Genomic DNA, 473,892 nt, shown 5'->3' on the forward strand with positions numbered 1-473,892 from the left:
TACAAGCAGCTTCCGGGACAGGAGTTTTATACGGCAAAAGGAAGGGGAAAGGTAGCAGATGTTTTCAAGCACATGAAACTGTCAAAGTTCGCAAAGAAATATCTGGTTTGGCAAGCCATCTGTACCTGGGGCTTGAAAAGCAGCATTTTCATAGCTTCCGGGATAAACGTCTGCTGCCTTTCCTGAAGAAACACGGTTGTTCCGTACTGTTTTGGCCGGATTTGGCATCTTGCCATTACGGTAAAAAGGCCATGGAGTGGTACGCCGCCAACAACGTGCAGGTGGTTCCCAAGGACAAGAACCCTCCCAACACGCCAGAGCTCCGCCCAATTGAGAAATACTCGGCTATTGTCAAGCGGAACCTAAAGAAGACCAAAAAAACTGCTAAGGGCGAGCAGCAGTTCAAGGCAAACTGGCTTTCTGCGGCGAAGAAGGTGGACAAGGTGGCTGTACAAAATCTGATGGCAGGGGTCAAGCGTAAGGCCCGGCAATTCGGATTTGGAAAAGCGGAAGCCTAACTGAATATTTTTCCTGAATTTTATACTAATTGAACTTGAAAAAGAAATTTAATTTGATTTTTTAAATAAACGATTTCACCGATTTACACGCGTTTTCCCTTGACCAAATTTTGACCGTATCACCCTTTATGAGATCAGCAAATTGCAGGAAAAAATTCAAAACTTTATTCAGATTCTGGCCACTTCCTCGGAGGCACCTGGAACATATCCGGATGTGGCCAATGTGGTTTGGGCACTCAATATGACTGCCACTGATGATTGATTATTGATTATTTTTAAGATCCTAGAGAGTGATGTAATGTGGGTTGAATACGTTTTTCGTCATAAATGGTTTGAAGGTCAATATTTAAAAAAAACTGAATCCTCTCTAATCTCCTGAACCAGTTGTCCGATTTCAAAAATATTCGATAACATTCTATGTACCTTTCATTTTGCGACTGGTTCATTCAATTTGATGCAGTGATTATCGAGGAACAAGATCGGTATATATCCCAAGTAACATTTTAAGTTTTATGAAATACTACAAAGCAACTATAAAACAACATTCATAAAACCCTGGTCAAGGCTATCTTGTCATTAATGCATCCACCATAACCTCATTAAGACAAGAATATGTCTAGTTGGCCCACCCTGAAGAAGGTTCTGAAGGGTGTATTCTTGAAGCTCTTCAAGATTGATTTACTGCAAAAGGTTGTATGACGAACGCATTGAGAACCATTTGAAAACTACAACAAAAGCTATTTAGCAACAATCAAAACCCTTTCCGAGCCATTTCCCCTAGCCGCTTACTAAATCCACTAGGAAAGCATCAATCAAGATAGAAAAGGATTTATGAATCCGATCTTATCAAAATAATTATAATAGAAACTGATGGTATAAAAATCGTGTTGAATATGACAATAGTTCTCATAGGCCACATAACCTAGTTTTAAGTGCCTTATTAAATTTCATGTGAAGTGTACATGAAAACATCGAAAAAAATAGGTCCGCTCTCGTAAAACGTCGATTTGACTAATTATTTTACATTGAATAAAATAAATTATTTTTCAGATCGAGCTAGGCTGATATTATTTTTTATGATATTCGCATTTAAATGTTTGCTCATTGCTAAATTTACCAAAATATAGTTATATCCAAGGAAATATAGAGAGAAAATCGAAGATTGTAAAAAACAAACAAACTAAATGTAACATGGCGGTGGCATAAAAGTTGATTTTCATGAGTCATTTGTGAAAAAGTTGTTTTGCTTTTAAGAAATCCATAACAAAATCCTTATGTTGTAAAATGGCTTTTATGAAGAAAACTTGCAGGCTGAAATGTATTTATCTAAAGCCATTTTGCTTGATCTTAACCCGTTCAGATTTATAGCAGCATTTATGGAGGCAAAGTTGCTTGCAAAAGTTAAACGTCAAAGTTTGTTTATCTTTCGATAGTTGCGCTGTGAGATTCAGCGTTCTTCCAGGCGATTATCTCCCGATGGCTTGGAAGCAGTTACTAAGAAAGTGTTCACAATATTTCGCATTTCGCACAGCTGTAACCTCGATAATTCCCGAAAAGATCCCCTTCTTCCGGATGGTTCTGGAAGTGCACCATCAAACGATGCAGAAATGTACAGTTGAATTAATTTTTTCCAAGTGAATAAAATCGCAGCTATGGATCGGAAACCAACTAGTGTCCGCTAACTGAAAGTTTCAGTGGTTTGCTGTCGGTACTGACACAAGTTATTCCGATCTTCATCTATTCGCAAGGTCTGGAGAAGGCTGGTTTGTTTTCAAGCTGTTTTGACAATGTTTTATGAATTTGAGGACCACGCTCACTTCTCTCTTCTCCACCAGATGCTCAGTCGTTGATTGTAACCGTTCCGCCGGACGTGCTGGTTCTTCTAAAGAACTAAATTTTACTTCGTTAGCATCGCTTGAATTTTTCTTCCAACTTCGTTTATCCTTCGATATATCCTTGTCATAAATTTGGTTTTTATTCACTGTGAGGATCCATCCTTAAAATTCAATTTGTAAACAGAGGAGATTTAAAGATACACCTTTAAAAGCCTAAAAGGCAACAATATATACCATTTGCTCTCATTTAAAACTTAATGGTTATATGATTGCTTTTATAATGATAGAACAGGTTTATAGAGTATTTTATCAAGACATTAATAAAAAATTGCTAATGAAGTTTATGATTGATTTATAGAACAGTTTTATGGTGGGATTGAGAACAACTTTAAATTTATTTTTAAAACAAGACAGTTTTTGACTTCTCGACAGAATGTAAAAGGTTTTTAAAACAGCGAAAAGGTGAACTACTAAGCAGGAACGTGTTACACTGCGAAATGCTGGATTTAAACTAAATGGATTATTCATTGCCATTATAAAACCATCATAAATCAGAGTGGATGCCAAATGATTGCAGAATTGTTACTTGGGATATACTCTTTGTAAGAAGGGAAACAAATATAATGTTCAGCTTTACGCCATATTGAAATGTTAGTCTAGAGTGCAAATTAGAATGTTTTTCACAAGCAAAATTTGTTAATTAAAGGGGGTTAGCTTCGATTTTCCTGTATGGAGCACTGTGCGGCGGCGCCGACTGGGATTGAACCCAGGCTTGCACCACAGGCGCCGCTTATGGAAAAGTTTTGGTCAAAAAAGATATGATTTTTTGAATAACTTAAGTTTGGAGTTGGAGTTTTTGGACAAATATCCAAAACATGGTCCAATTTTGCGATAGAATGGCTCTAATGTTGGCCTATGGATCTTATATTGGGCCCATCGCCTAAAATCAGCTATTTATCAATTTTATCTAGAAAAACACGTCATTGGAACGCTATTAATGGATATTTTTGGTCCCTATATAGCATTTTTAAGATTCATTTTTTAAGCTTTTATTTTTATATGATGCAATTTGTTTTTAAGTCAACATATTTTTTTTTTTCAAATATTCCCAGCATTAACAACATTACTCAAGGGGCCAAACCGATTGGACAAACCATTTTCGAGTAACAGCTTTCCGAAGGTAAGCTTAATATTTTCTATAGGCCCTTTTCAAAAGTAAGTTTTGATTCAAAATTGCTATTTGAAGATGGAAAATTAAATTTTAGGGTAGAAGGAACGTTTCTGAAAATTTCATCCACATACAAAAAAATACAAGAAAAAATGGATTATGGAATTAGTATGGAACCGCTCATGTGCAGATTTATGGAAGACGTAGTGTAAATGTTATAAAACCACCGCAAAAATAAACATCATTAATCCAATCCACGTTGGATACATAAATGCTTCTAAAACAGATCTCATAGTTTATTAGCTTTACTATTGAAAAGTTGGATATTCGCTTTCGCTGTTTATAAACTTCAGTATGAGGTATTCCCAAGAGATGAGTAAAGGGTGTCCCACATCAAATTGCATTACGGAAAAAAACGCTGTAGAAAATTAACCTTTGAGTATTTTTCTCTTGAAAATTTGGGTAGAATTAGTTTAGAGTGTATTGTTTGCACTATATTTTTATCGTTGTCAGTTTTTTGAAAGTTTGTAAAAATGGCGTCACCCGAAAAGCAACATCGCGAATTGGTTTTGCGCAAGTACCTGGAAAATTCTCAACTCTCTCATCGCGACATCGGAAAACAACTCGGAATCGTGCAGATTAAACGTTACTACGAAACTCTAAGCATCGAATGGAAGAAGAAATTCGGTCAGAATGGATGTTCTATTAGTGATCAGGATCACAAGCGTGTCGGGAAAGCGCTTAAGCGGAATCACAATGGTTCGGTCAGGGATGTGGCCAAAAAGTTGAATCTGTCCAAATCTTTCGTTAAGAGAGCCGGGAGGGACTGCATACGTACAAAGTGCAGAAGCCTCCAAATCGTGACGAACGGCAAAATACGGTGGGAAAGTCACGAGCCCGGAAACTGTGCACCCAGATGCTGACGAAGCATCATTGTCTCATGATGGATGATGAGACTTACGTCAAGGCGGCTACTGTTCACCGCCCAGCACAAGTTTGATGTTCCGGAGGAAGTAAGGAAGCAGAAACTTTCAAAGTTTGCCAAGAAATAAACGATTTGGCAAGCGATCTGCTCATGTGCCAAACGAAGTGCGCCGTTCGTGACTACCGGGACTGTAAACGGGGAGATCTACCTCAAGGAGTGTCTACATAAGCGTCTGCTACCTCTGTTGAAGCAACACGAAGGCCCTACAATCTTCTGGCCGGATCTAGCTTCGTTCTAATATTCAAATCTTGTCCTGGAGTGGTACGAAGCCAACGGGTCACTTTCGGGACACCCCCCTAAACGCACCGGAACTATGGCCTATCGAAAAATACTGGGCTATTATGAAGCAGGCACTACGGAAGCATCCCAAGGAGGCCAAATCTGAGGAAGACATGAAGAAAAAGTGGTTTTCCGTACAGAAGAATCTGCAGGCAGATGTTATGGTATGGAAGATGAATGAAATAAATATGCCAAAAGCTTAGTAATACACTTACTAATTAAAAACTTTGAAAATGATCGGTCAACTATGTAATTTTCTACAGTGTTTTTTCCGTGATGAAATTTGATATGGGACACCCTTTAATGTAGACTGTTCCGATAATTGTAAATACACTTTATAATGAACTAAATAAAACTAGTGTAAAGTATAAGGCCATTTGATTTTCAAATGTTGTTTATTGAGAGTAGCCGAATTTTGTAATTTTTCCATTGAGCCTGCTTATAGCTTTTTTATTGAGCTTTTGCACAATACCTTCACCTATCATTTTTATCACTTTAGACCAATCTTTCTTGATTTTTTCAACTGTCTCCGCTGGTTTAACATTTTTGCTAAGCGTTACCATTGTTAAGCCCAGAAACTATCGATAGAGCGAGCCTCAGGGCAATTTGGTGGATTCATCTCTTTTGGTACACATGTGACTTTATGATCCTTGTACCACCCTAGCGAATCCTTTGAATAGTGGCAGGAAGCAAGATCAGGCCAAAAAATTACAGGTTTGACATGCTGCCTGATGAAGGGTAATCTGCTTTGCATACATTCCTTGACGTAAACTTTCCCATTCTTTGTGTCTGTCGTTATAAATGGTCGAAATTTTTTCCCACCATGAGCTTCTTGCCGAATTTTTAGATGTAAATGGCTTTGACCGATTCAGGAACATCCTTTCCTTTGGGCGAAGTGTAGAACTGCGGTCCTGGCAGAGTCTGATAATCAAGTTTCACGCATCTCTCATGATTATACAACCCGATTTTTTACCCAGCATTGAGTCGTACAGCTTTCGAGCTCTCGTCTCCACAAATGCAGCCTGCCTTTTGCTTCGTTTTGATTGCTTCTGCTTTCAATGAGTTTACAATCCCAATATTTTCTTGGCCCGCATGACATTTGTTGCCGAAATACCGATATTATTCGCAAGAAGATGAGAATGTAGATTCCCTTTCACCATGCTTGGTATACACATTTGTACACACCAACTGCTCATTTGTTAATAATTTTTCACTCAGTTGTTGAAATTTGTTTTTCTTTAAAGTAATTGATAGATTAAGACCATAGCTTACTATAAATATGCAAAAAGTAGATAAATCCTAACATTTGAATCAACACCGATGAATTTTCACTCTTAAAGTCCGAGATGTGCAGCGAGCATTTCTCACTTCATTTTCACAACGCAAAAACAAATACAGTTTATTACTAGAATTAAAATCTACTTTGTTTTATGTATCTATAACAAGCTTAAACTCTATTCTATCTACTGCTTCAAAAAGAACTATGTTTTGTCAACTCTGTGTAAATTTATTAGCAAATGAGCAGTTCGTGACCAAAACTGTGTATGCCAAGCATGCCTTTTACAGATTTCAGAGTGGAGTACCTAACTTAAGATTGGCCCGACCTTTAGAAAATGAGCACCAATCATGTCAGGCATTCCGAATGACCGAAGTAACCGTAGTATTAAAATTATGTTTATTTCTGTTGATTATGATAGTACATTGATTTAACATTTTAATTGATTAGCCTACCTGGCTCCCCATCTTTTTTCATTTGATATTCTAATTTAATATTTGCGTTTTTGACTAGTTTACAGAATACCCCTTGGGGGGGGGGGAGGGGTGTTTCCGAAGCAACAATCATGTACCCATAATTTCAAACTGTACATTGGACAATTTTTGACCTATGATTATCTTAAATAAATGAAAGTAAATTTGGATGGGTGTTTTTGAATCACATACAATGATAGAAGAGCAATAGTTTGTATCGCTAAGCTCGATTTGTTTACATTTGTTACTTAGGACATTTTGAAAAGTAACGCGAGGCATCATGAAACTCAATCTCACCACAGTTTGGAGAGATTTGCAGTTTGTGAGTTTTTTTAGCTTAATGTTCCGAGCTGCGACATCACAGCTTGCAATATCAACCTCAGCAGTGTACTTGTTGATTTTTGTCTGCGAAAATCAAGCGTGATCTTGATGAGACTTGATTTTTTGATATTTTTCCAACACTGATCACTGGTAATATCATAGAAAATCATCAATTTCTAACATTGGAAGCATTCTACTTTATTTAAAAATATAGATTAATTAATCATTTTGTTTGGCCATTTTCCACAGAGATGGCGTTGTTCCACTGGTAGGAAGTGATAAAAATCCCCATATATAAATTGAGAGAAGTGGGAATAATTCGCTTTCGGTGCATGTTCAGGTCAAAAAAAGTGAACGACAAGTTAAAGAAATTGATCAGGGACCTTGTAGTTCAGTTTTTTTCCCGGAAATTATTGTTAAACAAGTTACAATTAAATAAAAATGATTTTTCCCCAGAAAGTTTCACCTGATTTACTACCAGCTCCCAGAGAGCTAAAAAAATTCAAATGTGAGAGAGAAAATTTTCTCTGACGACCTCAATCTCTCAACATGCCATGTATTTTGTTGAAACTCGATTTGTGATTTTCCTTTCACAGATTACAAAATAGAGTACCTGACACTACAAAACATGTCTGGTACCTCTATATACGCATTTACTTTAACATTTGAAGTTCCTCATTATAGGAAAACAGATTGTGCCTAGTTTCCGATATATGTCACCGCAAACAACAGCTGTGACATCTGATGGAACATGAATGCAGAAGTTTGACAAAATGATCAATTGACCCATTTTTTCATTTTTTTTTTCTGTGGTGAAATGTAGACTCTTTACCTTTATTTGATTTTTTTCTGATTTTAAAACAAATTTCTTATTTTTTCATATCAAGATGATAGGAGGTAAAGTAACGAAACAGCCACTGGCTGAAAGTCACTCTCATAAAGAACAAAAAAAAGAAGATAGGAGGTAAAATACAATTGCGCATTTGCAAATCAAACTTCGAAAGCAGGTAATATGAAGGTCCTCTAAGGATAGCAGCCCTGCCCCCCCCCCCCCCATCGAATATTATTTCCAGCACTGGTGATTAATTGAGGTACAAATCAGTTCAGATCTGTGAAAAAGATTAAAATAAGATAATTACGCAAGACGTTCAGTGAAAAATGTTTTAATTTGTTTTCCGTCGATCTTGTTTTCCGTGCTGAGCACCAATGCTACTGACGCCAGGGAGGCAGCTCTTACACCTGGACCCAACCTATCGACCCATCAACTCATGAACCGGGAACAAACGGCCTTACTTCCCTTCCGAAGGAAGGCGTGATCAGAGATGTTATGCCTCAGAACATCCCGGCGGCGCCGACTGGGATTTAACCCAGGCCTGTTGGGGTGAGAGGTAATTACGCTTACCACTACACAACCGCCGCCACTAAATGTTTTAATTTGCGTTGTGAAAAATTCTTATGCTGATGTAAACAAACGGTTTGACTGACGTTTACACTTGAACTTGCCTGTCGCACTCTTCATTGGTGGTGCATTGAAAAAGCCTATTGCAGTCAAATACTTATTCTGTTCATTTCCGTGCCTAAAAATGGTGACGGATCATTTAATTTTGTCATCTGCCTTTCATGTTCGGATAACTGTAACTATAACAAAGACTTCGTGCACATATTGCGTAACGCATGGAGGTGAAGTCAGGGGTCAAGCATGCGTTACTTATTGCTACAAAGGCGGAAGAAGGGGGATAATGGGAAATGTTGCGTAACAGATTGACCAAAAAAAAATTCAAAAGTGAAGCAAAAAGATTTGCTAGAATGAATTCACACACGTGTCGTAAAATGTTGCTAACTGTTGATTGCGATTTTTTTTTTTTTTTTTTTATATCTTTATTAAGGAGACTTTCAGTCGTTGGCTGGCTCGTCTCCGATACATTGAGATTATTTATTCAACATTGAGAAAAAAGGGAGAGTGAGTGAAATGTAATTTTAAGGAGGTGTCTTGTCAAGCGTAACTTATTGTTATAATCATAGGGCGGGTTCAGAATTCGGATTTTAAGCGCTACGTAATTTCTTAATCGCGTCAAATGTGAAGTGAATTAAGATTTGAGTCAAACTGCTACTATTTACGAGAAATCGGTTTTTAAGTCATAGTCGTTAATTTCAAATGACTATGACTTCAATAGTCGATTTCATATAAATAGAACCTCATTATCGCAGAGTTATGAATAATTAACTGATGTCATTGACTGAAATTTGCAATGGCTGCCGTACACCGGAGATGTTCCGAATGTTTTTAGGTATGTAAAATGTGGACATTTTCTGCTGCTCATAATGTTGGGGTGTATATTATTATTTATTTGTTTGTTTGTTTATTTAATAATTCAACTGACAATTAATGTCTCAATGAATAAAACTTAATCTAAATAGTTATGGTCAACGAAACGAAAACGGTCAAGTAACTGGTGACGAAACACAATTGCTGATACGTTAAAGTCAAATTCGCAATAAAAGTAGTTAAATTGTCGGCTGATTGCACGAATTTGCTCATTCTGCGTATAATTTCTGCCTCGTGGCTCCAAAAACAGAAATTCGCGTTGACGAAGAGGTCTCTCAGGAGCATACATATTTAGCTGGGCCAGCTATATTATTCTCAAAAATTTGGATCTTTTCATATTTTATTATATTGAATATAGGAGCAACGAACACACACACTGGAGACCACCACGACCACGCGGCGGTGATGGAAAGTTAGACAACCTTAAATGCTGGATCCCATACATCTGTTGACCGCGGTTTAATTCGAGCCTCTCAGCTCAGCACGACAATCTTAGATTGCCTAACATGCTGTGTCCACAGACAGAGATCAGATGGAAAGAGAACTATTCAATGTGATTTTATGAACAGGGCAAGTGCTCTCCTTTTTTGTGGGAACATGACACAGCGCTAAAATCACAGTCAGTGGTGTGAAGGTGCAAGTGCAAAAAAAAAAATGTCTGCAGAGATTGAGACCTTGACATTGATCGTACGAACACCACACCTTGGGCGATGGTGGCGAGTTTAAGGCGCAATATAATTACTTCAGTTGCTTAGAGTACGCTGTAAACTTGTGTGTCACTCGGAAGTAAGGATCGGATCTACATGCAAATTGCATGCATTACAGAGTCGTGTCAGCAGCATAATATGCTTTAGTGGAAAATAAAACGTAGTAAATTCATTCAATTTGTTTGGTTTGTTTATTTACAATGAAATTCAATTATACTAGTTTGTGAGAGTGAGGTACAGCTCCGGAAATAAGCTTATGACGTATCACAGAGGCTTCAGAATGAGAACAGATGATCGGCATTAGAATTGGTCTAGAGCACTTCTAATAGTGAGAATAATGGGGCTCTGGGTGGCTATACTGGTGAACTGGGGTCACAACCTTGGCGACTGGGGCATACACCTTGGCCACTTGGACTGGGGCGACGATCTTGGCAACTGGAGCGATGGTCTTGACGATCTTGTGTCCCTCAAGAGGTTCACGGCGGACAACGGCATTGAATCCATTATGCTCATCGGCGGTGTAATCAACAATGCGACGGTGGCCATCGGCGTCAATCAGGGTGTATTGTCCCTTGACATTATCTCCATGGCGTTCCTCCTGTTGGCTCTTGATATCACCGGTGTGCTCATCGTGAACGGAGTACTGGAACTGGTATTCGGCCGGGGAGTCTGGGTATTCGACGTGCTTGACAGTCTTGACTAGAGCTGGCTGGATGGTCTTGACGAAGGCTGGCTGAACGGTTTTGATCAGGGCTGGCTGGTGATGGTACTCAGGCTGCTGCTGATATTGCTCAGGCTGGTGCTGATATTGCTGAGGCTGGTGCTGATACTGCTGAGGCTGGTAGTGATGGGGATCGTAATGCTGGGCGCTGGCCACGGCCAGAACGGCAAAAACAGCTAGGAACTGGAAAGATAAAATACGGTTTATAAGAATAATTCTAGTTCATAAACGTTCATAACGTCTTACTTTGAAAGCCATCGTCTAACAGTGGATAACTCTAGTCTTTCCCAAGGAAATGTTCTGTTTGAATGATCTCGTTGAACTGTGTCGATTCAGTATGCAACCCTAGTTTATATACGCGAATCGAACCGAACCGAAATTTGCGAGACGGTCAACAGTCAGCAGTCTCTCTCGTCGATCATGACGTGTCACGCCATTGAGACTGTGCAAAAATTGATCGCATGTCGCCCCCCTTAGAAAATCCTATCGAAGGCAACCACTTTCACTGACTTTTCTCAAATCTTGCTGTTTGGCATTGTCGGTGTAAATTGAAAATGTTCGGTTTTTGTTTTCTATCTATCATTTGAGGGTAGTATCGGAGATACTGAGCTAAAATAAATACAACGTTTAACACCCGAAATATATATTCGGCGTATGATCAAATTAGAGTTGTTCAACCGATTTTACCGGTATTTCATTTTGTAAAACTAAAATACCGTTTTTTAACCTTCTGAAACCCGGTATTTTCTGTATTTTTTTTTTTTATCAAATGATTGCTGATTATCATTCAACAATTTTGTGAAGACCTTATGGTCAGTGTTATTGCCGTGTTAGGACGGCTAAACATGTGGTCTATTTCCTCATGAGGCCCGTTTATCGTTATGTTTGAGCTGTATACCTCTCAGAAATTAGTTGTGTACGTAATAAAATTTATGTTTTGTGATTCTCTGGGTCAATTTTGGTCAAATATGCCTACTGAGGTAGCTTTAAAGGAACTCTGAGGGTGGAGTTAAGATGATTTGTTCTACTAAATCAACCAAGACTGGCACAATGTCTATAGTATCAAAATACGCCCAAACAGATCCAAGGTGTTCATCACATATTGACCTATTGTCATTCAATCGAATGTATGTTAAATGGTGTGTATAGGGTCCATGAATCTTCTTGAGTATATTTCGATACTACAGATATTGTGCCAGTCTTGGTTCATCAAGTTCACCAACTGAAATAAGCTCCAGGAACATCTGATATAGATGACAATAGATTGGGCAGGATGCACATAAATACCACGAATCTATTTGGGCATATTTTGATAGTACAGATATTGTCTAAGTCTAGGTTAATCTAGTTCTTCATCTGACTTAAGCTCCAGGACTGTTTGAAGAACCTAGACCATCTAGTATACATGACAATAGGTCTTACGTGATGCACATAAACTGGATTTGTTTGGACATATTTCGATACTACAGACTTTGCCCAAGTCTTGGTTGATCTAGTAGTACAAATAATCTGGACTCCAAGACGATTTGAAGAACCGAGAACATATAAACATGCAAATGATTCTCGAAAGGTTCCATGAATCTACTTGCATATATTTCGAAACTGCAGACATTGTGCCAGTCTTGGTTCATCAAGTTCACCAACTGAAATAAGCTCCAGGAACATCTGGTATAGATGACAATAGGTCGGGCATGATTCACATAAATACCACGATCTATTTGGGCATATTTTGATACTACAGATATTGTCTAAGTCTAGGTTAATCTAGTTCTTCATCTGACTTAAGCTCCAGGACTATTTGAAGAACCTAGACCATCTAGTATACATGACAATAGGTCTTACGTGTTGCACATAAACTGGATTTGTTTGGACATATTTCGATACTACAGACTTTGCCCAAGTCTTGGTTGATCTAGTAGTACAAATAATCTGGACTCCAAGACGATTTGAAGAACCGAGAACATATAAACATGCAAATGATTCTCGAAAGGTTCCATGAATCTACTTGCATATATTTCGAAACTGCAGACATTGTGCCAGTCTTGGTTTGTCTAGTTCATCACCTGATTTTTGCTCCACAACGATTTGGAGCACCTTGAAAATCTGGTATACATTCAGCCATTCCATAGCAAAATGATATAGTGATTGATAGTTTTTTCCTTATCGCAAAAAATTGAACCGTTTTTTTTTTTTTTTTTTTTAGGGTGACCATTTCCATGTTAAGGTGGTCTAAAAAATCGTTTTTTTTTTCAAAAATTCATAGTTTTTTAACCACGGGGCTGATGAAAGGTAACTGAAAATACTTTTTCAGAAAATTATAATGATACAATTGGAATTTTGTATTGAAAAACATTGATTGTATTTGTTTTTTTATGGATTTTATGGATTGTAGATAGACGGTGGAACAGCGTTGCCAGTATTCCAGATTTACCTGGATTTTCCAGATTTTTAGTCGTCAGAAAGAACACGTATATTTCCAAATTTTTTAAATATGTTCAAGATTTTCCCAGATTTTTTAAACATGTTGCTTTATAAATATCACCAAGCTTGCAAATGCTCAGAGCAGCTAAATTTTTTTTCTCTGATTTATGAAGCTATGAAATATTTTAATGATAATTCTTATTTACAAGATGCCAGAAGAGAAGGTAAAGTGTTTGTATGATACATAAAACCTGTCAATTTAGCTTTCAGAGGGTCATAATAGCGTTTAGATGAGCAACGCGATGAGCGAGTAATCAGCGATCGTAAATTCGATAGTTGTGACCTTCTGAAAGCACTGTGTGTTGTGTGTTGTATGATGTCAAGAATTAAACTGTAAAACTGATCAACCTCAGAGTAACATTAGAATTATTAAGAACTAATACAATCTTTAAATCCTGGTACTGCATCAAATAGTAAGGACTACATCGACTATTAGTTCAAAAAATCCATCCCATCAAATTTCATTGATTCTTTACTTCTCATTCTGTTTAAAAAAAAAGCTACAGTTTAAAAAACAATTCTAATCATATTTTACGCTGTTTTTTACCCACACTTAACTCAATTTTTGAAATGCTGCTTAACGGATATTTGAACTTTTTGGGCACACCGTGTCAATGCTTTTCAACTTTTGGATAATTTTATCAATGCTAACAAGTTATTTGCTTTATCTAATTTATTTAAACATGTAATCTTTAACCAGTCTAGTACCTTAAATAAATTCCAGATGATCCTTCTAACCTATTTTTCGGGAGATTGGCACATCACTTTGATTTCAATTGCATTATGTAAAAAAAGAGGATTTTTTGGAGCATTCCAGATTTTATATTTTACCTGTTCCAGATTTTTCTGAAAATGAGCTGGCAACGCTGCGGTGGAATATGTTTTCATATGTTTCCTTGAAAATTTAGGCTTTTTACACAACATATAAAAAATCATTAAAGGTATCAAGTTTTGGGTTTTCAAGCCTATAACAGTAGAAACAGATAATAGACTTAGATTACGTGACAATAGTAGCTATATATAAATGGAGACACATGGTAGTCTAGTCGCATAGGAGTTTTAAACAACAATTTAAAAAAAGTCATTTTTAAGAAAAAAAAAATCGAGTTTTTGGACCACCCTAACATGGAAATGGTTACCCTAATGACAAAATAAAAAAATATGGGTCGAAAATTTTGCGATAAGGAACAAAACTATCAATTTTGACGAAATTCAGAGAACCACTATAGGGTAGAGTACTTGTTCGGCCTAAGCGTCCATTTTGGGGCCTATCAAGCAGAAAACATCAAATAAATCCATGATTTCGGCGTTAACAGGTAAATTAGTCGCTTGGTACGATACTTTAGTTCAAATGCTACCAAACGAAGTCAATAGAACCCAATATTCTCAAATAAAATTGAAGCGCTCAGACCGAATTAACCTTTAACTTCATTCGATAGGTCGAAGTGAATTAATTGGTGTATCAATGGCGTTTCAATGTGTTAGGCCAAGTTTAGAATCCGTAGGCCGAGTTTGGCGTCAAGAAGCAGTGTTCGACTTTTAACAATATCTCAACAATTTGTTTCTCTTTATCAAATCTTACGGTACGTACGGAGAGGTAAATAAATTTGGAAGCCATCAGTAATAATAACATTCTGTTTGGTACTAAACTACGCTAGATTAAGAAAGACTAAGTGCGGGTTGTACTTAATAGGCCGGAAATGGGGTAGTTAACTCTATATGCTATGGAATGGCTGCATTACAATAAGTCGGGCGTAATCCACATGCATATCGTGAATCTGTTTGGGTATATTTCGATACTACAGACATTATCTAAGTCTAGGGTTATCTAGTATAATAAATCATGCAAACTCCATGACGATTCGGAGAACCTTGAGCATCTTATATATATATATATATATATATATATATATATATAACAATATGTGGGGCATGATTCACGTTGAAAACGTTGTACCAGTCTCAGTTGATCAAGTTCATCATCTGACTTAAGCCCCAGGACGATTTGGAGAATCTAGAACATCTGGTGTACATGAAAATAAGTTTTACGTGATGTACAAAAACACCTTTGATCTGTTTGGAAATATTTTAATAATGTAGACATTGTCCCAGTCTTGATTGATTTAGTAAAACAAATCATCTGAACTCCAGCCTCAGAGTTTCTTCAGGGATATTTGACAAAAATTGACCCATAAAATCAAAGAATTTAAGTTTTGAGCAGCCCAATACCAAATGACCTTCTCCAATTTGCATGAAACATTGCATAATTGTTTGTTAGGGACAATGACTCACATTTTTGCTTAAATTCAATCATTTTGGATGTTGTAAAAAAATTAAAATGGCGTCCTTGAAATTTAACAAAACATTGCAGCACGGAAAAGAATCTACTGATGAAAATGTCGTCTGAGACAAAATTGTAGCGAAAACTAGTTTTTGTTTCTGGGAAAAATATACAAGAAATGTGTTTAGAAATTTTAACTAAAAAAATGGAACAAATAATTTGTTGGAAAAAAAGCTTATAAAAAATGCAAATTTTTGGATTGTTTGAAACTATCGACATTTGAAAACTGAACAAAAATTTAAAACAAGATTTTTTGGTCTAATTTTTGTATATTTTCACAGAAAATTGAAAAACGCTTTAACAAAAAGTTCAAATATTTGACCAAAAGTTCTTGTTTAACGATTTTTGTTAATTTTTTAGTGTACATAATTTTGAATATTTCAAAAATTTGCATTTAAAATGTACTTTTTTTTAACAAAAAAATTAAAAAAATGAACAATGACATTTTATGGTATTTAGGTTCATTCCATTTTTGGAATTTTTACTTTAAATGCCTAAAAATATATTTGTTTATTTTTTGCAAATTTTTCCCAGAAACACATTATTTTTCTCTACAGCTTTGTCTCATGCGTCATTTCGATCAGAAATTCTATTTCCATGCAACAATTTTATGAATAATTTTAAAAACACAATTTAAAAAAAAATCAAAATCAAAATTTAAGAATAAATATGTTATGTGCTCATTTCAAAAAAATATGCACAGTTTAATGAAAATCAGGGAAGGTCGAGTTTTTACGATTCGTCATGTGGCGTGGAACTGCTGGTATTTCTTATAGGTTTTCAGCTCAAACATACTGGTAAACGAGCCTCATGAGGAAACAGACCACTTTTTCACCTGATCTGACCAAGAAAACTACCGGAGTAACTCTGAACACAAGTAAAAACAACGCTTCTGATGTCCATAAAGCCCAGGATTGAGGACCTGGGGATTTTTCGAACTACAATGTTATGTTGGACGAAAACGGAAAAACGACACCCCGAAGCACCATTTTGAAATTTTTTGTTGAAATTTATTGAGGTGCCACCATTTTTTGTCAAATAATTTAAAACATAGGGTGGTGAAATATTCGATACTTGGACGTATACAAATTTTCAGTAATGCAAAGTTTTTACTGTAGGAGTAACTACCCCATTCCCGGCCTATTAATCACAACTCGCACTTTGTTTTTCTTTTCTAGCGTAGTTTAGCACCAAACGGCATGTTATTATAACAGATGGCTTCCAAATTTATTTACCTTTTAATATGTACCGTTAGTTCTGATAAGGGGTCGCAATTGTTGAAAATGCAATGCTTCTGGCGGCTCAACTTGGCCTACGGGTTTTCTTGGGCCTATTAGTCGTTGAAACCCCAATGAGATTATCTTTGGCCTATCGAACGGAAAGAAAATTGCATTCGCGTGCGCGTTTTGAACACTTCAGGAAGTGTACAAAACGCGCACGCGAATGCCTTTTGTTTTCAAGATCTTATTTTGCGTTCTTCAACACTTCGTCTTGCTATTGAATAGGAGCATCGTACCGTATATTAAATGATGTTTGATGTATTGTGCTCGATAGGCCCGGAATGTGCGATTAGTAGATTTTTTCCCCTATATATCCCTGATGTTGGAATAGCTTAAACTCTCTTTTTTTTTAATTTATTGATGCTATGAATCATTGGAAATAATGTTTCATAGCAGATGTATCTGTTTTTGATTTATATTGTTTTTAGAGCTATGTACAGCACTGTTGTCGAGGATTTCGATAATCCATTATCGGAAAATTTATCGAAATTCACTTCACAGGACAACTGGTCTGAATTCACAGGAAACAGCTATGGATGTAAAGAACCCATTTTCAGTCATACAGGTAAGAGATGAACTAGCCTATGGCTAAAAATCTCTCAAATAAAGAAAAAAAAAAAAGTCATACAGGTAGGATGAATTTTCTAGGAAAATTTGAAAGGACACGGATAAAAATTCTGAATTTTAATTGTGATGTTTCACAATTCACGTAAACTTGTATTTCATTTCACTCAACCGAGCAACTTGCAAACAATGTTGTTTACAAAGATTGACTTTTTAATACAATATTTGCTACCTTGCATGAAATGTGTCAGAACTTTGCATGGTATATAATGAAGATGTATATGATATGTGACGCTCCATTTGTGTGCATCATATTAAACAGAAATTTACACTACTTTTTTGAACTGTGTAGTTCCACCAAAATGATTACAGGGAAATTTTCCACCCAAATTACATCTGGGCAGGTCTTCTTACTAGAAGAAGTCGGAATAGTCTTCCGTGGTAATTTGGATGAGTCAAAAAACAACGGGGAAGTCAGACACTTCCTGAGGCACCCAGAGGGATTTCTGGGGAAAGATGAAGGAAACATCCTAGAGAAATTAGTGTAGAATCTTCCAGGATGAGCCAGAGAATATTGGTAGAAAATGCCGTAGAAGTTTTGGCTGAACTTCCGGGAAATTTCTGAAAGGGTTTCCGAAGAGCTCAGAAGAAACTTCCCTTGGATTTCTAGGTACGCTCTCAAAGTAACTAAACCAGCTAGACTTCTGGTGTAATCAGAATATACATACAAGAGAAGATCCTGTCACGGATGAAATAGGAAACAATTTCCACTCCCAGAGGAAGCCAAGGAAAAGTCGGAAGAATCATCCAGTAATGTCGGAAGTCAATGAAACTTCCCAGGGGAATTTCGACTATTAAATATTAATAATAGCCATGTATTAAAATCTGTTCCACAATGGACCAAAGCTCCTAGAAGTACTCATTTATATCTAGGTATTTAATTAGGAGATGTGTACCAGTTATGACTAGTGTTCCCCTAATCAGCCATACGACTAACTCATTAGACTGGCCCACATTTATATGGGGGGAATTTTTTATCATTTTTTTTCCACAGGCCAACCCGTAGATTTGTGCCATTTGGTGAGAAAAAGACTCTTTGAAAATTTCAGCTCGTTCGGATGTAACATGAGCTGGCGCTTTTGATTTAAAATTTATATGGAGATATTGGTTGAAATTTATGGAGAAATATCATTCCTTCACTCTTTCGCGTATAGAACTGGTTGAGCAAACTCGATTAAGCTCATAATTTCAGCACACGTAGCTTAAACAATAAGGAACAACTTTGCTCCAGACAGCATCACGATTCAAGTTATTATTATGGAGATATTAATTAATTATGTGTGGGGTGACCCCGGCGTAGTGGTTAACATCCATACCTCTCACGCCAAAGTCACGAGTTCAAGTCTCACCCCCGGACAAGTCACGAATGACCCTAACACTCTGACTATAATAAAAAAAAAAAAAAAAAAAAATAATTATGTGCATTCTGCTCGTACCGTGCCGATTCAAATTTCGGACACTTAAACTCGAATTTCGGACACTTTTAAAAGTTGATTATCTCGGTCGAATATGATCCACATGTCTTGTAAATTTTAATTTTTTTTGACTAGTGCCCTCCACGATCATCTAACATTATTACTTTGTTTCTAACTGGATGTAATATTTAATTAAAAATGAAAGTGTCCGAAATTTGAATCGGAACGGTATATTGCATCAAAATACAGACAGCTTATGCAAAGTATCAACTAGATTACCACTAAAAATAAAAGTTCATATTTTCCACCTGCCAACATCGAGGCTCGTGTCTTTTTGTGCGATAACCAATCTCTGAATTTTTCAGCTATTTTTGACGTAACACGGGCTGGCACTTTATGTTTAATGTTTTTATAGGAGATTTGGTTGAAATGTTCATATTCAAAATGCTCATATACACTCAAAAGCAAATATTTCAATAAAGCTAACTAGATTCATGATGCAATCTTCAGCAAAGTTATTACATATTAATTGAACTACAAGTTTTGAGAATCTGAATCAAATCGCGAATAAGGAAACATTTTTATGATCGATAGAGTGTAGGTGTGTCTTTTTTCATGTATTTTGTCCAAATTCCCCATACAAAATTCAAACTTAAAGCGCCAGCTCATCTTAGAACAAAATGAGCTGAAACTTTCAGAGAATGGTTTTCTCACGAATCTAGGGGTTGGCCAGTGGTAAATTTTTATTTTTGTGGGCCAGTCTACTAATTCATGTACAAAATAAGCTTTTCCATATTTTTCAACGTGAACCTACCGAATAGCATTGAGTCTAACTTCCTAAGGAATACATTTCAAATTTTATGAAAAATCCATGGTTTTTGGCCGTATGGTCAATTAGTGCCATAACTGGTACACTTCCCTTAATCGTTTCAATTTTTTGCATTCCCAAGTGAAACAAAAAAGCGAGATACGTGACGCCACCGTTAAAAGTGCACTGAAAATGTATTGTCGTCATTTCTCTGAAAACCGTTTCGTAAAAATGAATGTCGTACATACAACACATCTTTCATAAATGATACGAAACATTCGTTTTTCCTGTCATCTGGCGCAATGTCAATATTACGCCTTATTTGTATAATATACAAATACATCTTCGTACAATCAAACCAACAACTGCGCTTACTGTCTACTAAAGTGCTGATTGTGTGTTGGAGATGGGACATTTTTTTTTTAGAAATATTGTCGGTTTGATAAATACATGCAAGCTACAACAATAAATCAAATTACTCGTCGCGGTGAATTAATGTTAGAGAAAAAAAATACATGCAAGCAGCAGAAAAAGCAAGCGAAATCGAATTACCGTTCCATGAGTGCTTCTTAATTGCCTGTAGCACAGATAAGGCGATGGATAAAGCACAGATCTGACGATCGCAAGGTACATAAGTCGAGTCCGGTATGAAGCCTATTTTTATTTTTTTGTCATGTTTATTCCTTCCAATAATGAAGTTATTTTTACCCATCCTCACTAACACACTCCACATTTTTCGGTTTCCACAACCAACACTTGTGGCCCGCTGGTTGGGTGTAGCGATAGCAAGTGTGGCAGTTCTAACGAAACTAGCTTCATACAATGTACAAATCCATTTCGTTGCAGAAAACAACGAATAAATTCGTAGAACAAACGAGCGATTTCGTTGTATAAACGAAATTTTATTTTCAGTGTTATCAATTACGTTGAAATATGTATGTAGTTGATTTCGATCGAAGTTGTCGTTTATGTTGCTTAAATTATGTTCAATTCAATTTTAAGTTATGGCTTATTTCTTATGCAATTGTGACCCAATTTCTCTTAAGTTTGAAAATTCAGTATAAGCTGTGAGTAATTTTGATAAAATTAATTTCTATGAAACAAAAACATAATATATTTCTTTCATTCCTACCATGCTTACCTAAACTGTATCAATTATCGTTGAAATTGGTGAAAATTGTGATCGATTCCGTAAGGAATTGTGAAACTTTCGTGTCTTTCAGATCATTTTCTTTCGGAATTTTTTACATTTTTCACAGTTGAGCAGTTTCACGCCAAATGAGGAATTGAAATATCCTGACCAGTGCTGAGATTTGTCATTGTCATTGACAGACTTTCGCGCGATATTGACAAAATTGTTCGTCACATAGTCACTGACACACTTGATTCTCAAAAAAACCTTCGTCAAAATCTCATTCATATTTTCTTCAATGACAAAGATTCACCTGGTAGCAAAAAGTGTAATTTCGTACATTCTGTGTCACATGATTGTTATCCAAGTAGTTCAGGACGTAGATGCTTGTTGAATTTAACGACTCCATGTAATTATTTTGCCCAAGCCATTTAATTTCGTTATTAATTTAGTTAAAAGACAAATCAACACATGTTTGTCACTGACAGTATTGTCATTGAAAATTGACAGGGTTTGCTTTGACGATGACTGTTAGCTCAAATGAGTGACCAAATAAGAATTTGGGATATCACCGTGTATTGTCGAGATTTTGCAGCACTGATCCTGACCATATCCGATTTGCATGGAACTTTGCAGCATTATTTTTTATGGACAATGATTAACATTTTTGCTAAAATTCGGGATTTGGAAATTCCAAAAGGTTTATTTTTCATAACCTTATAAAAATTTAAAAAAAAATCGGGCCAGAAAATTTTGAGCATTGAAGACTGCATCTCTTTGTTCGAAGATACGGTGAGTCGTGCGATTAAACGTTGCTACGAAACTTTGAGCATCAAACGGAAGAAGAAATGCGGTCAGAATGGATGTTCTATTAGTCATCAGGATCACAACCGTGCCGTAAAGGCGTTTAAGCGGAATCACAACGCTTCGGTCAGGGAAGTGGCCAAAAAGTTGAAATCTTTCATTCATAGAGCCAAGGACCGGGAGGGACTGCAAACGTACAAAGTGCAGAAGGCTGCAAATCGTGACGAACGGCAAATACGGTGGGAAAGTCACGGGCTCGGAAACGGGCTACTGTTCTTCACCGCCCAGCACAAGATTTGATGTTCCGGAGGAAGTAAGGAAGCAGAAACTTTCAAAGTTTGCCAAGAAATAAATGATTTGGCAAGCGATCTGCTCATGTGGTAAACGGAGTGCGCCGTTTGTGACTACCGGGACTGTAAACGAGATATACCTGCTTGTACTCAACAGTCAATTGTAAGTTGTTAATACTGACATTACATTTGTTGCAAGGAGAATGTAAGAAATCCACCCTTACATTTGATGTTCATGTATTATTTTTTTGTTGTGTAGTAGAGTGACGACATGTCAGTCATTTGACAAGCATTCTACTTGATTGGAATGATGTTTTCCTAGCCGTTGGCAGAAAAACGATTGATCAATTTTTGACATGTCGTTAATCTTCTGGTAGGCCCTCTAGGGTACATAAGAGACTTTGATGGGTAAAACAAAATCACTCACGGGGCATTATCATGCACGAAGTATGACTGTCTTTTGAGTAGCAGTTTTAGGGAGTTTTGAAAGTTTTCCCCTTAGGTTTAATTAAAAAATACAGAAACACCGACGCTCTCAATCATGCACACCTACAATTACACACACACACACACACACACTCGCACGCGCACAAATACAAACATGCTCACACATTAAAGTTTCCGTAGGCGTGTGCATAAATTTAAAAAGGGAAGTGGATAAGCGAAAACTTTTGCAACAGCCCCATTAACATGATACGATCGACAAGCCAACGAACGCTGATCACTAATAGCCGTGTCGAAAATTGTCTCTCTCGTCGTTTCGCGTATATAAACTAAGGTTAAACTCTGGATTGGCACAGTTTACCGAAATTATTCAAACAGAACATTTCCTTCGGAGCAGAGCCTAAAACTAGAGTTCTCCATTGTTACACGATGGCTTTCAAAGTAAGACGTTATGAACGTTTATGAACTAGAATTATTCTGATGAAACATATTTTATCATTCAAGTTCCTAGCTGTTTTTGCCGTTCTGGCCGCTGCCAGCGCCCAGCATTACGACCCTCATCACTACCAGCCTCAGCAATATCAGCAGCAGCCTCAGCACTATCAACAGCAGCCTGAGTACCATCACCAGCCAGCCCTGATCAAAACCGTCCAGCCAGCCTTCGTCAAGACCATCCAGCCAGCTCTAGTCAAGACTGTCAAGCACGTCGAATACCCAGACTCCCCGGCCGAATACCAGTTCCAGTACTCCGTTCACGATGAGCACACCGGCGATATCAAGAGCCAACAGGAGGAACGCCATGGCGATGATGTTAAGGGACAATACACCCTGATTGACGCTGATGGCTACCATCGCATTGTTGACTACACCGCCGATGAGCATAATGGATTCAACGCCGTTGTCCGTCGTGAACCTCTTGAGGGACACAAGATCGTCAAGACCATCGCTCCAGTTGCCAAGATCGTCGCTCCAGTCCAAGTGGCCAAGGTGTACGCCCCAGTCGCCAAGGTTGTGACCCCAGTCCACCAGTATAGCCACCCAGAGCCCCATTATTCTCACTATTAGAAGTGCTCTAGACCACTCTCACAAACTAGTATAATTGAATTTCATTGTAAATAAACAAACCAAACAAATTTAATGGATTTACTCAGTTTTATTTTCCGCTAAAGAATATTATGTTATTGTCACGAATCTGCTAGTAATCCATGCAATGTGCATTGAGATCCGATCCTTACTTCCGAGTGGCACACAAGTTTACTACGTACTCTAAGTAATTATATTCCGCCTTAAACTCGCCACCATCGCCCAAGGTGTGGTGTTCGTACGATCAATGTCAAGGTCTCAATCTCTGCAGACATTTTTTTGCACTTGCACCTTCACACCACTGTGCCGTCTCATGTTCCCACAAAAAAGGAGAGCACTTCTCCTGTTCATAAAATCACACTGAACATTTCATTCCTTCTTGTCAGCAGAGCATGTTGCGCAATATTGAATTGTCGTGCTGAGCTGAACGGCTCGATTTGATCCACGGCTAAAGGAAACCTGGGACGGGACCTAGCATTTATGTTTGCTCACATTCCACCACCATAATCGCCACTGCGTGCTCGTCGTTTCTAGTATTCAACCATCGAAAGTAGCTAACCGCGCGTTGCTGTGCGCACGTTTGTCGTTCCTTACTGGTGTAAAATCAGCAAAGATAATTGAACATAATTAAGAGAAAAGTTATGGGTAAATAGTTCGAACGATTGAAAAAGCACTGGTGATGATGGACCAAATAGAATTTGAAAACAGATTTTCAACCCCAGACTGAATATATTGTCAAAAAAAGTGCATCTGCTGAATGCATACTGCAGATACGAATCTATTATAATGGTTTTTACAGAGTTGTAAAAAATTAATACAAATAAGGCATTTGAATAGAAAGTTACTGTCTTTCACAAAGTTTTTCAGGAGGTCAAAGCCTATTGCTTGGTGCTCAATAGTGCAAAATTTTCTCACTATGCGACGCTAGTATACACGTGAAATTATCATATAAAATATCTCGAGTTCCCAACCAGGTAGAAAGGTACTGTCTTGGGCATAGTTGTTCAGCAGGTCAAGGCTTTTTCGCAGGTGTACAGTAGTTCAGAGTTTTCTCACTTTGCGGTGCTACTATGCATGTGAAACTCTTGCATATAAAATATCGCTAGATCCTGACCAGATTGAAAATAAATGTATTCGGCAAAGTTTTTCAGGAAGTCAAGATATTTTTGTTGGGTGACAATAGTTCAGAATTTTCTCACTATGCGGTGCTAATATATACGTGCCTTTCTCGCAAATTCAATAGTTCGAAATCTTGTTCAGCTAGAAAGTTGTTGTCTTAGGCAAAGTTGTTTAGGGGGTCAAGACTTTTTGGCTGGTAAACAGTAGTTATGCTATAGCTCGAGGTCCTGATCAGATAGAAAGTTACTGTCTACGTCAAAGTTGTTCAGGAGTTCAAGGTCTTTTGGCTGATGAACAGTAGTACAGAATTTTCTCACTTCATGGTGCGCATATAAAATATCTCAAGTTCTTAACCAGATAGAAAATTAATGTCGTCGGCAAAGTTGTTGAGGATATTACAACATTTTTGCTCGTGGACAGTTGATCAAAATTTTCTCACTACGTAGCGCTAGTGAAATGTGAAATTATCGCCTGTGATATATCTCGAGATCCTAACCAGATAGAAAGTTACTGTCTTGAACAAAGTTGTTCAGGATGTTAAAACCTAGATTTTGTGAGAAAATTCTGAACTATTGTTCACCAGCCAAAAGACTTTGACCTCCTGAACAACTTTGTCTAGACAGTAACTTTCTATCTGATCAGGATCTCAAGATATAGCGTATGCTAGAAGTGTACATGTTCCCAACGGCGCCGGTGGTGTAGTGGTAAGCGTGATTACCTCTCACCCCAGCAGGCCTGGGTTCAATCCCAGTCGGCGCCGCCGGGATGTTCTGAGGCATAACATCTCTGATCACGCCTTCCTTCGGATGGGAAGTAAAGCCGTTGGTCCCCGGTTCATGAGTTGATGGGTCGATAGGTAGGGTCCAGGTGTGGGAGCTGCCTTCCTGGCACGTCGGTAGCATTGGTGCTCAGCACAGAAAACAAGATCGACGGAAAAAACAAACCAAAGGAAAAAAAGAAGTGTACATGTATACTAACGCCACGTGGTGAGAAAATTCTTAACTACTGTTTACCAGCCAAAAAGTTTGACCTCCTGAACAACTTTGTCGAAGACAGTAACTTTTTATCTGGTCAGGATCTCGAAACAAACCACATGCGAGAATTTCACGTGTATTCTAGCGCTACGTAGTGAGAAAATTTTGAACTACTGTCCACTAGCGAAATCTATCTAATCAGAATCTCGAGATATTTTACATGCGAGAATTTAGCATGTATACTAATGCCACGTTTTGTGAAAATTCTGAACTGTTGTGCACCAAGCAATAGGCATTGACCTCATGGACAACTTTTTCAAAGACAGTAATTTTCGAGCTTAGCATACGCGAGTATTGTACACGTTTACTGGCGCCACGTGGAGAGAAAATTCTGGGCTACTGTCAAAAAGTCTTGAACCCCTGAACAAGTTTGCCGAAAACAGTAACTTTTGTATCTTCTCAGGATCTCGAGCTATTTTATATGCGAGAATTGCATGTGTATACTAGCACCGAGTAGTGAGAAAATTCTGAACAACTGTCCACCAACGAAAAGATCTTGACTTCCTGAACAACTTTGTCAAAGACATTTACTCTCTATCTGGTCAGGATCTAGTGAAGTATCACATGCGAGAACTTAACATGTATACGAGCACTACCTAGTGAGAAGATTCTGAACTACTGTTAACTAGCAAAAAGGCAATGATTTTCTGAACAGCTTTGCCTAAGACTTTCTATCTGGTCGGGATCTGAAGATGTTTTATATGAGAATTTCACGTGTATACTAGCACTGCGTAGTGAGAAAATTCTGAACTACTGTCCACCAGCCAAAAATACTTGACCCCATGAATAAGTTAGCCCAAGACAGTAACTTTCTATCGTCTCAGGATCTCGAGCTATTGTATATGCGAAAATTGCACGTATATACTAGCGCCACGTAGTGAGAATTTTCTGCACTACTCCACCAACAAAAAGATCTTGACTTCCTGAAAAACTTTGCCGAAAACAGTAACTTTTTATCTGGTAAGGATCTAGAGATATTCTATATTTGCGAGAATTTTACATGTATACTAGTGCCGCAAAGTGAGAAAACTCTGAACTACTGTCCACCAACAAAAAGGCCTTGACCTTCTGAACAACTTTGCCAAAGACAGTAACTTTCTATCTGGTCAGGATCTCGACATTTTCCATGTTGTTACCAATTAGGTCAAATCCCACGTAGTACGGACACCGTTTACGCGGTTTCCATTCACATTTTCTTTATTATCCGCATTTTTTGGGGGGTAATAGTTTAGCTTGTTTAGTTAAAAAAAAAACGTTTTTTAAGGAAGCGGGTTTCATATCGATTCGTAGCTCGGCTGCAAAATGGCAATGGAAAACTCACACTGTTGTACAAAGTACAACGCGCGAGTACTCGTGTTACAAAAGTTGGCGCGAGTAACGGAGGGTTAAAACGAAAATTGTTGTAGTGTAAATATTTAATATCCACATGTCCGTTCATTTGTTAGTTAGGAGATGTTGTTGAATTATTAGTAGTTAGAAAAGTTTAATTTTTTATACAAAGCTTTTATTTGAAATATTAAACTGCCATTAGGGCCACCTGCATATAGAAAACACAGAAGTAGTCGTACGTCGAAAATAGAAATAAAACAGGAGAAAACGAAAACTATCTTCACCGATTTCGTTTCAGACACAGGTACAGTCGGATTTCACTTGTTTGGCTAACTTTAAGTGGGCTACGTTTCAGTTGGGCTCCCAAGTCAACCGTCATTTCTAACAGTGCTGATTCCTTTTCGAAATTTCGACCGGCTTCATGCAAAAACTGGCAAACGAGTGGAGTAATGATACAGATTATGTCAATGCAATGCAACGAGTTGCTTTCTAGATGGTTGTCAACGATATGCCTGAATGAGGGGTGAAGCTAATTTCTGACTTATCAAGAAATCCACCCATATCAACATACCAAATCGATGAGATAAGAAACTCCGAAGTTATTTCAGTTTGGCGTCTGACTTTCATTAGTACACCGGCAGTGTTGGCAGAAAAAGGGATTTTCGGCATTTAATTCGAACCATTGATCTTTGAACAGCTTTAACTTTTTTTTTTAAATACACTCTAGCACCATACATACTCGAGAAAAGTTGTTAGGCACTTCCTGGGCTATACTTTAACGTATTTAGAGGCGTGGTTTGTGCAAAATTGTTGTCCCTAGTAATAAAGATGCAAAAATGTAGGTTTTCCCATTTTTTTTTGTTTTTCCTTGTCGGGTATTTTCAATACTGCGACCATTTTTCTGATCTATTGTGATATATTCCCCATTTTTTTTTCTTTGGCTATATCAAGATGCCGTATCACTATTATTATGAGTGATCGCCATCGTTTGACTAAAAGCATTAGCCCAGCACGGCATTATAATTCGAATAAAGTGCATTGCCGTACTGGGAGTTGTTCTCCAAATTTCAAACGGTTCAATCAGCCCCTTATTGAAGAACTTACGCCTTTTATTGAAAATTGCCGAACAGTGGCACAGCAAATGTTCCGAGTCTTCTTTTTCTATGCCACAGAAGCGGCATACATCATCTTTAAGTTTTCCAATCAGCGTCAAGTGATAACGGCTCGGACAATAACCTGTTTTCAGACCTGTATATATGCTAGGATCTTTTTTAGATTTTTTTTTAGATTGATGAATCGCTTCGATTGTCTAGCAGTGGAAGTGTTCTTCCAGTTTTCCTCCACTTTTGAAGATTTCCACGTTTTTAGCTCCATTCTAAGAGATGCAGCCGATAGGCCACAAAAGGGCTCTGGCCCGATGAACTTATGAGAAGATCCGAACCTTGCTAGTGCATCAGCTCTTTCATTTCCCTTAATCCCGCAATGACCAGGAACCCAATATAAGTTGACTTGATTATGACAAGACAATTTTTGAAGTGATTGAACACACTCCCAGACAAGTTTTGATGTACATGTCGCCGACTTTAAGCATTTAGAGCAGCTTGAATGTCGGACACGACGCATATATTTGAACTCTTATAGTTTCTACGCAAACTATTGCTAAAATTGCACAGTTGGCCATCTGCCCATAGGAACCGATATTTCTATGCCTGGGCCAGTTACTCCTGCTCCCACTTGATTGTTCAATCTTGAACCATCTGTATGAAAAACAATCGATCCTGGACGCAGAACCGGGCCACCAAATTGCCATGAAATACGCCCAGGGTCAACTACTTGAAAAAGTCTTTCAATCTGGGCGTTGTATATTTTCTCCATCCAGTCTTCGTTGTTCCTTACTAGAGAGTTGATACTAACAGTTTTTAGAATCCTAAGATGTCCTCTAAGGTCTCCTTCAAAGAGTTTCACTGACCTTGTAATCCTTAGAGCACACTTTTCGGCTTCTAGTTGTACAAATTGATGCAATGGTAGCATATAAAGCAAAACATCCAATGCCTTCGATGGTGTAATTCTCATTGCACCTGTTATTGAGAGAGTTGCTAACCTTTGGAGTTTTTCTAACTTTCTCTGAGCAACACTCTCTTTTGTTTTTGGCCACCAGACCAATGCACCATAAGTAATCCTGGGTTTCACAATTGTCGAGTAAATCCAATGGATCATTTTCGGTTTCAGTCCCCACTGTTTACCGAATGTTCTTTTGCATATCCATAGAGCATTAGTAGCTTTGTTTATTGCCTGCTCTAGATGCATAGTCCAATTAAGTTTACTATCGAAGATTACTCCAAGATATTTGAAAGCATTAGAAAGTTCCAAAAGTGTGCCTTTCAATCTTATATTGTCTAATGAAAATTTCTTCCTTAGGGTAAATGGCACGATAGTAGTTTTAGAAGGATTTATGTTTAATCCTTCCCAATCACACCACGATGAGACAAAATTTAAAGCAATTTGCATTCTGTTAGCGATAATACAATCATATTTGCCACGTACAATTATGACTATATCATCTGCGAAGTCAATTATTTCGAAGCCTTGGGCTATTACATTTTTGAGAAGATCATCAACTATTAAAGACCCCAATAGAGGTGATAACACGCCTCCTTGCGGGCATCCTTTGGTTGCTCTTACACTGACGAGCGAGCTTCCAAGGTTTGCTGATACATATTTCTCTTTTTGATAACATTCCATTGATCCAATATACAATGCTTTGATCGAAACCACGTTTCATCATAGCTGTAGTAATTGAATCGTGAGATGAATTATCGAATGCACCTTCCTGGTATGCAAACTGATATTTGCTCAGAGGATTTGTAACTAAATATGGTGACTTTATGTGTTCATCTATTGTTTTTTCCATTATTTTTAGCAAAATAGACGATAAGCTTATTGGCCTGAAGGATTTCCCATACTAATTTCCATACAAATTTCAAACGCAATGCGGAAAGCCGGGTTATTACCAATCGCCCCAAATTTTGCACAGATGTTTCAGACCTGAAATGGAATCAAAAAACATTGTTCTGAAAAAATGGTCATGATGACCCATCCTACTATATAGGTTCCTTTAATTGCATTGTAATGCTTAATGTGCAGCTTGCATAAATATGAGCAACACAATCTCCTTTTCACGAACCTAGATATTTCCGAAACGGAAACAAGAGGCGGTTTTTCAAAAATATTCATTAAATACATATATAGGGTACCTGCCAATCATCGATATCCGTTGTCTACACGTCATTCTCGATTACAATATATTGATTAAATTTTATATATAGTCACTTATAAATGCTAGTAGAAGTAATAATTCACAGCGCAACACGAAAACACGACATTAAACTATTACGAAATTTACAACTAGAAATGTGTTGATAAATCAAATTGTTTGAAAATTCAAACATGTTTTCAAGCTTTGTCTAAATTCAACTTTCATTTCATGTAAAAAAAACCACAACATAGAAATGTAGTTGAAAAGCCGTGGTGATGAACTCTATATTGTTCAACGTTAATCTCGCGGGAGGAAATATTTTGTAGATTTTCTGTCTTACTCTTATGTAAGTGACGAATTTTAATCTTTTTACTATACCGCGCTATTTAAAAAGGAGTTTTATCTAGTGCATATCAAGCTTTCAAAGATTATATTTTTGGTAAATGTGGACATACATGTCAGAATCAAAAAAATGACACCCTCACGCACTCGCAAATACACACGCCTATTCATTAAAAGTCGCAGTGCAACAGCTATGTATGCATTAAAAAAGGAAGTGGACTGGCGAATATATTTGCCATAGCCCGTTTAACGAGATACGATCGACAAACCAACGAACGCGAATGACTAATAGCAGTGTCGAAAATTGTCGCTCTCGTCGATTCGCGTATATAAACTAAGGTCGAACTCGGAATCGGAACAGTTCAGCGAGATCATTCAAACAGAACATTTCCTTTAGAACAGGATCCAAGCCTAGAAATATCCACTGTTAGACGATGGCCTTTAAAGTAAGAATTTGACAAAAAAAAAATTAGAATTATTCTTATAAACCATATTCTATCATTCAAGTTCCTAGCTGTTTTTGCCGTTCTGGCCGTTGCCAGCGCCCAGCATTACAACCCTCATCACTACCAGCCTCAGCAATATCAGCAGCAGCCTCAGCACTATCAACAGCAGCCTGAGTACCATCACCAGCCAGCCCTGATCAAAACCGTCCAGCCAGCCTTCGTCAAGACCATCCAGCCAGCTCTAGTCAAGACTGTCAAGCACGTCGAATACCCAGACTCCCCGGCCGAATACCAGTTCCAGTACTCCGTTCACGATGAGCACACCGGCGATATCAAGAGCCAACAGGAGGAACGCCATGGCGATGATGTTAAGGGACAATACACCCTGATTGACGCTGATGGCTACCGTCGCATTGTTGACTACACCGCCGATGAGCATAATGGATTCAACGCCGTTGTCCGTCGTGAACCTCTTGAGGGACACAAGATCGTCAAGACCATCGCTCCAGTTGCCAAGATCGTCGCTCCAGTCCAAGTGGCCAAGGTGTACGCCCCAGTCGCAAAGGTTGTGACCCCAGTTCACCAGTATAGCCACCCAGAGCCCCATTATTCTCACTATTAGAAGTGACCTAGACCAATTCTAATGTCGATCATGTGTTCTCATCCCTAAGCCATACGCTCATTTCTAAACCAAACTAGTGCAATTGAATTTTATTGTAAATAAATACGTCTTTAAAATTGAATTATTTAAATGAAATCATTGAGTGTAAAGTTATTCTGAGTTGTGAAATCACTGCTTATAATGAAGTTCGTACTTTGATCGATTAAATTTGCTAATAACTTCAGATTCAACATCTGTTCAACCGTGATCGCCAAAGCATCACCTTAAACACGACATCAGCTACGACCACTTTCCAGCAATGATGTCATGGTGGTTAGAACTGGTGACCCTTCCAGTTCCAAATTTGCAATGACACCAGTACTTTAGAGTGTAGCTGGCAAAATTTAGCAAAGGTGTGGCGATCGTAAAATCAATGTCAAGGTCCCAATCTATGCAGACAGATTTGTTTTTGCACTTGTACCTGCACTCCACTGCTCACTGTGCTGCGGTAGTTCATGGGCCCCATAAGAAGCGAACCACTTCGCTATGCTGGACCCCTAGCTGCACATGCTGCCATATTAAATACTTTTCCAGACCGACACGCACAGCCAAGTCCTTCTTTGGACGCAGCATGTTGTGCAATTTCAGATTGCCATGCTGAGCGTAGAGGATCGATTTTGACTACAGATTTAAATGATTGATATCAAATAAACGATGCATTCGATAAACATTGCTCACACGTAAACAGCTGTAACTTTTTAAATATCATTTGAATTTTCAGTGAAGATTTTTTAGATAGTGATTCAAATAAGAACTACGATAGGATAGATTTCTCAAATACACGGCGAATGAGAACGACCCAAATTTGAGTTTAGTCAACTCATAATCGCCAAAAGTGCAGGAACTCAGCGATGAGTACATTTGCCTCGTGTTTTCCCAGGTTTTTCCAGAATTTTCCGGAGAAAAATTCCTGAATTTGAGAAAAGTAAAGATTGGATTCACTCAGTCTATTGGTACTACTGCGAGACTGAATAAAATTTTCGTCAATTTCCTCATTTTCCGGCAGATTTTTTAGGTTTTCCACTGGAACCCATGAGACAAATTTACTCATCGCTGAGTTCCTGCACTTTTGGCGATTATGAGTGAACTAAACTCAAATTTGGGTCGTTCTCATTCGCCGTGCAGCAATCTATGCGCCTGTCGTGACGGTTACCACGACATCGAGCATGTTGTTTGGTCAGAGGGAGAGATAGGCGGAGAAAACAAAATACAATTCGGCAGCAGGGATTTGTTCCTAAATTATCTTGCAACACTTATTAGAAGCTAGCATTTGAAATGACTTTTATTTTTGATTCGATTTACGTGCAAAATAATAATTAATTGCATTGCAATATTTTGCACATTTCTTGGTGCCATGTATTAACCAACGAAGATCAATTAATCAATAGAGTAAGAATATTGGTTTTGGTTTCAAAAACTAGTTGAATTTGAGAAGCACACAAAACATAAAGGTGATTGAATTTCTGTTCGATTGCAATACTCTCAAATGTATTCTAGTAAGAATAAGAAATCCTCTGAAAAATTCTAATTGGAATGTTTGATTGGCTCAGATTTTGACAATTCATTTGGCTCAAAACATTCTCTCCGCCCATCTCTCCCTCTGAGTATTTCTAGTCTTATACTTAGTATTGTGTTGCCAGATCCGAGTTGTGTGAACCCCTTAAGTACACGGACAGAAAATTGTTTGCATTGAACCAAAAAAAAAACTTTAATTGTATTTAAGCAAACAATTCCGGTTGAAATTATATTGCATTTGGTTGTTTCAATAATACTTATACATATAAATTCAAAATAGGATTCTTTTTGTTTTAATCAGCCACTTTTCAACTGCAACTATTGTAAAAATAACAATATTCTATTATTAAGCCAACAATAGTTAATTTTAATTTAGCATTTATTTGCTGTGTCCATTCTCTGGGCCATGAAAGCAAAAATAACTACCAACCATTCCCTCGTTTTCACCCGGACAAAAATGTAAACAATAACAATACTTCCGCGTTCCACGTAAGTATTGTTTTTAATTGTGAATTTCGGGAAATAAGTGCAAGATTTTCGAAAATCTTGAGACTTGAGGTAAGTAAGTATGCTGCAATTCGAGCTGCAGTTGATAAATATAATCAATTTTTCTGTTTTTTTTCCTTGATTTTTTTCCGTCGATCTTGTTTTCCGTACTGAATACCAATGCTCCCGACGCCAGGAAGGCAGCTCCCACATCTGGACCCTACATATCGACCCATCAACTCATGAACCGGGGGCTTTTATTTTATGCCTCAGAAATTCAATTGCAATTTTTGCAATTTTGTTTCAAAAAGAAAACGAAACATAAAAAAATGCCATATTATTTTTGCATCAATCAACATATTTTTATTTCTACTGCGTGAATTGTCAGACTTTATAAAATAAATAAGATTGAATCAACAAGAAATCTCTATTAAAAACAAACATATTTTTGTTGTTGACCCAGCTGCCAAATTTGACAACTTACGCCATGAAAGCTCTTGTAAATTCTAAAAGATTTTCTTTTTGATTTAACAATCCATGGGTTTTTAGAAACAAAAATACTGGATTGTTGAAACAATAATGATTTCTTTTTGCAGCCAAAATAAAATGAAATTCGTATTGATTTTACGTCAAATATTATTACTTTTAAATTATTTTTTTCTGCGTGTAGTAGTAGTAATAAAGTAGTCAAATTACGTTTATTTCTGTTGATTGTGATTGTTTTATCATTTTAATTGATTAGCCTACCTGGCTCTTCATCTTTGTTTAATTTGATTTTTTTCCCTTGAGTTGTTTTCCGTGCTGAGCACCAATGCTACCGACGCCAGGAAGGCAGCTCCCACGCAGAACATCCCGGCGGCGCCAACTAGGATTGAACTCATGCCTGCTGGGGTGAGAGATAATCACGTTTACCACTACACCACCGGCGCCACTGTGTTTAATTATATATTCTAATTTAATGTTTACGTTTTTCATCTAGTTTACAGAATACCCCTTAGGGGTGTGTTTCGATTTAATTGAACAATTTGATAACTTACCTAACTACGAGTATAACTTAACCTAACGTGCTAAATAGATCACGTATGATCTCAGACAGGTGTCTCTGAACCTTTCCAAAAAGACCGTTCTTCGTTCTTCCAGTGACTGAAGACCAGCCAGGCGGTCGATCTCAGAATTTCGCGTCCGCAGTCCTCCGTTTAGGATCATCCTAAGGATCACGTTCTGGATCCGTTGGAGTTGAAGGTGTTGGCATTTGGCGCAACTTCCCCAGATTGGCATACCGTACTCGATTACGGGAAGGATGATTAGCTTGTAGACAGTCAGCTTATTTTTCAAGGACAGGGTGGACGTCCTATTGATAATTGAATACAATAATCTTATCAAGATTTTGCGTTTTTTTAACTCTTTATTTGTTCCAAATTCAAAATAAATTACATTTCATTTTAACCTAGGTGCTCCAGTTACTACAGTAGCTTAGCTGTTTTAACATTGTTCCTGCCTTGGCAATTCAGTATATTAAACAGGTTTTTTAAACCTGCATGTCAGTATAACAATTGAAATCTTAAAAATAAAAACTGAAACTAAATCTTATCTAAGTATGAAGGGAATTAATCGTTGCAATTGAGGATTGCAACGATTTTTGCCTGAAATTATTAATTATTTTGTTGGAAATTTGTTCTAAAGTCTCGACATTCGAAATACTATGTACCTCGATAGTACTGTACCGGGAAGGCAACTTCAAAATCATCTTCAGAACTTTGTTCTGAATCCTTTGAAGTGCTTTTTTTTCCTGGTAGTGCAACAACTAGACCATATTGGCACAGCGTTAAGCATGGCCGGTCTAAAAACTTGTTTAAATATTAGAAGTTTATTCGTCAGGCAAAGTTTGGATTTTCTGTTTACAAAAGGTTACAAACATTTTATATATTTGTTACATTTGGCTTGAATGCCCTCATTGTGATCTTTAAAATTTAATTTTTGGTCAAGATATTTCACTTGGTTTGACCAGGAAATTGGAACTCCGTTCATAGTGACTATGTGACTACTTCTAGGTTCCAAAAACGAAGCTCTAGGCTTATGTGGAAATATTATAAGTTGAGTTTTGGAAGCGTTGGGAGAAATCTTCCATTTTTGTAAATAAGAAGAGAAAATATCTAAATTTTTCTGCAGTCTGCAGCAAGTAACACAAAGACTTCTTCCTTTAGCGGAAATGCCTGTGTCATCAGCGAACAAAGATTTGTGGCAACCCTGAGGCAAATCAGGGAGGTCCGAAGTGAAAATGTCATACAATATAGGCCCAAGAATGCTATCCTGAGGAACTCCTGCTCTAATAGGTAGTCGATTAGATTTGAAATTTTGATAATTTACTTGCAGAGTTCTGTCAGTTTAATAATTTTGAACTAATTTCATAATAAAGATGTTGCACTAGGTTTTCATTTTATCAACATGCTCCCTGAAAAGCAGCCCACTGTCAAGAGTCAGCCCGAGGTGACTACCTCTTTGAACCATTCCACCACCGTGCTGTTTAGGCAGATTTTAATATTCTCAGACGGAACAAGTCTGGGTGATTTTGAGTGTGGATAAATTATGACCTGGGTCTTCACCGGGGGGGGGGGGGGGTTGAAACCAGGCCTTTGGGGTGAGAGGCAATTACGCTAACCACTGCACCACCGGCGAAATAATGCTTTTCCAGTCAACGTAGTTAATATATGGATTATATGGATGGACCCATACCCTCTTCCCTGCAAGTGGATTTTAATGTTTTTTTTTCGGAATTCAAATAAATAATAAGGGTCATATCTCACCATTGGTAGATAAATTCAGTTTTTTTTTAGAGAGAATGTTGTTCTTTTGACTGTTACTGTCATAATTCTGACCAATGACACTGTGTTTTTATCCTTCTAGTAGTTCTTAAACCGAGTGCTTTTTTACCCATCACCTACGAAAAAAATAAAAAATGAACGCATTCAAATCAATTACCTACCTGCTCAAATCACAGCGATCATTTGAAAGATTTCAATTTGCTGCCAAAAGTCATTAATCACGTTGCAATTTTCGGACGCGCATACCTGAAAATGCAGAATTCCGACCTTGTCTATCGAACAACCATTGCTGCCATTGCTACGTCTACCCCATCTGACAGTGGCGGTCAACCGGTGGCAATCACAGCGCACGAAGATTAATGGATAACATTCCATGCCAAAATTAGCCACGCTCTGCATGATACCATGTCATACACGCTCTAGGCTACGAAAGAAGTAGGTAGAATTGCTTAGAAATAAATAAAATATAAATCGATCCAGTACACTTAGGAGTATTTGTTAAAATGCTATATGGTCAAACAATAGATTATATCCAACTAGAAGTAATATAAATTCCATACATGGGGAAGTGACTACTTCGGTTCGGACCGCTGGCATTACTTTATCGCTACTCATCTCTACATTTACGATGCAGCTCTGACCATGGTGGGTGTACAAATGGTGATACAGCTTTGTCACTATATAGGCGACGAGATCGCGGGGGAAAAAGTGCGGTTTTAGAGGAAATTGTAAACAAAATCGGTCGCTGTCCCATACAAAAATCCAACATGACTGAATCATGAATTTGACACATTAGAACACCTATATGTAGTCACCTTGGCTCTGACAGAATTAGCGTCACTGCCCTGCTAACAGCATTGATCAGTTCACGAAGATTTGCCGCACTCTTCTCTCACCCCTAAGTTTTGACAGTTTTGGGTGGTTTGTTTTGGCTCCCATTCGTTGCTATCTCTTTTACTCAGAAGCAAAATGATAGGGAGCAAAAAGTGAGGTTAGGGACCGTGCACTGATCTATTCCCGATGCCATCTCTTGACTAGCAATGGGCGATCTGGATCGAAACACAAAAGATCAATTCGACAGTGAGCATGCATAAGGGCGAATACGCGATGATCGATTCTCTTCATCGATTTTCTCTTTGCATTGCTACAGCTAAGCGAAACAATTTTCTAGAATTCGTTCAATGCAGAGTAGTAACAGGTTGTATTGGCTATCAAAAGCAACAGCAAACGCACCGAGAAACGTTAAATATAGCGAGTTATTAATAAAAGAGAAAATCGACGAAGAGAATCGATCATCGCGTATAGGCCCTTATGCATGCTCACTGTCGAATTCTCGATGAACATTTCAATTGGTCCTATCTGCTTTGATCGATTCTCTTCATCGACTTTCTCTTTTCATAACCACTGCTATGCAAACAGATTTCGCGCTAATTCTACCAGATAGTTTGATAAAGGAGGTTCTTATCTAGCGTCCAAAACGTCAAATACAACAGGGAAAGGTTTTGCAGCTGAGTTATTGACGAAAAAGAAAGTCGATGAAGAGAATCGATCAAAGCAGATAGGACCATTTGAAATGTTCATCGAGAATTCTTTTGGTTCGATAAATAGATTTTTTAAATCGATCTTGAACACGACAAAAATCGACTGGATCGATCTTTTTCATTCGATTTTTGTTTCGATCCAAAAAATGTTTTCAGTGCATTTGCATTTGCAATTTAATATTGATTTTTTTCGTCTTCACCTTTGCACATCACTTGCCTTGAATATGAATTCAGTAAAAGATTTGGCGCAAAAAATTCACAGCAGTTTGACGAGAGGTTGAGCTGGTGGATACATTAGCTATTGCAACGCTCCTTGATCCTCGTTTCAAGTCACTTTACCTGGAGTCTTCAGCTCACGCTCAGGCAGTTAAAATTGTGTCTGAACAGATACATAGTACCGAAAGAGTATGCGATTATGTGCACACATCTGTGTTCCCACCAAAACCAACCGGAGGCCTGTGAGATATTCTTGACGAAATGGTAAAGAAAGTTGTTTTTCTATATATGTACAAATATTCCCTTCTTATGAGATATTTCAGGTTCATCTGTCCTCTGCTATGTCAGAATTCCCACGTTCTGTCGATCCTTTTCAAACATGGGAGAAATTCGTAGTGAATATCCCCATGCATACCCCATTGCTCGAGAATATTTATCAAGTATGGTAACAAATGTTCCGTCAGAGAGGCTATTCTCTAAAACTGGTGAAACCACACAGAATCGATATAGGTTCAATGAAAAACGCGTGGCTCAATTAGTTTTCTTGGTATCCCTCTCGGATGAGTTTTGGGATATCTGAATTAAGTACTTTCCATACTTACCAGCTTTTACTCCGACCATCTAATCGTTTTGTTTCATATGTTAATCAATCGTTTTTTAAATCCTTCATTTAATACCAATAAAACGAATATTATAACCTGTTAAATCACTCACCTAATCAACTATCCTGAGCAAAAACTTCCACATGTGAAATGGAATCAAAATAGCCATTTACTATATTCTCATCATGTATGTGTCACAACTTTTACTGCGTGCGTACAACACAATTTATTTCTAAATGATATCAGGCATCACACCAAATGACTATTATAAGTGAAATCAAGCTGAACATTGCATTATGTCTAGTCAAGTAACATTGACAGATTCTCTTTGCCAACTTTCTCTTTAAATCCTCACGGGTCTTAATTTCCAGCTATTTTCAGCTCACAGATCGTTGAAAGAAGCTATTATCTATCTTTTAATATGAAACTTGACAAGAAACGGTTCTATACCCAAGTTATTAACGAAAGAGAAAGTCGATAAAGAGAATCGATCAATGTTACTAAGGATCTAATGCAATGTTAAGCTTGAGATGTCATAACAAGATAGCTTATGTAACGTAATATTAACTTTTAACTGATCTTGGCGTTAAACTGCACCAACTTTCAAATGATCCGTTATATTTGAAACATTTTTGAGCCATTTTGAAAAATGAATCGATTGAAATAGATCGAATCAAAATGATTGATTTAATCGGTGAATCGATTATTTTCAAAAAAAAAATCGGTTCACTATGATCGATTATTAGGTCGTATGAATAAAAGCACTTACTTTACTTTTCCCGTAAGAAAATCACGGGAAAGTAAAGTAAACTCTTTTTATTCATACGGGCCATTGCCTCAAGATCGCCCAATGCTACTCTCGACACATTTCATCGAAGACGTTCTCCGCAGGGCAGACATCTCCCTTCATCAAGGCCCAAGCGCAATGACGGCGGAAGCGGAACGGCAACGGCAGCGGAAAAGCCCGATCTGAGTAAGCCTACGTGTCGGATTGAAAACTAGTTAGATCCAAATCGACTTCGGTTAGGCATCCTCATGTCATTAGTGACAACTGTCAAATTTTCCGTTTCCGTTCCGCTTCCGCCCACATTGCGTTTGGGCTTTCACGCTGCCCGACAATCTTAGGATAATTCTCGATTACTTTTTCAAAGGGACGTATCAGCTTTTGTAAACAACGAATTTGATCGTCGATTTGGCGTAACTGGTAGCTAGCACACGCTTGCTAACACCACTAGTACGTAGGGGAAATTTCACCTATCTGATGGTAGTGTTAGCATGCGTGGGCGAGTTACCAGTTATGCCAAATCGACGATCAAATGCATTGTTTACAAAAGCTGATACGTCCCTTTAAAAAAATGTTCCAAGTATTGATTTTTTTCATGTGGAGCCGGAATCAGACATAAGGTACACTGGGGTAAGTGGGAATTAAGAATTAGTGGGATCATTGGCTTGTGTCGAGGGGGGCGACACATCTAAATCTCAATTCTAGATGCTAAACAAATCTCACTCTAGCGAATCAAACTTCGAAAAATATTCTTTCATTTCTCTCATCTACTTGCATCGCGCATCATCTTTTTTCATCTTCATAATCGACATCAATCTTCTTTCTATCTACTCAGCGTGCGCGCAGCTAACCACAGCAAAACACAATTTTTCTTGCATCGTAGATAGAGTCACCCCCCTCGGCTTGTGTGACAGAAATTATTAATTTTATCTGATTTCCACAGGAATGTGGAAGACCGTGTTGAAATCTATCTATGACATAAAAATTGGAAAAAAATTGTGCATAAAATCGATTTAAGCGATATTTTACAAATCCATCATCTTGGAGCCTTGAATTCAAATTAAGTCTTTCAGTGTTGGGAAAATATCAAAAAATCAAATCTCACCAACGCCTAAGATCACGCTTGATTTTCGAAGACAAAAATCATCAAGCAACCAACTGCGGTTGATTTTGCAAGCTCGAAATATCAAGCTAACAAAACTCACCAAACTGTGGTGAGATTGAGTTTAATGATTTTTGCTTTACATCCGAATGCAACCGAAACTTCCATAAAGGCTTGCAGCAGTCACTTCGTGTCTGCCATCGGTGAAGATTAAAAAGAGATAGCAAACTATGCTTTCTCTTTCTAAGAAAACGACGCAATGGAATCATTTTTGTGTCGAGTCAACTCTCAGCTTGATTTTTGCACGTTGTGAATAGTCTCGCAATATGAAAAGAGCTTGTAAAATCAATATCAAGCATAATATTTTGTTCCAATATCACGCGTGATATTTCGAGCACTTGAGAGCGGAAAAATATCAGTTGATTTCTGATTTTGCCAACACTGAAGTCTTTCATATTCCTTTTGTTTATAGAAATAAGATAACAGAAAGTTTTATTGTTATTTGAATTTACGTAAAATTGTTAACTTCACGCAGAAGTAATAAAAATATAAATAGTTAAATAACACACACTTAGTTAAAAAATTCCCCAAGCATAAACATTACAGAAAACAGTTCAATGAAGATCACAGTGATCAACAACGCGAATGGTTCATGAGTCAAGAGCTCCAAAAAACGGAGCACGAATATATTACACTGAAGTCTTTTTATACACGGTTTTATTTTAAGCGGTATTTTTTACACGTTTTTCCACGATTTACACGGTACGTTTTTAACGATTTCTCGACAACGATATAACCCATTGACTTGATTCCAATCAAATTATCCGTTTAAAAAAAAGTCCCAATTTTTGGTGTGAATACAGAATTTTTTAAAATATGTTGATATGGACCATAGCATGCTATAATTACAAGTGGCATCAAAATACGTTTTTTTTTAAACATTTAAGCATGTGAAAAATCAAAATCTAGTAGGTTTTTTTACACAGTTTTTTTTTACACGGTACATATTCCCCGTGTAAAAAAAGACATGAGTGTATTGCAAAATGCTCGATCTTACCTAAATTCGTAAAAAATATGAAAACGCCGTTCGTATTTTTCGTTTATGTAGGCCTGCTTTTAGAAAATAATTGGTTTTGGATGTCTTGGGCAGCATTTCTCAGGGTGCCCAGTGAACTAAGAAATTTGGAAAACCTGGAAAAATCTGGGAATCCGAAGTCACCGGGATAAAACAGGGAAACGCCTGTATTTTGATGACAAATCGAAAAAAAAACAACTAAATCTATTTTTTGAAAAAAAAAAATGCATTTTAGACTATTCAAAAATTTTAAGATTCTTGGAGTGGACTGCATCTTATTTTTTCGAAGGAATTTGGAGAAGATTTTAGAATGTATGTCAGGGATTACACGAAAGTATTTCAGAGAAAATTAAAGGGAGATTAAAAAAAACACTCTTAGAGATTTTAGACTTTAACTCCAAGTCACTTGTGTGAGTTCAGAGTAGAACTTTTAAGAAGCTCTGTAGAAAATTTCGAGCCTTTTGTGAATTGGATTTTTTGAATCCGTGAACAATACAAAGGGAATCGAATTTTGAGGGTTGATTTCCAAAGGAGTTATCAGAATAATTTTATTGGATTTCTAAGGATGAGTCCAAGGGCATCATAAATCGAATGTCAAGAGAATTTTAAGGAAGATTTCTAACAAAATGTCGCCAAAATTTAGAGAATATCTCCAAGATGATTCTGCCTAAAATTTCAAGTCAATTCTGAAGTGAATTGCTTGGGATTTCTAAAGAGAATTCATGCGAATTTTAAATACAATTTCAGGGACCTTTCATACAAGTTATAAGAACATCATTTGATGTCAGAACATTTCCTAAAAGTAAGAATCTTCATAGATCTTCATGAAACTTCGTAGAATCATCGAAAACTTCGTAGACAGTCAAAAACTGCGTATAAGTTCTAGAAACTTTCTAGCAGTAAATTGCATAGAAGTTCAGCTGGCTAAAAGCTCAGTAAAGATTTAAGAATTCCAGTGAATTGCATAGAACTTAAGAGAAGTTTGTATAACTTCAACAAGTTTTGTAGAAGTTCAGAGAACTTTTTTGAACTCTATCAAACATTGTGGAAAATTGGCGAAGTTTAGAGAAATTCAGCGAATTTTGAAGAAATTCGGGGAACTTCGTTGAAGCTTAGGCAGGGATGATTCTTTAACTTCATAAGAGTTTCAAGGACTTAGTAGATGTTCTTAGTATTTCGTAATTCGGAAAATTTAATATAAATTCGAGGACTTCGTTCAGTTGCAGAGAGATTCAAAGAAATTAAGGGTGCTTTGTAAAAAATCGGAAAAACTTCGTAGAATTGAGAACCTTGTTCAAGTTTGGGGAACTTTGAACGTTGAAATTAAGGGAGATTTGTTTAATTTTAAGCAACTTCATGAAAAACTTCTTTTAGTTTCATGGCTTTTCGATCCGGAAATTCCAAAAAAGTTCAGGAAGCTTTGTAAAACTTCAGGTAGATAATCAATGAACTCCTAAAAAATCAGGATGGTTTTTAGAAGTGCCGTCATCATCATAGTATTTCTGAAGACTTGGTAGAAGTCTAGCAATTCGAGGAACTTCCTTAAACTTCATAGAAGTGCTGAGATTTTTTAAGTTCAAGGAGCTACGTAAGGATTCAGCCAAATCTCATTTAATGATGGTGTCGACTAGGGCATGAGGGGATTCTTTAACTTCATTAGAGCTTTTTAATCTTCAAGGACTTAGTAGATGTTCATAGTATATCGTAATTCGGAAAATTTAATATAAATTCGAGGTAGTTCGTACATTTGCAGGGAGTTTCAAAGAAATTAAGGGTTCTTTGTAAAAAAAATCGTAAAAACTTCGTAGAATTGAGAACCTTGTTCAAGTTTGGGGAACGTTGAAATTAAGGGAGCTGTGTTTAATTTTAAGGAACTTCATAAAAAAAAACATATTTTAGTTTCATGGCATTTCGATCAGAAGATTCCGTAGTGCCGCCATCTTCATACTATTCCTGAGAACTTTCTTTGTAAAAGTCAAGCAAATTACGTAGCAATTCGAAGAACTTTGTTGAACTTCTTAGAAGTACTGGGATTTTTTTTTAAAGTTCAAGGAACTACGTAAAGATGCAGCCAATTTTTATTTAATTATGGTGTCGACTAGGGCATGAGGCGAATTTCTTGGTTTAACGGCTATATTATTGAAGTAATGAAATTGAAACAGCAAAAAAGGTTATCTTCCATTAATTTCCACTTAATTAATTTTGGTATCTATGAAAAAACGTATTTCGACTACAATGTGCAGTCTTCGTCAGTGTCGTCGGTATAAAATGTAAGACAATCAAACAACAACTATGTAAAATAACTATGCACAATACAGATTTTCCCATAAAACAGGCCACAACCCATGACCAAAACGTCGAGCAGATTACATTATAGTCGTTAGAGTGCTTAGGATTGAGAAATCCGTTAAACCAAGTAGTTGAGCCGAAATTGTAGAAGCTCAGTGAACAGTTCAGGAAATTTTGTAGAGGTTCAGGGAGTATCGTAGAAGCATATTTCTTAGAAAAATAGGATTGGATTTGGGAACTTACTGGAAGTTTTGGGAACTATTTCTCACCCGGATGTGTATGAGAATTCGTAGAAAAGGTTCAAGAACTTTCTTGAAGTTTGAAGAAGGTCATGGATGTTCTAAAACTTTGGTCAAATTGAGAGCACTTGTTATTCATTATTAAACTTTAAAGAAGATCATGGAACTTCGCAGAAGTTGAGAAATTTTTCAAAAAGTGAAGAGAAGCGAATTTTGTAATTGTTCAGGGAACATTAGAGCAATTTTACCACCCCTTAGGAATTTGTTGGTGGCAACTGTCACCTTTGCCATCTGCTGAGAACGGTTCTGAGTATGTACTTGAGAGATTTAAGGGTTGACGGGCATTTTCGATTCAATTCAATATTTTACAATATTCAAACTTGAATTCACGATGGCATTCAATAAAACCTATTCACCATTTCTTCTTTCTTGACCAACCGATTCTTCAATGCGTGAGCTACAACACGTAAATATTTAACACACAACGAAACTTCAAGAGCAAGACGCAAAAGCACTCATTTTCGTGCCAACAGTAATCGGCAACTTGATCTGAACCTGGACATGACCTGTCGTCGGTCGGCACTGGAAGCAGAAGGAAGCAGGGAAACCTGAGAGGACGCAAGAAGCACACAAAAAACCGAACCAGCAAGGAAAGGAGAGCAAAACAAAAAGAAAAGAAGTGATTTTAAGTGCAACCTTGAAAATGGTTATATAATCAAAACATGATACTCTTGAGCACTCTTTGGCCGATTTCAGGTTCAGAAAACAAGAGCAACTTGATCGACCTCAACGCCGCCACCGTCGCCGCCGCCGATGTCTGCAAGACGAGAGAGTACCTACATGGAGCGAAATGAATGTGTGTCAATTGGAATTCCCGGCGTACGCGAAACGAAAGCGAAAGTGATGTCGAGAAGCTCTGCGAGAACGGGGTGGAAAGAAAAGGGTTGAGATTGGAGGAGAATTGAAGAAACGAACGAAGGAATGAGCGAACGAGAGCAATCACCTCGACGCGGCTTGATGGTAATGGTTTGATTGGTTGGAACGAATCAGGAGTGGGATGATAATGGATGCTGTTTGGCAGTGCGGCAAAATTCGTGATCTGGCCGTTTGGTGGGATCGTGAGAAGTTTTTCCGAGAAGTGGACCTATGAATTGTGGGTACCTGGTTGATATCAAATAAAAATGTAAATTTAACAACTTCGCAGTGCGCATTAGTGGTTAGTCCAGCAGTTGACCGTGCCGGATTCAGTGCACATGATTAAAGCAAAGTACGATGTGCTCAGTAGGAACAGATAATTTATTGATTTATCAGAACGGAGACTCAAGGTAGTTAGAATGAAGTTTGTTTTCATAAGCATATTGGCAACGTCCAGAGTAGCACCAAAGAAAATTTTGGTCTTTTGACAACCCTCGTGAAGAATTGTATTCCTATGGACTTTACCGGTACTACCGGTGGACGTATCGCTGTTCCATGTTATAAGGAACTGCCACATAGGATGCGACGCTTATGGGTTCACCGGCAGTATTGTAGTTAAAACGTCTCCTGCACGAACACTCGTATTGGGAGTAACTTCAAGATATCCCTAGAATCCAATCTAAATGTTCCTTACTTTTCAAAGTGACAACATCCAGAAAGTTCAGTCCAGTCCATGGACCTTGAAAACATTCCAATAACCGGAATCTATTTTTTGCCGGGATTCAGCATGCACCATAAAAAAATGCCTAAAACTTCATATGGACAATGTATATTTTTTCCCGATTTGTCAACGAAATTCACGGGTGTTTTCTGGTTTGACCCCGGTGGTTTCAAATTCCCAGCTTTTTCTCGGTTTTCCCGATTTTCCAGCACAACTTCCTTTAAATGATGTACAGCTATCCCTTCATATACAGTAACCCCTCCATATATGCGGTAGGTGGTGCCGTCCACCCACCGCTGTTTCTCGACTTTCTTTTAACCAATTACGCTGATGTATGTGGTTAGTGTCAACCATAAACTAGTTATTTACAGAAAATCAGCTCAATTGGTTGAAGGACAGCCGATAAATACCGGTGAGTCGATGGTACCACCCACCGCATATATGAGAGGGTTACTGTATGCGCTTAATACGTGCCACAAATATGGAGTGCACGTAGTATATGAGATTTGGCTTAATTGGTTCTATCGTATCTTGCGATCCTGGACATATAGATGGTTACTGTCTTCGGCAAAGTTAGGATCAAAGCTTTAGGTGGACAGCAGTTCAGAATTTTCTCACTAAACGGCGCTAGTTTTCATGTGTAACTCCTGCTTAAGCTATATCTTGAAATCCTGGCCATCTAGAATGTTTCTGTCTTCAGAAAAGTTGTGCAGAATAGGCTCGATGAGTAGAAGTGGAAAATTGAAATCCGCCGCCAATTTTGAATTCAAGATGGAGGACCAACATCTAATATGGTGGCCTCCGGACAGCAAATATGCATCTAAACCCATGCAATATGGGTATCAACAGAATGGGCTCTATGAGTAGAAATGCGCACGTGTACAGGTCACGTGTAAATGGAAGTATTGTCGGGGATTATACTTGGACTCTTGATAATTGATTACACCTGTAAATGTTTTTGGTTGATGCTCGATATAACTCGTCCAGCTCAAACTTTTGTAGGGCTAAGAGCTGGAATCATAATGATCATCATCATCATCAGCATCATATGGAGTGATATGAACGATGAACAGTGTGACCAGGGCTTGAGAATCGTGGAAGATCATTAAGGGCGTCGTATCTCTGGCTGCAACCAGACATTTAGTATATAGCAGTATATATTACCTGACAAAATACCAAGACCATGTAGCTATTTTTGCAGCCGAAGAGCATGGTATTTCGTATTAAGAAAGCAATTTTGATTATTTTAAGATTAAATGTTAACTCCAAACCATTTCGTTTTCTGTGTCACCGTCACCGTGACTTTTTTAAACCATATTTTAATTTATCATGCTTAGCGCAGTTATGCACAAATAGTGACATATATTTCCCAAAACTTGGGAAAATATCATAAGAGCACCCGCACCAATGCGTTGCTATTCGGGTTGCTAGTTTGACAACTTTAGCCATTGCTATTATAGCTAGCAACTTGTTTACGCACCGGTCGTTGCTATCACGATTGTAGATTTACGTTATCGGCTTTCGCACCGATGGTTGCTAAACTTATCGTCGAACTTCAAACTGAAATTGATCACAGAGTTTAGTGATTGTTTTTTGTTTTCGACAATATTGATATAGGGGAAATGAAGGTAATGTCGGCCTACATGTCCCTAATATGGGCCCATCGCTAAAAGTCTGCTATTTATCAATTTTATCTAGATGAATGCGTTATTGGGACGTTACTAATGGATATTTTTGGTTGCTATTGAAAATTTAGTTGATTGCTGAATTTATGTATGGGCCCAAATTAGGGACACTTAGGCCGACATTACCTGTATTTCCCCTACCTTACCACGAAGACTGAAGATTGAAGGTTAAGATCCAACAACAGACCCAGGTACTCAAGAAATGGTCCTTCGGAAGATCAGAATAGCCCATTTTTTTTTTTTTTTTTTTTTTTAATCACTTGTTGTGATGCTACATGCATTAATTTGAATCTGGGACCAGTATGCGCACACTGGCGGTCACAAAACTGTCCTCTAGGAGATCTGGAACATTCATAAAAATGGTCAATTCGTAAAAATGATCGAAATATCGATCTTCGTATGCTCATCGATGTCCATCTGGATTACTAGATTACATATTTTAGCTTGTGAATGTATCAAGCTCGGTTGGTCGAATTTAATACGGTAGATCTATTAACATCAGAAAAAAAATTTGAAACCTTTAAGAAGTTCTGATAGATAAAAATGTGGGGAAGTTAGAAGATCTTTAAAAGTAAGTTTCGACAGCTCGAGAGCAATCTAATAGATTTCAGGAAAATTTACTTCAGCGAAGACCAATAGCTTCAGGACGGGTTCCATTAAGTTCAGTAAAATTTAAGCTTAAAGACCTATGAGTAAGTTACGTGAACTTCGGGTAGGTTCTGAAAATGTCAGGGCAGTTCCATGAATATCAGGAAAACTGTGAGAACTTAAGGGACGTTCCTAAAACTTTAGGTTCGTTTCGAGAACTTTATGGCAGTTTCATTTATTTCAGTAAAATAGAGGAAACCATCAAGACGTTCCGAAAATTTAAGGATAGTAAAAAAACTTCAGGGAATGAACTTAAAAACATTAACAAAACTACACAGAAGATCCATGTTTAAAGGAAAATTTAAATATCTTCTGGGCAGTTCCATTAATTTCTGAACAATTCCAGGAACATCATCAGGAAAGTTTCATATGCAAACTGCGGGAACCAAAGGAAAGTTCCCCAAAATTTCTGGATTTTTTTGAGAACTTCAGGAAAACTTTAGGATTTTTAAAGTGGTTCCAAAAGCTTCAGAAAACTTCAGGAAGTTTTAAGAAAATTTGAGAGATTCAGAGATATTCAGAGAATTTTAGGAAGTCAAAATAATCCCAGATATGTTGAGATAACTTGAGGAAAATTGACATTTTAAAGAACTTCCAAGTTGAGTTAAACTAGAGAGCTTTAGGGAATTTCAGAGATATTAACGGTACTTCCAATAACTTTATTACTTCGAGAAATTTAAGAAATTCTAGACATTCAGGGAAGTTTGAAAATGTGTATGCGTAAGGTCCGATAAATTCCGGTCGATTCAATAAATTTCAGAAATACTTCGAATTTTTTTTGGCTATGCTATTTAGTTCAGGGTAGTGCCAACAACTGCAATAGAATTAAGAGTACTTCAGGAATGGAAATAAATAAATAAATAAATAAATAAAAAAATAAATAAATAAACTTATTTCATGGAAATTGAAGAATGATTAAGAAGTTCCAAGAAACTCATGGAATTTCCGAAACTTCATGAAAGTACCAAGCCCTTTATTTAAATTTCAGAAACATAAGAGATCTTACATGAGCATCAGGTAAATGTGAGATCATTTTAAGGAAGTTCCATGGTATTCAGTACAGTTTAAAGAATTGCAAAAAGAAATGCAGGAACCTCAGCGACGATCAGATTATGTTCAAAAGTTTCATTTTATTTTGGGAAGTTCCCGGATCTTTGTTGATGATTAGAGATCTTCATATCAGTTTCAGCTATTTAAGGAAACTTGCAGGATATTTCAAGGAATTCAAAGAAATTATGGGATATTTTAATAATTGCATGAATTTTGCGATGCTTCAGAAACAATTTGAGGTCTTCAGAAAATGTTATACATATGATTAAAATTTCCGGAACAATAGAAAATTAATCAACTTCAGGAAAGATTCAAAACCTCAAGGAAGTCCAAATAAAACTAGGATTTTAACGCGAAATGACTACTCTTGTGGATTTTCCAAATTTTCCAGAGAATCAAACCACTAGCTGATTGCATATGCTAGTCCTAGATCCTAATTCATACATGTAGCTTCAGAATAAATGAATAGACGCGCTTGATTTTTTTTTATCACTTTTACGCATGGTTCGGACCTCCCAAAAGCCCGGGTTGTGCCCAGCAGAGTTCGCCTGCTGGTCCCAGATCCAAATTCATTATTGTAGCATCAAAATAAGTGATTTAAAAAAAATACGGCGCTCTAGGATCTTTTCAACGAATTGAACCCCTTTACGAATGTTCCGGATTTTTTTGAAGGATCGTTCCATGGCTACCAGAGTGCACATACTGGTTTCAAATCCAAATTAGTTCATGCAGCATAACAACAAGTTGATTAAAAAAACTAGATCCTTTTTTACTAATTTTCCACATTTACGGATGTTCCGGGTCTTCCAGTGGAATGCTTTGTTGTCCCTTAGGTCCACATTTTTGCCCGAAACCCAAATTTATTCATATATCACAATGTTCAAACATTTCATAAATAGCAACACTTGGATCGATTGCTATCGCGCGGTTATATTTGTCAACCCGCTGTTCACCGAAAGAGATGAACTAGCCTCAGGCTAAAAATCTCTAAAATAAAGATTAAAAAAAAAAAAAAAAAAACGCTGTTCACCGAGAGGCAGATTGTTATTTCCCGCATTTGAATAGCAACCCCCCAGTGCGGTTATTGCGTTATGGTGGAGGTTGCTAAAATAACTTTAGCAACGCATTGGTGCGGGTGCTCTAAGAAATGCAACATACGGGATCTTTACGAACTGTTTTAATAAAATGTACTCAAACTTAAGCCGTGGCCCACTTAGTAATGGAACAAACTCTTTTGCTTATTGCAGCGCTTCTAGTGGAAGTTTTTGGAGGCTTTTGACGTGTATTTGTTGACAAAAACAAAAACAATAACAGTTTTGAAGTCAGTCACCATGCAAGAGAAGCGTAGCTGGTGCCGGTGCAGACCAAAAAATTCTGAATTTTACTGGCGATATAAACATCCATGCATGCAAACATTCATACATGTAAACTTCCTTTTCACGTAAACTAGCAGCTTGCAAGAAATGTTGCAAACAAAAGTGGACAGTTGCATACAATATATGGAATATTGCATGACATGTCTCATAAATTTACACGATCTATAATCTAAACTTTTATGATATATGACGCTCCATTTATGTGCATCATAGTAACGGAAATTTACACTACTTTTTTTTAGCTGTGTGGTTTAGTGGTAAGCGTGACTGCTTTCTCACCTCAATGGGTCTGGGTTCAATCCCAGCCGAGGTCGAGGGGATTTTTCTGAGGCATAAAAATCTCTGGTCATGTCTTCCTTCGGAAGGGAAGTAAAGCCGTTGGTTCCGGCCCATATGTGTTGAAAGGTTGCGATATCCTACGCAGATGTGAAAGCTGGCTTCCTGCTTATTTGATTGTCGTCAATGGATGGCAATCGATGTCCGTCGGTGATTGGTGCTAGATTGCGGAACAGAGACCGACGTTAAATAAAGGAAAGAAGAATAAGAAGAATATGAAGAATGATAAGAAGAAGAAGAAGAAGAAGAAAAGGAAGAGGTGCACAGTCACCTGGAAAACCCATCGTGGTCCGCGTCCAAGCTGGCTAAAGAATTGAATTTTTCTAGAAACACCACGTGCTACAAACGTATAGGAAAGCCTTGACGACGAATCGGAAGCCTCAAAGTAAACGCCGGATTGGAACTGCCAACCGTCCACTCCATAGAAAGGTCATGAAATCCACCAGAATAAACCCAGATATATACGATCGCGATTTGAGTAAAAAGTATGTTGCAGTTGTCACTACACCCAACCGAGGGATGTAAGATTCGCTTACAATTATGTGCGATTCATCATCAGAGGATGTTATTGGAGACCGCTTGAACCGAGGATGCGATATACCTAGCTGCGGTCCAATGCAAGAAAATTGGAGACCGAAAAATGTGAGTGTATTAGTGAGGTAAATTAGTTATGTCGATACAAATAGGAAACTGACTGCCGACTGGACTCGAACCACGAACGTTGCGATTATCCAACCTGTGCTTTCTCCACTGCTCTCTCCATGCTTCTGAATATGGATAGCTTAAAAACAAACATCAAGCGCTCATTTTCTCGCATACTCGACTGTTTTCTGGTGGAGAGATTCGAGGCAAGTGTGTGCGTCGTTCTACAATGTTCTACAATGTGCGTCGTTATACAAGCTTACTGGTATAGTCGAAAGCGTAGATAGAACACGAAATAAAAAAAGACAAAAAACCATTACATCGCCTGCATGTTCAATTTCTAACATTCGTTGCGATGTTCATGAACAGAGGATGATAGGAAACGGAACTAACATTCATTGTAATAGATTTTTGGTTTGCATGTACAGCCGGGAAGTACATCAATGGTAACGGAGTCCATTTTGTACCGAAAACCCTCAATCCGCCAATTGTCCCCAGTTCAGGGCCATTGAAAACTATTGGGCAATTATTAAGAGAAAACTGAAGGTAAATGGCAAGGGGTGAGACAGGTTTACCACTTTTATGCAGCGAGTAACTCGTTAGTAACTCAATGTACCTCAATATTTTTTCTGCCTACTCCGTTTACTCTTTTTAAGCATATACGTCTCATATTAGACGTCAGTTTTCTTAGTAAATAAAGTAATCCCAAGTGTATTCTGAGCCTTTCGAATAACTGGAATATTATGGAAGAACCAGTGCCGGTGCCTGCTTACTACCAGTAACAACCTACACTTCCAACCACCTTTAAGGGTTGTGCTTCCTCCTCAGCAATCAGTCCCAATTGTCAATCCGAAAGGATCATCTCTGATCAAAAAAGCTCCCCAATATTCTTCTAAACATCTGAAACTCCACCTGTAATGCAGCGATCCCAGCATCTTAGGTTTCTCCAGTCGTAAGTCCTATTGGAAAAGGCATCACCAGTCAATGTGATAATAACTAACTTCGATCCCCTTTCGATTAACATTCCCGTTTGCACCATGGCAAACATAGAGTAGTGAGTAATATTTCAACCATACCACCTCCAACGGCACCCGCCACCACAGTTTTCGGTATAGAAAATATCTCCCGGTGGGACAACAACCGATTAACACCCAATTCCAGCTCCGAAGGCAACGCTACAAACCATTACCGCGTGGAATATTCAGCCAGAGCATCAGTGCAGCCGCTGCCACTGCCGAAGCCGAAGAGGAGGATGACGATGAAGTAGCTGCTGTTTCCGGTGAGTGCGATCCTCATTTGAACTTCATACCCATTAACGATCTACCGGACGAAACCGAAGTGAAAACCCGTCAGGAAGACGAAGCACAAATCAAGCTGACATTCTCTTCGTCGACTTTCTCCTGGAGCAGGCTTGGTTCTATCCTCGGTGTGAGTAAAGAGAAAAGTGTATTTGCTACGTGCCAGGCGAGTAAGAGAGGTGCCACAGTCGGAAGAAGTGTTAGTTTGTTTACTTAAATGAACCATGCCCATTTTGTAATGGCAAGTTTGCTATAAGAAATGCTCCTCGTGTTTATTAGCGAAATTCACATCAAAGATTCGTTAATTGCGTAGGAAATCAGTTTGGAACGGCATTTGTGACCAGCATACACCTTCCGGTCGTACGAAACAGGTCAAAAACAGTCCAAGTCCGCAGATAAAAATTTTTGTTTTGAATTTCTGTATGGCAAAATAGTGAACTCACCAACACTGGGAGACCGTGAGTTCCTGTCCACCTGTCTTAAAAACATCTCGTGCTACGTGCACCGCATCCAACAAAACGGTGCGCGCACCGTAGGTCGGCTTACTCTACACCAGAGCGAACCACGTTTTCTCCGCGTGCATCGTGTTTTCTTCTCGGCGTGGGTCAACACATACACTTCCCAGGTACACGTGCGAGTAAAAGCCAAGCCTGTCCTGGAGACTTCGGTCGACGGCCGCAGCAAAATCTCGGTGGTGTATAGCAAAAACGGGACCGAATCACGACCATCGGGAAGGCCCAGCAAAAGCACCAAAAGCGAGGATGGATGTCCCCCGTCAGCAGAACGGCGCCGTGGTAATTCAGAGCTCGGTTCGCAGTTTATCAAGCGATGGGACGGGATTACTTCGACAAGTATCGATTTTGAGTATTTGGTCAGGCAGATCGGGTTTTTCTACCACATCAACCAGATAAGCATTCGACCGTCGTAAGTGTAAGGTTGCAAGAGGTTCTTTTCACGTTCACGGTTGGTAAGGGTCGAACGAAGGTTATTAAACTGAGATGATTTAAGGTGATACTCTAAGGAAGCCTTAGCGTGAAACTTCAAAGGCACAAATGTCAGCTTTCACAAAACATACAAATTTGAAATTGCGACTCTCTGTTTGTAGTAGCACAGCAAACAAGGAGTAGGAATTTCAAAGCTGACATTTGTGCCTTTAAAGTTTCACGCTAAGGCTTCCTTAGAGTATCCCCTTAAGTGTCTCCAAGTTCCGATTTTATTGTTGTTTTATTTGACAGCAGCTTTTCGGCTTCGCATGAAGGTGCATCTTCAAATGTTGCTATTATGCGAAAAGTGAGAAAGCAAATGACAGCAATCTTGCTCACTGAGCAATGTGAGTTACTCGAGGTGCCTCAAAAGCAAATCTGAAATTGCTCATGATTAGGAGCTGTCTTGCCCTTGTGAAAAATTGGTGGGATAAAATCGCCAAAACTGTGGACGAGACCGTTGTGCGCTGCTTGATGGGTCGTTTTAAGGAAAATATTTAATAATTCCTTCGAAACCGCGACTAGTAATTCGTTTCGTATTATTTTCTTAAACTATAAGGAATTTTATGCACTTGAGTGAAACCCGTTCTCAAATCTGATAGTTAAAATCCGAAATAAACCCAGAGATGTTGTTCCATTACTAAGTGGGCCATGCTTTAATTCCTTATTTTCTTTAACAATGTAATTTACAGGTTCATTTTTGCATGTAATTAAAGTTTTAAATCAAATTTGAATCGATAAATTTCCGTAAAGCCTTGTATTCATTTATTTTATTTATTTATTTATTTATTTATTTATTTCGTCAACCAACGTAGACTAGTACAATTAATTAATACAGTTTTGTTTTCTTAAATATATATTTATATAAAAAAGTAGTGTCAGCTTTCTTGTCTTTTCTTTAATGAGTTGTTATTTCTTATGGAATAAAAATATTGCTTTAGTTTATGCCGAGACATTGTAAAGTCAATGGTTTCGCAGTGTTTATTGTAAGAGGCCATCATGCGGTTTAATGGCCCATATTTTGCATAATTTGTGCGATGATGTTTTATGGCAAATAAATTTCGATTTCGGAGTTGCCGAGTGGGTGCATGGAAATTTAATTTTGATAAAAGTTCTGTTGAGTCAATTCGCTGCGAAACGATATCATTTACAAATGAAACCATTGCATATTCACGACGCTCTTTTAATGTTTGTATGTTTATAAGCATGCAGCGTGCTTCATATGATGGAAGAGGAAATGAAGTCCAACCTAATTTACGAAGAGCGTATAATAGAAATTGTTTTTGTACTGATTCTAATCTTTCTTCGTGCGTGATTGAAAATGGAGACCATACAATGCTGCAATATTCCAGTATTGACCTCACATAGGCAATATATAGTGTTTTAATTGTGTAAGGGTCCTGAAAGTTATAGCAAAAGCGCTTGATAAAGCCTAGCATGTTATTTGCCCTGTGAATAATTGTATTGTAATGGTCTATGAAAGTTAGCTTAGAGTCTAAGATAATTCCTAAATCCCTAACTCTTTCACATTTGTCTACAGTTTGATTTCCTAATGCAATTGAAATATTTGAAGTTGTTCTTTTTCTACTAAATGATATTAAGTTACATTTTTTTACATTCAATTCTAGTAGACTTTTTTTGCACCATAAGTAGAATATGTGTATTTCATTCCGGAATATATTGATGTCTTCTTCATTTCTTATTTCCAAAAAGAGCTTCATGTCGTCGGCATAAATAAGCAATTTAAGTTTTTTGAGAATGTAAGATATGTCGTTTACGTATAGAATAAAAAGGAGAGGTCCCAAATGAGAGCCTTGGGGGACGCCTGAAGTGACTTGAATTGGGCTCGATTTCTTTCCGTTGAATTTAATTATTTGTTGGCGGTTAGTTAAATATGATTCAAGCCATTTCAGGAGCCCTGACTTAATTCCAATTTTTTGCAGTTTAAAGAGTAACATTGGTATGTCAATGCGGTCAAATGCCTTGCTAAAGTCTGTATAGAGAGCTTCTACGTGGTTTCCATTATCCATTGCATTCAATGAATAGTCTATAAATTCAAGTAAGTTGGTCGAGGTCGAACGACCCTTGAAAAAGCCGTGTTGCATGTCAGTAATTCTATTTTTGATTTGGAGAAATAATTTTTCGTTGATAATTGACTCGAAAAGCTTAGGAATGCAAGAGATAATGGCTATTCCACGATAATTACGTACGTCAGATTTTCGACCAGATTTAAAGATAGGTACTAGAAATGAGGTTTTCCAAATTTTAGGGAAGGTTCCGGATTCCAGGGACATATTAAAAAGCCAAAACAATGGAGCAGTGAGTTCCATTGCTAGACATTTAATAAATACTGGAGGAATTCCGTCAGGTCCAGGACCTTTTGAGGCATCTAAATTTTTTAAAGCCTGCAAAATGTCCTGCACTTGAAGTTGATTGAGGCCAATGTCCCTTGAAAATTCTGGATAAAATGCAAAATAATCGCGGTCACGATCTTCTTCAGAAAATGTCGTATAAATTTCTTGAAAAATTTTTGCGAATAGATTACAGTTTTTTTCCGAACTATCACCGACATTTTCGTCTAGATGCATTATTGAAGGAAAATTGTCAGATTTTAATTTCGTTTTTACGTAATTAAAGAAGTTCTTCGGACAGGACTTTATTTCACGTTCAGTTTTTGCATTATATTCTTCAAATGCAGTACTGATAGCTAAATTCAGTTGATCGCATAGATCCAAATAAATTAATAAATTATTACTACTATTGTGTTTTTTATAAATTTTATGTGCTTTTTGCTTCCGATTTTTCAAGTTTTTTATTTGTCTGTTAAACCAGACTGGATTTTGTGTGTTTCTGTTACGTCTTTTTTTCTTCAAAGGTATTTCTTCCGAAATTATTTCTGTTAAAATTTTGTAGAACACGTCTATACCAATTTCGACATTTCCTACATTCCTTAAAATTAATTGCCAATTGACACTGTTTAATTTAAATTTTATTTTTTCGTAGTCTGCTAATTTGTATTCAAAGACTTCTTCGTATTCGCAGTCGTTGGGTCTTTGGTTTTCATGCATAAATAAAGAATATTCGATTGCTGTGTGAAACGCTTCATTTTTCCACAGTGGATTTAATGATTCGGTCACACAGAAATCTTCATAAATATTCGTTAGTAAAAAGTCCAAATAGCAATTTTGTTGGTTTTTGATGTGGTTAATTTGGTTCAGTCCTAAATTAGCAGTTTTGTCAAATATGAACTGCAATGTTTCATTATCCCCAACGACTGGGAGTAAGATACATTCATTTTCAGAGTCCAGAATGAAGTCAGCATGGCGTTGATTAAAGTCTCCATAGATGTGAACTTTAACCTCAGGAGGGAGGTCAGATAGAATTTGTTCAGCACTTTGGAAGAAGGCTTCATAAGTGTTTTTATGAGCATGGTCTGGTGGAAAATACACTGAGGCGAACACGTGCGTTTCACCGGCTATGTGTGATTTCACCCAAATATGCTCAAATTCTGTAAATTTTGGTGTAATGATGAGTTCTGAGTTAAAATTGGTCGCAAGAGCTATAAGGACTCCACCGCCTGACTTCTTCTGAGTTGCATGAAAATTTCTGTCGGCTCTGAATACATTAAAGGCATTTCCAAAGATTTCTTCACTTTTTACGCTTTCGTCCCAGCTTGTTTCAGTTGCCAGAATGACCGAAAAGGATGAGCATAATAAATGTTGATAAATTTCCTTCATTTTAGCTGGGCTTTTCATGCGATTGAAATTTTGACAATAAATCAAAATTTCAGTCGCATTCTGTCTGTGTGAAGAAATTGTTGGAAATACGTCGGTTGATAAAGTATGGTCATTGTTATTATTAGTTACCTCAGTCTCATGCCGAGCATCGTTATATAGAAATAATGAGTCTTCCTCAAGGTGCGTCAGCGGCGTTGAAAATTTACAGGATTGTAAAATTTGAGGGCGGCCTCCCTAGTAGATTGTAGCCGTTGCGTGCGTTCACTGGACAGGAATGTACGGTAGGATTGCAGGTCTGCCAAGGCGTCGTTTCGAGTAATTCCAAGTTCTTCATGGACGTCCAGGAAAATTTCGTGCAGGAGATTTCTGTCTTTTGGTAGTCCTTCAGCTGCTAGCATTAGAATAGCACTGGTTTTGGTGATTCCGCGAATACATGTTGATGATGGCTGGTCATGCAGGAAGGAGAGGTAGGTCCGAACAATGTCCATAATTTTCGGGTCCCTTAGACGGGCCTTCAGGAAGCGTTGGTCGCCAGTTACGGACTGTTCAGTAAGTCTCACTATTGGCGGACGCATGAGGTCCAGAAGAGGAGGGTGTTCTCGCTCAGTTGGTTTTTCAGTTCGATAAGGGTTAATAGTTTCCCCTTTTTCGAAATTAATGAAATTTAGTCCGCTTTCTTTGGGTGGCCGAGAAAATTGTATTCGTGCAGCAGCCAAAAGTTCTTTATCCAAAGGTAATGCAGTGCTGTTGTAGAGATGGCTGCTTCGGGTCCTGTTGTTGTTGATGTTGTTGTTATTGCTGTTGTTGTTGTTATTGTTGTAGTTGTAGTTGTTGTTGTTGCTGTTGTTGTTATTGCTGTTGTTGTTGTTATTGTTGTAGTTGTAGTTGTTGTTGTTGCTGTTGTTGTTGTTGTCGTTGGTGTTGTTGTTGTTGTTGTTGTTGTTGTTGTTGTTGTTGTTGTTGTTGTTGTTGTTGTTGTTGTTGTTGTTGTTGTTGTTGTTGTTGTTGTTGTTGTTGTTGTTGTTGTTGTTGTTGTTGTTGTTGTTGTTGTTGTTGTTGTTGTTGTTGTTGTTGTTGTTGTTGTTGTTGTTGTTGTTGTTGTTGTTGTTGTTGTTGTTGTTGTTGTTGTTGTTGTTGTTGTTGTTGTTGTTGTTGTTGTTGTTATTGTTGCAATTGCCAATAGTGTAGTTGTTACTGCCGCTGTTTTTGTTGGTATTGTTGTGGGGGTTGTTACCTGGTTTCTTTTCTCGTTTTTTGCGCCTAAGTCTGGCTTTTTCCTCGTTTTTTTCCTGGAGACGGCGGGAATGTTGCTTGGCGTCATATTCTGTCCAGAGGGCATTAGGACCCGAAAATAATCACTAGGTTTAAACATTATCAACTGCATTGTGTGTTTTTCACTGCGCTGTCGAAAGCATCTAATGAATTAATGATGACTAAAGATATCAACTTTCAAAAAATCTTCAGAGCTCCATGTGCATTCAGTTGACTTTTGTTTTTAATTTTAAATCTTATAAAAAGAGTTAAATATAAGAAAAAATACAAGCTTGATTTTTCAACTTTTGTCCGGCTTCCGGACACTGTGCGGCGAAGAGGCTACCATCGATGTCTGTGACGCTAGAAGTCTCGAGTTCAATTATCATCCCCAATGTGATATGTGTATGTGATAAATAATAAAACGAGCAAGACTGAAAAAGTAAGTCAATTCAATTCTGCTAAATATTTATAACCATTCTAAACAGATCATCTGATTGGGCTAGAATTCCTAATAGTGATAGCTCAGGCTTGGGGCGGAGAAGCTCACGGTAGCCAAGTTGCTGGCGTAGGCAACCTTATGAACTGGAACAGCAACTTTATGCACTGGATAGGCGACCTTGGCCACTGGAGCAACGTAATGGTGTGCAACTGGAGCAACAATCTTGGCAACTGGAACAATGGCCTTGACAACCTTGTGGGACAGAGGTTCACGGTGGACGACAGCGTTGAATCCATTGTGCTCATCAGCGGTGTAGTCAACAATACGACGGTATCCATCGGCATCAACCAGAGTGTACTGTCCCTTCACATTGTCTCCGTGACGTTCCTCCTGTTGGCTCTTGATGTCTCCGGTGTGGTCATCGTGAACAGAGTACGAGAACTGGTATTCAGCTGGAGCATCGTTGTATTCGACGTGCTTAATGGCAACTGGCAGAACAGCAGCGCTAGCAGCAGCAACCAGAGCGAATAGGGCGAAAAACTGTAAAACAAATCGAACTTTGTTAGAATTGATATCGATAGAGTTTCTTAAGATCAGAACTTACTTTGAATGCCATTTCTATGATATTTGGTTTCTTTGAGATTAATGTTATGATTGGAATAGTTGTTGAACGACTGATAAATTTCCAATCGTGGCAAAAGGTATTTATACTGATCGAGTGCAATTCTATGTTTAACCAGAGTCGGTTTCGCTGAAGAAAGAATTGAACTTAATCCATAAATCTTGTAACCTGGTCAAACAACCTCGACGAGACAAACAAAAACTGGTAGCCAAAGAAATTGTGACCTTTGCGCTGTCCAAACTACCCACCCCCGGTCGTAAATTGCGGACCAAGCATGTGCGACAAATACGCTAATCTAATAAATATTCACTTTGACAAGATTGAACAACACATAAACACCGTACCCAGAACGCAATGCGTCTATTTGGTACCGATTTTGAAAAAAGAAGCAGAAACTAGTTCACTACCAACAAGTCGACAGCAAGTCCGATTGGTCAGAAAGGAAAAAAAACGCACATTAAGCCAAAACATGCATGATAAAATATTGAATAATCAAATCGGCGTCAACCCTCACACCTCGCTTTGTCGAATCAAGTTGGTTTTTCTTCAAATTAGCTGTTTGTCATGATTTTGTTTCTAGAAACAGCATCGAATCAATTCACCGTCAAGTGCAAATTGCTCTCTAAATTCAAAGTTATATCTTTTAAAAGTTCAACATCAATACCCTTTCCAGTCAGGATTAGTTCAGCCGGGCAACAGCAGTACGTAGGTATCAACAACTTTTCAATAAAAATTTCAGTTTCTTCTTTGACATCTATATTTGTTTTTATTACCCCTGGATCAACCTACGCGTCTAGGTACTGGAAGTCCCATTCAGAGCCGATCGGTTCCAAGAGATCAAAATCAAATACAGACCCCCCGCCTGCCGGTACTTGCGCACATGCGTGCTCAAAACCGATCCGGACCTAGACCGACAAATTTTCGTGGTAAAAAGAATTTTCATTCATTTTATTTCTCCAGAGGGGTATTTTGCCTCCACTGAATGGTAGAGTACTTATTTGTCACTAGCTGTTTCGTTGGACATTTACCATAATTGTGGGTTTTCAGTGTTGACCACGCAAATTTCAGTGCGCCATGCAACGTTCATTCATAAGTAGACGATGCTATAGTCGCAAAGTGGTACAGGTTTTGGTTTTTTAGGTTGGTTAATTTGAAAAATATGCAAATGTTCGCCAAGGAATTGTTGTCGCTAATTTGCACAAAAAAAAAGCTGATTGTACAATGCGATCGACGTGAACGTTATCCAAAATCAATTCGGACTTGACTCCCACTTTGGCCTCACACGATACGATTCCTTAATTATGAATGAACAGAGCAGGCACCAGGCGACCTAGGATTTTCTTCTTTTTTTTCAAATCGACACTAAAAGGATACATTGCGTATGGTGATTATGGGTTGTTCAATCTTGTCAAAGCGAATATTTGTTAGATTGGCATATGTGTCGCACAACGTTGGTTCGCAATTTACGAACGAGGGTGGGTTTTGACAACACAAAGGTCACAGTTTGATTGGCTACCAGTTTTTCGATTGAGACTGTTTAGCCAGGCTTCATGATCTATGGATTGGACCAATTCTTTATTGAGTATAGGTCAATCGTAGAATTGCACTCGATCAGTATAAATACCTTTTGCCACGATACGAAAATTATCATTCGTTCAACAACTATTCCAATCATAACATTAATCTCAGAAAATTCAAATACCATAGAAATGGCATTCAAAGTACGTTTGTTCTATTCTTAAAAAAGACCGTAAATGTGCCATTCTAACAAATTCCGTTTATTTTACAGTTCATCGCACTCTTCGCTCTGGTTGCCGCTGCTAGCGCTGCTTTTGTGCCAGTTGCCGTTAAGCACGTCGAATACAACGATGCTCCAGCTGAATACCAGTTCTCGTACTCTGTTCACGATGACCACACCGGAGACATCAAGAGCCAACAGGAGGAACGTCACGGAGACAATGTGAAGGGACAGTACACTCTGGTCGATGCCGATGGATACCGTCGCATTGTTGACTACACCGCTGATGAGCACACCGGCTTCAACGCTGTCGTTCGCCGTGAACCTCTGACCAACAAGGTCGTCAAGGCCATTGTTCCAGTCGCAAAGATTGTTGCCCCAGTTGCCCACCATTATGTTGCTCCAGTGGCCAAGGTCGCCTATCCAGTGCATAAGATTGCTGTCCCAGTTGCCAAGGTCGCTGTTCCAGTTCATAAGGTTGCCTATGCCAGCAACTTGGCTACCGTGAGCTTCTCCGCCCCAAGCCTGAGCTATCACTATTAGAAAACCTAGCCCAATTTGTTGATCTGTAATAATTTTGTAATAATTAGATGAATTGAAATGTACCTTCTTCATGTTCGTATGAAAGTGATGTATCACAAGTCAATGAAATAAGACCAGAATTTAAGGCAGTAGTGGTTAAATAGGGGAGGTTGTCTGTATCCTAGTGGATTCAGGGACGCAGTGAGGGGGTTGCGAAAACGGCTCCACCAAGGGCGCACATCAAAAGTGCGAATTCAACGAGTTTCTACCTTGCTATTCATGAAATATATTCCAGAGGCAGAGGGGTAAGGCGGATTCCTCCTCTGAAGACTGTACTCAAAAAAAGTGAGACACATTTATTAGTTTGAAACTTTTTAGCGTGTGGATAAAAAGTGTAATGTTTACGCTGGCAGAATTTCAACACAATCTGTCTAGTGGTTATCGAGATGGCATCGGAACAAGAGCCGATCCGTCGTAAAAAAAAATCGCATTGTCTTGCAAAAACAAAGTTTTTTTTTTCGCATCATGTGAGGCTGTTTTGCAGCGATTTCGGTCTTCAATCGCTCCAATAATGCGCAGTAATACTCGTTGTTGATGGTTTTTTTCTTTTTTCGAGGTAGTCCACGAAGAGTATGCCATGACAATCCCAGAAAACCGACGCCATAACCTTTCCGACCCAATGCAGGGTTGCTTCCACCCACTTGCTATAAAAAAATATTATTCGGAATTATGCAATCATTAGATGCAATAATGCTATGTTGTACTTGTAAGTAACAAGAAGAGGTAGTAAAGTATCTGTTTGACTCATACAACCTGTCAATTTCGCCTTGAGAGCGTCACCATTAGCGATCTTATGATTCGTGAGTGTTCACACAGAGTGAGCGCTCACGAGTCGTAAAATCGCTGATTGTGACGCACTGAAAGCAATTTCGACAGATTGTATGTGTCAAAAATATACTTCATGACCTTTTCTTGTAACTTACAAGTACTAATTAGCACTATACTGTATCATGATTTCTTAATTCCGGAAAATATATTTTTATAGCAAGTGAGTGGAAGTAACCCTGCGACCCATCGAGCCTCCCTCGGCCGCTTTGGAGCACTCCTGCCGGCTTCAGTCCATTGTTGGACACATATTATGGTTTCTGGGTGTAAAGCAAACCCCACACGTATCAATATATGTATTGACGCAAAGGGGAATAATTGACAATAATATTGATGGTGTGAATACAGAAAAATTGTCAATACCGATGTATTGACGTCGGTAAAGAATGTATTGACAATACAATTATTGTCAATAAAAGCAATCGTGTAGGGTCCACTTAATAGTGGATCCAGGTTTCATCAACAATTACCAATCGACGCCAAAAGTCCGCCCGATTCCGCATCAGCAAGTCCAAACACTCTTTCGAAGTGCTCTCGCGTTCGTATTTTTAGTCAGGAGTGAGCTTGCGCGACAGCCAGCGTCAGGATAACTTTTTCAGATTCAGAATCCATACTCAACATGATGCCAAACACGTCAACAACAATCAGCTGTCAAAACAAAACTAAAGACAGTATCGCACTGAAATTTGTCATGTCTGCCTAATTATGAACGGACTACAAGGCACCATAACCTTTTTTTGCAGTAGCAGCGCATTTTGGCGGTCAAGGAGGCTACTTTTCACCCCACCTAGTATGTGATGATTGATAAATTCCATTGGATTATCTCTTAAAAACTATGACTGCGATATGGAATGATTTCTATCGTAATTACACATACTTTGAACATGATATTCCTTTGCATTGAACGTTGTTGGCGATGCTTAAGATGTATATCAATATTTTCTGATATATTTTATGGTGAAAAACTGTTAATACGTCATGGGTGGGAACAGACATCTAGAAACTAATTGAAACTCATATAAGTTTGCATTTTAAGAAAATCCAGTAAAATATACTTGTTTTCGTGATAAATATGGCTCACTAAAACAAATATCTTATAAGATACACGCAAACCAAAAATGTATTACAATGAATGTTAGTTCCTTTCCTATCATCCTTTGTTCATGAAAATCGTAGCGAATGTTAGAAGTTGACCTTGCAGACGATGCAATGATTTTTAATCTCTTTTATTCCGTGTTCTCTACATGCTTTCACCTACACAAGGGCCTATGCATTAATTATGTCACGCTAAATCGAGCAAACAATTACCCCCCCCCTCCCCTATCGTGACGTTTTTCCTATACCTAATGCATTGCTTGTCACAAAATCTTAGTCCCCCCTCCCCCCTTAGAGCGTGACATAATATATGCATCAACCCCAAGCAAGCATTTTCCATAATTTTTATGTAAAACATGGTAGATTGACGCACACACTTGCCTTGATTCTCTCCAGCAGAAAAAGCAAAGGAAGTCGAGTATGCGAGGAAATGAGCGCTTTTTGTTTGATTTTAGTGAAGACAACAAATCAAGAAGACTCAACGAATTTGATAGCAAATATTACATCCTCATAAGAATAGAGTTTGTGTATTTGCTCATTTTTCTATGCGTTGCTTCCACCTTCACTCAAGCGCAGCGCTATGGTATCTGTCGCTGGATTCTTGCAAAGTTGCCAGTCTTCTTGATATGACGTCTTCGCTTTTTGCCTATCCATATCCTGAAGCATGGAGAGAGCAGTGGAGAAAGCACAGGTTTGATAATCGCAACCTTCATGGTTCGAGCACCCCAGTCGGCAACCTTTATTTTTCGACTTAATTAATTTCACTGACTAATACACACTTTCTATATTTTATTGCATTGGACCGCAGCTCGGTACATAGCATCCTCGGTTCATGCGGTCTTCACAATCCTCCTCCGATGATGAATCCCACATAATGGTAAGCGAATTTTACATCCCCCGGTGAGGTGTAATCATGTTTATTTTATTAGAGTTGCTTTTAACGATTTTTGACGTTTCATAAGCAATCAAAAATGTAACATTAAACAGTTAGAACCTGATCAAATCCATCCGAAAGTAGGCCTGTGGCGCCAATTGAATAGATTGGTTAGCAGTGTTGGCTGAAATCAAGATCAGAAAATCAAAATCAGCAATTTTTCAAGATCAATATCACCAAAAATCACAAATAATTAACATATCTTCTAATCCTATGATTTTCGATGATTTTGCTGATATTGATGCTGGATGATTTTGGGAATCGAAAATAGAAATTCGTGGTGATGATGGCTTGTGAAATTGATCACAAGCCATCATCACCACGAATTTCGATTTTCGATTCCCAAAATCATCCAGCATCAATATCAGCAAAATCATCGAAAATCATAGGATTAGAAGATATGTTAAATTCTAGAGTTTGGGGCATTCCGAAAATCAAGTCAACTTTCCGGATGAAATTAAAATGGTAGATTTCAACCCAAAATGGCTTCCACAAATCCAAGAGTGGAAGTAGAAAATTGACATCCACTGCCATTGAGGAATTCAAGATGGTGGACCAAAATCCAATACAGTGGCCTCTGGACAGTTAATATGCATCAAAACCCATGCAATGTAGGTATCTGCGTAATGGGCTCGATAAGTAGAAGAGGCAAATTGAAATCCGCCGCCATTTGGAATCCAAGATGGCGAACCAAAATCCAATATGGCGGCCTCCGGACAGTGTATATTATACTGATGCAAAATTTTAAATTTTCGCTCCACAGTGCTCAAACGGTTCCAAATTGTGGCCTGATTATCCTCCCAAAATTTGAACTCCTTTAGTAAGAACCTGACTTGGCACACACCATTTGAAGTTTATATGGACATTACTATGGGGAAACCATAATTTCGGTTCATACACAGCTAAAAAAAAGCAGTGTAAATTTCCGTTACTATGATGCACATAAATGGAGCATCATATATCATCCAAGTTTAGATTATTGATCATGTAAATTTATGAGACATGTCATGCAATATTCCATATATTGTATGCAACTGTCCACTTTTGTTTGCAACATTTCTTGCAAGCTGCTAGTTTACGTGAAAAGGAAGTTTACATGTATGAATGTTTGGATGCATGAATGATTACATCGCCAGTAACATTCAGAATTTTTTGGTGTGTATCCATCTCAAAATTCACCAGTTCACTCTACTTTAGAAAACCTTTTTGTGCAAAGTTGTAGCTGATAAAAATTCCCATAAGAATAGCAATAGAACATGTTAACAGTACAACATGGAAAATTTCTAGAAGACAAATAGTTTGTGCCAAGTCAGTTTCTTGTCAAATGAGTTTAAACTTTCGGGGGCTAATCAGGACCCGATTTGAAACCGTTTGAACACTGTGGAGCAAAAATTTCAAATTTTGCATCAGTCTAGTGTATATGCATTTAAACCCATGCAATATGGGTATCTGCGTAATGGACTCGATAAGTGCAAGTGGGAAATTGACCACTGGTTAGTAAACAAAGATTGATCATAGTATCCAAGCAATTCTTGGAGGGAGCATGCAAAAATCTGAAGGTAGCGGGGATTCATTGAAAAAGCCGAACAAATCGGTAATTGCTGCTCCATCTGATCCTTGCTGCAGCTTTTCCACCCCGCCGCTACCTAATAAAGGTAATCGTAAGAGGTTACCAAAAATAAACACCACGTCTACTCGCAATTCAAAGAAAACTCTCACGTCCAAGCGAGGGAAGATTAAATTCAAGGACATTGTGGATAATATTTTGAATGCCCTCGACTTTCCCGACGAATCGCCACTTCGAGGGCTTATTGACCTACTTGTTCCTATAGTCGGAAACTACTTCAAGCAATTGACTGCATCATGGCCCCTCATTGGTGAATTCATATCTTTCGATGGATAATTCGTCGAGTGAGGATCAAGATATGATCACTTTATTACAATGGAACTGTCGAAGTTTAATACCTAAATTAGACTCGTTCAAGTATTTGATTCACAATTCTGATTGTGATATATTTGCACTCTGTGAAACATGGCTTTCTTCTGAAGATGAACTAAACTTCCACGATTTTAACATTATCCGCCTGGACCGAGATGATTCATATGGTGGCGTACTTTTGGGGATCAAAAAATGCTACTCCTTCTATAAAATATCGATCCCAATAATTTCAGGCATTGACATTGTCGCTTGCCAAATAAATGTGAAGAACAAAGATCTTTGCATAGCTTCTGTATATGTCCCTCCAAGGACTTCCATAAACCGCCGTCAGCTTTGGAGTTCAGTTAATATCCTTCCATCTCCAGTTCTAATATTGGGCGATATGAACTCACACGGTACTGGTTGGGGCGAATCATACGATGACAATAGAGCGGGTATTTTCTATGATTTGTGCGACGATTTCAACTTGACTATCTTGAACACTGGTGAAGCAACACGTATAGCAAACCCTTAGATTAGATTGTCTGTGGAAGGTTATCAATGATCCCCATGGTAGTGATCACTTGCCAATTATTATTTCAATCAAAAGTGGTCATCTAAAAATAGATCAGTCAATTCAAGTTCCTTTTGACCTCACGAGGAACATTGATTGACAAAAATTTGTATCGGCGGTAACTCTTGGTATTGATTCTACCGATCCTCTACCACCACTGGAAGAGTATCGCTTCTTTACCGAACTAATCTACAAAAGCGCATTAGAAGCTCAGAAACGACGTGTTCCAAGTGCATCCCTCAAAAGAAGACCTGCCACCCCTGGATGGGATGACAAATGCACAAAGTTGTATCTTGAGAAATCCGATGCCTTTAAAGATTATCGTAGACATGAAAGATCTGATCTTTTTGAAAAGTATCTAAAGCTTGAAAAAAAGCTTAAAAACTTACTAAAAGCAAAGAAACGAAATTACTAGCGTACTTTTATCGAGGGACTTTCTAGAGAAACCTCGATGACAACGCTTTGGAAAAAGGCTCGCTATATGCGAAACCGCCCATCTTCCAATGAGAGTGGAGAATACTCCTCCCAATGGATATTCGACTTCGCTAAAAAGGTTTGTCCAGATTCTGTTCCAGCACAACCAACTTTACGGGATACAGTCCGAAGTAACGGTTCTCTGGATGAACCATTCACAATGCTGGAATTTTCAATGGCACTTCTTTCATCGAATAACTCTGCTCCGGGAAGCGATATGATCAAATTCGACCTTCTAAAAAACCTCCCCGATATCGCTAAAAGACGATTACTTAACCTATATAATTCATTTATGGAATTAAATATAGTTCCACCAGCATGGAGACAAGTTAAAGTAATAGCTATTCAAAAGCCTGGGAAACCAGCGTCTGATCACAATTCTTACCGTCCGATCTCTATGTTATCATGCCTGAGGAAATTATTAGAAAAAATGATCCTATTAAGACTTGACCATTGGGTTGAATCAAACAATCTACTTTCAAATACGCAATTTGGTTTCCGGAAGAGTAAAGGAACAAACGATTGTCTAGCGATGCTTTCATCTGATATTCAACTGGCCTTTGCGCACAAGGAGCAATTGGCTTCAGTCTTTTTGGATATTAAGGGCGCATTTGATTCGGTTTCCATAGACATACTGTCAGACAATTTGCACAGTAGTGGATTACCCGGCATTTTGAATAATTTCTTGTATAATTTGCTGTCAGAAAAACAAATGACCTTCAATCTAGGTCAACTGACTGACAACTTCTAGAATTAGCTACATGGGCTTACCCCAAGGTTCATGTTTAAGTCCCTTACTTTATAATTTCTATGTCAAAGATATTGATAACTGCTTAGATAATCAACGCACGCTTAGACAGCTTGCAGATGATGCCGCGGTTTCCATGAGAGGTCCACGTGCAGAAATCTTGCAAAGACCATTGCAAAATTCCCTAAATAATCTGTCTCTCTGGGCAAGAAATTTAGGGATCGAGTTTTCACCGCAAAAAACTGAATTGGTAGTGTTTACAAGGAAGCGGTTTCCAGCCCAACTGCGTCTAAATATTTTGGGCAGAGACATTACCCAATCTTTAACCTTCAAATACCTTGGAGTCTGGTTTGATTCAAAATGTACTTGGGGTACCCACATTACGTCACCCGGGTCACCCGGTAGACCTCATTAAACTATATAAAACGACTATTCTTTCAGTTCTTGAGTATGGCTCTTTTTGCTTCCTCTCGGCAAGAAAAAGCCAGATAATCAAATTGCAACGTATTCAATATCGTTGTTTACGTATTGCTCTTGGTTGTATGCATTCAACACACAATATGAGCCTAGAGGTCCTAGCGGGCGTAAAACCCCTGCAGAACCGTTTCTGGGAGCTCTCATTAAGAATATTGATTAAATGTAGTGTCAGTAACAACCTTGTGATTGAAAACTTCGAAGAAATGCTCGAATTGAGCATCCAGTCTAGATTCGTGCGAATCTATCTTAATTATATGTCATCGGATATTAGCCTTCCTTGCTATAACCCCTCTCGTGTATGCTTTACTAACTACAGTTCCCCCATTGACTATGATCTCTCCATGAAACAGGCTATTCAAGGAGTTCCAGATCAACTTCGACCTATCTCAATTCCCCGCATTTTTGCTGAAAAGTACCAACAAGTCAATTGCAATAGAAGATTTTTCACTGATGGATCACGCATTGATGGATCCACTGGCTTCGGCGTCTTCAATGAATACTCAACCGCCTTTCGGAAACTTCAGGAACCTTGTTCCGTTTATGTTGCTGAGCTAGCAGCAATCAACTTCGCTTTGGGGATGATTTCCGATATGCCCATAGACCATTACTTCATCTTCTCGGATAGTCTCAGTTCGATTGAGGCTATTCGGTCGATGAAACAAGGTAGGGACTCATCTTATTTCCTTTCAAAGGTAAGGGAGCAGATGAGTTTTCTGGTCGAAAGATCATATATGATTACCTTTGTATGGGTCCCCTCACATCGCTCAATCCCAGGCAATGAGAAGGCAGACTCTCTCGCAAAGGTGATCGCACAACAAGGCGGGATTTATGATAGAAGAATTTCACATGATGAATTTTTCCCATTAGTACGTCAGAGTTCTCTTTTAAGTTGGCAAAACGATTGGACAAATAATTCTCTTGGGCGGTGGTTACATTCCATTATTCCAAATGTTTCTTCGTGAGCGTGGTTCAAAGGTCTGGATGTAAGTCGGGGATTCATTCGAGTGATGTCAAGACTTATGTCCAACCACTACTCGCTAGACGCACATCTCTATAGAATAAACCTCGTTGACAGCAATATGTGTAGGTGCAGAAGTATGCCCGGGTAATGACGCCTCCAGAGCACGACTGTTGGATACCTTAGTGGCCCGAGGTAGACAACCCTTCCGTGAAGTAAGAGATGTATTGGGAACACGTGATCTTCCCTACATGCAAGCGATCTACGAATTCCTTTGTTTGTCTGATGTTAGAGTTTGATGTGACTATCCCCTCCTTTCCAAACAATTTTCCGCCATTGTGTCCCAGTCTTATTATCCTCCTGTTCCTTTGCTACTTGCCCCAGTCCAGCCAGGATTTGGTCAACCGTCCGAGAGTCAGGAGGCTTCAGAAACCAGTTCCCTACCTAGATCCTTCCAATTGAAATTGTTACCCATTAACCTCGAGCACGCCACGAGTAATTGGTACACAATACTAACCTAGAAATACTGCTATTTAAAATGTAAATCAAACAAATGTAAAGTGTCACACACGACTGAGCCTAGTAAATAAACGAACTAGTTAAAAAAAATCTTGGAGGGCTTTGGTAATACAGGTATACCTCGATATAACGTAACTGTCACTTTTGTCACAATCATACAAGTTGACATGATCATTGCTCCATATCTCCGATGCTGTGATTACTTTGCTTGATTGAATGATAGTTTGGGAGAAATCGACGATAGACAGTTACGATATATCGAGGTAATGAATGATTGTTTGACCTACTACTAATTTTTTGCTGCAAATGTGGTCTACTTTCACCTCCTTTCGGGTGTAACACAAATTACCAGTCATAGGGTTACGGTATGTAATGTGGGTCTAGTCCTTTCATTCGGCCTATCACGCAAATAAATAATTAATTAAGGAATATTACACAAAAAATAAGGAAAATATTGATCACTGATGATTGATAAATGTGTACCACACACAAATCAATTTATATCACAACATTTCAATACATTTTCAGCTCTCGTAAGTAATAAAACTGGTTGAGAATATCACTCTGTTCGGAGTTTTTAGCCGCCATGACTTCTAAGGTTAAGATGGGAAGGTTGCACTGACGATCATCAAATGGCCTGATTATGGCATTTATTGAATGGAATTACCTGATAATACACACTAGACGTAAAACTCACAGTTACTGTTTGAATATTTTATGTTTATTTTAATTGTTTAACAACGTTTTCACAAGTAAATCATGGACCCAACTTTAGGGACACATTTCTTTTCTATGTTCCTAACTTTGGCCCATGAAATTCATTTGACAGCATATAGCAATAAGAGTAACGTCAACAATGTGGTTTGCATTTGGATGATAAGGAACGAACAGGAAGGGAGATTTTTTCTGCCAAATCTGTATAATGAACATCACAATGTTTTGATTTAGATATTCTGCGGTCGAAAGACGATAAGCGAAATTTTTAATTTTTAATTTTTAACTTGAGTGATTTAATGTAGTTTTCGTAAAATTTTCTCTAAGAAATGTTTTGAGGAATGAAGAGTATTAAGTTAACAGTGATAGTGATAAAAAAAAATACATAAGAAAACGTTGCCAAGAGCGTTTTTTTTGAGAATCAAACAGGATAGGACGAAGTTGCATCCATAAATAGACCCAATTTGGGGACAATAGACCGATATTACATACATTTCCCTGGTGAGTTTTTGTCTTAAAAAAGTAAGTTTTTCAACTTTTTGCGGTTCCTGATAGCAAACGACATGATAAGCATATCTAAGCATACCATTTAGCAGTAGAATATCGTTTGCAGGTAAATTAATTGATGAGTTATGATTAAAAACGTAATCTATGGCTGCATATTAGACCGAGGTTAGGGACGTATACCCTATATAAATGGTGTGGTTTTTAGGATGAATATCGGTCCCAAGCAAATACATCTTATATGATTGTTCTGCATAAATTATTGAAATAATTTTCATTGAACATGATTGTTAGTTGAACTAAATATTGCTAACATCAATGATACTGTATTGAATAATCTTGTGAAAGCATTCAAAGCACCAGTGAATTCACTTTTCTTTCCGTTCGATAGGCCAAGAGAATCCCAATGGCGTTTCAATCGCCTCAATCTGGCGGTACGACCAAAAGCAAATGTTTTTTATGTGTTGCTCTTTTAATTTCTCAACAGCCGACTATCGAAAGACTATATTAATTTTATTTAGTATTTGTGCATTTTAAGGCTTATAGTTACCGAAAGGTAAGGATAAGTAATGGTCATCTTATGGTTATTACGGTGCTCGAAACCCGGCGTTGTAGAAGAGCTTGAAATTAAACCCATGATTTTCTGCTCAGTAAGCAAAAACAATCCCTCCAGAGTCATCGAGCATTTCAAAACCACAACGCTCTACAACAAAATACCTGGTATGATTGGTATGTAAAGAACGACTATAATTCAATTAGTTTCAAATTGTGTGTTTATAGACAATAATTCAAAACTTTACAAAAAATCGGTCATTTTCGATGTTTTTTTTTCAAAATGGCGTCTTTGTAATTTTTCAATAAATTGAAGCACGAAAACATCATTTCTGATCAAAATAAAGTTTGTGACAAAGTTGCTGAGAATTAATTTTTTCTTCTTCTCGGTTTTTTAAGTCTATCTTTGTTTTGCGTACTGAGTACCAATGCTACCGACGCCAGCGAGGCAGCTCCCACACCTTTATCAAATTTTCAACAGTTTTTGTTCGGTAAAAATCAAGCATTTTAATTCTATAGCTTTAAATATCCAAAACAAGAAAAACTTCACCACAATTGCAAAAGTCGATTATGTGAACTGATAGTGTTTTGAAAATTAGCAAACGATCGGCAGCTGAAAGTTCAGTAAAAGATTTTCGAAGTTGGTAATAATTTCAGTTACTGTACTAGGGGAAATGGCTCTAATGTTTGGCCTATGGATCAAAAAATAGGCACATCGCTAAAAGTCTATTGATTTTATTTTCCCGACTACTCGGGTAGCGAATCCATTTAACCTGCCTTCATCCGTATGAATCCAATGTTGTTTCACGGACGGAGCTTAAACTCGTTTGTCGGAATTGGAATCAAGAAGCAGTGCTAGATTTTTAACATTCTCCTAACAGAATGTGACTCTTAATCAAATTCAACGATACGTTTGGGAAGCAACATTAATTAAGAAGTTCTTTTTTTGATAGAAACAATCCATTTTTGATCAAATCTGATGGAAAAAGAGAGGTATAGTGCAATTTGTGCTTAGTAGGATGAAAATTAGATCATAAACCATACAAAGGATATAACACTTTGAAGCTTTTGAGTGCCCATTAACCTCTATAGTTTTACACAGGTTCATATCCCATAACTCTTCCTACACACATTTTTTTTTTTTGGGACTTATGTCTTATGATAATACATTAGAACAGGAGTGAAATTCGTTTTAAAAATTACTTTAATTTATTCTACAACAAGTACAACAAACATGATGATCAGTGCTGCTGGATAATATTGGTACCGAGCTTAATGATGATAGTAAGATGGGTAAGCGACCTTGGCGACTGGAGCAACGAAATGGTGGGCAACTGGAGCAACAATCTTGGCTACTGGAACAACGGCCTTGACGACCTTGTGGGTCAGCGGTTCACGACGAACGACAGCGTTGAATCCATTGTGCTCATCGGCGGTGTAGTCGACAACGCGACGGTAACCATCGGCATCGATCAGGGTGTACTGTCCAACTACGTTGTCTCCGTGACGTTCCTCCTGTTGGCTCTTGATGTCTCCGGTGTGGTCATCGTGAACGGAATATTGGAACTGGTATTCAGCTGGAGCATCATGGTATTCGATGTGCTTAACGGCAACTGGCAGAACAGCGGCACTAGCAGCGGCAACCAGAGCCAGGAGAGCGAAGAACTGCAATTCAAGAAGGTTAGAATGATGGAGGTTAACTTCTAAATAGTATTCTTACTTTAAATGCCATTGTGGTGTAGATTTAAGAATGCTTAGAGCAAGGAGCAAATAGTGCTTGGATGTGTTCGCAAGTAAATGATACTTGATTCGAGCAAAACACACTATTTATATAATCCAATTTGTGTTCTTATCGACACCAAGCGTAGGTTGAGTTAGGTTTATCCTTGACTATTTGGTCTAATTTTTGCCACTACGCATAATCCATTTGCGAATTTCGTGGTCCCTGCCAATCACATTTTCGCAAATTTGTCCAAATGGACCTGTGTTAATTATTTTTCATTAGCTGACTGCCCACAAAGCTGCTCCGTTCGAGGTGCACAGGAGAACCGGTTGTCACCATGCGATTTTTCTATCTATGTTTTCCGTTTTCTCGAAATGCATGAATGAAGAAATTCAAATCGACTCGATAAAAGGACCACGCAGCGATTAACGGCGCCTGCCGGTCTTGTGCTATGGATATGTTAGAGCTGACAGAAATGAAACATGCTTTTAGCCGCGCGCAGGGAGATCTGTCAATCCATTATGGCCCCAAATGGAATATCACGTGCTGCCGAAGGTGTGGTCATTAGCATATCGATTTAGATCATATTTTCGTGAAAATAATGCATGAACTGGAACGAAATTTGTTCTTGTCACCTGTTTGATATAAATACCGAACACATTACGCAGAATAGTATCATTCTATCATCAGCTACCCTTTGAGATACATTTCGCTACCAAAAACTATTCGTAATGGCTTTTAAGGTAAGTTGAGTTCAATTTGTGTAAGTCAACCCATAGTTCTAATAATTTCTCTCCCGACAATTTAGTTCTTGGCTTTGCTCGCCCTGGTTGCCGCTGCTAGCGCCCTTGTTCTGCCAGTTGCCGTCAAACACATCGCGTACCCAGATGCTCCAGCCGAATATCAGTTCTCGTACTCCGTTCACGATGACACTACCGGAGACATCAAGAGCCAACAGGAGGAACGTCACGGAGACAACGTTGTTGGACAGTACACTCTAGTCGATGCCGATGGTTACCGTCGAGTTGTTGACTACACCGCTGATGAGCACAATGGATTCAACGCTGTCGTCCGACGTGAACCACTGACCCAGAAGGTTGTCAAGACTATTGTCCCCGTAGCCAAGTTCGTGGCCCCAGTTGCCCACCACTACGTTTCTCCAGTAGCCAAGGTCGCTTATCCAAGCTACTATCACTAAATCCAAGCACCACACCGCATGCTGAAAAACGCTATCCCATTTGTAGTTTAAATTGTTATTCCTACTAGGATAGATTTAATTTATTAAATTTCAAGTCTTGATAAACAAGAATTTTGAGAGTGTTTGATTTGCTTTCGTTTCACAAATCCGTTTTCTACCTACACGTTAAAGTAAAACGTATTAAAAAACTGCAACATCTGAAATAAGTACCCTGCCGAACGTGTTCCATAAAGCTACGCTACCTTCAAAATCTGATGTGCCTTTAGTGGATTCCAATTTGGCATCCAGATCTGGAGGTCCATGTGTTCGAGGCTGATATCCATCCTTTTGTTCATAAGGCGAAATATTTTGATTATTTAAATTTTTGATGTTTTCTATGTTCAGCACGGATTGGATTAATTCTTTTTTTTGTTTTGCTTAAAGAGACTTAACCCTTCAAGAGCATTTGTCTTTGAATTTATTTAATTCACAATGCATCAAAATCCACATTTCGTTTAGTATACAAAGAAATGAATCCACCCACGCGTTTAAAAAAATATCAATGACTTCTTGATAAAATGTTGTCCTCATACGATCTTGTAGCAGTTCTCCCTTGACAGCCATCAGCATAAAGTAAAAACGCTTTTCTTCGCCCATAGTAGAGCGCAGATAGTTTTTAATCCTGCGTAGAATCGAAGGGTAACGCTCAACAATGGCTGTTATGTTAAGCAAGGTAAAAATAAGTTGTGCGAGCTTTTTTTAAACTTTCTTGGACGCAAATTCTTCGTTTGTGTGGTACCGTCCACCCACTACTATTAATCGGTTATCCTTCATCCAATTGAACTAATTTTCTGAAGATAACTAGTTTATGGTTAACACTAATCTGTGACAAGCCACTGTTAGCGGAATGCTTATACCTGTGATCTTGACATTTTTACTTTGATGGGAATGCACATTGTAGTCGAAGTATGTATCTGCCATGGATACCAGGATTGGTTGAGTGGAATTAAATGGAAGAAGATGATGATGATGATGATGATGGTCCCACCTCTTACCCCTACAAAGGTTTGAGCTGAACGATTTATCTTAAAGATAATTAAATATGACATTTTAAACAGGTTGGCAAACAAAATCGAACTAGTTTCAGTTACAGATATAAATTCCCTCTAGAGTTTACAGTTGCTTCACAGCGATATAAATGTGGAAAAGCTCAGGCGTCCACCTCTTAGTTCGCCTTTTTGTCCACCTAAAATATTCATAAGTATTACAAGCAATCAAGAGTTAATGAACAATCAACAAAGCATCCTATTACACTAGTAACCCCGCAATCTGATGCTATCATAATTTTCAGCAATGTCAGGAATGCTCACGAACCCCCAACATTTGCCAGAAAACTTACTACTAACTCAAGGTATCTTCCAAATAAGCTTCAAAATTGCTTTTTTATTTTTATCAAATTTTAAATTCAGTCCTCTATATCCATAATACACACGCGAGGCTCAAACCTTTGTAGACTACTATTTTTTTTTTACTACTACTATTAAATCAAATATCAAAAATCCATCATCACCATCGTGGCGAACAAAATAGTTTTTGCAGTGCTACAATAATTATTAAAAAGTTGTTATAACAGCTATCCATATAAAATAATCTGTTTAAATTCATAAAAAAAAATCACTGGATAACCGTTCAAAAGACAGTTTTAACGTGTGAAATGCAATGTCTCTTAAATTCTGCTAATGTTGTTGCACGTTTAATGTGTCTAGGCATCGAATTGAAAAGATTTATTCCTTTAAAAAATAATGAATTCTGTGAAGCACAAGTCAAGAAATGTGGTGTTCTTATTTCATCCGCGTTTTTAGTATTATATTTATGATAGTCACTTCCTCTTTCAATTCGATCACACAAATATCGAGGCAGCAAACCGTTAACTACTTTAAAAATGAACACCATAGTCAAATAAACAATTCTTTGCTTCACCGACAACCATTGTAAGGCATCTAGCATCAAAGTTGAGGAAGTGCATCTATTGCATCTCAAAATCAAACGCATTATTTTATTCTGCAAGCGCTGTAATCTCGATATTTGTGCTGCATTGGCCAGAAATAAAATGGAAGGGCAAAAGTCAAGATGAGGAGAGATGATTGATTTGTATAGCTGTATTTTACTGGCAATAGTTAAATCGTTTTTCAATCGACATAGAATTCCATACTTCTTGGCAATTTTCTTGATGACATTGTCAATGTGAGAGTTGAACTGAAGTTTGTCATCAATAATCACGCCAAGATATTTAATCTCCTGAACGCGATCAATAGTCTCATCATCAATTACAACAGAGACGTTCTCATTTAATCGATTCCGCGAAATTACCATAAATTTAGTTTTACTTGTATTCAATTTTAACTGCTTACACTTCAACCATCTACTTAGATACTGCAAATCTTCATTCAAGTGTGAGACGGCAACTTCTAAATCCTTAGCTGCAATGAATAACACAGTATCATATGCAAAAAGATTAATGTCGCAAAACCGTAAAACACGTCGCAAGTCATTAATATACATAATAAATAACAGGGGCCCTAATACACTTCCCTGGGGCACTCCAAGATTGTTCCCCACGGGACTGGAAACAGAATCATTGAAAACTGTCCGTTGAGTTCTGTCAGACAAATAGCTTTCAAACCATTTATATGCAGTACTCGTAATTCCAAAGCGCTTGATTGTACTTAACAGTAAGGGCCTAGAAATTGTTTCAAAAGCGCGTTTCAGATCCAAAAAAACAGCAACAATCGTATCTTTACGCTCCAAGTTGTCTTTCCACTTTGCTAACACCAAATTCAATGAAGTTTCACAAGAATTACCTTTTTTTAAACATTTATACGTCAAAAGGCCAATAGAATCAATCAGAATAGATGCCAAAAACCTTAAAACCGACAAAATTATCATTTAATATAACACCTCATTTCATCTCGGGTGGTCATAGCGGAGACATAGTACGCGAAGCCGTGTGACGGTACGTTGGTCTGTTTCCTCCGCGGAGCGAATCTCTCGGGAAAAGCTCGACTCCGTCGATGCTCAGCCCTCTCGAAAATAAATCTGAAGCCTTCCGTCCAGCCGCCAACTACCTCCGCACCTCTAATTTCGGTCATACCACACGTCACTGCACGCCATTACCGCAGCTAGATCGGCGCCATTTCGAGACCACCGCCATCATCACAGGTCGTCGAAAGGTCGACAGTCACCATCGCCAGGACCTTTGTAAGGTCACCACCCAAGTAACAATCTAAATGCTTGGAAGATTTATTCTTATTTTATCATAGCATCCCTTGCAGCCTGTTATTGTATTACGGTTTTGTGTGATTGTCATATTGTCTATAAAACTGTTTTATGACTACTAAATTAAAACTCAGGCTTCATAGTTTTAACGGTGGCTGTAAGGTGGTTCTGTATCACTATTTATAATTGCAGAATAAAATCAAAACAAAACATACAATTATGTTTTATGGCATAGTTTTTATGACTGATATAAAACTAGAAGCAGTCTTAGACCTTCATTAAAGCCTCATTACAACTATCATCTTTATCAGAGGCCTGAGATTCACAGATTAGAAATATACTACAACAATAACAAAAATACTCTTAAAATTGTTACCAATATAAAACAAACAAATCTATTCACATACATGAAATGAAAACCCCTTCAGAGATACAATTATTAGGTTTATGTTATGCTATAGAATTCCAAACTAGGAGAATATGTTATATTGAGGTATTTTTAAGGAGTAGCAAGTTATAACGAAAAAAAAAATGTCGCCGTATGAACAAATTTCACATAGTATGAATAATTACGCTTTAATTGATCGACGATTAAACACTTTCATACATCTATGTATAATTAAATAATATGTGACTGGTTATTGCTCAACAGTAGTAACAGTTTTGTACTAAATAGATAATCTTTTAATGACTCCTATTTGGTATAATAATCACCATAAATATTGCACGGCATGCTGTGAAGCATATACAGATTGGTTTAAAATTGTAATAAAGTCGTCTTATTTTCAATGTACAACAATATCAGCTATTTCCTATTACCAACTGACAAGGATCATGATTTCACATCAAACATCGAAAGAATAAATCCACAATAAAATATTTCTCAATATTAACTATCATCCAAAAACCCCAACACCTTCAAGGTTGTCAAAATTTTTTGCGTATCACGTTTTATCAACTTCTTCAGGAGCGATTTATGCGGTAGTAATATAGTTTTATGGTAGTCATCAAAAGGTTGTTAAAACTTTCTGACCTGGAGGAGGATTTATAGTTTCATTTTTAACAACCACGTGTAGAGTATGATAAAACTGACATAAAACCTATGCTCCTAAGGTAGTTCGCATATCAAGTTTTAATGATTGCATTAAAACTGGGCCAATTGGCCATGACATGGCTGTATAGCGGTTCTCAGGAGGTTGTTAGAGCAATGTGGTCGTCAGTGAAGGTTGTTGAAAATCGTTTCAATAGGAATTTTCCGATGTTATAATTCTCCACCGACGGCAATAAAACGCAATATTCGGTTTTGGGAGAATATAATTTTCCTGTAAGATGCAGGACATTTGAGATCAATATTAGTTATATAAATTTTGTGTTTCATAATAGTATCAATTAAATTCAGTATTTGTGCCTTAAAGATGTAAGTTTAGATTGTAATTTTAGCCGGTAAGACTTACGTTTAGTTCCTATAGCATATAACTCCCGGCTGGGATTTAAGTGGGTTCTTGACCTGATTATTGTGGTTGTCCGATTGGCTTTCGTAGGGTAAGATTAATATGGTTTAATCCTCTCGTGACCTTTGAAACGCAATTCACGGCAATATCCTACATAATTAAGTAGATTAATAGTAATTTTCGAGGAAACAATGTAGTTTAAGTTTCTCACCGATTGTAGTGTCTAAAAGAATGGCGGCACTATTGCAAAGCTGGTGTTATTGTTGTGGGTAACTGGTTCAAACAATTTCATGGTAAAATTTAATATTTAGCACCTAGGTTCACTAATTTAAAATTAATTTAAATTCAATTTAATAATAGATGCATAAGATACATTTAGGACTGAGAACGTTATAATTTTCGATTCCATCGTGTGGCTCTAGCTTTTTATCCTCTTCCTTACTCACCCCGGTGTCAGATCGGTACATCCCAAGTAACAAATCTAGAGCTGCTTGGCTATATTCAAAATTTATAAAGGTTTTATTGCATCTGCAACCATTATATACAGCTTTATGACGGTCATATACAATGCAAGTTATGGAACATTTTATAGCTATCCACACAACCCCTATAAAGCTTATAAAAAAATCAACTGATGCTTATGCTATTTCCACTTATTAAAGGTTTTATGATTGCCTTGAAGTATAAAAAAAAACAATATGAATTGCCCTTATAAAACCCAAAAATAAATTTATATATTGCTATATAAGTAAGCGCAATAAAGCTAGTTTGCCATGAAACAGATATTTTAAAACAATTATAAGCATTCAGTTGCAACTTGTCAGAAGTGTAAATGTGCGGTTTATTTCTACAACATAGAAAAGAAAAAAAACTTTCCGGTATTTCCAAGAGGAGCGCAAAGAAAATCAACAAGATTATTAGCATGAGCCCGTTTATTTGCTACAGTCAGCCGCAAACCTTCGTGAATAAATCCAACCAAGAAAAAAAAAAATGCCGCTGCATTTTCTGCGGATGTCACAAGCTGTAAAGAGTGTGCTTCCTCACCATTCCATTGGTCGAAATAAATGGAATGGTGACAGTTCTAGGACAAAAAAGTTGAAATCACGCATAACTTTTCATAAAGGTTAATGTACCATTCAAAACTTGTGTTGTTTGTAAAGTTCATCGGTTGCACCCTTAGAATATGAAGAAATGTAAAAAACACCAAAATATACCTCTCTCAAATTTAAATATTTTGTTTATTGAGTATTGCTTAATTTTTGCTGAAAATGTCAGATTGCGAATTTTTGTGCTTTGGGATATTTTAAAGTTCAAAATTTGTTGTTTTTTTCGTTTTTTCAACAATATCTTTAAAACTTGAAGCTGAATCCAGTATATTTCTTCACAAAAGTTATTTATTTAATGCATTTGCATAAGAAAAAAATACAACATTATATGGTTGTAAGCAAAAAAAAAACCGAAACAGAAAGAAAAACCCATATTTTCGACATTTTTTTTAACTCCATATAACTTGGAACCAGTAGGCTGTGGAAATTTCACGTCTTTGAAAGCGCCGGTCATTTTGTCAAGATAAACAACTTTGCCGAAGACATCAAGTCTCCTAAACGTCAGAGAAAGAAGTTAGATTGTGGCGCCATCTTTGCGGAAGAGTTTGAACTATTTGTTTATGTCAATAGATGGTCCTTATTATGATAAGAAACTTTGTCGACGGCACCAAGTCGCGGAAATGCTTCGTTTCGGAGTTATTAATTTTGCTCCGCTAGGTTGCATTTCTGGCCCAGTGTGCAATGTTAGCATTAGACATTTTAAGAAATTGCGCTTGGTGTTTTTCTTGCCTGCTGTCCTCTGTCACCATATTGTCATTATGAAAATGCCATTAGCTTTGGAATAAAATCCAAGAAACTTCAATAAAATAACGGCTAAATTAGATATTCGAAATGATTTCCAGTGTGCATTGGTATGTATTTATTAATTGAGATCTATTTTCTGTAAAATTAAGATGATTCCATCAAATTAATTTGATTTCTGAAACAATATTTTTTAATAACTTGAATTATTTTGGAGGCGCATTTATTTAACGCACGTATATATATACACGATAAAATTTTAAGCGCATATTTTTTTTTTTGTTTATTACTTTATTTGTACAGGCTCATTCGAATAAACTTTACAGAGCCAAGTTATCATTTTCTTTATACATTATAAATGTCTTAAATCTAAAATTAAAGGATTGGAACCGATTACTCGCGGTCTTCTCGAGGTTAGTGGATGACAATTGTTTGGATCGGGAGAGGGAAAAGGAGATTTGGAATATGATTTATGATTCAAAAATTTCACTATTTCTAAAACAAATACTTAATCCTATCGACGTTATATCAACTCTGTAATTATACAATTATTACAGAAACAAATCTACAAAAAAAATTCACACACACATACAAAACACAAACTAAACACAAGGTTAATCAAACTTACAATCTATGGTTAATATTCTTCAAGAAAACATATATGAGTTGCATAAACTCCAGATCGCGTCTAGCCAAAATATCCCGAACTGGAACATTAGGTTGTCTACCTCGAGCCCGAAGGGAATCGTACAACTCGGATCTGACTCCACGGTGCTCAGCACATGACCAAATAATGTGATCTGCGTCCTGGTAACCTTGTCCACATTCACAGAGATTACTGTCCCCCAGCCCAACACGGAACAAGTGAGCGCTTAGTGAATAGTGATTGGACATGAGGCGAGACATCACACGAATGAAGTCTCGACCCACCTCCAAACCTTTGAACCAAGGACACTTCGACACCTTAGGGATAATTGAATACAACCATCGTCCCAAACTCCCTTCACTCCATTTATTTTGCCAGCTGGCGAGTAACTGTTGACGATAAATGAAGAAAAAATCGTCGTAGGCGATTTGTCGATCGTAAATATCGCCTTCCATAGCGCCCACCTTTGCAAGTGAGTCCGCCATCTCATTGCCCGGAATCGAGCAATGAGATGGGACCCATGCAAAGGTGATGACAAAAGATCTTAAAGATAAAGCACTTAGAAGCTCTCGTATTTTCATGAGAAAATACGAGGAGTGCTTTACCGGCCTCATGGAGCGAATAGCCTCGACAGAACTGAGACTATCCGTAAAAATAAAATAATGATCTGGTGCAAGTGAGGCGATCGTTTCTATCGTATAATGTATTGCCGCCAGTTCAGCAACATATACGGAACAAGGAGCATGAAGCATTCGAGAGGCGCTATGAAATTCGTTATAAATACCAAAACCAGCGGACGCCTCTATTAGTGATCCATCTGTGAAGAACGATCTTGCGGAATCAACTTGGCCAAACTTTGCAGCGTGAATTGACGGAACAATCATGGAACGATGATGTTCTGGGATCCCACGAATCTCCCGCGTCATAGATAAATCAAAATGAACAGAACTGTCGAAGTCGGAGAAGCAAACACGATAGGGATTATGCTGCGAAGGGCTGACATCCTGTGTTATGTACACGTAGTACAATGACATAAAACGAGTTTGAGGGTTTAGCTCAAGAAGCTTCTCAAAGTTAGTTCATAATTTCACAACGGGTGAGGAGCCTGAGGGATAATTCCGAAAACCGATCAGAGAGTGGCAACATGCCCGCTAACACTTCGAGACTCATCGTATGAGTCGAGTGCATGCATCCTAACGCGATACGAAGACAGCGATACTGGATCCGTTCCAGTTTGATGATGTGAGTTTTAGCCGCCGACTGGAAGCAAAAACTACCGTACTCTAAAACCGATAAAATCGTTGTCCGGTACAACGTTAGAAGATCTTGCGGATGGGCTCCCCACCACGTTCCGGTAATTGTTCGGAGAAAATTGATCCTTTGTTGGCATTTCCGCTTCAGATACTCAATGTGGGATCTCCAGGTGCATTTTGAATCGAACCAGACCCCAAGATATTTGAAGGACATAGAATGAGTGATCGGTTTACCCAAAAGTTGAAGCTTTGGTTGTGCTGGGCTATGCTTCCTAGAAAAAACGACCAACTCAGTTTTCTCCGTGGAGAATTCGATACCTAGCTGGATAGCCCAAGTAGACAAATTGTCTAAGGTATCCTGTAAGGGTCCTTGCAGGTCGGCCTCTCTGGGTCCTGTCATAGACACTACTCCGTCATCTGCAAGTTATCTCAACGTGCAGTTGTCCCTTAGACAATTGTCAATTTCTCTGACGTAGAAATTATACAGAAGGGGGCTTAAACATGAGCCCTGGGGGAGACCCATGTAGCTAAATCGTGAAGCTGTAGAGTTTCCATGAGAAAAGCTCATATGTTTCTCTGACAGCAAATTGTACAAAAAGTTATTAATTAATGGAGAAAGGCCACAAGCGTGGAGTTTGTCTGAAAGGACTTCAACCGATACTGAATCAAAAGCCCCCTTAATATCCAAGAAGACAGAAGCCATTTGCTCTTTATTAGCAAAAGCCAACTGAATTTCAGTGGAAAGCAACGCGAGACAGTCGTTCGTTCCCTTGCCCCTACGGAAACCAAATTGAGTATCTGAGAGTAGGTGGTTCAACTCAACCCATTTGTCCAGGCGAAAAAGGATCATTTTCTCCAACAATTTTTGAATACACGATAGCATCGCAATGGGACGATACGAGTTGTGATCTGACGCGGGTTTTCCAGGCTTTTTAATGGCTATAACTCTCACCCGCCTCCAATCATCCGGAACAATATTAAGCTCCAAGAACTGACCAAAACAAGTTCAACATGCGCCTCTTAGCGACGTCTGGGAGGTTCTTCAACAAGTTGAACTTGATTCTATCAGCCCCCGGAGCCGAATTGCGACACGAAAGGAGCGCGAGTGAGAGCTCCAGCATTGAAAAAGGCTGGCTGATCTCGTCTACCGAATTCGTCGTTTCGCGAGGAATCATCTGTGCCGGCACAGAATCAGGACATACTTTTCGCGCGAACTTGAAAATCCAACTATCGGAGTACTCCTCGCTCTCGTTGTTTGAAGACCGGTTACGCATCCTTCGCGCCGCATTCCAAAGCGTATTCATCGACGTTTCGCGCGATAATCCGTCCACGAATTGCCGCCAGTATCCGCGTTTCTTGGCTTTGATGAGGCTCTTGAGTTCGCGTTCAAGAGCCGAGTACGCTTCGAAATGTACGGGTGTTCCACGTTTCCGGAAAAGCTTAAACGCGTCGGACTTTTTACGATAAACCTCAGTGCATTGCTGGTCCCACCAAGGGGAAGGAGGTTTCCTACGGAAAGACGTTCCTGGAACCGGCCGAGTTTGAGCTTGAAGCGCGCTGTCCAAGATCAGATTGGAGAGGAAGTTATATTCCTCCAACGGTGGAAGCCCTTCTACCGACGTTAGGGCATCTTCTATCATATTCTTGAACTTTGTCCAATCGATATTACGGGTAAGATCGTACGCGACGTTAACGGGTTCCGACGGATTGAACCCACTGGCAACTGAAACTTTGATCGGCAAGTGATCACTACCGTGGGGATCTTGGATCACATTCCACGTGCAATCCAACGATAATGAGTTAGAGCAAAGTGTGATGTCTAATCTACTTCCATTCGAGGATGGGCCAGCCAAACGTGTTACTTCTCCATTGTTAAGAATTGTCATATTAAAGCTGTCGCAGAGGTCATATATCAAAGTAGAACGGTTGTCATCATGCAGTTCCCCCCAGCCTGTACCGTGGGAATTCAAATCTCCCATAATCAACCGTGGAGCAGGAAGTACCGAACAGATATCTGAAAGTTGTTTGCGATTAACAACGGCTCTAGGAGGAATATAAACAGAAGCAATACAAAGGCTCTTACCTTTAATAATAGCCTGACATGCAACAACTTCAATACCTGGAAATTGTGGAAGATTCACTCTATAGAAGGAATGGCACTTTTTGATCCCCAAAAGTACCCCTCCTCCACGCGAATCCTCACGATCCAGTCGAATAATGTTAAAATCATAAAAAGGAAGATCGATATCTGAAGAGAGCCAAGTTTCACAAACAGCAAATGCATCACAATCATTATTGTGAATTAAAAACTTAAAAGAATCTAATTTAGGAATGAGACTTCGACAATTCCACTGTAGAACAGTGATCAAATCCCCGACCTCGTTTGGAAAATTATCCATCGAAGGAAATGATTGCTGCAATGAGGGGCCACTTCAATGTCAATTGCTTCAAGAGGGTCTTCACAGAAGGAAGCATTGCCAGAACAATGCTTTTGAGAGGATCAGAAATATTGAGGTACTTGAGAATATCGTCCACAATTTTATCAAATGAGAACAACCCGGATGAAGAAGGGGCTTCTGTTCTTAAGTATGGGCCATCAGGGGTTTTTGATGTCCCCGGGAGAGATGGAAAGTTCTGGTTATAGTCAGTTCTGCGGAAACCAGGAGGATTTAAGCGCATATGTTTTGGAACTTCTAAAAAGTCACATATTTTCTTAAAGATTTTCACTAATGTCGCCATAAAACAAAATTGATTACATGGTGATCTTGATACCAACACTCAAACCTATTTTTACCGCTAAAGACTTCCATATGGAGAAAAAAAAGTTTCAGCAAAACAGAACAACAACAAGCTAATTTATGGCGGTTGCTTTGAAGCAAATATAAATTAAATTGGATTTATAGCTGATTTTCACAAAAGCGTAATAAGACTGCTTGAATACAATATTACTCTTAAAGAGGCTATGAGAACCTTTTGTAGAGTATGAGCAACAATCAATACGAAACTAACGATTTTAAATTGGCTCACTACTTGACTACACACCAAAAAAATCTGAATTTTACTGGCGATGTAAACATCCATGCATGCAAACATTCATACACGTAAACTTCCATTTCACGTTAACTAGCAGCTTGCAAGAAATGTTGCAAACAAAAGCGGACAGTTGCATACAATATATGGAATATTACATGACATGTCTCATAAATCTACACGATCTAATATCTAAACTTGTATGATATATGACGCTCCATTTATGTGCATCGTAGAAACGGAAATTTACACTACTTTTTTAGCTGTGCAGCCTATTGGTCCCAAGCAAACGATTAACGTATCCCATTCTAGTCGAAATTCTGGGGTGAATCGATTAGCTTGGGACCGAAGAGAGTACCAGAGCTGAGCCAAAAAGTTGAGCACGTTATTTCGGGACCTTCTTGTCTTAGAGTTACCTCTATGGTATGAGGCTTTCTGACAAAAGGTTTTAAGACAGCTTCATTGTGATTCTCAAACATGCTCTATAAACCTTATCAAGAGTGGTCCACTAAGCTGTAAGACGATCTTATAGCGGTTATCAAAAGGTTGTGCTGGAGCTATTAATTTTATTGACGGTTTTATAAAATTGATCTCAAAAACCACTAATAGAGTGCAATAAAAAAAGAAATGCTACTTGGGATGTCACTCCGCTGTCAAACCTACTGCAGGGATGTTCTGACACAACGGTAGGTGCGTTCAGGCCAGTGCGGCCAACAAAGGTTTTATAATTTGGTTATATCAACTGCTATAAAACTTAAATAAAACAAAAATTGTTGCTTGGGCAGCCGCCATTGCCGCTCCATCAGTCACCAGCACCGTTTCGTCCATCACCATCATCGCATCGCATCGCACCAAAAAAATCTGCGCAGGTATGTTCGTACTTTTTGTTCATGGCCATGAATAGTTTGCTTCTTTAAACAGAGTTTAGGCCAACCCGAATAAATGTAAAAGAATGATGTGAATATAGATTGAAATTTGAAGTTTTTCGTTGGTACTTAATTTTCCGTCACGGTAGCTGGCTCGCTCGTCATGGAGTTCTTGGGCTCGTCTTGGATTCGCATTAGACACATTGATTCTAGCTTGGTTCGTTAGGTTTAATGAAAATTGGGACTATAATTTGTGGACTTCTTTGAGATTGCCCTCCAAGGGTTGGTTCACCCTCCGTTGTTCACATTGGTACATTTCAAGGGGTCCGTTTTTACAAGCGCAAGTGGGAATACGCGGAATGGTTTCGTCGCGTCATCATCCACTTAGCAGTCGCTAACGCAAAATACTGGTGAAGTTGAGGCTATGGTGCCGTAGCGTTTTCTTTCCCATACATTCCAATTTTTTTCCCTCGTGTTTTGGCGGACATCCGAAAAAATAGTTAAAAAAATGTAAATATAAGTAATAAGTTACAAATACTCCCCGGTTTTCCGTAGTTTTGTTTAAAGTTTTGACCACATCGACGACGTCCTCCGTTAGTATTATTAAAAGTTCACTGCACTTAGGTAGAAGTAAACGCAAGCACAGTTGAAGTTGTTTTTATCACTCTCTCTCTCTCTTTATCGTCCATCAAGTTCGATGATTTCGACGAAGTGTCAGATAACTTGCGTGCAAGTTTGATGCTGTCAGTCCTTCACTGGATGCAATATTGACCAATGCACGGAATGAACTAACGAAAAAAATTGACGTTTGAGCGGTGCCATGTTTACTAAAAATGAACACAAGATGTAATGCTCGCGTAACCTTAGAAAAGGGCCAATCAACATTTTCAATCAAAATTTGCAAAACTGCAATCAAGAAACTACTCAAAAAATGGATTCTCAGATTTTATCAGAATATAATATCCGACCTAACTCTTTATTCTCCTAAACGAAAAACTTTAACAAAAAGTAAGACCGTAGATTTGACGTAGGATTACGTGCTCGGTATCAATATTTGGCGACTATGTTAGGGAAACCACTTTTTGCAGGCAATCGGTGATAATTTTGATAACCATTTCAACAGTTTGACATTTGTGTAATTTTCAATAGTGACCTATTGAAAATTGCTGAAGTATTGAATTTAACATCTTTGAAGAAAAATTACCAATCGATTGGCTTGTTTAGTATTAAAATCCATCCACTATTGACTGAGTTACAAGTGGTCAAAACCTGACCACTTTTGGTAACATGGTCGATTTTGTTTTGTTTTTTTTTTCAATTGCATCCCCAATATGTTGCCGACAGACGTAATACTATGTCAAAATGTAAACTTTGCGGGAGACGATGTCATAAGTTATGACTCATAACACTCGAAAGCAATTTTGTGAAATATGAAGTAAAACAAATCCTAGTTCTGCATGATGATTTTGTTTGATTGTATTTATTTTTAAAGTCGCCGGGAAATACCAGCTGGTGAATTGTTCTTTTTATGATAACTCCTTACTTGAAAACAGGCAAAAACTCACAAACAGGCTGCTTTTTCATGGTATATAGAGTGCTAATTCAATAATCAATTAATTACCTCAACATTATGCCCCTAATTTTGGTTCATACATAAATTCAGCAATCGACTAAATTTTCGAAAGCAACCAAAAATATCCATTAGTACCGTCCCAAAGACGCGTTCATCTGGATAAAATTGATAAATAGCAGATTTTTAGCGATGGGCCCAATCTTAGATCCATAGGCCAATATTAGAGCCATTTCCTTTACAAAAAAATCTATAATCCATATTAATTTCCTATGTAAGCGCCGGTCGAAACAAACATTTTGACGTCACTACAAGGTTGATTGAGTAAAAAACGAATCGTGCAAAGCGGAATGAAAGCTGAGGGAAAAACGGATTAATCATTTTGCCAAGCTTCTGCTTTCATGTTCCATCGGATGTCACTGCTATTGTTGGCGGTGGCATCGATAGGAAACTACACATAATTTGTTTTCCAATAACTGTTCACAGAGGACAGTGCAGTGCAAAACATGTCTGGTACCTCTATATATGCATTTAGATTAACAACTGAAGACGGAATGTTATTATTACTATTGGCTTTCAAATTTATTTACCTTTCTGTACGTACCGTAAGATTTGATATAGAGATACAAATTGTTTAGATATTGTTACAAGTCTAACACTGCTTCTTGACGCCAAACTCAGCCTACGGATTCTAAACTCGGCCTTACGCATTGAAACCGCCAATGAATTCACTTCATTTCAATTCAATTCAGAAAAAAATTGATTCTGTCGGAGAACTTCTTTTGTTTGTGGGAATTATGGGTTCAAACCTTCATATCACGCGTTCTCATTGACTTTATTCGGTAGCTTATAACTTAATTATCGTATCAAACACCTAATTGACTTGTTAACTCTGAAATCATGGATTTATTTGAAGTTTTCTGCTCGATAGGCCCAAAATCAGCGATTAGACCGAAGTAGTTCTCTACCCTATTTACTCTATTTTTTAATCTATGAAAGGAAATCACAAATTGGGTGTCATAAAACATGGCAATTGAGAGATTGAGCTCGTGAGAGCTAATTTTCTCACAAATTTGATTTTTTTTTTGCTTTCTGGGGACTGGCAGTAAAGCAGGTAAAACTGCATGAAGAAAAATCATTTATATCAAACAGTATTTTCCAGGAAAACAAATGACTGTCCCTGACTAATTAATTTAACTTGTCGTTCACTTTTTTACCTGAATATGCACCTAAAGCGAATTATTCCCACTTCTTTCAAATTCTACATGTGGATTTTTATCACTTCCTACCAGCTGAACGGCGCCGTCTCTGGAAAATGGCCGGACGATATGATTAATGTCACCAATACAATCAGGCCTACAATTCCACACCTTCTTTAGGCAGGTTGAGCCTTGATAGCTAGCTGGTTGCGGGAACCGATGACCTTGACAAATGTCCAAAAAATACTCTTTAACAAATTTGTGGTGGTCCTGAAAAGGACCGTTTAGTCGTGATGGTTGAGTAATGCTGAGCTTTTAAAGTGTTCAACACGGATGAGGCTGGCGATCTGTTAATTGTTCGGAGCAAGGTTGACGCGCTAGGCATTGATGACCCACAGCTTCTCACGAGGAAACTTCCGTTTTCTCGTGATGGTTGAGTAATGCTGATCTATTAGGGTGTTCAACACGGATAAGGCTGGCGAGCTGTTTTTTTATATGGAACTCACAAACAGGCTGCTTTTTCATTGTATACCAGTGTGATATTCAATAATCAACTAATTATCTCAACATTTAGTGGCAGACCATTCATAAATTTTGGTAACATACACAAATTCTATAATTCATATTAATTTCCTATGCCGATCGAAACAAACATTATGACGTCACTACAAGGGTGACTGAGTAAACGAATCGTGCGAATCGAAATGAAAACCGAGTGAAAAACGAATTGCACCAATGCATTCAGGCCTACAATTTCACACCTTCTATAGACCAGGTTGAGCTTTGATAGTTGCGGGAACTGACATCCGATTGATAACCTTTTCAATATCCAAGACATTCTCTTTAACAAATTCGTGGTGGTCCTCAAAAGGACCGTTTAGTCGTGATGGTTGAGTAATGCTGAGCTATTGGGGTGTGGTTGGCGAGCTGTTAATTGTTTGGAGCAAGGTTGACACGCTTGGCATATATGACCCACAGCTACTCACGAGGAAACTGATTTCGATCCAGCGGCTTCTTCCTTCTTCTATGGGTGCTCATGTGGGCTCATTACTTGCAGGCTGCCTTTCGTGGGGTACTGGAGAACCATGTTAACGCCACACGCTAATCACTGCTGCTGCTGATGCTGCTGCTGCTGCTGATGCTGCTGCTGCTGCTGCTGCTGCTGATGCTGATGCTGCTGCTGCTGATGCTGCTGCTGATGCTGCTGCTGATGCTGTTGCTGATGCTGCTGCTGCTGACGTTGACGACCGGACACCACCACACACGGTGATTGAATGAGCACCGTTCAGTGAGACAGGATTGAATTCGATTTTTAAATCTGTGTTAGGGAATGCGCTGGTTGCAGGTAATCGGTGATAATTTTGATCACCTTTGCAACAGTTGGACATTTGTGTATTTTTCAATAGTGACCTATTGAAAATTAATAAGGTAGATTAATTCCCAATTCTTTGGCTTGTTTAGAATTAAAATTCATATGCTATTGTCAGAGGTATATGTGGTCAAAACCTGACCTATTTTCGTCCCGCGTTCCATTTTGGTTTTTTTTTTAAATTGCACCCCCAATATGTTGCCGAAAGCGAGGGGAACGACTCTATCTACGATGCAAAAAAGATTGTGTTTTGCTGTGGCTAGCTGGGCGCACGCTGAGTAGATAGAAAGAAGATTGATGACGATTCTGAAGATTTCTTGCAAAAAATTGATGAGCGGTGCAAGTAGATGCGACAAATGAAAGAAGATGGTTCGAAGATTGATTCGCTAGTGTGAGATTTGTTGACCATCTAAACTTGAGATTTAGATGTGTCGCCCCCCTCGGCCGAAAGACGTAATCCTACGTCAAAACAAAATTCTACCATCAAAGCATCGTTTGAACAAAACATAGAATTAGTACGGAATACCTTATGTTCCTCTATAGACCAATGCACGGAATGAAATGCACGAACAAATTTGACGTTTGAGTGGTGTCGTGTTTACTTAAAATGAACACATGAATCATGCTCACTTAACATTTAAAATAGCCTATCAACTTTTGTACACAAAGCTTGTTAGGCCCTTTTCACGCGAACCGAAGTGGTTTGTTTACCTTTGCTTGTTAGTCGATTCAAGCGGATTTGAGGATTAAAATAAAAAGAATAAAAAAAAAGATTTCCAACTGTGTTCGTTTGAAATATATTCCTCTACAAAAAATCTAAAAAAAACATTTAATAAATTTTTATTTTTTTTTCTTAGTCCATGCAAACAAACCACTGGCAGATGTAAAAAAAAGTGAGGTTAATCCGACGGTGCAGCTCCCTATAGAAGAACATAAGGTGTTCCGTACTATTTTTTTTTTCAAACTTTGCTTTGATGGTAGAATTTGGTTATCGTTTACGGTTTACGTTTAGGAGAATAAAGAGTTAGGTCAGATATTATATTCTGATAGAATCTGAGGATCCGGTTTTGAGTAGTTTCTTGATTGCGGTGGTGTCAAACAAGTATTGATGATGCAATCAACTGTAATTATGTTGAAGATTAGTTGAGTGATGGACAGGTTTACTGATCGAGTGTTGGTTAGTTAGATTTTTATAGATGACCGTGAGAATTTAAAATAACTGTCGATTCAACTGAGGAAGAGCTTCCAACAATTTGGGTGTAGAATAGATTCTCTGATCAAATTTTCATAAAATCAGGTTGTGTGATGTAACGTCGTGCGTTTATTTCGTTTAAATTTTAAGTTTAGTTTAGAATAACTATGGTTAATAATTGAATCCCGTAATTAATTAATAATTTCAATGCAATACAAAAAGGAGTGATTCGTTTCCAAATGCAAACTAGCAAAAGTGTAGTGGCTACGTGCACTTGTCGGGATTGTATAGCATGATTCGGTTCAAATGCAATGTAGCGAAAATGCTTCGTGATACGCACATTTGTCGGGATTTTTATGGCAAGATAAAAGTGAGCATTGTAGATATTAAGTTTTTAAAGCAAGCTAGCAGATGTAGCTTTACTTTATAGCTTGGTAAATACGTGAAAGAGATAGGATTCAAATGAACACCTAAGTAAAATGGCGTAGCCGAACATTGATTTTTCGCACCAGATCCGATCCTTTTATCTTTAAGAAATTCCGTGGTTTCTTGGGAAAAAAGAAATTCTAGAGTCTGCGATTTCGTTAACAAATCGACTGGAGAGCAGTTGTGTTTGACGCGGTTTTCAAGTTCGTCAGTAAAGTGTGAACTCAGTGAAATTCGATCAAAAAGATAAAGAATTTTCTTGCCTGAAGCAAATAATTTGCGTTTCAAACCGCTGTGTAAATAGTGTTTCTAAATACGAAAAGCTCGTTCAACGGGTCGTTGGTCTCTCTCTTCCGCGGAGCGAATCTTCCGGAAAAATATCGACTCCATCGATGCTCAGCTCTCTCGAAAATAAATCGGAAGCCTTCCGTCCAGTCGCCACTATCTCCGCACCTCTAATTTCGGCCATGCCGCACGTGGGTCACCTTGAAGATATCTTAAAACGTGAATAATTTTAAAGCATTTGTTCTACGAACTTTCCACCCATGTGATACACAAATGTGTAGTCTATTGCATAATGTTTCTTATACTGTTCTAGAAATTTCATTCCAACATATTTTTCGTGTAGATTCCATAGATTTTTGAGAGATAAAAATCAGAAAAGAGGCCGTTATAGCTAAAATTAACAAAACAACAGAGCCAATACAAGTTTCAATTAGATTGACAGAACATTAATGCATTGATTTTCAATGACGACCGATGACTGTATCATTGATAGATGATGTTTTTAGAAATACGAATCATTAGTAGACGTGTTTTTTTTTTTTACCAAAGACAAGTGTCTTTTGAGCCATCCAAATGGATGATGTGCTACCATAAGACCGCATTTTGAAAAAAAAAATGTCTACAATCCGCAAGGCGAGTTCTTCTGGTATTTTTTAAAAACCATCGTATTGAACAAAATTCTGTACCCCAGGGTTGCGCTATAGTTACTCAGAAAATAACAGAAATTTTGCAGCTGTTGCATTAATAGTTATTAAGAATTGACGCTGCAGTTACAGTGAAAGATTTTGCTTACATGTTCAAAAGATACATTATTAAGAGTTGTTCTTCTAGTCATCCAATCATCGTTCTCATTGATTAGATAAACTAATGTATTCTTCATTTCACATTTCTAAGAAAATCTTGACGTCTCAATGCTCTATCCTACAGTACTGGATATAAAAAATAATACACCATACTTGATTTGTCTCTCCAAAGAATTGAGAATGCTCTTCAAAATATACGAAATTTTGGCTGCTGGTTGATCTTAGAAATTATCAGTATAATTTGGGATCTTATTGGCAAGATATGTATGAAGTTAGAAAAATTTTACTTAATCGTTTATTATTTGAGTGGCATTTTTTTATCGGTCATCTTTTGAAGTAAAATGAACCAATTTAGATTAAATGTTAATCATGTGTAGTTAAAACATAGCTTTTTTAAATTTCCTAGAATTCACTAAAATCCTTTAACAACGGGGAAAAACGATTTTCTCAATGGTTTAATCAAATCCGCAACAAGTTGTACCTAATTCCATTTGATTAAATGTGGCATCTACCTGATAAACTATGGAAAAAAATACATATTTCACTTTTGTCACAGCCAAGTGGAGAAAACCAGAAAAGAAATCAAACTCCTTTTACAACAATCGAAACAAAGAGGCCGGTATGGCAACTAATCAGCCGCCATCGGTTAGTGTGATTTACGTCCGAGGAAACGAGTTGTGATTTGGGCTGCTATCAGTTTGGCGCTGGCGAGATCTAATATCTAGGTCAAATATTGCATTGCAGCATTAAAAAAAAACTACCGGTTCACCTATGAACCAGGGGGGAGGTGAATTTGACCAGATCGATTAGTAGTTGAATGTATAAAAGTTTGGCCTTTTGTCCAGAGAGGTATCATTTGCAAATTACATCTATTAGCGATTGAACAAATCATTCAAACAACGAAATGGCATTCAAAGTAAGAATGTTCATTGGGTAAGAAATTTCATTTTGATTCTAACTCATCTTCAATCTTGTTCTAGTTTCTGCTTGTGGCTGCGTTGGTCGCAGTGGCTGCTGCTCAATATCACCACCAACAAGATGTTCACCATGCTCCAGCGGAATACAAATTTGCGTACGCCGTCCACGATGACCACACTGGAGACATCAAAAGCCAGCAGGAGGAACGTCATGGCGATAAGGTTGTAGGACAGTACACACTTGTCGATGCCGATGGATACCGCCGTGTCGTTGATTACTCATCGGACAAGCATACTGGATTCCTGGCCCATGTTCATCGTGAGCCACTGAAGGGATACCGTGTGGTGGCAGTTCCTAAGAAAATTGTCAAAGTTGTGAAACCAGTGGTGGCCGCTGCTCCAGTTGTGCATCACGTACAGCCAATCGTTCATCATGTTCAGCCAGTTGTTCATCATGTTCAGCCAGTTCACCATGTTCAATTGCACCATCTCCAACCAGTGCACCAGCAGGTCACTTTGCCACAGGTTCACCACGTGCAAGTAAAACCTGTGGTTGCAGCTTACGCTCACCATAAGGCCCACTCGCAGACCAGCTTCAAAAGCGGAAAAGTAAGCTATCAATACTAAAGTGGTCAGTGAATAAAATAGTAGTAAATGTTAACATGAATGTTGAAATTACTTTTGTATTTGATTTTGAAATCCCTTCTCTAGACATGATTGGTGCCAATAGGACATCTCTTTTACGCACTGATATTATTTTCATATCAAAAACTTTTTCGAAGACCGCAATTCGACTTCTGAGCAGTTCCACGCCACGATTTTATTTTTCACTCTCTGAATTCCATGAACGATCTATGATTGTTCGCTAGGAGCAATGAGCTAGAATTCACTCATTTTGACTCACGCTTTTGGGAATCTTTATAATGTTCCTCAATAACACAATTTTAAACAGGGTTTTCTATTTTTTTTAATTTTTTTTTTATTTTCACTGTGCATTTTTGTATGAAAAGGCAACTCAGTTTGCTACAGCTTTGTCTCAAACGTCATTTCGATGATATGAGCCGTTTTCTTCCAAAAGCATTAAACTGGACACCTAACATAATGTTATGGTGTAGCCACGAAAATAACTATGGTCACCAGATACCGGAGATATTCCGGGTTTTCGGAGGGCTTTTCTAACTTGTTAAATTTGTGATGTGATTTTCTATGTGATGCCGGTATTTCAGTAAATACGCATAAATAAAAACCATTTCCAGAGCGAATGACAAGCCAAGAACTAAAATCTGCCGATAATCAACCGAGATATGGTCATTTCCCTGGAATCGGTTCTGATGAAGGGTTTTGAATGCGGGCACATCTTTTAGTCACTCAAAACATGCCGTGCGGTAGCTTTTTCATCATGGTTTTTAATCAATAGGCTTTCGATAGACTTTAAATGCATCATTTACCACATCAGCCGCTCTTGGAACTTCCGGTATGCCCCCGGGGGAACATGTAGCAGGAGACAATTGCATTGTAACACCAGACCATGCCTGGATGGTTTTTCATGAACAGGCTTTCGATGAACTTTAAATGGATCAACGACAATATTGTCTCTTCTCGGAATAACAGGGATTCTCCGAGGGAACCTGTAGCAAGGGACAATTGTTAGTCTACACCAAAACATGGAGTACGACAGCTCTTTCTTCGTGGCTTTTCATCAAAGACATTCCATAAACTTCACAGCAATTTTGTGTCATAATTGACGCTCGTATATGTCAGTCTAAGAGCACCTAAATTTACATGAATTTTTCTTGGTGTGTATATTAGCTTTCTCAATGTTTGTTGATTTAAATTTACACGAGCATGTAAATTTATAGGTTTTATCGTTGAAAATCCGATGTTCTTCGATACATTTTTACATCACGTGGTAATATTATACTGTAAGAGAAAATTAATCGAATAAACGTGTAATTTTATGAGTTTTATCGTGTTTTTATTATGTGCATCATTTTTAATGTAAAATTAAATAAAAACATAGTTTAAAGCGATGCTATTTAAAAAAAGTTTTGGTTTACATGTCATGTAATATTCCTTATTTTTTGCTGTATAGATTTTACGTAATTTTACACGATATTTAATGGTAATTTATGCACAATATCGTATAGATCTGCAATATTATATAGAAACTAGTTATCAATTTCAATGCCAACTGTAGCTCAAAATTAAATTAGAAAAGATGTTAGGCGACAGTTTAAATTCAGATTTTTTTTTTCTGTTGACAAGATACCCCCAAGGGAACCTATAGCAGAGGACAATTCCTTTTTTACACCAAAACATGCCGTTTTTCATGTTTTTTTTTATCAATAGTCTCTCTATAGACTTGAAAGATCATTGACCGCACATAGGCCGCTCTCAAAACCATGGCATAGTTGGGTAAAGAAGAACTGCATTATAACACACCATCGACTGGAAATGCTCTCGCAACGTGGGGCTTTAGGTAGTGATGAAAACGTCGCTAGAACTATTCCACAGCCGCAGTCAGTTTATGAGCAAAAAGAGGGACGCACATTTTTGCCTGTGGACTTGGAGACATACTTCAAGTCCCCGCGTACATCGTACGGGTTAGGCAAAAATGTGCGTCTATCTCTAAAAACTGTCGCATTAATGGCCCTTCGCTCATTTTCAACTTCTATTCAATTTTCATACTGCCGTACTCTAACGGAACTATCCACCTACCCTCTTCTAAAGATCATTCTCTAGCTAATAAATCATCACACTAAAGCTTCATGTTAGCATTTCCAACCAACTCTAAACCTTGAAAAGTTGCTCCATTACTGCGTAGCTACTTAGATTTACTGACCTACCCGTATTTCTTTTAGTTAGAAGTGCGAAGTGACGGGAAGCGTCTAGAACTAGTTTCCAAAAGAAGGTTTTATATAATTATCTTCTTAAGAAGCTTCCTATGGATTTTTAGAAGCTTCTTTTAGAAGCTTCCTTTAGAGCAGGCCAGGGTTACTTCCACTCACTTCGCTATAAAAATGTTTTTCGGAATTATGGAATCATTGGATGCTATTATGAAAGCTTGTACTTATCAGAAACAAGAAGAGGTTGGAAGGTATGTATTTGACACATAAAACCTGTCAATTTCGCTTTCAGTGCGTTACAATAAGCGAATTTATGACTCGTGACCGTTCACTCAGAGTGAGCTCTCACGAATCGTAAAATCACCGATTGTGACGCACTGAAAGCAATAATGACAGGTTTTATGAGCCAAACATCTAGTTTACAACCTTATCTTGTGACTTACAACTACTAACTATCATTATAATATCTAATGATTTCATAATTCCGAAAAACATTTTTTTTTATTGCAAATGAGTGGAAGCAAGCCTGGATCAGGCCTGCCAAACCTTTCTAAACTTGGTTTTTTAAATGGCTGTTTGTTCGATAAACATGTTGCGAGCTGCATTTTGTTAATTCCCCATTAATTCTGGACCAAAATTCATAATGATGTATAAAATTGATTTAGAATGATATATTTAATCATATCGTCCGGCCATTTTCCACAAAGATGGCACTGTTCCGCTGGTAGGAAGTGATAAAAATCCCCATATAGAATTTGAGAAAAGTGGGAATAATTCGCTTTCGGTGCATATTCAGGTAAAAAAAGTGAACGACAACCTAAAAAAAATTGTCAGGGACTTAGTCGTTCAGTTTTTTGTGGAAATTATTGTTAAACAAGCTACAATTAAATAAAAATGATGTTTTTCCCATACAGTATTACCTGCTTTACTACCAGTCCCCAGAGAGCCAAAAAATTCAAATTTGAGAGAGAAAATTTGCTCTCATGACCTCAATCTCTCAACATGCCATGTATTTTGATGACACTCGATTTGTGATTTCCCTTTCACAGATTATAAAATAGAGTACCTGACACTGCAAAACATGTCATATATATGCATTTAGATTAACATTCGAAGTCCTTCCTTTTTACATCTTCTTCTTCTTCTTCTTCGCATTTTAAGCTTATTGCATATCGCATATTAGCTTATTGCGTGCTCTCAACTTAGTGTTCTAGATGCACTTCCTCAGTTATTAATTGAGAGCTTTCGATGCCTGTACCATTTTTGCATCAGTATAATTGTGTGGCAAGTCCAATCATACTTCTATGCCCAGGGAAGTCGAGAAATTTTCCTACCCGAAAAATTCCTAGACCGGACCGGAAATCGAACCCAGCCACCCAGCTTTGTAGCTGCGCCTTTTACCGACTGAGCTAAGTGAGGCCCTTCGGACTTCGAATATTAATCTAAATGTATACATAAAGGTACAAGACATGTTTTGCACTGCAGTGTTCTCTGTGAACAATTACCGGAAAACATATTGTGTGTAGTTTCCGATAGATGTCACCGCAAACAACAGCAGTGACATCTGTTGGAACATTAATGCAGAAGCTGGACAAAATGATTAATTGCTGAGATCCAGAGTCCACGTCCGGCCCGCGGTCCGCACGTTGGGCAACGCAGCTTTAGATGCTCGCCCATCGCTCCGCTCTTCTGACAAAAAAAAAAACATGAGCAGAACAGTAAACCTGAGTTGCTACGCAGTAATGGAGCAATTTTCCAAGGTGTATGGATCAAATTTGAAAAAGTAGTGTCCAAAACATGCACAATACCGGGAAATGGATGTTATGTTAGACTAAATGCCCCTAATTTGGGCCAATACATATATTCAGCAATCGACTAAATTTTCAATTGCGGCCAAAAATATCCGTCCCAATGACGCGTTCATCTAGATAAAATTGATATATAGCAGATTTTTAGCTATTGACCCAATCTTAGATCCATAGGCCCACATTAGAGCCATTCCCCCTACGTCTTATTTATTGATCGCGTCTATATTTTTAAGAGTTTCAAATCAACTGTCACCACGGTAATAAAAGTTTTCGGGAACGTTTGTCGACAGCCAGGAAGCCTGGAACGAGGGAAAATCGAAAGCTGGAAGCCGCAGCAATGACCTAAAGAGTGGGCAGAGGTTTCAAGTGGAACCAAAACCTCTCCGTCCGAGATGTCGTAAACAAGCTGGAAGTGTTGTCTATAACATTCTTCAAGCTGCAATACAAGCCGGACTGTGGAGGTAGTGACTCAAAATCACAACGATAAACAAAACAAGATGACCAAATCACTAACCCGGAAGCTGAACACAACGATTCGAGAGTGAATTAGTAGCCTACCACTTGGCATAATAAACAATAAATGAGTCTAGTTTAGTAGTGAGTGCCTGGGTGGTATTCATCCCCGTTTTGCAGCAAATAGGCGGTAGGTTGGTCGATCGTCGCGTTAGCGTGTACGTACATCGACCCGGTACAAATCCTTTGAAGATTTGTTGACCTTTTTCCGATTTTCTTTCCTATCCTTAAATGCTTGGGTCGAACAATCAGTTGTATGATTAAAGCTGTTCGTTAAATGAGATGCTGATAGCGAGGGATGCAATTGACGAGAGAGTGAGGATAATATTCGGAATATCACGAAAATCTAACTTCGTTTGATTTGCTTGGTTTCCGGTGCCGAAGATTGCGATAATGCGGCTATCCGAGGATTTGTAAGACAGTCTCGTTTACTTTGGTCGGATCAGTGGAAGAGGCAGGAGTGGTCCACCCGTAGTATCGCGCCGTGGTTTGTTTTCCTAGGTACAAGTGACATGAGGTTTTCTAATTAGTGCAGCATTTTAAAAATCCTTTCCCGCTAGTTTACGTTAGGCAATAGTGGATCTTTTCCGAGCGGTGGTGTGTAAGCGTGTAAAGTGATTTGGAGAAGCAGGTAAAGAATGTGTTAGATTCTAGTGTGTGCGATAGAAGGGTAACGCGTTCATGTGCTACGGTTTCTTTCTGTACAGATTTTTGGCAAAGGCTGTACATGCCCGACACACCATCTGAACCATTAGTGACCATTTCTGACCGGTTTTTTGTAATTGGATAGCTCTAGTCAGCCAACTCGCTTCCCGCCCAAACATTTGGGAAAAAATAGGAACCTCAAACCTGGAAGGTCTCATACGGTCGGGCAACCTCAACCTTGGTAAATGGTCTCCCTCGGGAGTGGCGCTTAAGCCATTGTACTTGCAACGGGAAACTCGTGAGGCTGACGAGTTACAGCATAAATAGCTATTTCTATTACATTTTTCCAATTGTTAAATTAAACTTTTAGCGGCTGTAGTGGTAAGCGTGATTACCTCTCACCCCAGCAGGCCTGGGTTCAATCCCAGTCGGCGCCGCCGGGATGTTCTGAGGCATAACATCTGTGATTACGCCTTCCTTCGGAAGGGAAGTAAAGCCGTTGGTCCCCGGTTCATGAGTTGATGGGTCGATAGGTAGGGTCCAGCGCGTTGCCAATATTCCAGATTTATCTGGATTTTCCAGATTTTTAGTCGTCTTGCCAGATACACAGACAGACCACGTATATTTCCAGATTTTTTAAATATGTTTCAGATTTTCCCAGATTGTTTAAACATGTTGCTTTAAAAATATCACTGCAATTGATTTACCCTCTTAACAAATCCAAACTAACTCATTTAATTATAAAAGGCCATCAACGTTGGACATTATTGGAATTTTAAGGTAATTCTGAAAATAATTCACATCACCTTGTGAAATCAAAGGAGAACTTCAAGCTAATTCTGAGTAGCGTTCCATCCATCTTTTTGTGCTTCGTGGTCGTTCAACCGTATTGTGAGTGCCACGAAGTGAGGGTTCGATTCGCGCTCCAGCCGGTGCAAATTTTGGCTACCTGAAATTTTCCCTACTGGTCCACTGAATGTGGTGTGTTGTCCGTTGTCTTATGTTAAATATTCAGTCTGTGCAACCTCTGGTTCAAGACGGTGTCAATTGTCTTGTCAACTCTGATGACAATCGCATGAATATTTTGTGAATATAGGAAATACAATCCGGAAGAGAAATCATAGATTTTTTTTATGATGAAACTTAAAGTCTATGCTGATCGTTAGAATAATTTCAATAGAACTCTGTCCAATGTTTCTATGGAGATTCATTTTAACGGAATTATGCGAAATTTCTATGAGACTTTCAATGCCATTTTGGCAACGTACTTGAGTATTTAGGAAATACTGAAGAGGATTTCAAAATAATTCTGACCTTACCTACAAAGCAGCTGAAAGGGAATTATGAGAAGAGTGTGTCGGTCATTCTGAAGAGTGCACCAAGGAAATTATTAACAATATTGGACACAAAATTATGCCAATTCTTGGGAATTATTAGCAGTTTGAGGGAATTGTGGAATTGGAGAGTAATTTAAAAGAGATTACAAGAAGTAATGCTATGAACTCTTAGAAGGTTACTGGACAAGTTTGTATATTATCAAGATTATTTTAGGGCACTCCAGAAAACAAGTAAAGTGAAATTCTTGGATCATTCAAAAGGAACTAAAAAAAGGGCGAAAATATCCTGTGAAGAGTTCCAAGTTAATTCAGACCAACAAAATTGTTCATGATCAATAGAAATTCCGGAATTTATAATCATTTCAAGATCCTGACGCTATCAGACTTTCATTTTAGTAATATAATACAATTATTCTTTGGCCTGAAATTATTCGTAATGGTCATGCGAATAGTGGAGTTACCCGTAGCTTAGGTAAACTTTGTGTGAGTACCACGATGTAAGGCTTTGATTCCCACTTCAGCCAGGTGAATTTTGCTTCAAAATAAAATTGCCTAAAGGTCTATAGGGAGTTGTGTGTTGTATGATGTCAAAAATTGAATTGTAAATCTGATCAACCCCAGGGTAATATTAGAATTGTTTAGAAGTAATACAATTTTTATATTTTGGTACTGCATCAAAAAGTAAGGACTACATCGACTATTAGTTAAAAATAATCCATCCCATCAAATTTGCTCAATTTATTGCTTTTCATTCGTTTTTAAAAAATTACAGCTTAAAAAACAATTCTAAAAATATTTTCTGCAGTATGTTGCCCACATTTAATTCAATTTTTGAACTACTGCGTAATGGATATTTAAACTTTTTTGGACACACTGTGCCAATACTTTTCAATTTTTTTGATGATTTAGCAATGCTAACAAGTTATTTGCTTTATATAATTTATTTGTAATATATTTGTAATATGTAATTCATAACCATTCTAGTACTATAAATAAATTCCAGATGATCATGCTGACTGATTTTTACGGGAGATTTGCACATCAATTTGATTTCAATAACATTATGAAGTAATGAAATTGGGTTGTTAGCGGAATGCTAAATAAAACAGCAAAAAAGGTTATCTTCCATTTAATTCCACTTAATTAATTTTGGTATCCATGGCAGATACGTATTTCGACTACAATGTGCAGTCTTCATCAGTGTCATTCCCACTAAAGAACTTATCAAAATCTAACCCCCTTAAGTACTCATCCCCTAGGTAAAAAAAGTCAAGATCATAGGTATAAAAATGAAACTACAATGTGTTGAATCGGAACCTACCTAACTAATAAAAACCAAAGATTTAAGTAAGCTAAAGGAGAAAAATCTATACAACTCTCTAATAAGGAAAATTCCCAAAGGCTTGGTAGCCATCATAATGAAGTAATGAAATTGGGTTGTTAGCGGAATGACACTGATGAAGACTGCACATTGTAGTCGAAATACGTATCTGTCATGGATACCAAAATTAATTAAGTGGAATTAAATGGAAGATAACCTTTTTTGCTGTTTTATTTAGCATTCCGCTAACAACCCAATTTCATTACTTCATTATGATGGCTACCAAGCCTTTGGGAATTTTCCTTATTAGAGAGTTGTATAGATTTTTCTCCTTTAGCTTACTTAAATCTTTGGTTTTTATTAGTTAGGTAGGTTCCGATTCAACACATTGTAGTTTCATTTTTATACCTATGATCTTGACTTTTTTTACCTAGGGGATGAGTACTTAAGGGGGTTAGATTTTGATAAGTTCTTTAGTGGGAATGACACTGATGAAGACTGCACATTGTAGTCGAAATCCGAATAACATTATGTTAAAACAGGAATTTTTGGAGCATTCCAGATTTTTCCAGATTTTATATTTTAACTGTTCAAGATTTTTCTGAAAATGACCTGGCAACGCTGGGTCCAGATGTGGGAGCTGCCTTCCTGGCGTCTGTAGCATTGGTGGTCAGCACGGAAAACAAGATCGACGGAAAACAAATCAAGGAAAAAAAATAAACTTTTTTTTATAGTTTCAATGCAAGAAAGTTTATTGATAGGGTAGAGAACTACTTCGGCCTAATCGCCCATTTTGGGCCTATCGAGCAGAAAACTTCAAATAAATCCATGATTTCAGTGTTAACAAGTCAATTACGCGTTTGGTACGATACTTTAGTTCATAATCTACGGAACGAAGTCAATGAGAACGCGTGTGATATGAAGGTTTTCACTCATTATTCCCAAAAACAAAAGAAGCGCTCCGACCGAATCAATTTTTATCGTCATCCGATAGGCCTAAGTGAATTCATTGGCGTTTGAATGCGTTAGGCCGAGTTTAGAATCCGTAGGCCGAGTTTGGCGTCAAGAAGCAGTGTTAGACTTTTGACAATATCTCAATGATTGGTTTCTCTTTATCAAAGCTTACGGTACGTACGGAAAGGTAAATAAATTTGGAAGCCATCAGTAATAATAACATTCCGTTTTGTGCTAAACTGAGCTAGATTAAGAAATACATAGATAATTTGGTATTTGTTTTATTTGTATAACAATCAATGTCACATGAATCTCGGATATCATAACTTCTTAAAATCAAGTTTTTTTAATTAAATTTAAATATATTCACTAAATTGATCTATATGAGTTGGTAACAATGGCAATGGTTCATTGAGCATGAACAAATCAGTCTTAATGGTGATAGTAATGCTGTTGAACTGGAGCGGCCAGAACCTTGTGCACTTGCTGAGGAGCCTGGTATCCCTTGATTGGTTCACGGTGCACCTGGGCGATGAATCCACTCTTGCCATCAACGTGATAGGTGACAGTGCGCTTGTGGCCATCGGCATCGATCAGGTAATATTCACCCTCGGTCCTATCCCCCTCGCGTGATTCCTTCTGTCCATGAACATCTCCGGTGTGGTCATCATGGACGTCATAGTTGTATGCGTAGTGGGCAGGAGCGTAGTGTTCTTCTACATGATGGCTTTGATGTGGTTGCTGGTAGTAGTGCTGAGCAGCAATTGCTCCAACCAAAGCAAAAAAGACGATAGATACCTTTAGAAATGAAGAAATAACTGTAAGCTTAGATTGCAATGAACAGTAACAATGATATGCGAACTTACTTTGAAAGACATGATTGAATTAATAAAATTAACTAAGGACACTTCTGAATGGACTGTGAAGTGTGAACCAAGTGATAGCAATTCAACCAAAACAGAAAGCTTTTATAACTCTCCTCAGTACCCAGAGCAAATCAGGCGTACAGTAAGAACAACTTTCAATAATTTCTCCCTGAACGAACCTCGCACATTGTCTAACTTTTAAAGATGCATTGCAAAAACAACAACAACAACAAAAAGCTTTCAAAATGTAAGTTGCCTTCCCCATTGGAAGTTGAACACACTGCATGTTCTAGCCCACGGCAGCAGCGCGTCTGTTATCGCGGTGTCCTTGCAATGAATGCAGCCACCAGCAAAAGTCGACTAAAAGAAAACCAAAATCCGGTCGTAAACTGGTTGTACGATTTCGGCTTTTCACCATCGAACGAACGCCCAACCGTTGGGGGTCCCACCAAGCGAGATGGATATACCTCCGTACATAAACCTACACGAAAGTTTTGCAATTCTGGCGAACATGTATCGCCAATAAGAATCATTTTTTTTCAGTGCTTAATTACCACCAAATCGCCTGCATACGCGCCGACGACAGTCTCAGTGTCAACCGTGTTGACACTTTTGGCTCGTTTAAGCAATTTCACCGGCACCCGTTTGCAAAAGGCTGATTGGCGTGGAATTTACGAGAGACAGAAAAGAGAGAGAGAGAGAGAGACCATTCGCGGTAAGCTGCTTATTAAAATAGTTGATCTACGGCGTTCATAGGCGGTTCGTAAATAAGAAACTCCTCTCGACGGGATGGATTCAATCTCCGTTTTAATGTGTGATGTAGGTGTGCAATGCTGCAATTAGTGAATAAATGCTGTTAATGTCAACATTAGTCGGTAATTTCATAATGAACTGGTGGCTAATTTGGAAATGGCGATCATTACTAGTTACATTGTAGTGCACTCGTTTTAGGATGATTCAATTAAGCCGAATGAATGGCAGAGAATGAAAACGCAGCAAGGGGTTGTGAGAACGATTGACTGTTTTATTTTATTATTCTGCAACAATCTTGAAAAAGGAAATGATTTCACAAGATTATTTTCGATGCATAGGGGAAATGGCTATAATATTGGTCTTTGGATTGGGCCCATCGCTAAAAATCTGCTATTTATCTATTTTATCTAGATGAACGCGTCATTAGAACGGTACTAATGGATATTTTTGGTCGCTATTGTAAAGTTAGTCCATTGCTAAATTTATGTATGGGCCCAAATTAGGGGCATTTAGGCCGACATTACATCCAATTCCCTTATCGTGAATCATACACGCAAAACAAATTTCTCTTACATCTAATGTAAAGTTATATGACATCCTCTGCATATGCTTCATATAACAAATGTAGTTCTTGCAATGGACGGCAGTGTACAAGCATGTTTTTTTTCCAGAATGGGTTTTTTTTATATTAAACCTTCACGTGTTGATATATAACCGCCGGCGACCACATTACAAAATGTGTTCATTTTGCATACTTTTCATGCAAATCTATAATAAAATCTAACATATCCCGGTTGAGTGAACTAGAGTAAATATATTTAAGAACAGACGACGATAATATAACTTATGTAAATTAATAAATTAACAAGACACACGATAGTCAATTTAAAATAATATCAATAAATATAGTCATAGTTTCAATGCTAGGCCAAATTTCATTCTATGTAGGGGAAATGGATGTAATGTCGGCCTAAACGCCCCTAATTCGGGCCCATACATAAATTCAGCAATTGACTAAATTTTCAATAGCGACCAAATATATCCATTAGTACCATCGCAACGACGCGTTCATCTAGATAAAATTGATAAATAGAAGATTTTCAGCGATGAGCCCAATCTTAGATCCATAGACCAACATAAGAGCCATTTTCCCTATGTTCATTTTTGATGGATGAGCTTCAAACTGTATTTTGATTATTTTTTTTTATTTATTCATGCCTGAAGTTCATATTACTAAAATAGTCTTTCTTAATCTAGCGTAGTTTAGCACCAAACGGATTGTTATTATTACTGATGGCTTCCAAATTTATTTACCTTTCCGGACGTACCGTAAGATTTGAAAACGAGAAACCAATCGTTGAGATATTGTCAAAAGTCCAACACTGCTTCTTGACGCCAAACTCGGCCTACGGATTTTAAACTCGGCCTAACGCATTGAAACGCAATTGAAACGCCATTGAATTTACTTCGGCCTATCGGATGAAGATAAAAATTGATTCGGTCGGAGCGCTTCTTTTGTTTTTGGGAATAATGGGTGCAAACATTCATATCATGCGTTCTCATTGACTTCGTACTGTAGCTTATTAACTAAAGTATCGTACCAAACGCATAATTGACTTGTTAACTCTGGAATCATGGATTTATTTGAAGTTTTCTGCTCGATAGGCCCAAAATGGGCGATTAGACCGAAGTAGTTCTCTACCCTACAAAGTACTTTAAGGAAAGTATAAACGATAAAAAAATTGTTTGGACTACATAACTGGATGAGTGCTTGCTGGAGGAAAAATCCATCTAAAAATTCTTTAATTTAAGGGTGTATTTGGAGAATATTTACTTTTTAAAAACCATGGTGCTAAACACATAAATCAATAACTTTCGAAATTATCCTGGATTACAAAGTTGAAATTGTATCATTTATTTTAGACTTTCCGTCTAGCTCTACATGCATAATAGTAAACCACTTTGCCTAAAGGAAACAAGCGACTCGCGCGGTATCAACCCCACCCGATTTTGAAACTGCTTTCGGATCAACTCGCGAAAAACTGACCACTTGCTAGAGCCACGGTGTGCATTCTTTCGTTCGGCAAGGACATTTGTGTGAAAGTTTGCGGGAAATATTGCACTGTACAAGAGTTCGATTCGGTTTGACTCTCTGGTGAAATTGCGTTCAACGTACTGTCTTAGTGTGGAAGTAACATAACATAACAGGTTCAATATTGATATAAAAGCAAGCAATATCTGGTCGATTATTCATTCCAAATCGATCAGTTGTACCGGTCGCTTGTTCTGCTTCATCACTCATTAATAAAAAAAATCCTACAAAATGTCTTTTAAGGTTCGCTTTTGGCCCTTGGCTCATTTTGTGCATATAGAAATAATTATACCGATTCACTCTTTTGCAGATTACAATTGTCCTTTGCGCTTTCGTTGGTGTGATCGCTGCTCAGCACTACTACCAGCAACCACATCAAAGCCATCATGAAGAAGAACACTACGCTCCTGCCCACTACGCATACAACTATGACGTCCATGATGACCACACCGGAGATGTTCACGGACAGAAGGAATCTCGCGAGGGGGATAAGACCGAGGGTGAATATTACCTGATCGATGCTGATGGCCACAAGCGCACTGTCACCTACCACGTTGATGGAAAGAGTGGATTCATTGCCCAGGTGCACCGTGAACCAATCAAGGGATACCAGGCTCCTCAGCAAGTGCACAAAGTTCTGGCCGCTCCAGTGCAACAGCACTATTATCATCATTGATAGACTTCTTAGAAAATAGCTCATAAGTAGACAAATTGAATGTGAATTGAATACAAACCTAATCTTCAATACTATGAAACAATGTTCAGTACTAGTGATGACCATAAATATCTTCAAATTGTCCACATCGAATATTCGTCAGGTATAAGATCGAACGCAACGTCATTGCATGTATACGGGATAAACCAACATGTATGGTCTAAGCCAGCTAACAAGTGCTGAACCCCAGTGACTCATGCTTTTTAGTATCAGGATATCATAGTTTACTCACGATCGAATGTTATTTCTAAGGCCGATGTATACTTGCATGCCGGCATCGATCGCATGAAAAAGTTATCCATCCAGTGCCGGGAGAACTTTAATGTTTGAATCGGAAAATGCATGGGACACGGATAGAAAATATTTATTAACGAGTCAAAAAATTCAAAAATTGCTCAATTTTTACAAACTTGCGACGTAGACTGCACATTGTAAGATTGTACTCTAAAAAATTTATCATTTTTTTTTTTATACATTTTTATTGCATGGGTAAAAATCGATGAAATTTTGAGTAAAACTAGTTTAGAGTATAATGTTTACATGTGCAAAATCTCGTCACAATCTGTCAAGTGGTTTTCGAGATGGCTTCCAAGCAAGAAGTTCTTCGTGGAAAATCCAGGCCAGTCCCACAGGTGGATCGCAAAACCGTTTGGAATCGACTATTCAACCGTGTCCAGTGTGGTAAAATCATTCAAGGAGACCCAGACGACCCAGCGGCGAGCTGGCAGCGGAAGCAAAGCGAAGAGGACCGACCCCGTTAGGGCCCATGCATTAATTATGTCACGCTAAATCGAGCAAAAAATTACCCCCTCCCCCCCTATCGTGACATTTTTCCTGTACCTAATGCATTGCTTGTCACAAAATCTTAGACTCCCCATCCTCCCTTAGAGCGTGACATAATATATGCACCAACCCTTCACGTAAGGAAGGTGAGGGATTACTTCAAGCGCCAAGAACCTTTCGATTCGGAACGTTGCCAAGAAGGTCAATTATTCCGTCTGATTTGTCCAGCAGACAATGAAGCGGGCCGGACTTCATGTCTTCAAGGTAAGGAAGGTGCCTAACCGAACCGATAAACAGAATACGGTGGTCAAATCCCGCGCCAGGATGCTGTACCGCGAGTGGTTGGTGCAGCCGAAATGCATCGTAATGGATGACGAGACGTACATTAAAGCGGACACCAAGCAGATCCCCGGCCTGGAGTTTTTGGTCGGCAAGTCCCGCCTGGATGTTCCGGAGAAGTTCCGGAAGAAGAAGGTCGACAAATTTGCCAAGAAGTTCTTAGTGTGGCAGGCGATCTGTGGGTGCGGCAAATTCAGCAAGCCGTACGGAACGACCTGCACTATCAACGGTCAAATATATAAAGAAGAATTCTTCCAGAAGCGCCTGCTGTCCTTCCTCCGGTCCCACGAACATGACACTCTGTTTTGGCCGGATCTGGCATCGTGCCATTACGCGAAACCGGCGATGGAGTGGAAAGAAGCCAGAACTTCGCCCAATAGAACAATTCTAGGCGGTTATGAAGGGCAAGCTACGGAAAACAGGGAAGGTCTTCAAAAACGACAAGCATTTGAAGAAAGAGTGGATGAAAGTGTGTAAGAAAGATGGCGCAAGTGTTGCACAGGATTTTATGGGTAGCGTTAAGTCCCAAGTGCCTAAGAGAGGAGGTTGAATAAACTAACTTTGCAAAAACATAGCTAATATGTGTTTATTTAGTCCCTGAGAGTTTCAAAAATATACGACTTAAAATTAATTGTTGGGGATCATTTTGGCTGTTGCATTTTTTCGAGTACAGTGTTAGCTTTAGATCAATTTTTGCTCCACAGTGCTCAAACGGTTTCAAATCAGGTCCTGATTAGCCTCCCAAAATTGAAACTCATTTGGTAAGAAACTGACTTAGCACAAGCTATTCGAAGTTAATATGGAAATTACTATGGGTAATCCAAACTTTTTGTTCATGGTCTTCTATCCATTTTCCATATTGCTTTTTCGAAAAAATTTATAACTAATATTACGGGAAATTTTTTTAAGTTACAACTTTGCAGAATATCGTTTTTCAGCCAAATGTCAAATTAAATTTTTATTAATTATTTAAGAGGTAGATAATCTTATGGCATGATCAAGCAGCTGTTCTGTGGGCAACACTGTATTCTGCAGTGTGACATAGTAGCCATGATATTAGTGCTCTATTCTTCGCACCAGAAACACCAATGTTGCCTGCTGAACAGTTGAATGAGCATTATTATAAGACATCAGTGACTTGAATCATTAATAACTTTTGTTCTTTACATTTGATTGAAAAGTGGTTTTAAGCAAAGTTGTAGCTGAGAAAATTTGCTACAATCACAATCACTATCATTTGTAAAAGCATAGTGATGTGGTTAATTGTTAGCTAGATATGAACAAAAACATAAGTTTTCCCATAGTAAAATTGAAATGGTTTGTGCCAAGTCAGTTTCTTACTAAAGTAGTTCAAATTTTGGGAGGCTAAGCAGGACCCAATTTGGAGCCGTTTAAGCACTGTGGAGCGAAAATTTCAAATTTTGCATCAGTATAATGCTCATATATACACTTAAAGTTGAGCGCGGAGAACTAAGGTGAAGATTCATAAATGACGTAGCATTTGAGAGTGACCAAGCCATGAAAAAAAATACGTTTCAAGAAGGAGGAGGGGGTTCAAAGTTTATGCTTAATCAAACAATGCACTATGGGCAAAAATGGGTCCAAATTACCCAAAATTCAATATCTCAACAGCACGCTGAATTCCGGCCATGAAAAACGACTTTTCCGAAGGGAAATCGTCCAGGGAATCGATTGCACGTGGTCCCATAGACCGGAGAGCCTTGTAGGTATGTGTTTTGGACCATTTTACCCCATTTTCCCCTACTTTTTGGAGGAAATGTTTTTTCACAGCTCTATTTTTCGTAAAACATAAGCACTTTATGCATGGATTTAGAATACTATGTCTTTAAACAACAGTTAATGAGATATTAGGGGAATACGGGGTACACTTTATAGGGGAGTAAGGGGTAAAATGGCTCTCCGGTCTATGAGACCACGTGCAATCGATTCCCCGGACGATTTCCCTTCGGAAAAGTCGTTTTTCATGGCCGGAATTCAGCGTGCTGTTGAGATATTGAATTTTGGGTAATTTGGACCTATTTTTGCCCATAGTGCAATGGTTTAAAGGTTGTATACGTTTCATGAAGCACCAATTTTGGATCCCGTATTTTCTACACGGGTCGCCCTAAAATTGTAATACACGACTCGCAATCTGCAAGATTTCGACCACTGAATACGCTTCCTGTCTCAAGAACGAGTGGCTTAAGCGCCATCTCCAAAGAGAACCACTCGTTAAGGTTTGATTAGCCCGGCAAGAAACCCAACCTCAGGGCGGGTTTGTGTATGAAAGAGACCGCAATTTAGTTTGAGGGCGAATCAGTAGACTGAAATCTCACGAGGGATTAAGATCATCAGAGATCACTTCGAACGGTCTTAAGCGAAGGTTGGTGCTAAGCCGAGACTGTTTTCTCAGGGAGTTCAACCTGAAGTAAATTAAGCTACTAAAAAACTACCACAAAAAAACAGAAAAATAGAACGACGCCAAAATGTGAACCAAAATTAACATTACGGGGAAAGCTTTAAACAAAATTTATTTCAGGGCTAAATAATGGAAATTATTAGTGTTCCTAACATTAACTACTCTTTTGATGATGTTCCTGAAATTGATAAAAAATCTCCAAATTTTCCAAAGTTCTATGCTGTTTCGTGAATTTATCTAAGTTTCTGATTATTTTTTTCATAAGTTCTGCTAAACTAATGATCTCTGGAATACCTTTAATTTTTGGAACATTATGAAGGTTTTCGCTATATTGCTGATTTTACTGGAACTGCCTTTAATTTCTTGAAATTTAGTTGAACCTCTCAGAACTTCTCTGAAGTTCCCGCAGATTTTCTAATATTCATGGAACTGCTCCAAAGTTCACATAACTTCTCTTCAGATCATAAATCTAAAACAACTTCTGCAAAACTTCTACAATTTCCCCGATTTTATTGGAGCTGCCTTGAATCTTTTGATCTTCACTAAAGTTCCTGAACAAGGGTTTCAGTGCCTTTAGTCTTCTTCTTCTTATTCGCATTTCAAGCTTATTGCTTAGTGCATATGAGCTTATTGGGTGCTCTCAACTTAGTGTTCTAAATGCACTTCCTCAGTTATTAATTGAGAGCTATCGATTCCAATACCAATGCATTAATTTGTATATTGTGTGGCAAGCACAATAATACTCTATACCCAGGGAAGTCAAGAAAATTTCCAACCTGAAAGATTCCCTCGACCGGACCGGGAATCGAACCCACCGCCTCCGGCTTGGTAATACCGTGCCTTTACTGACTAGGCTATGAGGCCCCACAGTGCCTTTAGTAAATCGGGTGATCTTTCGGTACTGAAATACCGGTACTGGCATTTGAATATTCCAGTATTTTCGGTATATGTCATTTGGAAAATGCTTAAGCTGCTTTTCTTATCTGATGCTAAATATATTTTTTTAATAATTTTTAGTAGCATTGACGAGTGAATACCTTATAAAACGCTTGGTATATTTTATAACACATCATGAACCAACAAACTGCATGGAACCGAAGAATAAGTGCAAAAGAATCATTGAATCAAAATGTGAAACGGTAAGGGATATGCTTCCCATCAGCACTCAGATGCGAGTCTTAAAAATTGCAGGCTGCAGATAAAAGCGATTTTTCTACACCTAGCTTCGCTGATGTTGACTTTTCAAAATGCTTCACTACCTGGATATGAAGATCCTTTTTTGTGCTGTGAGCTGTCAGCTGGTAAAATACTCAAGCAATTGAATGCTACAAATGAGTAGGCTTCAACATTATCCGGATTGGTATGGATAATATAATGATCAGAATAGACTTACCCAAGTAGTACATGTTCGTCCAAAAATAGTTACAGCAACTTTTATTGTGACTGAAATAAGTCGCATAGAAGTTTCCAGTGGCCTCCTTTAGCTCAGTCGGTAAAGGTGCATCTACAAAGCAAGACCATGCAGGAAGTGGCTGGGTTCAATTCCCGGTCCGGTCTAGAAATGTTTGGGGTTGGAAAATTTCTCGACTTGCCACAAAATTATACTAATGCAAGACGAAAGCTCTCAACTAATAACTCTGGAAGGGCAATATGACACGTAGATGCTGAAAAACGATAACCGACACCATTTCAAAACCCAAGATGGCGGCCATCGGTTTCAGAAAGTGTGAAATACCCTACAATATGGGTATTGACAGGACGGTGACGACGTGCAGATGCCGAAAATCGATGTCCAACCCCATTTTGTAATGCAAGATAGCGGCCATTGGGTTCAGAAAAAAGTGCCAAATACCCTACAATATGAGTATTTTCGGAACGAAGACGAGGTTTAGATGCCAAAAATCGATGTCCGATGCCATTTACGAATCCCAGATGGCGGCCATAGGGCTCCGAAATAGTAGCAAATATATAATATATGGGTATTTTCGAAACGATGACGACATATGCCGAATCCAAGATGGGAGCACCCGCGTTCAGACAATTTTTTTAAATGCCCATCAATATGAGTATTTACAGAACGGAGACGACGTGTAGATACCAAAAATCGATGTACGACACCATTTTGGAATCCAAGATAGTGGTCAGTGGGTTCAGATATGTGTTAAATGCCCTAAAATTGTTGTCCAGCCCTTATACGTCATCCAGGTTTCAAAAATATCCATATTGATGGGTATTCGGCAGTATTTCCCACCATTTATGAAACCGGAAGCCACACCCAACCGAGGGATGTAAGATTCGCTTACAATTATGTGGGATTCATCATCAGAGGATTTTAGTGGAGACCGCATGAACCGAGGATGCGATATAAAGGGCGAACACGAAATTATTGCGACACATTCAACAGGGCATAACTTTTTTACCATTGGGTAAAAATCAACCAAATTTTGCACACTTTCTCATTGATGTGTATTGTGTACATGCTGTCAAACTCGGAGTCGTGTTTTTCGATTCAACGAAAATGGAGGTGAACCAACGCGAGTTGAGAGAACAAATTCATTCCAAACACTTGGAATTTCCTGACCTGTCGCACCGGCAGTTGGGAAAAATGTTGAACATTCACCATTCAACCGTCTCCAGAGTGTTGAAGCGGTTCCAGGAGCGGTTGACGATGGACCACGGCAAAGGAGCTGGAAGAAAACCGGGACCGGAGAACAAAAAGACGGAGTATGTCGAAAAAATAGGAATCCGATTGCCGACTGGACTCGAACCAAGAACGCTTCGATTATCAGACCTGTGCTTTCTCCACTGCTCTCTCCATGCTCCTGAATATAGAAAGCCAAGCAAATATGAAGCGCTCATTTTCTCGCATACTCGGCTTCGTATGCTTTTTCTGCTGGAGAGATTCGAGGCAAGTGTGTGCGTCGTTCTACAATGTTCAACAATGTGCGTCGTTCTACAAGCTTACTGGTATAGTCGAAAGCGTAGATAGAACACGAAATAAAAAAGACAAAAAACCATTACATCGCCTGTAAGGTCAACTTCTAACATTCGCTGCGATGTTCATGAACAGAGGATGATAGGAAACGGAACTAACATTCATTTAATAGATTTTTGGTTTGCGTGTAGTACATATTTAATTTCAAACATCGCTATTCTAAACATAAACTGTTCGGAGTATATCCGGATTTTATCTGGATAGAAAAATAATGGATAGGGGAAATGGATGTAATGTAATTTGGGCCCATTCATAAATTCAGCAGTCGACAAAATTTTCAATAGCGACCAAAAATATCCATCAGTACCATCCCATAGTGGGACAAAATCAAAAATAGTGGGACATGGCTATTTGAGACGAAAGCATTGAGTGTAGCATTTTGATGTCTTTTAGAATGTTTTTTTCATATTTTGAGTACTTTGATTGAGTAGTGCACATTTTTTATTAAGGGGGTATACAGTAAGATAAAAAAAATAACTTTTTTATGCCTTGTTGAAATTGATGAACATTTATAGAAATATTGTAGATGAAGTCATTTTAAGAAACTTTGTCCAAGACGTTAATTTTCTATCTCTCAAGTAGATGAAGTTATAGGGTGAAAATGAAGTACAAACGGTACACGCAAACCAAAAATCTATTACAATAAATGTTAGTTCCGTTTCCTATCATCCTCTGTTCATGAACATCGCAACGAATGTTAGGAATTGACCATGCAAGCGATGTAATGGTTTTTTGTCTTTTTTTATTTCGTGTTAGCGTGGATATTTCGACTATACCAGTAAGATTGTAGAACGACGCACGTTGTAGAACATTGTAGAACGACGCACACACTTGCCTCGAATGCCTCTATTACAATGAATGTTAGTTCCGTAATGGGTTTTTTGTCCTTTTTCATTTCGTGTTCTATCTACGCTTTCGACTATACCAGTAAGCTTGTAGAACGACGCACATTGTAGAACATTGTAGAACGACGTACACACTTATCTCGAATCTCTCCAGCAGAAAAAGCATACGAAGTCGAGCATTTTTATTTCGTGTTGCATCTACGCTTTCGACTATACCAGTAAGCTTGTAGAACGACGCACATTGTAGAACATTGTAGAACGACGCTCACACTTATCTCGAATCTCTCCAGCAGAAAAAGCATACGAAGTCGAGCATGCGAGAAAATGAGCGCTTCATGTTTGCTTTTAGGCTAACCATATTCAGAAGCATGGAGAAAGCAGTGGAGAAAGCACAGGTCTGATAATCGCAACGTCCGAGGTTCGAGTCCAGTCGGCAACCTTTTTTCTATTTTTTTCGACATAATTAATTTCACTCACTAATACACTCCACATCATCCCACTGCGACCTAGCAAGAAGTACAGTCGACTTGTTTCGCGCTCCGGTATTTCGGAAGTTTTCTCGGTATTCGGTTGGTTTAAATTATCAGTTTTTTCTCGCTTAGTGATTACTGGCATAGTACCCGGCTAAACAATTATCTGAAAGTGAGTTTTTCTGAGAAGAAAGTGGTTTTCGGCGCCATCGGAAAGAAAATTGTTCACTTGCAATTGCATATTCGCAAACCAATTTGCGCTTCATCGGTGCGTGATCACGCATACCTGCACACAGATCATCGTCATCGAGTGTCAGCATCTGCCTCCGCATTTATACCGGTCATCCATCATCGTGTGTCCAGCTGAGTGCCGAGCCTCATACAAGCACACCACTACAAAGATCGCCCGCACACGCGCATCGAAGGTCACCCACGCTGCTGTGTAATCACTCGGTGGTAGTAGTATAGCAGATAAGTTTTTTTTTCCTGTTTCTTTCTTTCTCTCGCCCATCAGTTAAATTTAATTTTGTGTTTCTGTGTTTGTAGTTTTTTTCTGTTTATTGTGTCTGTGTGGTTTTAAGCATCGTTTCAGTGGTAGAGCGTTTACCGCTCCCACTAGTACGGCAAAATGGACGTCTCGTCAGAAGACGATATGGACATTTTGTCGGAAGATGACACCAGTTTGCCACTCGATGGCAAGAAAAGACGAAAACGTCCTGTCATTCATGGTTCGTCTCAGAAAAGCCCCCGATCGCGAGCCTATCCAGATGACTCGACTGGGCCATGGGTTGTCTACTTTCAGCCCAAAAACAAACCTTTGAACTTGATGCAAATTTCCACTGATCTGACGAAGCGATACTCAGCCGTGACCGAAATCACGAAGGTTAGGCATAATAAACTTCGTGTTGTCGTTTCTAACCTGAAGCAGGCTAACGAGATTGCTGCCTCCCGGCTCTTTACGATTGAGTACAGGGTTTACATACCAGCTCGTGATGTGGAGATCGAAGGTGTGGTCACCGAAGCGAGTCTGACCCCCGAGATCTTGGAGAAGCAGGCGGTTGGCCGTTTCAAGAACCCCTTGCTCCCCCCGGTGAAGATACTGGATGTCCAAAAACTGGGCTCAGTATCTGTCAGCGAGGGTAAAAAGAGTTTTACCCCCACAGACTCGTTCCGTGTGACCTTTTCTGGTTCAGCCCTTCCTCACTACATCGAGCTGGGAAAACTTCGACTACCTGTGCGCTTGTTCGTTCCCCGGGTCATGAACTGCCAAAACTGTAAGCAGTTGGGACATACGGCGTCCCACTGTGGCAGCAAGGCACGCTGTTCCAAATGCGGGGAGAAGCACGAGGATGGCGCCTGCACAGTCACTGCACCAAAATGCGTGTACTGTAAGGGAACTCCTCATGGTCTCTCGTCATGCCCGGTGTACAAACAACGCGGGGAAAAACTAGAGCGCTCTCTTAAAGAACGTTCCAGGCGGTCTTTTGCAGAAATGCTTAAGACAGCCAAGCCATCGACCAACGAAACAAATCCCTTCGCTCTTTTGTCAGATGACGAGTCTGGCTCTGACTTGGCTGAGGAGGGAGTTTCTTTCAGTTTTCCGGAAGGTTCTGCCCGGAAACGAAAACGCATCCGTTCGCGGAAAGTTGCAGATCAAGAACCCCAAATCAGCTTGCCCAAATCAAGGAGTGGTGGAAAAAAGGAGACTTCTACTCCTCCTGGATTCCGCAGAACTGATTATACCCAGGATTTTCCACCTCTCCCGGGGACATCCAAAACCCCCGATGCCCCAATTTTCAGAACACAAGCCCCTTCTTCATCTGGGTTGTTCTCATTTGATAACATTGTGGACAGTATCCTCAATTACCTCGATATTTCTGATCCTCTGAAAAGCATTGTTCTGGCAATGCTTCCTACTGTGAAAACCCTCTTGAAGCAGTTGACATTGAAGTGGCCCCTCCTTGCAGCAATCATCTCCTTCGATGGATAATTTTCCAAACGAGGTCGGGGATTTGATCACTGTTCTACAGTGGAATTGTCGAAGTCTTATTCCTAAGATAGAATCGTTTAAGTTTTTGGTTCACAATAATGATTGTGATGCATTTGCTCTATGTGAAACTTGGCTCTCTTCAGATATCGATCTTCCTTTTCATGATTTTAACATTATTCGACTGGATCGTGAGGATTCGCGTGGAGGAGGAGTACTTTTGGGGATCAAAAAGTGCCATTCCTTCTATAGAGTGAATCTTCCACAATTTCCAGGTATTGAAGTTGTCGCATGTCAGGCTTTTGTTAAAGGCAAGAGCCTTTGTATTGCTTCTGTGTATATTCCTCCCCGAGTTTCGATTAGTCAAAAACAACTTTCAGATATCTGTTCAGTTCTTCCTACTCCACGGTTGATTATAGGAGATTTTAATTCCCACGGTACAGGCTGGGGGGAACTGTATGATGACAACCGTTCTACTTTGATATATGACCTCTGTGATAACTTCAATATGACAATTCTTAACAATGGAGAAGTAACACGTCTGGCTGGTCCATCCTCAAATTGAAGTAGATTAGACCTCACACTTTGCTCTAATTCATTATCGTTGGATTGCACGTGGAATGTGATCCAGGATCCCCACGGTAGTGATCACTTGCCGATCAAAATTTCGATTGCCAGTGGGTTCAATTCGTCGGAATCCGTTAACGTCGCGTACGACCTCACCCGTAATATCGATTGGACAACGTTCAAGACCGCGATAGATGAAGCCGTGTCGTCGGTAGAAGGGCTTCCACCGTTGGAGGAATATAACTTCCTCTCCAATCTGATCTTGGACAGCGCGCTTCAAGCTCAAACTCGGCCGGTTCCAGGAACGTCTTTCCGTAGGAAACCTCCTTCCCCTTGGTGGGACCAGCAATGGACTGAGGTTTATCGTAAAAAGTCCAACGCGTTTAAGCTTTTCCGGAAACGCGGAACACCCGAGTATTTCGAAGCGTACTCGACTCTTGAACGCGAACTCAAGAGCCTCATCAAAGCCAAGAAACGCGGATACTGGCGGCAATTCGTGGACGGTTTATCGCGCGAAACGTCGATGAATACGCTTTGGAACACGGCGCGAAGGATGCGTAACCGGTCTTCAAACAACGAGAGCGAAGAGTACTCGGATCGGTGGATTCTCAAGTTCGCGCGAAAAGTATGTCCTGATTCCGTGCCGGCACAGATGATTCCTCGCGAAACGACGAATTCGGTAGACGAGATCAGCCAGCCTTTTTCAATGCTGGAGCTCTCACTCGCGCTCCTTTCGTGTCGCAATTCGGCTCCGGGGGCTGATAGGATCAAGTTCGACTTGTTGAAGAACCTCTCAGACGTCGCTAAGAGGCGCATTTGAACTTGTTTTGTCAGTTCCTGGAGTTCAATATTGTTCCAGACGATTGGAGGCGAGTGAGAGTTATAGCCATTAAAAAGCCTGGAAAACCCGCGTCAGATCATAACTCGTATCGTCACATCGCGATGTTATCGTGCATTCGAAAATTGTTGGAGAAAATGATCTTTTTTCGCCGCGACAAATGGGTTGAGACGAACCACCTACTCTCAGATACTCAATTTGGTTTCCGTAGGGGTAAGGGAACGAACGACTGTCTCGCGTTGCTTTCCACAGAAATCCAGTTGGCTTTTGCTAAAAAAGAGCAAATGGCTTCTGTGTTCTTGGATATTAAGGGGGCTTTTGATTCAGTATCGGTTGAAGTCCTTTCAGACAAACTCCACGCTTGTGGCCTTTCCCCATTAATTAATAACTTTTTGTACAATTTGCTGTCAGAGAAACATATGAGCTTTTCTCATGGAAACACTACAGCTGCTCGATTTAGTTACAAGGGTCTCCCCCAGGGATCATGTTTAAGCCCCCTTTTGTACAATTTCTATGTCAGAGAAATTGACAATTGTCTAAGTGACAACTGCACGTTGAGACAACTTGCAGATGATGGCGTAGTGTCTATGACAGGGCCCAAAGGGGTCAACCTGCAAGGACCCTTACAGGATACCTTAGACAATTTGTCTACTTGGGCTATCCAGCTAGGTATCGAATTCTCCACGGAGAAAACTGAGTTGGTCGTTTTTTCTAGGAAGCATAGCCCAGCACAACCGAAGCTTCAACTTTTGGGTAAGCCGATCACTCATTCCATGTCTTTCAAATATCTTGGGGTCTGGTTCGATTCTAAATGCACCTGGAGATCCCACATTGAGTATCTGAGACGAAAATGCCAACAAAGGATCAATTTTCTCCGAACAATTACCGGAACGTGGTGGGGAGCTCATCCGCAAGATCTTCTAACGTTGTACCGGACAACGATTTTATCGGTTTTAGAGTACGGTAGTTTTTGCTTCCAATCGGCGGCTAAAACTCACATCATCAAACTGGAACGTATCCAGTATCGTTGTCTTCGTATCGCGTTAGGATGCATGCACTCGACTCATACGATGAGTCTCGAAGTGTTGGCGGGCATGTTGCCACTATCGGATCGGTTTTCGGAATTGTCCCTCAGGCTCCTCACCCGTTGTGAAGTTATGAACCCACTGGTAATCGAAAACTTTGAGAAGCTTCTTGAGCTAAACCCTCAAACTCGTTTTATGTCATTGTACTACGTGTACATAACTCAGGATGTCAGCCCTTCACAGCATAATCCCCATCGTGTATGCTTCTCCGACTTCGGAAATTCAGTTAGTTTTGATTTATCTATGACGCGGGAGATTCGTGAAATCCCAGAACATCATCGTTCCATGATTGTTCCGTCAATTTATGCTGCGAAGTTTGGCCAAGTTGATTCCTAAAGAACGTTCTTCACAGATGGAGAGGCGTCCGCTGGTTTTGGTATTTATAACGAATTTCATAGCGTCTCCCGAATGCTTAATGCTCCTTGTGCCGTATATGTTGCTGAGCTGGTGGCAATACATTATACGCTAGAAACGATCGCCTCACTTGCACCAGATCATTGTTTTATTTTTACGGATAGTCTCAGTTCTGTCGAGGCTATTCGCTCCATGAGGCCGGTAAAGCACTCTTCCATTTTCTCATGAAAATACGAGAGCTTCTGAGTGCTTTATCTTTAAGATCTTTTGTCATCATCTTTGCATGGGTCCCATCTCATTGCTCGATTCCGGGCAATGAGAAGGCGGACTCACTTGCTAAGGTGGGCGCTATGCAAGGCGATATTTACGATCGACAAATCGCCTACAATGAATTTTTCTTCATTTATCGTCAACAGTCGCTCGCCAGCTGGCAAAATAAATGGAGTGAAGGGAGTTTGGGACGATGGCTATTCTCGATCATCCCTAAGGTGTCGAAGAGTCCTTGGTTCAAGGGGTTGGATGTGGGTCGAGACTTCATTCGTCTGATGTCTCGCCTCATTCCAATCACTATTCGTTAAACGCTCACTTGTTTCGTGGTGGGCTGGGAGACAGCAATCTCTGTGAATGTGGACAAGGTTACCAAGACGCCGATCACATCCTTTGGTCTTGTGCTGAGCATCGTGGAGTCAGATCTGAGCTGTGCGATTCCCTTCGGGCTCGAGGTAGACAACCTAATGTTTCAGTTCGGGATATTTTGGCTAGACGTGATCTGGAGTTTATGAAACTCATATATGTTTACTTTAAGAATACTAACCTTAGATTGTAAGTTTGATTAACCTTGTGTTTAGTTTGTGTATTGTGCGTGTAGTTTTTTTTTTAATGTTTGTTTTCAAGATGAATAGAAATAAGTTCATGTTTTAGGATTAATTAAATATTTGTATAATAAATCATATTTCAAACCTCGTTCTCCCTTTCCCCATCCAAAAAATTGTAAATCTCCACTAACCTCGAGACGACTGCGAGTAATCGGTTCAATTCCTTTAACTCTAGATTTAAGACATTAATCATGTATAATGCAAATGATAACTCGGCTCTGTAAAGTTTATTCGATTGAGCCTGTACAAATAAATTAACATATAAAAAAAAAAATGTGAACCAAAATTAACATTACGGGGAAAGCTTTAAACAAAATTTATTTCAGGGTTAAATAATGGAAATTATTAGTGTTCCTAACATTAACTACTCTTTTGATGATGTTCCTGAAATTGCCCTGAAATTGATAAAAAATCTCCAAATTTTCCAAAGTTCTATGCTGTTTCGTGAATTTATCTAAGTTTCTGATTTTTTTTTTCATAAGTTCTGCTAAACTAATGATCTCTGGAATACCTTTAATTTTTGGAACATTATGAAGGTTTTCGCTATATTGCTGGAACTGCCTTTAATTTCTTGAAATTTACTTGAACCTCTCAGAACTTCTCTGAAGTTCCCGCAGATTTTCTAATATTCATGGAACTGCTCCAAAGTTCACATAGCTTCTCTTCAGATCATAAAACTAAAACAACTTCTGCAAAACTTCTACAATTTCCCCGAGTTTATTGGAGCTGCCTTGAATCTTTTGATCTTCACTAAAGTTCCTGGACAAGGGTTTCAGTGCCTTTAGTCTTCTTCTTCTTATTCGCATTTCAAGCTTATTGCTTAGTGCATATGAGCTTATTGGGTGCTCTCAACTTAGTGTTATTAATTGAGAGCTATCGATTCCAATACCAATGCATTAATTTGTATATATTGTGTGGCAAGCACAATAATACTCTATACCCAGGGAAGTCAAGAAAATTTCCAACCTGAAAGATTCCCTCGACCGGACCGGGAATCGAACCCACCGCCTCCAGCTTGGTAATACCGTGCCTTTACTGACTAGGCTATGAGGCCCCACAGTGCCTTTAGTAAATCGGGTGATTTTTCGGTACTGAAATACCGGTACTGGCATTTGAATATTCCAGTATTTTCGGAATATTTATGTCATTTGGAAAATGCTTAAGCTGCTTTTCTTATCTGATGCTAAATATATTTTTTTAATAATTTTTAGTAGCATTGACGAGTGAATACCTTATAAAACGCTTGGTATATTTTATAAAACATCGTGAAACAACAAACTGCATAGAACCGAAGAGTAAGTGCAAAAGAATCAGTGAATCAAAATGTGAAACGGTAAGGAATATGCTTCCCTTAAGCACACAGATGCGAGTCTTAAAAATTGCAGGCTGCAGATAAAAGCGATTTTTCTACACCTAGGTTCGCTGATGTTGACTTTTCAAAATGCTTCACTACCTGGATATGAAGATCCTTTTTTGTGCTGTGAGCTGTCAGCTGGTAAAATACTCAAGCAATAGGCTTCAACATTATCCGGATTGGTATGGATAATATAATGATCAGAATAGACTTACCAAAGTAGTATATTTTCGTCCAAAAATAGTTTCAGCAACTTTTATTGTGACTGAAATAAGTCGCATAGAAGTTTCCAGTGGCCTCCCTTAGCTCAGTCGGTAAAGGTGCATCTACAAAGCAAGACCATGCAGGAAGTGGCTGGGTTCAATTCCCGGTCCGGTCTAGAAATGTTTAGGGTTGGAAAATTTCTCGACTTGCCACAAAATTATACTAATGCAAGACGTAAGCTCTCAACTAATAACTCTGGAAGGGCAATATGCTGAAAAACGATAATCGACACCATTTCAAAACCCAAGATGGTGGCCATCGGTTTCAGAAAGTGTGAAATACCCTACAATATGGGTATTGACAGGACGGTGACGACGTGCAGATGCCGAAAATCGATGTCCAACCCCATTTTGTAATGCAAGATAGCGGCCATTGGGTTCAGAAAAAAGTGCCAAATACCCTACAATGTGAGTATTTTCGGAACGGGGACGAGGTTTAGATGCCAAAAATCGATGTCCGATGCCATTTACGAATCCCAGATGGCGGCCATAGGGCTCCGAAATAGTAGCAAATATATAATATATGGGTATTTTCGAAACGATGATGACATATGCCGAATCCAAGATGGGAGCACCCACGTTCAGACAATTTTTTTAAATGCCCATCAATATGAGTATTTACAGAACGGAGACGACGTGTGGATACCAAAAATCGATGTACGACACCATTTTGGAATCCAAGATAGTGGTCAGTGGGTTCAGATATATGTTATATGCCCTAAAATTGTTTTCCAGCCCTTATACGTCATCCAGGTTTCAAAAATATCCATATTGATGGGTATTCGGCAGTATTTCCCACCATTTATGAAACCGGAAGCCACACCCAACCGAGGGATGTAAGATTCGCTTACAATTATGTGGGATTCATCATCAGAGGATGTTAGTGGAGACCGCATGAACCGAGGATGCGATATACCTAGCTGCGGTCCAATGCAAGAAAATATTGGAGACCGAAAAATCTAGAGTGTATTAGTGAGGTAAATTAGTATGTCGAAAAAATAGGAATCCGATTGCCGACTGGACTCGAACCAAGAACGCTTCGATTATCAGACCTGTGCTTTCTCCACTGCCCTCTCCATGCTCCTGAATATAGAAAGCCTAAAAGCAAATATGAAGCGCTCATTTTCTCGCATACTCGGCTTCGTATGCTTTTTCTGCTGGAGAGATTCGAGGCAAGTGTGCGCGTCGTTCTACAATGTTCTACAATGTGAGTCGTTCTACAAGCTTATTGGTATAGTCGAAAGCGTAGATAGAACACGAAATGAAAAAGACAAAAAACCATTACATCACCTGTAAGGTCAACTTCTAACATTGGCTGCGATGTTCATGAACAGAGGATGATAGGAAACGGAACTAACATTCATTGTAATAGATTTTTGGTTTGTGTAGTACATATTTTATTTTAAAACATAAACTGTCCGGATTTTATCTGGATAGAAAAATAATGGATAGGGGAAATGGATGCAATGTAATTTGGGCCCATTCATAAATTCAGAAGTCGACTAAATTTTCAATAGCGACCAAAAATATCCATCAGTACCATCCCATAGTGGGACGAAATCAAAAATAGTGGGACATGGCTATTTGAGACGAAAGCATTGAGTGTAGCATTTTGATGTCTTTTAGAATGTTTCTTCATATTTTGAATACTTTGATTGAGTAGTGCACATTTCACAGTAAGATAAAAAAAAAAATAACTTTTTTATGCCTTGTTGAAATTGATGAACATTTAAAGAAATATTGTAGATGAAGTAATTTTAAGAAACTTTGTCCAAGACGTTAATTTTCTATCTCTCAAGTAGATGAAGTTATAGGGTGAAAATGAAGTACAAACGGTAGTACCAACCGGTGGAAGATAACGATTTAAAATTGGCTCACTACTTAACTAGCCTATTGGTCCCACTCAAATCGATTAACGTACCCCATTCTAGTTGAAATTCTAGTACTGCACTATGTTTGTTTTGATTCTCTATGAAAATTTGACAGATGAAATGAGGGGTTCATGGATTTTCCTATGTTTCGAGGGGTGCATCGATTAGCTTGGGACCGAAGATTGTACCAGAGCTGTGCCAAAAAGTTGAACACGTTTCTTCAGGACCTACTAGTCTTAGAGGTAGGTACGTAGTACCAACAATCAATACGAAACTAACGATTTTAAATTGGCTCACTACTTGATTAGCCTATTGGTCCCAAGCAAACGATTAACGTACCCCATTCTAGTCAAAATTCTATTACTACACAATGTTTGTTTTGATTCGCTATGAAAGTTTGACAGATAAAGTGAGGGGTTATTGGTTTTTCCTATGTTTTGAGGGGTGAATCATTAGCTTGGGACCGAAGAGAGTACCAGAGCTGAGCCAAAAAGTTGAGCACGTTATTTCGGGACCTACTAGTCTTAGAGTTACCTCTATGGTAGTACCCCCTTTTACCATAACTTTTTAGTTTTAATTTTTACATTTTTTCAGTTTTCTACAAAGTTGTAAATGCTCTAAAAATGGACATATTTATAATGTTTCAACAATAAATTTAAATGGGTGTATCTTGCAGGTTAGCAGGCATTAGCCGAAAAACTCAACGAAATTTTGTTCAGTAACTTATTTCCTACTGTTACAAACACAATTCATTTGATTATTATTATTATTATTATTATTATTATTATTATTATTATTATTATTATTATTATTATTATTATTATTATTATTATATAGTCACTTTAACGCTCTTGGGTCATTCGTGACTTTTCCCGGGGGTGAGGTTTGAACTCGTGACTTTGGCGTGAGAGGTATGGATGCTTACCACTACGCTGGGGTCGCCCCCACGTTTGCTGTTTTCATTGTCATTTTTCCAAGTATTACCCTCTCTACCCTCTCTAATGTAAACACTTGGAAAAATCGTCATGTTAGATAGCATTTCCAACCAACTCTGAAAATCGTAAACTTCACGTATAAAGTAACAAAAAACACTCTCAATGAACAACTCAAGGCAGGAGTAACCGTAAACAATGCTGATGATGGTACAGCACGCAACAACCACCCTACTGCTTTCTCTCTGAGATGACTACGTTGGTCAAGACGAGAGGAGCAACACAACAGTTGGATAATAAGAATTGCATTATAAATACACCATCGAAAGGAAATGCTTTCGGCAACGTGGGGCTTTAGGTAGTGATTGATTGATAGATTTCTTTATTATAGAGACTTTCAGCCGTTGGCTGGTTCGTCTCTGACCCTTTAGATAGTGATGAAACGTCACTAGAACTATTCCACATCCGCAAACAGTATATAAGCAAGTCAAACGCGTACTTTTTACCCTGTAAATTTGAAGAAATACTTCAAGTCTCCTCATCGATTAATGTATGAGTTAGGCTGTGCGTTTGACTGTCGCATTAATGGCCGTTCGCTCATTTTCAACTTTTATTCAATTTTCATACTGCTGTACTCTAGTGGAACTATCAATCTACTTTCTTCAGACCTTTCTCTAGCTAGTAAATTATCACACTAAAGCTACATGTTAGATGGCATTTCCAATTAACTCCAACTTAAGATTGATGAAACTACGCTTGAGAATGGAAACAAGCGCAGCTTAACTTATGTTGGTTTATGTATTTAAATCAATATTGGGTCAATAAACGGGTCATCCAATAATTTAACTGCAAAACATTATTTGAAAATAAATCAATGTGTATCAACTTAGAATTTCTGATGGAGAATCACGATAAACTTATGAATAGGGAATATTTTCTAGAAAAATAGATTGTGATTAAACTAAATGTGAAGTATCTCGAAAACAGTTACATTTAGATAGTCTATCCATATAGACACTATGGCTAAACAATATTTTTATAATCATATTCTATAATCAAACTGTACTTTTTGTTGCAAATACAGCTATCCCCCGAAGAACGCAACCAGACAACCAGTCGGTCTGATTTTTTGCATGTGAATAGGGTCAATGGAGAACTACCCGAGCAAAGTCAAATTGAAATTCTAAATTTAATGTTGTGATTCCACTGATAATGATTACTCAGGTTGCTGTCGTTTTGGCCGTTTTCACAGTTAAAATATCAAAATTGAGAGCATTCAAATCTTCCTGTGACATCACATTGAAAGCTATTTCTGCTATCAGTGAGAGCAAACTGAAAACTCAATTTGATATCATTTTTTTTTTTCTGTTGATAACAAAACAAGTATTCAATTTGATGTTATGCTAAGGCAATGAAAACAAATCCGCAACAACCCAAGTAGCACACTTTGTCACAATTGAGTCGCAGCGATCGATATGCGACAAACTCCAATATGAAATCTGAATTACCGCAACTCTTTATAAAACAGCTGTGTAACCAAAAAAGCGCAAAAAGTGGAGCTATTGTGTAACGAAATATGGTTACATAACAAGTTACTTGGTAACCAAAATGTACTATTTTTAATGTTGCAAAAATATCACTACGTAACTTAAACGCAATGTTACTATTAATGTTACAATGCAACTACAAACTGACTTCGGATGATAACTAGCTAGTTATCATGGAACTTTAAATCGATTATTTTTAAAGCAGAAATTAATGAAAATGGTTACAGTATTATTGGGACTTAAAGACAGCAATATATATGTATCTGGATTCTGACCATAAATGGCACACAAAAACATACCCGATGTTTATTAAAATTGCAACGTTTCTTTTTCAAGGTAGCTCAGAACATTTAAGCAGTTTTAAATTTAAGGTGAACTCTATAATTTTAGCTTTAAAAAAACACGCGCTTTTATCAAAATCAGTTTCTGTTAATAACGGTGCCGGTGGTGTAGTGGTAAGCGTGATTAACTCTCACCCCAGCAGGCCTGGGTTCAATCCCAGTCGGTGCCGCCGGGATGTTCTGAGGCATAACATCTCTGATCACGCCTTCCTTCGGATGTGAAGTAAAGCCGTTGGTCCCCGGTTCATGAGTTGATGGGTCGATAGGTAGGGTCCAGGTGTGAAAAAAAAGTTTCTGTTAATATTTTTTTTTTAAGATTATTAGTTTTTTTGCAGAACGTAAATGTGATATTGTTTTTTATTCAACTTTATAAAAATCAATGTTGAATTTCTATAACATTTGTAAATTATTCAAAAATAAACTAAATTCATAAAAAAAACTTCTTAAAATTTTCGAAAAAAAAAATCCCATGGCCATAGTTGATATTGGTATGTATATCACATACACTACCACTCATAAGGTTTTGTATCGGTTTCAACGCACTGCTCATTAATAATTTAATTTTTAATAAACTTATTTTTATTAATTTTGTATATACTAGAAATACATATATTTATACTATCTTTTAGAAGAAACAGCGTTTTTTTTTATATCTTCAGATAGCATAAGTTTCACAAAAACTTTTTACAAGCAGTGTTGATCAAACGCATCAGGTAAAACATTTGTCACAATCTGGTAACATGTAATCTGAGTTTATCATCTGTAATTACAATGAATCTTCTATAAAGTTACGTTGTCACCAGTACTAGCTCTATTTTAGTGACATAGTATCTAAAATATATGTTGTGGCACAAATGTAACTATCCTCTGTTTTTTTTAGTTACACAGCAACCTATTTTCATCACCAGTATTGTTTTAGTGCAACTCGATCGCTTTGACGTTTGGAGGTAAATAAAGTGCAACAGAAAATCAAAGTACCGTGATTACTGTGCCTGTTCTGTGTGATTTTTGTGAATTAACTCGAGTCAATTTGTTCGCAATCAGAAATCGCTATGTCGTTCTGTATTGTGCAAACGCGAAAATCTAAAAAGGCAATGCCTTCCTTAACTGCCGTTCCTGCAAATTGGGTGCAGGATAAATGTGTTTATTGGCCGCCGAATAGCTTGGTATCGCTGTCTACAAATGAGGAATCGGTACCAGACAAACAAAGCTGGAAGAAGCAGAACTGTAAGCTGGTCGGACGTGCGCAAACATATCAACAAGCGGAGGAAGTGATCGGTATGTTGGACAAGATAACCGATTCTGAAGATGCTCTTCAATTGGATCGCGGAACACGGGCAAAACCAGGAAAATAGCAACCCAAGTTCCAATCAAAGAGTTATCAATTGGTAAGCTAACACAATTTGAAAGGTATCGGTATTTATTTATTTATTTAACTTATAGACACAGCCTGCTGAACCTGTAAGTGATATTTACGCTCCAGGGCCATCTGACAATGCAATCACGAATCCATCAGATTTCCACGTCAAACCATCACAAACTAGCCTGACCGGTCATCCATCTATGCAGATCAAACAGCCTCTGGACATGGGTTCTATACCATAAACTCTTCAGCTGAATAATCCTCCAGCTGTTCAAAATCCTGTGATACACCAAGCCATGCAGCCAACGGTAACAGATCCAATGGTTTTGCACGTCGATGCAGCACAAAATACGTTCCAGCAGAGCTACCTGACCGGATACGACAATGAAATCGATAAGGTAAAAAATAGCATCAATAAATGGTGTGATAAATAACACTCAATTCTGTTTTTAAGTGATTTTTTTCGCCTCTACTTGTGATCACCTGAACTCAATTTGCCTCCATATTTAATGCAATTTGTTCCTAAAAATATTTAAAAAAAACAATAATCAAGGGTAAAATTGAAAAAAAGAAAATAAGGGAATTTTGAGCCAGTTGATGAATCTCATGAGAGTGCACCATTCTTCCGGAAGATAATATAATAAAAGCTCGTGACGCCTGTTGTTTTCCTACCATATTCTTGGAAGGGAAACAAACGTGCAAAGAAGAGTTCTTCATCAGACTCAGGGAAGCATGTTACTTTTGAAGCATCTTTTCCGGAATTTATTAAATTTATTTATCGTTTGGTGCATGCCGCTGATTTGTCACACACCCGAGAGGAGAATGACAAATTGTTTAAAGACCATTTGAGGTATAAGAACACTGAATCCAAGCGCTTTGAACAAGGATATGGAGATCACCGAGCTTCAAGCACAAGGAAGAGGAGACAGCCACAAGTTCCCAAGAAAGAAGACGCAGAAGAAAATCAACATACTTTTTTAAAACGTCAGCGTTTATCATCGCATGATAGTGAAAGTATCAGATCAGAGCAGATGTTCGAAAGTAGCAATGATTCTGACACTTCACTTGAAGCAGAACTGTAAGCAGATTGGAGCAGTCATCTAACACTGTGAATCTAAGGTTTTGGTTGAGAAATAATATTGATAAGAAATCGAAAAGAAATTTTTATTTTTTTTTTATTCTCTTTTTTATTTGGTATTCTTTTGATTATAAATGTGGGGTTGTTATGAATAAAAATGTAAGGCTAATTTTGTTTTGATTGGTTTTAAATATAAAAAATATCAATGCATTCTTATGTTTTCATACCTTAAATAATACTTTAAATAATCAAAATATGTTTAATCATTTAAGTGTATGAATAAGTGGGAGGAAAACTTATTTGGGCAAAGCAATATCCTGACAATCATTTTTTACCATTTTACAAAATATTTTGTCGAGCCTTTAAACCTGCAAGTCAACTGTGTATTCCATGTTTGATCCATAGATGTGTAATGATGATGAAACAAAAGGTTTTATAAACAAATCAAAGACGTCGATGAGAGTGTTTCCAATTAATAGAATATCATTTGATGAAACATGTTTTGCAATGTAGCTGACTGAAACAGTTTTCATACTAGTTTTGAGAATCCACGGGTTCACATTCGATTGCGTATCAATACAAAAGTCTTTCATATCAAGAAATGAATACAATTCAGAATCATCTTGAATCAATGCAATTAAAATGGGGTTCATGATGCTTAAATTAGAGATTTTTCGTTTTAAAACTGGACTTTTTGTTGATGTAGGGTTATGACATGCTTTGTTAGATGTGTTTCCCTCAATTTCACATATCCTTCGAGCATCAAATGCATCAAATGTTCCTAGAGATCCGAATCTTTTGACGTCTTCAGCTAAATGGATTAAACTATGCATATTGCTGCAAAACAACTGATCCCCATACAAAACTTTCACACCTTTAAGAAAATCAGTTATTAAGCTCTGTGCAACTTCAAAGTTTTGTGAATTTTGATTATGCCTCATGCAAATTTGAATTGCACAGTAGAAATTCAGAAAATGATCGAGAATATCTTCGCTAGTAAAGAACTTTTTCAATACTATAACACTCAAATATAACAGAAATGTTCTAAGTTCTGTACCTTTCCAACGTGGAAGATGTTCCAATCCTCTTACTGAGCGTTGAAATTCACGAGGTAGTTTGCATGACTTTAAAAAACTGATACATCGTTTAATTGCTTTCCTGACCATTTCGCGTTATGATTGTTGAGTGTGCCTGACTTCCAACCGTTCAAAAAGCGTTTAGTTATTCCTAAATCAATCAGATGTAATGAATCACCGATAGGAAAATCTTTCACCATATCCAACCCTTGAATCTCCTCAAGAATACTATCGAATTTATGATGACCCTCATATACTCTGGATCGAAAATCTTTGTCATTTCTCAGACCTGCATCCATTTCAGGAAAAATCATTGTTTTAAAGTTGTGACAGTACTCTCCTTCGGTAACGCATTTCAAACATGAATTGTAACCATTGTGACCAATAACTCCTAAAAATATTTCAATTAATTGAGATTTTGAAGATTAACACTACAGGCTACTGACCTCGAAGCATTGACCGTGCAGGCGTGTCACAAATAAAGCATCGAAGTTTAATTGATATAGTGTTTTCTTTAATTATGAGTCCGCTTTGGAGAATATCATTCAACTCCATAACGAATGGGGATAAAAATGCATTTACATCCTTTGGTTTTACTAAAAATAAATAAATTTCGTTTTAGTTTGGTATTATCCATTAGTTGGTTAACAGTATTTACTTTCTCCACAGAAGATCCCAACTATCATCGGAGAAATGTTCTGGCTCATTTCATGTACGTTTACAAGAATGGGCCAAAAAGATGTTGTTGAACTTTTGAATGTGGGTAATCCATCGATGTTAACATTCAATGATAATTCTGATCGAATGTTTTCAAATGGCGTAAATGTGTTTTCAAGAACTTTTTATAAACCATAGTGACAATATTCTCCACCAATATTTTTATCAGTCTTGATATTTGTATTCCGTGGTGTGCCTACCAACGTCCGTGCATCTTTTGGAAGAACATTATCCGGAATATGAGATTTCAGGATATTGAACAATGCATTTTTAGCCACATGCTTTATTTGAAAGATTATAGCCCAATTCTTCGCCTCTTCTCGAAAATCCAACATATCTTGCTTTTCCGTTGCTTCATCAGCATCATCGTTGTCACTATCCACCTCATCCACATTGTTGCTACGTCTTTCGAAAATTTCAGCAAAATTCACAGATTGATTCAGATTTGAGAAAATTTCTGGTAGATTATTATTATTCAATGTTGGAGATGTGCCAGATTAAATGTTTAATGCACAGTTTTCAATTGGATTGCATTTGTTTGCTTTAGACTTTTGGGCCTCTTGAATCATCGCTTTCTTTTTTTTTGTGAAATTACCATTACGTTTGATCTTTTCCACAATTTCCTGTCTTTTTCATGAATAAATTTCATACGATCCATTATTGTTTGCCCGATGATAAATCAACTTTGTTATCAACAAAAATAAATAAAACATAGTGGAATATGTGTTGCAAAAACGTTAACACCTGACTTTAATATTCCTAGTTCCTATGTAACTAACCATAAACTATATTGTGATTAGAAAATTCATGGCAGTTTGAAAATAAGATTACAACTTTATCACTTAGTAACCACTCAGCTGCTTTTTATAATTTCGGTTTCCAAATGACGAAAAGATAACTATATTTAATCTTGTGTAACCTGACATGTAACACGTGTCTTTAATGTGACTATTGTGCAACTTTTAATTTTTTTTTATATTTGCAACACTAGTCACAAGTGCTACTTGGGAACATATTTTTGAAGAGCAAATGTACAGCAAAATGAAAAAAAAATTTGGTATCAAATTTGTCAATTGCGTAAACTGAAATCAAATTACGATTTCAGTTTGATGTTGATATCAAAACTTTATTTCAATTTGCTGTCATTTTGACGCTGGATTTTGCTCGGGAACTCAGTGGGTAACGCGTTCTTTGGGGGAAAGTTGTAGTACAAATGTAAAAGTGCCTCAAAAGTTGCTCTTAGAAAAACTTTTTTATGAAAAATTGCTCCATCCTGGATGGCTTTTAAAATGTCCGCGTTTTCGTAAATTTTTTATAAAAACAATATAAAAATCCAAAACACGTTTTTTTTTGTTATTTGAATATTAACGTTTATTATTTTTTTTTGTTTTTTTCATATATAGGGTAAATGTCGGCTTCGGCACCCATTGACTGTTTTCGGCAACCAAAATTTAAACGATAATTTCACTATGTTTTCCCATCGACACACTTCCCTGAATGTATCCAAACGATTCTTTAGTCTTTCAGCTTCAATCTGATTATATTTGTACGACCGAGCAATCCTATTATGCCAGATTTTTCTTCAAATGAAGCATACGCACTACAAAATGGGGCTGATTTCGAGTTGCCGATAATAGAACAGCTGGTTAACACGCAGTTCTAATGGGAAGGTTGCCGAAGAAAAAGAGGCAGCCGACAATAGTCACACTCACCTGAGAAGTTTGCAGCATTGTAAAAACGCTTTCAAACCGTTTTGAAAAATTCTGTCGATTGGAATGGATAGAGAAGCAAGCAGCAGATGAATGTTAACAAACAGACACGTGATATGTGCGTGATGCTGAAAAAATGCTAATAGAAGTGCGGACGCTGCTTAGATTGACGAGAATACGTAAATTCCCCTATATAAAACGAAAAAAAAATGTTCAGGGTACATTTTTCATAAAGCTTAGTTATTTCCCTACAACTCTTTGCCTGTCAATTTTTCTCTACAACCAACTGTTTTTGAACTACCGTAAAACGGGGTATCTTTGATAATGCGGGTAGCTTTGTTAGTATAATGTAAAGATTAAATTTACTCGCTACGCTTTTTCCAAATTAGAAACGTTGGATTCATATTGTAGCTTAGGGTATATCCAAGGTTGCAAAGACTCATTTCAGCTGAAACAATGTTTTTCTAAATTATGAAATAATTAGATGCCATGATCAAATTTTGAATTGGTAGGATACAAGAAGAGGTTGCAAAGAATTTGTTTGACATATTAAACCTGTTTATTTCACTTCATGAGAGTCACAATCAGCGATTTTTCACAAACTCACTCACTCACTCACTCACTCACTCAGCGATCAGCAAATCGCTGATTGTGACTCATAGAAAGCAAAATTTACAGGTTTTATGTTTCCAGCGCATACTTTGTTACCTCTTCTTGTAAGTTACAAGTAAAACATGCCATCATACCATCTTTTGGTTTTATTATTCCGAAAAACATTATTTTAGCTGAAATGAGTCTTTGCAACCTTGGGTATATCCATTGATATCGTATATAGTTTTTATATAGTATGTATTACATATTTTACAAACATATTAAAAAAAAAAACAATTTTCGTGTTTTTTCACCTGTTTGAAAAAGCACTCAAACCATCACTTATTAAATGTATTTCCTATATAGCCATCACAAATTCAATGTTGTATTCTTTTTTTTTTTTTTTTTATAATGCGTTTATTTTTCCAGGCTCATTTGCCGTAGCTTTGCGGAGCCGATATTCATCGTTTGGGTACAAAATTACTTAAAACTAACGTTAGTAAAGCGGGGGCCGATTACTCGCGGCTTTCTCGAGGTTAGGGGTAACAAATTGTAACAAACGGGTGGCAGGGTAGGGATTGAGAACACAAGGTTTTTTAGAGCAATGTGCTCTTGATCTAGAACTAAGCGACATACTGGAGAAAAAGACAAACATGGGGGTACACCGATGGAGACCTAGCAACTTGAGAGAACACAAGATGACACTAACTACTAAATCCTCAGATCGATCCGTTTTAAAAACACATAAATTAAATTAAAATAATCGAGATCTCGGCTCGCCAAGATGTCTCTAACCCTCGGCCCAGGTTGTTTTCCTCGGGCCCTGAGGGATGCGGATAACTCGGATCTAGCAACACAATGTAGGGTGCATGACCAAAGTACGTGGTCGATATCGTGATAGCCACTACCACAAGCGCACAAATTGCTGCCTGCGAGCCCGATTCGGAAGAAATGCGAGTCTAACGAGTAGTGATTGGACATGAGCCTTGACATGACACGTATAAAGTCACGGCTCATGTCCAATCCTTTGAACCATGGCTTGTTCGACACCTGTGGGAGAATAGAATGTAACCATCTTCCCAGATCACTCTCATTCCATTTTTGTTGCCAGTTGGTGAGGACGTGCTGACGGGTAATTGAAAAAAATTCCGCAAAGGTGATTTGTCGATCAAAAATATCGCCTTCCATAGCGCCCACCTTAGCTAGCGAGTCCGCTTTCTCATTACCCGGAATTGAGCAATGAGATGGGACCCAAACTAAGGTGATAGTATAGGAGCAGTTAGATAAAGTACTCAATTTAGCTCGGATTTCGGTCAGGAAATACGAGGAGTGCTTCATCGGCCTCATTGATCGAATAGCCTCCAACGAGCTAAGGCTATCAGTAAAAATAAAATAGTGATCAGATGGTAGTGAGGCAATTTGCTCTACTGCGTAAAATATGGCTGCTAGTTCCGCAACGTATACGGAACAGGGTTTTTGCAGTTGATATGAGGCGCTATGAAATTCGTTGAATACTCCAAATCCAGTAGAAGCGTTTATAGTTGACCCATCTGTGAAAAAACTCTTATTGTTACTAACATGGTGGTACTTGTTTGCAAAAATTAAGGGAACAACCATCGACCGATGGTGATCTGGTATTCCACGGATTTCTTGCAACATGGTCAGATCAAAATTTACAGAGGAACTATAAAAGTCTTGGAGGCAAACACGAGAGGAATTGAATGAAGAAGGGCCAATCTCCAGCGTCATGTACTCGTAATAGAGACTCATGAATCTTGTTTGAGGATTTCTGTCGAGCAGCTTCTCAAAATTTTCTATTACCAATGGGTTCATTACTTCACAACGGATAAGAAACCGGAAGGACAGTTCCGCGAAACGATCTGTCAGTGGGAGAACACCCGCGAGTACTTCGAGGCTCATCGTATGCGTCGAGTGCATACAGCCAAGCGCGATTCGGAGGCAACGGTATTGCACCCGTTGCAGCTTCAGGATATGTGTTTTCGTCGCGGATTGAAAGCAGAAGCTACCTTACTCTAGAACCGACAAGATGGTTGTTCGATACAACCTGATCAGATCTTCCGGGTGTGCTCCCCACCAAGTTCCAGTAATTGTATGAAGAAAATTGATTCTTTGTTGGTACATATTTTTGTTTCACATACGTAATATGTTTTCCCCTCGTGCTTTTGGAATCGAACCAGACACCTAAATACTTGAAAGATATACTTTGAGTGATTGTTCTACCCTTTAGTTGAAGCTGTAACTGTGCAGGATGATGCTTCCTAGAAAAAACAACCAACTCAGTTTTCTCCGGAGAGAATTCGATACCCAGCTTCATTGCCCAAGTAGACAAATTGTCTAAGGTATCTTGCAATGGTCCTTGCAGGTCCGGTGCACTTGGCCCTATAACGGACACAACCCCGTCATCTGCAAGCTGCCTAAGCGAGCAATTTTCATCAAAACAACCATCAATGTCTTTTACATAAAAATTATAAAGAAGGGGGCTTAAACATGAGCCCTGGGGGAGACCCATGTAACTAATTCGTGAAGTTGTCGAGTTTCCATGAGAAAAGCTCATATATTTCTCAGACAACAAGTTGCTCAAATAGTTGTTCATAATTGGTGAAAGCCCACTATCGTGGAGTTTATCCGAAAGGACATCGATACAAACAGAATCAAAAGCCCCCTTAATGTCCAAGAAAACTGAACCCATTTGCTGTTTTTGCGCATAGGCCAGTTGAATTTCAGTTGAAAGCAACGCAAGACAGTCGCTCGTTCCTTTGCCTCTCCGAAATCCAAATTGCGTATCTGAAAGTAAACCATTCGACTCGACCCATTTGTCTAGACGAAAAAGAATCATTTTCTCCAACAATTTCCGTATACAGGACAGCATCGCGATGGGACGGTACGAGTTATAATCCGACGCGGGTTTACCGGGTTTTCGAATGGCGATAACTCTTACTTCCCTCCAATCATCCGGAACAATGTTGTGCTCCAAAAATTGATTGAATAAGTTCAACAAGCGTCTCTTCGTGACGTCTGGGAGATTTTTGAGCAAGTTGAACTTGATTCTATCCATTCCTGGAGCTGAGTTGTTACATGAAAGGAGAGCAAGTGAGAATTCCACCATCGAAAACGGGGAATCTACTTCGTTATTACCCGACGGACGATCACGAACGTTGGTTTGAACCGGTACCGAATCCGGGCAAACTTTCCGCGCGAAGCTGAAAATCCATCTGTCCGAGTACTCCTTGTCTTCATTAATCGGTGATGACGCGTTTCGCATTCTCCTGCCGACATTCCAGAGTGTTCTCATGGAAGTCTCTCGCGACAAACCATCGACGAACCGACGCCAGTATCCGCGTTTTTTTGCTTTAATTAAGTCCTTAAAGGTTTTCTCGAGGTCGGTGTACCGCTCGAAATCCCCGACCTTACCGTGTTTGCGGAAGCGTTTAAACGCGGCGGACTTCTCGCTGTTCGCGTCGGTGCAATCCTTATCCCACCACGGGGTGGGAGGTCGCTTGCGGACGGAAACACCCGGAACACGTTTCGTCTGTGCTCGCAGCGCACAATCGATGATGACACGCGCGAGAAAGGAGTACTCGTCCAGCGGAGGAAGTACGTCAACCGATTGACTGGCATCAAGAACCGCGGACGCGAATTTTCGCCAGTCAATGTTTTTCGTAAGATCGTACGCGATGTCGACCGAGCGAGTAGAAGATGAACCATTGGTAATAGAAATTTTGATTGGCAAATGGTCACTACCGTAGGGATCTTGAATTACTTTCCACGAGCAATCCAACGATAGTGAACTCGAACAAAGTGAGAGGTCTAATCTGCTTATTTTTGCTGGAGGTTTGGCTACTCGTGTTGCTTCCCCGGTGTTCAGAATTGTCATTTTGAAGAAGTCGCACATGTCGTATATCAAGGTTGAGCGGTTGTCGTCGTACAGTTCCCCCCAGCCTGTACCGTGAGAGTTAAAATCTCCCAAGATCAACCGTGGCTCCGGCATAGCCGTGCAGATATCCGCGAAACTTTGACGAGAGATCGCGGTTTTCGGTGGAAGATATACTGAGGCAATACTGAGGCATTTACCTCGAATATTAACCTGACATGCAACTACTTCAATGCCTGTCACTGAAGGCAGATCGATTCTATAGAAGGAATGGAGCTTGTTGATCCCCAGAAGCACCCCTCCATACGAATCTGCGCGGTCAAGGCGTATAATGTTGAAATCGTGGAAAGCAAGATCGTTGTCTGAAGAGAGCCATGTTTCACAAAGGGCAAATGCATCAGAAAGTGAGTTGTTAACTAAAAATTTAAATGTGTCAAGTTTTGGCATAAGACTTCTACAGTTCCACTGAAGAACAGAGATCATATCCCCGACCTCATTCGGAGAATTATCCATCAAAGGATATGATCGATGCAAGGAAGGACCACCTAGAAGCTAGTTGCTTCAAAAGATTTTTCACCATTGGCACCTCGTTGAGTCAGAGATATTGAATATACTGAAGAAGCTATTCACAATACCAGAAAACGTGAACATGGGGGCATGTTCTTGCTGATTATTCAGCTGCTTTTCTGGCCGAAAAACTGGGACATCTGGGGTTTTAGATGATCCTGGAAGTGACGGAAAGTTCTTGTCATAATTACAAGGTTGAAAACCCGGTGGAATGGGTTTCGGTGCATTTCCGTTACCTCTTGATTTTTCCAAGGTGGGAGGGTGGTCCGTACGAGTGGCCTTACGAGGCTTTTCGGTGGTGTGTTTTTTTGCTCGTTTTCTCGTATTGCCTTTAAAGACAAACGGACTACCCTCACCGCCCTCTGAGTCAGAGTCTAGATCATCAACTGGCAAAATGGAGAACGTGTTACTGTTTTTTGGTGTGGTCTGGGAAGATGAAGCGGTATTCTTCAAGAGTTCTGCTAGTGTTCTCTTGGAGCGAGCTTGCAGAGACCGCTTAAGTTTTTCTCCCTGCTGTTTGTACCTCGGGCAGTCAGTCAGGGTATGCAGGCTTTCCTTGCAGTACACGCATTTTGGAGGAGCACCGCAAGGGCCCTCTTGATGTTGCTCGCCACACTGATCGCAGCGTGGTTTGTTCGAGCAGTAGTCCGATGTATGACCAAGTTGTTTACATTTCGAGCAGTTCATTACCCGAGGTACAAACAGACGTACAGGCAGCCGAACCTTGCCAATAGCGACGTAGTGAGGTAACGCTGAACCCGAAAAGGTCACACGAAACGAGTTTGACAAGGAATACGTTTTTTTGGAGCCTACTACGGATACTGACTGCATTTGAAGGCAGTCCAATATCTTCACCTTCGGCAGGGCACGGTTTTTAAAGATTCCGAAGGAATCGGGATCCAAGAAATCATCACTAGTCAAACTCGCTTCGGTGACCACTCCTTCAATTTCTACCTCACTACTGGGTATGTAGACTCGGTATTCCAATGAAAAAAGCTCGCACGCAACAATTTGGTTAGCCTGCTTCCGGTCATCAACGGTAACACGCAGTTTTATTGGTGTTACCTTGAAAATATCGGTAACGGCCGAAAAATGTGTTGTTAGATCCTTAGAGATCCTCGGAATGTTCAAAGGTTTTTGTTTGGGCCGGAAAAAAACAACCCATGGGCCTTTCGAGGCTTCTGGGTAAGCCTTTAGGCGGGGGAGCGCAGAGGTTTTCGGGGGCAATGGTGTGGGGGGTGCAGGTGGACGAGGAGGAGATGGTGGAGGAGAGGGTTGTGGGCGATATCTTTTCTTGGGATATGCTCCAGTATTTTTGCTGGAGAGCGAGTCAACTGGAACGTCAAGGGTTTCCATTTCCACAACTTCCTCGAGACTTTCGTGTGAGGTGGAATCAAGAGTTGCGTCGTCTGAGATGGAAAGCGACCATCCCCCGCCTTTATCATTTTCATCCATTGCGGTTAAATATCGCCGCAATGGTGTTTTTGGTAAATATTTTACAAATAATTACAGTAATTTCAAATAATATCAAAAATAGAAAAACAAAAATGCAAAAATAAACAAAAAAAAAATTGATATAGTTTTACTCTACTAAAGAGTAATATGAAAGAAACAAAAAAAAAACCAAGAAAAAAAAATAGAAAAAAAATATATATATATACTGAAAAAAAAAATTGGATCACCCTAACTATACTCTACTTAAAAATAGTACGAGAAAAAAAAATCAAGAAAAAAAAATAATTATAGATATATACTATTTACAAGATTTTGGATCACCCTAATTATGACCCAGCCTAATCTAATACTGGACCATGCGGGGAGATGCGATACTGGTGAAAACAAAGCGACACGGTATACCTATTGCACTGAGGCGGCAGATGACTGGTGCGATGCTATTGTATTCCCCAACGGCTGTTGGGTCGATAGCCTTGCAGCTGGTATGCCTCTTTCGCCTCGGTAGGCAATTTAACGTGCTTTCGTTGTTGCTATCAATGGGCCGATAGTGGTGATGATTTTACAGATGTTGATGTTAAAGCTGGACCGTAATCAAAGCGCTCGGCGTATGATTAACGGCTTCCTCACTCGCGCACTAGTTGTCTTAACACTATGCCAACTAACTTTGGCGAGAAAAAACCCTCGCGTGGGGAAAAACTCAAAAACTCAAAAACTAGTGTCGTACAACGAGACCGATGCGACTTGATCGGCTCAGCGTGCGAGACGGAATGGTGTTGTATTCTTATTGCTTATAATGTTTTCTAATTATATACTCATTCAAAGTTTCATATTTAAAGAACTAAATTGTTCGAGCTTCACCCATTTTTTTCTACATTCATCGAGCATTATCAAAGTAACCCCAAATCAAAAAACTGAAGTTCCGTCACAAAACTAAAAAAAAAAATAGTGCAAATGCTTAAATTTCCATTAAGCATATTACTAACGAATTGACTCTTGGATAATCAGTATTTGTTTTATTATTTTTTTTTTCCTTGATCTGTTTTCCGTCGATCTTGTTTTCCGTGCTGAGCACCAATGCTACCGACGCCAGGGAGGCAGCTCCCACACCTGGACCCTACCTATCGACCCATCAACTAATGAACCGGGGACCAACGGCTTTACTTCCCTTCCGAATGAAGGCGAGATCAGAGATGTTATGCCTCAGAACATCCCGGTGGCGCCGACTGGGATTAAACCCAGGCCTGCTGGGGTGAGAGGCAATCACGCTTACCACTACACCACCGGCGCCGCTAGTATTTGTTTTAAAAATATAAAATTTTAAAAATATTCATTGCTGTAAAAATTATTTAGCATATACTTTAAAAAACTATCAATGTAACCCCGTTTTACGGTACATTTTTTTAAATAATACGTGTACAATAACACAAAGGTCCCTTTCAAAAATTACTCTTGAGTCAAAATGGTCACCTATTGTGCCAAAAATACTGGGACTATCAGACAGAAAACATGAGCCAATTTTCACCCAAATCGAAGATGATCGAGCACAATTTCAGGTTTTTGAGCTCATTCTGGATGGAATCCCTCACATAGTGTCAAACAAGTCACAATGATTCCCAACAAAATAAGAGTCTCATCAAGTCTACAAGTATGATGAGAATTGGAAAATTGCTAAGGCCAATTCATGACTCTGGAGATCTTTAAAAAATAAAGACAATTGACACCGTCTGCAACAAGAGGGTGGACAGACTGAATACGTAACACTAGACAACGGAAAACAGAACACAGAGTAGACCAGTGGGGAAATTTTCGTGTTGCTAAAAGGTCCACCGGCTGGAGCGGGAGTTAAACCCTCACTTTGTGACACTATTTTTACAGATATAAGATTGAAGGTATGGTAGAAAACCACATTTAAAACTGCCTGTCGCTCTCATATTATTCTAGTTGGCAGTGGATAGTGATAACAAGATGGGAGCGCTTAAATTTGCAGCACCCTGGATCTTTTTTTTCTCATCTCGATGACAATTGTCAAACGGTACATGGGAATTAATAACATTGCAACGTTTTACCTTCAGACCCACTGCAATGCAAAATAAAATCAACTGGTCATGTGACCTTGCATCGCCGGAACACACGAGGAACTGGTTTGTCAGTCAACTGCGAGCCACGTTATCAATCCAATTAAGAAGTGAAAATATTTAAATCGTGACCATGAACGAAACACTAACGAGCCGCTACACGCTACTATGAACTCCCACCGGTACTCATGCCCCAGGCGTTAACGGCCATTTTCATTCACCAAACGCGTGATTGGCAGTTTCGTAAATTTTAGCTTACATTATTGATGTGAGGATGTAAGTTTTAAACGATAAGATTGTATTTTTAACGAAAGAGAAAAAATCCTTTGCCTTCATGTAAATGGTACTGCAGAACGCAATTCAAACGCAAATGGCGATGAACTTCAACCAGGATTATCTTTCGACATGTACCCTGATTCCAGATGCTAAAAGATGTAGTAGACGAGACCAGCAAGATAGATGAATAGCCTTTGTCAAATAATGTGCCCCATACACACTGCAATCTGGTTGAACAACCAGGCTGGGTTGATGCTCGGTTGTATCCACGGTGTGTATGGTAGAATAACGTCAAAATAAAAAAAAATCAGTATCGCTGAAACACCCACCAATCGTAATCTTAGAAGCCCCTCTTTCATTTGAGGTTGGTTAGTTTCAAAATATTTTTAAAAAATGTCTAAGCACGACTTTGGAACACCCCTGCTTGTTTCAGATGACGTTTAAACAGCTGATTATCACGCTGAATCATTGTTTACATTTCGACCAACAGTTTCGTGTATTGCAAGTGTCAGTTCTTTACATTTCCGTAACAATGCGAAGCATTTCTCCGGAAAAGTGCAAACAGATCGTGCACAAATGGTGTAATATCCTCAACATTTTTCTGAGTCAATTAGCGAAATTGGAAGGTGTAAGCATCGGAGCCGTTCGAAACGAGATTCGTAAACAGTATGATGATGAAGCAACTTTCCAGGACAAGCAAAATTTTGGACGTAAATTGAAATCTTGACCGAAAAATCGTGCAAGCTTTCACTCACAAAAAAAAGTGCTTCGGTTCGCAACGTGGCTAAAAAGGTGGGATCCTCGAAGAGTAACGTCCAGCGGGCTAAGGCAGGAATGGGTCTAAAGACGTATAAGACGCAAAAGAAGCCAAAGCGGAGTGGAAAACAAGCCGCATCTGTCAAACCGAGGGCTCGGAAGTTATAAGACCAATTGCTGTGCGGAAAATCGGTGAGCGTGATTATGGACGATGCCGATCATACGTTAAATTTGATTACAAAACTCTTCCTAGTTAATCAAGTTATGGTTTAACAAGCCATTTGTGAGTGTGGTATGCTTTCCAAACCGTTTGTGACAACGGAGACAATGACAACCGGAGTTTACATGCGCAAGTGATTAAACAAACTTCTGTTACCCATGATCCGCAATCACGACGCCTCACTATTGTTTTGGTCGGATGTGGTGTCGGTTCATTACTTACCAAGGACACGGTAGCCTGGTATAAAGCCAACAAGGTCCAATTCGTACCCAAGGAGATGAATCCGCCAAACTGTCCCCAGGCCAGGCCAATCGAAACTTTTTGGGCCCTGACTGAAGCAATTTGCGGAAACATGTAAAGGCAGCGGATTCCGCTACAAAGTTTGCAAAAGACTGGGAAATGAATCCAATATTGTTGGAAAGGCATCTGTGCTGAAGCTAATGAGTAGCGTGAGATTAAAAATCCACCTTTGGCTTACGACTGATCCGATCTCGGATTTCCTACGTTTAACCATAGATGTAACTCTAAGACTGGTAGGTCCCGGAGAAACGTGCTCAACTTTTTGGCTCAGCTCTGGTTCTATCTTCGGTCCCAAGCTAATCGATGCACCCCTCGAAACATAGGAAAAACCACGAACCCCTAATTTTATCTGTCAAACTTTCAAAGCGAATCAAAACAAACATAGTGCAGTACTAGAATTTCGTCTAGAATGGGGCACGTTAATCGATTTGCTTGGGACCAAAAGGCTAGTCAAGTAGTGAGCCAATTTAAAATCGATAGTTTCGTATTAATTGTTGGTTTAACTGTAAGATAATATTATAGAGAACATGAATACAAAAAACTACAAAGGACAGCCCTATGGAATTGTACGCAATGGTGACGTAGGACTATGGGGTCTAATATAATAAATCTTATTTGTTAACTGCAGCAGGAGCTTGTGATTTGTGTAGGGAAAGGAATTTGAGCGGGATCCTCTGTGTTTATACTCTTTAGTATGACGCGCTTGACATAGATGGCCCATAGCGACTCACGAAGAGCTACTGATTCCTATGAATAGCTGAGCGGCTTCTTCCTCCTTCTATGAATGGTCATGTGGGGTGCAGCTCGCTGCTTGCAGGCAGCCTTTCGTTATGTACTGGAGAACACCACCACTCACCACGTGGTGATTGAATAAACACCGTTTGGTGAGACCGGATGGAATTCAAATTTGAAAGCTGTGTTAGGAAAATCGCTTTTCGTAGGCAATTGGTGATAATTTTAATTATTATAGCAACAGTTGTACTTTTGTGCTATTTTCAATAGTTACATTTCGAATAATGGTAAAGTCTTAAATTTAGCAAATGCGTAGAAATATTTCTGATCGAATGGTGATAAAATGATTGAAATTGGTCCAAGCCCAAGTAAATTTTTTGGTTTTATGAGGGTTCTGGAGACCATAATTTAGACTTGTAGCATGCTTTAAAACCACGATAAAACTTGCAATGTTACTTACATTGCATCTGAGTTATTAACGTTCAAAATCTTTCATAATTTTGTTTCATGTAACATTTTCGGTTTTCACAAAGTTTACCCCCATATAAAAACCATAAAAGTAAAGGGTGATACGGTCAAAATTTGGTCAATATCAACTTGACGTATTTCTTTCAATTTTGCATTTAAAAAACCTGAACACCTCTCATTTTGAAGGTGTGTGTGTGTAGAATGTTGCTCCTATTTTGATTTTGGAATTCACTCTTCAGTTGTCAAAATGCCGTCCAAGCAAGAAGAGCAGCGTATCAAAATTTTGCTCGCGCATCGCGAAAATCCGAGCTACTCGCACGCAAAGTTGCCAAATCAACCGTTACAAATGTAATTAAAGTGTTTGGGGAACGTTTGTCGACAGCCAGGAAGTCTGGATCGGGGGGAAATCGAAAACCGGAAACGGCTGAGACGACAAAGAGAGTTGCCGGTAGTTTCAAGCGAAACCCTAACCTCTCTCTCCGAGATGCCGCAAATAAGCTGGGTGTATCGTCTACAACCGTGCATCGAGCCAAAAAACGAGCCGGACTATCGACTTACAAGAAGGTAGTGACTCCAAATCGCGATGATAAACAAAATACGACGGCCAAAGCGCGATCCCGGAGGCTGTACACGACGATGCTGACGAAGTTTGACTGCGTGGTAATGGACGACGAAACCTACGTCAAAGCCGACTACAAGCAGCTTCCGGGACAGGAGTTTTATACGGCAAAAGGAAGGGGAAAGGTAGCAGATGTTTTCAAGCACATGAAACTGTCAAAGTTCGCAAAGAAATATCTGGTTTGGCAAGCCATCTGTACCTGTGGCTTGAAAAGCAGCATTTTCATAGCTTCCGGGACTGTCAACCAAGAAATTTACGTGAAAGAATGTTTGAATAAACGTCTGCTGCCTTTCCTGAAGAAACACGGTTGTTCCGTACTGTTTTGGCCGGATTTGGCATCTTGCCATTACGGTAAAAAGGCCATGGAGTGGTACGCCGCCAACAACGTGCAGGTGGTTCCCAAGGACAAGAACCCTCCCAACACGCCAGAGCTCCGCCCAATTGAGAAATACTGGGCTATTGTCAAGCGGAACCTAAAGAAGACCAAAAAAACTGCTAAGGGCGAGCAGCAGTTCAAGGCAAACTGGCTTTCTGCGGCGAAGAAGGTGGACAAGGTGGCTGTACAAAATCTGATGGCAGGGGTCAAGCGTAAGGCCCGGCAATTCGGATTTGGAAAAGCGGAAGCCTAACTGAATATTTTTCCTGAATTTTATACTAATTGAACTTGAAAAAGAAATTTAATTTGATTTTTTAAATAAACGATTTCACCGATTTACACGCGTTTTCCCTTGACCAAATTTTGACCGTATCACCCTTTAGTCCTACGTCAAAATAAAAATCGAATTTGCTGTACACAAAGCTACGTTGTCGTTTTTTTTTTTTAAATTGTGCTTAGACATTTTGGGACACCCTATATGTTATATTGCACGGCAAAAATGAAAAATAAACAAAAATTGTTCTTGACCCCCGATAGAACATGTTCATACTCGTGGTTGTAATGGGCCCCATACACACCACAATCTGGTTGACAATTGTATCGATTGTATCGCGTGTGGGGCAATTACAAGCAAGACAACATTGGAATTTCAATCGGTTGAAGTAAAATCAGAGCGTTTTGATTTAAGATGAGCGCAGTCAAAATCTGCCTAATTGGTTGCAATGTGTATGAGGAAGCAGTGGCAAACCTCGGTGGATAAATTACGACTCGTGGTGAAAAAATCCTCTTTTTGTAACTTGTTGTATAAGAAGATATAATACATTTTACCATCTATCACTCTGCTAAAATCTGAAGGCATAACTTATGCTTTCTTAAAAAATAACAAAAAGAAAGAAGGGTATGATAGGCCATACTATAACCTCCAACTTCTTCTCAGACGTGTGTTCGATTACTGATAGTTATCATTATTCTTCTACAATTGCAATATTTTTGTAGTTTGAGAGCGTAAATACACCCCATTAATCAATTTGGTCCCACTTTACGGTACTGAGACTTGTATCATTTTCCAATCACTTTTCATGAAGCCTTTTTATTTGCCGGCTGACTGTTAACATGACATTCGGTTCAAGTTGAAGAAGGTTATACAAAAGAAAGAATTTGACTGTCTACCGAAGACAGGAACAAAACAGGATTGCGAAAGCCAGTACGCGGGGGTCATAATTCGATACAACAAGGCCACTGATACCAGTTCTGGCGCTAAGCAGACAGTGGGGCGTGTACCCGCGTGAAAGTAAAATTTGTTCTTTTTGCTGCATGGTTGCAATTTGGCTACATTGACATGCAACGCTTCTTGCATGTTGAGAAAAATATTTTCGTCTAGATAATCAAGTGCCAGAATATATTCAGAGAGTATATAATCGACAGCTTAACAGCAATACTATCATTCAGCTCATACATTTCAAACAAGCATAAGCACTAGCGAACCACAAATATGTACTTCAAGGTTTGTTAAATAACCTTTTGATTTATAGGGAATCTTAAAAATTCTACCGTTTTTCCACAGACTTCTCTGATTGTGCTCGCTCTCGTTGGTGCCATTGCTGCCCAGCACTACCAACAGCAGCAGCAGCATCATCACCACGAGGAGGAGCATCACGCTCCAGCTCACTACGAGTTCAACTATGACATCCATGATGACCACACCGGAGATGTTCACGGACAGAAGGAATCTCGCAACGAGCACCAGACTCAGGGTGAATACTACCTGATCGATGCCGATGGCCACAAGCGCACTGTCACCTACCACGTTGATGGCAAGAGTGGATTCATCGCCCAGGTGCACCGTGAACCAATCAAGGGATACCAGGCTCCTCAGCAAGTGCACAAGGTTGTTGCTGTTCTAGTGCACCATGGATTTCATCACTAGGGAATTTCCGTGATTAGGGGAACGAATTGTAAATAAATTTTATGTAGCTAAATGAATGTGGTTTGCTCTTATTCGTATCCAGTTTTTAATATTGTTGGGTCAGGATGTTCTCTTCGGGCTGGGGGTTTCAGAATCATTGTTTTCTGTCAGGATTTAGATTACTCCGGGTTTGAATCGAATAAATTAGAAATCCGCGTTTACTGCACTGCTTACTAACTAGCAAAACCCCTTTTAAAGTTCTGTCCAGTTAGAATCCGAAATCACTTATTGTGTTGAAGCGGCACGGAAAGTGACCGCTGCAAGAATTATTTTACAGCGGTTTGTTAACCTAGGCGCCCACTTTCTGTGGTATAAATTTCACGGTGTTTCGTGCAGTGAGTCAAAGGGGCTTATTACGGATGTCACTTCACGGTGAAAACTTGTCACTTGTCGTCACGGTGAAGTAATGCCCATTTGATTTGTACGGTAATCACGGCTCTTATTCTGAGTATCACTTCCTTATCACCGTGTAGTCCCAAAAATTATTCCAGATGGAAGCCGAGTGGAGAGAAAAAATTCTGCACAGCCACGTTGATAATCTACGTTGAAAATCGCCAAATCAACCGTGTATGATGTGCTCAAACGTTTCAGGAAGCGAAAGCGCGTGGATCGAGTACCTCAAGGTAAGCGTCGTAGTGGAACATATGACCGCAAGCTGAACCAGAAGGTGTTGAGAACCGTCAGAGCAAACCCTGGACTATCAGATAATGAAATCGCACAAAAATACGCTGCGCTCACAGTACCATTCGAAGAATTCGTTTGCGAGCAGGATATCGTTCTTATCGAGCCAGCAAGCAACCAAACAGAACGTTGAAGCAAAGTTTCGTCACCAGCAGGTTTTGACGAAGTACCAAGGATGCCTGCTCATCGACGATGAAACCTACGTCAAAATGGATTTCGGACAGCTTCCTGTGGAAGCTTAAGAAAAGTGGAAAAACAGCTCGGGACGCGATTCAGACGACCAAAATGTGGAACAAATGTGCCAAGGAAGTTGGCTCCGGAGGTGTGCAGTGTTTGATGGGAGGAATAAAGAAGAAAGTGCGAATTTTCATTAGAAACGAGAAGAAATGATTTGTATTGATATTTTTTCCTAAAATTACAGTGAATTACCTTTGTTTTGATGTATTAACCTTATTTGTACGTCAATCCGTTACCGAGATACAGTTCATTTTATTATTCCGGATTCTAAATGGACATAGCTTTATTGTGTGTAGCGGACAGGCATTTTAACGGCTACAATCTTCAAAACAACAATAGAAAATCTATGGCGATAAAGGACAACTGAGCTGCAGCGGGAAGTAAACAAGAGCATAACTGTCAGTACAGTCGTTTTATGCAGGGAGAATTCGATTTTGAAAACTAACAAATATTTTTTTTTTATAGTTACTTTAGCACTCTTAGGTCATTCGTGGCTTGTCCGGGTGTGAAGTTTGAACTCGTGACTTTGGCGTGGATGGTATGGATGTTAACCACTACGCCGGGGTCGCCCCCAGCTAACAAATATGATTTAATAGTAATTTTGGTATTTTGTTATTTGACTCCAACCTTGATTATTACTAGAGTGTCAAAGCGCCAAAAATCATGACGATAATATGAATATGGAGATGTAAAAACTAGACTCACTGCCGTAAAGTCCCACTAAAATATACAATAAGGTGGGCTAAGTTTACATTTTGAATCACAATCCCCTACTCTTAGACCCTTGGCACAGTGAATTCTGACGACCGAGCTGACCACACACTTATAAATAAAGGGTGTCCACGATGAAATTGCCACACACAAAATTGATTCGCAAAATTCGAGTTTTCATCCGATTGCCATCAAATTTTCAGGGATTGAGAAATAACTATTAAACTTCATTTTACCATTTTACTCGTATTTTATTTACAGTCCATACGCAAATGCCCGCACCTTGGCCTTAACCCCGGCCATAAGATTCTGCACAACCTGTGAATCAACCGTTTTTTGCATGTAAACCCATACTTTCTTCAGTTAATCGACTGTCTTCACTACCTTAGGTCGTTTAAGAAGGTGCTGCTTCATAATCGCCCAGTACTTCTCGATGGGGCGGAGCTCCGGAGTGTTGGGAGGGTTGAACATTTTCGGCACGAAATTGACCTTATTGTCCGCATACCACTTCAGCACGTCCTTGGAGTAGTGGCATGAGGCCAAATCCGGCCAGAAGATTGTTGGGACGTTGTGGGCCTTCAGGAGAGGAAGCAGCCACTTCTGGAGGCACTCTTTTATGTACACCTGTCCGTTCATCGTGTCCTGGGTCACGAAAGGTGCACTCCGTTTCCCGCACGTGCAGATGGCTTGCCAAACCAAGAATTTCTTCGCAAATTTGGACATCTTCTGAGTGCGGACATGCTCCGGAACACTGAATTTATCCTTGGCCGTGAAAAACAGGTTGCCGGGGATCTGTTTGAAGTCGGCCTTCACATATGTTTCGTCGTCCATGATGCAGCATTCAACTTTCGTCAGCATGTTGAGGTACAACTTCCTGGCACGGGTTTTGGCGGACTTGTTCTGCTTCTCGTCGCGATTAGGGGCCTTTTGTACCTTGAACGTTCGAAGCCCAGCCTTAGTTTTGGCCTTCTGGACAAAACTTCGGCTTAGGTGCAGCTTCTTAGCCACATCCCTAACGGAGGCGTTCGGATTTCGGTTGAAGGCCCCAACTACGCGGTTGTGATTTTTGGTGTTGTACGGAATACTTTTTCCTTCACTTCTGGGCTTCCGATCGGTGGTCAACCGTTCCTCGAACCGCTTAATCACTCGCGACACCGTGGAATTCGCGATTCCCAACGTTTTAGCGATGGAACGATGCGAGAGATCCTTGTTCTCGTGATGAATGCGCAAGATTTTATCACGCACGAGCTGTTCTTTCGACTCCATTTCCGCGAGTTTTGATCACAGGACTTTAAAACTTGCAGGATAATGCACCATGAACTAAATCCACCCAAATTTTCATTAAATTCTACCCCACGGTTAAAAAGTTAGAGCAATTTCATAGTGTGGCAATTTCATCGTGGACACCCTTTACCTAATTTTACACGCGACGGAATCCATCTTTGACAGAAAGGACGAGACGTAAACAAACATGTCATGTAAAATTAAGCGCACCGAGACTGAAAAGTTCGTTACTCGATCAAAGGTAAATTTAGGTCCTCTGAGAGTGACATATACGAGCGTCAATTTTGACATAAATTTGAGTCATAACAGACGCGAAATATAGCTCAATCAAACGTACTTTTCATCGAGCAACGAACTTTTCAGTCTCGGAGCACTTAATTTTACATGACATGTTTGTTTACGTCTCATCTGTTATGTCAAAGACGGATTCCGTCACGTGTAAAATTAGTTATTTCTAAGTGTTTACCGACGCCAGGGAGACAGCTCCTACACCTGGACCCTACCTATCGACCCATCAACTCATGAGCCCAGGGACCAACTGAAGTGGTTTCGGATACACCAGGAGGAAATAAACCGAGAAAATTAGCGATTTAAGGAAAAACGAAATTGAACTTTATTGAAACGTGTTTTTACTTTTGTTTACTCTGAGCGAATGATGTAGTAGAAAAACGCACAGGGGCGTACCAAAGGTAGGGGCAACTAGTACACTGTGGTTACACTCTTAACACCCCTGCTTAACCACGGTAGTCTCCAGTCCCAGCCTGGTGCGGAGTCCTCTGAAGGCGGTGACCGAAAGACCCTTTGTCATGATGTCTGCTTCTTGCTCTGAAGAACGCACGAACTTGATGATGATGACACCCTGCTGCACAAGATCACGTAGGAAATGAAATTTGGTGTCCACGTGCTTAAGTCGACCATAGTCCTTCGAATCCTCAGCAATGCGAATGGTGGACTGATTGTCCTCAAAAACTGGAATGGGACCCTCGATTGAACATCCAAGATCTCCAAGCATCCTCTTCATCCAAACGACCTGACACGTGGCCGTACACAACGCTGCCAGTTCTGCTTCGGTGGACGATAAGGCGACCGTTTGCTGCTTGCGTGTAAGCCAGCTCACGGTGCATCCGTATACCTTGCAAACACATCCCGTTACAGATCGCCGGTCCAGGTTGTTGTTGGCCCAATCTGCATCGGAGAAAACTTCCAATAACTGCACGTTTGGCTGCTTCCGATAAACCAATCCAACATCCAGCGTGCCTTGGACGTACCGCAACATCTGCTTCAAATAGGTCCAGTGTTCATCGTTGGGACACGACTGGAATTGGCTGAAATAGTTGATGGCAGCCGACAGATCCGGTCGAGTAGTGAGTGAAGCGTACATCAGACAGCCAACCAACTCCCGGTACGGCTTGTCTGTTCGCTGACTCTCGTCTCCCTTAGTCAACTTCAAGCGATGCTCGATCGGCGTCGACCTCGGCTTGGATTCGCTCATCCCAAAACGCTTGAGCAAACCCTCCAAATAGTCCCGTTGACTGATCTTCAGTACACCAGCTGCACGGTCCCTGTCGATCCTCATGCCTAAGAACTGCTTGACCTCACCAGCATCCGTCATCTCGAACTGCTCGGACAATTTCCGCTTGACCAACTGCAGAAGCTTCAGCGACGGACTCACGATCAAGATGTCGTCGACATACAGCACTAGAATGACTTGCTCCTTCCCAGATCCGAAAGTGTAAAGGCATTGATCGTTGGCACTGCGAACGAAACCCAACTGCTCGACGAAACGATGAAACTTCTCATTCCATGCCCGCGACGCTTGTTTCAGGCCGTACAGTGCCCGGTTCAGCCGACAAACGAGTCCACTCCCCTGCTCAAACCCGTCCGGTTGAGCCATAAAGATTTCCTCCTTCAGCTCGCCGTTCAAAAACGCGGTCTTTACATCCATCTGATGGATATGCATTCCGCTTTGGTTCGCCAACGCCAGAACTGTTCGCAAAGTGTCCATCTTCGCCACAGGAGAGTAGGTCTCCCTATAATCAAAACCTCGCTTCTGGCTGAAACCTCTAGCGACCAGTCTTGCTTTGTACTTCGGGCAGCCGCCAGATTCGCCGTGCTTTACACGGAATACCCACTTGCATGAGATCACCGAACGTCCTTCCTGTTTCTCAACAAGCGTCCAGGTGTTGTTCCGCTTCAGCGAGTTCAGCTCATCTTCTATCGCAGCTTTCCAATCCTTCCAGTCATCGCGTTTTCGCAGCTCAGCGATGGTCCCTGGAATCTCATCAACGTAGTTTACCGCACTCAACGCAAAACTTGCGTATCCCATCTCAAAATCCTGATGCCACGCAGGAGCATTCCGCTTCCGCTTGGGTCTACGTAGTTCGCCACGCAGTTCGCCCTCAGCTTCCTCTGGCTCAGACTCGGTATCCTGTTCCTCAGACTCCTCTTCGTCGAAACTTTCGAATTCCCCGTCGGATGTTTCCCTTTCCGGGTCCACGGGTTGGACACTGACTCCGTCCTCTTGATCATCGTCTGCTGAAACACGGATAAACTCGTCTCCGTTGGAACACTTCCTCTCCACGAACACATTCTCCATCAGTTCTGGCTGTATCCCAGAAAAATGCCTTTCCAGGCTTTCGCATCAAGCTTACGCCGGAGCTCATCCGGAACATGAACGAAAACCTTGCTACCGAAAACTCTTACCTTCGATACATCCGGCTTCCGGGACTCCCATCGCTCGAACGCTGTTTGCTTCGTGTTCAGCGCACTGGTGGGGCTTCTGTTAGTCAGGTAGGCCGCTGTCAGCACAGCTTGCCTCCAGAACCTCTTTTCGACACCTGAATCCTCCAGCATTGCCCGAGCCTTCTCGACGAGGGTCCGGTTCAACCGCTCGCTCACGCCGTTCTGCTGTGGCGTGTACGGAACGGTCCACTCGACTTGGATTCCTTTGCTTCGGCAAAACTTCTGGAATCGCTTGTTCTTATATTCTCCGCCATTGTCACACCTTAGACGAGAAATCTTCTGGCCAAACTTCGCGGAGACCAGGGCCTCATACTCTTCGAAATAGTCCACCACCTGATCTTTCGATCGCATCAAATAGACCACCGTGAAGTGGCTCCAATCGTCCGTAAAAGTGACAAAGTATTTCACTCCGGACAGCCCTACCGGCGTAACAGGGCCACACACGTCCGTATGTATGAGTTCAAGTACACGCGACGACCGATTACCACCGGACGCAGAGAACGGTTTTCTCGTCTGCTTACTGACGACGCACGAATCGCACACAATCATGTCCCGATTGTCATTCGCGGGGAACATGTTCATTCCCGAAACCATGCCATCCTGAACTAACTGCTTCAGACTGTTCTCGTTCAGATGGCCGAACCGTCGGTGCCACAATTCTGAACTCTTCCGAATTTTACCGCACGACAACAAGGCATCACCGGCATTGTGCCCAACCGAGTAGAAATCTAGTTCGTACAACTTTTCGCGACGAGACGCACTCGCGACGACTTCGGAACCTCGATAGACTTTCGCTTTCCCGGACTCGAACACCACACGCATACCGGCTTTTTCCACCTTTAGCACTGAAAACAAATTGCAGCGAAGTTTAGGTACGAACAGTGCATTTTCGACCGTGCACTCAATCTGTTTCCCGTCAACGACCGAAATCACTTTCACTGTGCCGGCATGTTCGGCCACAATCGTCTCACCGTCCTTTGCAATCGCAATCTCGACCGGCTTCGCCATACGATGCAATTCGCTGAACAGCTCTCTGTCCCGGACGAGATGATCCGTGGCACCGGAATCAATAAACCACCGGGTACGATGCCGGTCAGACAGATCCATTCCGCCGCTTACACCGACGAAACAAACTCCCTTTCCGTCGTCCGCTTCGGCAACATTGGCTTTCGACTTTTGCTGCTTCTTATTACCTGCCTGCTTTTTCCGATCCAAGCAATCGATCTGTTTATGGCCTTCCTTCTTGCAGTGAAAACAAATCAGCTTCCTCTGCTTCACCACCTTTGATCCGGAAAAAGCTGCTTCTGCACCCTGCGAGGAAACCAATTCCATACCTCGCCGCTTGGTTTCTTCGTCCAGCAATCTGCACTTCACAAACTCGAGCGACAGGTTATCTTCGGGCATCGTCTCGAGTGCCGTGACAACTCCGGAATAAGAAGAATCGAGCGTCAAGAGAAGGTGGCAAACCACGTCCAAATCCTCCAGAACAGCACCAGTCGAACGATACTCACGGACCAGCTTATCAAAACGAAGAAAATGTTGCTGTAGATTTCCGCCTTCGAACCGCAGCTGCAGCATCTCCCGCTTCAAATGCATGCGGCTCGCGATGCTACGGCGCTCGAATACCCGATGCAGGGCGTCCCAGATATCCTTGGGGTACTGCTTGCCTTGGATATACTCCAACTGGGAATCGTGAATCCTCGAAACCAGCAGGGACTTGCATCTGCGGTCTTTCTTCATGCGTTTCTCCAATTTCCTCGCTTTTTCCGCTTTCACTTCGTTCGTGTCGTTTTCCAGGACAATCAGGTCCTCCACTTCCGCTGCATATGTCTGGATGCACTCCACAAGCTCGTGCTCTTCCAGGAGAATCTGCATCCGGAACTTCCAGGCAGCGAAGTTCAAGCCATCGAACAACGGCAACAACACACGATCGAACTTTTCCTCCTCCATAACGAAAACACCGCACTTCCGATACTTATCCGATAAAACACGACCGGGCCCAAAACCTGAAGTGGTTTCGGATACACCAGGAGGAAATAAACCGAGAAAATTAGCGATTTAAGGAAAAACGAAATTGAACTTTATTGAAACGTGTTTTTACTTTTGTTTACTCTGAGCGAATGATGTAGTAGAAAAACGCACAGGGGCGTACCAAAGGTAGGGGCAACTAGTACACTGTGGTTACACTCTTAACACCAACGACTTTACTTCCCTTCCGAAGTGTAACCAACGGGATCCAATCGGTACGTGATGAGCCCAAAAATAATAATAAACACTGTTTTTTGTTGTTTCCATCAACTTTTCTTTCAAATAAATGGATAGCCATGGTCGTTTACCTAACACAGGCGAGTGTTGTCGTCGACCGAGTATGAGATACGTTTCCAATGCTAACCATGTAGCAGATCGTGGAATCTTCGGGTATCAGGCTCGAATAATGGTTAGGTTACCGTCCATGGACGTGAGAGTGGTTCAAATATATATATATATTTTATACCCTGAATAGTGGGCAAATCATATCAAATTATTATTTAATGTGTAAAGTGTAGCATGTTACTATCAATATGAAAATAAACCCATACTAACACTCCAAACTAAATTAATAGTTTTGTTTATAAAATAGGGCGGTGGATGCCCCATTTAAATATTTACTATTAATTTCGGTTACACATTCTAGATAGAGTTACTAACAAAAGTGGCGTCGGAACCATTCTCAAAATAAATTAACCCAAAAGTAGTGAGGAAATATTAACCGTCGACATCAGTGAGCTACGGAATCTGCTGAATCGGCGAGAGACTGTCAATGGGGAACCTCCAAACTTGGCGTCTGCTGAATCTGTCGGAAAAAGGAAATGGGCTATTTGCAAGATTTGGAGAGAGTGAGTGAGTGAGATGCTGGAGAAGTTCGAGAGCGAGGGAGGTATATAAGGTATGTGGACATGCGGATCGAGGCTAGTCGTGAAGACAAGGATAGAAAACACTAGTTTATGGTGATCGCGGTTTCTCGAACGAAGTCTGAAAAGCAGAAAAAGCTACTATCGGGCGTTTTATATCCAATTAAGTGCAGTGTATCTGATTTGTTTCACTTCGTGTGAATATTTTGAGGGGAAATTATTTAGTGAGTGGTGTCCTTAGTGACCGAAAAGCGCGCCCACTCGATCGGAAGCCCAAGTCTGGTGTAGTTAGAGGTCGGTCGGTCGTCGTATGCCGATATAAAATTACAGTACAGAATTTCACCCCCCCCCCCCACAAAACCCACTCCCTAAAGTGCACAAAAAGATACATTGCTCGTAAAGGTACGTGTCAAGATTTCACTCATCCACCCCGGTACGATCGACGTTTCCCTACGGATCGACAGTCAGTCAGGAACCTGCAAAGGCGCCCACCCGACGACGGCCGGGCCAAAGCTAGCCAACGAACATTGTTTAAATGCGCACACGTTCTTTTGTTTTGTTTAAAATATAACATCTCCGTAAATGTAGTAAGGGAATTTACGTATTCTCGGCAACCTAAGCAGCGACCTTCATTCTATAGCCTTTTTCTCTATGAAACGCACACATATGCAGTATTGGTTTGTTTACAATCTTTTGCTGCTAACTGCTCTAACAATTTCAGTCGAAAGAATTGTCGAAAACTGTTTTGAAACGCTTTTACAAAGCTCCAATCTTCTCTAGTGAGAGCGAGTAGTGTCGGCAACCAGTTTTTCTTCGGCAACCGTTCCATTTGAACTGCATGTAAATCTGCTGTTCTATTATCGACGACTCGAAATCAGCTACAATTTGTAGTAAGTGTGTTTCATTTCAAGAAAACCCTGCTAGATTGTTTTTTCTCAGTGGTAAACATATAGTCAAATTGAAGCTGAAAGCATAAAGAATCGTTTGCATGCATTCAGCGAAGTGTTTTTGTAAGAAAATCCAGTGAAAATAGTGTTTCAATTTGGGTTGCCGCAAATAGTCTGTCATGCCGAAGCCGTCATTTCCCCTAGTTGCATAATAAATTTGCATGTACCGTGCCGATTCAAATTTCGGACACTTAAACTCGAATTTCGGACACTTTTAAAAGTTGATTATCTCGGTCGAATATGATCCACATGTCTTGTAAATTTTAAATTTTTTTGACTAGTGCCCTCCACGATCATCTAACATTATTACTTTGTTTCTAACTGGATGTAATATTTAATTAAAAATGAAAGTGTCCGAAATTTGAATCGTCCGAAATTTGAATCGGAACGGTACCTCAATATTTGACATTCGTAAATTTGAAGAAGAAGTCCTACTAAATGATTGTGAGGTTCTTCACGTACGGGTAAGTGCCAATTTCTCGATTGTTTCCTCTAGATTTGCCCTGAAAAGCGAGTGTGTGGTAGTGTTTGAGCCGTTTCTATAAGGCCGGTATAGAAACACGTAACAGAAGAAAGGCGTGATCAGAGATGTTATACCTCAAAACATCGCGGAGGCGCCGACTGGGATTGAACCCAGGCCTGCTAGGGTGAGACGTTTACCACTTCCCTTTACCATTATTGATAAAATCTTTTGACCGCTCTGTCACCAGCTTTCACTATGCAGTTTTTATTGAGCCTAGGTCCTATCCTCTTCAACATCCTAACGTCAGATGTTCCTCCCCTTCCAGGTGGGGGTATCTTATCAATGTTTGTGGATGACACTGCCATCATCTATAAGGGTCGAGTGATCCGTGCTTCGACATGCAAAGTCCAGTTGGCATTGGATGTTCCGTCCGACTTTTTCAATAGCTGGAAGATTTGTTTTAATTCAGCTTCACCTCAGCATGTTCCGCATGCAAAAGTCAAAGTTCATGATGATGATGATGATGATTTTCACCTTTTTGTCCACCTGAAATATTCACAAGTAAAACAAGCGATCAAGATGTCATGAATAATTAACAAGGTATCCTTTTACGCTAGCAAACCCGCAATATGATTCTATCATAATTTGACGTAGACTTCTTAAATATAAAAAAACATCTTTGGCAGAAAAAGTAAAAAGTACAATTTTGTCTTGAATAAAAATAAAGCAGTGAGTGCTTTCCTATTTTTTTTTTCTTAAGAATTATAATTCCGTATGGAGTTAAAATATTGTTTAAGTTTATGACAAGACATTGTAAAGGTAATGGTTTCGCAGTATTGATTGTAAAACGCTATCATGCGATTTAATGACCCATATTTTGCATAATTTGTACGGCTAATAAAAATTTATTTGCCTAATAAATTTCGAATTTCGGAGTTGACGAGTAGAAAGAAATTTAATTTTAATAAAAGTTCTGTTGAGTCAGTGCACTGCGAAACGATGACATTTACAAATTAATCCATTGCATATTCACGACGCTATTTTAATGTTTTTATGTTATAAGCATGCAGCATGCTTCATATGGTGGAAGAGGAAAATGATTTTCCTTTATTTAACATCGGTCTCTGTTCCGCAATCTAGTGCCAATCACCGACGGACATCGATTGCCATCCATTGACGGCAATCGAATGTGTAGGAAGGCAGCTTCCACACCTGCGTAAGATATCGCACCCATTCAACACACATGGGCCGGGACCAACGGCTTTACTTCCCTTCCGAAGGAAGACGTGACCAGAGATTTTTATGCCTCAGAATAATCTCACCGACCTCGGCTGGGATTGAACCTAGACCCATTTGGGTGAGAAAGCAGTCACGCTTACCACTACACCACCGGCGTCGGCTAAGAGGAAAATGATGTCCAACCTAATTTACGATGCGCGTATAAAAGAAATTGTTTTTTTACTGATTCTAATCATTCTTCGTACGTGTTACAATCACAACAAGGAGACCATACAGTACTGCAATAGTCCAGTATTGAACTCACAAAGGCAATGTATATAGTGTTTAAATTGTGTATGGGTCCTGAAATTTACAGCGAAGGCGCTTGATGAATCCTAGCATATTATTTACCCTGTGAATAATTGTGTTGTAATCAGGAGTCGAAACTGTTGACTTAGGCTTCGTTGTCGTGCGCGACAGTCTGTTTGTGTTCGGACTTTCATGTTCTACCATCGTCTCTCTTACATAACACAAATGGTAGAACATCGAATGTTGCAAAAAGAAAATTATCAAATAACTATCATATGACATGTGTGATTTCATTCTGACTCCTCAATTTGGTGTAAATTAAAGCATTTCTAATCATAAATGTTATTACTACTACATCGTTGTTTGCTATTTCCGGGATTCACACAAGCACAACATCAGCAGCTCTAATTATGAGAAAGGGAACATACCGAACATACCGACGGAGCCGACTGGGATTGAACCCAGGCCTGCTGGGGTGAGAGGTAGACTGGTTGTAATGATCTACAAAAGTAAGATTAATGTAATCTCATTTCAAAATTTCCAAATAGAATTAAATGAAGCAACAATAATACTCTCATGGTCCTAAGTCAATCATCGGTTCGTGTCTCGGACATAACCCCTAACTTATATTCGGTGAAGTGAAAGGATAAGCACCAGTCTACCACATCACACGAATGGAAATTGATTAGCAAATCAAATTCGATAAAATATCTAGGGGAATTTACGTATTCTCGGCAACCTAAGCAGCGACCTTCATTCTATAGCCTTTTTCTCTAAGGAACGCACACATATGCAGTATTGGTTTGTTTACAATCTTTTGCTGCCAGCTGCTCTAACAATTTCAGTCGAAATAATTGTCAAAAACTGTTTTGAAACGCTTTTACAAAGCTCCAATCTTCTCTAGTGAGAGCGAGTATTGTCGGCAACCAGTTTTTCTTCGGCAACCGTTCCATTTGAACTGCATGTAAATCTGCTGTTCTATTATCGGCAACTCGAAATCAGCTACAATTTGTAGTGCGTGTGTTTCATTTCAAGAAAACCTTGCTAGATTGCTTTTTCTCAGTGGTAAAAATATAGTCAAATTGAAGCTGAAAGCATAAAGAATCGTTTGCATGCATTCAGCGAAGTGTTTTCGTAAGAAAATCCAGTGAAAATAGTGTTTCAATTTGGGTTGCCGAAAATAGTCTGGCATGCCGAAGCCGTCATTTCCCCTATATACAGATATTTTTACCGATCTAAACATCAAACATCTGCATAAAACAATGTGCATGCGAATGTGAATGCGGATATAAACATGCGTGTGAATGTTCCAAATTTCAGGATGCAGACTTCCGGTGCAACCCTAGTTTATGCGAAAGAAACGTTTCAATCACTTTTTAAGAAAAAGGTCGTGTTTCAATACCGGTTGTTAACATTCTTTTAATTCAAGCTGTAGAAGGTTAACCTAGAGAAAGATTTTGACTTTCGTCGTCCCAATATAGGAGCAAAACAGGATTCCAAATTGTTGTACTAAGGTGGTGGTCATAAATCGATTCATCAAGGTGACTGATACCAACTCTGGTGCTGCGCAGACAATGGGGCGTGTACTCGCGTGAAAGTGGAATTTTTGCCGCATGGTTGCAAATTAGGCTACCTACGTTGACATGCAATTTGCGGTGAATTAAGAAGAAATTGCTTTTCTGGGTTTAAAATGCATTCAAATTGAGTATATAAGATTGCTAGCGTTATCGAAACAGTATCATTCAGCTCATACATTTCAAACGGGCATAAGCACTAACTTACCGCAAATATGTACTTCAAGGTTTGTTAAATAACGTTTTGTTTTATAGGGAATCTTAAAAATTCTACCATTTTCCACAGACTTCTCTGATTGTGCTCGCTCTCGTTGGTGCCATTGCTGCCCAGCACTACCAACAACAGCAGCAGCAGCATCACCACGAGGAGGAGCATCACGCTCCAGCTCACTACGAGTTCCAATACGACATCCATGATGACCACACCGGAGATGTTCACGGACAGAAGGAATCTCGCAACGAGCACCAGACTCAGGGTGAATACTACCTGATCGATGCCGATGGCCACAAGCGCACTGTCACCTACCACGTTGATGGCAAGAGTGGATTCATCGCCCAGGTGCACCGTGAACCAATCAAGGGATTCCAGGCTCCTCAGCAAGTGCATAAGGTTGTTGCTGTTCCAGTGCACCATGGATATCATCACTAGGGAATTTTCGTGATTAGGAGAACAAATTGTAAATAAATTGAATTAGCTGATTGAATGTGCTTTGGTTTTTTTTTCGTTACTTCCTGTTCCTGTTACCTTATCGGTTTTACTTTTTACCCATGCATTCGTCTTAAATGGTGTGTATAATCAAGAGCTTTCTAGGTCTATTGATTGATGTGCATTGATTTGTTGGCAACCATTTTTTTTTCGACATATTTCATTTCACTCACAAATAAAATCCACATTTTTGGTCTCCAAATTTCTTGCATCGGACCGCAGCTCACTTCCGAACCTACTTTCAAACTTTCTTCCAACTTTTATAGAAATCATAACTTAAATATTGTTCGTACTTTCGACAGCTACCAGTAACGTCGAAAATCAATTCATCAGCGACATACAGATATTTTTTTATTTTTATAAATGCACAATAATTTCGAAGATCTTCATTAAGGAGAGTTTGCAAAAGAGGATTTACCTTTCAGATAGAAGAATAAGTTGAACAGTTTAAAGTAATCGTGAAAACAGAACACGAGGGATTTTCTTGATGTTTGTGCAGAATTAATTTTATCATATCAAGTTCCATTGTCTCTAACTTTAAAACGGTTTGATCAATTTGTATGAAATTGTAAGCAGTTATTCGTCAATAATGTCAAAAGTTTCTGAAACATGTGTTCAGATTTACTTTTAATCAAGCTTTAATGATGCCTTGGGAGAAGTTGCTAAATATACTTTACTTAAGAATTAGCATGAAATAAATTTTGAGAGATAATGATCACAAGCGCTATTAATAGTGAAAAGACAATTCAAGCTAATTCTGAAATGTGCTTGCAATGGTCTTTTCTAAACCAAATCGTTCATAAACATTAAGTCTGTCTTAATCATGAGCTGAATAACATTATGCTTTGCTTTGGTTTCTAGGATAACGTGAAAATATTTGATGACCTCAATTTTTTTCACACCTCAAATTCTAAAGAAAATGGTAATACATTAGGGTAGGTCAACTTAACAACCCCCTGTTTATCACTGATCTATCAATCTGTACATGCGGAAGAATTTTAAAGATTTTATGAGAAAATGTATGGGAACCAGAACAAGACTGTTAAGTAGCTTGTCTCAAATTCATAAACTGCTCAATATTGACCTAACCTGAGACTAAGATTGGAAAACTATGCAGAGCAACTTCGTCCAACATCGCAAATTGATTCGACTTCTGCGCAAAAAGTTATTAACCTTCTACTTTTGGCCAAGTGCTCTACACATACTTGCACGCGTGTATATTCCCGAGCAAAGTCCAGCATCAAAATGACAGCAAATTGAAATCATGTTTTGATATCAACATCAAACTGAAATCCTAATTTGATTTCAGTTTATGCAATTGATAAATTTTGTTTTCATTTTGCTGTACATTTGCTCTTCAAAAATAAGTTGTTGCGGGTTTGTTTCCATTGCCTTAGCATAACATCAAATTGAATACTTGTTTTATTATCAAACAGGAAAAATTGATGTCAAATTCAGTTTTCAGTTTGCTCACTGATAGCAGAATAAGTTTTCAATGTGATGTCACAGGAAGATTAGTATGCTCCAAATTTGATATTTTAACCGTTAAAACGACCAAAACGACAGCAACCCGAGTAATCATTATCAGCGGAATCACAACATCAAATTTAGATTTCAATTTGATCTCAGACTTTGCTCGGGTTGTCTGTTTCATTGGAAACAAAACGCACCGAGTCCGTCACAGAAATCGTCGCCATAGGAATTTCTATGGCAAAGACCTCTGCGCGTTATCGGCTCGTTTTGTGTTAAATGAAACAGACAACATAAGCTTGAAGGTATGTGTGGAGCACTTGGCCTAAAGTATAAATATAATAACCTTTTGCACATAATTCCAACCGATTTGCGGTCTCTGACAAAGTTTTCTCAATTTAAGGCTCAGGTTTGGTCAACATTTAGACGTTTTAAAATTTTTGTCAAGCTAATGAACAGTTTTGTTCCGTTTCCCATACATAAATTAAAATTCACCCGCGAATCCAGATCGCATTTGTATTGAGCTAGTTGCTAAAAAATCTAATGACAATATGATAGTAGTGCCACCTTCGTCCGTTATCATAAACACCGAAATTTGGGGTTGATCTCGGACTCTTATTGCGAATGTGTTTATTATCCAGATTGGAACCAGTTCCAACCCTTGCGAACCCGAGCTTTTTGTCAGTACAAACCTCAGCCCGAGCCCGATTACAAAAACAAACGATTACACTGACATTTGACAGACAACAAGCCGACCCAATCTTGATACCCGATCCAGGTTGGAACTGAATCAAAAACAAATTCGCTATTAAAAAGAAGTTTTACAATCTCCAACAATCACAGAAATGGTCCTGGCCAAGAAACTTGCAACTGCTGGGGATGGGAGAGGATTGTTAGTTCAACACTTTCTTATGAAAGATGCAGAGTACTCTACGACCTCTCATAAGTGCTACAAGAGTTTGTCTGAATACGGTAGCAATAAATATTTTATAATCAAGACGACTATTCAATTACCATAGAGCTGATTGGGAGCATTTATGGAACATTTATGGAATATAACTTCGATCCAAACATTCCTTTGCAAACCAAAGATGAAATTAATTATGCTCTTGAATCTCTAACTACTTCTATAGTTGAAGCAAGAGCTGCCTCAGTACCAAAATGCGAGGTTAAATTCGATTTAATTATAATAGACGACGATCTTCAGCTCTTGATCCGTCTTAAAAATGTCCGAAGGAGACAATTTCAAAGAACACGTGATCTTGCCATGAAATTTATCTGGCGGGATTTGCAAAAACAAATTAAAAAGCGATTCTCTGCCCTGAGGAACAAAACTTTTGAAAATAATGTTTCTAAATTAGACCCGAGTTCCAAACCCTTTTGAACACTCACAAAATTTTTGAAAAAACCTCAAAAGTCAATTCCAGTGCTTAAAGAAGGTGGTAACATTTTGATCACAAATTTGGAAAAAGCTCAGAACCTTGCTAAGCAATTCGAGAGTTCTCATAATTTCAGTTTGGGTCTTACTAGTCCTATTGAGAATCAGGTTGCTCGGGATTATCTGAATATTTTCTCTCGGGAAAATATTTTTGATGATTCCTGGGGGACTGATTTGGACGAAGTAAGGTCTATAACTAAAAAGTTTCAAAATATGAAAGCTCCAGGTGATGATGGAATTTTCTATATCCTCATCAAAAAACTCCCAGAGAGTACCTTGTCTTTCTTAGTAAAATAATTTCATAGATGTTTCCATTTGGCATACTTTCCTGATAAATGGAAAAATGCAAAAGTTGTTCCAATTTTGAAGCCGGATAAAAATCCAGCTGAAGCTTCTAGCTACCGTCCAAAAAGATTGCTTTCTTCAATAAGTAAACTTTTTGAAAAGATAATTTTGAATAGAATGATGCTTCACATCAATACGAACACATTTTTTGCAGATGAGCAGTTTGGATTTCGCCATGGGCATTCAACTACTCATCAACTCTTAAGAGTTACCAATTTAATTCGATCAAACAAATCTGAAGGCCACTCAACTGGAGTTGCTCTTCAAGACATAGAAAAAGCATTCGACAGTGTTTGGCATGAAGGTTTGATTGCTAAATTGAAAAAGTTTAATTTTCCACTTTATATTAGGGGAAATGTTGGCTTCGGTAATACCTTAACCTATTATCGTCAGGGGGGTAAAAAAAGTCCTAGAGCACTCAAATTTGGCCAATAGTTGCTCTGAAACACAATGTATCCACATGCCAAAATAGAGTTCTCAAGGACTTTGTTTACCTCCTGACGATAATAGGTTAAGGTATTGCCGAAGCCAACTTTTCCCCTATGAAATTAGTTCAATATTATTTAACTGACAGAACTCTGCAGGTAAATTATCAAAATTCCAAATCTGATCGACTACCTGTTAGAGCAGGAGTTCTTCAGGGTAGCATTCTTGGGCCTATATTGTATAACATTTTCACTTCGGACCTCCCTGATTGACTCAGAGTTGCCACAAATCTTTGTTCGCTGATGACACAGGCATTCCCGCTAAAGGAAGAAGTCTTCGTGTTATTTGCAGCAGACTGCAGAAAAGTTTAGATATTTTTATAAATGGAAGATTTCTCCCAACGCTTTCAAAACTCAACTTATAATATTTCCACATAAGCCTAGAGCTTCGTTTTTGAAACCTAGTAGTAGTCACATAGTCACTATGAACGGAGTTCCAATTTCCTGGTCAAGCCAAGTGAAATATCTTGGATTAATACTTGACCATAAATTAACTTTTAAAGATCACATTGAGGGCATTCAAGCCAAATGTAACAAATATATAAAATGTTTGTATCCTCTTATAAACAGGAAATCCAAACTTTGTCTGACGAATAAACTTCTAATATTTAAACAAGTTTTTAGACCGGCCATGCTTTACGCTGTGCCAATATGGTCTTGTTGTTGCACTACCAGGAAAAAAGCACTTCAAAGGATTCAGAACAAAGTTCTGAAAATGATTTTGAAGTTGCCTTCCTGGTACAGTACTACTGAAGTACATAGAATTTCGAATGTTGAGACTTTAGAACAAATGTCCAACAAAATAATTAATAATTTCAGGAAAAAATCGTTGCAATCCTCAATTGCAACGATTAATTCCCTTTATACTTAGATAAGATTTAGTTTTAGTTTTTAGTTTTAAGATATCAATTGTTATACTGACATGCAGGTTTAAAAAACCTGTTTAAAATACTGAATTGCCAAGACAGGAACAATGTAAAAACCCTTAGCTATATATCATAACAATTAAGGCTGGTAAGTTACTATAGTAACTGGAGCACCTAGGTTAAAATGAAATGTAATTTATTTTAAATTTGGAACAAATAAAGAGTTAAAAAAATCAAGACGACTAGAAGCCTCATGAGTAACTCAAAAAAAAGTATGTAACATTTGAATAACTTTGAAAAACATGGGCAGCTTAAAAAACTAAAACTTTAATGAGTGAAAATTCACTGTATTCTCATAATAATTGATTCCTGAGAGTAAATAGAAGACAATATAAGGAAAACAAAGTTCACATGTTGTGAAAGTTCACAGGACTTCAACAATAAGTGATTCCTGGGTACGACCAGAAGGCAGGTTAAGGAACCAAAGAGTCTTGGGGTGAAAATTCACAGTACTTCCTAGTAATCTCGACTATCCCCGACCACTGGCCGAATAACTATGGAAAATCAGAACGTTTTGTTCATAACCTTCTACCCACTTTTATAGTGTTCTGATACTGAGAGTAAGTTCGGTAGCTATTCTTAAAGGATTAAAAATTGAATACAAAGAAACCCAAAGTACATTAAATTTGCTAACTCGATTTATTTACAATTTGTTCTACTAAATTACGAAAATTCCCTAGTGATGATATCCATGGTGCACTGGGACAGCAACAACCTTATGCACTTGCTGAGGAGCCTGGAATCCCTTGATTGGTTCACGGTGCACCTGGGCGATGAATCCACTCTTGCCATCAACGTGGTAGGTGACAGTGCGCTTGTGGCCATCGGCATCGATCAGGTAATATTCACCCTGAGTTTGGTGCTCGTTGCGAGATTCCTTCTGTCCGTGAACATCTCCGGTGTGGTCATCATGGATGTCGTATTGGAACTCGTAGTGAGCTGGAGCGTGATGGTCCTCCTCGTGGTGATGATGCTGCTGCTGTTGTTTGTAGTGCTGGGCAGCAATGGCACCAACGAGAGCGAGCACAATCAGAGAAGTCTGTGGAAAAACGATAGAATTTTTAAGATTCCCTGTAAAACAAAAAGTTGTTTAACAAACCTTGAAGTACATATTTGCGGTTCGCTAGTGCTTATGTTCGTTTGAAATGTATGAGCTGAATGATACTGTTTCGATGACGATGGCAATCTTATATACTCAATATGAATGCATTCTGATATCTGAGAAACAATTTCTTCTTAATTCAACTAAAGTTGAATGTCAACGTAGGTAGCCCAAATTGCAACCAAGAAGCAAAAAATCATATAATACTTTCACGTGAGTACACGCCCCAATGTCTGCTTAGCGCCAGAACTGGTATCAGTGACCATGATGAATCGATTTATGACCAACGCATAAGTACAAGAATTTGGAATCCTGTTTTGCTCCTGTCGTGGGTTGACGAAAGTGAAATTTTGTCTCTAGGTTAAACTTCTTCAACTCGAATGGAATGGTTTTCATGTTCAGAGGCAGATGATGCAAACTGAGTGTGTTGAGTGGTAAATCTCTGTAGAACCAACGGAATCTTTGCCAATTATTACACTCTTTGTGATCAGGAAGATTGTCATCGTCATCTGATCTTTTTAAGATGCATGATTCCCAGTAAAATCCCAAGGCTGAAATTTTATAAATAAGTTTAAAATCCAGCATGAGCATGAGCTTGATTGACCACCCACGGTTGCTGCTCTGTTATTGCCAGATCAGCTGTAATTACACAGAGAACCAATAGACGATGCTTGGGACTAGCAATCGTCCTCAATGTGTAAAAACTGGTGATTTCAAACTAGGCAATAACAGCGCCGGCTGCGCCCGAACGCAGGTCAAGAAAGGAATGGGTAAGAATATGTTGACGTGACACTCGCTTTGATGGAAGCCGAGAAATCCTCTGCACTTCCACGAGGAATCACTGGGATGTTGGGCTAGAATGTTGGGTTTGCAGCAGGGTTCGTTTTGGTAAACGAAAAGCTGAACTTATGTACTAACGATATCGTGGGGTTACTGTATAAATAAATAAAAAGGAATAATCTCACCCAAATTACCAAGTGGAGCTGCACCAGCAACAACAGGCCTCCTTGTAGACTTTCTTCGACTCATCGCATGTATCTAATTTTTCTTTATGTGATAATTATAATTGTAGACGGTCTGTTTGACATCAACACGAACCTGTCAGGGCTTTGGTGGCAGCTGCATGAAATATGAGCATGAGCATGATTGACCGCCCGCGTCCGCTACTCCGTTATTGCCAGATCATTTGTAATTACAAAGAGAACCAACAGATGATGCTTGGGACCAGCATTCATCCTCAATGTGTAAAAACTGGTTATCCCATACTTTTATAATGCAATACCAGCGCCGGCCGCGTCCGAATGCAGGTCAATTAAGGAATGGGTAGGAATATGGTGACGTGAAAACTCGTGTTGTACGAAGCCGAGAAATCCTCTACTCTTCCATGAGAAATCACTGAGATATTGAATATAAGGGTTAGGTTCGTTTTGGTAGACGATACGCTGCATTAAGAGAATTTGCTCACGTTAAGCTAAATTTCTGGATTTGCCTGAACGAAAGCTGAAAAATAATCACCATTATAATAAAAATCCAAAGATCCATCGCTGAAAACTTATTTGAACAAATCAAGTCAATATATTAAACCAGGGCGAAAGCTGAAAAGATTTATAAATAAGTTCAAACTCCACAAAGTCATAGTGGCATACTCATTTATTTTCCATGGATAAATGTTATGCATGTCTGCACTATTAATTAAGCATATTGTTGAGCATTTTTGAGACGACCATCAACCGCGATTTTAAGGAAATGAAGCAATAAATTCTTTTTTTTTCTAGCTTAGCATACATAAGACACTTTTTTCTTGCAGTTCAAGAAAAAAAATCTAAAAAATTGATCTACGGTAAAGCTCAAGTGGTAGGGAACTTCATTTTAAATTGCTCGAATGATGTGATTCATTGTTTGTGATAGCACATGTAATTTTTTTTTTAACTTATGTTTTTTAAATACTCACTAACATATTTTCATGGTCAAAACTATGCCGAAAATAGCCTTCATTTTTTAAATAAGTGGAATTACTTTTCATGCTTTTTTAAATTCCTTTCTAGGTATCAGTAAAAAAAATTGCATAGGCGTTGGAACACAACGGATTCCGCAAATCTATTATGCAACTACTCTGTGCACAACTAAGAAGAACGAAATATTTTGGCCACATTCGACATTCTTGTAGTGGGTTAAAGTTTTGATGTAGAATATATTGAGCATGTACAGGCCATATCCCATTTACATGAAACTTCGCAAAATTGTTTGTAATGGTCAATCATTCACATTTGTGCCTAAATTCAGCCATTTTGAATCTCACAAAACACTTCAAAATGACGTATCCGATATTTTTCAACAAATCATAACTCGAAAACTTCATTAATCGAAATGACGTCAGATTCAAAGTTGAAAGAAATAATTCCTTTTTAGGAGAAATATGTCGTCGCATGAGATCGATTAGTAATTTGGCGTGAAACTGCTCTACTACACATCGTCTACAGGGTGAATCAGAGTAACTGTCACTTAAATAAATGATCATAATGATTGAACGCTTACCCCGTAACGTGGGTAGATCAGCTATTCGTGGTACGTTATGGAATGTAAAATCTAACACAGATTCCTAGTCCTCCCTAGTTTGAAGTGGTTAAGAGTAGGTTTCCGATGCATGGTCATTATCGGTGTCATTGCTTAATTTTGTTGTTGAGGCCAAAGTTCGAAAAATTTGAGCCATTTGTTCGTTGTTTTGGGACGTTTTCCAGAAAATGTTCCGAAAATCCGGTGATGGAAAGTGAATATTGGGAAAAAAAAATTCCGGGCGATTGTAGCCAAGGATTTTTTTTTCAAATGGCGTAAAATTTGAGTGGAAAAGTATATTCAACTTCAAATGATGTGCTTATTCCAGGAAAGTGGCATTTCCTCCCATAGAGAATATACACGTGGGGTGTTTGATACATATGATTTCCAAAACTTTGTAAATCTTGTGGGAAAAATACATTACGATTTATCCAAAGCCACTGTTGTAGAAAATTGTACCTGTTAGATCTTGGGTGGAACGCTTCAGAATGTTTAGAAAAATAGAATGCACGCTTGATCCAGTTTGGGATACATTGATTGCTGTTGAGAACGTAATTTCATTGTTATGTTATGTTAAATCAGCCGGCGCCGATGGTTTTAGCGGTAAGCGTGGCTGCTTTCTCACCCCAATGGGTCTGGACTCAATCCCAGCCGAGGTCACGAGGTCTCTGGTCACGAGGTCTCTGGTCACGTCTTCCTTCGAAAAGGAAGTAAAGCCGTTGGTCTCGGCCCATGTGTGTTGAAATGGGTGCAATATCCTACGCAGGTGTGGAACCTGCCTTCCTGCACATTTGATTGCCAACAATGGATGGCAATCGATGTCCGTCGGTGATTGGCACTAAATTGCGGAACAGAGACCGACGTTAAATAAAGGAAAGAAAAAAAATCATGTTGAATCACGTTACGTCGTTACGTCGGTCATAGCTTGTTATGATGAATAAGGCATGATAGCCTGAACAATGCGTAAAGAACAAATCGAAACATTGAACGTCGTATGAAAGTGGAACTTAATGAAGGCCTAAGTTCTTTTTCGTAGCTTTTAGATATCGGATTTGAAGGATCGTCGGTTGCAGTGGTCCCAGGTCCTTTCATATTGATAAGAGCTTGTTAATCGTGTATTTTGCGAAACCTATCGTCGTCGGTGCCAAATTTAAATGGGTAGAACAACTCGAGTAAAGGTATGATGTGACATGAGGGGCTAGGTGGCCTTAGAGCGATTGTTTTTGCTTACTGAGCAGAACATAATGAGTCTAATCTCAGGCCCATCCACATTCAAGATTCATCAATCGCTTTATTTGTTAATATGACTGCAAGGTTTTGCTTACTGAGCAGAAGACCGTGGGTTCAATTCCAAGCTCCTTCGCGTTATATGATCGTTTGGACATCAATTCAGCTTATCGTTTGCCAAAACGAACCCTGCGGCAATCCCAGTGCAGAGGTCTTCTCGGCTTTCATCAAAGTGAGTGTCACGTCAACACATTCCTTCCCATTCATTTCATGACCTGCGTTCAGGCGCTGGTATTGTCTAGTTTGAGATCACCAGTTTTTACGCATTGAGGATGATTGCTAGTCCCAATCATCGTCTAATGTTTCTCTGTGTAATAACACCTGACGTGGCAATGACAGAGTAGCAACCATGGGCGGTTAATCATGCTCATGCTCATGCTCATGATTTTCAAAACTTTATAGCATAATTTTTCTATTTCCAAACCATGTGCCAAATATTTTCGCTGTTCATTCGTCACGGGCATAGTAATTGGACGCATTCGTTTTACCACGTTGCCACATTTTCTTGTTCCTTTGCTACCGGATTACATATTCGTAGGTGCATGCGTCCTTGTTCGCTAGTTCGAATTATTAGAAATAGTATCGAAGACCTACGGCTGATGGGAAAGTGAAATAGAGTTCAAAAATTCTTCTCATTTCGAAAACCTTCAAATGATCAGCAATTTAAATTAAATCCTTTGAATATCATCCCACCTTATCAGGTTGATCAGGAAATCTTCCGAATTATCAGAAATTATATCGAATACCTACGACTGATCGTAAATTTAAATCAAGTTCTCCACATATTTCCTCATCATATCAAATTTATCAAAAAATATTGTAAAGATCTTCGGTCAGTTGGAATGTATTTTCAAAATATAAAGATATTCAGACCTCGTGTCGAAGATCTTCAAATGATCAGAAACTGAAATAAAATATTTTTAATATTCTCTCATCATATCAAGTTGATCAGGAGTTCCTCTGAACTATCAGAAAATATATAGAAGACCTTCGACGAATAGGAAATTTAAATCGAGTTCTCCACATATTCAGGCACTATATAAAATTCGTCCGCATTATCAGAAATTATATCAGATACCTACAATTCTGAAGATCTTCGGTCAGTTAAAATGTATTTTCAAAATATAAGGATGATAAAAAATCATGTCGAAGAACTTCAAATCATCAGAAATTGAAATAAAATCCTTTGAATATTATCCCATCTTATTAGCTTGATCGGGATATCTTCCGAATTATCAAAAATTATATCGAAAACCTACGATTGATAGGAAATTATCGATATAATGATTGACCAGGAAAATTTGATATTATAAGGGAATATATGGAGAACTCGATTACAATTTCTTAATAATCGAAAATCTTCGATATAATTTCTGATTATTCGGAAGAATTCCTGATCGAACTGATATGATGAGAGAATATTCGAAGGCTTTAATTTCTAATTCTGATCATTTGAAGATCAACGTTAAATTTTCAAAATACAATCTAGCTTACCGATGATCTTCAGAAGAATTTCTGATCATTTTGATATAATGAGGACGTAGATGGAGCACTCGAATTCAGTTTGCAATTATTCGTAGGCAGGGTTGAAAAAAATCATTTAAATTAAAGTTCACTATGGGTTAAACATTCATTAGTGAATGCTGGTGATTTTTTCAACCCTGGTCTTAGGTCTTCGATATAATTTTTGATAATACGGAAGAATTCCTGATCATTTGAAGGACTTTGACATGATTCCTAATCATCCTTATATTTGAATTACATTCTATTGGACCAAAGATCTTCCAGATAATTTCTTATCAATTTGATATGATAAGGAAATATATGGAGAACTCGATTTAAGTTGTTCAATTAGTCGAAGGTTTTCAATATAATTTCATATCATTAGGATGAATTCCTGATCAATTTGATATGATAAGGAAATATATGAAGAACTCGATTTCAATTTCCTTTTATTCGAGGGTGTTAAATAAAATATCTTATGTTTCGGAAGAATTCCTGATCAACCTGATATGGTGGGCTAATATTTAAAGGATATAATTTCTATTGCCGATCATTTGAAGGTTTTCGACATGTTTCCTGATCATCTTTATATTTTGAAATACATTCCATCGGACCAACAATCTTCAGAAGAATTTCTGATCAATTTGATATGATGAGGAAATATATGGAGAAATCGATTTAAATTGTTCAATTAGTCGAAAATTTTCGATATAATTTCTGATACCTAATTTGGAAGAATTTGTGATCAATTTGATATTATAAGGGAGATTTCGATTTCAATTTCCTATTAGTAGTAGGTCTTCGACATAATTCCTGATAGTTTGGACGAACTCCTTATCAACCTGGTATGATAAGAGAAAATTCAAACGATTTAATTTCAATTCCTGATCATTTTTTGGACTTCGATTCATGATCAACACTATATTTTGAAAATACATTTTTATTGACCGAAGATCTTCAGAAGAATTTCTGATTATTTGACATGATGAGGGAATCAGTCGTAGGTTTTCGATTTAATTCCTGATAATTCAGAAGAATTATTCAAATGAGTTAATTTCAATTTCTGGTCATTTGGAGATCTTCGACATGATTCCTAATCAACGCTTTATTTTGAAAATGCATTCTAAATGACCGAAGATCTTCAGAAAAATTTCTGATAAATTTGATATGATAAGGAAATAAACGGATAACACGCTTTCAATTTCCGATGAATCGTAGGTCTTCGCTATAATTTCTGATATTTTGGAAGACTTTTTAAAGGATTTAATTTCAATTTCTGATCATTTGAAGGCCTCCTGATCAACGCGATATTTTGAAAACACATTCTAACTGACGGAAGATCTTCTGACGAATTACTGATCAGTATGATATGAAGAAGGTAGACGTGGGAACTCGATTATATTTTCCTATTAGTCAAACGTTTTCGATATAATTTCGTATAATTTGGAAGGTTTCCTTTTCAGCCTGATATGGTGGGATGATATTCTAAGGATTTAATTTTAATTGCCGATCATTTGAAGGTCTTCAACATGAGAAAACTGTCTGATCCTTTGATATGATGAGGAAATATATGGAGAACTCGATTTCACTTTCCGATCAGTCGTAAGTCTTCGATATAATTTATGATAATTCTAACTAACGAACAAGGACACGTACACCTATGAACGTGTGATCCGGTTAGCAAAAGAACATGAAAATGTGACACAGTGGTAAAACAAATGCGTCCAATTGCTGATTGTTGTTTCATCATAGTCAAACGGCTCAAAATGTCCGAAAGACGGCGTTAATGATCGATCTGAAGATTTTTTTTTTTCAACTAAAAATAATTAATAAAATTTACGTTTTTCCGAAGGACGTAGTTATTTTTCACCATGTTTTTAAGGACATTTCACATCAAACTTAATAAGGCACCTAACACTAGGCCATTTTATGAGAACTTTTTTAATAAATTGAAAATTCAACAGGATTTTTATTCGATCAGCTTTTATTTTAATTATTTTGATAAGATCAGATGGTACTTATGAATCCTTTTCTATTTTAATTGATGCTTTTTCTAGTGGATTTAGCAAGCGGCTAGGGAAAATGGGTTGAAAAATGTTTCTATTGTTGCTAAATAGCTTGTATTGTAGCTTAAATACGGGTTTCAAATGCGTGCGTCATATAACCTATTTGCAGTAAATTAATCTTGAAGTGCTTCGAGGATGTACCCTTCAAAAAATTCTCCAGGATGGGTCAACAAGACAGATTCTAGTCTTAATGAGGTTTTGGTGGAAGCATCAATGGCAAAGTAGCCTTGATCAGGTTTTTATGAAAATTATAGTAGCTATGTACTACTTAATATAACTTAAAATGTTGCTGAACATATTATGTCAAAATATGGTCCTTATCTTTCTGAAAAAAAAATTGCCCAAGACACCAAACCAAGCGCTACGACTTTTGTCCATCAAAAGTACCATTCTGCCTCAGTGCGTACTGGGTCCTGGGCATAGAATATCATTGTGCATTTCACACAGCATAGTAATACAGGGTGTTTGGTTTCGGATTTTATATATATAAAGAGTAGATAGAGCTCCGAAAGTTATGAAAAATCCACATGAAACATTGGGTCGTAAATGACTGCTAAGTGAGTTGTTCAACATTCTATGTTTTTCTTTATAGCCAACTTTGGTTAGTAATACTTTTTCATTCTTAATTTATTTTTTTGATTTTAAAATCGGGTGAATGGTCCTATAGTTGCGGTTAGCATTAGGCGATCTTGAGGTGAGCCGCACAGAGAGACGATTAAAGCGCACACTACTGCACCATTTAAATCGAATGAGCGCGAGCAAGAGGGAAACAAATTAATGGGAAAACAAACCATCCGTTCATCCATGTGTGCTAGAAAGTGAAAGACGTCAGAGATGTCTATAATCGTCTCTGGAACTCTGAACTTTCTCTTTCTCGTTCTAGCCTACTGAACTGTCACACTAGTTGTTTGCAGAAGCCATGTTCAAGGCAAGTGATGTGCAAAGGTGAAGACAAAAAAGTCAATATTAAATTGCAAAGGTAAATGCACTGAAAAAAAAAATTTTTTTTGGTTCGAAACAAAAATTGAATGAAAATGATCGATCCAGTCGATTTTTGTCGTGTTTGAGATCGATTCAAACCAAAAAACTGATCTTTTGTGTTTCGATCCAAGATCGCCCATTACTAGTTGCGGTACGTTAGAAACGTTAGGTTCTTAAAGTTGTGTTTTGTGAAAAATAGGAAACAGAACATAAAAATTGTTTTAAGAACGAAATCTAGGTAAAAGATTCAAGATCTATAATTTCGAGATTAGGCGGCAGATTTGATTTAGCTTTAGAAAAAGTTATGTGAAGAGAAGGAAGCCAAAGTAGCTCAGCAAATTTCATAGATTATTTCTGAGACTTCCTAGAAGCTCGCAAATTTCGGAAAAGTTTTACAAACATCTAAGAAATTTGGCAAACTTCACAGAACGAATTTTAAAGACATTATTTGAACGTCCAGAGAAAATGTTCAAACTTCAGATAATATCTTCCGAATGTAAAGAACTTCTAAGAACTGCAAAAGACGATCTTAGAAATTTAGGGAATAAATACAAATTTCAGCAAAATCATGCAAATTTCGGAGAACACAAAATGTCTCAATTTTTTTCGGAAGTTCTGATTATATTCGATTTTTTCTAGAATTCGAGAAGCATCTCAAAGGTTTGCATATCACTCTGACAATCTGATGTTTGCTGATTTAAAATTTAAAAACAGAACTCATGTGAAATACACAGAATTTAAGTGAAGTTTGTTTTCTGTTTGAAGTCCACAGATGTATTTTTTTCCTTGATTTGTTTACCGTCGATCTTGTTTTCCGTGCTGAGCACCAATATTACCGACTCCGAAGAGGCAGTTGCCACACCTGGGCCCTACCTATCGACCCATGAACTCATGAACCAGGGACCAACCAGCCTATATCCTATCAGTTAATTAAAGGTCTTTTGAAGCATCTTTTTGAAACCGTTAATCGACGAATGTGTGTTTCCATCAATGATTTCCTTAAATTAAAGCCATTTTCTTAGGTGACGCACCACGTTGTTATGTAATTACAAAAAAATACAATCATGATTGTCTATGCATGACACCGCCAATCCAGTAACTCCAGTGAGCGTAATAACATGCTCGCAATAGAGCAGTCTATTTCATACCATTTTGCACTGCTTGGTACGCTCTCTCTCTTGCTTACGAATGGTCAATTTATCTCACCTCCCAAATGGCGAGTCTGTTGAAATTCGACAGTTTCTTATCTTTGCACTTGGTTCGCTGTGCGGACGTAGAAAGTAAACTGCTTTTTCGATGGTGACCAGTTCTGCCAGGATCATGACAGTTTTGGGTATAAATACTATTCATTGCGTGGATAACGGTATCATTCAGTGGCTCGCTTTTCATCAGTTCAAATAAACCTCTCAGTTTTAGGGATCAAAAATGGGTTTCAAGGTAAGATACTTATTTTTCACACTCATCGAGAACGGTACTTAAAAGGAAATATCTATTCTAGGTCTTTGGACTGCTAGCATTAGCCTCCGTTGTGAGTGCTCAGAGTGGAATTGGTTACTACGGTCACCATCTGCAGAAACAGCATCATAACGCTGAGGTTCATCACCAACCAGAAGAGCACCATGTAGAAGAGCAACTATATCAGCAACCCCAAGTACAGCATCACTATCAACCACAAATTCAGGTTCATCATCAGCCACAGGTGCACTACCAGCCTCAGCAACAACAGCAGCATCATCACGAGGAAGAACACCACGCCCCGGCTCACTACCAGTATCATTATGGCGTTCATGATGAGCACACCGGAGACGTTCATGGTCAGCAGGAATCTCGGGAGGGGGACAAAACTGAGGGACAGTACTACCTGATCGACGCCGATGGCCATAAGCGCACTGTGACCTACCACGTTCATGGCAAGAGTGGATTCATTGCTCAGGTGCAACGTGAGCCGGTTAAGGGCTACCAAGCTCCACATCATCAGCAACAGCAATACACTGAGCAGCATCATCATCAACATCAGCAACAACAATATGCATATCACCATTAGAAAAGTTCAGTTGCGTGGGGTAGTTTAGATTAAGTAAATAAATAGATTAGTTCTACAAAATATTCCTCGAGTTTTACTACATTTCTATGATTCTGGATCAGAATTCTAATTTAAGTTGGTTTATAAAGTAAATGATCCTTCTTGTTCTATTGTTTATTAGTACAGCAGAATATCTAACACAGGTGGGTAATTTCTGATTCGATCACTCAATTTAATTTATGATTCTTCCCTACAACTTTCTGGAAAATATTGCTTTTACAACAACAACAAAACAACAAATTCCCATACATTTCCTTTTTTTTTTTTTTTTTTTTTTTTTTTTTAACTCTTTATTTGTTCCAAATTCAAAATAAATTACATTTCATTTTTAACCTAGGTGCTCCAGTTACTACAGTAACTTACCAGCCTTAATTGTTATGATATATATCTAAGTGTTTTTACATTGTTCCTGTCTTGGCAATTCAGTATTTTAAACAGGTTTTTTAAACCTGCATGTCAGTATAACAATTGATAGCTTAAAACTAAATAACTAAAATTAATCTTATCTAAATATAAAGGGAATTAATCGTTGCAATTGAGGATTGTAACGATTTTTGCCGGAAATTATTAATTATTTTGTTGGACATTTGTGCTAAAGTCTCAACATTCGAAATTCTATGTACTTCGGTAGTACTGTACCAGGGAGGCAACTTCAAAATCATCTTCAGAATTTTGTTCTGAATCCTTTGAAGTGCTTTTTTCCTGGTAGTGCAACAACTAGACCATATTGGCACAGCGTAAAGCATGGCCGGTCTAAAAACTTGTTTAAATATTAGAAGTTTATTCGTCAGGCAAAGTTTGGATTTCCTGTTTATAAGAGGATACAAACATTTTATATATTTGTTACATTTGGCTTGAATGCCCTCAATGTGATCTTTAAAAGTTAATTTTTGGTCAAGTATTAATCCAAGATATTTCACTTGGTTTGACCAGGAAATTGGAACTCCGTTCATAGTGACTATGTGACTACTACTAGGTTTCAAAAAGGAAGCCCTGGGCTTATGTGGAAATATTATAAGTTGAGTTTTGGAAGCGTTGGGAGAAATCTTCCATTTTTGTAAATAAGAAGAGAAAATATCTAAACTTTTCTGAAGTCTGCTGCAAATAACACGAAGACTTCTTCCTTTAGCGGAAATGCCTGTGTCATCAGCGAACAAAGATTTGTGGCAACCCTGAGGCAAATCAGGGAGGTCCGAAGTGAAAATGTTATACAATATAGGCCCAAGAATGCTACCCTGAGGAACTCCTGCTCTAACAGGTAGTCGATTAGATTTGGAATTTTGATAATTTACTTGAAGAGTTCTGTCAGTTAAATAATTTTGAACTAATTTCATAATATAAAGTGGAAAATTAAACTTTTTCAATTTAGCAATCAAACCTTCATGCCAAACACTGTCGAATGCTTTTTCTATGTCTAGAAGAGCAACTCCAGTTGAGTGGCCTTCAGATTTGTTTGAACGAATTAAATTGGTAACTCTTAAGAGTTGATGAGTAGTTGAATGCCCATGGCGAAATCCAAACTGCTCATCTGCAAAAATTGAGTTCGTATTGATGTGAAGCATCATTCTATTCAAAATTATTTTTTCAAAAAGTTTACTTATTGAAGAAAGCAAACTTATTGGACGGTAGCTAGAAGCTTCAGCTGGATTTTTATCCAGCTTCAAAATTGGAACAACTTTTGCATTTTTCCATTTATCAGGAAAGTATGCCAAATGGAAACATCTGTTAAATAATTTTACCAGGAAAGACAAGGTACTCTCTGGGAGTTTTTTGATGAGGATATAGAAAATTCCATCATCACCTGGAGCTTTCATATTTTGAAATTTTTTAGTTATAGACCTTACTTCGTCCAAATCAGTCCCCCAGGAATCATCAAAAATATTTTCCCGAGAGAAAATATTCCGAAAATCCCGAGCAACCTGATTCTCAATAGGACTAGTAAGACCCAAACTGAAATTATGGGAACTCTCGAATTGCTTAGCAAGTTTCTGAGCTTTTTCCAAATTTGTGATCAAAATTTTACCACCTTCTTTAAGCGCTGGAATTGGCTTTTGAGGTTTTTTCAAAATTTTTGTGAGTTTCCAAAAGGGTTTGGAACTCGGGTCTAATTTAGAAACATTATTTTCAAAAGTTTTGTTCCTCAGGGCAGAGAATCGCTTTTTAATTTGTTTTTGCAAATCCCGCCAGATAACTTTCATGGCAGGATCGCGTGTTCTTTGAAATTGTCTCCTACGGACATTTTTAAGACGGATCAAGAGCTGAAGATCATCGTCTATTATAATTGAATCGAATTTAACCTCGCATTTTGGTACTGAGGCAGCTCTTGCTTCAACTATAGAAGTAGTCAGAGATTCAAGAGAATAATTAATTTCATCTTTGGTTTGCAAAGGAATGTTTGGATCGAAGTTATATTCCATAAATGTTCGATATTGCTCCCAATCAGCCCTATGGTAATTGAAAGTAAAGCTGTTGGGATTAGAAATTATTTCTTGGGATATTTCAAAAGTTACTGGAAGGTGATCAGAACCGAAGTCAGCATGGGTAACCAATTGGCTACAAAGATGGCATGAATCAGTTAAGACCAAATCAATAGTGGAGGGATTTCTTGCAGAAGAAAAGCATGTTGGGCTGTTTGGATATTGAATAGTGTAATAACCTGCAGAACAATCATCAAACAGAATATTACCATTGGAATTGCTTTGAGCATTATTCCATGAGCGGTGTTTTGCATTAAAATCACCAATAATGAAGAATTTAGACCTATGACGGGTAAGTTTCTGGAGGTCACCCTTGAGAAAATTCTTTTGCTGGCCTACGCATTGGAATGGCAAATAGGCAGCTATAAACGTAAGTTGTCCAAATTTTGTTTCAACAGAAACTCCCAAAGTTTCAAAAACTTTGGTTTCAAATGAAGAAAGAATTTTATGCTTGATTCGTCTATGAATAATGATGGCAACGCCACCACAGGGTCCATCAAGACGATCATTTCTATAAATCAAGTAATTTGCGTCCTTCTTAACCTTATGGTCAGGTTTAAGGAACGTTTCAGTTATAACGGCAATATGCACGTTATGAACTCTCAAAAAATTAAATAGCTCGTCTTCATTATCTTTAAGAGATCGAGCATTCCAATTTAAAATGTTTAATGCTTTAAAATCCATTACTGAATTTTAAAGTCATGACAATATTATTAGCAAATTTTACTCCAGTTTGAATAGCATCAAACATGGAGTTAGATTTAAGCATATCAGAAATCATGTCAATTAATGAATTCTGTAAAAATTCCATTTTAGGAGCAGTAATACTTCCTAAGTCAAAATTGTCAAAATATCCGTTAGAACGTTGGTTAGTATTTTGATTTCTACCCGCTGCAATAGCAGCATAGGTAGCTCCATTAACTCGCTGAACATTGTTAGCAGCGAGGGGAGTAGGTACAGATGAAACATTTGAAGCAGGGGTGATATTTGTACCTACGGGTACGAATGTAGAATTTGTTCCTCGCTGACCGTTGTTAACAGCAGAGGAATTTGTACCTGGTCGGAAACGTGGAGCGTTTCCTACCTGTCGGTTAGAACGAGATTGTAGGATCGCTTTGCGAGTCTTACATTCCCAAAAATTGGATTTGTGGTTTTCACCACAATTTGAACATTTAAATTTCTTAGGATCTTCCTTCACAGGACAGTCGTCCTTTGCGTGAGAGGAATCACCACAATTCATGCATTTAGCTGGCATGTAGCAATTTTTAGTTCCGTGACCCCATCCCTGGCACTTACGGCACTGAGTGAGGTTTTGGAAATTTCCTCCAGTCTTCCTGAAGTGTTCCCACTTCACTCGGACATGGAGCATAAGGCTAGCTTTTTCTAAGGCCTTAAGGTTGTTTAGTTCACTAGACTTGAAGTGAACTAAATAAAAATCATTAGAAATCCCGTTGCGCGAATCGCCAGGACGGGATTTCATTTTCATTTTGATTACTTGGAGTGGCACAACTCCAAGTAATTTTGCCAGTTCATCTTTGATCTGATCCAGGGATTCACCACTGGGCAGTCCTTTCATGACAACCTTGAACACACGTTCAGTTTTGGTGTCGTAAGTAAAAAATTTGTGCTTCTTCTCAGTAAGATACTTGAGAAGACATTTAAATCCGTCCAAGGTTTCAGCCAATACACGGCATTCACCCCGACGTCCAATTTGTAGTGAAAACTTAACTTTCACGAAATTCAAAAGTTCCATGCGAAGAGCATGGAAATCGGTAGTGGTTATCACAATAGGGGGAATCTTTTCCTTCTTGGCATTAAGCCGGGAAAGTTTACTAGAATTTTTATTGGATGATGGATCATTCTCATCATCCGTGAGCAAATCAAATTGATTACTCAAATTAATTTCTTCAGAAGGGGGGTCAAGAGTTTGCCCCTTTCTTTTGCGTTTAGGCGCCATGGCGGCAGTAAATTTTTATCCAAATCGATTTCCAAGCAGATTACTATAAGAATCTGAAGGATCGAAGAGGAATTTTCCAAATCGATATCCAAGAAGGATTACCTCGGGTAGGGTCCAAACAAGGATCGAAGAGGAATAAGAGGAGTTGAACAAGGTAGAAAATTTTTACAGGTTGAGCACTGAAAAGTGCTGTTTAAATTTGTTGTAGCTTTAGGTAGTAGTAACACTTCCTTCAGCAAAAAGCAAATAGATCCGCACGGCAAGAGAGCACGATGCGGACTGATACATTTCCTTTGATTTTTGATACCGTTCTTCCATGAGCTCGGTAGGTAGGAAGTATCATAGCACTAACTCGGTGTGTTGCCAGCTGGGCAGTAATGACGGTAACGTCCTATTAGTTAGCATGGCGGAATATATGATCAATAAGCCAATATGGAATCATAAATATGGCAAATGTTCCATTTAATTTTGCAATTCCACAATAGGATGCTTCGTTTTTAATCCGTTGACTACAAAAAAAACCTAAATGCTGCACGGTAAGAAAAAAGTACTCACTTTTAGCTACTTTTGACTAGTTTGTCTCCTTTTCTTCTTCAAATGTTGTCAAGAACGGAGGAGCAAAACCACCCAACAGGGGTAGTAAAGTGTGGGAACCCGACGTTGAGTATAATCATATTTACCTACTGTTGGGTACAACTAAGATACTTTTGGATTGAAATCTAGTGGAAAATTCCATACGAGTTGCACACAAAAGTAAATGAAAATTACTTTAACGCGCTATACCTACTTTTGGGTTCCTACACTATAGTGCCGAGATGAGTGAAAAGAACTTATTTTTGGGTACTTTTTTCTAATCGTGTGCGAACAGAGTAAGGTACACCGAGGCAAGTTGAAACGCGCGGCGCAGTTGAAACGGTACGTGTATCTCTTAGCGGAAGTGAATATTCACTGTAATTATTTTTGAGAGGCATTGTGGCCAACTACTAGATTAAAAATAATCTCATTGATTATTCACTTCCGGTAACACCTCCCGTTTCAACTTGCACCGGTGCATCTTACAACTTGACGATTATTTTGAAACTTCGGAGGTAGGCTCACTTTATATTAAAGTTTCAAAACATTGTTAAAAAAATGAGTTCCTGTGGCCGAGTTTATTTTGGTAGGATTCTGGGTCTGGAGGGGCACAACTCATGCTATGTTCCTATGGTCGCTGTTGTACCAGCTGGTAACATAGAGATTTCAAACAAAATTAATAATAGTCAATAATGATGCTTTGAGGCATTTCTGACAAGATGGACCACCAGAGGAACAAACCCGGAGCCGTTGAAAATGAGGGCATTTCCGGAAATGACGGATTCTTCGATAATGCTTTTTCAAAGTACAGGATTATGCATTTCTTGCCCGAAATATGTCCAACCAGATTCAAAGAGTCGGTAAAGACGCAGCTATAAAGCAAGACCATGCTGAAGGTGGTTGGATTCGATTCCCGGTCCGGTCTAGGAATTTTTGGGATAGATTTTTTTGACTTCCCTGGACATAGAGTATGATTGTACTTGTCACACAATTATACTAATGAAAAAATGGTACAGGCATAGTAAGCTCTCAATTAATAACTGTGGAAGTGCATCTGTGGTGCTCAGCTTAAGGTTAAATTTACTTTGATGTATTTTTTAAAAAAATCAAAAGCAGTTTTTTTTCGTCGCATTATTTTAGATTGCAAAAAACTCGCGTCATTTTGTGTAAAATATCAAAAGGAATAGAACAGTGCGAGCTTTTTGCAATCTGAAATAATGCGTCGGAAAAAACTGCTTTTGAAATTTTCCAAAAAGCATCAAAGTATATTGAACCTTAAGGCATATGGTGGGCCATAATGCTAGTTTCTACGTAAAGTGCGAGCCACACCCAGTGTCGTAGTGGTAAGGGTGGCGACAACGGCCAAGGGTCTTTTTAGTGACTTTCCACAAAATTCATTGCATCGATAATTAAAAAAAAAATTGGATCTTGAAACAATTTTAGTTTAATTATGATATCATGAAGATCGAGATCTCGAAAGATTTTCAAAATCTCTTATCAATTCAGGAAAGTGAAAGATTGAAGTAAAACAAAATTTTAGAAATCATTAGCTTAAAAAAAGCTAAGATTTGAGAGTGAAAAAATTTTTAATCTGTCTTGAACTTGGATGAACAAACAGGATTAAAAACGCAGGGTATTCCGAAAAGAACTCCTATACACGGGAACAAATCAAAAATCCGAAATGAGAAAAAATACTCATGATTTCATGATCATAGCGTATTTTCATGTTATGAAAATACACCATGAATAATATTCATGATATCATGAGCTATGTTTGCGTAACGCACCAAAAATTCCCGAAATCATGAATGATCCGAGTTAAAATCATGAGTTTAACTTTTAGTTTTTAAACCAAAATAAAATAAAGCAACAGACTGGATTCGAACCAAGAACCTTACGATTATTAAACCCATACTTTGACTACTAGACTACCAGTGCTTATATAAGATGGAAGGCAAAAGGCGTATAAGAGATACCAATGTAGTGCGGTGCATACGGTTTTCCAGGTAACGCTTGAAACGGTCATGAATCATTGTTATGATTTCATGGGATGGCAAGTTTTTTGATTTCATGATTTTTTATTCATGAAAATGGAATCGGATTTTTTTCCGTGTAGCATTCTGGAAAGTAATCTTGAGGAATTCCATGGAGATCAGAATGTCATTCGGTGAAGAAATTCAAATGCTTTGTTCGGAAAGCTGTATGGAAATTGTTTGGATGATTTTAATGTAGTTATAAGTAGAATTACATGGCAATTCTGTAAAGAATTAAAAGGGGATTGGGAGGAAATGTCCAGGAGGATTTCAGAGAAAAACTCAAAGAGAATTTAGAGGATAATTCCCAAAGCAATACTGACTTAAACTTTTAAAGAACTCTGACATAAATTTCAAGAGAATTGAATCTGATTCTGAAGTTGATTTGAATCCATAAGAAATCAAGGTAGAATTTAATATTCTCGACACAATCGAGTTGAGGTTATTTTCTTGTAATTTTGAGTTTAATTTCAAGGGAGTTTAAACTCACAACATCGTAGTATGAGAGTGTTGAGAAGAATTTAACTGAACTTTAAATGATTTTTTTTCGGAATTTTAGGAAATTTCGAACACAATTTTGAAACTTTTAATGGAAAATTCGAGAGGAATTATAAAAAATTCTGAAAGAGTTCTGAAAATAGTTCTGAAAATAGAAACGAAAAAAAATGATAAAAGAATTCCAATGAAACCCAGCCAGGAAAATCCAAATAATCCTGAAAAGTGTTCCAAAATAATGCTGATAAAAAATCCAAGGTAATCTCATTCCGATAATATTTGCCAAAGAGTTCTAAGGTGAGTTCCAAATGGGAGGACACTGTCTTGCGAATCACGACAAAGATTTTAAGAGGCTTAAGGAGAATATCAACGATCTTCTCGAAACATGTGAAGTGTACTTTTGAAAAGAGGCTGATTGAAATGATTCAAATTTTTAAAGAAAATTTTAAAGAGGACCAGAATTTAGATATAATTTTTAAGGAATAGTGATAAGTGTTTCTAGGAAATCAACAGGAAAATTCATTAGGCACATTTGAAATGCTTGGTCAGTCTGTGGGCATACACAAACTCACTCTGTGGGCCGCATGTGACCCGCGGGCCGTTGGATGAGCACCACTGATATAAAGTTAAGAGCATGCAATAAGTTAATTTGATCCAAGCAATAAGCTTGAAATGCAAAGAAGAAGAAGAAGACGAAGACGAAGACGAAGACGAAGACGAAGACGAAGACGAAGACGAAGACGAAGACGAAGATGAAGACGAAGACGAAGACGAAGACGAAGACGAAGACGAAGACGAAGACGAAGACGAAGACGAAGACGAAGACGAAGACGAAGACGAAGACGAAGACGAAGACGAAGACGAAGACGAAGACGAAGACGAAGACGAAGACGAAGACGAAGACGAAGACGAAGACGAAGACGAAGACGAAGACGAAGACGAAGACGAAGACGAAGACGAAGACGAAGACGAAGACGAAGACGAAGACGAAGACGAAGACGAAGACGAAGACGAAGACGAAGACGAAGACGAAGACGAAGACGAAGACGAAGACGAAGACGAAGACGAAGACGAAGACGAAGACGAAGACGAAGACGAAGACGAAGACGAAGACGAAGACGAAGACGAAGACGAAGACGAAGACGAAGACGAAGACGAAGACGAAGACGAAGACGAAGACGAAGACGAAGACGAAGACGAAGACGAAGACGAAGACGAAGACGAAGACGAAGACGAAGACGAAGACGAAGACGAAGACGAAGACGAAGACGAAGACGAAGACGAAGACGAAGACGAAGACGAAGACGAAGACGAAGACGAAGACGAAGACGAAGACGAAGAAGAAGAAGAAGAAGAAGAAGAAGAAGAAGAAGAAGAAGAATACGTGTGGATCATACACGACGAGTTGCCATGTATATGAGATGTTCTAGGTTCTACAAATTGTCCTAGAAAGACTGGGACCATTTCTGTAGTATCGAAATATGTCCAAACAGATTCAAAGTGCCTATGTGTATCATGCACGCCCTGTTGCCATGCATACCAGATGTTTTGGGATCTCTAAACCATCCTGGAATTCGGATAATTTATTCCACTAGATCTACAGACACAAGAGCATCTAGAACATCGAGAACCTATGATATACAATGCAATAGATCGTGTAACATCCACTTAGTCACATTGAAACTGTTTGGACATTTTCGATACTACAGACATTGTGAACACATCATCGGTACTCCAGGTTAGAGAACTTAGAGCATCTGATATACATGGCAATAGATCGTGCATGAGCCACATAGACAGTTTAAAACTGTTGAGGCATATTTCGTTACTACAGACATTGTTCTAGTCTTGGTTGATCTTGTAGAACATATCATCTGAGTTGTAGGACGGTTTGGAGAGCATGATCCAAACAGACACATATTTCGATACTACAGCAATTGTCCCAGTTTTGGTTGATCTAGTAGAACACATCGTTTGAACTCCAAGAAAATTTGGAGAACCTGTAACGATCTATTCTAAGGAACGTTACTCTGTGCAAACTCGGTATGAGACCGTCTGCTCAGAGCAGACCAAACAGTTAATTCAGAACTAAATCGATTACGACTTTTGACCCAACCAAGGCGAACCCAAATTAAACCAAAATAAAAAAAAACTAGAAACAGATGCACTTTAATGAATTATTGATCGGAAGTGATATAATAATTTAAAATCTGGAACAAACTCGGTATGCAAAATAACAGCCACGGTCTGATGAAGTATATTTAACTAAACTCGAAGTGATTTATTGATAAAACAATATTGCCGTTTGCGGAAGTAATTTTTAAAAGAACGTTATGTCAAGCTACCGATATTTAGCGGCTTGAATTAATTGATTTAAAACCTAGCAAATCATATATTAAAAAAGGTATTTTCCTGTATCCAACTGCTCCCTAGTCGGATGTTCTTGAGCCGAGTCGGACAAACCAGCTAAGGCAGGACGACATCCTCAATAAATAATTAATAGACTTAGTCGTTCACTTTTTTCTGGGAATTTTGTTAAACAAAATAAATAAAATAAAGTTTTTTTTTTTCCATACATTTGTTAACCGCTTTACTATCAGTGCCCAGAGCACCAAAAATTTAAAATTTGAGAAAAAAAATCTCTCTAAAGAGCTCAATATCTCACCATGACATTTGATTTGTGATTTCCCTCTCACAGACTACAACATAGAGTACCTGCCATGACACTACAACACATGTCTGGTACTTCTGTTTATGCATTGAGATTAACATCTGACGTCCCTCATTTTTTACATATTCTGCACAAAAGATACTTTCTGCTCCGCCCCATTAATAAAAATCGGCGGGAATTTCTGTGAGGGGTGAGCTATTTTGTGTGCAGAATGTGTGAAAAAGGAGAGACTTCGGATGTTAATCAAAATGCATATATAGAGGTACCAAACATGTTTTGCACTGCACTGTCCTCTGTGAACAATTAACGGAAAACAGATTATGCGTAGTTTAGACAATGAGATTGCAGTCCAAAGACAAATTGCGAAAAGATGCAAGTTGTCTTTTCTCTCACTATATTTCTAATAAAAATATAAATAATCGTTAAAGAGTAATAGTGTTTTATTGAATAGTTATATCTCGAAACAATAATTTTCACAAGATCCAAGAATGAATAATCTGCAGCTAATTAAAACACCTTCTTAAAGACGTTGGTTTTCTTTGTTGTCAGATAGTATTAAAATTAATCGATTATCTAGTCTAATCTAATCTAACACCAACACAGCCAGTTCTTGAAAGCATCCTGGAAAATGATATATATGCCTACATCATTTTTCTTGTCTATTTGATATATGTTTCACATCGAAGATGCATCACACATATCAATACATAACTGTGCAGCATTTAAGGGGCAAGATGATTCAGAAAACATCGGGCCTGTTTAAATCGAAGATTTAAACACGATGCTTCAGAATCAAAAAAATTGATGAAACGTGAACATTTCGTACCGTACGTTCCGATTTTGGTAATTATATGATTGGTTGGTCGTTGGAAGCATCAAAGCTAGAAAGGTTAAGTGATGCTCCATTGGGGCATGAGCGCTAACTCTTGTCTTAGCCTTTTATGACTTATGGATATAGCGCCATTACTCGCTTTCTGAAAAGAGAAGAGGGAAAGGAAAAGGAGAAGGCCAAAAGTAAAAGGATTATGTGAAATCTATGAACATAAACAATATTTTTGATTTGAAATATACAATATAGAAATGCATAACGGCGCGGTGGTCACTACCCGAGTCTTGTCACTATTATCAAGACATAAAAAGTAACAAGGACTAAAAAGTGATCCTTTGATTACTGGAAAATCCTGATGATTGGGTATAGAAATCATCCTCAATGTGTAAAAACTGGTGATCTCAAACTAGGCAATACCAGCGCCGGTCGCGCCCTAACGCAGGTCAAGAAAGGAATGGGTAGAAATGTGTTTTGTTACTCGCTTTGATGGAAGCCGAGAAATCCTCCGCACTTCCACGAGGAATCACTTCAATTTTGCCAACAAGCCCGAAAATTTAGTGTTGCCAAAATCGAACGGTCTTATTTTGAAATTCAATTTATGATTTGGTTGACTTCGGACCACTGCGAGGCATCGCCATGACATAGACGTTACTAATAATAAATCTTTTATTAAAAGTTGTAATCACAAGGAGCAAAAACACACTTTTTTCAAATATTAAAATTAATCGATTATTTCCATTAATCGATTATTTCATGTAGATTAATCTATTGCGATTACATTCAATAAAAAAGTAATCGATTATTAAATAATCGATTCGTTGGGAAAATCGAACATCACTACATGAGAAAAAGTGACCGATGGCCGTTCCTTAAGAGGCAACTAATTATCACTTGATTTGCTTTTGCTTTTTCTTCTTGTATTCCTAAATCACCATTTTCTAAAAGCATTGGTTCAATTCGTTGGTAGCGTGCGTTGCCATGCCACACAAAACAGTCAATGCATTATAAATATCAACTGGTATGGTGAGTAAAATCTACCATCTCTTTTGTCATAAGAAAACGAGACGTTTCCGTGATGGCAAAAGTGGTTTCCCTAACACAGTCACCAAATACTGATACCGAGCACTGAGCATGCCAGACGGTACCTATCTTTATGACGTTTGTTGCAAATTTTAAGCTCTTCCTATTAAGAGAATTATGTAAAAAAAAATCTTGCCAACTTCTCTTAATAGAAGGAGCTTGAAATTTGCATCTATAAGCATAAATGTATGTACCGACCGGTATGCTCAGTTCATGTGATTGATATGTTTTACCTAATAGGGTAGGTGCACCAGTATTGGGCATAGGTTCACATTTGGGTCACACCTCAGAAAACCGATTAAATTACAATATTCGTCCATTTTGTGGTCAACATGTTTAAATACACCGATTAATATGATTTGTACCAACAAAACGTGAAATTGATAAGGTGGCCATATTTCATTTCCGCACCGCTATCATCTCCAAGAATATCGAGGAAAAAATTCAACAGCATTGTTCTAAACTGGCTTCCAAGCTTCCAACCCATCGGTCCTTGCAGGACCACAAATGACTGATTAAAGAGTTAACTAAAGAGTTCAATTAAGAGCTTGTATCCAAGACATATCATCCAGGATTGGTTTGTACTACATGGAGATCGACACCTCAAAAACAGAACTCTCAAATTGCTTCCAAATTTAAACCTATCTTACTTTTTCACTGATAACGAGTTAAGAAATCAATTCAATATTTACTATACTTTTGCTGTGACATCAAAACTACCTTTCGTAAGCCTATGTCAAATCTACGGTCGTGTCTTGGATACAACCTCTTATTTTCATTTCTCGCATCTACTTGCATCGCGCATCATCTTTTTGCAAGAAATCTTCAGAATCGTCATCAATCTTCTTTCTATCTACCCAGCGTGTGCGCAGCGTACAAACTTACACTGAATCAAAAGAACGTAAGAATTCCATAGGAACCACTTATGGATTTTAGCCACAAGAAATCGGTACGAATTTCATTGATTTGCCTTATGAAAAATAATGTCAACAAAAATTAATAAAAATGAAGCAGGTTGCAACCTAACCATGGATGTTGAGATAACGGGTCCTGTGTCTTGACCACTCATCTGTCAACGCTTGGCAAAATTGAATGGCTAAAGACGTTTTAAAGCTACCTCATGTTAGACGAAAATCTTCCATAAGTCGCGCTTATGAAATTCATACGTGTTGTTCATAAGTCGAGCCTTATGAAATTCTTAAGAATATTTGCCTCAGCACATCGGAATTTATATCACATCGCCACAAGAGCAATCTATAATTGCTTTTATTTATATTTCACATTTGACAGCTTCCGTACCAAGTTTTGTGTTCTGAAATTAATTTAATATCGTTAAAACATGTAATAAGGGGCCATCCATAAATTTTGTCACGTAAATAGTTATTTTTAGCAGAAACATTCCATTTTGTTTTGAACAAATCCGTTTAAAGATGTATTTAAATGTTGGAATCTCTTTTAATTATGCACCTCTTGCTAAATCTCAGTATGTTCTCAGTTTCTGATATATTTCAACTCACATTAAATAGATTAGATACGAATCGCTAATAGAGATCCCAGGAATAAATCGGTCAAGCCTTACAGCTCATACTTCTGGGATATTATATATAATGTATTATTGAAACATCTTACATAAACCTGCAGCAATCGTTTCACTCTTGCTTTCTACCGATCGTCATCATGAGATCATTTGGATTTGCCGCAATAGTAGTTGCTGTTCCGGTGCCGTTATAAGTAGATAATCTAATGAGTATCAATGACACAATTCACCGCAACATGAAACAGGCACTGCTGATGCACTTGAGAACGATAGTAGTGTAAACATATCATGCCCTCCATGCATCAGGTGATGCACTCCGTTTGTTCTAGTTCATCTTAGATGCGGGCAGAATATCATGTTTCCAGACGGTAACCAACCGGGAAAGAACCACTAGAACAGAAGTTTTGGTATAAAAAGCGAATATTGTTCTATTGTCAGTATCAGTTCGATCACAGCCTCAGGCAAGCAAAAGTACAGTGCTTAAGAGGATAAGGCTGATCTTAGGAAGAAAAATGGCTTTTAAGGTTTGTACAGTGACTCTCCCTTTCTTACCCATCAAACTTACACAAAGATTATGTTTCAGTTCTTACTATTTCTCGTGGCAGCAGTTGGGGCTGCCAGCATACAAGAGCACCAGTCACAATCACAGCAGCAGCAGCGCCAACGGCAGTCTACGGAGGTTCAGGATCAAAACGAAGACGGACCAGTGGGATACGACTTTTCTTATTCGGTCCAGGATCCGACCACGGGTGATATCAAAAGCCAGGAAGAATCACGCCGAAATGGCAACGTACGAGGACAGTACTCATGGGTAGATGCTGACGGAAACCGTCAGATTGTAGAATACCAAGCGGACGACCAGAATGGATTTCAATCGGAGCATCGTCGTGAACCAGCGCCACCCAGGCCACGGGTGCATCATGTAGTACAGCTTATCCCAGCCCCTTTGTATACCATTGACACGGTTTTGGCACCGGTACATTCGTCGGTCTCCCGAGTGGATCATCATCGAAGACAACACCAGGACAACCGGGATGATCGTGATGGTCACGATGACGATCGTGTTAACCGTGACGATCGTGATGGACGTGATGGACGTGATGATCACGACGATCGCGACGACCGCGATAGCCGTGACGGACGGGATGGGCGTGATGATCGTGATAGCCGTGATGGTCGGGACAGTCGAGATGGACATGATAACCGTGATGGTAGTGATAATCGCAACCGCAACGATGGACGTGATAACCGCGATGGACAGAATCGTAACCGTGATCGTCAGCAGGAAGGGCGACGGGGACGTGAAACTCAAGCTCAATCGGAAGTTCGATTCCAAGATCCTGCCGTTGCCTATCAGTACAGCAATTGAATCATACCAAAACAAACAAAAAATGCTCGTAGATCGAACCTTACATCTATGGACCATGCGCTCTAATGTAGTCTAAGCAGCAAATCGAAATAAAAAGTCATTGAACACGAAACCAAAACTACTGTCTGCGATTTTTTTTTCTCAGTCTATATTTAGGCGATCAGACAAAAAATAATACCCGCCCCTCAGTGGTGCTACCAAGAAGAACATGAAAGTGAAAGGATCAACGCCTTCTGGTAACCACACCACCCGAATGTGAGTAGTGACCTTACTGTTCATTCAGGACCGGTTATACTTTGTCCTCTGCTACGATCAATCGTCATGTCGTCTCTACCAGACCCGGTTGCGGTTGGGAAAGCATTGTCAATTTTTCTTTCATCTGGTGCAAGATAATCCGAACGTAGCTGAACAAAAATTTTGCCACATGTGTGCACAGTCCGAGGCTTAAAGGGGATTGCCAATCTTTCTGTAGAATGTAAATCAAGCATTTAAATTCATATGAGCCTGACAGAAGCTAATGAAGTTGTTGGTTTAAAACCTCTATAGTTATTAAACAAAACAAAATAGATGTTGGCCTAACTGGTTTCGTCGGTTGAAAAGTCAATCAACTTCAATCGCTTGCTATTTTGATCCTAGCAGTGTTTTTGTAATAAATATTGTTGTATAAAATTACAGGTACAGAATCCAATTAACACAAATATAATTATTTTAAGTAAACTGCTATACAACCAAAACCAGTCATACAAAGGTTATATAAACTGTCATAGAACATGTGTGTAGCTTGGGAATCCAAATTCAGAATTGTGTGCATCAATGTTGCGATGGAAACTTGCTCATGTTGCGATAGTAAGTGATTTTATTTTAACTTCAGTAATGTTATTTTTAGGCGAGGGCTAGTTTTTTACACAGTAAGTGAAGGAAATTTAATGATATGTTGATGGACGGAAGTAGTTAGTTTCTTAGCGGGATCGACTGTTACGAACTATGTTGGAGGTTATGTGGCTTTCAGTCTTTTGATGCTTAAAAACGGGGTTTTAAATTTTCATCTGACGTTTCGCTCACATGTATTGTGCCTTTTTCAAAGAATCTGTGTGAAAATGTTTTTTTTTTTTTATTAAATACAATGTTGGAATTTCGTTTTCGATTTTACTTACTAACTAAATTCCGTTTAAGTGTTAGGAGCCCAGTAGTTAGATCCTCAGAATTCTAAATTTACAAAACTATTGGTTCATCGTCTTATCACACATGATGCCTAGATTCACGACAGACTTCACGTTTCATTCTAAGTATTACACCAAATTTTCCAAATCCTGGCAACCATAATTCATGGATTATAAAGATATACAGGCACATATATATCTACAAAACAAATGACTAATAATGCAAAAAATACTTTATACTTACCAAAGTGGAGATCATATACTTGAGAATTCAAAAAAAAAATATTGACTTGCGATCAACATTAGATACGACTTAATCTGTAATCAAATATGCAGATTGACAAGTCTTACAAGTCTTAGTTCATCCGAATTAATTTGTACATTCGTACGATGGAAATATTATATATCGTATAAAAGTCAAAAGTGTATATATTTTAAGATATGATAGAAGATCATATTTGATGAAACATATTGTTCTACGCATACGATCTTATCTCTAAGATTACTGAGTTATTGAATTATTTGCTCTAACTCGAAAAATATGCTACTTAGCTCAAAATTATCACCAGATCAAATATGATCTTCTATCACTCCTTTAAATATTTGCACCAATGAACCGAACACCCTGTATACGATGAAACTTAAACATGTGAAGTTTATTCTTCCATGTGATTTGGACTATTTCTATTTTTCTATTGGTTTGTTTTTCCGTCGATCTTGTTTTCCGTACTGAGCATAAATGCTATCGATGCCAGGGGCCACACATGGGCCCTACCTATCGACCCATCAGCTCATGAACCGGGGACCAACGGTTTTACTTCTCTTCCAAAGGAAGGCGTGCTCAAAGATGTTATGCCTCAGAACATCCCAGCGGTGCCGACTGAGATTGATCTCTGGCCTTCTGGGGTGAGAGGTTATCACGCTTACCACAACACCACCGGCGCCGCTAAGATTTGGACTAAATCTGTAGTATTCTAAATTTTTTACGCAATCGCTTCATTTTTTGACAAGAAATCGAGTACTAGGCAATCTGTTTTAATGAGATTTCAGGAAAAAAAACGTTTGATTGTTGAGTCTCGTTAAATTCTTTGCTGAATCTGAGCAAACAAACGTGATTTTTGCTGAGATCTCAGTAAAATTTATTATTGAGCTGTGCAAGTATCGGGGGGAAAATTGCCGAGCTGACGAATAAAAAACTAAGTGTGTATGATGACGCGTATGCTGCATAGTTCATAAAGATCATATTGCCGCTTAACGTGGGTAGATCACCACTTCGTTACGGTTTCAAGTTTACCACCGATCCCTGGTTTTGACCACTTTAAAATTTTGATTTGGTCTTAACTGATTCATGTCAACTTTGTAGCCAATTGGTCACCCATGATGACTTCGGTTCTGTTCACCTTCCCGTAACTTTTGAAATATCCCCAGAAATAATTTCTAATCTCAACAGCTCTACTTTCAATTACCATAGAGCTGATTGGGAGCAATATCGAACATTCATGGAATATAGCTTTGATCCAAACATTCATTTGCAAACCAAAGTTAATTATACTCTTGAACCTCTGACTACTTCTATAGTTGCAGCAAGAGCTGCCTCAGTACCAAAATGCGAGGTTAAATTCGATTCAATTATAATAGACGACGATATTCAGCTCTTGATCCGTCTTAAAAATGTCCGTAGGAGGCAATATCAAAGCAGACTTGATCCTGCCATAATAGTTTTCTGGCGGGATTTTCAAAAACAAATTAAAATGCGATTCTCAGCCCTGAGGAACACAACTTTTGAAAATATTGTTTCGAAATTAGACCCAAATTGCAAACCCCTTGGGAAACTCACAAAAAAATTTAAAAAACCTCAAAAACCTATTACAGCGCTTAAAGAAGGTGGTAAAATTTTTATCACAAATTCGGAAAAAGATCAGAAACTAGCTAAGCAATTCGAGAGTTCCCAAAATTTAAGTTTAGGTCTTACTAGTCCTCTTTTCTCTCGGGAAAATATTTTTGATGATTCCTGGGGAATTATTTGGACGAAGTAAGATCTATAATTAAAAAGTTTCATAATATGAAAGTTCCAGGTGATGATGGAATTTTCTATATCCTCATCAAAAAACTCTTTCTTGGTAAAATTATTTAACAGATGTTTTTATTTGGCATACTTTCCTGATCAATGAAAAAATGCAAAAGGTGTTCCAATTTTGAAGCCGGATAAAAATCCAGCTGATGCTTCTAGCTACCGTCCAATAAGTTTGCTTTCTTCATTGAGTAAACTTTTTGAATAGATCATTTTAAATAGAATGACGCTTCACATCAATACGAACTCAATTTTTGCAGATGAGCAGTTTGGATTTCGCCATGAGCATTCAACTACTCATCAAGTCTTTAGAGTTACCAATTTAATTCGTTCAAACAAATATGAAGGCTACTCAACTGGAGTTGCTCTTCTAGACATAGAAAAAGCATTCGATAAATTGAAAAAGTTTAATTTTCCACTCTATAGGTAAATTATCAAAATTCCAAATCTAATCGACTACCTGTTAGAGCAGGAATTCCTCAGGGTAGCATTCTTGGGCCTATATTGTATAAAATTTTCACTTCGGACCTCCCTGATTTGCCTCAGGATTGCTACAAATCTTTGTTCGCTCATGACCTAGGCATTTCTGCTAAAGGAGTAAGTCTTCGTGTTATTTGCAGCAGACTGCAGAAAAGTTTAGATATTTTTTCTTCTTATTTACAAAAATGGAAGATTTCTCCCAACGCTTCCAAAACTCAACTTATAATATTTCCACATAAACCTAGAGCTTTTTTAAATCCTAGTAGTAGTCATATAGTCACTATGAAAAGAGTTCCAATTTCCTAGTCAAACCAAGTGAAATATTTTAGATCAGTCAATCAAAAATATCTCCAAATGACAAAATGACAAGCGATCAACGAACCGAATAATAACGCTTTGTACGAAGAACTTTGAGATTTGGGTGTAATTGCTTTTGTAAACAAACACGTCAATCACCGATTTCACGCGAATAAAAGAACAATCTCGCGAACAAACTACACCAAATGGTAAAGGAACCACTCCTCTACCTGTTTGTGCTATTAGTTTTTGAGATTGAGCTTTAATTCGCGTGAAATCGTCAAAGGACGTGTTTGTTTACAAAAGCAATTACGCCCTAATCTCGAAGTTCTCCGGATGTCAACAGTGGAAAACCATAATGATATAATCTTCTTCCTATTTCTTCATGACAAGCAGCCCGTGTGACATAGCTAACTCGAGGCGGTAGAAGGAAACAAGCAAATTGTTGGCAACAAAATACGGAATACGGTAGGACGAACAAAATACGGAACCAAAAAGGGAGAAACAGAAAATAGCATCTCCGCTAGGAGACAGACAGAGAAAGTCGATTAAACGTAAAAAAAATTCATCTGTTTGGATTGAAGTTGCAAAACGCATCGCGTTCGATCAAATTGACACGGAAAACAAAAAAATAGGTATTAAACATTTTTAAAAATTACTTAAAATCTGTGATTCTCGGTAGGAAAAGTGAAAATCTTTAGTTTTGAACCATTCGTCTGTGAATCAGTAGGCATCCCGAAAATCGACAGGACTACCGAAAAATCGGTAAGTATGGCCACCCTGCCCGCAACGTGGGTAGATCACTTTTTCGTGGTACGTTACGGGATCTGCCACCGATTCCTAGTTCTGAATACTTCAAACTAGGAGAACAGGATTTTTCAGTAATCAAAGGAACACATCTTAGTCCTTGTTACTTTGTATGCCTTGTTGATAGTGATAAGACTCGGCTTTGCCCACCGAGGATGATCTTGAAACAGGGAAAAAAATGAGTTAGTTAGTCTTCATCTATGTGATTCCTAATCTTCTATTCGTTTTTCCCTAGTTTGAAGTGATTAAGACTAGGGTTCTGATACATGGTCATTATCGGTGTCATTCCTTAATTTTGTTGCTAAGGAATCAAATTTTGACTGACAAAGAGGCGCGGCTTTGTAGGGTGTTTCAACACTCCGAAGAGTATACATAGCGGGACTATTCAATTAGAATCAATTCCTTGCGATGAAGGCAAGAATGACAACTGTATCAAAACCGAGTACTTCATCATTTCTCAATAGTGATGGAGTAATACAACATGCTCTAAACTAAGTACACGGGATATACTAAAATAGAACAAACTACTATACTATAGTATACTATACTATACTAAAATAGAACAAATATAGTTTCAGTTTTCATCACAGATTTGAATAACATCGTGGCCTGCTTTTTGTAACTAAAATAACTTTTTCGAAAAGTACTACTCTTAGCATCCAGTGCCGAAAAGTTCAACATTTCAACACTCTTTTGAGTGCAAAAAATGTTGTATACAACTCGTTGCAAAATTTGATTTTTTCAACACTCGTCGAAACTATCCAACTCGGAAAGCCTTGTTGGATAAACTACGACTCGTGTTGAAAAAATCTTCTGTTTGCAACTTGTTGCCTAAATAGCTATTTTATACCAGCACACACAAAAATAAATTCGTTCGGCATCCATCATGAAGCGTCTGGAAGTAACGGGTGTTCAATAAAAAATGATTTTTTTTTTTCAGTCAAATAGCTAGTAAAAATTAAAATCAACGAATTCAGTAATTTTTATTAGAAACATGATGTTCATTCTTCAAAAAAAAATGTCAATGAATATTGGAGAAGGGGCCCTGGTAAGCCGTACGACGCACAGTGGTCTAGAACTGTGAAAAGACGGTCAAAAGTCATTATCTCATGAATATTGCATTTTAGACTAGTGGTGTCTTGCGAAAAGTTTCTGGATATAAAAAGGTCCTTCTTTTGACATTGACAAATCAATGATTTATCCTCCTAGAAGTGAGACTCAAAATTTATTTTTCCAAAACTCCCATATTCAGGTTCGGTGTCTTCGGCAAAGTTTTAGAAAATATCATTACAAGAAAGTTTGCTGAAGGCACTAGGTAGCTATTTCTCATTGACATATAGAACGATTCATCAAAATAATGTGTATTAATGTTTCGAACAATGGTGCAGAACATTTCAAACCAGTAGAAATTTAAATAAAATAATTATTACGTAGAAACTTTTATTAGGAGGTTTTCCACCAAAAACGTTCTATATTTCAATGAGATGAAGAAATAGCCACATAGTGCCTTGAGCAAACTTTCATGTATTGATTTTTTCTAAAACTTTGCCGAAAACACCAAACCTGAATATGGAAGTTTTGGAAAAATAAATTTTGAATCTCGCTTCTAGGAAGATTAATCATTGATTTGCCAATGTTAAAGAAGAGAATTTTTTATATACAGAAACTGTCCTGAAGACACCCCTAGTCTAAAATGCAAGATTCATGAGATAATGACTTTTGATCGTCTTTTCACAGTTCTAGACGCGATGCTATTACAAGAGCGCTGAACGGCACTGAAATCATTCTAATTTTTTATTGAACACCCGTTATACCCGAGGTGGCTTTTATCGTGAGGAGTAGTTAATGAATTTATGTTTATCTCTGCGCTTTTTTTTTTGACGTTTATTCAGAATTAGAAGTATTACACACAGTCCGCACTTTTTCTTAGGCTGTGAACCATTTGCCGAATTAAATTTAACTCGTGTTTAAAAGTGCTGTCGATCGACCGGTTTTCGAGAAGAGCTTAGCCAAGGTTGTCAAAATTTAACTTCTTGTCTATCAGAAGTAACCACGCTCGGATAGCAGAGTTATTCGATAACTTTCCATCTGTCAAATTTTAACCAAAAGTTAAAATAATCCACCAAATGGTTCAGCCTTAATGATTATGGTCTAACCTGTGAAAAATACGATCCAGCTGGGAATGAAAGCATAAACAATGCGATCAAATTTACTAATCACGCATATTTTTGGCGGAAAAACGAAAATGAGGCTGAGTACAGTGAATGTTTTTCATTCAAACCCAATTGAAAAACCATACTATTAAATTGATCATAACAAATGTCAGACGTCTGTAGTATGGAAGTAATGAAGCTTGTTTCCAATGTTGAAAAGACTAGAAGTTTAAACATAGTTCTTTGTTAATAGATTATTGTCTCGTTCCAGTTTTTCCAACGGAATCTTGTAAAATGCCTCTTTGTAAAATTTCGTATAACTTAAAGAAAAATTCCATATTTTAAGTATTCGTGCACGCCTCTGTGAAGTACATGAACCTATTGAATTAAAAACAAATCATTTTGACATTTGTCATCACAGTTCACAGTACATTGACTGCAAACCTCCCAGGGTGCAAGACACTCGAAAGGAAATTCAAACTGATATGAAACACCCAGCAACATCAAACACTCGACAGCGGAAATCACACAACCCGTCACTGGGTCAAGTTTTACGGCGCTATCTGCGAGTCGGGACGGGACCCACAACAGCTAAATCGGTTTAAAGATTTTATGCTCGGCAACATCATAAAAGCAACTTCACACCGGACGATCCCCCGGGGCAATGCATGCTGCAAGCGATTACGTAAGATCTGAACTTGTACATTGAAAAACAAAAATAAAACAACCATATGCGAATGAGTGCGCAGGCTGCCATACGTACTATTGTCGTTGGTCGTTTTTTTTTATATTTGGCTTGCTCATCTGGATCTGTGGAACCTCTCTACGGGTCTGTTCATTCATTCGAACCGGTTCTGCATCAGCGCAGAGGTCCCTCTCTTTTTCTCGCTCAATCCGATCGCACGAATCTCACGATAACCGGTATATTTGGTGCAGTTGAACGGTCAGGAAGCTGTGGGTAAAGAAAAATCGCTACAACTTATGATGTGCAAAAAAAGTTTGCAAAGAGATGCGTGAGAGACGCTCGTTTAAAGGATATCCATCAACTGTGACGTAGGGAGACCCCGAAGATAGTTCTTTAAGCCAATCAAGTAAGTATATAAGCGACTTGAACGTAAGGGAAGCCATCAGTTACTTGAAGTTGTCCGATCACAGAACATTCATCAGCAGTAATGGCTTTCAAAGTGAGTAGCGAAAACAAATCACGTGCATTTCCAGGTTAACTCACGAAATTATTTTAATTTTTTTAATCACAGTTCGTAGCACTCTTTGCCATGCTAGCCGTCGCTAGTGCAGGAGTTGTTCCAGTGCAGCAGTTGCACACCTCATACCATGAACCCGCTCATATCGCTTATCACCAGCAACAACCGACTCTGTTGAAAACAGTTGCTCAACCAGCATACGTCGCCCAGCCAACTCTGGTCAAAACCATTTCCCAGCCAACCCTCGTGAAGCAGGTTGAACTGCACCACGATGATCACAACGCTCAGTACGAATTCTCCTACGGAGTGCACGACGAGCATACTGGTGACATCAAGGATCAGCATGAATCCCGCCACGGCGATCAAGTTCATGGCCAGTACAGTTTGATCGATTCTGATGGACACAAGCGTACCGTTGAGTACACTGCTGACGATCACAACGGATTCAACGCCGTGGTCCACCGTGAGCCAACCGATATCAAGATCCCACAGCCAATTCAGAAGATTGCCATCGCTCAGCCCGTTACCAAAGTGATCGCCCAGCCCACATACGTTCATGCCGCTCCAGTTGCTACCCACTACCACGCCGCTGCACCAACCACTGTGATCAAAACTGCCGGTCTTTCGCACTACTAAGGTGAATGATTTGTTAGTCCCATTAAATTAATGAATGCTAAGCTGTGAAGTCTCATCTCTCTAGGTTATCCTAAAATAAAACGTTAAATCGAAAAATCGTACAACGAGGCTTGTAATTTTACTTAAAAATTATATACTTTTGAACACAGATTTCATTTCTTCGAAAATTAAATGAATCATTTCACTGAGCAACAAATTTCTTCAACCACTTACAGTGTATCAAAATACTTCCCGTACACTGAATGGACGACTGTTTGATACACTGTGAAAAGGTACGGGTCATTCCGCGCCAAGTGTCCGAGGCACATGATATTAACCTCTTCCGATTTGGACCAAATTTGTAGGAGATGTTAGTTTTAGGCTAACTTTTATGAATCCAATTTTTTGTGCCAATCGAAGCACCCCTCTGGTCCAGGGGAGTATTTTCCTATTTTTTGTGATTTTCAAGAAAGCACTTCTTTCTTTTATCAATATCTTCGGAACAAACAGAGCAACATTTAACATTTTAGAGTGCTTTTATGAGAAAATTAGACAATAAATCTAAATATGAATAAGCTATGTTTGTACAGTGTTGCCAAATGTTCTATATTTACATCTAAAAACTTAAAATGGAATTATCACAAAATGAGTATATCTAGATTTTTACGAGGGGGACGACTCTATCTACGATGCAGAAAAGATTGTGTTTTGCTGTGGCTAGCTGTGCGCACGCTGAGTAGACAGAGAGAAGATTGATGACGATTCTGAAGATCTCCTGCAAAAAGATGATACACGATGCAAGTAGATGCGCCAAATGAAAGAAGATTTTTCGAAGATTGATTTGCTAGTGTGAAATTTGTTGAGCATCTAAACTTGAGATTTAGATGTGTCGCCCCCCTCGGATTTTTATTCTGACAATACCATCGTGTTCCCCATTCTTTTTTACATAAGAATCACTTATCAGCAAAAAGTCATTTTCGTATTTCCTGAGATACAGCGTTTTGAAGCAAAGCATGCTTAAAATTATGAGAAAAACATGTTTGTTTTGATATTTTTTTTGCCCGCTTTTCAAAGTACATGAACTCATTTTTGTCGCCTACCATTTTTAATGATTTTTTTTTATTTTGCAATTACGCATCATAACAGCTGTTGATTTGTCATGCCGCCAACTTTTCATAACTATATACATTGTGCGCAGCAGTAGCTTTTGCTCACAGATCATAAAATTTTGGTCATCCGCATGAACGTTCATTTGCAATTAATCAAACAGCGTTCCATACTGATAGAAATAATTAAAAAAAAAAAAATCAAAAATGCAAAAAAAAAAATGTGAATGCATCTAGTTGCAATTCTTGTGAATGCATCTAGCTACGAGCACTCTTCGTAATACATACTGGTAAAATTTCAATTTTGCAAGGTGCTTCATAAATAACTATTTGCAAGGAAACATGAAATGCTGGAAAAAAGTGTTGCCAAATTTAAGTTTAATTTTCCAACTAAAAACATTAATTTGTATAAAATGTTTATTTTGATATCATAATCGTGTTACTCAATCATTCTCACATTAGATAAAATAACAACAAAATTTCCAAGTATAATTGCTGTGCTAAAGAATATTTGAAGAAATAGATAAAACATTTCAAGAAAGTGATTTTTTGAGGCATTTTATAGCAGGAGGAATCCCTCTTCAGACCTATATAGTTTTCAGAAGATAACTGCCCAATAAATCGAAAAACAGATTTTTGGTACAGTGTTGCCAAACTTTTTTTTTAGAGAGGTTTTGAACCCCTTTGGATACGGTTGTGTTTTAAGTTTGTTTTCTGTTTTGTGCGTGCGTTCACTTTCATAGTCCCTTAGTTCAATTTCAACTTCTATTCAATTTTCATACTGCCGTACTCTTTCAGAACTATCACCCTATCTTCTTCAGAACTTTCTCTAGTAAACAAATTATCACACTTAAGCTTCATGTTGATATTAGTATAGCATTTCCAACCAACTCTGAAAGAAGTTAGTTTATATTTTTGATAGTAAGCACTGCAGCCAGTACCAAGACAATATTATATCGTCTAAAAGATATAAAAGTTCTGGTTGTGTTGATGCTTCACATCTTGTTATTGTATCTTAAACGTAAAAACACATAAACTGCCTATAATCACTTATCAGTCCCTTATGAATTTTTGTCAATTTTGAGGTAACAACGATATGCATTAGCAATTTTCACCTTATTTTATATTATGTATTAATACTACGGAGTCAGAGGGCTGCCATTTTCCATATGGGACTAATTGTAGGAAGTAAACAGAGCACAGTTTTGAACTTTCTTTAATCATTAAATTATAATGATGTACAGTGGATCAATAGGAATTTCTTTGCAACAATTTGGTTACTTGAAACTGATTTAATTAAAAATTGATTGAAAATGTCTTTCTTATTATATTTGATTTATTACGTCGCAAGTAGAACATTGCGCTGTCCTTCAACTTTGTGTTCTAAATGTACTACCACTGGTGTTATTTAAGAGCTTTATACTCCGATTACCATTTTTACTTTATTCTAATTTTAAGGCAGTGATTGCGCTCATACTCTATATCCAAGGGAGATACGCATTTTTTTTTTTTTGAAAGACACAAGTTTACTTATAAAATAACTATACATTGCAATGTGCAACCAACACAACTTAGGGCAAGAAAATTGAACCATGTTTGAATATATACTGGTGACTTTAGACTAAGTCTGAAATATACTTCTCTAACACGTCACAAAATACACACGTCAGATCATAGACAAACTGATATAATACTGTGAATATGACTGTTAAATATCATCCAAAAAGCACTATTACCAGCTGTTCACTACACTTTGGAAGGCACTGTGCTTAAAAAATCGTGGTAGTGTTCATACGGTATACTGCATAAGTTGTCAAAGTGTCAAGCCACTCAACTATGTTTTCGAACCCAAAAAATCTATTTTCTATTTCACCAAGAACACATTTTTTTCCATACAGTTTCGACCAAGTTATATAAGTAGTTGTACACATTTGATTCTCGGTCCGAAAGCAAACCACTTTCGCAGAATATGTTCCACTCGATTGTCGGTCCCTGTTGTAACTGTTCATGATGTCTATTGGATGACGATGTTTCACAACATCGTTCAGTTCTGCTATTTAATTGCTTGCTTGTGTGTTAGTTTTTCTAATAAAATGCCACCTAAATTATGAGTGGCACCCGAAATTGTTTGATTGCCGAATCTCAACCAAATACGAACAACACTTGAATTTCGCGACTTATGGACAAGGAACTGAATGCAACTCAAATTATGAACGAATGGATTCGTAGTGTTCACGAATAATGTAAGTGCAATAGCTAGTATGCGTGAATGATTCCCGTACTGCAGTCTAAGGTAGATGTCAAATCCGTACTAAATTCGGTCCATTTATTAATGTATTGTATGAATGTGCATAATGTTGGCATTTTAAGTAACAGCAGGATATTCAAAAGTTTCGCACAACTAACGAAAAAAAAATATGTTGAACATGAACATGAGCATGACTGACCGCCCACGGATGCTGCTCCGTTTTTGCTAGATAAGCTGTAATTACATAGAGACGATGCTTCGGACTAGCAATCATCCTCAATGTTTGAATCCTGGTGGTCTAAGACTTGGCAATACCAGCAGAATAGGTAGGAATATGTTGCCTTGACACTCGCTTTGATGGAAGCCGAGAAACCTTCTGCACTTCCACAAGGAATCCCTGGGATGTTGGATGATATGGTTGAGATTGCAGCAGGATTCATTTTGGTAAACATTAAGTTGAATTGAAATCCTAACGATCTCATCTCGCAAAGGTGCTTGGGATGAACTTCCGGTCTTCTGCTTAGTAAGCAAAAACGTTTGCCGCTTGCTTCTTGATCAATGTACCATGAATATTAACAAATAAAGCGATTAAGGAATCTTGAATGTTCAGGGACTTGAGATAAACCTCTACTGTTCACGCGGAGATCGTCTCGCTGGACATCTCCAAAGCGTTCAACCGAACATGGACACCAGCTGTATTCAAGAAGCTTGCTGATTGGGGCCTGAAAGGACACATCCTTCACTTCGTCCGGAACTTTTTGACCGACCGATCTTTTCGGATTTCGGTCGGAAACGTGCAATCCGGAGTGCCACAAGGTTCGGTGATAGCGGTCACCCTCTTCCTGGTGGCCATAAATGGGGTCTCGACTTTACGCCGGACAGTTGTAAAAACTCTCGGGGCGTACCGAGGTTATGAAGTTAGGTACACCAACGGCTCTCTCTCCAGGAGCGAAGTGGGAATGGGGGTCTCCGGAGATGGTCTGCTTGTGAGCAGATCGCTTCCGACCCAATGCTCGATGTTCTCAGCTGAGGCTATTCTCCACGCAGTTAAGTTACTGGCCAACCGGCCGATATTAGTCGTAACTAACTCACACAGCGTGATATTGGCCCTAACAACAGAAACACCGATGCATCCGTGGATCCAAGGGACGGTAAAGCATGCGCCGACCAACACTGTATTCATGTGGAACCCGGTCACTGCGGGATCCAAGGGAACGTAACAGCCGAGCAACTCGCCGGCTCAGGCCACACTGGACCCAGGTTCACCAGCAATGTACTACTCCAAGATGTCAAAAAGTGGATCAAGCGGACGTTTTGGAGAGCCTGGGACACCGAGTGGAAGAACAACAAGACACACCACCTTCGGAAGATCAAGGCGACCACCGAAACCTGGAAGGATCGACCAAACCGAAGAGAACAACGGGTGGTGTCAAGGCTGCACACCGGGCACAGCAGAGTCTCCCACAACTTCGGAGGAACCTGCGGAGTGCTAGCCACCGTGGAGCACATCCTCGTGAACTGCGCGGAACTGGAGGACCTTCGGCTTGGTGTCAATCAGCATTCGGAACCTGTTGGGTGACGAGTCCCCGGCAGCAGCCGCTCTCATCACCTTCCTAAAGGAGGCGAACCTTTACAAAAATATCTGAATGTTCCTTGTTTGTATTTCTAGTTTGTTGGCCCTTTTGGCAGTTTTCTACACCTTTTCATTCTAGCAAGATACATGTACCACAGCCAAGATTGGGAATCTCCTTCGGAGAACCCAATTTTTTTCTCTTTATATTTTTTTACTATCTTAAGAGATGAACTAGCCATATGGCCAAAAATCTCTATAATGATGACCAAAAAAAAATCTTCTTTTACGTGAAGTTTATTGTTTCGATTTTGTCTTTAAGCAAGATAGGAATTGAACATATAAAACCGTCACAATTTACTTTACCGAATCGTTCCATCCGAGTTCTATCAGTAACTATATTTTACAATAGATAATGTATTTTCCTAGCAAGATTCAACTATGTTCTTGAACTCAGGTCGAGCATCCGTCACACACTTTACCAACAATATCGTTTTTCTTATTTCAATCCTCTTCGACCGAGGTCCCGCACGCTCAAGAGCTACCTATATCTTCAGTACAAAAAAAAAACAATAATTCTAACTCAAACCGAACAATAGATCTCGTGCAATCGAAGTTCTTCCACCGGTTGATGCCCGTTATTCCACCGGTTAATGACAGATAATTTGAAACTAACGAAAACAATATGTTTAACTCATTTTTGCGAAAAGAGCTAAGAAGAATTAATGAAAAATAAAATGTATTAGTGCTTTGCAATGGAAGCACCAAAAGGTTTTTTGAAGGTAGATAAAACACATAAAATGCACTCGAGCCGCACTAAATCGATCCAGAGATTTTAGAAATTTGTCTCGATGATACTTTTCCGTGGTTTTTATGAGACTAAAATTCATACGACTTTTTAAAATCTGTTAAATGGAGCAAAAAAGAGCTATCATTTTCATTTTCAAGCACAGAAGGGGGTCATAGGGCCAGGTCTCCAGTAAAACATCACTGTCCATACAGCACAAGGGTAGAGGGATCAATTGAATCCTGCTTAAGATGCCGGATAGGGAGGCATAGTGTTTCAAGTAGACGGTAGTCGGAGTAACAGTAGTATTAGTAAAAGTTGGAAAGTAAACGTACAGAGGACCATGTTCTGTAATACCTGTAACTCTTGTTTTATGATTTTATTTACTTGTGTTATTGATTAGTTTAGTGATTGATAATGTACTTACATTTTGTTATCTACTTAGCTGCTAAAATCCGTGAAAAGGCTCCTCTTCGCTGTCCGGAGTTGAAAATCCTTCGAATTCCGACAATCGTACATCATCTTCCGTGTTTTCCGTGCTCACGGAATCTTCCGAATCTTCATATTTAGACTCGATATGTGCGTTGAATATTTTCTTTGTGGCCATTGTATTCGCCACGGTTGTATGCCAATTCCCTCCAATGCGGCGCTGTTGTGTTGCTTCTTTCGAAGTCCTGTTTGAGACTCGTTTTCCACGTGAAGCAGGGTCGTCATAGTTTCTTTTTTCCATGCACGCGGTAATTGAGAGCTTTCCCTACTATTCTTTGGGATGTGTTCCTTACCACATGTCCAAAGTAGTTTAACCGCATCACTCTAATTTTATTGTTGATCGTGTGGTTCCCCAGTTCTCTGACTGCAATATGTTGGGACTGCCTTCTTGCGCTTTGTGAGTCATTGATAACAGTTTGTGGCGGTTGTTCTGGGCTTTCGTTGCTTCAAAACTAAGAGCCTTTAGAGCTGCGAGCATGGTAGTTTTCATTCTACGGAGATAATTTCTGTTGCTTTTGAGAACAGTCGCAACTTCCATTAAGTAAGTCACGATCGGAGTTAATATTCTTGAAATACTTGACGTTTTGAATGAAACATTGCCATTTTCAGACTTCGTATTGTTAGTTTTCTTGAAGGTCTTGTGCTTAATGCTTGATTTGTCTTTCGCTTCGTATTTCTAAGAATTGACTCTATAAATAGATAAAAAAAAACTTTTTACCTAGTATTTCAAATCGCTTCCCAAGGAGTTGAAGTTGTGTCCAGTCAGATTACTCATCTGACCCACTGTGGATTGAAGAAAGGCCTAGCTTCCATGCTGGAGATAACGAGCGTTAATCTCATCCACAAACAAGTTGCGAATTACCTAAAATGTGGATAAGTTACTACAATCAAAATATAAAGTGAATAATAATTTGGCATTTACCGAATGCGTTACCAAGCATTTAAAGTCATTGACCACACTGTGGAAGGCTGTCCAGTTCTCACCAAAGCAGCCAACAACGATTTTATCATTATCGTGCACCAACAGTTGGCGCTTCAATGTGCTCTTGTGGAGGCATTTGTTTCACAGTACCGGTACCATCCGGATACACTCCTGGAAAATGGCCGTTTCAAGCTGTACTGGGACCACACCGTATTGACATATATTTTCATCCACCACCACACAACCACCCAGACACTATTGTCATTTCGAAAAAAAAAATAGCATTTGGCGGAATCAGCTTTGATAGCATGCAACGGTTGTCAGATGCGGTGATTTTTTTTTTCCCTTAAATGGCAATGTGGTTTACAAAAATGACGCCAACCATGTTGTTATTATTAACATCAGCGATCCACTGTACCGTAACCAGGATAAACAAAATAAAAACCATGTAAAAAAAAAACGCTAACTACCGTGCATAGGCCGTGAAGTTGAAGGGGGGATTGGTGAAGATCCTGAAGATTGTTCCTATCGTACTCTTGAAAACTGAAATAGTGCCGAAGAAACTACTGGAAGCCCTAAAGACGCTGAAGCTATATAGAAGTCGCACCTGCGCCATCTTCCGAATCTTCCTGTGAATGACGATGCCAATCCAGTCCCAGAAGGGTCATTTTTGTCATTTTAAATATTTCTGATCATTGATTGATAATATTTTGTGTATGTAACTGTTGTGAATCAAACCAAATAAATGTTTATGAATAAAAAAAAGTTAATTGTATACTTGTATAATGGAGCTAGAGCAGTAAGCTTAAGAGGATATTTTTATAGACACACAATTTTGATAGTTTCATTTTTCTCCGAAGCTATTAATCTTTTGAAACTCATAACTCTCTATTTAATAAGACTCCTTGAAGAGAATTGTCATCGTCATAATATGTAAACCACTGTCTGGGACAATATTGATTAATATTGCACCCTTTTTATTTGAGGACAAACTCATGGCCAGTAATATCTCGGCAATCAAAAGAAAACTAATTCAATTTATCAAAAATATACCTAATTATCTCTTCCGGTTCAGCCCAAACAGTGCTATAGGTCATAAACATAAATGTCAAAGCTATTAATAACACCAAACAACAGCTGGAGGGTGCGACTTCAATGCTCTGCGAGCAATCATATGAAACCGGTATCGTTCCGAAGGCACCGATTAACTTATTGCTGCTATTCATAACTAATCACTGCCCACATGGACGGTATTGCACAACGGACTGTCTTCCAAAATCTCTCCGAACAGTCTCGATTCTGTGTGAGGACTGATCTCGTTTCCCTACACATTCTTTAATCACGCGTGCAATCGTCAGTCGTGCGACTGAAAAATGCGCCCTACTGCCTCACATATGAAGGCTTGAACAACATCAACAACAGCAATAAATAAATTCGTTCGTTAACCTTCGAAGCCGCGCAGCACTGCGTGCGGTTCCACTTCCGAAATGATTGATCTTGGACTGATTTCTGCGTTCGGTTGGGGGTTTCGCTCTGGTTTATTTTTTTTTTCGTGCCACAGCACATACCTACTTGGGGGAAGGGTACTCTACTGCGAATAGCGACAGCGAGCTGTGGCGGACAGAGATGCTGCTTCTCTCGACCGCTGCATCCGCTCTGTGACGATGTTGCTCCAAAAGGACTTTAACCACCGACTTGCAGTGAACGATCGAGATTCTGTTCTCAAGGAAACGCGCGCTTTAAATTTTTTCGGTATATAAACTCATGTGAGATGTCATGGCAGTGTCATTCGTTTAGGGTTACAACTTGCGACACAGCACGACTGGAAGGTACTCACAATGGCGTTTAAAGTAAGTTTTTAGTGGTTTTTTGTTTGATCTGAATTAAGAATAACCTAACTGAATTCTTATCATGTCTTTCTTTATCAGTTCATTCCCCTATTCGCCTTGTTGGCTTTAGCAAATGCTCAGCATTACTCGCAGGGATTCCATGCTCAAGCCCCAATCTACCACCAGCAGCCCCTTCTGAAGGGATTCGTTCAACCTGCAGTTGTCAAAGCCGTTGCCCAACCGGCTTACCTGAAGACTGTTGTTGCTCAACCAACCTATATTAAAACCGTTGCTCAGCCAACCTACGTGAAGACCATCGCTCAACCAACCTACGTCAAACAGGTCGAAGAGTATGCTCCTCCACACTACGAATTCTCCTACTCGGTCCATGATGAGCACACCGGAGACATCAAGAGCCAGCATGAAACCCGCCACGAAGATAAGGTACAGGGACAGTACAGTCTGCTGGATGCCGATGGTCACCACCGTGTCGTCGACTACACCGCTGACGACCACAATGGATTCAACGCCGTCGTGCGCCGTGAACCGGTTGGTGTCAAGGTTGCTCAACCAGTGACGAAGGTTCTTGCCCAGCCCGTGCACAAGGTTATTGCGCAGCCAGCTTACTACTCAAGCCACTACTAATCACAAAAACTGCCATATCTGTTAGTCATCCGATCATCACATCCTCTAGGATAGTTAGTTGAATTTTTGAAAATAAATATTGTTGATCTTGTAGCATTAATTTTTTTTTTCACCAATCATGGATATACGTTCCTATTATGTAGTGTATTCCAGTTATGGTATATGAGAATTCCATGATTGTAGAACGTATGCCATAGCTGGTACATCTACCCTACATGGTTTTATCATGCCATTGAACCTTGAGCCTTCTGCATAGATTATTCGTTGTTGCATGGTTGGATTTCAAACATGGGAGAACTATTTCTATATCCAACAGTGATGGAGCCTCGAAGTTGACGTGGGTGATGATGAGGCATGGTGGATCATGCCGACATGTCAATGACTGGGTGGACGACGTATCTTGAAGAAGTTGTTCAAAATGTCCAAACCAACCCACAGTGGGGATTATAAGGATAAAAACTACCAACATTTACTGCCGGTGAAATCTCAAAAGAGCAGTTCCATGCAGTGCTGCAAAATCTTGAATAAACACGGTGATATTCACATTTCTGCTTTGGTAATCATTTGAGCTAACAGTCATAGTCAAGGCCAACCATGTTAATTGTCAGTGACAATGATGTCAGTGACGGACATGTCTAGATAGAGCTAGAATTAAGGCGTAACAGCTTTTGTAAACAATGACTTCTCTTGGTGATGTCTAGAAAGTTAAGGCTCGCCCACGCAAATCAACATCATCATGAGGTAGAGGAAGACTTCCCCTACCCGATGGTTATATTGATTTGCGTGGACGTGCCTTGAATTCTTTGAAATCACCGAGAAAAGTCATTGTTTACAAAAGCTGTTTCGCCCTAATTCCAGCTCTATCTAGATGTATGGATTTTTGTATTAAATAAAATTATAGCAAACTTAATGGACTTGAGCAAAACATATACAAGGAGCCATTAAAGTGAGCAAACATCTACGTCTTGAATTGCGTGGAAAACAATAATGTGACACAGAATGCAACATTTGTTGTTGCCAGGTGCATCAAAAAAAATAATGAGATTTTGAGGAAAGGTTTTTTTGACGATCAAGTTTGTCAGTGACTATGTGAAAAACAATTTTGTCAATATCGCGCGAAAGTATGTCAATGACAATGACAAACCTCAGCATTGGTTCCTTCTACGATTTGCATGAAAAATTGCGTAATTGTTTGTTATTGACAGTAATTCATATTTTTGAAAAATTTCGCCCATTTGGATCTTGTAACATTTTCAAAAATTGTAGCACGGAAAAATATCCAAGAGTCAAAATGGCCGAATTTTTGCAAATATGTTATTCATTGCTTATGAAGGGTGGAACGAAGAAAAAGTAGTCTACTCAAATATACTACCCATAAAACCATAACTGTTAGAAATGATTTATCCATTAGAACCGATTATAAGCTACCTGTGTTTCACATTGTGCACTAAAAATGACATGTTTTGTTCAGAAAATATCGTGGAAAAAATCCAAAGCTAGGTTGTTTAACAGTGTTTTTTTCGGCTTGCTGTTTTTTTTTCAGATGGGACTGAATGCTTTTATGAACAGTATAGTGCATTTCTGTTTAGTGCACTCTAAAAAATAACAATTGTTGATTTTCGAAGGCATGTGTCTACGAAATCTCTTTCCATTTATGGTTTTAAAATTTTGCATTCAGTTTTTAGGATGGCCACCAAACAACAGAAACAGCATTTTAAAATTCCGCACGCGCATTCGTTAAATTGAAATCATTCTCTATGAAGGCTGATTTTAAACAGCTTCCTGGAATTTTATTCTGCATCCGGAACAGAGCTAGTTCAGGACAACTTAGGCAAATCAAAATCTGATGCAATTTTCAAGAAAACTAGTTAGTCGGGCAGATGATTTGTACTGGTGACCTGAAGAGTAAATATTTTTATGACAGTTGGCATCATCATCCAGAATATTTTCATGAGCGAATGTTTAAACAATTGTGTATTGCTTTTTGGGATGGGCTACAAAATGGTGAGTTGACAACCTGGAAGGAGCGGAATACCTAGCCCTGGTCCTCACAAGTTCCTACTTCACGCCTCCTCGAGTCATATGATAACAAAAGACTACCAGCTGAAACATGGACACAGCTGGGTGGCATAGCCTGGGAAATGTTGCCAGTCTGGTAATAGCAAAGTGAAGAGGTGCGACGCGAACACTGGCACGGCAACCATAGTACGGTGATAGAGGAAATGCTTCACCAAACCTGAGCGTCTGTTCATCATGGAGGTGCGGTTCAAAACGGCGTCTGTTCTCCATGTTAGGAGCGGCTGATCACCGTCCTAGTGCCAGCGTGGGACTCTAAACAGAGCTGTGCACGATGATCCCCCGGCGAGACAGGGGGTTGGGGCAGGCCCAACAAGCCGTCCTGAAAAAAACAAAGTTGCAAATACTGAAGAAAGAAATACGGATCGGAACAATCGGCACAGACCTACGCGACGAAATAAGGACTACAATTGGAAACTCGGAAGATGGAACTGCAAATCGCTAGGCTTCCCGGGCCGCGATAGGTTAATCTATGACGAACTTCAACCACGCAACTTAGAAGTCGTAGCACTGCAGGAACTTTGCTGGACGGGACAAAAGGTATGCAAAAGCGGGCATCGAGCGGCTACTTTCTACCAGAGCTGTGGCACCACCAACGAGCTGGGAACCGGCTTTGTAGTGCTGGGTAACAGCCTGCATGCCGTATCGAACGACAACGGCTAACGATGCATGAACTTTGCAGCCTCTCGATGAATGGTAGTTCGAAGCACCTGTTTCCCCCGCAAGGATATCCACAAAGCCACCTGGAGATAACCTGACCAACACACAGAAAACCAAATCGATCACGTTCTAATCGATGGGAAATTCTTCTCCGACATTATCAACGTCCGCACGTACCGCAGTGCGAACATAGATTCGGACCACTACCTAGTTGCAGTATGCATGCGCTCAAAACTCTCGACGGTGCATAACACACGTCGAAGTCGAACGCCGCGACCCAACATTGAGCAACTACGGGACGCCGGAGTTGCCCAGGACTACGCGCAGCAGCTGGAATTTGCACTACCCACGGAAGAGCAGCTTGGCGCAGCTTCTCTTGAAGATGGCTGGAGGGATATCCGTTCCACCATAGGTAGTACTGCTGCAGCGGCACTAGGTACTGCAATCCCGGACCGAAGAAATGACTGGTTTGACGAGGAATGCAAACTGTAAGTAGAGGAGAAGAATGCAGAACAGGCGAGAATGCTGCAACACCGCACGAGATTGAATGTGGAGCGATACAGACAAGCGCGGAACAGACAAATCTCGGTTTTCCGAAGGAAGAAGCGTCAGCAGGAAGACCGAGATCGTGAGACGATGGAAAATCTGTACCGCGTAAACGACACACGGAAGTTCTACGAGAAGCTAAATAGTTTGCGCAAAGGCTACGTGCCGCAAGCCGATATGTGCAAGGACTTAGACGGTAACCTTCTCACGAACAAGTGTGAGGTGATTGAGAGGTGGAAGCAGTACTATGACGAGCACCTCAACGGTGAAGCAGCAGAAAACGAAGGTGGCACGGCAACAGACATTGGAGCACGCGCAGAAGACGACAGACTACCGACCTCTGATCTTCAAGAAGTTGAGGAGGAGATCGGTCGGCTGAAGAACAACAAAGTGAGCTATTAAAATACGGTGGTGAAGCACTGGTAAGAGCGCTGCACTGGGTAATTGCCAAGATTTGGGAGGAGGAGATATTACCGGAGGAGTGGATGGAAGGTGTCGTATGCCCAATCTACAAAAAGGGCGACAAGTTGGATTGCTGCAACTACCGCGCGATCACACTGCTGAGCGCCGCCTACAAGGTACTCTCCCAAATTCTATGCCGCCGCCTGTCACCATTTGCAAGAGAGTGGGGCAATACCAGGCGGGATTCATGGGTGCCCGCGCTACCACGGACCAAATTTTCGCGATTCGGTAAGTTCTGCAGAAATGCCGCGAATACAACGTGCCCACACATCATTTGTTCATCGATTTCAAATCCGCATACGACACAATCGATCGAGATCAGCTATGGCAGGTTTTGCACGAGTACGGATTTCCGAATAAACTGACGCGATTGGTCAAGGCGACGATGGATCGAGTGATGTGCGTTGTTCGAATATCGGGGACAATCTCGAGTCCCTTTGAATCTCGAAGAGGGTTACGGCAAGTTGATGAACTTTCGTGTCTGCTATTCAACATCGCGTTAGGTGTGATCAGAAGAGCTGGGATAGACACGAGTGGCACGATCTTCAAGAAGTCCATCCAGCTTCTTGGCTTCGCCGATGACATTGATATCATGGCATGGAACTTTGAGACGATGGCGGAAACGTACATCAGACTGAAGGCTGAAGCTAGGCGAATTGGACTTGCCATCAACGCATCAAAGACAAAGTACATGAAAGGAAGAGGTTCTAGGGAAGACAATGTTAGCCTCCCACCCCGAGTTCAGATTGACGGTGACGAAACCGAGGTGGTCGATGAGTTCGTGTATTTGGGCTCACTGGTGACCGCCGAAAATGATACCAGCAGAGAAATTCAAAGACGCATTTTGGCAGGGAATCGTGCCTACTTTGGACTCCGGAGGACGCTCCGGTCGAATAAAATTCGCCGCCGCATGAAGTTGACTGTCTACAAGACGCTGATTAGACCGGTGGTCCTTTACGGCCACGAGACCTGGACTATGCTCGTGGAGGACCAACGCGCCCTTGGTGTTTTCGAACGGAACGTGTTGCGTACCATCTACGGTTCAGTGCAGATGGATGACGGAACGTGGAGGAGGCGAATGAACCACGAATTGCACCGGCTGCTGGGAGAACCATCCATCGTCCACATTGCAAAAATTGGGCGACTACGGTGGGCTGGGCACGTCGTATGAAACATTGCCGGCGGAAGTATTCCACCCATCAAAAGCAGGGGTGATCCAACGGAAGGACGTACATTTAGGCAAATTTGCGGATGATTGATCCCGTCAGCGGAGTCATTAGCTGATTGTGAGCAGGTGACCCTGCTTGGCTCCGGTTCAGTGGTTGAAAACCGTGTCGATTGGGATCGAATTCCACCAAGGGGAGGTGAGGGCTTTTCGTCGGTCGTGAAGACTGCATTGAACGGTTCGCTGGGTCCAGAATGAAACAGATCCCCACCAGGGGCAGGCGGAGGCATTCCGCCACCCCAGGGCAGGGATGTCCCAACGGCGTTGGGATCGATGCTTGCATTTGGCGTACAGGTGGTGTTGATGCTGATAGGCTCCGATACGGTCATGTTCGATGTTGCATGAGACAGAGCCCCACCAGGAACAGATGGAGGTATTCAACCCAACCAAGGCACTGCAGGTGCCCCGTGTACTGTGGTTCAGTTCTCCCACAAACAAGGTATCGTTTGCCAGTTTCCATAGCTATGAATCCCAATTTTTTGGATCTAAAACGCGCTTTTGAAACAATTTCTAGGCCCTAATTGTTACGATCAATCAAGCGCTTGGAGTTACAAGTACTGCATATAAATGGTTTGAAAGCTATTTGTGTGACAGAACACAAAGGATTGCTATTAATGAATCAATTTCCAGTCCCGTGGGGAATAACCTTGGAGTGTCAGGGAAGTGTATAAGGGCCCCTTTTATTTATTTGCGACATGTTTTACGATATTCCGACTTTAATCTTTTTGCAGATGATACTGTGTTATTCATTGCAGCTAAGGATTTAGAGGATGCTGTTTCACACTTGAAGGAAGATTTTCCTTCTCTAAATAGATGGTTGAAGTGTATTGAATATAAGTAAAACTAAATTCATGGTAATTTCGCGGAATCGAGTAAATGAGAGCGTCTCCGTTGTAATTGATGGTGATACTATTGATCGCGTCCGGAAGATTAAATATCTTGGCGTGATTATTGATGACAAACTTAAGTTCAACTCTCACATTGACAATGTCATAAAGAAAATTGCCAAGAAGTATGGAATTCTATGTCGATTGAAAAACGATTTAACTATTGCCAGTAGAATACAGCTAAACAAATCAATCATCTCTCCTCATCTAGAATTTCGCCCTTCCATTTTATGTTTGGCCAATGCAACACAAATATCGAGATAACAGCGCTTGCAGAGTAAAATAATGCGTTTGATTTTGCGATGCAATAGATGCACTTCCTCAACTTTGATGCTGGACGCTTTAAAATGGTTGTCCGTGAAGCAAAGAGTTGCATATTTGACTATGGTGAAGATTTTTAAAGTAGTTAACGGTTTGCTGCCTCGATATTTGTGTGATAGAATTGAAAGGGAAGTGATTATCATGATATAATACTAGAAGCGCGGATGAAATAAGATCGCCACATTTTCTTGACCTGTGCTTCACAAAATTCATTATATATTAAAGGAATAAATGTTTTCAATCCGATGTCCAGACACATTAAACGTGCAACTACACTTACAGAATTTAAAAGACTTTGCATTTCACACGTTAAAACTGTCTTTTGAACAGTTATCCAGTGATTTTTTTTATGAATTGACAAATTACGTATCTTGACAAAGTTATATATAACGGATTATTTTATATGGATAGCTGTCATAACGACTTTTTAAATAATTATTGTAGCACTGCAAAAACTATTTCTGTTCACCGCGATGGTGATGATGGATTTTTGATATTTAATTTAATAGGACATTAATTTAAAGAAAAGTAGTCTACAAAAGTTTGAGCCTTGCGCGCGTATTTCGGATATAGAGGACTGAATTAAACATTTGATAAAAAAAAACTGCTTATTTGAAAGATACCTTGAGTTAGTAGTAAGTTTTCTGGCAAATTTTGGATGCTAGTGAGTATTCCTGACATTGCTGAAAATTATGATAGCATCAGATTGCGGGGTTTATAGTGTAATAGGATGTTTTGTTGTTTGTTCATTAACTCTTTATTGCTTGTAATACTTATGAATATTTTAGGTGGACAAAAAGGCGAACTAAGAGGTGGACGCCTGAGCTTTTCCACAATTATATCGCTGTGAAGCAACTGTAAACTTTAGAGGGAATTTATATCTGTAACTAAAACCAGTTCGGTTTTGTTTGTTACCTGGTTAAAATGTCATATTTCATTATCTTAAAGATAAATTTAGAGGGAATTTATATCTGTAACTAAAACCAGTTCGGTTTTGTTTGTTTTTTTTTTTTTTTTTTTATAATTACTTTATTTGTACAGGCTCAATCGAATAAACTTTACAGAGCCGAGTTATCCTTTGCGTTATACATTATTACTGTCTTAAATTTAAAGTTAAAGGAACTGGACCGAGTACTCGCGGTTGTCTCGAGGTTAGTGGAGATTTACAATTTTTTGGATGGGAAAAGGGAGTTTTGTTTGTTACCTGGTTAAAATGTCATATTTCATTATCTTAAAGATAAATTGTCCAGCTCAAACCTTTGTAGGGGTAAGAGGTGGGACCATCATCATCATCATCATCTTTTGCAATTTTGAGTGAAAAACCACTCAATTTTGAATCAATCTCATCGGCCGTGTAGTAATGTATCTGAAATAGTATAAGTTTTAACAATTTCTTGGTTTTATTTTCCAATTTACAAGAACAGCAAGAGAATGGCACAAAAGCTACGTCAAACGACATTGACGAACATTCACTTTCAACAAAGGGAAATTTAACACCTAATGCCAATCCATGATGCTTTCAATGTATGATACTGCACTTTCCCATTGTTGCCCCTAGCTAGATTAAGAATATAAAAACAAAAAACCGACCCTTATCTCATCAGACAGCATCGTTTTGAATAAGCAGTAAGATCTTTCCACAATTAAAATGGCTCTGAAGGTACACAATCATATTAAAAACAAAATAGTATGGTGCCCTAATTAAAATCCATTTATCTTTCCTCATGCAGTTAATTGTTCTCAGTTTGCTGGTGATGGTCGCCGCATGCAGTGGCAGCGAGCAGCAAAGCTCAACCAGCACACCCGTCCACAACCAGAACGCCCCACGAGTTCACCAACAGCAGCAGAACCAACGGTCAAACGATCCGAATTACTCCTTCCGGTATGCGGTGCACGACAGTAGAACCGGTGACATCAAGAGTCAGCAGGAAACCCGTCACGGTGATCATGTTCGGGGTCAGTACCGCATGATGGAATCGGACGGGACGGAAAGAATCGTGGACTATACTGCGGACGATCGCAACGGTTTCAATGCCATCGTTCGCCATCAGCCCCCCACGGCTGTACTGGCTCGATTTGTTCCGGTAGCCATTCCACGCGTTGTTGCTCCACTGCCGGTTTATGCGACTTCAAACTCACGCATGGTTCACTACTACGATACCCCGCTGGTCATCTCCAACCGAGTACACCATCACTAAGTCGCAACACAAAAACGAGACTCCATTCCGCAATCTCATATGGAAGTAGAGGCTAACAAACGGAAAGCTTATCAATTGTAAATAGACATTAGAGCGTGCAACATTAGCCACAGGATAGAACAATATTATTACATAAATAAAACATAGTTGAAAAAATTACGAGTTTTTTACGCACTGATTCGATTTATGAATCCCCAGTTTGGTTCTTAAATGGAGATTCTATGGTACCAATGACATCTTCCAATTTCCACTAATTTCACCAAATTTTATGGAAGCTATTTCGATTTAAACACAGACATAAAAAGCATGCATTCCTTCTGTTAAAATTCTAAATATAACATTCCTGTAAAATTAACTCTGTGAAGAACTATCAATAAATTTAAATAAATTTCTAAAAGATGCTGTTGAAAACTTTTTGGAGTGGTTAGAAAGAGATTCCAGGGCAGTAAGAATTTTTTTTGAAGAAAGCAACTTCCAGAGCAAGCTGACAGACTCTCAGCATCCAAGATGGAAGAAACTTTCAGAAAAAGTTTAGAGAAACTTACAGAAGAAGTCAGCAGACATTTCTGGGGCAGGATCTCTTGGGAAACTCGTAAGGAGTGTCAAAAAAAATCGTTAGAATTGGTCAATGTCAGTCAGAAGAAACTAAGTCGAGAAAAACCGGAATTAACTTCCAGGAGAAGTTGCTGGTGTAAGTCTTAAAAAACATCTTAATAAAACTAGAACATTCCTAGAAATCTAAAATAAATTTTCAGGAGTTGTTTTTAGATTATTTTATTTATTTATTTAATTATTTATTTATTTATTTATTTATTTATTTATTTATTTATTTATTTATTTATTTATTTATTTATTTATTTATTTATTTATTTATTTATTTATTTATTTATTTATTTATTTATTTATTTATTTATTTATTTATTTATTTATTTATTTATTTATTTATTTATTTATTTATTTATTTATTGCACACTATAGACTATAGACTATAGTGGGAACTCATGTTTTCCCGTGTACGTCGTACAGACTGATTACTTAAAACTAAAACTTGTTTTATCTAAACTTCTTATTCTATTTCTAAACACATTTTTGAACATAGTAGAATTGTAACAAACATAATTAAAGGAACGCAAACAGGAATCAAAACAGTTATTAAATCCACAGTTAGTTCTGTGGAATGGAATTGACACTGTAACGGGGAGTTACGAAATCTGCGAGGACGAATGTTCCATGAAATCCGTTCCTGGAGTTTGGGACAGTCCACATTGCCGGTTATTAGGTCTAAGATGAACAGTCGTTGCAATTTGATACGCCTTGTTGAGAGAGATTCCAAATCAATTAGCATACTTTGGTTTGGATAGCTAGGAAGAATTACTGGATCATTCCATGTGAGCTGACGTAAAGCAAACCTCATGAAACTTTTCTGAATCCGTTCAATCGTGAGAGTATGCTTAGTAGACTGCCAGCGAAAATGGTAATTTATAATTTCGCTAACAAACCATACACAAAATGTTTATTGCCTCGAAAAATGACCCTATGCAAAATTTGAGCTCAATCGGACATGATTTAGGGGTGGCGCAAACGCGTCAAAGTTTGACATTTTTCACTCTCAAAAATCTCCCAAGGGGGGAGGGTACATGAAATTTTGGAAATTAAAAAAAAAATTTTTTTCAAAAATCGACTTTCTGGGACTTAAATTTTTTTTCATGAGTTCTATATAGAATATAGAAGATTAATGAGTCGGCTTCTTAAACTGTTCACAATTGTCTCAAACCTGCTTATATATCGAATTAAACCACCATTTAGGATCTAATACGAAATAATTCACTAGGGTGGTCCAATTATTCTTCATTAGAGTGGTCCAAAAATTCAAAAATATATGAAAAACCACAACTTTTCATCAGAAATTCCTAAAATCAATTGTAAAAATATCTTGAATTGCGTTAATCGGTTTTTTTTTGGAATCATGAGTTTAACACAAGAGGAACATTTGACTGAAATATGAAAAAATACTTGTTTTATACTTTGCCATATATTTCCTTATTAGCTACACCAAATCAGATTTCCTGGTACTCTTATAATTTTTTCGATGATCTTCAACTAATTGTAAAATGCACTGCTTTTGATCTTCATCCGTTGATAGTTTTGAATTGTGTGTCTTAATCAATGCTATACCACGCTCTACATTATTATTAACTACTTCCAAACATTGCACCCGTCTTTTGGCATTTTTAAACTCTATGGAACTACTCCACTGCTCCATATCGACATTCAGCAACGACTTCGGAATTTGGAGAGCTTTGAATAAGTTTTAAATACCACTGCTGCCTTGTAGAAACGAGTGTAGTTCAATCGTTGAAATATCGTTGGATTCAACAATGGATCTGGCTGTAATGTTTTTATGAGTATCTGTAAAAAAAATCAATAGAAAATTAAATGCAAATGTATCAATTATAGCATTTACCTGATAGAAGTAAGGCTTCGATGACCTTTTTCTTAACCGGGAGGTCTACATTTTCGTCGAACAGACATAGTCCGATAAGGCTGTTGTCCAAATATTGCAAGTGAGTTAAAATTCCTTTATGTACTGCTTTCGCAACGTCTTCATCAACAGTTTCATATTCCTTCAATATTTTTAACAGGTTCAGATCGTTGTTGGGTGCCATCGCAGCACACGGAGAAAGAAACCAACTTTTCAAATAAATTTTTACAATGAACACACAAAATCGAGCTAGTTGATTTTTAGTTTTATCTGGTAAAGCAAATTCATGCCGAAGAATAAACATTTTCAAAGAATAAATGATTTTGGCCATCCACTTTGCATTGTGGAACGCACCAGGAGCTCTTATTTGTGATTTTTCATCGATTTTTCCACCCAAATATAAAATGGCAAGTTGTAGAACCTCTCGGTAATCACCACGGTGGTGTTGCTCTCTAATTTGTTTTTCATAAAACTCCCATAACGCCAATCTTTCTATTTCCGAAATAGCTATTTTAAAAAAATCATCATCCATACCTGAGTGGTATGACGTCTTTTCCAAAATGTGCAATTTTGATTGGAATTCCTTAAAGATCTCAACATTTGGAGACTTTGACGTTTCAAATTTCAGAATTTTAAAAGCTTTGCCAAGTAGCAGTTCATGTATGTGGTGTCTACAAAGGAGGCCTATAAGCTGCCTCTTAAACAATTTTTCCAGGTACTGACACGCACCTTTTTTCTACCGGTGTTTGATGCAGTAGTATCAAAAGATGTAAACATAATCCTGAAAACAAACGATAAAATAGTCAGAGTTCTGAGGTGAACATACAAGATTTAAGATCATACCTGTCCGCAAGCCTCCATTCGACGACTGCATTGTATACCGCTTCTGCTTGTTTTGCCCCCGTAGAGTTTTCGATGGGTGGAACAGCCAATAATTTGCTAATGCCTTCGCCTGATACAACTATGGCCAAGCGCTCGGTTTTTGGTAGAGCTTTGGATGGTAATATGTTAGGTAGCAGCTAAGAATCCCAAAGTACAGTTAAATTTATATCTGGCTTAAACGACGCTTTTAAATCATGTTGCATTTGTAAGCGAATTCCGGCTCTGGCGATTCTGACAGATTCCTTGTTCAACAATAATGATGAAACATCATGCCCTAAAGCTTTAGCGATCGATGATATTAGAAACACAGCATTTCGATCACTCACTTTACAGCGGTCCAATGCAGCAGCTACCTCAACTGTAACAACTCGTATCAGTTGCGATTTACGTGTCAAAGCTTGTTTTGGAGAACCTAGAACGCTCAAAATATATTAATATGGATGGTAATAGGTGTATAATCTAAAAGAAAAAAAAAACATTAGTAAAACATCACAACGTACCTGTTTTTGGAGAAGCTCTTTCGGATTAACTAGGCGAGCACACTGACCCAGCTTGACTATCGTTTTGTGATAATGTTTCAATTGAGGTTGCACTAAAATTTGATCCAATCTTTGGCTTGACCCTTCTTCCTCAAAATCGCTACACGAAATGGTTTAATTGGTAGGAAGAACCTCAGTTTCTTCTTCAAGATGAGCTTGTTCCCGCTGTTTTTGCAAATATTGCATCGCCTGCTTTTCTTCACGGGGTTTTGCCTTCTTCCCGATATCAAACAAACTCCGCAATGATCCATGAAATGTGTTCCTTTTTTCGACGTCTTTCTTAGCCATTCTAAGTTTGCATTTTAATAAGGCTTTCCAGGTATTGAAAAATAGCAACAGTTTTTTCTTTATGCTTATGTCATTTACCAAATGTGTTAAGTTTTTTTTTCTTCCAAGCATCCTTTAATTCCTTTATTGTTAGGAAGGCACTAAGCTTACAACTTTTTTTTTCAGCACGCGAATGAAACATATAATTACGAAAAACTTCACTATACGTCGGCAAGTTAACAGAATGGCCGAACGACGGCAGATATTCTCCAACTAGCCAAATGTCAACCATTTTTAACAAACTGTCGTACTATTCTCTATAAGTTCTCTGCTTGTTGTCTTCTTCAAACGCACTACTGATTGGTCATACATCTTCAGATTGCATCCTTTTTTATACTAAAGCATAGGTAGAAAAATCCAAGGTAGAAAAGTTTACGTAGAAATAAGTTCTTGAGACCGTTGCTTGCCTGTAGGAAAACACTGTTAGTGTGTGTTTTTTTTTAATTATAACCCAAAAGGAAGCCAGATAAACAATATGCTTTATGCGGGTACTTTTTTGGCACCTCTATAGACTAGGAATTTAAAAGAAACACGTATAAAGGGTTGTCCCGTATTAGGTGGATATGTTAAAAAGTCATTGTACTTTCGTCAGATTGTACTGTAAACTAAACAGCACTAACGGTTGTCCTGTACAATTTTCGGAATTATTCTACGATTTATGTCTGTCTATGCTTCTATTTTACGTGGTCTCAGATACTAAAAAGTAATATCATCAAATGTTTTGAAGTTTGGATTCTTAAAAATTCCAAAACACAACATAATGATATTTTCAGATACATGCGTTTGGTAAAAAGTGATGGTTTTTACATACCTATTTTGATTTTTGGACCACCCTAATGAAGAATAATTGGACCACCCTAGTGAATTATTTCGTATTAGATCCTAAATGGTGGTTTAATTCGATATATAAGCAGGTTGGAGACAATTGTGAACAGTTTTAGAAGCCGACTCATCAATCTTCTATATTCCATATAGAACTCATGAAAAAAATTCTAAGTCCCAGAAAGTCGATTTTTGAAAAAAAAAAAAATCGAGATAACACCAAATCTCGACGTTTCATGCATTTGTAAGACATTTGGCATCAAAAATTTTTTTTTGGTTTCCGTAATTTCAAGTTCCCCCCTTGGGAGATTATCGAGAGTGAAAAAAGTCAAACTTTGAAGCGTTTGCGCCACCCCTAAATCATGTCCGATTGAGCTCAAATTTTGCATAGGGTCATTTTTCGAGGCAATAAACATTTTGTATATGGTTTGTTAGCGAAATTTGATGGTCAATTTTTTCCCATACATTCATTGGCAGTCGAATGCTTAGTGTAAAATGGAGACCACGCTGGGGAAGCCTATTCTAAAAGCTGGCGCACAATGCATGGGCTAACTGTCAAAAAACCTGAAAACGTATCTATTGTGCGCCGGCCTTTAGATACTACGAACCAGCGAGCAGAATAGTATTTAGGCAATCAGCTTTAAACAGTTTGGACGATGAGAGAAGCTCACACAAGTCATTCACGTAGATGATAAAAAATAAGAGGACCGAGAACACTGCCTTGTGGTACGCCAGATGAAGTGTCAAAGGTCCTGGAGCGTATGGAATTCACCACAACGAAAGCATTTCGGTCAGATAGGTACGAGTTGAGCCATTCCGTGATTCAGGTTGGAAATCCTATTTGATTCATTTTGCTAATGATGAGGTTGTGCGGTACTGTATCGAAAGCTTTCGCAAAATCGACTTGATAATCGTTTCCACTCAATAATCATAACAATAGAATTCAACCAGTCAAAGTTGCATGCCGAATAGTCAAATAGTTCTGATCGTCAAGTACGGATGGTACAACACTCTCGTCAAGTAGTATGATGACTGGTGTGTGATGGTTATCAACAGGTAACAGCGATTCAGGTGCGGCAATCAGGTCAAGATACTCCAGGATACTGGTAAACGCCAGGTCAAGGAGTCTTTCGTTCGTGTTGACAATGTTATTAATCTGTCTCAAGCGATTGGCAAACATAGCTTCTGTAAAGTTTCTCTCAGTATCAGTCAAGGCGTTTGAAGGAATAAAACCATTAATGTCCTCGTCAAGATTCCACCGCAGATTAGGAATATTAAAGTCACCGATCGATAGGATTATGTCAGTCTCCAATTGACGATCTGCCACTTGTTGAACGGCCCTTGCATGAGTTAGGTGGAAGATAGATGGCCACTACATAAAGCGAATGAACTTGCGACTTTATGCAAACTACAATTTACTCAAGATTGTCACAGTTAGCTATCAAAATAGATTCACACTCCAGGTAGTTTTTGGTCGCAATTAGTACACCACAACCCCGCAAATGAGGACTGGTTAACCAGCTAGGTGGCAACCCTATCTTGTTTGCCTTGCCTTGAAAAGAGCTAACATCGCTCTAAGAGGAAGAGGTGACAATTGGCTTCTTCCTCTTTTATTTCTATCTCTATCTCTATCTTTATCTATCTCCATCTCTATCTTACGCACATGAAATCGGCCAATCAGGAGCTGGTTCACGTTTGACAGAAAAGTGGTTCATTTTCGTCCCACTGACAGCTCATACTTTGTAAGCAAATAGAAGATTCAAGCCAGAATTTCAAAAAAGGCGTGACTGATATTTTAGATATTCTGAATATTTTTGCTTACATTTTGTGAAAAATAAACTTAGAACTCATAATATATTATTTTCTGATTTTCTACCACGAAGTCAACCATTTATATGGTATAAAAGGGAAAATAATTTCATTTGATAAAAATAAGACAATTCAGTCACGCCATTTTTTCAGTTCACACTTGAATTGTGACGTTTCAGATGTTGGTTTCAATAACATGGCGGTATATCACCCAGCTGTGGTTAACTCATTGCGATCACAGCGGAAAAAACGTAATCCGATGAAATTTCACTGCTGTCAATATCAGCACGGAGCCATGCAGACGGAGCTGAGCAATTTTTGTGCGCAAACCTCTGACATTCTGATATTGCACAGAAAACATGCGATCGGTGGTACGGTTTGCTGCGGAAGGCGCAATAAGACTCGGCGGCATGCTTGAAGAGACGATATCACGTGCAGCAGCTACTGTGAGAGATGATTCAGCAGCTTCGATAGCGTCAATATCCGAGTGAAACCCGTTTGAAGTGTGGTGACTAGAAGCAATGGGCATTACTGGAGGAGAAATATTCCAATCATGTGTGTACTTGCCTGCGATGACGGTTTGGAAGACCCCTTCTCGGGAGGGACTCGACTATGCTGAGAGGATTAGGGGCTTCCATGAGGCTAGCAGGCGTGTATCCCGGTGCTGGAACGAATGCTCCATATAGAGAGAGACGAACATGAGTGCCTGGATAGAAACGATGGACGTATCAGGTGCATAATTGCTGTTAGTGGAAGTAGTGGAAGACCCCTTCACCAGATCCAAACACAGGGCCGGAACGACTGTTGAACGCTGGCAGGAGAGGCACGGGCTATACCGTATGAGACAGTGCCTGGTCCGGCGGAGAAACCCCGACGGCAGAAAAAATAGAACCGTGAGGAACACAAGATCAGTGCAGCCACCGACGGGGGGCTAGGTTTTTATCATACAAGTGGGCTTCCTTCAGAAAGGCGATCAGCGCAGCCAACGTCGAGGGGTCGTAACCAAGCAGATTACTGACGTTCTCCGAGAGTCCATGTTGTTCGCGTAGCTTCTGGAACTCCGGGCAGATATACAGCACGTGTTCCACCGAGGCGGGGATGCTGCAAATTGAACAGACCTTGCGGAAAGGTGTCCCACCGTAATTACAGGAATTCCTCGCATGGCCGGTCCAGAGTCTTGAGATGATCCGTTGGTCCTTGTACTTTTGGCTGTCCAGCCAGGATCGTACGGTTTCCTTGATCTTCCTCAGGAAAGTGGTCCACGACTGGAACCATTCCTGCTGCCAGGCATCCATAATGGTATACACAATCCAACGCCTGACGTCTAGGAGGGGTGGCTAAGCAGGTTATTCCGAGGCCATAGAAAAGTCGACTGTCGATAACAGTCCGAGCGACATGAAGGCGGATCTCACGGTTGCTGGAGCGATGCGGGCGGGAGATTGTCCTGACTATGTTGATGCGGCTACGACAGTTTTCTTTCGCCATCCTGAAGTGCTGGTTGAAGCTTAGGGTGCGATTCAGTACTACCCCCAGAACACGCACTGTTTTCTTGAGCGGAATCGGATGATCTTGGATGGTGATCGGTGGTCCTCGAATCAGATGGTCCGAGTGACAGATATGGCACCGTACACTCTTCGGAGCGGAGAGCTGGAAACCAGCCGAAAGCGCCCACCTGCTGACGGCGGAGACTGCTGCTTGAGCTATGTTCCTGGTCCGCTTAGTCGTTCGTCCCGTTACGACGATGAATATGTCGTCGGCATAAACGATTTCGTGCACGTTCTTGGGCAATCGGCTGAATACCCCGTTCATTGCCACCAGGAATAGCGTTTCCGCTATGACGGATCCCTGGGGTACTCCAGTTTCCTCGGGGAACGGATCCGAGCGAGTGTTCCCGACAGTCACTTGGAAGGTACGATCAAGGAGGAAATTCCGTACAAAATGTGTGATGTGACCTTCCAGTCCCCAACCGATGAGTTGCCTGATGACACCAGGTGTCCATGTCCTGTTAAACGCCTTTGAAATATCAAGGGAGACTAACTGCGCATGGTGACCGTTGTCCTGGGCTTCCTTAAGTACTTTCCCGAGGGCTGCAAAGTAAGTGGAGGAGCCGTGTCCTTGCCAGAACGCATGCTGCCGTTCGTCAAGGAGGCCGTTTGACTCCAGGAACTGCTTAAGACGACGATTTACCATTCTCTCCATCACTTTTGCCGCGCAGCAAGTGAGCGCAATCGGCCTAAAGGAGGAGGCTTCTTCACTCGCCGTGTTGTTCTTCGGTATGGGAGCTGCCTCCCTGGCGTCGGTAGCATTGGTGCTCAGCACGGAAAACAAGATCGACGGAAAATAAATCAAGGAAAAAATCGATTTCTATCGACAAGTTATCCCCGATCCAAAAGAACCCCTAGTGTAGGATATGTAAGTATGAATTTTGCAAAGACATTAACTTCCTAGGCGATCAGGTTCTTGAGGTAAAGCTTATACTAGATCTTCATATGCCCGCTTGCTCCGCGTAGTGAGAAAATTCTGAACTACTCTGCCGCTCATCACAAGTCGACCCCACGCGCGGTTTTGTCAAATCTGAATTTTTCAATGAAGTGTTAGCTAATCATCCATATATTATACTGCACACCCATGCATTATACTGAACTCAACAACTTTCTTCTGGAAAAGTTTGGAAAACAGCCAAACGGGTTGTCTCATCACATAAGAAGCAATGGTACGAAGCAAACTTAAAATGCGTTTTTTTTGCGTGTTATGGGACGGACTTGCCATGAGCGGCAATACTGTGACGTTTTCCCTTAAAGAATTATTCTCAAGATAGTAGCTTCAGTTGGAAACATTTAAGCCAAATCCCATACTTGGACTCCATTTAGGTGCTTCCCCGTGTAAACGGAATCAGTCGAGAACAACGTATATAAAAACCACGCTCTTCGAGGGATTGTTGTATAAGAGCGCTGGCTATCCGGTTCCGGCCGCCCCCAATCATCATAGAGGTTTACGCAATAGTTGTCGGAGTCCTCGAGTTTAAATTGCTGGTAACAATACTCGCTTGATAGTAAAATTTAAGATTTCTTTGATAAAACGTAAAACATCATCAATTAAAGGTATACTTAGTAAAGCTGACTATATTTCGCAAAATTAACACATTCTAAAATCAGGTCCCATACATGGAGAAGAATTTGCTTCTTAGAAGTGATGATGAGTGATATGACTGGTAGCATGATGACCACCGTGACTATGATAGGCAGCAACTGGAGCGTAGTGCGCTACTGGAGCCACATGCGAAATATGGGTAATTGGAGCAACGTGGTGCGAGAAACTAGCATGGGATACGGGAGCGGCATGATGGTACGGTGCAGCAGCCACGTGGATTGGCTGAGCAAAAACTTTGTGGACCGGCTGAGCAATTTTCACGTTGGTTGGCTCACGACGGACGACGGCGTTGAATCCATTGTGGTGGTCGGCATGATAGTCTACAATGCGATGGTGACCGTCGGCATCCAAGAGAGTGTACTGTCCACGAACTTCATCTCCATGACGGCTCTCGTGCTGACTTTTGATATCCCCGGTGTGGTCATCGTGCACAGAATAGGAGAACTCGTAGTTGGCTGGTGCATGATGTTCAACTTGCTTCACAATAGTGTGATGGACTGGTGCAGCGTGATAAGTCGCCACGTGATGCACAGGAGCAGCATGGGAATGCAGTTGAATGCTTTGATGCGAAGATGCGTATCCATGCTGTGGCATAGCGTGGACAGCGGCAACTAGAGATACTACAAGAATGATCTACGGATAAAATAAACATTAGTAAATTCGTCAGAATCTAAACCAGAACCAATCTATACTTTGAATGCCATTTTTATCCCTCAATCAATGTGCTTTTAGAATTGAACTGATTTCACTTTTCCGCTGGTATCGTTTTCCTATGAATGTACTCGCAGAACTACACTTTTTCTATAATTGAATCTTAGTTTATATACCCAAAAGTCGTCATTCATCTACGCAAGCTTTTCCTCTACTATAAAATTACCAACCACCAAAGGTGTGACCAGTTTCCACACTCTCCGTATGGGCTCTTCAAGAATGGTCGCAGCGGGGGAAAAGTTTGCGCAAAAAAGTCACCCTTAAAAATCGAGTTCTAATCCAGCCCGACTAATGAGTGCGTCGATCGGTTTCCAGCCAAATGCGTGGTTGTCTCTTACAAGAACGACCACATCATTGACACCGTTCCAACATCCACCGTAGTGCAATAGGCACAGACAAATCAAAGATATTAATATCTTCACTGTGCACGGTTGAGTCGAATTCCTTCATCAGCAGTACCAGCAGATCAGATCAGATTGAACCAGTTATCTTATTACTTTTACATTTTCACTCGATCAACAAGATGTCGCCAACACCTGACAACGATGGCGCAGCGTAGTCTCGCCGTCATTGCCACCAACAGTAATCCGACACTTGGTCAATGATCGTAAATTGGAACTAGCAACGAGAATGAGGTGCTTGCGTTAAAAGGAAATCCTTTCAGGTTTTTATTGCATTAAAATGATGTGGCTGGAATGCTCTCAATTGATTGTAACATGCTTCCGAAAGAATGTAATCGGTAGTCTAGTCACCATGAAAGAAAACATGAACTAAACTGCTAACACTAATACTCATTGAGAAGTTCTGTCTATGCACAAGCCTGAACAGTAATTTTTCCAAAGGAATTTTCTTGTTCAATATTTTCCATAAAACCTTTTTCTCCAAATTTTGTTTGTGCCTAACACGTTAGAAGAAAATAAATAACTAAGGAAATACAACTTATTCTGTTTTTCAGTGGCATGTGGCATGGCCTGAAAAGGACGAAGGAAGAGGAGGAGTTCCACCTCAGGTGTCACATCCCTTCATTTGAGACGGTAAAATTCCCATATTTTATTGGAAAATTCCTATCACCTACTTGCTAAAATGTAAGGAAATATTCGAAAAATTCCATAAATTATCTAAAAGTAGTAATTGAAATAGTAAAAACTACAAAAGCAATAACTATAAAAAATGGCATCAAGAATTCAAAAAGATTGAATAGAAAATTCAAATGCAGAAATAAAAAACAAATGTCTTGCCGATAATTTTTTTTTTATATAGTTTTAATTAATGGTTCCTCACGAAGCAGATTTATTGTCAGTGACCAATTTGAGAGCAACATGTGACCGTTTATATTTTGTCTTCTTAAACACTGGTTTTCAATCAACGTGTAAAACACTGGACATTAAACTGATGCCAAATTTGAAATATTCACTCCACATGGCTTAAACGGTTCCAAACCGGGTCCATTCTTGATTTATTTTCCGTACTGAGCGAGCACCAACGCTACCGACGCCAGGGAGGCAGCTCGCACACCTGAACCCTACCTATCGACCCATCAACTCAGGAACCGGTGACCAACGGCTTTACTTCCTTTCCGAAGGAAGGTGTGATCAGAGATTTTATGCCTAAGAAAATCCCGGCGACGCCGACTGGGATTGAACAAAGGCCCTTTGGGGTGAGAGGCAATCACGCTTACCACTACACACCCGGCCGGCGCCGCTAATTCGGGTCCTGATTAGCTTCCCAAGATTTGAACTCTTTTGGTTAGAAACTGCACTAACTATTTGATGGTTGTATGGGAGTTTGTGTATGCGAACTATTTTTGATTCCGTTTTGGATTCTTCTGTTTCTTGACCGTCTTTATACCATGTCTGCCTTGGCACGCAGGACATTAGTCGTCGATGTTCCAAGTTTTTAGCCAAATGTCGAACAAAGGCACTCTTCTATTGAGTAATTCTCGTTGAAACTAGGCCGCTATTGACACATGGTCTTTAAATATTTAAATATATCCGCTTGATTGGTAGCAACTGGTGAACAATTGAGATTTCCACTTTCCTTAGCTTAAAATAATCGACCCCTCGCACGTCAAAGGGCCTTTCAGTTTTCAAAAAAAGTTGAATTTCTAGAAGTTCTTGATATATTTATTTATATTGCTAAATCTTTGAAATTTCATATGCAAAAAACACGTTATTATGAAGAGGAAGGATAGAGCTTTCATTCGGAATGTAAATTTTCTGGTCGCCATATTTGATTTTATCAGAAAAACGTATTATTTCATTATGTTTGCAACCACCATTTTGATTTTATGGTCACTATCTGAAAGCTGAGAAAAAATGCTATCACATACATTCAACAGATTAGGTGAGGAATTACATTAACACAATGAAACAACAATTTTTCGAGGTTCACAATTTTCCGCTCATGACGTCCCTAATAAACAAATACCATAAACGAACTGTATCCCGGATGGGTAAACTATTCCACAAATGGTTTGGATGATACCCCGAACACGTCGTTAAGATCTCTTTTATGGTTATTTTTATTAGGGGTGTCATCAACGTCAAAGCAGCGCCAGCGTTCAGTGCGCGTGTGTTTTATATTTGTTTGCGTGGATGTGTATTGTTGCCTCATTGTTCGCGTGTATGAATGCGTTCATCACAATGATTTTGACGTTTGGTTTTTCTCGACGGAAGTTTGTTGTGTGCTGCAGATTCACTACCCAGCAAAAAATAAATATTAATATTACATCCAATTTTACAATTACATGCACTTCAATCATGTAGCAAATCTCATGTAATTTTTATGGCCAAAAAAAATAAACAAAAGCAGCGTAATGTCAGTTCATGCACTGTATTAATGATAATTTTGTCCAGAGTCGAGTTTCGAACGCCTTTGGAAACGGTTGTGTATTAAGTGTGCGTGCATTCGCTTTCATAGTTTTCGGCTGCATTTGCCAGATTAGCGCTGGCACTCTGCCTCCCGGACGTACGTGTGTGAGTGGTGGTTTTCTCGCTTTCCGAGAAGTTTTAGAATCGAGAAAGAAAACATGATTCATCATGTTTGCAAGCAACAGAAGATTTAACGCTATCTGCGTTGTTTGATTTTTTCTACCGGTCCAGAAATTTGTGGCATCGCGAGTGATAATTTTAATTTTAGTTGTCTCGCTGGATACGCCCAAGACTGGACGGGCGGTAGCTGGTGGCCGTAAACGGTTCCTGGGGAAAGTACTAGATGCGACCCTCCTCCCAGATGACCATGGCAATACAGGAAGTATTACAACAAAGGTAATTGCTATTAGATATTTTGCAAACAGTGACAGATAGCGGACATGAAGAACCAGTGGAGGTTCCGGGCAAAGGTGTTTATCCTTGACAAATGGTAAGTTACAAATTCTCTGTTGTCGTTGTCGTAGGCGCCGTCGTATTAGCTGTCGTAATCACCGTCGTAGTCGTAGGCAGTACTGTTGGTATATTTAAAATTAAACATCAACCGCTGAAAGTATGAATTATCGCGTATTTCTGTTGTTCATTACATTCCAAGTGAAATTCGAGAACGTCATTTCATTTGAATAGCTTGTTTAACCAGGTCTTAAGCAATCGTCACGTCGGTCATAGCTTGTTATGATTGTCTGAACCATGCGTAAAGAGAAAATCGAAACATTGAACGTCGCGTGAAAGTGGACCTTAATGAAGGCCTAAGTACTCTTTCGGAGCTTTTAGTTTTAGGATTTCAAAGATCGTCGGTTGCAGTGGCTTGCATACTGAGGAGAAAAACGCGGTCCCAGATCCTTTCATATTAAAAATGCATGGTAAGATCGCTTGTTTATCATGTATTTTGTAAAACTTTTCGTTGTCGTCGGTGCTGGGTTTGAATAGTTATAAAAACTTGAATAACGTTATAATGTGATATGAGAGGCTCGGTGGCCTTAGAGCAACCGTTTTTGCTTACTGAGCAGAACATCATGAGTCTAATCTCAAGCCCATCCACATTCAAGATTCGTCAATGATTAAAAAGGAGCTCGTTAGGACATCAATTCAGCTTATCGTTTACCAAAACGAACCTTGCTGCTAACCCAACCCTCTTACCTAAAATCCCTGTGATTCCTCGTGGAAGTGCAGAGGAATCCTCGGCTTCCATCAAAGCGAGTGTCACGTCAACACATTCCTACCCATTCCTTTCTTGACCTGCGTTCAGGCGCGGCTGGCGCTGGTATTGCCTAATTCGAGATCACCAGTTTTTACACATTGAGGATGATGGCTAGTCCCAAGCATCGTCTATTGGTTCTCTGTGTAATTACAGCTGGTCTGGCAATAACAGAGTAGCAACCGTGGGCGGTCATTCATGCTCATGCTCATGTATTAATGATTATTTTGTCCATTTTGGCAAGTAATATTACACCATATTTTAGACACGATGGAAGTGCATTCACTTATCATATTAAAATTATTTTTTTGCTGTGTAACGATGTTTAAGAATCGTGCAATTCAGGTACTCAAAAAGGTAGGCCGTGCTGAAAACAAGGTTGCAAATACTCATTTCAGCTAAAATAATGTTTTTGGGAATAATAAAACCAAAAGATGGTATGATGGCATGTTTTACTTGTAACTTACAAGAAAAGGTTACAAAGTTTGCGTTTGAAACCTAAAACCTGTAAATTTTTCTTTCACAATCAGCGATTTGCTGATCGCTGAGTGAGTGAGTGAGTGTGTGAAAAATCATCTGGTTAGCATCCCTCAAAAGTTTACAACAAGTATTTTTCACGTTGCAGATGAGTGGATATTAAAATTAATGATTCATATTGAACTGCAACAACACCGCAACGATTTGTCAACATAACTGCACCATTACGTATTATCGATGGTATCCATGTTCCAGTTATGTTGAAAATAAGTAGCAAATGCGTAGTTTGAACAATCATAGAATTTGTTGAGTATGTGCGTGCTTTAAACGTCACTTGTCAGTAGCAATGTGACATCGAGTGGTAGCGACATCGGTGCCAGCGTTGCCAGATATACCGATTTATCGGTATTTACACCGATTTCCGAACTAGATACCGATATACAGATAAGATTCCTCAGAATACCGATTTTTGAGATTTTATACCGATTTATACCGATTTTTTTTAAATAAAAAAAATATTAATGCCTGCCCGCGCTAGAATTTTGAGAAAATTTTTGTGAGAGACTTGTATCTTTTTGAATACCTCATATTTTGTGAGCCTTCAAAGTTCTTAACAATCATCTCTAAAGATGTCTTATGCTTGATACTCTTTCGACTAATGTTTGCATTTCCTCGCCATTTTTGGATACCTCTCTATCCGGTAATTCCTAGGGAATCGAGAAATATTTTTTAAACATTGTTTAACTTAAACTTCCTGAAGTTTCATCCAACTTTCCCTGGAATTTTCTTCCACCTTACCTTGCAAGCTTCTTCAGCCTTCGCTCACGGCTGAAAGTCTCCTTAATAAAGATATATAAAAAAAAAAGCCTTCGCTCGAATGATTCTTTCATCTTCTCCCGCCAGTTTTTCAACTTTACCGGAACTTCAAGGATGCTTTCAGATTTTTATTGCGGATCCACATTAGCTGCAGGAACATTTAAGAAGTTCTAACACTTCAGAAAAGTCCAGAATTTTGTGTAAGTTTCGATAAATAAAAGACAGTTTCATTAACTTCTATTGAAATTCGAAAACCCGAAAATTTCAGAAAAGTCCTGCGAACTCCAGTGAACTTAAGGGGGGAGTACACTTTGATTTTTCAAAAAAATGCATTTTTTTTGGCTTAAAATGTTCCTTGGGATGTGTGTGTGTGTATGTGTGTATTCAATCTAACCCCCACTGGCCGGCAGTGTTATTATGGAAGAACTCTCTCTACAATGTCGCATTTATCGTCATTGTATACAGCTTTAGTCCGGGAGTTAGAAGGTGTTAGCTCTATTGCAGATCCAGCAACCCATTTAAGAATGTCTGGAGAGTCACGCCCATTCCGAGGTTACTTTCACTTACAATAAGCCCCGCATGTATGCATCACCGTTATCAAATGGATATTGGTATTACATACACGCTTCCAGGTTCGAAAATATATTTTTTCAAACCTGGCATGTATTTAGTTTAATTTTGATATATATATATATATTTTTTTAATAATTAAAAAGCTCTCACCATATTCTGCTTTTCCGCCGTCGTTGATTACTTCTTTTGGAATCCCTTGGACTTTTTCTCTAACGCTTCGTATTTTATTCCGTGCTTCATCGGCAATTTCTTTCCGTAGATCGTCCTTGGTTGGTTCTAATATGATTCCGCCTTTTTTGGTCGGTTTCATTGAATTGAAATGAATTGCCATGGTGATCTGGGACGAGGCTCACGTCCAAAGCCGCTGTTCCACCGAGCGCTTCGTGTGCGAAAAGAGAATGAAAGAAATTCGAAAGGGATCAGTTTCAAGAAGTGACAGTTTCATCAGATTCCCCAACTAACCATAGTCAAGCAAAGTAAGAATACACAAGCTATATTGCGACTATATGGTTACTTGGGTACTCATATGGCCGTCAGAATGGTTCATCGGTTGCGAAGTGAAATATTTCTGAAAGTGATGCGTTATGTTTCTCAATGTTTTGATTTTATCCAAACGTTACCTCCATTTTATTTCACAAACAATCAGACACAACACATTGAACATTAATCATTGTAAACCCTACCGCCATCTGTCGTATATACTTTCATGGGCAATACAAGTGGCGGTACTACCAACTAAGAAACATTTAAATTGACCGTTAAAAACGATTTCTATGAAGGTCTTAAGAGTGTTATGTCTGCTTGTCTGTAATCATACCTTCACTATTGCAACTTCGGGTAATCTGCGAAAGTATTTGCATTTTTCTCAGGCACTTTTGATCTAACTGCAATTACTCTCTCATACTCGAAATGTGCCACGACCAAATTGGCACAACGACGCCCTATACGCTCTCTGACCGAAGCCCAGGGTTAAAATGTTCCTTGGGATGTATACTTTAATTTAGAAAAGACTCCAAGTCCGCCAGAATATTCCTTACTGCTTTACGAAGCGATTTCATAAAACATGTGCCGGCGCGCTAAGAGAGCAATTTTATCTGTAAACGCGTTTATCTCGAAACGGGGTTTTTCAAACTGGCGTGGGAAATAACTCTTACCAGTTATCATCAAATTTGGGTATCGCCTAGGTTTTCTTGTTCAGAATTAAATTCTGCTTAGAAATACGTATCCACATTTTCTATTTTGTCAAAAATGGATTTTTAATCCACGGTTTTGTAAGCATTTTTAGGGTGAAAAAATGGATTTTTTTTTCCTTAGGCCACAACTTTTGAAAAAATTAATTTAAAAAAAAATCGGAATACGTATTTCTAACCCAAATTTCGTTACTAATCAAGATTTTTGTTCGATTTATGTTCCAGGATCACATGGAAAGGAGTATTTTCCCACGCCGTTTTCCGACTTCCGCGCGAGGACGCCCGCGCGACCTGCTGCACCGGCCACGGGGAGACGCCAATCGAGTAAAAAAAAAATACAATTTGTAGTTCGAAGGATGACTAATAAATGGGTTATAACATATTTGTCCTCCCTGAGTGTTTAATTGCTTAAAAAAATTAACGAAAATGCCTTACTTTTTGGACAATCAAAGTGTACTACCCCCTTAAGGAAACATCATAAATATTTTGGAAACTTCACAAGTCCAAAGAACTTCAGGGAAATTTAATGGTTTTCAGAAACTTTAGTGAAATTTCAGAGAACATCAGGACAGATCAATTAATTTCAATGAAATTACTGAAATTATAAAGGAGCTCCGAGAAACTCAGGAAATTTCCGAAAACTTCAGCAAATGTTCCGAGGGGCTCATGCAAACATGAACATTAGCACATTGTGAGAACATTTTATGGGAAGTTCCGTGCTTGCAGTGTTGATAACTTTAAAAAATTAAAAAAAAATCGGGGAGATCAGAGAACTTCAATGCTGATGTTACAATAAATTCAAGAAAACAGATTTTGTAATATTCAGGAAAGTCCAGAGTTGAAGGTCTCTGTTGAAGATGCTTAGAGATATTGCGGTAGTCTTATTATAATCAGGAAAGTTTCGAGCGCTTCGAGGATGACCAGAGAACTCCAAAACAGCCCCTAATTTCTGGAAAATTACAAGAACTTTTAAGGAATTTCGAGGAATTACGGAATATTTCTAAGTGCATTTCAGGAATGTTCCGAAAACTTCAGGGAAGTTGCGGAGTCTGCAGGGATGTTTTATGAATATCAGGAAAATTTTCTGGATCATTAGATCATTCCCCAGGAATCTCTTTGTTCCGGAATTATGTCCTTGTTTCTGTCGACTGTTTCGCTCTGGCTTCCGACTTTCTTCAGATGTTTCTTCCAATCTACCTTAGGAAGTTTCTGCCAGCGTCTCCAGGAAGTTTCTTTCGTCTTCTCCAGGAAGTTCAATTCATTCTCCCAGAAATTTATTTCGTCTGCTTCTGGAAGTTTGACCATAAGCCAAAGGTTTTTTTTTTTTTCGACTTCTATTGGAAGATTTTTGCGAGCTTCTTCTGGCTTTCCCTGGAAATAGCTACTTCTGGAAATTTACTTCCGTTCTCCGAAACTTTTCTGCCACATGTGACATCTGATTTTTTTTTCCGATAGTTTATTTAAATTTTCGCCATAAGTTTCTCAATTCGTGTCTTTGAAGTTTCCCGAATGTTTTCCAACTTTTCTCGATCTTCATCCATGAGTGCTTCTTTCGTCTTTCTCTTGATGTTTTTTTCAGAATGTTCCGATCATTGTTCAAAAGCTAAAATTTCGCTTTGATTGACGGCTTTCTCAGTCTTAAAACATTTCAATGACTACGATGTAATCTGCCCGACATTTCGGCCATGGGTTGTGGCTTAATTCTAGGGAAAATATTGTTTGTCGTTATCGCCTATAGTTTAGTCGTTGTTGTTTCCATATTTTGGATTCATTTCAAGATATTTAATTGAAAAAAAACACTACTTGGTCACAATTTTGATCATCACTTTAAAAATTAAATTAAAAAAATAAAGAATGTTTTAAGACTGAGAAAGCCGTCAAGCAATTCCCCTCAAATCCCCGTCGTCACCATCGTTAAAATTTTCGCTTTCAGAAACGGCAAAAATATAAAATTAAATAAATAGTAAATACCGATAAATACCGATTTTTTAATACCTTTGATACCGATAAGCTTTAAAACATTCTGGTAACGCTGATCGGTGCAGCTCCTCCGCCAGCAGTCATCAGTTTTCGGCATTATAAGCCACTAGTTCTGGCAATCCACCCGCTATTTGGTGCCGTTTCCAGTTCGCCAGCATCTCCGTTCGGCGGTATCAATATATTTGCTGCCCCCAGCTCATGCAACAACCAATTCATCGTCACCTCAGGCTTCTCACCGTTCTATTTAGCCCTTTGGAACACCCGGTTGGTTGAGAGACTACGGCCACTGTAGGCATCGTCTTTAGTTACTATCGTCCCCCGCCATCCGTAATCCTATCGTCCTCATCGTGGTCTTCGATTTCTTATGCAGATGTTAGCACATACATTACGATTTCTCCGCTTCTGCCAATGTTGTCCAAAAATATTTTACAACATCAAAGTGACAAGACATATTTGAGCCATGGTAGATACTAGATGGTTACAACAAACCTTTACAGTGACAACTTGATTCAGCTGGTTGCAAAACGAAGTTTGAAAACTTATGTATTCATACGCTTAATTGGAACAAGATTGCAAATAGGTTCTTCAACTCATCTTGGTTCGTTAACTTTTTAGAAACATTTCAATACAGTTGCTCAATAGGTACAAAAAACATATAGTTCACACTCTGTTGCACTAAATGTTTTAAGAAACATAATGTTTTATGGAAGTCTCATTCAACAAACACAACACAAGTTAGATTTGTTGCTCAAGTGTTTCATACAATATCACGTAGCATATAACTTCATACCAATTTGAGTGTAACATGTTTGCTCCTCCTATTTGAGGCATGATTTGACAGGTCATCCAAGCAGTACATTGAAACAGTTGAGATTCATTATTGTGACCTAAAGTAAATGAAGCAACAAAGTTGAAACTTTGTCGTATCAAGATGTATTTCCTGTACCATTTAAGGGATTTCTAGGCAACTTAAAAAGAAAAATAAAAGAATTGAGATGTTTTCTGTGTTGCTTGGGCAGCTTTGCGGACGATATTGATATCATTGTAATTGATCGTATAATAGTGGAAGAACCGTTCGAGAATTTCACGATGGAGACAACGACGATTAGGCTCATCGCTCACGATAAGTTCGGCCAGTCCTACCAGTCCTACATGAGCAAGGCACAATTGATGGTGTATTGTGAAAATCTTTCTCACTATTTTCATGACTGAAGCACCGTCCAGGATCACATCGCCAGTGTGAGAAATGCCGACCTAAGATAGCTTGCCGTCAAATTCCGGCAGTTGAAAACATGGATCAGGTTTACATATTTTCAGTTTCAAAAATAAACAATTTAGGGTAGATTGCCAATTATGCACACCACTCAATTGTTACACACCTCATATTGTTTACTGTGAAGCATTTATCCCTGACCATAAAGTTTGCCAATCATGGTTACATTCTAATCAGTGATCAATTGTTCATGATAAAGCATGTGTTTTTAATACTCAGTATCAGTGTTGGAAAAATATCAAAAAATCAAATCTCACCAAAGAACAAGATCACGCTTAATTTTCGTTGACAAAAATCAATAAGCAAACAATTGCGGTTGATATTGCAAGCTGTGCTATCGTAGCTCGAAATATCCAGGGACGGGACTTGACAATTGGATAGCGATTTCGAGCCAATTTGCTGTCAAATGCGATCCAGTTTCTGATTGGTCGATTTGAAAGTAGCAATCGTGGAATAAAAAGGATAGAGGGATCGCATCAATCAGGCTGGCAGTGATGCCGGAATCAATGTTGACGTCAATGGCGTTATTAATTGTTTATATTTGCGAAAGGAAAGTTGAGTGCACTACGTGTTTTAAGCGATGGATATTGTTGTTTGTTTATGGTTGTTTTTATTGTGTTGAGCAAAAATGATGTACAAGCTGGTAGACTGCGGTCGAAGCTCCGAATAAAATCTAAATTAAAATAGACAAAATATATCACATTCCTGGCATCATTGGTCAACTCCGTCAAGCACCACGCACAATTTTCTGAAGGGCATTCTTCAAAACATTCTTCACCGTCCTGGTGAATATCTAGCTAACAAAACTCACCTGCTGCAAATCTCACCAAACTGTGGTAAGATTTAGTTTCATGATTTTTGTTTTACACCCGAACGCAACCGAAACTTCCATAACAGCTGGCAGCAGTCGCTTCGTGTCTGCCAACGGTTAAGAGAAAAAGAGGTAGCATTATTATACCTTCTCTTTCTAAGAAAAAGGGGTGCAATGGAATCATTTTTGCGCCGATTCAACTCTCAGCTTCACCTTTACACGTTGTGAACAGAGTCAATGTTATAATAAGAGTTTCGCCTAAGTGAAGCCAGAAGTACCAATCAAACTGTCAAGCGGGGTACCAAACAAGCAAAGTAAATAAACATTGTTGTTCCCACAGTCAGTGAACCACAATTATTGCATTCATTACTGACAATATTTAAGTAATTTTAGATGAAAAACATTTCTTCGCTTTATTTAGTACAATTGTTTTTGTCTCCCAGAAGCTCCGTTATCGATATGAAACTTTTCACTTATGAATGAAAGTCATCCGATGTTAACGCAAAAAATCTGGTTGCCGTTTACTCTGACGAAAAAAAATTACAAACAGTGCTGATTGTTTCTCTTGGCGGGACTCTTATTATAACATCGACTCTGGTTTTCAATAGTCTCGCAATATCAAAGGAGCTTGTAAAGTCAATATCAAGCATGATATTTTGCTCCAATACCATGCGTGATATTGAAAGCGTTTGAGAGCACAAAAATGGCAATTTGCTAATTATTATGTCATGCTCAGTATTATGAATATTGTGATAAAACGTGTTTTAAATATTTTTGGCATTGTTCATATGATTCAAGGCGATTTCATAATATTCCTTCAGTTGTAAACTAAGCTATTACAAGCTCAAAACAATTAAATTAAATATTACATTGCATGAAAGAGTTGGTTATTCCTTTCAGAAAAAATATTCATAGTCAACAATTGGATCACATTTGGACTCTTGGTCCTTGGATTATTGTATATGACAATAACGCCTAAAGATATCCATCGTTTCATATAAATCAGCTGCCACGTAAATTTTACTCCGATTGTTGACCGCATCTATTAAATCAATAAAATAGCTTATATCGCAATTAAACGTTCCGAAAACTTACGTTTAATCACCTAACAGAATCACTAAATGTTTATTCTTGCTGAAAAAGGTCGTTCCAAGATGCAAATAGCCATGTTTTATGGGTATGCAATAATAAGAAAATTATGCTTGCAATAATTGGACCCTAAGGGACATTCAAAAGTTTTACTATACAAAATTATTTTACCAATACAAATTGCTGATGAGCGCTGTAAATGCTTCAATAATCACATTCAAAGGTATCTCGAGGAATTCTTACTTCAAAAACGATTTCAATCTCTTAAAAATGCAAAATAACATGAAGTAAGTGCTTAGCTGTGCAACAATTGGTAAATTACCCTATCGTTTCATCAAATTTCTTAACAAAAATAAATTTTGGAATTACCGGTTTTTTTTTACATAAAACCAGACATTTCAGTATTTTATAATTGGATGTTTTTACTGGTTTTCTGTAACGGTAAAACAACTACTCCCAACCCTACTCGCCTGTATGAGAAAGAGTATTTATTTATCATTCCAAAAAGCAATGATTTTTTTAAATACATTAAACAAAACACTACATAATGGTAGGTAGTACATAAGTCATCGGTTATTTACGTGTGGGATTACAAAAATTGAAGATTCTTGCACATCTTAGCTACTAATTTTATTGCTTAGGATGGCGGTCTTACCTCGTCTTCCCCTATTATAGCATTAACTTCGGTGCACTTCGACTAATATAGAGTATTTCCACGATTATACGATCTTCGACGAAACATGCTATTCGGAGAAACGGACGATTCGGAGTAAAAGATTATTTGAGGTAATGTTAGTTGGAGTGGTGTTAGCGTATCATTCAAACAGTTTCCGGTTGCGATTAATATAGAACCATACATTTTTCAAAACGGCTTCAAATTTCCTAATCAAACTATGCAAGTGACCAAACTTACCACTTGTCATGTTTTTAATGATACTCGCATTCAGCTACTTTCTATTTGATCTACGAAAGAGTGGAGCAATGTAAATAATAAGTAAATGTTTAACTAAGACAAACCAATATATTTGTACTATAAGAGAGCAGAATCAATTGCCTATTTCATTACATAAGAAGATGTCAGATCAATTGCTTTACACGAGAAGCATCTCCTAGTAATGATGTCCAGAGCTATAATGAGACAGACCATGATGGGTCTGAACGGCACTGTGTGCAACTGGAGCGGCAATGTGCGAGTAATGGGCAACTGGAGCAACATGATGGACTGGGGCAGCGTGGTGATGCGAAAAAGCAGCAACATGAACTGGCTGGGCGATGACCTTGTGCACTGGCTGGGCAATCTTGACATGAGTCGGCTCACGACGGACAACAGCATTGAATCCGGAGTGATGATCGGCGTGATAGTCAACGATGCGCTGGTGGCCATCGGAATCCAGCAGACTGTACTGTCCGTGCACTTCATCTCCGTGGCGGGTCTCGTGCTGGCTCTTTATATCTCCAGTGTGTTCATCATGGACAGAGTAAGAGAATTCATAGTTGGCTGGGGCGTGATGCTCAACTTCCTTCACGATGGTGTGATGGACAGGAGCAGCATGAATGGCGGCCACATGATGAACTGGAGCGGCATGAACAGCTGCCACATGATGAACCGGAGTGGAATGATGATGCTGAATGGTCTGGTGAGAGGAAGCATATCCATGCTCAGGAATCAATCCAGCGCTGGCAGCAGCGACCAACGTGGCCAACAGAACAAACTGGAAATAAGAGCACTGGAATTAAATATCACATTGCTATAGAAATTAACTTAATTTTTTTACTTTGAATGCCATTTTGAAACAATCTTTACTGCAGAACGTGTTCTCAACGAATGATGCTAAGGATAACAATTTCGCGACTTTTATACCAACTGAATCAAGAATTTTCCCCATCAAAATTAATACTTCATTATGACGTTCCTGACTAAGGCGTTCAACTTTCTCTCTGCGAACGAGCCTCCATACCAGCCTTCAAAACACGCCCGCGAAAACTATTTTCGGATTTCCATTTTATCTATCATCCACTTGCAATGCGCAATTTACTGCTAAAGCATATTTTGATACCTACTTGGCTGCATGCTAAAGATAAACCGGTTGCGGCTCCGGTAAAAACCACAAACAGTAACTTCAATTCTAGATCAGCGGTGAACCTGGCACAACGTCGGAATCGAGTTTCAACTGTCAACGACCTTCGTTTCAATTACTTCCAATCATACAAGGATAAAGCAAGTTTATAATCCGATTTTGAAAACATTGATATTGCATTTTTATTTCCAGCTTTTTTCAATTAAACTACATCAGAAATTAATCAGGCATAAACTGACGAAACTATCTCGCCCAGCCGTATAGGTTTACGTGTGTCTGCGACCATTTGACAATATGGCCAATCTAAGCGATGCACTGATCTATCACAGATTTGTATTTTTGATTTTCCTTTCTCATCTCGCTACTTCAACATTAAAGGTAACATAAGTCTAAGTATAGAGAACATATATGGGTTCTTAACCTAAAACCAAAACAACTGTACAGCGCTGCATGATGAATGTACAAGCCGGTAGGGAATCCTACTTGCTGAGGTACTTGGCCGCCCAGTCTGGTCGACCCTTTCCATCTCCACTGGGTCCAACGTAGGTCAAAACTCCTGGAATATACAAAAAAAAAACAATCATCATGAGTGAGCAGAATAAACTAACAATTCTGGAATCGCTTACCACTATCAGGAACCCAGTGTTTCTTTTCAGGTGGATTTCGAGGAGCATCTTCCCAGGGAAAAAGCTTGAACGATGCATTCACTCCATTGAACTCATTATTCGTTGCGTAACTGAAACGGGATGAAATTTAATTGATACGGTATTAGATTATCAGTTGATTGATTTGGAGACATATAGAAGTGGAGTGTAAAATTTCTATAATTGACTGATCGCTAATTAGTGAAGCTCAATGCTTCTAAGCTGCTTAGCGCTAGCCGTTGAAAAAATCTAATAAAAATACAATGATTTGCATTGTCATTGTATCCATGATATTGACTGTCAAAACATTGGACATTTTTGTCCATTACCATAAAATCACAACGAAATTCATGGTTCACAACAATGAAAATCATGGTATTTGAGACATTTACAGTAAAAAAGGGGGGTTGTTAAGCATCTTAACAATAAAAAAAAAGTGATTTTTCTCGAACAAATTTGATCTCATCACACTAATTAACGTTGTTTGAGCATTGTTTCGTTAAAAAACGAAATTTATTTTTCTCCGTACAATAATTTAGCAATAAATTTTAATGTACACGAAATTCAACAGTAAATATCATTGTAATTTCGTTGTTTTATTATAATTATTTTTTCTCGGGTAGTGCTCTAAACATTAAAGGTCAAATTCTATACCTTCGCTAAAATCCTAAATCAGGCTTACCCATGTAAACAAACCTAGTTTTTGGCTTATGCGCAAGTGAAGAAATCGACCATAATAGAAGATATTCTTAGCTTCACTAAATTATGTACTATCTGCTAGAGTAAAGTGGGACAAACGTTCGTTTTGCGGTTTTCGAAGTCCGTGCAAAATAAAATAGATTTTTTGACACTTGTTTGGAACATCTTTCAGAGCCAGACATTCCCCTAAAAAATCAAAAAGAGGGATGATGTTTTCAAAAAGATATAGAATTACTGGATGAAATGTCAGCCTATCCCCTCACTTCGGCCTATCAAACAAATAACTAATTTATTCAGTAATAATACAGAATAGTAATGAAAAAGTAATATCACATCTGCTGTAAAATAGTAATGCGTAAATGATATGGGTCAAATTTTGTACAATTTTGTGCATGTACCACATAAATCTCAAAACACAGTTTTACCTGATGGTACTTTATAAACATCAAACTGTCCAATATTGGACCCTGCCATCACACCGCGCCTGCATGGTAACGTGGGCCGTCAGAATGGTTCATCGGTTGCGAAGTGAAGTGCTTTTCAAACTGAAGCGCAACATTTCTCAATTTTTCAACGTTATTCTAACGTAAACTTAATATTATCACCCATATGCCCGTGAACGCCCGAAACCCATCCACCACACAAAATAAAATAAAAATGTTTCTATAGGGGAATTTACGTATTCTCGTCAATCTAAGCAGCGTCCGAACTTCTATTAGCGATTTCTCAGCGTCACACACATACATGACAGGTTTGTTTGTTGACATTTATCTGCTGCTTGCTGTTCTACCAATTCCAATCGACAGAATTGATCAAAACGGGTTGAACATGTTTTTACAACGATCCAAACTTCTCAGGTGAGTGTGACTATTGTCGGCAGTCTCTTTTTCTTCGGCACCCTTTCCATTTGAACTGCGTGTTAACCAGCTGTTCTATTATCGGCAACTCGAAATCAGCCGTATTTTGTAGTGTGTATGTTTAATTTAAAGAAAAATATGGCATAACAGGATTGCACAGTCGTAAAAATGTAATCAGATTGAAGCTGAAAAGGTAAGGAATCGGCTTAATACATTCAGCGAAGAGTTTTGATGGGAAAATACAGTGGAATTAACGTTTCAATTTCGGTTGCCGAAAATAGTCAATGGGTGCCGAAGCCATAATTTACCCTATGACAAACAGTGTCTGTTTTTATCATTTACCATCACATGCAAGGAGTATCGCTTCAACCCAGTGTCGATGAATTGCGTTTGTTTTGAACATCTTCGTAGTTACGAAACGAGCGAAATGAACAAATGAGTTTATTATACATCAACGAATACGCGTTTGTTGATATTCACCAGTGCTCGATTATCAAACCCAAAATTGTCAAAATCAGAAGTGATCCTCAAAAGCAAAATAATCATCGAAATTTTGGTCAAAATGATTATTTTGAATATTGTCGACCACACTGCCTTAATCATCGATATTATCATCAGTTCAGCTTGAGGCAATAATTTGCCGTCGACTTATGTCTAAAAACCACGTTTTTCAGCGCTATATTTGTTTAAAATGAAAAAAAGTAGAAGGGTCTGTGCCTAGGGGCACGAACGGAAGCTTGACGTAGGACCGCTAGTGGACGGAACAAATGTGAACATTTAGTTCTTTTAATTGATCAATCATCAATTATCTTAACTCTTTCCGTTTTTTATTTGTAAGCGTATCAAATTTGTAGTATTTATTTCAAAGAGAAAGTTGATGAAGAGAATCCAAGGGACTGTCAACTTGAGTATTTTCGATTCATCTACCCGACTTTAAAAGGTGTATTTTATTTTTTATTTTTGTTATATATGAGTTTTTAAGTTTTGTGCATTTTGAATTAAAGTGTATTCAATTCACCCCTCACAGGATTTCCTTCCGAAATATATGAATGGGGCGAGGCGGACAGTATCATTTGTGCAGAATATGTAAAAATGGAGGGACTTCGAAAGATTGAACTCGTGAGAGCTAATTTTCTCACAAATTTGATTTTATTGGCTTTTTGGTAACTGAATATACACCCAAAGCGAATAATTCCCACTTCTCTCAAATTCTATATGGATTTTTAACACTTCCTACCAGCGTGTTCTGGAAAATGGTCGGACGATGATTAATCTCACCAAAACATTCGGGCCTACAATTCCACACCTTCTATAGAGACCAGGTTGAGCCTTGATAGCTAGCTGCTTGCGGCAACTGATGACCTTGACAAATGTCCAAATAAAACTCTTACCAAATGTATGGTGGTCCTGAAAAGAACCGTTTTGTATACTGGTTGAGTAATGCTGAGCTGAGCACGACGAGCTACTGATTCCGATCCTAGCCTAGCGGTGGGACTTCTTCCTCCTTCTCTATGATTGGAGCTCTGCAGCTCGCTGCTTGCAGGCAACCTTTCGTTGTTGTTGTTGTTGAAAGCACTCCTGCTGCTGCTGCTGCTACTACTACTGCTGCTGCTGGACTGGACACCACCACTTACGGTGATTGAATGAGCACCGTTCAGTGGGACCGCATCGAATTCGATTTTTAAGTCTGTTTTAGGGAATGCGCTGTTTTCAGTCATTCGGTGATAATTTTGATCACCATTGCTGGACATTTGGTATTTTTCAATAGTGACCTATTGAAAATTAACTAAGTGTTCATTTTAGCAGATTGGTAGATAAATTTCCAATCGTTTGGCTTGTTTAGAATTAAAATCTATCTGCTATTGGTCGAAACCTGACCTCTTTTCGCTTTTTTTTTTAAATTTCGTGAACAAAAAGTGAGAGTAGGATGCAAAACTCAAAATTACCCAAAATTAAGTAAAAAGAACTTAAATTTAGGGTAATTTTTTTTCTCTGTGTAGGTTAAATCTAACAACCTTAAACTGAAAAAAATCATCATTCGATCACATCCCTACCACCTTTCAAATCCTGACAAGAAAGTTAATCAAAAACACCTTTTTAATTCATTTGGTGGCCCTGAACAGGGCCGTTTTTCTGTCTGAGCCGATGATGCTAATTTATCCTCCGAAACCGTACAGAGTGCGTCCCTGTCACTTCAGAGCGTAAACGACATCCATTGCGGTGACGGTCTTCCTCTTAGCGTGTTCTGTGTAAGTAACAGCATCTCGAATAACGTTCTCCAAAACCACCTTCAACACGCCTCTGGTTTCCTCGTAAATAAGCCCGGAAATTCGCTTGACTCCACCACGACGAGCCAGACGGCGGCTGGCAGGTTTAGTAATGCCTTGAATGTTATCACGCAACACTTTTCGATGACGCTTGGCTCCTCCTTGCCGAGTCCTTTTCCTCGCTTGCCGCGTCCAGTCATTGTATGTGATGGTAGATGTGTCGTCGGTGAAGGTTGAAACGAAAGTGAACAAAAATTTCAAATTTCGGCTTTTTTAAACCTACTCGAGGGTTAAATTCTTCTTGTTAGTTGTTGTGTTCTTATTCTTTCATCGTTTCTGATTGGTTGAAATCAGCAAACGCATGTTATAAAAAAGAATGGAAGTCGTTTTTTTTTTTTTTTTTTTTTTTTTTTATTCAGTGTCATTCGCTGCCAGACTGTTGAGCAGTTCAGTCGATTTGAATTCTCTCTAGTTTCGTTCGTTTGTTCGCAAGTCGAATTAGCTCCGCGTTGTATAGTGACGCTCTCGCTGACCCAGCCATGGGTAAGAAATCGCGCGGTAACGCGAGTGCCGGCTTACCGGGAAAACAGACTCTCCCAGGAGACGGCGCGACCACCGAGCCAGCTCAGAAGAAGCAGAAGAAAACCCCATTGCCCGTCCCGACAGGCGTTGCGGACCCGCAGCCGGGGCCTCCCGGAACTAAACGACCCAGACCTGAAGACATCAGCGCCACCGCATCGGCAGCAAAAAAGCTGCTGAGCAACAATCCGTTCTCCGCCCTGCAGAACGGAGCCCAGCCGCAGTCGGACCCTGAGACGGTGCCTAAAAAAGTTAAGTTGCCACCCTTCTATGTGAAGGGCTTCCCTCCCGGGCTATGGGAGCAGCTGGATTTCTACATTAAGCAGGGCCTTCGCTGCACCATTCAACGGTGCACGGAAGGCTACAAACTGATGGTCTCGGCCGAAAATCACTACAACGCAGTCCAGGCCCTCTTGGACAGGATGAAGCTGGAGTACTTCTCCCACGACGTCGAGGCCACCAAGCCGCTGAAAGTGGTGCTGCGCGGGCTCCACGACATGGACACCACCACCTTAATGGACGAGATTAAGGCGAACGGCCTCAAGCCGGTCGAAATCCACAAGATGACCCGCAGCAAGGCCATCAAGTATCGTGACCAGCTCTACTTGGTCCATCTGCAGAAGAACTCCACAACCGTGAAGGATCTCCATACGACACGCACACTGTTCCACATCGTAGTGAAGTGGGAGCGGTATAAGCCAACCCACCGTGGCGTCACTCAGTGCTCGAACTGCCTATTGTTCGGGCACGGCACCAGGAACTGCCGCATGGCCAGCCGCTGCATCAAATGCGGCAAAAACCACAAGATCGACGACTGCGACAGCATCGAGGAAGCCGCTCCCACATGCGCCAACTGCGGTGTCCCAGCATGGTCTCTATTCCGTCTGGTTTCCGGACGAACCAACCTTCACATCACCGACGGGCAACCCATCGACGCTGGACCTGTTCTTGGCAAACACCAGATTAGCCAAGCCGGTTGCCGTCAACGACCTGAGTTCGGACCACCAACCGGTGCTGACCGAGCTGGGCTACAACGTGGCCCCTGCACCGTGCCAGCGGAAGGACTACCATCGAGTCAACTGGGTCCAGTTTCGACGCGTGGTCGACCGCCACATCGACGACAACCCACCGCTCGACACAGTGGAGGACATCGACCGGGCCCTGGAGGGTCTCCATCAAGCCATATCCGTGGCTGACGAAGAGTGCGTTCGACGAGTTCCTGTGAGGGGTAAGTTTCAAGCAATTGATTCCCACACCAAACTCTTGATTCGGCTCAGAAATGTTCGTAGACGCCAGTTTCAGCGGACTGGGGATCTGCAGCGTAAATACGAAATGGTCGATCTGAATCGGCAGATCGCTTCCAGAATGGTCTCAATCCGGAACGAGAGTTTCGGGCGGCTCGTTCAGAACCTGGACGACCGTTCCAGACCATTCTGGAAGGTTGCCAAGGTGCTGAAGTCTCACCCCAAGCCCATTCCACCACTTAGAGTCAATGACGAACGGCTTATCACCAACGAAGAGAAGGCCAATGCGATTGGGGAGCACATTGCCCAGTCGCATTTGCTTGGCTCTAAAATCCCAAGTCCACTCGAGAACCAGGTTGCGCAGTGCGTCCTGACGTTAGATGCCTCCCCTTGTGCCGTCCCTCCAGAAGAACGGATTACAGAGGAACAAATTTGCTCAGCGCTGAAATACAGTAAGAACATGAAGGCTCCCGGGTTTGACGGAATATTCAACCTAGCGTTGAAAAATCTCAGCCCGAGGGTGCACTCGCTGCTAGCTGCCACCTTCAACAGATGCTTGGAGCTGCACTACTTTCCAAGCATCTGGAAGGTGGCAAAAATCATCCCGATCCGCAAACCTGGGAAAGACCCTTTACTACCGTCAAGCTACAGACCGATTAGCCTGCTCTCAGCGCTGAGCAAGCTGTTCGAAAAATTGATCCTCAGCCGACTAAACAAGTTTGTGGAGGAACATGACATTCTTCTTCCGGAACAGTTCGGGTTCCGTAAGGGGCATTCCACCAATCATCAGCTAGTGCGGGTGATGAATAACATCCGGAGTAACAAAGCTGTATCCAAGTCCACAGCCATGGCCTTGTTAGACGTCGAAAAGGCGTTTGACAATGTCTGGCACGACGGACTTATATACAAGCTTTGTAACTCCAACTTTCCACCATACCTTGTGAAAATCACCCGTAACTATCTCCAGCAAAGGTCGTTCAGGGTGTCGTTGAATAGTTCCCTTTCGGGACAATTTCCGATCCCAGCAGGTGTTCCGCAAGGGAGTCTGCTGGGACCACTGCTTTACAGCATCTACACGTCGGACATCCCTCCTCTAGGAGACGGTTGCGTGTTCTTTCTGTTTGCAGATGACACCGCGATAGCTGTCAAGGGTAGGATGCCTCGTGAAATTACGAACAAGCTCCAACGATGCCTTGACACCTTTACTGATTATGCCACCACGTGGAAAATCAAAATCAACGCCTCGAAAACCCAAGCGATCATGTTCCTTCACAGACAATCATTAAAACTTAAACCGTCTCCCTCCTGTACCGTAAAAATGGATGGTACAAGGGTCGAGTGGTCCACTGATGTTACTTATCTCGGGATGTTGTTCGATGAGAAGCTCCTGTTCCGCTCGCACATAGAGAAAACCCTAGTTAAGTGCTCCGCCTTGGTTAGGTGTTTGTATCCGCTCATTTGCCGCAGATCCCGCCTCTCAAGGCAAAACAAACTGGCTGTTTACAAACAGATCATAGACCCCGCGATCTTCTATGCCGCCCCGGTGTGGGAATCGTGCGCTCAGACCCACAGGAACAAAATCCAGGTTGCACAGAATAGAGTGTTGAGGATGATCCTAGATCGTCCATTCGACACAAGAATAGCAGACCTCCATCAAGAGGCAGAAATTCCCAAAGTAGATTCCAAAATTGATGATATGACAACTAAATTTATTCAAAAATGCAATCTTTCTGAACATGCTTTAATAAGCAATTTGTACATAGTAGGTTAAGTGTATATAGTAGAGTAGGTTTTAAGCTGTAAATAGTAGTATTAAGTAGTTTCTCTTCAAATTCTAAAAACAAAACAAACCAATCCCTCCAAGGTGGTCGACCGTGTACTAAGTCTAGGACTAATTCTGTAAAACAAATTTTGAATTTTGCCCATACCTAAAGATGAAGAAAGCAATTAAATCACTTAGTAAAAAAATTATATGGTAATCGTCCAAGTTAAACTAAAATAAAGATCATTTAAACAAAATTTTTTTTTATTCTACAGTTTGCTTTCATCGACTCCACATCGTACCCATGGAAAATGGCTCGCAAGCAGACCGCTCGCAAGTCCACTGGAGGAAAGGCTCCTCGCAAGCAGTAGGCAATGAAAGCCGTTCGCAAAAGCGCTCCAGCTACCGGAGGAGTAAAGAAGCCTCATCGCTACCGGCCAGGTATCGTCGCTCTGCGTGAGATCCGTCGTTATCAGAAATCGACCGAACTGCAAGTTGCCTTTCTAGCGTCTGGTGCGTGAAATTGCCCAGGACTTCAAGACCGATCTGCGCTTCCAGAGCTAAGCTGTTATGGCTCTACAGGAAGCTAGCGAGGCTTATCTGGTCGGTCTGTTCGAAGATACCAACCTGTGTGTCATCCACGCCAAGCGTGTCACAAACATCGTATCCGTGGTGAACGCGCTTAATTTTCCCGTCGAAAATCTACAAAACCGGCCCTTTTCAGGGCCACTACAAAGATTCCATAAGAGAGTTATTTAAGTGAACTTTTAAAATTCAGATTTAGATCGGCTAAGTTTGTTCTGTGGATTCTATGCAATCAGTAACGGAGCAAAACTATTCCGTGTACGAGTTAAAAAACATGCTCTCAAAAATGTATGTTCATGCGTTCGCTTTCTGACCCGGGGTTGATTTCGAGATTTTGAGTTTTTCCTAGAAATTTTAGTTAAATTGTATTTTTTGATTTTTTAGAATTTTTATGTATTTTTTATGCAGAATATGCAAAATGTTAATCCTCTATGGGATAAATTTTTTCCATGTTTGGTTACAAGATTACAACTCTGGAGAGCATTTTGTGTGGTCGTTGGGAGCGTGTGGTTCTGAATATGGCGATGAGTGTGCAAAATATTACGCAATTTCATCCTCCCTATTCGCACGCGCCCGAGGATCGGAGGCGAATGCCAATTCGACTTGATTCGTCTACTTACTACTCTCTGACGACTGTGCTGGGGAAGCAGCATATGCATGTAGGTAATTGGTGGATTTGTTAGTTAATTCGACGCTTTTGGACAATGCTGAACATTTACCAGTTTTTCAATAGTTTCTTGTTGAAAATCAACATTCGGAAGCATTATTATCGATGCGTAGCCATATTTCTGATCGATTGGTCATAAAATTATTGAAATTGGACAAGGGGCTATTGAATTAATAACGTTCAAAATCTTTCATAATTTGTTACATGTTCCATTTTCAGTTTTCACAAAGTGTACCCCCATATAGAAATCAAAGACGTAGTCCTACGTCAATAATCATTTTGCATTTGATCCTCAATATCATCCCGACGAAGATAAAGACGAATATCAATATTTACAACAACAGAGGCGATAATGAAAATCCAGCCACGAATGAAGAAAAACAAATGTTATTTTTGATTCTCAGAGGTTGCCTAGATCAAGGGAATTTGTTTATATCAAAATTCAAATTCATGCAGGTAGTTGGTCTATCTGTTAAGGTTTTCTTCATATTCAGCTAAATTGAGTGTAGAAGAAAGGATTTTTATCAGCACTGATGACAAACACGTCCAGACATACACACTTAATCTAGCTCGGTAAAATCTCCAACAGCCGATTACCTCGGCATTTACTTTTGCTGATATCGCAGCAAAATCATATTTGTTTTCTGAGTCTCGGCAATTGTTTTACTGAATCTCGGCAAAATAAATTGCAGAACTACTCGGATGTTGGAATCTCGGCGAAAAAATGTGAGTGTGTAAACGAGAATATGGGTGTATATCTTCACTGTAACAACTACGGGTAATCATCGAAAGTACTTGCATTTTACACAGGTACTTTTGAACAAACTGCAATCACTCTCTCATACTCGAAATGTGCCACGACCAAAGTGGCATAACGACGCCCTTTACGCTATCTGACCAAAGTGCAGGGTCCTATGAACCGAATGTAAATAATGACTTTACTCGATTGCTCATGAATCACAACGTCCACGCAAACTAACTACATCATTTGATTGAGCACTCTACCAGATGCAGCTGTTGGGTTGCCATTGTTTACATTTGGAACATAGGCCCATTTCACATATTGATTTGGAATTGACTTGACAGTTCGTCGTATGTGTGGTGATGTATTTGACTTTTATGTTGATTCTAAAAGCATCGTGGTTTGTGTTATCTGGATCAACCGGAAAGAAAACACTGTCTCTTTCTTCCTCATCAGTTCATACGCGAGAAGTGTAAGTGACGTCAACAATGTAGTTACATATGAATGATGAGGAGTGAAAAAGAAGCGCGATTTCACATGCCGGACCTTTGCACATCGAAGGTCAACTTCGATAGGCCGAAGTTGCATCCATTTATAGACCCAATTTGAGTACAGTAGACCGACATTACATCCACGTACCTGGAGAGTTTTCATGTTAAAAAAGTGAGTTTTACAATTTTCGGTCGGGCTTATTTAATATCCAAATAATAAGAATATTTTAACTTGCATGTTGCTAGTGAAATACCATTTGTAGTTCAATTATTCAATAAGATATGGCATATGGTGGCTTCATATTAGACCGAAGTTAGGGACATGTACCCTAGGCAAAATGTGTTTGGATATAATAAATTTTAACATTGGGGAAATGGCTCAAATCTTAGCTTATGGATCTAAGATTGGGCCCATTGCTAAAAATCTGCTTTTTATCAAATTTATCTAGATGAACGCGTCATTTGGACGGTACTAATGGATATTTTTGGTCACTATTGAACATTTAGTCGATTGCTTAATTTATGTATGGGCCCAAATTAGGGGCATGTAGGCCGACATTACATCCATTTCCCCTATGTACCAATTTCGAGGGCGTAGAACAAGAAAAAAATCAATATTGAGGGAATAATGTTATTGAAGATGTTTTGAGGAGTATCAGGTTTTTCGTATGTTATCAGGAAGCTGGAATAACCTAAACCGTATGAAAATAATAATATAAAATTCTGCGATATATAGCTCATACATTATTAACGCTAGATTTGGCGTAAATTTACATGATTTTTCTGGTAAATGTAAGCACAATGTCGCATAAATTATCAATTATGCATACTAGCTTGTAAGCAATTTCGATGTTTATGTCAACTATTGCTTAAAATTAAACGAGAGGAAATTTTACGCGCCAGCTAAAATTCAGAACTTTTTTTGTTTGTTTGGGGCAAAAGTTCGTGTTGTGTTGTGCAAAATAAAACTTAATGTTTAGAAACTTCCTTGAAAGGTCTTTTGAGGCAGGTTTTCCCCCAAAAAATTAAGAAAATCGTGGTGATGTTTTCGATGTGATACAGGCAAAAGTTTGATTGGAGATAATTAATTACAACATTTGTACTAACTTTGGTGGTGTAAAATGAGAAAATTTGCAGGGCATGATTTCGTTTCTCATGAAGATGTTTTGAGGAGTATCTTAGTTGTTATATGTCATCATAAAGCTGGAATATCCTATAGTGGGTCAAAAGTTCGAGTCGTGTCCCAACCCCATATAACTTGCTGCCCATGTCTACTTTGCTTGACGAAAAAAAAATAAATCAGTCACAATTGGTTACAAGCATTTATTTACTATGTATAGGGTAGAGCGCTTCTTGGTTGTAATCGCCCATTTCCGTACTATCGAGCTGAAATCATCAATAATATCCATGATTTCTCGTGTAACTTTTCAAAAGGTCCTAAGTAACAAACGTAAACAAATCGAGTTTATAAATGCACATTATAACATTTGTACCTAAGAACATTATACACACACACACATTCAGATTAATGTCAATTGAATTGAGAAAATTCTAAATTTACAAAACGTCTGAAGTCCAAATTTGCATAAACGATGTTTCACTGTTACATAAGACGTTTGACTATGTTCATCAAGACAAACGTCTGAAGTATCAGAAAAACTAAAACAATGCAGATCTGTACTTCGGTCCTTTGTTTTTATACTAGTAAAATGTCTAAAATGTTCAAACAAACCAAACCAATGTGATTGTGCACATCGGAATTTCCATGCCAAGCATTTTTCTACTATTTCCGCGTTGGAGGGGGGGAGGGTTGACAATTATCCACGGCCCATACAAATTTTAAAATTTTTATATGGACAATTGTCTACGCATGGGGGGGGGTCATGAATACCGAAAAGCTGTCTACGTAGTTAATGAACAGCCCCAAAAATAACACTGTTATCAAATAAAAAGCAGTAACGGCGCCGGTGGTGTAGTGTTAAGCGTGATTACCTCTCACCCCAGCAGGCCTGGGTTCAATCCCAGTCGGCGCCGCCGGGATGTTCTGAGGCATAACATCTCTGATCACGCCTTTCTTCGGATGGGAAGTAAAGCCGTTGGTCCCCGGTTCATGAGTTGATGGGTCGATAGGTAGGGTTCAGGTGTGGGAGCTGTCTTCCTGGCACGTCGGTAGCATTGGTGCTCAGCACGGAAAACAAGATCGACGGAAAAAACAAACCAAGGGAAAAAATAAAATAAAATAAAAAGCAGCTCACGCGATCACTTACGATCGACCAAAACAATCTGTGGGCAGTGTTGCAATATACCGTTAAAAAAAAGTTGATGCATTGTCCAATACTCATGTTGTTCGTTTAACTGGTATAACTTAAATTATGCACTCATCATGCTTAAAAACAAACAAATAATGTTGAAAACATAAATGACCTATGTAACTGTGATTATAACAAAACGTCCTATATAACATGTCCAATGTACACCTGACAAGAGCAAAATGTCCTATGTAACATTTTTCACGTTTTCATAGAAAAAAATGTATGAAACGGGTAGATTATAATTTCAATTTCAATTTTACTATCGCATTTTACTATTAAAGGTTCTTAACATGTCAAAAGTTGGTATGGTTTAAAATAGATTTTGAAAAAAGATTTTGTCAATCTTCAACTTCGTTTTTTTTTCAAAAAAAGTGAAATGTTAGATAGGACCTTTTGAACAGTTAGGCGAGATTTCACCGTACAAAAATAAAAAAAATACGTTTATTTCGATGCGTTAGCTCATACGCTACAACACACAGCCTATACGAGTGCGTTGCATGAATATTTAAACTCATTGTTCTCAAAACAAAAGAAGCGCCCCTTTCTAATCAATGGTTTCTGTCTTCATTCGTAGAACGAATAAAAACCTAGAAAGGCCAATGGCGTTTCAATGCGTTAGTACGGAATTAAAACTCGTAGAACGAATTTGCAGTCAAGAAGCAGTGTTATTTAGATTTCTTACAATATCTCAATAATTTGTGACTCTTTATCAAATCCAACGATACGTATAGAAAGGTAAATAAGTTTTAAAGTCATCTATAGCAGAATCACTCCATTTTTAAATTCATATCCGTTCGAAAAAAGAGAGGTTAAGTGTGGGTTATGCTTAATAGGACGTAAATTAGATTCAAAGCTTTAATAATAAATGGAGCAGAATGTGACAAAAGCCTCGAAAAAGTGTGAGCCTATTGCATTTATCGTGGAAAACCACTGTTGGGAGGTGATAGGATAAGAAATTATGTTTTGGGATATTTTACAAGTTACTGGAAGGTGATTAGAATCGAAATAAGCATGGGTAACCAATTGGCTACAAAGTATGTCTTACTGAAGAAAAGCATGTTGGGCTGTTTGGATATTGAAAAGTGTAATAACCTGCAGAACAATCATCAAACAGAATATTACCATTGGAATTACTTTGAGCATTATTCCATGCGCGGTGTTTTGCACTAAAATCACCAATAATGAAGAATTTAAACCTATGACCAGTAAGTTTCTGAAGGTCACCCTTGAGCAAATTCTGTTGCTGGGCTACGCATTGGAATGGAAAATAGGCAGCTAAAACATAAGTTGTCCAAATTTTGTTTCAACAGAAACTCCCAAAGTTTCAAAAACTTTGGTTTCAAATGATGAAAGTATTTGATATTTGATACGTCTATGAACAATGATGGCAACGCCACCACAGGCTCCATCAAGACGATCATTTCGATAAATGAACTCTCAAAAATTTAAATAGCTCGTCATCATTATCTGAATTTTAAAGTTATGGAGATATTGTTCGCAAATTTATTCCAGTTTGAATAGCATCAAACATGCAGTTAGTTTTCAGCATACCAGTAATCAGAATTAAATTTATGTTGGCAAGAATGTTGATACCGATTTCAACCAGCTGCAATAGCAGTATAAGTAGCTCTATTTACATGCTGAACATTGTTAGCAACAGATATAGATACAGAATTTGGAGAATAAGAGTATATGTTACTCGTTGACCGCAGATAAATTAGTACCTGGCTGGGAACGAGGAGCGTTTCCTACCTGTCGCTTAAAACGCAAGTCTTACATTCCCAAAAATTGGACAGATCTCTCAAGACAACCTCATGTGTTCAGGTTGTCTTGAGAGATTCTGTTTTGGTGTCGTAAGTAAAAAATGTGTTGTTTTTCAGTAAGATACTTGAGAAGAGGTTTGAACCCGTCCAAGGTTTCAGCCAATACACGGCATTCACCCCGACGGCCAATTTGAAGTTGAAGCAGAAGTGGTTATCACAATAGGAGGGACCTTTTCCTTCTTGGCATTAAGCCCGGAAAGTTAACGTGAGTATATCAAATTGATTACTCACATAAATTTCATCATAAGGGGGAGCAAGAGATTGCCCTTTTTTTGCATTTAGGCGCCATGTCGGCAGAAAACCATTTCTTCAAATTGACTTTCAAGCAAAATACTATAATAATCTTAGGGATCGAAGAGGAATCTCCAATTTAATTTGTAGGTAATTTTGAACACTGAAAAGTGCTGTTTAAATGTGTTGTAGGTTAAGGTAGCAGTAACACTTCCTTCAGCAAAAAGAAAAAAAGATTCACACATGAAGAGAGCACGATGCGGACTGATTTTTTGTCTATTTAATTTGATGCTTTCTTCGGCATGTATGAAGCTCTACTTAACAGCAACATAGAAACAATAATAAAAAATATAATTGATGCAACTTGTAATTTTAACGGTACCTTAAATCACATGTACTCTAAAATGCAATTTGTATAATCACATCAATATTAACCCGATGCTTCTGTTTGTGCACGGATACAACTTTTCAATTTTCATGTTCTATTATAGAAGTAAGTAACTATTTATAGATACCATATTTTTTCGTTGAGTGGATTCTGATTATTTGAAAACTGTTGCATTCAATTTAAGTGTCTTTAAAGACCGTTGACGGAAGAATACGACGATGCAAAAATAAAATCTGGTGTAATTAAAATATCTGGATAAATGTTGCGGTTATGTGAAGCTAAATATCTTATGTATTAGCGCTTCTCAATGATATCATACATCAGCTAAAAAATACATATCCCGAATAATCAATACCAATGTTACGTAATATGAAAAAGTTACAGACAATTTATGATGTCCGTTTTATAAACTGAACAATCCTTATAGCAATAACAATGCTGGTTCTAGTAAGACACAGAAGCCGGGCGTGCAGTCCTTTTTTGAATACCATCGCCATGTAATTCGATTTTTTTAAAGGATTTTCGCTCCACAAATTTCAATTCTAACTTTATCTGTTTTCCTCAACTGCCATTAAACAAAATATGCCCCCAAGCAGGAATAATGTGAACTAGTTGTCAAATGAGAAAAAAATCATTTGAATTTATTAAAACTCAATCCAAATCCAAAGATGAAGACCCCTTCAGCACATAACATGTGTGGAACTTCATGCAAGATAGCTGCCTAAAAGTTGACCCCTTTTTTGTGTTGCCTCAGTGGTATAACTGGCATAGTTTGACATCGATGTGTCAAAAAAAAAATCGTGATATCGACACTCAGTGTTCATAAGGACCAATGTCAAAAACGTAAACAATGGCTTCTTTCGTAAATTTCTCGTAGTTCAAAGCCAATCAATGTAAGCCACTAATTCTATCGGATAGGAGGACTCTCGCTCTACACAATCATCTTTGTAGTTTACTTGAGTGAGTTTCCATTATCGAGAAATTCGCCGAAAAAGTAATTATTTACGTTTGCGGCATTGGCCCTTATGAAAGAAAAGCAGATATATGGTTGCATGCTCAGTAAGCATTGATGTTGACGGCGACTCTGAAACTCTTTACTCCTATGGTAAAATCCCATGAGCATCTGACAATCTATGCTTCAAATCTAGCGAGTTTTGTCTTATCTCATCATTCCACCATGATACCAGCAAGCCGGCGCCTTTTCATGGAAAGATTGACAGTATCTTAAGGGATTTTCATAGGAGTGAAAGGGTAAGGAAATGTTCACCATGTTTCACAAACAGGCTGATGTTTGCTTATAGGATTTTATGGATTATACCATAGAGGAAAGAGTTACAAAGTGAACGAAAAGGCGATTTGTCAATTGTCAAGGTAATGTGCAATGAGTGTAAAAAGATGAACCCCAGAAAATTTATCGTCTCTTTTGTTCCTCCGCTGTTTAAATTGTTGACGGAGTTTGCTGTTTACAGCTCATCTGATAATGCGGCCATTCTTTTTTCGACTAGCTCTACTGGGGGGTTTTAAAAGGATATTTTCACTAGTATTTTCAAGTCAATCAGAAGTCAACCAAGCGTGCTGTTAAACAGTAATTTACTGTAATGCAAACAACATGTATGCACTTAACTCCAATTTTGCCCAGTCGTTTATTTCCTCATATGAAACCTAATAAAATCAAAGATTGATGCAATTAGTTACAAAAAAAAATGTCCAAAGAAAAAATAGTATATACTTTTGTATTCTAAGTTAACCACAAAGAAAAAAATTGAAAAAATGAATCCGCGCAAATTAAGAGTAAAAAGAAATGAACGCGTGAAGTTTTCCCACTTTTTTGGCCATAATAACAGAAAAAACAATATGTTTTGGTATCAAAATTGGGCTGTGAATAGTTGGGTGGCAGCTCATCGCAAAAAAAATCGGCAAATTATGTCTACTTTTTTATTGCAAACGTAAATATTTTGCCTCGTGAAGAAAGGTGATAATTTTGTTAAAGCTAGCTATATCATTATAAATAAATAACGTAAATGATTAAGGAAATACTAAGACATGAATTAAGGAGTACTAAGAAGACATACCATTAAAAACCACGTTAGAATTATTTTAATAAAATTGACTACCCCCTTGATCCTCTTACTCATTTTACAGCTGGTATAATCAATTTAACAGATTGATGTCCTTCTATACCACTTGAAATCACTGAAAATGGGTGGGTTTTTGATGATCGAGTTCCACATATGTTATGTGCCTTCAGGCTAAATCAAATGAAATGTAACAACAAATCAATCCTATCCTTCAACAATGTACCCCTCTAACCTCGAGTATTCGGCCCAAGATATATGTGAATTTTGTTAAAAACAATGAACAATGAATTATTGGCTCCGTAAAGCTAACGCAATTGAACCTTCTAAATAAACGAGCTAGATAAAAAAAAACAGCAAATCAAATATATTATGTTATTAATATGATCCACTCTTTCGCTTTTAGAGAAATTTTAGCGATGAAAGCGCTTCTGTGGTCAAAAAGGTAACAATGTATTTGTTTATGTTCACGAGGGGTAACAATAGTATAATATTTTAAATGTTTGTATTTCAGCATATTATTTTGCTTTGTGAGTAGTAAACAGCGGAAAAATTTTCATCTAAAACACAAAATTTAATTAATGAAAATAATCTGACTATTATTTTTGTAAGAATATTCGCGCCCCTCGATTGAAATTGTGTGATTGTTCCTGATCTTTTTCAACACTAGATGGTACGTGAAGCATTATTTTTCGAATCGCCATTGCAATGTATGGAAAAGGCATGAATGGGTCATATTGTTAATAAGATATATTTGAGCAAATGTAACACGTTCATCAATGGAAATAAAAAGTTATGTTACCACAACCATTGCTGTAAATTCTCAAAATCATTTGAACATTTTTGATGAAACTGAGAAAAGTAGCTATTCGCTATCAAAGGGGACCTCCTCCGAATGGGTGATATCAGTTTCTTAGTCATTTGACGAAGGCATGGCTCATTCTCATTTGAGAAACGCTATATATCATTCAATTGAGTGTAACCTACACACAAACGGAGGTCTGGTCGACATTCCGGCGAAAAAGCTAAGCCAACCCGACACCATCCTGACTTCTATCAAACCCCAACCCGATGTTGACCCGACATTGACCCAAAATAAACCCAAAATAAACCCAAAATTGACCCGACAACAACACGACATTGGGTTGACATCGACCTTAAATTAGCCTGACATTGATCCGACATCGGGTCGACTTGTCTGTTCGGGACCATTTTGCTGGATTTATTCCATACTCCACTGTCGTATATCAAATGATACTGAGTCACTCAATTGACAGTGACAATGAGCTTCGAATGAGAAAGGGGCTCTTCAAATTATGGTCATGTGAGAATTCGTTTTCACAGGATTGATTAAATGGTCGTAGTGGTTCATCTTCAATTGAATGATATGAAAATTTACAGCACTGATCACAACTACTCCTACCTGCCATTCGAAACGAAAACCTGCTGATTTTTCCGCCTAGGAGCTATATTCGCGCTGGAATGCGACGGCTTGGAGTTCGAATTGTCGAAAATATCCGTCACTTCATCGCCATTTTTCATCGCACCTTTGGCAAATGGTACCGTGTTCGGGTACTTGGAACTCTTACTATCCTTCCCGAATGAAACCGTGCCGAAAAGATCTTCCAGTTTAAATTCTCCGTTGGATTTCTTGGTTGACTTTATTCGACTCCTGAAATAATTTTCCATTTAATAATACCTCGTATGAAACACGTAGTGCCTGAAATTTACCCTAGAATGCCTTCAAGGTCATCTTCAAAACTGTTACCCTTAACAGGCTCCCAGCTTCTACTGAAGTGGTTCTGTAAGCCTCGATTCAGGGAAGGGTTCTTCGTTATGTTTGGCTTAATTTCTTCGTCCGTCTTTCTCGATTGCAAAACAGGCTGTTTGGAAAATGCGTTGTACACTTTCGATTCGTTCAGAAAACTTTCGTTGAATAAATCATTTTTTGAGGTGCTGTTCTGTTTGTGTAGGTAGAATCCATTGTTGAAATAACTCGAATCATCACTATCGACAGCTCGATTTCCACCGCCCCTGCCCACATTTCCCGAATTTCTCGTCACGTAAATATCGTTCACTTTTTCACCTTTGCGACCCACGTACACTTCCGAGGGTTTTTCCTCGATTTTCACAATTGCTGGTTTAATGATTGAGTAGCTCGTCACTGAACTGCCATTATCGTTCACTCCACTGTCGCTTCGATCGGTAATCGATTTCGTGATACTATTGTTCCGATTTAGCCGACCTTGATGCTGATTACCGTGACCAAGGCTACCATTCAGGCCTAAATTGTAGTTGTTAAGCATTTCATTGAGCACACTGTAATTGATTCCACTCTGGTACTTCCCGTTACTTTTCGCACTGTCGTTGAGTTTTCCATAATCTAGCGAAGTACGTTTTTCCGTCACCGAAGGATTCTGGGAAAGCCGTGAAAGGCTCAGCATAGAATTGATTTCATTCAGTTCACTATTACTGATGGATTTGTAGACACTTCCATTGATGTTTGCATTGTTCACAGACACATTGTTGGGATTAACACTGAATCTGCTTGCAATTCCTCCATTTTCAACTTGAGGTGCATCCACGATCGATATCCTAGCACTGGGAACTCCATTGCCGTTCTGTTGAATCTGCGGTAGTTGAACGTTTCCATTGCTAACAATGGATGCCGAAGTTCGCTGTTTTACGGACGCATAGTAGGGATACTTTAAAGATTGCTGGGCAGTTGGTCGTTTATCTGGCTCCCATAGAAGGAAATCTTCTAGCAGTTGGATGCCAGACGTGCTGGCTCGAATCACCAGCGATTCCAGGGGAATTTTGGGACATTCGGGGAAACGGAACTGAATCGTTGTTGCTAGTTTATGTCCATCGGGCCAGTCATTCTGTTGTAGCGAGAAAATAGACAGTTTTAAATTCAAAGCAGAGGCATTAGAAAATGATAAATGGTAACCTTATCCGGTGTTCCGAGTACCGAGCATATTTTGAACAGCTGATCAACCTCGCTTGATCCAGGGAACAGTGGTCGGAATGTGTACAACTCTGCCATGATACATCCCACCGCCCAGAGGTCGATTGCACTTCCATACCGCGTCGAGTGCAGCAGCACTTCCGGCGCACGATACCTGTACACGTGATGAAAGCAAATATAATTAATGGTAAGAATTGAAGTCTGCGAGAAATTGTTTGCGCTAGCTGTAAAAGACGTTGAACCGACAAAAATAGAACAAATCCAACTGTTTCAATAAAGCACCACAAGAATTTAGGTTCGTGACGCTAATTGTTGTTTTCTACGTTCGTCTATTTGCAGTTAACATCAGGTGCTATGTATGGCAAAAATGCTGCCTTAATAAGAGTTTAATTATGCCATAGCATGCAGAGGGTCAATTGAAAAGGCAGCTAAATTTTGATTTTCATACACAAGCAACTACTCAATTCAGGAAACTAAATATAGAACCAGAAGAAACCGAATAACACTCATGTCACGAAATATCACGGGAAACCAAAAAAAATTGCATGGAGACCTAAAAATACCACAACCAAAACAAATTAATTCCATGCATAATGAAGGCCCACATGCTGATAACCGCCCGCACATATACGCTTCGCTAAAACCTACCATCGCGTCGATACGTAATCGGTGTATGGCGGCCGGGATCTGATTTCCCGAGCCAGGCCAAAATCGGCAATTTTCACCAGCTCCGGCCCGCAGCACAGCACATTCTCCGGCTTCAGGTCCCGGTGAAAAAATCCATGCCGATGCATGAACGCCAGACCCGTCAGGATTTGCTGCAGGATCAGTCTTATCGTTGCCTCGGGGAAGTGATTCTCGCGGTCTTTGATCAGCTGGTAGAGGTTCTCCTGCATGTACTCGAACACGAAATAAAGAACGTCGTTCTCGCGGATGACCTCTTTCAGCTTGACTACGTTCGCGTGGGAGAGTTTTTTCAGGGACTGGAAAGAAAACAAATGGATAGTTGAATTAGTAATAATTTGTCCTTTCTTTAATTGGTTTCCGTACTGAGTACCAATACTACCGCCACCAAGGAGGCAGCCCCACATCTGGACCCTACCTATCGACCCACTGGACTGGGGACCAGCGGCTTTACTTCCCTTCCGACGGGACGCTTAATCAGAGATTTTATGCCTCAGAAAATCTCGACGGCATTTTATCACATAAAGTTAATAAAATTTGAGTATATTGTGAAAGTATCATAAAAACCATTGCATCACTTAGCGACTTTCATTTTTGTTTTGAGTCAAATGTTTCATTTTATGGTAGTAAATTGAAAAAAAACGGGCGCATTAACACACTCGTGCTGAATCGGTCCAAAATCAATAGGAGGTGACATAATTGAACCCAACTATCAAGAGTTATTTTTGTTTAAATGCGAATGTGGTTATTGCGTCAATTAAATCCGTTTGAAACCGTTTCTTAGCTCAAAGAAGTGATAAAATGTAAAAATTAATTTTAATATTACATCCAAAAGGATGCACTTCAATCATATAGTAAATCTCATGTAATTTTATGGCCACAACAATAAATAAATGCAGTAAAAGCAGCGTAATGTCTATTCATGCACTGTATTAATGATAGTTGTGTTCTTTTTGGCAACTAATATTACACCATATTTTCGACACGATTGAAGTGCATCCACTTTGATGTGATATCAAAATATTTTTCGGCTGTGTAAGGTATAGCGAATATATATTTGTGCTTATCTAGAGAAAACATATTTTCGCCATTCCCGCTAACCAGTACATTTAGGTGGTTCAAAATATGTTCAAAACCTGGTCTAAAATATGATTTTACAAGTGGCTTGAAGTAGAAAATGTAGGTCAAAATATGTTTTTGGTAGTCCACAATAAAATTGTGTATTGCAAAAAGCGTCTTCAGCTTTGTGGTATTTCATGCTTAATTGTTTGTCAATGAATTGTGTAACGATTAGTTCAACAAAAACATTCAGCTTTTTGACCAGAAGAATTAACCAGTTATTGTAACAAAATCATATTTTTTCGAGAAATTGTATGAATTTCTAAAGCGGTCCAAAAAATCTCCGATTTTGTTAATAAAAGCAGTTCAGGCAATACTGTTTTAAAGTACCAGGATTTAGCTCGAGTTGACTGTAAAAGTAACCATGCATAAAAATCATACGTGATTTTGGATTTCATACGAGAAATGTCATGGTAGTTTTTATACCAGACTGTAGTAAACAAGCAGCATTATCCAAAATCAATAATTACGTGCAAAGCGTTCTTTGGTTTTTCAGTTTTGTGGTCACTCAAACAATAAGAGAAAATCCCAAACCTATAAAAACCTTGTGCGACCCAGAAATAACTCCTTCAGACATGCTTCAACATACTCAGAACGCTGGCAATTTTGCTCATTCCTGATCAAATAAAAATGTTTTGGATTTGCAAGACTTCGTGAACTAAATAAATACAGTTGATGTTTCCACATTTATTGAAGCCATTGAATGTCATGTAGCAAAAGTTGAATACAGGGTTGTTATAGTGATAATTAGAGATTGTGAGTTACAAGAAGGCATCGTGAAGAATGTGTTTGATACATGAAACCTGTCAATATTGCTTTCAGTGTGTCACAATAAGCGAATGAACGAATCGTGGGCGCTCACTCTGAGTGAACACTCGCGAATCATAAGATTGCTGATTGTGACGCTCTGAAAGCGAAATTGACAGGTTTTGTGAGTCAAACACATACTTCACGACCTCTTCTTGTAACTTACAAGTACTAATTATCACAAAAAAACATTTAATATTTTCATAATTCGAAAAAAAACATTTTTTATAGCAAGTGAGTGGAAGTAACCCTGGATGAATGTACGTAATAAATAGCTGTATTTTAAAAGCGAGCGCTTTAAATGTTCATTAAACCAAATCCAAAAATATACTGCCTATTTGAATCACAGTTTCTTTTCAGTTGCACAAGTTTTAAAAAGTAACATGTTACATCTTTGCTTTTATGTATGTGATCAAGTTATTGTTATGAAGAATTTAAAATATGATCTATTACGGTTGCTTATGAAAAATTAATCAAAAATGTTTTTTTTTTAGAATTTATACATGGGCCCAATATAATTTTTATGTCGGTGAAACAACCTTAAGCGACCTTTCTGAAATGACACAGTCTAAATTTAAAAATTATGTAGAAACAATTTAATGAATTTAATTCTCGATATCGATTCTACACACTCAGAAAAACTCATGTAAATTTAGGTGTTCTGAGACTGACATATACGAGCGTCAATTTTGACATAAATTTGAGTCAGAACAGACGCGAAATATAACTTAATCAAACGTAATTTTTGTCGAAAAACGAACTTTTCAGTTTCAGAGCACTTAAAATTACATGACATGTTTGTTTACGGTCTCATCTTTTATATCAAAGATGGATTCCGTCACTTGTAAAATTAGTTATTTCTAAGTGTGTAGGCTATTTCATCGTTGCTACAATCATTTTGATGGTATTACGATCATCTGGACGCTTCCAAAGCCATTTAGATTATTACAACTTATTTTTAGTGACGGGTTGAGCGGTAAACGAGACTGTTTGTCACCCTCAGTGTGTGCGTGTCTTTCCGAAGAGAAGAAAAACACTTTTCTGCCTGTAGATTTGAAGAAATACTTCAAGTATCCTCATCCATATGTATGAGTTAGATAAAGAAGTGTGCGTTTGACTAGTACTGTCGCATTAATGGTCCTTCGCTCATTTTCAACTTCTATTAAATTTTCATACTGCCGTACTCTCGCAGAACTATCATCCTATCCTCTTCAAAACTTTCTCTAGCTAATAAATCATTACACTAAAGCTTCATGTTAGCAAATATATCATATTAACAATATGATCCATTCCTGCCTTTTCCAAATATTGCAATGGCGACCCGCAAAATATCGCTTCACGCACCATCTAGCGTTGAAAAAGGTCAGCAACAATCATTAAATTACAGTCGAGGGGTGCGAATATAGCACTTATTACAAAAGTAAGAGTCACATTATTTTCATTAATTACATTGTGTATATTACTTTAACATTTGTCTGACATGTCACTGTTGTCATCAAATAAAATAATATGCTGAAATACATTCATTTGAAATATTAAACAAATTTTCATTGGTTCACCCCTCGTGACGATAAACAAATACATTGGTAGCCTATTTGGCCACAGAAGTGCAGAAAACACGACTTCAACAAACTGGACACAATGTTAGATTATAAAAGTCCTTCACGCTGCCGGTAATGATAGTGTCTTGTTGGAGTCTAGTTTGTCCAAGATAAATCTGAAGGAACTTTTTTAAACGGATATCATTCTATGGTCCAAGTGTTGAATAAGGGATGTCGTGTTCGGTGGGAGAAACTGAATTTGTACATTCGGGTGTTCAATTCTGAATTTATTGGAGGCGTTATCCAAAACGAAAAGAACTTTAAATGGCAACCCTTTTTTGCGATGAATACTCTTTGGCATCAGGAATGAAGCAATTTCCAAACCAATAACCAGTCACCGGTTACCGGAAGTCACCATCTTGGATCAAAATAGCGTCAGACATGGATTTCCGGTCCCTACACGTCACCGCGATTCCAAAAATACCCATATTATGGGGTATTTGACAGCATTTTTATGTTTTCTGTAGCTGCAATTCGCCATCTTAAAATTTCAAAATGGTGTCAGACTTGTAGTGCCGGTCTCTAGACGTCACTCGGATTAAAAAAAAATACCCATATTTTGGAGTGTTTCCCAGCTTGTCTATAACCGGAAGCCACCATCTTTGATTTCAAAATGGAGTCAGAAATTGATTTCCGGTCCCTCCTCGTCACCCCGTTTTTAAAAAATATGCATATTGTGGGGTATTTGATGGTATTTCCAAGTGTTTATCTAACCTGAAGCCACCATCTTGGAAATCAAAATGGTGACAGTCATAGATTTCAGTCCCTACACGTCACTCCGTTTCCGTAAATACTCATATTGTGGGGTATTTGATAGAATTTTCAAGTTTTTCTGTAACCGGAAGCCACTATCTTGAATTTAGAAATGGCGTCAGACATCGATTCCCGGTTTCTACACGTCACCTCGTTTCCAAAAAATACCCATATTGAGGGGTACTTTTCACAGTACTTTTCTGTTTTTCTATAACTGTAAACCACCATCTTGAATTTCAAAATGGTTTCAGGCATCGATTTCCGTTCCCTACACGTCACTTTAATTCCAAAAATACCCATATTGTGGGGTATTTTCTAAAACCAGAAGCCGCCACCTTGGATTGCCAAATGGCGTCAACCATCGATTTCTGGTCCCCAAAAATACCCATATTGTAGGGTATTTAACAGTATTTCCACCTCGTTATTTGGGATTTACTTCGTAAAAAGAGGGGCGTAAACTTAATACTGCTTAAAAAAGACTTCGTGCACAGAGGTTTCTTTGAGATAATTGGTTTTGTGATGTAAAGTTGATTTTGAAGATATGAAGCGCCAATAATTCTTTGATGTATTTTTTTAGCGTCTAAAATTATATTTTAAATGTTGACGCCATTAAAGTCAAATTTTATATTTATAAAACTATGGTGTGTTGCCGTTTTTAGAACCGTTTTGACATTTTGGGATCATATAAGCGTTCACATAAAAGCCTTGCCCTTCGATATATTCGCAAATATCTTCCAATATTTCCAAATATCATAGAACACAGTCGGATTCGAAGTAATGGAGTCAGAGTCGTGGAGTCAGAGTCGGAGCCAGAGTCTGACTCCTACTCCTACATAATCATTATTTTAAACTACACACTTAGAAATAACTAATTTTACACGTGACGGAATTCATCTTTGACATAAACAAATATTTCATTTAAAATTAAGTGCTCCGAAACTAAAAAATTCGTTACTCGACGAAAAGTACGCTTGATTGAGTTAAATTTCACGTCTGTTATGACTCAATTTCATGTCAAAATTGACGCTCGTATATGTCAGTCTCAGAGCACCCAGATTTACATGATTTTTTCTAAGTGTGTAGAGCTGCTGGAAATTTGGTCCCCGTCAAACTTTTTTGGCTCATAATAATTCGATTGATTTTGTGTGTCTATCATAAAATTTACCAGTACCATCTAAACCGAGTGCTACTGTTGATTTTGATCTAACAAACCTCTTCATCACCACAGCTTATGGTTTCGATGTTTTTATCACGGTACCGTGGGATAAGTAAATAGTGGTGAGGCAAGTGGGTAAATGCTCTTAAACCACAATAGCAACAGAAAATGTGTTGTTTTGTTGGCCCCTCAAGAACTCATTACGAACCAAAGGATAGTTAAAAAAAATCTGTGCAAGGGACTTTTCTAAAGGAATCAACAGACGCTGCCAGAGAGAGACTTTTGAAAACCCTCTAGGCCCAAGGAAGACAACCCTATATGCCTATGAGCGACGTGTAGGAAACCCTCGATCTCTGCTATATGCAGTCGAATTATATGTTACTGCAAATGTATAGTATAAGAAATTAATTCCGTTGTATTTTGTCTTTCTTTATAAGTCTTTGTTTGTGTTGTCCCCCGTCTCGATGAGTCTCATTGACGCCCACTTGTCACCATAGCCAGTAGAACTCCAGACAAATCTGACAAATCTGATGAGACAACGAAACCCCGCCCCCAAGCTCCTTCCCTGATACTATCCTTCGACAATGTACCCCTCTAACCTCGGGTAAGCCGCGAGTATTCGGCCCAACTCCTACTAGGGATAGAAATAAGTTAATTGTGTTACAAACAATGAATTATCGGCTCCGTAAAGCTAACGCGATTGAGCCTTTCAAATAAACAAACTAGATAAAGGAATCAACATTATTAAAATTAAAAAAATAATTAAGTTATTAATCTATAGCGCAATAAAAAAGCACTATATACTAAAATTGATTCACATCCAGTGTTCATTGCAAGCTGGTTATACTCACAGTTTCATAAATTTAATAACAGTTTGATGCTGTTATTTTAAAAATGGCCAAAAGTCCGAACTTGCGCCAAATTTCCGTTATTAATGAAATACAAATTTGTAAAATTGTTTGTCCATGTTTATTGGTAAGTATGATCAATTAGGCAGAGAGTTTATATTGATTTCGATAGGTGTGATAGAAGCTTGATTTTAATATCAATTCAAGAGCCACATGTGAAAAGGGCATACAAGCTTTTTGTAAACAAACCATTCTGGGCCTTTTTCTCGCCAACCGAGGGTCACCCACGCAAACCAATAACATCATTGGGAAAGGAAAAGTTTCCCTACCCGGTGATGTTGATGGTTTGCGTTGGTATCATATGGGTGGCGAGAAAAGGGCATAAGAAGGTTTGTTTACATAAAGCTTGTATGACCTTTTCACATGTTGTTCTTGTAATCATTTTCATTCAAGTTTTAGCCAATTTATTTTGTAACTGAGACCGTTTATTTTTTAAGAAGTTGTATACAATTTATTTAAAACTTTGGCATGTCATTGAAACATGTAAGCTAATTTGATTGATCTATTATAATACTTGAGGCCAATTTCTTTGAAAAAAAAACGATCGGTTGACTAGAGAATTCTAAACGGTACTTACAAAAGCTGTGACTATTTGAAAAAAGAGAGTTGGAGTCGGAGTTTTCCAAAATCGAACGGGACTGTATTTTGGATTTTTCAAGTCATGGACAATTTAAATGTTATTTTGACAAACTACTATTGGCGTTCCAAGTTGGCTTGCTCAACATACTAAAAACCAACAGGCAAGCTGATTCCATCGTCTTATATAAGACATCGATCTTTATTAGGCGCAGCTACAAAGCAGACCATGCTGGAGGTGGCTGGGTTCGATTCCCTGTCCGGTCTAGGAAATTTTCGGCATCAAAAGGTCTCTATTAACAACTGCGGAAGTGCATCTAGAGCACTAAATTGAGAGCACGTAATAAGCTAATTTGCGATAAGCAATAGTCTTGAAATACAAGGAGAAGAAGAATTCTCCTAGATTTTAATGTCCTAACTTTAAGATTAATTTTATATATTAAAGAGACTTTCAGCCCTTGGCTGGTTCGTATATTGTTAGCGTTTTGACTATTATTTCATCATTTTATCCATATCCATGCGTCCAATGTTCGCTGATTACAGATTATTCTATTGAAAACAATTTAGGTGAGTGAAAGCTGAATAAGCCTGGCTTTAGATGAATAGAGCGTTACGTAATCTTAGGTATGAGTGAATGAAACACGCAAAACAAATGGCATAACATCAAATGTAAGTAAGGATTTCTTGCATCCTCTATACATGTTTTTCGCAACAAATGTAATGGCAGTACTTTTTTTCCTCTGTTCGTAAAACCACTGCGACCAGTAATTTGATCTATTGTAGAATATCCCGTGTCCATAGTTTAGTGCATGTCGTATTACTACATCACTATTGAGAAATGATGAAGTATTCGGTTTTGATACAGTTGTCATTCTTGTATGTATCGCAAGGAATCGTTTCTAATTGAAAGGTCCCGTTATTTCTACCTTTCGAAGAGTGAGAGCACCCTTCAAAGGCACGGCCCTTTGTCAGTCAAAATTGGGTTCCTTAGCTGCAAAATTAAGCAATGACACCGATAATGAACATGCATCAGAACCCTAGTCCTAACCACTTCAAACTAGGGAACAACGAATAGAAGATTAGGAATCACATAGATGAAGACTAACTATCTCATTTTTTCCTTGTTTCAAGATCATCCTCGGTGGACAAAGCCAAGTCTTGTCAAAACATAAAAAAGTAACAAAGATTAATATATGTTCGGTGATATATCGAGATATATCGGTGGTAGATCTTACTTCCCAAAGCGTACTACAAAAAGATGATCTACCCACGTTACGGGGCATGACAGTTTTTCCAGAAAGTAAATTTTCGTATAAAACTTTCACGATATGATTTTCTAGCCTCAGTGCACTTGAGGAATCACACTTTGTTCAAAAATTGTTAGCTATATATATATAAAGAAATATTTTCAAAAAATCGTTATATAATCGGCTAATAAAAATTATGTATACCTTTTAGGCAAATCTAACATTTCCCGTAAATGTAAGATCACTGAGACTCACATATACGAGCGTCAATTTTGCCATAAAATTGTAAACGTGAAATTTAGCTCAATTAATTAGAACGGAGTGGATTCAACACAAACTACCTTGACAACCTATGCCTTAGTGATTTCTAGCAACACTGCCAATGTAATCAAGATAGGCACTTCTCGATTGGCTTTGACTTTGACAGTTTGGCTCAAAGCCAGCTAGTCCACTTTTCTGTTATACTAGACCCTCTCTATAATTAATCATACTTTTCGTCGAGTAACGAACATTTCAGCCCCGGAACACTTAATTTTACATGACACGATTATTTACGTTTCACCCTTTCTGTCAAAGATGGTTTCCGTCACGTGTAAAATAAGGGTGTAGAAAAATACGTAATTCACATGTGAACTTCAAACAATATAAATGATCATCAATTTCTTAAAATGTTAACGTTCGTTTACAAATTACTCATTTCCATCTATGTACATCTGACAATAACTTAACCAATAACACATAACCACACAAATAAAAATACTTTACCTTAACCTCCCGAAGATTCATGGCTTCCTCCCAGGAGTAGTACTTCCGCTTCATCCGCTTGATGGCAACCTTCTCACCGGTGTCTTTGCGTTGGCCAAGGACAACCGTTCCGTACGTGCCATCCCCCAGTTGGCTCAGCGTCAGGTAACGATTCATGATTGTTGCGGTTTTTGCCTGCAGTTTTCGTGCAGTTCCTACAGTTCACTCGAAATGCGGTCTCTGAGGACTTCTTCGTGCACCATTTTCTCAAAACCGCAAACAACTAAACACACAAACATATTTCCTTGTCCCATGTCACTCACTTGCAAGTTTTTTGCTTAGCAATTTTGCTTCACCTTAGGAAAAGTTTCCCCACTGCACTCTTTCGTAGGTCGTGGCTCCCGGGAGAGACTTGGTTCCATGTCTATGGGTAATAATGTGTTGCCTCGCCCTGGCAGTCGTCGTCACCATTTGATGTCCTTCCGTCGCCGTCGTTGTCGTCGTTTGGCTCAACCGAAAGTTCAATATGCAACATCACTCGTTAGGCCACTCCTGTGAGACTCATTAATATTCATCGTCGCTATTGTCTTGACTCGGCTGTTAAAGGGGACCGCACAGTCGCCGGTTCCAATTGGTCGGAAACGCTATGGGAAATGAAGGAAAATTCAAAACCAGTCAGCCAGTATGGGAAGAGAAAGAGAGAGCAATATTCTATAATTCACGTTCGGCCTGACGGGTGTCCTCAAACGAGGTTAGGCGATTTTTCTTCCGTTTTGCGACATACGAAGGCTGGGGAGGCGGTTACATGGAACAGTCGTCTTCGTTTTTCCCCCGAAAGGTAGCACAGGCTTTGAAAAAAATGTCAAACTAAAGGAAATGGTTGATGAGAAAAGTTGATAGCCACCTTCAGGGTTGATCTTTTTCTCACAAAATACTGTACAGCTTATGCACCTATCGTTGAAAAACAACGTATTTATTTATTTAATAGATGAATAGAATAAATGTAAAATTTTCGAAAAACAGTATCAGTTTTTTCAATCAGATTCAACCCTGATGTAATTCAATACCAACAGAAACTAGGTGAAGATGTGGGTGAACTAGTTCCCTACTATTACACTTCTCAACTTCAACCGTACCCGCCGCAATCTAGGTTTTCAGGTTTTCATGTATAATTAAGCAAATGTCTAAACTTTTAGATCGATTTCTGGTTAACCCGTGCAATTTTAGGTCACTCAGTATAAACCCAACACCCAACTGAACAAAACTACCCCTTCGAAGTTCCATTGGGAACCGTTCGACCGTGAAATTTGAACTTATCAAACAGATGCACCTATATAAATACATGCCAGACGCTCGTGAATACAAAGTAGACAATATATATGGCATGACGTTACTTTCCGACAAATTCATTGAATATTTTATGAACAACATAGGGGGAAACATGCTCAATGTTTGCTTTCTAATTCAAGCTATCGTAACTATGTGTATGGTAGTCAAATACGACATAAAAAAGTGAACCATCAGTCGGTATAAAATTGCAATTCAGTTGGGAAAAATTGATAATTATGCATCGATACGATCGATCCATAAGTATCAGTGAGCATGCTGTTATAATTACAGATATTAGAAGAGCATGTGACCCATTCCAGGTGACTTGACAAGCAGATTTTCGGTCCGTGATTACCATATTCGTTTAAAACTTCATAATATCACAATGCTATGTGCACCAATCGATTTACTTTGTTTTCCAATCGATAGTTATGAATATAGTCAATAATAAATGCTAATAGAAGTAATAAACTTCGTGTCGTGACTACGTTTATCTAGTTCTGTAAAGTAAACCTCAATTTAAAGTAATAACAACACAGAAAATGATAAACGTAGTTGAAAAGTCGCAGTGAAGAACTTCATGGAATGGGTCATGTGATGTTTTCCAGGGCGGAAACAGTAAATTAACCTGAAGGATCGATTTTATATCCTGGTGGACACCGATTACTGGTGACAACAATCAATACTCGTTTGCGTTAACATGCGATGTGACTTAATAAAATATTAATCATGGGAATGAAACTTCGACTTGAGCGCTCTCTCTGGAACCAATCATTTCTATAGTTCAATGTTTTATTCCCATAGTTCAAGGTCATGCGTGTTATTACGCGTCGAATAAAAGATTTTGAATGAATCACGCTTTGGGTTTTGATTTCATCACCTCAATAGTGTTTAGGGCTCAACATGTTTCATATGTTATCAAAATATCAGTTCTGATCATCTGAATCATAACTACTGAATAGAAATCAAACTAATCATGAATCAAAAACGATGACACCCAATTAGCCATAAATACGATAGCCATACGGACGTTTGCCATACAGATGGTTGCCATAAAAATTAGCCATAAGGTTATTTACGAATATGGATGATAACGATCAAGGTTGCTTCCACTCACTAGCTACAAAAAATATTTTCTAGTTTAAGTTCTAACTATCCTCAAAAGCAATATTACATATACCATAACAAGGTAGGAGAGCTTATATTACCCTCGAAGGAACCATTTTGAAATTTGGGCATAAGATTTAAAAAAAAAATGATAGAATTTATTGTAGAGATATGAATTTTTACTTACATGGTAGTTCAGTTTCAACATTACACCTACCCCAAACATCTATGAATTGATAGATTTTTAAGCCTCTACTCCACTTGTATTCGTAAATTGAGTGGCAATCACAATGACACTATTTGTCCATGGAAGGGGGTCTTTCTTGTAGGAGCATGGTGAAAGTTTCGCATAATGTGAACCCTAAGGGAAGTTTCCGAAAGATCTGGAACTAGCGTTCAAGTAGACAAACAGTCAATCTCGTGCTAGAGGTAGAAGTATGTGTATTTGAGATCTATTTTTGGCTGGCCCGTGTGTCAAAAAACAGGCGATAAGTTTTGTGAGTTCTCGGAAACCGTGAAATATTTTCATGCAGTGTAATAAGCATTTTTAAGGTTTCCATCAACTCAGCACGGTGTCATTATGAGTGTTTTTACACTTTTGAGAATCATTTCCAATATAGGGGAATTTACGTATTCTCGGCAACCTAAGCAGCGACCTTCTTTCTATAGCCTTTTTCTCTAAGGAACGCACACATATGCAGTATTGGTTTGTTTACAATCTTTTGCTGCCAGCTGCTCTAACAATTTCAGTCGAAAGAATTGTCAAAAACTGTTTTGAAACGCTTTTACAAAGCTCCAATCTTCTCTAGTGAGAGCGAGTATTGTCGGCAACCAGTTTTTCTTCGGCAACCGTTCCATTTGAACTGCGTGTAATTCTGCTGTTCTATTATCGACAACTCGAAATCAGCTACAATTTGTAGTAAGTGTGTTTCATTTCAAGAAAACCTTGCTAGTTTCCTTTTTTAAGTGGTAAAAATATAATCAAATTGAAGCTGAAAGCATAAAGAATCGTTTGCATGCATTCAGCGAAGTGTTTTCGTTAGAAAATCCAGTGAAAATAGTGTTTCAATTTGTGTTGCCGAAAATAGTCTGTCATGCCGAAGCCGTCATTTCCCCTATTTTTATTATATAGACACTTTATAAATTTTAGGTCATTTGTGATTGGCCAGGAATGAACTTTGAACACGTGACCTTTAGCGTGAGTAGTATGGACCACTACGCTGGGCCTGCCCCCTAATGAGTATTGGTAAGAACGTTTTGTTTTTTTTTTTTTCTTAATTAAAGAGCCTTTCAGCCCCTGTAAGAACGTTAATTATTGTGGAGTTTCGGTGTATTTAAAAATATTGTATTACTTCGTGCGTGATTTTAAGGATTGAATTGATGATTTATGATGATGGTCCCATCTCTGACCCCTACAAAGGTTTGAGCTGGACGATTTATCTTTAAGATAATTAAATGTGACATTTTAACCAGCTTTGCAAACAAAATCGAACTGGTTTCAGTTACAGATATAAATTCCCTCTAGAATTAACAGTTGCTTCACAGCGATATAAATATGGAAAAGCTCAGGCGTCCACCTCTTAGTTCGCCTTTTTGTTCACCTAAAATATTCATAAGTATTACAAGCGATCAAGAGTTAATGAACAATCAACAAAGTATCCCATTACACTAGCAACCCCGCAATCTGATGCTATCATAATTTTCAGCAATGTCAGGAATGCTCACGAACCCTCGATATTTGCCAAAAAACTTACTACTAACTCAAGGTTCTTCCAAATAAGCTTTAAAATTACATTTTTTTATCAAATCTTAAATTCAATCCTCTATATCCGTAATACGCGCGCGAGGCTCAAACCTTTGTAAACTTTTTTTTTAAATCTCCTACCATTAAATCAAATATAAGAAATCCATCATCACCATCGTGGCGAACAGAAATAGTTTTTGCAGTTCTACAATAATTATTAAAAAGTCGTTATGGCAGCTATCCACATAAAATAATCCGTTAGAGATAACTTCGTCAAGATACATGATTTGTCAATTCATAAAAAAAAATCACTGGATAACTGTTCAAAAGACACTTTTAACGTGAGAAATGAAGTGTCTTTTAAATTATTTAAGTGTTGCTGAACGTTTTATATGTCTAGGCATCGAATTGAAAACATTTATTCCTTTATAATATAATGAACTTTGTGAAGCACAAGTGGTGTTCTTATTTCAACCGCGTTTCTAGTGTTATATCTATGAAAGTCACTTCCTCTTTCATTTCGATCACACAATTATATCGAGGCAGCAAACCGTTAAAAATGAACACCATAGTCAAATATACAATTCTTTGCTTCACCGACAACCATTGTAAGGCGTCTAGCATCAAAGTTGAGGAAGTGAATCTATTACATCTCAAAATCAAACGCATTATTTTATTCTGCAAGCGCTGTAATCTCGATATTTGTGTTGCATTGGCCAGAAATAAAATGGAAGGGCAAAAGTCTAGGTGAGGAGAGATGATTGATTTGTATAGCTGTATTTTACTGGCAATAGTTAAATCGTTTTTCAGTCGACATAGAATTCCATCCTTCTGGGCAACTTTCTTGATGGCATTGTCAATGTGAGACTTGAACTTAAGTTTTTCATCAATAATCATGCCAAGATATTTTATCTCGCGAACGCGATCAATAGTCTCAGCATTAATTACAACAGAGACGTTCTCATTTACTCGATTCCGGGAAATTACCATAAATTTAGTTTTACTTGTATTCAATTTCAACTGCTTATACTTCAACCATCTACTGAGAAAACGCAAATCTTCATTCAAGTGTAAAACGGCATCATCTTAATCCTTAGCTGCAATGAATAACACAGTATTATCTGCAAAAAGATTAATATCGCAAAATCGTAAAACGCGTCGCACGTCATTAATATACATAATAAATAACACGGGCCTTAATACACTTCCCTGGGGCACTCCAAGGTTATTCCCCACGGGACTGGAAACAGAATCATTAAAAACAGTCCGTTGAGCTCTGTCAGACAAATAGCTTTCAAATCATTTATATGCAGTACTCGTAATTCCAAAGCGCTTGATTGATCTTAACAATAAGGGCCTAAAAATTGTTTCAAAAGCGCGTTTTAGATCCAAAAAAACAGCAACAATCGTATCTTTACACTCCACGTTATTTTTCCACTTCGCTAATACCAAATTCAATGCGGTTTCACAAGAATGACCTTCCCGATATCCCGATTGTTCTGGTATCAACAAACTATTACTTTGACTACAGTGGGGGAAATTCGTTTAAACGCAATGTCATTTTTGCGTTTATTTTCAACACAAAAGATCGAGACAAAAAATCAAATATAGTTTGTCATAGCCCATCAGAAGTCTCGTATTTGAGAACACAATTTGATTGGAAGTTCATAATGACTTTTGAAAAAATCCCAAAAAAGGTGATTTTGGGGGGGAAATTCGTTTAAACGCACACTAACGTAAAGCCGCATTGAGCGTACCTATGCTCCTGTTATCTTGCGCATCTGTCATATTTACACTGTATAGCCCTCGTTCGCCATTAACACGAGTTTAAATTTGCGTTGCGCGGTAGTTGTTGCTTGTTTTCGGCAAAATGGGTAAAGGAAAGTATTTAAGCCAGTCGGAGCAAATACTGGTTCGAGAACTCAAAAGTCGCGGTGAGAGCAATCGCAAAATTGCACGTGTGATCCACAGATCGGAAGCAGCAATCAGGAACCTGCTGAAAAAAGGCAAGACGTATGGCGTAAAAAAGAAAACAAAGGGAAATTCGAAGATCACCAACCGTGTCCGAAACCAAATCATACAAATGGGAGACTCTGGAAACTTCTCTGCTGCGCAAATCAAGCAAGAAATGGGGCTTTCCATTTCTAAGAGGCGTGTACGGCAGATTCTACATGGAAGTGGCCACTTAAAGTACACCAAAAAAGCAAAAAAACCCAATCTTCAACCGGCCCACATTAGCGCCAGATTGAATTTCGCTAAAAAATACATGTCTTGGACTACGGAATGGGACAATGTTATTTTTTCTGACGAGAAGAAATTCAATTTGGACGGCCCAGACTGCACCGCATATTATTGGCACGATTTGAGGAAATCTCCGCAGGTTAAGTTGAGCAGGAACTTTGGAGGTGGTACTCTAATGTGTTGGGCCGCTTTTTCGATCCATGGAAAGACCCCTATTGCCACCATTTCAACCAGGATAAATTCGGGAAAGTACTTGGAGCTTCTGGAAGATGTTTTGATCCCGTTTACTGAAGACGTTATGCCGGAAAATTTCGTATTTCAACAGGATAATGCAGCAATTCATGTCAGCAAGCAATCTTTGAAATGGTTTTCTGAACGAGACATCAGTCTTTTGGATTGGCCAGCTCGTAGTCCGGATCTAAATCCTATCGAGAACTTGTGGGGCATCCTGGCACGACAGGTTTACAAAGGCGGAAGGCAGTTTAAAACAGTTCGTGAACTTGAGTCAGCCGTAAGAGAAGCCTGGAGCTTGATACCTGATACAACTCTGCAGAAGCTGGTGAAATCAATGCCGAACAGAATTTTCGAAACTATTCAGAAAAACGGAAAGCAAACGAAGTATTAACTATTGTTTATTGTTGATTTTTGAACTGTGAACTCGATTTGATTAATAAAACTAAAAGTGCGTTTAAACGAATTTCCCCCCCCAAAATGACCTTTTTTGGGATTTTTTCAAAAGTCATTATGAACTTCCAATCAAATTGTGTTCTCAAATACGAGACTTCTGATGGGCTATGACAAACTATATTTGATTTTTTGTCTCGATCTTTTGTGTTGAAAATAAACGCAAAAATGACATTGCGTTTAAACGAATTTCCCCCACTGTATATGTTTTTAGTATTACTTCTACGTGAAGTCAACGATTTACATAGTTGAAGATGCTAATTTCAAATAACAGACTGTAGTGGTAATTTTTATACGATAGATGGAGTAGATGAAAGCATAGAGTTGATAGTTCCGTTAGAGTACGGCAGTGTGAAGATTGTATATAGATATTAGAATAGCGAACTAGGACAACTTTTAAGGAAGGCACAAATCGGTTTTTTTCATCTCTCTTTACCAAACTCCCCCTTTGGAGAGGGATGGTGAGGGGTGTGTCCCCCCGCCACCACTGGCAAAAAGAGATGAAGACCGACCCGTTCAAGTACCAACTGTGTGTTTTGAAACAGTTCTACCGATTTTTTCCGCACTTCAATTGTTATTTGAAGGAAGGCATCCAGTCGTAGGTTTGGAAATTGCAACTATTGTTTACCCCTACCACGATATGTGCTCCTGCCATCGTCGACTTGACGACAGTACTGTCAATGGTCGAAAGGTACAGTAGCAACACCTACCCCACCCGTGTCCCCTCGAGATCGTCAAGTCGACGATGACAGGAGCACATATCGTGGTAGGGGTAAACAATAGTTGCAATTTCCAAACCTACGACTGGATGCCTTCCTTCAAATAACAATTGAAGTGCGGAAAAAATCGGTAGAACTGTTTCAAAACACACAGTTGGTACTTGAACGGGTCGGTCTTCATCTCTTTTTGCCAGTGGTGGCGGGGGGACACACCCCTCACCATCCCTCTCCAAAGCGGGAGTTTGGTAAAGAGAGATGAAAAAAACCGATTTGTGCCTTCCTTAAAAGTTGTCCTAGTTCGCTATTCTAATATCTATATACAATCTTCACACTGCCGTACTCTAACGGAACTATCAACTCTATGCTTTCATCTACTCCATCTATCGTATAAAAATTACCACTACAGTCTGTTATTTGAAATTAGCATCTTCAACTATGTAAACTATTACTATTTAAATACTCCAACAGCTGGTCTTTAACAACAAGTCCTAAAATTTTCTCTAATGTGTGCAACATGTTGATGGGACGAAACTCTTCGGCTTTAATCGTTCCAGCAACTTTTTGAATAGGGACCACTGAGGATTCCTTCCAAATTTGTGGCACATGTCCAGTTTGTAATGATTCATTAAAAAGGTCCAGCAAGATGTGGCCAATGACATGAAAGCAATATTGAATAACTCTAGCATTAACATTATCTACTCCAGCCGATTTTCATAATGAAAAACAAATAACTCTAAGTTCATCTAATGTAATTGGGTGAAAACCTTCAAATCTACAGCTACTATTAACTGGCTGTTTTATTTCGTCAGGTTCATCAACTAATTCAATGGATTGATTAATCAATGAAACAATGCCGACAAAATAATCATTAAGTTCTTGTTCTGACTGTTCTAATGTGCCATTAAAAGTTATGAACCGCGGTTTGCAATTACTAGGTTTCAATAAATATTTCAAAATGTTGCATAACTCTTTGCTGTTGATTTGATGCTAATCAATCTTCCTTTGAACATATTCACAATGAGTTTTCTTTAATTAATAGTTGGAGATGCTAAACATCAAATATTAGACATAAAGTGGTCATTTAATATGATAGACGAGGAGATGAAAGTATAGAGTTGATAGTCCCGTTGGAGTACGGCAGTGTAAAAATTGTATATAGAGAGTCGAAAGCGAGCAAACGTCAATTTTGATGAATACATTAAACTCCCCTGAGCATCTTTTCAAACCTATTGACTAGATGCTTACGTCACATGACGACTTTAGTGTGAAACAATCGATAGAACAGTTTCCGCACATCGAAGGCACTTGAGCAAATCGGCGATCATCTCTTTTGACAGAGTTGGTGGGGGGAGATACCCCTCACCATCCCTTTCCAACAGGGGAGTTTGGTAAAGGAGATAATCATCCCGATTCGTGCCTTCCTCAAAATTGACCTTTCCTCGCTTCCTACTCTCTACATACAATGTTCACACTGCCGTACTCGAACGGAACAAAAGGGTTTACCGTTTAAAATCCGCACACACTCAAATTTCTCGAACTTTTGATCCGTTGGGTAAAATAATTGAAATTTTGCGTAGACATAGTTTAATGTGTATTGTTTATACACTGTGAGTTGATTACATCAGGTGCGAAAAAGTTTTCAAAATGGCGACGAGTTTTGCACGAGTACTTTGAGAATAAGGATCTGTCGCATCGTGCCATCGGAAAAAAAGTTGAGAATCGCGAGTTCGACGATGTCTGGTATCATAAAATGGTTCGAAGATCACATAGAGAAGATCCGGAAAAAAGCCGTCAGGTCAACGAGAACGATCACAAAGGCGTGGTTGGGGCCTTTAAACGAAAACCGAACGCCTCAGTTCAAGATGTGACTAAAAAGTTGCATGTGGCGGACTTCACTTCAACCAGATTCCAGGAAGCCTGTATGTGACTGCCAAGGATAAGTGTGATAGTCCCGAGATCCTCCGAACACAGAAGATGTCGAAATTCCCCAAGAATTTCTTAATTGGGCAAACGATTTGTACTTACGGAAAGCGGAGTACACCTTTCGTTACCGCAAGCACCATAAATGGACAGGTGTATTTGGAAGAGTGTCTCCAAAAGCGGCATCTCCCTCTCCTGAAGGCTCACGACAGTCCAACGATCTTCTGGCCGGATTTGGCATCATGCCACTACACGAAGAACGTGCTAGAGGCGAATAAGGCGAATGATGTCGATTTCGTGCCGAAAGGTCTGAGTTCTCAAACACTCTGAAACTGCACCCAATAGAAAAAAAATACTGGGCCAATATGAAGGAGCACCTTCTAAAACGACCTAAAGTGGTGACGAATGTAGAAGAAGTGGAGAAAGCGTGGGCTAATATAGGGTGTCCACGATGAAATTGCCACACACAAAATTGATTCGCAAAATTCGAGTTTTCATCCGATTGCCATCAAATTTTCAGGGATTGAGAAATAACTATTAAACTTCATTTTACCATTTTACTCGTATTTTATTTACAGTCCATACGCAAATGCCCGCACCTTGGCCTTAACCCCGGCCATAAGATTCTGCACAACCTGTGAATCAACCGTTTTTTGCATGTAAACCCATACTTTCTTCAGTTCCTCGACTGTCTTCACTACCTTAGGTCGTTTAAGAAGGTGCTGCTTCATAATCGCCCAGTACTTCTCGATGGGGTGGAGCTCCGGAGTGTTGGGAGGGTTGAACATTGTCGGCACGAAATTGACCTTATTGTCCGCATACCACTTCAGCACGTCCTTGGAGTAGGGGCATGAGGCCAAATCCGACCAGAAGATTGTTGGGACGTTGTGGGCCTTCAGGAGAGGAAGCAGCCGCTTCTGGAGGCACTCTTTTATGTACACCTGTCCGTTCATCGTGTCCTGGGTCACGAAAGGTGCACTCCGCTTCCCGCACGTGCAGATGGCTTGCCAAACCAGGAATTTCTTCGCAAATTTGGACATCTTCTGAGTGCGGACATGCTCCGGAACGCTGAACTTATCCTTGGCCGTGAAAAACAGGTTGCCGGGGATCTGTTTGAAGTCGGCCTTCACATATGTTTCGTCGTCCATGATGCAGCATTCAACTTTCGTCAGCATGTTGAGGTACAACTTCCTGGCACGGGTTTTGGCGGACTTGTTCTGCTTCTCGTCGCGATTAGGGGCCTTTTGTACCTTGAACGTTCGAAGCCCAGCCTTAGTTTTGGCCTTCTGGACAAAACTTCGGCTTAGGTGCAGCTTCTTAGCCACATCCCTAACGGAGGCGTTCGGATTTCGGTTGAAGGCCCCAACTACGCGGTTGTGATTTTTGGTGTTGTACGGAATACTTTTTCCTTCACTTCTGGGCTTCCGATCGGTGGTCAACCGTTCCTCGAACCGCTTAATCACTCGCGACACCGTGGAATTCGCGATTCCCAACGTTTTAGCGATGGAACGATGTAAGAGATCCTTGTTCTCGTGATGAATGCGCAAGATTTTATCACGCACGAGCTGTTCTTTCGACTCCATTTCCGCGAGTTTTGATCACAGGACTTTAAAACTTGCAGGATGTAAATAATGCACTATGAACTAAATCCACCCAAATTTTCATTAAATTCTACCCAACGGTTAAAAAGTTAGAGCAATTTCATAGTGTGGCAATTTCATCGTGGACACCCTTTAGTCAAAAAGACTTTCTGATTCTGAGGTCGTGCAGAACCTTATGGCTGGGGTAAGGCCAAGGTTCACGCATTCGAATATAAAGGCGAAATAAATTAAATGATTGGTGCCAAAACTCACTTTATTTGTTTCTTTTTACTCCCTGAAAATTTGGTGATAATCGGATAAATACTCAATTTTGAGAATGAATTTTGTGTGTGCGGATTTTAAACGGTACACCTTTTATCAACTCTATATTTTCATCTCCTCGTTTCATTGTATAAAATTATCACTTTAAGTCTTGTATGTGATCTTAAACATCTCCAACTATAACAATATTTATTTTGAGAATCAGTCGTAATGAGTGATTACACCTAAGCTTTCTAGTAAATGTTGTTCCTATCGTGTAAAACAGTGCATTAGAGCCACCAGCGACACCAAACTGACCATCAAACGCGCTGCTCACAAAAGCATGTATAAGAACCATCTTCAACTGGAACGTACTCATTAAATCAATACATCCTAGAGCGCATTCCCGATGCTTCCACGCATATTTTCCTCTAGTCATTGATTAAAAACTCCTCCTGCAGCTATTCCAACCACACAAAAACTACCTCACTTTTTTTTTTAAATCACATCGGGCAGAAATGCAATGCACATCGCAAAAACCTAACAATAGATCAGCACGGTCAAGTCACACCGGTAACAAAGGGAAGCGAGAGCACACCAGGCACCTAAGCAACAGGGGAAAAACATCAGCACAAGCCATTCCAAATCAAAGTATCGCGCCCGTGACACAAAACTAATCAAATGCGAGCACCGAAAAACTCCATGCCAGCACAAAGACAGCCCGAACTTTTAAAAAAGGATAAAAATAAAAACCCGCAGCGGAGCAAAATCACACAACCGTACTCGACCGATTCTCAAAGCGAACTCAAAATCACGAACATAATTGAATTGTGTATAAACTGTTGTCTTAATCAAAAAAGTGTCTGCAGAGAAATTGTTCACCTAAGCATTGCCAACAATCCTACAATTTCAAACACTTATCATGGCGTACTATGAAAAAGAAACCTCACTTTTTTCCCTAAAGAGCATACTTTCTTTGGCAAAGTTATAGAACAACTGAAAATATGAAACTTTGTTAAAAGAAAAAATCAATATCTATTTGTTTTGAATATATGCTCTGTTTTTGTGGTTTCCCCTTTAAATTTAGTGTTTGATAATTAACTTTTAATATGATGATTTTTATGCTTATTATGTTCTAGAAAAATGTGAACAAAGTAAAACTACGTTTTTTTTTTAATACAATGTGTGGCTATGTGCATTCCTTGTAAACAAACAACCGTTGAAAATCAACTTTTTTTAGAGGCAAGGCACGTTTTACCAGTATTGCTCAAAAATTGTAAAATCATTGATCAACTTACATTTCTATGGGCTTCTATTTTGTTCACACTTTTATGGATGATAATAAACATATTTTTCGCACATATGTACAATTTAATGAAGTGTAATAACATCACGTCAGATTCTGCAGACATCTTTTAAGCTAAATTGATTATAAATTTACTGCAATTATTATTGGAAAATGGCATAGAAATCAATCAAAAACTTGTTATCATTTTCACTAAAAGGTCTATTTTAAAATATACTAATATATATAGTAACGTTAATCGTTTTATTAAACTTTCTTTTGTTACGTGTGCATCAGTACAAACAAGTTTAAAAAATAATGTATTAAAAAATAGATTACAAACAAAAGAAATCTAGACGTTTTTCTAACAACCTAGATCAATTTGCCCCTAGTTTACGGTACCGTAAAACGGGGTATCTTTGATAATGCGGGTAACTTTGATAGTATATTATAAAGAATTAATTTACTCGCTGTGCGTTTTCCAAATAAGAAACTTTGATTCCATATTGTAGCTTAGGGTATTTCCGTTGATATTGCATATAGTTTTATATAGTATGTGTTACATATTTTACAAAAATATTAAAAAATCATTTTCGTGTTTTTCGCCATTTTGGAAAAGCACTCAAACCATCACTTATAAAATGTTTTTCCGATACAACCATCACAATTATTGCTTATAAAGTTTTCTGATTATATACTTATTCAAAGTTTCATATTTAAAGAACTAAATAGTTTGAGTTCCACTCTTTTTTTTTCTACATTCATCGAGCATTATCAAAGTAACCCCAAATCAAAATGCTGAAGTTCGGTCACAAAACTAAAAAAATAGTGCAAATGCTTTAATTTTCAATCCACATATTACTAACGAATTAACTCTTGGATCATTAGTACTTGTATTAAAAATACAAAATTTGAAAAACATTCATCGCTGTAAAAAATATTTAGAATATCCTTAAAAAAAAACTATCAATGTTACCCCGTTTTACGGTACATCTTTTTCGTCAGTTAGCCAAACCCGCCGACCCATTAGGTCGTGAAAAAAAAAATCTTAAAAACTCACTTCAATCAAGCACCTAACATGTATCCACCCTAGACAATTCAACTTTTTCACCATGTGTACCATGCACCCATTGAAAAGCACTTTACAGCTTAACATTTTTCACCTGGTGGTCACCCTTCGGTTGTAAACTTCAACCACCAGGCGTAAAAACGCTTTCCTCTCTCCTTTTTGTTTGCGTGTCGTCAGTAGGTATCCGTTTTGCCTACCAAACTACGAATGGCTCACACAAAACCCTCAGTGACCTCGTTCTGAAGCGCAGTGTTTTTCCTCCGCGTTCTTTTCGCTACCTCATTCTATACAATGCTACTAACTAACGATCAACATACCCATTTCCCTTTGATTTTGCTGTTTTTGTTCGACTGGTTAGGTTTTAGCATTGTACTCTAACCGAAGGTAACTTGTCATTCAGATCGTGCCCACCACCCAAATTTTAATTCAAATTTCCCTCACATCCTTGCAATACAAACGCACTGTGAAACGATTGGAAATCGTTCACATGTAAGCTCGTATGATTTAAGTTGAGTAAATTCGTCCTTGCTCTTCCCGAGGCGAAAAATCACGGAATGCTATGTATTTCACTATTCTTCAGAGCACATAGTGCAAATATTTACGTTTTTTTTTTCAAAACTCAGGTTATCATGATGCAGTAGGTCTCTTTTTCCATTTGCTTTCCAAGATCAAGTGTCATGATTACCTGAGATTTTTCAAATGATGTAAATATTTAAACCTCGTGCACCGAAGAATTGAGTGGAATCACGCATGCAATCAGCAGTATAATGATCATAAGTTCACTTTCAGTGCCAACGCTGCTATTACCCACTTTTAGATCTTGATGAAGTTATATCCATTTAGACGATGGTAAATGTTGACTTTTGAACCTACTCTTTAGCACAGCCTGTAATCGATGCTCCACTCACTCTAATTAACTGTTTTTCTTCATTCCACGCTACGATTGGCAAAACAGGGAACAATAATGATCAATCAAATTGAGGCCATCCCATTGAGCACGACGACGTAACACCGACGAGATTGTTATCCAACTGGCACATATGCACTTTGGTTTTTCGCCGCGGGCGATAATTATTGTCCTTAACAGTCCAGGAGTTTTACAACACTTTATTAACTATCATTACTTCATTTGCGAACAAAACTCTCATATTCAGGCGTTTAGTATACACGAGAGCAGTTCACCGTTCCGCACCAAAGATCACAGGACAATCAATGATATAGGCAAGGTGAAAAAAGGAAACGCACTTTTCTCATACCTTGCAGACATGTTATGTTTACCGGTTGCCCAGCAACCGATAAATTTTGCTCTGTTTTTACCCTGGCCACTGTATAGTTCCAATGTGTTCGTTTTGAATGGTGCTTAATCCAGAGTGACACGACTTTTCAAAGAAGAATTAAACCAAATTACTTTTCAAGATGAGTTCAGATAGAAGGCTCGCTTTAAACTTTAACTAACAGAGTGATGGTGACAGAGGATCTACGTCTGATCGTAACGGTAACTTGAGCGCAAATGAACTTTCGGTGAAAGGTGAAGTGACCTGTCATGCGCACAGATGGATTTTCCATAATGTTCAAAAGTGTTGACAGTGGGCGATTGTCGGTAAAGTAAATCGTCAGTACGTCCTAAAATAACATAGAAGATCCATACTACCATTCGATGATTTCTGTTTGATTTCATTTGAATGAAACGTTACACAGACAATAATATTTTACAAATTTCAACTACCCACTGGAGCAGGCTTTATATATAAAATTACACGTTCAACTATCTGAAATGCAATGAACTAATGCTGAAAATTACACGTTCATGCAAATTGATATAGTTCTTCGTTGAAAATTTAATCAATTATAATTGAACTTTTGCCATCCATTGAAATTCTTACATGCGTGACAAATTCAAGGGGCCACCCATAGCTCAGTCGGTAAAGGCGCAACTACAAATCAAGAACATGCTGGAAGTGGCTGGGTTGGATTCCCGGTACAGTCTAGGAATTTTTCGGGATGTAAGGCATAGAGTATGATTGTACTTTCCACTGAACTGTACTTTCATACGTACCGTAAGCGTGATAATGTTTGCACCATTGAGCAATGTCAAAATTTAAAAAATTCTCAAAAATTTCGTTTTCGATATTTTTTTATTTATTAAAAGGGGGGATGTTTCTCAGAGTCTTAAACTATGTTAATCATCGATCGAGTTTCCAATTGCTGCAATTACGGCCTCCACACGCTTCCGCAGGTTCTAAGAATGTAGTCTGGATCCATTTCTCTCCAGGTTCGGATCTGAGACTTGCTGTACTCGGGTGGCGTTGGCCTTCATGACGCGCCATATTGAGTAATCCAGCGGATTAAGATCGGGGCTGGATGGCGGCCACATATCCTTCGCCCAAAACGGAAGATATTCCTGCAACCACTTCTGAGTGCGGTTCGAGGTGTGGCAAGGAGCCCCATCTTGTTGAAATATAACATTTGGCTTCGGACCGTACTGTTCTTTGATCCACGGAAGAACATACTTACTTAAAATCCCGATGTACACCTCCGGTTGACCTTGTCGCCTTCTGGAATGAACACCGGGTCCATTTTTTTACCACCGGAAGCCACCAATTCAAACACCATAACGCTAGCAGGATGCTTGGTCAGATACACGTTCTTGTGCTCGTCGGCCACGTCTTTTACCGGAAGAGAACTAATATACCGGTCGGTTCTGGAATTTGATTCGGGATCGACGGTAAACATGCTCTCGTCGGTGAACAGGATTACCGGATTTTTTCGCTTAAGGAAGTTCAAGATTTTCTTGCATCGTTCGACTCGTAGCTCCCGGATGCGTTTGGTAATCATGTGATTTTTTTTCCGTGCCCTCGATTTCACCCCGCAATCTTCTTTTACGATCTTCCGTGCCGTAAAGTCACTGATCCCGTGTTCTTTTGCCATTTTCCTTATTGAACGCACTGAACTCACGCGAATCTTCCTTTTGATAGCAGGTAAAACCCTCGGAACCCGAGCTGACCTCGGACGACCTGTGGCCACCTTCGCGGATAGTTGTCCTTTCTTTTCTCGGTCTCCCACGGCGATTGAAATGTCTTTTTGCGACATTTGCGCTTGGGACAAATCACGAATACGCTGCCACTTCGTCATGGTGCAACTGTCAAACTAAGTAAATCATTTTCTTTTATACGCAGCCTACTACGGTATGAGCTATAGATTACGTCAGGAGCCTGGCTGGCGGTCATGTTTTTGATGCTATCATCTGCCCTTGTCTTTCTGCTTATAACACGATTTTCCGTCCCTTTCCACCATGTATACGTCAGGCGGGCCGTATTTAAATAAGGCCCGTGATGTTGCCTACTGTCAAACGTATAGGATTTATATAGGGTTGCCAGCCCCCCGGGTTACGTGCATGCAAAGAAAACTAAGGCATGGTATGCACAGGTGAAACGGGAACCTTATTTGTACGATGGTGCAAACATTATCACGCATACGGTACTAACTCAAAAAATGGTATAGGCATCGATATTTAGCTCTCAATTAATAACTGTGGAAGTGCATCTTAGAACACTAAGTTGCGAGCACTCAATTAGCTAATCTGCGATAAGAAATAAGCTTGAAATGTGATGAAGAAACAATTGCATGCAATTATTTTTTTTATCAAGGGATTTTAACTGCTTGTGCAGTCGAATGTGATGAAGAAACAATTGCATGCAATTATTTTTTTTATCAAGGGATTTTAACTGCTTGTGCAGTCGATCATCCCTGCAAAATTAATGTATTATTAAATACTTTCACGAAATGAATTATTCGTCGCGGTTTTGAAGGAATGCTAGAACTTTTTCCTTAATACAACCCATCAAGCGGCGCACAACGATCTCGTCAACTGTTTTGGAGGATTACCTCTCACCCCAGCAGGCCTGGGTTCAATCTGATCACGCCTTCCTTCGGATGGGAAGTAAAGCCGTTGGTCCCCGGTTCATGAGTTGATGGGTCGATAGGTAGGGTCCAGGTGTGGGAGCTGCCTTCCTGGCACGTCGGTAGCATTGGTGCTCAGCACGGAAAACAAGATCGACGGAAAAAATAAACCAAAGAAAAAAAAACTGTTTTGGCGATTTATTCCATCAATTTTTCATCCGAGCTGCCGTTTTGATGACTGTACCTTTTACATTCAGTTTCCTCTTCATAATTGCCCAGTAGTTTTCAATGGGCCTGATTTGGGGGACATTTGGGTGGATTGGGGGTTTTCGGAACAAACTGGACTCCGTTGTCATTGTACCATTGTTATAATTCTCAGTTGAAGTGACAACTCGCAAGATCCGGCCAAAATGTCACCGGACCATTATGTGACTGGATGAAGGTCAGAATGCGCTTCTGGAGACATTCGGTTTTGATCATCTTCGAGTTCACAATTTCCTCAGGGACGAAAACCTTTGTCTTCTCGCCGCAGCTGCAAATTCCCTGCCTGATCATATATTTGCGCGCAAATTAATCTGCAAAAACAAATTTGAATCTGCCACTCCTCTAGCATTCGCCTTGTAAAATGTTGGTCCTGGAAGCTGTCCAAAGTCGGCCTTTATATAAGTATGCACCCACCGGACTTGGTCAGCAGGTTGTCATACTGCTTTCAAGCACGGGCTCTAGCTACGGTATTCTGCTTGAGTGATCGATTTGGTTGCCTACAGATGCGGTATGCCTGTAAGCCTTCGCACGATTTATTTTTTCTACGCTCCTCTTGCATGGTGACTGTCTCCAAAACAAGAGCGTTTTATGAACTGAAAAAAAATACACTGTTTCTGTTATTGTTCTTGTCAACAAATATACTTCAAAAGCTTCCAAAAACGGAACACTAGGAACGCTGTAATAAGCAGAGGAGTTTGTTCCATTACTAATTTTTGCCTGTATAAACTAGTCTGCAAAAGAAAGCTAAATTAATCTTCATTCATATTTCAAGTGGCCACCGGGAATCGAATGCAAAAAAAACGCTTAATTTTCTATCTGTATCTGTAACAGGAATGCCAAATAACGCAACAATTTTAACTGAGTCAGATTTGTATTGTCGTATGAAACGCTTGACATTTTTCAGCAGTACATAAATACAGGAAACCGTATGGTTCAGATAATCCTGATTTGGCAGATTGACAATATATTCGTAAACCCAAATTGTTGGGCTTGAAAGTAAAATATAATTTATAACAAATTGCTTGACTTATGCACTTGTATGACTTATTTACTATGAGCAAGAGCATTATTTGTATAATAGTTATGAGCACTATACAACAACTATACCCAAACTACATAAGTGTGACCATGGATGCGCTTATAATTTATTATACAAAATAATGCTCATGCTCCAAGGGGTATTCAACTCTGCACACCTTAATCTGTACCAAGAATTTTGGCAGTGCCGAAAGCTGTGCCAAGTGTTGTGCCGATCATTCCGAAGTAGGTCGAAATGTATCAATCAAGGTGTCAATATCCCATGAGTTTGGCAACCCTGAAGTTAGACTTTTGTGATTGTGTTTACATTTTCAATTTACCTTATTCGTGGCCATAGTTCATGGCAAATATTAAGCTTTATTCTTATTAGAATGAGAGTGGATTGGGCAGTGGAAGAGGAACTGGAAGCAAAATAACCTACACGATCCGTCCACAACAAACGGATGGTGGACGAAATTTTCACCAGCTGCCAGTAAAATTCTCCCCGACAAAATCAAACCCAGTACTCGAACGGACGAAAGTTCACTCCCACCCTAGAAACAACATCCTAGAAACAGGTCTGATCGACTCAGAACTACGCAACCTCGAAGATATCACCCAAGCCTATCGTATCGCAGATTGTGATGTCTCCTACCATCACCCAATTACACACGTTCAAGCCTATCAAGTTCAAGATCCTTTGCAGATGTGATACTTTCCACAAGGTACCACCAATCAGAACCAATGGTCAATGTACCACCAGTGGCTGGCACCGGTGGTGTAGTGGTAAGCGTGACTGCTTTCTCATCCCAATAGGTCTGGGCTCAAGCCCAGCCGAGGTCAGTGGGATTTTTCTGAGGCATAAAAATCTCTGGTCACGTCTTCCTTCGGAAGGGAAGTAAGCCGTTGGTTCCGGCCCATGTGTTTGAATGGGTACGATATCCTACGCAGGTGTGGAAGCTGCCTTCCTGCACATTCGGTTGCCGTCAATGGATGGCAATCGATGTCCGTCGGTGATTGGCACTAGCTTGCGGAACAGAGACTGACGTTAAATAAAGGAATGAAGGATGTACCAGCAGTGAAAGCCATCAAATGTCCCACCCCCCACTTCATATCTATCATACCTCGGAAATGGTGCACGATCCTTATAAACTTTGCATCTGCAGTTCAACTGTACCCTATGGTTGTTGTTGTTCATCTGAATGTCAATGGGGTCTTGCTTTTCATCCCGGAAGACCCTTGGCAAAACCGGGATTCAAACCTGGCCAAATACAAAACCCATCACCCACACCCCCTATGATGTGGTTTTTTCTTTATCGTTCGTTGTGCATAACAACCTTGTAAAACAAAAAAAAAATCCTCAGCAGCTGGCACAATATTGTCGTCGTTTAGAGGTTTTTTGTCCATTTAGTTCGCCGATCGCATTCCGCACCGTACCGTCGTATTGGACGATCTTACAGGCACTTTACGAACCGTTGTTAGAGGGAACCCATTTTGACCACCTTGACTGTTGTATCAACCCTCTCGACCCACCATGGTGTGGGAGAACTTTGTTGGCGTGAAGCTATTCTGGACGAAACCTCAAGCCACTGGGATTTTCGCTACGAAGCGGATAAGATAAACTTAGTTTCATGGTGCAGATAGGTGCAGGCAATACTCACAGCATTTTTCGTTGGAGTCCGAACCCAATGCGAAACCCAATGGAGTAAACAAAGAAGTCAACCTTAGAAACGATTGGCAAAACGTCAACTCTCGACAGTGATGCCGTTTTATATTATGTGGATTGTATCCTACTTGTCAATGTTTGTCCTAAAGAGTCGAATAGTGTGCCATGCTGTGTTTCGGCACTGTGTGCAGAGTTGATTACCCCGTGTCATGCTCATAGTTTGTCATCCAAGTGTGTCCGCGGCATTATGCCGATAGAACGAAATACAAAGCAATCCAAAATAGCTTATTCGAGCCAAATTAGCTGATATCCTGAATCGGTTCTGGGAACCTCTGCATACAGTGCCGTTTTAACCACCCTTGGGTCTATTTTTAATTGCAGGGCCTATGGTATAATATCAATTTTCGGATTCTAGCATAGATGACATAAAAATTGGTACTTGCGCCAATCCTTTTTCGAATTAATTTCTTTTTCTAAAAAGATTTTTTTTTTAAATAAACTAAGCCAGTTTACGACTCCTCATATTTGTGAATTCAGTGCCAACATTTCAAAGGGGCGTAATTGTACTTGTAAACAATGGCTTTAGCCGTCGATTTCTCGCAAATAAAAGCCCGCTCATGAAAATTAATTACACCAGCAGATAGAGAAATGTTTCCTCTACAAGCTAGCATTGTTAATTTGGAGGAGTGAGCTTTTATTTGCGAGAAATCGATGTCTAAAGCCATTGTTTACAAAAGCAATTACGCCCCTTTGAAATGTTGGCATTGAATTTGTTAAAAGAAGTGTTGATATCAATATTCATGATCAGTAACCAATTTTGTCTGGTTCATATCATCGCTCAATTTATTGTTCACTCATTTTAATCTATTTTAAGCATCCTGAGGATCATTCTCTCACTTAGAAAAACCAATTTTCCTACATAGTTTTACTACAGCCTTGTTGCATATGATTGGAGAATACTTTCAAACCTTGATACAACTTGCAATACTGCTTGAGTTCAGTTCGGTGCCATTCTACGCATATCTGTTCCATGCTCCATTACCTGGATCTGATAAAAACACTGCTTATTGGGGGTATTATACGTTTCAATTAATTAGTGCATTGTTCCCATTCCAACAAAATGTAGTGAAAACTACAGTATTTAAATCAGTTTAGCATTCTTTTATACAAAAAAATTCAGTGAGGCTGTTGTGCCGAGAAATTATCCATGTAGTAGGAAATTCTTCGTATTTCAGTCCCACTAAGAACGGGTGTTGCTTTGAAGACCACGTTGTGTTTAACGTCTAAAGCTTATGTTAACATATTTTTCTGTAGTCTGTTTGAGCGTGCTCGCATTTTCCACGTAATTTGAAATTCCTGGCTAGTTTGTACCACTAACCGATACCGGAAATTAGTGCGTTTACATTGCTGCAAGCATCGCTGCATTATCTAAAATTCAGGTTAATGTTCTAAGGCCCTGCCAATTTAGAATCGGTACGCTTCTTTTTGTCCTGTACAATGCTTCTAGTGGTCGGTTCTGGAATCTTGTGACAGTATTTTGTTTACAATGTCTTCTCTTGAAAACCTGTGTATGTTTTTGAATTGCCACGTCATGGAAGTAAAAAGATGAAAATTAATTCTGCACACAAGATATGAAAGCCCACAAGGTCGAGTACGAGGATCCCAAAGGAGTTGAAAATGGCCAAAACCACCTGTGCAGTGCTGAAACGTTTCAAGGAACTTTTGTCTGTTTCCCGGAAGGTGCAATCAACACAGCAAAAAAAAAATGAACTGGCAAAATTACTTGGAGTTGTGCCACTCCAAGTAATCAAAATGAAAATGAAATCCCGTCCTGGCGATTCGCGCAACGGGATTTCTAATGATTTTTATTTAGTTCACTTCAAGTCTAGTGAACTAAACAACCTTAAGGCCTCAGAAAAGCTAGCCTTATGCTCCATGTCCGAGTGAAGTGGGAATACTTCAGGAAGACTGGAGGAAATTTCCAAATCCTCACTCAGTGCCGTAAGTGCCAGGGATGGGGTCACGGAACTAAAAATTGCTACATGCCAGCTAAATGCATGAATTGTGGTGATTCCTCTCACGCAAAGGACGACTGTCCTGTGAAGGAAGATCCTAAGAAATTTAAATGTTCAAATTGTGGTGAAAACCACAAATCCAATTTTTGGGAATGTAAGACTCGCAAAGCGATCCTACAATCTCGTTCTAACCGACAGGTAAGAAACGCTCCACGTTTCCGACCAGGTACAAATTCCTCTGCTGTTAACAACGGTCAGCGAGGAACAAATTCTACATTCGTACCCGTAGGTACAAATATCACCCCTGCTTCAAATTTTTCATCTGTACCTACTCCCCTCGCTGCTAACAATGTTCAGCGAGTTAATGGAGCTACCTATGCTGCTATTGCAGCGGGTAGAAATCAAAATACTAACCAAAGTAATTCTAACGTAAATTTTGACAATTTTGACTTAGGAAGCATTACTGCCCCTAAAATGGAATTTTTACAGAAATCATTAATTGACATGATTTCTGATATGCTTAAATCTAACTCCATGTTTGATGCTATTCAAACTGGAGTAAAATTTGCAAATAATATTGTCATGACTTTAAAATTCAGTAATGGATTTTAAAGCATTAAATATTGTAAATTGGAATGCTCGATCTCTTAAAGATAATGAAGACGAGCTATTTAACTTTTTGAGAGTTCATAACGTGCATATTGCCGTTATAACTGAAACGTTCCTTAAACCTGACCATAAGGTTAAGAAAGACGCAAATTACTTGATTTATAGAAATGATCGTCTTGATGGACCCTGTGGTGGCGTTGCCATCATTATTCAAAGACGAATCAAGCATAAAATTCTTTCTTCATTTGAATCCAAAGTTTTTGAAACTTTGGGAGTTTCTGTTGAAACAAAATTTGGACAACTTACGTTTATAGCTGCCTATTTGCCATTCCAATGCGTAGGCCAGCAAAAGAATTTTCTCAAGGATGACCTTCAGAAACTTACCCGTCATAGGTCTAAATTCTTCATTATTGGTGATTTTAATGCAAAACACCGCTCATGGAATAATGCTCAAAGCAATTCCAATGGTAATATTCTGTTTGATGATTGTTCTGCAGGTTATTACACTATTCAATATCCAAACAGCCCAACATGCTTTTCTTCTGCAAGAAATCCCTCCACTATTGATTTGGTCTTAACTGATTCATGTCAACTTTGTAGCCAATTGGTTACCCATGCTGACTTCGGTTCTGATCACCTTCCAGTAACTTTTGAAATATCCCAAGAAATAATTTGTAATCCCTACAGCTCTATTTTAAATTACTGATTGGGAGCAATATCGAACATTTATGGAATATAACTTCGATCCAAACATTCCTTTGCAAACCAAAGATGAAATTAATTATGCTCTTGAATCTCTGACTACTTCTATAGTTGAAGCAAGAGCTGCCTCAGTACCAAAATGCGAGGTTAAATTCGATTCAATTATAATAGACGACGATCTTCAGCTCTTGATCCGTCTTAAAAATGTCCGTAGGAGACAATATCAAAGAACACGCGATCCTGCCATGAAAGTTATCTGGCGGGATTTGCAAAAACAAATTAAAAAGCGATTCTCTGCCCTGAGGAACAAAACTTTTAAAAATAATGTTTCTAAATTAGACCCGAGTTCCAAACCCTTTTGGAAACTCACAAAAATTTTGAAAAAAACCTCAAAAGCCTATTCCAGCGCTTAAAGAAGGTGGTAAAATTTTGATCACAAATTTGGAAAAAGCTCAGAAACTTGCTAAGCAATTCGAGAGTTCCCATAATTTCAGTTTGGGTCTTACTAGTCCTATTGAGAATCAGGTTGCTCGGGATTTTCTGAATATTTTCTCTCGGGAAAATATTTTTGATGATTCCCGGGGGACTGATTTGGACGAAGTAAGGTCTATAACTAAAAAGTTTCAAAATATGAAAGCTCCAGGTGGTAAAATTACTTAACAGATGTTTCCATTTGGCATACTTTCCTGATAAATGGAAAAATGCAAAAGTTGTTCCAATTTTGAAGCCGGATAAAAATCCAGCTGAAGCTTCTAGCTATCGTCCAATAAGTTTGCTTTCTTCAATAAGTAAACTTTTTGAAAAGATAATTTTGAATAGAATGATGCTTCACATCAATACGAACTCAATTTTTGCAGATGAGCAGTTTGGATTTCGCCATGGGCATTCAACTACTCATCAACTCTTAAGAGTTACCAATTTAATTCGTTCAAACAAATCGGAAGGCCACTCAACTGGAGTTGCTCTTCTAGACATAGAAAAAGCATTCGACAGTGTTTGGCATGAAGGTTTGATTGCTAAATTGAAAAAGTTTAATTTTCCACTTTATATTATGAAATTAGATCAAAATTATTTAACTGACAGAACACTGCAGGTAAATTATCAAAATTCCAAATCTAATCGACTACCTGTTAGATCAGGAGTTCCTCAGGGTAGCATTCTTGGGCCTATATTGTATAACATTTTCACTTCGGACCTCCCTTATTTGCCTCAGGGTTGCCACAAATCTTTGTTCGCTGATGACACAGGCATTTCACAGTTTAGATATTTTCTCTTCTTATTTACAAAAATGGAAGATTTCTCCCAACGCTTCCAAAACTCAACTTATAATATTTCCACACAAGCCTAGAGCTTCGTTTTTGAAACCTAGTAGTAGCCACATAGTCACTATGAACGGAGTTCCAATTTCCTGGTCAAACCAAGTGAAATATCTTGGATTAGTACTTGACCAAAAATTAACTTTTAAAGATCACATTGAGGGCATTCAAGCCAAATGTAACAAATATATTAAATGTTTGTATCCTCTTATAAACAGGAAATCCAAACTTTGCCTGACGAATAAACTTCAAATATTTAAACAAGTTTTTAGACCGGCTATGCTTTACGCTGTGCTAATATGGTCTTGTTGTTGCCTTACCAGGAAAAAAGCACTTCAAAGGATTCAGAACAAAGTTCTGAAAATGATTTTGAAGTTGCCTCCCTGGTACAGTACTACCGAGGTACATAGAACTTCGAATGTTGAGACTTTAGAACAAATGTCCAACAAAATAATGAATAATTTCAGGCAAAAATCGTTGCAATCCTCAATTGCAACGATTAATTCCCTTTATACTTAGATAAGATTTAGATTTTAGTTTTAAGATATCAATTGTTATACTGACATGCAGGCTAGAAAAAAACCTGTTTAAAGTACTTAATTGCCAAGACATGAACAATGTAAAAACACTTAGATATATATCATAACAATTAAGGCTGGTACGTTACTGCAGTAACTGGAGCACCTAGGTTAAAAATGAAATGTAATTTATTTTGAATTTGGAACAAATAAAGAGTTAAAAAAAAAAACCCAGCAAAAAAATAATTTTGATATCACATCAAAGTGGATGCACTACAATCATGTCGAAAATTTCATGTAATTTTTATGACCACATAAATAAACAAATGCAGTAAAAGCAGCGTAATGTCAGTGCATGCATTGTATTAATGATAATTTTGTCCTTTTTAGCAAGTAATATTACACCATATTTTAAACATGATTGTAGTGCATCCACTTTGACGTGATATCAAATTTTTTTTTTTGCTGTGAAGGCGTCGAAGCGGTACAGTGAACCAGAAAGTGCGTCAGAACGTCATGAAGAATTTCAGACGTGAATGTAGTCAACAAACTCGGTGCTGTTGGCAGTACAGTTCTGAATGTACGCATTCGGGAAGGTTTCTTCAAATATCGGGCTATTTAGCAACCGAATCGTACCGTAATGCGAAACATTACGGCCAAAGCGTGGGCCCGAAAGCTGTATTACCAGGTGCTGACCAAATTCAATGGATGCATCCTTATTGATGAAACTTATGTCAAATTGAACTTCAAACAGCTTCCGGGACAGAAGTTTTATGTTGCCAGGGGTCGCGGAGCTATTCCAAAGATATATAAATTTACCTAGGAAATGAGTACTTAAGGGCGTTAGGCTTTGATAAGTTCTTTAGTGGGAATGACACTGATGAACACTGCACATTGTTGTCGAAATACGTATCTGTCATGGACACCAAAATTAATTAAGTGGAATTAAATGGAAGATAACCTTTTGCTGTTTTATTTACAGCATTCCGCAAACAACCAAATTTCATTACTTCATAAATTTGTTTTTGCGGACAAGTTTGCCGGTAAGCTGTGGCCAGGAGCCTCCGATTTTTATCACAACCTACCATTTGAACGGACAGTTATACATCAACGAATACCTGAAAAAAACGTGTATTGCCGTTCATTAGGTCCCACCGGGGCCCCGTCAAATTTTGGCCGGATTTGACGAGATGCCACTACAGTAAGAATGCGAACAATGGTATCGCGATAATAGTGTAGACGTCATTAAGTAAGGGATGAACCCCCCAAATTGCCCAGATTCCCGGCCAATCGAAATGTATAGGGGTATCGTCAAAGTTAATCTGAAGAAGAGTGGAAAAATTGCTAATGATGCTATTTCAAGCAGCCGGTGAGGTTGATCAGCAGCTTGTGCAGCAGTTGATGGCACGTATCAAGCCCAAAGTTCGAATTTTCATTCGAGAGGAATGAAAATCGAAAAACCCATATTGTATCTCTAAACTACAATAAATACATAATATTTTCTTCTGAATATGTTTTATTCTAGCCTAAACAGATTCTGAGAAGCCTCCAATTGAAAGCGTACCGATTATAAATTGACAGGGCTTTAAACATGCAAAGTTTGGATTTCTAACATACAGAGTTGACCATTAGTTAACAAAAATTCAACCGCATGCTTCCCCATCGAATGCTAATGTTTAATCTTACTCAGCCAATAGCACAAAAAAACAAAACAAATAGAAGATGTTGCAGCTGATAATATTTGATGATTTAATACCTGAAGCGTTCCGTCACATTTGGCTGTGCTACAAATACATGAAGTATTTTATTAAGGTGAATCACTGTGACATCCTTTATTCTCGGAATCACTTCGAAGCTTTAGGTGCACAAATATCAGTTTCTACGACACGTACCACATTCAAATTGTTACTCCACGTTTGCTGCACTGCAACATACATGAAGTAGCATTTCAGGTGAAATGGGGCACCGATTTCCACGATTTGTGTAATTGAAAATTCGAAGTGCAAGTGCATGTATAGTCTACGTGGCGGCCATTTGTGGACTCTACAAGGAATCACCTTTACATTATATTAAATGATGCTAAAGGGTGTTACGAGCAAAATTTGGTCGACTTAAACTTGACCCATTTAAAGCAAAACATCAGGCATGTCCGTGCATTGGACTCCAGTGCTAACAGCAGCCACCAAAGCAGTTAACAGAGCAAACTAAAACAGAACAGACGATAAGAATTAAATGTTCGCGTCACTATCATTACATTTATATTCACTTTGAATGCCATTTTTTTTCCAACTGTGATGTTGTTGATCGTTCAGCTGTTTCTCTCGCTTTACTATTCGACCCAGATTGATTTGTTTTTATATGCTTTATGTTTGCACCATTTTTTAACAAAAACACAAACATATTATTTCCGAAGGTGTGTCACTATCACTGCAAAGAGCCACAATCAATCTCAATGTTTCATGTCCACTAAACTAGGTAACGGTGAAATCCTTTTTGCGTTGGTGTTCCAGCTTGACCTGGAGCTGGTTTGTTTTGCATCGAAGAGTTAATTTTGGATCCGATATTGGTTTTCCTGTTTATTTCAGATTACAAGCCGGTTGAATTCAATATACAGGGTGCGTGACGAATTTTTGCAGTAAATTTCAAATAGTAATTTCTCATGCTTGCGGATCATGATTTAGATATATTTGGCAGCACTGAATTGCTCATACTGTTAGGTGTAAGATGTAAACAAACTGTGTTGAGTAAACGTAAAGATGTCGAAACAAAAGAGCAATCGGTCAGCCGCTGTCGCTTTGTTGCGCGCCGGAGTAAGCGTAATAGAAATAATTCGGTGGATAAATGTGTCTGAAAGAACAGTGTATAATATAAAAAAGGCCTGGGAAAGTGATAAAACGGAGAACCTGCTCATACTGCTAATAAAACACAGAAATGGCTTGCGGAAAATATTTCAGAATTTTGGGAGAAAGAAATTTGGCCCCCAAGCAGTCCCGATATCAATCCTTTGGATTATTTTGTACGGGGCATCGTCGAACGGAATACCAATAGAACCCCTAACACCACACTTAAGTCCCTAAAAGTTAAAATCAAGGTAGTGATGACATCTATGGATTAAAACATTGTCAAACGTGCATATGGCAGTTTCCGGAAGCGTCTAGCTACAGTCGTCGAAAGGGAAGGCGATTTTTTTGAATAAAATTAGTTACAACTTCCATATTTTGCGAAAGAAAATAAATCACATAACATTCATTGCTAGAATAGCTAACTGGTGTAATTTTTCTCAAATATGTCATTTACTGCAAAAATTCGTCACGCACCCTGTATATTACAAAGTAAGATGTTATACGAAATCATTACACAAATTGACAGCAACGGGCACAAATTTACTCATCGGAAAAATGTACTTTCGAAATCATTCTCTTTTTGTCGTCTTTGACGGGTATGACGTCCTCAATCAAAGCATAGAATAGCTGACGGTGGTGGTCCAAAAAGTAAGTGATCTCGAGCACTTTGGCACGATTACGCTTGATCTCCGATCTGCAAATATAAAATCACGATTAATAATCTTGTTCAATCGAATCCACGTCTTAAGTTACTTCTGCAGTCCATCACACAGTTCTCTGACCCAGTTGCGGCTCCTATTGATCAGTTTGTCTTCCCGAGCATCAATTAGTTGCATGTGGTGGTCACGCATTCCGGCTGCCAGGTTACTTATTACATCTTTGTCGTCTAGTGACTGCGAGGGGTATGCAATAAATATTATTTGTTTTTGATTGAAGCAAAGTTGTGAAATTTGTACACTGAAACCTCCGTTTACACAGTAAATTCCAAATGACGAGTATTTTTGCGATTTTGGGAAACTAGGAAGTACTGTGAAATACCCCCCAATATGGGTATATTTGGAATCGGAGTGACGTGCAGGGACCGGAAATCGATATGATGCCATTTTGAAATCTAAGACAGCCGCTTCTGGTCAGATAAAGGCTTTGAAATTCTGTCAAATAACCCACAATATGGGTATTTATTGGAATCGGAGTGACGTGTAGGGACCGGAAATCCATGTATGACGCCATTTTGAAATGCAAGATTGGATTTTCGGCTCCTACACGTCATCCCGATTCCAAAAATACCCATATTGTGGGGTATTTTTCACTTTTTTCCTAAATAAAAGCAATCATATTAGTTATAAATTTGGCATCAAACATGGGTTTCCGGTCCTTATACTGCCGTTATACGCATAAAATGGCGTCAGAAATAGATTTCCGGTTCCTACAGGCAGTGCTGCAAAATCTCAACAATACACGGTGATTGTTGACAATTCTATTTGGTCACTCATTTGAGCTAACAATGACGAATATCAGCACTGCCTTCAGGTAATTACGATTCCAAATATACCAATATTGTGGGGTATTTGACAATATTTTCAAAAACCTCTCTTTAAGACGTAAATCCCAAATAACGAGATGTTTTTCGCACTAATTCGATTTACGAACCCTCGGTTTGGTTCGTAAATGGAGGTTCCAGTGTATTTGAGGCGTATAATGAATAATGCATCAAAATATACATTTTCAACTGTAAGCAAAATAAATATGAAGACATTTGGTAACAAAATGGCTGAGAAATTCTAATTTAAAGTTAGTAGTTTGAAAAACGGGTCCCACGATATCGCTTTGACCAAATCGGCTCATTTTTAGGGGAAAAGCTCGTTAAACAGGTCCCGTGTGCATGGCAAAGGCCGATTTTTGAAAAGTGGATTAAAATTAATAGATAAAAATATGTTTATGTTTTTTAATATTAAATAAAATCGGAGCGCTAAACCTGCCTAAGGAGGACTATTCGATACTTCCATACAAGTTTATGTTCATATCCGGCCGGCGGACCGTGAGTGGTCAAACTAGTTTATAAATTTAAGTTCAGTTGGGAAAAAGAGAGTAAACCTAGCTTTACATGGAAGGATACACTGAAGCAAAATTTTGAAAGGTATGAGGGGATGGATGAAAGAGTCTGGAAGTTGCTAGCGAAGAATATGAAAAAATTTAAGCAAAAATCAGAGGCAATTTATAAGGAAAGTGATAGTGAAATTTCGGATGGGTTAAGTCGTCATCAAAAGGTAAGTTCGTTGGTTCATTGAAATAATTCGTTTTTGAGTACATATGATAAAACATAAATAACCCTTTTGTCAACCCTTCTTGATAATATTAAAACAAAAAACAAGAACAATTCAAATTTATCTTATCAAAGAAAGAGAGTTAAAATGATAATTCCTATTATCTCAAATAATTAAAATTCGGATGCAGATGGGTTGACAAAATTGGAACATTACTGTTCATCATATATTTCAAAACATTATATTATAAAGGGTGATACGGTCAAAATTCGGTCAAGGGAAAACGCGTGTAAATCGGTGAAATCGTTTATTTAAAAAATCAAATTAAATTTCTTTTTCAAGTTCAATTAGTATAAAATTCAGGAAAAATATTCAGTTAGGCTTCCGCTTTTCCAAATCCGAATTGCCGGGCCTTACGCTTGACCCCTGCCATCAGATTTTGTACAGCCACATTGTCCACCTTCTTCGCCGCAGAAAGCCAGTTTGCCTTGAACTGCTGCTCGCCCTTAGCAGTTTTTTTGGTCTTCTTTAGGTTCCGCTTGACAATAGCCCAGTATTTCTCAATTGGGCGGAGCTCTGGCGTGTTGGGAGGGTTCTTGTCCTTGGGAACCACCTGCACGTTGTTGGCGGCGTACCACTCCATGGCCTTTTTACCGTAATGGCAAGATGCCAAATCCGGCCAAAACAGTACGGAACAACCGTGTTTCTTCAGGAAAGGCAGCAGACGTTTATTCAAACACTCTTTCACGTAAATTTCTTGGTTGACAGTCCCGGAAGCTATGAAAATGCTGCTTTTCAAGCCACAGGTACAGATGGCTTGCCAAACCAGATATTTCTTTGCGAACTTTGACAGTTTCATGTGCTTGAAAACATCTGCTACCTTTCCCCTTCCTTTTGCCGTATAAAACTCCTGTCCCGGAAGCTGCTTGTAGTCGGCTTTGACGTAGGTTTTGTCGTCCATTACCACGCAGTCAAACACCGTCAGCATCGTCGTGTACAGCCTCCGGGATCGCGCTTTGGCCGTCGTATTTTGTTTATCATCGCGATTTGGAGTCACTACCTTCTTGTAAGTCGATAGTCCGGCTCGTTTTTTGGCTCGATGCACGGTTGTAGACGATACACCCAGCTTATTTGCGGCATCTCGGAGAGAGAGGTTAGGGTTTCGCTTGAAACTACCGGCAACTCTCTTTGTCGTCTCAGCGGCTTCCGGTTTTCGATTTCCCCCCGATCCAGACTTCCTGGCTGTCGACAAACGTTCCCCAAACACTTTAATTACATTTGTAACGGTTGATTTGGCAACTTTTAGCGATTTTGCCAACTTTGCGTGCGAGTAGCTCGGATTTTCGCGATGCGCGAGCAAAATTTTGATACGCTGCTCTTCTTGCTTGGATGGCATTTTGACAACTGAAGAGTGAATTCCAAAATCAAAATAGGAGCAACATTCTACACACACACACACCTTCAAAATGAGGGGTGTTCAGGTTTTTTTAAATGCAAAATTGAAAGAAATACGTCAAGTTGATATTGACCAAATTTTGACCGTATAACCCTTTATATTGGGTTGGGGAGGGGAAGCCTAAGGGAATCAAAGGATTTATTGATTACAGATGGCTATGTGGTCGTTTTGTCTTCCAAAGGTCTTCAATGAAGCTGATTCACCCTGCTGCAACAAACCATCAGGCAGAACTTTACAACCGATAAAGCATCTGCAGGCATTGGTAATCCTTGCATTGATGGTGGGTTCTATTCACATCATCATCACATCATTTAATATTAAATGTAATTTCCAAATCCGGCTTTTTCATGCGCACAGGATACATCTTGTGAGTCTAATTTCAAATTTTAGCCAATTTGGTTCATATAGTCCTGAGATATCGCGGGACCCATAAATCAACTCAGTGTTTCGAGAAATACGCTTTGCAAGTTTTACAGTTCGTTTTGCGCGTGGAATAAAATGCGGTCAACGAACATGAGCTACGAATACGTGTTTGTTAAAACTAATACTATCACGTGTTTACTAATTCGAATCGAATTGGACAATTTTTGAAAAAAAAAACGATTTTTTGATCGATTTTACATACGGGAAATGGATGTTATGTTGGCCTAAATGCCCCTAATTTGGACTCATACATAAATTCATCAATTGACTAAATCTTCAATAGCGACCAAAAATATCCATAAGTACCGTCCCAATCACGTGTTAATCTAGATAAAATTGATAAATAGCAGATTTTTTGTGATGATCCCAACCTTTAATCCATAGGCCAAAATTAGAGTCATTTCCACTATATGAGGAAACCCCCTTGTTCTAACCCCCTCATATGTAACCCCTGAACACATTTCGGATCATAAGAAGATTGTGACCGAAAGTGTAAGATCTCGAAGCCTTCGCTGTTTGTTTTCCTGAAAGCTAGTAGGACACCAAGGAAAGTAACTACGATGCATTCCCACTTTATCTCATAAGCAATTATTATACCTCTTGCAGTGCCTCAGGAATATCCCCTGCATAGCCGGATGCCGCCTTGAACGTCACAAACTGTTGTACGATTCCGATGAGCGCATCGCTAAAGTTAATCTCTGCCTCACGTAGCAGCACGAACTGAGCCTGCACTAGCTCGATGAACTCATTGGTCATCTCTTTGATGGTGTTTTCGAAATTCGAATTGCCCTCCTCAGTTCGCTCGAATAGCTGCATTTCGATGCTCATCAGCGTGTGCCACGAGTCCTCGAAGATGGAGTTGAATTCGTCCTTGGCTAGCGCAAGTTCATCCAAAAACGGTTGGATGGTATGCGCCGACGACGGTGACGATAAAACCGACTCAATCCGCTTGAGGGTGTCCCGACTCAGATCAGTCACGATTTGTTTCACCTTAGGGCACAAGCGGTTGTAGACCTCCAAAAAACGGTTGATGATGCTGGCAATGGAGGCAAACCTATTAGATCTTCCAAACATAAATCAACAACATAATTCATGCTCACTCTTGACCGAGTTTTTGTGCTTTCTTTCGTTCCATCTCGATGCAGCGGTTGTACAGTTGGATTTCCTGCTGGCGACGTTCATATTGCCCCAGGCCAATCTTGTAGATTTGCTGCGTGAATGTATACGCCTCGGTCATGTATCTGTGAAATATATTTAGATTGTAAATTATTACAGACCACGAGGGCACGAAAGTTGACCTGCATACTCAGTTTTTAGTTCAAGAGCATCCTCGCCAATGGCTAGCAGAGCTTCACCGTCCGGGTCACCGGTAAAAAGCGATTCAAATAATTGATGTCCATTCAAATGCTCAACGAAACTCTTCGAGAGGTAAACCTCGTCTGCTTTCTCTTTTGCGATCCGCTTCCTTTCGATAATCTCAAACTTTTCATTCTCAAGAATATCTTGCAGCTCACGACTGGAATTAGAATTTGTTTTTACAACAGCAGAAAATTCCTAACACAATTCCCTTACGTGAACAATTCCTTTCCTGATTCTCGTTCTTCTGGCTTGATTAGAACATACTGATAGTATTTCAAATGAGGCAACAAACACGCCAAATACTGTCTCAGAGGTTTGTTCTTGTCCGTGGCTATCGGATTCTCTGCCAAGTTTAAAGAACGCAAATTTTTCAGAAACCTCAGTCTTTCCAGTCCCTCCAGAGTATTGATGTTGTTCTTCCCGGCACTGAAAATGACTAAATTCTCCAACCGATCCAAATTTTCCAATTTTTCTATTCGGTTTCCAAACAGTGACAGCGTGCGCATCAGCACTAGCTGATCAAGGTTCTCGATTTTTTCAATGAAGTTGAACGATAAATTAAGTTCTTTCAGTTTTGTCAACCGATGCAGATTTTCAACTTTGTCGATTTTGTTGAATGCCAGCGATAAAATTTCCAAGTTCTTCAATACCCAAAGATGATCAATTTTCAGAATATCTGAAAGTAATGCAATTTCGATTACGTACAACACTGATATGATGTAGCTCAGATGGGAAATCACTCACTTTGAAACTCCAGTCGGATGACGGTTATGGATTCCAGTTGAACTTCGTCCATGCGTGCCAATCGACCAGCTTCACCCTTGTGACCTTGTTCGACGATGGCTTTCGTGAGCACATCATTGCTGATCACTCCCGGTTCCTGTTCCTTGTGGACAGATTTCTCCGCTGCAAGTTTTTTTGAATTATTTACCTCCATGGATGGAACTTTTTACACTCCCGAGAAAGACTAACTCTTTACTTGGCACTGTTGTTGCCGGTAGTCGCAGAGAAGCATATGCCTACGTTTATAAATAGGGGTGATGGTTACCCGCGGCAACGAGTATGTTGTGAGTTACTTGGATTACTTGCTTAGTGGTGGAGCTATTTTTCACTGCACACAGAGTAAATATTTACGATTTTTTGACAAAACTCAGGTAATCATGCCAGATCCTGACGCAGTAGGTCTCTTTTTCTCATTCACGTTGTTTTCAAAGATCAAAATGTCATGATTACCTGAGATTTGTTAATCATGCAAATATTTACACGTCGTGTATTGAAGAATTAATGAATGCACTGAGGGGTTTGCCTCAGATAGCATAGTCAGTAACGGCTCGGTCCCAGTGTCTATGTTAGAAAAAACATTAAAACAAATAAATCAGCATTCTCTATACCTTCACCATTCGAAAGAGGGGAGTTTTCCCGTCATTTTGAGACTATCTATAAAATGTTTTTTTGGTGGCATTTTTCATATAAAATATGGGTCACTTTTCTCTCAGTCTTTTTGAAGGGCAAATATCAAGGAGCACCGATGGACAGTATTGTGCCTACGCATCTTTGAATCAACATGGCGGCGTATAATCTTTTTGGTTTGCATATTTCGGTTCATCGTTAACTACTAGTCAAATAATTGATAAGGTTTGCAATTAATCAGTTCAATGTTTCTCATTTCTTATTGCTTTGAAAAAGCATTGAAAAACCATTAAAAAAATGTTTTTATATCGAAATTTCAAAACTAGTTCATATACAGTGTATCTCAAAATTGAACGTACAGATGTCCTTAAATATTAGAAGAATCACATTTAAAGAGATCCATTTTTGAATTTCTGGCTGCTAAATCATCATATTTTTTTCAATTATTGGAACAGTGTTGGGCTTATTTGGTTGCGTTTATTACAAATAAGAGCTATTTGAGAAAAACGCCTCTCCCTTCAAAAACCTTAATATCTTGAAATATGATGAACTAAACTTTTTGAATTTTTTTTATTTTTTAGTCATAATTAAGATCATTCATATTCCACTATTTTTTTCTAAAATCCGACCACTAACTAAAAAGTTGAAAATCGAGCGTTTTACTTAAAATAAATCTCATTTCATACAGGTTCTTCCAATAAAGTCCAAAACAATAGCGAAAATCAATAAATGTCTGTTTAACCACCAGCCAAGAATTTAAAAAAATCTACTCAGAATGTTTTAAAAAATGTTCCACTAGGGTGTACGCTCAATTTTGCGATACACTGTATGTCAATGAGCCCTTTGCTCTATTACACCAGGTTTAGGGTGAACTAACCAGAAAGTGGGTGCAAATTATCAAAATAAATGTGACGTAGATGCGTTACATATTGGAATTTACAACCACAGTTCCAGATCCCCCGATGCAAATGTCAAAATGTCGGGAAAAGTCCCTTTTTAGAATGATGGAGGTTTCGGGAATGCCTATTTTTAATCAAATCACTGGGAGTCTTCTTCTTCTTCTTCTTGTTCGCATTTCAAGCTTATTGCTTAGCGCATATTAGCTTATTGCGTGCTCTCACCTTAGTGTTCTAAATGCACTTCCACAGTTATTAATTGAGAACTTTCGATGCCAATACCAATGCATGAATTTGTATATTGTGTGGCAAGCACAATGATACTCTATGCCCAGGGAAGTCGAGAAAATTTCCAACCCGAAAGATTCCCTCGACCGGACTGGGAATCGAACCCGCCGCCTCCGGCTTGGTAATACCGTGCCTTTACTGACTAGGCTATGAGTTCCCTTACCGGGAGTCTACGGTACTCAAAAATGGGTAGTGAACTGCCCTAATAAACAAATACCATACACGAACTGCACCCCGGATGGGTAAACTATCCCACAAATGGTTTGAAGGATATCCCGAACACGTCGTTAAGGTCTCTTTTGTGGTTATTCTTATTAGGGTGGGACGTTCAAAACTGACCCAAAAATGGGTAAACTATGTTTGTTGTTACATGTCAAGTGTAAATAGATCATTTTTCTCAATGAATTTAATCTTAATCACTGTCTGGGTAAAGGAACATAATAGCTGCAGTTTCAAAACCATCGACAAGATGCTTACGTCAGATGGCAACTTGAGTGTGTAACTATTGATACAACCGTTTTCGCACATCGGAGGTACATTAGTAAACCGGCGATCAGGGGTGGTAACCTCATCAACGGATGAGTTTGTTAAAGGAAATGCTCGACCCGATTCCTACCTTCCACAAAGCAAAGAACTATACCAGATTGATAACATGTTCTGATACCCGGTTATCAAAATTTGAAAACTGAACGTGTTGTCGATGTGGATGAATAAACAGCCAACATAAAAAAATTAACAAAAAAAATACTTCTTGGATATCACAAAACTAACTGATTTAGTAATCATTGAAGACATCTTGATAATAAATCTTGTGATCAAATTACTACACATTATTTTATTGATGTGGTATTGAAGCCTTACGTTGATAACTAAAATATGACTAGCAGTGTGTTTTTTCATACCATGCGGATAATATTTGAAGTTTTGAACTAACCTTGAATCATTTCATATTCTTTCATGATAACAACTGATAACAAAATAAGAGGAGGTTTATAACTAAATTAGTTTTGCGATAGCAACTGAAAACAAAATTATATCTGGAATAACAAGACTTGTTTTCAAGATGATATCAGGTTGTTATTTTACTTTGTTCGGGTACTTTCTATATACAAGTCACACTGCCGTCAAATTCCCACCAGGGATAGTAGAAGCAGCAATAGACCTTCATTTGCTTCCTATTCCTTGTGCCAGCCATCGCTTTTGGGTACTGAATTCGTCTATGTTATGCTTGCAGAAGAATATAGCAAGTGAAAAATAGAAACATGCAGTAACAAAAAAAAAAGAAGCAAGAAAAAAGGTCCGTCTTGAGTGATTCGGTTGACCTTGAGTTTAACCTCCTAAATCTACGTTGCAGCTTCAGTTCCATTCTTTGGTGTCGGTTTCATTGCCTCCCGGGAGCCCGGTTCTCCGAGTTTGGATGCCACACTTTCGGCGTGTAGTTCTATTGAAAGATTCGTCATCGTGGATGAGTTTTAACCCGGTCCGGTTAGTGAATTAGCTGGGGAAAGTGCTGATAATGTGTCCGTCGCGAGTTTTGGTGGTGATTCGGTGGCAGACGTTGCCGTGAATCAGCAAGTTTTCCGCTTGAAAAAGTGTTCGGCTGCTGGTCTCTTGCCGGTGTCGGAGATTGCGACTTATCTGAAAAATGCCTCGCTGGATACGCCCAAGACTGGACGGGATGTAACTGGTGCCCGCGAACGGTTCCTGGGGAAAACACTAGATGCGAACATCCTCTCAGATGACCATGACAGTGCAAGAAAATTTGTGTTCGATACTACGGAACCCATGGATTGGAGGATCAAATTAACATGGTGAGACCAGTCCAAATACTTTTTACAATTTAAAAAAAAACATAAACTAAATATGTGCCAGGATTCAAAAGAAAATTTTGAAGCTGGAAGTGTGTGTGTGTGTGTGTGATACTAATATACAATTGATAGATGTAATACATACATGCGGGGTTTATTGTTAGTGAAAGTAACCTCGGAATGGGCGTGACTCTCCAGACATTCTGAAATGGGTTGCTGGATCTGCAATAGAGCTATCACTTTCTAACTCCCTTTAGTCCCTGTCCCTTTTTCCCTGTTTACAATGACCATAAATGCAACATTGTAGAGAGAGTTCTTCCATAATAACACTGCCGGCCAGTGGGAGTTAGAAGGAATACACACACACACACACACACACACACACACACACACACACACACACACACACACACACACACACACACACACACACACACACACAGAACTTTGGGTAAATTCAAAGGTTTTCTTGCACTAAAACTTATAATTTATCCCGAGTTCTGCACTAATACTTGTGTATTTCACAAACGTCAGAGTAGTCTACAGCCGTTAAATATTTGGTTTGCCATTGATTGGCATGGAACCCCAATCTCCACCATGATGCAAATAAAGTTTTTTTGTAAATCTTATGATTATGTTCTGTTGATATTGAGTAATTTCTGGATATCCGGACATTCGGATAGTCGGATATCCGGATTTTAATTATATATTTTCGGAATCATCGAAAAACCATTTCTAGCATTGAATTACTATTTATATATGCTAAACGCGATTAGCCTGCTACGAACCTACACAGCAAAAAAAAAGTAGTGTAAATTTCCGTTACTATGATGCACATAAATGGAGCGTCATATATCATACAAGTTTAGATTATAGATCGTGTAAATTTATGAGACATGTCATTCAATATTCCACATATTGTATGCAACTGTCCACTTTTGTTTACAACATTTCTTGCAAGCTGCTAGTTTACGTGAAAAGGAAGTTTACATGTATGAATGTTTGCATGCATGGATGTTTACATCGCCAGTAAAATTCAGAATTTTTTGGTGTGTAATGAACCTGGGATTAAGGTCGAAAAATATGATTACAACGTTACCACTGAGTCACACTCTCACACTGCGCCACTTGCAATTTTAGTAATACCGGGAAAGAGAATACAAAATTAGCTACAATAATTAACTACAATTTTTAACTTTTTTACTTTAATTCACAAGCTACTTATTACATAAAGGCTGACTAAAAGTAAATTGGTAAGCACAAAAACACCTGTAATTCATAGTTGAAGATGCTAATTTCAAATAACAGACTGTAGTGGTAATTTTTATACGATAGATGGAGTAGATGAAAGCATAGAGTTGATAGTTCCGTTAGAGTACGGCAGTGTGAAGATTGCATATAGATATTTGAATAGCGAGCTAGGACAACTTTTAAGGAAGGTACAAATCGGTTTTTTCATCTCTCTTTACCAAACTCCCCCTTTGGAGAGGGATGGTGAGGGGTGTCCCCCCCCCCCGCCACCACTGGCAAAAAGAGATGAAATCCGACCCGCTCAAGTACCAACTGTGTGTTTGAAACAGTTCTACCGATTTTTTACCGCACTTCAGTTGTTATTTGAAGGAAGGCATCCAGTCGTAGGTTTGGAAATTGCAACTATTGTTTACCCCTACCACGATATGTGCTCCTGTCATCGTCGACTTGACGATCTCGAGGGGACACGGGTGGGGTAGGTGCTGCTACTGTACCTTTCGACCATTGACAGTAATTGATGGTATGCTCCCATCCAGAGTTATGTACTTTGACTATATATGCTATTTCAAATTAGCATCTTCACCTATGTAAATCGTTGACTTCACGTAGAAGTAATACTAAAATATATAGTCAAAGTACCTGTAATTCGTTATTCAATTTGTTTAAAAGTCCATTAATGGATACTTTAAAGTTACAGCATTAGATGGTTACATTTCTCCAGTTCGAACGAAATCTCGAACTTTCCTCTTGATGGAGCCCATCAGCTCCCGCACAGTGGAAACGGACACGGAATCAGCGCATTTCTTCCATTTTGCCCGCATTTGCTGGATGTTCTTGACTTCCCCACCCCTTCGTCGAAGTCGCTGCTTTGAAATTGCCCAGTATTTTTCGATTGGTCGAAATTCCGGGCAATTCGGAGGATTCATTAGCTTGGGAACAAATCGATCTTGACTTTGCCCCTATAATTGCGGATGAACGGTGATACACGCTTTTTCAGACATTCTTCGATGTAAACATGACATGTCATCGTCGAGGATGTGACGAACGGTTCCGTTTTCAGGCCACAACTGCAAATCGCTTGTTAAATCACGGCCTTCTTCGCGAACTTGTCGGCAAACACGAACTTGAATCTTAACGGCACTTCGTCGGCGGAGTTTGACGTATGTTTCGTCATCGATCAAAGTACAGCCCTTGTGTTTCGTCAAAACACGGTCGTACAAGAGCTTTGCACGCTTTTTGGCCACGGAATTCTGCTTCATGTGCCGGTTTGGATGTTTACTGGCTTTGTACGACTTGTATCCTTCCCTGGCAAGGATGTTCCGCACCGCTTGAAACACGTTGGCGTTCTACCTTCTGGCCACATCTCGGATCGAAAGACCGGGGTTGGCTTTAACGCACCTCAACAGCTTGCTGCGCAGCTAACAATCCATGGTGCCAGATTGATTCCTTTCCACACTCAGGATTTCCTTGTAGGTGTTGAGCACTCAACAAACTGTTGTTTCCGGCATCTACAGCACTTTAGCCAGCTTAGAACCAGACCACTCCAGATTTTCCAGGTGTTCATGCACAATATTTTTTCTTCTTTCAAATTCCATTTGACGTTATTTCTGAACGTGATCGACTACTTTGATCAAATTTTCACCAGTTCAGGTGGAACATGCCAGAAGGGTATAACTCGAAACGTAAACAATTATCTTGAATGACCACACACCCACGGAATCTGACTAAACCAGCTCATAGAACAAACATTGCTCTGTCAGATGATTTAGTTAGTGGATTATTTTGAGTGGGTGTGTTGTCATTAGTAAGATCCAATCCAAGTCATTGTTTACGTTTCGAGTTAGACCCTTCTGACATGTTTCCCCTGAGTTGTTCTCTATAGAAGTGTAAACAGCCCACTGTCAAAGATTTTCGATTCCCAACACTGATAAGGTGCGAACATGAACGAAACTCAATTTCACGAACGCCAAACACGCAATTTTGACAAATTTTTAGTGCATTACAGTATTGCTTTTTAACGGGCTATTCAAATGTCCTGTTAGTTTTCTCTCCGGTATTCCGTGCACTCAAAAAAATTAAATAAAAAAGCTTCCCGCAAATTTCCGCTCCATGATTGGTTCGGCAATAGTCATGCATGATTAAATTCGAAATAATCACTTGTGATAAAAATTAATATTTTCAGCATTAAATTTTATTCTTTAATAGTATTAAAATATATTGAAAAAGGATTAAAATTCAATCAAAAATGATTAAAAATGATTCAAACAAGATAATTTTCTATTTATTCAACCAAGATTTATCTGGGTTTAATTATTTTGAGATGATTTATTTTTAGCAAGAGATAATTAATTTTCAATCATTCGATATGATAAAACTGAGTTCAATGTCAAATTGATTAAATTTAAAGCAAAATGAGAATAGTTCAATTTATCAATGTAGGAGAGCGGTGGTGAATTAGTCACTTGAAATCCACAGAAAATAAGAGCGGTTGGCTTAAGACCCGCCGAGAAAGAAGCTGTAGGTAGAACTCAGTGGGTAACATGCTCTTCGTGGAAATACTGTATGACAATCCGGATATTCGGATGTATATTATCGGAGTATTTGTGATCCGTCGGATATCCGGAAATCCAGATCGTACCTGTAAGCATATCCGTGATCCGGACTCCGGATATCCGGATTACGGATATGTCCGGATCAGTGCTGTAAATTCTCAAACATTTTTGATGAAAATGAGAAAATCAGCTATCCGCTATCAAGAGGGACCTCCTTCGAATGAGTTATATCAGTTGCTTAGTCATTTGACGAAGGCATGGATCGTTCTCATTTGAGAAACGCTTGATATCATTCAATTGAGTGTAACCTACACATAGAACTTTTTGACGTTTAATCGGCGCACATTAATGCACCATTTAAATTGAAGGAGTGCGAGCAAGAAGGAAACAGATTAGTGGGAAAACAAACCATCCATTCATCCCTGTGTGCCAGATAGAGAAAAACTATTAAACGTCAAAAAGGTCTATAAATGAACTGCACCGGTGGTGTAGTGATAAGTGTGATTATCTCTCACCCCAGCAGGTCTGGGTTCAATCCCGGTCGGCGCCGCCGGGATGTTCTGAGGCATAAAATCTCTGATCACGCCTTCCTTCGAAAGGGAAGTAAAGCCGTTGGTCCCCGGTTCATGAATTGATGGGTCAATAGGTAGCGTCCAGGTGTGGGAACTGCCTCCCTGGCGTCCGTAGCATTGGTTCTCAGCACGGAAAACGAGATCGACGGAAAACAAATCAAGATAAAAAAAAACTAAGCCAACCCGACACCCTATCAAACCCCAACCCGATGTTGACCCAACATCAACATTGACCTTAAATTTTCCTTACATATATCCGGCATAGGGTCGACTTGTCTGTTCGGAACCATTTTGCTGGGTTTTTTGCATACTCCACTGTCGTATATCAAATGATAGTGAGTGACTGAATTGACAGTGACGATGAGATTCGAATGAGAAAGAGGCTCGTCAAATGATGGGCATATGAGAATTCGTTTTCACAGAATTGATTGAATGGTTGTATTGGTTCATCTTCAGTCGAATGATATGAAAATTAACAGCACTGGTTCATATTAAAGTCCAAGCACAAGTAAACATAAAAAAAACTGGAAATTAAAAGTCGATTAGAATAGCATGTTCGGTCCACTATTATTATATGTATACTGACTTTCAATGCCATTTTTATTCTACTGTGAAAAAGTTAATCATTCTGCTGTTTCGCTGACTATACTATTCAATCCAGAGGAATTTGTTTTTATATGCTACATATATTCACCAATTTATGTCAACTACTAAAAAAATCTTTCCGAAGGTGTGTCACTATCACTGCAAAGAGACCCACTAATCTCAATGTCACAGTTAATTTTTCATATCCACTAAACTAGATGAAATCCTTTTTACACTCGAGTTGAAGCTTGCTCAGGTATTCAAAGCTGGTTGGACTGGTTATATTCTGGTTAAGAGCAGAAATTATGGCCCATATTATGGGTGTCACATAACGACAACTTGTCACTCCTCATCACATCGTTTTCACCATGAAGTGACACCCTACGAAACGTTATACTTTCCTATTTCATAGTACATATCAGCTATGAACGGAAATTACGAAAAACATGCACTTGAACGTTAAGTCATCTTTGTGTATCTCATGGTTCAACCAGTTCCTGTTCAACCTCTAGGGAGAATTAAACAATATGCAAGGTGGTCAAAAAAACTCACCACACGTTTATCAAACTCCATCGGATCCTACTAAACGGAATTCAATAAACGACGAAAGTGAAAGGTTAATCTGTAGTCGGTATCATAATGGGTCCAGAATAGCACAGCTGGTGATAAATGAATGATCGAATCATTTTACGGCACAGAATAAAAATTTACTGTCGACAGCAAATTGAGGCTACAGTTTAATATGACTCACTGGAGTTATTTTGGCGATAGTCCTATTACTATATAGAAGAAACGAAAATGAGAAACACTGAGAAAAAGAACCGCTCAAGTTTATGATTACGAGATTCGCATCTAGACGGCAAATTCGGACCCGATAAAGAAATAGGGAACAGCAAATTAAAAGTCCATTCTAACGCATTGGCTACAAATTAGAATGTTCTAATGATCCGCAAAAGATTTATTGCTTTGAAGGAAAAGTAACACACCCCAGGTGAGAATTAGAATACATCCTGGAAGTAAATATAAATAGGATTGAATTCCTTTCCATGGCATAGTAAGTTTCTGGAGTTTGACCGTTCACCATCGTGTAATCGAAAATGGCTTTCAAAGTGAGGTATTCAACAGAATTGTGTGAATTTATAGAGTGTTCTTATCCTTTCATTCTACTTTTCAGTTTATTCTCTTTGCATCTATTGTGGTAGCTGTGAGTGCAGGTTTGTCCCATCAAACAGTGCACCAACACATTCCGTCGTCGGTTCAATCCGTACGGCATTACGATGTCCGAGAAGCTGACAATCCAACAAGTTATAAGCCAGCTTACCAGAACCACGATGAGGAAATCCGACGTCATCACGAAACACGCCGAACTGATAAGGTTCACGGACAGTACAGTCTAGTAGACCCGGATGGCAAGCTTCGTCTTGTTAACTATCATGCCGATCAACGTCCTCGATATAATGTCCCTGCTCATCAACCTCATCGTAGACCAACGGAGGCAAGGGAGATTCAGCAGCCTATTCACCGATTCTACTCGAAGCCAGTGCAAGCTTCCAACCTCCACACCATCGCAGTAGCAGAATATCCCGTTTCACATCGGCATCATGCAGCACAGGATGAGGCCCGGAATCCAAGATACCACTCAATCCCGGCAATTCATAGCACACGAAATGATGCCCCAGTATCGTATATTACCATTTCCCAACTACTGCCAGCATCCTACTATGGTCAGAAAAAAGTTTATACAACGAGCCATGCCAGCCAGCATCCTTACTAAGGATAAGTGAAAAGTTCAGTTTTGTGTAACACCTGTGCATCCTTCCGTGTCATTGTAAAATAAATGTAAAATTCAACTTTCTTCGTAACAAATTCATACTAGAGAGCTGAAAAATCAACGTGAACTTTCTATTAACGATATTGCTACAAAATTTATTGGTTTTCAGCTACCCAATTCGAGTAAAAAAGTGGTCAGTATCCGCATGATACTCTATCTCTGCATTTGATCATCATTTTTGAACTGATACATAATATCAAATTATTTCTACACATCGTCCCCTTTATGCTACAACTAGGAAACTCCAAATAATCGAGTTTCACATTTTTTATGTGTTATTAGGAAAAAATATCGAATTTATATAAAAATCACCAAGTTGTAGCACAAAAACCTTAAACTTTTTTGTGACGGTTTGTTCTGCGATAGCGCAAGTTGAAATCGATGGAAACAAAGTTTTAAGCCGGAAACATAAAATAATGTCGGAATAAGCTTTAGGTTAATATTGATCAAGTGACATTTTTGGTATTATGAAGGATCTGTAGGCTATGATTTAGACTTGTAAAATTGCTTAAAACCTCGATCAAACTTAAAATGTGGCTATGGTGAGGACTAATTCTGATTCCTCACATTCCTTTCGACTGCGAAAAGTTATTTGTTTGATCCACAGAACACAGCGCTTGACTAACTCGATTGAGACACCCCAAGTAACATCTAAAGTTTTATGAAATACTACAAGGCTACTGTAAAACAACTTTCATAAAACCCTGGTCAAGACGGCTCCACCAAAACCTCATTAAGGTGATACTTTGTAAAGTCCACGAATGGCCGCCACGCCAATTAAACAAATCTCCAAAATCAATACCCTATTTCGTTTGAAATTGCTACTCCATGTATGCTGCAGTGCAGCAAACTTGGAGTAACAATTTAAATTTTGCAAGTGTCGCAGAAGCTGATATATGCGCACTTAAAGTTTCGAAGTGGTTACGAGAATAAGGATTATTTACTTACTTAACGATCCTGCGCACCTCCAGGGGTGCAAAGGGCCTTTGTGAAAGATGTCCATCCTGAGCGATTACCAGCTTTGGCCTTGACCTGTGCCCAAGTCAAATTTCGGTCAACGTTCTTAATTTCACTGTTTAGGCTCCGCCGCCACGAGCCTCTGGGTCTGCCTCTGCTGTTATGTCCTGCTGGATTCCAGCCCAGTGCTTGCTTTCAGATTTCGTTTCCGCTCCGTCGTAGTGTGTGGCAGACCCACCTCCACTTCCGTTCACGAGTTTCTGTCTCTATCGGCTTCTGATGGCACAAACGATGAAGCTCGGAATTTGAGATCCAATTATGTACCGCAGGCATCGGTTGATAAACACCTGCAGCTTCTGAGTGTTCTCCGCTGATACACACAATGTTTCACTGGCGTATAACAGCACAGACTTCACGTTCGAGTTATAAATTCGGATTTTGGTGCATTGACTGATCTGATTCGCTCTCCATACATTTCGCAAACTGGCAAAAGCAGCCCTCGCCTTCTTAATCCGTGCACCTATGTCGCTCTTGGTGCCGCCGTCCGACGCTATCTGGCTGCCAAGATATTGGAAGCATTCGACTTTCTCCACTGCCTGCCCAGCTACCGTGAAATTGGAACGGTTTTCCGTATTGACATCCAACGATTTGGTCTTGTTGACGTTGATGGTTAGACCTGCTTCAAAGGAGCGTTCCACAAGGTCGTCGGACTTACTCTGCATGTAAGAGCGCCGTTGTGCTAATAACGCAACATCATCAGCCAAATCGAAGTCGTTGAGATGCTCCATAGTAATAGGCTGCCACAGCAACCCACGGTTCGATACACGGTCAACGGTTCCAACCATGATCTCGTCGATTACGATGAGGAACAGTAGCGGTGATAATATACATCCTTGCCTCAAACCCGCGATTAACCAAATCGGGTCAGACAAAGCTCCGTTGTGCAACACTCTGCATGAGAAAGCCTCGTACTGCACTTCGATGAGGTTGATGATCTTATCAGGGACTCCTTTGCGTCTCAGAGCGCCCCACAAGTGTTCGTGGTTTAGTCGATCGAAAGCTTTTTCGTAGTCAATGAATACCAAGTACAGGGACTCTTGGAACTCATTGACCTGCTTTAAGATGATGCGGAGCGTGACAATATGGTCCACACAGGATATTCCAGCACGGAATCCTGCCTACTGTCGTTGGAGAGTCGCGTCGATCTTCTCCTGTATCCGATTGAGGATAACTTTACACAGAACTTTGAGAACAATACACAGTAACATGATGCCTCGCCAGTTGTCGCATACAGTTGGATCCCCCTTCTTGGAGACTTTTACCAAGACGCCCTGCATCCAGTCGGCTGGAAAAGTCGCGGTATGTCAGATATTGACGAATAGTTGATGCATCATTTGTGAGGATAGCATGGGGTCAGCTTTGAGCATCTCTGCTGATATGCGATCGACCCCCGGGGATTTGTTGGACTTCATACTTCGAATGGCTGCTTCTATCTCCTGCAATGATGGAGCTTCAGTGTTGACGCTCCTCACCCTTGGCGGTTCATGCCGAGATGTTGATGGTTGGTTGACCGCTGAAACTTCGAGAAGTTGTTCAAAGTGCTCAAACTGGTCAGTGGGGTCGGTGAGCAACTGTACAGTCACATCTTTTACAGGCAACCTTGGGTTCATCCTTGCCCCGCTCAGGCGTCGTGAAACATCATAGAGGAGGCGGATATCGCCAGTTGCTGCGGCTTTCTCCCCTTCATCAGCCAGGAAGTCCACCCACGCTCGCTTGTCTCGTATACAGGAACGCTTAACTTCCCTCTCTAGAGCCGAATACCGCTGACGGGCCTCGTTCTTGCCTCCTCGGGTCCTTGCTCGCTTTATCGCGGCTTTTGCTTCTCTTCGCTCCTCGATCTTCCTCCAGGTTTCATCGATGATCCACTCCTTCCTCTGAGTGCGCAGCTCACCCAGGTGTACTCACTTGTTTCAATAAAGGCATTCTTGATGCTCGTCAACTGTTTTTCTACGCTGCCACCTTCCGGAATATAAGCTGCGCGAGCCGCGAGTTCTTCGACGAACGATCTATTCACTGCTGGGTCTTCCAGTCAGCGTGTGTTGAATCACCGGCCGTGTCTCTCCTCACGCCGTTGAACCCACGCAATGCGTAGGCGGATCTCACCGACCAGGAGATGATGGTCAGACGCGATCTCAGCGGTGCGTTTATTCCGAACATCAAGAAGGCTCCGTCTCCATTTTCGGCTGATGAAGATGTGGTCAATCTGATTTTCGGTATGTCCATCACGGGAGACCCATGTGACTGTATGCACTGGGCGATGGAGGAAGAGCGAACCCCCGATCACCATGTCATTGTTGCCACAAAACTCTGCAAGCAGCTCGCCGTTCTCGCTCATATCTCCGAGACCATGGCGTCCCATAATGTGCTCATAGTGCGAGTTGTCGGAGCAATTCTTCGCATTGAAGTCGCCTGTGTAGATCTTGATAACGCCTCTTGGAGGCTTATCCACAGCATTCAGTTGACTGTAAAAGTTCTCTTTGTCCTGCGATTCGGCAGCATCGGCTGGCGCATAACATTGGATTGTGGTAAGGTTTCGGACCCTCATTGATAAGCGCAGCCTGTGCTTGGGCGCTAAGCAGAAAACCAACTCCACGATGTCGCGGAGCGTTTTCATAAAATCAGTTCATAGTCTTTCACTACAGGTTTCTGTAACAATTTGAAGGATTCGGAGACAGTAGGTGGTTGGCCTAAGGTCTCCTATCCGCCGTGATGGGACTGCCTGCTTGGGTATAGCTTTCGGGGAGAAGCATTTCGTATTTCGTAGCCGCTGGATGCCAGTCGGACGCTGTTTGGGCCGCCCTTAACATGGAGAACAGATGCTCGGGTTTTGTAAGCCACATCCTCCGAAAAGGATGTAGCCCCCCTTCCCTGTCAGCATACGACCAAAGTTCCCTGTCTGAAGTTCAGCTTCTGAAGTTTCCTGTCGGCAGTTTTCTGCAGTCCCAGTTTGGCACTGATGCATGTTATTCGAATCATCATCGAAATGCGATTTCTGGAGAAGGTTGGTCTGTGTTTATTCAGATCGTGTCGCAAACGCCATTGACAATAATTTGGGTATTCCCATATTTTAGCGACTTTTAGGAGATGCGCTACAAAAAAAGTGACACATTGTCATTTTTTAACTGATTCTGCATCTATTGGTCTCAAATGAAAGATAAAGGTATCTAGAAAAGCACACTGCTCAGGATTTTTCCAATCATGCTTGGTATACACAGTTGTACACACCAACTGCTCATTTGTTAATAACTTTTCATTCAGTTGATGAAATTTGTTTTTCTTTAAAGTATTTGATAGATTTGGATCATAACTTACTATAGATATGCAAAAAGTAGATAAATCTTAACATTTGAATCAACATCAATGCATTTTTACTCTGAAAGTCCGAGATGTGCAGCGAGCATTTCTCACTTCATTTTTACAACACAAAAACAGTTGCAGTTTATAACTAGAATTAAAATCTACTTGTTTTTACGTATCCATAACAAAGCTTAAACTCTATTCTATCTACTGCTTCAAAAATAACTATGTTTCGTCAACTGTGTCCAAAGTTATTAGCAAATGAGCAGTTCGTGACCAAAACTGTGTATGCCAAGCATGTTTCCAATAGGGCACAAATGGACACTTCCAAATCCTCATGTACTTATAATGTCCTACGGCTCAAAATTTATGATTTTTCATCAAAAAGTAAATAGATATCATGCCATGAACAGAAGGATCTGGCCACAACTGGATACCCGGAAACGGTTCTGGGAGGGCCCCCAAAAATGACACTTTTTAACCCTCATGCAGTGGTATCAACCGACGGCTCAAAACTTATGATTTTTCAACCAGAAGTAAATAGACATCATGCCATGGACCGACAGTTCGGTCTGGCCACATTTGCGTACCCGGAACCGGTTCCAACAGGGCCTAAAAAAAACAGGATGATTTTTGGGAGCGAGTTGCAGTTTGGGTCTTTTTTGACCCGCTAATGCACAATGTGTAACTTTTTCCTAATTCATTAGGAAGGTTAATATTCTATTTGGTATTCCATTCAATTTTTTTGCGCTCCAAATTGTTTATCCCATTAAACTCTTGGAATGCACTCTTCAATTCTCTTTGCGATGTTAGTATTTTTCACTTAAACTTAGATTAAGTCAATCTGTATAATTCTGCTTAAACTAACCTTGATAAATTCCACCTACGTTTTTTTTTTTCAGAATTACACACCAAGAAATTACCTTTACAACTCTTCACTAAATTCAACTCGACCTTTATCCCATTGACAACACTAATTTGACATGATATCCTTAGACCTTTTAAATTTAAATTGATCTTTTTCCATCGACCGATTGCCTTTTTTATACGCTAAAAGTACCGTATGCGTGATAATGTTTGCACCATCGTACAAATAAGGTTCCCGTTTCACCTGTGCATACAATGCCTTAGTTTTCTTTGCATGCACGTAACCTATAGTTCATACCGTAGTAGGCTGTGTGTAAAAGAAAATGATTTACTTAGTTTGACAGTTGCACCATGACAAAGTGGCAGCGTATTCGTGATTTGTCCCACGCACAAATGTCGCAAAAAGACATTTCAATCGCCGTGGGAGTGACAGCTATCCGCGAAGGTGGCCACAGGTCGTCCGAGGTCAGCTCGGGTTCCGAGTGTTATTGCTGCTATCAAAAGGAAGATTCGGGTGAATCCAGTGCGTTCAATAAGGAAAATGGCAAAGGAACACGGAATCAGTGACTTTACGGTACGGAAGATTGCGGGGCGAAGTCGAGGGCACGGAAAAAAACTCATATGATTACCAACCGCATCCGGGAGCTACGAGTCGAACGATGCAAGAAAATCTTGCACTTCCTTAAGCGAAAAAATCCGGTAATCCTGTTCACCGACGAGAGCATGTTTACCGTCGATCCCGTATCCAATTCCAGAACCGACCGGTATATTAGTTCTCTTCCAGTAAAAGACTTGGCCGACGAGCACAAGAACGTGTATCTGACCAAGCATCCTGCTAGCGTTATGGTGTTTGGATTGGTGGCTTCCGATGGCAAAAAATGGACCCGGTGTTCATTCCAGAAGGCGACAATGTCAACACGGAGGTCTACATGGGGATTTTAAGTATGTATGTTCTTCCGTGGATCAAAGAACAGTACGATCCGAAGCCAAATGTTGTATTTCAACAAGATGGGGCTCCGTGCCATACCTCGAACTGCACTCAGAAGTAGTTGCAGGAACATCTTCCGTTCTGGGCGAAGTATATGTGGCCGCCATCCAGCCCCGATCTTAATCCGCTGGATTACTCAATATGGCGCGTCATGAAGGCCAAGGCCTGTTCTAAACGCCACCCGAGTACAGCAAGCCTCAGACAAACATTGAACCGTACCTGGAGAGAAATGGATCCAGACTACATTATTAGAACCTGCCGTGCATTCCGGAAGCATGTAGAGGCCGTAATTGCAGCAATTGGAAATTCGATCGATGATTAACATTTTTGAGAATTTTGTTATTTTTGACATTGCTCAATGGTGCAAATATCAAAGAAGTCTTTTATTTAACATGTGAATGCGATTTTAATACAAGTATTAATCAGTTCATGTATAACAATTACATATTTATTTAGCCTTCCGCTGCTTCAAAGACTGCAAATACACCGCCAGCCCTTGCTGAAATTCGGGATTCATCACATTGTTCATGAAGCGATTTGTGTCCTGTGGAAAATGAAACCAAATTATCAAAATATCCAAAACTGTTTAAACTCAACTCAAATTACATCTTCTCTGTATCGTTTCATATCTTCAATGTCTCTATTTCGCAGCATCAGTTTTGTAGCGGATCTTGCGTACGGAGACATATTCTTGAACGTATTCAAAAACCCAATGGCTTTCGCCATTGCCTCCTCCTTGTTGTTTGCTAGCTCGTCCACAAGTCCAACCTGAAAATGCATTAACATATATCATCATAAACTTCACTTCAACAAACAGTTTTTGCAAAAGCAATTTACCTTCAGAGCCTGTTCGGAACTGTAAAGAGTTCCTTTAGTGCACCCAATTTCGGATTCCCGGGCCCCGATGGTGTTTCTCATGGTGATCTGCAACCACGGTGGAACAACAATCCCCAGTGCTGTCTCATTAAGTCCAATGATAAAATTGGGACACATGATACGATATTCGCAGCCAATAGCCAGTAAACAACCACCAGCAGGTGCGTGTCCCTAAAATTTCAGAGCCATTAAATAGAATTGATGAAATAAAATAAAAATTAGCTTACATTGACAATAGCGACACTTGGAAACGAACAGCCATACACTTTCGCCCACATGTCCTGCAGGCTCGTCCAAACAGCTTGCAGACGATCAGGATTCGGATTGACCATCTCCGTAAGTTCCAAACCGGCGCAGAAGACTTTATCGGAAAACTAAGAAAAATAGTTCATTATTGTCCTATAGAACTAACATCAACTGGCTTTATCAAAATTATACCGAGGTTAGGAGCATTCCTTTGACATTCTCCCTTTCCAGATCATCAATGGTTCTACTGACTTCCGTGATCAGTTCTAGATTGAGGCCATTCACAGGGGCTCGATTCAGTGTAACCTTGGCGTATCCGGTTTTGATGTCGACATCGGTTAGTACGAGGCCATTCGTTGCTGCCTTACTGCACAGAGCGCGGTGAATGGAAAATAACCGTGTTGGACTAAAAATCGGTCGTAACATTGCTGAAGGACTGAAATCATAAACATTTATTACAATTTACAACTAAGCCTTTATTTTATTTCATCGAGCTGGGTTAAACCTTCGGGGCTTTATCTGGACAATTATATTTGCTAGCGAAATTATAGCATCATGAACTAAAGCACATACGGAGCATAACATGATACTCGGTGATGAATCAAACAATGAAATCTAATGCAAATTTATCGTGGAATACCTGAACAAAGTTCAAAGTCAAGCGAAATCGGAGGAATTTCACACAGCTTCGCAACACCACAACACAACTCAAGCGTTCATACACTAATCGTGATTTATCCAGTGAACAAAGAAGAAGATGGAAAATAGTAAGTTGATGCATTTTTATTTCATTGTGTTCAACGCACAAACAAAAAATTAGCAGAAACTCCATTCAATCATAAGATCATATAAATGATGCCACACGAATTAAAATTCAAAACAGAAGTTCATGTCGTATAATCAAAATTGAGTTAATTGATTCCATGAGTTACTCGTTTTAATATGTTGTATTCCTTCCTTTATCAAATTCAGATTTAAATATTTAAAACTCGGTCAACGGTGGAAACATGAGAAAACAGTCAGTAATAGCTCCAGTTTATTGTTGATCGGTGATATAAAGAGGCATGTATAAACCAAGATAAACTGGTTCGATATACAAATTAAAGTGGCAAGGGGCTTGCGAGGATATCGCTTAATGCGTGATCGTTGCGTATGGATTCTGAGAGAAAGTGAAACACACCCCTCAAGGATGGCTGCAATTTTGGAGAATTTTGGCAAATTTAGAAGCACTATAAAAACAGATGTAGGGGATCCTGATAATCATTCTCAGTTCACGAGAGCATCACTTAACATCACAGCAACACAAAATGGCATTCAAAGTAATATTGTACATAGTTTTCAGGCTTAATTGATTTAACATTTTCCCGTTTTAATTGTAACAGTTTGTCCTGTTAGCGACACTGCTCGCTGCCGCTAACGCTGGAGTCATCGCTCCACACGGATATGCCTCTTCTCACCAATCGATCCAACATCACCATGCTGCTCCGGTCCATCATGTTGCCTCTGTTCACGCCGCTCCCGTTCATCACGTGGCCGCCATTCACGCTGCTCCAGTTCATCACACCATCGTTAAGGAAGTCGAGCACCACGCTCCAGCCAACTACGAGTTCTCATACTCCGTCCATGATGAACACACCGGAGACATCAAGAGCCAGCACGAGACTCGTCACGGAGACGAAGTCCATGGACAGTACAGTCTGATCGATTCCGATGGCCACCACCGCATTGTTGACTACCACGCTGATCATCATTCCGGATTCAACGCCGTTGTCCGCCGTGAACCGACCCACGTGAGGGTGGCTCAACCTGTGCACAAGGTCATCGCTCAGCCTGTGCACATCGCTAGTCACGTCGTAGCCCCAAGCCATCATGCTACCATTTCACACGCTACTCCAATTCATCATGCTGCCATCTCGCACCATCATGCTGCTCCATTATTACGCACCAATGTTGCTCCAGTGGCCATTTCACACCACAATTCAGCTCCAGTTGGCCACGTCTCGCACCACCATGCTGGACCATTATTACGCACCCATGTTGCACCAGTTATCCAAAGCACCCATCATGTTGCTCCAGTTGCTCACGTTTCGCACCACCATGCCGCTCCAGTTGTACACTCCCAAACCACCCACCATGTTGCTCCAGTAGCCCATGCTACCATTTCACACATTGCCCCGATTGCCAACTATAACCATCATGATGGACATCATGCCACCAACCACTATAGCCATTACTAGACTGTTGATGACAGATATAAAGTTAACGTCAATTGAAGGATTTGATAATGTAAAATAGTGAAATGCTCTTAGAATAAAAGTACAAATTATAAGAATGTAAAAAAGATGGTTTTACAAATTAGACGAAGTTTTTTCTCGAATAAAATCAATATTAAAGCCACCTCTGTGTACCCTTTACCATGCGTTACCTGTCACTTCTAAAATTCACTCACTGTATAGCTTGATAAAGATAGTATTTCTGTATCAGAAAATGTTGCTGGACTTTCAAGCAATATTTCAGACTAAATGATTGATTTTTTTTTTACTTTATTAGAGGGATTTTTAGCCGTTGGCTAGTTCATCTCTATAAAATAGAAGGCCCCAGATGGGGGTTCTGCCTGCAATTTTTATTACGGAGTTGGCTTACAATTCACATGTACTCAAATAGAAGCAATTAAAACAGATTTCAGTAAAAAGACTAACAATACAGGCAACGAGAAAAAAAAACAATCTGGTACATCAAAGTTATGTAGGGTTTTGAAAGAGATCAGAGCTCCACCGTAGGAGGGGTAATCCCCCGTCCGACAGAGATATCCCGTCAGCCAAAAGAAAGTTAAAAGGACCTAAATGTTGTTGTATAGCCCAGCGTCCTTGAGGAAGAAATAACTGTCGCTAAAGTGGAAGGTTCGTCGCCCAGTATGTCCCTAATGCTGTTGGGAAGTGCGTACTGCTCCCGTACTTGTTGGTATTGCAGACACAGGCATAGGATGTGTTCCACCGATGCAGTGGTTCCGCAAACGTAGCACAATCTGTGGAACTGCGTCTCACCAAAACTATGTGAGATCCTTGTATGGCCTGTCCTAAGCCGATAAACCACCTTCTGGTCCCGTAGTTTCGACATATCCGTCCACTTGCTCGTCGTTCCTTTGATTCTTCGGATGAAGAGAAATTGGGATTGGCACCACTCTGCTTCCCAGGCTTCCCACGTTTGGCTGACTATCCATCGCTTTATGTCCTGTAGTGGAACTTCTTCGGTGTAACGGGGGCCAGCTGGTCCAGACGCTGCCAGGCTGTCGGCTTCGCTATTTCCTGGGATACCGCAGTACCCAGGGATCCAGGAAAACACCGTGTTCGGAGGTGTGGCCTCCTCATTATCCTGTATCCAGGGGTGAGTCAGGGTCTCGGATATAAAGGGTTGTATCACGCTGTATAAATCGGATAGCACCAGTATGCGCCGGTCCGAGGGTGTTGTAACGGCAACAAATATGGCCGCAGCTTCGGCGGAGAAAACCGAGCATTGTGGCGGTAGGCTGCTACTCATCGGTGCTGAAATTCCGGCTACTCCAATTCCGACCCCGGCTCGGGAAAGCGATCCGTCCGTGTATATGTGGGCATGGGTTGGGAAGTCCAAGCCTAGCAGTTCGGCTACTGTTCTCCTCAGCGCTGCAGAGTTATCTCCAGCCTTGAACCTGCTCTTTATCCACTCTCGATTTTTGGTGGAGGTATGCGCCAACTTTTGTCTCCGTACCAGTGGACCTTGGCCACAAGGAAGAGAGTAACGGCGATAACTGAACCTTGTGGGACGCCCGTCTCTTCTCTGAAAAGCTGGGATCTCGTGTTGCCAACTGCGACTCTGAAAGAGCGATCGGTTAGGAAATTTTTGATGAAGTGGACCATGGGACCACACAGCCCCCATTTGACAAGCGGCTCTAAGACGAGGGGCGTCCACGTCCTGTTGAAGGCCTTCGATATATCCAGCGAAACGATCTCGGTGTGGAGACCGCTATCGTTGGCACTCTTGAGGACCTCTCCTAATGTTGCGAAATAAGTTGACGTTCCGTACCCTTGACGGAAGGCGTGCTGTCGATGGTCTAGCAGGTTTTCGGCTTCAAGGAAATGCTTTAGCCTCCTGTTGCCAATCGCTCCAGGACCTTGGCCATACAGCACACACTTAGAAATAACTAATTTTACACGTGACGGAATCGATCTTTGACATAAAAAATGAGACGTAAACAAACATGTCGTGTAATATTAAGTGCTCCGAGACGGAAAAGTTCATTGCTCGACGAAAAGTACGTTTGATTGAAGTTTATTTTGCGTCTGTTATGACTCAAATTTATGTCAAAATTGACGCTCGTATATGTCACTCTCAGAGCACCTAAATTTACATGAATTTTTCTAAGTGTGCATGTCAAGGCTATTGGCTGGAACTTGTTAACTTCACGGGTTGTTTCATTGGCTTTTGGGATGGGAATGACTAAGCTCTCCTTCCACGACGCTGGATACGAGTTGGTGAGTCAGAGCTTGTTGAAAAACTCCAGCATCCGTAGCTGGCCTGGCGTTGGTAACCTCTTGAGTAGAGGGCACCCGATTTCGTCGGGACCCGCCGACTTTCCGTTGCGGCACCGGAGTGCATGCTGCAATTCCTGCCAGGAGAATGCCTGGTTGATGTCCGAGTATGAGCCGAGTTCGTCCGCTAAGCAAAGTATGAGCCGAGTTCGTCCGCTAAGCAAAGTATGAGCCGAGTTCGTCCGCTACAATTGCAGGGTCAGAAACCGCTTCACCGTTAATCTGTACGTGGAGCGGTGTCACGCGCCGTTTCCCACTGAGGGCGTTGGCTTGCCTGCATGAGTCGGATTTCTTGCCGGCATTGATTGTGCGACTCATGGTAGTGACGGAGAGCGTCCTCGCGGTCGAGATGTCCTACAGGAAGGCTTTTTACACGGCGAAGTGCTTTACGCCGGGCTTTAACGGCTTTCCTCGTATCTTCATTCCACCAGCGTAGCGCTTTTCGCCCCGGAACACTGCTGGTGTTTAGGATGGTTGCTGTTGCCGCTTCGTATACCACTTTTGAAAAGTCTTCAATGCTGTTTGGATTACGCTGTAGTAACAAGGATTGGAAGGCTTCACCATACCTATCCCAGTCCGCTTGTTCATAGCTCCATCGGGGCCTCCGTGTTGCCATCGGGAAGATGGCGGTCGAAAGTTGAACTTTGAACTACCATAAAGATCCGTGTTCGCGCTCCACTGAGTTTTTTTTCCGGCAAAGCAGCGGCTGAAACGTCGATGGCAGAAGTGTGCCGCCCGTTAAACGTGGGCACACCGTTCTTCAGAATCACCATGTCTTCCTTCTCAAAAATATCGACCAGGGTAACACCTCGAGGGTCGGATTGGGGGCAGCCCCAGCTTGGGTGGTGCCCGTTCAGATCCCCAACCAGGATGCGCGTTTGGCAGGTTTGGCAGCCGTCCGCATGGCAGGTAGGCACATGCGACGGAGATGTTCGCCGGTGCCGCCAGCTGGACGCCAAGTATGGGAAGCTCGGAATCCATATCAAAAACCTGGAAAGGTATCGTCTTCAAAACCCCGATGACCACGGAGTGCCGGAAGTTGTTTACTTGTTTTGCTGTCCACGTATACTTACCGCCTAGAGAGCGGTTCATTTGGTCTGTTGTCGATAAGTTTCCTGGAGTGCGATAACCCAGGGGGGATCGTCGTGGCAAAGGAGCTCTAGATCACCAATGTGGTTCAGGAATCCGTTAATGTTCAACTGCAGGATGAAGTTTACTGGCTTGGGCAGTGCAGGTGTATAGGAGAATATTCAAAACATCTGATTCTTCTCAACAACTTTGGTGAAGAGAGGATAGATTAGAACTCCTTGTCCGTTTGATGTCGCAATAGTTCCATCTAGTGGGTATATTCTATTAATTGTTTTGAAGATCTTGTTCACTTGAAAAACGAACAAACATCAGGAACCTAAATTATGGTCAAGATTTGAACACCTTTGAAGCTACTTTACTGAAGACAGAAGCTTGAATTATGTTGAAAATCTGCACAAATCAGTTAAAACAAAATGCCCTATTGCATACTAACTCCGCCTAGTGAAGAATTTTAGAACTTAAGTATCTTTGCCAAAGACAGGATTTTTTTTTTAGATAAGCAAGATAACTAAATCTATTATTTTCGTAATGACGCCATCTCGTGAGTGAAAACCACGCTATATCGGGGTGACGTGGCTCTCCATGGAAATCAAATGGAGAGCAGTACTGTTGTGGTAAATTTAGAAATGATTGCATAGATTAGTTTTACTTCAAATTTATTCTTTGCTAATTTGTATTCAAAGACTTCATTGAATTCGTAATAGTTGGATGGTCGGTTTTCACGCACAAATAAAAAGTATTCAATTGCTGTGTGAAGCGCTTCATTTCTCCATAATGGATTTAATTATTCGTTCACACAGAAATCTTCATAAGTATTTGTTAATTCAAATAGCAATGTTTTCGATTTTAAATGTGAAGTCCTAAATAAGCAGTTTTGTCAAAAATGAACTGCAATGCTTCCCAAGCAACGCACATGTTATATATCAGTTTATATAACCTTTGTATGACTAGTTTTGGTTGTATAGCAATTTACTCAACATAACTGAATGATTTTGTGTTACTTGGGTTCATTATCTTCAACGACAGGGTGTAATATACTTGCATTTTCAGAGTTCAGAATGAATGCAGCATGGCGTTGATTAAGTCTGCATAGCTGTGAACTTTAGCCTCAGGAGTAAGTTTATATAGAATTTGTTCAGCAATTTGGAAGAAAGCTTGATAAGTGTTTTTATGATCATGGTCTGGTGGAAAGTACATTCAGGCGAACACATGCGTTTTACCGGCTATGTGTGATTTCACCCAAACATTCACAAATTCTTTAAATTCTGATGTGCATATGATTGGCCGACTCTGAGATGCATTCCGTCTCATTATAGACATTTCCAAAGGTTTCTTTACTTTGTATAAGGTAAAACCTTCAGATAGCATTAACAAATGATCTTGAAAAATTTGTTCTTGAATTGTTTTATTCAAATAAATCTTGCCCAATCAATCGTTAGCTCAGCCGGTGAAGACACAGCTATAAAACAAGTCCATGCTGGAGGTGGCTCGATTCGATTCCCGGTCAGGTATAGGGACTTTACGAGATGAAAAATGTCTGCTGAACTTCCCTTATACCCCGTTCACATTACAGCGTATATCACTTGATATACGCTGTCTTGCAATGAGCACTCATACATCTAGTTTTCACTGGAAATCCTATGTATGAGTGCTCATTGCAAGACAGCCTATATTACGTGATATAGGCTGTAATGTGAACGGGGTATTAGAGTATGATTGTCATTGCCATACAGTATAAACTAATGCAAAAATGGTACAGGCTTAGACAGCGCTCAATTAACAACGGTGAAAGTGTTCAAAGAACACTAAGTTGAGGATCATTTTAAAGTCCCAGTAGGAACGTAATAAAACTAACGATAAAGAACCGCCAATAAGTTAGTAAAATCTAAGGCAACATACGTATTTGAATTACTGTCTGTATTTTAATCAAAGTCATGCAATACACAAAATATTAAATTCAGTATAAATATAACGGGTTTCAACCTTACGCACGATCAATTTGATAGCGCCCACGACAAAAACTTGATTGGATGACATGATAAGTTAAATACCCAACTAACAATTTTAGCTGCAGATTAGCTTATACAGCCAAAAATTGGCTTATACAGCTAATTTTTGCCTGTATAAGCTAGTCTGAAGCTAAAATTGTTTGTTGGGTATCTCCCTCCAAGGAAATCCGATACAATTCATTCGAATTAAGATAATACAACTTTGCCCCTTTTTTACAAAACTTTAAGGAAACACTGAAAGATTGATAGTAACCGCGCGTCGCCCCAATATCGAGATGCAGTAGGCAGTGGTATGCAGTAGTATGAATGAATCAATAAAAAATACTTCAATATGATACGAGTGATAGTATCAGAGGTCTTACGAGGACATCGATCTCTAACTAACCATGAAAGTGAAACACACCCCTCGAAAGACGACTGTAATTTTGGAGAATTCTGGCACATCTAGGAGACTATAAAACTAAATGTTGGGGATCCTGGAAATCATTCTCATTTCTCGAGAGCATCACATTCCATTACAGCAACAAAAAAATTACATTCAAAGTAAAATATAAGCCAATTGTAAAGCATATAATTTGATCTAATATTTTTCCAATTTTTTTAAATTCATTTAAACAGTTTATCCTTTTGAGCAAATGGGTCGTTTGGCCGAATACTTGAAAAGAGATTTTAAATTTTTGAACACTACTAGATTCCTTAATGTCAGAGGATCGCAGTGTGCTGTGCTCGCGGTTGGAATTGTGTTTTTTTCGGTCGCTGTTTTTTCGTTGACTTCTGTCACTTTTTTCAAATATTTTTGCATTTTTTTATAAATATCTAAAGCTATACACTAGGAAATTAGTACCTTTGAATAGAACTTTTGATGTGTGCTGCTGCTAAAAAATCATCTACAAGCAACAGGAGGAGGACGATGGCGACCATAATGTCTTAAGACAGGATCTATAGACTCATAATTTGGTGAGATCTTTTCATATTATTTTACTGACAATGGATATTCCCAATCGTGTTTTACATCATGCTTTATTAAATACGCGCTGGATTCAAATCATGATCTGAATCTGAAGGTGTGCTTGCAGTTCCAATAGCCATGTGAAATCGGAATTGTAGACATGTGGAGCTTATGGCTCCTGAAAGTGACTTAGGAATTGGTATGAACTATCAAACATATTAAAATGGGTTTCTGGATCAACAGTAGAGCTAGCACCTTCTAATTCCCAAACTAAAGCTGCTGTTATCTCTAATATGAAAATTCCAAGTATATTTCTTCCATAATACCACTTGCAAGAAATGTTGCATACAATATTTTGAATGTTAACTTGTATGATACATGACGCTCCTTTTGTATGCATCATAGTGATAGAAATTCACATTACTTTTTTCAACTGTGTAGGCTAAGAACCATTTTCAACCAACCGAATTTTGGCCAAATTCGCGAACGGCTACTCTCAAGGAAATGATCAAAATGTGTTTAGAATAAAATTCAGCATGATACATTTTTATTGCATTACACTCAATTCTGTAACGCGATTTTTTTTCGTCTCTATTTTCAATCGTGTAATCTCAAATTGCTACCAAGTGTAATGCAACATGTTTCAAAACATAAAAAAAAAAACAAGAATAATATGATGGAATTAAAAAATGTGTGCCCATCCTGCATAAGCGCAAAATATTAAAATAAAATAGCGTAAAAACATAATTGAGTGTTATTTGATTACAATTTAATTACCGATGATCATAGCCTACTTCGATGCCACGCTTGTATTTGCGTCGAATGATTTTTTCTTTTTTTTTTTTTCATTAGGCTTGATATCAAAAAACATAATTTTGCACCAACTTTCGAAAGTTTCCGAAACATAGGGATGTGATTTTTGAAAAGCTGATAGATTCCTTTAGCCAATGCCAAATCGGAAGGAAAAAATTATCTGTTTTTATACATCATCTGTAAGAGCTTTATTTTCTGAGCACAACGATATTTTTTTCGATCCCACAGACTTTTATCTTGAGTTTTAAATCAAGTTATAATGCAAGATAATAACTTCACTGTTTGACACTCAACTATCAAATTGAGATCACGCTCCCATACAAAGTCCCACCGAGGGGCGCTATGATGGTGATTTTTGCGAATGTAATCGATCTATTTAAAATTGTTAGAAGACACGGTTTTTTGAAGGTGCCGTCAACGCCAATTGAATTAGAGTTTGAGCATCGGAATGATGATTCGAGGTAGTGGTAGAAGGGCTCTTCGCAATGCGCCGTGGTATGAGAGGTCCCTATTGTTCCCCCGTTGTTTGGATGGAAGATGGACTTTGACGTCAAACTCCGTCATCCGTTTGATCGGTCTTTGTGATGATGATGATGATATTTTAAACTTCTTTCGGTTGCTCTGCTACAGTCAACTCTCCATAACTCTATGATCCCTTCAATATCAATTTAAAAATTTCATTTTTATATATGAAATTTAATAAATTCATGTTGATCTTCGTCAAGCTTCGTCTACAATTTGGACTTCTACATCAACACATGCCATGCTAAACTTGGTGAGTTCGTTCCATTTGGTAAATTTTTATCTTTTCAAACCAGTAACGTTAACCTTTTTGTGGTGCGTTACTGGTATAAGATCTACCCTAGCCGTGACAAACTGGGGAATCAGGATTTTCCAATTATCAAAGGATAACATTGTATTCCTTGTTACTTTTTATGACTTGATAATAGTGACAAGACTCGCGTAGTGACCACCACCGTTATGAATTTCTTTATTGTATATTTCAAATGAAAAATATTGTTTATGTTCATAGATTTCACATAATCCTTTTCCCTTTGTTCTTCTTCTTTTCCTTTCCCTCTTCTCTATTCAGAAAGCGAGTAATGGCGCTATAGCCATAAGTCATAAAAGGCTAGGACAAGAGTTAGTGCTCATGTCCCAACCAAATGCTTCCAACGACCAACCAATCATATAATTACCAAAATCGGAACGTGCGGTACGAAATGTCCACGTTTCATCCATTTATTGGATTCTGAAGCATCGTGTTTAAATCTTCGATGTTTTCTGAACCATTCTTCTTTTTCTTCTCCGCATTTCAAGCTTATTGCATATCGCATATTAGCTTATTGCGTGCTCTCAACTTAGTATTCTAGATGAAGTGCACAGTTATTATTTGAGAGCTTTCGATGCCTATACCATTTTTGCATTGATATAATTGTGTGGCAAGTCCAATCATACTTCTATGCCCAGGGAAGTCGAGAAATTTTCCAACCCGAAAAATTCCTAGACCGGACCGGGAATTGAACCCAGCCACCTCCAGCAAGGTCTGGCTTTGTAGCTGCGCCTTTACCGACTGAGCTAAGGGAGGCCCCAGTTTACTTTCTGTATCATCTTGCCCCTTAAATGCTGCACAGTAGGCCTGGCAGTTTTTATATGTGTAACGCATCTTCGATGTGAAACATATATCAAATAGACAAGAAAAATTATGTAGGTATATATATCATTTTCCTGGATGCTTTCATGAACTGGCTGTGTTGGTGTTAGATTAGATTAGATTATATTAGACTACTAGATTCGTAAATGGCAGCCCTGTGGAAATTATTTTTGGCTTTCCACAATTCTGGATTTTTTACATTGTAAATATGAGATTTTTTGTTAAATTGTGTATTGTATAAAACTGAAATTTTATATTGCCGATGGATTCATTATTCTTTTAAAGATAAGCTTTAAGTTATATAATTGGTATTTGTTTGGCAACCCTTTCTAACATGAGAGGTTTTTTGGAGTTTTGTTGTTCTAGCAATGTTTTGCACAGTAAACGCAGCTTGACATATAATTAAGACAAATCAGAATTAAAAAATAGGAGTATTTCCTTCTTTCAAATTTGGGTAGAATCCACCCAGACCGGTCAAAACTTAACCTACTCAAATAAGGGAAAGGAGACTGCCCCAGCGTAGAGGTTAGCATCCATATCTCTCACGCTAAAATAAAAAGTTCTAATCTCATCTCCAGACAAGCCACGAATGACCCAAGAGTTTAAATGTAAATATAGTAAAGCAAAGCAAAATAAGCCTGTAGGCAAAAATGATGAATTGAAACAATATTTGAATAATCATGAATAGAAGTTTTTTAAACGACGTATGTACTATTATAATTTGAGAAAAAATAAATAATGGAAAGATAATGTTAATGCTTAATTAATACAGGATGTTCAGTTATTTTTTTTGCCATATTTAATGAGGTAAAACATGCTTTTGAAAAACATATCCATGTCACCTTTTTACTTTGAAAAGTCCTTTGGAACATTTCACGGGATGGCATAGAATTTGTCTTATCAAAATATCCCAAAATGTCCACAGTGTTCCATAAAAATATTCAGTCAATTTTTGGAATTCACTAGCCCATACTAATAATACTTAATAATGCTCACCGATTCTTCACTATACAACCATAATTCTATTCAATATTATTTTCTACTGTTCCTCAAAATTTCCTTTAGAATTAAAATAGTTTGAAATTTTTGTTTAAGAATTATCTTGATATTATGGTAGGAAAGCTCTTAAAAAATTTGGAGAATTCTCCTCAGCATAACCTGAAAGTAGATACTGTAAAGTCTGGAACGTGCAAAAATTGGTCCACTTCAAATTCGTATATTTCTGTTAAAAATGCATGCAAAAAAAAACCTGAAATGCTGCATTTGGAAGTTGAGTGTAAATATATACAATGGTTGCTATGATGAATTTTCACCGTTTGCTCTCCAGTTTTAAAAATGACGTCCAAGCAAGAGGAGCAGCATGTTAAAATTTTGCTCGCGCAGCAAGAGAATCCGACGTTCTCACACGCCAAGTTGGCAAAATTGCTGGATGTGGCCAAATCGACCGTGACAAACGTTTTAAAAGTGTTTGAAGAGCGTCTGTCGACCGCCAGGAAGCCTGGAAGTGGTGGCAATCGTAATCCGGACTTGGCAGCGACGACGTAGAAGGTGGCGGTGAAATATAAGCGGAATCCTAAGATCTCCATTCGGGACGTCGCTGGCAAGCTCAATGTCTCCCATACTACTGTGCAGCGGGCCAAGAAACGAGCCGCGTTGTCGACGTTTAAGAAGGTGAAGGAGGCGAACCGAGATTACAAACAAAACGCGTCGGCAAAGCAGCGGTCCCGAAAGCTGTATACTAATCTGCTCACAAAGTTCGACTGTGTCGTCATAGATGACGAAACTTATGTGAAGGTGGATTTCAAGCAGCTTCCGGGACAGGAGTTTTATACCGCATCAGGAAAATGGAAGGTGGCTGAAATTTTCAAAACCATCAAACTATCGAAGTTCCTGAAAAAATATCTCGTCTTGTAGGCCATATGCAAGTGTGGTCTAAAAAGTGGCATTTTCATTACTACGGAAACCATCAATCAAGAGATCTACGTCCAGAAGTGCCTGGAAAAGCGGCTGCTACCATTCATAAAGCAACATAATAGACCTGTGCTGTGCTAGCCGGACTTGGCGAGCTCTCACTATGGGAAAAAGGCAGTCTAGTGGTACGATGCGAACAACGTGGTTGTGGTACTCAAAGACCACAACCCTCCCAACAGCCCAGAACTCCGTCCTATCGAACGGTATTGGGCCTTGGTCAAACGGAATCTAAAAAAAAAACTAATAAATCCATGGAAAATGAGTAATAGTATAAATCTAACTGGCGTTTGGCGGCGAATAAGGTCGATGAGACCACTGTGCAAAATTTAATTGAAGGGGTTAAGTGGAAGGCACGGCAGTTCGAATTTGGCAAACCAAAAAAATAAACGAACATTTTTTCCTTTAAATATATGAATTGAACTACCAAAAGAAAAATAAGAAGATTTTTGTGATATGAATTTTGACTGAAAGAAACGTTTTTTTTTTGTCGACCAATTTTTGCGCGTTCCAGTCTTTACTTGCAACGGAACGGTCCGCAGCAATCAGAATCCGCATATTTTACGATCTGCATTAAATATTGCAACGTAAGCACCTGATAGACCATTCATTTATTATTGATATGTTCTAAATCCTAATGATAGGGGAAATGGCTCTAATGTTGGCCTATGGATCTAAGATTGGACCCATCGCTAAAAATCTGTTATTTATCTATTTTATCTATATAAACGCGTCATTGAGCCGGTACTAATGGATATTTTTGGTCGCTATTGAAAATTTAGTCGATTGCTGAATTTATATATGGGCCCAAATTAGGGGCATTTAGGCCGACATCCATTTCTCCTATGTAATAAATCTTAGCCACAAACGAAAGAGCGATTTTTATTTTCTTATAATAATCTTATTCTACCGTTCATTATGCCCCGATTCCACAAAATGTAAATACTCTGCTTTAACATCGAAACCTTCATTATGGATCCTCAAATCACCACAAACGGGTCAGACTAGAATTTTCAAAGTTTTTTTTTATCTAGCAACGCCTCGTCAGTTCTTCATCAATGAGTATTTTTCATTGTATTTAAATAAATTTTAAAAAAATTCTTAATTTTTTATGAATGTTACGCATTACATTACTGCTCTCCACCTCAACAAACTGTGTAACAAATTATTACACTTTTTTAAACTCCTTTAAACCTTCCCCCTCTCGCATTTTGTATTTTGTGAACCTTAAGCAAAGCAATCACTATCGTAAAAATACCTGGTTCAATTGGAGTTTAATGGAAGTTTAGGCATTTACGAGGATGTATACGTTTATCCCTAATATCTTTTCACATAGTAAAATACACTTCAGTATGTTTCATCTGTGAATGTTAATAACATAGAAACCTTTTTAGTAGAAGATCAACAGCTTTCAAACCAGCCGGCAGACAAATCTCACCTAATTAGCATATCAGTTCATCTTTTTTGGAAGATCCCGAGTAACACAAATTAATAGAATTATGTTGAGTAAACTGCTTTACAACCAAAACCAGTCATATAAAGGTTATATAAACTGATATAGAACATGTGTGTTGCTTGGGATGCGATATTGCCATCGAAACAAACAACATGCCTTCTGAATCAAAAGCATCATAAATTCTCGATTAATTCAGCGTGCACGTCCCCAATCAGTTGTAACAATTAAAGACATGTATTGCAGCACAACCTAAAAAGCAGAATGAATGGAACAGGTTTCCACTATACGCCCGATCAGTTTTGAAGCGATCATGACAGAAACCTGATTGTGCGACAGAGTAAATTGGAGGCTTGATTCCCTCCAAGGAAATCCGATACTTTTCTTTCGGGTTCAGATATTGCGGCGCCAGCACTAAATTTTGGAAATTTGACTTTTGACTTTCGAACTTACTTCCGACCTTCCTTTCCCGGTTTAAGGAAATCATTTCTTTAAGATTTTTGATGTTGCTATTTTTTGTACATTCATCAGCTCTTTTGCAATGTTACCAGTCGTGTCGGAAGGCAACTCATCAGCGTCATAAATATAATTTTTATCTAAATGCACAATAATACAACTTTTGCTTCATTTTGGTGCAAAACTAGTTTAAGGTCACTCTGTGATCGCCACTGGGAACATGAGAAAGCAGTCAGTGACCGCGCGTCGCCTCAATGCCGATCGATGGCATGCAGTAGTATGAATGAACCAAAATAAACTGCGTCACTATGTTACGAGTGATAGTAACAGGGGGCTTGCGAGGACATCGATCCCTGCCTGACGTTTACATATAGGTTCTGAGAGAAAGTGAAACACACCCCTCAAGGATGGCTGCAATTTTGGAGATTTTTAGCAAAAATAGGAGCACTATATAAACAGATGATGGTGATCCTGGAGATCATTCTCAGTTTACGAGAGCATCGTTTTACATTACAGCAACACAAAATGGCATTCAAAGTAAGATTTAGGCCAATTGTGAAGCACAATATTTGATTTAATATTTCCCCATTTTCCAATTTATTTCATCAGTTTGTCCTTTTGGCGACACTGCTCGCTGCCGCTAACGCTGGAGTCATTGCTCCACACGGTTATGCCTCTTCTCACCAATCGATTGAACATCACCATGCTGCTCCAGTCCATCATGTTGCTTCTGTTCATGCAGCTCCCGTCCATCACGTGGCCGCCATTCACGCTGCCCCAGTTCATCACACCATCGTGAAGGAAGTCGAGCACCACGCTCCAGCCAACTACGAGTTCTCCTACTCTGTCCATGATGAACACACCGGAGACATCAAGAGCCAGCACGAGACCCGTCACGGAGACGAAGTCCATGGACAGTACAGTCTGATCGATTCCGATGGCCACCACCGCATTGTTGACTACCACGCTGATCATCATTCTGGATTCAACGCCGTTGTCCGTCGTGAACCAACCCACGTGAAGGTGGCTCAACCTGTGCACAAGGTCATCGCCCAGCCAGTGCATGTTGCAAGCCACGCAGCTCCAGTTCATCATGCTATCATCTCGCACCACCATGCTGCTCCAGCTGCCTACGTTTCCCACCAACAGTCTGCTCCAATTGTGCACTCTCACAGCACCCATCATGTTGCTCCAGTTGCCCACGTTTCGCACCACCATGCTGCTCCAGTTGTACATACCCAAACCACTCACCATGTTGCTCCAGTTGTCCATGGCAACCACCATGTTGCTCCATTCGCGCATGCTACCATCTCGCACGTTGCTCCGGTTACCCACTTCAGCCATCATGATGGACATCATGCTACCAACCACTATAGCCATTACTAGACAAATATATACTATTAGTATCCGATGGACCTGATAATGTAACATAGTGAAATGTTGTTAGAATAAAATCACATGTTATTATATTGTAAATACAACACAATATGGCGGAAGATTGCTTCGAGCTAAATCAATACTGACTCCATCTTCGAATTATCAACATGGCCTAATCTGTCCCTTTTAGAATTCACGCACTGCATGATAAAAAGTTAGATGGGTTGTGGCAGACACACTGACTCTGAGTAAGTGCTAACCAATCATAAAAGCGTTGATTGTAGCTCTCTGAAAGATTAATGGAGTTAATAAACTCTTCTAGTAACATACAAGTATAAAATATCATCATAATGCCGCGGATGCACTTGGATGACAAACTATGAGCATGAGCATTATTTAAGAAATAATTTAGAGCACTATACAACAACTATACAAAAACTATACAAGTGTGACCATGGATGTGCTCATAATTTATTATACAAATAATGTTCATGTTCATAGTTTGGCATACAAGGGTTTCCGTGGCACAACATCCAATGATTTTAAACTTCCACCTCCAATGTAGAGTGTGCAAAGCGAGTTCAAGAGAAAACGTCAAACAAACCATTTGTTTATATCAGAATATGGATTGTTCACAATGCAAATTAAGGCATTTTTCAGTTTGCGGCGGTAATTGTTTTGGTTTATGATTTTCCACAGATCTGAACTGATTTGTATCTCCACTATTCACACAATACACACAATAAATCCAGAAGATCATAACCACTAAAGCACTAGTCTAATATTCAATTTTCCTCAACAAAAATATTCCTGAGCACTAGCAGGATCCTTGCAAAATGATACAGAATTAAATTTTTCAACTGTAGATCATGTTTTGGAGCATCTCATACAAATAAGTTTATCAGGAATAATGATAGTGGCAAAAATGTCTGATCACAACCCTTTTGTTTTGTTGATTACTTTATTTCTACAGGCTCAATCGAATAAACTTTACAGAACCAAATTATCATTTGAGTTATACATTATTAATGACTTAAATCTAAAATTAAAGGATCTGAACCGATTACTTGTGGTCTTCTCGAGGTTAGTGAATGACAATTGTATTGATGGAGATAGGCAGAGAAGCAGATTTAGAAAATGATTTATGATTTAAAAAATTCACTATTTCTAAAACATCTACTAAATCCTATCAACGTCATATCAGCTTTGTAAGGGGGAGGTAGCTCATCGATTCTTCCGGTTCGCCTCCTAGCATCGTGAAGGTACCAGGCGATAACCAGGGTAGTTGATCGATAGCTCGATGACGTATTTCGTTGGCGTCTGCTGAAATTCTCATAGCAGGCGTTGACGATGGGACATTGTCGAGTTGTTGAATAGCAACTATCGTGGTAACTCACCGATTACCTGTCGATCTGCCAAATTTGGAAAGACGTCTGCATTGAATTGTCTCATATAATAATATTCCGCCCACTATATCACAAGAAATTGCGAGTAGCTGAGTGGAATGGAGTGGAAAGCTCAAGCTAAAGCTCAACGTTGTATCAGCTTTGTAATTAAACAATTATTACAGAAACAAACATATGTTTTTTTTTCAAACAACAGTCTTTTTGACGTTCTACTATTCACCACCAGATGTTGAATCGATTGCTCAGTTTCTATTAAAAAGGCGTATAGAACTCACTTGGCAGCCTTTTTAATAGCACCTACGTATTGATACAATTTAATGTATTAAATTTTGGATTTTTGAAAATTAATTTAAAAAGTAACTTTTTTGTAGTTCTATCGAGAGTCTCGTCACTGTATGCGAGTCAGGTTGGCAAATAAGCCGGGGAAAGCGGTGATAATGTGTCCGTCGCGAGTTTTGGTGATGCTTCGATGACCGACGTTGCCGACGATCCGAATAAGAGAATTTACGGCTTGCTATTAGATATTTTTGCAAATAGTGTCAGATAGCAGACATGAAGCTCAAGTGGAGGTGCCGGACATAGGTGTTATATCCTAGACAAATGGTAAGTTTGAAATTCGCTGTTGTCATCGTCGTAGGCACCGTCGTAGTCGCTGTCGTAATCGCTGTCGTAATCACCGTCATAGTCACCGTAGGCATTACCGTTAGTATATTTAAAATTAACCATCAGCTGCTGAAACTATATGAATTATCGCGTATTTCTGTTGATCATTACATACCAAGTGAAAACATAATCATATTTTGCCGTGGAGTGTTGTGGTTTTGAGATGCTCGATAACCATAGAGGGATCGGTTTTGCTTAATGAGCAGAATACCATGGGTTTAATCCCAAGCTCTCCCATAAACTACCATCGTTGGGTTCTGAGAGCATAAAGCGCATTTAATAACCAGTGGTTGAATTGTTTAAACCATGAGTTTCAGAAAGGGTGTATGCGTGAGCTAGTTTGGTAGACATTGTTGGCTGCTTTCAGAGACGATAGTTTTTGTTTAACTGCAGAAGGATATAAATCGTCGTGAGTGCGAATTAATCTCCACGACTATCGAATGTCATTGGAGTAGTCCTCAGAACCGGCCCAGTACCCCACGCGTTCTTATTTACTTCGTTCCGTAGCTTATTAACTAAAGTATCGTACCAAACGTATAATTGACTTGTTAACTCTGAAATCATGGATTTATTTGAAGTTTTCTGCTCGATAGGCCCAAAATGGGCGATTAGGCCGAAGTAGTTCTCTACCCTATGTATCTATAAACATGATTTGTAATTAAAAAAAAAAAAAAAAAAATTTGCTGCTTCACCACCAGCGTTGCCAGTATTCCAGATTTACCTGGATTTTTCAGATTTTAAATCGTCTTGCCAGATACACAGACAGATAACGTGTATTTCCAGATGTTTGAATATGTTCCAGATTTTTTTAAAGTATGTTGCTTTAAAAATATCACTGCAATTGATGGACCTACTAATCAAAAAATAAAAAGCCAAACCTACTGCTTTTATTATTAAAGGCCATCAACGTTGGACACTACTGCAACATCGTACATGGAATTGTTACAAAATATTTGCAATGGGTTGCAGAATCATGAAAATTGAGACATTTTCTAAAGATTATTGCCAAAATAAAATCTTAACATTTTCTTAAATATCGGGCTGAGATTTTTACTACATGGATTTTTTGTTAAGATTTTGGCTATAATTTTTATTTTTTAACCCTTAATCAAAATTTCAAAATGAAAGATTTTTTTTTTTTTAATTTTGGAATTTAAAGAAATCGTAAAAAAGTTCTCAGCATTGAAAACAAAAAAATAAGCTTTGGAAAATTAGCAAGGCTTTTGAATCTAGACAACCACCAGCACTTTGCAGTGCGTTCGTTAGATTTTTGAGTATAATTCATAAGATTTTTAAGGAGCATTTCAAGGTACTTCTAAAAAAAAGTTTACATTGAAATGTGAGGCAAATTCCTTGTGAAACCAAAGGAGAATTTCATGTTAATTCTGAGTAGAGTTGCATCCATCTTTGTGGGCCTCGTGGTTGTGCGGCGTCACCCGTCGTTCAGGCGTATTGTGAGTGCCACGAAATGAGAGTTCGATTCCCGCTACAGCCGGTGTAACTTTTCGCCATCTGAAAATTTCCCTACTGGTGTGGTGTGTTGTCCAGTTTTAAGTATGCAGTCTGTGCAACCTCTGGTTAAAGATGGTGTCAATTGTCATTTGAAAACTCTGATGACAATTGAATGAAGATTTTGTGAAGAAGGAAATAGCTAGAAGATAAATTATAGAAAATTCTTAAGAGATTAAACTTAAGGAGAATGCTGATACGAGTCGTGAAAATAATTTCAATTGAATTCTGACCAATGTTTCTATGGAGACTCATTTTATCAAATTAAAAAAAAATTAACGTAATTATGAGAAAAACATCTCGATATTTCTGGGAGACTTTCAAGGTCATTTTGGCAAAGTAGTTGAGTACTTAGGAAATACTGAAGAGGATTTCAAAACAATTCTGATTTGGCTACAAAATTATGCCAATTCTTGAAAATTATTACCAGCTTAAGGGAATTGTGGAATCGGAGAGTGATTTATAAGAGATTACAAGATATAATGCTAAGATCTCTTAGAATGTTACTGAAACAGTTTGGATATTATTAAGATTATTTTAGGGGAATCCAGAAACGAAGTATGATGAAATTCTAGGATGATTCAAATGGAACTCTGAAAAAAGGACAAAGATATCCAGTGAAGAGTTCCAAGTAAATTCAGACTGATATGGGATACAGTAAAAACATAAATTCTAGAAATTAGAATCATTTCAATATCATGAGACTTCAAATATGACGCTTTCAGACTTTCATTTTAGTTATTTAATAAAACTTTTATTTGGCATAAAATTATTCGTCATAGTTATGCGTATAGTGGAGTTACCCGTAGTTTAGCTAAACTATTGGTGAGTACCACGATGTTTGGCTTTGATTCCCACTTCAGCCAGGTGAATTTCACTTTAAAATAAAATTGCCTACTGGTATACTGTGTGTAGTGTGTTGTATGATGTCAAGAATTAAATTGTAAGTCTGATAAACCTCAGGGTAATATTAGAATTGTTTAGAACAAATAAAATCTTTAAGACATATTCTGGTACTGCATCAAATAGTAAGGACTAAATCGACTATAAGTTTAAAAAATCCATCCCATCAAAGTTGTTCGATTCTTTGCTTCTCATTATTTTTAAAAATATTAAAGTTTAACAAACAATTCTAAAAATATGTTATGTAGTATTAAACCACTGTGCCCAATACTTTTCTTCACCTTTGGATGATTAAAGCAATGCTAACAAGTTATTTGCTTTATATAATTTATTTAAACATGTAATTCATAAACATTCTGGTACTTTGAATAAATTCCAGATGATCATACTGACCGATGTTTACGGGAGATTGGCACATCGCTTTGATTTCAATAGCAATATGTTAAAAACAGAATTTTTTGGAGCATTCCAGATTTTTCCAGATTTTATATTTCAACTGGTCCAGATTTTTCTGAAAATGACATGGCAACGCTGTTCACAACTATAGAACCAATTCATGAAAAGTCATTCGCTTCAGTTGCAGTCCAGTTTTCTTTCACCAATGATCGTGTTGTGACGCATTTGTGTAAGCTCTAAAATGCCACGTGGAACGTATTTGTCGGAACAAGAGAAAGGCAAAATTTTAGCTTATCGCCAAATGTGAGGATTCGAAAATTGAAAGGCTTTTCTTACATACAGCGACAAAAACTGAAGCAAGCTCCACGGCTTTTGCCTCGTCTTCAATTTGCACGAGACAAAATTCGTAGAGATTGACATAAAATATCCTCCATTATTTTGGAAACATGGCGATTGAAATAACCCTCACTACGACGCCGAAATGTAAAAATTGTTTATAGAGTTGGGAGGAAATCATATATATTATATTAACAATATGATCCACTCTTTCGCTTAGCTGGCGAACCGAATTTTTAACGATGAAAGCGCCTCTGTGGCCAAAAAGGCTACCAATGTATTTGTTTATGTTCACGAAGGGTAAACCAAATGAAAATTTGTAAAATAATTTAAATATTTGTATTTCAGCATTTATGTTGTTTTATGATAACAGTGAGACAGCAGACAAACTTTCATGTAATATACTAAATGTAATTAATGAAAATAATCTTGCTTTTATTTTTGTAATAAGTGCTCCCACCCCTCGATTCTAATTGTATGATTAGTCCCAGGGTTGCTGCCACTCACTTGCTATAAAAAGAATTTTCGGAATTTTGAATTCATTCGATGTTATAATGAAAATTTGAACCTGTTAGATACAAGAGATTGAAAAGCAAGTGTTTGACGCATAAAACGTTGTCTGAGTGTCTCAATCAGTTATTTTATGATTCATGAGCGTTCACTCAGAGTGAGTGCTCACGAGTCGCAAAATCGCTTATTGTGACTATCTGCAAGCAAATTTGACAGGTTTTATGTATCAAACACTTGTCTTTCAACCTCTTCTTGTATCTAACATGTACAAAATATCATTATAGCATCTAATGATTTCAAAATTCTGAAAATATGTTTTTTCAAGTGGAAGCAAGCCTGACCTTTTTCAACACTAGATGGTGCGTGAAGCAATATTTTTCGGATCACCATTGCAATGTGGGGAAAGGCATGATTGGATCATATATATTCTTAACTTCTAACATTCACTGCGATGTTCATGAACAGAGGATGATAGGAAATGGAACTAACATTCATTGTAATAGATTTTTGGTTTGCGTGTAGATAAAGTTCAGAAGAGGATAGATTGATACTTCCGCTAGAGTAACCTATCCTCTTCTTAACTTTGTCTAGCTAATAAATTATGGCACTAAAGCTTCATTTTGATATTAGTATAATATTTCCTCCCCACTCTAAAAATCGTAAACTTCACAAATGAAGTAACAAAACACTTTGATTGAATGTGTTATTTTTAATTTTATTTTATTTTAATCGAGTCATCAATTATAGCATCAAACAGATTATACATTCTTTTCGAAGACTGTGAATTGAATCAACTACCGACAAACAAACAAATCTTCATCCATTAGGCGATTTAAACATTCTCGTCAATCTAAGCAGCTCCGGTGCATTTATGGGAGATTATTTGCTTAACCAACAAACATTCTCAGATTAGAGATAAGGAAAACCGGGGCACGTTGAAACGGTTTATTCAAAGTTGAACTTTGAGGCTCTCTGGCAAAATCATGACGTAGCATAAACCGGACGTTTTTGCACCAACAGCTTCGTAAAAGGGTCTTCTATTATGAAAAAATATAGTTTAGATCCAACAAACTTACTTATTTATGAGTGTACAAATATGGTGTGTGTTGTTTCATCTGTGGGCTGAGTAGACAGAGTAAGTATCCCCCGATTAACGCGATGGTTAGTTTAGTCCAAACAGAAATATCACCATGCAATGATAATGAAATTATCATACATTCTATTGTTGTCAGTTCACCAAATTATAAATAAATTGACTTGATCAAATGATCATACAATTACCTCAATTATTTACAACATACTCTATGGGTTTAAAATTAATGTATGTATTATCGTAAATTGCAACAATAGGAAAGTATTAAAATTCATGGAGCAAAATCTCTAAACAGCTGCTACGGAACAGCTTATACAGTCAAATCTTACTGTATACAGTTGAAAACAAGTTTAATAAGCTTTTAAACAGCTAAATTAATCGGTGTATTTAATTTGATGGTGAGAAAAGGAGATGGTAATTTTAAGGCTGTGGTATTTTAAAGCAGCTGTGGCTATCTTTCACCACATTGAAGTGATTTCTTGAATGGGATATTCACCATTTCAACTTGCCCCCAAAATGTGGGGCAAGTTGAAATGGTTGAAATTTTGAGGATGTTGAGCAATTTTTTTGAGAAATGCGTGAAAAATGTGTGTTGTAAATTGCATATGACATTTAAATAAACAAGGCTAAGACACACGCTAAGCTGTTTGACTTACCCCGCAGTTGAACTTGCTCCAGTGTACCTTACATTAAATCAGTAGAAGCAATTAGACTGATTGATAAATGTTGTTTTTTCATAATTTACTCAGGGCATCCGTTTTAGCCCGTCTTCTCCAAACAATATGTGACACACAAATCCACACCACACAAATACATTTGTAGTGTGACAAGAATTATGCAACACATTCTCTCTATTCCTCCAATGCCCAGCAATCGAGCCAAAGAGATTATTGCTATACTTACTTATAGTATTTATGCAAAGCAATCAGACCTGCGCACACCTTCGACCGTTGGTAATGTTTAAAATCACACAGTAAAACACACTTCAATTGAGATTCTTCTGTAAATATTAATATCAAAAAAAAACTTTTTAGGACAACATTAACAGCTTTCAAACCAACCGGCAGACAAATCTCACTTAACTAGCTTATCAGTTCAGTTTGTTTGGAAGATACGAAGTTGCGATCGAGGCCAAAAAAAAGGTGCAACAAAACATTTGTCACACAAAGGGAAGAGAACTATACTTCGGCATAAGCGCCCATATCCGTCATTTCAAGTAGAAACATCAAATAATATCAATGATTTCGACCTAAACGAATCAATCATACTTTTGCATACGATAGTTTAGTTCTAAAGATAAAGATAAATTAATTAATTAATTAGTTCTAAAGATGCAATACAAAGTCTATTAGATCGCGTAATATGAGTATTTACAACTTTTCTTCTCAAAAACAAAAGCAGCACTCCTGGTGAATCCATTTTTCTGCCTTCATCCTAATGCCGAAGAGAATTCAATGACGTTTCAATGTGTTTGTACGGAATTGAAACTCTTTCGACGGAATTTTAATCAAGATTTAATATTATATGTTTAACAATCACTCGACAATTTGTGACTCTTTATCAATATTTACGACACGTATGGAGAGGTACCGTTCCGATTCAAATTTCGGACGATTCAAATTTCGGACACTTTCATTTTTAATTAAATATTACATCCAGTTAGAAACAAAGTAATAATGTTAGATGATCGTGGAGGGCACTAGTCAAAAAAAATTAAAATTTACAAGACATGTGGATCATATTCGACCGAGATAATCAACTTTTAAAAGTGTCCGAAATTCGAGTTTAAGTGTCCGAAATTTGAATCGGCACGGTACATAAATTTAAAAGTCATCTTTGCTAGAAACATGGCATTTTCTGATTACAAGTTTGAAAAAGTAAGGTAAAGTGAGGGATGTGCTTAATATGACAGAAATTACATCTTAACCCTAAGACACCAAATGTTTCATGTCTTTGATACACGCATGCTCCAAGCGATCTGCTTGTACCTTCAGAATCTTAAGAAACATAAATTCTCGATTAATTTAGCGTGCACGTTTCTAATCAATTGTAGCAATTAAAGACATCTACATACATAGCCAGTAAATCATAAAAATGCAGAATAAATGGAACAGGTTCCCATTATACGCCCAATCAGTTTTGGAGCGATCATGACAGAAACCTGATTGTGGGACGGAGTAAATTGGAGGCTTGTTTCCCTCCAAGGAAATCCGATACTTTTCTTTTGGGTTCAGATAATACAACTTTTGCTTCATTTTGGTGCAAAACTAGTTTAAGGTCGCACTGTGATCGCCACTGGGAACATGAGAAGACAGTCAGTGACCGCGCGTCGCCTCAATGCCAAACGATGGCATGCAGTAGTATGAATGAACCAAAATAAACTGCGTCACTATGTTACAAGTGATAGTAACAGGGGGCTTGCGAGGACATCGATCCCTGTCTGACGAATACATATGGATTATGAGAGAAAGTGAAACACACCCCTCAAGGATGGCTGCAATTTTGGAGATTTTTTAGCAAAAATAGGAGCACTATAAATACAGATGTTCGGGATTCTGAAAACCATTATCAGTTCACGAGAGCATCGTTTAACATTACAGCAACACAAAATGGCATTCAAAGTAAGATTTAGGCCAATTTTGAAGCATAATATTTGATCTAATATTTTCCCATTTTCCAATTTATTTCATCAGTTTGTCCTTTTGGCGACACTGCTCGCTGCCGCTAACGCTGGAGTCATTGCTCCACACGGTTATGCCTCTTCTCACCAATCGATCCAACATCACCATGCTGCTCCAGTCCATCATGTTGCCTCTGTTCACGCCGCTCCCGTTCATCACGTGGCAGCCATTCACGCTGCTCCAGTTCATCACACCATCGTGAAGGAAGTCGAGCACCACGCTCCAGCCAACTACGAGTTCTCCTACTCTGTCCATGATGAGCACACCGGAGACATCAAGAGCCAGCACGAGACCCGTCACGGAGACGAAGTCCATGGACAGTACAGTCTGATCGATTCCGATGGCCACCACCGCATTGTTGACTACCACGCCGATCATCATTCTGGATTCAACGCCGTTGTCCGTCGTGAACCAACCCACGTGAAGGTGGCTCAACCTGTGCACAAGGTCATTGCCCAGCCAGTGCATATTGCAAGCCACGCAGCTCCAGTTCATCATGCTACCATCTCGCACCACCATGCTGCTCCAGCTGCCTACGTTTCCCACCACCATGCTGCTCCAGTTGTACACACCCAAACCACCCACCATGTTGCTCCAGTAGCCCATGCTACCATCTCGCACGTTGCCCCGATTGCCCACTACAGCCATCACGATGGACATCATGCTAACAACCACTATAGCCATTACTAGACAGATGTAGACTATAGCTAGCTAAAGGACCTGATTATGTAACATAGTGAAATGCTGTTAGAATAAAAGTACAAGTTGATATATTGTAAAAAACGATGGTTATAGAATTTGGCGGCGAGTTTATTTGATCAAAACACCACCTTTCAATAAGGCTTAATGAAGGAATTTTAGATGTGCAGGACCTGCTGCGTTTGAAAAAAATGGAACCGAATTTTGCTATCGACACATCGTTTCAGTTGTGAAGTTGTACAGATTCGAGTTAATTACCTGGCAATGTGCATCAATGTGCTGCCAATATCCTTTTGAAACTATCAGATACTTCGCTAGCCACTGATTAGAACTAACGCTTCCATAACGCTATCATCGGTCTTCAAAGATTATTCAACAGAGTTGCATCTGTATTTGACTTTCACTGGTCACGTGAGTTATTGCGACGGAAATTAAGTGCTTTATTTTCTTGGAGTACGAATCGTAACGAGTACTTGTTACTGCTAAATAACTAAATTAATCAATAAAATGTATAAAGCAAAGATATTTTTACCATTGCTAAAACCATGAAAAAATTAAGAGAATTTTTTGCATAATGCGTTTGAATATCCATTACACATAATTTCAAAACTGGAGTTAAACCTTATGTGAAATACTTAAGAAAATTTATTTTGGATTTGGGATTTTTTGTTACTATCGGTCAACGCTAGTTAGATTTAAACCGCTGCTCGTTTTCCATGGATTTATTAGTATTGTAAGCAGTCACGGTAGTCGACACATTTTCTGTGATAATCGACTGCTTTTGCCTCCGACACTTGGAAAACAAGCTATCATAGTACAGTACCAAACTCAAATGTCATACGACAGGCTCTGAAGACCGTTACGAATGTATGTATTTTAGTTTTTCTCATAATAAGAGCTGCTGATGTTGTGCTTGTGTGAATTCTGAAAATAGCAAGCAATGATATCCTAGGAATAACATTTCTGATCAGAAATGGTTTAATTTACACCAAATTGAGGAATTAGAACGAAATTACTCATGTCATATGATAGTTATTTGATAATTTTCTTTTCCCTCGAATGTTATTCTACCGGTTGTGAGAGAGACGACGGTAGAGCATGAGTGTAGGAATAAAACCAGACTGTTGCGCACGACAACGAAGCGAGTGTAGTAAAAAACGTCCACTGTTTCAACCCCTGGGTGTGTCACAGACGTGACACTCGCTACTGCACAGTGAGCAGCTGTGCAGGGCCTTCCTCTATTGTTCGCTGTTGATTGTTCGCCTGAGTTTTAGAGCAGACGTGATAGCCAGCCAACTGTCCACGGCAGGACAGGACAGATGTGACCGCTTACCAGCTGCGTGTGTTGTGACTTGGTCAGAGTCGTCTACACTCTAAGAACCCGGTGTCAGTCCTGCCTTTGCACAACGAGGGTTTGTGCAGGGCTTATCGACCTCCTGGGACGAGCTGGATGGGGCTCCAGCGTCCTTACTCTGCTGTAGTTCGTTTAGCCGCAATATCTCTCCCTTGGGTTCGATAATTAACGTTTCCAGGGCACACCACGAGGAGGCGAACTACTTCATGCCCCAGGCCTGCTGAGGTGTGAGATAATCACGCTTACCACTACACTACCGGCGCCGCTACCGTCCCTGATACTTACAGAAATATTTAAGGAGATTGACAATTAAAAAAATGAAAAAATTGCATTTCAAAACATAATGCAAGGTCGGGACCTTGGAATACTTTTGAAAGATTTAAGAGTTTAAATTGTATCCATGGTCTGGAACTTCGATGAAGCATGTTAAGCATGTTGAGAAAAAATACAAAGGAATTTTTAGGAACATTGAAAATCAACATCCTTTTCTCGGCCTTATTTCTTGGCAGTAGTAGCAGTGGCAAATTAGTATAACGGGTAATAACTAAAAAATAAGAATAGCTTCATTAAACTCTCTCATACCAAACCACAAATGTCCACAAAAAGGAGACAGCTTATGGAAAGCAATGCTCTCTCTCTCTCTCTTTCTCCTCAAAAGTGTACATCTTTTTATTTTTAAATGCTCATTTGTGTTCAAAATGGCATCAAAACGAGAAGCATTTCGAAAGCGCATCGTACAGTTCTTCAAAACACACGAAAATCGTGGGAAAAAAGTTTACGGTGGATCATTTCAAACCAAAGAATGTGCCAATGTCTACTGTTTATCGTATTATGTCATCCTTGGCAACAGTTCGGAAGAGGGATAGCGGAAAACCAGCCAAAATAATGAACAAACAAGGACTTCGATCGCTACACAATACATTCAACAACAAAGATTCGATAAGTCAGTGGGACGCCGTGAAAAAATTTAAGTGCACGCAACCTCACATCTGTAAAAAGTTGAAAAGGATAGGAATAGTTTGTCGAAAGAAATCAAGAGCTCCAAAATACACCGATCACCAAATTTCGAACGTGAAAACCCATTGCCGTTGGATGACAAGAAAATACCCAGGAAAATGTCTCGTTTTGGATGATGAAAGTAACTTTGCTCTATCAAAATCTCAATTTTTTTTTTTTTTTTTTTTCTTGAGTTGTTTTCCGTCGATCTTGTTTTACGTGCTAAGCACCAATGCTACCGATGCCAGAGAGGCACCTCCAACTCCTGGACCCTACCTATCGACCCATCAACTCATGAACCGAGTACCAACGGCTTTACTTCCCTTCCGAAGGAAAGTGTGATGCCTCAGAACATCCCGGCGGCGCCGACTGGGATTGAACCCAGGCCTGATGGGGTGAGAGGTAATCACGCTTACCACTACACCATTCGCCATATCGGAGAGAGGAATTTCTAAGCCATGGTTCAAACCTAGCGGTTTCGATATCAACCAAGAAGTGTACCAAAATCAATGTTTGAAGAAAATATTGATTCCATTTCTTTAAAAATATCACGCAGACGGAAACTACGTGTTTTGACCGGATAAAGCATCATCGCATTATACTAAGAAAACATTAACCCTGGAAAATTAAAATATCCCATTTGTTCCAAGACCGCAATCCAACAAACTTGCCTCAGTGTAGCCCAATTGAAGATTTTTTTGGAAATATGAGTTCGTTGGTGTACAAAAACAATTGGAGGGCCAAGAATTGTAATCAGCTGATAAACCGAATAAAAAGTTGCATTCGTAAAATTGATTTAAATGCTGTACAACGCTCATGTTCTCGCATCATGACAAAGCTTCGTCAAACAGCTGATAACGGACCTTATTCAAATGATCATAGATTTTTTTTGAAACATGTCGTAGCTTCAATTGAAATATATCACTTTATCTTTTCTCGAACATGAGTTGTTTCATAAACCCAAATGAAAATCTCATTTTTTAGTTATCGCCCGTTATGTATACAAGCACACAATTTCTTGTAGAATTTCACCACCATAAGCAACTGAAATCCAGTTGTTGAATATTATCACAATAATGAAAAAAAAACATCTAAGAAATCTTAAACATTATTCCAAAGCAATTATTTATTTTAGTTTATTTTTAGCGCTTTGTTTGAGATGTTGGTATATTCAAATAATGTAATTGTCTCAGTCTATGTCCCCGAATATGGAACAGTGATTGGCAGTGATTTGCATTAACATTTATTATTGAACTACATGACCTAAGTAACGACTCTTCGTACTATTGATCAACTGCACTTGGGATCGAAATGACGACTGTGACAAAGTTGTTGAGAAAAATAAAGTCTTTCTGGGACCCAGTTTTTTTTTTATTTTGAGTGAACATTTTTAAACGCGTTTTAAATTTAAAAGTATTTAAACTTCATTTTTTTATATTTTTGATTTGAAAAGCTCATGAAAAATTAAAACTTTTGAAATATTTAAAACTATGGACATTTGAAAATTTACAAAACTCGTAGAACATCAACTGTTGGTCAAATTTTGAAACTTCTTGTTAGCAAGCATTTTTATTAAATTTTTACTCAGAAATATATGTTTTTATATAATGTTCCTCGGAATCTTCAATATTTTCCTGAGTATGAAATTGAAGTACCATTTTTTTTTAGTTTTTCCAGGCTTAATGAATCCAAAATTTGAAATTCGCTGTATATTTTAATTTTCGTTAGTCATGATTGTGCAAGCTTGAGAACTAAAAAAATCTAAGTCTCAAATCATAACAATTTTCGTATCTATGAAACTTTGCTTATTAGAAACGCCTTAGAATCTTGAGGTGTGTTCCAAGTCCGAAACATTGAAAAAAAAAATTAAAAAATGGTTTTAGATCGATGTGAACCTTTTCAAATGTTTCAGAACTATTATTATAAAATAACTTAACTTAAAAAATAATCAAATCTCGCGTAACATTTGAAAAGTGCCTATCCTTGTTGATCGATTATCTTCATCGATTTTTTCTTTGATTTACCACGGCAACATAAACGAATTTCTCGATAAGCTCGCAGCACAGTTCGACAGAAGATGCTGTTAGCTTGCGGCTGAATCGACACACTGAATGGGAAATTTATTTGAAGTCAGGTTATTCGCTTAAGAGAAAATCGATGAAGAGATTCGATCAACTCAATGATAGGCCCTTTTCTCGTGTTGCACGAGAAATAATGAAAATTTTACCAATTGCGGAATCTTAAAATAGTTTAGCATACTAATCATTATTTTTCTTAGTCTAAGATCTCACAAATTCGTCAAAGTTCCAAAATATTGAAAATATATCTAGGTCATATGTTTTCATGTCCCAAATTTTAAAACAAAAACAAATAAATCATAGTTTTTACCCGTTTATATAAATTTGCAATTAATAGTATGAAAATTAAAAACTAACTGCATCTATGAAAAAAAACAGCAAAAATCTAAGGAGATGTCTGAAAAAATCCATAAGATAACCGACCTTCTCTAAATTTCGCTGCATTTTCCTGTAATCTAAAAATCTTATTTTAAATTCAGGAAGTTTTTTTAAAAAAAAGTCTTGATCCAGGATTGAGGGAAAAAACACAGGGTTCTAACAAAAAATGCTTGAAACATGGCCTAAAATGTTTAAATATACTGGCATCGAGGATAAAATGGCTGTACAGTAGAAGCTCTTTATAACGACCATCTGTATAGTGACAAATCTCTCTGTAACGACATTTCCATAGGTCCCTTCAAATTATTATAGAAATCCTCTTCTGTATTGCGACATTTCGCTATAACGACCTTTCTCCTTAACGACACACCATCGTTGCTTTTTACCCGTACTTGTCATTCTCTGTTGCGACATTCTTCATCTAAGAGTGGTTTAATAGCCGTAGACAATATTAAATTTAAAGATTTAATAAAAGATGTTTTTTTGGTCATAGATTTTTTGTTTAAAAATTTAACTATCGGTATTGTTTATTTTACTTAAATTCCTACGGTATGGCAGTCATCTGTAAACAATAGATATTACACATATACCAAATTTGCCTACATTTAAACTGAATTTAGACCACTTGAACGAGATTTTCACGTAGACTTCCGAATTCTTGTTAATAAGCAGATGCATTAAAGTTCGTGTCAAGTAAAACTGCATTGCTTTCGCTTTCAGTTTACGGTCAAAAATGAGTTCAAAAAATAGAAAAGCATTCAAATTACAGAATAAACTGGACATAATCGAAAAATTCGAAAATTTAAAATGCTCACTGAGAAAGGTATTGATTAATTTGGAGGTAGAAACATGTATGTAATGTTTCAATAATATTATTTATAAAATTTGTATATTCCAGACAACGTGACTTTTGACGACGACCTTTGTGAAGGAGGACTTTGACTGACGATGACATACATAGTCAGTATTGTCCACGATCAGCCATCTAGCAGCAGTATCGATGTTCAAAATCACTCAGCGACAGATGAAACTGTTGACAATGAACTAACCAGCGCGCCTTCAAAGAATCAACTTTCAGATGCTTTCCAAACAATCTATGCTAGTTTATTAACTACGGAAGATCTGCAAAAGGACAGTTTCAGCAAAAAAAAATTAATTAAAAAACAGGTTTTTTTTTTTAAATGCATTTATTTTTCCAGGCTCATTTGCCGTAGCTTTGCGGAGCCGATATTCATTGTTTGGATGACAAAATTTCTTAAAACTAACGTTAGTAAAGCGGGGGCCGATTACTCGCGGCTATCTCGAGGTTAGGGGTAACAAATTATAACAAATGGATGGCAGGGTAGGGATTGAGAACACAAGGTTTGGAGAGCAATGTGCTTTTTATCTCGAACTAAGCGACCAACTGACGAAAAAGACAAACATGGGGGTACACCGATGGGCAGCTAACAACTTGGGGGAACACAAGATGACACCAACTACTAAATCCTCAGATCGATCCGTTTTAAAAACACATAAATTAAATTAAAATATTCGAGATCTCGGCTCGCCAAGATGTCTCTAACGGGCCGCATAGGTTGTTTTCCTCGGGCCCTGAGGGATGCGGATAACTCGGATCTAGCAACACAATGTAGGGTGCATGACCAAAGCACGTGGTCGATATCGTGATAGCCACTACCACAAGCGCACAAATTGCTGCCTGCGAGCCCGATTCGGAAGAAATGCGAGTCTAACGAGTAGTGATTGGACATGAGCCTTGATATGACACGTATAAAGTCACGGCTCATGTCCAATCCTTTGAACCATGGCTTGTTCGACACCTGTGGGAGAATAGAATGTAACCATCTTCCCAGATCACTCTCATTCCATTTTTGTTGCCAGTTGGTGAGGACGTGCTGACGGGTAATTGAGAAAAATTCCGCAAAGGCGATTTGTCGATCAAAAATATCGCCTTCCATAGCGCCCACCTTAGCTAGCGAGTCCGCTTTCTCATTACCCGGAATTGAGCAATGAGATGGGACCCAAGCTAAGGTGATAGTATAGGAGCAGTTAGATAAAGTACTCAATTTTGCTCGGATTTCGTCAGGAAATACGAGGAGTGCTTCATCGGCCTCATTGATCGAATAGCCTCCAACGAGCTAAGGCTATCAGTAAAAATAAAATAGTGATCAGATGGTAGTGAGGCAATTTGCTCTACTGCGTAGAATATGGCTGCTAGTTCCGCAACGTATACGGAACAGGGTTTTTGCAGTTGATATGAGGCGCTATGAAATTCGTTGAATACTCCAAATCCAGTGGAAGCGTTTATAGTTGACCCATCTGTGAAAAAACTCTTATTGTTACTAACATGGTGGTACTTGTTTGCAAAAATTAAGGGAACAACTATCGATCGATGGTGATCTGGTATTCCACGGATTTCTTGCAACATGGTCAGATCAAAATTTACAGAGGAACTATAAAAGTCTTGGAGGCAAACACGAGAGGAATTGAATGAAGAAGGGCCAATCTCCAGCGTCATGTACTCGTAATAGAGACTCATGAATCTTGTTTGAGGATTTCTGTCGAGCAGCTTCTCAAAGTTTTCTATTACTAATGGGTTCATTACTTCACAACGGATAAGAAACCGGAAGGACAGTTCCGCGAAACGATCTGTCAGTGGGAGAACACCCGCGAGTACTTCGAGGCTCATCGTATGCGTCGAGTGCATACAGCCAAGCGCGATTCGGAGGCAACGGTATTGAACCCGTTGCAGCTTCAGGATATGTGTTTTCGCCGCGGATTGAAAGCAGAAGCTACCGTACTCTAGAACCGACAAGATGGTTGTTCGGTACAACCTGATCAGATCTTCCGGGTGTGCTCCCCACCAAGTTCCAGTGATTGTACGAAGAAAATTGATTCTTTGTTGGCATTTTTGTTTCACATACGCAATATGTTTTCCCCATGTGCTTTTGGAATCAAACCAGACACCTAAATACTTGAAAGATATACTTTGAGTGATTGTTCTACCCTTTAGATGAAGCTGTAACTGTGCAGGATGATGCTTCCTAGAAAAAACAACCAACTCAGTTTTCTCCGGAGAGAATTCGATACCCAGCTTCATAGCACAAGTAGACAAATTGTCTAAGGTATCTTGCAATGGTCCTTGCAGGTCCGGTGCACTTGGCCCTATAACGGATACAACGCCGTCATCTGCAAGCTGCCTTAGCGAGCAATTTTCATCAAGACAACCATCAATGTCTTTTACATAAAAATTATAAAGAAGGGGGCTTAAACATGAACCCTGGGGGAGACCCATGTAACTAATTCGTGAAGTTGTCGAGTTTCCATGAGAAAAGCTCATATATTTCTCAGACAACAAGTTGCTCAAATAGTTGTTCATAATTGGTGAAAGCCCACTATCGTGGAGTTTATCCGAAAGGACATCGATACAAACAGAATCAAAAGCCCCCTTAATGTCCAAGAAAACTGAACCCATTTGCTGTTTTTGCGCATAGGCCAGTTGAATTTCAGTTGAAAGCAACGCAAGACAGTCGCTCGTTCCTTTGCCTCTCCGAAATCCAAATTGCGTATCTGAAAGTAAACCATTCGACTCGACCCATTTGTCTAGACGAAAAAGAATCATTTTCTCCAACAATTTCCGTATACAGGACAGCATCGCGATGGGACGGTACGAGTTATAATCCGACGCGGGTTTACCAGGTTTTCGAATGGCGATAACTCTTACTTGCCTCCAGTCATCCGGAACAATGTTGTGCTCCAGAAATTGATTGAATAAGTTCAACAAGCGTCTCTTCGCGACATCTGGGAGATTTTTAAGCAAGTTGAACTTGATTCTATCCATTCCTGGAGCTGAATTGTTACATGAAAGGAGAGCAAGTGAGAATTCCACCATCGAAAACGGGGAATCTATTTCGTTATCACCCGACGGACGATCACGAACGTTGGTTTGAACTGACACCGAATCCGGGCAAACTTTCCGCGCGAAGCTGAATATCCAACTGTCCGAGTACTCCTTGTCTTCGTTAATCGGTGATGACGCGTTTCGCATTCTCTAAAAAAACAGGTTCTACACAGACAAAAATTCTGAATTTTAACTTTCGCGTAAAATCTCCTCTCGTTTTATTTTGAGCTACAGTTGGCATAAACAACGAAATCATTTATAAGCTTGCATACAATATTGCTAATTTAAGCGTTATTGAGCTCAAATTTACACGAAATATCGTCTAAATTTACACCAAATAAAGCGGTCATTTTTTCAAACGGTGTAAGGGACGAATGAATGGAATGGGTTTAATCTTAAACGATATGTATTGTATTGTTAAAAATCGATTGCAATCATCTAAAAATATACTTTGATTGTTTAGCATGGAGTAACGTTTCTCTCTTTATAACGACATTGAAATTCTATATAACGACTATCTTTTATAACGACAGTTCTCTAAAACGACAGCCCCCTGCGATGTCGCTATAAAGAGCTTCGACTGTATTTATTTACAAACTCAGGCTAACCAGTGGACCAGACAATCGGATGATCCTAGAAAAATCCGAGAATCCTAATTCACCGGAGAAATACGGGGAAAAGCTCATGAATTTTGTTGACAAATATCGGGAAAAAGATAAACTTCATCCACTCTCCAGAAAAAAAAACAATCTTAACCTTGAAACAATTCAAGACCCTTAGACCAAGGTTGCAAAGACTCATTTCAGCTAAAACAATGTTTTTCTAAATTATGAAATAATTAGATGCCATGATCAAATTTTGAATTGGTAGGATACAAGAAGAGGTTGCAAAGAATGTGTTTGACATATTAAACCTGTTTATTTCACTTCATGAGAGTCACAATCAGCGATTTTTCACAAACTCACTCACTCACTCACTCACTCACTCAGCGATCAGCAAATCGCTGATTGTGACTCATAGAAAGCAAAATTTACAGGTTTTATGTTTCCAACGCATACTTTGTAACCTCTTCTTGTAAGTTACAAGTAAAACATGCCATCATACCATCTTTTGGTTTTATTATTCCGAAAAACATTATTTTAGCTGAAATGAGTCTTTGCAACCTTGCCTTAGACTAAAGGATGTTACGATCAAAAGTTGGTCGACTAAAACTTGACGCATTTCATTTAATCCAGAAGTTAAAAAACCTAAAAAAAAACCCTCATGTTGTAGGTGTGTGCAAGCAGAATGATGCCTCAATTTTGATTTTGAAATTTGCATTTCAGCTATCAAAATGGCAAGAGGAGCAACGCATTCAAATTTTGCACGCGCATCGTGAAAAACCGTTAAAAGTGGTCACCAACGTATTAAAAAGTGTTTTCGGGGAATGTTTGTGGACAGTCAGGAAGCCGAAGTGACGACAAAAAGAGTGGCCAGCGGTTTCAAGCGGAACCACAACCTTTCCGTTCGAGATGTCGCTAACAAGCTGGGAGTGTCGTATATAACCGTGCATCGAGCTAAAAAACGAGCCGGACTGTCGACATATAAAAAGGTAATGACTCCAAATCGCGATGATAAACAAAACCAGACGGCCAAACCACGATGCTGGAATATGTACACGACGATGCTGACGATGTTCGATTGCCGACGACGAAACCTACGTCAAGGCAGACTTTAAACAGCTTCCTTGACATGAGTTTTATACGGCAACCGGAAGGGGAAAGGTGGAAGACATTTTCAAGCATATGAAGCAGTCGAAGTTCATGTATACATATTTTTTATTGACTTTTATGTGTATAATAAACAGTATAAAAACATTTAAATGCCCCTGAAAATGCTTAAAATTAATAACTATTTAGCTGCTTTCTTTTTCAATGCCTCCAGGTACACTTCAAGGCCTTTCTGAACCTTCGGCTGCGATACAGCAAAAACAAACAGGTCGACATCCTGTGTGAGAAAAGAAAAAATTTCGCCATCACAATGTTCCTATAAGAATTCCGTAGTTCTACAAACCTGCAATCTGTTATCTTCCAATTCCATTATATCTTTGCTCCTAAGTGCCTGCTTTGTCATCGATCTTGCTTGCGGTGAAATCTTCTTAAAACGGTCAAGGAAGCTGACCGCTTTCACAATTCCTTCTTCTTTGTTAGCCGCTACTTCATCAATCAATCCAACCTGAATCGATAGTGTATGAAATTAAACCCGAAATTCAACGCAAAATCAGAATAATGTCTTACTTTAAGGGCTTCTTCGGTGCTGAAAAGCGTCCCCAGGGTCAATGCCAGTTCCGCATCACGACGCGATAAAGTGTTTCGCATCGTTGCCTGAAACCACGTTGGTGCAACAATTCCCAGCTGTGTTTCGTTTAAACCAATGCTGAAATTGGGCAGCATAACACGGTATTCGCAGCACATGGATAGCAAACAACCACCAGCCGGGGAGTGACCCTACAAAGAATTGTTCATTTTTGAGACCATACAAGGTATGACAATAGTACACATGCTTACGTTAATGACAGCCACGGTTGGGAACGGCGATCCGTACAGTTTGAACCAAACATCTTGCAGAGTGGTCCAGAATTGTTTCATCCTTTCCTGTTTGGGTTTGTACATCTCCAAAATGTCCAAACCGGCACTGAAGACGGAGTTGGAAGACTAAAAATAATCGTATGAAATATATGATAAGCTAGAATAGTTGTAGCAGATGCAACGAACCGAAGTCAAAATCATTCCCCGAGATTTATTATTCTGTAAATCATCCAACGTTTCGGAAAGTGCAGTAAGCAGCTCCAAGTTGAGGCTGTTAACCGGTGGCCGGTTTAACGTAACTGTGGCATAACCTGTTTTATCGTCCACTTCGGCAAGGACCACTTTATCCGAGGCATTGCTGCAGGAACGCGACCCCGGAACGCTGAGCCGGGATACAGAACGGACAATCGATCGCAACATTATTTAAGAGTAACTGAAATAGAGATAAATTATCTTTGAATAATTTGATTCCAATAATAAAAAAAAATAAGATATGAAACAATCTACATGAACTACTTAATCTTATGAGAATGTGAAATAAAAATGGACTTTGGACCTGAACGTCACTTATCAGAGGCTTGCTATGAGCATTAAAAGTTCAATGCTTTTTATGTAACAATAAATTTCCACAGCTTAACGAGTAGAGAGAATTTTGGCAAGGGAATTGAAGGACAATCTTGTTATTAAAATATAAGAATAATATCAAACCTACCAAAACTAAAACCAACCTACTGTAATGAAAACTGAAACTGATTGACCTATTGATACTGTAGGGGAAAGCAACGAAACTAAACGAGAAACAAACGTATAATGTTACCGGGCTATTTGTGTATGTGTATTGAAATCTGGGCAAGTGTCAAGATGCAATGAAAATGTTGCCAAGTTTCAATCTGATGTACACATTGCATGGAAGCTATGGGGTAAGCAATGTTTGATTCAAATTTCGACTCTATTATGATGTATCTCAAGATATTTGAGATGCATGTGAATCATAGGGTAAAGACCTAATTTTCGTCATACTAAGCACACTTTACCTCTCTTTATCGTACGGCTTTGAACAAAAAACGGAATGTTTCTATCAAATATTACTTCTAAATGTAATTTCCTTTCCATACGTACCGTTAGATTTGATTAAGAGTCTCATATTGTTAAGTTATTGTCAAAAATTTAACATTGCATCTTGATTTCAATTCCGTCATACAAGTTTCAATTCCGTCCAAACAAAGTCACTTTGACATACGGATGAAGGCAGACAAATGGATGCAAATTTTCATATCATGTGTTATTATAAAATTTGTTTTGCACTTTTGAAACTGTCGTACCAAACGTATGATTGATTCGTTCACGTCGAAATCATTGATATAGGGGAAATGGCTCTAATTTGGGCCAATGGATCTAAGATTGAGTCCATCGCTAAAAATCTGCTATTTATCAATTTAATCTAGATGAACGCGTCATTGGGACGATACTAATGGATATTGTAGGTCGCTTTTGAAAATTTAGTCGATTGCTGAATTTATATATGGGCCCAAAATAGGGGCATTTAGGCCGACATTACATCCATTTCCCCTGTTTGATGTTTCTGCTTGATTTGACGGAAATATGCTTCTTCTTCTTCTTCGCATTTCAAGCTTACTATTGCATATCGCATATTAGCTTATTGCGTGCTCTCAACTTAGTGTTCTAGATGACCTTCCACAGTTATGGATTGAGAGCTTTCGATGCCTGTAAGATTTTTGCATTAGTATAATTGTGTTGGAAGTCCAATCATACTTCTGTGCCCAGGGAAGTCGAGAAATTTTCCAGCCCGAAAAAATTCCTAGACCGGACCGGGAGAATTGAACCCAGCCACCTCCAGCATGGTCTTGCTTTGTAGCTGCGCCTTTAAATTTGCGCTTATGCCGAATTAGTTCTCTATCCTATAACATTTCTTTATGGAAAGCAAATCTCCTATGTTATATATATTTTGATACATCCTCCCAAGAAACGGACTGAAAGTTTGCTTAAGCTGAAACCTACAGCCACATTAGCACAAGATGGCTAAAGCTTCTTTATTTTTGACTTTGACGTCTCACCTAAAATTTATATTATAAGCTTAGAATTCATATCAGTTCTTTCATAACTCACAGGCTCCTCTTGTATACCATCGTGTTTGGTTTCTATGGAGACTACAATACAGCTGAGGGAGACGCTAGGTACATCAATAACATAGGAAAGTACCGTTTCATTATCGGGAGCTTATGGTTTCTATGGAACTTGCTGAGAAAATTCGTTGCAGAACTTGACATCAGAGCTTTGAAAATTTCGGATAATAGCAACGTATATCAGCAACCTAATCAGGCCCACTTAGGCCCATGCTTTAAAAAAATAAAAATCCCGTTAAAATCGCCCTCTTTGAACAAGAGGCGAGTGCCTTTTATATGTTTGACTGTGGCTTGATCTTAATGGTTTTTTTTTTAACTTTTTGAGCTGTAACTTTCCCCAATATCAAGGGAATTGTGTATCCTTAATGGCACTCAAAAACACTTCACATTTGAACAAAATTTTATTTTGAATCATGCATACAAAGTGATGCAAGCCGGAAAAACTATATGGGTGGTAAAAAGCTATCTTAACCACTTCAGCTACTTATTTTAAAATAAATCCGGAGCAAATCATAACTTTAACTTTTGTCCCAACCCTTTCCTCTCCCTCCCCCCTTCAAAATTTTTGAAAAACTTGAGGAGAAAATTAATAAAATATATGTGTTCTCGTTCAAAAATTATAGCACGTTTGATCGCTTGCTCATGGTTTGTATAATATTTTATTTATTAGTATTAAAATTATTAAACAATATTTTATTGTTGGGACATTCCAAGCCGGCCGAAAGTAGAGGAGATGTTAATTTTGGGCATGATTGACCGTTCACGGATGCTACTATGTCATTGCCAGATCAGCTGTAATTACACAGAGAACCAATAGACGATGCTTGGGACTAGCAATCATCCTCAATGTGTAAAAAACTGGTGATCTCAAACTAGGCAATACCAGGCCCGAACGCAGGTCAAGAAAGGAATGGGTAGGAATGTGTTGACATGACACTCGCTTTGATGGAAGCCGAGGAGTCCTCTGCACTTCCACGAGGAATCACTGGGATGTTGGGTAAGAGATTTGGATTTGCAACATGGTTCGTTTTGATAAACGATAAGCTGAATTGATGTCCTAACGATCATATAACGCGAAGGAGCTTAGGATTGAACCCACGGCCTTCTGCTCAGTAAACAAAAACGTTTGCCACTAGGCAAACGAGCTCCTTTTTAAACATTGCTGTTATTACCATGTAGTCATATTAACAAATAAAACGATTGACGAATGTGGATGGGCCTGAGATTAGACTCATGATGTTCTGCTCAGTAAGCAAAAACGGTCGCTCTAAGGCCACCAGGCCCCTCATATAACATTATACCGTAATTCGATTTGTTGTAACCATTCAAACCCGGCACCGACGACGACAAGTTTAGCAAAATACGCGATTAACAAGCGATTTGACCAAAAATCTCTTTAATATGAAAGAACCTGGGACCACGTATTTCTGCTCAGTAAGTAAGTAACTGCAACCGACGACCTTTCAAATCCGAAAACTAAAAGCTAGGATCTATTAGTTACGATTTTCTTAATTTCTTTTCCCCACAAGACTATGTTCATGCTTTTTTAGGTTCTATTCAGGTTTTATTGATATTTCTCCAGATTTACTCAAAAGTAAGCCGAATTTTCCGGGGAAAAACCGTGAAATCCCAGGAAAAAAAACTCTTGAATATGAGTCAATGAATCAATTTTGGATCACAATCTAGAACTATCTTAAATAAGTTCGATTACATTAGCAAAAATCACCATCTTAGCGCCCTTCGGCTGTACTTTGTATGGAAGCGAGCTGTCCCAATAAACAATTCACAGTCACAAATAAGCATACACATAGAATAAATGCTGTATAACAGTGCACAATGCTGAATAAAACAGGATGTCGAATTATGTGCTGAAAAAAGCTCATTGAGATCAAAAGATGCGCCTTTATTGCACCGTTTGCTCTGATATGATTAATTTACTTGTTAAAAGCTTTATAAACGTTAACTGTCTTCCTGATTTAGAACCAGAAGTTTGATCTAATAACATACTGAATAAGTGTAATTTGCACATACATTGACGCTTTAATCCGACTGTTTCAATTGATTTAATAACATGCTTTAATGCGTCTAATAATTGATTTCTAGCTCCATTACTAGATTCCATTGCATTTCTTAACAATATTGCTGAATAAAGGTGAATACAGTCAGCATAATAGCTCTTATACCACTATGCGTCCATGTTTTAATTGCATGCTTTGTAAATGCTTTACAAACGGCGTATTCATTCATTATTCCACAATACTGCTTCAGGCTAACAACAAAACGAAATTGGTAGCATAGTGGTTACCGTTTCCGCTTGCCAAGTAGAAGGTCGCGAGTTCAATCCCAGCCTCAACCCTTTTTTTATTTATTTTCTACGCCTAATTAATTTAAATCGTAATCATAAATCGTATCACTCACGACAACCAATTCATAGATCTATCGAAAAGAATAGCATCCTTTCCATAGAAATTAGAGAGATGGAGAGGTAACTTTGGTCTAATGTTAAACAACTATGAATGAATTAATCATTCTCACATCTCCTTGAATTAGCTAGAGTTTCGACTACTTCCAGGTGATAGGTTTTCAGATTCAAGCTTTTATTGCTTATTTAGCTGCCCATATGATGTATTCTAGGATAGCTCAGATGGCAAGGCAAGCGGCTGGTGATCGGAAAGTCATGGTTCGAATCCCATATAACGACATGTGTGTATGTATGTATGTAATAAATTTACTAGATCCTGTGGGTGCGTGCTTCGACAGAAATAATAACACAACAATCACTAACGAGAAAATCCTGCTCTGTGCGTTTATACACACCTTTATACCATCGCGGTTTAAGGAAGTAATGATGTTTAATAAACGCTGAATAATCAAAAATTTGATCGAATAAGCTCTGTTACAACTTTTGTAAGTCGAATAAAAGCTTCTGACATACCTTATTCAACACCAAATATTTCGATGTTGTGGTTGAACAAATTCTCCAGATTTGTGCGAACAAAGCCTGAACAGAAGTTATTATTAAAAATAGTACAAGTATTATTAAGCATGAAGTGGAATAAAATCGTCAAGAAGTCGTTTCTTCAATAGGAAATTGTTTGTTGGGGTCAGTTTGTGAGCCTTGCTTAAAACAGTGAAGTTGAAATTTTACAAATCGAGATGGAGGTAAATGGGATCAAAAAAATATCGTTGTGCTCAGAAAACGAAGCTTTTTCAAATGAAGTACTGCAACCGGTACATTTTTCAAAATTAAAGAATTCATTTGGAAGTAATCATTAATGTTATATTCATGACTTATAAATTCACAAAAAGTTTTATTCAGCAATATTTTAGTAGACCACAATAAAGCTCAATTTGGAACCACAAACATCAATTTTACTGCTACGACTTTATGTAAAATTATCGGGGAAAAATGTAAAATCGACATAGGGAGGTAAAAATACATCGGAAATGAAAAACCGTATCGAGTAAGGGAAAGAAGCATGCTTGCAAAGTTCAAAATCATCGATTCAGGTAAACTACCGAGGTACAGAATATTGAGCAAAGGACAGTAGATTATATTACAATCACAAATAGGCTCAATTTTGAATCTCAATTATCAATCTTAAGGCAATGGATTTATCTAAACGTATCTTTAAAATCAATGGACACTAAGTCTTATATGTGAGGTGAAAACTAAAATTCAAAAATGAATCAAACACATCGAGTAAAGGAGGTATCGAGGAAAATAAAGAAAAAATGTTTGTCAAATTTAAAGAATCTTCAATCTAATTGTGATGGATAAATCTCGAGTATGATGTAAAAATCGTATGAGTCAAAATAGTAGATCAAACAATACATAAATTAAAAACTCTAGCTTTAAAAATAAATATTTGAAAAATAGTTTGAATCGCAATTCCGTTTCTCCCACAGCTATTGACAAATTCATTCCGGGTGAAGTAATGAAATTGGGTTGTTAGCGGAATGCTTAAATAAAAGGTTATCTTCCATTTAATTCCACTTAATTAATTTTGGTATCCATGACAGATACGTATTTCGACTACAATGTGTAGTCTTCATCAGTGTCATTCCCACTACAGAACTTATCAAAATCTAAACATAGCCCAACAAGCGAAATTTGACTACCATTCCAGGATAAATTTTGCAGTGACAATGAATGGTATGCAACCACATTTGCAAAGATTCTTTCTCGTACACAAAGAAAGGTGTCCGAAATTTAACGTGGACAGGCTTTAAGTAAAAGAACGCATTTACTAGTATATTCCAAGAGTATATTCAATGTTTTTTTATTTTGCAATTCCGCATCATAATACCTGTTTTTTTCAACATGCTTAGCTAAAATAATAAACTTTTGCGTATGTCCTTGCCTCTCGTCTACCAACCTAGAGCTTGAAAAATTGTGACAGTAATATTTCATAACCTACTGGATTAGAAAGCTTTGTTCATACACATGGAAGACTTTATGCAGTTAATCTTAAAACAGCGTTCTTTACAGATACAAATAATTAAAACTCAATGGAGATTAATGGGAACATATTTAAATTATATATTAAATTTTATAAGACAATCGTGTTTCTAAGTCTTTTCTATCAACAGAAGGTCAAATTATAGTTGTACTGATTTTTTTAAAGCATTTCCGCAGCAGATGGAATCCCTTTTCAGACCTATTATTTTTAAAGTTTTCAGAAGATAACTGCCCAATAAACCTAGCAATAGAGTTTTTAGTAGTGTTCCCAAATGTTATTTTTGTGTTTGAAAGCTTTCAATGTATTTTTGTTTGTTTCAAAATGTTGATAATTTAATTTTTTTTATTCAATTCCATCGTCTTGACAGACAAACAAACAGTTAAGATCACATGCTGATCTTCTTTCACATATTCAACAGTTAGTTTATATTTTTGTTAGGTATGGTAATGCAACAATATACCAGGGTTGTGTTGATGCTTCACATCTAGTTATTTTATCTTAAACGCAAATAGCATAAACTGCCTTTAATCACAGCCAGAGCGTAAAATTATGGACTGCTTAGGCTGAGTGTGAAAGCACTGCACTATTCAATTCATCGCTCTGTCCAGACCATTTCTAGATAAACATTTCAAAAGGTCCTATCTCCATTTATCGATTATCTTCATCGACTTTCTAATTCGTTAAGGCCCAAGCGCGATGACAGCGGAAGCGAAACGGCAGTGGCAGCGTAAAATCCCGATCTGTGTAAGCCTACTCGTCGGATTGAAAACTAGTTAGAACCAAATCAACATCGGTTAGGCTTCTTGATGTAATTTGTGACAACTGTCAAACTTTCCGTTTCCGTTCCGCTTCCGTTCACATTGCGTTTGGGCATTTAATGACTCAGCTACACAAGATAAAATCTTCTAAAGATGCGGTAAAAAGAGCGCAAAACCTGTTTGCATAAAGGGCGAACACGAAATTATTGCGACACCGAAAATGTCATGCCAATTTTCTTATAATGTTTAGAATCAAACCAAAATTTTAGGGTAGTTTTATACATATATTTACTTCAAAAATCAAAAGAAAAGTTAATCGATGGAGCCTTGAGTGTAAAATTGAACGCATTTTCGCTTGATGCCCTTCATCAAAGCCTTTACAGTGTCATCCGGTACCAGTTTCTCAGTTTTTTTTTTCCATTTTCTTAGCATGTCCTTCTCGTCTTTGACTGTCTTCTTGCTCTTCCGAAGTTCCCGCTTCATTATTGCCCAGTACTGCTCCACCGGGCGCAGCTCCGGACAGTTTGGCGGATTCATGTCCTTTGGAACAAAAAGGACAGAATTGGCCTCATACCACTCCAGGACACTTTTAGAATAGTGGCATGATGCCAAATCTGGCCAAAATAGCGGTGCTTCGTCGTGCTGCTGCAAGAACGGCAAAAGGCGCTTCTCGAGGCACTCAGATTTGTAGATCTCGCAATTTACTGTGCCCTTTGTCACGAAAGGCTCACTCCTCAGTCCGCAAGAGCAGATGGCTTGCCAAATGAGATATTTGGAGGCGAACTTCGACATTTTCTTCTTCTTAAATTTGTCGTCCACATCGAACTTGCTCTTGCCGGTGAAAAACTCCAACCCCGGAATTTGCTTAAAATCGGCTTTTAAATACGTTTCGTCGTCCATCACACAGCAGCCATATTTTGTCAGCATCTTCTCGTAGAGCTTCCGTGCCCGAGTTTTAGCCGTCGATTGTTGCCGCTCATCGCGGTTTGGGAAGTTCTGTACCTTATATGTATGTAGTCCAGCTCTCTTCTTTGCATTCTGGACGTAGCTCTGCGACATGCCGATCTTTTTAGCCAAATCACGGCTTGAGACGTTGGGATTTGTTTTAATCATCCGCTTCACCTTTCCCTCCGTCTTTTTGTTCTCCGGTCCCGGTTTTCTTCCAGCTCCTTTGCCGTGGTCCAACGTCAACCACTCCTGGAACCGCTTCAACACTCTGGAGACGGTTGAATGGTGAATGTTCAACATTTTTCCCAACTGCCGGTGCGACAGGTCAGGAAATTCCAGGTGTTTGGAAAGAATTTGTTCTCTCAACTCGCGTTGGTTCACCTCCATTTTCGTTGAATCGAAAAACACGACTTCGAGTTTGACAGCATGTACACAATACACATCAATGAGAAAGTGTGCAAAATTTGGTTGATTTTTACCCAATGGTAAAAAAGTTATGCCCTGTTGAATGTGTCGCAATAATTTCGTGTTCGCCCTTTAGCAGTGGTTATCAAAAGAGAAAGTCGATGAAGATAATTGATCAATGCAGATAGGACCTTTTGAATTGTTCATCGAGATTTGTACAAAGCGGTTAAGGACAGGCAATGAAAGAGCCAACAAAAACATTCAGTCACTCACGAACAGGCAACTCACACCGCTTGCCTTCGCTCACACAGCATGCAATTGAGGCATTTTTCCATAGAAAATGTACGCTCATTCATTCAAAACGAGGATTGAGTACCATCACGGAAGAATAAACGTGTTGACTGAGGTACTGACTAAGTGTTCGGCTGTCAGTGACTAATTTACTTCTCAATCATTCAGACTCTCACGAGGCAGTGAATGATGAAGCAAATGGCAGTTCATATTCATGTTAAAATGACTCATTGAACCTGACTGTTTTACGCACTGATCACAGCATCTCTGTACCATATGGATTTTTGGAAATTTTGAAAAAAATATGGTTTGAGAAAATAGCAAAGAAAAGCAGAAAAGTTGTGTCTTATGCCGTTTCAGAGTTATTAACAAAAATTTTACTGCCAGAAAAATTTTATTTCAACATTTTCGATTTTTCCGATGTTCAAATACTTTATAAATCCATAACGCAAAAATGGTATGAGGCATCACTATGAAATTTTCATCAGTGAAAGATATAAAATATTAAATGAAGAAATTGTTTAAAAAGAGATTTGCTACTCGTAAACAGCTATGTATGCATACATTTTTCAAAAGAGAAAAAAATGCCTATGAAAAAAAGGCCAAAATGTTATTCAAAACAGTGTTGAAAAGTGACACTTTTCGGTAATGAGTGCTAAAAATGAATTTAGCACTTGACAACCTGCGAAATGACTCTCTGCAACATAATGTTCAAAAAACATTATTTAAGCATAACTTGTATGCAAGTTTTCAGCATAAAATCCACCATCAGGGAGGTAACTAGGGTTCCAAAACAAATCGACGGCTGTCAGTCCATGTTCCACACAAGATAACCCACACTGCCAGCTATAACTACCTCGTACACTGAATTCCACACAGTCATACGCATCATCGCTATAAGACGAACACGAGCACTTGAAATTATAGATTTCCAGCCAGCCGAAATTGACCATTGTCTGTCAGTGTCATTTAAAAAGTGGTGCAAATAAGTTATGAACATACCTCCCCGAGGATACAGCAGTTCAAGAATTAAAAGTAAAGAAAACGAGGAACCATTACCTACCAGAATGCCGTCGATAAGTTTTAACATGCGGTAAGTAGATGGAAATTTCAAAAGTGCTTTTCACCTATGAAAAGGACGTTGTTCACAATGGTGGCCAAATATCCTGGGCAAACGTCCTTGACAAGGATAAAAAGGGAAATATGTGGGGTGGATGGTGGGCGATTTCAGAGGAATTTGCGAAAATTCAGCTGAATGTGCAAAATTTCGGACATCTAACGGTGGTCCATAGATGAGTCCAATAAGAAAATTATCGCGAAATTTCGTCGCAATCGATATGATTGCGTCTCAAGCAAGGAATAATTGTAGGACATAATTAAGGAATTTTCCATTGACAGTTGATGGTATCTTCCGAACGATAAGTGAGACAGCGCCATTTTGTTTTGTAATTCCACTAATTCGGATAGTACGTAGTAACGTTCACGTTCGCTTTTTTTGTATGTACACATGTGCACCTCGCTGGTTGTGAGTCTGCGTAGTCGACGTCACTGTCTGGGTGGAAGAGCATCAGATGTTTTCTCCTTCTGGTAATGGGGTGGATATGTTGGTCGACACTCTTGTGTTGCTCGCTTCAATATTGGAGGCAAATTGTGTGTTATTTTTTTTCTTCTCTCTCTTGTGTCTGTTATTTCTATATGGAGTTTTGTATTCTTTGTTGACGATCTCGATGCTTCTGCGAGCGTGGAGAATGCTAATGGATTTGAACATGACGGAGAAGAAAGTTGAAGAGAATTATTGATTTCGTAATGCGAATTCCTCAGTTTTACATGGGGGGCATGAACTGAACGGTGTGTGATTCAAATTGAACTCACAAACTATGCTAGTTCTGCGACATCAACTTTTACCAATTTTATTAGTGGAATAGTAATACTGTCTAAAAATGGTTACACCTAGTATCGCCCTATCAGCAGTAGATTTGCCTTAATTTTAAATTAAAGATTATAAGTTGTAATAAATTAGATAGCAGTTTCTTAACCCTCTCCTTCCAATGACAGGTGATTCACAACTTTTCGGTCCGTCTCATGTTTGTCAATCTACCATTAAATAGTCAGTGCAGTACTCATAGCGAATTTGTTTATTATCGGGGTTGGAACCAGATCACACCCAGTGTATAACTGATCTTTTTGCCAGTGCGATGCGAACCTGAACCTGAGGCAGGTTTTAAAAACAAACGATCAAACTAACGTTTGTCAGAAAACAAGCAGAGCCGATCTTGATACTCGATCCAGGTTGGAACTGAACAATAAACAAATGGGGTGAAAGGGGTGTAAGTAACTTTGATCGACTTTCTCTTTTGATAGCCACAGCTTTATAAACAGATGTTTCGCTATTTCTGTCACATTGTTTGATAAAGGAGGTTCTCATCTAGCATCCAGGCACACGAATGAAGGAATGTGTTTGCAGCTGAATTATTAACGAAAGAGAAAGTCGATGAAGAGAATCGATCAAAGTCACTTACATCCCTTTCCTTCTAATCTATATGAGTCAACTGAGTAACTATTGTAAAATAATTAGTATACTATTGATTTTAAACAAAACTGTTTTTTTTTTATGGAATCGATAATTTTAGGCTGTATGGAACATCTTTTGTGCTAGCACTTCTTTCAAACATTCTATTTTGCATCTCAAAACAACCAAAATTATTCTGTTAAAACGGAAACTTTTTTTTAGATCAAATTGTTTTGAAGATTAGTTCCAGTAATTTACAAAAGATAATGGATAAATCAAAATAAGGGATTAATGGTAGATAATGACGCTAAGGAAGGCATATTGAAAACAAAAATAAAAGATTAAGGAGCAACTGAAGATAAGAAGCAAACAGCGTTCAAGAGCAAATGCTTTTATTATATGTAGGTAGATATAATTACCGTGAAAGTCGAAAGAACTCCTCAAACGCTAAAGCTTTTAATCAACCTCAAAGCTTGAGGATGAATATTAAGAATAAAATGGTGTACATATACAACAAGTACAGCAAGGTGGCAACAAATGTTATGCCTTCAAAACCATTCATACTTTCCCGCAATGGACAGTTAAAAATGATTTAGTTGTTTTCGAATAAACGAGCACAATTTGCGTGAATCATGCTTTACTATCACGTTAGCTAGAAAACTCTATCTATTTTCCGCAACGCGGTGCAACATGTACCAAGCTTAATCATAGAGTAAAAGGAGGAGCTGTCAAATTATTACCAGAGCCAGTAATGCCACATATACCGATTTATCTGTAATCATACAGATTTTTTTCAATATATTTATACAGATATCTGTATATACAGATAACAGATTTTTGAAAAATGTACAGATTTTTCAAATCAAAAGAATGTATTTTATAATCATTTTTTATGTGTAATAATAATGATAAATAATCATTTTTTTTTTCCTTTTAAGTAATTGAATTCAATCTGAGCATCAAACCTTAGTCGTACTTTTTACTAAATAAATATTAATATTTTAGCTTCCAATGGACTTGGAATCTTTCGAATGGACCTCTGATGTTCAGATGTTCTGATTTCTCATTGGAAAGGATATTAGTTGCACTTTCTATTTGTTCAAAGGTACAAAGGTTAATTAAATATATTTTTTGTCAAATCGATAAACAAGCCATTTTAGAAAACCAACAAAGTGGTTGATTACAGTTTCTGAGTCGAAGAATCAACTGGATATTTTTATATTGGAAAAGTGTAATTACAGAAATAAAGATTATTGCATGCCATTCGACTAAACTTCTAGTAAAAGTTCTATGTTATAATGTCCAGGTATAGGTTTTCGTAATCTCAGACATGAAAAAATAATTCTTGGGAATTGTAACAGTTACTTCATTAAGCTAATTTTCAGCCGTAAACAGATAAGTCCAGTCTCTCATAACTGATACTGAATGTTTTGTATTTTCAGACTGTAGAAGAGATACAAAACACATGAAGATTGTAAAAGTTGTATGTGAATAGCGAAACTACATTTCAGTGCCAACATTTCAAAGGGGCGTAATTGCTTTTGTTAACAATGGCTTTAGCTATCGATTTCTCGCAAATAAAAGTCCATCCCCCAAATTAACAGTGCTAGCTGGTAACGGAAACATTCATCTACCTGCTTATGTTAATAATCTTCATGAGTAAGTTTTAATTCACGAGAAATCGACGGCTAAAGTCATTGTTTATAAATACAATTACGCCCCTTTGAAATGTTGACACTGATTTTATTATTATTTCACATTATTTCTTCTTACCTGATGTTTTCTGAAATCTGAAGACAATTTCCGAAAAGACAGCTTGTTTTTGTTATTAATGTGAAACGTCAAACCTGGGATGCAGGGTTGCCAAATATTCAGCGAATAATAATTGTTGTTAGTTCACAGTACTCAGATTGATTCGATCTCTCTGCGTGGGAAAGCGTTTAGGTACGACCATTTTTTTTCTGGCAACAGTCCCATTTATTTCGGTAGAGTGTATTATGTTACACGCATGCAAAAGAACGTAAGAATACTATCAGAAATACTTATGAATTTTAGCAACAAGAAATATGTATGAATTTCATTGATTTGCCTTATGAAAAGTAATGTTGACAAAAAATAATAAATCGGAGCAGACTGGAACCGAACCATGGACGCTGAGATTACGGAGCTCTTGTGTTGACCACTCGTCTTTCAACGCTTGAAAAATTGGAATGGCTAAAGGCGTATACGTATGCGTGTATAAGAGCTACTTTATATTAGACGAAAATCTTTCATAAGTCGCGCTTATGAAATTCATATTTGTCGTTAATAAGTCGAATCTTATTAAATTCTTAAGTCTATTTGCCTCAGTGTATGTTCGCCAGTGTTAAGGGCCACCCACATTAGATCCGTTTGCGTTGCGTTGACGTAAATTTGACAGTTAGACAATAGATTTAGCAGTCACTTTCCGCAACGCGTCATATCCGGATCTAATCTGGGTGGTCCCTTAATGAATCACTGAACTGTACGAACATATCTCCACGAATTTGAGGAATCAAGTGAACCAATTGTTTATCAATAGAGAGCTGAGAAAAATGCGTCTTAAGATTACTTCCAACCATTGATTTCTATGAAATAGAATAACCTATTCGTCAAAATTTTCAAACATTTTCTAAACAAAGTTTAGTTTATCCAGAAGTATGGAAAATATGATGTATGATCACCATATTATTGACAGCAAAACACTGTTGTCTTTCGGCATTTCGGAAAGTTAACCCTGCAGATACAATCTTTTTTTTCAAAATACCTCGTAGAATACCACAAACCTAAACTTTCGATTTCAGTGGTGACTCACGACCATGCTGTCTTCACTTTTCCTATCGCGGATGTTTACCGTAAACGTCATAAGCAAATCACGTGATAACAAAAATAATTCGTCTGCCACCTAGCAGCACGTACGCTACTGCTGTATAGCCAACCGATTCAAACCTGTTCGGTAGATAATGAATGGTTGTTTAATAAGGGATTATACATGGCTGTCAATACAGGTCACATATAGTTTCAACATGATTTAAATCGTTCAGAGCGTATAGATGCTTACAATTAACAAGATCCACCGTTTTTAAAATACAACTTTTCGTATGCTACCATCCAGTTCAACACATCGGTATCTAAAATATTCACTAAGCCGTTCCCAAAATTACCATGTTGTGGCTGCAGCTGTGAAACGTTCAGCAATCTTTCCTTTTGAGGATTCTGCATGCACATTAGGGTGCCAATGATTTTTTTTTTCAACGGATCATATACAAAATGTTTATTGCCTCAAAAAAAGACCTTATGCAAAATGTGGGCTCAATCGGACTTGATTTAGAAGTGACTCAAAGCGATCAAAGTTTGATCTTTTTTCATCTGAAAAATATCCCAAGGTAAGGGGAATCCGTAAATTATGGAAATCGAAAATTTGCTACGTCAAGAGTCTTAAAATTACATGTAACGTCCAAAACTAGTGTTAACTCGAGAACCAATTTTTGTCAAAAATTGACTTTCTGAATTGTTTGTGTTCATGCCGAATGACTTAGAAATGCATGAAACATCGAGATCTAGTGTCAACTCTTTTTTTTTTGGCTAAAATCAACTTTTTGGGACTTGGATTTTTTTTAATTGGGAGACATTTGGCATAACAAATATTTCGATTTCTAAAATTTCACATACCCCTTACCACAAATGAAATTAGTTCCAACTTTGAACCCCTTTGCTGCTTCCCTAAATCAATTCCGATTGAGTCCAAATTTTGCATATGGTCTTTTTTGAGGCCATGAACACTTAAATTTCCAACAGCCGAGTAGTTCTGCAATTTATTTTGCTGATATTCAGTCAAACAATTGCCGAGACTCAGCTAACAAATAACATTTTGCTGAGATATCAGTTAACAAACAGATATTTTGCAGAGATATCAGCAAAAGTGAATGCCGAAGTAATCGGCTGTTGGAGATTTTACCGAGCGAGATTAAGTGTGTATATGTTGTTCGATGTTTTTTTTTCATTGGCACCCTAATGCACATATGCACGTACTCAGATGGTGCTATATACCATTAGGGTAAACGCACCAATAGTGGAGGTACGCTAGTGTAATGTGTTCCTATAATGGCTTACACACTTAATTTTTTTCGCCGAGATTCCAACAGCCGAGTAGTTCTGCAATTTATTTTGCTTAGATTCAGTAAAACAATTGCCGAGACTCAGCTAACAAATAACTATTTGCTGAAATATCAGCTAACAAACAGATATTTTGCAGAGATACCAGCAAAAGTAAATGCCGAGGTAATCGGCTGTTGGAGATTTTACCGAGCTAGATTAAGTGTGTATGGAACACATTGCACTAGCGTACCTCAACTATTGGTGCGTTTACCCTATTATGGACCAGGAGAAAAATTAAAATTCTTGACTAAACCTGACCTCGGCTCCTATTATGCTTATGTTATTAGAATTAAGGAAAAATGTGTTTACGGTTGAAAACCGAAATAACCCACTAGTGACAATCAGGGGTTGAAGCGGTCGATTTTTTTTACTACACTCGTTTCGTTGTCATGCGCGACAGTCTGTTTGTATTCGTACTCTCATGTGCTACCGTCGTCTCTCTTACACAATACAAACGGTAGAACAACATTCGAGCAAAAAAAATTATCAAATAACTATCATATTACATGTGTGATTTTGTTCTAATTCCTCAATTTGGTGTAAATTAAACCATTTCTGATCAGAAATGTTATTACTATGACATCGTTGTTTACTATTTTCAGAATTCACACAAGCACAACATCAGCAGCTCTTATTATGAGAAAAACTAAAATACATACATTCGCAACAGAGCCTGTCATATGACATTTTAGTTTGGTACTGTAATTTGATAGCTTGTTTTGCAAGTGTCGGAAGCAAAGGCAGTCGATTATCACAGAAAATTTGTCGACTACGGTGATTGCTTACTAGACTGGTGACAATCGATTTTACTCTCGTTCTCGTTCAAAAAAGAGAGGTAAAACGCGGGTTGTGCTTAGTAGGACGGAAACTAGATCAAAAACCCTACACAGCAAAAAAATAATTTTGATATCACGTCAAAGTGGATGCACTACAATCATGTCGAAAATATGGTGTAATATTACTTGATAAAAAGGACAAAATTATCATTAATACAATGCATGAACTGACATTACGCTGCTTTTACTGCATTTGTTTATTTATGTGGTCATAAAAATTACATGAAATTTTCGACATGATTGTAGTGCATCCACTTTGATGTGATATCAAAATTATTTTTTTGCTGTGTACGTTAACCAAAGTGTTGGAAGTAGTGCGCTGTAATCGCACAATGATGCGCTATGGGGTGATGCATATATTATGTCACGCTCTAAGTGGGGAAGGGGGTTTAAGATTTTATGACTAGCAATGCACGTTTCCAGTGACGATTTTGAACGGCCAAGATTTGGCACCAAGGTAAAATATTTTAGGGCAAAATTATCTGTGCAACGAAAGCTACAATCACCACTCGGTATCAGTAACACAAACATCCCGTTAGAAACAATCATTTCAACAATTTTATAACGTCGACAAATCTGGTGCAAGCCAGTCAAGATTGTACGTTGGGAATGATCACAATTCATCAGGCCATTGTTGGATTGTCGATAGTCTGGTTGATAAGAGCGTAAAGAGGAGCGATATGAAAGCAAATATGTTCTAATTAGTAGCTTGGAATCGGAAAGGTGCCCAACCATCAGAGATATGCTCCGGATTTTTCTTGAATGGCATTCCTAGGGGCACGCAATAACTTTTAACTCCGACGCAGGCAAGAGCTGTAATAAAATTAATTCCATTAATTACAGCTTCAACTACTTTAATTACACCCGTTAACTACTGTTTAAGTCCATTAATTGGAATCGTTTATCTGGATCCTGAAAAATCACCAGAACTTGTTCCGATGGGTATGGGTCTTCAGACTAGAAGCGATCTAAAACGTTACAAGTCCATCATACGACGCTTCAAATTACAATACAAAAAATAAGATACATGGTAGTTATACTGAGAACCCGCGCCACATTGCACTATGGGCCCAGGAGTGCAATCTTGTGAGACAAAATTATTAGCTCCAAAACGAAGCATTTCCGTGACTTGCTGTCTTGAGCAAAGTATCACAAAATAATTAGGACCAACTATTGGAATTAACAGATAGTTCGATACGCAACCACATAGATGGCGCTAAAATCTTACTTGTTACTTAACGTTTTAGACAAAGTTGTTCATCTTAACAGAATAAACGACTCTTCTATAGACGACAAACCTCCACAGCCCAATATTTTTGAGTTATTTGGAAAACAAGAAATCTAGATAGAGCTGGAATTAGGGCGTAACAGCCTTTGTAAACAATGACTTTTATCGATGATTTCTATGAACTCAAGGCATGCCCACACAAACCATCATAACCGTCGGGTAGGGGAAGTCGTCCCCTACCCGATGGTGTTGTTGTTTTGCGCTTGCAAGTCTTAAATTTCTAGAAATCATCGGAAGAAGTCATTGTTTACAAAAGCTGTTACGCCCTAATTCCAGCTCTATCTAGAAATGTTTGTTGAAAAAACTGTTTTCCCATCTACTGTATGCGTGATAATGTTTGCACCATTGAGCGAAGTCAAAATTTAAAAAAATCTCAAAAATTTCGTTTTTGAGTTTTTTTATTTATTTATCGGGGGATGTTTCTCAGAGTCTTAAACTATGTTAATCATCGATCGAATTTCCACTTGCTGCAATTACGGCCTCCACACGCTTCCGGAATGCACGGCAGGTTCTAATAATGTAGTCTTGATCCATTTCTCTCCAGGTACGGGTCAATGTTTGTCTGAAGCTTGCTGTACTAAGGAGGCGTTTAGAAACAGGCCTTGGCCTTCATGACGCGCCATATTGAGTAATCCAGCGGATTAAGATCGGGGCTGAATGGCGGCCACATATCCTTCGCCCAGAACAGAAGATGTTCATGCAACCACTTCTGAGTGCGGTTCGAGGTGTGGCACGGAGCCCTATCTTGTTGAAATACAACATTTGGCTTCGGACCGTACTGTTCTTTGATCCACGGAACAACATACTTACTTAAAATCCCGATGTAGACGTCCGTGTTGACCTTGTCGCCTTCTGGAATGAACACCGGGTCCATTTTTTTGCCATCGGAAGCCACCAATCCAAACACCATAACGCTAGCAGGATGCTTGGTCAGATACACGTTCTTGTGCTCGTCGGCCACGTTTTTTACCGGAAGAGAACTAATATACCGGTCGGTTCTGGAATTTGAAACGGGATCGACGGTAAACATGCTCTTGTCAGTGAACAGGATTACCGGATTTTTTCGCTTAAGGAAGTTCAAGATTTTCTTGCATCGTTCGACTCGTAGCTCCCGGATGCGGTTGGTGTGAGTTTTTTTCCGTGCCCTCGACTTCGCCCCGCAATCTTCCTTTACGATCTTCCGTGCCGTAAAGTCACTGATCCCGTGTTCCTTTGCCATTTTCCTAATTTAACGCACTGGATTCACCCGAATCTTCTTTTTGATAGCAGAGATAACCACCGGAACTCGAGCTGACCTCGAACGACCTGTGGCCACTTTCGCGGATAGTTGTCCTTTCTTTTCTCGGTCTAAAACCCTTTTGACGGTCCACCGGGACACTCCCACGGCGATTGAAATGTCTTTTTGCGACATATGCGCGTAGGACAAATCACGAATACGCTGCCACTTCGTCATGGTGCAACTGTCAAACTAAGTAAATCATTTTCTTTTATACACAGCCTACTACGGTATGAGCTATAGGCTACGTACATGCAAAGAAAACCAAGGCATTGTATGCACAGGTGAAACGGGAACCTTATTTGTACGATGGTGCAAACAATATCAAGTATACGGTATTTGGATACACTAAACGCAGAACGTTTGCAAAGAAATAAACTAGTTTCAACCAAACATGTTGAAGAAAAGGCTGAAAACATGAACAAAATACAAAATTGAAATTTTAATATCTCGCAAACTGAAATTTTCTTGAAAAATTAAACAAGTTGTTAACCTGATTGAAATACACGAAAAAGAAGCAAAAATAGGACAAAACATGAATTTTTCTGGAATCCAACTTGCTGCAAAAGATTGATAGCTACAAATTTTCAGGAAAACAAACGTAAACATTGAGGCAAAACAGACAATGCCAAAAACTAGCGAGTGAAACATAGGAGTGAAATGGCTTCTGTGAATGCAGCCGGGTGAATTACCTCGGGCGATACAAGACGCTATAAATCAAAAGGGCGCGTAAAAAATTTCCATTTTGTTCACGCTGTAAATTAATATGAACGTTTTTTTTATTTATCTCACACTAATGCTAACCATGAATCACAATATTTAAAAACATTCCAGTTTATGAAATGGGTTTATAGTTTATTTTATATTTGTTCTTGTTCAAAACTTCAGATTCATTTTTCTCAGTTCAAGCTCTTAGCGACAGTGGGCCTTATTACAGCTCTATCTACACACTTAAAAATAATTGCTTTTACACGAGACGTAATCCAAATTGGACGTAAGTCGTGGAACGAAAACAAACTTTTAATATAAAATTAAGTCTTCTCAAATCGAAACATAAGCAACTCGACGAAGAGAACGTTTGATTGAATTGATTTTCTCGTTTCTTTCATCTGATTCTTATGTCAAAAGGGCCGTTTACATGTGTCGGCCTCAGGGAACCGAAATTCACATTCACTTTTTCGTAGTGTGTAGATTTATAAATAATTATTAAAATAGCTCAATTTTGCTGGTATTACAGTCATGTGGTGTACTGCATTTATTTCCAATCCTTATAATTGAATCAAAATAAAAATCATCATTTAATAAAATGTATGCATCATAAAATTTCCCAACCTATACTGAATTAATTGATTGCAGTGCCCCGCCCCAGCACGCGTTCGTAGACATGTACTTAGTTGCTATGTGATAACCGCAGCGAGGGTAAATATACACTTACTCAGAACGATTTCCGTTGAGTAAACATCAGTCCTGAAATTCGAGCTCAGGTATTCTGATAGCTTCTGGAATACCTCAATCCCACTGTTATTAGAAATATTCTATGACTGGGCAAAACGATGCAGGGAGGAAAATGAGTTAAACCTTGGGATAGGAACCAAAGCAGAAGGCAAACCTGATAAGATATGATTGTTGAAATACAAATTGAACCAAGCAATTTATAACCTGCACAACAATCGTCACAATTAAATGTCATCACATTGTAAACCAGACGGCTACCCACACACACACACACACATAGAAATCGCAATCAATGTGAACTCGTGAATTAAGCTTCACGTGTTAAGCGTATCGAGTGCTGGCTGCTGCCAGGCTGTTTCCCAGGCATTATTAAGTGCCAATTGATTGCCGGTGGGTGCTCTTCAGGCAATATCGCGACGTCAATCACTGAATCGATCAATTCAGTGCCTCACTTGGCTTGTTGTGATGGTTCCATTATCCTTGACGGTTATTTCTGGTGCTTTTGTAGCAAAATCCTTTCAAGTTAGCATACGCTCAAAACGGTAGCACTTCCCACCCCACACTCCGATTGAAACATTGTAAACCGCTATTGTCGACTTTTGCAAGCACGAAAAGGACGATTGCATAATTTAAGTGGCAACCGCATTTTCGACTAACTACGCAGTCGAGTGCACTTCAAAATGGAGCTAGCTAATATTTGCTGAGGGGCGCATTCCGCAGTCAGGGGAGACTTCTGTTTTCCTTTCTATCCTTTTGTCGACGTATTCGCCGTGCTTACAATCGACAGGGTAAACGTTTCCATTGCGGGCAAAGGTTATCCGGAACGACCCTGAGCGATTAACGCCGAGAAATTACGTCCCGCTTGACTACTGCTGAAAGTGATCGAAATAGTTTACGATTCTCAGCGATTAGTAAGCTCGCTTATGAATCTATTTTCAGTCATTTACCAGGTCAATCAAACGGTTCTAGAATGTTGAACTCATCATATTTATAATGCAATATCTGCTGATAGTATTACGTTATACAACCGGTTGGGTCTACACTGCTGCTCACACAGTCCTAACAGTCCACTTTAAAGTTTGATAAATGCTGATGCGATCAATTGACGCTCAAAGAAGGAACACAACCACCCGCAAAGGAACAACATTCCAATCAATTGAATGTTTCTTTGTTGGGCATACCAAATTTCAGCATCTACAATATGTAAACAATTCGATCTAGCGGATAGGCTCACTACCAGGAACGGATGTTATTGTCACGTTTTCGATGCTGCGGTATTAAATTAGTCGTCATCGAAATAGACTGATGATGAATTTACGATGGGTGTAGTTTATATTTTGATTGTACAGTTCCAGAGCTATAAATTATCGCTTCATTCAATAATCGTGATATATTATCGCATTGAAGAGTGTTTTTGTCATATAATACTGAAGGCATTTAGCTAGTTTCCACCGAGAAGGTTCTAACTGCGGTATCAGCACAATACACTTATGGTTGATACGTTCATGAGCAGTGACACAATATTTACGACAAAGATTTGAAAAGCAACTTCAGGGTCAAATTGCATGATACAGCAGTTGAATACGGCACTTGGTGATCATTTTCACTGAATTAGATTGTGCTTGGGTAAATCGATGTCAACGCTGAAAACATGATATTTCTGATTGTGTGAGGAAGCGAGACTAAACTCGGAAGACTTTTCATTTTTTTTTTCATCAATATATGTGTCTTCGGAGATGACTATTGACAAAATCTCAACCTTCCACTTGTTGGATAGTAAAACTGACTTTTACTCCAATGCCTCAGGAATATACAATAAGAGAATACCCAGGTAACCAACAAGCTTGCGAATCACCAAATGGCATTATAAATTTTGCTATTGGTTAAACGAACACCCGATTGCGAAAGGGCGCAGAGGTTCGCACGGGTTGAGTAAAATAGGAATTTTGCTTCATTTTACGTCATGTAAAAAAAATACTAATGGACGTAATTTTATGTCATTTGAGCCGCTTACATACATGTGTTGTAAGCGATGAAGTTTTCGAAGTGTGTAATTTTAGATCAGTTTTTCAAAATTACATGCCGTACTCTTTCATAACTTAAATTTACATGCCGTTTAAAATGGTACGGTATTTCGAGGTTGGGAATAAAAATTTGTTTATCATATTTTTTTCGGATGATTTTCAACAATTATAATTTTTTTGATTCAATTTATTCACAGAAACTAACTTTTTATTTTTTTTTTGTATTTGTCTTCTTCACGGGCACGCTTCTTCTGGCACGAGTTCTCTGAGTTCCTAAGCAAAATTTTGGCGCAGATCCATTTTGAATGCTTGGCTATTGAAATTACGTACCACGTTGGAACGGTAACTTGCGGCTCAGTAGCTTAGCAGTTTTCTGGTATTGGCGGACCTCACCAAGAGCTACTGTTCCCGGGCAGTAGCGGTGGGCTTTTGCAGGTTATGCATTTTGGCTGCTGCTTTGTAGAGGACATTTCTTCAGCCTGATTTTCTGTGGTCTGCTTTGTACGGATCATCGAAGAATATTCCTATCTGAAAAAATCAAAGAATTTATTGTTTATGAAGTTCTTGAACCTACAATCTCGATCGGTTACCTGAAAATGTGTTTTTTTTTTCCTGAACGCATGCTGCACCAACCATGATTGGCACGGCTCGTGCATCAAAGCAAAACGATAAACGTCAAGATATTTTACGTTGAGCGCATGTAAAATAATGTCGTTTACTATTTCATTTTTACGATGGGCTGTCAACTTAAGTATTTTCGATTCATCTACCCGAATTGAAAAGGTAATTTTATATTTTTTTTTCTATATTTATGTATTTTTAAGTTTCGTGTATTTTTGCATTAAAATTTATTAAGTTCATTATGAAATGCATTTTTCGTATACAATGTATTTTCCGAGGTATTTTCAAGGTATTTTTTGGGTATTTTTGACGTAGGACTACGTCTGTGATTTCTATATGGGGGTACACTTTGTGAAATCCAAAAATGGAACATGTAACAGAATTATGAAAGATTTTGAACGTTAATAACTCAGCTGCCCCTACAATTTCAACAATTTTATCACCAATCGATCAGAAATATTCCTACAAATCTTTTAGTATTAAGACTTTATCACGAATGTGAAACTTTTGCTATGATATTTAAAATTATCACCGATTACCTGTGAAAAGCGATTTCCCTGACACAGATTTCAAAGTTGAATTGAGTGGTGGTGTTCTCCAGTACACAACGAAAGGCTTCCGCAAGCAGCTAGCTATCAAGGCTGCCCTCAACCGCTGATCGGATTCAGTTCCAATCACCGTGTGTGGTGGTGTCCGGTCGCCGGCAGCAGCAGGCTTTCGGTGCGTGGCGTTGAACATTGTTTTCCAGTACACAACGAAAGCCTGTCTGCAAGCAGCGAGCTGCAGCCCACATGAGCATCCATAGAAGGTGGAAGAAGTCGTACCGCTATTGATTGGAGTGGGTCATCTATGCCAAGCGCGTCACCCTCATTCTAAACAACAAACAGATCACCAGGCTCATCTGTGTTTAACACCCTAATAGCTCAGCATTACTCAACCATCGCGACAAAACGGTTCTTTTCTGGACCACCTTAAATTTTTTAAAAGAGTATTTTTTGGACATTTGTCAAGGTCATCAATCATAGTATGTCAGTTCCCATATCAAGATAGAGCTGGAATTATGGCGTAACAGCTTTTGTAAACAATGACTTCTTTCGATGATGTTTTGAAAGTCAAAGCTCACCCACGCAAATCAACATCACCATCAGGTAGGATAAGACTTTCCCTACCCGAAGGTAATGCTGGTTTGCGTGGGCGTGCCTTCAATTCTAAAAAAAATCATCGAGAGAAACCATTGTTTACAAAAGCTGTTACACCTAATTCCAGCTCTATCTAGATATGTTTAAATCTAACATACCATGTTCTTGAAGGCAACATTGGGTGTGCAATTTCAAAAGTCAAAGTGGGTCACGGCATGAAAGTGGTCTAATTTTGATCCAGAGATGATGGATTTTAGTTCTTAAAGCGCCAATCGATAGAATGTTGTTCTACAAATCAGTTAAAATTGAGACTTTATAATTTTTCAAAATGTCACTATTGAAAATTGCACGAATGGTATGGCAATGGCTATGGCAATTAAAATTATCACCGATTTCCTGCGAAAATCGATTTCCCTAACACAGATGTCAAAGTGGAATTCCACTGGTGGTGGTGGTGTTCTCCAGTACACAACGAAAGGCTGCCTGCAAGCAGCGAGTTGCAGCCCACATGAGCATCCATAGAAGGCATCATACTAAAGAGTATAAACAGAGGGAACCCCGCTCAAATTCCTATTCTTACACAAAACACAAGCTCCTGCTGCAGCTAAAAAATAAGATTTATTATATGATTCCACGTAGTCGTACGTTACCATTGCGTACAACCCCATAGGGCTGTCTCATGTAGTTTTGTTTTAAGTTTTAACGTGTACACATTTACGTATTTCAATATAGTAGTACGTATTGAAGTATTTTTCGAAAGATTTTTTTTTATGCATCAAATGAGAGAATCAAAGTGAGACTCGATTTTGCATACAAATAGATATAAATTGCTATTTTTTACTTCTGAGTGTACTTGTTTCGTTCCGTGTAACGTATAACACACCTGAGTTGATCAAACGTTGAATAATTGCTTCCAGAGTTGAACCAGAATGTAGTTGTATTGCCACCAACCAGAATGTAGTTGTATTGCCAGTTTAAAAGCTTCAAAAACTGCATGGAGCGCTTTTGAATGATTGTTTGCGTTCGATTTAACTATATGCCATAGGCTTCATAAGACCCAGGATAACTTATATAGCACCTCAGTTAAATCGATTGACAAGAGCTCAATAGAACGTGGAATAAAAGCATTATATCCCAAAAATATTTCTTTTATGCAACACTATGTATTGAGTTGAACACGATCATGAAAAACAGTTTCAATGACTATCAGTGCACACATTATTCAACTACACTATAAGTTGCTGACAAGCAGGTTGTACTGAAACTTACAGAAGTTATCTAAGCAACTCTTATTATAGTTACGTGGTTTTATCATAGAGGTAAGACCACTGGGTCCCGAAGAAAATCATTATTATTTTTGGCTCACTCAGTACCAGAACAACGGTCCCAAGCAGTCCCAAGCTATTTCACTCACCCCTGCATGTTCTGCATGAATCCACACACCCCTGATGTTATCTGTCAAACTTTCATAGCGAATCAAAACAAACATAGTGTAGTAATAGAATTTCAACTAGAATAGGGTACGTTAATCGTTTGCTTGGGACCAATAGGCTACTAAAGTGGTGAGCCAATTTAAAATCGTTAGTTTCGTATTGATTGATGGTTTTATTGCTTAATAAACGTGTTATACGGGTTATTCCCTCACAATAACCAGAAGGAAATTTGAAGATGCCATACAAGTTGAAAAGGAGTTCTACAATTTTCATACCCGCGAATGCAGATTTGGCGATTAAATGAAAAACTCGAAAAAGTACAAACAATTTGAAATCACTAATAAAAACAAAACTCTTTGACGGGCAGGTTAACAGCTTCATAACGATCAGTGCTTCCAGATATGTTTGCATTTATTCAATTATTGTAAAGCCGGTTTTCAACGCCTAATCAATTTTGATGAGGTTGTTGTTTAAATACTTATAAAACATTGTTTTAGCACTTGTGCGACGTGGGTTATAAATACCAACCACAATGATTATTCGACTGCAAGATAGAGATGGTCGGGTGTGGAAATTTCAATACCCGAACCCGACCCGTACCTAACTCATTCAAGAACCCGTACCCGACTTCAAAATACATACCATTACTCGTACCCGACCCAAACCCGATAAATTGAAAACTATTTTACCCTTGATTTTACCCGTACCCGAACCCGATCGATTAAATTTTCTAAAACACGTACCCAACCCGAACCCGACAAATCATAAATCTCAATACCCGTCCGTACCCGACACAAACTCGATCCAAAATATCTAGCTAAAACTGAAATTTTCGAAATGCTATTCAAAAATTAAAACTATTTAACAACATATTTATTTTCGAGTCATCGTTCGTATTCAGTATTTTACAGATGTGAGCGAATGTCAATGTACACAAAGTTCCCGGTGAGAGGTTTGTTCTTCTAGCGTCTAATGTTGCTCTTGCAATTTTTTGACACTTGGTGGCTTGAAAAAGATTGGGCGATCTCTCTTTTATAATTTTACACAAATCGATTAATTTTTTTCGATCAAATACACGGAAAAAAATCAGGTTTTGATTTTTGGAATCAATATTTTTTTCCGTTCCTGACCCGAAACCGAAATCTTTTTTTTTTAGATAGCCGTACCCGACCCGAAGTCGATTTTTTTTTTTTTTTTGAATACCCCTACCCGACCCGAACCCGCCGGGTACGGATACGGGTCGGGTTTTAGGTATAAATACCCGTACCCGACCTTCTCTACTACAAGACAATTCACTCAAGATGAGCTTCATATAATTCTATCATATGATCAAAATATGTAATCAAGCACAGAGCAGATGGAAACAGAAGCGGCCGGCAATCCATGATCGTGAGTTTGAACATTAATTTAAGACATTTATATTATAATCAACAGTTTAATTTCTGGATAAGTTATTTCAACTAATCAGTAGAGTGATTAATTGAAAGAATATCAATAAATTAAACATATGCTTATTAATACTTCCTGCATCATCACGGAATGCGATTTATGGCATAATTGCATATATTTTCAATGTGCACAAATAAATGAGATGAATAAAATTTGTACATGCGCTTGTTTTGGCGTTCCACGACAATTGCTAAACTAAGTTTAATCTGTGAATATTGTGAGTGCTTACACAACGGTTATTAGGGCGTAATTAATAAGTGTAATAAACGCTTTTTACCGCTTGCTGTATAATGATTATTTGGGAGTCATGAAATAGTGTAACAAACGCCTTTTAGGTTCAATATCTACTAAATTTCGAAGCAGCTGTTAGGAAGTGTCTACAAACGTGATAGAGGCCGCAATTTCCAAGCCTACGACTGGATGTCTTCCTTCAGATAACAACTTGAGTGCGGTAAAAATCGATAGAACTGTTTCAAGCACATCGTCGGTACATGAGCGAGTCGACGATCAGCTCTTTTTGCCACCACCATCCCTCTCCAACGGGGAGTTTGGTAAAGAGAGATGATCAAACCGATTTGTACCTTCCTAAAGTTGTCCTTGCTCGCTTTTTACTCTCTATATACAATTTTCACACTGCCGTACTCTAACGGAACTATCAACTCTATACTTTCATCTCCTAATCTATCGTATAAAAATTACCACTTTAGTCTGTTATTTGAAATTAGCATCTTCAAATATGTGACATGAGAGCTTTCATCAAAACAATAAAGCTTGAGTTTAAGTATGTATCTATAAAGGTTGTATAAAAGATGCTCCTATACCGTATACATATAATGCTGTAGTTGAACAGATTCTCCAAGGGTTTTACAGAAGTTGTGATATACAAATTGTACTGTTATTATTCAGCATGCAGCTGAATAAAATCACAATGAAAGCATTTCTTCAACAAGAAATTGTTCTTTAGGTAAACAACACCTCTAAAAAAATTGTGTTGCGCTTGAATAGATTCTCCAAATCAGTGTAATATGTAATGTAATAATGTAATGATAGGAGTAAGGATCTCACGGCGAAACACCTTAAACGTCCATTTCTTGCAGATTAAGACTTATCAAACTAATAACAGCATCTGGTAGAGGATGTTTGCTCTATCAGATGGTGTAGATAATTTGCGATGGCGTGTTGAGATTCGTGAGCAATCAACGCTTAAAGTCATTGTTTATATTTGGCACATATACAGCTAAACAATATATCAACAGCGCAATCGCATCTTAAATGAACGCACCAAAATATGAATTTAATGACGCAACGGAAATCTTGCAGGTATGATGAATAAATTTACATCATTGTGCTCAATTCCATCTAATATCAGTGCATTCGTTGCCTCAATGCATTGCATATTACATTCAAAATATTCCAATACAGGATCATAGAATGTTGCGGTACTGTTCACTATTTATCATTTAAAGTCAGAAATAACAAACTGAAATGCTGACTACGATCATAGATATATATTTAGGCAATTTCCAATTCATGCATGTGGTTTTCAAATGCTTTTTCAATTCCAACATTTCAAAAGGGCGAAATTAATTGAATAAACAATTGCGATAGTTGTCGATTTCTCACAAATAAGAGCTCACACATGTAGCTTATTGACTCCATCAGGAAGAGGAATGTTCCCTTTACCAGCTGGCTTAGTAAATTTGCATAAGTGATCTTTGATTTGCAAGAAATCTGTGGATGAAGTCATTGTTTAAAAAAGCTGTTTCGCTCCAATGAAATGTTGGCACTGATTTGAATAAAATTTTCCATACATGTAGGCTTGATTTGGCAATTCTGCTCTCTATTTAGCTTATGGCCACTAACGTTTGAACAACACCACTCCTCTTCAGCCATCAGTCGTAGCTAACGTGCTATTTTTTAATTTTAACCCATTTTGTTTATGAACTGTATATGGTCATCAAATGAAAACAATTCAGTAGTGTTGTGAAAAACGTATTCCTACACCCTTCTGACGACGTCCGTCAGTGTGGAATGATGAGCAATCTTTTTTGTCGAAGCAGGTGAAAAAATAAGTTCAGCGGCAACCGTGTTGTCATGACATTAAGCATATTTACCCTTTTTGTATTGCTATCGATGGTCACCAAATTATTTCTTCTTCAGTATGCCACCACTTGTAGGTACATTCAATTAGCGAATATGATCAAAAACAGCAAGTCATAAATCTTGGCGTTTCAAGTTTCCATTTCCTGTTTACACTTTTGCTTGCATATAAACAAGTATCCGGCTTGATGACAATTGATTTAAATCGGCGACATGAAAAAAAGGCACCTTGAACTTGTGCCAAAACGTGGTGGCGGCTGTACGATTGCACGTGTCCGTTGTCCATCTGTTCGCTTGCCCTCCCCACCACTGATTATGAAGGACGATTATTTCTCGACGGTCAATGATCTATCGAGGTGATTCAGACACTATAATATTATTCAAAAATAGTGAGCTCGCGGACAAATTCGGCTGATATTAAAATTACATTCGTGTCATTTCCCAGTCGAAGGTCACCGATGGAAAAGAAGGAAAACTGGCAAATATTAAATTCCGTTAGAACCGTTTGATGATAATGACGACGTCGACGACGACCACGACGCGAAGGGTGAAAAAATGTGCGCGATCTACTACAAAGAAATGGCAAAGTTATTTTTAGTCGAAAATTTTGTTGTTGTTTTGATTTTCTCTCTGTGCCATTGCCACCGACCGGGCCGACACTCGTCCACACCAAAAAAAACGGGAGGAAAATTTTCAAAACAGACAACCAACCGGTAGAATTGTGGTACGATGCTAATTTGCCAAAATAACTGGGTTGTGACGTATCTACATCACCTATCGCATGCCTTTGATACGTGCGTGTGCTCTCGTTTTGCGAACCGAGGAGGTGCAAAAGTTTAATTTATTTTATTTAAATTTGATCGGGACGAACATTGTGGTAACTTTGAATGATGTGACGCGAACCTAGACTCAAGTGAGGAGCGTTTGATGCGCAAAAGATAGTGCACGCGATTTATTCTTGTTTGTCATAGAGAGCGAGAGGTGACAGACAAACGGTCAGGCATTGTTTAACACTTCTATGGGATTTAATGCGCAATTATTCTACGATGTGATAAGATAAAACCGCAACCAATGCAATGGTGTGCTTGTTGGGTCAACGATGGAAAGTTTCCAAAGTGCCAAGCTCTAGACGAGAATGTTTTCTATTGGGTAGTACAATATCAGAGACATCCGGCAGTTGGCAGCTCACATGAGATAGGGGCTCCGTAACGTGGGTAGATCACGTTTTCGTGGTACGTTACGGGATGTAAGATCTACCCCCAGTTTCTAGTCCTCACTACTTCAAACTATCGGAACAGGATTTTTCAGTAATCCAAGGAACACATCTTAAGCAAACCCCACACGCATCAATATATTGACGCGAAGGGGAATTATTGACAATAATATTGATGATGTGAATTCAGAAATATTGTCAATCTCGATATATTGACGTCAATATAGCATGTATTGACAATACGATTATTGTCAATAAAAGCAATCGTGTAGGGTTCACTTTAGTCCTTGTTACTTTTTATGCCTTGTTGATAGTGACAAGACTCGACTTTGTCCACCGAGGATGATCTTGAAACAAGGAAAAAATGAGCTAGTTAGTCTTCATCTATGTGATTCCTTATCTTCTACTCGTTGTTCCTTAGGTTGAAGTGGTTAAAACTAGAGTTCTGATGCATGGTCATTATCGGTGTCATTCCTTAATTTTGTTGCTAAGTAATCCAATTTTGACTGAAAAAGAGGCGCGCCTTTGGAGGGTGTTTCAACACTCCGAAGGGTATAAATAGCGGGACCTTTCAATTAGAGTGATCCTTGCGATAAATGCACAAACAAAAAATTTAATATTTCTGCCAAAGATGACTTCTAAATTTATTCACCTTTCCATATGTACTGTTGGATTTGATAAAGAGTCACAAATTGATGAGATATTGTTTAAAATCTAATACCCGAGTAGCACACTTTCACAATAAGTTACAGCAACTTGTTTATGACTGAAATAAGTCGTATATAAGTTTCTACAATTGATTTGTAACAAACGTGCTACTAGGGTACTGCTTCTTGATTCTAAATTCGTCCTACGAGTTTCAATTCCGTCTAAACACATTGAAACTCCATTAGATTTCCTTCGTCCTACGGATAAACGTAGAAAAAGGGGATTCGCTAGGAGCGGTTCTTTTGTTTTGAGAACAATGAGCGTAAATATTCATACAATGCGCTCTAATAGGATTTATGTTGTAGCTAATGAACTAACGCATCGAAACCAACCTATTATTGATTTGTGCACAGTGAAATCATTGATATTATTGATCTTTACTGATCGATAGAACGGAAATGGGCGATCACGACGAAGTAGCGCTCATACCCTACAGTGATTCATTGTGATATTAAGTGCTCAGTGGCCTTAGAGTGACCGTTTCTGCTTACTGATCAGAAGTTTTGTGATCACATAGCATATTATTATGTCTTCATCGCCGCCGCCACCGGGTCTGAATCGTTATACATAACAGTGTTGTGTTGTGATATGAGGGACTCGGTGGCCTTATAGCGAGCGTTTTAACTTACTGAGCAGAAGAACATGGGTTCAATCCCAGGTTCCATCACATTATAGAGTCGTTAGAAATCACATCGCTTCCTTTCTTAACTTGAACAAATCATTTCAATTCAGCGTATCGTTTACCAATACGAACCCTGCTGTAAAACCAACCTTGTAGAAGTGCAGACGTTTCCTCGGTTTCTAACAAAGCAAAGCGAGTACTATGACAACATATTCTAAACCTATCCTTAATCGACTTTCATTTGTACGCGGCAGGCGTTAATATTGCCTGCTATACCAAAGATGAATACTAAGATGAAACTGTCGGAAGAAAAACTTTCTATTTTAGTGTCCTCTTTCACGGTCCCTTTCATCCAATGAATACCCCCCGTATTCAAGGTAATTTTGTGGTTTTGCTGCCCCCTCGGAAGAGATGGAATTTTGCGCTCATTTTTATCAAAACAATCACACCAAAATCAGAGATGTCCCATTTTTTAATTACTCGATTAACAACTAATCGATTATTTTTTGTTCGCTGTGCTGCCATTTTTCCACCAATGAAAGTGCAGGACATTTTTGAAACGATCGGTTATGATCCTGTGGAGATGTTAATGCTTATATCGGCATGATCTAACCGATTACAAATAGTTTACTTTTCGATTAAACGATTATTCGAATGAAAATCGGCCATCACTAAATGAATGTGAAACGTCATTTCAAATATAAGGACCGTACATAAATAATGATACAATTTGAAAGGGACCGGGGCTAATTACAAATAACGTCCCCACGGTAACTGAAATAAATACGAGTGTTCACCAGTTGCTTCAACCCTTCACAACTCGATTTTGAATGGATTTTCGACACATACAGATATCGAGTTATAGAACAGACAAAAACAGAAACACATGGCTATAACGTTTATCATAACGGACATTCAGCTTGTTGGCCATTTGTCAGAATGGACGTTTGGCGTTAAGCAATGGAAAATTTTAAGAATGAAGGAAATGTTCCCGTCTTTTATTAAAACCTACATAGAAAAATATATTCAAAGAAGGAATTATTGCCTCCTTTATCAAAGTATCATGAGTAATTCGGAGTAACTGTCACCGATTTCACATGTATGCAATTCTCAGAGGGTAAAATGAATAAAAGTTCAAAAGTTTTTGTTTTAAAGTGTGTAGAAATGTCTGCTTTTTCGGCAAAAAACACTATAATAATGTTTTAAAAAAATATCAGCTTATATTGATAGTAGAATTAGAAATTTCATTCGTAATCGATTTCAAACAGTCATGGACTCGAAAATGGAAGATGTTTATCGTATGTTATCTTTTAGAAGCTGATATTTCTTCGAGTGAATGAATCATTCATGGCGTTAGGGGTAGTGGCTTTCGGGGAAACGACATTCGGGGTAATGCAGCACAATCGTGTTTGGCACCTTCGATCGCTTCTAAATAGTCGCAAAACACGTACTCATTAACGTATTGCGTGCTCTCACTCAACTTAGTGTTCTAGATGCACTTCCACAGTTATCAATTGAGAGCTTCCTGTACCATTTTTGCAGCAGTATAATTATGTGGCAAGTACAATCATACTCTACCCAGGGAAGTCCAACCCGAAAAATTCCTAGACGGGACCAGGAATCGAACCCATCCACCTCCAGCATGGTCTTGCTTGATAACTGTGCCTTTACCGACTGAACATATGAAGGTCCTTAACTCATCGGAACATACATACATACATTTATTTGTACAACATCACATTTAAGATAAGACATAATCAACAATAGTACGCAACAATACTCGGTTTGCGGCTGCCGCTCTTCATCCTCGGTCATGCCCAATGCTCGTTAGATCACGCTCTACCTGTTCAGCCCATCGTGCTCTCTGCGCTCCACGCCTTCTTGTGCCAACCGGATCAGTAACGAACACCAGCTTTGCAGGGTTGTTGTCCGGCATTCTTGCAACATGCCTTGCCCACCGCATCCTTCCGGCTTTGCCCACCTTCTGGATGCTAGGTTCGCCGTAGAGTGCAGCGAGCTCGTGGTTCATTCTTCGCCGCCACTCACCGTTCTCCTGCACACCGCCGAAGATCGTCTTTAGCACACGTCGCTCGAAAACTCCGAGTGCTTGCAGGTCCTCCTCGAGCATAGTTCATGTCTCGTGTCCATAGAGGACCACCACCGGTCTTATTAGCGTTCTGTACATGGTACATTTGGTGCGGGGGTGAATCTTTTTTGACCGTAGTTTCTTCTGGAGCCCGTAGTAGGTACGACTTCCACTGATGATGCGCCTTCGTATTTCACGACTCACATTGTTGTCAGTCGTCAGTAAGGATCCAAGGTTAACAAATTCCTCCACTACCTCGAAAGTATCCTCGTCTATCGTGACATTACTTCCTAGACGAATCCTGTCATGTTCGGTTCCACCTACTAGCATGTACTTTGTTTTTGACGCACTAACCACCACTCCGACCTTTGCTGCTTCGTGTTTCAGGCGGGTGTATAGTTCTGCCACCGTTCCAAATGTTCTTGCGATAATGTCCATGTTGTCCGCAAAGCACACAAATTGACCGGATTTCGTGAAAATCGTACCCCGGCTGTTGAGCCCGGCTCGTCGCATTACACCTTCTAGGGCGATGTTGTCGCAGTCCCCGGCGAGATTCGAATGAACTGGATAGTTCACCCGAAACCCTTACGCAGTTTTGCACACCGTCCATCGTTGCTTTGATCAGTCTGATCAGCTTCCCAGGAAAGCCGTTCTCGTCCATGATTTTCCATAGCTCTGTGCGGTCGATACTGTCGTATGCCGCCTTAAAGTCGATGAACAAATGATGCGTTGGGACCTGGTATTCACGGCATCTTTGGAGGATTTGCCGTACGGTGAAGATCTGGTCCGTTGTCGATCGGTCATCGATGAAGCCGGCTTGATAGCTTCCCACGAACTCGGTCATTTTAGGTGATAGACGACGGAAGATGATCTGAGATAGCACTTTGGGGGGAGTTTTCGCATTCCGAATGGTCGCCTTTCTTGTGGATGGGCAGATTACCCCCTCCTTCCACTCCTCCGGTAGCTGTTCTTTTTCCCAGATCCTGATCCAGATCATCCGGTGCCGGCAGGTGGCCAACCTTTCTGGGCCCATCTTGATGAGTTCGGCTGCGATATCATCCTTACCAGCTGCTTTGTTGTGTTTGAGCTGCTGAATGGCATCCTTAACTTCCCTCAGCGTGGAAGTTGGGTCAGTTTCGTCCTCTGCTGCACTGAAGTAGTCGTTTCCTCCATTGCGCTGCGTTCTTCTCCATTCCGTCAACTTCTTTCCACGTACCCGATGGTGCTCCGGCTGTGTTGGTGATGGCTGCTTTTCTGTACTCCAGCAGTCCTCTAGGGGGGGCACATCGAGCTCGCCCTCCTCTGGCAACGCTGCCTCGAGATTCTTCGCGTATGCTAAGGCGACATCCGGTTGCTTCAGTCGCTCTAAATAGGTTGTACCGTGGCGGGCGTCGGTATCGTACATTGTTCATCACCAGGTAGTGGTCAGAGTCGATGTAAGCGCCACGATAAGTCCGGACGTCGATAATGTCGATTCCGTCTGCTGTGGTGATCTCCAGGTGTAACGATATGAGAGGCTGTGTTGGAAAAAGGTGCTACGTATGGCCATGTTCTTGGAGGCGGCGAAATTGATGAGTCGTAGGCCGTTCCCGTTCGTAAGCTTTGCTGAACTTTCCAATCGTCGGTCTGAATTCCTCCCCCTGGCCTACCTGAGCGTTTAGATCTCCTATGATGACGTCGTGGCTTGGGCAGAAATCGTACTCGCGGTCGAGCTGCGCGTAAAATGCGTCCTTGTGATCATAAGTGCTTCCGGAGTGAGGGCTGGGCACGTTGATTATGCTAAAGTTGAAGAATCGGCCCTTGATCCTCAACCTGCACATTCTTTCGTCGATCGGCCTCCAACCGATCACGCACTTCTGCATTTCGCCCATCAGGATGAAAGCTGTGCCCAGCTCGCGTGTGTTGCCGCAACTCTGGTAGATGGTATGATTACCTCTAAACGTTCGAACCATGAATCTTGTCCAACACACCTCCTGCAGCGCTACGATGCCGAATCCGCGGTCCTTCTGTAGATTGGCGAGTATTCGGATGCTCCCGATGAATTGAGAGATCGACAGTTCCACGTGCTGAGTTTCCAATCGCAAGTCCTATTTCGTCGCTGGGGTCGTTGCCGTTGGTCTCGGTTCGTATTCCTCTGTTGCTGATTTTTCGTTGCAATGCTTTTTTACGGCTGACTCGCAGGGCCTGACACCAATCCCCTAACTTTCCGGAGGACCAGGGTGCACAGTTGTGCTTAGAGTCCTTCACTGGCACTCGGACGTAGACCAGCCGCCCCTAACATGGGGAACAGACGTTGTTGTGAGCCGCTCCTTCTGGAAAACAGACGCTAAGGCTTGCCGAAGCAAATACCCCCTTCCCTGTCAGCCTATGACCAAAGTTCCCACCGGGGTTGGTTACCCGATCTTCCCTAAGATTACTCACAGTTTCCGGCCGGTACCACGGGGAGGTAGGGATAGAAGTTGCTGGGAAGAGTCTAGTGATCTCAATGGGATCTGTATTGCGCATTACCCAGCATTTACCGACCATCTCATCGGAACATGTTCAGGGCGAATCTCCAGAACAAGTTGACCGATTCCAAAAATATTCAATAGCGTTCTATGAGACCATGATTTTTATTTTGGGCATTTTGTCAAAGGTGGTAAATGTACATTTTTAATGCAAAGATGTCACCACCATGTTACCATCTCTGTTTGTTACGTCCAATTTGTTTCAGTAGTTGCCGAGAACCAAACCAAAAAATCACACACACCAACCAACCAATATGTAAAAAGGTTTTAACTCGGTAATTTTCTCAAGCACCTGAGGAAAAAGTCTTTTTTTTTTAATTTCGCGATTTCTTTTTTCAATATTTTTACAAAAATAAAACACACATTTTTTAGTGACGTGGTAAACTTCTCGTTGCTCAAATTACATTCTACTGCAAAACAAAGTACCACGCGACCACGTGCCTGAAATAGATTGCTCCAATCAACTCAGAAATCAATGGAGACGCCCGGTACATACAGTATTAAATTCTGCCCACATTGTCATTGTCGGATAGTTTCTCGCAAGTCATTTTTCGCAAACCGTTCAATTCCCCACCGGTCAATCCGTCCTCTTCTAGACTTCTTCCATTCGCACACTTCGAGGTGGGTGTTTCTGTTTAAAAATATGAAACAAGAGCAACCGCTACCAGCAACAACGACAACGACAACGTTGATAGAGGCAGAGAGTGTTTGTGGAAAGAATGCACGGCGGGTAGTAGCAAGGAGGATCACCTTCACTGGGGAAATGTTTTGTTTCCGTGACGCCCGAAAACTTCACGACGACGACGACGACCGGTTTGTGTTCGGCTCTGGTTGTTCTATGAGAATTTCACCCACCGACGACGACCGTGCCGAGGTGGCTCGGATATGAATTGCGAATTTCGCTTCAGTCGGATTTCATCCGCGAAAATGTACACGCTCTCGATCGTGGATGTGTTCTCTTAATCGCCTGTGAGTCTATCGTTCTAATTAGCAAACTCAATTGCCGCGTTAATAATTTAGAAGAGAAAAAAAACACCTCGAAAAAAAATAAATCAACACTGGTGCGCAGAAAAAGTGAAAGTTTGAGCGAGGTTTCGTATTTGGGGACGATAATCAAACAGGTTATTCAACGACTTAAGTCTAAAGTGTCGCAAAAGTGAAAAATATCTCATACAGTACAAATTAAACTAAGTGATTATAAGCATTTATTCCACGCAAACAAAAGAGAAACATATCTATTCGATAGATTTGCAAATCTGTGTTGCCTTACATAACATTAATCAGTAGTTCAATGATGAAATTCGTTGCCTCCGAAATTGCCAGCATGATGGAGCTGCAGGCCAGAAGGTGAGTGTAAGCCATAAGTTGTGTGGTGCTTAATAGAATACCTACTCACAAGAACGATGAACAGTGTGTGGTGGATGGATTCCATTTCAATTTCAAATTCACCGAAGGTCACATTCTAAAATAATTTAACCTTTTTCGAACCGGAAAATATAAGATTATTTTTCAGTTTTGCATGGCAGATAGACAGAATCTGGAATAAATCATCACGTGCGACAACTAAATTGATTCACAACAATGCATTAGACCTGTGTTCAGCTGTTGAAAGTTCGGTAAAAAATTACCGAAGCCGGCAATAACTTCTAAGTGTGTAGATGAGTGTCTACACACTTAGAAGTTATTGCCGGCTTCGGTAATTTTTTACCGAACTTTCAGCAGCTGAGCGTTCGGTAGAACTTTGAGCTGTTTGACTGTCAGCCTTGTATAAATAATCGAGTTTTGCCATTGTGGTGAAGATTTCCTTGAGTTGAAGCTCTAAAACATGTGAATTTAAATGTCTGATTTTTAACGAACAGTTCAGCTCTTGAAAGTTTGGTAAACATTACCGAAGTCGGTAATCATTTATACGAAAGTATGCATTCAGACAACGTTCCTTGTCCGCTGCCAGTAGACGCATAACTGCCCCATGTTGCATGAAGGTTCCATCGAACTATGTTCCATTATGCGTCCACCAGTAGTACACTTTACTATTAGTGCTACCATTCCATTTCCCGTAAGAAACACTGTCCGTGTAAGAAACCATCCTTACGAATATGTACTTATTTGCCATGCTAGATTTATAAAAAAAATACTGTAATGTAAGTATTGACAGACCACAATCACGATTTATCTACACACACACAAACCACATGTTTAGAATACAAATCAAATTGTGTTCCTGAAGTGATTCAAAATATTTACAAGCTCAATCAAACGCAAAGCGCAAACGTTTCTAGCATCATCATCTGCAGCAGAGATTGAAAAGCGTCTGTTTTTATTTAACGACGGAAATGGACATGAGAGAATGCTTAAAATAAACACAAACCTGAAAAGAATTCGCTGAGTTCGCGAAACACCATCCGGGCTACCCGATATCTCACAGCGGATCAAGCGATCGGAATCATATTTCCCACCAACGAACTTCGAATAACAAAGTGAATTCTGAGTGATCGCGAATACATTCCTCGGTGGCCAGTAATGATTATTGTTACGGTTTCACACAGCGACTAATCTTCTTCCTTTTTTCTCTCCATTTCCCATTTTCAGTGAGCCAAGTATTAGTAGTAGTTACAGTAATCGTGCCAACAAGCGCACGATTTCTTCTTCCTCTTCCTCCTCCTCGTCGTCGGCAGGCTTCGACTCCTACTGTGTTTCGTTGGCTGTAGGACCGCTGTGGTGGTCCTGATGTCCCAACAATCCGCACAGACCACGATAGGGCGTCTCCCTTAAAAGGTAAGATCTCCTTCAAACCGCTCCAGTAGAACTTGGACGTAACACCACCCCTTTCTTGAATTTCCAGAATACAATCGCAAGACATCAATAGATTCGACAACCACCGCTTCGTCTGAGTATACCGATCTTGATTACACCGAGTCGACGGTGGAGTTCATGAACCAACATGAAGCCGCCGTCATCCAGGAAGTGCTGACCCAACCCACGCCAACGCAAATCTCGCTGAAACTGTACGTCACACCGCAAAAGTACAGCGTCTGGGAAACGGTAAGTTTGATAGGGAATTAAGTTTTCTATGAATGATGCCAAATTTTGGCTGCCCTGATACAGAATCTTATACTATGTATAATGCCTAGAGGATATAGGGGCAAATGTTCCACCGTAAGGGTTGTTCGTTCTATGTGTTCCATACCATATATTTATAGGAGTTTATACACCCTACTGCAAAGTTTATGACATTGCCTTGATGTATCATCAATATAATTTAAATTGAATCATATCAAAAGCTGTTTACGGATTTTTCAAAACTTTGTCTTGTTGAAAATGCTACGGGCATGAGTGCCCACCCTAAGGAGCAAAACGGCCATGCATCTGAAATGGAGTGGAACCGATTAAGGCTTTTGTTTTCCTTTATTATAGAGACTTTCAGCCTCAGCCTTAGCGCGAAATTATATTCGGCACAGCTTGGGCACATCCATCGGCACAATCTCGTAGGCATTCACAGTCAAAAATAAAGTTTAATATTACATCCAAGAGGATGCACTTCAATCATGTCGAAAATCTCATGTAATTGTTATGGCCACAAAAATAAACAAATTCAGTAAAAGCAGCGTAATGTCAGTTCATGTACTGTATTAATGATAACTTTGTCCTTTTTGGTAAGGGGGACGACACACCTAAATCTCACTTCTAGATGCTCGAAAAATCTCGCACTAGCGAATGAATCTTCTAACAATCCTCTATCATTTTTCGCATCATAATGCGATGCAAAGCATTATCTTTTTGGAGGAAATCTTCAGAATCGTCATCAATCTACTTTCTATCTACTCAGCGTGCGCACATCTAACCACAGCGAAACAAAATCTTTCCTACATCACAGGTAGAGTCGCCCCCCCTCGCTTTTTGGCAAGTAATATTACACCATATGTTTGACACGATTGAAGCAACCGGTGAACACTCGTGTTTATTTCAGTTACCGTGGGGACGTTATTTGTGATTAGCCCCGGTCCCTTTCAAATTGTATCATTATTTATGAACGGTCCTTATATTTGAAATGACGTTTCACATTCATCTAGTGATGGCCGATTTTCATTCGAATAATCGATTAATCGATTAACGAACCGAAAAGTAAAATATTTGTAATCGGTTATATCATGTCGATATAAGTATTAACTTTTCCAAAGGATCATCACCAATTGTTTCAAACATGTGCTGCACTCTCATTGGTGGAAAAATGACAGCACAGCGAACAAAAAATAATTGATTAGTTGTTAATCGAGTAATTAAAAAATGGGACATCTCTGATTTTGGTGTGATTGTTTTGATCAAAATGAGCGCAAAATTTCATCTCTACCGAGGGGGAAGCAAAACCACAAAATTACCTTGAATACGGGGGGTATTCATTGGATGAAAGGGACCGTGAAAGAGGACACTAAAACAGAAAGTTTTTCTTCCGACAGTTTCATCTTAGTATTCATTTTTGATTGAAGTGCCACTTTGATGTGATATCAAAATTAATTTTTTGCCTTGTTGGATTGTTGTAAATAAATTGGGAGCACTGCTCGACAACTGTTATTAAATTGTTCACAACATTACGTGCTGTTTGGCTATATATTCAGGAACATCCTTTTTTTTTAATATACCAGAGGAACTCAGACCAGCAGTTCACTTCTCGGTTCACTTATAAATTTAAATCCGAAATGTAGGTTCTAGAGTGGGCTCAACAGAAAGAGGCAGTCCATCAGACCCCATTAGTACCCTTAATTCAGCTTGCTCTATGATCGGCTCAATCGGCACCCTGACAAAAAAGATGACCCAAGATTGGTGGTCGAAGTGACCTACCCCTTGTCTTAGTTTCCCTTTCGATAAAAACTTGTTTATCATAAATAAAATGATATTCATAAGCATCTTAGCAAGAGGATGCTATCGTGAACGATTGAATTTTATTATATTTTTCAACACAAAACAAATCCACTGGCGCAAATAAAACCAATGAACACTCTTGTTGAACCGGGAAAATCAACAATTTAACCTGAAATCGAACACAACAGGGAAAACCCGAGAAATAACCGGGAATTTGAAACCTTAATATATATTTTAAATATACAAAACATAAGTCTGGGTTCTAAAAAATATGGCAAAGCTCTAGAGTTTTGAAAATTTGTCATTTGTTTTACCAATTTTGGTGACAACAAATAAGCAGTTAACGACACATTATTTTATTTTATTTTTTTAATCTTTATCAGCAAGATTTTTAGCCAAAGGCTAGTTCATCTTGGTCAAGAGAAAGATGCCCCCAGAAGGGGTACCATAACAGAGTATTTTTACATTACAGACTTTCATCTTGACGGTAAATCAATTCCTAGAGCAGTGCAGAGTGGAAAAACATTGTAAACACACGTATTTAAATACTGAGTACTGTATAGGTTCGCGTAGAGAGGGTCTAGTATTAGAGAGGAGCGGATTCAAAACAAACTGCCTTGGCAACCTATGCCTAGGTGAATTCTAGCAACACTGACAATGCAATCAAGAAACGCGCTGCTCGATTGGCTCTTGCTTTGATAGTTCGTTTGGCTCAAAACCAGCCAGCTCGCTCCTTTCTTATACTAGACTCTCTCTAGGTTCACGTCCTTCAGAAAGCCCAATGCCGGTGCCTGGGTGGTCGGCTCATCCTCTAGCACGTCCCGTATGCTGGCTGGCAGTCCGTAGAGGCCACGAAGGAGCTCGTACTTCGGGCAGACACACAGCACATGTTTCTCCGTAGAATTGTGCAGACGTCGCAAGTCTGCCGGAATGGTGCAGTGAGCGCCCCGAGTCTCGACAAGATTATTTGGTCACACAGCTTCTTTAAGAGCTTACTTTGACCTTGCTGATGAAAAGTTATCTGGTACGGGACTATTACGTCTTCCATGCTTTCCGTATGGTGTTCCTTAGCCATTTCCTGACGTCCTATAGTGGAATACTATCCGTATATCTGCGACCAGAGGGGCCGTCCCCGGCTCAGTGACCCACCCTGGGATCCCGCTGTGGCCAGGAATCCATGAGTAGGTTGTATTTCGAGGAGCCTGTTTAACAATGTCCTGGATCCAGGAGTTGATCTGGACATCCGATGAGAGGGCTTGAATTGCACTGTGGGAATCCAAGAGAATGAGGATTGGTCGATCCGCGGATGCTGCAATCGCCTAGAAAATGGAGGCTGCTTCGGCTGAAAAAACATTGCGAGGGTAGACTTAAACACCAGAGCGAGTACCTGCAGAACTTTATCTGTATCTATATTGGTTAGTTCCAGCCCATATATGAGACGGCTATCACCGATGGCTCGGGCAACCCGAAAGCGAACGTCAGTAATGGCAATAATCGAGTCTTGGGGAACTCCAGTTTTCTCTCGGAAAGGGCGAGAAATTATGTTCCCCACCGAGACTCGGAGCGAACGGTCCACCAAGAAGTTCATCACAAAGTTGCTACGCAGGCCCCAGCTTTCGAGTTGCTTTAGGATTGCTTTCGAGATGTCTCATGAGACTATCTCCGTATGGAGGTCGTTGTCTTTGGCATCTCCGATTTCAAGGACCTCCTTCAGCCGGCGGTTCACGATCCGCTCAAGCACTTTGGCCATGCAGCCAGTAAGCGCGTTTGGCCGGAATTTTGTGATGTCCCGTGTCGGTTCATTCGCGTTGGGAATTTGAACCATTAAACTCGCCCTACAAATCGGTGGGGTACGTATCGGTTTGCCAGAGCTGGTTAGAGCTGTCCAGCTGTCTCAACTTACCAAGAACAGGCAGGTTTTTAATTACCGGATATCCAATTGCATCCGGGCCAGAAGATTTCCCATTGCAGCAGCTAAGTGCATGTAAAGGGTGTCACATTGGGTATTTTCTCTTGAAATTTTGGGTGGAAGTAGTTTAGAGTGTATTGTTTACACTGTATTTTTATCGCTGTCAGTTTTTTGAAAGTTGGATAAAATGGCGTCACCCGAAAAGCAACGTCTTGCAACGAATTTATTTTGCGCAAGCACCTGGAAAATCTTCAATTCTCTTATCGGGACATCGGAAAACAACTCGGAATCGTGCAGTCAACGGTGAGTCGTATGATTAAACGTTACTACGAAACTCTGAGCATCGAACGGAAGGAGAAATGCGGTCAGAATGGATGCTCTATTAGCTCTGTACACCCAGATCATCTGGGCCAACTCCAGTGGGCCAGATGCTGACGAAGCATTATTCGGGGCTACTGTTCTTCATCGTAAAGGCACGGTATTACCATAGAGGTAACTCTAAGACCACTGGGTCCCGAAGAAAATCATTATTATTTTTGGCTCACTCAGTACCAGAACAACGGTCCCAAGCAGTCCCAAGCTATTTCACTCACCCCTGCATGTTCTGCATGAATCCACACACCCTTGATGTTATCTGTCAAACTTTCATAGCGAATCAAAACAAACATAGTGTAGTAATAGCATTTCAACTAGAATAGGGTACGTTAATCGTTTGCTTGGGACCAATAGGCTACTAAAGTGGTGAGCCAATTTAAAATCGTTAGTTTCGTATTGATTGTTGGTATTACCAACAATCAATACGAAACTAACGATTTTAAATTGGCTCACTACTTGACTAGCCTATTGGTCCCAAGCAAACGATTAACGTATCCCATTCTAGTCGAAATTCTAGTACTACGCAATGTTTGTTTTGATTCGCTATGAAAGTTTGACAGATAAAATGAGGGGTTATTGTTTTTCAGGCTAACTTCAGCTTACTCACCGGGTGAGTCGATCGTACTCACTTTCGTCCGTTGTATCAAGTTGTCAAAAACTGAGTAAACGAGAAATGTCAAACTGAGTAAAAGCCACTCAGCAAAATCCTGGACTTAGAAAAAATCTCCTAGAAAACGGACGAATGTTTCACTCAAAACCGGTGGAAATTCCTTCAGGTAAGTAGGCATTGCTTAGGGCAATGGTTTTGAAACATTTTCTGCTCCGGTCGAATGAATCCGGAGCGGACGATTTCCATTTCCTTTCATAAAATCAAAACAAAAACCCCCCGCAACTGAAAATATCGCTGAGTGGATTTTAATCAGTCTACGTGAGAACGTCGTTTACTCAAAAGTGAGTCAACATAAGGCTACTCAATTTTGAGTAGCCCTACTTGCCGCTGAGATGAGTACATTTGACTCAATTTTGAGTTGACCAGAATAAGCGTGTTTCTTATACTTCGAGGGGTGAATCGATTAGCTTGGGACCGAAGAGAGTACCAGAGCTGAGCCAAAAAGTTGAGCACGCTATTTCGGGACCTTCTAGTCTTAGAGTTATCTCTATGGTATTACCAAGCCGGAGGCGGCGGGTTCGATTCCCGGTCCGGTCGAGGGAATCTTTCTTGTTGGAAATTTTCTCGACTTCCCTGGGCATAGAGTATCATCAACAATCAATACGAAACTAACGATTTTAAATTGGCTCACCACTTTAGTAGCCTATTGGTCCCAAGCAAACGATTAACGTACCCTATTCTAGTTGAAATTCTATTACTACACTATGTTTGTTTTGATTCGCTATGAAAGTTTGACAGATAACATCAGGGGTGTGTGGATTCATGCAGAACATGCAGGGGTGAGTGAAATAGCTTGGGACTGCTTGGGACCGTTGTTCTGGTACTGAGTGAGCCAAAAATAATAATGATTTTCTTCGGGACCCAGTGGCCTTAGAGTTACCTCTATGGTATCATTGTGCTTGCCACACAATATACAAATTTATTCATTGGTATTGGCATCGAAAGCTCTCAATTAATAACTGTGGAAGTGCATTTAGAACACTAAGTTGAGAGCACGCAATAAGCTAATATGCGCTAAGCAATAAGCTTGAAATGCGAATAAGAAGAAAAAGAAGTTCTTCACCGCCCAGCACAAGTTTGTTGTTTCGGAAGAAGTCAGGAAGCAGAAACTTTCAAACTTGGCCAAGAAATACATGATTTGGCAAGCGCTCACATGAGCAGATAAACGGAGTGCGCCGTTCGTGACTACAGGGACTATAAACGGGGAGATCTACTTCAAGGAGTGTCTACAGAAGCGTCTGCTTCCTCTGTTGAAGCAACACGAAGGCCTCGTGCCACTATTCCAATGTTGTCCTGGAGTGGTACGAAGCCAACGGGTCACTGTGGTTCAGTCTCGCGCTCGAATGCCGTTTGCCGTCTAGGGCGTTGACCCGGTTCCATAGATCTGATGAAGACTGTGACGAGTTCATGCTATATAGGAAATCCATCAAGCTGTTCTGTTTCGCATCCCGGATTTCTTTCCGGTACTGCGATTCGCGGTAACGAAAGATAGCGTTCTCTCGGTCGGGATGTCCGACGAGTAGCCGTTCAAGCCTTCGGGGAGCTTTGCATTGGGTCATAACAGCCTTTTTGGTGTCCTCATTCCACAACAGAGGGCTTTACACTCCGGAACACTGCTGGTCTTCGGAATGGATGCAACCGCTACGTCGAAAACAACCTGTGTGACCTCCTGAATGCTACCGGGATTCCGTTGTTCGATGAGGGATCGTATGTTTTCGTCGTAGCTTACCCAGTTCGCTTCTTCGTACCGCCATCGAAGCCTTCGTGTAACTGACGAAGCTGCAGAGTCAGAGAGCTGAACCTGTACGGGATAGTGGTCACATAGTTTGCACTCCATTGTATTTTCCTGGAAATGGAGCGACTGGCTCATGGGCGCTCCGTCGTCGAGAATGACCATGTCTTCTCTTTGGAAAATATCAGCTGATGGGATCTGGGTGGGGACTTCCTCAAATAGGGTGATACCCGTTCAGATCTCCGACGAAAAGGCGTGGTTCGGGTAACTTACCCAAGGTGCTGCAAACTTGATCATCCAGATTTGGTATTCTCCCATATTGATAATTTAATACACAACTGGAGAGGTGGCACTCGGAATCAATTTTGTGTCGGGTCAACTCTCAGCTTGATTTTTGCACGTTGTGAATAGTCTCGCAATATCAAAGAAGCTTGTAAAATCAATATCAAGCATGATATTTTGCTCCAATATCACGCGTGATATAAAGAGCCTATGAGAGCGGAAAAATATCATTTGATTGATGATTTTGCCAACACTGGACAAACTAAATGTATTTCATAGAAGTAAAAAATAAGAAACCTCAGAAAAGCTTTAGAAATTTTATAGAAGATCTGGGAATCTCAGAGCAGCTCAGGGACCCTCTGAAAATTTCAGAGAACTTCAAAGATGAAAAATGAAAAGAATCTCACAGAGGAAGTTCAAGGAATCTCAAGAATGTACTGAGATCTGTGGAAATGTTCAAGAAATGGCCTACCGTAAGAAACGTTTAGAAACGTAACTTGGAGAGTTTTCTGATACTTCTCTATGATGTTGTCTAAAATTATGTATAAAATTCACCCTGAGTTTGCAAATCTTCGGAATAATGGAATAATCTCATACGTTTAGAATGACTTTCTTGCACTCAAAGGCTGTGTTTCATTTAATGAATTTTCACTTAAATTTGACACTTATAAATTAAAATCTCCGAACATCCCTCTGCTGTTGATCGTCCAATTTTTGAGAAGGTGTATGTCTAAATTTTCTGCCAGAAATAAGTCTGCTAACATAGAAGGTTGATTTGAAAATTTTACATCTGTCAAATTAAGTGAAAATTCACCAAACGGAATGCGGATTGCCGTTTCAGTGAAAATAATTCGACGCATCTGACAGCCACAGCATGCTATTAAAGCTGACAATTTGACGCCAAATGCCAAGTTTTCTCTTAATTCGCAATATTTTTAACCATTAAGCAATTGGGTTGTTCAGGGGTATTGAGGTAAACACATATTCGTTAAGTGCATTAAAAATGAAACCGAAGTACAAAATTTCATCAATTTTAGTACACTGGAACTATTTTAAATAAGTACGATTACATTAGCAAAAATCGCCATCTTTGCGCCCTTTGGTGGGACTTTTTATGGGAGCGAGCTGTCAACAAATAGATTTAGTGTCAACGATCAAAAATTTAAATCTTGATCTAAAAATCGAGATGAATGTCTACGGGATCGATAAAAATATCGTTATTCTCAGAAAACGAAGCTCTATCAGATGATGTATAAAAATCGGTATATTTTTCGAAGTTAAACAACCCAATTGAATCAAAAATTGCTAGCGCGAAGTCCAAATAGTGCAATTGAATGAGAATAACTCAGTGACTGAGTCGAATTCGTCTAAAAATAGCGTAAAGTTTTCCTCGTTTTTCCAGGAAAAACTACTTGAATATGAGGAAAATCAACAAAAAGTTTACTCAGTCTTGGAGTATACTAATAGGCTGACTGGAATATCTATCGATTTTCCTCATATTCAAGATAAGAGCAGTTCCACGCCAAATAACGAATCGGAAAAACGCGACCTTCTTCGATTTGCATGAAACTTTGCATAATTGTTTGTTATGGACAATAATTTGGCCAATTTGAATCTAGTTACATTTTCAAAATAGAGCTACAAACTTTTCAAAAAAGCATTATTCCACAGCCGCAGACAGTATACGAGCAAGTCAAGGGCGCACTTTTTTTGGTGCAAAGCCTACTTCAAATCTCCTTGTACATCGTACGCGTTAGGCAAAGAAGTGTGCGTTTGACTTGTACTGTCGCATTAATGCATTGTAACAATTAGCGTTTAAGTAAAATTGTAAAACGGTCTACACTGATTAACGGCAAATATATAAAAAAAACAGAATTTATCCACCTATGGTGTGATCAGACCCTTCTTACTTATTCAAGTTTATTTATTTTATTGTCATTATCAGTGGCCAAGCCCCCCACCCCCGTGTCATCCAGTGACGCTACGCCACTGCCTGGGGGTACCCGGAATATATCCGGGTGTAGTCTATTTGATGAGGCTACCAATCACCTTATCATCGTATTTTAATGTGATTTAATGGGTTTTAATTCAATTCATATTCAAGCAACTTCCCTGGGGTACCCGGAACATGTCCAAGTGTGTCCAATGCGGTCTGGAACACTTAACACGACTTGCATTGATCTTATTTTTGAATTCTGTAGTAATTTGATGTGTCGCATGATGGTTTTGATACGTTTTCCGTTAAATCCAGCGTGAAGGCCCATATTCACCGGATTTTATTCCGGCCATATCTCCGGAACCGGTTCACCGATTCCAAAACCGTTCAATAGCGTTCAATGGGACCCCAAGACCTATCATTTGGCGCCGAGTTTGTCCAAATCGGTTGAGCGGTTGCTGAGAAACGTGAGCGCATTCATTTCGTTACATACACACACACATACACACATACACACGTACACACACACACACACACACACACACACACACACACACACACACACACACACACACACACACACACACACACACACACACACACACACACACACACACACATGTTCCGATCTCGTCGAGCTGAGTCGAATGGTATATGACACTCTGCCCTCCGGGCCTCGGATCGATAGTCGGTTTTTCAAGTGATATCTTTGTAAGAAGGGTAAAACTTTCAACTTCTATTCAATTTTCATACTGCCGTACTCTAACGGAACTAGGTATCTACCTACCTTCTTCCAAGACCCTTCTATAGCTAATAAATTATCACTCTAAAGCTTCATGTTAGATAGCATTTCCAACCAGTTCTGGATTAAGCAAAGTTTCATGCAAATCGGATAACTGGAACTGCTCATAATGCAAAAGCAGTTTCATGCGCGAGGTAGCAAAATTGTCCGAGAATTGTGCTATCAAAAATTTAAATGGGTAGTACAAGTCACCAACCAAGATGACCATTTTAAACTCAGTAACGTATCACCTTAACGAAGCCCTATATTATTCTTTAGGATTAGGGCTATGCTTATACTCTTCCGCTCACAAACTGTGAGTCCTAGTTGGAAGGTTTTTATGGGGACCACTACTTTTCATTAGAAGGCAAAATTCAATTCATTACATTCGCGAGTGAGCCTGGTGCAAATGCATTCAAGTACTAACCCGGTCCTATTCTTCGTCTCCCGTTTTCCAGGTATTTAGTCCATTGGATAACATCCTGTACGTGAACCTGCCGTCGACCATGACGCACGAGGCATCGAAGCACTCGTTTATCTCGCTGCTGGAGTTTGCCGAGGAGAAACTCGAGTGCGATGGCGTTGTCCTGTGCATTCGAAAGGACCGCCTCGATCGCCCGAATTTAGTGCGTACCTTCTCGTTTGTCGGTTTCCAACCAATCAGCCCAAAAACACCGCTGGCCCCGCCGCACATTGAAGAGCAACAGAAGAACGAATATCTCTTCATGATCTACAGCATCGAGGAGTAAACCAGCATAGCGCGTCAGCACAGCTCAGACCAAGCCAGGTGGGTGCGTTTTGATCAAAATTAAATCTTCCCGATAGCCGCCCTTCGAACAATATTCTCCATCCCATTCAACGAGGGACTATTCATAACATCGAACCGTACGAAGTAAGAACCTATTGAGCTGCTGAGCTTCGATTGGTGGCAGGTCGTCGCATACCAAATCAGTGCGCTTGGTGGGTCCGTTTTGATCAAAACGCATTGCAACCGGAATGCATGAACAACATTGCAGTTAAAAACAAAAACAAAAGCAAAAGCAAAACATACATCCGTAAAGTTAAAGAAACAGAAAACATCTCTCTTTGCGAAAGATTACAATACCAGCATAAAAGTGAACTAACAATATAAGCTAATCTATAAGTGCATACATAATCCCAATATTTCCGAGGTCGAACTCTTGCGATTTGTATTTGTTTTAAGTGACATGCTTCTATCATTAAATAAAAATGAGAAAAATACAAAAAAAAACTTAAAAATTTACAAAAAACAAACAAAAAAAAAAACAAAAAAGTAGAAAATCTTTTGATAAAAAATTTAAAGTTTTTTACATAAAAGACCCAAAAAAATGTACAAAAATATTAAACAAGTATCAATAGGATCAATGCATCAAGAAATCATAAATACCTTATCGAAAGCAACAAACATTATTACAAATTCATTGAATAGACTTTAGTTAAGCTGTAAACAAACAAAATGAAGATCAAATAAAGGGATGAAATCGAAGCTTTCTCATCAACTGAATAATTCCTTCGCTAACGAGTGAGTTTTTGCTATTACGGTTTCTGAGAACATTTAGTATGCATCCAACGAAAACAACAGCAACAACAAAAATCGGAGAGTGCTAAGAACTAAGACTTGAATTCTACGAAGGAAAATTTCATGCGAAATGGAAAGTTTTACAAATCACACCCAAACGAAATAGAGCCGTCAAAACAGCATATTGTACTACACACAATCTACTACTTGTACTTATTTTTTTTATGTTTTTACGTAGACACTAATTTCAACGAAAAAAAGGGCAGCAGCAGAAGGAATGGAATAATTATTATGAAGAAATATCTGCGCCCGATGGTATTGTAATTGGACGCAGTTGTTTAGTTCTACTAAACAACTGTCCTGCCGACTGGTCGTCGGAAAAGCTGAGAGGTTTTCGTTTTGAGAATTCGAACAAAACATTGGATTACTCTCCCCATCATTATGAACATTAGAAAAGAATTGAAAAACACTCATTTTTTATTTAACATTTTTAACTTTTTATGGGAATAAATGTTTTAGTAAAAGGACAGATATAATTTTCTGCGATACAATTTTTCGCTTTTTTAATTTTATATTTTTTTAAATATATACTTTGTTACTACTATTAGTAGGAAGTAAAACACATAAACCTACAATTATATTATTTTATTGCGCATAGATACCTCTTTGGATTTCGCTAAGGCCAAGGCACAGCGCAAGGTGCCGAGGTTTCAGCAAAAGCCAGGGAAATATTGACTAATAACGTAGTATAATAACAATGAATGTGCATACTTTTTCGTATTTTATTATTACCTTTTATCAGTGTTTATCAAAATTGCTAGTATGAATTGAAAGTGAATAAAAAAAACTTCTATTTTTAAGTTTCTTAAACGGGACACTTATAGTAATTGTATATATCTCTTAATCCGAAATCAACCCTTATTGTAATCAAAAGCAATTTTTTCGTTATTGATTACTTTATTTTTTTTCAGTGCTGGCGGAAATCTTAAAAATCGCTTACGAAAAAACTGTGTGAAAGAGATATTTCAACAACTTCATCTGAATAAGATGCATCAATCTATCTCATCTCAAATATCCTGAGCACCCGGTGGTGAATAGAGCCCAACATCCTGGGTGGCTGCTTGGTTTCACCATAACCTAGGTGAACTTCTAGTCCATTGATTTTGTTGTTGAAGCTACGTCTTTCCTGGCTCTGCCTATGCTGCCTGCCGGGTTCCAATCCAGCTCTTGCTTGCAGATTTCATTTCCCCTCTATAGCACTGGTGGCCGACCCATTTCCACTTACGATCCCGAATTTCTTTTGGTATCTGTTTCTGATGACATTAACGATGGAACGTAGCAGAGGCGTCACGTGCCTCATTTGTTTACCTGTGCACCTAGCTTTATTCGTTATAATTTTCCACCACATATTAGTTTTTGTTTTATTTTTCAATGCTCCATGAATTCAAGGGACATATTCTCCATTACTATATTACCCAAGTAACAATTTTGGTTTTATGAGGTTTCTGTAGACTACGATTTAAGTTTGTAGAATGCTATAAAACCTCTTTAAAGCTTGCAATTTTACTTGGGTAATCACTACCTAACGTAACATTTGAAGGGCCTATCATCTTGTATAAACAAAACTTGTATGGCCCTTTTCGCGCTAACCGAAGTAATATTGATCGATTCTCTTCGTCGACTTTCTATTTCGTTAATAACTTGAGCACATAACCATTTCTTGTTGTGTTTGTCGTATTAGACGCTAGATAAAAGCTTCTTTTATCGATCGGTGTGCTGAAAATACCTGGGAATGTCTTTACATGGCCGTGGAGATACAAAGAGAAAGTCGACGGAGATAATCTGTCAATGTTACTTAGGACCTAATGCAATGTTCAGCTTGAATTCTCGTTTTTATCACAAGGCTAATACCCCAGACAGACTATGGCTTATATCATGTAATATAGGCTGTCTTGCAATGAGCACTCATACATCTAGTTTTCACTGGAAATCCTATATATGAGTGCTCATTGCAAGACAGCCTATATTACATGATATAAGCCATAGTCTGTACGGGGTATAACCAACAATCAATACGAAACTAACGATTTTAAATTGGCTCACCACTTTAGTAGCCTATTGGTCCCAAGCAAACGATTAACGTACCCTATTCTAGTTGAAATTCTATTACTACACTATGTTTGTTTTGATTCGCTATGAAAGTTTGACAGCCCAAGTAACATTTTAAGTTTTATGAAATACTACAAAGCAACTATAAAACAACATTCATAAAACCCTGGTCAATGCTATTTTATCATTAATGCATCCACCAAAACCTCATTAAGACTAGAATATGTCTAGTTGGCCCACCCTGGAGAAGGTTATGAAGGTTGTATTCTCGAAGCTCTTCAAGATTGATTTACTTCAAAACGCTGTATGGCGAACGCATTGAGAACCATTTGAAAGCTACAATAAAAGCTATTTAGCAACAATAAAAACCCTTTCCGAGCCATTTCCCCTAGCCGCATGCTGAATCCACTAGGAATACATCAATCAAGATAGAAAAGGATTTATGAATCCGATCTTATCAAAATAATTAAAATAGAAAATGATGGTATAAAAATCTTGTTGAATATCCAAATTTATTTTATTAGTTCTCATTAAGTGGCCTAGTTTTAAGTGCCATATTGAATTTTATGTGAAATGTACGTGAAAACATCGAAAAAATTTAGTCCACCCTCGTAAAACGTCGATTTGACCAATTAATTAACATTGAATAAATTTTTTTTTCTTCAGATCGAGCTTGGCCGAGATTTTTTTTTAATTATTTTCGCATTTAAATGTTTGCTCATTGCTAAATTTACCAAAATATAGTTATATCTTAGGAAATATTGATTGAAAATCGAAGATTGTAAAAAACAAGCAATCTAATTGTAACATGGCGGTGGCATAAAAGTTGATTTTCATGGGTCATTTGTGAAAAAGTTGTTTTGCTTTCACAAATTCCCTAACAAATTAATAAGGTTTTAAATTGGATTTTATGAAGAAAACTTGCAGGCTGAATTGTATTTATCTAAAGCCATTTTGCTTGATCCTAACCCGTTCAGATTTATGGCTGTATTTATGGAGGCAAAGTTGCCTGCAAAAAGTTAAACGTCAAAGTTTGTTTATCTTTCGATAGTTGCGCTGTGAGATCCAAGATTCTTCCAGACGGGTTTCTCCCGATGGATTGGGAGCAGTTACTCAGATAGTTTACGATACTGTTTTACAACATTTCGCATTTTGAACAGCTGGAAGCGCCATCGTTCCCGAAAAAGATCCCCTTCTTCCAGAGGTTACAGAAGTGCACCATCCAATGATGCAGAGATGTACGGTTGAATGAAATTTTCGAAGAGTCTTTCGCCGAATAAAATCGCTGCTTTGGAACGGAAACCAGCTGATCTCCGCTAACTAACAGTTTCAGTGGTTTGCTGTCGGTTGTTATTCCGATTGTCATCGCAAGATCTGGAGAAGGCTGGTATGTTTTTCAACTTTAGACAATGTTTCATGAGTTCGAGGGCCCCGCTCACTTTACTCTTCTCAGTCGTTGGTGGTGGTGTCATCCTACTTCGTCTATCGAAGGATTTCCTTGTCATAAATTTGGCATTTATTAACTATGAGGAACCATATTTTCAGCTCAATTTGTAAACAAAGTAATTGGGGAGTTAATGATGCTTTTTAAAAAGGCTAAAAAGCAACAATAAATGCTTTTTTCTCTAATGCAAAACCTAATTGTTTTATGGTTGCTTTTATAATGATTGAACACATTTATAAAGTATTTTATCATGACATTAATAAAAAATTTGCTAATGACGTTTATGCTTGAATTACAGAACAGTTTTAAGGAGGGATTGATAACTGTTTTAAATTTATTTTTAAAACAAGACAGTTTTTGACTTTGTTGCCAGACTATAAAAGGTTTTTAAAACAGCAAAAAGCTGAATTACTAAGCAGGAATGTTTTACACTTAAAAATGCTATATTTAAACTAAATGGATTGTTCATTGCCGTTATAAAACCATCATAAATCAAAGTGGATGCTAAATGGTTACTGAATTGTTACTTGGGAGATAACATCAGGGGTGTGTGGATTCATGCAGAACATGCAGGGGTGGGTGAAATAGCTTGGGACTGCTTGGGACCGTTGTTCTGGTACTGAGTGAGCCAAAAATAATAATGATTTTCTTCGGGACCCAGTGGTCTTAGAGTTACCTCTATGGTATAACCATAGAGGTAACTCTAAGACAAGTAGGTCCCAAAGAAACGTGCTCAACTTTTTGGCTCACCTCTGGTACTATCTTCGGTCCCAAGCTTGTCGAATCACCCCTCGAAACATAGGAAAAACCAATAACCCCTCATTTTATCTGTCAAACTTTCATAGCGAATCAAAACAAACATTGCGTAGTACTAGAATTTCGACTAGAATAGGGTACGTTAATCGTTTGCTTGGGACCAATAGGCTACTAAAGTGGTGAGCCAATTTAAAATCGTTAGTTTCGTATTGATTGTTGGTATAACTCTTTTGACTGAAGTGTAATAAAGAATATCCGTCAAACAGTTCCGAAAACATTTTTTGATACAAAACAGTGTCAAAATCTAGAGAAAATTCACAGTTCCACCAACAATCAATACGAAACTAACGATTTTAAATTGGCTCACTACTTGACTAGCCTATTGGTCCCAAGCAAACGATTAAAGTACCCTATTCTAGTCGAAATTCTAGTACTACGCAATGTTTGTTTTGATTCGCTATGAAAGTTTGACAGATAAAATGAGGGGTTAGGGGATTTTCCTATGTTTCGAGGGGTGAATCGATTAGCTTGGGACCGAAGAGAGTATCAGAGATGAGCCAAAAAATTGAGCACGTTATTTCGGGACCTTCCAGTCTTAGAGTTACCTCTATGGTCCCACGGGTAGCAAACTTGAATTAATCAACTCTTTATTCATCAGAACAACACTATAGAATAAACCAGGGGAAGCTCATAAGTTTTGACAGGCGCACCGGCGCAACTATCGGTAATTGAGAGATTCACAACTGACAAGAGTGTGAGAGCGGCTTTTGCGCTCTCTTTCTCCATTACTCTCTTTGTTTGCAATCAGATATTCAAGTGCACAGCGAGAAATGCACACTTTGGGCACCCATACATCACAAATGTTCTTCTAATTTTAACTCACACATTGAAACCGGTCTGCAAGTATGATAACGTCCAAAGCGTACCAGACTGCTGTTTCTGTGTTGCTCCCGTTTTACGCGTAACTGCTGAAAGCTTCAATTACAACCAGTGGTGCAAATCGCCATGTATTGTTTAAAATTTGTGGTATGTTTCAAAAGGTGATAGAAAGTCTGCTTGGCTTACCATCAGGCATTTGACCATTCACAAACTTGTCACCCGCCACCCAAAAAAGCTCGCTTTTAGGTGAACTATTTAACGAGTTTTGTCATGGTAGTGTTATCGACATGCTTAGAAATCAATGCATTAGGGATTAGGCAGACCATCCGAACTCAATTCATGAAGCAAACCAAGGTCGAAGATTTAATTGAACCACACTATAAAATAGTGTATTCATGGTCACTTGTGGTCTGGAGTAAAGAAGTACAGCTATAATGTGACCATTCAAATCTAAAAATCTAAACGCATTTTTTTAAATTATTTACACCTGTGTCGTGCACAGGTTGCACATGTGGACGCGACGCCACTGGAACGTAGCATTCGAGATCAAGTGGTGACGCCACCCCGCACGAACTGTTGGCCAGATATACCTACACTGATATCGGTTGTCAGCTAACATCACTTTACAATGTACGTGAAAAGTTTTCTTCACAAAATATCACGAAAAATACCAAAACTACAGGGTGTCCATTCAAAAAAAAAATTCTCGGATTTTTCACGGTTATTAAAAAATTACCAATATGTTTCAAAAATAAACCCGTTTAGAGATAATCATTAAAATTTTCAGCAAAATTGTTCTACAATAGGTCTACTTTGTAGAAAAAATATGAGATGAGATTTACATTAAAATGTTGCGAAGATCTTCAAAATCTAATAAAATCATGAATTCGTAAAAATCAAAAAAGTCTCCTACAATAAATGAGCCTAAACATTGTTTGGTATGTCGGAAAAAGCATTTATCAATGCAAAAGAACTAAGCAGGAGAAATACAGTATTAAAAGTTTATCAAATCTTCCTGGTGTTTCTGAAGGTTAATCTACTACCGATTCCTAGTCCTGACTACTTCAAACCAGGGGAACAGGATTTATCAGTAATCAAAGGAACACATCTTAGTCCTTGTTACTTTTTATGCTTTGTTGATAGTGAATAGTGATCTTGAAACAAGGAACAAATAAGTTAGTTACTCTTCATCTATGTGATTCCTAATCTTCTATTCGTTGTTCACTAGGTTGAAATGGTTAAGACTAGGGTTCTGATGCATGGTCATTATCGGTGTCATTGTTTAATTTTGTTCCTAAGAAATCCAATTTTGACTGACAAAGGGGCGCGCCTTTGGATAGTATTTCAACACTCCGAAGGGTATAAATAGCGGGAACTTTCAATTAGAGTCGGATCCTTGCGATAAATGCAAGAATGACAACTGTAAAAATCGAATACTTCATCATTTATCAATAGTGAGGGAGTAATACCAACAATCAATACGAAACTAACGATTTTAAATTGGCTCACCACTTTAGTAGCCTATTGGTCCCAAGCAAACGATTAACGTACCCTATTCTAGTTGAAATTCTATTACTACACTATGTTTGTTTTGATTCGCTATGAAAGTTTGACAGATAACATCAGGGGTGTGTGGATTCATGCAGAACATGCAGGGGTGAGTTTAATAGCTTGGGACTGCTTGGGACCGTTGTTCTGGTACTGAGTGAGCCAAAAATAATAATGATTTTCTTCGGGACCCAGTGGTCTTAGAGTTACCTCTATGGTAATACCACAGAGGTAACTCTAAGACTAGTAGGTCCCGAAGAAACGTGCTCAACTTTTTGGCTCAGCTCTGGTACTCTCTTCGGTCCCAAGCTAATCGATTCACCCCTCGAAACATAGGAAAATTCACTAACCCCTCATTTTATCTGTCAAACTTTCATAGCGAATCAAAACAAACATTGTGTAGTAGTAGAATTTCGACTAGAATAGGGTACGTTAATCGTTTACTTGGGACCAATAGGCTAGTCAAGTAGTGAGCCAATTTAAAATCGTTAGTTTCGTATTGATTGTTGGTAATACGACATGCACTAAACTAAGGACACGGGATATACTACAATAGATCAAATTACTGGTCGCAGTGGTGTTAGCACCGACAAACCGACATGACACTTAATTCTGACTTATGCCCGAAAATCGTAAACGGTCTTTTTAAATATGCAGTGAGCCGAACTGTCGAAACCATAGGATTTTTTGATCTAGATAAAAATAATTTGTCCAGAATAGATCAGACACGAACCAATTCATAACTTTTGCATGCGGGTTCATGGCTTAGCTAAATAGTTCCCGTGAACACGGAGCCAGATGTCAGTAGTGTGCTTTGGTCAGAATTTTTTTTTTGTTTTTGTTATGGGCATTCATGTCGGTTTGTCGGTGGTGTTAGGTCCCAAACAGAGGAAAAAAAAGGTTAATCTAAATCTTGATCGATATGCACTCAGAATTTCTGAGCCTTTTTTGCTACATCACGGACACTCATAAAATCATTTGAAATTATTCATTGTCTTTAAAAACAACATTGTTGAATTATTTAAATCTCCCGGATATCTGATCTTGAAGTTCTGCAGACTCAACAAGGTATACGATGATTCGACTTAATGATAGAATGGGTAATAGACTGGCCCACCCAAATTTAAGTTCTAATTTTCCACGGGCCAACCTCTACATTTGTGTCTTTAGGTGAGAAAACCATTCTCTGAAAGTTTCAGCTCATTTGGTTGTAGCATAGAAGTAACTCTAAGACAAGTAGGTCCCAAAGAAACGTGCTCAACTTTTTGGCTCACCTCTGGTACTATCTTCGGTCCCAAGCTTGTCGAATCACCCCTCGAAACATAGGTAAAACCAATAACCTCTCATTTTATCTGTCAAACTTTCATAGCGAATCAAAACAAACATTGCGTAGTACTAGAATTTCGACTAGAATAGGGTACGTTAATCGTTTGCTTGGGACCAATAGGCTACTAAAGTGGTGAGCCAATTTAAAATCGTTAGTTTCGTATTGATTGTTGGTTGTAGGATGAGCTGGCACTTTTAGTTTAAATTTTGTATGGGGATTTCGGTTAAAATACATGAAAAAATGACACTCCTACACTTTATCGATCATAAAAAAGTTTCCTTACTCTCGATTTGAATCAGATTTTCAAAACTTGTAGTTCAAACAATCAGTACCAACTTTGCTGAAGACTGCATTATGAATCCGGTTAGTTTCATTGAGATATTCGCTCTTGAATGTATATGAGCATTTTGTATATGTAAATTTCAACCAAATCCCTTATATAAACATTAAACTAAACGCACCAGTCCGATTTACGTCAAAAACAGCTGAAACAGAGAGTGGTTATCTCACCTACTGAAATAAGTCTGGTTGTTGGCATGTAGGAAATATGAACTTTTATTTTTTTTTAGTGGTAATCTAAAAGTTACGTTGCAGTTGTGTTCCCGATCTACAAGAAAGGAGACAAGAGAAACGTCGAAAATTACCGAGGGATCACATCACTCAGTGCCTGCTCTAAAGTTTTCGAAATCATCATCAACGACGCATTATTCTTTAGCTGCAGAAATTACATTTCTCCTGACCAACACGGTTTTTATCCCAAGAGATCAGTTTCAACAAATCTAGCTCCGTTCATTTCTTTATGTCTTCGGAGTATGGAAGCTGGAGCGCATGTGGACGTTGTATATACAGATCTCAAGGCTGCATTCGACCGGGTTGACCACTCCATACTGCTAGCTAAACTTGAAAAACTCGGTGTATCCTCGGATTTAACTCGCTGGTTCAAGTCCTATCTGACCAATCGGGAACTTTGTGTTAGAATCGGATCAGAGCAATCGGACTATTTTACAAACAGCTCCGGTGTTGCTCAAGGTAGCAACTTGTGACCATTGCTATTCTTGATTTTTGTGAATGAGGCCGAACTGATCCTTCCAACCGGTTGCCGATCGTTCTACGCGGATGATGTGAAGATCTATGTGATTGTTCGTAGCTTCGCCGATTGCTTACGGCTTCAGCACCTAATCGATACTTTCGAAGAGTGGTGCTCAAGAAACTATCTCACGTTGAATGTACAAAAATTTAATATTATCTCATTTCATCGCAAGCTGAAACCAGTGGCATTCAACTATACGATAAATCACCAACTTCTGCAACGTGTGGACAATGTTCGTGACCTAGGAATCACGCTGGACTGCGCCTCAACATTCAAGCTTCATTACTCGGGCATCGTTGCGAAAGCTAACAGGCAACTCGGGTTCATTTTCAAGATCGCTGACGAGTTTCGCGATCCTGCCTGTCTAAAAGCTCTATACTGCTCTCTAGTGCGATCGATCTTGGAATTCAGCTCGGTAGTATGGTGCCCGTATCAAGCAGTTTGGATAGCGAGGATTGAATCGGTTCAAAGGAAATTTGTTCGGTATGCCTTTCGTCACCTTCCTTGGAATGACCCTGTGAACCTTCCGCCGTACGAAGATCGTTATCAACTCCTGGGTCTTGAAACACTAGAACATAGGCGGACGATTAGTCGGGCCGTGTTCGCAGCGAAAGTACTTATTGGTGATATCGACTCTCCAGGAATCTTGGCTGAATTCGAAATCTACGCACCCGAACGAGTTCTTCGGTCGAGGAGTTTCCTGCATCTTGGACCTCGTGCTGCGAACTACAGCTTGCATGACCCAATACGGTTCATGTCTGGGCGTTTCAACGAGTTTTACGAGTTTTTCGACTTCAACTGTGCAGCGGAAACCTTTCGTCACCGTATTCAACGCAGACTTCTGAGAAGGTGAGTAACTGTCCATGTAATGTACACGTGAAGGATTGTGCTACCTGTTTATTTTTTGTTTCCGGTTCAACTGCATGACGAGGACTTCTACCTGATTCACGGACAACTCTATGCCATAGGAGGATATTTTTTTTATGCTATAGACTTGATTAATGTTCGTTGAAATTGTACTGTATTATTGTGATTCATATATTTCGAAAAGATATGGGGTTTATACCATAGAGGTAACTTTAAGACCAGAAGGTCCCGAAAAAGGTACTCAACTTTTTGGCTCTGCTCTGGTACTATTTTCGGTCCCAAGCTAATCGATTTACCCCTCGAAACATAGGAAAATCCACTAACCCCTCATTCCATCTGTCAAACTTTCATAGCGAATCAAAACAAACATAGTGTAGTACAAGAATTTCGACTATAATGGGTTACGCTTATAGATGTACTTGGGACCAATAGGCTAGTCAAGTAGTGAGCCAATTTAAAATCGTTAGTTTTCAACCGGTGTTTATACGCCTTCTCTAGTTTTTCCCCATCAGGCTTTATTTAGACACGTTAAGTCCCATGAAGAAAAACAAAATAAATAAATAAATAAGCTGCTTGTATTTTGTTGCAATATACGAACAAAATGCACATATAAATTCAAGAATGAATATCTCCATAATACTAACTTGAATCATGATGCTGTCTTCAGCAAAGTTGTTCCTTATAGATTAAGCTACATGTGCTGAAATTCTGAGCTTAAAAGACTTTGCTGAACCAGTTTTATGCACGAAAGAGTGAAGGGATGTTATTTCTCCATACATTTTAATAAATATAAACAGAGAGTGGTTTTCTCGCCTAATGACACACATCTGGGGGTTTGCCCGTTGAAAAAAATGATAAAAAATTTCTCCCATATAAATGTGGGCCAGTCTAATGGGTAAACTTTCGTGAAACCCTTTAACCCTCCGTTACTCGCGCCAACTTTTGTAACACGAGTACTCGCGCGTTCTACTTTGTACAACAGTGTGAGTTTTCCATTGCCATTTTGCAGCCGAGCTACCAATCGATATAAAACCAACGGGTATTCCTTAAAAAACTTGTTTTTAACTAAACAAGCTAAACTTTTATCGTAGTTAACCCCCAAAAAATGCGGATAATAGAAAAAATGTGAATGGAAACCGCGTAAACGGTGTTCGTACTACATGGGATTTGACTTAATTGGTTACAACATGGAAAATCTCGAGATCCTGACCAGATAGAAAGTTACTGTCTTCGGCATAGTTGTTCTAGAGATCATAACCTTTTTGCTAGAGAAGAGTAGTTCCGAATTTTCTCACTACGTAGCGCTAGAATACATGTGAAATCTCGAGATTATGACCAGATAGAAAGTTACTGTCGTCGACAAAGTTGTTGATGAAATCAAAGCCTATTTCTTGGTGCTCAATAGTTCAAAATTTTCTCAATACGCGGCGCTAGTATACACGTGAAATTCTCATATAAAATAACTCGAGATCCTGACCAGTGGAAAGTTACTGTCTGCGGCAAAGTTGTTCAAAAGGTCAAGGTATTTTCGTTGGTGGTAGTTCAGATTTTTCTCACTTCGCGGCGCTTGCATACATGTAAAATTCTCGCATATATAAAATATCTCTAGGTATTGCCGAGGGGGGCGACACATCTAAATCTCAAGTTTAGATGGTCATCAAATCTCACACTAGCGAATCAATCTTCGAACAATCTTCTTTCATTTGTCGCATCTACTTGCATCGATCATAATTTTTTTGCAGGAAATCTTTAGAATCGTCATAAATTTTCTTTCTATCTACTCAGCGTGCGCGCAGCTAGCCACAGCAAAGCACAATCTTTTTTGCATCGTAGATAGAGTCGTCCCCCTCGGGTATTGCGCGTTTCACACCAAATTGGACTAATAAGCGCGTTTTCACTTATTAAAAAGTGTGATAAAACTGCAAGTCTACGTCTAATCGTCTTGGTGCCTTGGGTGCACTTATTCCTTATGATGCAAGCAATAAGCGCTCCGAAGACATCAAAACGATTTGACGGAAACGTGCACTTTTATCACATTTTTTGCATTTTTGGGACAGTCCAGTTTCAGATGCAATCAGCAATATGTACTTACCAAATAAAAAGTTACTGTCTTCAGCAAAGTTTTTCAGGAAGTCAAGATCTTTTCGTTGGTGGAGTGGTTCAGAATTTTCTCACTACGTGGCGCTAGTATATACGTGAAATTCTCATATAAAATATCTCGAGATCCTGACCAGATAGAAAGTTACTGTTTTAGGCAAAGCTGTTCAGGAGATCATAGCCTTTTTGCTGGTTAACAGTAGTTCAGAATCTTCTCACTAGATAGTGCTCGTATACATGTTAAGTTCTCGCATGTGATACATCACTAGATCCTGACCAGATAGAGAGTAAATGTCTTGGGCAAAGTGGTTCAGGAAGTCAAGATCTTTTCGTTGGTGGAAAGTTGTTCATAATTTTCTCACTACTCGGTGCAAGTATAGTAGTGAAGTAATGAACTATTGTGCACCAAGCAATAGACATTGTCGTCATGAACAACTTTTTCGAAGACAGTAATTTTCTACCTGTTCCTAATCTAGAGCTTAGCATACGCGAGAATTGTACACGTTTACTAGCGCCATGTGGTGAGAAAATTCTTGGCTACTGTCCGACAGCCAAAAAGTATTGACCCCCTGAACAAGTTTGCCAAAAACAGTAACTTTCTATCTGCTCAGGATCTCGAGATATAGCATATGCGAGCAGTGTACATGTATACTAACACCACGTGGTGAGAAAATTCTTAACTACTGTTTACCAGCCAAAAATTCTTGACCCCCTAAGCAACTTTGCCGAAGACAGAAACTGTCTAGCTAATCAAGATCTCGAATTATTGAATATGCGAGAAAGGCACCTATATACTAGCACCGCATAGTGAAAAAAATCTGAACTATTGTAACCCAACAAAAAGATCTTAACTTCCTGAAAAACTCTGCCGAATACATTTACTTTCTATCTGGTCAGGATCTAGAGATATTTTATATGCAAGAGTTTCACATGTACAGTAGCGCCGCAAAGTGAGAAAACTCTGAACTATTGTCCACCTGCGAAAAAGCCTTGACATCCTGAACAACTATGCCGAAGACAGTACCTTTCTATCTGGTTGGGAACTCGAGATATTTTCACGTGTATACTAGCGTCGCGTAGTGAGCAAATTCCGAGCTATTGAGCACCAAGCAATAGGCTTTGACCTCCTGAAAAACTTTGTGAAAGACAGTAACTTTCTATCTGGTCAGGATCTCGAGATATATTACATGCGAGAATTTCACATGAATACTAGCGCTACGTAGTGAGAAAATTCTGAACTACTGTCCGCCAGCGACAAGGCTACGATCTCCTGAATAACTTTGTCGGAGACAGTAACTTTCTATTTGGTCAGGATCTCGATATATTTCATGTTGTAATCAATTAAGTCACAGTTTACGCGGTTTCCAATTACATTTTCCCTATTATCCGCATTTTTAGGTGTTTACTGTAATCAAAGTTTAGCTTGTTTAGATCAGATCAAAACAAGTTTCTTGAGGAATACTCGTTGGTTTCAGATCGATTGGTAACTCAGCAACAAAATGGCAATGGAAAACTCATGTGTGTTGTACAAAGTACAACAGCGCGAGTAACGGAGGGTTAAGAATTGTCCTGGCCACGTCCTTACAACTGGTAGGTATAGGAAAGGTATGTTAGTCCAACATTTACTTAAGAGACATGCAGAGAACTCTACGACCCCTCATAAATGTCTCGGGAATTTAGGAATTATGTTAGTAGGGAAGGTAAACCATAGGAGACACCCAGTCAGTGTTGCTGGCAAATGTAGATTTTTTTATAAATGTTGAGATTGCTGTCCAGAGCGTTTGCTGGAAGCTAAGGTTGCTCACCATCTTTGTCATACCCGTAGCTAATTAAAAGGAAGGAATTATGTTGTGTTTTCTCATTTTTTTTATTGAACCTGCGGGAGTGAAAATAATTTTACAATAGAGGTAACTCTGCCTCTTCTCCCGTAGGCATAAAACCTCTATGTCTTTTCAACTTGAATCATAATCAATTACAAATTTCAACAATAAATATGGACCCAATAAAGTTAACAGATTATAATATGTCATTTATTAAATGGTACATAAAATGTTAATAATGGAAAGGTCTCACCATATAAATCCAATGTTTCCAGTAGTCCCATCCAGTTGGTTGCAAGCTTCTGTGTTACCTGACTTTAACGAATACACGTTATATACGAGTACCCCGAATAGAACGTATGACTCGTCTAATTTTGCATAGCATTTGCAATGTAAAATTAGACGAACTATACGTTATATCCGAAGTACTCGTATACAACGTATATTCGTTATAAGTCAGGTAGCACAGTAGTGGTATTGGAATCGATCGATTGGATCGCACTAAGTTATTTCTGATAAACCACTTTTACTTCATATCGTAGATCACAGAACATCATCTGCCGCACAACAAGAGTATTCTCCGACTTTTCCGTTCCCGCAGGAGAAAATACTTAACTTCCAATGGATTCAAAAGCAATGGAAAACGGAGTCACAGATCCAATGAGCGGAATACCGTTTATCGCACCTTACAGCGCGTAAATAAACTGAAATTAAAAATTGCAAACATGTTGATGAATCACGTTTTCTTTCTCGATTTTAAAAGTTCCCGGAAAGCGAGAAAACCACCAATCACACACGTATAACCGTCTACTGTGTTACCTGACCTATAACGAATATACGAGTACCCCGAATACAACGTAAAGTTCGTCCAATTTTACATTGCAAATGCTATGCAAAATTAGACGAGTCATAAAGGGTGTCCACGATGAAATTGCCACACACAAAATTGATTCGCAAAATTCGAGTTTTCATCCGATAGCCATCAAATTTTCAGGTATTGAGAAATAACTATTAAACTTCATTTTACCATTTTACTCGTATTTTATTTACAGTCCATACGCAAATGCCCGCACCTTGGCCTTAACCCCGGCCATAAGATTATGCACAACCTGTGAATCAACCGTTTTTTGCATGTAAACCCATACTTTCTTCAGTTCCTCGACTGTCTTCACTACCTTAGGTCGTTTAAGAAGGTGCTGCTTCATAATCGCCCAGTACTTCTCGATGGGGCGGAGCTCCGGAGTGTTGGGAGGGTTGAACATTTTCGGCACGAAATTGACCTTATTGTTCGCATACCACTTCAGCACGTCCTTGGAGTAGTGGCATGAGGCCAAATCCGGCCAGAAGATTGTTGGGACGTTGTGGGCCTTCAGGAGAGGAAGCAGCCGCTTTTGGAGGCACTCTTTTATGTACACCTGTCCGTTCATCGTGTCCTGGGTCACGAAAGGTGCACCCCGCTAACCGCACGTGCAGATGGCTTGCCAAACCAGGAATTTCTTCGCAAATTTGGACATCTTCTGAGTGCGGACATGCTCCGGAACGCTGAACTTATCCTTGGCCGTGAAAAACAGGTTGCCGGGGATCTGTTTGAAGTCGGCCTTCACATATGTTTCGTCGTCCATGATGCAGCATTCAACTTTCGTCAGCATGTTGAGGTACAACTTCCTGGCACGGGTTTTGGTGGACTTGTTCTGCTTCTCGTCGCGATTAGGGCCCTTTTGTACCTTGAACGTTCGAAGCCCAGCCTTAGTTTTGGCCTTCTGGACAAAACTTCGGCTTAGGTGCAGCTTCTTAGCCACATCCCTAACGGAGGCGTTCGGATTTCGGTTGATGGCCCCAACTACGCGGTTGTGATTTTTGGTGTTGTACGGAATACTTTTTCCTTCACTTCTGGGCTTCCGATCGGTGGTCAACCGTTCCTCGAACCGCTTAATCACTCGCGACACCGTGGAATTCGCGATTCCCAACGTTTTAGCGATGGAACGATGCGAGAGATCCTTGTTCTCGTGATGAATGCGCAAGATTTTATCACGCACGAGCTGTTCTTTCGACTCCATTTCCGCGAGTATTGATCACAGGAATTTTAAAACTTGCAGGATGTAAATAATGCACTATGAACTAAATCCACCCAAATTTTCATTAAATTCTACCCAACGGTTAAAAAGTTAGAGCAATTTCATAGTGTGGCAATTTCATCGTGGACACCCTTTACGTTCTATTCGGGGTACTCGTATACAACGTATATTCGTTATAAGTCAGGTAACACAGTAGGAGGCAGAGTGTCAGCGCTAATCAGGCAAATGCAGCCGAAAACTAAGTAAGCGAATGCACGCACAAAACAGAGAGCAAACTTAAAACACAACCGTATCCAAAGGGGTTCAAAATAGCACTCATCAGGATACCTCTCAGGGTTTGATCTGAACACTAAATGTCTTACAATAAGGGCGTTTTGCGAAGAAAATTTTTCAACGACAAAACGATAAAGAGCTTTGAGTGTGTTGGTTTATTTTTCTCTAGTTTTAAAAGTTGAATCTTTCAAAACGAATTGTAGAACTGTCAAATGAAAAACGTTGCAGTGTTGAAATTAAAATAGGATTATTCTCATTTCAAACACACATTTTTTACCAGGAAAGTGTGCTGTAGTCTAGGCTGTAGTTAATATTACATGGGCTATTTTAATCGGAAAAAAAATTCATTTTTACAGCAAGCGTTTCTTGATTTGAACAATATTTATTTACAATTATGTTATAAAACGACGTCTAGACAGTTCTCGTGCCGACAGAACACTTGGTATGAATCGCGACAGGTGGTGGTCAACACCGAGGGGGACGAAAGTCTCAGATTTATTCAAATGTTGCCAAAACTAACTCTTAACTTCGATGAATCGATTTATAGTCGGACAAATCCATTTTATCGATTATATCCGATATAATCCAGCTTAAATCTCTACAAACGGATAATATCTATTTGTATCGTTCACATCTCTGTTATCGGATCACATCTCTATAATTATCATGACAAGTAACGGTGACACCCGTTTGTTTATAAGAAAGGAACATCGTGAAATCGCGACCAACAATACAAAAAGGCGAATAAGCTTTTGTAATCAAACTTTCAATGCTTCAACAACACCACCAGGTAGGGGAAATTATCTGCTTTTCGATAGTGGCGTTCGATTGGTTAGGTGAGCTTCGGTATGCAAGATAAGGGAAAGTCCATTAATTATGTCACGCAAATTTGGCCCATTTTAACCCCCCCCCCCCTTCCCCCCCCCCCTTGACACATTTTTTATATGGACCTTAATCGTTTTTTGTAAGGCTCGTCACAGTTTCCAAAAAAAACCCCTCCCCCTAAAAGTGTGACATAATTAATGGACGATCTCTAAGGTTATTACAATTTGTTTGATTCACCCTTCTGTATTGTTGGTCGAGCTCGAAAATCTTTGTTCTAAAACAAATCTATAAAATCAATGATTAATTATATGTGTCCCACACATGAATTTTTGCAATGTGATAAACAAATGTGTCGGACACATAGTTTTTATGTGTACACATACAGGGTGCGTGACGAATTTTTGTAATAGTAATTTCTCATGCTTGTGCATCATGATTTAGATATATTTGGCAGCACTGGATAGCTTATACTGTTAGGTGTAAGATTTAAACAAACAATGTTGAGTAAACGTAAAGATGTCGAAACAAGAGAGCAATCTGTCAGCCGTTGTCGCTTTGTTGCGCGCCGGAGTATGCATGAAAGAAATAATTCGGTCGGTAAATGTGTCTGAAAGAACAGTGTATAATATTAAAAAAGGCTTGGGAAAGTGATAAGACGGAGCACCTGCTCATACTGCTAATAAAGCACAGAAATGGCTTACGGAAAATATTTCGTAAATTTGGGAAGAAGAAATTTGGCCCCCAAGGAGTCCCGATATCAATCCGTTGGATTATTTTGTATAGGGCGTCGTCCAACGGGATACCAATAGAACCCCTCACACCACACTTAAGTCGCTAAAAGCTAAAATCAAGGCAGTGATGACATCTATGGATCGAAACATTTTTAAACGTGCAGTTTCCGGAAGCGTCTAACTACAGTCGTCGAAAGGGAAGGCAATTTTTTGAATAAATTTACTTACAACTTCCATATGTTGCGAAAGAAAATAAATCGCACAAAATTCATTGCTAGAATAACTAACTGGTGTATTTTTTTTATCAAATATGCCATTTACTGCAAAAATTCGTCACGCACCCTGTACTATTCATTTGACTCATAAATTTCATGTGTACTTCTGAGTGGATTATGTTTATGTGTGGACACATGAAGATCAAGTGGAATTTTACATGGATATTCGCCAATAAAAATGTGTCGAATTATACACTCATAATATTCGACACATTTTTATTGGCGAATATCCATGTAAAATTCCACATGATTTTCATTAGTCCACACATAAACAGAATCCACTCAGAACTACACATGAAATTTATGAGTCAAATGAATAGTATGTGTGGCCAGGCTTGCCTAAACTCCTCGAACTCAGATTATGCCGTATAGATGCTCATTCATCGTGAGCTAGTTCATCCCTCACATATAAAGAGCAATGGTGTCAAATCCAAAGAGCGCAAAAGAGCTCGAGCTCAGATTGATGCTCAAGCTGGACTTCCACAAACACGCATCACGATGAGTGATGCGGGGTTCGTTCTTGAGTGAGGCGTGATTTGCATCGGCTCTGCTCACCAAACAACATTTTGAACTTCGGGATGGACTCGGTGAAACCGTAAATATAGAGCTTCGTTATGCATTCGGAGAGAGCACACACGGCCTTTGATTTATGCACGGTTCTTCCATTCAATATTATGATACACAACAATACATACAATGGACTACAGGATCATTCCCAGAGAACGTAACATTTTGAGAGATTGGTGTTTTTTTTTTAACTCGGGGACCACTTTTTGGGTTACTCAAACTCAGTCACAAAAATCTTTGATTGTTTTTTCCGCTAAGTGCTTTATGAGTGGATAAACGAAATTATATTTCTGACTTAGAATGTACGAGGGAAAAAATAGCAAAAGCACTAATTACTCCGTTTATGGATTATCCCTTGGTGCTGTCTTCGTATTCTCCTGTTGCCTTTTAACATGTTCATTCATTCAATTCGTTACCCTCGCTGCACACACGGTAGCTCGGAAATCTTTCTGGACCAACAATTGAAATTGGCAGAACAACCAAACGTTAGCAATGGCTTTAAACACAAACTTCTTGAGAATCAAAACACTACCACGTAAACTAAAATTTCTATTTGATAAAGGAAGTTTACACTATCAGATAATGGCGTTAGATTGTTTATGTGCTTTGATTTTCGAAGAATTTATGTTTAAAGCCATTGTTTACATTTTGTTGTTTTGCCTATTTCAATTGTTGGTCTAGCGTTGTTTAAATCAGGTGGAGTCTGAATCGATTAATTCATAACCTTCAGTTGGTTGCAAGATGTCGCAGAAACGCAAATCAAATTTTGATACGGCTCTGTTCTTCAGCAAGTTAGAAGATTCAGCAGATGGACCAAAAGTGGCAAAACCGAAGATGGATCCGGAAATCAACTCGACAAAACCGGTGGAACCCCACTGTATCAACTTCACCCCGACGGGTCTCTGCATCCCGGACAAGGACCCCAATACCCACAGCTCACCCTTAATCGCACCCCAAAATAAGAAGGGGATGCCCTGCCCGAAGATCTTTTTAATTTTCATTTCTTTGCAATCCGTTTTATTTAGCTTTACCCTGCACTCAAATACTAAAATAATTTCAAAATATGTTTATTTTGTTCCCATAGCTGTCAAACCAAACAAAAACAAATACGTGTATTTTCAACACGAATATATAGAATAGAATATAGACAGTTACCCTATGAATACATTTGCCACTTTGGCGTTACGGAATGTATGCATACGCTCCATAATGTTTTTTTTTTTTTAATTTTTACTTCTTTCTCGAATACAATACAAAATCATCTATTCATGCGCACTGGGAGAAGCCATCAAGAGCCAAGCTCTCTACGAATACATCACGAAGCTCCAAGTTTACTGCTTTGCGCGAGCGCATCACGAAGTTAAAATTTCTGCTCGGCAGGTAGAGTCGATGTACACCCGAGAACGAGCTCCGCATCCCTCACAAAGATGCGGGTTGGCAAGAGCCCTGCTTGAGCATCAAGTATAGCTCCATGAGAGCAAAATATTTCATCATCAAAATATGCTGGAGCTCAGCTTAATGATGACTCTAGATGGAGCTTTTGGCAAGCCTGTGTGGCTACACATGAATTTTATGTGTACCCATAAAAACTATGTGTCGGACACATATATATCATATGTTTATCACATTGCAAAAATTCATGTGTGGGACACATAAAATTAATCATTGAATTTTTATTAGTGTAGATAGAGCTGGAAGTACACGCTAACTTCAGCTTACTCACCGGGTGAGTCGATCGTACTCACTTTCGTCCGTTGAATCAAGTTGTCAAAAACTGAGTAAACGAGAAATGTCAAACTGAGTAAAAGCCACTCAGTCAGCAAAATCCTGGACATAGAAAAAATCTCCTAGAAAACGGGCGAATGTTTCACTCAAAACCGGTGGAAATTCCTTCAGGTAAGTACACAGAAAAACAAAACTACCCACCGCTTGAGTTTTTTAAACTCAAATTTGAGTTATTTGACCTCTGCCCGTTTCATTTCCTCTCGCTATTGTTGTCAAAAATAGAACGAAAGATTCGACTCAACCGTCTAGTTCCGTACGAGAAGCCAAAATTGAGTAATATGCGATATACCCAAATTTGAGTTAATTGAACTTAATTTTGTGTAGAAAAAATTGAAAATAACTTAGCGATGGGTAATTTTTTTTTGCCGTGCTTAAATGCAAACTACTTTGAGCCGGTTTACCCAAATTTGGCTTATCGTACGGAACATGGGAGATGAGTGAAAAGAACTTAATTTTGGGTTGTTTTGAATTTCTGTGTAGGCATTGCTTAAGGCAATTGGTTCCATTTCCTTTCATAAAATCAAAACAAACCCCCAACCACGCAACTGAAAATATCGCTGAGTGGATTTGAATCAGTCTACGTGAGAACGTCGTTTACTCAAAAGTGAGTCAACATAAGGCTACTCAATTTTGAGTAGCCCTACTTGCCGCTGAGATGAGTACATTCGACTCAATTTTGAGTTGACCAGAATAAGCGTGTAGGGGTGCATCGATTAGCTTGGGACCGAAGAGAGTACCAGAGCTGAGCCAAAAAGTTAAGCAGGTTTATTCGGGACCTTCTGGTCTTATAGTTACCTCTATGGTTATATTCTGTTTGAAGATTGTTCTGCAGTTTATTACAGTATTCAATATCCAAACAGCCCAACATGCTTTTCTTCAGCAAGGAATCTCTAAACTATTGATTTGGTCTTAACTGATTCATGTCAACTTTGCAGCCAATTGGTTACCCATGCTGACTTCGGTTCTGATCACCTTCCAGTAACTTTTGAAATATCCCAAGAAATAATTTCTAATCCCAACAGCTCTACTTTCAATTACCATAGAGCTGATTGGGAGCAATATCGAACATTTATGGAATATGGCTTCGATCCAAATATTCGTTCGAAAGATCTAAAGATGATGTTAATCATGCTCTTGAATTTCTGACTACTTCTATAAATAGTTGAAGCAAGAGCTGCCTCAGTACCCAAATGCGAGGTTAAATTCGATTCAATTATAATAGATGGCGATCTTCAGCTCTTGATCCGTGATTTGTTATGTAGTGAATAATATTGTAAAATTCAATAGTTAAATTGGGTAAACAATTACAGCTTTTGTCTATAGGGGTTGGCACTCTTGCCTCATTGCAGTTTCAAAAAAAGATTTGAGATGACATTTTGAAAAAATCGTTAACAACTTTTGACGATATATAATTTGCATTACATTCCTGATGTATGAAGGCAATAATATGAAGTTGCAATACGGTGTAGAAACTCCTATAAATGTCCACTATTTGGCATATATAGAACGTACAATTGTTAAGGTGGCACTCTTGCCCCACCCGACCCTACAATGTAGAAACCACAAACAGGGAAAAAGTCGTAAAATTGAGAAATATATTTTCATTAATCCTGAACTAGGTACGGTTACCGGAAAGACTTCTATAGAGTGGTACTGAAGAGTGTTCGGAACAAAGCAATGACACGGAAACCAGTACTTTACCAACGTGTACACTAGATGTATTTTGAATAATAAATGTTATTTTCGTTACAATTGAACCATTTGGTTTGACACGATTTCAAAACTGAGAAAACGAAACAATGATACTCCAATACTTACTAACTTGTTTCACTGTATCAAATAGAGGCAAACCGACCGTATTTTGACAAAGTCCTAACGAATTCACCGGTCAATCGTTCGGCGTCAAGAGCCCTCTCTAGTAATCATCGCCACGAGATACAATCTCCTTGCAGGTGGGGCGCAACATGATCGTGTGCTCGTATTGTGCAGTATAGCAGCCTTTCACGTCGCACAGCGGCGGATACGCTTCAACGACACCCTTGTCGCAAAGATCCTTCAGCGCCATCTGGTACTTGGTGGCTCCGGCTCGGTCCAGCCAACGTTTGCAGAAGGCCAACGTTCCGAAGTTCTTGTTAATCAGCCCAAGCAGCTGCTTGGACGATTGCAAGCGCAACGGTACAAACGGTGTATCGAAATTCTTCATATAATGCGAACAATCCATGTCGTCATGGACCATTCCACGGCCGGTGGAACCGAACGTTTCAATGGCGTAGAATTCGTTCTCCTCCATGCGGGTCGTTTCGCCACCTTTCACGATCGGAACAGTCTTGCCGGAGTGAATGCGGTACGGGCTAATCGAGTGACCATTCAGATTACGGATACTCTTGACTTGGTATGTTTTTCCATCCAAATCTATTTCGTACGACTCCATAACTTCCTGGATGGCGGCTCCGATGTCGCATAACCTGGGAAGGGCGAAATAAGTTAAATTTAAATTTACATTCGACAAAGACCCTTCCATCCACACTCACCTGACATCAATTCCTGCTTCCCGAATTCCGGTATTGGTGGCATCTTTGACGGCCTCCAGCAGTTTGTCGTACTTGGGGTTGAATGAAAGTGTGAACGCACAATCGATGATACGTCCCTTAATATGGGTTCCAAAATCAATTTTAGTCACGTCGTCATACTGCAGCACGGTGGGATCCCCAGCGTTAGGGGTGTAATGAGCTGCACAATGGTTCCTCGAGCATCCTGTTGGAAAAGCCAATCCCGCCTCAAGTCCCTTTTCACCAACCAGCCTTCGGGCTGTATTTTCCAATTCTTCGCAGATTTCGATCATCGTCATACCCGGCTTGATCCACTTCTGCATGTACTGTCTCGTCTGTCTGTGAGCTTCAGCAGCCAGACGTAGCTCGTTATAGATGTCCAAGTGCATCCTATCGAGGGCACGTTTCTCCTCACTAGTGAAACGATCCTTTGCCGTAGTCGCGTCCGGATATTGCATAATTTCTCCTTCGGGGTATTTGCCATCCTTGAACTGTTCAACAATGGGAACCGATGGAGCTACCAGTTTGCCACCAGCAGTTCCAGCACCACCAGCGACCTTCTTCTTGTTATTACGCTTTTTCTTCTTCTTCTTGGCGGCATCAGCACCCCCCTCGCCTACAGCTCCTTCATCTTCATCGTCGTCCTCGTCCTCGTCAGCTGCTTCTTTTTTCTGCTGCTGTTGTTTTTGTTGTTGTTGCTGTTTCTTCAATTTTTCGGCTTCCTTTGCAGCTGCCTTTTCCGTTTCACGAGCGGCTTTCTCAGCTGCCTCCTTCTCAGCGACCGCTTCCCTCAGTGCCGCAGCTTCAGCTTTTTCAGCAGCTATACAGATAAAGCAATAACATTGTTTGAGAACACGGAGCTACTTACAGATAATTTTTAACTCAATTTGCGAACAAACAAATCCTCAAAAGAAATGCATCACATAGCGAGAACCAGGAAGTCGCTTAAAATATCCATGCATTCCACAACCGGGTTGTTTACACCTTGTTACTCACCGGACTTCTTTGGCCTTTTCGGTTTCTTCTTTTTCTTCTTCTCGTCGGAAGCATTTTCGTCAGCATTCTCGTCGTTGATTTCCTCCTTTTCCTCGTCGTTGACAAGGTTTTCCTGCACTTCCGCAGGTTTGGTTTCGACAGCCGCCATTTTTCGCTTTGGAAAATACTAGTTTTCCTTTCTTTTACACCTCTGCTTCAGATTACCGTCCACGGAAGAAAGGGGCCAAAATGTCTTACTCGCGCTTTTGTCTGCTCACCAGGAAAATGCGTGCATGTGCTGAAAATGACACCTGACACTTCTGACAGAGCCAAATAGGGAGCTGTAAAATCTGCTCGAATAAGCAACTCGAATATCCTATAGATACTCATTTGTAATAGATGTGTGGATATGTACCGAATTTTGAACACAAAAAAAAAGTTGTTGAATATTACATCCAAACTGTTGCAACCAGGTCAATCCATCGGTTGTGTAATATAACCATAGAGGTAACTCTAAGACCACTGGGTCCCGAAGAAAATCATTATTATTTTTGGCTCACTCAGTACCAGAACAACGGTCCCAAGCAGTCCCAAGCTATTTCACTCACCCCTGCATGTTCTGCATGAATCCACACACCCCTGATGTTATCTGTCAAACTTTCATAGCGAATCAAAACAAACATAGTGAAGTAATAGAATTTCAACTAGAATAGGGTACGTTAATCGTTTGCTTGGGACCAATAGGCTACTAAAGTGGTGAGCCAATTTAAAATCGTTAGTTTCGTATTGATTGTTGATATAACGTTGTACGATGTACATCGATTTTACGAACAAAATTACATCCATTGATGTAATATTGTATCTGCTTTTTGCTATTACATCATTATTTCATACATTAGCTTGAATTACATTGATTGATATTACATTTTTTTTTTGCTGTGTAGGGGGCACATTGCGCATCTCGAAACGAAAGACATTTTGTACGAACGCTTGTATGAAAAAGGTTTTCGTTTAGAGATGCGCAATGCCACCTCAGTTCTTCCTAATTCCTTTATTTAACGTCGGTCTATGATCCGCAATCTAGTACCAATCACCGACGGACAAAATATACTTTCTGCTCCACCCTAGGGGAAGTACAACTTGATGTGAAGTAATATTTGGTGTAAAAATTGCTCATATTGGTAGTTATTATAGTTTTTAGTATAAATATCAATGATATTAACTGTCAAGCGGAAAGCTACAAAGTAAAACAAATTAACAATGTAGTTTTAACGCATACACCTCGGCATACACTCCATGACGTTTCGCGGTTGTTGTTAATGTTTTCTGCAGCTTTCTGTTTCATCATTTTTGCCTAGATTTTCGTTTCCGATAGCTCTGATCGTTTTCGGCTTCGGCTTTTGATGATAAAAACGGCACTGGACTAGGCAAGTTCCCCCAGCAGCAAATCTCTCCAAATTGCAGGCTCATGGCGAATCAAGCGTAATACGACCACGGAACCATCAATCTGGGACTCCGTTTACAGGGGCGGCGTAGTCAGTCGATTCCCGTTCCATCGGAGGACAGCACATGGGTTTGCAGGCGATTAAGAATTCGAGGAAATTAATGAATATTTCCTGGGAACGTGCGACCGATTATGTGCACTGAGATCAGCTACCAAAGAATGCCGAATTTATGAGAACAAGGAGCGGATTTCGGTGGAGGTGGCCAGCAAGATCATCAAAAAATGACATGGCTCTGGTGTGAAATCCATTTATCCATTTTAAACGAATGTCAAATGTACACTTAAAACCAAAAACTGTAAAACACAAAAAACAACTGTCAGACTAGGTGTAAGATTTGCAAATATCACACATATTGAAATATTTAATATTTCCACCATCCGTATTGATGCTGATACTTGGAGCTGTCCTTCCCTTAGGCCCCACACTATTCATAGAATACGGCGGGAAATCCTGTCAGGGGTGGGGCTGAGGAAGTATTTTTTTTGTGCAGAATATGTAAAAAAGAGGGGACTTCGGATACATGTTTTGACCGCACTGCCCTATGTTAACAATTAACGGAACTAAGTACATGTCAGTTGGCCATAATCGGTCGCAGGGGCAAAAACATCAAGTGCATCACAGAAAAGACGGCAACGCACATCCATTTCCTGGACCCAAACCGATCGAATTCAACGGATAAGAGCCCAGGTGTCTCTTTGTTGTAGCATGGAAGTTGCCGAACAGACACGAAGCAACTGTTGATTTCGTTCGAACTGCTGCTTCTACACAGAAAAAAAAAGTTGTTGAATTTTACATCCAAACTGCTGCAACCACACAGAAAAAAAAGTTGTTGAATATTACATCCAAACAGCTGCACAGAGGTCATTCCGCCGGTTGTGTAATATTACGTTGTACGATGTACATCGATTTTACGAACAAAATTACATCTTTTGATGTAATATTGTATCTGTTTTTTGCTATTACATCATTATTTTATACATCAGCTTGAATTACGTTGATCGATATTACATTTTTTTTTTGCTGTGCAGGTCAATCCATCGGTTGTGTAATATAACCACAGACAAACAGACATAACACTCGCAAGTTGTTCATCGAACCAGCATTTAACGGTCAATTTAAAAGTATCGTAGTTGGTAGTACCGCCACCTGCGGCGCGCATAGTCCTTTTCCTTGAGTTTGACGTTTACACAGTACCGCCATCTGTTCAGCGTACTACCCACCACAGTGTACTCAACAGATGGCGGTAATGTTTTTGCGACGATGTTTTACATTGAGAAATATTCAATGTGTTATGTCTGTTTGTCTGTGATATAACCAAGGAATCAAAAATATCTCCAAATGACAAAGTGACAAGCGATCAACGAACCGAATAATAACGCTATGTCAGAAGTGCAAAGCAATAATGATATAATCTTCTTCGTTCTTTTTTTGACAAGCAGCCCGTGCGACACAACTCATTCCGGGCGGTAGAAGGAAACAAGCAAATTGTTGGCAAACTGCTTCACGAAGTAAAGCCGAAGATGATACACGTGTGTTAATGGGATTTTTTTGTTATGTCTTTTCTCGATTCATATCAAGCTATGTCCTCATCCGTGTATATTGCAACAAAGCAGGCAAGCAATATATCATTATCCTTTTACCACTCGGATCGAGCTATGTTAACGATCGAGTTTGTCATGGTAGTCGTAGCAACCGTTTTGTCTGTATCGTTGGTTGCTTTATGTGTTTGGATTCGCTGAATATAACCATAGAGGTAACTCTAATACTAGAAGGTCCCGAAATAACGTGCTCAACTTTTTGGCTCAGCTCTGGTACTCTCTTCGGTCCCAAGTCCTCGAAACATAGGAAAATCCACTAACCCCTCATTTTATCTGTCAAACTTTCATAGCGAATCAAAACAAACTAGTAGTAGAATTTCGAAGTAGAATGAGGTACGTTAATCGTTTGCTTGGGACCAACAGGCTAGTCAAGTAGTGAGCCAATTTAAAATCGTTAGTTTCGTATTGATTGTTGATATAACGTTGTACGATGTACATCGATTTTGCGAACAAAATTACATCCATTTATATAATATTGTATCTGCTTTTTGCTATTACATCATTATTTCATACATCAGTTTACATTTTTTTTGCTGTGTAGCCCCGGGAAAAGCATCACCAATCAACCCCCCTATACGACAAGCAGGTGGAAAAGGAATTCAGGTCACTTTTTCCACTCGGCCCAAGTTGTACTCGTCGCTGCTGTTAATCAAGGGTTCGGAGAAGAAAGAGCTAATAGTGAAGTAAGACATTCACCGGCTGATGGAGTTTCTGTTCGAGAATATTGCTAATCAAATTCCCGTCCAAATACAGCTGGGAATATTAACCGGATTCTAGTGATCCATCGCCGCCACCCGTTCCTGCTATAGTACAGTTTCGACCTATTCGGTACGGAACCGTTTTCTGCACTTGAGCTGGGAGCTTTGGTTAATATTAACCACTTCATTCGAGCAGATAAAATGACGTTTACTACCACTCGAACTTTGAAATGAAACATTATTTTAAGATTTATTTTTTTAAGAACTTCGAAAAAAGTAGCCAACATTTGTGCGTTTCACAAAAAAATAGAAATTAGTTGGTCCAGTTTTGTGAAATCGCTGGTAGAAAGTCACGCCAAAACTGCTTGAAAAAGTGGTCAATGGATCACATCATTCGAGCAGTTTAAAATGACGTTTCCTACCACTCGTACTTTAACGTGGAACAATATTTTGATACTTTTTCTTTCTACCTCGAGAAAATAGGGTCTTATTTGTAAAATGCTTGAAAAATCTGGAATTTATTGTTTCATTTGCGTAAAATCGCTGGTAGAAGGTCGTCTCAAAACTGCTCGACAATATGATTTGTTGAGCGGTGTCCATTACGTTACGTTACGCTAAAAATAAATATTTTCGACCCCCCCCCTCCCCTTTTTGGAACAAAACGTATCACTGAAAATGATACCCCTCTATTTATTCCGTGACGCTCTAAAAGCCTCCATTGAATTAATTTTGGAATTCGTTGTCTTTTTTATTTCTAGGTAATTAAATTATTAATATTCAATATAAAAACAAAAGATCAGCGTACCTGCTTTTCAAATGTTTAAGAATAGCGAAAATATCAAGATATAAAATTAAAACATATACATTTTGCAAGCAAGATTTAGTGATGATTTTCTTTACCTGTATTTTCAAACTTTACATCAAAGCCTCCTCCCTTATGTAATAATTAACCATTTTATTCGAGCACTTAAAATGACGTTTACTACCACTCGAACTTTGGAATAAAACATTATTTTGAGATTTTTTCTTCTAGAACCTCGAGAAAAGTAGCCAACATTTGTGCGTTTCATAAAAAAAATAGAAATTAGTTGGTCCAGTTTTGTGAAATCGCTGGTAGAAAGTCACGCCAAAACTGCTTGACAAAGTGGTCAATTCGTAATGATATAGGTGACCCCCTCTCCCCCTATAAGCGTTACGTAATTTATGGACGCTTCCTTCCAGCAAATTTTTATCTTCTTTTTACACCTATCCTCTTCGCGTTCAGACTCGTATCCCTCTGAAACCTTTAAACACCCCTCACATCACATCTATAGAGATTAGTGACGTTTAACGCACGCACACTAGCGGGTGCATCGCCGTGTAAAGTTGTTTATTATTTTCCTCTGGCTAACCTAAAAAAATGTATGAAATTATTTCTGTCAAAACTAGTTTGACAGCGATTTTTTATGTATTTTCCTCGGAATTTCACTAACACACTCTCATATATCTCACCAATACAACCAGACATAAAAATCTCTATTCCCAGATCTATTCCTATCTACTTTTCTATCCCTGCTCTATTTTCGTCAACATGACAAACTCAAAAAAATCCCATCAATTATGTTTTTCTTCGGGAATCCCACACTAATAAAATAAATCACATAGCCAGTGGAAAATATCCATGTGAATTTCACATAACTTTCATGTGATCCCATAATGGGAAATTGCACATATAAATCACATGAACGTTATGTGTCCAATGAAATCTATATGATTTCTCACTAGATTTCTCACATAGAATTTCTTATACTATGTGATATTCAGTTAACAATCATTATTTTTGTTATTGGAAAAATATTATGTGCGTTCCTAATAGAAACTAAGTGAAAACTTTTTTCAGTGCAAGTAATTGCTAGAGTGAATCTGGAATTGCTTTGCAACAACTTGGTTTGTTGTTGTGGTTTGTGTCCACTGAATGTTTTTTCCGCGCTGTCGGATTGAATTTAAATAAAATCGACTTCGGTTAGGCATGTTAATGTCATTTGTGACAACTGTTGAACTTGCCGTTTCCGTTCCGCTTCCGCCCACATTGCATTTGGGCCTTAATTGACCACTTTCTCAAGCAGTTTTGGCGTGACTTTCTACCAGCGATTTCACAAAACTGGACCAACTAATTTCTATTTTTTTTTTATGAAACGCACAAATGTTGGCTACTTTTCTCGAGGTTCTAGAAGAAAAAATCTCAAAATAATGTTTCATTTCAAAGTTCGAGTGGTAGTAAACGTCATTTTATCTGCTCGAATGAAGTGGTTAATTGTATACATATATGAAGGTTAGAGGATTTAAAAAAAAATAAACCAGACATTTCCTGTACACGCTAACTTGAAAGTACTCATTAATGAGTAAAAAAGACCCATTTTGAAGAAATGTGGCTTAATTCATTAATGATTAAACAATTTTACCCATTAATGAGTATCTGTTACCCATTAATGATTAACAATTACTCATTAATGGGTAACAGATACTCATTAATGGGTAAAAAATTTACTCATTTAATGAGTTAAGCCACTTTTCTTCAAAATGGGTCTTTTTCAACCATTAATGGGTACTTTCAAGTTAGCGTGTAAACAAATATTATCCTTCCTGGCATCCCTGAATACTGCTCGAATTACTTGAATATAAAATTTTAAGGCCGTTCGCAATGCTGAGTTTTAAAATTGTTTTAAAATACTCGTCAATTCTATAATTTGAAACTGTCAAAAATAAAACTGCAACACGATCAGCGCAACGCACAGTTCTAAAACATGTTTGTAATCATCAAGTTCCATAAGCTTTACGGTCTCTATGAAGTTCTCCGTTTTTTATTTGTGGAGCTCTTCGAAACATCTTCAACACATACAAAGAAATTTGAAACAGAGTTCCATTCGTGTTTCAAACTCGCTCAGAAATAAAACAGAATAGTCGAGCAGTTGCAAATCTGGTGCAAAATAGTGCTCGAATAATGAAACTGCAACTCAGCATTGCGAGAGGTGCGTTTCTGTTCTAGTTTCAAATTGAAACAGTCCTTATAAAATACAACAGCATTGCGAACGGCCTAAGGCCGTTCGCAATGCTGAGTTTCAAAATTGTTTCAAACTACTCGTCAATTCTATAATTTGAAACTGTCAAAAATAAAACTGCAACACGATCAGCGCAACGCACAGTTCTAAAACATGTTTGTAATCATCAAGTTCCATAAACTTTACTGTTCTCTATGAAGTTCTCCGTTTTTTTTTGTGGAGCTCTTCGAAACATCTTGAACACATCCAAAGAAATTTGAAACAGAGTTCCATTCGTGTTTCAAACTCGCTCAGAAATAAAACAGAATAGTCGAGCAGTTGCAAATCTGGTGCAAAATAGTGCTCGAATAATGAAACTGCAACTCAGCATTGCGAGAGGTGCGTTTCTGTTCTAGTTTCAAATTGAAACAGTCCTTATAAAATACAACAGCATTGCGAACGGCCTAATGGTGAGATCAAAGTTATTTCAGGCCCACTGTGATCTTGACGTTTCAGCCCAAGGAGTAAATTACCGAGGTACTCAATCGGTTTATTATTGAGTGACACTACTAAACGATACAATCGACGTCACAATTTCAGTGTCAACATTTCATTAGGGCCAACCTGCGCTCGTAAACAATGCTTACAACAGTCGATTTCTCTAAAATAAATGCTTCATCCTGCAAATTGACGATGCCAGCTGCTAGAAACATTAATCTTACTGATGGTGTCCATATGTTGCATGCTTTAGCTTTCATTCTTAAGAAATCCATGGCTAAAGCCATTGTTTACTAAATCAATCTCGCATTTTTGAAAGGTTGACGTCGATTTTTGCTTCTATTCCAAATACAATTAACGAACTGTGGCACCTCTCTCTTTATGTACATTGGTTTCAGCGCCATCCATCTTATTTGTTTGATGTTTATCAACAAGGTCTCAAGAACATACATTAATTTTTTAAACAAAACCAGTTCGTGCGGGAGGTTTGGTGAAACCCTTAAGTAATTTTAAATAGATATTCAATCTTGATTAGCTTTAAATAATGGCACAAGGTAACGTGCCCTCGGTTCTGGAAGGTACATATTTTGTTCAAGACGAAATCGGTAAGCATATCGTGCGTTCGGTTTCAATTCCAAATACGGCCGTTCAATCTCATCCAGTGACTGAATAAATTTGTGTTGTGCTATCACACTTTTTTTCTCTCAAGGAAATATTTATTAGCTTAATAAAAATTGGGGTTACTCAAAGCTCTGAGTTGAATGGCCGTGAAACTATTCGACTGACACTTTTTCTTCTCAACAGACGGCTTACATTCGGACGATTCCGGTGCGGATCATTTACACAAATCGGGTGTTGCATTACGTGAGCAAGATCGATTCCTGCCGATAGCCAATATCACCAAAATAATGAAGAAAGGAATTCCCTCCAATGGAAAGATTGCAAAAGATGCCCGCGAATGTGTTCAGGAGTGCGTCTCGGAATTTATTTCGTTTATCACCTCCGAAGCTAGCGAACGATGCCATATGGAGAAACGAAAAACCATCAACGGAGAGGACATTCTGTGTGCGATGTACACGTTGGGATTCGATAATTACGTGGAGCCTTTGAAATTGTATCTCACCAAATATCGAGATGTAAGAGAGGTTTGGGTTGGTTTTTGATTCGTTCGAAACTACATTTTCGCCAATTTCAGAGTACAAAAACTGAGAGGTCTAGTCCCGAACAAACACCGGAACATCAGCAACAGTATGAAACGATTGATCAGGACTACAGTTGTGAGTTATGAAAGGTGCTACATAACAATGATTGATCGCACTTCTAGAACTGATTGCAACATTTGATGTCAATGATGGTTTAAATTTTCAATTTACAGCCATGCAACCGTCAAATGCGAGCACCTCGGTATCCGGCAATGTTATTTACCAAGGATCAGATGGTGGTTATTACTTGAAAAGTAATACTTTTTAGGATTAAGATCAGAGATACCTAGCTATAAACACTGTATGTTTGAGGTAAGTGCAGCCTTTTTTTAAACGTATTATTTGACTATCGGAAAGCAAATACTTTGATAGTTGGTAACATTCAAGACCAAGTACATACTTCCTGCTAGATCCGAAATCCCTTCAAGAATATTGATTTCGCATACTCAAGCACCCCTATTTGTATTCCGTTTGAAACGCATATCCCATACACATTGTTTGTTTTGTTTGGAAAATTCGTTTCGAACGGAAAAGGAAATAGGGCTGATTATCTCAATAATTTTGGATAATATATTTGATGCTTTTTTTACTGTTTAGAAAATTCTCTCGAATATTTAAGATTTTAATTTAAGGGACATTGGGGCAGTTGGCGAGTGTCTACGGTCCACACACATTTCCAAAAAATAGTGTGGTTGATAGTCTACGCGTAAGGTTTATGAACAGCCATAACATTTTTGAGAGATGGATCAGAGTAGGACCATGGAATTGGGCTATCGTTGTCTCATCAGATAGTTGTTGCCAGCACTATAACGTTGTACATTAAGACCCATAGAGACGAGGGGACAATAAGAAAAACAGGAATGACACACATCAATCGACTGCATCAGCAGAGATCGTAAGTTTCCAGCATGTCTCTGATAGGAATATAGGGTTGTCTTCTTTGGACCTCAGAGGTATTCAAAAAGGCACTCTCTGGCGGCGTCATCAGAACATTGCTAAACTGTATGATCGATGTCATCGTAACCGTTTCTAAACCGACAGATATTACTGCCTACGAGGTTTATTCTACGGAACGATTAGTGGTTGAACATAAGTCTACTAATCACGCGATTTACACCCAAGCCTTTAAACCACGTCCTCGAAGAAACATTAGGTATAATTGAGTTTATAACCACTTGATCTTCGGTTTTTCTTGTACAACCTCGTGTTAACATTTATCCCATTTACAAGTATATGCGATATATCAGCGTATTTCTTCAAGTCGGTGCTAGAAACTCACTCGACTCTTGCTCTATGGAATGTACACATTGAAAAATGCAAGGCTTTAATTTTGTTTTGCTTTATTACCTAGCCAGTGGATTGGCGTGAATAGTAACACTGTTTATCTTCTTTTCCACAACTGGTCGGTAAGTTTTGGGATTGACCATCAGCTTCTCGAGTTCATCCAGGGCTTCTAAACCGTCAATTACTCTGAAAGAATAAAGCAAACATTGAACATGGACCCATAATCCCGGATATCAATTTTAAGCACAAACCGGCCAAATAGTGTATACTTCAAATCCAATGCGGGCTGGGCTGCATAGGTGATGAAAAATTGGCTAGCATTAGTATTGGGACCGTTGTTGGCCATCGACACCATGCCCCGTTCATTGTGTTTCAAATTTTCCTTGAACTCATCTTCGTACTTGCGACCCCAAATCGATTGACCACCTTTTCCGGTTCCGCTAGGGTCGCCCGTTTGCACTATGAATCCTTTGATGTTGCGGTGAAATATGGACCCGTTGTAGTAGTCACTGGCACAAAGAGCCAGAAAATTTTCGCAACTCTTGGGACAATCCTCGCAGAAGAGTTCCAGTTTGATATCGCCAACGTCGGTATGCAGCGTGACGGACTGAAATAATGAAGTGAATAATTCGACAATCCGTATCTATCTCAAGCTCTAGAAAATTAATCCTACCATAATTGAACACCAGCAGGTTAATATTAATAGAAAATAATGTAATCGAATATGCACAACTACTTTCAAATAATGTAGGTAAAATCTATATAATATATTATAATCTATTATAATCTAAAAAACTTATGAAGCCGGCAACGTACGATTAGAACACACATTGTTTACTTTCTGTTGTCAACAGGGTGCAGTGATGCCAGATTTCTCCAGATGGGTCAATTCTATGCACGGCTAAACAAAACAACCCAGCGATTGAGCTCTTTAAACTTGGCCGTTCGCAATGCTGAGTTTCAAAATTAATCACTTTATTTGAGCAGTTAAAATTACGCTCGAAATTTGAAATAAAACATTATTTTGAGATTTTTGACGTAGGACTACGTCTTTCATTTCTATACTGGGGGTGCACTTTGTGAAAACCGAAAATGGAACATGAAACAAAATTATAAAAGATTTTGAACATTAATAACTCAGCTGCTCCTGGACCAATTTCAATTATTTTATCATCAATCGATCATAAATATTTCTACGCATATATGGCAATTCCGACTGATGATTTTTAACGAGAAGCTATTGAAAAAGTGGTAATGTCAAGCATTGTCCAATGTACAAATAAAAAGTGATTATTTTATCACTGTTAAACGTTCTTCCCAAACCCAGTCCTCATAATCGAGTACCACTTGGTTGCACATCATTCTGCTTTAACCTGAAAAGATATAAAACAGCGGTGCTGTATGACAACAGCTCATTTTCGCTTCGGACGTGGTGGTCAGTAATAGCAGCAGTAGGAAGGTGGTGGCTAGTCCACTCTTCCACACCCAACAAGCAACAAGTGACTGGTCGTGGCAAAGGAGGAAAAGGTTTTGGTTAAAGAGGTGCCAAGCGTCAACCCGAATAGAAATTGTAATGTAGGAAACATCAGCAGACATCTTCAATACATTAAATTTTAACGTGTATTGCTGTACGCTTAATGTATTCAGACTTCAGTGTGACGTCCAAGTACATAAAAATACATTAGCCTCAGCCAGTCTAACCACCTAGCACGCTGTGCTTCTCTGCGTCTTGTACCGGCCGGATTTGAGGAAAACACCATTTTTGCGGGATTGTTGTCCGGCATTCTTACAACGTGTCCCGCCCATTGTACCCTTCCACCTTTAGCGACTTTCTGGATATTGGGTTCACCATAAAGTTACGTCAGTTCGTGGTTCATTCTTCTCCTCCATACACCATTTTCATATACCCTGCCAAAGATGGTCCTAAGCACGCGTCGTTCGAAAACTCCCAGTGCTCCTCGAGCATTGTCCATTGTCGTATTTTTCATGCACAATAATTTTGTTTATTATATATTTGCAGTTCGTCAATAAGGCAGCCCAAAACTTTCCGCATTTTTGGATCATCTGTGGAACAGGCAGCAATTTTTGGAGCGATCCGTGAAGTGGAAGGCTTGCCACTTGTAACAGTGGACCAAACAAGCCAACAACCCCGTCCAAAGTGTCATGCATTATTGGCAAATTGGCACAGCGGGTCGATTTAAAAGGAGATCTGGAGGCGCAGCTATCACATTGTCATGATTGTCTGGTAGTTCACTCAAAAATACTATAACAATCGCCAAGCTCGCTGTAATGTCACCAAGTGCCTCGTCACCCACGAATAGTAGGCGCCTATGTCAGTGGTCTAATAACTCTTAGCGCGCTAATGGCATAGTTCCCCTGCCGCATAGAGAGTTGCCACAATGATATTAGGTTAGCTAAGGTCAGTTAACATCTACGTTAGAAAAACACCAGAATACATTTACATATAAAAACATCCCAACAACGTTTAGTTCTAATGTTTTTTACATCCGAAAACAACCGAAAAACGTTTGATTCTAACATCAGGAAACATCTACATTAGAAAACATCTGAAAACATTTACATATAAAAACATCCGAACAACGTTTAGTTCTAACGTTTTTTACATCTGAAAACATCCAAAAACGTTTGTTTCTAACATCAGGAAACATCTACATTAGAAAACATCAGAAAACGTTTACATATAAAAACATCCGAACAACGTTTAGTTCTAACGTTTTGTACATCCGAAAACATCCTTAAAACGTTTGGTTCTAATGTCAATAGATTGAAATTTTTGACGTCAGACCGACATTAGAATGACAAAATTTTGTTCCAAAATTTCTGATGTATACACCATGTTACACAGCAAAAAAAAATGTAATATCGATCAACGTAATTCAAGCTGATGTATGAAATAATGATGTAATAGCAAAAAGCAGATACAATATTACATCAATGGATGTAATTTTGTTCGCAAAATCGATGTACATCGTACAATGTGATATTACACAACCGATGGATTGACCTGGTTGCAGCAGTTTCGATGTAATATTCAACAACTTTTTTTGCTGTGTACGTTGCTTAAATACAACTAAATCATAATGTTTTCTAATGTTTGACATCAGGCATACATTTGATTTCGATGCTGATGTAGACATCAAAATCAAACGTTGGGCTAATGTAAATTTCTATTCGGGAAAGCAACAACAAAAATTCCGCTCCGCTCCGCTTATGCACGCTCAGATCTGAATACACTATTATCAACAATCAATACGAAACTAACGATTTTAAATTGGCTCACCACTTTAGTAGCCTATTGGTCCCAAACAAACGATTAACGTACCCTATTCTAGTTGAAATTCTATTACTACACTATGTTTGTTTTGATTCGCTATGAAAGTTTGACAGATAACATTAGGGGTGTGTGGATTCATGCAGAACATGCAGGGGTGAGTGAAATAGCTTGGGACTGCTTGGGACCGTTGTTCTGGTACTGAGTGAGCCAAAAATAATAATGATTTTCTTCGGGACCCAGTGGTCTTAGAGTTACCTCTATGCTATTATCCTTTTGCTCTGACTTCATTCACATTTTGATTTCGACCAAGTTCCCTTTGCGGATTTCAGCTGTGAACGATTGTAAAAACAGTAAACTGATCGCAATCACTTTGCTGCTTCTAACTTGAGCAGCAGAATGTTGGGATTTAAGGGCACATTCTCCAGCCGAGTGGCAGGCGCGTAGGCAACATACTATACGGTGACAGCGGGCCCAGCACAGCAAAATAAATTATTTGAGCCCGGGACATGCTGCCTACTGTCAAACGCTGCTGTTGGTATAGGCCTTGTCACTGGCCTGACATTCTCTAACCACTGGTATATCCGTGCTATCGAAAAAGAGAGGCAAAATACGTATAAAAGCTACCCATGGAGAGCGATTTGTACATAGTAGCTTTTCCGTATGGTTACGTAAAGAAAGAGAAACAAAACAAACACACGCTTTCGTCATTCTGGAGTTTCAATATGCAGGAATATGGTAATATTAATGTGTTAAAAATCGGCTTCTATCAGCAGCTGTGGCATACACAGCGCAAACAACCGAAACAAGCTAGATTGAATGCGCCGTTTTACACATTCAAACGTCCGTCGCTGCTGTGCAAGTTAATGCAGAAAACGTACGCAGTTACGGACGATAAACAATCCCTTTTCAAGCCCTTTACTGCAACTGATCGCGAGTGCTAGATGACTGTTTGGTCTATACTCGCAGAACAGCCAATTAAGCCCCTTCTTCTTACAATATTTTTCGTCATCATGTTGTTGTTACTTCCCTGTAGCTATTGATGTGCGCACGCACAGTATAAAATCAGTAGGTAAAGGAAAATTTGTATCAAAGCACATCACTTGGCCCAATCACCATCATTGCGGCCTACTGCCCCAAGCAAAACAACATCAGGGACGGGTCGTCAGTGGCCCTCCGGAAAGACATCATCAAACTCACCCGGAGGAGCGGGAACTTTATCATCGCTGGCGATCTGAACGCAAAACACCAAGCTTGGGGCAACGGTCGGAGCAATAGAAACGGCATCATCCTCAATGAAGACCTGCAAGAGGGCCACTATACCATCTTGGCCCCGGACTCTCCCACCCGGTTGAGTCGGTCTGGGGTCCATGCGACCATCGACATCTTTGTAAGCAACATGGGACACAACATCTCGCAACCTGTGGCATTCCAGGAGCTGAGCTCGGACCACTACCCGGTGGTGGCCGAAGTTGGATCCTCGGTAAACCGATTCGCAGCTTCCCGGCGCAACTACCATCGAGTCAACTGGGCGCAATATCAACACTGCGTCGACACAACCATCGACTACGATGTCCAACCGGGGACGTCCGAAGATGTTGACCGGTGTCTACAAACTATCGAGGAGGCGATTTCCCGGGCCAGGGAACAACACGTACAAGTATCCAGACAGGTGAGTAACACTCTGAACCTTGACAGCCCTACCAAAGATCTCATTAGACTCCGTAACACCATTCGTAGGCAGTACCAGCGTACTGGCCTGCCTAACTTGAAGACCAATTGTAATCGATTAACAAAGATCATTCAGGCCAGGATGGTGGATCTCAGAAATAACGATTTTGCTAGTGAGATCCGCTCTCTCCCTAGCTCTCTCCCAGATTGTGCTAAGCCCTTCTGGAAACTTACAAAAATTCTTAAAAACAAGCCAAGGCCCATTCCACCACTGACCCCACTAGATCGTCCCGGCGACCCAGTGGTTCATCTGATAACTCCTGAAGAGAAGGCTGCCGCGATAGGTCAACACTTCGTCAGCTCCCATAATCTCGGACAAAACATCGTCAGCCCTCATGAATCTGAGGTTGCTGAAAATGCAACCAATCTTCTTCAGATTCCTAACATTTTTCAAGAGGAATCCGAGATTACGACTGACGAACTGTTGGCTTATATCAAATCATCTAAAAACATGAAGGCCCCAGGTTTCGACAACATCCTGAATCTGGAACTCAAACACTTGAGTTCCAGATTCTACAACCATCTGGCACTGATTTTTAATCAGTGCCTCAGACTTGGCTACTACCCCTCGTGTTGGAAGTCAGCTAAAGTCATACCCATCCGGAAACCTGGGAAGGATCCGTCCTCTCCTTCAAGTTATCGACCAATCAGCCTTCTCTCAGGGTTATCAAAACTGTTCGAAAGAGCACTGTGCCACCGGCTCCTAACATCTGCCGATGAAAACAACTTGTTACTCGAGGAACAGTTTGGTTTTCGTAAAGGTCGTTCGACCGTACACCAGCTGACTCGAGTAACAAACATTCTCAGACGGAACAAGTCTATTTCGAAAACATCTGCCATGGACGTTGGACGTTGAAAAAGCGTTCGACAATGTCTGGCATGATGGCCTGGTGTTCAAATTGCAGCAGTACGGTCTTCCAATCTTCCTAGTGAAGATAATAAACAACTATCTATCAGACAGGACGTTCCGAGTCTCTCTGAATGGCATCACATCGGATGCTTTCAGCATCGGTGCCGGGGTTCCACAAGGAAGCATCCTTGGCCCCATCCTATTCAACCTGTTCACCTCCGATATGCCGGCTCTCCCTGATGGTGGATCGTTGTCTCTGTTCGCAGATGACACATCCATCGTCTACAAGGGTAGGTTCATCGGAGCTCTGACTGCCAAACTTCAGAGAGGCCTGGACCTCCGCCTGGACGACCTGTCTGAATACTTCAACAGCTGGAAGATCCGTAACGCTGCAAAGACCCACTACCCTAATAAACAAATACCATAAACGAACTGTAACCCGAATGAGTAAACAATCCCACAAATGGTTTGGATGATACCCCGAACACGTCGTTAAGCTCTCATTAATGGTTATTTTTATTAGAAAGGCTTATCAATTAAATGAAATAAATGAATGGTTGGCCATTTTAGCGTGCGGGCCTATAGTCCTCTCCAGGCGGGTTCTTATTGGTGCGATTTGCGTGTGTTAGTGAGATGAAATTTTTTTGTTAGCTGAGAGAAATTTTTTGTTTGCTGTAAGAACTGTCATTCTAAAGTAAAAATAAACAACAAAACGAAAACAAACCCTACGCTTTCACGCTACCAGTCAAGTACCCTTTTGTGAGTAAAGGTCAACCCATTTTTGATAAAGGTGGCTTTACACATTAATGAGTAAATTATTTTAACAACAATGAGTTTCTGGTAACAGTAACTAACAGTTACTACTAAATTGGCATGATAAATTACTCATTAATTATTGGTGCCGCTTTTATTGACAATAGGTTCACTTTTACTCATAAATGGATGTTTGATTCTTACCGTGCACATGACAGTATACGCTAGTGTGTGTAAAATTATGTTATTAGTGTAGTGTTCGTGAGATCCTGCTTGGAGAACTCAATTAATAAATCGAAAAATATCGCTGATCAGCCGTTTCGAAAATCGAGCTATTTTTAATGATTTTTCTCGATTATGCCGAGGATTATGCGGAGCTTTCCTACACGATTAGTAGTAATCAAGCGGTGCTAAAGAATGGTATCTAATCCCGCGATCCAACGGAAAATTTTTTGGTGATAAAAATCCGCGATTTTTTTTTTCAAACTTCAAGCAATCTTGAGCATAGAGGAAAAATGACATCACCAAACCAATTCTGCTAACGACATAAACAAAGCATAGTGGTAACTCTAAGACCAGAAGGTCCCGAAGAAACGAGTTCAACTTTTTGGCTCAGCTCTGGTACTATCTTCGGTCCCAAGCTAATCGATTCACCCCTTGACACATAAGAAAATCCACTAACCCCTCATTTTATCTGTCAAAATTTCATATCGAATCAAAACAAACATAGTGTAGTACTGGAATTTATACTAGAATGGGGTGCGTTAGTCGATTTGCTTGGGACCAATAGGCTAGTCAAGTAGTGAGCCAATTTAAAATCGTTAGTTTCGTTAATGGGATTTTTTTGTTATGTCTTTTCTCGATTCCGATCAAGATATGTGCTCAACCATGTATATTGCATCAAAGCAGGCAAGCAATATATCCTTCTACAACTCCGATCAAGCTATTGGAAGATTGCCGCAAAAGCTCAACGCAGATGTCGCCACCGCATGATGATGATAATGTTGACAGACTGCATATAAAGTTCGTGAAAAATAGCATTAAATCATAATTTTGATCAAGCCTGCGTAAAATCCTTCCAATATAACATTCGAATTGAAGAAGAAAACGTTTTTACGATCAGACTGATGTGCATCTTTGACTTTTGCAGATAAACTATCATAAGATATATTCATTTAATTTCACGGCTCCATCAATGCTGCATCGTAAACAGAGGTAAATTGCTCAATTACTCAAAATAAAGATGATTTGTCATCTTGTTATCACTTTGAAGACCATCTAGCACCATTTTTTAGTATGGTGCGTGTTAAGTAAATCATGTTCCGGTGCGTTTTCCGTCGAAAATTGTGAGTATCAATATGTTTGCTTAAAAACGGCCAAAATGAACATTTATTGAATATTGGTGTCCTATACAACCAATTATCTATTATCACCAGCATGATACAACCTTTCCTAAGTAAATTCACTTAATTTCCACTTTCATCTTAGTGGAAATCGCACATATTCACCTTTTTCCGAAAAATGCAGCTGCGCAGGAGGTAACCTCTCCCTGTGCATGCAAACTTGTTATGGATAATTTGCCATGAAAACATCTCCGATCCATACGGAAATAATAACAAATAGTTTTCAAACACGTTTTCTTACACGATTCAAGCAAAAGATTCCACGGGAAATTATTAGTTTTTCTTTATGGACCGATTTGTCCCAAAAAGCATCTGTTTTACTTGGAAAATTTGAAAACTATCCTCCTTCTAGTAGTTCTCACTTCGAAACGTAGGTGGCGAAAGCTTGGAAAAGTTTCACTGCAAGACGTCAATATTACTACAACTCCGATCAAGCTATTGGAAGATTGCCGCAAAAGCTCAACGCAGATGTCGCCACTGCATGATGATGATAATGTTGACAGACTGCATATAAAATTCGTGAAAATTAGCATTAAATCATAATTTTCATCAAGCCTACGTGAAATCCTTCCAATATAACATTCGAATTGAAGAAGAAACCGTTTTTACGATCAGACTGATGTGCATCTTTGACTTTTCCAGGTGAACTTTCATAAGATATATTCATTTCATTTCACGGATCCATCAATGCTGCATCGAAAATATGATGGTAAACAGAAGTAAATTGCTCAATTACTCAAAATAAAGATGATTTGTCATCTTGTTATCACTTTGAAAACCATCTAGCACCATTTTATAGTATGGTGCGTGTTGAGTAAATCAAGTTCCGGTGCGTTTTCCGTCGAAAATTGTAAGTATCAATATGTTTGCTTAAAAAAGGCCAAAATGAACATTTATTGAATATTGGCGTCCTATACAACCAATTCTCCATTACCACCAGCATGATACAACCACAGACAAACAGACATAACACATTGAATATTTCTCACTGTAAAACATCGTTGCTAAAACATTACCGCCATCTGTTGAGTACACTATGGTGGGCACTACGCTGAACAGATGGCGGCAGTTTGTAGACGTCAAACGCAAGAGAATTGACTATGCGCGCCACAGGTGGTGGTACCAACAATCAATACGAAACTAACGATTTTAAATTGGCTCACCACTTTAGTAGCCTATTGGTCCCAAGCAAACGATTAACGTACCCTATTCAAGTTGAAATTCTATTACTACACTATGTTTGTTTTGATTCGCTATGAAAGTTTGACAGATAACATCAGGGGTGTGTGGATTCATGCAGAACATGCAGGGGTGAGTGAAATAGCTTGGGACTGCTTGGGACCGTTGTTCTGGTACTGAGTGAGCCAAAAATAATAATGATTTTCTTCGGGACCCAGTGGTCTTAGAGTTACCTCTATGGTGGTACTACCAACAACGATACTTTCAAATTGTCCGTTAAATGCTTGTTCGATGAACAACTTTTGAGAGTTATGTCTGTTTGTCTGTGATACAACCTTTCCTAAGTAAATTCACTTAATTTCCACTTTCATCTTAGTGAAAATCGCACATATTTACCATTTTCTGAAAAATGCTGGAGCTGCGCAGGAGGTAACCTCTCCCTGTGGGTGCAAACTTGTTATGCATAATTTGCCATGAAAACATCTCCGATCCATACCGAAATAATAACAATTAGTTTTCAAACACGTTTTCTTACACGATTCAAGCAAAAGTTTCCACGGGAAATTATTATTAGTTTTTCTTTATGGACCGATTTGCCCCAAAAATCGTCTGTTTTACTTGGAGAATTTGGAAACTATCCTCCTTCTAGTAGTTCTCACTTCGAAATGTAGGAGGCGAAAGCTTGGAAAAGTTTCACTGCAAGACGCCAATCGTGGTAGTAGCACTCCGGTGGCAGAAACGTCATCCACGAATATTTTGCTTGAAGCCAAAGTTGTTGGTTCTTTGGCTAGAATACCTGTCAATCCAAGACAACTGATGCAAACATTGAGAAATTATGCTCCGTCCACATAGATGTTTGATTTGTTGCGCGGCTAAATTGGAAGATTGCCGTAAAAGCTCAACGCAGATGTCGCCACTGCATGATGATGATAATGTTGACAGACTGCATATAAAATTCGTGAAAATTAGCGTTAAATCATAATTTTCATCAAGCCTGTGTAAAATCCTTCCAATATAACATTCGAATTGAAGAAGAAAACGTTTTTACGATCAGACTGATATGCATCTTTGACTTTTCCAGTTGAACTTTCATTAGATATATTCATTTCATTTCGCTGCTCCATCAATGCTGCATTGTGAATATGATGTAAACAGAAGTAAATTGCTCAATTACTCAAAATAAAGATGATTCGTCATCTTGTTATCACTTTGAAGACCATCTAGCACCATTTTATACTATGGTGCGTGTTGAGTAAAGCAAGTTCCGTTGCGTTTTCCGTCGAAAATTGTGAGTATCAATATGTTTGCTTAGAAAAGGCCAAAATGAACATTTATTTAATATTGGCGTCCTATACAACCAATTCTCCATTACCACCAGCATGATACAACCTTTCATAAGTAAATTAACTTAATTTCCACTTTCATCTTAGTGGAAATCGCACATATTCACCATTTTCCGAAAAATGCAGCTGCGCAGGAGGTAACCTCTCGCTGTGGGCGCAAACTTGTTATGCATTATTTTCCATGAAAACCTCTCCGATCCATACCGAAATAAAAACAATTAGTTTTCAAATACGTTTTCTTACACGATTCAAGCAAAAGTTTCCACGAGAAATTATTAGTTTTTCTTTATGAACCGATTTGCCCCAAAAATCGTCTGTTTTACTTGGAAAATTTGGAAACTATCCTCCTTCTAGTAGTTCTCACTTCGAAATGTAGGAGGCGAAAGCTTGGAAAAGTTTCACTGCAAGACGCCAATAATCGTGATAAATGTTTAACAATCGCGTACTTGTAGGAATTAAATATTTATTATATTAATTTTTGAATTAGGCAAACTAGAAATGAAAAATTCAAGTTTCATTAATGATTATTCACATAAGATTTGGTAACGTATACGTGTCGTCAATGTACATATAAACATAGCATAAAAACTGTATGCTACAGTGCTGACACCACCAATGGTGGTGGTTTCAGCAACCCTCCTTCTTGGCAGAGGATTGGGTAGTAGTAGCAAGCGTTTTGATTTTATCGTTGGTTGCTTTATGTGTTTGGATTCGCTGCTCAATAGCGATGGAGTAATACGACATGCACTAAACTAAGGACACGGGATGTACTACAATAGATCGCGACCAGAAACGCACAAAAGATATTCTTTCTAAATGAAACATGAACACTGCTGGTTTTCTTGTTTAGAATCAGTTTATTTATATTCTATATATGCTTTGTAATGAGAATGATATATAGGTATATATATAAAATCAAATCTATATATAATAGTTAACAAAAAAGTTTTCCTTATTCTTAATCATTTTTTTTTATTTTTTTTTATTTCCTTTCATTTTTTATTAAAAATGAGACAGCAAACGCAACATACTACGCAAGACAATCTCATTTGTCAACAATCAATATCTTTTAGTATATAACTCTGTTTTTTCTTCTTTTCTTGTCTTTTTTGTCCTTGTTAATGCCTACCTTAAAAATTTATACATCCACTCGAATTTATGCTAATAGTTCATGTTTTACTGCACTGTGTTTTTGTTGTTGTTGCTTCTCACCTTAAAATTATAAATACAAACGCTTACTAAATCTGATGCTCACCTCGAAATGAAATGATTCCACGGAAAAACCAAACTTAGTACCACATAATGTTTCCTTACATCGTTTTGTTGTTTTCTTTTACTATAATTTATACATAAAAACAAATTGATGCCACTAGATTTTTAGTTTTTTTTGTTTCTCTTTTGTGTAAGTGGGTGCTTTTTTTTGTTCACTGCAGATTAAATTGTTGCCGTTTACTTTTTTTTAAACTTCTACAATTTATGTAAAGTTGAGTTAATAACTATTTTTCTCTTTTTTGTTATCAATTATATTACTTATTGCTTTGTTTTTAAAAATGTAAGTGAGCGTTTGCAGGTGGAAATTTGTTTCATTACTCGCCAATTTCTAAATGTGATTTTGATAGGTATGTCGAATAAGGGAAAAGCAAATGAAGCTTGTTTGTTAACTGCATCGGTGTGTTGGGTATGTGTTTTTTTTTTGTCTTAATCAATATTAAATTTCGCAACATTGTTTTATTCACACGCGTGTAGTGCTTCAACGGAAATGGTTCAGTGTAACCTCTCAATCGCTCACTTGTTGGATGTTTAACATGGGTTGGTTACATCTTGCGCATGAAGGGAGTTACGAAAAAACTTTACTACATTCAACAGTTTTTTTTTATTGAACCCGTCATACATGATCTTCAAATGCTGTTGCTACTGCTGTTGTTTTTCTTTCTTGTATGTTGGTTTGGTTTATTGTTTATGCTATCGGTCTGAAACAATTTCGTCTAGCGCTTTGCAATGGTTTTCAGATCTTAATCTTACTTGTCGTACAATAACTATAAGATTTTGTGTCGTTCGTTTTGTTTGGAAAATGCATTTGTTTCAAACTCGTTTATTCGTTTTCTCAAGTACTTGTGTTGCTGTTTTTTCTTCTTCTGCCTATTCTGTTACGCATGTTTTGCCAATGTTGTTAAGTATATGCATTTCTTATAAAGTTACCACTACTTTTTTTTTATTAATTCATTAATTTTGTTGAATTATTTTAAAACTTTACATGCGTGTATGTGATTTGTGTTGCGGGTTTTCCACAATGCAACTTAGCTATTATTTTAGTAATATTCTTTTGGTAAATTTATAAACAATTTTTTTCCTTTTATCTACATGTTTCTCATTTCTTGAATAGTTGTTTTCTTTCTTTTGCAATGATTTCTTTCAATCCATTTGGTATGAATGACTTATACTGTTTTGTTTACTTGAATTATTCGTCATAAACTGGAAGTCTAAAAGCGTTTGTTTTTCTGTTTCAGTTTTTAAATTTAATCTTTTATCCACTATAAATAACAATATATTTGGTTTATACTTTCCCATAAAAATGATTTTTTTCCGTTTTCTTTTTTAATATAATTGTTTTTTTTTTCTTCAACATATCCACTGTGTTTTTTGTTTCCACTTGTCAATATATAAATAAAAAACGTGTATAACAATTAACGTTTAATACATGTTTCATGGTTAAAACTGTGTGTTTTTTCTCCGTTGGAACGAAAAAGCCCTTGCATGGTATCCAGCTATTCCTTAAAAATATCAGACAAACAATTGTTGCGGAAAAACTGTCCTTGCCTTCATCCTGTTGTTACGTTCAATGAAGTATATTGTGCATCTGACATCGACGAAAAAACTGTCACTCCAAATATACTTCCACGTGTTGTGTGTATGTGTGTGTATGTATGTATGTTTATCTTGATGGTAGTGGTGTTTTTGTGTGTGACAATGACCGACCTATTTATCACCATTCTCTCTCACGTGAGAGTCGTCAACGCATCAACTAACTATCGCTGCAAGAATGTTTTCTCACGCAGCGAGAGGTAGAGCCATGGCAAGTGAATGTTACCAGTAACAGTCTTTGCTCACAGGCAAAACGTAACCCTCGCTGAACGAAAAAGTGAAGACTTCCACAGTGTGAGTTATAAACAAAGCTGGTAAACTTCAACGGAAGCCTTTGGGGCAAGCGAAGCAGCAAACCGAGCGCAGCTGAATGTCGTGAATCTCGGGACCAGATCAGTGATGCTCACCGCCGAAGGTGACATTCACCAGTTACTTTTTATTTCTTTCTCCAACTTGATGGATGCTCGTAGGTAGAGCTTTGACAAGCACACTGATAGGAATGTACTAAAAGTGTTATTTCCATCCGTGGTTTAACGATCGTGATTTAGATATTCTGAATTTAGGCCATCGCTAGGAGTTTGGATTTGTGGCCTTTCATAGACGATGAGATCGTTGCATACTTCAAGTTCTGCAAGCATTGTGCATCTGAGGCAAAGTCACCGACGCATTCACTACAAGCTCCGTGACCAAAACCGACAGGGTTCATGTTGCTTACGCAGACCGAGCGACAGAGACAGGTTTTTGTAATCCGTAGAAACATACTTCAAAGGTTGCCCAAACGTGACGTGTTACTTCGCCGTGTTGGGATGCCGGAGGTCAATTCTTTACTGACAACGGAATTCATCCATCATTCAACGAAAAAGCGGCTGATTTCAAGAAAACGATCACCAACATTCAAGATGGTAAGAATCCGTTACAAGAGGCAGTGAAGGGTAGTTGGTTTACCACACAACTCAAAACCGGCAGGTCGTCGATGGGAAGTTTACGTCAGAAGTAGTGTTTCGAACGAATTTAAATTAGTTTCGTCCGCTACCTTTCGTCCGTCAATTGTTCCAAGCAAGCAAGAAGAACTCCCGATGAAGCGATGCATTAGGTTCTGCAGCGTGACGTCACGAATGAACTCAGTGTTAATCGGCTGAACCTTTTTGACAGTTCAGTGGTACTGTTTACAAGCACTTAGTCGTTTTTTCGAAAAAAAAAAAATTCTAAAATTTCCGAATTTTAACTTGAAAATTGTCGAGGAACAGCGCATTGCAAGGATGTTGCTCGTGAACATTGCAGAAAAGTGGTTTACATCTCACTGCAGTCTGAAAAATTATCGAGAAAATCCACCCAAGAAAAAATCGGCTAAGTCCACGTAAACAGTACCACTAAACTGTCATCAGATTGAGGTTAACCCCGACGGTGCAAAACCTAATTGCTGCAAACGACCTTATGTATGCGAAGGTCTTCTACAACAACCAGTGGCTTACACGAGCTTTCACCCGTTCGCAACTTAGTGCTCTTTGAAACACTTCCACAATTATTCATTGAGACCTTCCTATGCCAACCAGTGCATGGATTTGTATAATGTGTGGCAAGCGCAATGATAGTATATGCCCAGGGAAGTGGAGTCGAATCCGAAATATCTAGAAAGAGCTGGAATTAGGGCGAAACAGCTTTTGTAAACAATGACTTCTCTCGATGATTTCTTGAAAGCCATAGCTCTCCCTGGCAAATAGACATCATCATCGAGTAAGGGAAGACTTCCCCTACTCGATGGATATGTTGCTTTAAGTAGGCGCTCCTTGAATTCCTAGAAATCATCGAGAGAAGTCATTGTTTACAAAGGTTGTTACGCCCTAATTCCAGCTCTATCTAGATATGTTCTAAACCCGGCCGGGGAACGAACCCGTCACCTCTGACTTGGTAATACCGTGCCTTTCCTGACTAGGCCTGTGAGGCTCTTCGCGTGAAGCACGAGAATCAAATATGCATCCGCTCGAACGTGGCAGAATCGAAATCTATAAAAATTGCGTACCTGTCCAGACGAAAGTATCACTGGATATTCTCTTGGACTCTTTGGAACAACCCAAGTAATCGCCGTGTTCGGTAACGTTAATATCGAGGCAACCACCGCTGCTGCCATCAAATCAAATAATGTCTTCTGAATAATTGTTGTCTCTAGAATCTTCTGCAGATTACTCTGTTCTTGCAGTCATCGGTAGCTCATAGATCGTCTTGGTCCACGCCAACTTTCGTTGCATACCCAGCCAGCAATGATACAGGATACTGTACGACATTCTTCAAGAATTCGAAGACCGCCTCATTGGTTAGACCCTTACCAATGGAATAAGCGAAGCGCCCCTTTAATTCCGGTGTTACCTGACTTATAACAAATATACGTTGTATACGAGTACCCCGAATACAACGTATAGTTCGTCTAATTTTACATTGCAAATGCTTTGCAAAATTAGACGAGTCATACGTTGTATTCGGGGCATTTGTATGCAGCGTATACTTGTTATAAGTCAGTTAACACAGTAGCAAATTTTAATTATCGATTGCTGATAAATCTAAATCGAGGGGGCGACTCTATCTAAGATGCAGAAAAAACTAAACATTTGAACATTTCGATAACACCATTAGGCTATAGTCGCTATATTCATAGTCTGGCGGATAGAATTTCGATCTATCAAAAAGCGGAACCAATTCAATATATTTAAGACCAACCATTGAAAAGGTACTAACAACTTTTATAAACAAAACGTTGATTATTGTTTCCCTCGCCAATCGAACGTAAATTACCGGCATCATCGGATAAGAAACGTTCCCCAACCCAAAGATGGTGTTAGTTTGCTTAGGCCAGCCTTGAGTCACGAGAAAAGGGTTTCCGAAGTTTTGTTCGTAATAGCTGATGTGTTCTTTTCTGTTGTTGGTCGTGATTTGCTCGATTGGTTCCGTTATTTGATAGCTCAATTGGTTCCCGAGATTCTATCCGCCAGACTATGAATATAGCGACTATACATTAGGTCTGTTGGCCCGGCCCTTATATAAAATACATTGATTCCAAATAGCTCCCGCGAACCAAAGTGCATCCACAAACAAACAAAGCAAACAAACAACACCAATTCAAGCATAACTTTTTTAAATCGACGTACATGAATGCCCCCAATAGCGCGGTGGGTAATGCAGTCCACCCACCGCTATTTCTCGACTGTCGTTCAACAAATTGAGCTGATTTTATGTAGGTTACTATTATATGGTTGACACTAATCACACATACAAAAATCAGCTCAATTGGCTGGAGGAAAGCTGATAAATAGCGGTGGGTGACCTGGACCTCTCACAGCTCTATTCGGGAGATTCCTGTTAACATGGCTTCAATCGTTGAGTGTAGCTGGTAGCTCACCTACGCAGAATAACTACACCGTCAGGTACGGTTTATTTGTGTGTGTGTGTGAGCAAGAAGTAACGGTAAATCGATGTTTGAGGACATTGTTTTCAAAATCAATTACATCATTGTGAAATGTTAGGTATAAATTGGTTGGCAGTACTGGCAGAAATAATTTCTTTATTCAAATACAATTACAGGTTATCTTCATTACTTTATTTAACGTCGGTCTCTGTTCCGCAATCTAGTGACAATCACCAATGGACATCGATTGCCATCACGGCAATCGAATATGCAGGAAGGCAGCTTCCACACATGCGTAGGATATCGCACTCATTCAACACTCAAGGGCCGGGACCTACGGCTTTACTTCCCTAATAAACAAATACCATAAACGAACTTATCCCGGATGGGTAAACTATCCCACAAATGGTTTGGATGATACCCCGAACACGTCGTTAAGCTCTCTTTTATGGTTATTTTTATTAGGGTTCCCTCCCGAAGGAAGACGTGACCAGATATTTTTATGCCTCAGAAAAATCTCACCGACCTCGGCTGGGATTGAACCCAGACCCATTAGGGTGAGAAAGCAGTCACGCTTACCAGTACACCACCAGCACCGGCTGATTACAGATTATGTTTACATGCACTTTTGGCCCTGGCAGAAAAAAATATGCTCATTAGTGTTAGTAGTTTTAGATGAGCGCACCTCTCACTTCATTCATCTTGAATCTGTCATAGCTCATGCTGCCTATATTGAGATATTGTTTAACTTTGTTTGCAATTCACTTGGACGTGTTCGACGTTAATTTGGATATACTTTCTAAAATGGAAACCAAGCAAATTACCGTTACTGTGCGGAGGTTCATCGTGCGAGACTGTGAAAATAAAATACCTTTGAGTAAAATTGCAGCCATATACGCAGTAAGTTATTCTGGGGCCTGAAAGGTATGGATAAAGTTTCAGGCAACCGGATCGGTGGCGGATAAGTCAGGACGTGGCCGAAAACGAATGCACGGAAAAATCCAAGAATAACAAGCCGAGTGATCAAACATAACCTGCAGCTAACCATATCTGAACGTACTGTGCGCTCTAGACTCCGTGAATCAGGTTTGAAAAATAAACTGGCAGTGCATCGCCCATTGATTCGAAAGCAGAACAAAATCCGACGATTGATGTTTGCGAATAAATACGCGAAAAAACCTGTTGGGTTTTGGAAACAAGTTCTATGGAGTGATGAGAGTAAATTTGACCTCTTCGGGACCAAAGGGCGTCAAAAAAAATTGGATAAAACCAAGCGAACGTTTGTTCGACTGGAATGTTCAGAAGACCGTCAAACATGGCGGAGGGAACATCATGGTGTGGGGGTGTTTCGCGTAGTCAGGAGTGGGCAATTTGAAGAAAATCGATGGAATAATGACAGCTGACAGGTGTATTGATGGTTGGACTTGAGGATAGGTACATTTTCCAACAGGACAATAACCCGAAGCACACCGCTTGCAAAACAATGAAGTTTTTCCACGGATGCCGTATAATATTGCTCAATTGGCCACCGCAATCACCATACTTGAACCCAATCGAGAATTTGTGGCCAATCCTTGACCAGCAGGTTGACAAAGGCGAGGTCACAAACAAAAATAAGCTGTTTGAAGCCCTCGAGCATGCCTGGCAGAATATTGACGAAAATCATTTGAAGAACCTGGTTGAAAGTATGCCACGGCGTTTGCAAGCAGTCATCAAGGTTAAAGGTGGGCACACGAAATACTAAATTCTATTTTCATGGTTTTGAAGAATCGAAAACTTGTTTGAGCACTTCTTTTCTGCCACTGAAAATCCAAGAATAAATGATGATTTATTGATAATTAAAAGCATATTAATAGTACCAGAATTTTTATTTCATAAGTTGTTCGAAGACTCAAAGTCAAATCTCAATTCTAGCTGCTCAAAAAATCTCACACTAGCGAATCAATCTTCGAAAAATCATCTTTCATTTCTCGCATCTACTTGCATCGTGCTTCATCTTTTTGCAGGAAATCTTCAAAATCGACATAAATCTTCCTTCTATCTACTCAGCGTGCGTGCAGCTAGCCACAGCAAAACACAATCTTTTCTGCATCGTAGATAGAGTCGTCCCCCTCGCTCAAAGTACTATATTTTGCTCAAATACACAAAATTTCTACAACTGCAGATTACGAAGTTATAGCAATCAAACGAAAAAAAAAAAAATACGATGTGAGCACTTTATTTCTGGCAGTACTGTATTCCATTTACTACCTGATGGTGTTACTTGCAGTGTTGTATGCGGTAGTTGACATATTTGCAGTAATAATCGACTGCCTTTGCTTCCGGCAGTTGCAAAACAAACTATAAAAGTACAATAGGTAGGGGAAATGGATGTAATGTCGGCAATCGACTAAATTTTCAATAGCGCCAAAAAATATCCATTAGTACCGTCCCAATAAGGAGTTCATCTAGATAAAACTGATAAATAGGAGCTTTTAGCGACGGGCCCAATCTTAGATCTATAGGCTAACATTAGAGCCACTTCCCTACCAAACTAAAATATTATTTGACAGGCTCTGTCATACGACAGTGTCGCCCAAGCACGTCACGTATTTTAGTTTTTCTAATGTTGTGCTTATGTTAATTTTGAAAATAGCAAACAGTGTTGTCCTAGTTATAACATTTCTGATCACAAATGTTTTATTCTCCACAAAATTGAGGAATTAGAACGAAACAATTCATTGTCATATGATAGTTATTTGATCATTTTATTTTTGCTCGAATATCGTTCTACCGTTTGTGTTGTGTGAAAGAGACGATCGTAGAGCATGAGTGTACGAATACAAACAGACAACGAAACGAGTGTAGTAAAAATCGTCAACCGTTTCAACCCCTGAAATTGCTTGTTGGCGTGGATGAGCTTTTCTTTCGCGAGAACTTTGCGGTTGAAGTCATTATGTACTAAAGTAGTTTCACTCTTTTGAGACACTGGAAGAGCTACGTCGGGTTATCTTAGGTGAACATTTCCATATTGCCACCGTTCAAAACGAATTGGACACCACCTTCACTCCCAACCACCATCAATTTAACATCATCACCTCAAAGTGCATCCCAGGCTGAAATAAAAAAATGAACATAGTCAATGAAAAGCATAAACTAACATTCCCATTGCCGTTTAGCAGCATTTTACCTTTTCCAGCAAATTTACCTTCACTCCTTTAGGATGTCGCTGGAGCTCGCCTGAATAGGGAAAGCCTTCCGCTGCGCGTTTTGCCGAACTTCAAACCTCTCGTCTACGCCTCCTATGCTTGTGTCCTATGTGTAAGTTTGTCCCAGTGTGTTTAGTTCGCTTTTGTTTCGCTCGGTTTGCCTATGTTTTCGTGTTCGTTTTGGTTTGTTCTGCTAGAATCCGGCAAGCTTGTTTTTGGTTTTTGTTTGTATGTTTTTATTTTTTGCTCATGGGTTTTCGTCTTCTTTTAGCATATTTAGAACCTTAATAACGTGGTTTGGAATTTATTTGTTTCTTGTTTACTTTGTATGCTTCTTTGTGCTTCTACTTTTTTTTTAATATTTTCGTTCGTTTGTTTTGTATCTATGTATGCATGGGATTTTTTGTTCTTCTCTTATAGGTTGCTTATCTGTCACGGCACTCCAGAAATTCGTTCAGCCTGCTGTGTTGATGCTTCTTTTTCGATTCTTATTTTTTGTGTGTGTTGATTATGTATTTTAAATTTGCATTTTTGCGTAGAGGGTAAGTTTGCTGTTTATACTGATCAATATTAGGAAATTAACAGTACGACAGTAATCAGAAAATTTGAAAAGAGACTGGGAAGGATATTTGATCCAAGTTGGATATTTGTATCGGAGAGAACGATCAAGATCCGTTAGTGAACGGCAAGTGTTTGCCTTATAACTTTTAGAGCGATAACATTTTTTTAGGCAGTAGTTCGAAGTATCAGTGATCAAACGATGCATCTATGTATGATGTTTGGAATGGTTTCTTAAAGAAGTTTGCGTGTGTTGTTTGTCTATTTCTCTCAATTGTGTTTTATAGCTCTCGTGTTTGTGTTTTTCTGCTCAATCTTTTATAAACAGCTTCATGAAATGGACGGGAGAAATTGGCTTTCTCATTTCAAATGTTTTGTTCACACGCTCGCTCTAAGTCTTGAATATTGTATTATTTGTTCATTTGTCATCCTCCTTTACTTTGCTACCGTTCGGTAATATTTATATATACAATTTGTAACTCTCGCTACAATGAAGCAGTGTTTGAATTTTATTTTCGTCTGAATGTCACGAATACCATCGATTTCATTTCGTCTCATGGATTTTTGTTTTTTTTTGTGATTTCATAATAACTACATATTTGTCTGCTTCGTAATAGAAGAAACGAAGTCACCGAACTTGAAGAACTCAACAATTTCATTTATCAGCGAGCTGGTTGCAAAGGTTTAGATAGGCTAATAGTCACACACCTAATATTGTTCGAGAAATAACGACGAATAAAAAACGAAGAGAAGATATGTACCTTTTTTTTTTGGTTCGAAACAGGGGAAAAGTTCAACAATTGACACACTTGTAAAAACGATGAAAAGTGTTGCTAGGGGGTTTCAATTTTAATCATTTCATTTCTATAGGTGCTCTACTTTTTTTTGTCCTTCGTGAAACTTTTTCTCAGAGTTTCAATAGCAGTGTTCTCTAGCCTTGCGTTTGCTTTCCTTAAATGATTTTCGCATTTTCATCCGTGTTTGTGTTAGTCGTCGTACCTTCAGCTACGATTTATTCTTATGTCTTTTTTAATATTTATCCGCTACATGGTTTTCACCTCATTATTCGTCAATAAAAAATAAAAATAAGAAAAACCTTCAAAAATTTGTTAACATTTCATTTTATTATCATTGATTTTTTTCCTCTTTATATATTCATTTAGTGTTTCTTTTATGCTCTTTTTGTGTAGTCGATTATAGTAGGGTTTATTCATGTTTGTTGTGGTGATGTATGTAGGATGTGGCGGTAAAAAGGTGTCTCGGTTCGAGTAATCTCCATAGCGAGATGGCAGATTTCTTTCGTTTTGGGTTGCATTGATTTGTTTGATGTTGAATGTTGAACGTATACCAATTGAAGGTCAATAGCTATCGATGGGTGGTCAGTAATGAGCCGGCTTTTCTCGCTTTTGCTTGTGGCTTCCTTTGAAAATCGACATTTTCTTCCTGGTAGTTTTTTTGAAATTTTTACTTTACTTTTCATAAATAGTTTAACGATTGAGTTTTGAAACATGAAGCTTTAACAGAATTTCTCTAAATAGCTTCTAGTCATTATGAAATATCACATAGGAAGCGAACTCCTCGTTTTGAGAAAATTGCCTTTCAGACAGTGTTCACGATATTTTACTTGTATTAGTTAAGCGTGTTGCTGACAATCCGTGCAATCCTATTCCGTACTAGTATTAGTATTTTTTCATATGAAAAATTGATGAAAAACCATCAATTTACGAACCATGGTTTCGTTCAGCTTACCGTAGGGTCATTCATATTGCAAAAAATGTACTCAAATTGTGCTACTGGATCTCCATAAAATAGCAAGGTCGAAGAACATTTGTATGCATTTTTCTACGTAGACGAATAGGTTTTGTTCAAGTGATATAATATATGCAATCCAAACTTGTCACGAAGCCATTCTTCACACAAAAAAACGAAAACTGTATCAGTAAAAATATTGAGCTTTCAATTTAGAAGTATCCAATAATTCGTTATTCTAACTAAGAAAATATTTGATACAACAACGTTGTTTTTCTTTAATTCAAAAGTTATTGTTTTGATTTTAACTTAGTAGTTTTAAAAGCGCAGATTTTCAAATTAAAAATTGTTTATCTGTCAAAATTACTTTTT

At 39.0% G+C, this 473,892-nt stretch overlaps 25 protein-coding genes, 1 long non-coding RNA gene and 1 pseudogene across 26 annotated transcripts; 14 read left to right on the plus strand and 13 right to left on the minus strand.

The window, feature by feature from the left end:
- Positions 1-10,060: 10,060 nt before the first annotated feature.
- On the minus strand, positions 10,061-10,897 carry LOC135706661 (larval cuticle protein A2B-like). Its single transcript, XM_065228307.1, has 2 exons — positions 10,856-10,897; positions 10,061-10,792 (listed from the first exon to the last, which is right to left on the minus strand). The coding sequence occupies exons 1-2, from the start codon at positions 10,865-10,867 to the stop codon at positions 10,211-10,213; spliced, it is 594 nt and encodes a 197-aa protein (XP_065084379.1). The 5' UTR covers positions 10,868-10,897; the 3' UTR covers positions 10,061-10,210.
- An 11,745-nt stretch (positions 10,898-22,642) lies between these two features.
- LOC135706662 (larval cuticle protein A2B-like) lies at positions 22,643-23,303 on the plus strand. The gene is made up of 2 exons (XM_065228308.1): positions 22,643-22,669; positions 22,733-23,303. The coding sequence occupies exons 1-2, from the start codon at positions 22,658-22,660 to the stop codon at positions 23,291-23,293; spliced, it is 573 nt and encodes a 190-aa protein (XP_065084380.1). The 5' UTR covers positions 22,643-22,657; the 3' UTR covers positions 23,294-23,303.
- Positions 23,304-30,750: 7,447 nt separating this feature from the next.
- Positions 30,751-31,594, plus strand: LOC135706586 (larval cuticle protein A2B-like). The gene is made up of 2 exons (XM_065228239.1): positions 30,751-30,837; positions 30,899-31,594. Exons 1-2 carry the CDS (start codon positions 30,826-30,828, stop codon positions 31,457-31,459), a joined length of 573 nt encoding a protein of 190 aa, XP_065084311.1. The 5' UTR covers positions 30,751-30,825; the 3' UTR covers positions 31,460-31,594.
- A 27,728-nt stretch (positions 31,595-59,322) lies between these two features.
- On the minus strand, positions 59,323-59,869 carry LOC135706593 (larval cuticle protein A2B-like). Its single transcript, XM_065228244.1, has 2 exons — positions 59,858-59,869; positions 59,323-59,793 (listed from the first exon to the last, which is right to left on the minus strand). The coding sequence occupies exons 1-2, from the start codon at positions 59,867-59,869 to the stop codon at positions 59,323-59,325; spliced, it is 483 nt and encodes a 160-aa protein (XP_065084316.1).
- Positions 59,870-61,584: 1,715 nt separating this feature from the next.
- Positions 61,585-62,160, plus strand: LOC135706592 (larval cuticle protein A2B-like). Its single transcript, XM_065228243.1, has 2 exons — positions 61,585-61,596; positions 61,665-62,160. Exons 1-2 carry the CDS (start codon positions 61,585-61,587, stop codon positions 62,154-62,156), a joined length of 504 nt encoding a protein of 167 aa, XP_065084315.1. The 3' UTR covers positions 62,157-62,160.
- An 11,599-nt stretch (positions 62,161-73,759) lies between these two features.
- Positions 73,760-74,219, minus strand: LOC135706594 (cuticle protein-like). Its single transcript, XM_065228246.1, has 2 exons — positions 74,208-74,219; positions 73,760-74,152 (listed from the first exon to the last, which is right to left on the minus strand). Exons 1-2 carry the CDS (start codon positions 74,217-74,219, stop codon positions 73,760-73,762), a joined length of 405 nt encoding a protein of 134 aa, XP_065084318.1.
- Positions 74,220-74,941: 722 nt separating this feature from the next.
- On the plus strand, positions 74,942-75,408 carry LOC135706663 (cuticle protein-like). Its single transcript, XM_065228309.1, has 2 exons — positions 74,942-74,953; positions 75,019-75,408. The coding sequence occupies exons 1-2, from the start codon at positions 74,942-74,944 to the stop codon at positions 75,406-75,408; spliced, it is 402 nt and encodes a 133-aa protein (XP_065084381.1).
- Positions 75,409-135,328: 59,920 nt separating this feature from the next.
- On the minus strand, positions 135,329-382,704 carry LOC135706600 (uncharacterized). The gene is made up of 3 exons (XR_010518180.1): positions 382,540-382,704; positions 382,093-382,206; positions 135,329-135,364 (listed from the first exon to the last, which is right to left on the minus strand). It is a non-coding gene; the product is annotated as an uncharacterized LOC135706600 (long non-coding RNA).
- LOC135706605 (larval cuticle protein A2B-like) lies at positions 148,995-149,440 on the plus strand. Its single transcript, XM_065228254.1, has 2 exons — positions 148,995-149,006; positions 149,067-149,440. Exons 1-2 carry the CDS (start codon positions 148,995-148,997, stop codon positions 149,427-149,429), a joined length of 375 nt encoding a protein of 124 aa, XP_065084326.1. The 3' UTR covers positions 149,430-149,440.
- Positions 162,720-163,229, plus strand: LOC135706664 (larval cuticle protein A2B-like). The gene is made up of 2 exons (XM_065228310.1): positions 162,720-162,752; positions 162,812-163,229. Exons 1-2 carry the CDS (start codon positions 162,741-162,743, stop codon positions 163,172-163,174), a joined length of 375 nt encoding a protein of 124 aa, XP_065084382.1. The 5' UTR covers positions 162,720-162,740; the 3' UTR covers positions 163,175-163,229.
- LOC135706595 (larval cuticle protein A2B-like) lies at positions 168,516-169,058 on the minus strand. Its single transcript, XM_065228247.1, has 2 exons — positions 168,995-169,058; positions 168,516-168,934 (listed from the first exon to the last, which is right to left on the minus strand). Exons 1-2 carry the CDS (start codon positions 169,004-169,006, stop codon positions 168,572-168,574), a joined length of 375 nt encoding a protein of 124 aa, XP_065084319.1. The 5' UTR covers positions 169,007-169,058; the 3' UTR covers positions 168,516-168,571.
- Positions 178,761-179,469, plus strand: LOC135706587 (sex-determining region Y protein-like). Its single transcript, XM_065228240.1, has 2 exons — positions 178,761-178,824; positions 178,886-179,469. The coding sequence occupies exons 1-2, from the start codon at positions 178,813-178,815 to the stop codon at positions 179,429-179,431; spliced, it is 558 nt and encodes a 185-aa protein (XP_065084312.1). The 5' UTR covers positions 178,761-178,812; the 3' UTR covers positions 179,432-179,469.
- On the plus strand, positions 193,579-194,586 carry LOC135706572 (uncharacterized). The gene is made up of 2 exons (XM_065228226.1): positions 193,579-193,646; positions 193,706-194,586. Exons 1-2 carry the CDS (start codon positions 193,635-193,637, stop codon positions 194,489-194,491), a joined length of 798 nt encoding a protein of 265 aa, XP_065084298.1. The 5' UTR covers positions 193,579-193,634; the 3' UTR covers positions 194,492-194,586.
- On the plus strand, positions 202,538-212,958 carry LOC135706606 (uncharacterized; annotated as a pseudogene).
- LOC135706585 (cuticle protein 7-like) lies at positions 231,242-231,962 on the minus strand. Its single transcript, XM_065228238.1, has 2 exons — positions 231,951-231,962; positions 231,242-231,891 (listed from the first exon to the last, which is right to left on the minus strand). The coding sequence occupies exons 1-2, from the start codon at positions 231,960-231,962 to the stop codon at positions 231,292-231,294; spliced, it is 612 nt and encodes a 203-aa protein (XP_065084310.1). The 3' UTR covers positions 231,242-231,291.
- On the minus strand, positions 245,305-246,145 carry LOC135706584 (cuticle protein 7-like). Its single transcript, XM_065228237.1, has 2 exons — positions 246,079-246,145; positions 245,305-246,015 (listed from the first exon to the last, which is right to left on the minus strand). The coding sequence occupies exons 1-2, from the start codon at positions 246,088-246,090 to the stop codon at positions 245,413-245,415; spliced, it is 615 nt and encodes a 204-aa protein (XP_065084309.1). The 5' UTR covers positions 246,091-246,145; the 3' UTR covers positions 245,305-245,412.
- LOC135706545 (probable serine/threonine-protein kinase DDB_G0268078) lies at positions 246,576-276,806 on the minus strand. Its single transcript, XM_065228185.1, has 7 exons — positions 276,332-276,806; positions 267,364-267,698; positions 266,698-266,869; positions 265,479-266,629; positions 265,171-265,419; positions 247,008-247,117; positions 246,576-246,937 (listed from the first exon to the last, which is right to left on the minus strand). The coding sequence occupies exons 1-7, from the start codon at positions 276,485-276,487 to the stop codon at positions 246,861-246,863; spliced, it is 2,250 nt and encodes a 749-aa protein (XP_065084257.1). The 5' UTR covers positions 276,488-276,806; the 3' UTR covers positions 246,576-246,860.
- Positions 305,640-311,538, minus strand: LOC135706607 (dynein regulatory complex subunit 3-like). The gene is made up of 7 exons (XM_065228255.1): positions 311,346-311,538; positions 310,815-311,277; positions 310,549-310,758; positions 310,343-310,483; positions 309,840-310,278; positions 305,853-305,992; positions 305,640-305,793 (listed from the first exon to the last, which is right to left on the minus strand). Exons 1-7 carry the CDS (start codon positions 311,536-311,538, stop codon positions 305,640-305,642), a joined length of 1,740 nt encoding a protein of 579 aa, XP_065084327.1.
- LOC135706571 (enoyl-CoA delta isomerase 1, mitochondrial-like) lies at positions 328,412-353,193 on the minus strand. Its single transcript, XM_065228225.1, has 6 exons — positions 353,138-353,193; positions 329,278-329,521; positions 329,067-329,213; positions 328,801-329,010; positions 328,570-328,731; positions 328,412-328,507 (listed from the first exon to the last, which is right to left on the minus strand). The coding sequence occupies exons 2-6, from the start codon at positions 329,509-329,511 to the stop codon at positions 328,412-328,414; spliced, it is 849 nt and encodes a 282-aa protein (XP_065084297.1). The 5' UTR covers positions 329,512-329,521; positions 353,138-353,193.
- Positions 330,345-331,331, plus strand: LOC135706598 (cuticle protein 8-like). The gene is made up of 3 exons (XM_065228250.1): positions 330,345-330,404; positions 330,468-330,970; positions 331,145-331,331. The coding sequence occupies exons 1-3, from the start codon at positions 330,393-330,395 to the stop codon at positions 331,320-331,322; spliced, it is 693 nt and encodes a 230-aa protein (XP_065084322.1). The 5' UTR covers positions 330,345-330,392; the 3' UTR covers positions 331,323-331,331.
- On the plus strand, positions 344,519-345,434 carry LOC135706573 (cuticle protein 8-like). Its single transcript, XM_065228227.1, has 2 exons — positions 344,519-344,578; positions 344,651-345,434. The coding sequence occupies exons 1-2, from the start codon at positions 344,567-344,569 to the stop codon at positions 345,425-345,427; spliced, it is 789 nt and encodes a 262-aa protein (XP_065084299.1). The 5' UTR covers positions 344,519-344,566; the 3' UTR covers positions 345,428-345,434.
- Positions 354,796-355,698, plus strand: LOC135706580 (cuticle protein 8-like). The gene is made up of 2 exons (XM_065228233.1): positions 354,796-354,855; positions 354,928-355,698. Exons 1-2 carry the CDS (start codon positions 354,844-354,846, stop codon positions 355,603-355,605), a joined length of 690 nt encoding a protein of 229 aa, XP_065084305.1. The 5' UTR covers positions 354,796-354,843; the 3' UTR covers positions 355,606-355,698.
- Positions 366,161-367,618, minus strand: LOC135706665 (enoyl-CoA delta isomerase 1, mitochondrial-like). The gene is made up of 6 exons (XM_065228312.1): positions 367,601-367,618; positions 367,075-367,321; positions 366,868-367,014; positions 366,598-366,807; positions 366,374-366,535; positions 366,161-366,307 (listed from the first exon to the last, which is right to left on the minus strand). The coding sequence occupies exons 2-6, from the start codon at positions 367,306-367,308 to the stop codon at positions 366,212-366,214; spliced, it is 849 nt and encodes a 282-aa protein (XP_065084384.1). The 5' UTR covers positions 367,309-367,321; positions 367,601-367,618; the 3' UTR covers positions 366,161-366,211.
- Positions 382,705-404,278: 21,574 nt separating the features above from the next.
- On the plus strand, positions 404,279-418,296 carry Oda (Ornithine decarboxylase antizyme). The gene is given in 5 exon segments (XM_065228231.1): positions 404,279-404,686; positions 405,929-406,064; positions 406,066-406,114; positions 406,182-406,381; positions 416,340-418,296. Coding segments are annotated over 5 exon segments (732 nt in total). The 5' UTR covers positions 404,279-404,630; the 3' UTR covers positions 416,631-418,296.
- A 21,286-nt stretch (positions 418,297-439,582) lies between these two features.
- und (methionyl aminopeptidase und) lies at positions 439,583-441,703 on the minus strand. The gene is made up of 3 exons (XM_065228313.1): positions 441,435-441,703; positions 440,421-441,258; positions 439,583-440,354 (listed from the first exon to the last, which is right to left on the minus strand). Exons 1-3 carry the CDS (start codon positions 441,580-441,582, stop codon positions 439,805-439,807), a joined length of 1,536 nt encoding a protein of 511 aa, XP_065084385.1. The 5' UTR covers positions 441,583-441,703; the 3' UTR covers positions 439,583-439,804.
- Positions 441,704-449,235: 7,532 nt separating this feature from the next.
- On the plus strand, positions 449,236-450,246 carry Nf-YB (nuclear factor Y-box B). The gene is made up of 4 exons (XM_065228314.1): positions 449,236-449,334; positions 449,534-449,865; positions 449,925-450,006; positions 450,105-450,246. The coding sequence occupies exons 1-4, from the start codon at positions 449,274-449,276 to the stop codon at positions 450,197-450,199; spliced, it is 570 nt and encodes a 189-aa protein (XP_065084386.1). The 5' UTR covers positions 449,236-449,273; the 3' UTR covers positions 450,200-450,246.
- A 1,008-nt stretch (positions 450,247-451,254) lies between these two features.
- On the minus strand, positions 451,255-451,984 carry LOC135706668 (peptidyl-prolyl cis-trans isomerase-like 3). Its single transcript, XM_065228316.1, has 3 exons — positions 451,889-451,984; positions 451,467-451,822; positions 451,255-451,401 (listed from the first exon to the last, which is right to left on the minus strand). Exons 1-3 carry the CDS (start codon positions 451,889-451,891, stop codon positions 451,275-451,277), a joined length of 486 nt encoding a protein of 161 aa, XP_065084388.1. The 5' UTR covers positions 451,892-451,984; the 3' UTR covers positions 451,255-451,274.
- Positions 451,985-473,892: the final 21,908 nt, after the last annotated feature.

The sequence above is a fragment of the Ochlerotatus camptorhynchus genome, unplaced genomic scaffold (genome assembly GCF_037179485.1).
Source record: "Ochlerotatus camptorhynchus isolate MF236.1 unplaced genomic scaffold, CSIRO-AGI_Acam_v1.1 ptg000284l, whole genome shotgun sequence".
NCBI lineage: Eukaryota > Metazoa > Arthropoda > Insecta > Diptera > Culicidae > Ochlerotatus > Ochlerotatus camptorhynchus.

Bases quoted from the DNA above. Each gene is read 5' to 3' on its own strand.
- LOC135706598 (XM_065228250.1), top strand. The intron at 330,971-331,144 runs CGCTACTCCAAT...TATCCAAAGCAC, and splicing joins CATCATGCTACCATTTCACA to CCATCATGTTGCTCCAGTTG.
- Nf-YB (XM_065228314.1), top strand. From the start codon at position 449,274: ATGGCACAAGGTAACGTGCCCTCGGTTCTGGAAGGTACATATTTTGTT. The intron at 449,866-449,924 runs GTAAGAGAGGTT...CGCCAATTTCAG, and splicing joins ATCTCACCAAATATCGAGAT to AGTACAAAAACTGAGAGGTC. The intron at 450,007-450,104 runs GTGAGTTATGAA...TTCAATTTACAG, and splicing joins GATTGATCAGGACTACAGTT to CCATGCAACCGTCAAATGCG.
- LOC135706571 (XM_065228225.1), bottom strand. From the start codon at position 329,511: ATGTTACGACCGATTTTTAGTCCAACACGGTTATTTTCCATTCACCGC. The intron at 329,011-329,066 runs GTAAGCTAATTT...CTGAAATTTTAG, and splicing joins CAAGTGTCGCTATTGTCAAT to GGACACGCACCTGCTGGTGG. The intron at 328,508-328,569 runs GTAATTTGAGTT...CATTTTCCACAG, and splicing joins TGAAACGATACAGAGAAGAT to GACACAAATCGCTTCATGAA.
- LOC135706665 (XM_065228312.1), bottom strand. From the start codon at position 367,308: ATGTTGCGATCGATTGTCCGTTCTGTATCCCGGCTCAGCGTTCCGGGG. The intron at 367,015-367,074 runs GTTCGTTGCATC...GATTATTTTTAG, and splicing joins GGGGAATGATTTTGACTTCG to TCTTCCAACTCCGTCTTCAG. The intron at 366,308-366,373 runs GTTTGTAGAACT...TTTCTCACACAG, and splicing joins TGGAAGATAACAGATTGCAG to GATGTCGACCTGTTTGTTTT.
- LOC135706607 (XM_065228255.1), bottom strand. From the start codon at position 311,538: ATGGAGGTAAATAATTCAAAAAAACTTGCAGCGGAGAAATCTGTCCAC. The intron at 311,278-311,345 runs GTGAGTGATTTC...CATTACTTTCAG, and splicing joins CATCCGACTGGAGTTTCAAA to ATATTCTGAAAATTGATCAT. The intron at 305,993-309,839 runs GTATAATAATTG...TACCCCTCGCAG, and splicing joins TTCCTGAGGCACTGCAAGAG to TCACTAGACGACAAAGATGT.
- LOC135706545 (XM_065228185.1), bottom strand. From the start codon at position 276,487: ATGAATCGTTACCTGACGCTGAGCCAACTGGGGGATGGCACGTACGGA. The intron at 267,699-276,331 runs GTAAAGTATTTT...TTTTCTTTCCAG, and splicing joins TGAATCTTCGGGAGGTTAAG to TCCCTGAAAAAACTCTCCCA. The intron at 246,938-247,007 runs GTAAGCGATTCC...TGTATATTCCAG, and splicing joins ACACTGGGTTCCTGATAGTG to GAGTTTTGACCTACGTTGGA.
- LOC135706668 (XM_065228316.1), bottom strand. The intron at 451,402-451,466 runs GTTTGTGCTTAA...TTATTCTTTCAG, and splicing joins AAGTATACACTATTTGGCCG to AGTAATTGACGGTTTAGAAG.
- und (XM_065228313.1), bottom strand. From the start codon at position 441,582: ATGGCGGCTGTCGAAACCAAACCTGCGGAAGTGCAGGAAAACCTTGTC. The intron at 441,259-441,434 runs GTGAGTAACAAG...TTATCTGTATAG, and splicing joins GAAAAGGCCAAAGAAGTCCG to CTGCTGAAAAAGCTGAAGCT. The intron at 440,355-440,420 runs GTGAGTGTGGAT...CGCCCTTCCCAG, and splicing joins GAAGCAGGAATTGATGTCAG to GTTATGCGACATCGGAGCCG.